The sequence below is a fragment of the Peromyscus leucopus genome, chromosome 19, assembly GCF_004664715.2.
Source record: "Peromyscus leucopus breed LL Stock chromosome 19, UCI_PerLeu_2.1, whole genome shotgun sequence".
Taxonomy (NCBI): Eukaryota; Metazoa; Chordata; class Mammalia; order Rodentia; family Cricetidae; genus Peromyscus; species Peromyscus leucopus.
In genome coordinates this window covers 51,012,206-51,588,921 of record NC_051079.1, presented here as the reverse complement: position 1 = coordinate 51,588,921, position 576,716 = coordinate 51,012,206, and the positions used below count along the sequence as shown (strand labels likewise).

General features: G+C 40.3%; 2 protein-coding genes, 1 non-coding gene and 1 pseudogene across 6 annotated transcripts; 2 read left to right on the top strand and 2 right to left on the bottom strand.

Annotated features, from left to right (window-relative positions):
* Positions 1-234,255: 234,255 nt before the first annotated feature.
* Wdr7 (WD repeat domain 7) lies at positions 234,256-535,278 on the bottom strand. The gene is given in 29 exon segments (XM_028857247.2): positions 234,256-236,864; positions 243,121-243,225; positions 285,761-285,860; positions 300,819-300,901; positions 301,435-301,584; positions 303,100-303,217; positions 320,372-320,558; positions 362,269-362,490; positions 399,558-399,671; positions 430,612-430,735; positions 432,456-432,574; positions 435,189-435,284; positions 447,679-447,767; positions 449,312-450,081; positions 469,664-469,878; positions 476,435-476,630; positions 495,249-495,448; positions 495,451-495,468; positions 496,152-496,400; positions 496,606-496,747; positions 499,416-499,518; positions 500,254-500,399; positions 511,661-511,780; positions 513,311-513,387; positions 514,019-514,193; positions 519,413-519,491; positions 522,437-522,543; positions 522,939-523,110; positions 534,675-535,278. Coding segments are annotated over 28 exon segments (4,467 nt in total). The 5' UTR covers positions 523,098-523,110; positions 534,675-535,278; the 3' UTR covers positions 234,256-236,660.
* On the top strand, positions 314,891-314,994 carry LOC114683073. The gene has a single exon (XR_003733128.1). It is a non-coding gene; the product is annotated as a U6 spliceosomal RNA (small nuclear RNA).
* LOC114683071 lies at positions 445,318-445,467 on the bottom strand (annotated as a pseudogene).
* A 9,525-nt stretch (positions 535,279-544,803) lies between the features above and the next one.
* Positions 544,804-571,326, top strand: Txnl1 (thioredoxin like 1). Of its 4 annotated transcripts, XR_005089534.1 has the most exons (10): positions 544,805-545,127; positions 552,088-552,184; positions 554,610-554,783; positions 557,124-557,246; positions 558,343-558,412; positions 560,403-560,575; positions 562,925-563,029; positions 567,376-567,653; positions 568,250-568,292; positions 569,838-571,326. XR_005089534.1 is itself a non-coding variant. In XM_028857244.2 (9 exons), the coding sequence occupies exons 1-8, from the start codon at positions 545,030-545,032 to the stop codon at positions 568,286-568,288; spliced, it is 879 nt and encodes a 292-aa protein (XP_028713077.1). In that variant the 5' UTR covers positions 544,804-545,029; the 3' UTR covers positions 568,289-568,292; positions 569,838-571,326. The 4 variants fall into 4 exon arrangements, 2 of the variants coding, with proteins under 2 accessions (XP_028713077.1, XP_028713078.1); XM_028857244.2 differs by lacking the exon at positions 567,376-567,653 and having other exon boundaries at positions 544,804-545,127; XR_005089533.1 differs by lacking the exon at positions 568,250-568,292 and having other exon boundaries at positions 567,376-568,206.
* Positions 571,327-576,716: the final 5,390 nt, after the last annotated feature.

The following is a 576,716-nucleotide window of genomic DNA, read 5'->3' as shown; positions in this document are numbered from 1 at the left end:
TGTCCTATCCAGGAAGGAAAGAGAAGCTGAGGCAATCTGGCAGCCTTCATTAATAAAATCCATTGCCTCAAGTCCTTTAAGAAAACCAATGTCTGCAGACCGCTCCTGCGGCCATTGGTAGTTAATGAGCACACGGAATCTTCTGCCTTGCAGAAGAGATGATATACATTTGAGCATTTGGACCAGGGAGGTACTCAGGATATGTGGCACTTGGGAACCAGTAAACAGTAACCAATGACCTATGGTTGAAAGCGTGCCGTATCTCAAGCCCAAGATGAAGGATGCTATCTGAAAAGAGCTCTCTCTTGTATAGTCAGGATGAAAAGAGGGTCGTGAGTGGGGTACTGCAGTGAGTATTTCTAAACAGACAGGTACAGTGGGGCTTCTGAGAGCAGGTGAAACGATGCCTTGGTCCAAAGAAGAGTCACAGCCGTGGTCTGACTCTTCTGTGGAGTCCTTCTGGCCTCCAAACTCTTAGGTCCCCCATTTCCTGTTATGCAAAGCCGAGCAGTAAGATATACAGGACATCATAAATCATACAGATTAGAGTAGTATCATCTTAATGGGCTGACCTTTGCAAAAGTGTGCGCGCGCGCGCGCGCGCGCTTATGGATCAGGCTAGACTAGAAGGCCAGTGAGCCTTGGAGATCCATCCATTTCTGCCTCCCAAGGGCTGAAATTACAAGCACACACTGCCACACCCAACATCTTTATATGGGTTCTGGGAATCACATAGATCTTCACATCTGAGGCTGAGCTATCTCCTTCCCTAATTTACTTTTAATGTGCCTGGTCTTTGTCCCATTTGATCTTGTTTTCTAGAGCCCTTTCTGGGGGTTACAAGAAGGATGACTTCTCTGTCCAGTTCTCCACAGCTTCTGGTATGAGAGGACAGAGGTGACCACACCAGCTCTAGGGTGCCAGTTTCTCCTCGCTGTAAGTGCCCAGCATGCCTGGTGGACAGTGTAGTGTCATTTTACTGAAAGCAGCTCAAAGCGTTGTTAGAGAGATCTCCCTCTGGGAAGGGAAGGGTTACTGCAGAAGTTTTTCAAGCCAGTTTCTTTGGTTCTGATGAAATCCAAATCCCTGTATTGAGCATTAAATGATTGCTTAAGGGGGTGGGTATCTAAGGCTGTGAGATTTTTCCATCATTTACAATTCTGTAACTAGATTTTCAGAAAATGCTTGGATCTGTTGGATAAAGGCAAAGTAGATTTGTAGGCTGGTCTTCTCACTAGCAACCTATATGGAGGCACTGATCCAGACTGTAGCATACGCTTTCTCGTCATTAAGTGGGAAGGATAGTCCTAGCCATGCCATATTCCATCCTAGGGTGCTCCATGAATTTGTGGCTCTTGGTCCATCTAGTTGGCAGTGCTGTTTATTCTAGTATCAAACATCCAAAGAGTATTTGGTTTCGTTCTCACAGTACAGGAACTTATGTAAGCTTTTCAGATAGCCTGCAGAGCACATTGACATCCTTTTTTTCAGATAAGGTACAGAGAGGTAAAGTGAAGGGTCCAAGATCATTTGCCACTGAGAGAAGGAGCTGAGCTTTAAGGCCGGGCAACTTTGCCTCAGAATCTGGGCTCCTGATCACTGGGCCACTCCGTCTGCATGTACGTGGTAGGTAGGCTGAGCTCTGAGGAGTTCTGCATCGAACAAACAGCTGTTCCCAAGCCATTGTGAGCAAAGGGCCCTCAAGAAGCAGGGGCCTGTGGTGACTAAAAGTAGAGTCTTGTCAGCCATAGCCGGGCTCATCTTCCCTTCCAGTTACAGCCAGGGTGTCCTTGGGCAGGTGCCCAAGCTCTTTAAGCATCAGTTTTCTCAGGCATGAAATGGGGAAGGGGGAGATTAAAAAGACAAAGTACAGACATGTCTTTAAATAGTGGTTAGCATATTGACGTATTGTACAAATATCAAATTTTGCTGTATATGGTAAGTGAAGGCTGACATCGGTATCTATTGGCATATCATGTGGATGTCAGTTTTCAAAGTAGTTTATAGTAATATATAATGGTGAGATATACTACACACACACACACACACACACACACACACACACACACACACACACACACACCGGAGAGTTATACATGCACAGGACCAATTAAGCAACTACAGTATTTATTTCCCAAAACACACTTTAGGGAGTATTAGTGTAACTGAGTCAAAGATCTTTTATTTTCCTTTTCTTCTCATTTCATTTCTACTTTTTGAGTTACAAAGTTGCTATTGACCCTGTTAAATAACATGCAAGCTTCCTACAGGGAATGACTGCATACTCACAAGGTAATGCATCTGGGAAGGGGCTTAGGGACTGTGGTGTCATACTTGGTTTATAGAAAGCAGAAGTCTGGAGGCTCTGGGGACCTGCTAAGGGATACCCTCCCTGTGTTACCAGCATAAACAATGTAGGACTAAGGGTTGGCTCATGACAGCATGAGCAAGGTCCTGGGTTCTATTCTCTGTTCTGAAAAACAGACACACAAATCAAAAGATGAACCCCCGGCTAGAGAAACCTGTAAGAAAGCACCCCATCAGGGCTCTTGCTTTGGGGTACTGTAGGACTTAGAATCAATATCCACAGGCAGCTCCCACAACCTCAGGGTAGGAAGCTCCATGCATGCCTGGACCTCTTTCTGGAACCGCATAAGGTAGCTGAGGGCTCTCCCAGAGCCTCTGTCGCAACTGACTCCTCGTGCTCTTTCCTTGATGGGTATCAGCCACATGAGCGTTATCTAAGGTCTGAGTCACACACTCTTGGGATCACACACCCTTGGACCTTCTTGACCAAGCTTACAGCACAGATGGGCGTGGGCCCCTACAGGAGACACTGTGAATGACTGTCCGTGGAGGACCCCAGGCCCCAAAGCAGGCCCTGGGTGGAGTTCCCAGGACTGTGTGCAGAGGAATTAGAAGCTTGGTTTGAGTCTTGTTCTCACACTTGGTGTTTGTGTCTCTTTCCTTCGTTCCCCATCTGAGTCTTGTTCATCTGTATAGGTAGCTGGCCATGCCAGCATGAGTGTTTCTCTGAAGCTTTGCAGCCTTCTCTGCATAGGCCTTTGTTTATTTGGGGCTGGCCTTCCAGCAACTTTCATAGCCACCTTAAGAGAATTGTTACAGGGAAGAGCTGACCTACTGGGTACCACTGGGTCCCTTATTTATCTAGGTGGGGGCCATATGCTTACTTTTGGCCAATGACATGTGTGGAAAGTGATGTGAGCTGCTGGCATGCCTGGACTACATAAGCATCCTTCTGAGATCTATGGCCATCTTCCTCTATTTGCTGGTCTTAGGTTGAGGCCCAAGGTGGCCTTGAAGACCATGTGTTAACGATAGCAGAACCCTTGGCAGTTGTGACCCTGAACACCCACACGGAGTTGCAGCCCAGCCTCTAGCCCCACTGCTGTGTCAGAAACACACTTAGGATGTAACAGTACTGGCATCTGAGCGTGTTGTAGTTAGTATCCTCCTTAACACGCTCCTATTTCTTCAACAAGCAGTATTTTCTGTTCTTGATTTCAGCTTATGTCTTACTCTTCTCTGAATGCCCCCCTGGCTTCACTGCCCTCAAGGTGCACTGTCTCTGCATTTTTTTAAAGCTCACATGGCTGCATCCACGCAGCCCCCACCACCACATGGGCTCGTGGTGCTAATTGAGAAGGACAGAGCGTTCATTGTGCATCTCCCCAAATGCCCGGCACAAAACAGTCAGCACTCAGTCAATACCAAGTGATCGATTAGAGAGGCTGGAATGATCCATGTCAAACTCCAAGCATCATCTGAGAGCTTTCTGAGTAAACGAATGAGTCTTGCAACTTTTCACATACACTACCCCTCGGCCTTTGCTGAGGGGGCGCCCTGGGTCTCAGCCTCCTGGCTGGTGAGTCATACTTGCTGGCCAGCTGTTGTCTGGTTTACTGGGGCTCAAGGTACTCTGGGCCACTCTCAAATGGCTGAGGCATCAAGTGACATGGTGACTGAAGATAAAATGTCTTTGTTCTTTCTACACTGATGTTTTAAAAAATTCATGAAAATAAAAAGCCCCTCAAATGAAGTGCAGACTCCCCCTCTTTTATTACCTGGGAAAGATGGAACAGAAGAGCGGAATGGATGTGTCTTCCAATAACTATGCCGGTATTTTTGAAGTATCGTAAGTTGTGGAAACTGAGCCCATCACTAGGGATCTCTAGTGACAGCAGCATGCTCAGAGCTGCTGGGTCCCATTCAGTGGTCCTTCTGTAGTGGGGAGTGGGCAGCACAATGATCAAAATGATCTTAGAGATGGAAAAGTTAGCGTGTTTTTTTTTCTTTAATTTTTCATGATTTTTGAGGCACCGATACTTTGTTTCATGAAAAAAAAATCTATATAACGTCAATAAGCAACTGGAATTTATGTGACGTGTGTTTCTATGAATGAACCATAACTCACTGTGAATATTTTCATGTATGTCTTGCCAGACTTTCCCTGACATCAACATATGAATTTCTGTGATGCTTGCATCACTTGCATCCCATTTCAGCAGCAAGTGTTTGCTTGACTTTCTACGTTAACATCATCACTTTCACTGACTCCACATTATTTCTTCTTATAGAAGTGTGTCATTGCTCAGAAAACAATGCTTATTTTTGTTAAGAGCTATTTTTCTGTTTTTTTAGATATTACATATTCTCTATAGATTAACATTTGCACATGTGTGTGACTGTTTCCAGAGGGTTGGTTTGGTCATAGGCAACATAAGATTTTGAAGTAGAGCAATGGCTTTGGTCAGAAATGTCATAGCACTTACCCTCTAGCTTGGCATTCCGGTTGCTTTTAAGTTTATTCAAGTTGATTTGTATAAGTGGATACAAACAAGACAAAGATAGGATGGGAGGAAGAATTTAAATAGTCAACTTCTGAAGTGGAATGATTTGATCCAATCTGTTCTGGGTGAACTTCTATTGCTCTTTAAAAAAAGACCTTCGGAACTCACTCTGTAGACCAGGCTGCCCTCCAACCCAGAGGTCCCCCTGCCTCTGTCTCCCAAGTGTTTTGACTCTTTTGCTTGCTTTGGGGACCCCTTTCCTCCTGCTGGGTTGCCTTGTTCAGCCTCGTTAGGAGGGTTTGTACCTAGTGCTACTGCGACTTGTTATCTGTGTTCAGCTGATGTCCCTGGGAGGCCTGCTCTTTTCTGAAGGGAAACAAGGGGAGTGGGTCTGGGGGAGAGGGGTGGTGGGGTGGGGCAGGGGCTGGGAGGAGTGGAGAGAGGGCAAACTGTGGTCAGGACTTATTGTATGAGAGTAGAAGAAATAAATGAAAAAAAAAAAACTTTCGGGTTTAGATCAAGTTTCCACACCATGAAATGTGGCCATTTGTATACTTTCACAGCTACAGAGGAGATATGTTTGCTTTCAGCATCCTCCCAAGTGGCAAAAGCTGTATGTTCTGGAGAGCAGTGTTTGTCGGGATATATAGTGGTGTGTGTGTGTGTGTGTGTGTGTGTGTGTGTGTGTGTGTGTGTGCATCTACATTCAATGTGTAGCTCGAAATCCCCAAGAGCCATGTCTTGGTTGTTTGAATAGGAAAAAAGGAGAAATCTGTTTTTTGAGATGCTCAGGGGAGAGAAAGGCAAGGTAGAGAGTGAGCCATTTATCTTCCCAAGAAGCACCTCGGAGCAGTGAAGAGCTGCATTAGCAAAGATGTTTTTTTCCCCCTATGTGCTAATGTATTAAAATTTTTTTACTTAATGTGTCAAAAAAATCTCTTTTCATAGTAAAAAATAGAAACTGGCAATATCTTCTCCCCTCTGCTCCCTACCCTGCTCCATTTTCTTGTCTGTCTCCTGACTCCCACACTGCCAGCTTGCTCTCAGAGGATGATGAGGTCGGTCAGCACTGGTGGCAGGGACTCAGAGGCTGCTGCATGAGCTGTCCTGTGGACCAGACCTTTGTTCAACCAAAGGTCACATGTCTTGAATTACTTGACCCACGTGGAAGAACTAGGGTTGGCTTGCTCATGAATCCCTGAGAAGGGCTCCTTCTGGAAGGGGAGCACCAGCTGTCTGGTGAGAGGTGGCTACTGGTTAACCCTTTCCTTCCCAGACCATTGAGGTCTGTAGGTCCCAGGGCAGAGGGGAGGGGACATCTGTTATGTAGGAAGTGGGAACTGAATTGGATCAGGAGTCCTGGCTCTGCCTGTGAATGTGAATAGTAGAATGACATTGTCCAAGTCACTTAACCCTCTCTGAATAACATTATCCAATTGATCACAAGCAAATCCAGGGCTGCTGACCCAATCCTAGAGAGAAAGGGAGAGAGAGAGAGAGAGAGAGAGAGAGAGAGAGAGAGAGAGAGAGAGAACATGAAGTTGGGTGGGAGGGAGGTAAGGAGGATCTGGGAGAGGACTGGGGGAGGAGAAAGAATGTGATTAGAATATATTATATGAACAGAATATATTATATGAAAAATTAGAAATATATAATTAAAAATAAAATGGCTAAGAAATATCTTAGAAAGGTTTCAGAATTCTTAGTACTTAGAGAAGTGCAAATTAAAACTACTTTGAGATTTTATCTTACCCCAGTAAGAATGGGTAAGATCAAGAAAGCAAGTGGCAGCAAACAGCAGTGAGGATGTTGGGAAAGGGGACAGTCATTCACTGTTGGTGGCATTGCAAAGTGCAGCATCTATGGCCATCAATATGCAGAAAAGCTAAATTTGAATCCACCATACAAGCCAACTGTACCACTCCTTAGCACATAACCAGGGGACTCAGTAGCCGACTCCACAGATACTTGCTCAACCATATTCACAATAGCTAGGATAGAAGCCATCCAAATGTCCTCCAATTGATGAGTGGGTTATGAAAATGTGGTAGATGAAGACAACTGTAAAGAAAAAATGAAATAATTGAATTTGTAGGCAAATGGATGAAACTAGAAAAGATTATACTTAGTGAGCTAACCCAGACCAAGAAAAATAAATGCCACATGTTCTGTTTCTCTTATTTATGGATCCTAGCTCCAAATCTTTAGATTTGAATATATAACCTGTAAGAACCACAGAAGCCGGGAGAGTGGAAAAGAATCATGGACAGAGGGGTGGATGGGGACTGTGGAGGTGGATGGGACTGTGGAGGGGACTGTGGAGGGGTGGATGGGGGACTGTGGAGGGGTGGATGGGGGACTGTGGAGGGGTGGATGGGGGACTGTGGAGGGGTGGATGGGGGACTGTAGTGAGGGGGTGAAGTAGGGGATTGTAGAGGGGGGATGGGGGGACTATAGTGAGGTGGTATTGGTAGGACATGGGTGCTATGAAGGGAGAAATGGAAGAATTGAAGACCTTTAATGGGGGGGGGGAGAAATTGGGATATACAGAGGAAAAGGGAAGCAAGAGAGGTAATAACACTAAGGATGTTTGGCAAAAGTCACAGGGAAACTTGTGTGTGTGTGTGTGTGTGTGTGTGTGTGTGTGTGTGTGTGTGTGTAATAGAATTACAGAACATGGGATAACATATGTTTACCCAAGTAAACTACCTAAGAAGATCCAGTGTTAGGCATGGGAAACCTCTTTTCAAATTGTTGGTCAAAGGCATCCAAGAGACTCCTAAAACAATATGAGACTGCCCTTAGTTATTTCTCAGAACTTGAAAATTAGACCACATTATTCAGATACAGAGCTTAGAACAGTGATTCTCAACCTTCCTAATGCTGTGACCTTTTAATATACTTCCTCATGTTGTGGTGACCCCAACCATAAAACTATTTTTATTGCTACTTCATAACTGCAATTTTGCTACTGTTATAATCATTGTGTAGATATCTGTGTTTTCCAATGGTTTTGGGTCCCCCCCTATGAAAGGGTTGTTTGGCCCCCAAAAGCTCATGATCCATAGATGAAGCACCTTTGGCTTAGAAGAATTGAGCTGGAAATGACCTGGAAGTCTTCTCCATGAAGCCCAGCTTTCTCTCAAAGGTGCAATACAAGCTGCCAATGGGTAAAAGTAATCAATAGTCCTACCCAGCTGTACTATTCACTAACCACAAAAATAACCAGCCTCAGAAGATATGCCCAGTGGTACAATAGTGGTACTTTTTATCTCAGGGGTATAACATGAATTGCTAAATGGTCTTTTAGTAAAAAAAAAAAAATCCCAGAGCCTGATAGTGGGGTGAAAGCTGAAAGATCAAAGAATCAGAGCAAGCCACAGCTACCACCTCTTACCTCACCAACTCCTCAGCCTGAAAGAGCTCCAGTCCAAAGGGCTTCCTCATCCAAAAAGCCTTTAGTTCCTGTCTCCTCACATCTTATATACTTTTCTCTGCCCAGGCAACACTTCTTGGGATTAAAGCCATGTGTGCTTCCCAGTACTGGGATTAAAGGTATGTGCCACCACTGCCTGGCTCTGTTTTCTCTCCTAGACTGAGTTGATCTCATGTAGTCCAGGGTGGCTTTGAACTCACAGAGATGCAGAAAGATCTCTGTCTCCTGAGTGCTGAGATTAAAAGTTTGTGCCACCACTGTATGGCCTCTATGTTTAATCTCGTGGCTTGTTCTGTCTTCTGATCTTCAAGCAATGTTTATTAGGGTACATAATATATCACCACACAGGAGTAACTAACAGCTGCCTAAATAGACTTTATGTGTACTCAATGGGAGGGAATTCATGCCTTGTACTGTAAACCCAGCCAATCACATGTTGTCAATGGGAGAGAATTCATGCCTTGTACTGTAAACCCAGCCAACCACATGTTGTCAATTGGAGAGAATTCATGCCTGGTTTTGTAAGTTCATTCAAGTATGTGTTGTTAATGGGAGGGAATTCATGCCTGGTGCTGTAAACCCAGCCAGCTACATGTGGTCAATGGGAGGGAATTCATGCTCGGTATTGTAAATTCAGCCGAGTCTGTGTTGCTGAAGAGAGGTCATCGACCCCAAAGGAGAATCTACTATTGTCATTTTCCTAAACCAGCAAATTCCCAACAAAATTCTAAGTGCTAATCCTTATGCCACAGATAAATGTAGATCTTACTCCCCATCAAAGAACCTTATTTTTTCAGTATATGGAGACAGTTACAAAGATTCACAATTGGTCAAAATTCAGAGAATAAGTGAATGTGGGTTGCCCATCCCTAACTGGTGCATCTATAAGACAATCCTCCCATCCAAGGTTGTAAGAGCCAGGGTGCATGTTGCTGGATAGTTTCTTCCAGACATACATGGCAAGCAAGCTGCATCTATGAAATACATCAATACAGCTGCCTAAATAAGACCTGCATGATGACAACACCAGATGGCATGCCAACATGGATGAGGAAAGTTTCACGAGGCTCCACTCATAGATGAAAAGCTATAGGCAATCAGTAGTTGCTGAGAGAATAATTTTTTTTTTCTTCAGGGATGAGCTCTCTGGTAGGCTTTCCAGTCTCAAGTAGTCAGCAATGCCTTGTAATATTCTGGGAGTCTTTTGGATAACCTTGACCAATAACTCAAAAGAGGGCTTCTCATCTGGTGTTGGGGTTTTTGTTAGGTGGTTTTTGTCTCTTGGAGGAAGTATTGTCAACCCAGATGGGAAATTTTTATTTGAATAATTATTATATTCAATGTGTGTGTGTGTGTGTGTGTGTGTGTGTGTGTATGCCACTTATATGTACTATAAGTATTTTTTACAGAAAGTGAAGAGTATCACTCCTTGTAACATTTTCTAGACATCCTTACTGTTTTTTCCATCCTCCCTCCTTTTTTATTTCTCTCACACCTCCCTGATTAGAGCTCCCATTTGCCCCATTTTCTCCATCAGACCACTTGTAACCTCCTACTCCCCTCTCTATTGCTCCCCCACGCCCACCCCAGCGATGGTCCATTTTTTTCTTTCCTGGTTTCTGCAATTTTTCCAGGGTATCTACTCACATCTGAAGATCTGGAGCTAGGAACCTCAGATAAGAGAGAAAATTCAATGTTTGTGTTTGATCTTTTCTAGTCCCATCCATTTGCCTGACAATTTCACGATTTCGCCTTTCTTTACAGCTGAATAGTATTCCGTAGTGTATATGCACTACATTTTCATTATCCATTAATCAGCTGAAGGACATTTAGGTCGTTTCCATTTCTTAGCTATTGTGACTAGAACAGCAATGAACACGGCTGAGCAAGTATCTGTAGAGTGTGATGTAGAGTGCCAAGGAGTTGTATAGCTGGATCATAGAGGAGATTTATATTCTGAGAATCCTCCACAGTGGATGGACCACTTTCCAGTTCCACCAACAGTGGATGAGCGCAATTCCCCCCAACCCCCTCCAGCATCTGCTATTGGTTATGTCGTTGGTCTCTGCTGTTCTAACGCAGCAAGATAAAACTTCAGAGTTGTTTTGAGGCACCATTTCTCTAATTACTAGGGACAATGAACATTTTTGAGATATTTCTTAGCACATACCTGTAATCCCAGAGCTGAAGAGATAGAAAGAAGCAGGCAGATTCTTGGGGTTCTTGACTAGGCAGCCTACCCCAGTCAGCCTGGCTCCATGCCAAAGAAGATACCCTGTCTATAAAATAAGATAGTTGACACCTGGGACACAACATTGGAGGTTACATTCTGGCCTCCATGTACATGTGCACAAAGTTGCACATTACACACACACACACACACACACACACACACACACACACACACACACACGTGCGGGGGTGGGGTGTGAGAGAGAGAAAGAGAGACTAACTATGTTGATTCCTAACAGAACTTGGAGTTGTTCCTGTGTTTGAACTTATATATGTGGCATCATGCACTTCACCCACCATGAGTGTAGTTGTGAGATGCATTCACACTGTGACTTCACACTGAATTTGTGTGAAGCATGCTCTTTGCAAGCTGAGCATTCACTATGTCATAAACAGCTTTTATTTTGACCATGAAGGCATGTCTCATGATGATTGGGTTAAGCAACTAAAGGCATCCAGTTTCTTGAGGTGAAGAAAAATCTCGGTTAAATAGAAGGTTTTGTACCTTTATTTAAAAAAATACAATTCTGAACCTCTTGGATGATGACCAGAATGTCCCCTGTCCCTGTGATGAGCTGTGGGTTTAGCACCAGAGTCTAACTTACACTCCATTCCTTACCAAGGGAAACAGCAGTCCCATCAAGTGTGGGGTGAATATGAAGAGCTCTTTTGTCACCTCTTATAATTTATTTTATTTCTCTGTGCCTCACTTTTTGAATCTGAAAAGGGTGACATCCAAATTTTGTTTGTCTTGTTGAAAAACCAAATAATGAATAATGGTGATGAGAGAATTCTGAGAAAGATTTAAGTATAAAAGTTGTTTTTATTGTTAGAAGTTGTTTTAGTCAAGATTCTCTAGAAGAACAGAACTTATAGAATGAATATACCTATCCTATCCTATCTATCTATCTATCTATCTAAAGAACATTTTTTAAAATGACTTACAGGCTATGGTCCAACTAGTCCAACAATGGCTGTCTACCAATGGAAGGGTCAAGAGGTTCAGTCCATGAGATTCATACACTGGAATCTCAAAGAAGTAGGCTCTAATGCAAATGAAAGAATGAACTTGCTAGTGAGAGCAAGACCAGGGATAGGTAAAGAAAGAGAGAGAAAGATACACACAGAGAGAGCTTCCTTCTATCATGTCCTTTATATAGGCTGCCATAAGAAGGTATGGTTCAGGTTAAAAATGGATCTTCCTATCTCAAAGACCCATATTAGAAGTAGGTCCTCCCACTTCAAATGATTTAATTAAGATAAAATCCCTCACAGGTATGCCCAACCTGATTTTAGTTTGTTATAGATATAGTCAAGATGACAACCAAAAATAGCCATCACAGTTGTATAAAAACCATCATTTAAGTAGGTGATAAATTGTTTTGAAGACCCCAGAGAACAACAGTTTTACACTGTGGTGTATCAGGTATGAGTGATAGTGTCCTGAGTCTGTGCACTTGCCAGTAATATATATCCTGTCATCAAGGAAAGCAAAGGCAGGTTATTGGTATGGAGAAACACAAATGTGACTGTAGCTTGAGTTTTCCTGCCTTGCCCACAGTCAGGACAAATCTTTGTCACCCACCAGTCCCACAGCCGCTCAGACCCAACCAAGTAAACACAGAGACTTATATTGCTTACAAACTGTATGGCCGTGGCAGGCTTCTTGCTAACTGTTCTTATAGCTTAAATTAATCCATTTCCATAAATCTATACCTTTCCACGTGGCTGGTGGCTTACCAGTGTCTTCACATGCTGCTGGTCATGGCAGCAGCTGGCAGTGTCTCCCCGCCTCAGCCTTCTGCTTCTCAGAATTCTCCTCTCTCCTTGTCCCACCTACTTCCTGCCTGGCCACTGGCCAATCGGTGTTTTATTTATTGACCAATCAGAGCAATTTGACATACAGACCATCCCACAGCATGTGACAATTAGCAGCAGCACCTACATCATGAAGCACACTGTATGAAATTCCGATACCTTTTTCTGAAAACCACCAATATTTTCATTTTTATTAAGAGCTTCATAAGGATTAGGACAGCTGAATAAGAAGCAATTTAGATGAGATCAAGCATGTTTGTGGTGGTATCTTCTTGAGAGTTAGAGTCCAAAGGTGCCCTCATAGACTTCCAAATATCACAGGCTGATGTTTATTTTCCATAACCAGCCCCGATTGCTAAAGACACAAGCTATTTATGTCATTAAACATGGAGAAATTGAACTGGTGTCCAACTAGAAGCTTCACCCCCTACTGACTAGCATTTGCAGTGCTGGAAGGTACTTTTCACATTACCAGGGGAGAAATTAATTACCAATTTCACCTAGCTACAAATCCTGTGACCTACAACAGAGACCTGCCTACAAGATATACTGGCACAATAGCGCCACAAAGTTATGGGAGCAACCAACCACTTTTAAAAACTGGCTTTAAAACTCACTTTATGTTATGGAACCCACTCATGACACTATTAAATGGCTAAGAACCTCAGACTAGATAGGTAATATGCCTCAGGGAACATCTACTTCTATTATTCTGCTTAAGGAACAAAGCAATAAAATGACTCCTAATGATAGTGCCATACCCATAGATCAGCTCATCATCCAACCCTCCTCCGAGAAGCTTCTTGCAGTAGATGAGCATTAACACAGAGAACCACAACTGAACAATGTGAAGAGAGTGAGGAACTTTGGACCACTCAGCTATAAGTGAGATGTGTTTAACAAACTTCTTCCCTAAAGTTCATGGTTCTGAGCAGAAGAGGAGGCAAAATGATTGCAAGAAGCAGAGGTTGTGGATGACTCTAAAGGAACCTTGTCTTCCAGACACAGCAGGACTGATACACATATGAACACAGACACTATGACAGCACACACAAGACCTGCACAGGTTCAAAACGGACAAAGTCCCAGCTCTGAAAAGGGAAGTGATCACAAAGTCCCACCCTTAACCAAGAAGATATTTATAATTGATATCTTCTGGGCAGAAAATCAGTTTTCTTCAATGGAGTGACACTGGATATATCAATCACACTCCAGGGTAGGCCCCATGTCTGAAGAGTATTTGGCCAACACAAAATGGACTCTATCTTTGTGTGTGTGTATTTGTGTGTGCACTTTGGGGTTTTATTTTTATTTATTTATTTATTTTGTCTCATTGATTTTCTTGTTTAGTTTGTCTGCTTTGACTTTTGTTTTTTGTTGTTACTATTGTTCTTTTTTTTCAAGAGAGAGAAAAGACATGAAGTTGAGTTGGTAGGGTGGTAGAGGGGATCTGGGAGGAGATGGGAGAGGGGAAATATGATCAAATATTGTATTATGTATTATACACAATATATTGTTAATATATTATATATATTCTTAAAAAGCACTCTAGAATAGAACAGATATGAGAAAGAATTTCCTAAGTGTGACACTCACCTCTCACTCATTTTAAACCTGGGCTTATGGACAAGTCACCCAAAGCTTGACTGCTGGGTTGGCACTGTTGTCTTTTACAGTGGAATCCATACCTCCTTGGCACACTTAGTCAACCATAGGCCAATGGCTCCCTCCTGTAGGCAAGTGTGATTGAGGCTTTCTCTGTGGTTATATTGACTTTCCAAAGAGCCCTCCTTAACCCAGGCTGGAAGGGAGCTGTGGTTAAGGACCCAGCCTCATCATGCCTTAGTAACACAACTGTGAGGTAGGTATATTCTCCACACCATTTTACACCCTCAGAGGCATTGCGCTCCACGTTTCCACAGTGGCAACCCGACTATTGAAATAACTCATTGGTCATGTCGCCTCCATTTCTCAGTTTCCTGCTATTTTCCCAAAGAACACTTCTTAAGTAGACCATGTGTACTGAGCCCTCGTCTTGTTCCAAGCTAAGTGTAGTGCAATATGTTGTTTGGTGGTGGTGGTGGGGCAGGGTAACTTAAAACCTTTTGTTATTGTAGCAGTTAAGTATGGACTCCTATTCTTAAGAAACAAAGAAAGGGAAAAAAGAATGAAACTGTGGAAGGGTTTTTCAGAGTTAGACATTGGAAAAGCCTTAATTAAAACTTGCATAGGGACACATGAGAAAATGATCTAGGAAAGCTACAGTATCAGAATGCACCAAGTCTGGATGCACCTGTGAAACGTGGTTGTGTTGACACTTTAGTTCATAGAATTAAAAAAAAAAATGATTCCTCTGATGAGAAATTCACACTGCCCCTTATAATGAAAATAGTCAGCCAATAGAATTCTTAACATCACTGCAGTTAATCCCAACACAAACCCCAGACTGAAATCTACAGCTCTATTTAAGCCCAGGGCATTAAAGTGGCATTATAAGGGTAGTTGTTTATTGTTTGTTCTGTGAGCCAGGCACTGTGCTGTGTCCCTTGAATATCACATGTCGTCTAATTCTGACAGCAGCTCATGAGGCAGGCTTATTTTGTTATCTACATTTTGCACATGGCAAGCCTGTGCTGAGAATTTAAGGAGCTTGCCAAGACTACATAGTTGTTTGCTTTGCAACTGAAATTCAGGCTCTGAAGTTTTAACCTTCTGTCTTTCTGAAGAACCATGTGTTCAGCTCATTTCTTTCTTAGTGAAATTTGCCAAATGTGGTTCTTCACAAAGGGTAGGTTTTGATTTTATTAATTATAATTTATTTGTAAAAATTGCACTTCTGTTTTTCTTTTTTACGTTCTTTGGATTATTTGATTACTTTTCTCATTTGAGAGTCCAGTTCACTTAACTTCAGTTCACTCTCGAGTGCATGCATGTGTGTGTGTGTGTGTGTGTGTGTGTGTGTGTGCACGCACACGCGCGCGTGTGTGTGTGTGTGTGTGTGTGTGCTGGTGTGTGGCTAGAGTTTTGTGTTGTCCGTTGACCTCTGAGTACCACCTTGCCTTCATCCCACGTACTGCTTTTGTTGAGTAACACATGGTTTGTAATTTGCTTGTGTTTCTTCACAAGCTTGATCTAAGAGCCGATTAAAAATCTATCTGGAAGTTTTCAGGTGTGGATTTGTTTTGTCTTTTTGTTTCAGATTTCCAATTGTGTCACATGGTTGTCAGTGAATCTATCCTACATAATATCCTTTTTATCTTGATAGAATATGTGAGGTTCTAGAGTTTCCATCTGGATTAGAAGAAATGTTCCACCTCTATTGTCTACAGAGCTTTAATAGAAAAAAAGACTTCATGTGATGGCTAATCTTAGCTGTCCACTTGACTACAATTGGAGTCAACCAAAAGCCCAAGCAGCTGGGCATACCATGAGGGAATTCTTTGGAGGATCATTTGAGGCAGGAAGACCCACCCTGAATCTGGACCCCATGTATAGGCAGCCTATATAAAGGGTATGGAAGGAGGAAGTTTTGCTTTTTGCCTGCTTACCCCCACTCTCACTGATACGTTCACATACCCTGTTGCTGAGGCACTCTTTTCCTGGTATTAGGACCTACTTCTTCCAGATGTCCATGTAGATGGACGACAAGCCACTCTCTAGGAATCCTCTTGGATGCCAGCACCAGATGGAGACTGCTGTGACGTCCATTCTCATGGAATGAACAACTACCTTTCCGCTGGGAGACAGCCATTGTTGAACCACAGGCTTTAAGCCACTCTAACAGATCCACTTTTAGTAATAAACAAGTATATGTTCACTCTATCTGTTCTGTTTCTTTAGATTAGTACATCCCACTGATCATTTATGTTAAAGAATGGAAGATGAACTAGGTATTGTGGCCCACACCTATAGTTGCAGCACTCAGGAGGCTAAAGCAAGAGGATGACAAGTTTGGGGACAGCCTGGACAGCATAGTACGATGTTGTAAAACAAAACCAGAATAGAAAACAAAAATCCCAAATAAAGCAGAAGCACAGAAGATAGCTGGGTGGTATTGGCATCCTACCACCAAGCTTGCCATTAATGCAGGCCATTAAAATCAATCTTCAAATGCCTTTTCCAGCATTAGAAATCCCCAGTTTGGCGGTATGCTCAAAATATGTCTTTCATACACATTACATTTATAGTTATACTCATCATAAAATAATTAGCACCATGTTTTAATATGGAACTACTAGCAATGAAAGCAAGAAGAGTTAGAGCTAAAATAGTGGTGGCCAGACGTCACTAAGTACCACAAGGGGAGAAAAGAAGCGTGATGAGGTCCCCGTGGAATGAATGGGGAAAGCTGGAGTGCAGTTTCTGATGAGGAGGGAAGTAAAGCCAGTCTGTAGGTCAAGCAAAACACATTTGTTTGCACTAGGGTAGACACATGACAAGTAGAATTTGACTACAGCAAATAATTAACAATCTAATTTGGGAAGAAATCTAGCTGATGGGGCCAGCATGTTCAGGGTTTCAAAGTATAGAGCCAGAACTTGAGTTTCGCACAGAAAGTAAGAGTCTCTGTTGTTGAAGCTCGAATGACCGTGCTATGGAGGTTCATTCTTCGGTGATAGGCAAATGGACTAGACAGGAGAGGACAGTGGTGACGAAGGAACGGGCTAAGTCTAGGGGATAGTTTGAGGAAAAAAATCAATTGCACATGGAGATTAGTTGAATGTGTGGGTTGAGACTAGGAAGGACTCAGAGCATTCCTGGGTCCCAGTCTAGGGGAATGAGAAGTGATAATGGCATGCAAGGCCCAGAGAGTGGGTCTGAAGTGGGGGGGACCACAGTGTGGCTCGACACATGTTTCAGAGAATATATAAGAGGAGAGGTGTGAACATCTCAGACTGACTAAGACAGAAGCAGTAGAAAATTCTACAGAAAGCAGGAAGAAATAATTTCAAAGAAGTGTGGGAGTGGGTATGGGGGGGGTTGTATGACATGAGGGTGGGAGGGAGTTGTCAAATGTGTCAAATGCTGTAGAAAAATGTGGGCAGGATGGTTAGATAAAGCACTTGAGATATGACCTTAAGGAATCCTGTGTCAATTAGTGTGATGGTGACAGACAGTCACAATGACTGAGCAGAGTGTGAAGCTTTAGGGGGCAGAAAAGGCAACAAAGATGAAGAGGTAATGGCCCAAAGGACATGAGCAATGTCACTTTACCCAGCCACCCTTCCCTTTCATTTGCCTGAAATCTTTAAACAAAGGTCTAAGAAATGGAAGTGGCCTTGGAGAGTGAGGCGCTTCGAGGAGTGATGTCTGCCAGGTGCCACAGAAACTGAAATTGTGCTTCAAGCTTTCTGGATGGGACTCACTGAGATGATGGCAGGAGAAGTGGGCAACTGGCCACTGTGAAGCGGAGTTAGAAAAGAAATGTAAATCTTGCCTGAAATCGTCAGGGTTGTTGGAAAATGGGTCATGTCCATCATGAAGGTGGCAAAGGAACCAAGCTAGTTGAATTATGGACAAATGGCTTTTTAGCGCTGTGGCAGGGTTATAAGAACTGGTAGGTTCAAGGCCATCTCTTCTTTGGAGAAATTGGAGTAAGAAGGCAAGACGACTTTCCTTCAGTGCTTACAACAGGTGGGTACTTTGGGGGTTTCCATGGTGACCATAAGCAGCTATTCACGCCTCCATAAATTTCACTCATAAAGATTTACTTGGAGAACACTCTTGCCTATTATGATCAGGGCAAGGAAAAGCTCCTCTTTTTGATGGACCTGAGAGTTCAAACTCTTTTTCTTCAAGGTCAAAGTCAGCACAAGACTGAAACTTCATTAGCTGTCCTTTAGTTCTGAGAAGAATCCCCATAGGACTCAATATTTATAGCCCGGGAAGCACAGAGCTTCTCCAGAGGGAACGCACTGGGTAATTTCCAGTCTCTGAGGTTCTTGAGGAAAGGAGGCCTTTCTCCTTTCTGTCAGGCCACTAGAATGCAGTCAAAGCTGTCAGTGACACGTGGTGATGTGCACTGCAGACAAACATGCCGATTTGAGCATGGCGGCGGCAGGGGGGGGTGGGTTTATATTAAGTGCATTCAGTAAGTCACTCACCCTCGCTGGCTTCTGTTTTCCTTCTCTATAAATGATGGACATAGTACAAATGTAGAAAAATAAACTGTCTGTGCTTTTCAAACCCAAATTCTCTTGGAATCCAAGAAGAACATAGTGTCATCAAGAGAGAGGAAGATTAAAGCAACGTATCTATTTTGTGGGAGGGTCTTTTCCTGCCTTGGGGACATGGTGTCTTAGTAACAAATATTCCAATTAAAATTCTGACTTAAAAATGGTTGGCATCAGGGCTGGGTTTTCAGCTCAGTTGGTAAAGTGCCTGTCTTACAAACAGGAGGGTCTGAGTTTGAGTCCCAGAACCCACATAAAAAGGCCAGTCATGGTGATGAAGGTTTATACACCTAAAGCTTTGGAGGTGAAGACAAGCAGATCCCCAGGGCTTGAGGGCCAGTCAGTCTGGCTTACTTAGTAAGTTGTAAACTATTGACACCTGAGGAATGACAATTAAGGGTTTCTTCTGCCCTCCATATGTGCATGCACATACATGAACACACACACACACACACACACACACGCATACATGCATGCATATGAACAGATGCAAAATATTTGGTGTAAAGTACCACCTAAAATCAATTGTAGGATGCCCTTCCCTAAGAAACAGAAAGTGTATAATGTAGAAGGCTGGTGATCAGTCTTCAGATTTCATGGGATGAAGGCCATATAGAAACTGAGACTCTTTTTAGCAGGAATGAACTGGTTAATCTTGATTGTAAACTCAACTGAATTGAGAAATGCTAGGAAACCAGTAAGGCACATTCCCGCTGGTGTCTGTGAGGCTGCTGACAGAGACAAGTGGGTCCGCAAACTAAGGGGGATGTCCTTACCTGAATATGGGCAGCATCTTCAATCGCCTGGAGCCCAGATACAATGAACTACATTATAAGAGGAAGCCCACATGCTTGCCAGCTTATTTCTTCTTGAGCACACTCTTCTTTGTTGACATTACTTACAGATATCAGGCTCCTTGAGAAGCCTTTTGAATGAGATTCATACCAGCAACCATCCAAAGAATTTCAACCCTTGGCTGAGGCCAACCCCCTAGCCACTCCTTTCTGAGATTTCTAGTTTCTTGGACTGAGGAGGTATCTTCAGGTTCCTGCAACTTGCAGATGGCCATCGTGGGACTTCCCAGTGTATGATCATTCTAGCCGACCCAATTAGTTTGTGTGTGTTTATGTGAAATATATATTTCTTCTATAGCACTCAGACCAATACAAGGAGACTGGGCCCCCGTTTCCTATGAAAAGAGTCCCCTGTGCTTCTTACAAGAGGTGCCTCAAACATTATTGTGCAATTGGCCCATCACCCACAATGGCCAGCTGGCTGGTGCTACCAAAGTGGCAATTCTGCATTTTCCTTTTTTTTGTCTGGGAATTTTCTATGAATAGGCTATGTAGCTTCTGGGGGAAAAGAAGATAGAAACTCATTTTCATGATGAGATTATTTGAAAATGAGAAATACCCTTCATTACCCCCACTGATGTCCATGTTGTTCATGTATATCTCATCTATTTCTCTGTCATTGGGCGATTCCTGTGTCTTTCTTGGGGTCCTTTTTCTAGGTAGCCTCCCTGGAGTTGTGAGTAGCAGTCTAGTCATCTTTGTTTTACATCTAGTATCATCCTATGAGTGAGTACATACCATGTTTGTCTTTCTGAGTCTGGGTTACCTCACTCAGGATGATTTTTTCTAGATCCATCCATTTGCCTGCAAACCTCATGATGTCATTGTTTTTCTCTGGTGAGTAGTATTCCATTGTGTATATGTGCCACATTTTATTTATCCATTCTTCAGTTGAAGGGCATCTAGGTTGTTTCCAGGTTCTGGCTATTACAAACAATGCTGATATGAACATAGCTGAGCAAGTGCCCTTGTGGTATGATTGAGCATTTCTTGGGTATATGTCCAAGAGTGGTATAGCTGGACATGAGTGGGGGTAATGAAGGGCAAGGGTCGAGGGAAAGAGATCTTAGGGGAGTGGGAGATCCCACCTGGATCAAGAACAGAGAGGGAGAACAAGAAATAAAAGACCATGATAAATAAAGACAACATGAGAATAGGAAGAAGCAAAGTGCTAGAGAGGTCCACAGAAATCCACAAAGATACCCCCACAATAGACTACTAGCAATGGTTGGGAGACAGCCTGAACTGACCTACTCTGGTGATAGGATGACCAAACACCCTAATTGTCGTGCTAGAAATCCTGTCCAATGACTGAGGGAACCAGATGCAGAGATCCACGGCCAAGCCCCAGGTGGAACTCCAGGAGTCCAATTGACGAGAAAGAGGAGGGTTTGTATGAATGAGAATTGTTGAGACCAAGGTTGGAAAAAACACAGGGACAAATAGCCAAACGAATGGAAACACATGAACTATGAACCAATAGCTGAGGAGCCCCCAATTGGATCAGGCCCTCTGGATAAGTGAGACAGTTGATTAACTTGATCTGTTTGGGAGGCATCCAGGCAGTGGAACCAGGTCCTGTCCTCAGTGCATGAGCTGGTTGTTTGGAACCTGTGGCTTATACAGGGACACTTGGCTCAGCCTGGGAGAAGGGAACTGGACCTGGCTGGACTGAGTCTACCAGGTTGAACTCAATCCTCAGGGGAGTCTTTGCCCTGGAAGAGATAGAATTGGGGGGTGGGCTGGAGGGGGAAGGCAGGGGGTGGGAGGCGGCGGAAGGGGGGAGAGCAAAGGAATCCATGGCTGATATGTAAAATTAAATTTAATTATAAAATAATAAAAAAAATTTCAAAAGTAGCATTAGCAATAAAAGTAAACACTTTAATTTATATGACAATTATGGCTTTCCTTAGCATTACAGGGGAAATTAAATTTATAAGGTTTATTTAATGAGTAAAAAGTTATTAAATAAAATTGTTTCTGAAAAAAATTTTAAAAAAATCCTACAAAAGAAATTTAAAAAAAAAAAAAGAAAAAGAAACCTTTTCAGACCCATGACCCTGTCACCTACCACCTTCTTTACTCCATCTTATAACTAAACTTTTTGAGAGCCTTATTCATATTTTCTTCTTCTAATTCTTTCCTGTACTCAACACTTACCCACTCCTGGGTTTCATCTCACCACTCCATAGCAACATTTCATCGGCATACCCACGAGAATAAGCCCAGATACCTTTTCTTCTGCTCTTGCTGAGCTCCTTGGCACCACTGAACATAGTTGACCGGGATTGACAGACACAACCCCTAACAAACATCTCTCAACCTGTGGGTTGAGACCTCGGAGGTCTCATATCATGTATCCTACATATTGGATATTTACAGTATGGTTCATAACAGTAGCAAAATTACAGTTATGAAGTAGCAATGAAGACAGTTTTCTGGTTGAGGGTCACCACAACATGAGAAACTGTCTTAAAGGGCCACAGCATTAGGAAGGTTGAAAACCACTGTCTTAACACAATAGGCTATTGTGTTTTCTCTCTGTCTTAGCCATCTTCCTCTGTTTCCTCAAGGATTGCTTCTCTCTGTCCCCATTTATGTCTTGCGTTTTATACTCTCAGTGGGCAATTTGATTTACTAACCCCTTGATTATTGTCAATGACACTCAGGGTTAGTCCACAGACAGGCCCTACATGCTCACTTCTCAGGGTCAGAATGGCTTTCCATTTGTAATGTCTGTCCCCCACAAAGGCTGTGAAATACACACAATCCATTGTAAAATTAAATAACTTTCCTTTTCTATTCAAGCCAGTTAACTGATGCAACACTCTAGAAAACTCTATGTGCATTGTGTTGGGGGGAGCAGCATGCATGTGTTCAGGGAACAACCTCAGGTGTTGGTTCTCACTTCCCACCAGGTTCTCTTCGTTGTTTGCTGCTGAATACATCAGGCAAGCTAGCCCATTAGCTGCAGGGAATGCTCCTGTCTCCACCTCCCTTCTTCTCATAGGAATACAGGGATTACAGGCATACTATCCACCCAACTGTTACACAGGTTCTGGAAACGGAAACTCTAATCTTCCTGTTTATACAGCGAACTCTTTATCTACTGAAGTATCTCTTATTGCCAAGTCGGTAGTTTTCGATCAAGGTAGTTCAACCCACAGTGTTAGGAAAATGTCAGACCTCACTCCAAAGGGGACTATGCTCTATACTGTAGTTGAGGGGAAAAAAAGGAAGCATGTGCCTATAAAAAGAATGCATGCCAGGATGCTTTGCAAAGAAGTATGCAAAAGAACAGAGGTCACGAGCTCTATTGCAGAAGAGGTAACTGTCTGATCCAGAGAGGCATTGGAGTCCTTCCCTTTGCATGCAGGTATCTATTAGTCAGAAATAGAACTTGACATTCTGTAGGATTCTGTCACAAATTAACAACATCATCAGCTCTCATCAAATAACACGTGAACAGCACATCTAAAAGCTATTTAGCAGAATCACTCAATATTACATGTGAGGTTTGACGATGCCTGTTTGGAAATTGCTCCTTTTAATCATACACTGGAAAAATCAAAATGTAAGAAAATAATTCTTGCCTCAAATTAATTAGGATTCTCTATGGTTGAAAGCTTTTCAATGGAAGAAATGGAAAAATAATTAATGCCACATAAAAGATGATATGGAAAAGGGTTGTATATGAGTATAATGACTGTTTAAGCTACTTGATGCCTGGAAACCATCCAAAGCTTTCTTTGGGAACACTTGTCCCATTGGGGAAGAAGATTTCTTTTATTCCCGAGCTGGAACTGTGAAAGCCATTTAGAAGGAGAAATAGCAAATGGAAGCTACAGATTCAAATTTTTTTCAAAGTTGACTTGTTGGGAAGAAAGTTGTCTAAAGGGGGACTTGAACTGGTGGAAGCTCCTTGAATCAGCATCTTCCAGGATGCCCTTCTGCTCTATCCTGGTTTTACACACACCCCATATTAACCTCCAGGCATTGTAGTTCCTTTCTCTGGGATTATTCACTTTTGGCTAAGTCTCACTCACTCTTTCCATCATCAGCCTTCTTTCCCCCATCACATCCTACCCTCTCAAGACCTTCATCACCCTGAGGTGTATGTGCTATGTTACTTCCAGCGTTATTAACTGAAAAGCAACCTTCTGCAGTTGGCCATGCGAGGTTAAGAGTGTCTTACAGGGAGGAATTACAGCTGCCTGACAGGCACTCCTCTGTGATTCCCAGCATGCTCCATGTTTGGGAAAGAGCACTGACTCTTCAAGAAGTGGAGTCTTCGTGGTCTAATGTTGTAGGTCCTACCACTTCCTTCCCAAGAGCTCTTGGGAATGTTGCTTAACCTCTTTGGATATCCATTTTTTTTTTTTCATCTATGAAAGCTAGATCAGGATCCGTGCTTCTTAGGATTGAAGAGGATAAGAGACAACAGACGCCATGGACTTAGTCCTGTGCCTAGAACAAAGTAGATGTCATTTTTATAAAGTCTTCAGATTCGGTTGAAAGAGTAACAGAGATAAAAATATGATTGAGGAGGATGGTAGAACCCATGTGGTACAAAACTAAAGGATGGTAATGTTTAAGTGGGGATGAGAGAATGGAGAGATAGGGGAGAGAACAGAAGGGCTAAAGAAATCTAATGATATATGAAAAAGACATAAGGAAATCTGATACTTTGTAAGCTAAAAAAAAAAAATTAAAGTTTGAAAAAAAAAAATAACCCCCAAACCTGACTGTTCCTCAGTCACCACTCAATCACAGGCCCGTACCCTCGCTGTGTTTTCATACTAGCTACATGGATTCAGTCCAAAAAGATTCCCCGAACCATATGTGTACATTCTAGTCATCAGAACATCCACTGGTCTAGGAGTTAGACCCACTATTATTCCAGTGGGCTCCATCCTAAACTGTCTGATCTACAGAATGTTAGATTTCACTTGAGAATTGAAATCAACTCCTGCAGAGGCCTCCGAAGTGTACATTTCTATTTAAGTGTTGATTGTGAGGGATCTCATGTCCAGGTCAGCTTCTCAGGTGTTGAGGGAAGCCAGATCTTCGCATGCACCCAACTCACAAAAGGCCCCAGAAGCAGAGGATCTGGGGGATGACTGGGATTGCCAGGAGACTTGTTTACAGGAGACTTTCCAGAGAGTGTTTCTACACCATTGTTGTGTAAAGACATTCCCATTTCCTGCAGGTGCCTCAGATTCTCCTGAAGAAGTCTCATGAGGTGAAACATGTAATTTTCCTTCCTTCCTGAGTAACTTGGAAAGGCTGCCATCTCAGATGCTGACCCCTTCATCCAAGGCAAAACTTCTTTCTATAGGCCTAAAGGTGGGAGGGCTGGAGGTGTTTTAAAACAGTGCCTATCAGCCCTCAGTGGAATGCTCATTATTTTAGTATTTCCCCCTCTCATTCATTAATATTCTGGGACAACAGGAGGGACTTCACCTGTTGTAACACAGCATGATTGCAAGAGGGGATGCTAATGACGGTCCTTACATTTGCTTCAGCAGAGATGCTCAGGGACGTAATTTAATTATGTGTACATAGCCCCCCAAAACAGCTGGCTCAGCACCAGTCAGGGGCCAAGATGAGGGCTCAGTGATGGCACATAGCACTGAGGTACCTTTAAAATTTAAACTTCCAAGGGTTCAAGTTGTGCACTTAGCAGTGTGCCCCCCCCCCCATGTTAACCCAGAGAAGGAAGATGAAAGAGAAGAAGTTAGTAAGAAAGAAGAGGATAAGAAGTTCATTCTATGGAGAAGATTTGGTCCTTTCTTCTTTGAACTCCTCCTAAGGTCTGGAAATCTGAGAGTGGGTAGAGACTTCTGTCTCTTACTTGAGGGGCAAAGCCCTGGAACACAGCCTCATAAATAATCCCTCCGAGCATCAGAGTAGCAATGACATGAGATGAAGTGAGTGGAGAAGAGAAAACTAGGCAAGCTTCTGGGATTCTGTGGGAAAGTGGGAGCTAGATGGACAACCTGCAAAGTGTAGCTAAAACCAGTGACAGCGGGTGAGTGCATACTTGCCGTGGTCACCTGGAGGGGGTGATGGTCTCAGGCAAGTAGAGGATGAGGATGGGTCAAGAACCCAAAAGAATCAGCCTCGTTTGCTCCCAGGGCAAGTCATAGCAACATTGCATTTGGATTTCCAGGAAGGTTCCAGAATGTACAAACAACTCATTCAAATTCTCTTATGCAGATTGGCTCTAAAGGCAAGCTGAAAGTTTTTAATGTGGGAAAATGATTCCAAAGGTCTGATTTTTCTAGAAAGTTGACAGCAACTAGGAGAAGAAAAAAAAAAGTGCCTGGAATAGACATGACATCTTAATCATTGGTACCAAGAAGCCATAATGCCAGACTATAGAAAGCTTAAATAAAACTGTAGCTCCGTTTTTTTCTTTTATTAAAGAAAGAAAGCCCAGGAGTACAATGCCAGAACAAGAACTAATTTGGGAAGCTTGCTGGTACGATATTGTCAGTCACACCAGTGATGTGGATAAAAGGTTTTAGCACATGAATAATTTCAGTGAAAGGGCTTCACTGCTTTCTATTTTCAGGACATTTACAGGAGAATAAACATGCTGGTGAATATTATATATGAAGTGAAAATCAGCAGGTGAAAGGGAAGACCCTCGGACCCAGTTACCAGGACAGACAGGGTTGCTTAGCAACTGGGCAACTAGAGAATTCTCTCTCCCTTTCTTTTGTTTTTAGATTGGTGTAACCTTTGATCAATTTTGGCTCTATAACAAAAGCCTGGGATATTTTGAGAGAAGGGTACCTGCTAATTTGTAGTAGCAAGGATATAGATGTGATAACAATTTCATCTCTCCAAGTTCATGTTAAACAGCAGAACAATCTAAAATTCCCTTTGAAGTCTTATTGCAGATGGCTGGGTCTCTGATGAATCAGAAGATACACGATAATTGATTCAGATGGTGTTTGCTGTCTGTCAGTTACTCTTGATTCTTCTGTTTGTTGACTAGCTTTGGAACCCTTGTTCTTGGTTCTGAATCGAACCCCCAAATCCTGAATCTTCAGGAGCCTTTTTACCCTTTTGAAACCATCCTGGGATCAGGGGATGCCATTGTGAAATGGCTTATATGTACCATCTCTTCTGATTCCTTTCTTTATGGTCTAAATTTTAATCTTGTGTATGTGTACACATGTGTGTGCATATGGGGATGGATGGTGCCTGTGTATGGAGGTCAGAGTTCAGCCTTTGATGTCATTCCTCAGGATGCCACTCACCTTGTTTGTTTGATATTTATTTATTTGCTCATTTTTTCGATAGGATCTCTCATTGTTCTGGCCTTCACCTCTTCAGCTAGACTGGCTAGCTAGTAAGCTCCAAGGATCTGCCTGTCTCTATTTCCCAGTGCTAGGATTACAAGCACAGGTTCCAATACCAGCTTTCTCACAAAGATTCCAGGGACTGAACTCGGGTCCAATTGCTTGTGTGGCAATCACTTAACTAACTGAGCCAGAGCCTCAGTCCCTCATTCAAATTCTTACATGCCAATATGTCCATGGGTTCAGCTACCAAGCGAGTTTACACCTCCTTCTTCTCCTACAGGCCTTGGAAGCTGTGAGGGCTAAGGCCAAGGAAGATAATGGTCCGACCTGATCAGATTCCTTTGTGCAGGATGCAAGGGAAACATGGCACAGTCTACATTCAGCTTGTTGGTACAGACTATGCCCCTTAACTTCCTCAGGATTCAGCTGCCAACAGGTGGAATGTAGAGGTCAAGCCTATTTCCATGAGATTAACTTTCCTGAGTCAATCAGTCAAGGACTTCTAATAAATTAATAGTGCCTGGTTTGTCTTAGGTTGAAAGAGATAAACGTGAGAGATGGTTCCTGAAGGAGGTAGCAAGGGAGGAACCAAAGTTGAGGACAGTGGGGATCCTTGCTGTATGAACACTGGTTCTCCCGCCTGGGGGTCTATCAGTCACAGACACATGGCAATGTGAACAGTGTGATTCCTGTCTTCATTAAAATGAAAAGCGACAACAACTACCTTGGGAGACCCAGCCTTGGAATGTGTGTTTCTTACAGGAGTTGAGGCTAAGTTCATGCATTGCCCATGGCTCAGTTTATCTGAGAAACTTCTTTAGGTGGGTAGGGTCCCTGGCTAGGTGGGTTCTAACTGTCAGATGCTGGTGTGATGTTATTCTTTCCCCTTTTCTAAATGTCTCAGTATGGCACCATCCCTTAATGTTTAAAGGCAAGTCATTATTCCAAATCATCCCACTGCACATTGTAGGGGTGTCTGCCCCCCACTTCCCATCCCTTTTCCTTTCTGAATCCGTATTCAGATGTATATGGTCAGCTCACTGTTCACTGCAAACACACAGCAACTCTTTGCTGGAGGGAGGATGTGTAATGTCCTCCTGCCCCTCACAGACTGCCCTCCCCCCAGCTCAGCCTGCCCTAGTTAGGCTGGTGCCTGACACCTGGTACTTTTCTCCCTGTCCACAATTGCTGCCACCAGAGCAACGCCGGGGTGGGGTGGCACTTTGAACTCCAGCTACCTTGATGTTTGCACTCTAAGCTGAGCCTTCACTGTGGCTCTCCGCCCATTTCTGCATCCCAGGGAACTTCTGCAAACTCTGCTGGGGGCTCATGGAGAGCCTGGAGAATCCCTAGGAGTCCTGTCTGAGACTCAAGGGCATAGAGAGAAGAAGCAGCCCTTCTGCCTCTCGTGGGCTGCCACCAAGTCTCTGTGCCCATGAGCAGATGAACACTGAATGGAATTCCTTATTACTGCTTCTTTTTCAGGAAGGACTCAGTATGAACACACTACAACGCCGAGACACTGTGCTCCTTCCCTTACTACCAAAGGAGCCAAACCCCAGAAATAAATAGGTCAGTGGAACAGCTGAGCTGTTAAAAGCCCTACCAACTCCAAGCAATCGCAGGAGAGCATGGCTTCAAATGGTTGGGTTAACTGTTTTACAGCTGAGACTGTTCCATCCTGAGGTCTGATAATGTCTGGGTGAACCTAACCTAGTTACGGACAAGAACTCCTCCTAATGCACTCTTCATGCCCCGGTTGATGGTATAGCTGGCAATTCAGTGTGAGGTCAATTTAATTTAGTAAACTGCATCAACAAAGTTGGTAATTCTGTGATGTAGAGCAGAGCAGAGGCCTGGCGGACTCAAGCTGTGGTTTTACTTCAACTTGAGTTGGACTCAGGCAGGGGGCATCGTGTAAGCCTCACATCTTTCACTTCACTTACGAACTGGGAACTTGGGGAAGAAATAGAGGGATTTGGTATGATGGTATTTTGAGAAAAAAATGGATCATAGAGAAAACAGCAAAGATAGACATTCTGGAGTGCATAAACCTGGAAACATCTGTGTTTAAAAAGTCACTGATGAGTGCATCTCTCAACCCTCATCGGAAAGCCTCCTCTTAGGATGACAATTATCCCAGGAGCCACAGTGCAGAGAGTAGAATAATAGAAACCTTGGAACGCTCAGCCCTAAACGGGATGCCTATATCACACCCTCCTCCTAAGGCTCGAGGAGCCTTGCAGAAGAGGGGAGCAGAGAGATTGTAAATGACTACAGGGAAACATTTTTTTTTTTCTGGATACAGCAGGGCAGCTGCACGTATGAATTCAGAATGGTTGTAACAGCAGGCAGAAAGGTCTGCACGAGCTCAAGCCAGATGTTATTCCAGCATGGAGAGGGGAGCTGGCCACAAAGTCCCGCCCCTTAGCTGAGGAACTATTGGCCTTTTACAGTTACTGGGAGAAGAAGAGATTTTTTTTTTCTTTAAGGATGTGAACCTGTAAGTTGCCCAGTGGAGAGTTATTACCCAAGAGTGTATGGTCAGCATACGTTAGCTGCAGTGTGTTTATAAAACAAAGAAGAAAAAGAAAAAGAGGACACAAAGCTGTGTGGGTAGGGGCGGGAGTAGAGGGTCTAGGAGGGCTTGGGGGAGGAGTGGCCATGATCAGAATACATTGTATGAATCCTCAATGAACTAATAAAAAATTTAAACGTATTTGGATTACGTGTGAGTCAAGATCATGATTTCTGTAATTTTAGCTCGATTACCTATTGGAAATAGTATTTATTTTTAACCCTCGTAGAAATACTCACTTGGGTAGAGAATGCCTCTTTAATGTTCTCATTATCTTTTGGTCACAACCAGCTTCACAAATTTATATTTGGAAAATGGACAGTTAACTTGCCACCTGTAAGAGTTTAATCTGATTTATCACAACCACAACTACTTCCCAAAGACCTAGCCACATTGAAGGTTGAGATTTCAACATATAAATTTGAACACGTATATTATTAGGCTGCTACACTTTATAGTACCAAGGTAATTAACTCCAGCTTGCTCATCTCTCAGTTAAATCAAGTCTGTTTTTATTTATTAAACAGTGAATTTCATTGTAGGCTTGCAGTCCATCTCCTTGAACCCGGATCTTTCCTTAGTAAGTAAATTTGAGTCACTTAAACTCTCCGTGTCTCTCTCAGAAGTTGTTATGAGGGGCAGGTGGAGAGCTGAGACTAGTTCCTGTCCATAATGAATTCTCAACAGACATGTTAGTATTGCATTGTGATACTACATTATTCACTTAGTCACAGCTGTGGCAAGTGGGCTTTCAAGTGAGACTGTCGGGAGAAGGGAAGAAGGATTCAGCTTCCCTTCACATGGCAACTCAGCCAATGTTCCTCTTGGCTTCAGTTATTTCCATTGGTGATAAATAATAGCTCCCCTTTGCTTTTAGGATCTGGTAATGTATTAAATGGCTCCATAGTGGTCAGATCACCTCCTCTGAAATTAGTAGTGGATTGGGACTAGAGAGGAGGCTTGGAAGTTAAGAGAATACATGCTGCTTTTACAGAGGAGCAGGGTTTGGTTCCAAGCTACAGGGGAGGGGAGTGCTCACAACTTGTCTATAACTCCGGTTCCATGGGCTCTGACACCCACTTGTGGCATCTGTAGATCCTTGATTCATGTGCATGTTCTCTCTCTCTCTCTCTCTCTCTCTCTCTCTCTCTCTCTCTCTCTCTCTCTCTCTCTCTCACACACACACACACACACACACACACACTCACACACACACACAGAGAGAGAGAGAGAGAGAGAGAGAGAGAATTTAAAATTAAAAATAAAAATCTTGAAATTAGTCATAGAGACAGACAATAGAATCCCGTTGTCATTGTCTGGAGTCTATTAAAGTAATTGTTGAGCTTTTCAGGACAGCTTGGCCTCGGCATGAAGCTCAAATGACTCCAGCGGCTGGAGTGGATGTTTGGAGTTCCCAGTATCCACTCAACATTCATCCTGTGCTGGCTGCCTGAAAATGGGAATGTTGTACTAGAAGTCACTCTGGATGTGGGGCAGGCAGGAGAATCAGATTGAGTGCCACATATAGGGAATGTACAGAACCCAGTGATTAGTGTAGTCCACACTCTAGGACACCCAGGTTTCATCATTCGATTCATATGAACACTTGAGGTATTTAAAGTTTCCCGGGCCTCTAAATCTTCTCTGGACTTGGAAAAGTCTAGTCTGTGGCCAGAATTAAATCCTGACTAAAGAAATACATTCACAACTTAAGCAGTTCTGTTTTTAGGCCCAGGCCTCTGGTCTCACAGGCATAGAACAGTAACTTCTCTGAGCCCAACAGGTAAAATTGGGAGAAAAATAAAACCTGCCCCAAATATTATTATGTGGCTTAAATGTACTTGGCACATGGTAATTATAAACTATTATAAACTCTACATTTTTTAATTTATGAATGATATCTAGTTAACTGAAGAGTCTAATTAGGTATGGTGATTTGATTGCAGAGATCAGATTGTGGGGAGCTCAGCCCCAGTGGATACATCTACATCATAGCTCCTGAATCTATGACTCAGGAAACATCATGGAAAAGGGTGTGGACAGATTATAAGAGCCAGAAAACCAGGAAGTCTGTTGTGAAAATCTGCTCACAGAATTGGTTGCAGGATCTGAACAATGGCAATATCCAGAGACAAACAAATGCAAAAGGTGAAAAAAATCTCACTGGGTCACACCCCTAGACAAGGAACTACAGGCAACTGATGTCTGCTGGGGGAGGGAGATGTAGCTTCTCTCGGAGACAAGCCCCAATTGGTTTTCTAACACGAAGTGGTCAACCCTGAAAACATACACACAAACAACAAAAAGGGGGTCAGAAGATCATATTTATATATTTGTACACAAACATCTGCAGCAATGATAAATGGGGAAGAAGAGGCTATCAGTTCAGGAGTTGGGGGCACATGGAAGGAGCTGAAAGTCGATGGGAGGGATCTTGGAGGGGCTGGAGGGAGGACAGGAAAAGGGGAAATATGTGCAATTACATTTTAATTAAAATGTATAGAAGGTAAAAGACTGGGCCGGGTGTCGGTGGTGCCCACCTTTAATCCCAGCGCTCTGGAGGCAGAGCCAGGCAGATCTCTGTGAGTTCAAGGCCAGCCTGGTCTACAGAGTGAGATACAGGACAGGCACCAAAACTACACAGAGAAACCCTGTCTCGAGAAAGAAAACAAACAAACAAACAAACAAACAAAAAAGGAAGATAAAAGACTGAAAAAAAAAGCCCAAACAAATAGTACTTCCAAATAGACTAGAAATTCCACCAGAGTGTATATCCAAAGGAAGTGAAACCAAATATATAAAATAGAGATCTGCACTAGAGCATTTAGAGTAGGCAAGCTATGGAGTCAGCCTCAGTGTTCTCAGTGTTATGTCTGTATAGCTGTACAGCATGGAGTACTATTCAGAATTTAGAAAAGGAAATCCATCATTTGCGTCAGTATTGATGAACCCAGGGGAACTGAATTAACTGAGATACCCAGGCATAAAAAGACACATGGTGCACGGTGGGATTCATGTGTGGAATCTAGGACTTGAACTCATAGAAGAAGACAGAAGGCTAGTGGTTGATGAAATGAGTAAAATTGGGGGGATGTTGATCAAAGGATGCCAGCTTGACATCAATAGGCTTGGATATGGTTATTGTACAGTGGCAACTGTGGCTAGTGACCTTGTACTCGTGGCTAGTAGCCATGTGCTTTCGCATGGTGACTGGCGTGTGAAACTTGCAGAGAGAATAGACTGTAAACTTTTCTGACCTACAATAAATGATGTGTAGATGAAAAGGATTATTTGAGGTAAGGAATATCTAGGCATCAAAGACTCTAAGTAGGTGGATTCTGGGTAATTGAAATTACTTCGTAAAATAGGCAAGTTTTAAATAATAAGATCTGTTTTTAACTGTTTAGGAAAGATAGCATACTATATAGTTAGCCTTGAACGTGTCAGACATTTAAAGGTTTGCCCTGATTTTTCTCTTGTTGAGCAGGTCTTAAGTCCGATAAGAGAGCTGTTGGTTATCGTTAAGGTATGCACACCACTACATATATACATGTCCCAACAATTAATGAAAGAAGAGGCTATAAATTTGAAAGAGAGCAAGGAGAGGCATAGAGGATCTGAGAGGAGGAAAGAGAAGGGAGAAATGATGTAACTATGTTATAATTTCAAACAGATAAAAGAATTATAAAAAATGACTAAAAGAAAAAGTATTTCCAGAGGTGCCACACCCACAGAAGTGTGCCCTAAGTACTAACTGGCTGGTGAGACATGGGGAAACCTTCCCTCTCCTGCAGCTGTTATCTTATGCTCCCAGGTTCAGTTGCCAAGGCCAGTTACACCACAAAAGGTAATTTTCCCTCTGCTTTGGCTGAGTTCGACAAAGGACGGTCTTTTTGCTGTGAGAATGAGGTTTAAGGATTGTTTCACTTTATCCTGCTCCGAGTCGGTTGGGGGTGTCAATGTTCTTATTATGAGATAACTTATCCCAACAGGAAAAGACTGGGACTCCAGGAACTCGAATTGAAGTTTTAGTTACTAGGGCAAGATAAGAACAGCTGGGGGGTTTGTCAGTTCATGGGGTTGTAGGGGCCAGCGAGTGGGGAATCATATTTAGTGCCCAGAGTCAACATGGCTGCCATCCAGCTCCATTAGCTGTTATTGGAGGGGACACAAAAGGCGAGCAATTAATGTGTGGTTACTCTTGACGCCCTTTTTCTTGACATTCTTATTATGATTATGATATATGATATACTCTGGCCTGTTCATAATTGTACTAAATGTCATCCTTTAGACACTTAAGTAAAGAAATAAATTTTCAATTAAAAAATTGGCACTTGTTAAGAGGAAGTTAATGCAGAACAAATTCTTAGGGAAGTAAGTTAGATGGAGAGAGTCATAGGTTCCTCCCCACCCCCAAACGCACACTCTGGTATACATTGTAGAAAATTCAGAGAGGCAAAGATTTTCCCTTTCTTGTGTTTGTCTTCTGCTCTGCAAAGGTCAAAGTGGGCTGGTTTCCTGGTGATAACCACAGGTCTGTGACTAAATGTGTGGTAGAATTCCATGTTCTCTATGTTGCTGTAAGTAAAGACATTTTAAGAGGTGTTGCAGCGTGTTAGCAACCAGCTCTTATGGAGGGACTGACCCGTGTGGTGATGGTTACCACCACAGAACCTTCTCATGGCTTCATTTCTCTTCAAAGAGGAAAAGCAGAGAATCCGTATAGAAAACAGAACCCCCGCTAATTAGCAAACCCTAGCCTTCTGCTCCCCATAAACTCATTTATCAGATTTGCTCCTATTTTAGCCAGTTACTTTAAACAAGCAAACATTCTTTATCAGGCATGTCTCTCTTTTAACCAATTACTTTATTGCATCTTTATTACAAGTCAAAGGTTAGGCAGAGTCAATGCCTGCCGTCTACCTGGCTCCTAGTCACAGCAAACACTGCTGATCAAGGAAGTTTGGAACTAGGCTTCTTATTGTCTGAGCTGTCATTAGTCCACAAGTAATTATTATAAATGTCTTTTATATGTCAACCATTATGTCGAAAGTCTTCCCAAGTTCAAGCGCATGAGAAGGAAATCACCTCTCACTTGGATTCCTGCGATAATCCTGAGATTATTTTCTTAACTTTAAATGGATATGCATAAAATGGCCCCTTCTGAGATAAAGCAAATGTACTGCCTGGCTATAAATGGAGGTGGGTAGAAATGTAAGTATTAACTACATAGCATGTTGGCTTGAGCTGAAATTTCAGTTTGCCTTGGATTTGAATTTAGAAACCCATTTAGCAACTTGGCTGTTTGTGTTGGCTCCATCCAACAACTGTACTTACAATGTCCTCTGTGATGGACAGAAGACAGAAAGGAAAAGCAGCAAAAGCGATTGAACAGAAATAATTTAAGGGTTTGGAATGGCTCTACTGCTTATCACTTAAAGAAATCCTGCTCTGTGTTTGGGTTTCCGCCTTGTTTTGCGCCTTTCATAAGGAAGGAAGACCGAGGACTAGAGCGAGGCACCTGAAAGTGGGGTGTGGACAGTCCGGTGGGACTTTGAACTGACCATTCTGAGTTAATGTCATCACTACTTTGTTCAGATGACAGGTCTGCAGGACTTTCCCATAGACAGTGCTATGACTGTAGGTAACTCACTATACCTTTTACAGCCTGAATTTTCTCATCTGCTAGGTGAGAGGCCCCCAAGTGTGGCCTGTGAGTATTGCTTAGTGCTTATTAAAAACATGAATTCTGGGACTGGGAAAATAGCTCAGTTAGTAAAGTGTTTTGTGGTGATATTTTATTTGTGCTCTAACAAATAAAACTTGCCTGGGGAATCAGAGGATAGAGTCAGCCACTAGATTAGACATAGAGGCCAGACAGTGGCACACATGCCTTTTTTATTTTTTTCTATTATCAGCTTGATACAGTACAAATTCTTAACCTAATAGTGAAATGTTTCACTGAAGCTTGCCCAGTGATTGAGTAAAACCAAAACTTATTATAAGCCACAGTCATCCTAGGGTCTGCCCTGCTATGTAGCCTCCCTGGATCTGTGGGTTGCAGTCTGATTGTCCTTTGCTTTATATCTTGAATCCACTTATGAGTGAGTACATACCATGGTTGTTCTTCTGGGTTTGGGTTACCTCACTCAGGATGATATTTTCTAGTTCCATCCATTTGCCTCCAAATTTCATGATGTCATTGTTTTTCTCTGCTGAGTAGTACTCCATTGTGTATATGTACCACATTTCTTAATCTATTCTTCAGTTGACGGGCATCTAGGTTGTTTCCAGGTTCTAGCTATTATGAATAATGCTGCTATGAACATAGTTGAGCATGTATCTTTGTGATATGATTGAGCATTCCTTGGGTATATGCCCAAGAGTAGTTTGGCTGGGTCTTGTGGTAGATCAATTCTCAATTTTCTAAGAAACCACCATACTAATTTCCACAGTGGTTTTAGAAATTTGCACTCTATTAGACATAGAGGCCAGACAGGGGTGGCACCACATGCCTTTAATCCTATGACATGGGAGGCAGAGATATATCTAGATTTCTGTGAGTTCAAGGCCACACTGGGAACAGAGCCAGGCGTGGTGGCACACACCTTTAATCCCATGCCTTTAATCCCAGGAAGTGGTGGCAGGAAGCAGAAAGGCAGATAAGGCATGAGGACCAGGAACTAGGGGCTTTTAAGTAGATCAACTGAGACCCTCAGGAGTGAGGACTCAGAGGCTTTCAGTCTGAGGAAACAGGAACTCTCTCTTGGAGGCTGAGGATTTCAGTCAGAGGATTTGTGGAGTTGGTGAGGTAAGAGCTGATGACTGTGGCTTGTTCTATCCCTCTGATCTTTCAGCCTTCACCCCAATATCTGACTCCAGATTTTTATTAATAAGACCATTTAGCAATTCATGTTACAGTGCTTGCCATGTATGCATGTTATCTAAATGTGATCCCCAGAAATCATATGCAAAAGATGAGCATGGTAGCATGTCCTTTTAATCCTCGCACTGAAAAGGTGGAGACAGGTGGGTCCCCAGGACTCACTGGCAAGTTAGCCTACCTGAATTGTCAAGTTCCAGGTTTATCTAGAGGACCTATCTAAAACCTTAAGGTGGACAGTAATTGAGGAAGTCACTCCCTCATCGATCTTTGGCCTTCATATACACCTGTATGCACACACAAACACATAGGACACACACACACACACACACACACACACACACACACACACACACACACACCATTTCTTGCAGTCCCATGAATTTAGCGCTTATTTACTACCCCAAAGTACAAGCTGGTGAGTAAGCAGTCTACCTGACACACAAACAGATGTGATCTATTGATTGAAGATTGACCAACACAAAACTAGTGGTGCTGAGGAATGAGCTAGGGCACGCTGCAGTGTCAAGTTTTGAAATGTTTGAGCAAGAGTTCCCATGCTGTTCCCTACTCCAAGACACAAAGTCTCACTGCTCCTCTATCACATTATGTTTGCAAGTATTTGACCCCTCACTCGATGGTGAACTCTCTGAGGTGGGCTCGTTATCCTGCTCGCCCTCATATGTGCAATGCTGAACAGTGTACCTGGTGCACAGTAATCCTACATAGTAGTCTGCAAGAGCAGCTATAACCAAGTACCATGATCTATGCGTCTTAAACACTGGACAGTAATTTTGTCATCGTCATGGAAGTCTGTAGCCCAGGATCAAGCTGTCAGCATGGCTGGTGTCTTCTTAGCGCTCTCTCTCTCTCTCTCTCTCTCTCTCTCTCTCTCTCTCTCTCTCTCTCTCTCTCTCTCTCTGGCTTGTGAATGGTAATCCCACCCCTGTGTTATTCATCTTCATATTATCTCCACTCTGGACACATTCATCCTAATCTTTTCTTTTAAGGACTCCAGTCTTCCTGGGTTAGGGACTAGCTAAATGGTCTCATTAATTTAACTACCCCTTTAAAGGTCCTATCTCCAAATGCAGTCATATTATGGGATACTTACTGTTGCTTAATATTTGGGTGTATGAATTTCTGAGGACACAATTGAGCCTATAATATCCGTCAATAAATGTTTGGCCAAGGTCTGAATGGATGAAATAGTAAAACCAACCTGTGTCTCAGCTGCAAACAAATCTTGTTTTCCTTATCCCTTCCAGACACATTTAAACAGGCATGGAAGATTTGTTGGACAACGTACGAATAGGAAGACACATTCAACAATAAGGTCAATTTGCTCCTGATGACAAACCTGTGATTATAGACTCATCGGAAGGTCTAGCGACGGTACAGGCTGCAATTGGGTTTCTTACTTTACTACGGCCCCAAGTGCTATCAGGCTTGGAAGCAGCCCTTTGGCAGTGGAAAGATTTTCAAGAGAGATAAGATTTTGCTCTCTACTACATTTTCCATTCAAATGTCCAATTTCCCATTCCTAGGTATATGTACCCTTGAATAAGTTTCTGTTGAAAGCCTGCACCCCAATGGAGTTAGGAACTCAAAGAGAAAATGACAGAGATGGCCATTCATTATTCCCTTCCATAGATGGGGAGACAGAGCTATCAACATAGCTTCCCTGGTCTCCAGGGCACATTACCCAGCTGTCACTGTCCAGAGTCTTCCCTCTCTTCATCCTGCATCATCTGCCCTCCCGAGCATCAGCTTTGCCTTCGTGCTCAGGAGGTGCTCACTCAGTCATCTTGCTGAACTAAACTCTCTATGTCACACGGCCTGCCGTCCATTGAGTTGTCACCATGCGTGGGCCACTGTGCTTTGGCCTTCTACCATGTCGTCTCACTTCATTGTGCACCTTTGTATACGTCTCACCTGCTTTCACCATCACAGAAAACCAAGGCTTTCTTTGCTTGGTCAGATGACTGGCCGTAAGTCATAGAGAGAGGCAGTGAGTGAGAACACCAAGCTCCAAAGCTGAACCGATTGGCTGGCCCAGGTAATGGCTGTGCTTCATGACTGCCTTATACAGAACGGTGGTTACACAAAAACTTGAAAACAAACTAGACCAGATTCCAGGTTTCCTCACTCGGGAGTCAGGAAGTTCCCAGAGCTCCCAGGAAGGCAATGAGCGTTCTTTGAAACAACATACCCAGGCGACATTTTCCACATTAAACAGCTTGTGTATCCGAACACCTTGTTTTTGGTTCATTCTAGATGTGTTAGAGCTTCCCTACACCTTCCAACTTCAAGCAGGAATTCAACTTCAACAGGAATTCAGGACTTTCAAAGCTTGCTCTTTCCAAGGCCACAGAGGCAGCCCATGATGTCACTTCTAAAGGACTCTTCAAGGTAGACAGGAGACATTGAGTACCCCCCCCCCATTTCCTTTGTAAACTGCAGAAAGTTTCACTCCCGCGAGAAACTCCTCTCTAGCAGTATATCACGGTAGAATGTATTACCAGCAATGATTCTCAAAGTGTATTTTAGAAACTATAGCCGTACTGAGTCTTTTCATTCACATCTGCTCCTTCCCTCAGTAGGAAGTGCTGGTTACCTCTGGGAGGAATTTCACCACTCTCAGCCGGACAACAGCATCCTGTGCTTGGGTGTGTGTCTCTGTCCCATGCCTCTAGGAATCAGCTGTGTTCTTCAGCCGGCTGAATGTGGCTGTAAATTACACGGTACTTTCTGTCAGCTCTCTGACACTAAAATCATATTTGCTGTCAGAGGTGACAGGGGCCACGATGATGATGTATTTGAAGTGTTACAGAGTGACTAGGGAACCGGCAGGGCAGGCTCCTCTTGCAGGCCTGCTGTCCCCTGTGTGTGGCCTGCATAGTCTAGTCACATTTTGCCCGAGAGAGCAATGATACGGGAACTTCTACCTCATCCCAGGATTGCAAACAGGGCCATCTTCCATTGAGGTCTCTTAATAGGCTTGAGATGTTGACTGGATTCTACCTCTTAATTGTATTGTGGGACAAAATGCAAAATCCATCTCCTAATTACTTCCAAGCACTGGGTTCTAAAGCATTTTGACTGCATTCAAGTGGCTAATTTGAACTCACAGGCAACAAGCTTCATTCTCGCCACATGACTGATCATTTCTTGCTGTTTGTCCCTGTTGCCTTCCCCCACCTTCCACCAGATGTCTCTTTCCTTTTTTTCTCTTTAGAAACTGACGTGAAGTCACTCCTGACAGGTGAGGTGCTCAGCTCTGCGTCCTCGCAGCTCACAGGATAAAAGCTCAGTGTGCTTCTGGCTCTGCCCAGCCCTTAGCAACCAGTCTTTGCAACCTTTCTTCTGAGTTTATCTAATCTCCTCTCCTTTTCCTGGATTCCTACTCTGGAGGACTGGTACTGGCTTCTAAGACACCATTATTGGAAATACATCACTGTAGCAGCAACAGCCACTTAATAGTTCTCACTAGGGCTGGCTATTGTATGTTGTGTTTGACCTCTATCTTCACAGCAGACAGGGAGTATGTGGGAAAACCAGGTTTGGCCCACCTCCAAGGACCACACAGTCTCCTCTTTGCCATGGCTCATAGTGAGCTATGGTGGTCTTGGTTTTGAATGATGTGTACGTTGGGCATTTGGCATTCCATCCCACAGGCCATGCGGTTTGAATTCTCTTGTTTGGAGTTTGATAATTTATGGTTGCTGATCCTTGGCTTCCTGAATCATCTTGACTTTGAGTTTGTGTTTTGTAAACAAAGGTCTAATGGAACAATGGTGGATCCACTGTGGACTTGAAGCCTTGGTCCAGCATCATGTCACCATCTATGGCCTCCCTCTTTCTTTTGACCAGGGATTTAGCCGCCTGTTCCCAGGTTCCTTGGCACTACAAAAGCTATTGTCTTACAGTTCTGGAGGCTGATAAGTCCAAAATCAAAGTGTCCACAGGACTGATTCTTCTCTGGGCTGGGAGGTAGCATTTGTTGTGGACTCCCCACTGCCTTTTAGTGGTCTCAGGCCTGTTAGCTTGCAGATGGCCTTTCTTTGCCTCTTCATACAGCCCTTTCTCCAGGGGGCCATAAGTCTGGGTCCAAATTTCCCCCTTTTAACAGGGTACTAGTCACTTCAGATCAGGGTCCACCATAATGATGGTATTTTAACTTGCTTGCCTCTGCGAAGTACTGCTCCAATTAAGGTCATGTTCTGAAGTACCAGGAACGAGGGTTTCCATAAAGCTTTTTTGAGAGGTACATGGTTTAACCCATAGCAAAGTGTATGCACTCTATAAGGTGGAGAGAAAAGTAGAGGGAGAGTAAACAGTGAGAATTCTTCAGCCATCTTCCATTGGAGATTTGGTCCACATGGAGTGTGGTGAGGTAGGAGGTATGAATTTTCTCTTCTCCCTGGGAAGTTCTATCTCCACATGTGTCTCAGTTAGGGTTTCTATTGCTGTGAAGAGACACCATGACCAGGCAACTCTTATAAGGAAAACATTTAGTTGAGGGGACTCACTTACAGTTTCAGAGATTCGGTCTGTTATCATCATGGCAGGGAGCATGGCAGATATGATGCTGGCTATATCTTGATCAGAAGGCAACAGGAAGTTGACTGAGACAGTGGATGGTATCCTGAGCATAGGAAACCTCAAAGCCCACCCCCACAGTGACACACTTCCTCTAACAAGGCCATGCCCACTCCAACAAAGCCACACCTCCTAATAGTGCCACTCCCTATGAGATCATGGGAGTCAATTACATTCAAACTACCACAACAATCCTGCTAAAGTGTGAGCTTTTTACACTTCAGTGTTTGGCCTGGCCCTTGAAGACGAGGCAGCCAATTCCCCTGCGGAAGCTCTGATCTGTGCCAAGAGATGCCCCATTGGGTGCTATAAGCTGTGAGACTAGCACTGACCGGGCCACGTTAATGTTGTGTTACTTTTTATTTGCTTGCTTCGATGTTTTGAGATAATGTCTTACTTTGTGGTCCCAGCTTGACATGGAATTTACTCAGTAGTCAATGTGATGGCTATTCTTGGTTGTCAACTTGACTACATCTAGAATGAACTAAAACCTGAATTACTAAGTGGGCTTTTTTTCTTAATTAAATCATTTAAAATAGGAGGACCCATTTCTAATTTGGATCTTTGAGGAGATAAGATACACCTTTAATCTGGACCACACCTTCTCTTGGCAGCCTATATAAAGGACATGGAAGAAGGAAGCTTGCTCTCGTTGCCTGCTTGTTCTCACTAGCAAGTTCATTCCTTCACTGGCATTAGGGCTCACTTCTTAGGGGTTCTGGCATACACTGAAGACCAGTTGAGACATCCAGCCCCATGGACTGAACAACTACTGGATTCTTGCAACTTACATTGGTAGACAGTCATGGTTGGACTAGTTGGAACACAGCCTATAGCCATTCTAATAGATCACCCCCCTCTATATACGTTCATTCCGTAAGTCCTGTTCCTCTAGAGAACCCTGTCTAATACACACAGGTTGGCTGACCAATGGTGATTCCTTCCTTAGGCACTGAGTTTAGGATCCAAATCTGATGAAACTGTAGATGTCATTGAGCCATGCCCTTCAGCTAAATATTTACTACCAAACTGAGAGGGAATTATTTCTTCCTAAAGACAGGATGGCAGATCTGGGATTCAGTCATTGAGTCTGAACCTAGATGACTCCCAAATCTCTACTCTGTTGTTCATAATTTGCCAATGAACCAACGAGAAAGCATTGTCTGACCCCCAATATCTATGACTAAGCTCCCAGAGTCTGGAACAGACTGGAGCAGGATCCAGAGCAAGGTTTTCCCCATCCCAATAGGAGAGTGTTTGTTCCTTCTCCACACCGTGTCCTGAGGTGTTAGTTGTGTAGGATCTCAGATCTCCATCTTGGGTTTTAGAGATGCCCTAAAAGGCAGAGGATATCATCTTATTTCACAGAGAATAACTTTGAAAAGGATCCGTGGGAACACTGGTGTCTTCTCAGATGTGTTCTAGGCAGAAGTTCCTATGAACACAATATTTCTAATCTCAGGCTAACATCTGATGGTCAACAGGTGCCAAGAAGAGAAAGCCATTTAACTGAGCCCTTAAGGTGGAGGTGGGGAGAGAAGACAGATAGAAGGTACCATGTTTTGGCCAAACACAAAATATATGTAAACAAGAGTTAAGCCACAAGGCAGAAGATGAATAGTTGGGGGTGCTGTGGATATTGTCCTGTATAAATAAAACACTGATTGGTCTGGGGGTCCATCAGATAAGAAGTATTTAAGTGTTGATTTTAAGGTCAAGTTCAGTTTCTTAATATCCACCGTGTTTTCCTATGGAATAAATGTGAAGACAGTTCCTAGTTCTCTTACCATTGTTTCCACTTTATTTCAGATTCATGAACAATTCACAGGTGTGCACATCTGAGCACTAATTCCAAATTTATGTGAGTGATGAAGCAACAGCTCATACCCAAATAACAGCCATTAACGGAGCCCTCTCACACACTCCAACCCCTCTGGACTCAACCGGGTTCCTCTGGCATTAGTGATTCCTTTTCAACATATGTGCTTAGAATTCAAAGGAAACAGAATTGGCAGGGGATTGATTTCTTACCTTTTGAAAACTAGAAGAGAGGAAATCCAGGAGTGTCTGACTGAGCAGGCTGGACAAGAATCTATCGGCTAGTCCTAGCCAGAGGCAAACATTAGCCATAAAGAACTAGTCTCCCTTCAAAACCATCCCACTTGGGGCGGGACAGGTGGCTCAGAAGTTAAGAGCACATTCTGGTCTTGATGAGGACTTGAGTTTGGTTTCTAGTGTCCATGCATAGCAGTCCATAACCATCTGTAATTTCAGCTCCAAGGGATGTGATGCACTCTTCTGGTCACCACGAGAACTCCTGACGTGTGGCAATCACACATGCACGCACACACACACACACACACACACATGCACACACACACTCAGGCAAAATAAATAATAAATTTCAGGAAAAAAGAGCAGCCTTGCTGGTTTTCTACTTGCCCATCATCCTCTGCATCTGAAAACGCTGAAGGCTGCTCCTTTGCCTTGTTTCTCTTCCCCCTCCTACAGAATGAGGGCAGCAGCAAGTGCCAGGGTAGACGCAGGATGAAACTTTGGCTTTAATGTCAGAAAACTGATCCCTAACCTTGAATCCACAGCTGAGACATTTGGCCTCAGAACTGGTTTTCTCTTTTGTGCATGAGGACAGTCGGTCAACTCCATTTGCATGGCCGTGAGAATGAAATGGGGGAAAATGCGTGTGTAAATCTTTGTACATCCTAAGGGTTCACTAGATCATGTTCATTGAAGTGACGGTGAAATGATGGCAGGGAGGGGCAGTGCTTTTGGTTGAGTTTTGCATTGAAGATAACTCCAGATCTCAACTGTGGGAGTCCCCTTGGGAAGGCCAGCAATGAATGCAGGGAGATGGGCTGAGGGGAGGGGAGTCATAGGGAGCCAGCTCTTGACCTGGATTGACAAGGAGTCAAGCAGACTTTGTAAGTGACTAGTGCCCTAGTTAGGGGTTCTATTGCTGCAATAAAACACCATGAACAAAAGCAACTAAAGAGAGGAAAGGATTTATTTTTTTCTTACAAGTCTCAGGTTCACACTCTGTCACAGAGGACAGTCAGAGCAAAAGTTAAGGCGCAAACCTGGAGACAAGAACTTAAGCAAAGACCATGGAGGGGTGCTGCTTCCTGGCTTGCTCCTCGTGCTTTGCTCAGCCTGCTTTCTGCCAAGGCAAAGAAGTGAAATACACACCCCATGTACAATACTTCAGAGGATGCAAGGTCTCAGTGCTCAAGACAAACATTGTGATGGAAAGTTACAAGCCTTAAAACGAATGTAACGCTTGTGATGGCAGGTTTCTCTCAACATGGTCCACGCGTGAGATCTGTCATACTGACGATTCCAGCTGCTGCTGGCTACTGTGTCTCTCCTCAAGGCATGGTTTTCCGCTACTGGAGACAAGAGTGTCTTGGTCCCACACTGGCCATATAGGTCCCATATCAGAGTGTCCACCACACTAAGAAAGAAGGAAGTTGCATTTAAGGCTTGGTGGTCAGACCTCACATCCTAAATGTTTACCCACTGTCCTCTATCTCCTAGAGAAATTCAGAGGAAGTATTTCCAAGGAAAGAAATGATAGAAGCAACTGAGGAGTCTTTCGGTAGAGTGGACAAGGTTTGGATAATGCCTGTGATGCAAAATTAAATCTACTTGCTGTTCTTTGCCTTGTAACTGCCAACAGGGCTTCAGATCGCTGGAATCTGCACCATGTTCTATGGCCATGTAGATGCTTCTGGACCTGGAGAGAAAGAGTCCTGCCTAGGCTGCTGAACAAATTATTGAAACACTGATACAGTCCAATCAAGGTCATAATATCCCAGGACAGAGGGCTTGCTTGTTCTTCCTTTCCCATCAACCCTTTTTGAGTGATAAAGAGCTTGTGCCTTGGACATGTTACCAGTTGCTTTAATGACAAATATTGTAGGTTTTACTTCCCTGGTGCTGAATCTTTGAACTCAAGGTTGATAGGCTCTAGGCTAGGATGGATGGATGGATGGGCTCTTTACATTGACCTCTGGCCTTCATCCAAAAGCCAGCCTCCCCAAGGCCACCTGAGTAATTCCCTCCTCTCCTTTCAGGTCCTGATTTCTGCACCTCCCCCCATCTACTGACAGAACCTAAAACAAGAGACAATCTTTCTTCAGCAAGCTGTGACAATTTCGTAGCTTCACAGATTCCAGGTGATGGCCTTGGCTTAGTTGTTTCTGTAAATGAAGGTCCTCACACATGACAAATGGCTCCACACACTGGACATTTTATCAAAGTGGAAGCACATTCTCTAACCATTTAACTGCACTATTTTGCAGACGATGCCTTGGGATGGCACTGCCCCAGGTTGATCAGTTCCAACAGATAAGAATCACCAGCAGAGGCCTAGTTACTCCCTCTTTTCTGCTAAATGATAAAGTCTGCATCTTGGCTTTGAGCTCCAAGAGCCCCTGACCTTCTCAATCAGCAGAACAACAGAGACTATCTGTTCTTCTTCCCAGCAGGCTGAAATTTGGCAATATTAGCATATGATTTTTTTTTTCAGATACTTTCGTGATCACAAACAATGTCAGATTTTTTTTTTCTCCCAGAGAGCTGTCCATTCCCACTCCTCTCCACGTCAAAGTTGTCAGAACCATAATTTATTCATACTTTTGACCTCCAGGGAGGACGATATCGGAAGGGTCAGGGAGCGTTATTGGATGTCAGGAGGAAAATTCACTGCCCCAGCTCCCTTTACAATGTTACATTTAATCAGGCTTGCATGAGTGTGGCTGAGGCTTCCCTGCTGTAATTACCCCTGAAGGGTTACCCCTCCTCATTAGTGAGTATGCAATATTTATACACTTCCTAAAGTCCTCAGCACGGAAGGCTGCCGGGGCCTCCTTGATTTTCTCTGTACGCAGGTAGAAGTCTGATTTTTGTTTCTTTGTTTGAATCTCCACCATGACCTCCCTGGAGGAGTAGCAATGTCAAGATGGGGGTCGGATCCATGAAGCATCCGACCGTGGGTTGGTTCATGTCGTCTGTGTGGGTGCTTTCATGGTCACTCACACAAGGGCCGTTCTTCAAAGGCTCACGGTAAAGCTCCTTTACTCCGAATGTCAAGGCTCAGGCAAACTCGAAGTATAACGATTTTTCTGAGAACTGTGTGGAGAGGTCTTGGGGGGGCTGGAGAAACAATTAATCAATGCTAAATAATAACAATAGTTACTCTGACTCGTGGGCAGAATAAATCCTTCATTTCTGACCTACAACAGACATAGCTCAGATGTGCACAGCCGGGCTTGGGGGTTCATTAGAATTCTTACCAAGTGTGCCCTACATGTTTTCCAGAGGGTTCTATTTTTACAGTCATTTTTAGACAGCTTGGATAGAATTCTGGAAAATCCTCTGGTGTTGTGATTGTGTTTTCTTCCCATTTCCCTATGGCTGCCCAGGTCTTAATACATTCAGACAAGGAATAAGAGTCAGATCCAGGCTTTAGATTCAGGCAGACCCGTGTCTGTGTACTGACTGCTTCACTTGGTAACCTTAATTACGTCCTATAGCCTCTCGAAGCCTTAATTTCCTCTCTCACAAAAGAGGAACAAGAATTGTGGCTCCGCCTAGGGCTGTTGAGAAAATATGTGATTCCGAATATATCTGACATAAAGAACACATTCTCTTCTGAGCTGCTGGGAGACAGAGCCTGTGATGAGGAATGAATGCCTGATGAGTTCTTCTGGGCTGACATCAGGGCTTGGGTCCCTGCGTTCAGGCCTCAGAGGAAGGCAGAGGCTTCCCCAGAAAGGGCAGGGGAGGCACTAACAACTGGAGTTGGGGAGGGGGCGGGGATAGAAAAAAAAAGGCAAGTAAAATGAGGAGCGGAGTGCAAAGCATCCTTCCTAGAATCCTTTCCCCCCAAAGTTCCCATGACTCTGAAACATTAAAGAGTGCTTCATGCGCTTAGATCCCTCATGAATCCTGGTGAAAAGCTAGCAGCCTTAGAACCCAGAGACAGCAGGAAACAGAGAAGGACGCTCACAGGAATCCTCCAGAAAAGACTTTGGCTTTAAAATGTGGTAGGTGGTGGTAGAGGAATGCCATTTTCAGTAAATGGTCCCTCAGCTGGTGTTTTCTGTGGTGTACAGTAGACAATTGCTATGTCAACTGTTGCCATGATCTCTCAGCTTACAGGAGACGTACGAAGACTGATTCCCAAGTAAAACCAGGAGTGGAGGAGCACTGTGCCCTTGGGGAAGAACTAACAGTTCAGAGGTATTGACATTTCCTAAGAGATGGGCCGCTGAGAAACAAACTCCACAGCGATTCCTTGTGTCTTCCTACCATGCCATGACTTGGGTGGTCTTACGTACCTTGTACTTATTAGTGTAAGTCTTCACATTAAGTTTGCTTTTTAATTAAAATGCACCTAATATAGTTTCTAGAAGCCCGAGGGTGGGAAAGCTGCTCTCTCTTGATGTTTTGTGTCTAGAGAGCCCAGCAAAAGCCTCTCCTCTCTAGCTCCCTCTTCGTGATGCTCTTCCCTCTGCTCTGAAGATCTGAACCTCACTGGACATCCCAGGACCAGCTCAGGTGACGTCCCTGATTTTACAGCCATGGCCAAAGGGTCACTCTTGGTTCCACATGCCCACTGCAGCTGGAGGTGCCTCTTTTTGCGAGGCACAATGACATTTCTTTCAGGGCACAATGACAACAGAGTAGACCTGTGATGTTCACAAAGGACACACCTAGGACCTTCCCAAGGTGCCTAACTCACAACTCCCATTCACCATTATGGATAATGACTTCCATGCCACCACAGAGTACTAGTCAAAAAACACCTTGGCTTCTTTTTCACTTCCCTTCCCTGTTCAGATACTTGGTTTTCCATCGGTAGCCATTTCAGTTTTCCAAAGCAACAGCGGTTTCTCCCTGTACTTGAGCTCCTGCATCCACGAGTGCTGTCTAGGAGAACTTCCTGTAATGGCAAGAATCATGGCAGCTGGGCTGTCCAAGAGCTACAGTTGCTGTTAAGGACCTGCAAGTGGCGAGTGCAACTGAAGATCTGACTTTATAGTATTGTCTATTTTTGATTGCTTAATATTTAATTTAAATAGCTCCAGATAACTTTTAACTACCACCCCAACATCTCAGGCATGGACACTGGCAAGCAGAATGTTCTACACCTGGGTGGCTTGTATCTATCATTCCTGGCTACACAGCCTGTTGCTGCAGACATAGGCTTAACAGTCACATGACTGAACATGTAGTTCATCAGAATTCCAGCTTACCTCACAGAGAGGTAAGAAGGAGGCAGAAAACTTGGCAGGCCAAAAGTCAGTTGTTTTTTATTTTATCCTCAGTACCATTCCTTTGGGTGAATACATTTTCAATTTTCTGAAGCCCCCAATGATGCGAGTGCCTCAAAGAATATATGGGTAATTAATATTGGAAGAAGAAATGGGTGGGGATTCTTATGAAAATAAGCAGCAGTTTCCACAAACTTTGCTACCACTGTGAATTTTAACAGTGGGTGACATTTGTGGTGAGAACATCAGGAGATTGGGAAGAACTCATCCAGTAAAACACACATCAAAGGTACCTTCTGGTAATTGATGTTCTAAGTCTCCTCCCTTACAACACAAAACTCTGGAAGCTTCCTTGAGGGACAACAGGGGATATTATCCATGTCATCTGGTTTTATGGTTTGCATTGTGTCCCCTCAAGAGATCTATTGAAATCCTAAGCCTCAGCATTTTGGAATACAGTTTGCTTGGCTGTCATCCCAAATACAATTAGTTTGGATGGAGTCTTCCTGGCAGAGGACTGTCTGTGGTGCAGTGCCCCCAAAGCATATTGTCTAGGGCTGCTCACTTGCTACTGAAGACTCGGTGTCTAGCACAGGCTAGATGCTCAAGGTTTGCTAGGAGGAGAAAATAGCAAGTCAAGGTAGAGGGCTCCAGAGATCCCTCTCCTCCATGGGGATCTGTCGGCAGTTAATAGCTTCCAGGGAAGGACACATGTTTTCTCAAATGATGCAAGCCATTGGCAAGGTACCCATGCTCCTAGACATAACCTCTCACCCATGCCTCTAAAGAGCCCTAGTGAAACTCACTGGGATACATGCATGTACACACACACACACACACACACACACACACACACACACATATAAATCATAAAAATTAGAGGATGACTAGTTGGGGGGAGGAAGGAAACCAGAACTGAAAAGGGGACAGTAAAAGGCAATAGGGGAATATGACCAAAACATATTATATATGCACATGAGAATGTAAAAGAAAAAAAAAAAAACAGCCAACCAAGGCTGTGTATGGAACTGGTGAGTGTAGGGCAGAATCCAGGGTCTGCTGTGCAACCTGATGCTTATTGTGGGAGCAGGATACATTAAATACCTGAGGGTTCACTTTTTTCTTTTTCTTTTCTTCTTCTTTGTTTGCTTGTTTTTGGAGACAGAGTTTCACTATGTAACCTTGGCTGTCCTAGATCTCACTCTGTAGACCAGGCTGGCTTTGAACTCACAGAGATCCACCTGCTCTGCCTCCTGAATGCTGGAATTAAAGAAGTGCGTCGCCATCACCACTCAGCTGAGTTCTCTATCTATATTACTTTTCTCCTTTGCATCTCAGAGGGATGAGGGAGAAGTCGAAAGGAACCAGGCTGGGCTGGGGTCCCTGGGATCTGCTCCTCACTTAAGCGCTCCGAGTCTCCATTTTCCATTTTCGGGCTGCTAGGAGAAACAAGTCAGGGTGTGTTTCAAGGATGGTGGCATAATTGCTCCAAAGACAGTATGGAAGATGGTGAGACTTGGTATTTTTGGTTGCTACTGCCTAGAGAAAGTCTAAACTGATGAGCTGGAGTTGAAAATGACCAACCAAATGCGAGCCGGGCAACAACTCTGCCAAGAACAAAAAACCTTCAACACAAACAAAAAAGCAGCAAAAACAGCCTCCTCTTAACAGAATGGTCCTCCACCACCCCCCTCGACTTCTGTCCCTTTTCAAACAAAACAGACCAAAAACCTCCACGATTCCATCCTGTGCTAGGCTTGATTGGGATGTTTTTGATCACATTTGAGCAGGTTTTACATCGTCTAGTTTTTCTGTTCATCCTTGTCAAGGTTTCTAACTTGACCAATCATTATTTCCTTGGTTGACTGTCTCAAAGGAGAGGAATGGTGACTGAGAGACCTTCACAGAGAAACAGAAGGTTGAACAAGGAGGTGATCACTCCAGGCTGCCATCAGCCTCCTGAAGCCCCCTGCCCCTTGAAATGGTGATTTAAGTTTAACCTAGACACCAGATTGTAAAACTGCTCCTTTCTTCTCTCCTCCCCATGGCTTCCTGCTCCTGAACCCTAACCGGCTATGGAAGTGGAAGTGGGCAGCTCCCTTTCTTGAGTTCATCCTAGATGAGAAGCCAGTCTCTGTGAGATAGAGCTATTGCCTTCCTCTTCTTCCAAAGGAATATTTATGGATCCAATTTCTATAATTTACATCTTTCATTTAATATTCTAGTTTTCTTTTCCCAAGGCTTCCAGTGCTATTCGTGTCAGGAGAGATGTCTTATTTCCCAAATGTCTTTTGCATTATTAGTTTCATTTATTATTTTTATGTTTTCTATTGGGTCTACATACATATCATTTCCCTCAGATAACCTGAGCAGCTCACAATGAGCTGGTGGCTAGCATTTTTCAGCAGTGACTGTGAATGGAAAACAGCCCCATTAACTCCTCTACCATCCCTAAAATGTCCATGTAGAGGTTGTCAAGTTAGCAACTTTGATTCTTGTCTGTTCTGGACAGTGGAGGGCTTAAAAAAGACAAAACTGAAATTCTGCTTTCCCAGAGAGCTGCAGTGCCCGTCCCTTACTCCCATTTGGCTTTGGAAGTTACCCAAGATCTGAGAAGCACACAATGTAAAAGGACCACTGTGCATAAGTGTACACAGATATTTGTGGTGTGCTACTTATAAACAGCTAAGTCATGGGATCAACCCAGGTGTCCATAAACAGAAGAATGGATAAAAGAAATATAATAAACGTGACATACACACACATTTCACTCATCCATGAAGAAGAATGAAGTTACACTGTTTGCAGGAAAGTGGATTCAACTAGAGATTATCAAATTAAATGCATTAAGTCATACTCAGAAAAGCAAATGTGTTTGTGTTTCTTTCTTTCTTTCTTTCTTTCTTTTCTTTTTTTTTTTTTTTTTTTTTTTTTTTTTTTTTTTTTGGTTTTTCGAGACAGGGTTTCTCTGCATAGCTTTGCGACTTTCCTGGAGCTCACTTGGTAGCCCAGGCTGGCCTCAAACTCACAAAGATTCGCCTGGCTCTGTCTCCCGAGTGCTGGGATTAAAGGTGTATGCCACCACCGCCTGGCCAATGTGTTTTCTTTCATCTACAAAGCCTAGGTTTTATATAGATATTTGAAATCATGTGATATATATATATGTACACACACACACACACACACACACACACACACACACACACACATATATATCTACATATACATACATATATATATGACATGAAAGTAGATACAAAAGTGTCTAGAGGAAGAAAGGGACTGATGGGTAGTGAGAAGGAAAAGGAGAAGGAGGGGGCTGAGGCATCAGGAGTGGATGTTGTCAAATACATCATACACTGGGATGAAACTGCTGTCATGCTATCTGCTTCTATGTATAATGAAGAGATGTAAATGAAAAAATATGTAATTGTTTTAAAGTAGAACAGCAAACTGGTTTCATTTGGCCTTTTAAAGTCATGAAAAGTATGTTAAATGAAGTGAAACCCCACAGAGTATCTGTGGACCCTACAAAATCAAGGGATGGTTTGTAAGGTCACACTTTATAGTGGTAGCCATAATTGGATGCCACCTGTCACTTTCAGAATTGGCAAAACTCTCGAACAAAGCCACCTTTCTGTGTATGTATTTACCAGACAAACTGATTTATCATGAGAGTACATAAACTCTCGCTTGGGGCTTGAAATGCACTGTGTTTTGAAGGGATTTTGATTTGGGGCAAGAAGATTATGGAGGGCATGTGTTCTGGTGACTCAGAATGGAACTACTTGTTTGGCCCTTGGGAAGTCCCAGGGACATCGTGTGACTCTATCCGCAGTTGCTGTGCTGTGAGTTCTTCCCTGGGAAGTCCGCTATCCAGCTCCTGTCTCTCCTGCCTCACCCTGTGTCTTGTATTAAGGAGCTACTCAATGCTCCCTGCATCTAGGTCACTGCTCCATCTCTCTCCACCTGCTTTGTAAAGAGTAAAAAGATGTTGGCCAAAGTGGCATACTGGGTCTGAGCGCATGGGGCACTCCTGAGTTGGGGACAATTCTGTGCATCATATGATTTATTGCTAGCCTTCCTGCTACTTGGCTTGATCACCAAGTCCTCTTCAAAGCCCACTTGCCCTGTGTAATGGTAAAGTATTGAGGAAGCCACATATGAGATACAACTTTCAATGGATGCCGCTGGCTCACTTAAGAAGACTCTGTCTCGTATTCATCTTTGAGTGGGCTCCGTCCCATGGACCACAATACTCAAAAGTCTACTGATGCTACCTTATCCCAGAAGATTTAGATCATTGTATAGAATATTGTATCTTGCAGATACTTGGTGCTCAGTAAGGTTTACAAAGTTCACATGAAGAAGTTCCTAAATACAAATGGACAACTCCTGTCTTAGTTACGGTTTTTATAGCTGCGATGCAGCACCATGACCAGAAGCAAGTTGGGAAGGAAGGGGCTTATTTGGCTTACACTTCCCCATTGTAGTCCATCATCAAAGGAAGTCAGGACAGGAACTCAAACAGGGCAGGAACCTGGAGACAAGAACTGATGCAGAGGCCATGGAGGGTGCTGCTTTCTGGCTTGCTCAGTCTGCTTTCTTAGCGAGTCCAGGACCACAAGTACAAGGGTAGTACCATCTACAATGGGCTAGGCACTCCCCATTAATCACATTAAGAAATGTCCTACATTCAGATCTTATGGAAGCATTTTCTTAACTGAGGTTCCCTCCTTTCAGATAACTCTAGCTTGTGTCAAGTTGACATAAAACTATCCAGCACACCCCATGTGTTTTCCCATTCAGCATTCTTCTAGAGAGTTAGTCGGTTGAAACTGACTGATTTTTCAGTTTTATATGTCATCTTTCAGAGAATATTCTTGGAAGTTAATTGTTTTTCTATTACTCAAGTGAAAATAATGTAAAAATTGCCTGTTATTTGGACTGGTTTAACCGAATACTCAACTTGGGTCAGACACAGTAACAAATCAGAAATAATAGCAATTTGGCTAAGACACTATGTTCATTTTCTGGGTAATAGTAAATTAATAATAACTGGAGGGAGGAAGTGGATATATTTTTAAAAAATATATATTTTCTTCAAAAAAATATGATGCATTTTTTTTAATTTTCTTGTAGATCCAGGTTCCTGTTGAAACTTAGCAATATATTTCCATGTCTATTACCTCATCTTCAATGAATAGTAAGTCTCTGAAACACACATTCTGTAATGTTATTGCCATTCAGTCTGCTGTGGGGTCTTGCAGTCAGTTTTTCAATTAAAAAAATGCCCAGTGCTCTATTAACCTTTTGTCAACTGCTCCATCTTTCATAGCACCATTACCTGAAATGGCAAGCCACGTATTAAAAAAGGGCACATGGTACTATGAACCACCCCAAGTTCTCTGTCATTAGAGAGATGAATTATTATCTTTTCATTTTAAAAAATGAGACAGTTTGTCATACTCATGGATGCTTGAGCTAAACTCTTTGTTCTGAGAGATGAGAAGTAGTTGCTAACACACAACATCCTCCAGCCAACCTAGAAGTTCCCTTCCCATGGGAAGAGCTTCTCATGGGAAGAGGAACTCCAGGCTGGATGTCTGCTCTCTTTCTTACTTTCATACCTTAGAGGAAGCTTTCTGGAGTGGACAGTCAGTCATGCTACAAATGTTCATGTCAACTCGGGAGATGAGCAGGTCTAGGTGTCTGAAACCCAGCCCCATTGTTAACTTTGTAGTACTAGGGGTCAGCCACTGAGAACCAGTGGCTTGACTTTGGATTTCAAGAAAACTTAAGAATTCCCTTTATTTTCCATTCCAAAGTAAATACAAGGGAGAAGTACCAAGGGCAATTCTTTGGAAATATATCTTGATGATATATCTTGATGGTGGGTTGGGCTTTGATACAGCTAAACTCTCTATTAAGTTGCACCTGATAGAGATCTATGGAACCTTATTTTCCTTCCATCCAACTATAGGTGGGGCCTGATCCAGCAAAAGAGAGTGAAAGGTCCTAGTTTTCCTATTCTGTGTCTCCCTTGCCCTCCCCATGTGTGAGTCCCAGGGCCCTGCTAAACCCCTCCCCACCTAAGTTTCTCAGGGTCCTCCCAATCCCTTCCTCCCTATGAGTTCCTCCTAACCCTTCCCCACCTGGGTCCCAAGGTCCTCCAAACCCCTCCAGAAGACTCACAGGAGGAAATCAGCATCTCATCCAACTCAGCAAACATTTATAGTGCCATGGTGATTGGCACTGGGTTTTGGCATCACCTGTTGAGAGCTGTGAAGTGATCCTTTCGTTCTCGTTTAATTGAACACATTTCCTGGGCTACTCAATTAGTTTTCCTAACTCTGCTTTCTTTCTTTGTGGAAGAGACAAATCTGCCACGCCACTGACTTCCATGTGTCAGATGTTGTAGGATGCAGTTTGGTGCAGCAGTTGATAAAGACGTCATACTCCTTAAGTTCTGGCTCTATACACTTGGAAAAGTTATTTGATATTGGAGGTGAGTTTCTCGTCTATTAAGTGGGCTGTTACAGGATTCACGTCATAAGGAAGGAGCTTAGGGAGAAGAGCAGGAGGACAAGAAAGGGTGATAGGGTTTGAATATGGTCTGTAAATGTATTATGCACACAAATAGTAACGTCATAATAAAATTCATGTATAGTTAATATATGCTAATTAAAAGAATTCATCTCATGAAGCTAGTGTGCAGATTTAATGAGATTATTGTGGAGATGCTCAGTCTGTGCCTATCATGTAGTCATGATCAATGAAGAACAGCTACTAGCATTTTTAGTTGTTATGATCATATATCTGCCTCTTGAACACTTTGAGACTCCCTCAAAGTAGATCGTTAATGATTTGTTAGTGATGGAGATGGAAGGTTAGTGGGAGAGCTGTAGAGCTGTGGAGCTCACACACTCACACCTGTGGCTTCCACAGTGCACTTTTGACGGTGCCTGGTTCTATTTTCTCCCAACCCCTGCCTCCTGCCTGGGTGCTCAGCAGATGGCCAATGAGTCTCTGTCCCTGACGTACATACTCCATGTAGTAGTACAAAATCTAAACAGTCATAATAATAATAATAATAATAATAATAATAATAATAATAATAATAATAATAATAAAAAAATGGAGCCAGATAATGGGGTAAATGCTAAAAGATCAGAAATACAAAGGAACAAACCACTGCCACGTCTTACCTCTAGGACTCCTCAGCCTGAAAAGCTTTTAGTTCCTGTCTCCTCATCCCTTATATACCTTTCTCCACCCAGCCATCACTTCCTTCCTAGTGCTGGGATTAATGGCGTGTGTGTGCCTCCCAAGCACTGGGATTAAGGGTGTGAGATTTCAAATGTTGGGATTAACGGCGTGTGACTCCCAAGTATTGGGATTAAAGGTGTGTGCCACCACTGCCTGGCTCTGATTCTCTCCTAAACTGAGTCAGTCTCATGTAGTCCAGGGTGGCCTTGAATTCACAGAGATCCAGACAGATCTCTGCCTCCCGAGTGCTAGGATTAAAGGTGTGTGTCACCACTGCCTGGCCTCTGTGTTTAAACTAGTGGCTTGTTCTGCTCTCTGATCTTCAGGTGAATTTTATTAGGGTACATAATATATTGTCACAACTTCACTTCCTCCATGTTTGATCTTCCTTTGTCTCTACTTCATTCCCAATTGCTCATTATGCTAATTATCCCATCCTTTTCAGCTTCCTTTCTAGCTTCCAGCAATCATACTAGATTCTTGTAAAAATATTTATTTATTATTTTATTCACTCATTCATTTCTTTGTTCATTGTTTTAAGATGGGATTTCAGTACACAGCTCAGGCTCTATGTAGTCCAGCCTGGCTTTGAACATATAATATTCCTGCCTTCGCCTGAGTGCTATGATTACATGTACATATCCACATGTCAAGCTCTTTCACCATAATATTGCCCCCCATATATTCCATCTCTGCTTCTCCATTGGCTTAGCATCAGTGGAAAGTTTTCCCTATTAACTAGTGCCTTAGTGTCCTGCCCAGTGGTGTGCTGAAACGAACTCTTACCAGTTCCTAAGAACTAACTGTTATAATTTCAGGAAAATTTTAAGACAGTTGACATCACACTGATAGTTTCAAATCAGTTGTTGTAGAAATATTTGCCCTCTGAACACCTGCAAATTCCAGAAAGGAGAGTGTAACTTTTGCATCTGGAGAGTCTGTTGTGACATACAGCACTTCATTGTTTTGTTTTGTTTTTTGTTTTTTTTTTTTTGTTTTGTTTTGTTTTTTTCGAGACAGGGTTTCTCTGTGTAGCTTTGCGCCTTTCCTGGGACTCACTTGGTAGTCCAGGCTGGCCTCAAACTCACAGAGATCCACCTGGCTCTGCCTCCCACATTCCCAACCAATTTCTTCTTCCCTTGGAAACCAAAGTTCCTGAGAAAGTGATACACTTCTTCATCTCCCTTCACACTACCACCAAAACCAAAACCAAACAAATCTACTTATTTTTGCTCTTAGCCAAGGTCAACAGTGGTCTCAGTCCTTCTTAGCTCAGCCACCAACCTGATCTTCTTCTGCATAAACATGTTTTCTGGCTGCTGTGACCTTCTGCTTCTCTGGTCACTCATTGTCATTCCTCTGGATTCTGAGGCCCAGTTTTTGCCTGCTTTAGATTCCCATAGTAGATTCTATCTGTGCTTCATTGCCTCATCCCTGTCAGACTGAACCCCGGCTGTCTCCTGAGATAACTAAACACAACCCCTCTAATGGCTTTCCTGTATTCTCTATTTGTCTGTCTGTCTGTCTGTCCCCTCTTTTTCACTCCACTTCTTGGCATTACTCCCCCAGCTAAGCTGGCTGCAACAGGTCTTATGTCTCAGATACTTTGGGGAATGGGGAGTTCAGAGAGCAGAATACTTTAAAGTTGAACTTTTAAAGTTAGACTTACCACACCAGCTTCAAGACCGATAGTAATATACACCAGTGTTATGTAAAGATTAACACATCTTAGTAGCCATGGAAGAGTGTCATCTAAAGAGCTACACAACCATAAACCTAATCTATTGCCTTCTGTGTCTGTTATTCCCTCTCTGAATAAGTATGTAGAGATACACCCTAGCACAAGCCATCCATGTTCCAAGGTAGAAATCTTCAAGTCTCTGTCTTCTACTTCACCTATCCGATCAAATTGTTCAAGTTGTCTAACGTTAAAATGGCTCTTGAGTCAGTCCTTTGCTTTTATGATAAACTGATAAAAATCCTAAATTCACCAAAGATGCTTTTTCTTTCTGCAAAGAAGCCAAGCAAGCTCTCATGCACACTTTCCTCTTGCACATATGCACACAGACAAGCACACACACACACACACACACCCCACACACACAGTGGCCTGGTGGCTTCACAGGCACAGATGCCCTGCAAACACCGAGGAGGTGCTTTTCCTCTGTGAGCATCGACACTGGGGCCTTAGCAGTTTCTTTCCCTGTTCTCAGGGAGGGAGCAGCTACTCTGTCATAATGCAAAAACCTCAAGAATTATGATTCAATTTGATTAGCTGTGTTTTTGAAATGCCAACCAATTGAAGAAATACTAATTGAATATGATAAAATTTGTACCCTAGTGAATGAGCTTTGTTTCCTTAGCTTTTGAATCTAGACTCATTTTGCCAACTTTTCGGTGCTTTTAGGTGGGGCCAACAAGTAGATACTTGCTTCTGATGTTCCAAAGCCCCAGTTCTCAGGGCACTGCTCTGTTTTCAGTGCTGCTTGATGGAAAAACCGTCCCCTTTGAAAACATTACCAAGGTTCTTCCACCATACCACAAGGACACTTGCTCAACTATGTGTATAGCAGCGTTATTTGTAATAGTCAGAACCTGGAGATAACCTAGATGTCCCTAAACTGAAGAATGAATAAAGAAGATGTACATTTATATAATGAAGTATTATTTAGCTGTTAAAAAACAATAATATCAGGAGATTTGAAGGCAAATTAATGGAATTAGAATATACTCTAAGTTGCTTTTGGTCATGGTGTTTTAACACAGCAACAGGAAAGTGATTAATAAAGGTGATCATTTGCCACCATTAATCATTCAGACATATTGGAAGACAAGCAACAGGACTTGGTAGAGGGTGCTACCCAGGCATTTGAGACATATCATGGAAACGGGCATTGTAGCCTATATAAGTGAGCCAGAGTAGAAGTACTACCCAACCTGGCACTGCATGAATGTCAGTAGTCATGTGACCCATGAAGCCCAAACCTCATCTCCTTCTATCTAGGTTAAGTAACCATTCTCCTGTTCAGATGGAGTTAAAGGTATAGTTTGTGCCAAACACCCAGCAATTCAGCCTAAGCAAGGACTGCAGCCTAAATTCCAAGTTCCAGAGTGAACTTGTCAATCTTGCTAGAACACCTTCAGGCTGAAATTTTAAAGTGTTTTGTTCAGGGCATCCTCTGTACTAGTTGGCTGTGGTCATAAAACATTTGATAAAAACAGCTTACATTTATTTATATTTCATTTTCTATTTCATACTTCTTTGCCCTATGTTTTGCCCCTTAATCCAGCCTATTAAAAAATAAATGGTCAATATGTTGAAAGAAAGAAAGAAAGGAAGAAAGAAAGAAAGAAAGAAAGAAAGAAAGAGAAAACATTACCAGTGAAGAATGACATACATACCTCCAAGACAATGATATTCTCTCTTCCAAGAATTTGAGAAACATTCAAAAGTATTGACTGCTGCCTAGACTGACTCTAATGGAAAACTGTCAGCAGATGTAGATTTCCTTGGCTTTTGAGGCTAACATTTGGATGATATGATCAAGGGTTGGCTCTGAGGAGCATCAGAAAAGCTAGTGTGTGCTGGATGTGGCGGCACACACTCGGAATACCAGCACTCTGCAAGGCAAAGCAGGAGTCTAGTATGGGCTGCGTGGTGAGCTTCTGTCCTTAGAAAAAGGATTCACTTGAAGAAAGAAATAAAGACATGGACAGATAGACAGACAGACAGACAGGAAAAGTACCAGTGAAACCCATATTCTGGGATGTGCTGAGTTTAGTTGTTTGACATTAGAAATTGTGCTTTGATTCGCACCCTCTCACATCCACATTCTTCTACACCAATGAATCATTTTTCAGTGACACAAATGGAATTTCTGGGCTCAAGAATATTCACATATTGAGGATCTTTAGTGCATGTTGACAAACGATTCTCAGAAAAGTTTGTATTAATTTTTAATCCTACTTAGTCTATGTCTGGTCCTTAAGCTCTTGTAGTCTCTAGATACTACACTTTAAAGATAAACATAGCTCCCAAAGCCTTCCTGTTTAATCTATGGAGTAATGCCCAGATTCATTTATAACGAGAGATATGCAAATTAATATTATCCTAAAGTTTTACTTTCCCTTCATGCATTGGGTAAACTCCAGTCATTTGATAAAATACTGTTGTATTAGAGAAACAGGCACACTCATATGTGGAGTAAGTTGACAAAGCCTTCATGGGTTGGAAACAGCTTTCTAATTAAGCTTTCTGGCCCCAGCTATTCCACTTTTGGGGTCGATGTAAACTCCTCCTTATTTCAGAATTTATTTTCATTTTCTGCATGAAGCCATCTCCAATGGTGATGAGGTCATTTTAAACTCATTGTTGACTAGGTCATTTATGCCCAGTTACTGTCATAGAGTATGTGATCTTTACTCTCAAGCCTATGTCTGGACTTCGTATTTTCTGCTTCTGTTTGTCTGTCTGGCCCTCCCCAGACCGGATCAGCACACACTAAGAGACCTGCATGAGCTTGTGCTTCCACGTAACCTCTGTCAAGACTCTGGGCAGGAACTGAACCTCCCTCCTTGCATTCATACCTCTTGTTTTATTGTGTGATCTCTTCTTATGAATGTGTTTGCTTCCCTTCACGGCCGTCATATCTGAAGGGCACATCACCAGCACTAAACTGTGAGCCCTTTGAATCTTACATTTTTCACACTTCTCACTTGTGCCCAACATCGGCAAGAACACATGGTATCAGCAACCAGCAATGGAATGGAAAAGATTCTGTTAAATTCCAGCATGGCTGTTTAATAGTACTTTTGTATTATCTTTGAAAAATCCTGTGTCTACTCTCACCCTTTGGCTATCTGCCACCAAAATGAAGATAATAAACCTGATGTCATAAGGATAGCATGGAAATTAAAGTAAAAGATACTCCTAAGCATTCCTGGTATAGATTTGGTATGCAGGGATGCCTTGGCAAAAAGCTTCACTCATTCATTCACTCACTCACTCATTCATTCAAGATTCATTTTAATCGGGTATATATAAAAGCTGTCATTGGCTCGTTCTCCCTTCCATGATCATGAACTTACCATGCAGAATTAGCTTCCTCTATAGTGGCTTCCTGAGCTGGAGACTAAGCATCCCTACTAATGGGTTCCAGTTGCTTACAGCAAGATCGAATCCCAAACTTTCTTAATTGGGAGTTTGGATGATGCTGTGGTATGTACAGTGAGAATAGCCAGACAAAGAACACTGAGCTTAAGAAGTATAGAGCTCTGGTGTGTGTATGTGTATTCCCCCTTTCTTCCTCTTTCTCTCTCTGTGTGTTTATATATGTATGTGTGTGTACTTGTGTATATATGTACATATGTGTGCTGTGTGTGAGTGTGCACATGTGTGTTCTTCTTTGTTTGCTTTCAGAAGTCACCACCATATTCAGAGAAAAAGAGTTCAGGGCGTGGCCAGGTAAGTGGTCCATGTCATCATCTCTCCCCATTCCACTCTTTTCTCCTACTTTTCCTCTTCTCGCTCCCACACTTTTTGCTTTCTCTGGAAGATTTGGAGTTGTTATGTCTCTGTGTCAGCTCCCAGAGATTGAAAGGTGAGCTGCCAGTCAAATTTCCCTTCTTCCTCCATAAGCATGGTGGACTGACTCCATTAGCATAATAGGGGTAGAAGATCTAGCAGAGTAGTGGGTGTAAATGTGAAAATGGAGAGCTTGCTAGAGGACAGCCTACTCCCACATCAGACTTTACCATTCTGTTCCTGTAGCCTGGGATCACCCATTGATTCTAGGTGACTGTGTATCTGCATGTCGATTTTCTCTCTAGATAGTGACTTCTCCAAGGGAAAGCGGTGGGTATTTGTTTTCTCCAAGTACCTGGAATATAGTGGACACTCAGCAAATACTTGCTGTATATACGTAAATAATGAATGAATGAATGCCACGTGTATTCTGTTGGCCAATTGCTGGGTTTTCTGCAAAACTATATGTGCATATCACTCAAGCCTTATAGGACACAGGAAAGAGTATGCTGCAACCCTACACGTACAGACAGACATGTTCTTGGGGATCAGTGCAGGTGATACCGGCTTCCATTTCTTCTCTGAAACAGCCACATGAAGCATTTCATCCTCACTTCTAGTGCCCATGAAGAAGCTGTATGTCTTTGATGGAGAATCCTCACTCCTGTCCCCTACACAAAGAATCTTCCTGTTTATAGTACTTCAAAAAAGGGGCAGGGGGATTTCAGGGCAAGTTCAAAGGGGATTAGAGTAAGCCAAAGGAGATCAAAAATATGCTTCTTCAAGCTGTGTGACTCTGTGCTACAATGCCACTGCTATTTAAGTCACCTTTAAAGTGAAGCAGAGACCAGTTCCAAAGAATTCAAACACGTGGGATGTTAAGAACGGTGCTGACACTGGATAAAATTATCAGTGGTTAAACTATGCCAAGTTGTGTGTTAACAGCTACGCTGGAGTAGATGAAAGGAGAAGAGGACCAGCTGAGGGCAGTCCCTGGGCTTCACCTTTCCAACTCTGGAAATCCCACTATTCTAGTGAAAAGACTTTACTCAGGCATTGAGGGAGTCAGGTAATTTGATGAACATGATTCTTTTCCAAGTCTGTAATCACAGCACACACAAGTTCTCAACTAGGTGAGTGAGTGAGATTGTTTCATACCTTTGTGGTTTGGGGATCTGAACAAGGTTCTGGAGCTAGAATGATTTCCATATCAACCATTCAGTGCACATTGATTGGACACCTACTGTCTGCCAGGGGATACAAAGATGAGTTACATATAAATTCTATCCCCCAAGGCGTTCCCAACTTACTTAAGAAAACAACTCAAGAAAAGTTGAGTCTTGACCCAAGAATTGAATGATGGCTCAACGGGTCCAGCTTGGGGGTTATTCATGATTTTACCTTGTGAGGAGTGATGATAAGAACCCCACTTCAGGGAAAAGAGAAGTTGGGTCTTTGGACTGAGAAGGTGCCACAAAGCTGCTCAGGGTGGAACCTGAGCCAAAGAAGGAGGGGATCCTGGGAGAAGAGTGGGGAAAATAATTTGTGTGCTAGAGACCTAGTAGACTGGCCTGGATAGAAAGGTGGATTTACACAGTAGGAGAGAAATATGAGTGGTTACACAAGCCAAGCCTTGAATGCCAAGGCAAGAACTCTGGAGTGGATTTCTAACCACAAGAAGTTTTGAGCAGAGAAGCAACACTGGACACATTTCTAGAACCTTTCTGTGGATATGAGATCACACTAAAATGCTAGTTGGCCCTCACTGTAGACTTTTGATCCTCCACTGAAGCCTAAGTCAGGTTTACTCCAGGTTGATTTCTTCAGAACTTTAGTGGCCGAGAATCTCTGGTAACAATAGGAGATGGAAAACGAAGAATGCAAATAACACATTTCACATGAAGTTACTGTCAGATCTGGGGCAGAGTTGAGACTGATCTAGACACCACAGCTCCCTCAGAGAGGGCAGAGCCTTCAGTGTGGATACAGGAAGCTGGTGTGAGCCAAAGAATTTGTCTTGAAGGGTATTTGACATAGTCAGAATAGGTACTGTTTTCCCCCACCATTCACCTTCAAAAATGTTTGACAGGCATTCAAATATGAAGTCGTTCTTCAAGGCACCATGAAAAGTTGCCTTTAACCTCTCCAAAGCATTAGGCTGGTGTTTGTCCATGAACATCAGTAGGATGGGCAAAGCTGACCAATGGCTGGCCCTGTAGACTTTGGTTGATAGACTCTTGTCTAGTGAGTCAAATGGCAGAGGGGTGGAGTTATTGAAGGAGTCAGCAGTTAGACAGACATAGCTGTTTCAGCCCTGGCTTAGGAAAAAGCTCACTTCAGCCTTTCGTAGCCCTTGTTGAGACAGAGACTGGGGATTACCCAAAGAGCTAAAGAAGTAACAAAAGTAGGGGACAGCAACCCAGTCTGGCAATCCACCTGCACTGGCCAGACAAGATTAACTTTCAACTTCAAGGGAATCCGCGAGAAGAGCAGAAAGAACCCTTAAATTTTTCTTTCACATTCTGGATATTTTTTCCCCAGTGAATTGAAAACAAAAATCTATTCTGCAAAAATATGTGGCCCCATAACGAACTCAAACTCAAGGAGAGTTTTTGCCGTTTGATGTATCATCCCCTTTATTTAAAGTGATGAAAGAGAGAAAATGTTTTTCAAAGTGATATCATTCATCTCATGATAATCAATAAAAACTTCATAACCTAATATATTAAAGAAAACATTTAAGTTCAAGCAGAGTGAAAAAGGCAAGAGTCTTAGAAATACCCCAAGGCTGTGAGGGGAGAGAGTGGCCTACTCCTTTTGACCCCATTTAGGTAAAGGGTGTTCAGCCACCTTAACTTTCCAGATTCCTTTTCTTCTTTCCAAGGTAGCTGAGCGCTAATGAAGCGCAGGGCCACAGACTCCTACGTTGGACTGCCACACCCTGTTACCTCCCATTGCCCTTCATTGCGGCCAAGTGACTACGTAGACGTCATCTCCCACATGTCCTGGATCCCAGGCCAGTGGACGAGGGGACCTCAGGCTAAAGCGGGTCCATCCTTTCCTTCCATTGCTGTGCAAGGTAAATATTGTTTACTCACGATCTCTCCATTTTGCTCGGCAGAGAGGAGGTGTAAAGAACAAAGCTCCTCTTCCCGTCTCCCACCTGCGCACCCCACTCATGTGTGGGTTGTTTCTGAGTGCTTTTCCGTTTCCCACACTTTTCTGACCCAGTTCAGCATGCTCTGTTCCACATAAAGTGAGCGCACACGGGCTCGCCTTTCCAAGAAGGCAGTTAAAACGTTGAGGGAGAAATCTGGCCTCCCTGATGGCCGAGGGACAGAGCTACCCTGTGTTCCTTTAGGAATAACAAGTCTTCAAGGGAGGTGCAGCATTATTACCCAGAGGCAGAGGAGCTAGCAGCTTTTGAATTTTGATCCGAGGGGCTTAAGCCTGCCTTCCACTAAGCATCTTACTTTCTAAGATGTTCAAATGCCTGGCATGTCCCTGCTGCTGTTCGTTGCATACTGGTTAAGCAGTTCTCATTCACTCTCCACCCCTTCATTCCTGCCTTTTTCTCTCCCCTTCTCTCTTTCTTTCTTCTTTCTTCCTTGTCCTTCACACTGCATTCCCTACGTTCTCTGTCTCTGTCTCTCATCTGTCTCTCTTTTACTCTATGTCTCTCATCTGTCTCTCTGTTACTCTCCCTCACCCCGCAACCCCATCCCCATCCCTGAGCGTCACCTAAGCATCTTCTCAGAAGAGACAAGCCTTCTGAGGGCCACACACTGAGTCAGTAAATCACGATGGGAATCAATGGGTTGCTTACCAGGCCCAGGGTAATAGCCTTGCTTGCCCACTAGAATGCAAATTGCATGAAAGAAGGAATTAGTAACAGTTTTTCCAGACCACTGTTCTCCAGACACAGTGGTAATCGCAAAGTATCTGTTAAATGAATGAATGAGTGAATGAATGAATGAATGAATGGTCTCCATACTCTTATGTTGTTAATCATCATTATGTGCATTGCAAGGAGAAGCCAGATGCACTTTAAAAAGATTAATATCTTCAAAGTCTTGCAGTGAAACTGTTGTAAATTCTGAATTCTAATTCGGATCTGTATGACCCCAGAGTCATGACCACACGGGAGAGAACTCACGAGAACCTCAGAGATGAGGTGAGGGTCCATGTTTCTTCTGTTTCCAGTCATTCCAACTTCACACCAAAAGCTTTAGAACAAGGGGTCCATGTTCTCCCTCTTTAACTTGTGCCACAGACCAGACATAAATTTAGCTTTATGATGGAGTCACAGGTGATCTTAAAATATTAACATAGGTGATCTTAAAATATTAACATATTAACCCATGTTGAAAATGCCTGAGGAATCAGAGAAAGCATGCTCAAAACAAATGTCATGTTGTCACTTTGATTTGACCCTCTCATCCCTCCCCAGGGGAATTCTGTGTATTCCTGGTTTGAAGACAAGACTCCACACTTTGTTTGTTTGTTTGTTTGTTTGTTTTGAGACAAGGTTTCTCTGTGTAGTTCTGGTGCCTGTCCTAGATCTCGCTATTTAGCCCAGGCTGGCCTTGAACTCACAGAGATCCACCTACCTCTGTCTCCCGAGTGCTGGGATTAAAGGCATGCACCACCACTGTCCTGCCTCCATACTTTTCTACAAGTGATATTTTCATGGAAAATTCTGGAAGTATTGTAGGAAAGCTGGTCTCTCTTAGACTCTGCCTGCTGCATGGAGCTCCCTGTCTGCTGTGGCCAATAGCCAAAGGAGTTGGAATATTTGGACTCTGTGTTTGTGAAGAGACACCATGATCATGGCAACTCTTACAAAGGAAAGCATTTAACTGGGGCTGGCTCACAGGTTCAGGGGATTAGTCCATTGTTGTCATGGTGGGAAGCATGGTGGCATGCAGGCAGACGTGGTGCTGGAGAGGCAGCTGAGAGTTCTACATCTGGCAGCAGGAAGAGAGAGTGAGTCATTGGGCCTGCCTTGAGCTTCTGAAACCTGGAAGCCCACCCCCCAGTGACACACTTCCTCCAAAAGGCCACACCGACTTCACCAAGGTCACGTGTTCTCATCCTTTTGAATAAGGCCACTCCCTATGAACCTATATATAGGTGCCCCTTTCATTCAAACCACCGCAGACTCCTAGGTCCTTCCTAGGAGCCTGAGGGCATGATTTCTTTTTCTTGTTCCTTTTCTCATCCTTCTTTTTTCTCCTTGCTCTTCTTCCTTTTTCTTCACCTTCCTCCTCTCTTTTCTCTTCTTTCTTCCCTCCTCCTATTTCTTCCTCTTATTTTTCAAACCAGGGTTTCCTTAAAAGACCTATATTCTGAGCAGCTGGCTGTGGGGCAGTGGAGATGGTTGAGAGTGGGGAGACTGTGGGAGAAAGACTGCTTTTTTCCTTTTCTAAGCTACAGCCTCTGGTCTTTTGCTCTGTGGGAGGATCACGGTGAATCTGCTGGCTTAGAACACAAGGATCTGCACCAGTTTGTCACCTATAAGAAGGGGGTTGGCTTATTCATCACTCTGTTAGGCTGAACGTAACAGAGATGAGGTCTGCTTTCCAAGAGCTTAAAGTAGTGATGGAGACAGCAGGAGTCGGATCCAGACGCCATGGCACAGACATGATCAAGAGGTATGCAAGGCACCATGGGAACACCCAAAATTAGGACACCTAATTGCTCAGTCTTTTGAAGGTTCCCGAATATATGGGAGAGCACATATTTATGACCTAAGAGGCATTGTGCTCATAGGCAAATGAGGCTCCCCTCTTTGACTTATTTCAGGTGTTGTCAGGTCATCATTGACTGGATCCTTCTGTCATTCTTGGGTCTCAAGGATCATGTTAGGCATTGAGATAGGACAATAGGATGCCTAGATTTTGTCACTATGAAGTGACAGATGTTTTTGAGGGCACAGAGAATCAGCAATGCCCGCTTGACCTTGTTTGTAGACCAGCAGAAACAGCTCCAAACCTTCCAACCATTCCTGAACTGGATCCACTGGGGTGGGAATCTCCATTAGTCTCGAGAGTTTAATGTGGATAATGGAGGATGAGTGGATACGTGGCAAAGAAATTGGCAAATTCTCAGAAGACAGCAGGAAGGCTGTGTGAGACATTCCAGAACGGGCTCGTGTCACCGGGAAATCTGGATCAGGATTTCTTTCTTGTCCCGGTTTCCCAGTTTTGGATGAACCAGTAAAATTCTCTGCCAGAAGGTTAGAAGGAAGGAGGAGAATGACGCCAGGGCGCTCATCATCGTTACCACCTCCTCCTCACATGGGCCACCCATCGTAACAGCGAAGTCTAACAAAGGGTACACGGGTACACCTTTCACGGGGCAGCCTTTGTTTGTTTGTTTGTTTGTTTTTTGGTACAATGGCAGCTGATACTCTCTCTGAGTTTGGAAGCCTGTTTTCTCATTCAGTCATTTAGTCCGAAGAGCAGATTCTGTCTGCCGCACTAACTCAATCTTATTCATCCTCCTTGATGGTTTCCTTTAACCTTGTTCATATTTGGAAAGAGTGTCTTCGTCAAACTCATTTCTGTATAACCGGATGGAGCGTGCCACCTGGGACCTGACCAGGCTGTTCCCGATACACACCTCTCCCCATCATGCTGCTGAATGGGTCTATAAAGTCATATAGATTTGTGTAGAACAGATGTCTCAGCATCACTGTGCCTTATTTCTCCCATATGAAAACCCTGTGACAGAAGCAGAAGGGCCAGCAGCTGGTCACCTTCCCACAGCTAGTTAGCGCAGGGTGGCATCTTTGGTCTTACTAATGTCAGACCCTAATAAAGGAAAGGGTGGCTCTCCTCGTCTTGGGGTTCTCTCTGAGGTAGACACTTGCTTACCACAGACCCCAGAGCTTTCATTCCACCTGTTACCACCCCTCCTCATTATGCTTCAGCATAGAGATCTACCCAGGCAGCAACAGCCTTCGCTTCCCGCTAATGAAGCATGTGCTACAGGGATCTGGGGGTTCCGTTTCGATTTTTCAGGATCTACAAATAAAAAACACAGCACAGCACATTGTTCACTAGAAATTACCAGGAGCCCGGCTCTTCTACGCTCATTCTGCCATACAGAAAGGGGCTGCAGCAGCAATCAATGGGTTTTCCATGGTCCCTGACCATCTACTACCTCTTATTTTACTGGTTTGATTTTGCTTATACAGTCCCAGCTGTGATTATCAATATGTGCATTGAAGCTACTCCTGGCACTGGCTGTAGCAACAAAAATAAGACTGGGAGGGGGAGGGTAGAGAAGGTAATCTGCCTGCCTCCAGCAAGGCTATGGTCACTGGGTTAAAGGGGATAGATGAGAGAGCTAAAAGGGAGAAAAGGAGGAAGGAGAGAGGGAGGACAAACAGACAGAGAGACACACGCACACACACACACACACAGAGAGAGAGAGAGAGAGAGAGAGAGAGAGAGAGAGAGAGAGAGAGAGAGAGAGAGAGAGAGACTCCAGGACTAGGCTGAGAAGAGAAAACAAAAGCAACCAGGCCAGCTTGAGAGCAGTCGGGCCGCCATACTCATCTCACTGTGCCAGCATGCTTAGCACATCTATCTGTGAAGTCAGACTCTCATTCACAGACTGAACGCATCACCCCAGCTGTTCCCTGTCACCCCTTAAATCCTTTCAATACAGCCAGATAAAACCAGCTAGTTGCAGGATAAATTAACATGTTCAGGCAATTATAGAGGCTTTTATGATAATTCAAGTACAAGAGGCTTAAGCACCGGGTCTGGAGGAAGGAGAATGAACTTCAGAATCCCTGACATCTTTTTTTTTTTTTTTTTTTTTTTTTTTTCTTGCCTTAAAGTAAAAAAAAGGACGTACTTTCCAAGTGAAGTTGGGATAAGGGTAGACATTATATCACCAACTCATTTTTAGTTCCTAAATTGTTCTGAAACATCATTTCAAATCTATGAAACACTGTTCTTTATACATTTAAATTGTGTAATTCTCTTGTATATTCCTCTTATAATGCCTCAGAGCATCTATATCTTAACTATATACACTGTTGGCCAATCTATTGTCTTTGGACTTAAAAGGCCATTAAGGGTATGGGAGGGACATGTTCATAAACAGTCCCGGGAGAACTGATAACTCTGAATCATATGAGGTAAAGGAAGCATGCAGAATTCAATCAGTTATTTCATTCTTATCAATACAAGATGCACATTTCTAATAGAGAGGAGGAACAACAAATAAACCAGAGTGGAATGGACAGGCAAATGAATTGGTGAGCCTGATCAGGAATGTGACTAGCCGAGGAGAAGTTATGGGACACAACATGAGTAAAGTCATAAGCAGAGGGAAGGAGGACAGAGCTATGCGACCATCCAGTTCCTTGAGGGTTTTCTTTGGGAGGACATAGAAGACATGGCTTATTCTGGAGCCTATATGAGTAAGCATGACCTGGGAACATAGACTTAGGTCTTCCCAAATGCAATGTCCTAATGTAGAAGCAGTTTTATGAAGTTTTATAGTTTTACAGAACAAAGAAAGTCCTAAATCAAGGCAAGTTTAATATACATTGGTGGATACGACATCAGGGATAGGGAGATGGGAGAAACTTTCCTCTAGGCCCAAGACGCTATCTGATGACAGTGTTAGGTTTTGGAGTGTTAGAAGCTAGTGATCTGCTAATTAATAGTTTTCCAAATGTTTTTGTCTACTGGTCACAGATGTTAGTTCCAACACAGAGGTGGAAAAGAATGGCTATCCAGGGCTAAAGCTAGCACAGCTAAGGTAATTGGCCTCTGGACCTGCAACATCCCAACCTTTCCACATCACTGTAGTTCTCATCTATTGGTGAAATTATTAAGGCCACTCCAGGTAGCTAAAAGGGAGGTTTATTTTGTGGGGTAACTTACAAGTGAAGAGATAAGTAACAGGGTCTGGGAAAGGTGTGGCACAGTCCGGCGGTGTTCTCTGGAGAACTGTGCTCGGTCTACCTCCAGCATCCAGGGTCCAGGAACCAAGAGAGCCAGCGCATCCAGATCTCGGGGCTTCAGGATCCTCTCTTGGCCCTGCCTTGTAGGCATGACAGTTACTGAAGCTCAATGGGGGTTGGAACTTCCAGATCAAAGCTGGAATGGCTACCCACTACACTCATCAGTCAGCTGGTCTCCACAGACACAGCGTTCTTTCCACTATCCCTTGAGTTTAAAAACCATGGCATTATAACTGTAAATGTGACAATAGCATGTATGCAGGATGTACATCCAAGAATTTGGTTAAATTAAGTTAAATTATTATTAATATGCTGCTCATCTGAGACATGTCAACTATTTGAGAAGAAAAAAAAAAGCCTGGAAAAATAACGCTCAAATTAGTTTAATACAATGTGATGGTTTGAAAGAAAACAGCCCCCAAAGGGAGTGGCACTAATAGGAGGTGTGGTGTGACCTTGTTGAAGTAGGTGTGGCCTTGTTGGAGGAAGTATGTCACTGTGGGGGCAGATTTTGAGGTCTCAGGGTGACTACCAGTCAACTTCCTGTTGCCTGCAAGATGTAGGACTCTCAATTACTTCTCCAGCACCATGTCTGCCTGCATGCTGCTATGCTTCCCACCATAATGATAATGGACTGAACCTCTGGACTGTAAGCAAGCCACCCCAATTAAACGTTGTCTTCATAAGAGTTGCCATGGTCATGGTGCTTCTTCACAGTAATGGAATCCCAACTAAGACGTATGATAGAGCAGTGAACAGTGTTTGTGGAATAAGAATTAGGATCTAAGATCAGAACCCCAACACTCACATACAACTAAGCCAAAGTGGAGACAGTCAGATCCTGGCGGTGAGAGGGCTCACCGGTCTGTCAGTCTAGCTGAGGTGAGCTCCACACTGAGAGACACTGTATGAAAAAGTGAGATGGAAAGCGATGCTAATGCCAACTTCTGGTCCATGTGCACATGCACAGGTGCAAACACACATACGCACATGAACAAGCACACACACATGCACGCACACACAGTATTGCTGTTTAACTTCTAAATGATCGTGGGAGGCAGTCCACTGACCCAGCTGTGCCTCAGTACCTTCTGCCTGCATTGCATTATGGGAGTGTTGACCACGAATACCTACATATCAGACGCAAGCACCACTTAAAAGAGTTCCTGTAACATGGTAAGAACTCACTGAATGGGAACACTATTTTAGCAACAAATTGAAAGTATTATTTCTGAAATAATCTTTTCTGTGCGCAAAAGCCTACTCCCGACAGCACCCAAAGATCACACAGTAACAGGCATATGTAGCAGATATGTGTCTGACATGGCTGAAAGACTACATCCATCTGTCAGACTACATCCCTGTCCTCCTCCCTCATCTGAGAATTTGGCATTGATTTTCCTCTTTTCTGAGCTGGTTGAATTGTCACCGGTGGAAACCAGTTGTAGGTCACTCCATGCTGTGGTACAGCCCCAAGCAGGCATTTTCTGTGAGAGGCGACATCTCGGGCTTGAAAGCATTTTCCTTTTGTATTCAGTTTTTAAAACATTTTAGTGAATAAGATAAAGAAATGGCGTCGAAAGCTGATGTAAGTATGGGGAAAGGGTAAATTTGCTCAGCTCTGGTGGGAGTGAAAGTTGGTGTAGCCACTATGGAAATCAGTGGCAAGTAAGGATCCAGGAGAGGGGGGGAGAGGGGAGAAATGGGAGATGGGGGGAAGCAGAGAGAGGGGAAACTGTTGTCAAGATTATTGTATGAGAAGAATCCATTTTCAAAAAAAAAAAAAAACACCTATAAATAGATCTACCAAATAATCCAGTTATACCATCCTTGGTGATACACTCAAAGGATGCTGTATCTTACTACAGAGATACTTGCACATCCCTGTCCATTGCTGCTCTATGCACAACAGTTAGAAAATGGAATCAGCCTACATGTCCATCCACTGATGAATGGCAATGAAAATGTGGTGCATTTGCACAATGGAAAGTTAACCCACTGTTAAGAAAAATAAAATTTGTGGATAAATGGATGAAACTGGAAACGATCATTCTGAGTGAGGTAACCCAGACCTGACAAGACAAATGTCACACGTTTCCTCTCCTTTGTGGATCTTATCTTTGAATATTTAGACTTGTGTGTTTCATTCAGAATACCAGAGAGGTCAGAAAATTAGTAAAGAGCCATGGGAAAGAGACTTTCAAGGGAGGAAAAATAGAATACAGTAGTATAAAGAGATAAAGGGGAATAATGAAGTGGGAAGGATTAAGTGGACTGGGGGATGGGAGAGAAGGATAGAGGAAGGAGTGTGGGAAGGATACTGATAGTAAAGACCTTTGGAAAAGGTGATATGGAAACCTACTCCTGTAGAACCTTCCTAAAACACACACACATCACAGTCCCCCTCCCCTGCATGCACAAAGAACAGAGTTACTTACTCTATAATGGGGCAACAATTCCACAGACTAACAAATAAAAAGTACAGTGCCAGGAATGGGTCATCTCTTTTGGAGTTGCTGGTCAGTAAGCTCCCATAGACACCACCCCTACCCAAACATCACAAGCTAGTGACAATGCTTTTGAACACCCATCCCCAGAACTTTATGCTAAATACTTATTGCATTGCTGAAGACATGGCATACATGAGGCACAGGACGTAGAGAGATCAAGCTGGTGATGACCTGGAAGCTCCATCCTTATTGGCTAGCTTTTATAGTCCTGAAAGGTACTATGCAAGCTACCGGAGATGAAACGTAATCATCAACCTCACTCAGCTGTGATCCTTGGGAGCTGGGAGCAGCCTGGCAAGATATGTCCACTGGTATAATGACAACATGGGAGTAACCAAAGGACTTAAGGCTTGTTTCCCCATGATGATACCTATACGTGGCACTGGTACTGAGACAAGAACCTGTAGACCTGTAGCTAGATGGGTAATAAGCTTATGGGGGAACCTGCTATTATTATGCTGCTAAAAGAATGTAGCATTAAACCAACCCCTAATGACTTTTGTGCCCATAGGTTAGTGCATCTCTGGCCCTCAGCAGAGAATCTTCTTCCTGCAGGAGATGAGCAGTTAACACAGAGGCAGGTCAAGGTGCAGAGAGTAGAGACTGTGGAATGCTCAGCACTAAGTGAAATCTATAGACCACATCTCCTTCTCCTAAGGCTCTGGGATCACCGTGAAAGAGGGGGCAGAAAAATTTGCAAAAGCCAAAGGTGATGGATGGCTACAAGGAAGCAGTGGTTCCTGGGCACAGTAGAGCAGTTGCACATATCAACTCCCAGTGGGTGTGACAGCATGCACAAGATCTGCACAAGCACAAGCCAGACCAAGTCCCAGCATGAGAGGGGAGGCTTGCACTAGGTCCCGCCCCTTAGCTGAGGAGCTATTGATGATTGGTAGATGCTAGGAGAGGAAGAGTCACTTTTCTTCAGAGGGGGTGTCCCCTGGTGTGACAACCATGCTCTAGTGTATGGACACACAAATTAGACTCAGTGGATTTTTAATAAAATGAGGACACAAAGTTGGGTGTGTAGGAAAGGGGATATTTGAAGGGATGGAGTAGATCTTGGGGGAGTTGGAGGGGGTGAATGTAATCTGAATACATCATATGAAAATTTCAAAGAATTAATGAAAAACTTGAACATTATGAACATTTCCAAATATAATCATTAAAGAGGTCATGGAAGCTTTGCCTTCAGTAATAGAAAACTGGATAGTTCACACTAAATGTCTCACTCAGAATTAGATAAACTTGACATATCTAAAATATGTCCATTTGAAGAGGGCATTGAGGAGTCATGATACCAAGACCAAGGAAAAGAGGAATGTGAAAGGTGGGTCTGGGACAGTGGGGCTGGTTTCATCATACAAAGGCCAAAATATTTACTAATCTCAACTGGAAAGGAGACAGGATTCCATGAGAGTTGACAATAAAATGTGAGGTTATCAAAATACATTATATATTTATATAAAATTGTCAAAGAAAAATAAAAGATTTTTAAAAAGACAATTTAAATTATCCTGATACACACACACACACACACACACACACACACACACACACACGTATTAGGATATATATGTATATATATCTATATATCAGGATAACATATATATTACATACAGTGAGTTATTCAGGTAGAGAAAATAAGGATATAATATGAGCTATGAACTCTGTGAGCTACCATAATGACAAAATGTGCCCATGTATACAATAGTATCATGAATGTCCCGGAGGTAACCATCTGATTTCTGATTAGATTTTATGGTTGCTCCACAGGAGGGAATATACGCCTGGTACTGTAAATCTTACCAAGAACCCATGGCTGGAGAGCTGATAAGATCTGGGGGTGAACTTACTATTATTATTTTGTTAAATGGACATCATCTCAAGCTGCCCTCTAAACTTGTATCTCTCTACCTGGTGATTACTGAAGCTCTCAGATTTCATTCCAGAAGTTTCTTTGTACAGTGGATGGTGGTTAAAATAGAAACACACAACAGGCCAAAGTACATAGAGAAAGTGTCAGCAGAGTGCTTAGCAGCAAATGGGACCTCTATATTACACCCCCAGCCTCACAAGGCTCAGAGACCATCTCAGAAAAGGGGATGGATGGATAACTCATTTTTATCATTCACTGACTTAGGAGATTTTTTTATTGTATTTTTACAACACAGTATTTTCTAAAATTAGAGGCACCAATAAAGTTAATTCCATATATTTGTCACTCTGATCCAATGGTTACCAGTGTTGGTTTTGTTTCTTTGTGTGTGTTGTGTGTGTGTGTGTGTGTGTGTGTGTGTGTGTGTGTGGTGTGTATCCTATCACTTCATCATATATGTCATAACTCAGATATCAGCAAGAATCTAAGAATTAAATTTCTTATATAATTGAAATGCCATTGTCGAGTCTCACAGAGCCTATAATAATTTCTTGATATAATTTAATATTTGTGCTTATATTAAGTGATTTAATGTGGCTTTATTTTAAAATGTTATTTATTTATTGTGGAGGAGACCATGCATACTATGGTACACATGTGAAGACCAGAGGAGCCCATTCTCTCCTTCCACGGGCCTCAGGGAATCAGGATGCCATAGCTGGCTACACATGCCCTTACCTGCTGAGCCATCTCACGGGCCCCCTTGTATGACTTTTTAAAGACTAGCACAATAGTTCACAGATATTTTTAAACAATGATTTGATCACAAGAACTAAAGATGACCAATAAAACCAAAAATTTGCCCATCACCAGTTATTAAAGAAATGTAAGTCAAGAAATCAAGACAGTAATTAGAAGTCATTTGCAACTGTTAAATTATACTTTAATTATAAAATAGGAAAAATTTAAAGCAGACAGAAAAACTATTATGTTTAATGAGCACTTCCCTACTGGTGAGATTTCAGCACTGGAGCATTCCTAGAGAGTGTTCTGCAATCCATATAAGTCTCCGAGAAATGTACACCTAGTAGTTCCAACCCTCACCAAATAAGTGTGGTAAAATGGATGAGGGTGCACACTGAACCACTGTTAACCAGAAAGAGCATTTGAGAACGGCATGAAAATTCTAAACATCTCCAATAATCGGATAATGTTTTTAATTGAAAACAAACATCCCAATAATTTAATACTATAAAACTGAATAAAATAATGACCTGAATATGTAATGATCAGGGAGATGTTCTTAATAAAATGTTCACTAAAACCGACATAGCTTACACAACATTATTCCATTTTACAACATATGTCTGCATTAGTGTGTGCAATGTAAGTACATACATGCTGTCTTAAAGGTAAACTTCAAAAATAATGGTAATTTTTGTTAAGTAGTCAAATTAAAGGTATTTTTTAAATCTCTCTGCTTATGTATATTTTCTATTTTTTATTATTACTTTCAAAATGAAAATATACCAATACATATCTATAATATACATATATATAGTATACACATACATGTGTACATATTATATGTTATATACAGAAATCTGCCTGCCTCTACCTCCCAAGTGCTGGGATTAAAGGTGTGTGCCACCACTGCCCGGTCTGTGTCAAGCATTTGACTAAGTATGATCTGATTGGACATTATTCCAAATGCAAGAAACAAGTACTGTTGTTATTTCTACTTTACAGATGAGTAACTGGGGTAAATTTACAGTAGAATACATATGTACATATTTTTTCATATATTCAATGTTCTTTCTTCCCCACCCTATTGGTGCCTTTTGTCTTGGCTGTGTAACTCATTTGGGGCAATAACACAGAGTGATGTAATCCACCTCCTGCCTGAAACTCTGAGTCATTAAAGATTTTTGTATTTACTGTATAATTCTGTTCAAGGTCAGCATGGTTCGGATAAGAACCGATTCCTTAACCTCAGTGCCAGAATGAAAAGCTGGAATGGGAAATGGAAGTTTTGTTCATCTGATAATGATACTGAGTTTTAGCTCAGTTTTTTTTTTTTTACAACTTTGCAAATTAGCTCAGCTATTTGTTACTGCAGCACAGTTTTCCCTAAGCTGACTGTCACACACCCAAAAGTCACAGTTACCCTGAGTAACCTACTTATTAAACAGACAAACTGAAATTCAAACCAGTTAGTCTCATATCAGAATGTGTCCCATGACCTACCTTTGTTTATTCTGTTTTGCACTTGTCTGTTTACTCTCATAAATTTGACTATCCAAGCAATAACCCTGTGGCTCATAGCCCCACAATTTCATATATGTAAATTTCCTTTTGAAGGATGAGAAAGTTCACAATCTACCATTGGCAAGTTGGAGAATAATAAAGATGGGGGTGGGGGGAGATATTCCTCAGTTGTAGAGTGTTTACTTAGCGCGAGTGTGGTCCAAAGTTCAATTTCCAGCCCTTAATAAGAGAGAAAGGAAGAAAGATAGCTATGTAATTTATTTCAAGTTTAAAGGCCTGAAGAACTGAGGATCCTGAGGATGCCAGTCTCATTACTGAGAACCGGAAGCACTGGGTGGAAGGGCAGGAGAAAGGAAAAGTCTAAAGAGGGAGTAACAGCATTTCCCCCTTCCCGCCTTTTTGTTTATGTGGGTACTCAACAGATTGCACCCACCCTCACTGATGTCAGCAAAGCTTGGCCGACTCTACTGATTCACAAGCCAACTGCACGTAGAAACACCCTCCTCACAGACTCATTCAGAGATAACATTTTCCCAGCTCAGTAGGCCTCCTCTAACCCCGCCAAGCTGACGTAGAAAATTAACCATCACTGCAAAGACAGCAGCACATGGATTTTAGAAGAATCTTCCTGAACCCAGGCAACTTAGCACATCAGTTTGGAGATTCTGTGCATTGGCTTGGACTGTCAAACCTCACCTTTGCAACTATTTGGAGACATGGAACTATGTTCTTTCTGGAAGGTGTGCAAAGTTGATAGAGTGAAGCAGTGGTTACAGACTTCGAGTAGGCTCACCCTGCCCACCACTGGCTGATGCTTATACACAGACCCTCTACACATAAAACTCGGGGAACATCAAGGAAGGGGGGCGGGGGGAGCAGAAAAATGACAAGAGCCCGGGGACCATGATATCTGCCTCATAAGAATGTCTTCCACACGTGACAGGGAGTTGTACACTGAAATCTAAAAAATATGATCACCTAAACAAGGCCTGCACAATTGCAACACTAGTTGGCATGCCGGTCTGGATAGAGAAAATCTCACAAGGCTCCACACCTAGATGAAGCGCTATAAGCAATTAATGGCTGCTGAGACAAGGAGAGTCAGTCCTCTCCAGGGACAGGCCCCTGAGAGCTTTATCCAGTCCTGAGCAGTCAGACCTAAACACACACATATGAGTAACACTAACTGGACTCAGCAGGGTGCATTTGTAGGCACAAATATACATATACATATACATATGTACATATATAATTACAGAAGGAGAGGCCATCAATTTCAGAGGGAGTAGGGATATGGGGAGTTTGAGACGGGGGAAATGAAATGATATAAATTTAGTATTCGTGTGTGAAATTCTGAAAATCCTTTAAAATTAAAAAATATATTTGAAATGGAAGAAAGGGAAAGCATTTTCAGCTTTGGGATTATATATGAAATTTATCAGAATACAAACATAGCTTATTGGTAGTAACTAATGTATCTCTGAAGTTAGCCATTCTGTGTTCAATCACAGTCCAATAAGAAGGCAGACACTAAAACAAGCAGTCAGAAATGGAATAACTAGATCTTCAGTTCTACTCTTTTATTGATATATTATCTGGCCATATTTTAGCCTGCTTGTCCCTTCCTCTCATCTCCACCTGATAAAACACACACACACACACACACACACACACACACACACACACACACACACACACACACACACAGGCAGGGGGCACTTTACATATTATAACCAATCTAGAAATCTGCTTGACATTGTCTTTAAATGTAAGACAAGTGTAGTTAGAATTGTGACATTGTAAGGCTGGAAGACTTTGGTAGCATCTTAGTCAACCCCTGTCAACTTACAAATGATGGAATGGACTTTGCCTGGCTTATGTCTGCGTGATTTACTCACACATCTCAGATGCAAACCACAAGCCCCACTCTCCAGGGCTATTTTCAGCCTGTACCTTTACACAACTTGGTTAAAAATAATGGGTTATCTTCCAAGATGATGATGATGATGATTTGGATAAAGATGTGGCAGATGTACAGCAGTGTACAACTCATTAAATGGCACTGAATTTCCTACTTTAAAATGGCTGGTTTTATAGCAGGTAAATTTCACAGCAATAAACATTTCTTAGAAAAAAATACAATGAGAATTAATGATATCAGAGCCCATCACTGGCTGTGTAAGAATAAGTCCACTTGAACAGCACTAACCCCTAAGGCCAATGTTATTAATTCAGTCCCGCACATCATGGTGGTCTGCTGTGCCACATGGGGTAAATAGGCTCCATTGGCTTTCATCTCTTCAGTTTTAAGACCAGCACTGCTGTTTCCACGGCACTATAATGTCAGGGAATTATATTTAAGCCATCATTAACTCCTCCAGTCCACATTGATCCTTCCCTTCTCAGAAACTCTGGCACTTATAGCCTGCACTCGATCATTTGGAAATTAATTAGGTTCCATCTTGTGCTGTTCTTTAATTGTTTGATGTAGGATAATCTTGCCTTGCAAAAGATTGTAAGCACTTTGAAGTTACAGACTCTGTCTCATGTTCACTTGTTAATGCACTCATGCATTCATTTATGCATGCATATAATAAATCCTTTTTACCACGTAGTACATGCTAAGTGCTGGGGGACACAAGCAGACGATGACCTGTTGACAAGGTACATGTACAGGGGTGGGGGACAGTAGATTTCAACTGCAGCAATGTGTTAGCACCATCAGACATTCTCAAATGTCCTTTCACATCCAGAAGCCCACCCTCCTTCCTGGGTTCAGCTTCCCTGTGCACCACAAGGCTTACACTGGCGGAAAACTGCCATTTCCCCATAGTTCTGTTGGAGGTCAATGAGAAGTCCAAGGTCGGCTCAGGCTCTGGTGGGCACCATGGGAAGAGGACAGGAGCATTTGTACATGCAGAAAGAGAGGTGATGAGGAAATCCCCAGATTGGCCAGGGGTCCTAAGGAGAGTAATGAATGTTCTCTGCTGTCTGTGAGGGTCAGTGATGACCATTCACAAGGGTCATAGGAAACTGGATGTGGATTTTAGTTTTTTTGGTTTTGTTTTTTGTTTGTTTGATTGACTTTTCTTTTTGTGGGTTTTTTTTTTCTTTCTCTCTTTTGGTCAGGAATCTAGAGAAACAACTCCTCTACCCACAATTCACTGTTCTGTCTAATGTTCTGTAGAAGGTCACCTAGCAAGGTAAAGGGCTCCCCATGGGAACAAGTAGTGATAGGTTATATATTGTGATAAAAACTGAACTGGGAACCAATGAGACTGGGGAGGGGGAGCTGGGCAAAACAGCTTGACCACATAGCTGCCATGACAGTTTTAAAGGCCCAGACACAGCTTCTGGCAGGCAACACCTGGGCCTACACAGTAGGCCTTCATCTAAGAGGAAACACCTGACATTCCAAACATTCCCTATACCTAGACAAATGTCAGCCAATCAGGGTCCGGAACCCTGGAAATCCCCTACCTCAATTTCTGCTATGATAAATGCGCTGCCCCCCCCCGTCCCCCTACCTGTCCCAAGCTCAGGGGTCTCTGCTCTCACTGCTGAGTCAGACAGACAGAGAGACCAAGCCCCAGAGAATGAAAATAAAGGCTCTTTGCTTTTACAAACAGGATTTGGTCTTCATGGTAGTCTTTTGGGTGATCCCCACACTCTGGGCATAACAGAGACAAGATAAAAGTTCAACCACCCTTCCCAGTACAGACCCTGAAGTGAAAGAATCAAGTGCTTGCTGGGCAGGAAACACAAGAGAGAAGAGGCCAGTGACAGGAAAAGGTTGGCAAGCATTCCCTACTGGTCAGGAAGATGAGTCATGTTCCCTTATGCCCAGGCTGCAGGGAGAGCTTGACCCTTGGCCTCCCTGGTCCCTTAGCCAAGAGCGCTTAAACAGAAACAGACCTCATCACCCAACAAGCTCTGCTTGTTAATACCTGTTTTTTTTTTCCTCTTCAGGTTATTTCCCTGGGCCTTTTTCTCTATATCAGAGCTATGGAGTGAGGAGTTTTTTTTCACCAAGGGGCAGTTTTCAGGGAGCTACAGTTTCTGTAATGGCGGATATATACGAGGATGTCCTCACTCCCCAGATGTTTAGTTAAAGAATGACCAGGCATTCCACAGCTCCTCACTGTGGCTCCTTCATCTCTCACAACCCCCTGGCTGCGCTGTGCTCCAGAAGGAGACACCAACGGGTCCAGTGGGAGTTTTATGCATCCCCTCCCTTCCTGTGCTGTCTTTCCTGCTGCGGCCTCCCAGCTCTAAGTATAATCCGGGAGTTAGCTGTAGCGGGAAGTGGGTGTGAGAAGAGTAACTCTCAGCACGAACAAGAAGGATCTTCATTCCTCTTTGCCAGCATTCTACCGAATGATATACCACAACCTGCCATTTTATATCACAGCATGTCAAAAAAAAAAAAAAAAAAAATCAACAGGCCACAGGGGTGCCTGGCAGGTGGGAGCTGGAAAAACAATCTAAGAAGAGACATGGAAGCATGATTCGGACTCGCCAATAGCCAGGATTTCATGCTTCCAATCATCCTTTTTGTGTTACCATAACACAGATAGACATACTTGTCTGTTCATTGTTTGCCCTCCCCCAGAAGATGGCAAAGTCCTTGAGAGAAAAAGACCAGGGATGAATGGATGAGTGAATGAATGGGAACAACAGGGGGAGATGTAGGGCTCTAGGACAGCTGATCCCAGGCTGAACAAAACAGAAATGATTATTTTATATTTAGATGTGTTCACCTGACAGTGCAAGGCTTGCTAGAAAGAACAAAGCAATATCTACACAAAACTATCAACTATCAAGATCATCAGTAGTTCAGTCTATTTTAGACTGATTTATAAAGACATTGTAAATTTAGATTAGTGGTTTCTGCATTCAAACTGACTGAAATCACTTTGTGTTTTGATCTTGTATAGATGTTGTTTTGGTGTTTAGTAGACTACATAGGACTTTTTTTTTTTTCTCAAAAAGAAACCCTGCTGTCAATAATTTAATGGAAAACCCTTGTAGGTGGTTCTGGCCTGCTGAAGTGTAGCTTGGGGAAAGTCAAGAGGTTACTTAGATTCCTTGCTGTTGCAGAGTACGTCACATCTGGCACAAAATGTAACTGGAGTTTTCTCCAGTCCTGCCTGGCCCACGGTCAGGACAAATCTCTCTCACCCGCCAGTCCCGCAGCCACTCAGGCCTAGCCAAGTAAACATACAGAGACTTATATTGCTTATAAACTGTATGGCTGTGGCAGGCTTCTTGCTAACTGTTCTTATATCTTTTTTTTTTTTTTTTTTAGATTTTATTTATTTATTATGTATACAGTGTTCTGTCTGCATATACACCTGCATGTCAGAAGAGGGCACCAGATCTCACTATGGATGGTTGTGAGCCACCATGTGGTTGCTGGGAATTGAACTCATGACCTCTGGAAGAACAGCCAGTGCTCTTAACCTCTGAGCCATCTCTCCAGCCCCTGTTCTTATATCTTAAATTAACCCATTTCTATAAACCTATACCTTGCCACATGGCTCGTGGCTTACCAGTATCTTACACGTTGGGACCCATGGAGGCAGCTGGCAGGGTCTCCCGACTCAGCCTTCCTGTTCCCAGAATTCTCTTCTCTGCTTGTCCCGCCTATACTTCCTGCCTGGCTACTGGCCAATCATCATTTTATTTATACAGAGTGATTTCCACAGCAACAAAATGTGACAGCCAGTTATAACACCAGCCCACTAAGATGAGTCAGTCTCCAAGAGAGCGAAAGATTCAAATACCAGATCCTCTGGGCTCTGCACATTGGCTGTACCATCATCTGTCCTTTCCTTTCAAACTAAGCCACCTCCTGGACCAGTTCTCAGACATTGGACCTCACTCTAGTAAATTCTTTTTAGTATAGGCACATTACTTTTTCATGACTGGTCAGCTTCTTAGCATGGGGCATGCTGATAGATTTGTGGCTCTCTTGCACGCTCTATTGTTTCTCTGGAAGGGAACACTGAAATCTCTGTGTGACCACTGAGTCAGAGTATTCACTTGTGACCTTTCGTTTAGTCTTTTAAGCCAGCTCTATGCTACATTCTTCAGCCCTCACTTCTCCTAGGGATGAGAATGGCAAGATCCTAAGACATTTACCCATAGAGAATCATCTGCACAAAAACCAAAAGTTCCATTTACCCTCTGTGTTGGCCACAGACTAGATTTTCACATTGTAATTACTACTTCATAGTACTAGAGTTGAGTCTATGGTATGGCTCATCCATATCTTATGGGAACCAGCTCAGCCATGTGCCTTCAAAAGTTACAGTCCCTGAAGAATAATAGGCATTAAGTTTAAACAAAGAAGACAGTAAGAAAGAGGCTTACCAAGATGAGACTATAGGCGTGTGTGTGTGTGTGTGTGTGTGTGTGTGTGTGTGTGTGTGTGTGTGTCCATGGTGAGTAGTTACTGGGAAAGAAGTCACCAAGTCCTATAAGGGAGGACTGCACTTTCTTTCTTCAGAGATGCTCAAAGCTTGCCTTGGAATAGTCCATCTAAGACCAAGCTGTGGCTCAAAATCTACAATCTCTACATCAGTTGGAGAATTCCAAGTCCGAGGGATTTTCCACTACAGAAACAACTAAGAGTCTCCTACTGGCTGGACTATTGCCAACTCCCATCAGGATACCATTCTCAGAGTCACCCCAGGATGACACAGGTGTACCTTTTAAGTGCCAAGTGTTATATCCCCTGCCTGTTCAAGTTTCTTCCCTTAGCCTTTAGGCCTGAGATTTATTGTTCTACAGCTACTGTGTTGAATTGCCTTTGAAATCAATTAGCACAGGTACTCAAAGATGAATGCTTAGACTCCAAAGAAAGGTGACGAAAACATACCATTTAAATAGAAATCAATGTCCTTTCGTGTATTTCTTCCTTGCTGCTGCCTCAAATTAATAGTTTTTAGATATTTCCGTGTAAAGGGGAGAATTCTTTTACACCAAATATTTCCATCACCTTCATGTATCTCTGGCCTGCATTATAGATGCAATTTTCAATATTGCCTTAGTTTTCAATATTACCATGGAACTATCTCCATGGAGAGCCATGGTCATTAGAATAAATATGGCAGCTGAGAAACAACAGGGAAATGCCTTTGCATTCTTGCTTTTTCTCAATAGTAATTAGACGGTTTGGGAGGAAGACATTCAGTCCCCTCAATATCAAAGTCATAGCTGGAGACAGCACTGTCCTCTTGATCCACCTCATCTGTTCTCTGTCTTACCCTTCATCAAAGACTCTGGGTGGAGCAATCAGATTTCTAATGAAGAGAGGCTGCCAAGTCATAGATTAAAAGGCATTGTCTCCTGGAAGAATCAAATCTAGGCTTGAATTTCAAGTGTAGGTATCAGAACCACTATGAAAAAAAAAAAAAAAGGAGTAGGAACAGAAGAGCAATGGAGTCCAGAACGGAGCAAAAGCTATACTAGAGATGAGTCAGCTTGGACCCTTTTCCAAAGCTTCCTCCTTCCTGCCCTACTCCCACTCCCATTGGATGTTGGAGCACTTCTGCTAAGTATTTTGTAAACGGGAGTCGTCATCCTCACTCTACAAATGAGGAAACAGGCGTGGAGAGATGGAGTAACCTCGGGTCAAAGTTATAAAGGTTAATTTTACGGGACAACGTGACTGGTGCCCAGATATTTAGTTATACATTATTCTAGGTGTGTCTATAGGTACTTCCAAAGAACATTGGAATCAGTAGATGAGATTGAAACAGGGTGGGCATCACTCAATTCTTTGAAGGTCTCAGTGGATGAAGAGGTAAAGCCCGAGAGAATGCATTCCATGCTTTAGTGTTCAAGTAAGCACATGAGTCTTCTCTTGCCTTAGATCTTTCAGTCATGGGATTTTATTAGTTCTCAAGTCTTTGCACTGTTTATTTTGTGACTTTTCAGCCTCCTTAATCATATGAACCAAGCCCTTATACTACATATGTAACTGTGTTTGTCTCTTTGGAGAATGCTAATGCAAAAGTCATATATTTTCAACCCTGAAAAATCTGACTCTAGATGAATCCTGTAAAGTGTCTTCTTTATGCTTTAAAAATATACACCTTAGAAGAAGGCATTTATTGTAGGTAGAGTCAAGTTTCAGGGCAAATTTTGCCCATACAAACCCCTCTGGAACATCTGGAATCTCAGGGATGTTTATTTCTACACAGCATCAAGGCAGTTTGCCATTTGGAAGAAAATGAACAGCACCCAGGGACTACGTAAAAATTTTGTTCTAGATTTCTTTATTTTTCATGTATGAATGTTTTATATGCATGTATGTAGTGTGTATATGTCAAGGAGTCAGAAGAGAACATTGGAAATGGAGTTATGGACACTTGTAAACTGCCATGTTGGTACTGGGAACTGAACCCAGGTCTTCTGAAAGAGGAACAGGTGCTCTTAACCTCTGAGCCATCTCTCCAGCCCCTTAGGAGCAGTTTTAACTTGGCCTCTGCTGCCCATGCATAAGGCTTATATGGCCTCACCCCCTTGTAGAGTATAGAGGAAACACTGAGTTTTTTATAGGAAGGCTACATCTTGTTGGTGGAGCATCTAGACCCCAACATGGGTTCACCAGCTCTCTCTGGGAGTGACAGTACTGCCTTTCCTGGTGATCATCCTTCAAACTAAACATCCACTACATTACTCTCTAGACCTTCACCTTTTATTTTTATTAATTTTCTCAAAAGAAAAACTGGACCAGTGCTCTCGGCATCAAATCTACTGAAGCATAAAACTAAAACCAAGAACTATGGACACTGAGATTACTAGGACTTCCCACCTTACAGATAACTGTGGCAAAATTCTATCCCACAGTCTACCCTGAAGACAGGGTGAGCAATAAAAAATATTTCTAAAGTCACTGGGGATTGCTGAAAACCTTTTAAAACTTTTTCCTCTCTATTTTCTACTTGAAATGTAGATATATGTAAAACTCCAGTAGCTATATTATGGCCTTGAAAATGAAAGTCACAAGTTAAACAGAACACTAAGAAGCCAGAGGCAGCTGGCAGGCTCACATCTTTAGTTGTGGACAAGATACACCCTCGCCATGGAGAACTGAACCATGAGACTGAAGTGCTGGGTAGGCATCTGACCGACATTTGCCAATGAATTTGGCAGAGGAGTGTGGGTGGTGAAAATGATTAAAATATATTAAATGCATGCATGAAATTCTTTTAAAATGATAAAAAAAATAGTCTATTTAAAAATAGAGTTTATTTGAAAGGTAAATTCTGAGACTTATGGTCCTGGTACCAAACTAAAAGATATTAAATATAAAGTGGGCCTTCAAGTTCTGTTATTTACAGCAGTTAACAGAGATCAAGAGCCAGAGGGATTAAGATTTATTAGTTAAATAAAATTCTGAAGACAAAGGAAAAAAAATGAACTTTTGACTCTAATGAAGCTAATTAGCAATTGCTACAGTGATGCTTTATAAAGTGTTCATTATTGCTGAAATAGACCATCATTTCATCAAAATGATTAAAACATTAACTCCTAGACAATTATTCAAACAGTCTTGTGGAAATTGCATTTGAGTAAAATTCAGTCAAATCCTGGGGAAGCAAACTCTTTATGGGTTGTTTCATCTAAAAAGATTCACTAAAAATAAATAAATTGGTAAGCCTACTGGTGGATTTTTTTTTTTTTGAGAGTTTAGAGAGACTCAATGCAAATTTTTTCTATTAAAAGTTGATAATTAAATATCAACATCAGATGAATAAATTCCTATTCTTAAAACTAAAATGAATAGTGAACCTAGGTCAGACCCCAACTCTCTTTCTCTAATTCTTAATTATGTGAAATATTATAATTAAATGTTGAAATTCTAGATGGGCTGAGTATAGACAAATATTTACTTGATATAATCGATTACCTCTCTGGACAGTGAACCAAGAAGTAGATTCAATTATTATAATTAGTAAATGGTGGAAACAAAATGTTTTATTTCAGAGCCAACAGTACCAAGAAGTATTACAACACATGGTGTTTTGCCTGGGAGATTAAATGTTAGTGCATCTCTCAGTGTTCAGAATTTGCAAACTCTCAAGTAACTGATCCTAAAGCACATACATGCCCATGGTTTACTTTCCTTCTGTCTCAAAATAATGAGTCTCTCTGGTGACCTGGCCAGAGCTCTCCATCTGTATCCCTTTCTTATCCTTCAGTTCCCTAGTTTGTCCTCTCACACAGCAGTGCCTACAGCTCCGTACTTTTCTTTCCTTTCATTTTCAAAATGAAATATCACTGAATAATAATAATAATAATAATAATAATAATAATAATAATAATAATAAAGGTGTTCAGTAATTTCAACTAGTTTCCAAACTTGCAGTGTAGTCCTATTTATAACAAGATTCTCAGGCAGAAGTGAGAGAGAAGTACCCTTAAGCTCTGGTGTACTCAGAAAAAAGAACAACACCACAAAGTCTATCATGGAGTATGGGCCTTTGCCTATCTGGGGAGCCATCTTCAGGCCCTCTCTCTTCCCTTCTATCATTCCTCCCACTGCCAAAATATTCTACAGATCAATGCTCAAGACCCACCTTTCAGACAAAACATCCTGGAATCATACCAGGAACTCTTCTTATTTCTCACAGTAAGTATATATTTGACAAATGATTGCAACAAAAGCTTTCAAGTTGCTACTTAATTCCTACATTACTATTTTAACTTCTTTATGTATGTGCAAAAATGCAGGTGTCTGAACAACTAGCAGTATGCATCACGAATAACCATGATATCCCCCACATCAAGGCACACAGTAGATACAATGAATATTTTATGAATAAATATTTTTTTTTCAGAGCAGCATTCTAGATACTGAGGAAGCTATAGAAAAAGAGGAATGTCTTGTCCCTTCAGCATATATACCAACTATTCAGAAACAGTGTCTCAAAAGGACAAAGGTAAGACGAGTACACAGGAGTGGTTCTCCATCTTAGCTATGTGAAGAAATCACATGGGTGAAGTTGGAAGGTTTCTCTGGTCCTGTCCAGCCTCTGTGGTCCAGACAAATCTCTCTCACTTGTGGTCCAGCAGCTGTTCAAACTCAAGTAAACTCACAGAGGCTTATATTATTTGCCAACTGTATGGTCTATGGCAAGTCTTTTGCTAGCTAGCTCTTATATCTTAAATTAACCCATTTCTATTTATCTGTAAGTTGCCACAGTGGCCATGGCTTACTGGTACTTTCACATCTTGCTTCTCCTGGTGGGGCTGGCATCTCCCCCAAGATGCTGCCTTTCCATTTCCTGTCTCTCTCCTTTCCTGCCTGCCTCTAAGCTTCTTTGCCATAGGCCAAAGCAGCTTATTTATTAATCAATGGGAACAACATATATTCACAGCATACAGAAAGACATCCCCCTTTTCTATCTAATCAAAAAGGAAGGTTTTAGTTTCAATACAGTAAAATTATATATAACAAAGAATCATCAAGCAAGAATTGCAGTTACAATATTTAGTCTATTTGCATTTGGCAAAATTAAAGAAAATATTTTATCATCTATCCTATATTTGTGAGTCTAAAGTTTCATATTTAATTTATCTTTTATCATGACTAAGGAAAACTATAATTATAACTATCTAATCTTCAACTACATCAAAGACCCTAGAAGGATATAATATTACCTAAGTAAACAGGAAGTGCACTGTAAGAAACTTCTAAAAATCTAGAATGACAGAGACAGCTGGCTGCTGTATAGTCACCCAAAGTTCCTCTGCAATGTTGGGGCATCCATCTTCAGCCTATAGGTCTAGAGTCTCTCAGTCACTTTTCCCTGTGTTCTGTAGAATGTCTGGCAGTCTCCTCTGTGAAGCAGGAACCTGAGGAACCATCTCACCTTGTTTTGGCAAAATTTAGTGGTCATTTTTCTATGGGTCCTGCATGTCCAGTCGATACAACATTTTGTCAAGCAGTCCAGGCAAGAACAGTTTCTTGACTAAATGGCTAACTTTTGTCATAAGGAAAGCAAACTCCATATGGAGTTTCTTCAATATCTGTCATCTTCTTTGAAGTAAATCAGTGTTGCCAGGAGCAGATGTGTCTCACTGTCCAGAAAGTCTAAGTTTTTAAAACATTTTAAATGCCATATTCTGTAAGTCTTTGAAGTGTTTGAAGATTACCTACCTAATTGAAATATACTTTTATATATCTAAAAATACTTAACTAACATGATTATGAGTTTAATTATCCTAGATGACTATTAATCTGTATTTTTTATTATATATTACAATTTTAAATGAGCTGCATAAACATAATACCTCAAAGAAGAGTAGAAATATACATACAGTATAAAAAATTAACTTTAAATTTGTAATAAACTAAAATCTATAGCAACATAAAACATTTAAACAAGTTGTTGCTCTTAAAAGTAAATTCAATAATCTACCCTTTCATCCTATCATATCTATATTATATCCCCTTTTTTCTTTTAGAAAGAGATTGCATTTATACTCAACCCCCTTTAAGTAAAAGTAAACAATTATAAACAATATTTTGGGAATTTGGGAGTAGCTTCTTATACTACTTCCTGCTGGTTGGGGGTGCTGGTAATCTTATGGGGATCCTGAGAAAATTAAGAATTATAGTTACATCTTGGCTGTAGTCTGTGAGGATGGATAATCTCAGCAAGTTGCTTTGAAGCTAATTTGGATGTTGGATCATCTGGGCCATGGTGTCATCAAAGACCTTTCAGGGGGTCTTGGCTGATCAAACTGTATTAGCCTGGAAGCAATCCATAGGTTCTCATCTTCTGTGGTAACAAAAGCAGAACCTCTTTTCTAGAGCAATCTATCCTTAGACACAAGATTTGAAGTAAAGATACCTTTAAAATATATGTATTGGCTTAACTCAGCAGCTTTTACAATCAAATGTCTTTCTGCAGTTAAAAATCCCAAAGACAATATAATCTAGACTCTGTGTGTAATTTCCATCTTTATGTGGCTTATTTTACATATTACTTTTACTGTCTATTTAAAGTCATTCTTTTTTAAAACTATCTATTTCTTTATATAACTGCATACATTCCTTTTTCTCTCTCTTCCAAGCCTATGTACATTTTTACACACACTTAAACAGTTTAGAGTTTTATTCCATCTGAATCTGTCTTATTGTAAATCTATAATCATTTTCTGACCAGGAGAGATTTTAAACTGTTAAGCTGTGTGGCTAGGACCAATGCAGCAGCCTTGGCTGCTGACCCCAGCCACCTCAGCTTCCCAACATGGTGGGGGTAGCCAGTAGAGTCATGCTTACCGCCATCTCCAGGAAGCAGTGGGTCTATGCCTCCAACAAGCAGCATGTAGTCCAGAAACCTTTTTTTTTTAATTTTTATTTTTGGTCTGTACTAGCAAAAGCTAAATCCATTACGCAGTGTACTGCATGGATTGGATAAACCTCTGTGTACCTTGGCAGGAATTTGCTATGTCCACCATGAATCTGCCATAGTGTAGCTCACAGCTTGCCTGAGAGACACATTTAGGAAGCTGTTTTTAGCTCCACTTTAGAACTTTTTTTAAAAGCTTTCTCAGGTTTTTGGTGGAAATTCTTGCTACCACATCTGGGCACCAAATGTAGACCAAAAAAAAAAAAAAAAAAAAAAAAAAGGAAATGTGATATTTTATTCATGCACTCCAATAAAGCTTATCTGAGGATCAGAGGAAAAAGCCAGCCACTATATTAAACATAGAAGTCAGACAATGGTAGCACATGCCTTTAATCCTAGTATTCTGGAGGCAGAGATCCATCCAGATTTCTGTGAGTTTAAGGTCACACTGGGAACACAGCCAAGCATGGTGACACATGCCTTTAATCCCAGCACTAACTATAGAGGTCTGGAGGTCTGTACAGACAGAAAGGAAGTGATAGAGCTGGGCAGAAAGAGGAGGTGATGTAGCTGGGCAGAGAGAGGAAGTGAGAAAGGACATAGGCATGGATATGGAGAGGTACAGGAAGTAGCTCTTTTGGCTGAGGATTTCCTGGGGTAAGAGCTTGTGGTTGTGGCTTGTTCTGTCCCTCTGATCTCTCTGCTTTCACCCCAATATCTGGTTCCAGGTCTTTTATTAATAAGACCATTTAGCAATTCGTCTTACACATAGGAGAATGTAAAAAACATGCACACTTGGGTTGACTTAGAGCTAGACTAAAATAATTTGTTGGAATATAATACAAGGCATTCAGAGATTTTACACTTACTTAGATATGTATGTATCCTTGAACATACAGCTGAGGGAAAGAAACAGTGAAACAAAAGGTACAAGCAACCCCCCTAAGGCTGCTCACTGTGAAGAGTGAGACAAGGCCAGGCCTCCTCTGAAAAGGAAATAATGAGGCTTTAGAACCAGAGTCTTTGCCTCCCCCAAGTTTTTTTAAAAAAAAAAAAAAAAAAAAAAAAAGTCTAGTTATCTTTCTCAAACACTCACACCACCAGCTGCTCTATTAGTATTTCCAAGAGAATACTAAGATTCCAAAATGTTCATTAAAGGCTGTGGCGCGTGCCAGTAAACAAGATTAGAATTAGAAAAGAATTTCTTCATTTGTCTGGCAAAGAGAAAAGCAGACGATATTCACAGCCCCAGAGGGCTGCTCCTCTCAGAGGTGTCTGGGATGAGTGCTTGTTCAGGAGATCATTGAGTCCACATTCTCCAGGAGTTCCTTCCAGGTTATTCCTACCCTGTCCCTTCCACATTAGGTAACATTAATAATTTATCCCTAAGGAAGGGAAAATCAGCTAAAGTTGTTTTTCTCACTCCACTTCCTATAGCAAGAAGCAAGGATTAGTAGAATAGCCTTGTTGAGCGCTGAGCTTCTGAAACTAGATATATCTTGGGGGTGTAGAGAACTAGATATGCTGTCATTCTTTATTCCAGTTAGTTCAACACCCTAAGACCTTGCTGCTCAACACCCCAAATCATCTGCATCATGGTCATCTGAGAGACTTATTAAAAATGGAACCCTTTGAGTGTCACCCCAAATTCCTCTAGATCAGATATACTCTGGGGGTGCAGAGCTGGAGTAGGCTTCTGGAATGATGCTTTTGCCCCTGTAAGTGTGATTACACCTAATGCCATGAAAGGAATCCCACCCTTGGCACCAGTAGACCTCAGCTGAAGCTCTCTACCACTTACCAACAGCCAGACATTTGGCAGCCCAGCCCCTCTGAACCACCATAAAATAGCTGCCAGTGTCAGAGAACAGTCTGGGGCACAGCTAAGGGTCTAGCTGAATCAGCTTTGTGACAGGGCCCCTGATGAACATGCAACCCCCAGTAGACTACTATAATGGGATCATGCCAAGGAGGAAAATGCACAAAAGCAAGGAGGAACCCAGGAAGTCCTCAGACACCAGCATCTGCCTGAGCACCGGCTCTATGCCCATTCCAAGGAGAATCATCTCTTCCCATTTTGTGAAGCCTGAGAGCTTTCCTATTTTTCGCAAACTCCAGCTCCCCTCTCAACAAAAATGTGCTAATGCTTCCCGCATAGCTAACGTACCTTTGCCTGCCAGATAAGTTTTAGGATGTCGCTTGAACCCTCTACTTATTTAATAAAAGTCAGCAGTGCCCATCATTTAACATTTTCGAATCTTGTCCACTCTTCTTCCTCCTTCCCCGTCAACAATAGAGGGTAAAGGAAAGCAAACATGTGCTGTGTAGAATGTATAACCCTTTGTCTTTGCCCTCGGCTCAATATCAGGAAGCAAATTTCCCAGATTGGCGAAGAATTTTCAGTATTGATGACTTCACCCTCAGCTTCTTAGGTACCGCTTTGGTCTTCTAATTCCAACCTTAGTGTACTGCATTTGTGGCATTTATTGAGTATCTGTTATGTGCAGCAAAGACTTGTAGATGAGCACAGCATCGCTTCTAACTATGGGGCTCTCACAAGATTCACAGTCCCACCCTTTCAAACACAACTCTTTCAGGTTTGGAAGGGACCCTTCTAAACTCTGTCCTCCTTGCTGTATCTGAACCATAACTCCCCTCCCTGACGGCAGGGTTTTCCTCTTTTCTGCAGGTAGAAGTGAAGGAAAATGAGACAAGAGTTCCTTTATACTTCCTCCTCCCTCTGAGAGAAAGACCTGGACAATCGGGAAAATAGTCACTATCCACTGACGTCTTTATTGCAGGCCAGGTACTTTCTATGCACACTAGATTCATCTCCCATTAATCTTCATGTCTGGTTTCCAAGAGAGCAAACGGAGATACAGAGAGGGAAATAACCTACTTGAACTCTGAGATCATATATCGAGAAAGTAAATCTAAGGAGTTCCACAGCCCCCATCTCCTCTTAGAAATGAGGGCTTGGCCTTTGTGCTAGAGAGGATTAGCTGGTTTTCCTCAGCCCCCTGAGTTGCCTTGAAAGAGGAGCACTCATCTTTTATAAGTGAAAGCAAAGCTGTTCCAGGCCCAGGGTAGGTTCACCTAAAGTGGAAGAGGAGTCCTAAAGGCGCTATGTTCCTTAGGACAGGAGCCTATAGGCTGAGTTTGGGCCATCGGTAGTGTGTGGGATGGCATCACTGATCTGCCCTCATTATTAACACACACACACACACACACACACACACACACACACAATTCCAGAAAGAACAGCAGCACACAATGTTCCAGAAGAGAAGGAGCGTAGCAGACAATGGGAGAAGACTTAGAAGTAGGGACTGACTGGAGGCCTAAGGTTGTAAAGAGGGAAAGAACAATAAAACCAAGCACTAGATCAGCCCTCGATTGCTAGTCCTCGGTTCCTTGGGCTGAGTGCAGCTACACCCAGCTGACTAAAGGGTCTAGGGCCAAGGGATTTAATGAGAGTCCTAAGTTTTGGCCTCTTTACTTAGGGCTAAGAGCAACACACAGACAGATGCTTGGTGGAGGGGCTGGACAAAATAGAGCAGGGCTTGAGAATTTTCCAAGTAAACATACCATGGGACTAGATAGTGGATCATAGGCCTGAAGGCGACTGCAGGAAGTAAGTCAGGGAAAGAAGAGACTCCAAGGATCCCTGGGGCCGGGGAGATGACTCAGATGGTAAGGTGTTTGCCCCAGGAGCCTGGAGCCCACGGGAAAGTGGGAAGAGTGAGCCAGCCCACAAAATTCTCCTCTGACCTCCACATGAATGAGTGCCATGCCCTCCCCCCAATTATAATAAATGAATAACGTTAAAAATCGAGAACGGGAATGTCTGGAATGCCCAACACAGTGCAAAGCAACAAAGCGGGTCCATATGGTGCCATGTTTTGCAGCCACAAAAAAATTATACTTTGGAAAGATATTTAACAACAAGAAATGTCCCCACAAAATATCAAAAGGGAAAGAAACACAGAGAACTCCATGATATGATTCCAAATTCCTTGAAAATGTGTGCCTATTTGTACTGGCAGGAAATACCCTAGAATGTGCATGACTTTCAAGCCTTATTTTCTGTGTGTTCCAAAACTTCTGGAACAAATGCTACTTTTATGATGGTGAAAAGTAGTGTAGATGTCTGGCAGCTTTGATTAAATGGTGAGTTGCACTGGGTTTTTATTCCTTATCGTCCTATCAATGAAATGGGGGAGGGGCTTTCTCTTGTGTGCTCTGTTCCTAGGAGTCCCCACAGGACTAATGATAAAGTGATAAGAAAAGGGAGAAATGTAAAGTCACTTCAAGACTTAAATGAAACCCAGAAGGTGGTGGTGCACACCTTAAACCCCAGCACTCAGGGAGGTAGAGGCAGGTGGATCTCTATGAGTTCGAGTTCAGCCTGGTCTACAGGGTTACACAGAGAAACTCTGTCTTGGAAAACAAAACAAAACCAAACCAAGACTTAAATGGAGATAGGAAGAAACACCCAAGGAAAAACAAATTCCTGAGGAGTGGCTTTGGCCTAGCAGAGATGGAGTCTGTCTACAGAAGCTACCATACAGAGGTGGAGCTCAATCTAGACCTTGGCAAGGGAAAGGGTTTCAATCAATGAAGGCCTGTTGCTTTGGGCTGGAGTCATGGATCACTGGCTCAAGTCAGGGAAGCCAGAGGTGTGCTAGTTCAAGAGGAAAAAGATCGTTTTACCTAGTTCGTATACTGGGGAGAAGTTTCAGAGGGTCCAAAAACCAATGAGAAATCATTACTACAGATTCTATCCTCTGCAGGTCACACAGGCCACCGCTTTCCAACCACATCTCTTTAGAAACTTGGGAGGACTAGAAGGCTTTCCTTAGGACTTGCAGGTCCCTTTACAGCTGCGACTCACTAACTCTAGAGAAAGCACCATTCTTGAGAGACGAAGAGAGAAAAAGAATAAGAACAGATCTTCGTGATTTCAAAGCAGGGGGGATAGGGGTGGTATTTGCTGCCAGACAGCCTGGCAATGCTACTTATTCCATGACAATAGGGAGAAGAGTGGCATAGGTGTGGCCATGTGGATCCCACAGAGGGTCTGTGCTCTGTAGTCTTCACTTCCTTCCGTTTCTGACTTGTTAACTCCCTGCAATAAAAGTGATGCTCTTCCCACCTGCTGTCCTCTGTTTCTGTGTGTTCTGTACGCTCTGCATTTCCTGGTTTAGAATGATGGAGCTAGGTTCCACTATAGGAGTCCACAGAGTGTCTATTAATTTTCAGAGTGTCTACACTCAGCCAGGCCCTGTCAGATGCACTGGAAATGAAGAGGAGAACGAGAAGAGATCTTCCTGTGTTATTTTTCTTCAGAGAACAGATGAACAAATCTGAAGAACAAATGTACAGTGAGGTAGAGACTTGATAAATACTTGTGATGCTTAATATTGATTGTCATCAAGAATGGCCTAAGAGCATGTCTGTGAAGAAGCTTTTAGACTGGATTAGTGAGGTGGGAAACCCCCTAACTGTGGTTGGCACTGTCCTATGAGATAGGGTCCAGGACTGAATTAAAAGGACAGAGGGAATTAGTGCGGCATTCATCTTTCTGTCTTTCTGACCACAGATGCAATGTGACCAGTTGCCTCAAGACTTTGCTTCTCTGACTTCTCCACCATGGCGGACTGCCCCCTCAAACTGTGAGCCAGATAAACCCCTCCTTCCTTAAATGGCTTTTGTCACATAGTCTGTGACAGCATGAGAAAAATAACAATTTTAGGAAAAACCTAAGTGGGAAGAGAGAAAGGAGGGTGTGGGATTTGTTTCTTCAGTTCTGGAGCTTTCCTCATCAGACAGTTCCAGCATCTTCAGACAGAGGCTTCCAGTACAAACATCAAATGTAGACCTGAGACTCAGTGCTTACACAGAGCACATTCAGAGGACTACCCCAGAAATATCCCTGGGGTGACAAGGAAGGCTGGACACATACTATGCCGTGTGTTGTTCATGGAGTCAAAGGTCTGCTTTTCTTTTCGGTGGCCTCCTATCTATCTGTCTATCTATCTATCTATCTATCTATCTATCTATCTATCTATCTATCTATCTATCTATCATCTATCTACCCCTCTCCCTCCTCTCTGTCTTTCTCCCTCCCTCTCTTCTCTCTCCTTCCCCCCACCGCCCCTCTTCCTGCTGTTTGTGTGCACACACGCACACTCACACAGGAGCCAAAAGTTGATGAGTGCCATCTTTGATTACTCTCTGTTCCTCATTCTTGCTCACGGATACTGCTAGGCTGGCTGGCCAGCAAGCCCCAGAGATGCTCCTGTCTCTGCCTCCCTAGTGCTGGGAGTACTTAGAGTTATGAGTCACCAAGCCCTGCTTGCCTAGTGTTGAGGATCGGATTCAGGTCCTCATGCTTACACAAGTATTTCACTGACTTAGCCATCTCTTTGGCCTTTTTATGGTGTCTTGATATGTCTTTAGGCATTTTCAATGTTAAAATGTATGTATGTATGGGGGGGGAGAAACTTTAATAATAAAATCTTGCACTTGATATTTTCCTTACTCAGAGGAACAATGGAAAGTGATGGCCTATGCCCTATTTCTCAAGGCCTTATTACCTATGCTCTCGATGGCGGTTGTCACAACTGATATCTTCTCTTTAGTGGAGCTGCCTCGACCATTTCTCTCGAGCCTCACTGAATCACCCCAGTCCTTTTTATTTCAGCTTCTCATCATATTCCCCACAAGTGGGACTGGAAAGCCCATAAGGTCTGTGCCTAAAGGCTAGATGGCAGTTACTTTATGCTGGTCATTGACTCCTAGTGTCTTCTGCCCCCTGGGGGGTCTAGTGTGGCTACATCTCAACATAAAACCAACTACACCTGAATTGTTCAATGTCATCAGTCTTGAACCTTGTTTTATGTCACTATTATTCTGGTCTGTTTCCTGTGACTTGTTCAAGTTCGTATTATAAAAACTCTAATATCCAAGGTACTAGTCTACAGGACCACATAAGCATTGAGGGGCAAATCTTGCTTTTCCTGTTGCAGATACCTTTTCTCAATTTGCTAAGAATGCAAAAATGATTTCTGGGGGCCAGAGAGATAGTTCAGTTGGCATGAAGACCTGAGTTCCATTCTCAGAACATATCCAAAAATGCTAGTGTGGTGGTGTGTGCTTGTAACCCAGCATGAGGAGGTGGAGACAGGGGGCTCTCAAGGGCTCATGGCCTAGCCAAATCAATAAGCTCCCAGACAATGGAAGACCCTGTCTAAAAAACCAAGGTGGGTAACACCTGAACACACACACACACTCACACACTCACACACTCACACACACACACACTCACACACACACACAGTAGCATGTTGAGACTTTGCTGGGCTGAGGTTAGATTCTCCTGTGTCAGTTCTCCTAACCCTGATGATTATAGCATAAGCATTTATTTAATAAGCATGTATTAAGGGCCAATGGTGCATACAACCAAGAGGCAGAAAAACAAATGTTTGCCAACTAGACCTATGTGACTGTGAACAATATCTTCAGACAGTGAGGAGCAGAGAGGAGGAATGTGTGACAGAAACCAGATGCCCCCACCATCTTGTGTAAGAACTCCTGGGTTGATGACCCCTGTCCTGAACTATAGCAAGCTGGCTTGTCACCGAGCTGTCACGTGGGGCAGGAGCAAATGCCTTGCTGAGGTCTCAGGTCGATTACATCTATTGCTTGTATGTTATCTACATAGCCTGTCACTCTATCATAGGAGGAAATTAAATTGGCCCAACTTGATTTACCCCTTGCAGCTACATAGGCCTTGCCCACTCTGGCTGACTACACATTGATTGTTTGATGATTTGCTCTAGCGCCTTCTCCAGAAGCCAGGTTAAGCTCATAGGGTTATAAGAAATGTGGTCACTTTTTTTTTTTTTTTTTTGCTTCCTAAGAGATGGGCAGCATCGTGACTGCAAACTGTGAAGCTTCAGAGGTAACACCCCCTCTCTGCAAATGCTCACAATAATTGCTGCTTCCTCCCCAGTGGCTGCTGGCAATTCCCTGTGTCCATTCAACTGAACGTCACGAGTCCCCGTGGGTTTAATTTCAGGCAGCTTTTTGCAAAGGATGTTCTGGTCTATTTTAGGCGGACCAGCCCCAACCACATCGTGTGGTGCAGAACAGGGACTCCATGGCTAGAAAGCAAGCCTGAGAGTTAAACACAAAGAAAGACAAAGAAATATCCAATGATACCTAGCAGCAGCCTTGGGTGGGGCTGAAAGGGGATCAGAAATCATGAGAATTACTGGGAACCGGTTCCCTGGGAGACAATATGTCTGCCTGTGGTTGCTTTCAGGGTGCAACCCACAGCCCTTACATCAAAATATGATACCTTTTGGTAAGGACAGAAGTCAAAGTGGACATTAAAACCTCTGCTATTTTAAATCCCTTTGTTATCCATGCTCCCTCTTTGTCCACCGGGAACAGTGTTTTCCTAGCTCTTCTTTTGTGTGATATAAATGAAAATCCTTCTGGTAATATCTCACCGAAGACTGGACATTCTGCCACGTGCCTGCATCATTCGGCTGCTGTTTTGCTCCTCTGTGGCTTATCCTTGCCTCCTCCCTCTTGTTCTCTTCTCCCTCTTCCAGCAGATTTCACCTCTTTCGTGTAGCTCCCTGAACACACCCCCTATCTTGTTGCTATCTGTCTGTCTTTTCCACCTTCCAGTGTTTTCTTGAGTTTCCCAAGCTACTTAGCCAAAGGGCGCCTGCTTTGGCCCCATATTTCTTTACCTGTTTTTGATTTTTACACTCTATTGGGTAGAACAAACTTCTCAGGGACTCCTTGATTTTCAGAGTATTCTGTCTGGGTCTTTTCCTCCTTCTTCAGCTTCTACTTAAGTAACAATTTTGTCTTCACCTTTAAATCTCTACTTCTTCCTAAGACATGAATCATGATGAACTGTTATTGAATAGAATGATTCTAATGTACCATTAGAGTTCATCAATTCATGTAATTTATTCTGCCAATATATTTAATATATAATATATGTTCTGCTTGAAAACACACACACACACACACACACACACACACACACACACACACACAAAGACCCCCTCAAATTGCATTTCTTCGAAGATCTCTTTTCCCAAACCAGCCCATAGACTTTTAGGTTTTTGTACACTTTGCACACATTTGAAGGAATCATTGGACTCTTTTCCCTCAAAGGAACCAACAAATTCCAACAAAAATCTCAAATCCCATTCAATTTTTCTTTGTTCTTAAAACTCTTCCTGGTATCTCTACCTCGACCTCCTAAATACATAATCCCCATACCTGTTTCTCTTTCTTCTTACTGGTCCTGGGCACAGGAAGCCATCCACGAGAACTGAGGCATGTTAAAAGCTTTGCCTACTTTTTATTGCCCTCTCTGGGCCTGATGTCTGGATTTTCTCAGTTAGTGTTGTCTTCTGGTGAAATTTCTCATCCCTGAAGACAGTGGGCTACAATTAACTGATTAAGCTCCTATCATGCCCTGACCACACAAGCTGGAAATCACTTGCCTCCAAAAAGCTGAAGCAATGGGTGAATAAATTGTGATGACCTAAGAGGAAAGCTATCATCTTTACCACGCAGGGAGGTAAGGTCTGAGTGGCATCAGGGGTTGAGGCAGTGGTCCTTGAGGTTCTGAGAGGTAAGATAAGTCAAAAAAGGGTAGGGGCATGGACAAGTTCCATAAGTGGCACTGGGCTAGGGAAGAAGTTCTTAACTTGTGGGTCTCAACCCCTTTGGGGGTCACCTAAGACCATTGGAAAACACGGATATCTACATTACAATTCATAACAGTAGCAAAATTACAGTTATGAAGTAGCAGTGAAAATAATTTTATGGTTGTGAGTCACCATAGCATGAGGAACTGTATTAAGGGGTCACAGCCTGCAGAAGGTTGAGAACCTCTGGGCTAGATGGCTTCCCTGAGTTTTCCCATGAATTGATTACATAAAGATGAGGAAGGCCCAGCTGACAACGGGAGCCAAGCTATGGTGTGAGTGTGTTCCTTCTGAAACTCTGGGCCTTTAAACGGTGCTTGGGCCAGCAAGGGCTCCTCTTTTGTTACTGGGAGTAAGGGCTTTATGAAAGATGCTTCCTACAAATAGCTCATAAACATGTGAACAAAAAAAAAACCAGGCATATCTTCCACTATCTTTCACTTGCACTCTTCAGATCAAAACTACTTTGAGATTCCATCTTATCCCAGCCAGAATAGCTATCAACAAATAATTGAATAAATAAGTGATTAAAGACTGGGAAGGGGGAGGGGAAAGGGGTCTTTATTCACTGTTGGTGGGACTGTGAATCTAGTTCTGTGTGTTAGTTACTTTTCTATTGTTGTGACAAAAACACCATGATCATGGCCACTTAAAAGAAAACATTGAATTTGGGTTTATGGTTTCAGGGGGATAGAGTCCACGATTGTGGAGTAAAGGTACAACAGAGAATTTATATCTTGATCCATAACCACTAGGCAGAGAAAAAGTACTGGAAGTTCCCAGAATCTTTTGAAATCTCAAAGCCCAGTGACACATCTCCTTCAACAAGGCCACATCTCCTAATCCTTCCTAAACAGTGCCACCAGCTGGTGACCAAGCATTCAAATACATGAGCCTATGAGGGCCATTCTCACTCAAACCACCATATTTAGCCACTACAGAAAACAGTGCAGCAGCTTCTTGAAAAAAACAGAACTTCTGTATGATCCAGTTATAGTTCTTCTGCATATTTATATGAAGGAAAGAAAGTCATGAACAACAGAGATACACACCAATGTTTATCACAACACTCTTTACAGGTAGCCAAGGTGCAGAACCAGCCTAGGTGTCCATCAATCTAATGAAGTGATAAAGAAAATGTGGTATTCAGACACAACACAACACAACAGAGAGAGACGAGAGAGAGAGAGAGAGAGAGAGAGAGAGAGAGAGAGAGAGAGAGAGAGAGAGAGAGAGATTTGTTTAGTTATAACAAGAATGAATCAGCTGGGCAGTGGTGGTGCACGCCTTTAATCCCAGCACTCGCAAGGTAGAGCCAGGTGAATCTCTGTGAGTTCGAGGTCAGCCTGGGCTACCAAGTGAGTTCCAGGAAGGGCTCAAAGCTACATAGAGAAATTCTGTCTCGAAAAGCCAAAAGAAAAAGAAAAGAAGAGAGAAGAAGAGAAGAGAGAAAGAAGAGAAGAAAGAAGAAGAAGAAGAAGAAGAAAGAAGAAGAAGAAGAAGAAGAAGAAGAAGAAGAAGAAGGAGAAAAGAAAAGAGAAGAGAAGAGAAGAGAAAAGAGAAAAGAGAAAAGAGAAAAGAGAAAAGAGAAAAGAAAAGAATGAATCATGTCATTTAAAAGAGAGTGGACGGAACTCCAGGACATCATGCTAAGGGAAATGAGTCAGGTACATAAAAATAAATAATGCATGTTTTCTCTCATGTGTGGAAGCTGGGGCCAGGGGAGATGGCTCAGGAGGTAAAGGTGCTCATTAGGCAAACTTAATGACTTGAGTTTGTTTCCTAGATCCCACTGTAGAAAGACAAAGGCAACACCTGAAAGTTGTCCTCCTTAGATATGCTATAGAATGCTATGGCATGCTGAAGCATGATGAGGCATATGGATACCTATACTCACACAAACATTGTGCATATGAACACAAATAGTGATGATAATAATAAATAATAATAATAAAATAATCTGAAAGTAGAAGTATTACTAGGGAAGAAGAAGGCATGGGGTGAGGAGTAAGAGAGAGTACACACAATCTAAGCATCATATGTTCATGTAAGGAAATGTTATAAGTTCATATAGTTGATATGCCATTAAGATAGAGGCCTGTACAGTGTTTGGCTAACTTGCCCTTTCGCTTTCTATCATCTGAAGACACAAGGCCCCTCCCTTCTAGAGGACACAGCCTTGAGGAACCATCTTGGAGGTAGACAGCAGCCCTCACTACACAATCCCTCCCCCCAGAACCTTGACCTTGGACTTCAGGCTTTCAGAATTGTTGAAAAATAAATTTTTGCTTTTTTTTTTTTTTTAAATTACCCAACCCATGGTATACTGTTATAGCAGTGCACACAGACTAACTCACGTGTGAACACAGGGTAGAACATACACTTTCCTGGAATGGCTTTACTTCAGTTTCTGATTATTGAGGGGGTGAGACTGGGAAGCTAGACACTGTTCCTGGAGGCACTGACGTGAGGAACTACGTCCTTCCATCCTCCCGAAATTCTCCCACAGCATTTTCAGCTGCCTCCTCGGACTTAGAAGCCTACACAGGAAAGTTAGGTGAAGTTCCTTCCACTCAAGTCCCTGCACACTTGACCAAGCCAGGGCTGGGTCATTAGTTAGCTCAGTGGTTCCCAGCCCTGGCTGCATCTCAGAATCACCTGAGGAGCTTCTCAAACTCCACCTCAGACCGTTAAATCAGATCCTCTGGGGGGGGGGGTAGGACACATGACACACAACACAGCTGCCTGAGTGGCTCCAGACTGCAGCCAAGGCTGAGAACTGCTGCGTGTGTGGGCTTCTTTTTAGCACAGGTGAGGCTGCAATGCCTGCTATGACTTTTCTTATCTCCATCCCAGTGAACTGGCTTTGATACTTCATTTCTATGGTAGTCATTTTTTATGCATTTGTGTCCTATTTTTCTCTTTTTCTTTTAGTGCTAGGATTTGAACCCAGGGCCTTCTGCATGCTAGGCAAGGACTCCCCCCTCCCCTTTGAACCCTGAGATTTGGGGTTACACAATTGATGTGATTCAAATCCTTGTGCAGTGATGAACTAGCCATGAGTTCAGCACAACTGGCACTACTAATTTACATGTGACCTATAAAGGTGTCTCCAAACTGCCACTATTACATCCTGTTGAGTGGCAAACTGTTTCCTGCCTTGCTAGAATTCCTCAGCCATACCAAGGTATTCTATATGCACTCCAGGTAAAGTTCTTTTCTGCTCTAGTGAGCACTTCTCTCTTTGGCATCAAGTTGGCATTCTGTTGTGCATTTGACCTATTTGTCTCATATTTATAGTCAGTTCTACCCATGGTATAGAATACCATTTTTGGTACCAATTTGCGATATACTTCTGGGAGACCAGGACATATAACCCAAGAAGATAAATAGTTTGAAAAATCTTTTCAAGTGTGTATATGTATAAAAAATATGGAAGTCATTAAGACCTTCAGAACAAAATTGTGTTTTGCTTCAGTCTATCTGCATTTTCTACTGAAAATATGAATCACTGATAGGCAAGCTCCAGAATGGCCTCCAATGTTATCAAACCTCTTAGTATTCATGCTCTGGTGCCTTCCCTGTCCCTTGAGTATGGGCTGGATTTAGTGACTTGATTCTAGAGAGCAGATTGCAGTAGAGTTGATGAGACACCCCTTCCCAATTAGTGATGTAAAATGACTATCTTTTGCTTTATCGTGTGCTTTGAGGAAAGCTCACTGCTATGATGTTATTTGCTCTATATGGTGTAGCTGGAGAGTTTCTCTCCAGGTCCCACCAAGTCCCGGCAGTCCCACAGCCCACTTATAAAATAATCACTCAGATGCTTATATTACTTATAAATTGTATGGCTTCTTGCTTTCTGTTCTTATATCTTAAATTAACACATTTCTATTAATCTATAAGTTGCCATGTGGCTCATGGCTTACCGGTATTTTACATCATGCTTCTCCTCATGGCAGCTGGCAGCATCTCCTTGCCTCAGCCTTCCACTTCCCAGAATTCTCTTCCCTCTTTGTCCTGCCTACACTTCCTGCCTGGCTACTAGCCAATCAGTGTTTTATTTATCAATCAATAATCCACAGCAATATGGAAAACCTCACAGCAAGGAAGGAACTAGAGGATCTCTGACCACCAGAAGGAACTGAGATATCCCAGTCCAATAGCTCAAAAAGAACTGTATCTTGGGCTTACCCCAGATGGACTTCAGATGAGATCACAGCCCCAGCAGAGATCTTTGTTGCAGTCTTGTGGGACATCTCAAGCCTAACAATGTCCATCTGATCCACAGAATCCAGGAGAGACTTGTTCGCAACGTCAAGCTGCTTAGATTTTGTTTAGTTTGCTATTCTGTGATAGAAACTAACCCACATACCTAGTGGTTTTTTAGAAATTACATTTTAAAAACTCCTAGGGACACACTTGTCAACACATTCAGCATTGACTTCTTAGGCCCCACTTCCCTTTCCTCTGCCAAGTCATTTCTTCCTGATGTTGCTTGAACTGCTCAGGTCCAAACACCTGGATTCTGAGCACTGATGAGCCACATACCACTCCCACTATCTCTCTCAGCTTCAGTTTCTTTTCTTTTCTGAACAGGACTTGGGATAAAACCACCAAGGACTTGCTCAGTCCCTATTTGCATCTGTCCCCTGCTCCTTGGAAAGACCCCTGTCTGTGCCTTGTCATGGGGGAGCACTTCATCTGTCTCCCTGCATTTATTCTCGTTTTCTCTGGTCCTCATTTCAGAAACAGGCTGCAAGATCATGACATTTGGAGCAGGAAAGATGGCTCAGCAGTGAAGATCACTGGTTGCTCTGCCAAAGCATCTGAGCTTGATTCCCAGCAGCCATATTGTGGTACATAAATGTCTGCAACTCTAGTCCCAGGTCAATGACCAATGACCTCTTCTGGCTTCTATGTTTACTATATGCACATGGTGATACATAGACATGTATAGGCAAAACGCCTATATGTATAGAAATGAAGGCTATGATGTTCACATTCTGGAGAAAGAAAATATGAGAAAAGAGGAGCCATGGAGAAAAATATGATCAGGAATTCAGTATTCACACTTGGATTTGGCATCAGGTTAGGGAGCTACTCAGCCATTGGTCCACCTTCTTCAGCCAGTGCTAGAATAGAAATAAGAATTTCACAACACACAGACACAGACACACACACACAGACACACACACACAGACACACACACACACACACACACACACACACACACACACGAGGGATGGAAGGAGAGAGGGAAAGAGACAGTTCCTGGAGACAAACTGGCCTCAAACTCTACAATGTAGCTGAGCTTGGCTTTAAATTCACAAACCTCTGGCTCATCCTCTCAGATCCTGAAATTATAGGCATTCACCACCAGGCCCAAAGAAGTAAATACTGGTTTAAAACATAACTCCAAGCAAACAGCCACACCCTGCACCAAGTCTTTCCTAGAAGTTCTGGATCTGAAGAAGTTCTTGTCTGTACCTTGGGCTCTGAGAAAATGCAGCCCTGCTTAAGACAAAGGCTGAGATGAGCCTCTAAACTTCTTCAAATGCAGTCTTCAGAGACTCTCACCAGCCTAGCAGCCATAATGAGAAATTGGAATGATTCTTCAGGAGTCCAAACCCACTGAATGCGCTGGGAATGTGCTTCTGTAATCATTATTGGGGTTAGGCAGGCAGGGGGAAGAAATCAAATAAACATCTCCAGCTTCCATCCTGCATCCCTGGAAAAAGCAACCTTGTCAGGAGCCTCGTCAGGGAGACAAAATGCTCAGAACTCCTCTATGCCTCGGATCAGAACCAGTCTGTTTTTTCCACTAGTGTGACTCAGTGCACAGGCCCAAGAAATTCCACTAAAAGCCTAAAATGCTGTACTTTGAGGGGGATTGAGCACTAAATGTTCGCACAGAGCTACAGGAGCTGAGCAGATTGTAGGATCATAATAATCCTTGCAGGAAACATATTCCAGGCTAGACTCACATTTTGATCAAGCTCCTTGGATAGTCTGAAGCTAGACTTCAGTAAATACTTAGCAAGACATCTACTCAGTCTCTGACTCCTCCTACAACAATCTTTTTGTTCTAGGAGAGGTTTTATTTCCCTGAGAGGCTTCAATTACATGAACATGAATAGAACAGTAATAATAATAGGTGGGCACTCCATGTACGTTTTAGCTTTTCATCAAAGTGGTGAAATACCTGGGAAAGATGACTTAAAGAAAGCTTTACTTCAGCATGGCTTCATAATCTTCAGCCCACCGTCTCTTGGCTTCATAACTGTAGGCTAGTGTTGAGGTGTGACATCATGGTTACCCACTCCACAGTAGCCAGGGAGCTGGGTGGAGGCAGGAGAGGGGAGTCTTACTGACTGAGACTTGAAGGACGAGGGACAGGGAAAGAGAAGAACAGAGGAGGAGAGAGGATAAGCTGGGGAAAGTTACGTTTCCAAGACAGGTCCCCAATGCCACCAGCAACCTAATAATGTTGGTAGTTTCTATCACTTCCCAATAATATTTCTGGGTTATGATCCATTGATGGAGCAATCCACTGATAATGGTCCAGTATCTCTGAACATTGCACTGGGGACTGTTACGGTTGGAATGTAAAATGCCTCCCACAGCTCAGGTATTTGAACAGCTGGGTTCCAGCTGTTGGTGATGTTTGGAAGAGTTGAGCCTTTAGGAAACTGGTCACTGGGACTGGCCTTGAGGCTCTGTGGTATAGACTCACTTCCTTGTAGGCTCTGCTTCCCGAGTACCTATGCAATGTGACTGGTCAGACTCCTGTTCCGCCCCATCTCCACTGACTGCTGCCATGGCTTCCCTACCATGACAGCAGCTGGTGATAGCTTACCATGACAGGCTATATTTCTCCAGAACTGTAACAGTAGTAGAAAGTAATTAAGATCGGGTCTAAGCCTTCAACACACTAGTCTTCAGGAGACAGTTCATATTCAAACTACGGCAGTGCAATATCTTGTTTAAATTGGAAACAGTGGGCAGCCATTTTAAATCTATGTGAAAGATGAGGAATGTGAAAGATCACAATATCAGGTCATTTGCAGGGACACAGGCAAGAGCCAGTAGACGCAGAGTCAAGCACAGGACTGGGTGGCTCCAAGTTTGTGCCCCTTGTCACGTGCTAATGACAACATGGTTGGCGGGACTTTCCTAAACCTGAAGACGCACAGCGCTTGTGCTGCCTCTCCTGGAAATCCCCTTGACCAATGAGGGTGGTTCCCAGGTAGGCTGATGACCTATGGGAGTGTCACCCCACCCCCATCCCAACACCAAAAGATTCTCAAATGCATGGGTATGAGGTGAGATCAACGTCTAAATGTTGTGTGTGTGTGTGTGTGTGTGTGTGTGTGTTTACGTGAGTACACAAGTGCATGGAAACCAGAGGTCCACATCTTCCTCAATCCCTCTCCACCTTACATTTTTAAGCAGGGGCTCTCACTGTGGTAGTTTGAATGTAATTAGCCCCCATAATCTCATAAGGAGTGGCACTATTAGGAGGTGACTTTGTTGGAGTGGGTATGATGGAAGGAAGTTGAAGGGAGCATGTCACCTTGCAGGGGGCAGGCTTTGAGGTTTCTTATGCTCAGAATGCCCAGTGGGTCAGTCGACTTCCTGTTGCCTGCAAGATGTAGCACTCTCAGCTCCAGCACCAGCTAAGCTCCCTGTCAGGATGATAATGGACTGAAACGCTGAAACTCTAAGCAATCCATCCCAATTAAATGCTTTCTTTATAAGAGTTGTCATGGTATCTCTTCACAGCAATAGAAAACCTTACCTAAGAGACTCACTGAATCTGAGGCTCACCTATTCATCTAGACTGGAAAGCAGCAAGCCTCAGGATGCTTCCAGCCTCTGCCTTACAAGAGGATTCCATGTAGCCACCACTGACCTGGGGACCAAACTCAAGTCACCATACTCACACAGCAAGTGCTTCTCTCACTGGCTCATCTCTCCAGTCCCACAAATCTGAGTTTTTAAACGAGGGTTCTGGTTGATTCTGACACAGCCCAACCCACACTCATCTTTTGCAACAACTGGACTGAATGCCTTAACATTTTCTTCCAGAGTTAAGATTTTTTTTTTTTTTTTGGCAGAAGTGAGTCACATTCATTACTTCTGGTGCCCTGGGAAACAGAGCCCCAGGCATCTGTGATCTAATGATCTTCCTGGGTCTTTGATGTCCTAAAGCTGGAGGATCCAGGAAGGGGACTTCTCAATGGATCTAGCTAGTCAACGCTCCTTCCCCTCAGTGAGTTCCCTGGAGGCCCCTGTTTCAGTCTCTGAGACTCCATATTCCAGAAACCCACCAAGCCCTTCATTTCGGAATGGGCTGTTTTCATGAATGGCGTTCTTTGCCTGAATTCAAACTCCTTGAGCATCTTTTCACATCCTAAGTGGCCTCCATAGTCTTCTCTGTCCAACCTCTTTTTTTTTTTCTACTTCACTCAAACCTAACACCTCATCTGTCTCTGGCCTGCCGTATTGAAGCTTAAGACCTACCGTTCAGAGGAGGTGGAACATCTCCAGATCCAGCCGTGGGTATTCGACATTTTCCCTAGAGCCTTTCTGTCCATTTTCTCTGGTTCACTCCTTGCCCTCAAAATGCTCTCTAACTCCTCAGAGTTTTCTTGAGGCTCTTTGTCTGGGTTCTCCTTCTGTATTGAACCATGTTCTTTATTCCAGATTTTTTTTCTGTTTTCCCCATCCTTAGTTTTTACGTGTATTTGTCTTGTTTTCTGTACTATTAGTTTTCTTCTTGTTGTAACCAAGTACCTAACAGAAGCAACTTAAAGGAAGAGAGGCACTTAGGGTCCATGGTTTCAGGGGACAGTCCATCATGGCAGGACAGGCATAGCAGGGCTCATGGTGACTGGAGAGGGCAGCTGGGGTGCCTCACATTTCAGCAGACAAGGAAAGAGAGGGGAGAACATGCGTATTCGACTCATTCCTTCTTTTTCTCTTTTTAGTCACCCCAGATGTCAGCCCATAGATGTTGCTGTCCACATTCAAGGTGACCTTGCTTCCTAAGTCCAACATCTATAGAAATACCCCTCAAGAACATACAGAAGTGTGTCTTCTGGGTGATTTGACATTCGGTCAAGTTGACAGTGAAGAAACCATCACATCTTCCATTCCCTGAAAGTCTATTAAGTTGTCCTCAGTGGTGATGCTATCAGTGTGCAACAATCCCCCCCAGAGGCATATTCATCCTGCTATGGAGTTTTCAGAGCTACTGTTGCTCCAACAGTGACATTTGCAGATGAAAGCTCTTACACCAAGGGTAGGTTGGAGGTAGGAAATGTCATGAAAGAGGTAACACTTCATGGCAGAAGGAAATGACCAAACGGACACATGAAAAAATAGAAGCTGCAATCTCCACCTCTTACCTTGATGCCAAAGCTCCCCACTTCACAGAATCCAAGTTCATTCGTAATGTATTTATCATAATGACTTCAAGGACAATTGCACTCATTGAGAAAGTGCTTTGCAACTGAAAAAGACTCGCTCGGGTTCAAGATACTGTCCCTCCCTCATCAGTGCCTCACAGGACCAGACAGCCCTATTAAAATTGCCAACTTCTTACATGGCAATCATTTAGAAAGAAAAGAGGCTTGCCGTTCTATCCTCTTTGCCTCACTTTCTAGAAATGAAGCTTTTACTAGGATATTTACATAATAAATATCAATGCTAATATTTTTCACCTTGCTTTAAACTCTAACTCCAACATCTTAGACCTGCAGAGTAGCAACTCTTGTGGCTGTCTTTTGCCAATGCTAGATACCCAAGTGTTTTTTTCTGCCTCACATCAATTCTTCCCAGTCTAGGGTAAATGTTTCCTATATCTGCAACTCAAACTATGGCTCTCTTCAGCTCCAGATTTCCGTGGACTTCCAGAAATACCTAAAAGAACATTAGCAGCATCCCTCCTTGAGGCTGGTGAGGGACCTCAGAGCTTCTTTCCTGAACCAGGTAACCTGAGGTCTTGGATGCAGATGTGTTCTTTGCTTCCCTGGACTGTCTTCCTGCCTCTATTCTGATGTGGATGTGTCCTTCATAGCTGCCTCGGTGATGCTGGACAGTCTCTTCCCAGGAGAAAGGGTTCCTAGAAATCAGTTGTGTTGTCCTAAATCAGGATAAGAGTGAAAAGAAAAATGAGTACTTCTTTCTACAGCTACTTTGGAAATGTTTTTGGCTTTTCTTCTCCTCAGACAAGCTCCAATAAAAATTAGATTCTACATTCGAAAAGCTCCTTCCTGTTCCAGCTTGTTTGCTATAGCAAGCCTATGAGGAAGGCATTTAGAGGAAACTAGAATACTGGGAAGTGAAGAGATTTTTTTTCCAGGTCTCACAATGCATTGAGCATCGAAACCGAAGAAGACAATGGACTGGCATGCATGGTAAATGGGAGCTCTGCTCATAGTAAGAAAACGTGATTTGGTTGATGATTCTTTATCAATAGAATTCCTCAGCTGAAGTGTCAATGGTGTGTAAAGGACGTAATTTATTTTTGACAACTGGGAGGAATTTGCAATAATACAAAAACTGTAGAAATACTATTCCTAGTGGTAATTTGCTCTCTGTGTGTACATATATGAATAAATAACTAACTGTTAAATGTATCAATCTCTGTGTAAGAATGTCTGTTTGCATAATATATGCTCATGTAAGTATTGACTCTTATTGGTTGTTCATCTAGAACATTGCTTTCAGATTGAACTGTGTAACCTGGTGTCTTGTTTCTTTCTTTGTTTATTTAAATGAATCTTATTTTCCCACAGTCCCAGTGTCTTAGTTAGGGTTCCTATTGCTGTGATAAAATGCCACAACCCAAAGCAATTTTTGGAGGAAAGCGTTTATTTCAATGTACAGTTCCACATCACAGTCTACCATTGAAAAAGTCAGTGCAGGAATCTGAAGATAGGAACTAAAGCAGAGGTCATGGAGGAGTGCTGCCTTGCTCATTATGGCTTGTTTGGTCTGCTTTATTATTGTACCCAGAACCATCAGTCCAGAGGTGGCACTTCCCACAGTGAACTAGACCTTCAAAAATTAATCAAGAAAATGTGCCACAGGCTTGCCCACAGGTCAGAATGGTGGGGGCGTTTTTCTCAATTAAAGTTCCCTCTTCCAAAATGACTCCAGCTGGTGTCAAGTCAACATAAATCTAGCCAGCACATTCAGATTAAGAATTTTCTGTGTTTTTCCAACCAGTTGTTTCAATATTAAAAGGCTGTCAAAATCTTTAGCTGGATGTAGTTGTACCCACCTTGGAGGCAGGAGGAGAAGGGTCAGAGAGTAGAGGCCATTTTCAGTTATCTAGCAAGTTTGAGGGCAGCCTGAGATGTATAACAGTCTGTCTCAAAAAACAAAACAAGACGAGACCACACCCCCAACAACTCCAAACTCACTTCTATGTAGTGTATGTATGTGTGTATACATATTTAACACATATATGTTAACATTTTCGGCATTCAGATTTTGATCTTTATGTATATTCTGATTCTTTCCTACCATCCTTCTAGATCCTAGAGTCTAGAAGAATTTTACCATGGGGGACAGACATAAGGGTCATATGGTGTTTTGTGTGCTTGTCCACAATTATTTTCAATTACAGTTTTCTAGTTTTTTTCTTGGGGGGGGGGTTGAATGACCATTCAGACCTGTTAAGTGGGAGTAATCTGCTAGACACACAAGATGACAGATTCATATGTCTTCCATTTTCAAACAGAAGCCTTTAAATTACATTTTCAAATAATGTGGTCATCAATATCCTTATTGACTGTGCCTCTACTAGGAGAAACATTCAAGCTTTTCAAGGTTCTTCTTGCTCATAGCATCCCGAGTCAGAGTCCTGTGGATAATGGCTGGATAGAAGGATGGATGTGCATGCATTCTGTAATTCTTAGAGACTGTGCAGATGTTACTGGTACTCACAGCCTCATCACGCTGACATCTGCCAGACTCCAGTTTGTGGGTACCTGTACGTGTTATCTAAGGGTTGAACCAGAGCCTATCTTGTCCATAGGTACCAGAGGGTTTTCACTTCACAGGGAAGCCTTTGGCCAATAACTGATGGAAGTTGGGGATAAATGCCACCATTTTCCCACTCCTGTCTGCTGGGACAGTCTTGAGATTTATATCCTCCATCCTTAGAATTTCCCACTAGCACCGGGATTGTATTACCCCCATGGTTACTTACTTCATAGCTTCTGCCACTCCTCGCCTTCACACATAGAAGGTGGCTTTCTGGAGTCATAACACAGATTAATTACTTACCCTGGAACTTTTATCTGCTGCTGGACAGTGAAGCAAGGTAGATCTGATACTGCAATCAGTTTTCTCATTCTGCTGTTTTATTTCCTGGTCTTATGTTGTTGTTTTAGTATTAACTACAACTCAAACCATAGTACCACAATACCCTGCCTTTGTGATTGATTTTATTTAACTTAAACTCAGACATTATGTTTATTCCTGTTATACTCTTGGCTCATTTCCATATAGCAACCTAACTGAATAACTTTGAATATTGATTTGTTCTTTTGCTGTGTTATCTATCTCTCACAGACATGAGTCATCCTGAGAAATCTGATAAGCATGTCTTCTGTTTTTTCGTTCACTTCTTCAGAAAAATGTTCCACACCACCAGTTAGAGATAGAGTTGTAAACCCAACTTCCTCTTCCTTCGCAGTCTAGTTTTTTGCAGTAGGAAAGAATGCTCATCGATGCTTACCCAGACTTAATGCACAGATTCAGCTCATTAGAACATCAGGCAAAATCAACTTGGTTAACTCAGCTGCTTTGATGGGATGTAAATAATCTGTCATTAATACATGCATCGAATCTGCAGCCCTATCAGGAAAAAATATGCTAAGTTGCTTTATTATTAACAATATTGTCTTGCCTACTAAGAACAAATGGATTCTTTTCTCGTGTGTGTGTGTGTGTGTGTGTGTGTGTGTGTGTGTGTGTGTGTGTGTGTTTTATTTTGTTTTGTTTCCAGGACAGGGTGTAGCCTGTGTAGCCCTTGATGCCCTGGAAGTGGCTCTGTAGACCAGGCTGGCCTCCAACATTTCCTCCCAAGTTCTGGGATTAAAGGCATATACCACCATGCCTGAACTACTGGATTAATCTCTAAAAGCTTCTAGTCCTCCTTGTTCTACAAATTTCCCAGGAACTTATGCATGTTGGTGGCAGAAGTTAGTCTGCTGGGAGTTGAGGGGGAGGCACTATATGTCTTTAATTGTGACTTTTGCCAACATTTTTTCTTACTCACATCTCTTCTTTCTTAACACAGGAAGCAGTACTTGCTAAAGTCCTATTTAAGAGCCTGGGTGTCATTTTCTTGAAGACACCAGCCACTTTCACATAGCATGAGCTCCCTATGTCCCTTCTGAGGGAAGGCTGATTCTTTTCTGGAGAACCCAGTTTGGCCCTATGGCCCCATCTCTGGCAATCACTCTTTAGTCTTCTCAAAGATGGGCTTCTCTCTCCTCATTTATCTTCCTACACCAAATACAGCTTCAAGCTTTAGATAGCTCATTGAACAGTTTGAGAACCCAGGCTTCTGCTGCCCCAGCCTTCTTGAACCTTACCTGGGCAGCATTCGGCCACAGGTCTGACATTCAGACTTTGGTGTGAGCTCTCTCGGGAGCTCCTGAAGGAATTGTGTCTCTCGTTCTTTTCTGTTTCTCTGTCCTCATTCACATCCCATAATCCCACTCATTCCATAATCCCATTCATCCCATTCATTTCTCTCTGACCTTGTCCATATGAAAAATATTCTCCTTTACAATGGGGCAGTCCAGGATCAAACTCATTTTTGTCTGGAGTACTTGAGGTTAGGTGGCCGTTTTTGTTTTGTTTTGTGTTTGTTTGTTTGTTTTTGTCTTGATCTTTCCCTTCCACTACCAGTTTTCCTTTTGGATGCTGCCCAGTTCTTCTAGAACTGCACGAAGAATGTTTCAATCCAGTGAAATGACCCTGAGAGTCAGGATAGGCCCATGTTCATGGTCATGTGCACACAGATTGGTCGACTCAACTCAATCTCTGGATATTTGAGGGACAAAGTGACTAGATTCATCCTTTCCTTCATCCAGGATTAGTGTCCTTGTCATAACATTTTCTAGAATGTGTATAGTGAGAGGAAGGGCTGGAGATACTGCTGGGGAGTTGGAGAACAAGAAGCTGGTCTCCTAGGACAGATTCTGAACAGCTCAGCCTTCCTCCTCAGGAAGCTATGGGAATCCATGCATCAGGGACAACTACAGTCAGAATGTTTTCTGCTGAGTAACTTAGGAGTAAAGGAAACCAGCCTGGGCCTTGAAAAAACTATCTGCAGCCCAGGGAGCTCTAACATACTCAGCTGAGTGAAGCTCTAATGCGAGCCTGCTCCTGCCAGAGTCAGCAGGGGGAGGGGAAGCAGATCAGGGAGCCAAAGGAAGAGCCAGCCAAGATTCCTGTCTGTATTCCAAATCCCTTCGCAAAGCCATTGCCAAAATCGATTTTAATAACTGAAAGATTTACCTGAGTCAAACATGGTTTTTAACTGGCAGCAACTAATTAATTAACTACCACTCACCTGAACATCCATTGGGATGATATTTTGATGCTCTCACAATATTGAAGAGGACAAGTCACATTTTCTTTTCCAAGTCAATTAATTGAGCCAAATCCTTCATTAGACCCTTGCCTGGTCTTATAGACACTTCAGGGCATCCTCTGCCAGGATGCCACATTCCTGAGTTAGGGCTCCAAAACTTGTTAAGCAGTTTTAGAAAGTCAGTCCATGTTAACTCAGTATTTAAAAGAAAATCACAATAGTTAACATTAAGAAATCACAGAAACATCTTCATAACTAATAAATGAAAAAAAAAATGTTCCTGCAGCTAATCAATAAAGTTGTGAGAGAGAATTGATCGGATGGGGAACTCTTTTTGTGGGTACAATTTTTCACCTCTTCAGAACAAAAGACTCCCCAGAGGGCTGTCAACACACCAGACACTAGGGAGTCTGACCCAAAAGGGGAAAAAAAAAGAAAAGTAGGATGATTAATTAAAATCTCCATGAGTGACAGCTTTCATTCTGCAGGCAGACACAGATAAGAAACTCAGGGAAAGACCAGAGCAGCCCAGGTGACTGGGCTTTACCCCTCTTCAGAGGCACTCTTCTGACAGAATGGAATTCCATCCTCTTTGGAAGCTAGAAACAGGTCTAGCCCATGGTGACCTCGGTGACTCTGGTTTATTAAGTGCACAGAAACTACATTTCCCCAGGTGTGACATGTCAAACGTGTGGAGATCTACTGGAACAGAAGAGCAGCTGGCAAATCATTTTGATGTCTAAAAGATTCAGCATGTTCAGAAACAAAGAACTCATGTTTCACTAGGTGTCTGATCTCAGAAATGCTTTCAACTTATGCACATCTCCTGATCCAGAATCAGTGAAACTGGGACCCATGAATCCAAGTTTATAAAGATGTGCCCTGAGATTTGTCTCTAGTTCCCATCAGTGTGTGGTCATCACAGAATTGGTCTACTCTATTGTCAAAATTATTAAGGCCACTCCACGTAGTTGAAAGGGAGGTTTATTTAGTGGTGTAACTTACAAATGAAGGGATAGGTAGGTCGCAGGGTCTGGGAAAGACACAGTGCAGTCCGGCAGTGTTCTCTGGAGAACTCGGCTTGGTCTACCTCCAGCTTCCAGGGTCCAGGAACCAAGAGAAGGCACATCCGGATCTTGGGTCTTCAGGGTCCTCTCTTGGCCCTGCCTTGTAGGCGTGACAGTTACCGAAGCCTCAATGGGAGTTGGAACTTCCAGATCAAGGTTGGAACTTCCAGACCCGCTACACTACTCCCCTCTCTCTGGGTATACACCCTAGCAATGAGATGCATCTTTGGCCCTCTCCTTTATCTTTATTGGACAAATATTAAGTCATGCTATTTATTGAGCCCATGCTATGTGCCCAGAGTTGTAGAAGGTTCTTGAAAATTATCTTAGTCACCTAAACCCCACGACAATCTAATATATAACAGAGTTATCATCACTTCACAGATAAGAAAGTGGAGACTTAAAAAGATTGAGTTGGTTGCTAAAGTTCCTACACCAGATTTGAACCCAGGCTCATCTTCTTCCTAGGAAGACTCTCTTAAAACCATTGTGTCATGCTACTGCAGAGAACAAGTCAGCTGGAAGGACACAGGGCAGTGTCTCTGGCTCGCAGCTCTGAACATACATGGACATTCTTAGGCCTCTCACTTCCAGATACATAGAATTTTAGTTCATAGAACTTTAGTTCATATGACTAAGGTTAGGACAGTGTTTTGTTCCTCTTTGTAGAACACTGGCTAGCAGCCTCTTTTAGGCTACAAAGTGATAAAAGTGGTAGAGAAGTAGATCAGAAGAATGTCTGTGATTTTCCCAAAGCACTTTTGGCTAGTGAGCTTGCTTTCTTATTAGAGTAATGTCTTGGTTAGGGTTCTATTGCTGTGAGAAACACCATGACCACAGCACCTCTTATAAGAGAAAGCATTTAATTGGGGCTGGCTGACAGTTTCAGAGGTTTAGTCTGTTACCATCAGGGAAGAGAGCCTGGTGGATTGCAGGCAGACTTGGTGCTGGAGAAGTAACTAAGGGTTCTACATCCAGACCTACAGGCAACAGGAACAGAAAGCCACTGGGTCTAGCTTGGGCTTTCAAAACCTCAAAGTCCACCTCCAGTGACACGCTCCCTCCAACAAGGCCACACCTCCTAATCTTTTTAAATAGTGCTACTCCCTGGTGACCAAGCATTCAAATCTATGGGTCCATGGAGGCCATTATCATTCAAACCACCACAAGTAATTATTACCAATCAATGTCTCAAAAAGTCAGGTTCTAGAACCTACTATGAATCACTGAAATAGTCAGGTAGTTTGTATTTTCAAGGCCTCTCAAGTCAAGTATGAGAATCACCAAAGTAGGGATTTCCCTGGTAGCCCCATATCCAGCTCCCCAGGATATGCTGGTTGGTTGTGTAATTAGGAATGTGTTAGACAGGGACAAATCTAGTCATTTATTGATTTATTGCTATTAAGAAACCTTGCCAAAACAGTGGCTTGAAATATATATATATAAACAAACATTCAGGTTATTCAGCTGCAACATAAACAGATCTTACAGAGAAGATGTTCCAGCACCCCATCTGAGGCCAGGGTACTGGTGAACCAAAGAATCCACTTACAACATGGCAGCATCCCATGGATGGCACATTGGTGCTGACGGGCTGGAAGCTCAGCGGGACCTTCTCCTTGGGCAGCCCAGATTCCTTACAGCATGGTGGCTGGCTTCCAAGACTGTGAGTTCCAAGAGAGGAAAGTGGCAGTTGCTGAGCTGCTAAAACTCTGGGGTAAGAAGGTGCTATAGGGTGTATTTTGCCATGTTGTATTAGTCCGTCAGTCACGGACCACAGACTTGAGGAGAGGAGACATGGGCTCATTCCTCAGCTGAAGGGGCACTTCCGGGTCACGTGTCTAAAACCACCACAGTAGAGATTCTCGTCATGGGCAGCTCTGCCTTAATAGTTCTTGAAAACAAATTCTTTGAAAACAAAATGAGGAAGCCGGACGGTGCTCTTGCCTTAAGGACTCTGACCCTTGTTCACACCGTGGTGAGAGGCAGAGTGCAGAGAGAGCCCTCTGGAAGAGTTATTTCCGTTCTTTAAGATGAACGGGATACCAGGACTCTTTCAGACATGACTGAAATCCATGTCCTTGTGGGGTTTATTCAGCCCAGTGGCCGTTTTAAGTCTAGTGTGGAAATCTTCCTGCTTCCAAAGAGGGCTTTAGAGGTTGACTTACGAAGCTGCAAGCTTCATTATACTGCTGACCCCTCCCTTCGACTCACTCAGAATCTAACGGTTGTTCTTCAGAACAGTGTGTGTTTTGCATGGGGAGGGGGTTGTGAGGGAGCGATGCTTTCTCTGTGGTTACTCTTTTTTTTTCTCCTAGATCTGCCTATGAGAGCACCACATATCTTCATGTTAAGAAGGAATAGAGGAATATGGCCAGTATGTTTAGTTCCTCATTACAGCTGCTATTTCTGCCACAGTGCCAGAGAAACCAGGCAGAAGAGCCAGAGTACTCGATTCTGCAAACACATGTGACACAAGATGAGAAACTCATCCCAAGACAACACGTAGGTGTGTGAGTTGAGATGGGGATACCAATCAAACCAAGGGGATCAAGCTGAGGAGATGGATCAGTGTGGAAAGTGGTCACTGGACCCACTTGAGGACCTGAGTTTGGGTTAACACCACCCACATAAAGCCTGGGCATAGTAGTATGTGCCTGTAACTCCAGTAATCGGTCACGTGGAGACTGGCAGGGGCATGGAGTTCACTAGATAGCTAGTTTGGCCAAAAGGGTGTATTTCAAGCTCAGTGAAAGACCCTGTCTCAAAAAAAAAAATAAGGTGGAGAGATGACTGAGGAAGACATGAAGAAGTAAGTCTCTCTGACCTCCACATACACCCCACACAAGTGCATCCACACATACCACACACACATACCACATGGGGGGCTGGGGGGAGGGAAGGAGAGGGAGAGAGGGAGAACAAGTGGATCAATATGAAAATGTGACACACACACCCCAAATCTGTATGGTGGATCTGATATAATTATGATGTGGCCACTAACACATTTCATTTTTCATTTTCTTTCCAAGGGATGGTTGAGGGCATTTCTCCAGTATCTGTTTTGGTTGCTGTTGAGTGACAGAAACTCAATTCATTCTGGCTTAAACAAAGAAAAGGGTGGGGTAGATTCAGTGGTTACATGAAAGAAAGATGAATCTTCAATAACAGACTGATCAAGAGCTTCAAATAATATCAAGACATCATCGCTCTCATTGAAGTTTCTCATTTCAGAAGAAGGCCAAGACAGCATCCTCACTGATTTTAATGTGAGACTCCCAAGTTGTTTGCAACCCCTACCATTGAGATTTGGGTTACATCTTTTTTCTTTGAATTTCTTCTGTTCCGCTCTGGCAGAAGCTATACAAATACAAAGACAGTCACCAGCAAAGGCCACCACAGAGCAACTCGGCAGCTGTAGTTGAAAGAATTCCACCAAAACCTCTGCACATGACCTTGGCCAGATGCCCAGAGACCTAGGATAGAACTAAACACGACTGGAAAAGAAAGTCAGTGAAATGATTCCTAACCGAATTCTGCTATACTCTACTCATAGACCAGAGCCTGGCATAATCATTCTCATAGAGCCTTCATCCAACAACTGATAGAAGCAGATGCAGAGATCCACAGCCAAACATGGATGGAGCTCAGGGAATCCTGTGGAAGATGGGGAGGAAGGATTGTAGGAGCCAGAGGGGTCGAGGGCACTACAAGAACATGGCCCACAGAATCAACTAACCAGGGCACTTAGGGTTTCACAGAGACTGAACTGACAATCAGGGAGACTGTACAGGTCTGAGCTAGGTCCTCTGCATATATGTTATGGTTGTGTAGCTTTGTGTTCTTGTGGGACTCCTAACAGTGGGAGTGGGGGCTGTCTCTGACTCTTTTGTCTGTTTTGGGGACCCCTTTTCTCCTACTGGGTTGCCTCGTCCAACCTTGATATTAGGGTATGTGCTTAGTCTTATTATAACTTGTTATGCAATGTTTGGTTGATATTCCTGGGAAGCCTGCTCTTTTCTAAAGGGAAAGTAAAGACAAGTGGATCTAGGGGAGAGGGAAGGTCGAGGGAGGGACTGGGAGAAGAAGAAGGAGGGGAAACTGTAGTCAGTATGTAATATAGGAGGGAAGAATAAATGTAAAAAGAGAAGGAAAAGGAGAGAGAGGGTGACAGGACAGCCACATCATATCCCCTTCTCTCAAGACTCAGAGATCATTACAGAAGCAGAGGCAGAAAAATTATAAAAGTCTGAACTGTTGGATGACTACCGGGAAACTGTTTTCCAGACACAGCAGGACAGTTGCACCTATGAAACCACACAAGATCTGTGTAAGCTCAAGCCAGACAAAAATCTCAGCACAAAGAGGGAAGTGAGTACAAATTTCCACCCCCTTTGGAGCTATTCGCACCTGATAGATGGCTGGGAGAGGGAGGGTCCATTTCCTTTAACAGTGCAGCCCCAAGGGAACCAGACAGTTGGTTCAGCAGTTGAGAGCACTTGTTGACCTTACTGGGCCTCATTCCCAGAACCCACATGGTGACTCACAACCACCAGGTTAATCCAGTTCCAGGAGAACCAAACCCTCTTTGGACTTCGGGCACCAGGCATGCACATGAAGCGCATATGTACATGCAGGCAAAACATGAATACATTCAATATAAAACACATACAACTGAAAAATAAAATAAGAGTGTAACCTTGGTAAGTCAACTACACTTCACATATCCAAGGCTACATATCCAACTTTGTGGATAGCACAAATCCAACTTGATGGGCGGGACATAAAGGTGGGTGTGTAAAGAGCACGTGGAGGATCTGGTGAAAGCAGGTATGAACACATATGCATAAGTGCAAATATGACCACAACCCACTGTACAAAATTCCTAAAGAATTAGTTTAAAAATGAGGGGAAAATATTATCACAAATGATCCTCTCAAAATTCTGGCAAAATCAAAATGCCAGCAGGACCACAGCTTTGAAGACTCTAGGAGGGTCCTTCCTTGCCTCATTCAGCTTTTGCAGGTTCCATGCCTTCCTTGGCTTGGAGCAGCAGCACCCCAATCTCTACCCATTTCCATCTTCACATAGTTTCCTACCCTGTCTCCAAATAATTCAAGATTCTGATTGCACACGAATCCGGGAGAGGCACTATTCAATCTGCTATCTATCTCACACACATGTGAAAATTGCCACATACTTTCTGGAGGTTTGCAGTATCGCTGAAATCCACCAACAGATCCCAAGAAGGAGTACAAACCACAGATTGAGACCTAAACTGGGGTTTCTCAAACTCAGAATACATACACCATAGGCCAGATAAGCCTTTATTGTAGGAACCGCCCTGCCCATTATAGGACATTCGGCAGCATTGTTTGGTCGTTAGATAACAATAGTATGCCCTCCAGTCATGACCATCCAAAGGTCTCCAGGCATTGCCAAATTTCCCTGAGGTGTGTGTAAGGAGGTTGTCTCTCATTAAGAACCTGTAGCCTATATCAAATATGATCAAGACACACAGGGCCATTCTAGGATGAAGCAGTCTTGGGTAGAGGCAGAGAAGTCTCAGAAGGCCACAGGTACAAGGACACTCATCACAGTCTGTGTCAGCTGGAAATTGAGGTCTGTTCTGAGTGCTTGTCACTGGAGGAAATTAGCAAAGTGTGGTCTTCTTATTAAACCAAGACTTCAAAGTACTTAGAGCGTCAGTTTGGCCTCTGTTGGAGCCCACGGAGGTTTCCTAGTAGCTGTACCCAGCAGGACTGCATAAGAGGATGATTGGGCCATTGGTCTGGGTACCAGGTGTTTGGAAGGGTCTACACTTGGTTGTATCTACCAGGGGGGTCTTTTTGCCTCACCCCTTATCATTGTTATAAAAAGCCTTTTTGAATAAAGTTCTGGGCTGGTGGGTTTGGGTCCAGGTCCTCCCGAGGCTATCCTGTGTTTCTGTCTTTCCTCTCATCGTCTAGTTATCTCTTTCTGTCTAAATATTTCCCACTTCTCCCTGCTCAAGAGCACCCTGGTCGTAAAAGTGGGGGCTGGTCCCCATGGGTACCTTGAAGCAACAACTCCATAGGCAGCTTTGCTTCGCCCTTCCCTCAAGGCTTTGTATTGTTTCTGAGTACATTTTAAGAGAACAGACAGTGCTCCATCCATCTCTGTTTCCTTCTAAGACACAGCTCAGCGCCTTACACTCAAACATCATTCAATATGTTCTAAATCTATTAAATATATAATACTATTACCTAGAATTTATTTGTTAATTCTACATACAATATATCGGGATTGGTTAAGATCAAAACAAATGTTTACTTCTTAAGAAAATAATCTATTTTTAGAAAGCAAATATAATTTAACTTGGTTGTCTTGCATAAATAGGAAATCTGATTATTCCTTCATCTTACTTTTCCTTTTTAAAATTTAATTCACAGAGAGATGACCAATTATGGATGACCCCACAGTTTAATAACACATCTGTTAATGTTCTAGAAAAAAAAAGAGCCAGTGAATTAAATTAAGTATTAATGGGGTTTGAATTGATTTGAGGAACTAAAACAAAGAGATATTGTGCCTTGCTGTGATCTAGTTCTAGATATTTTTACTGAAAATTGACTTGAAGTTTGGAAATGAAGGGGAATACTAACCTTGTGTCTTCAGGATCCATTGTCCTTGGACCACAGCAAAGCTTTGGACACTTGGTTAAGTATAACAATAGTAAGTGCAATGAGCAAAGTGTAAAGCATGGTTGACACACATAATTCATTCGATTTATCTATCCACCCACACTACATACATACATACATACATACATTCAATGAGTATTCATAGTCACCTACTGTGTTAGACATTGTTTTAAGTTCCAGGAATTTAGAGACAAACCTTAAATAGTCCCTGCCTTTAAAGTGCTTCTAGAATGCTAAGGATGAATATGGACATAAACAAATAGGGTAATATGATGTGACTAGGATATGATGGGCATACATGGAACAATGGAGAACAGTGGGTGGGAAGATCTATCTGGGAGGTAACAGCCAAGTCCTTGTGACTATCTGAGAAGGGTCAAGGAAGTCTTTATAGAGAGAATGGCCCTTTAATTAATACAGAATGGCTTGGATAACATTCAGGAGAGGGTGTCAAGATGACAGGTTGATGTGCATTTGAAGACAGGAAGAGCAGTCAGTCCTGAAGATACCAGCAAGGTGGTCCTTAGCTTTTGGGTCATTATGTGAAGCTAGCATTGGTAGACTCCCGGTAGTAGCCTAAGAAGATGAGAGCTGATGAGAGCCGTTTGGAACCTCAGCCTGTGAGGAAGACCAGGGCAGGACCTGCTGGAACTGAGGTCCAGTCCCTCAAACGGAGACACAGGGGAAGTCTACCTTAACTCTGGACTCATATCTGAATCCCAAGACAAGCTTTGTGACCTTGAGTAGATTTCTTTAACTCCATTTTTAAAATCAAAAGAAGGGAGTCTTAATAGGGCCTGCCTTGAGATTTCTGGAACAATTAAATGAGCTGATGTGGATAGAGTGATCCACTGCAGAGAAGCAACCACTGAGTAGTAGTTATCTTATTATTAAACTTTGTGGGAAAGACAGGGTGGCACACTTAACCCTTTCACTCCTATATTTATAACACAAGCATGCTTAATCCAGAAGTGTTTCCTGAACTTCCCCAAGCCATGCCAGGCATGTTTTATGGTGGTGTTGCTAGAGAGAAAGCAATGTTCTTCCAATGAATATTAACCCTAAGGCGTTAGGTTAAAATTTTTTGAACTTGAGAAAGAATGTATCTTTACTTTCAGTAAACTAATTAAAACTTAGCAATTTTGTCTGTTACAGGTATGGACAACAAAAAAGAATTGCTGTGATTCTGGATTCTGCCCCTGGAGCCCTACCTGCTCATCAGTCCATGAGAGATCCTTGCAGCAGTGGTCCGGTAGCCATTCATTCATAATAGCCATGACCTTCAGTGGTAATTATTCAGCCTCCCCTTATGTGCCAGGGACTTTTCTGAGAACTTGACTCATTTGGCTTTTACCGACACGTTTCCTGAGTTAGGGCATGTTATCCTCACTGCACAAATGAGAAAGCTGAGCCTCAAAACCTTCAAATGGAGGCAGCCAGTGACAGAGCTGGGAAAGGCCACAGCTTCTAACTCAGGAGATTGTAGAGCCCTGCTCTCAATCACCTCTTGCTAGTCTGTGGACAAGGGGAAAGAAGCAGAGGCAGACCTGAAAGAGCTCATGTGACAAGAGAGGAAGGGGCGGGGTGCATCGAGGAAGCCACATTTACACCCTGGTGGGAACCAGGAACTACTTTATTCCCTTAACGGATTGACTTTTAGAGACCCATCACCACTCCAAACTGTTACCCTGGCAATGAAATTTCAACATGAGTTCAGGTATATGCAAACCACAGTCCAGCAATTGGCAAGTGGCAAAGAATCTCAGACATTTAAGAAAATGGCTCTCGACATAAACCAATGGGCGAACCGCGCTATAAAAGTTGCCTTGGTGATGGGATGGCCAAACACCCTAATTGTCATGCTAGAAACCCCATCCAACGACTGAGGGATCTGGATGCAGAGATACACAGCTAGGCCCCAGGTGGAGCTCCGGGAGTCTAATTAGCGAGAAAGAGGAGGGTTTATATGAGTGAGAATTGTTGAAACCAAAGTTGGATAAAGCACAGGGACAAATAGCCAAACGAATGGAAACACATGAACCATGAACCAATGGCTGAGGGGCCCCCAACTGGATCAGGCCCTCTGAATGGGTGAGACAGTTGATTGGCTTGATCTGTTTGGGAGGCATCCAGGCTGTGGGACCGGGTCCTGTGCTCATTGCATGAGTTGGCTGTTTGAAACCTGGGGCTTATGCAGGGTCGCTAGGCTCGGCCTGGGAGGAGGGGACTGGACCTGCCTGGACTGAGTCTACCAGGTTGATCTCAGTCCTCGGGGGAGGCTTTGCCCTGGAGGAGGTTGGAATGGGGGGTGGACTGGGGGAAAGGGGAGGGGGGCGGGAGGGGGAGAACAAGGGAATCCGTGGCTGATATGTAGACCTGAATTGTATTGTAAAATAAAATAAAATAAAATAAAATAAAATAAAGAAAATGGTCCCTCCAGATAACAGCCCATAGCTGGCGGCTTGAATGTGGCCAGGGTCTTAAATGGCTTGCTTTCTCCTGAAGTAATAAGATTTTGTGAACTGGCCATTTAGGGGACCGCTAGAGAGTGGGCAGGAGCTTTTCAAGACATTAGAAATCTCCTCCTTTTGTGTGCTGTGACTGGGAAAGCAATTCTTTGAGACACAGGTCTTTGCAGCTATCTGATCTGGGGACATGAGTAAAGATGACTGGTTGGGTATCTTAGCCTAAAGAACAGATTCCCAATTTCCATGTTTTACCTGAAGGTCTCCCTCAAACATCTCAGACTGAAGTGTTCTTTCTGCACTGAGGGGACAGGCTACCACAGATGCAAGACCCAAGGCTAAAGTATCCGCATCTCCACGGAATTTTAATTTTGACTTTTAAGTTTTAAATATACCTCCCAGGTCCCTCTATAGTGTCATCTAGCTTTAACAAATTATCCACATTTGTTCACACACACACACACACACACACACACACACACACACACACACTCTCTCATCTGAACTATTCTAAATCCAACTATAGGTCTTATATTGCTCCATCTATAAATATTTGTGTACATCTTTCATCACAATAATCAACCACAACACCACTGTCACACCTAACAACCTTTCTATGATCAAACTTTCAAATCACCTTTAAAATGTGCTGTGGAGTTGGCTTGCACAAAGCAAGATTCAAACAGTGTCTACATGATGGATTTGGTTGCCATCTCTTAAGTCTCTTTGACTGTTGTAGAAATACAACCTAAACTCTCCATTTGTGGTGAGAGTGGATGAGCCCAAGGCAGTAACCAGGACTTCTCTTTTGGTTACTCCAAGCTCTGGGCCTTTGAAACTGCCCTGGAGGTCTCTGGATCCATGCTTGTGGGTGCTGGCATGCAAGATCATTCCTCCACAGAGCTGGTGCAAGCGCTAGCATGTGTACAAGTCCTGGGTAGATGTGAAACAGCGCCCACTGGACAATACTCTCCATTCTGAGTATGTCCAGGTGGGAGTTTTTAGAAAAAAGAAAAACAGTCCAAACAAAGTGTAATCCAACAAACTCATATCAAGTTCACATGCCAGGCACTGTTCTAAATGGGGTTTTGTTAATTTCTTTTCTGTGTGGTGTGTATGCATATCTATCCATCTATCTGTCTATCTATCTATCTATCTATCTATCTATCTATCTATCTATATCTATACCTATCTCTCTCTCTCTCTTTCTCTCTCTCTCTCTCTCTCTCTCTCTCTCTCTCTCTCTCTCTCTCTGTCTCTCTCTGTGTGTGTGTGTGTGTGTGTGTGTGTGTGTGCATGCTCCTGAATGTGGGGGTACGTGAACATGTGTGTGCTTGTGGAAGTTATAAGTCACTTCAGGTGTCATTCATTCAGATGTCATCCATCTTATTTTTTAATATAAGGTCTCTCAGCTAGCTAGCCACCAAGTAGACAAGTGGTTGTCTGGAAAGCCCCAGGAATCTGCCTTTCTCTGTCTCCCCAGAGCTGGGGCACAAGTACACACCACTATGGCTGTTTTTCTTTCTATGATTTATTTTATTTTTTAGTTTGTGCCTCTCTCTCTGTCTCTCTCTCTGTCTCTGTCTCTGTCTCTCTCTCTCTCTCTCTCTCTCTGTGTGTGTGTGTGTGTGTGTGTGTGTGTGTGTGCGCACATGTGTGTGTTTAATGGGGGGCTGGTCATGAAGGCCAGAGGAGGCATCAATCAGATCCCTTGAAGTTGGAGTTAAGGGCAGTTGTGAACCATCTGTTATGATTGTTGGTAGCTGAACTCTGTCCTGATAGAGCAGTGAGCATTCTGAACCACTGATCTAATTCTCCAGGCCACTCCCCTTTTCATTCAGGTCCTGGAAATCAAACTCAGATCCTCACACTCTAGAGACATTAGCTTTACTGACTGAACTAGCTCCTCAGACCCCTCTAAATGTTTTTGTACATAAACATTCTAAATCCTCACAGTAGCCCAATGAGGTAGCTGCCATGCTGAGCCTTTTACAGGCTAGGAGACTGAGGTAGAGAGAAATGGAGTGACCAGCCAGAAGGCATGGGGAATAAAACAAAACAAGACAAAACCCAGGCAGTCCAGTAATTAAACTTCCTGCTAATCTGTCCCAGGCCTGGAACAAATGACCTATGCGTTTAGTTGTGTGTTACAGATCTCACCCTGGTGTACTAAGACCTTTAGCAAAGAGGGGAAGAACTGACATCATAAAGAATTGACTTTGGAGGCTGGAGAGATGGTTCAGCAATTACCTGTACTTACTGCTCTCACAGAGGACTTGGGTTCGGTTCCCAGCACCCATGTGATGGATCACAGCTGTCCGAGGAATGTATAGCCCTCTCATTTGGCCTTCATGGGCACTAGGCATGCATGTACATACATACAGGCAGGCAAATCATTCATGCACATAACATAAAATGAGCAAAAAACAATGACTTTTACATTGGAATGAATAGACCCAGAGTGTCCCCTACCTCCCTTCCATAATACACACACACACACACACTCAACCAAAGGACTGAGGATCAGGGCTGAGGCTGGACCGAGGAGCCTCTAATTACTCTGCCTGGAACAATGCCCTTAGCCAGTCTTTTCTACTGACCACTATAAATATTCCAGAGCCAAATGCATTGTTATTAGTGCTTTAATGCGGACCAGTTGTGTCCAATTTCAGGAAGATTGTGGCGAAAAAAAAAAAGAACTTCAGAGCAAAGCGAGAAGGGAATTGAAAATGGGGTTTCTGGGGACAAGCCCAAGGTCAAGCTTACCCTTCCCTAACTTACAGTGCCACCTCTTCCAGAAGCATGGGGTGGGGGTGGAGAGGACGACTGTGGTCTCCCTGAGGCAAGGCTGAGCCTCGGAAGCAGGCTGCCCCCTGTCAGTGATGGGCCCAGTGGACTAGAAAGAACCAGCGTAATAAATGTTTTACTCTGGCATTTGGTGGAGGCCAGGCCCTGGCCTGGCCTCAGAGCTGCCGGGAAGTGCTGTGGGACCGGCTGACACTTCCTCTGCCCTTTCCACAGTGTTCTCATGACAGCTGCTACCTGGGGGCCACCGGGCTGGAGTGTCCGCTGTACAAGGTGGTGACCTTCTGAATCCGCATCAGTTAATAAACTTGGCTGGCTCCGGAGCCCCGAGACTGCACGTTCCACAGTGGCTTCTGCCAATTCCTCTTGTTGGTTTAATCCCCCCTCCTTCCTCCTTCTCCTTCTTCTTCTTACCGTTATGCCTGACATTTCTGAAGCCAAGTTTTGTTACAAGCAATTAGCCACGTCAGTGATCTGGGAAAATAAACTGTACTGCAAGCCAAGACACCGGAAGAGAAGGAAACACCTGAGCGGCCCTGATCCAGGAGCTGGTTGCTCAGAGGGTCCCTATGTGGTAGCCTTGCAGAGCTCACCACCCCCCTACACTGACCATTTATTTCCCTGCTTCTTCTTTTGTGTGTGTGTGTGTGTGTGTGTGTATGTGTGTGTGTGTGTGTGTGCACATGTGGGATCTATGTTTGCATGTGGGGGTGCACATATGTGTGAGTACATTTGCACACATGTGTATATATGTGTCTGAAAGCTAAAGGTTTATTTCAAATGTCTTCCTCACTTTTCACATTATTTTACTGAGGCAGGGTCTCTCACCATACCTGGAACTAATCTAATGAACCAGATTGCTCCCGGAATCTCGTCTCCACATCCCAGGTGATGAGATTATGGGTGGCCATTGGCCCAGCTTTCATGTGGGTGGAAGGCATCAGAAATTCATCTTCATACTTTCACAGCAAGTGTTTTATCTCCCAAGTCATCTTCCCAGCAAAGAATTTCCTGATGTTAACTTGGAAATCGCCAGCCCCTGCCCCCATCCGAGCATCTTAGGCCTTGGGAAGTGCCCAAAGGCTGAAATCCACACCTATTTCCATTATTTGAAAACAGAAGAAAGAAGTTGCATATTAATCCATAATAAACTATATGATATAGGCTAACTTAACTTTTTCCATAGACTTATTCACTCAATAGGGCTGTCTAGACACTCCGATTGCCAGCTTCATATGCTGACTAATAGGAACTAAGTCTCCCGAATTTCCATTCAGTCTACACTGTATCTGCATTACATGCAAAGGATATAAAAAGAGGGTCTGTACACTAGCCAAGACCTAGATATGCAGCAACAATCCATTCCATTCCTAAAGCAAACAATTATTACTAACACAGCAGCCCTTCTGTGAACCCCACCAGACGGCAGGAGGATGCCTGCTTTAGACACAAAGAGCAACAAATGAATAAATGCTGTGAAATAATCCTCTTGTACACTGTAAAGATTTGTCACTCGAGTTAGTTTAATAAAATGTTGATTGGCCAGTAGTCAGGCAAGAAGTTTAGATAGGGTGACCAAACAAAGGATGATGGGAAGGAGAAGGGGAGAGAGAGGAGTAACCAGATGCAGAGGGAGCAGGAGATGAACGTGCCATGCTAATAAAGGTACCACCACATGGCAGAGTGTAAATAGAAATATGGGTTAATTTAAATGTAAGAGTTAGCTAGTAACAAGCCTGAGCTATTGGCCAAGCATTTATAATTCATATTTGGCCTCTGAGTTGGTTATTTGGGACTAGGGGGTCAGGACAGGAAATGTCTGTTGACAATAAAGAAGAGGAAAAGGGGTGAGGGCAATCTTGGAAGGAGTTTTAACCAAAGAGAGCTAAGCTGCACAGTTCTATACACTGCCTTCCACTGTGTGGGTGAAATACCTGGAACTCTTCCTTATAGGGATTTCTTTCTTACTAGTTGGAGGTATAGAAAAATATCATTGGAAACCCTTCAGAGCTAGGGAATCTCCTACCTTCTATCTCCCCGTAGGGAATGCTATGGCTACAGGCTGAGCAAAAAGTGTTGCACCCCTTGCCTTCCATGCCCAGACCCCATGGGATGATCCCTTCCAATCACAATCCATACCATTCCCGGCTTTCACCCACCTTCCAGTAACAGCTCCCATATGGTTGTTTCTTGTGTTCTCCATCATGGGCCAGATTAGCTCTGTCCATTTATAACCCCAACAGGTGGTTTTGGAACATGCCATTGCATTTTGGATTACAAGTTTTAAATACTAAAGACAGGAAGCTACCTTCCTCCATACTGCCCATGGAGGAAAGGATCTGATATTCAACAGTCTTTCCCACTAACAGTGCTTTCTGCTCCTTTAACAAAATGCCCAAGGACGGGAACTTCACAAAGAACTTTAGTTAACTCACTGGAGACTCCAAGGCATGACACTAGTGTCTGCTGGGCTCTGGGAGGGTTTTCTGTCTGTGTCACAGCAAAGTCAATGCTTCATGGCGTAACATTTTTAAGAGGAAGTAACCACTGGGTGATCTTGGAAGCCTGAGAAATTCAGGAACCAGATTTGCTCTTTTAGAAAAAAACTCACCCTAGCAAGAACTAACCAGGGTCCTGCAAGAACTATGCCAAGCCAGGCTGTGGTGGGGCACACCTTTAATCCCAGCACTCAGGAGGCAGAGGTAGATGGATCTCTGTGAGTTCAAGGCCAATCTGGTCTACAGAGTGAGTTCCAGGACAGCTGGAGCTACATAGAGAAACCTTGTCTCCAAATAAATAAATAAATAAATAAATAAACAAATAAAAAAACAATAACAACAAAAACAAAACTAATTTAATCCCTTCTGATAGTGGCACCCCAATGATTTAATTACCACCTATTAGACTCCATCATCAACGGACCCACACTGGGATCTAAACTTCAGACACAAACTTTTCAGGGACATGCTGAAGCCATAGCACGTTGCAGTAACATCTGATCAGTTAGAAGCAGTACATTGACCTGCTGGTTATTTCACAACCATGACTAAGTTTTTAAAAACTTAGATGTAGCAGCAAGAAACAAGGAAATGCTTCCCTCATGGGCATTCTCCAACAACACAAGCTCCTCCCACAAAAGGGCTAGAGCTGGACCTCACCCCACTGCTTGTCTGTCTGGAATAGCTCCACTGGATAACGTGGTTTTCGAACTTAAGAGCCTGCCTGGTATATCCAGCACTACTCAGAGCTGATGACCGGTCTAAAGCTCCCATTCCAATGGAGTCCCATCCTGCTCTTTCTGTCTGGCGTTCATTGAGTTGAAACCAAGACAGAGAAAACTAGCAAACATGTTGAGCCTACTTTTCTAAGAACGCTGCCGAGATCTGCCCGCCCCCCCATCCCCTCTGTGGCATTTTCATTGAAGGGACAGAGAATAGGGGGAAGGCTACTGTGACTAACATTCCTACTGGGTATATGTCTGTTGTGGTGAGTTGAGGGGAGGCTGAATTGGAGATGAGAGTGAGGAAAATATGGAAATGATGAGATCTGAATACCCAAGATTGGCTAGAAATAAATAAGAAACTAGAATTATCTTCCTTCTCTAACCTATTCTACCTAATAAAACAATTCAGTGATCAGCTGATAGCTGATATCATCAGTTTTTTTTCCTAAGAGACTGGAAAGAGACCAGGTCTAGTAAGTAAAAAGCGGATGTCTTGGTCTTCCTACCAGTCCCAGCTACACGATCTAGAAATCACAGCCTGGCATCCCCACGAACTCAGTGAAAATGTGTTCTTCCAGTCTCACAGTATTCGAAGCTCTCAAGCAGTCCTAGGAATAATGTATGTCATGTCGGCAAGCACCACTCCCTACAGGTGACCCATTTCCTGGACCAGGGTTTAGAGTGACTCCCACCATTCACTTCCTGCCTCCAGCTGTTCTTATCCACCCCATCCCTCCCTCCATTATCCCTGTAGGCCTGTCTTTCAGGGGCATCATCCCTGCATTTCTTTCTGCCTCACATATTTTTTCCAATCTCCTCCTCAAATTTATTTTCTTCCAAAGACTATGAACCACCTCAGTTCTGGGATTTCAACACTGCCACTCTGGAGCCAACAGGTACTTCCATCTTCAATTTTCACTCTCCATTCTCTCTCTGGATAGATGCCAATTCCCCAAACAGGTTAGAAGTGCTTTGAAGGAAGTGGACATCCCTTAAAGGGACTGTATCTCCCAACCCAAGGTTGAATGTACCCGCGGCTCTTATTATTGAAACTGTGTGACTCCTGGGTCTTGGATCGGAAAGATTTTCCTTCAAGGAAGACCCCGAAGCAGATGTTTAAGCCAGAAGGATAAGCCAGGGCAGGACCAAAGTGGGAAGGGGTCATCACAGTGTCCTCTTAGGACTGTCCTATGGGCCAACTTCAGCCCACATGCAGGCCCTCCCCTGTGAGCTCCCTCACTTCATTCCCCATGGGGATTAGAAGCTGATACAAAAGACGGGAGGCAGGGAGCTGATGCTTCTGTCAGAGTCTATAGAAATCTCACAAATGACATCTAAGCTTGCTGTTGCTGCCCTGCAACCCAAAAAGAATCGATTCCAAACCCATGGCCAAATGGTGCCTCTGTGAGCCTCAGTTACTCAGCCAGCTCTGAACCCTGGAGTTGGGGAGAGAACAGGAAACAGAAGGGACGCTCTGCAGCCTAGCATGGAGCACACATTGTCTGTCTGTCTGTCTGTCTATTGTGTCGTCTGTCTATTGTCTCTATCTCTCTATCTCTACTGCTCTACTCCTTCTTTGAAAATTTTTTCACACATCTTTGACAGAGGGGAATCACAGCTCAAAGAAATCATTTTCTTTCTTGTTCCATGGAAGTTCAGTTATAACCCCAGGGATTGAAACCAAAGCACTTGTGTCTAAGTCCCCTAAAAACATACTTTTAATAAATAAACAATTAAAATGCATAGATGAAATGTATAGAATTCCAGAAATTCTATTTATTTATCCTGGATTACAAGAAAGGAACTGTTTATGAGAAAGTCATAACTACGTAGCCTTGTGAGCATGAGTCACATGATTGAATGTCTCAAGCGACAGGATTCATTTACTTAAAATCAGTGATTTACTTGTTTTAAGAATAGTGCTTTCTCATACAGGTTAGCATTTTACATTTTCCAGATTCACATGGAAGAAACAAAAACCCTTAGGTAAAGGTTGTCAGATTTGGCAAATTCAAGTACAAGGGACCAGTAAATTTCAGCTTTAAAACAACAAAGTTTTAAAAATATAAACATGTTCTAAAATTTGCGTGAGGTGTATGTATACAAGTGAGTGTTTGCTGTTTACCTGAAATTCCAGGGTACTGAGTCTCATGGCTGGAGTGCTTCATCTCCTGGGAGCTTGTCCCCGTGTGGCAGTGGGAAGTGGTGGGGACGTGAAGGGGCAGCCAAATGCACTTGCTGCCTGTGTCACCTCAAAGGGCTTAACCAGGCACTCATGGGAAACCAGTGAGTTCTCCAGCAAGGTTTGTTATAAAAGAACAAGCCCGATCTGGTCTCCCCATTCTCTGCCTTCTTGTACTACCATGTGACCTCACTCTCATGGACATGGTCCCACCATGGTGCTGTTGGCTGTCCAGTGGAATGGAACAAGGAGATTCTCAGCATAGAATGACCCACTTCAGGTCAGCCCAAATTCTTGGACCCTTAGCCAAACTAAGGGTAAATAAACCCTTTTTATTTCCTTTCCTTTTTCTTTCTTTCTTTCTTTTTTTTTTTTTTTTTTTTTTTTTTTTTTTTTTTTTTTTTTTTTTTTTGAGATAGGGTTTCTCTGTGTAGCTTTGGAGCCTGTCCTGGAACTCACTCTGTAGACCAGGCTGGCCTCAAACTCACATAGATCCACCTGCCTCTGTCTCCCGAGTGCTGGGATTAAAGGCGTGCACCACTACCGCCTGGCAACCCTCTTCCTTATAAAGTACCAAGTCTTTGAGTTTTAATTTTTCCTTTGTGTATGTATGTGTATAAGTGTGTACACACATGTACCTATGTGTATATCTACATAAGAAAGCCAGAGGACAACTTCAGGTATTATTCCTCAGGAGACATCCATTTTGTCTGCTTTTTAATTTTTTCTTGGTATTTTATTTTTTATATTTATTTTTATTTATGTGTGTGTATACCACATGAATGTATACCCACAGGGACTTGAAGAGGATGTTGGGGATCCTGGATTCCCTGGAGCTGGAGTTACAAGCAGTTGTGAGCTAACTAATGTGTGTGCTGGGAATTGAATGGAAATTGAACTCAGGCCCTCTGGAAGAGCAATCATCACCCTTAGCTGCAGGGCCATGTCTCCATCCCTCATCTTACTGTATGAGACAGGGTTTCTTCTGGCTTGGGACTCCTCAGTTAGACTGGGATGGTCAGCAAGCCCTGAGGATCTACCCACTCTACACTCCAGCACAAGGAAGCAAGTGCAGACCATAAGGTCTGGGTTTTGTTTTGTTCTGTTCTGTTTGTTTGTTTTGTCCTCTCTCTGTCTCTGTGTCTCTGTCTCTGTCTCTGTCTCTCTCTCTCTCTTTCTCTCTCTCTCTGGTTCTGAGGTTCAAACTAGGATCTTTGTGCTTACAAAGCAAGCATTTTGTTGACTGAACTCCATCCACAGCCTTCAAGTCTTCAATATTTTGTTACAGAGATGGAAGTCAGACGAGGACAATAAGTGTCCTATATTTTACCTGGCAACACAATCTCAGGACAATTTAAGTGGAGAAGGAGGAAGGGGCACTTAGAGAGAACAAGAAAAACTTTAAAGTTGTATTATGCTTTATTGCATTATTCTTAAAAGAACCCAAATCAAAAATCTCTCATGCAACTCATTTCTTAAAAGCAGAAATTATGCTCCTTTTATGTGAGTGCAAAGGTAGATGCCAAGCTGGGGTCTCAGATGGGGTGACTTTAAAATACCAGAAAGAGCTCAGCTGCTTCAGCAAAAGGAAAGTTGGCAAGTGATTGGTGTGCATGTGGCCCAGCTGCTCTTTTGTGCTTTGGAAGAAACAATTAAAATGACTGAGGCATTAAACTTTAAAGAGCTGGCTTGTTCATATTCAGAAGCGAATTTTCAAAAGGAGCCTGGCACCTAGAAAAGGGAGAGGTGCCTTTAAAGAGGGCCGTCTGTCTCCAGACTCTCAATTTTGTGAAATCATTTAAAATTACTTACAAGTAAACACACATGCAGTCCTTTTTTTGCATTGATACAGGATATGACATTATTTCTCACCTTTTAAATTATAAAAGCAATAATTTGAGACATTAAGCAAATTCTGAAAAAGACAGACCCAGAACTACTTTCTACAAATTTCTGAAGCCTTGTGATGCAGCATACTTTGGGATTAGAACAAAAAAAAGCAAATCCTTACTCAGGTGGAAGGTTACAATTAATCAGGATCAACAGATCTCTAAGCAGGGACAGCTTACTGTGACAGAATGATATGATAAAAGCTAGGTAAGGGGGGCTATTAAGTGTGGGTTCTATGCTGGGACCCAGGCTCAGGCCTTTGATTTCCACCTTTGCTGTATGAGAACAGAGGAGGGTACCTTCGTGAGGCTGTGAAGACGAACTATGGAAAACGAAGTTTGATGCATTGCCTATCAAGTGGCAAATGCTTCAGAAGACTTAGTGACTCTAAGTGTTGACATGTCTTTGGGGACATAAGAATAAAGTAGTAGAGGTCGGGGAGGGCGTGATGGGTGTCTGGCCAGAGAGTAGGGTTACAGCTCAAAGCACAGAGGGCTTGAAGGTGCTGGAGAGAGCACAAGGTATCCAGGAAAGCTAGCAGCAAGGCTGTCTTAGGAGGAATGACAGTATTTGGGGCAGGAGAGGGGACAAAGGCGTTCAATGACCATGGACCTCATAATAATGAAACCACGCAAATGTCCTGGCCTTCTGGAGATGTGGAAAACTCTGGTGGAGTTAAAGAGGGTGGGGATATCTTGCAGAGCTTTTAAGTAAAGCTTTCCAAGTACAAAGTGAAGCTTAAACATGGAGAGGGCAAGAGGACAGCCATGGGGACAACTGAAGCCACAGTTCTAATGATCAGTAAAGGAGAGGGTGAAAAGAGAACTGCGCTGGTGGTCCAGCAGGAGAAGAGGATGACAGTGACTTTTAAAAGTTTCCGAGAAATGGTTCAGAGAGTTACAAGTGCTTACCAGATAAGTGCCTGACTTCAATCCCTGGAACTCCTCCTATAAAAAGCCAAATGTGGCCGGGCGGTGGTGGCGCACGCCTTTAATCCCAGCACTCGGGAGGCAGAGCCAAGTGGATATCTGTGAGTTCGAGGCCAGCCTGGGCTACCAAGTGAGCTCCAGGAAAGGCGCAAAGTTACACAGAGAAACCCTGTCTCGAAAAACCAAAAAAAAAAAAAAAAAAAAAAAAAAAAAAAGCCAAATGTGGTGACATGCACCTGAAATCCCAACACTCTCACAGAGAGATGGGTGGTGAAGACAAGAGAATCACCCAGAAGTGCATGGGCAATCTAGCCTGGAATGTGCATCACAGCAGCAGAAAAAAGAGAGACCCTGCCTCAAAATTAACATGGATGGTGAGAATCAAGTCCCACCAAAGTTGTCTTTTAACCTCCACAGAGGCACCATGGCATATGGGTGAAATTCTCCTCTCTCTCTCTCTCTCTCTCTCTCTCTCTCTCTCTCTCTCTCTCTGTCTCTCTCTCTCTTTCTCTGTCTCCCTCTGTTACACACACACACACACACACACACACACACACACACACACACTTCATTCTGGAGTAGATGAGCAGCTAACCGGGAGTGAGGAATGACCAAAAGAAGAGAGTTAAGGGTGACTCTGATCTTTCTGATTGGGCCAATAGGAAGGACAGTGCTGACTAAGTGGGCAACGCATCTGGAGATGAGGCTAGGGAGGCGAAGAGAAAGGATCTTGCAATCTCTCTCATTTACTGAGTATGAGGTCCTTATGTGACACTCAACTGGGGATATCTGCCTATGAAGTCCACAGAAAGGGAGACCAGGCCACCTAGGGAGAATATTGGTAGCCATAGCAACTAAGGCCCTAGAAAGGTGGAGGTGGAGGACATGTGGAGAGCTAAGAATGGCAGTAGAGGACATGGGAAGAAAGCCACAGAGGTCTGGGGTTATAATCTGAAACATTCCATTACGAGAGGGCCTGGGTAAGATGCCCCAAAGGCATCCTTCAGGTGTGGTGCTCACTGATGACTCTACAGTGGAGGTGTCAATCTGTTGAAAGCATGCTTCAGGAAGACAACTGTATTGCCAGCAAGAGCCACAAAGAGTACCCACATCCAGTTCTCTTCAATAGAGAAGAACAGGTGCACAGAAAGAAATGAAGCATTTCCAAGTTAACCTGGTCATGCCTCTGATTGCTCTGAGTCCTAGAACAACTATAAGGTCGTATATTTGGATGAGAACATTCACATAGTACTCTACCAGTAATCTTACCCTCTTAGCCACTAACACAAGCAGATTCCTAGAAAGGATAGAATATCATCTGACATAAATCAGTGAGCCTACCCAGACTGGAGTGTGCCCCATGAAATGCTTAATAAAGGCTAGATATGGTTGTTGTTAAGGATACCCAACATAGTTAATCTTCAAAAAGTTCCCAGTCTATTTGGAGATAGAAAACATGAATGAGAAAGAGCATTCAGGACCTGCACATGCTCCGTGGAACATGGAGGTAACATGAGCGCTGAGCACAGTGTATGGTACAAAGAAGCACACCACTCCACACTGTTGGATGAAGGCAACACAAACACAGATGGTGAGGGAGTGACTTGTCATGTGTTGGGACCATTCACAGGCTGGAAGGTATGCCAAGTAAGGAAAAACTTTTGTAAGTGATCTGGGTCCGAACAGAGATCTGTTTTGGTCCACTCACTGTGTGCCCTTCAGATTGTGGAAGCCTTCTCTGTATTTGACTACAATTGCCTATGTGGATCAATAAGCAGGTAGAAGGGAAGACCTGTGGGATGTCTCAGGAGCAGCTTTGTACCCAGAAGGGTATTTACCTAAGATGATGGCTGTAATAACAATCCACATTGAAATATTTCATTCTGTACTGGAAAATAGCCACTGCTAAGGTCACTTCTTTATTTCTCCCTTTTCTCCATGTTATCAGTGACTTTTCCTTTGCTGTGATGAAACACCATGACCTAGGCATCTGATAGGAGGAAGAGTGGGTTTGACTTGCGGCTGCTGAGGGAGTCCATAACAGTCCTGGGGGGATGGAAGAAGGCACCCAGAGCAGGAAGCTGAGAGATCACATCTTCAACTGCAGCCACACAGCAGAGAAAGAACTGGTGATGGGGGAGGGGCAGGCTTTGAACTCTCGAAGCCTGCCCCCAGTGAGCTCCATCCCCCAGCAAGGCTTTCCCACCTCCCCTTATCACGACTACCAACATGGAACCAAGTATTCACATACTGTTGCCTTTGGAGTGACATTCCCATCCAAACTACCCCACTCTTCCTCTTCCTCCTGCTTATCTTCATCCTCAAGTCCTAAATGATGTGCTGACATGTTTTTTTTTCCTACTGACTCACTACATATTGTTTGTAATAATAGACATTAGGGTTACCATAATTATCTCATCACCTTCTGTCAGGGTTGAGGGCCCAGGACAGTTCCCACCGGCCTCAAACTACTCCTCCTGGTTGCCTGGCAAACTAGCAAGCCACTAGAGTAACTTCACTGACCTCTAGCTGACCTGAGGGATCAATGAACAATTAATTACTATCAACTCACTCTGGGAAAGATAGTGCACTGCCATTTCTCAATCACAACTGGAAGTGCCCCTTGGCTGACAGCTGCCTGTTGGATAAACCAAGCCTGCTGCTGAGTCTAAGCCACACCTCCTCCGGCCCCCCCCCCCCGACACACACACACACACACACACACACACACACACACACACACACACACACACACGTGCACACAGGCTCATTCCATACGGATCTCCTGTTGGTCACATGCCTGAGTGTCTGGGTTATTCCACAGCAGTCGTCTGTCGGTACTGTTTCTCCTGGCAGATGGTGACGTACTTATGCCAGCATTGTCTGAGGATGGGAAGGCCAGCTGCAGAGGACCAACCCAGGAAGACTGTGTCTTCTCTCTGCTTCCTGTGACATCTCTATAGATACAACTTTTTCTGCCATCAGTGTTTCCTACATTTTCAGCCTTCCTTCCCCAACAAGGCTACTACTCCTCTTTCTAGCTTTTCCATGGTCACCTGACCACATAGCCTACACATTCCCTACCCCTCCCTAGATAGCACAGTGTGGTCAGCATATTCAATCTTTTCAGACGCTCCACTTGGCAAATCTGTGCTGACCTCTTCAGCTGCCGCTTCTCCATATAACAAGGTACTGTGTCCTTGAACTTTGGAGGCTCTGCCCGAAGAGAGTAGTGGGCTAGTTTTTGGCCACAGAGGGGCCGAGAATCTTGTCTCATCAAGTGTGTTTCCTGCTTTATTTCTACAGTCAATTGTCTGAAAACTGTTAATTTTGTTGTAGAGATCCTCGGCTCCTTTATACAAGAGGTTTTGATTATATATAGCAGAAACTCAGCTCAAAAAATGGAGGCGAGATATGCAGCTTAACTTAGAAAGGCAGATTGCCGAGGGTGCCGGTGCACATCTTTGATCCCAGCACTCAGAAGGCAGAGGCAGATGGACTTTTCTTTTTCTTTTAAAAAAATGTTGAAGATGTTTAATGCCCTCCTGCAATATCAAATATTCTAACAAGATTTAACTCTATATGCAAAACAAACAAGCACACCCACGCCGTTGCTACACACATTTGCTCCTCTTTAATAGGTTATAAAGTTGGATGTGTACACTGACAAATCATTTTAAAGCAGTTTTCCTTATAACATACAATTAGTAAATGTTTGATTTATGTATTTCTCTGCATTCAGGGCCAGTCTGAACTACACAGTGAGTCCCATGCCAGCCAGAGCTGCATGGTGAAATCCTGTCTCGAAACACAAACACTACAACAAAAAAGCCAGAAGTCTGTCTGGCTTGAGTCCTGTGGAATGGGATGGTCGAACAAAGTCCTTGGAGTTTTGTATCTAGTTCCTCTGGATTGGCTTTTGCCCTAGACTGGATTTTTCTATTGGGCCTTCCCAACTACACCCCTGTGAAATCAGCTAGCAACTTTTGACAGAAAGAGCAGCTCACTCTAGGAAAGAGCAATTACAATGCAAGACCCAATATCACATCTGTTGATTGAAGGAGAATCAGTCTCCAGGCCTGAACCAAAATGGCCTGCTGCCTAGAATACAAAACCACAGCCAATTCTTCTCTTGTCCAGGTTCTTGATCCCTAATACTTAGAGTGACCCAGCTTGTGGCCAGTCACAGTCCATGCTGCCCACATGGGGTATAAAAAAGAACTCTGTTAACCCAGAGCTTGACTCAGAGAGGCCGGTGTCTATTTAGTAGAACTGGCAAATCCATTGTTTCTGGACCTTTGTCAGAAAGCAAAGCATCCTTAGGTTGATAGTGTACTACCACGTGTATCCTCCCGATCTGAGTGCCAGGGATGTAAGAGACACTGATAGCATTATACCTACCTCAGTGACAGACGTAAGCCCCTGCTCCTGATATCTCTCTCACCCCTTGCCCAGCAGAGAACAATATTGGAATAAACCCCTCCATCCCCTTTCATACTTACATCACAAGCTGTTCCATCCACAGCAGAAACAGTTCCCCGATTTGGTGGCGCTAAATAGAATAAGGCAAAGCCACTGGCCACATGCACTGGGATCAGATTCCCAGAATGCAACGTGGCTGCTTCTTGAGACTTCTCACTTACACCTGGCTTTGTCAGTAGCTTGTCGCCCTCTTTCCCTCGGTGTGCCAACCATAAGGGAGGCTGTGGTCTTTAAGGTCTGAATTCACACCCGAGAGCCAGCTAGATCTTGTCCAGTTCTACCAGATGACATCACTGACTCTTTCATGCCAATTTGCTCTGAATGGTTAAGTCTCAGAGAGCCGGCATGCGCCTCTACAACACAGCAGTAGCAGTGGCCATGACTGTTATTATTATGATGTGGGCCTTTTCTCACACTAGGAAGCAGCAGGAAGCCAGGCCAGCAGTGACTCTAGTCTCTCACTGATCTTCCCAGAGAATCATCTATCTTGAGTGTCCCCTACTGGGGCTGAGGCTTGTCTTTAGAAGGGAACTCAAAATGAATTGGAAAGTCCCCTCTCCAGGCTGCAGGAGTTCACCAGTCGCCGGGGCTCAGACATTAAATCATACCGGAAGCCCGTATATCTGCCTGCAGAAAGAGGAATCAATTGAAACCCAGTATTTAAAAGCAGCCCCAGATTTATCTTTCCTCTTGACAGCCTACAAAATGTTGGAGAAGAGTCCCCAGCCTTTCTCTAGACAATAAAACAAAATCTATTGTCCAGAAATTGGCCCTGGGAAGGCTCACTGTTCAGTCTCTTGTTATCTCCCCCGACGCCCTACAAAAAGGAAGGCCCAAAGTTGATCTCCCAACAGTCTGCTCATTCACCAGGAAAGCAATGTCTCTCTGATGTGGAGGTGGCTTTGGTTTGGGAGAATCTTGATGGAGATAAATCTTACACCCAGTTCTGTCTGACCAACACAGTGTAGTCTCTCTCCACCATCCCACACCCAACATGTTCCCAGAACAGATTTTTTAATCCAGACACGTTGGCTTGTTTCCATTCAGAAAACCTGACTATTCATTGCTTGGAAAGTAACAAACTCCAATTAAAACCAGGTTCCTTGGGCAAATGCCCACCCCATCTGACTTTGGAATTTGCCGGTTCCACATCAAGCTAATTACTGAAGTAATTGCACATCCAGCAATTACTCGTCACACCTCGTCTGAGGGCAAGTGAACCCTACCAAGGCCAGCTCCAACTCAGCACAGGGTTGCATCATCTACAGCTCTCAGTGTAAAGAACCAAAGGGCAATGCGAGGGGCAGGGCGGGGGGTTGGGAGGGACACAGGTTGGGGGGATGGGACAATTATCCCACACCCAGTTTTGTAGCAGTAGCTCACCCTGTGGGTAACAATTAACCTGATCCCAGAGACCCACATAAATCAATCATTGCAAGAAAAAAAAATGTTCTTGATCTCCAGTAGTAAATGTGTAGACACTGTCAGTGGCCTGGTTTATAGCCTTGTTTTCTGTGGTGAGATTTTGGGGAGGAAATTGCCAATAGAGGATTAGAGACATTTCCAGACACCTATGCTGGGCAGTCTGCCTGCCATTGTCTACCCTGGTCTTCAGGCTTATTTCTCAGAATACATAGAATGCCTGCTTTCAGGCTTCTTGAAGCTTCCAGCTTTATAAACACAATTCTCAAAGGCTCACCCTGGTATACAGGACCCCTGGACAGCCAGAATCTCTGGCCAGATATCTTTCCCTTTTTCCTCAGCCCACACCACCTCTTTCCCCTCCTAAATAGTTACTCTTTCTCATTCAGACCAAAGCCTAGACACTCCTTGGTCCAGGAAATGAACCTACTTGGTCATATTCTGCCTGAGGGGTTCCTCCTGTGTTCTCCAGTAGAACTTTAAGCCTGTCTGGTTTTGTGTCAACTTGACACAAGCTAGAGTCATCAGAGAGGAAGGAGCCTCAGTTGAGGAAATGCCTCCATAAGATCTAGCTGTAAGGCATTTTCTCAATTAGTGATCAATGTGGGAAGACCCAGTCCATTGTGGGCGGTGCCATCCCTGGGCTGGTGGTCCTGGGTTCTATAAGAAAGCAGGTGAGCAAGCCAGTAAGCAGCACCCCTGCATGGTCTTCGCATCAGCTCTTGCCTCCAGGATCCTGCCCTGCTTGAATTTCTGTCCTGACTTCCTTCAGTGATGAACAGCAATGTGGAAGTATAAACCAAATACACCCTTTCCTCCCTTAACTTATTTTGGTCATCATGTTTGGTCAAAGCAATAGAAACCCTAACAAAGACAAATTGGTACCAGGAATGTGGATGGCTGTGACAGACCTGCCCATGTTTTGGGGAGGATTGTGGGAGAACTTTTGAACTTTGGGCTAGAAGCGCCATTGAGTGTTAAGAGCTCTGTAGGGTGTTCTGTGGGAACTTGGAAGATAAGAATATTGAGAGCAGTGCAGAGGATGGAGGCCTGGCCTTTGAAACTTCTGGGGGAAGTTTAAAGACTCTGTCAGGGCTATTTGTTATTTTGACTTGAGAGTCTGTGGTTCTGGATAGCTGGGGCTGAAGAATCCGCTGTAATTAACAAGACACCAGAACTACTAAAGCAAAACTTTGCTTTGCTTCGATATTTGATGCTGGTCAGATGGAGCTAAGAAATTAGTGGTGATTAAGACTAGACCAGCATCACTGAGGTGAAATCTTCTGGGAAGTGTTTCCTGAGAGCACAGAGAAGCAGTATTCCAGAAGTGACCAAGGTTGTACTTATGCTGAGCCAGACTTGGTAATGTGTTAGAGTCACCCAGGTGGTACTGGTTTTGAAGGCACAAAGGGTCATGGAGAGCAGCTGAGGCTTGGCATTGTGAGAGACCAGGAGAGGCCATTGGTGAAAGTACAGCCTCATTGACAGTTGAAGGCCCAAGACTGAAGGAGTCATGCTAAGAAATTGAGGCTTAGCACCATGAAGAGAGCCTTTGCGAAGCTATTGGTGAAATGCAGCCCAGTTGTAGCAGAAGACCCCAGCATTTTGGAGATGCCAGGACCATGGCATGACCACCAAGAACAGCAGCAGCAATGGAGTGGAGCCAGTCTGGGCCTAGAAGACAAGCTGTGTGTGCTGCAGAGGGCAGAGTCAGAAAAGTGACTCCTTTGCAGGAGTCCAGAAGATGGTGAGTGGATCCCAGACAACTGAAAGTGAGTTATTTATACTGTTGGAGTTTGGTTTTGCTTGATTCAGATGGTGATGGTGCCCTGGTTCTTCCCTCTTGAAGAAGGTATTTGATTTTGATTTTTAAAGTCTCATACAGCTATCGTTACAAAGGGCCACAGAGTAGTATCTTAAGCAATATAAATTTACTCCTTACAATTCTGGAGAATAAAAGTCCAAAATCAAGATCTTAGGTTCGAATGGGGCCTTGGAATGGAAACTGAGATGGAGCATCTCGTCTAAGCATCTCTCCTTGGCTTGTGTATAGTTGCATACTCTGAATACTAATTTTTTTATAAGCAACATTGTATAAGGGCAACTCCAAGGCCCTCATTTTATTCTAAATAACTCTGTTAAGACTTGTTTCCAAACAAGGTCCCATTCTGAGATACTGAGGGTTAGGATTTCACAGATGAATTTGGGGAGGACAATACAGTCATCACTCCGTGTTTTCATAAGCTATTAACCACCCTCAATCTTCTCCGACCCACATCACTAGACACACCTGACTTTCCCCTTTGCTCCCAGCGTCTGGCATAAGACAACTCTCTATACTGTCGATGATTTCATATGGCTTCTACTTTGTTCCTTTTAAAGATGACTCTTTGCTGTGTTTCATAATGCCTTTTGCTTCTGACAGCAAGAGTCACGGGGTCACAGGGATTCCTGAGCTAGCCAGCCTCCAGGGGTGGGGTGGGCTGGAGGGATGCTTGGAGCCAGGCTGCTGTTGGCAGCAATGTCATAAAGACCCATCTGCCTCACCTCCAGGGAGCTGCCACCACCGGGGACGTGTGTCCCTGCTTGGCAGAGGGAGGGAGCATCAAGCTAATTTTCTGGCTCCATTTTTGAATCCTACTCGGCGGTTCCAGGAATCCAGCCATGTGCTCTAATGGGCCCTTGCCATTAGAGGCTTGGCAAATGCCCCCACTCTGGGGCTTCTCAAAGCCCAGGAGAGCTGGCCAAGGCCTGAGAGGCACCAAGGCCATTTTCAAAAGCAAAAGGGCAACAGGATCATAGCCCGGCATTTTTTTAAAACCTGCATTTATTTGGTAAATAATGTATGTTAATGCAGCATGTGCTATATTATGCAATAATTATGGAAACAGCCTGATCCTCCTATCCCAGACCTCACTTTTCTCTTGCAGCTACTCAGCAGGGCTCTCTCACACAGCCCCTTCCAACCAGTAAGTGTTCAAGTCCACGAAAAAAAACAGTCAATGTTAGCGGTCAGCCTCTGGCCACCCAACCCCACTAGGCTTCCTGTCCTCCATTCTCCCACAAAATCACTCTTATCACCGTTCACAGATGCTCCCCAAAGCATAAGACCTCCCCAACCCCATTGGCCTGTGGTGATCTCTAGACCTGTCACCTTGTCCCTTACCATTTTGGCTCAGGATGACAAACAAAGATATTGCAACCAACCATTTCCTGTTTGTCTCTAGAGCAGACCACAGAGCTAAGAGCCAGCTTTCTACTCTTTATTCCTCAGGTCACCAGACAGTGCAAGAACCCAGCCAGAACCACTGACCTCCCCTGCCAGAAATTCTAATGTGAAATCAGACCAGTGTTTGCTAAGTGCATGTGTATGAAGCAGAAGGGTGGTTGGAATAGTGCATGAGGGAAATTTCCTGTGTGTTAGAACTATTCTATTCCTGTCTGAGGTTACCCAGATAGACACAGTTTTCTAAGCCTACAGAACTATAAAATTAAAATCCGCATGCTCTGCCAGGTAAACCAGACTTCGATAAAATTGATCGAAGGGAAACAAAAGCCCAATGTCATCATACCACAAAATAGAACCAGGTTTCCCTCGTGTTCTGACAACAGTGACGTTCTAACCCCATCCTCAGTAGACGTCTCTCCTAACAAGCAATTACGGCGACACACTTGCCCCATGGTACTTGTTAGAACATGGGCCTGTCGGAGGGAGCACAATGCAGGGCAATGTTTTAGGTCTTGTATTATCTGGAAAATTTTGTCTTAACAACAGGTTTTTTTTTTTTTTAATTCACATAAGACTTTTTTTTTTTTAACTCACATAAAATGGCCCAGAGTCCAGCACCAGGATTGTAGTTTTGTGGGATCTCTGTTCCTTTAACTAACAAATGAGGCTCCAGACTGACTCAATTTGTGACATTTCTTTTAGCTTTGCAACTCGGTAATCAGGGTACATTATTTCTGTGTGCTGATGAAGTCACAGAATGACTGAAAAATGGATACTGGTGACATCCATCGGACCCCTGATACATGCTTCCTCTTTAACCAGCTTTTTCCTGAATTTTCCCATCTGTTCATTTTCCTGGATTCTTTTCCAGTGAATAGTCTTGCTTGCTTTTTATGCTGGCAACTCAGAAACATGAAGTTTAAAGGAAATGAGCACAACAATTAATAAATGGGACCTCTTGAAACTGAGAAGCTTTTGTAGGGCAAAAGACACTGTTGATAAGACCAAAAGACAGCCTACAGAATGGGAAAAGACCTTTACCAATCCCACATCTGACAGAGGACTGATCTCCAAAGTATATAAAGAACTCAAGAAACCAGACATCAAAATACTGAACAATCCAATTAAAAAATGGGCTAAAGAGCTAAACAGAGAATTCTCAAAAGAAGAATCACAAATGGCTGAAAGACAGTTAAAGAAATGCTCAACATCCTTAATCATCAGAGAAATGCAAATCAAAACAACTCTGAGATACCACCTTACACCTGTCAGAATGGCTACAATCAAAAACACTAATGACAGTTTATGTTGGAGAGGATGCAGAGCAAAGGGAACACTCCTCTAGGGTTGGTAGGAATGCAAACTTGTATAACCACTGTGGAAATCAGTATGGTGGTTTCTCAGAAAATTGGGAATCGACCTACCTCAAGACCCAGCCATATCACTCTTGGGCATATACCCAAGGAATGCTCAATCATACCACAAAGAAACATGCTTAACTATGTTCATAGCAGCACTATTTGTAATAGCCAAAACCTGGAAACAATCTAGATGCCCGTCAACCGAAGAATGGATTAAGAAAATGTGGTACATATACACAATGGAGTACTACTCAGCAGAGAAAAACAATGACGACATGAAATTTGCAGGCAAATGGATGGAACTAGAAAATATATCATCCTGAGTGAGGTAACCCAAACCCAGAAGAACAAACATGGTATGTACTCACTCATAAGTAGATTCTAGATATAAAGCAAAGAACATTCAGACTGCAACCCACAGAACCAGGGAGGCTATATGGCGAGGGGGGGGGAGGGCTAGGATGACTGTGGTTTATAAGAAGTTTTGGTTTTACTCAAAAAATTAAATAAATAAACAAAAAAAAGAAAAAAAGGAAATGAAAGCTTTTCAAGTAACCCCCCACACACACACACCACCACCACCACCACCTTCCTTTAAGACTTCTGTTGAATGCTTTTAGGGACTAGAGGTAGACTGAAGACTTTTAAGCCTATGGATCATTTAATTTTCCCTGGGTGGTAAGTTTTATTATTGTGCTCATTTTGCAAATAAAAAAATGAAGCATAAACTAGTCAAAGGGACTCACCTGAGCTTCTCTAGGTCACATGTGGCCCGTGGAGTTGTGACAGGAGGTTCTTGGACTCCAGAGCACATTTGCTTGACAATGCCATACTTTCCTAAACTCCAAGGTAGTTATGTAAGATTGGTGACACCATCTTCTCTTTTCCTAATTAAGAAAATAGTGTAACTTAATATGACCACCAACATAGAAATGCTTCAACCACTACAAAAACAGATGATACAATGACTGTCTATTTTTTTAAAAAAGACTTTGCCTGAAGTCTTATGGTTTCTATTGGCCTGGAAACAGCAAATGTAATAGTCAAGAAGCAGGTGACTCTCAGGAGAAACTGACCCTTATACCCTGCTTGTTGCTCTACAAATATCCCAGAGTTACAGAAACTTCAATGGAGACTGAAAAACTTCAAAATAGATCAGCTTTAATTTGAATGCTTTGATCAAACCATATCCTTCTCAATACAGCATTTTTTGGAGATATTGACATACATTCTTTGAAAGATAGTTCAAGCTCAAAGGATTTTAAGAAATCCTGGTTAGATCTTACTGGAGTGAACGCCAAAGCTTTTATGACACCACATGAAGTACAGCGGCATGTTTCTTTTGAGCTCAGAAAGTGATATACCACATTATGAATCCTGGGGCTAATCAGAAGCAAAGAGTGGCCTTTGACCAAAACCTGCTAACATTTTGAGGAAAATCACAGAATAACACTTGAAATATTCAGTAGGTAGAAGTCAAAATGAAGATTCTGATAAGTGAATGTGGCCACCAGTTTCCAATATGGTCATCAGTGATTTTTAGCTCTTAGTATTCCCACACTTGTATAGGCCTTTCCTATATAAGGCTAGCCTATGGGACCGAAAGAATATGAAAAAAAAGATAGAATATTACTTCCCAGGTAAGGCCATACAAACATTTTGGCTTCTTCCTTACCTTCTCTCACATTAACTATGAGGGACTCTAGCTGACAAGAAGATCTATGAGAAAATCCTAGTGGTGAAGAGTTAGCAATTTCATCTTGATGTATTTCCTCATCCAATTATTCGAGTAGAAATCTAGAAGACAGAGGAGCACCCTCTTCCAATCTCGTGAACGCTACATTATCAATCAGCAAAATAAAATAAGCGATAAAAACATTTCATTTGGAATACTTTTTTCTTCACTGATAGGAAGATGAAAAGTGATTAGGTTAAGCACTAACATGGAGTTCAAAATTTCATCTTTAGGAGCTAGATGTTGAATGCTTTATTTCATCTAATACAAAATATCATATGATATCACATTAATTAAGCTGTATAACAGGAGCATAGGATATCACCTAACAGAACTTCTGCCTTAGACTGTGAGCCCATAGCTGCAAGAACAAGTCTAAAGGGCACCTGGAACAAAAGTTCTCATTTTCTCATTTTGCTTAAGAGTTGTGCTTATGAAAAAGCTAACTGTGGTACCCAGAGAACTACTGAGCCCAGTCACCAGCTCTTATCCTGTTCCCTAAGAGCTAGTGAACCTGCTCTTGAAATCCTGTAACCAAGGAAATTGCAAAAGCTCAGCAAGAGATCACATGCTATTATTTATTACTATTTTGATAATTTGTTAAATTGACTTCTAATTATATCATGAGAAACATGTGGGCTGTTGCCTGGAATCAGGTATGTGGTGAATATAATGCGCTGGTTAAAGATCCAGCATGGAGGCTAGAGAGATGGCTCAGTGTTTACAAGCACTTGCTGCTTTTTGCTGAGAATCTAGGTTCAAGCCCAGCACCTGTATGGCAACTCCCAATTGTCTGAAACTCTAGTTCCAGGGGATCTGGTGCCCTCTTCTGGCCTCCCAAGGCAACAGGTATATATGGGGGATATATACACACACACAAGTGGCAAACACTCAAACACATAAATGAAAAATAAAATATTTTTTTTTAAATCCAGTATGAAAAGTTTCAAATACCAGTATTTGCTTAGTTTGAATCATCTGGCAAATAACAATTAAGAAGGAGATGTCATAATAGATGACGATGCCTACCTACTTTCACATTGGATAAGGGAGGGGACATTTTCCTGAGCATTAGAGCAAGTGTAATAAAATACTGTTGTGTGGAGCCCCTTTCTTGGAAGGAACACTCATAAAACTTTATCATACATATATTTGCTTTACTAATGCCATCATTTAATCTCCCTCCTGCTTTTTAAAAAGACATCTTTATTACCATGTGGCAGAGACCCCAGACTAATTGTATTTACAGACAGTATCAAGCCATCTTCTGGAAAGGGCTGATTTTCTGAAGGATTCCAATGGTGGAAAAACCACATGATTTCCCCCTTTCTCAAATACCACACTTAAGTTTTCATTACGATATAACCACTGTCCCTGTGAAGCAGCCAGCCTGCTCTACTGATTAACCTTATCTGCTGTCTCCTTGTTCATTCTGGGTCACACAGGGACCATGGGAGAGTAAACATTACCTCCAGCATTACCTTTTCACCTCTTCCTAATCTGTCTGTAGGGCTCCTAGCAACTGTCCTGACCAAGAACCCAAGGAAGAAGCGAAGGAGTGTGAAGTCAGACAAAGCAGCTGGACTTTCAGTTAAGACCAGCTAAGAAGGATGCCAGGAGGTTTCATTCTACAATCTTCCTCAAAGAAGTCAAACCGGTGTGCAGCGACACTGCATCCACCCAGTGTGAAACAGACGACACAGCATTGAGGCAAAGCGGGTGTAACCCCTGGTCTCTTTGACGTCACCTTTCACCCAAAGACAGGACATCTTTGAGTGGATCACGGAAGAAAAGGTCCAGAAGCAAAGCCATCATACAGGGAGATGTGGGTATATGCTAGGAAGGCAGTGGTACTTACAATTTTCAAAGGTCCACTCCTGCTGGCCTGTTCTGAGTAGATAAGCCTTACTCTCCTAAAAGCTCCATGGCCTTCAAATAGCACTACAAGCTGCTTACCAAGCTTGGTCCAAGCCATGAGTCCAAGCCATGAGTCTGTGGGAGACATTTCATCGGCAGGAGATACCAGAAAGATAAGTAAATAGTACACAAACAAATATCTAGATATCTAGATTGTGTGTTTTTAAAATTACATTTACTGCATTACACACACACACACCATAGCACACATGTGGAAGTCAGAGGACAACTTGTGGGATTCAGTTCTCTTCTTCCACTATGTGGATCCCAGGGATTGAAGTCAGGTTGTCAGTCTTGGTGGCAGGTGCCTTTACCTGCTGACCATCTTACAGTCCCAGGCCAGGCCCTCATACTTTTGGTTTGATCATTCTACTGGTAAGTACTTAGGCCAGTTCCCTCTACCGGACATGGCCACACATCACTCTGCACTCTGCAATATACACATATTTCCTTCACTCCAGGTTGGCACAGCCCAATGGAATCATTTTCTATTAGTCAGATTCTCTAAAGAAACAGAACTGATAGAGTACACACACACACACACACACACACACACACACACACACACACACACACACGCAGAATATGGTCTGAGTGGTACAACAATGGCTACCTCACACTAAAGAGGCTGAGAATCCAGTAGTTTCTTAGCCATGAAGCTGGACGTCTCAGCAGTTCCAATCTGGCACTGCAGGCCTGGAGAGCTGTTGGTCTTCTGCTCACACTGAAGGCCCAAATAAGTCGGTTCTAATATTGATGAAGGAAAGCCGTAGCTAAAGGACAAATGAACATTCCCTCATACGCAAGGCAAGCAGGTAAGAAGTAAAGTTTCCTTCCATTGTGTCCTTTGATCTGGGCTGGTTCCCCCAGAAGGTCCTGCCCACATCTAATGTGGGTCTTCTTGCCTCAAGTAATCTGATCAGGAAAATTCCTCACAGAAGTGCAGACAGCCTGTGTTTCAGTTGGTTCCAGATCTAGTCAGGTTGACAACCAAGATTAGTCATCACACACTATTTCTTCTATGTCACCTTCTTGAAACCCAGCCCTGGAAATGGCCTCTCCACTGACCCAAGTGGCTCCCTGAGTATATGCTCACCCTTCCTTCTTGTCTTATTACCTCAGCTAGCTCATCAAGCGCTATTTCTGGGTCCACTTTTATAATGGTTCCAATGAGAAATGTCCCTCATAGGTTCATGTATTTGTACGCTTTGTTCTTAGCTAGTGGCAGTGTTTGGGGAGGTCATGGGACTTTTGGGATGGAAAGCTTTGTTGCAAGAATTGTGTCCCTAGGGGCAGGCTTTGAGAGCTTACAGCCTCATCCTCACTTCCGGTTCACTCCCTGCTTTCTTCATGTGGTTGAAGGAACCTCTCATCTTCTGCTTCAACCACTTGCTGCCATAGCTGCCCAACCATTATGGACTCTCCCTCTGAAGCCATAAATCAGACTTTACTTCCCTGAGTTGCTTTTGGTCATGGTGTTTTATCGCAGGAACAAAAAGTAACTAATGCAACTTTGGAGGAGTCATAGCCACATAGGACACACAGAGAGATTTGCTTGCACGACCACTTCAAATAAGTAGGTGTAGCACTCCAGAAAATGGTCTGTCTGGAGGAGGTGTTTCTGTCATTTATCTTGAGGCAAAACCAAGATCCCACCACCCGTCATTTCTTTTTGAACCAATAACTAAGAGAAATCGAGAATCAGATGATGAGAGGATAATTGATGTGTAAGCCACCTGGGTTCTTGCTACTTCTGAACACAGCGCTGGTAAGCCACCAACAAGCTTGATTTTTGTTCTCATTTGCACAAAAAGAACGTCCTTCAATTGCTTGTTTTCTAATACCACCCCATTGCTCAGGTTATATTCAGATCTCCTCGGGAACCAGCAAGCAAACTGGGAATGTGCTGCTGTGGAAAAGAGCGATCATACTCGGAGGCCCAGTGATGAGGAGACCTACCTTTCAGCACCCCAAGAGACCCTTCAGAGCTCTGTACTTTGGTCCTCGTTGGGGGGGGGGGTGCTGGCAGGGGTGCAGAGAGTCATTTTGATTTTTCTTCATACAAGACTGAAGGAGGGCTGAATTTTCATGAAAAGCCATCAACTCTGTTGCCTTCTGTGTCTGGCTGTACCACAGCAAGCAGTTCCCCTGGGTGGGGAAGCTAGCCTCCAGGGATTGTAAGGGGTCGCCATCTTGGCTGTTCCCACCAAAGAATGGATCCCTCAGCTACCAGAACTTACAGGGCTTATTTTTTTTCAAGAAAATATTTCAAATCTTATTTCTGTTTGAAACCTCCTGATATTTAAAAGGAAAAAAAATGTGTTTGATGCTGGGGGTTGAACCCAGGGCCACCCATGTGCTAGACAAGGGTTATGCTGTTGAGCTGTAGCTCTAGTCCTTCTCAGTTTATTTATTTATTTTACTTTAAGATGCACTCTTATTTAGGTTAGGGCTCAGTGGTAGAACCTTTGCTTTACATATGTTAGGCTCTGGGTTCAATTCCCAATGACAGAAAAAAAAAAAATTAAGATAGTCTCCAGTTTCACTAAACTCTGATTTCACTCTACAACCCACAGAGGCTTTACTTAAGACTCTCCTGTGTCCAGGTTCCCCATAGTTGAGATTACAGGTATGTACCACCAAGCCTGGCTCCAGGTATTTAAAAATTTACAGTAAATTCTGCTTGAAACAAACAAACCAAAGAACAAACAGCAAGATAATAATAGGATTTTTTTAAAAGAGAGATTAAGTCAAAAAAGACCTGCCAATCATGGGTGACAAAATGGCCACCACCCTCCAACCTCAGGATTTTGTAACCTTGACATCTCTGCTACCTTTGGACCTCTGCAGTGATGCTGTGATCATTTATTTCTCCTCTCGGGGTGTGACTTATACTACAGAAAGGACCAGATGTGGGAGCTTCCTGTGCATGATGCTGTGGAAGGGCTGGACAGATTGATTCCCCACCCCCCACCCCCCACCCCCCACCCCGACCCCATAGTTAAGCTCACCTTGTAATATTATCAGGAAGCAACTCTTCACACTCCTCCCTGAGGCCTCCAGGTCAATGATCTTTGCCACACTCCAGTGCCTTCAGGTGTACAACTGAAAAGCTTTTCTTTCCAAACTGGATGGATGCAATGTGCTGTCCTTGCATATCACAACACAGCTATGTTTAGGAGAGTCTTAACTTTAGAAAAACACAAGGTTTTGGAAGTAATTTAAAAATGCGTATAAGTATGAAGAGGGTCATCAGATAGTATCAGATTTCACAGCTTGGGCTGTTTGGAGGACAGTCTGTGGTACACTCTCCACAGAGACTCAAAGGGGGTGTAGATTTATTTTAGGAGTAGAGTGGTTCAAAATGATATGCCTCTCACAGCACAAGCCACTGTTTCGCCACTCTAGATCTTTCTGGCAAGGAACAAAGCCAGGAAAAGGCCAAAAGACAGAGCTGGGTAGGAGGCAGAAGAGAAAAGTATTTATCTGGTTTCTATAAACCTCCCCCTGGCTATAGCACAGAAGTGAATCTTTCCAACACAACCAGCCTGGTTGCAGGTAGTGACTGCTGTAGCTGACAGTCATCCCCAGGGACACCCACTCTGTGTCAGCAGAAAGGTAGTGGGAAAGGTCACCCTGTGAAGGGCTGTGACCTGATGGCGCTGGCAGCCAAAGATTTCCCAGGTTGATTTGGCTGGTCTTGAAAGTTCTGAAATGCCAGAAGACATTAGGCATTTCCATAGTCAAGAAGGGTGGCAATGAAGTCAGCTTCACAACGTCCTGATGGCATACCCCCCCTAACCTGACTGGAATGCAGATGTCTGGCGATGTCTCTTGCTTTTGGAAAGTCAGGCAAATGGAAAGGAAAATTCTATACAGTTGCAAAAGATGACCCAGCACCAACATTCACTGTGAGGGCCTGGGAGAGATCCTTGGCCCAGAGGATCGGGATCAGGATCAGTCCCTAAAATAGAGTAAGACTTACAAATTGGAGGTCATTTTCCTGGTGTCTGCTTCTATAAGGATAATTAGAATCAGTTAAACAAAAACAGAGCATGCAAGCCATAGCATTTTTTTTTCCTTGCTATTTAGTGCAAGTGAAGAGTTTCTGTTTTCTGCCTTCTGCATCTGGACCCATTGATAACTAGACCAAATTTGCAGAAAGGACAGTCTTTAGCTAGTGACTCCAATTGAAGGTGTTGAGAAGACTGACTGGTCTAGAGAGCTCTGGGAGTCATCTGACCTGCCACTCCAATCTGAATCGTTATTCTCAGGCTCATATGGAGACAGAAACTGGAGAAAGAAATACTGTAGTTGAGAATTGGGAGGGTTCCTGGAGACTAAAAGATGGCTCATGTTGCCTGGGTTTTAGTGGAGTCTGCCTTAGAAAAACCTGGCCCAATAGAGACTCTAGCTGATTCCACCAAACATTTCCTTGGGTAGACAGAGATCAAACTATGATTCGCTGTAATACTGCTCCACCATATGAAAACATGAAGAAGAGGGAGATAAAGGTTCCCTGACCCTCACAGACTCACAGTGGGGTATAGCCAGGCAATTTGAGAGGCCTGAACTGATATAAGAAGACCTAAGCTATACAGTGAAACCACCTTAAAACAAATTCAGATCATCTGACATGAGGCTACAGGCTACCCATGCTGCAACTGTCCAGTAATCAGGTGTTGCCGCCAAGTGCAAGGGTATGGGAAACAGGGTCTAGGGAAATGGAAAATAACTGAGAGGAATGAAGAAACAGACTAGGGGCAGTCTTGATTTCACAAAGAGCTGTCACAGGCTCCTTTGAGAGCCATGGTGGAATCCCTTGCACAGTTCCAAAAGGCTCAGTCTCTAAGGCTGATGTTAGGACATGTAGATACAATCAGGAGAGCCCAGCACTAGCATTATTTGAAAACTGTTCAAGACAGGCAGCAGCTATGGAGCTTGTGATCACAGAACAACCAACACAACAAGGAAGGGGGTGAGGAAGACAAATTCCTGAGATCACTGACAAAAGGCAGAGCAGACTGTTGAGATCACAAAATCAAAGTCTCTAGAGAAGGATGGACATCAATCAGATTAGAAAGCTCTAGAAGTAAGAAAGGTCAAGCCTCATGTGATGCCCTCAGAGGAAAATAATCTCACCGCAAATACCAATCTCCCCCACACTGAGTTCCTAACCATGTTCAACCATGGCTTCCAAGAGTCAGACCAGGCACCTAGAGGCTGCTCCTTCAGTGTTTAATCTAGATGATGTCTGATATGATGGCAACCATCTTCCCAACAGCCAAGGTTGAGTCCCAGGGCAGTGCTGTGCCTTGGATGTCTTTGAGAGACAAGGAACCCTAATTTAAGCAACCAGCTGGATTCTTGGCCCATGCTAGAGTTCTGTGAGGGTAGGATCTACCTAGTCTGCACTTCATTCAGGAAAACTAGAATGGCCATGAGAACCAGGATGAAAGGATGAAATTCAGGACTCCTCGTCAGCGAGTTAAAACACTTGGACACCATAGTAAAGTCTGTTCATTCATGCCTCCCATCTTAGGGAAGAATCAGTCATTCAAACCCCTTGCCAAGACTCTGCCCTATTCTCTATTTATGCATCCCCCTATCCTTCCATTGGGAATCACTTTAGGCTTGAGCCTGAATTTGAGCTAAAATATTTATAAAAATAAACTATTAATGAAATTTATTAATTAAGGTAATTTTATAATTCTGTTGCTAACCAACAATAAGTTCTTCTTCCTTTAACTTAATCCTCCTCCTGTTGCCACTAATCACCAATGCCAGTCACTAAAAGGTAAAGGACTTCCAATTGCCCTTAGGGTCGCTGTGACTCTCAGGAAAGCTCACATGCCACAGTAGCACCCCAGACAAAACCTAATGGCTTTTAACTTATGGGAATTCACCTGGGGGGGGGGGCGGTATCTAGCCTACTACCTACTCAAGCAAACACAGGCCTCAGGAAGGAAGCTTCAAGGGGCCTGAAGTGTGAAAAGTAAATGCAGTATGTATTTGTTAGTTTTTCCTTATCTCCTCACTAGAATTTGAACTGGCCTATTGGGAATCGGCTTTTTCATGCCTCTGTCCTCACTGATGAAAATGGTGGCTGCTGTACAGGAAGCATCCTCTAGATATTTACTAGACATTGATTAATAGTAATAATAAATTGTTTATGGTGATGTCATGGATGATGTCATAGATGACTCCTCTGGGCGGAGTCAGGTGGTGATTCTCCTCATCTATAACAGTTCATGTCTTTTAAAAGTGACTGGAAGTCTAACAGGAAACAAAAACATTTGTCATATGTGGGTGGTGGGTACACGAAGTCATACCATGTTTTCTGTGTTCTCTTAAGTGTTGGGGGTATTGCACAGTTTAAAATACATCTCAATGAAGGAAGGTGTTTGCAGTGTCAGTGGGGCCCCAGGTCACACCACAAGGCTGGAGGCCACCCTGTCCACATCTGCACAGCCACTACAAGCTGCTTAAGGAGAGCAGCCCAGGCAGAGGCAGGAGTGCTCATTTGCATTCAAATCTCTGGGTCTCAGAGGAGGGGCCAGATGGGACTTAGCTCAGAGAACTATTCTGGTTGAGCAACTGGCCCAGAGCATTTCTGGGCCTCAGGATGTACTGAGTAGGGGCGGGTTATTTCCAGACACATGTAAAGATGTATAAAAACAATACCTTACAGATCTCTGCAGAGATGCAGACATTCCAGCAAAGACTGCCAGCAGCAAGTTTGGGATTTCTCTCAGTTAAGAGAGAATCCCTTAGGCAGGCCAGGGCTGTTCATCGCAGTGCTGGCCTGGGAAGGCACACCCATACTGGGTGCCTCTCAGACTGGGTCATTTCAGGGTGAGGCTGAGTCACTATCCCAGCCAAATGGCCTCTCAGAACCCTTCCAGAAGTGCTGGCAGCAGAGGGATGGTGGGGTAGGGCTTGCATGATCTCTGTCCCCAAGCTGGGGAGGGTAGGCAGTGGGTGTCACAGAACCTCACCTCATCTGTCTTGACCACAAAAGACCCATCCAGCTCCATAGCAGGTGGCAGGCAAGTGGGAGTCCTTCTGTCCTGGCCATCTTTCCCACCATTTTCCAATCTGGGCCAGGATAGAAGGAAAGAACTGATTATTACAAGTTGTCTTCTCACCACTGTATGCACATGCACACACTTAAATAAACAAGCAAACAAATAAATAAATGTAATTTTAAAGCTATATACACACACACATACATATATATGTAGGTATGTATACACACACACAGCTTACCTATTAGAATCTAGCATCAGTGTGGTACATGAGTTAGAACTGATGAGGCAATGTCAACATATTAACTAAAGCCCATAACTTACACTGGGGGTGATTCTGTTCCATGTTTCATGAGTTTTGACTGATAGCCAGATGCGTTACTGTTATAGGATCATTTGGGGTTTTCTTGCACAAGAATTCCTGTGCCCTGCCTGTTCTTCTCATCTTTTGTCCTCTCCCCACATGGGCCTGGCAACTGTCCTCGTGGTTTGCATTTCCCAGAAGTTGGTTGTATAATTGGACCCTGACTGACAGTGTGCCAGCTTTTCAGATGGACGTCTCTCAGCAACACACATCTCAGGTTCTTCCATGTCTTCTTTTGGTGTGATAGCCAAGTATGGTGGCTCAGGACTGTCATCTCAGAACTCAGAAGGCTAAGACAGGAAAACAGACATGAGTTTGAGTCCAGTCTGGGTAATGTAGCAAGACCAGGTCTCAAAAACAATAACAACAGCAATAATATTCTGCAATATAAGTACATTCCAAGCTTGTTTTTTTTTAACCACTCACCTATTGAATAACATTTTGATTGTGGAATTAATAAATAATAACATATTGCCTTTATTTGGATATATTCTAAACAATATCTCAATATGCAATCAATATTTTAAATTTAATGAAATATTTAAATCCATTTTCATATTAAATCTTCAAATTCCAGTGTGTCTTAGATTTATAGTCGACACTTTTTTCTTTTCTTTTCATTGCATGTAGACATTAAAAGAATAGTGATCATCTTTAAAACTGTGACCAAATCGTTTTTGTCTGATCCTAAGATCATAGAGTTTACCTTAGAGTTTTAGAACTGTATCATATTTTTATTTTTCTGAAGTGAACAGGAAAAACGGGGTGTTGAAAAGAGAAGCAGAAAGCATGGTTGCCAGGTTTGGTCTGAGAAGTTGACAGCCGTTTACAAATGATACAGATGATGTCACAAGCCCATAGTGAGTGTCCTCAGCATCACCCGAACAAGGTGTGACAAGGAGCTCAGTGCCCACCTTGCTAAATGGATTTACCCTGTCCTCTTAGCTTACATGCCTTAGGGGCCAAGGAATAACCACTGGTCCTAAGCTCCAGCCAGCTCTGAATAGAGTCTAAAACCCCACCTTAGTCGTTACATAGCCAGGAAACTTGCCTTCTCCATTCTGCTTTCTACATCAGACAATTGGAGACAAGTCTTCTTAGGATACTGTATTGACCGCAAGTGAGTTTGTCAAGATATCGATAATAGGGGTATCTCTGAGAATGTCACGTGCAAAGTAAACACTGCAGCAAGCAGAGGTTTCCTAAAGAGCAACAAAAAGTCTTGCACTAAAAAAAAAAAAATTATTTGGTCACAATTTCAAAATGACCACCATTCTTTTAATGGCTGCATGCAATAAAAAAGGAAAATGTCGTGATGGAGGAACAGAAAACAGGAAGAAGGCAGAGAGTGAAGATAAATTTAGAAAGAAAGATTGGTTCCCTTAACTCAGAATCCAATCTTGTCATCTCCTTGACAACTGGCCCTGCTGAGGGACAAAGGGGCAGAGGTCAGGTCCCAGGGGTTCACCTGCCTCAGCAGAAATACAGGCATGGGGCCTGGCTGGCTGGCAAACTGGAAAACCTGAAATGGGAAGCTCGCAGCCAGGCTGTCTGCTGCTCACTGCTTTTGCTCTTTAGTGTGACCGAAGGAACAAGTCACCAGTATACAGGGAGGTGGGAGGTGACACTTCCAGCCAAGTCAGGCAGGACCAAGCTTCAACAATGAAGACACAAGACATGACCAAGATTACAGGAGGGTCAGTATGCATGCAGCGTTTGGGAAGAAAAAAAAAAAAAAAAACCCAAAGCTCTGTTTTTGGAGAGCCTCTGGCATAGGTGCCCCTCACCCCCAAACATTCAGGGAACAATGTCACATGGTTCCTATAGTATCATCAGCAGCAGATTTTGTAACCAACAAATGTCAAGTTGAAATCAGATCACAGTGGTCAGGTGTGTTAGTCAGGATTTCTATTGCTGTGATAAAACACCATGACCATCCCAGCACTTGGGAGGCAGAGGCAGGCGGATCTCTGTGAGTTCGAAGCCAGCCTGGGCTACCAAGTGAATTCCAGGAAAGATGCAAAGCTACACAGAGAAACCCTGTCTCAAAAAACAAACAAACAAACAAACAAAAAAAGCAACTTGTAATTTCATCTTAAATTTTGCCCATCATCCAGGGAAGATGGGGCAGGAACTCAAGGCAGGAACCTGGAGGCAAGAACTGATACAGAAGCCATGAGTGCCACCTACTGGCTTTCTCCTCATGGCTTGTTCAGTCTGCCCTTGCATAGTACTCAGGACCACCAGGCTGGAGGTATCACCGTCCGCATCAACTATCGATCAAGAAAATGGACCACAGGCTTGTCCACAGGCCATTCGGGTGGGCAGCATTTTCTCAATTGAGGTTCATTCCCTTTTCACAAATGACTTTAGTTTTTGTCAAGTTGACATAAAATCTAGCCAGCATAACAGGAAGTATTGGTAGTCACAGGCCAGCCTCTATAACTTTTGATTCCTTAAGCAATTTTCACATCCAGAGTATATTAATAAGATCCAAAAGCTGTTTAATTTTAGTGATGAGTTGAGAACACTCTGGCCTATCCTGCCCCAAATTCATGTTTTAACTTTATCCCCAATGTGACTGAATTAAGAGGTGGAGGCTCTTGGGAGGTGATTAAGTCATGAAGGATTATATCCTAGTAAGAACTTGAAGGCAGCTGCCTAACCCCTACCACCACATGAGGACATAGCAATAAAGCACCATCTGTAAAGAATAAAATACTGCCAGACACTGAATCCATTGACACTATCACCTCGGACTTATCAGCTTCCAGGATTGTAAGCAATAGTTTCTGTTATTAATACATAGCTTAGATTCTTGTGTTTTGTTATAGCAACCCAAAAGTACTATGATGAATGTACTCATTTAAGGGTAACACACACAAACGTAGAAGAAGACATAAGGCCTCTGTCTACATGCCTGTCTTCAGCCCTTCCTCTATCTCACAAGCACTGGCTTTCCTTCTGCCCCCTCTGAGCCCTACACATGGCTTCTACTCCCATCAATCCCCTTCCTTTGGTTTGAAGGAAAACTGTGCAGGTCTCAACAGTGTTTAAGACACACATCTCAACAGACTATAGGCCAGAAGCCAGAAGAATTGGCTATACAATGGACCCCAAGCCTGACCTCAAGCCAGACATTTTCCAAGGTTCAGATTTTCAGAGGACCACTCAGATACATGGGTCAGCATGCCGTGGGGTCTGAGCTGCTGCAATGGTTCTGATGAAGCTGGTCTAGGGAACGGTGTTGGAGCCTATGGCAACACTCCCATCTTCTAACAGTACTAGGTTTCTGTTTCATTCTAAAGTTAAAAGTAAAACATTTCCAAGTGTTTATGTTATAGAGTATACAGAATTTGCATAAACTTTAAAAAATGAAAAATCACTTTACTGTAAAGAATTTGCAAATATAAACATCACACAGATAGATTAATGTAGTCACTCAAATTAGCTCTTGCCCAGACCAAAAGTCTATACATCTCAGTGAACCGCTATTCAGTAGAATAGCCATTCTGATGACACGGAGCCTCACTTTGAATTGTACACTTTCAGTATCAATTGTATTTTTATTCATTTATCTACCACAAAATCCATGATTATTAAAAGTAGAAAAACATGAGCTTCATATTATTTTCCATGACTCATGTATCCTCATGTCTTCCCTTTCTTGTTCTCCTTTCTACATGTTACACTAAAACCACATGTATGTTTGTTTATGCTCTAGGCTAGGATCAGCATATGCAGGAGGCAAATGTGACTTTCGTCTTTCTGAGAATGGGTGTCCTCATTTAATATTACACACTCTAAGTCCATTCATTTTCTGCAAATTTCTTATTACATTTTTCTTTAGTACTGAATATTATTCCATTTTATATTTGTGCCAGATTTTCACCATCCATTCATCTGTTATGTGCATCTGGATTGGTTTCATTTTCTTGCTATACTGAATAGGGCAGCAATAAACATGGGATATATATATATATATATATATATATATATATATATATATATATATATACAAATTTCTCTGTGTATATTGCCAAGAGTGAAGCAGCTAGATCATACGGTAATTCTATTTTTAATTTTTTGAGAAACCTCCACACTGATTTCCATAATGTCTGTATTAATTTGCACCCACACCAACAGTGAGCAAGGACTCCTCTTTCCCCATATCCTCTCCAACATTTGTTGTCTGATTTCCTTCTGACGAGGGTGAGGTGGTTGGTATCTCAAAGTAGTTTTAATTTGTGTTTCCCTGGTGACTGCTAGAACACTTTTAAAGATCGTTATTTGCCATTTGTGTTTCTTCTTCCTCTTCCTCTCTTTCTTCTTTCTCCTTCTCTCATGTGTCCTCCTCCTCTTCCCCTTACTTCTCTGCTTTTTCGGTCCATTTGTTTGCTTCCTTCATGATAGCTTCCAGACATTGCCCCTTTCTCAAGAACAGCTGGTACAGACCATCTCCCACTAGGTAAGCATTGTCTCCTCGGCTGACGGGCTCCTCTGCTGGGCAGAAACTTTTCCGTCTCGTGGCGTCCCATCAGTTGACACGTGGCGATAGCTCCTGCACTACTGAGGTTCCGTGTGGAAAGTTCTTGCCCACCCCAACGTCATGAAGAGTATTCGTTATGCTTTCTTCTAGCATTTTCAGGATTTCAGTTAAAGTATTCTATCCATTTTGGATTAATTCTTAGTAGACGGTCAGAGATAGAAAACTATTCCATTCTTCTGCAGGTGGGTATCCAGTTTGCCAACACCCTTTGTCGAACAGGTTATTTTCCAATGTGTGTTTCTGCCTCCTTTATCCAAAATTAGGTGGGCATAGCTCTGTCGCTTTATTTCCAGGACCTCTGTTCTATTCCATTGGTCTACCTGTCTGTTTTCATGCTGGTACCAGGCTTCTTTATCACTATCATGTTGTAGTGTAGTTTGAGGTTGGGAATTGTGATACCGCCATTTGTGTTCCTATTCCATAGGATTGTTTTGGCTGTTTGTGGTCTTTTGTGGTTCTGTGTGAAATTTTGGATTTTTTTTCTGGATCTTTGAAATATGAGAATGGAATATTGATAGATATTGCATTAAATATATAAATTAATTTTAATAGTATAGCCATTTTCACAATGCTAAGTCTGCCAATTCTGGAGTATGTTATATCTTTTCATCATCTAGCACCTTCTTTGATTTCTTCTATCAATGTCAGCAAATTTTCACCGTAGGTCTTCCTCTTCTTTAACTGTGCTCCTAGATACTCAATTTTTGGGGTAATTATTTTGAATAAGCTATTTTCCCTCAAGAGTACTTTGTTGGTATGTATGAAAGCTACTGTTGGTTTTTTTTTTTGTTGTTGTTGTTGTTTTGCCGCTGATTTTGTATCTATCTGGCAACTTTACTGTGTTTATTAGGCCTAAGAGTTTTCTAGTAGATTCATAGGATCTTTTAAGTAAAAAAGTTTTTTTTTAAATCGTATCAGCTGCACATAGGTATAGTTTGACTTCTTCCTTCCTTATTTTTAATCTCTTTTGTGTCTTTATTTTGTCTAGTTGCTCTAAGACTTCAAGCATTATATCTAACAAGAGTGGGGAGTGGACATGCTTGTCTCATTCCTGATTTTAAAGGAAATGTTCCCAGTTTGGCTCTGGTATGTTGACTATAGTTTTGTGTATAGCCTTTATCATTTTGAGATGTGTTCCATCTGTCTCTAATGCCTTCAGAACTTTTATCACAAAGACATGCTGAGCTTTGTCAAAGCCTTTTGAACATCAGTTGAGATGATTGTGTGGGTTCTGTCCTTAAGTTTGTTTAAATGGTGTATTACATTTATTGATTTATGTGCATTCAATCAGCCTTGCCTTTCTGGAATGATACCTATTTGGTAAATATGTATGATCTTTTTAACATGTTTCTGAATTTTGGTTTCCAAGTACTGGTTGAGAATTTTTGCATTTATGTTCATCAAAGAAATTAATCTCTCATTTTCTTATCTGAGACCACGGGAACTGAAGACCTGGCCAAAAGGTATTCTGGGGTCCTACCAGAGCCAGACGCCTAAGTACATGGTGCTTTCTGCTCCCTCCAAGCAGAGCAGGAGGCCTGGACTACATAAACTTAAGAAATGTCTCACTTGCTCTATCACCCAGCCCCATCCTCACATCCGACCAGGACACTTGATCATGCCTTCCCACCATCAGATGCTTTGTGGGAAAATGTGCACATAAAACCACTGGGTTTTATGTGGCCTCTGATTGTAGCTAGAGTTTTCCTGCCTTGCCCAGTCAGGACAAGTCTTTGTCACCCGCCAGTCCCATAGCTGCTCAGACCAAGTAAACACTGAGACTTATATTGCTTACAAACTGTATGACTGTGACAGGCTTCTTGCTAACTGTTCTTATAGCTTAAATTAATCCATTTCCATAAATCTATACCTTGCCATGTGGCTTCGTGGCTTACCGGCATCTTCACATGCTGCTTGTCATGGTGGCGGCTGGCAGTGACTCCTTCCGCCTTCCTGTTCTTTCTCTTCTCTCTTTTAGTCCCGCTATATACTTCCTGCCTAGCCACTGGCCAATCAGTGTTTTATTTATTGACCAATCCGAGTAATTTGACATACAGACCATCCCACAGCACTCTGCTTACTCCTTTCACTGGGTTTTATGTGGCCTCTGCTTACCCCTTTCACTGGATTTTAATGTGGGCCCTGCTTATCCCTCCACTAGGTTTTATGTGGCCCCCACTCCCCCCAGAATTATATGTAGTTCCTGCTTACTCTTCCCCTTTATGTGGCCCCACCCTGGAGCCTCTGCCAGGAGCTAATTATAGCCCTTCCAATTCTCCCTACTCTCCTTATACGTAGACCAATTTTTCATTCATCTGGAATCCACTGTAGCATTTTAATGTGGAATGTCTACTTCTCCATTTCACTCCCCTGAAGAAAAATGGCTTAATTTCACCAGCCAATAGATTTTTTTTTTCTTCCTGATCCTTCAGACAGTAGAAAAAGACTCAGGAAAATCAGCGGTTGGACTATCCACAGACATTTTATGATGGCCATAAACAGGTTGGGGTGGAATGACATGCCAGGCAGCATCCTGAACAGGGGCCTTAACACCTCTGTTATCAACCTCCTACAAAGTGAGAGCCAGATAGGCAGGTCAATGCATGGATGGACAGACAGGTGAACGGAATGTCAGCTAGATAAGAGCTGTGGTTCCCTTGCCATGTTTGGAGAATGTCATCATCCCTGCATTTTCTTCCCTGTGCACACATGAGACTTTCTGATACCAAATCAGTCCGTGTGCCCACCCACTACACTGAAACAGATTTCATCAGGAGGAGAAAAATCTACTTAGGAAGGGAATTAGAGGCAAAATTGGGGTTAATCATTTTAGCTGTGTATCCATTGTTCAGCTCACAAGGCATAGATAGACACTGTTGGCCTATGCTGTCTGTGTTTCTTCCTCTGCAACCTAAGATGGCCTCGTCTGGCTTGGGACAAAAAGGGCCCAAGAACAAAGACAGACCAGCCCTCACTCCCCGCCCCCCACCATTAATAAAAAAGCTGAAATTTCATTAGAAAAATGTAGTGTAAACCCTGGATAAAAGCCACCAGGGTTCAAATCCCAGATTTAGATTCATCATGTACTGAGTTTGTGACTTCAACAAGTCATCTCCCTGTGCCTCAGCTACAAATGGACATAATAATAGCACATTTTTTTTTGCACAACTGTAATGAGAATTACTAAGTTGACATGTCTAAAGTGCTCAAGACAGAGTCCGAACTACCCACACAACTCGAGTCTCTGATACAGAATCTCATTACACCAAAATGAGGCTCTAACCCCAACAAGAAGATAATCAAATTTAACTATGCTGGCCTTAGGTTTAAGGCCAAAGGTTTCACTTAAGTATAACCCTCTTCCTTTATACTGTTTATCGATCTTCCCCAGGAACCAAAGCCACACTCATTCAAATCAATAGCCTATGAAGCTGGGCTCTCAGTGAGGAGGGTGTGAACTATAAGCCCATAGTGGTAAGCCAAGCTCTCACTCTCAGGGCCTAATCTCTGAGTCAAAATTGTCTGCCTTCATCCTTGATGGCCGGTGAGTAACCACCTGGTGAGCAAGATGTCCCTCAGAAACCATGGCAAGGTTGGCAGGCTCTCTCTCCTGCTGCATAATTAAAATGTCCATGTGTTTCTTAGGCACAGCATAGAGGTTGGCCCCAAGGCCTACACAATGCTGGTTGCCCCTAGTTAAGGGTGCTTATTGATGTGTGGCTAGATTCAGTGTTTGGGACCTTTGAGGAGATGATGGTTACAAAAGCTGGAGGCTGCCAGGTGGTGGTGGTGCATGTCTTTAATCCCAGCACTCGGGAGGCAGAGGCAGGCAGATCTCTGTGAGTTCAAGGCCAGCCTGGTCTACAGAGTGAGATCTAGGACAGGCACCAAAACTATACAAAGAAACCCTGTCTCAAAAAACAAAAACAAACAAAAAGCTGGAGGCTGGTGGTGTCAATGTTGAACTTTCCTTCAGCTTTGTTTCAGAGGTTGCTCCTGCCCACATATTTACTTCCTAAGCCAGACCTAAAGAACACTGAATTTCCCTAAATACACTGTATTCTGTGCTTCCCATAGTGTATACTGAGATGCCCATTGCCAGCCGGCTGTCATGACTACCAGTTTGTATGAAACTAGGATACATCGAGAATAGGATGTAAAATGAGATCATGTTAGCAGGAGGGAGTACTACATTGTCATAAAAAATGCTAAGTGTATGGAGGGTGTCTTAGTTAGGGTTTCTGTTGCTGTGAAGAGATGCCGTGATCATGGCCAGTCTTATAAAGGAAAACATTTAATTGGAGGTGGCTTACACTTTCAGAGATTTAGTCCATCATCATCATGGCAGCATGCAGACAGACATGGTACTGGAGAAGGAGCTGAGAGTTCTGCATCTTGATCCACAGACAGCAGAAGGAGACTATGTGTACCATACTGGGCATAGCTTGAGCATAAGAGACCTCAAAGCCCTCCTCCACAGTGACATGCTTCCTCCAACAAGCCCATACCTCTTAATAGTGTCACTCAGTGTGGGCAAATCATTCAAATACGAGTCTATGAGAACCATACTTATTCAAACCACTGTAGATGGTGTCAGTATAGGGAAAGGAGTAGATTATACAGTGCTAACAGCAGTGAGCAGAAAACCCAATGTTTTGCAGGTGTTCATTACTGCTCCATCAATAATTATAGCTGTACACTCATCAGCCAGAATTATAAGCAAAATTTTAGAATGGTGAAAACAGACAGCTGTTTGCTCGATTTTTTTTTTTTTTTTGTCTGTCACAGAATCTTATCTATTTCTTTCTTTTATGAAAACAGGAAGTTTGGACTGATACCAACAGGAGAAGCATTTAGCTGCTGACACAATTGCTTAGGCAGGAAGAGGTATTTGAAGTGGTTGAAAATCTGTGCCAAGGGAAGCTGGAAGCCTGAAAACACACTCGTCTTGATGAGCTCTGCAGACTTTGCCCCTCCCATGCTGGCTGCAGTCCTAGACTGAGTGGGGACATCTCCCAGAAGGGCATAGAAAGAAGCTCAAGGGTGCAAAATTCGAAGGAGGGGTTTGTAACAGGCGCCCCAGACTTTAGTAGGCCCCCAGACCTTAGCAAAATAGACGCCATGATGGCAGTACCATTCAGATCTTGGAACCCAGCACAGAGGCAACAACACTTGCCAAAAACAAACAAACAAACAAACAAACAAAAAAAAAAACGAGAACAAAAACCTAATCCGTCAAAGTCCATAGTTCTGGGAATGTCCCTTAATGTAATAACCTAGCTTTCTGGCTTTTGTAGTTCCACTTCTAGTCAACTGTTCTTGATAACTGAGGTGTGTCAACATAGGATGTGGCTTTTATGCTAAAAAAAGCTCACCCCAAGAAAAGCTCAGGACTGTCCAGTATCATCACCAGCTAGCTAATAGAGACTTTCTCTTGGCTTGAACCCTTGTCCAAGTGTTCATCTCTGGTGGATATCTCACAACATTTTGATAGACCCAAGATTCCCTCCCTGTTAAATTCACACATTGCCTTGAAGAAATGTGCTCACATTGTTCCAGTTACTCCAGGCACTTCTTTAGTTGTCCTACTATGATTGCTAATAATATCTCCTTTTATCTCAAAAGTGTTCCTGCTAAGACACTGAAGAATGCAGTCCTCTTAATAAAAGGAACCACCACAGCCCCAGCAGGCTGCCTAGCAATGTAACAATTGTCCCCAAAGACACTAAAAGACCCATACATGGGTCTCTCATTCTGAACTCACAGAAACCAGGAGGTCAGGATGACATTTCTCTGCTCAACTCATAAAGGACACCTCTCTGTGGGTGGATGCTGGGACTGCTGATCATTCTGTGCTGGAGCTGCCAGGATTAGCATATCTGGTGCATCTGGCACAGCCCACCTCCACAATCAATGACATCACGATGGCAGCTTGAAATTAGTGTTGATGGAGTGTTTTCACTGTGGAAATCAGGAAATGCTACAGAGGTAGGTTCATTTTTCCCAGGGGATGGGCTATCAAATATCTCTTGGAGATGGGGATATGGCTTGTATTGGTGAGCAAGCATGAGGAGCTGAGTTCAGATCTCAGCATCCACATAAAAGCAGGGTGCTCTGGTGGTGCACACCCGCGATCCTAGCACTAAGGAAGAGAGAGGAGAGGAGCATCACAGAAGCTTGCCTTAACAGAATGGCTAGCAAGCTCCAGCTTCAGTGAGAGACCCTGTCTCAAAAATAAGGTGTGAGCAAGACCCTTGGCTTGAAAACCCTGTTGGTGCTTGAACTGCCTTTCTGGATAAGTCACTCCTTCTCTTTCCATACCTTTACCTCAACCCACTGCCATCTACATACCCACAAGCCTGGTTTCAGACATGTGGTCATGAACCCTCTTTGTGTGAGGACCAACTTTCCTGGGCAAGTTGTTTCTCTCCTTTGTCTTCCTTCTCTCCAACCCACCACCATCTACAAACCCACAAGCCTAGTTCCAGACACATGGCCATGAGCCCTCTTTAATTATGAGCCCTCTTTGCATAGCCTAGTTCTAGACCCATGGTTTGGAAGCCATCTTTCCATGGTCCAATTAATAGCTCACCAGCCAGATCTACCCAGACTAGCTCAGATCAGGCGTCTCCTCTACTGGCCCAATCTAAGGAAGGCCATATATTACATCAGACACAAAGCCAAAGAAAGAAGTTCACACGCCCGTGCCAAATCACAAAAACAAAAACATCATGACTGGTCAAAACATTATGTTTCCCATTATACTCACTAGTCCTACAGAAGTGTTCTCTAATAAGAACTACCTAGATGAAGCCCTGGACACAGAATTTAAAGGAACAATCATAAACCTTATTTAAAAAATTAAAAGAACTTCAATTAAGGGAGATTAAAAAGCAATTCCTTGAACTCCAAGAGAATGCAATAAACCCTTGAGTGATGTCAAAGAAAATACAAATGTACACCTGAGTGAAATGATGAAGACAATTCGGTATTTGAAAGCTGAATTCAATACAAAGATAGAAACATTGAAGAGCGCACAAGCTGAAATGAAGAGGAAATTTAAAAACTCAGTATCCCAATTAGAAAACTTATGGGAAAGCCTGACATGTGAAATTAATCAAGCAGAAGACAGACTATCAGAACTTGAAGATAAGGATCTAGACAAAATAAACAATGAAAATGAAAAGTTTTAAAAAGTAGAGCATAGGAATATACAAGAAATGAGAAACACCATCAAAAGACAAAAGATTTCAATTATAGGCATAGAAGAGGGAGAGGAATCTCATAACATAGAATAGATCTTTATCAATACTATATAAGAAAACTTTCAAAAACTAAGGAAAGACATATCCCTACAGATATAAGAAGCATGCAGAAGCTCAATTGGACAATACCAAAGAAGAAACACCCCATGGCATATCATAGTGAAAACACTAAATATACAGAATAAAGAAAAAATATTGAATGCTGCAAGATAAAGAACACTGTCGCGACCACCTCGTCCAGCAAGGAAGATGCAACACCGAGCTCTTCTTCCAGCAGTTTATTCAGGAACCTTGAACAATCTTCTGACTTCGGGGAGAACCCTCCCTCAGCCTAAATAGCCTTTGGGTAGCCAATCCTAGCTCGCCACGTGGGCATCACAGATAGGTCCAGGTATGCGGAAGCAAGCCAAATCCTCAGCCTTAGCCAATTAAGGAGTTGTTTATCACAGACAGCACTCACTGTCGGGAGGGTGGAAGGCGGAAGCCAGCGCCATCTTTGAGGCTCGGCACGCAGCTCTCTACAGAACACAAGTCACATAGGAAGGAAAACACACCCGAATAACACTTGATTTCTCAAGGAGAACTCTGAAAGTCAGAAGAACCTGAAATGATACATCCAAGTTCTAAAAGACTGTGAATACCAACCTAGACTTCTATACCCAGCAAAACTGTCATAGTTGAAGGAGAAAGAAAAACTTTCTATAATCCATACAGCCTAAAAATATTCCTCTCCAACAAAAAAAAATGCTAGACAGAATACTGGAAGCAATACTCCAACTGAAGAGAGGAATATGCACAGCTGAGATATGCTAGAGAGAAAACAGTGAAGCTATAATTTAAAAAAAAAAAACAACAACTAAGAATGTAAACAACCAAAACAAACTGAAATTTAACAAACCTTTCCATAATAATTCTTATTATTAATGGCTTCAACTCAGCAATCAAATGACACCAGATAGCTGAATAGGTTAAGAAACAAAATCCACTTTCCTCTTATCTGCAAGAAATTAATTTTAGCTTGAGATAAGCACCATCTTAAAGTGAAGGGACTGAAAAAAAGTATTCCAAGAAAAATGGGATTTAAGAAGCAAGCTGGCATTACCATTCTAATAGCTGACAAAATACATTTCAAATTAAAATTAATCAGGAAAGAAAACAAAGGTACACTTCAGTATAATTAAGGTGTGCATTAATCAGGAAAATATCTCAATACTAAACATACATGCACCAAATTCTAGAGGACACAGTTTCATAAAAAAATACAATGAAATTAAAGACACAGATTAACACAAATGCAGTAACAGTGAGCAATTTCAACACCACAATTTCTCCAAAAGGTAGGTCATCTGAATAAAAAATAGTTAGCTCAGAATTGTTTGACACCTTACATCAAGTGGATCTAACATATCTACAGAATATTTCACCCAAATGCCAAAGAATAGACATTCTACTCAGCTCCACATGGGTCTATTTAGCTTCTCTAAAATAGATCACATGCTGAAACATGAAACAAACCTTGACAAATACAGAAAAGTCAGAATAATCCTATTTATCCATCTGACCATTATCCAATATAACTTAAAGTTGAAATCAAACAAAACTCTAGTAAGTGGACAAACTCACAGAGATTAAACAACTCATTACTGCATGGGGGAATGAGTCAAAGAAGAAGTCAAAGAAGAAATAAAAATATTCCTGAAACTATTATGAAAGCATAAATACAGCACACCAAAACCTGGAATCCATTAAAAATAGTAATAAGAGGGAAATGTGTAGCCTTAAATGCCCGCATTGAAAAATGAAAAAGAGCACAACAGTGACTTAAGAGTCAACTCAAAGATTTGGAAAAATTAAAACAAAAAAAAAAAAAACCAAACCCAATAGATGGCAAGAAATAATAAAAAATCAAAGCAACAATTAAGGGAGTAAAAACAAAGAATATATTAATTAATTTTATTAATGTATGGATATATATACATACATTAATATATATTTAATAAGTCCATGAATCTAAGAGCTGTTTCTTTAAGAAAATAAACCATTGGCCCAACTAACCAAAAGAAAGAGAAAGGTGACCCAAATTAACAAATCAGAAATGAGCCAGTAGAAATGATAAGGAACATCAAAAAACACAGAATAGCCAGGCAGTGGTGGCATATGCCTTTAATCCCAGCACTCGGGAAGCAGAACCAAGCGGATCTCTGTGAATTTGAGGCCAGCCTGGTCTACAGAGCGAGATCCAGGACAGGCACCAAAAAAAAAAAAAAAAAACAAAAAAAAAACAACCCCACAGAATATCATGAGGGAATGTTTGTAAAAACCTGTACTCCACTAAGTTGAAAAATCTAAAAAGAAACCGATTAATTTCTTGATTCATCTAAATTACCAAAACTAAACAATGAAGAGACCACCAACCTAAACAGACCAATAACAAAAAAGATATTGAAACAGTCAAAAAAAAACAAAAACAAAAAAACAACCTTCCAACCAAAAAACAACAACAACAAAGAAAAATGTACAGGCCCAGATGGGTAGATGGGTTCTCGGCAGAATTCTATCAATCTTTTCAAAGAATAACTATAACCAATTATTCTTAAACTCTTCAAAAATAAACAGAAAGAACACTCCCAAACTCTTTCTGTGAAGCCAATATTGCTCTAATACCTGAACCAGGTAAAGATACAACAACAAAAACTGCAGGTTAATATCCCTGATAAACAGAGATGCAAAAAATCCTCAAGAAAATACTACCAAACCAAATACAAGCACATATCAAGATCATCCACACAGTTGAGTTAGTTCTAGCCTGGAAATGCAGGGTTGGTTCAACATATATAAGTTCATAAATATGATAAATAATATAAATGATCTTGAAGATAAAAATCACGTGATCCTCTCAATAGATGAAGAAAAGGTCATTGACAAGATCCAACAGGCTTTCATGAAAAAAAAAAAAAAAAAGCCTAGAGAGAGTGTGGAGAAGAGGGAACAAGCCTAACGTAGTAAAGGCTATGTTACAAACCCACAGCAACATTTATCCTAAATGAAAAAATAAAAGAAAAATCTCAAAGAAATTGCGTTAGAGTCAGGAATGAGACAGGGCTTTCCACAATCTCCACTCCTTTCTGATACAGTTCTGAAAGCGCTGACTGGGGCAATGAGGCAAGAGAAGGAAATTAAAGGGACACAACGGGAAAAGATGTCAATTTATCCCTATTTGTATGTGATATGGTACTGTACATACGAGAGCCCGAGAGTTCCACCGGGCAAACTTCTAGAAACAATCAGCAGTTTCAGCAAGGTGACAAGGTAGAAAATGAACTTAGAAAAATCAGTAGCCTTTCTATGTACCAACAACAAACACACTGAGAAAGAAATCACGGACATGCTCCCACTGAAAGACAATAAAACATCTTTGAATAAACCTCACCAAGGAAGTAAAAGATCCCATCAATGAAAACTTTAAACTTGTGAAGAGATAGAAAAAGACACTAGAAAGCGGAAAGACATCCCATGTCCTGAACTGGTGGAATTAATATTGCGAAAATGACCATATACCAAAAGCAATTTACAGATTCAATACTATCCCAATAAAAATCTCTATCTTCTTCATCACAGAAATAAAAAAAGGCTGTCCTAAAATTCATAAGAAACCACAAAAGCCCCTAAACAGTCAAAACAATCCTGAGAAAAAATGCTAGAGGGATTACCATTCCAGATTTTAAGATACCTTCCAGAGCCATAGTAATGAAAACGGTACTGACACAAAAACAGGCATGTAGACTAATGGGATGAAACAGGAGATCCAAACATAACTACACGTAATACAGCCATTTGATAAAGAGGCAAAAAAGATACCCTATATGCTGGAGAAAATACAGCATTTTCAACAAACGATGCTGGGAAAACTGGATGTCCACATTTTAATTAAAAATTAAATTAGACCTATATCTATCACCCTGCACAAAAATCAGATCCAAGTAGATTGAAGACCTCCAGCTTGCAACCTGAGGCACAAAATTGCTAGTAGTACCTTACAAGACATTAATGCAGGGAAGGACTTTCTGAACAGAACTCTATTTGCCCAGGAATTAAGGTCAACAATTGACAACTAGGACCACAGAAAACTAAAAAGTTTCTCTTCTGCAGGATTCACTGACCTCTGCCTAATGTTTGGCAATGGGTCTGCATCTGTTTTCTTCAGTTGCTGGATGAAGCCTCTCTGATGACAATTGGGTTGGGCACTGATCTATGAATATAGCTGCCCTGGCCAGTGGGGTCTTCAACGGGGACCTAACGGGAGGGCTGGCGAATGAGAGGGACAAGAGACACAAAGAATCAGAGCAAGACAGGATGTCTGATCAATCTCCAAATTTTTATTTTCCTCTTAAGGCATATATAGGCAAGGGCAAAAGGGGGGTTGCAAGCAGGAAGGGGACTTTAATTATGGGTTGTTCAGCCAACAGGGAATGTTGCTATGGGGATTATCTCTTCTTACCTAACTGCCTAACTGCAGCGTGGTCACCTGACTTCTGAGACGAGGTTCTTGTATTTATGAGAAGAGGTTCTGGTGCTATGGAGATTTAAGCAAGGCCTAGATCTAGAAAAAGAGGAGAGAAGCCCAAATATGGCGGCATGTGCGTCAAGGGTCACTTCGGCTTATGGCTCCTGTCAATAGCAGAATATTGTTAGGAGTCATTTCATTGACTTTTTTTTTTTTTTTGCCAGTTGCGTTTGTTCTGTCCTAGGTCTCTGGGCTATCCAGTCTCTGGGGTCCTGGTCCTCAGGCAGTGTCAGGGGTGGGATCCCTCTCATGGCTTGGATCTCATGCTGGATGAGTCACTGATTGGTGACTCCCACAATTTCTGTACTACCTTTACTCAGCACATCTTATAGGCAGGATAAAGTGTAGGTCGAAGGTTTTGTGGCTAGGTTGGTATCTCAGTCCCTCCACTGGAAGTCTTGCCTGGTTACATATCAGGTTTAATATCCCCCATTGCTAGGAGTCTTAGCTAGGGTCACCCTCGTTGATTCCTGGAGTTTCCATTGTACTAGGTGTCTAGCTCATCCAAAAGATGCTCCTGATCCAATTGGTCCTCCTAGTGTTCTCTCCCTCCATCTCCCCCATCCCTCCTGCTCCCCTCCCCAGCCCTCCCTACCCCCATTCACCCCAGATGTCTATTCTATTTCCCCTTCCCAGGGAGATTCATTCATCCCCCCCTTGAGCCCTCCTTGTTACCTGTCTTTCTGGGGCTGTAGATTGTAGAGTGGTTATCCTTTACTTTACAGCTAATATCCACTTATAAGTGAGTACATACCATATTTGTCTTACTGGGTCTGAGTTACCTCATTCAGGATGATTTTTTCTAGTTCCATCCATTTGCCTGCAAACTTCATGGCATTATTTTTTTAACAGCTGAGTAAAAATTGGTTGTGTAAATGTACTGTGCATTTTTTATTCATTCTTCAGTTGAGGGACATCTAGGTTATTTCCAATCTCTAGCTATGAACATAGTTGAGCAAGTGTCCTTGTGGGATGATGGAATATCCTTTGGGTATATGCCCAAGAGTGGTATAGCTGGATCTTGAGGTAGATCTATTCTCAATTTTCTGAGATACCACCATATTGATTTCCAAAGTGACTGTACAAGTTTACACTCCCACCAGTAATGAAGGAGTGTTCCCCTTGCTCCACATCCTCACCAGCATGGGCTGTTACTTGTATTTTTTATCTTAGACACTCTGACAGGCTTGTAGAAGTCAGAGGGATCAAGAACACCACAAGAAAACCCACAGAATCAATTAACCTAGGATCCTAGGGGCTCACAGAGACTGAACCAACATCCAGCAAGCCTGCATGGGATTGACCTAGGCCCTCTGTATATATGTTACATATGTGTAGCTTGATCTTCTTGTGGGACTCATAAGAGTGGGAGCAAGGGCTGTCTATGACCCTTTTGCCTGCTTTTGGGATCCTTTTCCTCATACTGGGTTGCCTTGTCAACCCTTAATATGAGGGGAGGAGCCTAGTCTTACTGCAATTTGATATGCCATTTTTGGTTATATCTATAGGAGGCCTACCCTTTTCAGGACAGGAATGGAAGAGGACTGGAGTGAGGGGCAGAAGGGAGGTGGGGGTGAGATTTGGAGGAGAGAAGAGAGGGAAAACAGTGGTCACGATGTTAAAAAAAATCAAAGCAAAAGAAAACAAAAGGCTTCTGCACAGCTAAAGAAACATCCATCAAGGGAGGAAGAATCCCACAGAATGAGAGAGAATCTTTGTCAGCTAAACGTATGACAGAGGATTAATACCCAGAATGTACACAAACTCAAAAAACAGAGAGTTGGGGAAGCAAATGACCCCATTAAAAATGGTCCAGGGATCTAAATAACAGGTTCTCAATGGAAGAAATAAAAAAATGGCCAAGAAATACCTCGAAAAGCAATCAGGGAAATGTAAATTAAAAGAACTTTGAGATTCCATCTCACTCCAGTTAGAATGATGAAGATAAACCAAACAACTGACAATAAATGCTGGTGAGGTTGTGGGGAAAAAAGGAACCTTCATTCACTGTTGGAGGGAATGCCAATTGGTGCAGCTATTCTGGAAATCATTTTGGAAACTCCTCAAAACACTAAAAAAAAAACCCTTCCATATAGCTAGCTATACTACTCGTTGGCATGTGCCCAAAGGACTTGGCACCCTACTTCACAGATCCATGCTCAGCGATGTTCATTGCTGCCCTATTCCCCATAGCCAGGAAATGGAGACAAGCTAAATGCCCTTCACCAGATGAATGGATAATGGAAACATGGTGCATATACACAATGGAATACTATTTAGCTATAAGGAAAAACCAGATCATGAAAACTGCAAATAAATGGGAAGAACTAGAAAAGATTATAATGAATGAAGTAACCCAGACTAGAAAGGCAAACACCCATGTTCTCTTTCATCTCTGCTTCCTAGCTCCAAATCCTTAGACATAAGCATATAATGTGGAGGAAACACAAAAACCAAGAACGTAATAAGGACCATAGGTGGAGGCAGCTTGTGAGATGAGTAGCAGGACACAGTGGATATGAAGCAGAAAACAGAAATGGGGTCCTCCAACTGGAGAGGGTGAGGGAGGTCAAAACAGAAGGAGAAGGAGGGACACAAACTTATGCACAAAATCTTTCTCGGCACATATGGATTGTTGATGTCATTGAAGTTTGACTGTAAATCATCAACTAGTACTGTCAATTCAGACAGGTCTGCTCTGAACTCTCAGTCAAAGCTCCCAGCCACATTGTACATAACCCCCCCCCCTCCCGGGTATCCAAAGCACCGTGGGATAGAGTTGTCTTCTTCCAGGTGGAGGAAATACACAAGCATCTCCTTCATGTTCCACTCCTGTCAGAGACAAAATGAGATGCAAACACAAATCAACTCAATTGTCTGAGAGTATGGCAGCTTGACTCAGAGCCCAGCTCCTCCAGCACTTGACAAGGCTGTTTGCATCCCATTAGAGGAGATGACTAGTGTGCCATTGATACAGCACCAAGTATTCTCACAATGACAGCTTTTAAATTATGACCATTTCCCCATCACATGAGTCATCCGAAACCCTGTACAAATGACACCATTACAGGGTGTCACTCTACACACTGGGTGATTCTTTGACACCAGCAACATCTTACTAATTTCGTTCTTCCCCACCCACACCTCACTCAGCATTAACTCAGTAGAGCCTTTAGTGAAAGCCATATTTTGTGGTCATGGAGAATTCATTGCTTCTTGTCATGTGCTATTTCCTCTCGTCTCCCTTTTGGATTTATGGCAAGTGAGTGATAAACTTCTAAAGTTATTAACTAGGTTCTTCAAGGGACTTACAAGCTACCTGAGCTTTAAAACTTACTTGGTGAGTCAGCTAAATCCAAAACGTTAAACAGGATCATTCAAGGGGAGAGGGATGCTGATTTGATCTGAGAAACCAAGATACTGAATAAAGAAGAAGGGGAGAGATAATCCCCATCACAGATTTGACAATAACCATACATGTTCAGCTGCACCACTCAAGTGGGGAGGGAACACCGTGGCTGCAATGATTGTACAACTCCTGGATGCACAGTTATTCTGCTAAGTGACATGGGAAAATTCTGCCAGACTGAGCATGTGTTCTATGCTTCCATAAACCACTTGGGATAAAAAAAAGGATGGGGCCAAAGAGAATGATAGAGTGCCAGGAATTAGGAGAGAAGATAAAAACCAAAATGGCACCCTTTGACTTACCATAGATGGTAAAGACATGCTAGGTTACTGTAGTGCTTGTGGCTGAATGAAGTCCTTGGAAGTATGACATTAGGAGCTCTGAGACCTGTCTCACTGTGAATTGAACATGGACTAAAAATTATGAAATGCTAAAAATGAGAAGGGACTCAGCAAAGTCTGATTTGAGTCACATGTCTGTGAATTCTAAAATAGCCTATTTCTCTTTGTTTTATTGCAGTGACTATACTAACTGTGCAAATTAATGGACATCACTGTGACTTTCCATACATACATATACCAGGCTTTATCTCCGCTCTCTTTTCTATCAAGTCTTAACAACACGATCTCTTTAAATAACACAACCTTCAAAAGTTTTCAATGGCTGTCCTTATCCCCAAAGTTTCCCCAAGGTCTATGTATGTCTAGGACCTATACAGAAGAGTGAGTATACCTGGAGGTTTAACCTCTAAAGAGATGACCTAGGCCCTTGCTGAGCATTAGACTGTGAGTTGTCAAGAAGCGGACATCATGCAAGGCTGATGCATGCGATCGCCATGTGTCCAGTGTTCACTGCGGTGAGGCCAAAGCAAAGCCTCAGCCTTCCTGAAGGACTCACATGAGTGAGTGATCATGTGAGCCCTTCATGTGAGAATCATCATGTGAGCATCCTCACTGGGGTCAGTGATGTATCATTTACTGTCATGGGCACGTTCCTGCAACTATAGCAGGTAAAATTTTTCTAAAGCTATTTATATGTTTATGTCATGATCATACAACAGCTAGGATAGGTACCATTCCTTGGCTTCTTCAAACCCTAAGAATTTAAATCTCTATCATGATTTAAAGTTCAGATTATGTAGAACAAAAAATTTCCTAAACAAAAACATTATTGGTAGTTCGGCAATAAAGTGGATGTAGTTTCTCAAAGAAAGAAGATTGGATAAATATGTCTCCCATTATACAAAATGACATACTCCGTGTTTACCCCTGGATTTCCACCTTTCTGTGTCAGTCAATTGTAAATGAGATGAATATTCAAGGAAAACCTTGTATTTACATCTATAAGCCAGTCAACAACACACCTTGGGTTATATCCTCCAGATATTTGTCATCCTTTGGCACAGTTGAACTTTATCCTCTACATATCCCTGGGTGCTATGAATGGCTTCGTTAGGGCTCTCCTGGAAGCTCTTACATGACTGCTAACAGCTCAGAACAGCAGCGAGGTCAGGCATCAGCAGTTCTGAACTCCAACCTTGACTTTCTGTGGCACTTGAGTCTAACTTAAAGTTGGCTCACTGGCACTCCGATGACTCTTGAAAGAAAGAGCTCACGCTGCACAGAACCTCTCCTACCTAAATGTTTTTATGAGAATGTGATGTATGCACTCCAACAACATTTTCTGAAATCCAGCTTCACCTTTTTACTAATTCTGGGAAATAATTGACCAGTTTTTATGACTCATGATTCACTAATCTTCCAGCTCTCAAGATGTCTCTATTTAGACATTTCCTGAGCTCCTCACTAGAATAAGGACTTGGGCTGAGTGTTACAATCATGCCTTTTCTTCCACTGTGTACCCGGCTAAATCTTAGACTTTAAAAGTTGGCACTGACGTGATGCTGTCCACAAATAAATGAAGAAGTAGAGCTAATTTCTGAACAAGGACAGGATGCTCAGGAGCAAGCTAAGATCACAGTGTGAGCTTCAATCCTTGGGACTAACGATCAGTTGGGGACAGCCCTGGGCCACACACTTTTCTTTTTTCTCTCCAAGAGCCTGTCTGTGTTTACTGTCTCACAAAAAATAAGAGCGCCAAATTTTTATCGATCTCATTGTAATTCCTATTCCAGTCAAAGCGTTCTCACCAACTTCCAACTCAACATCTTTAAAGGCTTGTGTGAATTTTTGTGCCTTGTACAATTTACTCTGCATTTACACAGCCAGAGGGAACCTCAGGATTATATTCCAATGCCATTGTTTCACAGATAAGAACAGTATGGTTTAGCAAGGACGAGGAAGCCGACTAAGGTCAGTTGTCAAGATAGTGGCAGAGTGTGACCCATCTGGTACCCTGCTCACACCTGCCCAGGACCTAGAGTGCCCCACTGCCACATCCTCACACTTCCTATGATTTCTATTTCCTGACCATCGATTTTGGTCATTTGAAACATTAGCATGTCTCCTAGTTTCTTCCTTCCTGAATTATTAGATAAATGTCAGCTTTGACTGCTGGCCCTCACCTCCTGGGTGCCTCACCTTGCAAGGACCCTAAACACTAGTATAATATTCCCTCATCATGGATTAATTGTTGTTCTCTTCTTGTTTTCCAACCCTTTGGTAAATGCAGCTTGTTCAACTTTCTGGTGATTTTTGTTATAGTTGCAATTGCCCTGTGGCTTTGCTGGTGCTGTCCATGGTGCTGATACCAGGAGCAGTGACCGACCACAAGAAAGCAGACCTATGAAAACCAGAAAGAGCCTCACCGGAAACAGAACTTCCAGACCCTTGATCTTGTGCTTCTGGGTCTCCACACCTACTCCAATAAGGCCACACCTCCTACCAGTGCCAATCCCTTAGGGGGCCATTTTCTTTCATTCCACCACAAATAATGAATCTCTTCTTTGAGATTTAAAAAACAAGTTTTTCTTTTAAATCATGTATGTGTGTGTATCTGAGTGTGTGTGTGTGTATGTGTCTGGGTGTGGGTATGTATCTTTTCCTAGGTAGGCCAGAGACATTTGATATTGAGCCTGCTTTTACAGGTGGTTATGAACTTCCTGATGTGGGCACTGGGGACAAAACTTGGGTCCTCCTCAAGAGCAGTACACATTCTTAACTGCTGAGCCATCTCTTCAGCCCTCTTTGGGATTTTAAAATATAAGCATGTGTTAATTCGCTCAAGTAACATAGCAAAAATGTCTTTTAGACCTGGAATACATGACCAAGGTGTGAGGAGATCCTGGTTTTGGTGAGGTTCTTCCTGGTCTCTGAGGGTCACTTTCTCACTCTTTCTTCATGTGTCCCTTACATGGCGCATACTTAGAGATAGCATTCTCTTTCTCTCCCTCTCCTCTCCTCCTTATAATAAGTCCACAGCCTTATGAGATAAACATGCAATTCCTGCTGCCTTATTTAACAATAACCACCCTTTAAAAGCTCTATCACCAAATACTTTCTATTGGAATGTAGGGCTTTTTTTCTGGGTTGACTCTGATATGCTCCCCACAGCCTGTGGCCCTAGTGTGAAGGCTGCAGAGCCGCCTTGAGGATGTAGGGCTATTGGACATAAGAGCAGGCTTGGGAGGTCATGCACACCTCAGGCTTCACCCTGCTTTGTAAATAAGCTCTGCCATAGACTCCCACTGCCATGAACAGAGCCACTGCTGCTGCCGTGGATGGAGTGAAACTTTCCCGAAACCCTGGGATAAAATATATGCTTCCTCCTCTGAGTTATTTCTCTCAGGGAGTCACAGGCAAACAAAGGCTTCAGTGGCATCAATATATCATTGAAGTTAAACACAACTCGGTCAGGTTCAGTCATTTCTAAGGTTCAAGGATTGAAAGGTGTCTTGATTTCTGCTCTGACTTTGGAAGCAAGACTGGTAGAAAGAAATAACGTATGTGACATCAGGGTACAGCAAGGAGGGATGGGTTCATTTGTCCAACACCAACTGTTTCCGATTCTCAGATGACTCTTCACCCTTTTATTTTCTGAGATGCGCTTCCCATTTCATAACATAGATGTGGTGATATTTTATCTGTGTCCCCCAATAAAGTTTATCTGAGGATCAGAGGAAAAAGCCAGCCACTACAGTAAACATAGAAGTCAGGCAGTGGTAGCACACACCTTTAATCCTATCTCTCGGAAGGCAGAGATCTGTCTGGATCTCTGTGAGTTCAAGGCCACACTGGGAACAGAGCCAGGTGTGGTGGTGCATACCTTTAATCCCAGCACTAACCATAAAGGTCTGGAGGTCTGTACAGACAGGAAGTGATGTAGCTGGGCGGAGAGAAGATGTGAGTTGGCAGAACCGAAAGGCATATAGGCGTGGGTATACAGGAAGTAGATCTTTTTGGAAGCTGAGGGTTGGTGAGGTGAGGTTAGCTGTGGCTTTTCCTATTCCTCTCATCTCTTAGGTTTTAACTATGATATCTGGCTCCAGGTTTTTATTAATAAAACTGTTTAGCATTTCAACTACACATAAGGTGTCTTATTTTTTCCATGTCAAGTTGGTATATGGTGCTTTTAACCCCAAGATAATACTGATCATTATCACTCCCCAAAGACCAAGATAATTTTAATAATAAAAACAAAAAATAAAAATAAAATTAATGTTTATAATTGTGTGGGATTTTATATGTGAATAAAAAACAAGACCCCATAGACCTCTTGGGGGTTTGATGTCACTTCTAGGATACATAGTGAGAAGATCATGCTTCATGACATATTGAGGACACTTTTCCTTGGCCACATGCCTCCAGTCAACTTTCTGTGACCATACTCCTTTTGTTTGCAGGCATAGAGGAGAGAATCACCTCCTATTACAGTACTAAGCACATACTTATCCTAATCCACTCCAGTTTTTAATAATCATCTCCCATAACACCTGTCACATTTCCCTTTAGAAGACCTGTACACACACTAACACACACAATACATACACACACATATACATACCAACATATGCACATACTGTGTACACACATATAGACACATGTGCACAGACACATGCACACATACACACACATGCACATACATACACAATGCTATGATCACATACTTGCCTTGTCTTCATAGACATTATCAAAGGGCCTTACCACAGAAATGCTTCTTTTCCAGACATTTTTGTTTTGATCTATCTTGCTACTTTGAGCAACTCGAAACATAACATTAAAACACACAGAAAGCAACTTACACCAGCTCGCTGACTGTGAAAGTTGACATCATCTCATAGTTGCATGGAGACAGATATTGTGTTAGCACTATTTATGTCCTGGATACTGGAAGGCGTAACCTTTACTTTCCTTTCCACCAACAGCATCAGGTGTGCTAGGAGGGATGTGTAACTATTTTCCTTAAGGCATTGTTCTACATCCAGATCCACAGGCAACAGAAAGAGAGACTCACTGGACCTGGCTTGAGCATTTGAAATCCCAAAGCCCACCCCAGTGACCCATTCCCTCCAACAAGGACACACCTCCTAATTCCTGTCAAATAGCCACTCCCTAATGACCAAGCTTTCAAATGTGTGAGCCTCTGGGAGGTGGTGGGGGCAGCATTCCTATTCAAGCCACTACAATATACAAGAGAATACTGTTCAATCATAAAAATGTAAAATCCTGTCGTTTGCAGAAATATGGATAAAACTGGATGGCATTATGTTATGTGAAATAATTCAGAAAGTCAAATGCCACATTCTCGCCTATATTTGGAAGGTAAAAGATTTATCTCAAAGAAGTAGGGAACAGAAGAGTGGTCCCCGAAGCATGGAACTAATCTAGAAGGTGGAATGAACATATGTCAGAACGTAGATAAAGGAGCGTCACTAGACAGGAGGAGTCACTCCTCGTATTTATGTTGCACAGGAGGGTAATCATGGCAGCAACAATTAACCCAACACTTCAAAGTAGCCACTAGATTTGATTGGACATTCAAAGCACAAACAAATGATAAATGTGGGCCAAAGAGATGGCCTGGCACATAAAGAGCCTTGCTGTCATCCCTGATGATCTGAGTTTGATCATCCCTGAGTTTGATTTCCAGAACCCACATAGTAGAAGGGGAACACTGACCCCCACAAGTTATTCTCTGGCCTCTACATGTACACCTTGGTATGCATGTGCCTACACACAAAAAGAGGTAAACAAGCATATAAATAGGTAAATAAATGTAAAAAATAAAATTATTTAATTTACAAAAGAAATGTATGTGGGAGGTGCTATCCATCCTAATCACCATGATTGGATCACAGCATACTATATACTTGTATAGAAATGACATTATGGGGCTGGAGAAATGGCTTAGAGGTTAAGAGCACCGACTGCTCTTCCAGAGGTCCTGAGTTCAATTCCCAGCAACCACATGGTGGCTCACAACCATCTGTAATAAGGTCTGGTGCCCATTTCTGGTCATACATGCTGTATACATAATAAATAAAAAATAAATCTTAAAAAAAAGAAATGACATTATGTACTTTATAAATATGTACAATTATATTATATTTCAATTAAAAATTAAAATATTTTTAAATAGAGATCTATTGTTCTAGATGAAGTAATATTTTTCTCCTTGGTACAATCAACTATTGTCAGCATAATAGGAGCCCGTGGAACCATGTGCTGGCAGAGAATCCTACTAGGCAAGCAACGCATTTGACAGAATGTCTGGCAGGCACCTCTCTCACACACTACTCAACTTTACAACAGGACCATGAAGGACGTATTGTTGCTGGTTATTTGTTTACACTGTGTCTATGCTTTGCCTCACCTGCCTAAGGCACCTGATTGGTTTAATAAAGAGCTGAGCAGTCAATAGCTGGGCAGGAGAGGATAGGGGCTGGACTTCTCGGGAGAGAGAGGAACTCTAGGAAGAAGAGAGGTGGGATTTGCCAGCCAGACATAAAGGGAGCCAGACGTACAGAATGGAGGAGAGATTAAGACCCATGAGGCAGAACGTGGATTAATAGAAATGGATTGATTTAAGTTATACGAGCTAGTTGGGAACAAACCTAAGCTAAGGCCGAGCTTTCATAATTAGTAATAAGTCTCTATGTCATTACTGGGGGCTGGTGGTTCAAAGAAAGTCAGACAAGAAAAAAATGACTACAACGTATCATCCTTGTCTCTGCTTTTCAGATCAGGCACTGAGCCTGGAAAGGTTAGAAGTGATGCCGCAGCATGGCTGGAATTCAAACACCGTGCTGTGCCATTTTCCAAAGAAGGCGTTTGTGGGGGCAATAGAAAACAACTGCTCTCCTGGATTTTGAACTCAGTTGGCCTCATGCATTGGTGAGGATTACCCCTACCACCCCTACCATAGGATTTAAAAACTTAAGAGGAGGACTCCTGACCAAATATTTTCCAGTTGGTGTCAAAAAACATTGCTGCTGTTGACTTCATTCCTTGCAGGAATGATGCATTGAGTTCCAAGGACCTCACAGGATTAGCAACTTTACCAGGCCTAATTCCATTACCAAAGGGAGTCACACATGGTTATGGGAGAAATAAATAAATAAGTAAATAAATCCAAAAGAAGCAGAAAAGCAAGGTAGAAAGCAAAGACCAGCAATACTGGCTTCCCATGTTGGCTTCTGATCCTCAAAGACCTGATCAACTCCCACATGGAATTCTTCTGACCACTGTGGATGTCAGGTAAAAATTTTATTCTTAGTAAAACCACAAAGTAAGAACTGGCTCATCAGAAATGCATCATATTCCCAAGCAATGTGTCCATAGTGTGAGCTTTCTCTGTCACAAGCCAGGGCCTCTCTGCCATACAGTTCTAGTCCCCGGTCCTCTAGTGTGAGGTGACCAAAAGGTCAAATAATTTGCCCACTTCCTGAAATCTTTTGATCATTTTCCTTTGGTTTCTACAACCTGTGTGTCTGGTTTTGTTCCTCCTTTGGATGCAGCCATTAGGCTTTCTTCTCCCCTGTGAATCACCCCCTTACTCCCCACTGCTCGGCTTCTGAGGCTTTGGATCTCTGCCTTCCCACTTTGCTCTCCACGGGAAACCACAGCCTCAGTTTCACTTCCAATTGAAGCCTGACATCTTTTCATTGCACACGAGAGCAGCTAAGAACCTTTTCGAATGTAGTTTCCACCAGTGAATGTGCCTGCCAGCAGCCTTCCAAGAAGGCATCTCAGTGTGAGAGGTAAATAAAATGAGGTCTTTATTCCAAGCCATACTCCACCAACTAGCAGGTTTACCTGTGTGTAGCATGGGGTTTCCACCCACCCCAAAGCTTTGTCTTGATCTACCTGACTGGGGTCAGCACATCTCTTTGCTACTTTGGAACAAGGCACCTCACTTATGAAGAAAATTATTCTTTGCCCTTTCACAGCCCCAAAATTTAGGATAGGAGAAGAAATATGAAATGAGTTCATTGGAAACGAAACAGCAAGAGCCAACATTTAATTTTGCTAAGCCATGTGTCTGTGCCTTAGTTGGTTTTCTATTGCTGTGACGGACACCATACACAAAGCAACTGGGATGGAGTGGTTGATCTTTGCTTACGTTTACTCATCCCAATCCATCATGGAGGGAAGTCATGGCAAATCCTTGTCATCAGGAGCAGAAGAAGGGGTGGTGGAAGGGCAGTGCTGACCGGCTTGCTGCCCATGGCTTGCGCAGCCTGCTTTCTTATGCCACCCAAGACCACCTTTCCAGGTGTGGTGCTGCTTTCAGTGCTGGCCCCCTCCACATCAATCATTAATCAAGAAAATGTCCTACAGGCCAATCCTATGGAGACATTTTCTCAACTGAAATTCCTACTTCAGAGATGATTCATGCTTTTTATCAAGTTGACAGAAAACAAAAACAGCTAACCAGGATACTAGGTGCCTATGTTCATGTACTCTACATCATGGAACTTGGCATTAAAAGGACCTAGAATTCGGCTCAGCGCTCTCTCTCTCTCTCTCTCTCTCTCCCTCTCCCCCCTCTCTCTCTCTCACACACACACAACACACACACACACACACAATGCCGCTACAGTTGCTCAGCAAGCCGGTGGCAAAGCTTCATCTCTGACTCTTGGGTACTCCTTTCTGCTTCACCTGCCAATGTCTCATTTTGAGAACCAGGAAGAAATCCAGCCCCCACTATAAACTTCCCAGACTTGGAAGTTGTTCTTGTTTCACCCCCATTGCTATGATAAAATACCCTGACCCAAAGCAACTCATGGGAGAAGAAGGTTTATTTCAACTCACAATTCCAGGATGTGGGGAAGTCAAGGCAGAAACTTAAAACAGCTAACGGCATCACATCCAGTTGAAAGCAGAGAGAAATAAATACATTTTTTTCTGCCCATAGTGGTCTGGTTCTTCTCACATCAACTAACTTAAGACAATTCCCTCATACCAAAAAAAAAAAAAAAAAAACAAAAAAAATCAAACCATCACGGTCTTAGTTTGGGTTTTTATTGCTGTGAAGTGGCACCATGACCACAGCTACTCTTACAAAGAAAACATTTAATTGAGAGAATTCATTTATAGTTTCAGAGGTTCAGTCCATTATGATCATGGTGGGGAGCATGGTGGCATGAAGGCAGACATGGTGCTGGAGTAGTAGCTGAGAGTCCTATATCTTGCAGGCACCAGGAAGTTGATTGAGACACTAGGCAGTATCCTAAGCATAGAAAAACTTAAAAGCCTGCCCCTACAGTGATACACTTCCTCCCACAAAGGCCATACTCACTCCAACAAAGCTACACCTCCCAGAAGTGCCACTCACTATGAGATTATGGGGGCCAATTACATTCAAACTACTACATTCCACTTCCTGGCTTCCATAAGCTTGTGACAATATCATAATGCAAAATTCATTTAGTCCAATTTTAAAAGTCCCCATATTAATTACAGTCTCAACAATGTTTTACAGTCCAAAATTCAAAGTGTCTTCTGAGATTCATACATTCTCTTAACTGAAATCCCCTATAAAATCAAATAAAAAAGCAGATCACATACTTCCAGCATATAATGGTACTGGATATATATTACCATTCCAAAACTTAGGGAAGGGAGCATAGTAAGAGAATATTGGACCAAATAGAGTTGGAGATGTGGAGAGCATTTTGACGTCAGACATGGAGATGCAGAGTTTGGGGTTTCACCAGCTGGTTTTCCAACTCGGTTCAGCTTTGTTGACTTCAACACACTTCTTTCTATTGGGCTGGTTCCATTCCCTGTGATCAGCTTGCTTGGCAGGTATCCCATGACTCTGGCATCTCTAACATCTTGAGTTCTCCAAGGCAATCTCCAAGTTCTTCAATTTCACATCTTCATGCAATGGCCTCTCCACTAGGCCTCCATTCAGAGACACTCCTGACACATCCCTGGCCTCAGCAGTTTTATTCCATAATTCCTTCCTTCTATCTTTAACTCTAAACCCAGAACCACATGACCAAGTTCTGCTGCTCACTGGGGCTGGAACATGGTCCCCTCATTCAATTACATCTTCACCAGCTTTCTGTCCTTCATTGCCTAAGCTGGCCTGTCCTGAAACTTGCTCTGTAGACCAGGCTGGCCTCAAACTCAGAGATCTGTCGGTCTCTGCCTTCCCAGTGCTTTTCTTTAGCTCCTTTTCACAAGTTGGAAACTTAGCTGTGTGGGATCTTGCCCTGAGGTCACCGCTCCCTATATTAAATTTCTTAATCTGTTTTTCTCCATGAACACAGGACTTAGCTTCATCCCACCTCCTGGTGCTCTTTTTCCCCCTCAAAATTTACATTTTGTAATTCACCCTGCTCAGCTTGCTCCTTTTCATTATAAATCTCTATAAGCATGAAAGTCCTATATCTTGCAGACAACAGAGTCTACACTAGGCTATTTTGAGAATTAATCCAAAACTCTTCACTTTAACCTCAGGCAGACTCTTCAGGCAAGGGCAAAAGGCGGCCACTTCTTCACCAAAATATCACAAGGATGATCTCTAGGCAACATACTAAAATTCTTCTTCTCTGAAACCTCTCGAGTGAGCCCTTGACAATTCAAATGACTCTTAGCACCACTGTCTTTCATGCTCCTATTAGTATGGTCCCTTAGGCAGTGCTTAGAGCATTCCACTGCTTCCATAACCCAAGTAGCAAAGTCCAAACTCCTCCAAACAAAAACATGGTCAGGCCTATCACAGCAATACCCCAGTCCCTGGTACCAACTTCTGTCTTAGTTCGGGTTTTTATTGCTGTGAAGAAACACCATAACTATGGCTACTCTTACATAGAAAACGCTTAATTGGGGTGACTCACTTGCTGTTTCAGAGGTTCAGTTAATTACCATCATTGTGGGGAGCATGGCAGTGTGCAGGCAGATGTAGTACTAGAGGAATAGTTGAAAGTCCTATATCTTGCAGGCAACAGGAAGTCAACTGAGACACCTGGGCAGTATCCTGAGCATAGGAAACCTCAAAGCCTGCCCCCACAGTGACACACTTCCTCCAACAAGGCCACACCCACTCCAACAAAGCCACACCTCCCAATAGTGCCACTCCTTATGAGATTATGGGGGCCAATTACATTCAAAGTACCAAAGTAGTCATTTCAAAAGAACATATTTTTTATATCCTAGGACACTAGACTAACCAGAACTCTCTCCAAGAAGCTAGGTTCAGTTTGGTCAAACAGGTGAGAAGTCCATGCAAGGGATGATGGTAGGTGAGGTGAAAAGCTAGGTGCTTTCTAGGGCTTACAACTTTGACCCCAGATCTGGGGAAGATGAGGAAGTATTCTGGCAAAAGGAGATTATATACATTATGGGGAGGAGTGGAATAAGCAGCTATATCTAGGAGAAAGAGAAGCATCTCTAAGGTGAGGGATGCATCCTTGAGTGAGGAAGGGGCACATAGTGAGACCCACCCCAGGCTCTCCATGGAAGACTAGAGTTGTGGTTGCTGAGGGGCCATGTTCCTGCTGGAGAAAAAGCAGGTGAGTAGAGAGTTCCCTAGAGAAGAGGAGTCTGAGACGAGCCTGGGGCTTTGCAAAGGCCAATGGAATTGATAAAGCATAAAGTGAGGGTTGAGAAGAAAGGAATAAAGTAAGAGGGAAAGCAGAGTGTGCAGCCCAGAGCTCTGCATGCAGGTGCTTGCTCAGGACACGTGAGGCCAAGGCTCACCCTCACACCTCCTGGTGAAGTGGATGTCTGCATCCCTCCTCTTCTTTCTCCCCTTCCTTCTTGTCCTCCTCCTCTTCCTCTCCGTCTCCATTGTCTCTCTCCCTGTGCTCATTTCCCCAGTCTTTCTCCTCTCTTCTTTTCCTCCTTCCATTTCTACCACCTCCCTCTTCCACGGCTTTCATTTGGGGAAAGCCATTGATTTGACATTTGTTCCATCTGATTTCCATAGACTCAACATTTAAATTCACCTCTTGAAAATTAAAGTGATTGTATTCCCTTGCACACATATAAAGGACCTTCTCTTTCACAGAGGATAATTTTTTGTGAAATTTTCTGCACAGTTTCTTCAAATTGTGCCTGATCTCTCTCTCTCTCTCTCTCTCTCTCTCTCTCTCTCTCACTCTCTCTCTCTCTCTCTCTCTCACACACACACACACACACACACACACACACGCATGCACGCACACACATGCAGACATTTGTGCCCCTAAGCTAATTTGGATCATCCTGTCAGATTCGCCTTAGGAGAGACTGTTTTCTTTCCCCTTCTCCTTCTTTCCCAACTCTGTTCTTAACAAGAATATCTCACATGGGAAATGTTCACTCTCTGCTCCACCCCCTGCACTCTGCCATGGTGAGACAGTGAGAATGAGGATGCCTCGATGTTGAGGGGGTGTGCTCACTTGCTCAGGCGCTGCCTCTGCCGACACCTGGACAGTCAGTCACTTAGCTCTTGACCACCTTTGAGTAGGCTTCCTTTTCTCAGTCGTTAGCTTCAGTCCCTCACAAAATCCTGAAAGAATGGGCCTTAGGGTGTGGAAAACACTTAGAAACTCAGAAATAAGATCATGGCGGTAGGTGGCTGCGGGGGGGAGGTCTGGCAGATGACAGAGCAGACTAGGACTCTCTTAGTATCAAAGGTGGAAAGAAACCAGTAAAGGGAAGCTATGGACACTTTGACACATTGCCTGGACTCAGCCTGGCACATGACAGAGACACAGGTATTTCCAAATCAGTGTCCTGTTTCCCTCAGAGGGAACCACTGTTTTCATTGCCAGTGTTATCATAGGCCTGGGCAAATGTTTACAGATCAGGCTCCCGTGAGAGCTGAGATGACTCCTCAATCTGGGGAGAAGAACACCACAAACTGGAGGAGGATGAGTTTGGCCTTGAAAATAGCCCAGACATGGCATCTGACCTATCTGTCCACTTGAGTGACAGAGCCACCGTTTTCTCATCTGTAGGTAAGGACAATCTAGCCCACTTCCCAGGCCATCATGAAGGCTGAAGGCCTTTTAGGAACATAAGCTCTCCATCAGTGTCCTCAAGCCCCTGTCTTCACAAGCTTCAGGGCAATATAGGCATGCAAATGTACTAAATGCTGAATATGAAATTAATAGACCTCAAAACACAAAAACAGAAGTATTAATATGAAAAATATAATAAATGCACCCTAGCCTTTTGTCTCCAAAGCTATACAAATGATCAAGATGCAGCCACAAGAATAAATCACCATGGAGGATCAGAGGAGATTGACATCTAGATGAGATCATCTTCATGGAGTAACTGTGGTGATGTTCAGTCGAATGAATCCTTTTGATGCTCTTCCCCTTGCCATGGTAGTTACCTTAGCTAATAAAATCTTATCCCTCTGAGTACCCAGAATTTTCCTTTCCATGGTGATTGTTTCAGAGTGGTCCAAGTAGTCTAGATCCCAAAACACCTGCTTTTATGTTGGTGGGTACCCACTTTCTCCACTTGACCTGTTGCCAATTGCTGTTGGCTAATTTGAGGGAAACAAGCCCCAATATGGCATCAACCAAGTGGAAGAGAAGGAGAATCCTAGAACCTGGGTCATTGATGTCACACCTTTATCATTCTGGGATGCTACTAAATGTAGGCTCTTCATACTAGGACCTTGGTTCTCAACCTGTGGGTCAGATCTTAGATATCAGCTATCCTGCATATCAGATATTTACATTACAATTCATAACAGTAACAAAATTACAGTTATGATGTAGCAATGAAAAATTTTTATGGTTGGGGGTCACCACAACATGAGGAGCTGTATTAAAGAGTCATAGCATTAGGAAGCTTGAGAACCACTGCACCAGGGCTCAGAATTCCACATTCTTCATTGTTTATGCATTTTAATGGATTTCTATTTTCTGAAACTCAACATATCTTACATCTGATTCTGAGCACACCAGTGCCATCTGCATTTCTGGCTCGAATGTTGTCTTCACTGTGATGAACAACCTGTCCCCGACATGCATTCCTACATACTTACATTCCTGCTGAGCTTTGGCTTTCTCCAGATCCAAGTCTCAACACTGAAACTTCAACTTGGTAATGTCAGTCATAGGCCTTCCTCATCCATTCATGCATTCATTCATCCACTCGGGGAATTTTTATGAAATCTTCATTACATATCAGTGAGCACTAGAAACAGGCAGGAAAGCAAACCAGAAACATCATCTCTAAATAACATCCCAGAGTCATCTGTAATCCCTGTGTCTAATGTGTCTTATCTATGTCAACCACACTGGTGTTTCATTGCTATTCAGTTCTTACCTCAAGCTCTCAAAATTTCAAGAGAATCATGACTTTCGTTTGGCTGGAAGGCAAGAGAGTGGATTCCAGAGTCCCCTTTTCAGGAGTAATGTACATAATTAATAATGTACATCATGAATGTAATTTTTGGCTGTATATGTTGTATATACTTATTGGATAGTTTTTCTTGTGTTAGTTATAAGCTTTCTTTAATTTTAGACAAAAAGAGAGGAAATGTGGTGGTATTGTGTTCCCCAAAATATTGTGTACCTTAATAAACTTATTAAGTACATTAATGAGTCCCCTTTTCAGGAAGTTTCTATGAAAGTGGGAAGGCAATGGTGATATACAACATTACTTCCCAAGCTAGGAATTAATGATGTCTAGTCCAGTTACTTCCCAAGCTAGGAAATAATGATGTCTAGTCCAGTTACTTCCCAAGCTAGGAAACAATGATGTCTAGTCCAGTTAAGCATGTATCTATTTGCTGAGCCCAGTGGTCTAGAAAGGGAGTCGGGAAAGTCCCAATTCCCAGATGCATTTCTTAGTGGCCCTCCATCTTTTGAAAAAAAAAAATGCATTTGGCAAGCTCAAAGATAATTAGCGAATTCCAGACTTACAGTCAAGATTCTTGAGTGTAGACATCAGAGACTGGAGGACCAGGCAGAACCCCTGCAACCTCACACCCGTGGAATTGTGGTCTTACAATGTGGTCAATATTCAGTCTTTCTAGTCCTTCTGCTTTGCTCTCAGATAGCTGCCTGCAGCTCTTCTTTAACATTTCCACAGCCCATCTAGGGAAGATGGCTTCTGTAAGCCTCCTGAGACTCACCCTCCTCACTTGGCGGCATTGCCCCTTGATTCTGAAAGTATAGTGTGGAGCCTTGTTGGTAAAATGGCATCCCAACCCCCTTCTCTTTCTTCCCTGCATGACTTCTTCCAAAAGTGTCATGACAACATCTAGGAAGGTGGAAGACAGCAGAGTGCCTCAAATTTGCTGATGGCAGCTAATTCTAAGCCTTTCCTGGCGGAAAGAAGAAGAGGACTTCAGGAGTCAGGGAATTTAAGAAATTCAGAGTCAGTTGCGCACTTATAGCATCGGAAAGCAGCGATCGCGTGAGCAGCTGACAATGAAAAAAAACTAACAGAAAACTGTTCGAAAAAAAAAAAAAAAAAAGAAATTCAGAGTCATTTTGGAAAGGCCGATGGGCTGACTGATGGGTGGACAGTTGCAAGGATTTGGAGTCCTTGCCATTCTATCCTGCCACTGTGTTCCTCTTCTTTCTAGTGTTTGATTCAATTGGATCTTAAAATAAAATTGTCATGAGCCCACTATGTTAGAAACGTAGACATGTCTGTGTCCTTCGACAATGTCAGAATTAACAGTGAATTTGTAAGTTATATTAGAGTATCAGCCTTCTTCTCTTTCTTCTTCTTCTTCTCCTCCTTCTCCTTCTTCTCCTTCTTCTTCTTTGTCTTCATCATCATCTTCTTCCTCCTCTTCTTCTCTTTCTCCTTCTACTTTTTCTGACTGCCGCCATCTAGTCTTAAGTTACCTTGATAGCTGACCATTAGTAATCACAGGTTCTGCTATTCCAATCTTAATTACTAGTATTAACTTTCAGATCACATATTACATCTTCACACACTGATATCTACATCTGTCTACTATCTATCTAATCTTTCTTTCTTTCTTCTTTCTTTCTTCTTCCTTCTTCTTTCTCTTCTTCTTCTTTCTTTCTCTTCTCTCTCTCTCTCTCTCTCTCTCTCTCTCTCTCTCTAACCAAATAGATACAAATGGGTTAAAGAGCATGCAGCCATGTTCCCAGAGGCCTTACTGGAATTAGAGGCACACAGTTTTTACAGATGCACAGAGAATCACTGCAGGTGGTTATAGGAGACAGTAACAACCCTGCCAGAGAGCTGTTGAACTGCAGGACAGCAGGGCTGAGCTGCAAAGGTGTAGAATCACAGAGCTGAGCTGTAGAGAGGAGGTGCAGAACCAGACCTGGTTTCTACTTCCCACAGCTGAGCTTGAGCACGGACTCTCATAGAGGTTGGAGAAAGGCTGTCAGATCTCAAAAGGTCTAATGCACCTCTTCAAATCAAAAGCTCAGGGAAGTGCTCCTTCCCCTCTTCTGGACATTTCTAGGACACCCACTTCATTGCCTGCCTTGTCTTTTCTGTTGATTGTACTCATCCTGTTGTTTTCTCTTCCTTCTCAGGACACAAGACAGAAACATACTTAGAGACAGGTGATGTCATGCCAAACATAACCTTGAAGTATTCTGCATCTAAATAGAAAGATTGAGTATTCACAGTTTTTATTATGAAAATTACAGTAAACTCCCAGCTGGCTCTGACAGGAAGCTATCCTGCCCCTTTGTTCTTGGTGTTCTGCACTTGCTGGTGCAGTTCATATTAATATTCTTTAATGAAAGCAATCACTGAGAGGTTCTTCCAGGGTAGTTAAGACAGGTTAATGATTGTCCTGCCACAATATGTGAGCATTCTCTGATGAACGTGAAATGGATGGAAATGTAAAGCAATCAATGTTTTCCATTTTCTAGTGCATTCATTCATCCCATATCTCAATCTTCCAGTTGAACAGTCAATTCTCTGAAATTCTGGTGGTTTTCCTTTTTTTTTATATTCCTGCTTTCTTGTTCCTGCTGTATAATGAAGTAATAAAATACTGAGAGAGAAAATTAGTATAATGAACCACAAACAAATTAATCAGGAGAGAGAAGCATGTGGAGGGAACACACCAAAAGCTAGAAGTTTGGGTGAAATTGGAGGAAATTAGAGGCCCAGGTATGATTTGAAGTAATAATGTGGACATTAGGCATTCCAGGAAAATTGGTTATTTGGTGAATATAAGAATGGGTTCACAATGACCCCATATCAGCTATCTGTAATTCCTGTATGCCAGTAATAGCCAATAACAAAATCTTCAGTGACATTCAGTATTAGGCACTTGCTCACACACAAATGTCTAGAATCAGTGGAGACCAAATATAAGTTCTTCAGAACTGCTGGTGGCTCAGTGGTCAGGGTCTGCTGGTTGTCTACTGACCTTGACTTCAACTCTGCAGGCACAACTGTGGTTCAGCCAGCTTTCTTTCACATCTGCTGACATCTCATTGGCCAAAGCAAGTAATACGGCTAAGTCTAGTGTTAAGAGAAGGGACAGGTCACTGTGCCTGTAGTGCAGTGGGGGAAGCTGGCTGCAGGGAAAGGTGGAAGACTGGGCCATTGCTACAGTCAACCATGCTTGGCGAAGTCCAAGAACTGCTACATCAGCACTTAATACACCGATGAGGCCGTCTCTCCCATCTTGACTCTGGATCAGGCCTGAGAATGTGGCCATTGTCTACAGCCATGTGGGTACACACAGACAGTGGTTGGAGAGTCTCAGCTTTAAGCAATGTCAGCAGTGTGTGGACTGGGGGAGAAGCAACATACACACAAGGGTGGTATATATCGGTCTGTTTTGTGTTCGTAGAACAGAATACTGTCGACTGGAGGACTTTTATAGAACAAAATTGATTTCCTCTCAGTTCTAAAGACTGGGAAGTCTAGTGTCAAGGGGTTGGTATCTGGCAAGAGTCTCTGCTTGTATTATCCTATTGTAGATGAAGACAGGCCATGAGAAGTCTTTAGAGCAAAAGGGGGCCAAACTCCCATTCATAACAAAATCCCATTCATAAAAACAAATGATTCATGAGACAGAGACTTCACTTAATGACTCTTAGAGGGTCCTCCATCCAACACTGTTGCCTTAGGGATGAAGTCTATAAGGCATGATCCTGGGGAGAGCATTCTAACCACAACCCCATGGCTTTGCCTTTCCTTTATAATTCAGGTTTGTGTGTCAATGCCCAGAGACTCTTCCTTTCCACTACACTGAACCATGTTTCCACAATAAAGTTATATTGTGACCAGCAAATCAGTCCTAATAAAATGAATGACAAATATTGAAACAAATATGTTTTGCTACTTTCTTCCATGAATAAACAATCTTAAAAATATTTGTAAAATATGATACTAAGGGCTGGAGAGATGGTTTGAGAGTCAAGAGAATTTGCTGCACTTACAGATTGACCATTACCTGCATGGTAACATGGATTCCAGGGCATCCAATACCCTCTTCTGACCCCCAAGTGCACTAGACGCACATGTGGTACACATACATACATGCAGGCAAACACTCATACACATAAAAATAAAAATATAATTTTAAATGGTATTAAAATAACACCTCTTTATTGCATAAACCTCAGCCCATGCTATCAACAGGATCAGGCCACATGTTTCTTGACCTTCATTCTGGAGACTGACCCATTCAAGACAGTCTACAGCTGGATAACTTCTAGTTACAGTTTAAATGCCTGTTGGTTTCTTTTCTTAGCTGCTGACATCCTTTCCTTTCTTAGTCATATATATGGACTTTTAAAACTAGTTTAAAAGTGCCTAATATCCTTACAATGAAATATTATTTATCAAAAGAAATGCAATACTGATATGTGGATGAACCTTGAAAACATTTCCTCTCAGTTCTAAAGACTGGGAAGTCTAGTGTCAATGGGTTGGTATCTGGCAAGAGTCTCTGCTTGTATTATCCCATTGTAGATGAAGACAGGCCATGAGAAGTCTTTAGAGCAAAAGGGGGACTGGAGAGGTGACTTATGGGTAAGACCACTTGCTATAAAAAAAAGAGCCCTGAGTTCACATCCATAGTGCTCAAGTAAAAGCTGGGCATGCCTGAGCCTACCTAACAACAGTTGGGGGTTTACCATAGGCATTTCTTGAAGTTCAATGACCAGCCAGCCCAGTAGTAATTGTAGTGAACTTTGGCTCAGTGAAAAACCCTGTCTCAAAATATGGGGAAAAGGTGGGTGCCGTGGCCTACATCTTCAATCCCAGAATTCAGGAGAAGTGGATCTCTCTGAGTTCCAGGCCACCCAGGGATACATAGTGAGAACTCGTCTCAGAAAAAAAAAAAATTACAAAAAAATGGAGAACAACAGAGGCAGACATTCAGTGTGCTCCTCTAGCCTCTGTGTGCATGCACCTGTATACACACATCACACAAGCACACATATAATCACATGCATACATATTCCATATACATACATACATGCATACCACATACACATCACACACACACCACATATATCACACATACTACACACACATCACACACTACACACACACGTACACATATAACAGACACACGTACCATACATGCATGAACATACAACATACATGCATATACATCACATACATACACATGTGACACACACACCACATCACACACATGCATGTCATACATATACCTGCATACTATACACATACATGCACATACCACACATTATACACACATACACACTTCACACAAACATGAATTCAGGCACACACACAAAATAAATAAATAAACAAACAAATGAACAAATAAAGTACAATTTAGAAAAAAGATAAGGAAATAATAATCCCAGGCATTCTGGGGCTCTCTGCCATTTCTCTTTCTTTTCTACTCAAAAGAGCAATGCCAGCTTTATTGGGTTATAATATCTCTATAGTGATCATGCTAATGTACCAAGAGCTATAGATAGATTTAATAAGTCTCCATTTAAGAGTCACCTAAGACCTAAAAATTATTTCCCAGTCTCCTCTAGATGAAAAACTTTGAGGAACAACATCGCAACTATGAGGGAAAGCAAGAATGGAAGAGTTCCAAACAGATAGAGATGACGAGGTCCTGAACTGTAATTTCAGAGTCAATGAGCAAGCATTGGCCAAGAAGAGAGGGGTGCTGGGGGCCTTGGAACCATCTGGGATTGGAGTCCGTAAATTTTAGTGGTTACAGATTTCCACACTGAGAGACTCCCCAACAGTCCTTAGTTACTTGAATGCTAGCTGATAATTGGATTCATCCCATGTTGACATGTACTGAAAAGATGTAAGAACTGGAAAATTCCATCTGTTGAAAAGGGTGTTAGGAAATGATGTATCATCTAAGTCTTTTCTTTATTAACAAAAAGAAAAAGAGGCAACATTGGAAGAGGTGAAACTGAAGAAAAGAACCTCTACTATCTTCCCTGACCCCAACACTCTGAAGCAAGTTCCCTAAGGACACAGCAGTTCTTCCTGGCCCAGCCCTGTAGAAGTGGGTATGAGGGCTGCAGTCATGACCTCCCGTCCTTCTTTTCACTTCGCAGGTCCAGCACCTGATAGCCAGATTCGTGACTGAAGGGGAGCAATAGGAAGTACTGGCTGGTTTGCTGATGAGCCTTCAATCAACAGGAACCACCCTGATCTTCCACATCACAGAGCATCTTATGTCCAAGGCCATCAGGGTATCTGTGAAAGGCAGATATCTAACTGGAGGTCTTTGGAGTAGAGTGGTGTGAAGAAGCCCCAAACAGAATCTCAGAGAACTTATGGGCTTCTTCATTAGGGCTGGCCTGAAAACAGCAATAGGCTCACAAGTTCTTCTGGTAGAAAAAAATGTGGACTTCTCCCCTGAAGAAGTCAATTCTACCAAGCATATATTTTTATTTCTCCACCATGCTCACTGAAGACTACACTTCCTACTCCAATGAAGGTATGCATCATAGACTGGGCAAATAAATAAATAAATAAATAAATAAATATCTCCAATCACGGGGCACATGTTGCCTGAAGAATAAATAAACTTTCCTTAACATCATTTAATCCCTAAATAACCTTTGTTACTGTAGCATGACCTAGCTCAACCTAACTAATATGCCATCACCATCTGATTAACAGTAACCCATACTTATGCAATGAAAAATTCAGAGGAAAAGGAAGGTGTGCTTGTCCATTTGGGATGCTAGAATACAATACTTTACACTGAGTAATTTATGGACAACAGAAACCTATTGCTCAAGGCTCTAGAGACAGAGAGGAGCAAAAACCAAGGTGCCAGCAAAATGAGTGTTTGGAGAGGACTCTCTGCCTCATGGATGACAACTTCAAGATGTATCCTCACAGGACAGAAGTGATGAATGAGCTTCCTGGAATTACTTTATAAGGTCGTCAATGACCTTAGTCATATCTCCAAAGGTGCCAATGCTTCATACCATTAAGTTTTTTGTTTGTTGGTTGGTTGTTTTTTTGAGACAGGGTTTCTCATGTAGTTTTGGTGCCTTTCTTGAATCTTGCTCTCAAACTCAAACTCTCAAACTCTGCCTGGCTCTGCCTCCCGAGTGCTGGGATTAAAGGCGTGCGCCACTACCACCTGGCATACCATTAAGTTTAAAATGTGAATTTGGGACAAGGGACACAAACATGAGACCACAGCAGAAGAAAATTGTCAGTCATTGTGTGCTCTTTTCACTTCTCAGGATGTCTCTCTCCATTCTCATCAGTCGTGGCTCAATGTCAGTTCACAAAGGGCTGGTCCACTCTCCTCCGGTGTTAATGGTGTGAGGAGTGGTATCTGCTGTTGCCTATAGGAAAAGTCTTCTGCTGAGGTCAGGGAACTTCCAGTTCAGCATCCATTGTGAGCCAGTGGCCTCAGAAGGGTTCTTAGGAACAGTTGCTAAAGGATGGGAGCTTTTACAGGATGGTCCTTGAAACCAAGCAATCATCATCTTTGGGAATTCAGCTCTGCCTCTTTTCACAAGGTCACCCCAGAAGGACTTGTTGGCTGCTTTCATGCTCTCACAAAGAGGCAGAAAGGGTCGTGGGACCCTCACCTAAGCATCCAGGTGCTCCCCACTGCCTGCTGTAGGCAACTCTGCCCTAATTGCATGTAGCTTTGGAGAGGAGTTAGAATGTAGATGACGTGGAAGACTGGGGTGGGGAGACTCCATCTATACAGTCATAGGAAAGCTGCCATCCTTGGTGGGTAAACAGTTTCTGATGTGGCCTTTTGGGAGGAGCACCCACTCCCCATGAGTAATCTCTCACCAGTGCTCTGTAAGCGAGCCTAGTAAACTTCTTGGTTCCTTAGAGTGAACTGCATGGAATCATACCTTGGTTTGTCTTTGGGATCTTAGGAGCAGGAGTAGATGTTGCTTATGTCTTTCCCTGGGAAGGAATTTTAGCAATGGGGCTGCAGGGAACAATGGCATTTTCCTTAATTAGTGTTCTTTGAAGAGAGAAAACAAATGTCAACACAACAAGGAGTCATTGTCACACCTGGAACATGTGGGAGAGACAAAGCTGGGCAAGAGAAGAGAGAAAACAGCCATCAGGAAGATCCTGGCAAGAGCATCAATAAGGAGGGACAAGAAGGGCACCTGGCTTCTCTTGTGAGTGGAGCCACAGGGCTGCAGTTCAAATGAAGAAAAGCCTACTGCCCTCAGGATGTCCATCCATTCATTTATTCACCCAACACACCTTCTTGTACCACACATGATTATTCTAGATTCTCAAATGAAGAACAGCCAACAAAACTGGAAATAATCTCGACTGTGTTGGGCTCACATCCTGGAGGAGAAAGTTAGGTCAGATCAACCAATAAACAAGAGACCTTTGGTTTTAACCATCAATTTGACACGATCCAGAAGCCTCCTGGAAGAAATTTTCAATGAGGGACTGACTGTCTCAATCAGATTAGCCTGGAGGCATGCCCTGTCCTAATGGTCTTGGTTGATGTGGGAATCATCATTTAGGGCATGATTCCCTGGGTTTGGATCCTGGGTTGTGGAAGAGTGGAGAAATTGACCTGAGCAACAAGCATGCAAGCATTCATTTCTCTCTGCTCTGGTCTGCGGATGTCACGTGACTAGCTCTTTGAAGTTCCTTCAGCCTAACTTCCAGGCTATGATGGATTGCAACCTGGAAGCGTGGGCCACAGTGACCCTTTCTCCTCTAAGTTGCTTTTGGTCGGGGTAGTTTTCTCACAGCAGCACTAATGAAGGCAGGACACTACTGTTACGGAGAAAATAAAGCAGATGAGTGGGGACCTAGAAAGTCCTCTCCAGAGTGAGGGGCTCAGGGGCCCAGCAGAGGGGAAAAGACATGCTTTAAGAAAGCAGTGGACTGGGCTGATTCACATGGTGAGCTCCAGAGGGGAGCCTTTTGCTCAACAGCCACAGCTATTGTGTCCAATGTACATGCATGGCTGGGAAATGATTTTCTTTTGTGTTAGGGGTTTGTATATTTCCATGTTAGATCTGGTAAGAGCGGAGTCTCTCTGATTTGCATATTGATAGCCACTTGACGAGAGCTAAAAGACTCTTTGGAGGCAAAACCACTACTTGGTCCCAGCCAGCACCTTCCTGAGGCCTTCCTTGGATGTGCAGAGAGCTGTAGCCCTCTTGGCAGAGCTATCGGCCTCTTGGGTCTTTTTCTTCTGCTTGCATCTGTTTTCCTGGCTGTGGTGGTGGAGGGAGAGAAGCAGAGGTGAGGACTCTGCCTTCAGAAGCATGTGCAACGAGAACGGCCTGGAGGACAGAAGGGCGGGGCAGACGGATCTTCCGTTAGTGGCTCCAGATCCATTTTCCAGGTTGACATTCTCAGTTCATAAAGGTTTAAAAACCATGAGTGCTCATTTTGCTTGTTGTTTACCTGTAACCTTTGCAGGCACCCTCCAGGTGCATGGTGTTAGCAGCTAGCAGCTGGGCCCGCACAGGAAAATTAGCTCCTCCACAGTCAAGATGGGTACTTGGGGAGAAGAGACATTAAACCGATCAGTCAGTGCAAATCAATCAGGCCTTGCCTTTCAGTGACATTGTCTATGGCTGCTCAGTCAGACCTTGCATGTGTTAGGGTATATGCTGTGTAGAGGGGAAATGAGGGATGGAAATTTCTAGAAGGAACCAGAGCTTCCAGCCCTAGCCAGGGCCTGAGGAAGCAGGCCCAAACACTCATTGTCAACGCAGCAAGCCCAGAGAAATGTGAGTACTTTCAGTCTTCCTTGCCCAGCCCCAAATCCACAGAATGTAATTGTACTCAGCCCTTCACTACCCTACTAGACGCTGCTGAGAATGGCCACAGCGCAATACAGATGGCAGGATATGGGGACTTCTGCTGTTCCATCCTACATCATCTCCAACTGATCAGCTCATTGGCCACCTCCGTCCCTGTACACATCAGTCCTGGCCCATCTCCTCTCCTGTAAATTCATGTACACTTGCTTTGACACTGGCCTTTTCTGGGGCTATAAAGACAGGCTGAGCCAGGATGGTTCAGCTCCTCTTTCAGCTACGTGGGGATCGGGAGGTCAGGAGGCTGCTATGACAGCAATTCAGGCTGAAACACCTGCACATACACAAAAGGGCAGGGGAGGTGGAGGCAGGAAGGCCATCTCCATCTGCCCGCCACCCGAAGTCCTTCTGCACAGGTTCCAACAGCGTGTGCACACAGACTAACATGCGTAACACTAAATATTTCAACACGTAAATGATTTTGGAGGAGTGGGGAGCAGGCTAGAATAATGATTTATAGAATTTCGGAAACTGTGATTTCTGAAGTGTGGTTCACAGCAGGGCCATCACACAAACAAAGACAGAGGTCTGCCATTGATCCTTTCAGGAAGAAGAAGAAAGGGGGGCTAAGAACCCTTTATGCTTCTTCTCTGGAGCACTTGGAAGACTTATTCAGGTACACACACACACACACACACACACACCACAGCCTCTTGTAACACCTGATGCTGATCCCACACTCTCCACATTTGATCAAAGAGTGACCAGAGGAGGCCTCTCAAGGCATTTCCAGAACTGGCTTCAGCCCCAGTACCTTTCAAGAGATATCTTCCCTGGCTGGCTACTTTCAGAATCTAGCAACCTACACCCCTGAGTGGAGAGGCTCCCTGTTTGGGGTCTCCCCTGCCTCTGCAGGGGCTCTGAAACAGAAACACCCAGCTGCATTGATCCTGAAAAGCCAGTCTTCTCAAGTGTAAAACAGGATACAACTGATGGGCAAGATGCCTGCGTGCAGCCAGTGAGGATTCTTGTAGATGGGCTGTTCATGTTCATGGTCAACATGCCTGTCAAAGGTGAGGCAGAGCTGCAGAGCAATTTTAAAGACTTCAAGAAACAAATCCCTAGCCTTCCTACAGATATGCAGTGGGAGATTAACCACCACACTCTCATTGATTACCCTAGATATTTCCAGTACTGATAGCGGGAAGAAGGCAATCTCAGGGTAGCCCAGGTAGCCTGAGTGGTGAAGGACATGCCAGACAGTGTTGCAAGTAGCCATGGATCTGGGGTGACCCTGGTGTGAAGTATCCCCAACCCCCACTGTCTTTCCACTTACAGCTTTAGTACCTCCAGAGGTTCACCCTTTGTGTAGGTGATAAACTTCCGCTGAAAGGCTACGAGGACAATTGAGTGGGGACAGCCATTGGCCATCCCCCCTCCCCCTTGGGACTAGGCAGTGCCTTGGTGTTATAGAGAAAGGCATCTTGCAGTGAGAATCTGGAGCAAGAATGGAATGACAGCTGCCCAGAACAGTCAGTGAGAGCTTTCGTGTTTAGGGAACAATTAATTATCCAAAGCTCCCGATTTGAAAAGGGGATGTTTAATCTCCTGTTTCCCCCAGGGTCTTAGCCCTTTGACCCTGCTTCTTGACCTTTGCTCTTCCACCTTGCCTTATTCCCTGGGGGCCTGGAATCTGCACAGCAGTTTTATTTAGTAAACATGGCTCAAGTTGGAGAGGTTAAAGACTAGATTCTACAGTGGCACCTTCGGACAGAGCCACACTTTCCCCAGGGCAATATGGCAGGCTGAGAAGGGGCTGGGCATGAGAGGTCAGGCCTCATCAGATTCTATCCCAGTTGCCTAAAGAAAGGCTCTTGGTGCATGATGGGAAGAACGATTGTTGCCTTAAGTCAGGTGCTGCTGTCTTTGTTCTTGTGCTAGGCACTCTATGTAGAGAGCTGGCCAGTGACATACCTTGCAGTGGGCACAGCTGCAGCAGATGCAATAAAAGCATCCCCAGAGATTGTAGGGCCAATGTGAGAACCCAGGTCTTGGGCTACTGGAGCCACTGATGTCTCCAAGCTCTTCGATATCAAAGGGGAGAGAGCGAGGTAAAAGGAAAGCTGTGTTTAAAATCTCAATCTGGCTTCTCATTAGCCTTTTGGCTTCTGGCAAAGTCCTCAACTCCTCTGCCTCAGCTTCCTTATCTGCAAAAGAAAAAAGTAAGCACTAGAGAGCTGGCTCAGCAGTTAAGATCTGTTGCTCTTGCAAAAGACCAAGGTTCATTTCCCAGAACCCACATGGTGGCCGGCGTACATTCTTAACTACAGTTCCACAGGATCTAGCACCTTCTCCTGACCTCTGTGGGGACCAGGAATGAATGTGGTGCACATACACATATAAAATAAACAAATCTAGAAGAAAGGAGAAACAGGGCTGGACCCCTCATAGGGGATTACGTGGAAATTAAAGTCCACGGGAGTGAAGTATTGGACTGCTGGGAGAGCTTCATAAGGGCTTCCTAACTTAATTATTGCTTCCCTAGCTAGAGTTCTTCTCCCTCTGCCCAGCCTTTTTGCAGACCCCACATCGTTTGCCTCCCTAGAGTGCTACTCTAGGTCATGCAGCAGGTATAGGCATCTTTGGTTATGTAAAGTTGGGGAAAGGTTGCTATTGGTATCTTCTGGGTAAAGTCCAGCAGTGCTGGACCTAAGCAGGTCAGGGCATAGCACAGCTCCCCATCACCCTTATGACAAAGACAGATACAGCCCTTACTGCCAATACTGGAGCTTGCCTACTGCCTGCCTGTCTCCTGGCCTGTGAGCATGGAGCTGCTGCCCAACCTCCAATGATGAGGCTCAGGGAGTGGGGGGTCACTCTGAGGATGTTTTCATTCTTCTACATTTCCCTCAAGAATTCCCAGGAATGAAAGCAACCCTTTGACACAAATTATGTATCCTGAGACACCAGCTAACAATATGCATTCATGTAAATCAATGAACAAAAACCAATTGCCAGGCGCCAATTGCTAAACAAAGCCTTGGAACTAATGTTTGTAATTTGAGGTGTTCACGAAAGTGATAAGAATCTCCTGCCTGCTGGGTTCCTCTCTGTCTTGCGGTGACACATCCAGTCTTTCAGCTGTCACTCAGCCCTGGCAGATGTGAGGAGAGGGATTCTGTACCGCTGGTCAGTCAGGTCCCCTCTGGGGTTAACCCGTGCTGAGCATGCACCCTCTGACAGAGAAGTGTCCTTTCTGCTTAGGCCCTGGTTACCTTGGTTACCTCGGTTACAGTGAGAGAGTAACCATTAAAGAGGCAGGGGCAAGGGTAGAGAAAAGAAGGCTGGAGGACAGGTTGCCCTTGAAATTCCTAGAGCCTCCATAATTCTTCCATGAAAACGGAGATTCAGCGAAACTTACTTCTTAGAGGCCCTTTTTGGCTCCTGTAGTGATTTCTCAGTCTTTGCTGAATTCTAAATTATTCCTATAGAGGTTGACATTGGCAATAAACAGCACACACCAGCATCAAATCAAATCTTGATGTTATGTAAATACAAAATTATACACAGGTGGAGTGCTGGACAGATGAGCAGATAATGTACTATGCTACCCATGTCTTTCTGCGTGATCACCATGATTCCTGAAAGGTGACCAACCCCAACTGTGTAGATTCCAGAGGAAAAGGGAATTCTCTCTTCACCCTGAAGTTGTGTGCAAGGTTTATGACAGCCAATTGGACCTATGCTTCATTTTTTTAACCTCTGAAGTAGTACACATCTTGAACACCATTTGTCCTTTGGTGACAGTGACAATCATATGGCTGGCAATTTAGTCTCCTGTATTAGTGTGGAATACCACAGGCTCAGTTGCAATGCCTTCCCTCAGATGCCATGAGGTTTGACCAGACAGTGCCAACCGCCGAAGAAACAGGCTTCATTTGCAGAAGCCAACCAACGCCGTCTCCAGCCTCAGCTTTGTAAGGGTCTCTGGCATACACTTTGTCCAATTCACACTGTAATGGCCAGTGCTCTTAACACTGAATACATGCTAAACAGATCTTACAAAGAGAACAAGCACAACTTGCTTGGCTAAACTTGTTTTACGCTTTGACCCCTGTGAATCCCAATCCTGGGGGTAGATATATCCTTCGATTACATCACCTCTCTGGACAGAAATGTCCTCAACAAGCCAACTGTGGGTAACAAAAGTACTCTCTTCCTGAAGGCATTCAGAGTTAAACAGATGATGAGCCTTCATCATCTTCATAGTTCTTTGCTGTTTGTTGGATTTACAGCCAGTTGTGCAGCCAAAGTACAAGTGCCCCCTTCGATGTAGGGATTGAAGAAATTTCCAGGTCCTTTCTGCTTGATTTCAGCATTATGAGCCACTGTCCAGCCCATCTGACAGAAAAGAGAACTGGAAGATAGATTTGAATCCCACTGGGTCCATTGGTAACCTAAGAATACAGCCCATGCTACCTGTAAGGAAAAGGCAGAACAGTCCTGTTGATCACTAGCCCTGAGCTAGAATTTAGGGCATTTTAGTGGATACTAACATTAGGCCCCTTATTCAGGGGGTTTCCTAGCTCCTCTCTAAATGGAGGTCCTGCTATTTCAGGACCCATGAACTAAATTTATTGGTGACTTCCCTGGACATTTCTGTCAGCTGAGGCAGGGAAATATCTGTTTCAAAGAATCTGCTGTAGTGTGCAATCCAGTGTTTTTCCAAGCTCAATAGATATCTGCTGATTGATCCACTGGTCAGATCCTAGGTCTCATGACTCACAGCACCTTGCTCTTTTAATTTCAAAAAAGGTCAATCAATCAACTGATATATTTTCTACAGCGCCACAACCCTCCTGCAGAGTTTAGGACGTTTTTATAAACAAAATAGCATGCCTATCTCAATCCAACAAGTATATAAAAATCTCACACAGGAATACAAGGCACATATGCACACACTTGGATGCACACACACGTGGATGCACACACATGCATACCCGTACGATACACCCATGTTTGTGAACTTGTACATCCACGCATGCATACTCACACACTTTAGAGGGCATGGTGGCTCAGCCATAGAACAGTCTCTCATTTTTAGAAGACATCTCATGAGACATGTTCTTTCATGGGCTCCCTGGGGGATTTTCCTGGAGACATTTTTGCCTAAGGTCAAATATTTGCAGAAAAATCACCCGACTAGAACTATGAAGTGACCCCCACAAAATGCATCTGCCCATGCCTTTCAACCATAAGCCCAGATACTTCCGCAGAAGCGACCATATCCAAGTGTACCATGAAAGACAACCTGACTGTTGGGGAAGTGGAGAGCAGAAAGCATCCACCTGAGAAATGGGGGTGGTGTGATCAGGCTCCTAGGACTTCATCTCTGCAGGCCACCCCCCCCAAGAGTTCAGAGCCTGACCCTAAACTCCCCACCCCCAACCTGCTTCCTACAGCAATGCAGCAGGTCAGTGCTCCTCCTCACGGTCCCTGTTGCTGCCTACAGAAGAGCTGTGTTCGATTTAGAGCCACTGAGATTCACTTTTTTTTTTTTTTTCAGCCACATTTCTTACCAAAGAAGCTGCCTGGGAGTTGGAGCTGCTGGTTCCGTTCCCTGCCTTCCTCTGAGCCGCCTTCCCTCCTTGGGTCTCTCCCACCCCACAAGCCCAAGCCGGAGCAGAGATCCACTGCTCCTTTTTGAAGTTAATGGCTCTAAGAAGATTTCATTTGGTTATATCGCCATCAGTCCCAATATTTTACATTTGCCTCTGACAAACTAGGAGCCCTGGAATCATCGTTCAGGAAACAAAGCTTCACCGGGAGCTCTTAGGGTTTTTTTTTTTTTTTTTTTTTTTTCTTTCCTTTCGGTTTTAGCAGGCTAGTAAAATCAATAATGCCGTGTTCCCATCTGTAGACCACCTGACATCTCATAAATGGGCAATGGTGCCTGTGCTGGCTGGGGAGGCTCCTGTGAGAGACAGGGCCAATCTGGCCAAGAGCTAAGCTCTGCATTCTTTTTCTGCTAATTTAAAAACCTCTCTCACCCCTGGGACAGTCCTGAGGGCTCCTTTTGGGGGAAAGTTGGGTCTTCCTGGACAGAGTTTAGCACGGCCAAATTGAGGCAGGAAAATGGCAGGGGTGGGTGGGCAAGAGAAACGCTCTCGGAGTTCAGAAATGATCAAACCCTTCGTCCCTCAAAGGATTCATTAAATAGTACAAGGCCGGAATGGAGATTTGGAGGGCATTATTCCAGGGCAATTAGGCATGAGCGCCAAGATTTAAGAAGCTGTCACTGGGTCCAGGCTCGTGCCAGAGGATTTGGGTCTCAAATCTCAAATGTCTGAGGCTCACTGTTGAAGCAAAGGCAAAACCATCCTGGGGAGCCAACATGCTCCTGCCTCAGGGGACTCTCTAGCTGCCCAGAGGCGTCAAAACATGCCACGCTGGAACAGCTCTGAACACAAAGTGGCCGCCTCGCAGAAGTACAGGCACAGGAAGCAAGTGTGACTTTCACACAATGGGACCAAAGTTCGGGAGCTGCGGGGTCCGCAAGACACAAGAAAGGCACTTCTGAGACCGGCGGGAGGGGGCGGGGCTCCGCCACTGCCACTCCCTCCACCCCACCCAGAGGCCTTTTCAAAGCCACAGACGGAACCATATTGTCATTCCCAAGCCAAGTTTAACCTCTAAAGAAATCTTTTCAAGATGTTCAAAGCAGGCGAGTGAAGTTTGGCTCTGAGCGCTACCATCTGCTGCTGCACGCAGACCAGTAATCCCGGCTGGGACAGAGGCCCTGCAGCAAGTCGCCTGCTGTGCCCACTGGAGAATGCACACAGGCAGCGAGAGACAAAGGGGCCGCGCTCCTGGCCAGTGACACTGGGAGTGCTGGGGGGGCGGGTGACGGGGGGGGGGGGGGGGGGGGAGGGGTGGCGGGGAGGGCTGGACAGAGCCCAGAGCCGCTGGCTGCCGCTAATGCAATCAGCTGTGCGGACACAGGGCATGCCCAAGCCAGGGCTCAATAGAGGTCCTCACAACCCATGACCTCATCCCGTGGTCACCCGGGAGCCGGGGAGCGGGAACGCCGGCTCAGTCTGCCAGAGAGGCCTGGAATTCCTTGGTCTTGAGAATGTCAGGTACTAATACCAGGAACACATCTGAACACGAACCTGCCTCTTTTGCCTCTTCCCTATTACTTCTGTGGTTTTGTTTCCTTGCTCCGGAAAACGCCACCACGAGTTAGCAAGCCACGTATTTAAGAGTTAGCAAGCAACGTATTTAATGCCCTCTGTTGGTCACACGTCACCAGGCCAGCTGAATCCCCTCACCTGTCCAGTGTTGTGACAATTCAAGACAGACCAGCAACCCAACCATGGTGCATGATGTGGACTCAGGATACTGAAAAGGAGAAGGTCTGGGGACCCACCTATGTGAGAAGAGGGGAGGGCTCATGGAGAGCAGGGAGGCAGTGGTCTACTACAGCCTTCCCCTGTAGGAGGACTGTTGATTTCTTTCTGGGCTGGCTGGCATCTTCCCTGTTCCATGGCTACATTTTCACTTACAGAGGCATCTTGACCATTGTCTCTCTCAGGGCATCATCTGACTGGCTTTCTGACTTCACTGCCATGCAGACGCCTCCCTCCCTCTTGCTGCCTTGAGTCTGCCCTCCTGAGGGGAACACCACTGCTTTATCCCCACCTCTTATTATAGCCTAGGCTCACTTGGGCCTTTTTCCCCCCTACAGATTAGACAGGATACTTCTTTGCCCCTTACCATGAATCCTTGTGGGGGCCCCAAACAACTTGACCACACAGCTGCCATGACAGGCTTAGGGGCCCAGACACAGCTTCTGTGACAGGCTTACTGGCAGGCAACACCCAGACCCAGGAAAAGCCATAAGCTGACCCCACCTTGGGAGGGCCTACATCTAAGCGGAAGTACCTGACATCCCAAATATTCCAACCATTTAGATAAGGTTATATAAGATGGCCAGATGTCCCTGAGTGTAGCACACACCTATTTTTGTTTTACAGATACCCCTAGACAAATGTCAGCCAATCAGGGTCCTGAACCCTGGAAATCCCCTCACCCCAACCTCTGCTATGATAAAAAAAAACTCTACCCCTCCTGAGCTCAGGGCTTTCTGCTCTCACAGCTGCATTGAACAGACAGAGAGACCAAGCTCGGAGCTTGAAAATAAAGGCTCTTTGCTTTTACATATGGGATTCAGTCACTGTGGTGGTCTTTTGGGGGTCCCCATGATCTGGGCATAACATTTTTACCATTTCAGATTCTCTCTCTCTCTCTCTCTCTCTCTCTCACACACACACACACACACACACACACACACACACACACACACACAGCTATTTAAGTCATCAAGACAACACTTCTTTATCTACATCTATATGGTGAATTCATTTGAGCATAGTTGATGATTCAGGGATTAAGAGTACATACTGGTCTGGCAGAAGACTTGATTTGGTTCCCAGCACTCGTGCTGGGTGGTTCACAACCACCAGTAACTTCAGCTTTAGGGAATCTGATGTCAGTTTCAGAGCATCTGGTGCGACCTTCTGGCTTCTGCAGGCACCTGTACGCTGCACACAGCCCCACCCAGGCACATACACACACATACATCTTTGAACAGAGTTGTTCCCGCCCCCCCCCACCCAATTGAACTACTTCATTGTGAGTGACTTTCCTATTAGAGTTCTCTATTAGGGAATTATATTGACTGTTGTTGTGTATATAGGCAGGTTATATTACTTTTGGATGCACTATGAAGATAGTAAAGACACCATTATAAAATTTTTGTCATGTGAGGAGGCTAGGGTTGACAATGCTGGAAAACCTCTGAGGAAGTAAAGCTCTCCACGGGCCCTGGGCCATGGGTGAGCTGGATCATGGTAGATATTACACTGGTCTCATTGGTTTTTTTTTCCTCTATGGAATACAGAAGCTAAATGAGATGACCCTGGGGACTTTCATGTTTCTACTAGCCTGAGGTTTAATTTACAGGAATGTTGCCTGCCTTAAGTTGTCTGGCCTCCCACCAAGGTACTTCCTCTGTTAGGGAAACCCACAGAAGATGGGCAAGTAGTGAGCAAATGCTCTCTGAGATAGATTCTTCTCTCAAGTCACATCTACATCCCACTTATTAGCAGCTATCATCATCACCCACCTGTCCCCGGGGCTGACGCCTGTAAAACTATGGAATCAGTCCCACACTGGTTCCCAGGTGCTCTTTGGTTTTTTTTGTCTAATTTGCTGTGTCATGTATCCAGGACTACATCTGCCTTTTAACATTGCCCCATCCCTGTCTCTGTCCCTCCAGAAAATTGTCCCTGTTCCTGTTCCAGGAACATGCTTTCTGGGTAGCAGGGCCCTGCACTAGGCCATTGCCCTTGGGCCTTGCTCAGCCTGGGGACGTGTTTTATGCTCCATCAGTCACTAAATTACAGTTTTAATTCATAAAGAAAGGAATGAAGTTCAGACACATGCAACTATCTGAAAGTTCTAGGTCTATTGAAGTATTTAGAATAGGCAGGTCCAAAGAGATTGGTAGTTACCATGGGCTGGATGGAATACAGGGAGAGAAAAGCAAGAGAATCTATTAATAGGTGCAGGAATGGGAGAGGGTGTACATGTTATGGAGCTAAATAGTGCCAGAGGATGTACTGCTTGGTGCCTCTGTCAAAACTCATTGAATTATACACTCGAACATGGTGGCATTTTTGTGATGCATGTTCTCTAATTCAAACGAATCACAGCTGGGGATACAGCTCAGTAGTATTTGGCTAACAAGTGGAAGGTTCTGGGTTTGATTCTCTGCACTGCCAAAAGAAAAAAAGAAGAAGAAAAAAGGCAAATGCAAGCAATAGCAGCTCCATGTTTCCCACATCCCTCTGCACCTGCTTCTTCTGGTCATCCCTAAGTCTCTGTCATCTGGTAATGGCATCTCCTGTCTCTTGGATCTTGGGAGAAGCATGGTCAGGTCTCGGGTCAGGTCTTCCTGTCTTTATTCTCTCCCAAGCTGCTTTTAGCCAGCCATGCAGGTCTGTCAGCTCCTCTCTGACCTCCCCTGCCTCGCTTGCACACTTCTGGCAGGAACTTAGTTTTGGCTCCCCGTGCAGCACCTCTTTGCTTACAAACCTAGATGGCTCCTCACCGCCTAACAGAACTCCCTCCCATACGGACCCTGTTGACATCTGCTTCCAGCCCGTCCCTTCTCATGGCCCAATTTTGTTCGACAAGGTAGAAAGGGTTGGCAGCATAAAAGCGACAGGATGCAGAAGTGTGACTCCTTTTGCTTTAAATTTTATGTAACTGGAAAGTCCAGGCAGAGCCGACCTGCACATTTGGTACAAAGAGAGTAGAATTCTTTAGAGACCAAGAAAACATGGCCTTCCTGCTACAACAGAGACTCAGCCAGGACAAAGTTGGGAGGCAGGTAGCAGGGTGCCCGATCCTGTCATAGGGGCACACACCTGTAACGGTGGCTCTTGAGAGGTAGAAACAGGAAGATCAGGATCCTCGGCTACATAGTGAATTTGAGGACAGCCCGAGACACAGGAGACCTTGACTCAAAAATAAGCAAGGAAGCGAAATTACTCCACCACCAATGAGAAAGTCCGGAGAAGGCACCCACATACTCCAACACTGCTACACTAGCGTTCTGGGGCTCAGGAGAGAAAGGCCACGTGAAGCTGGTCTCCATGTGAGGCATTCTCTGGTTTAGACATGAGTGGTGGCCAGAAAAAAATGTCCCAAGGAAGAAACTTCAAAATATGACAAAACGCTCCAGAGAGCAAAGGTCCTTTTGAGCAGTGAGAAAGAAAGAATGTCTAAAGTCAATAGTTACGGGTGATTGAGTGCCTCCTGTATTAGGTGTGATACTCACCCTTCAGCTCCTAAACATCACCGCCTCTCATAACCATCCTGAGATGGGAGAACCACTATTGTGAACCCCATTTTGTAGATAAGGCAAGGAGGCCTCCCTTTCAAAGAGGAGGCATCTTTTCCTAGGTCTCCCCCCATAAACCGTCTTACTGAGCTCCCCAGATTCTCAATGCGCCCTTGCCTTGGGGTGAAGGTCATAGGAAAAGCCACTGTTTCTTCCTGCTATCACCTGATAAGGGAAAACCAAATACAGTCAGATGGGAAGGAACCATGAGGCAGCAGGTCCCTGAGGAACTGGGAAAGCTGAAGACCTCATCTGTGTCAGTGAGGGAATACTTCAGCACACCTGGGCACTCCAACGGCCCTTTCACAGGGTCACATACCGGATATCCTGCATATCAGATATTTACATTACGATTCGTAACAGTTGCAAAATTATAGTTATGCATTAGCAACAAAAACAGTTTTATGGTTGAGGATCACCACAACATGAGGAACTGTATTAAAGGTTGCAGCATTAGTGTGGTGATACTTAGTGTATGCTCTACCAAATAAAGCTTGCCTGAAAATCAGAGGGCAAAGCCAGCCACTGCTTAGTCCTAGAGGCCAGGCAGTGGCGGCACACACCTTTAATCCCAGCACTTGGGATCTCATGCCTTTGCTCCCGGTACTTGGGAGGCACACATGCCTTTAATCCCAGTATGAGGGAGGTTGAGACAGGAAGTGATATGGTTTGGTGAAGAAAAGGAATATAAGGTGGGAGGAGACAGGAGCTCAGTCCTTTATGGTCGAGGACTTGGTGAGGTGAGAGGTGGCTGTGGCTTGTTCCTTTATCTCTCTGATCTTTCAGCATTCACCCTGATATCTGGCTCTGGATTTTTATTAAGACCTATTAGGATTCGTGCTACACATTAGGAAGGTTGAGAACCACTGTTCCAGTAAGACCCTGAGTCCCACCGTGAAATCTGCATTGATAAACAATGCACAGCAAAGTAGAGTGAGGTTTTAGGTGGTGTGCCATGGGACTCTGCCCTCAGGCCTTGCTAGCCTAGATTTTCATTAGTGGCTTGAATGGACTCAAGAGAAAGTGGTTACAATAAAGAAGATTTAAAGATGGACTAGAGGCGTCACTAGATTTCTTCAATGCAAAGGCCAGGGGAGCTTAGATGATTCCTTTGGAAGAAGCCTTGTCAGAGGCCCCAGGCCCCTGCAGAGTCTCATGGGCCTTTAAAAAGCAGAGGGTAAAGAGTAGGAATTCTGCTTGCAATTGGGGCTTTGGGGAAGCTTAGACTTGCTGACAAGTCTCCAGAGCTGTGCTAAAAACAAAAACAAAACAGAAACACAGAATCTGCAGCCCTGCTAGGCCAAAGTATTGCCCTGGTAAAGCCTGATTTGCCAAGTGTAGACCATGGCGTGCACCGTGCATCTTGTATCCAGGGACCTCAGATGTTGGGAACTTTACTTTGTGGTCTCCAAAGAAGAGCTGAGACTCTTAAATACACAGTGCCCACTTGTAAGCTCTGTTTCCTTGGAATTAAGACATTCAGCACAGCCAGGCATAAGGTCCTGGATCCTGGGAAAGAGGCATAGCCACCATGTCTGGCCCAGACAACCAGCCACGGAATGCATGGCGTTTGGTATTCTACCCACTGTGAAAGACATAGGAAGTTTCCACACAGTACTCATGTGTTTCCTGGGGGAAAATGGTGGCTGAGCTGGAGTCTGCTTGTTCCTGTGATGCATTTCCTAGTCCATTTCAGATGCCCCAAATTGTAGGTGACAGAGCAGCCTCACAGAATTAAAAGGGAGGAAACCATTGCTTCAAATACAGATTTCTGAGCCTCGCTGTCCCTCTGAATGGGACCCTCTGGGAAGGTGCTTCCTACGGGCTTCTATGGATTTGTCCATACTCCAGTTTGAGACCACTCTCCTGTGGCAGCCCTGCTGCAGAGGTTAAAGGCCACGGAGGAATCAATTTTATTGACTTCTGGAGCTGAGGGAGTCCAGAGGCCCCAGGCCAGCTCACGGCCCAATACAGCACATTGAATGTTCTGAAGGAGTCCAGGGGCTCCAGGACAGCTCACGTGGCCCAGTGCAGGACATTGAGTGTTCTTCGGGAGTTCAGAGGCCCCAACTTGGCACAAAGGGACAGTGAATACAATCCCCTTTCTTGTCCACTCTCCTCCATCACCTAGCTTGCCATGAAGGAACTAGATAAAAATCCCTGTTCTCAAGGGGTTACTGTTTTATGAGGATGCCTTAAATTCAAATAACTTGACTTAATAAACATGACCATATCACAGTCTGGCAGGCTATGGTTTTATACACGTTTTATAGATGAACGGAGAGAACAGACCATTGGAAGTAGTATTTCTGTCCTGTCAGCCTGAAGAGACTCACTGTAGCTCAAAACAATGTTTCTCAAATCTGGTACTCACCACTCCACCTCCCTAGAATACTCTAGCAGTGCCTGGAGACATTTTTGGTTGTTGCAGCTGAGGGTGTTATTGGCATCTAGCAGACAGAAGCAGGGGATGCAACTGGACTTCCTGCAAAATGCACAGCAGAGAATTGTCTAGCCAACATGTCAACAACACCACGGCTGTGAACAGAAACAGGGCAGGGACGCATACTAGAGGGGCTGCCAGAGGCAGGCATGTGATACGTTAACCTGAAAATTTCTAAACACACCGAGGTAAATAAATAAAACAAGTAAGTAATAAAGTGAGCAGTAGGTGTCCACACTCTTAGCATTCAAAAATAAATACAGATAACTTTTTTTTAATGGAAAGAAAAGAAAACAATAGCAAAATAACCTTTAAAGTCATTCTGATATTTTAGGGGAGGGGGTGGTGTGTTTGGATTTTACAAGAGCCAATCTCAGTTGATTGAAAGCGTCACCTGAATACTTCTCCTCAGGCCAGGGTTGGTCTCTGGGTACCTTGTGAGCTAGCCACAGCGGTTCCCCGGCAGCCATCATGCCTTCCCTACCTCCACTGGATACACACACGATGCAGGAAGCCCCCCAACTTCCTTTCCCAACTTTCCTGCTAAAGGGCTTCCCAGACCTCATCAGCTTCCCACAATGCACCCCTTCCTGGGAAGCTGGAGCTGAGGAAGGCCCTCTTTCTCCTTGGAAGGATGGTATAGGGCAGGATGAGGGGCATTAGAGAGGTCATCCAATTTACCGATGACAGAGAGAGACATGTCCAGTGGCCATGTGGCTGCTTCTGCTTGTTGGCATGACCTCAGAGGGTTTATACCCCTGGGCAGATGTAACCTGACGTGTCCTGGAGAGCTGACACAATACCAGAGACCTAGGGGCAGAGTGAGAAAGGCATTGGTTAAGTGTGGAACAGCCGATGCCCTCGAAATTCGCCTCTCACGAGGCAGATGGGGAAGTCAGGGGTAAAAGGAAGGGAAGTGGAAAGTGGAGAGGCCATCAAAGCACACTTCTCAGGAGCCTGTAGTCTGTCTGTCTATCCCCTCCAAGGTTGGGACTGATCTTTGTCACCTTATGTGGCTTCTGAGTAAGAGTCAAAGTGCCGCTGCTAGGACATATTCACCTGTGTGAGACTTCCCAGTGTCCCTGAAGAGCATTCCAGAAGGGAATCAGTCCTGGGCTTGGTGAGCAGCAGGCATGAAATGGTCTGAAGACTGAGAGAGAGGCTCAGAGACACCATCTATCTGTGTCATCAGAGCTGGTGCTTTCGGACATCAGCCTGGCACAGCCACACTGCCCCAGCAAGGTCAGGAAAGCCAATGATTCGGAAGTGCAAGCCGTGAAAGCTGGCAGTCGCTTCCCTGTTGAAACTTCCTTTTGTAACACATTTGGCCAGGGTTCAGTCAAAGAGCCTGGACCACTGGGAGTGCTGGAGAATAAAGGAGCTATCCTCTAGATTTGACCTCATGCTGCCAGGGAGCTGGTTAGTCTTGTTTCTTCTTCAAGGAGGGCTGTGTGTGTGTGTGTGTGTGTGTGTGTGTGTGTGTGTGTGTGTGTGTGGTGTGTGTGTGTGGGGGGGGTCCAGCCAGGATCTACCACCCCTGAGAGGCAGTTTCAGCTTCTCGGCAGGGCAGGAATGACAACAGAGAGCCCGTAGGTCCGTGTTAAGCACAGCTAGTTTCTATGCCTCTCATCTGCCTTGTACAAGTCTCATCCAACCACGTCTGGAAGGGAATTATATACATTTTAAGTTTGCGTCTATATCTAGACATTTGTTTCTGTATCGCAAGCCCTTGCCCGTTCCCATCTCTGTGTATTTGCATATGTAGGTACGTATATATATTCCCCCTGAATTCAACACATCTCTGCTAGTCCACTGACCTTTGAAAATCCCTTTAAATTCTGACAGAAAAACAAGCACCATGGCAGGAAAGCTACTAGTTAGTGTGTGTGTGTGTGTGTGTGTGTGTGTGTGTGTGTGTGTGTTCATATATGTCCTGTTTCCACATATACTTCATGCTGAAGTGGGAAGAGGAGAGGAAAGAGTCAACAATAGTAGCAGAATGCGAAGCTGCAAACTCGGCCCTGGGAAGCCAGCATCCTTTCTCCCACAAACCAGCTGCAAATTTCAATCAATTCAATCAATGGGCAATGTTTGCTGGTCATAAAAATAGCCCAGAGGTTACTGGTCAGCGGCTCTAAGATGGATGACCAGTGGCCCTGGAGGTCCCAAAGGTCAAAGATGGCTATCACCTTAAAATGTAATCTGCATTGGCCCCTGGCCCAAGGCCTGGTGGGTGGGACGGGTGTTGCTGGCCATCTGCAGCCAACCCCCAAAGCAGGCGCCTCTCAGCTCAAAGCTGTTCGATCTTAGGAGTCAGCCTCATGGTCTGTCTGTCCGTAGTCCTCACCCCTGGCTTGGTGCCACTGCCCACCAACCACACATTTCTCCACCCACAGCTCCCAGCATGACACCCCACGGGGACTGCAAAGGAGCTAGAGGCCGTTCCTCTCGTGACCCCTCTGCCCCTATTCACTAACAAGCCTCCCCTTCATCTGCTTGAAGGGGCTGCTACAGGTATTGAGGTGTCATGAGCCTTCATCGGGAGTGTGAAGCTACGGCGGCGGCCATTCTTTTGTTCTCCCACCATGCACCGCGTGACAAATGAACGCCTTCACTCTCCTCTCTGCTGCTAAAGGCTGTGGGCTCTCTCCATTCGTTTGTTCCTTCCCTTCACACTCATTTTAGAATTCCTTCTGGTTTCTTCAGCCCAGACACGCTTCTGCTTTCCTGCTCTTGGTAACTCAAGGAGGGCCTCAGCATGCTGGTCCTCAACAGCTTTTCGCTTCCCTGATCATTGATGTCCATGTCTGTCATCCTTGTTACAGGCACTTGTTCCCGTGAAAGTTCCCTCGGCAGACTGCACAGGAAGATAAGATCCTGAGAAAGCTCCTTGCGCTGTGCAGAACGGCCTGAGCTACACACAGTTGCGCCAAATTGCTCATTGCTGCATCACTGACAGGCGCTGCTTCCATGGCTGAAGGCTGGTACTGGTGCAGGGTTGCTGAATCCTCCAGCAGGGTCTGTCTCCTAGAAATCAACTTCCTCCCACAAATCATTGCAGTTTGGCTATTTAATGATCGACATGTCACACAAAGATGCAGTATTTCCCAAAAGTCAGGAAGGAAATAAATTATTACAGTTTAAAAATGAATCTATTTATTGATCCTCTTTTACACTATTAATGCTAATTGTTTTTCATGGTGCATGCATTTGTGATTCATCAAAATGAATTCTTAACGAATTTCCAAACACAAAAATTATAGCAAGATAACGGTAGAGCCAAATCATCCCTCCATTTTTCAAAGACTTGGCTCTGAAAGGCCCAGTAATATAATATGAATCACACATATCTGTCTGTGAGATTTGAGAAACTGCTGTGAGCATCAATAGATGAGTAGGTGGACATTACAACCACATAGCTTGAGTGCCAACTATGTTAGGCCGTGGTCAGGGTTGTTCGGAAATGCTGTTTCATTGACTGCTCACAGGATCACCCAAGGCCCATGTTGTAATTTTCACTTTAATAAGAAATGAAGCCACAGAGGTAGTCATACAACAGAGTCAGGACACAGATCGGTTCTCCTTGGCTCTACACACATTCTCCTTCCACATGGCCACTGTATATGTGGAGCTGATGTCAGTTAGCTGAAGCAGGCTGTCCATCTGTCCCTCTCAGGGCTGACCTAGGGACACGAGGATAAGTCTCACATCCTGGGTTGATTTGTTCCTTTGTGTCAACTGAATCTGACAGAAGTCACCATGTCCTCCTGCCTGTTTTGGTGGGCCACTTCTTGTCGTTTCTACTTCTACCTTAATGACATTTTGGCTAGTCAAGTGGTTCCGGCCATAAACTACATTTCCCAGCATTCCTTGAGCTGGTTACAGCCATGTAACTAGTCAAAGAGAGGTCTTGCAATCTTCTTCCCATGCATCTTCCTGCTGCCTGGAATTCAGACATGATGGTGGGGTGGATGGAAGCAGCTACATCAGACCATAATGAAGTTTTGCAATGAGATTAGAGACACAAGATTTAAAAAAAATAAAGAAGCTTGATGTGGTGGCGCCAAACTGTAATTCCAACACTTGAAAGGTATAGGCAAAAGGAACAGGAGCTCAAGGTCCTCCTCAGCTACACAGCAAATCTGAGGCTCTGTCTTGACCCCAATCCATCCCCCCACACACAAAGCAGGAAAGATAATAAAAGAATAGGGCCAGGTGGATGGCTCAGTGGGTAAAATACTTGCTGGAATGCCTGAGTTAAATCCCCAGGTCCAAAATGGAGACAAGCAGTTTCTGAAAGTTATCCTCTAACTTCCCTCCACTCAGATGACACAAGTGATATAGCATGTATGTGCGCGCACACACACACACACACACATACACACACACCTACACACACCTACACACACACACACACACACACACACACACACACACACGACAGAGAAAGGGGGAAGAGAGAGAGAGAGAGAGAGAGAGAGAGAGAGAGAGAGAGAGAGAGAGAGAGAGAAGATTGAATAAAAAACGTCCTTGATGCTGATGCTCAGGATGGTGGTGGGAACATTGTGGTCCTGAACTGCATGGGAAAGAGAATTAAATCCATACTTCGTTTTTAGGCCACCGTGACTTTTCAGCCTCTGTTACAGCAGCGTTCTGGTGTTTTTTGTCAACATAACCCTCCCGATTCTGGGATCACAGACATTCAGGGCCATGCCTGGCTTTTCTGTGGATTCTGGAGAACAGGAAGTCATGCCGGAGCAGCAAGCACTTTTCCAGCTGATTCATCTCCCCAGGCCCAGAAAAGGGACTCTTATAGATGGATGCAATTGAACGGCCGTGAGATTATCTTGAGTTGTCCCGGTGGGTGCCCTGTAAACCCATCCGTTCTTGTAACAGGAATGCCAGCTCTGGGGTGAGATAGCAGTATGTAAACGGAAGCAGAGGCAGAGAGGAGATGCTGGACCACTGACTTTGGAGATGAAGAAAGGGGCTGTGAGCCAAAGAATAGGAACCGCTAGACCTGGAAAAGGCAAGGGAGAGGTGGCGCCCTTGGGCCTCTGAAAGGAAAAAGCCCCCTGACACTAGGACGCTAGTCCGGTGAGAGCGAATTTGGACTTATCCAGAATGATGAGATAATTAATTTGTGTCGACCTAGACTACTGCATTGAGGTCATTTGTTGCAGCAACAATAGGAAATGGACCCAGTGGGAGATCCTGAAGAAATAATTCAGGTCATGAAGGAAAGACCAGGATCGGGTGAAGCAATAATGCCCTACTCCCTGCCCCTCATCCCAGCAGTGATGGCCTCACCTTCAAGGTCTGGCAGCACAACCTGGGAAGCCATTACGGTTCCCACCAAGTCACTGGTTCCCATGCTGGTCTGGGCAGAAGTACTACATACTGACATAGGAAGATGGGGAACAGAGAAGTGTGACCCCACTCCTGTTTTTTTTTTTTTTTTCCAAGACAGGGTTTCTCTGTGTAGCTTTGGAGCTTGTCCTGGAACTCACTCTGTAGATCAGGCTGGCCTCAAAGTCACAGAGATCTGCCTGCCTCTGCCTCCTGCGTGCTGGGACTAAAGGCGTGCACCACTACCGCCTGGTGCCCCCAGTCCTGTTAATCTGCTTCTTGGCACTTTTCTCATGTAAATGCTTTGGCCCTGTGGTTTCTATCTGTGTAGGTCACAGTGCTTTGGAGGCCAGACAGTCACAGAAACAAAATGTTCCAGACAGGAAGGAAGAGGGAAGAGGTGAGGAGGCAGAAGCCCTGCTAACAGACCAGCAGAGGCTCATCATGGAGGAGTTATCTCCATATGAGAGTGCGCTTCCCTCAAGCTGCTAATATGGTATCAGGGCCCCTATCACCTCTTCACATCTTTGACTCTCTCCCTGTTAAAAATGCTTGATCTCAGGCTGGAGAGATGGCTCAGCGGTTAAGAACACTGACTGCACTTCCAGAGGTCATGAGTTCAATTCCCAGCAACCACATGGTGGCTCACAACCATCTGTAATGAGGTCTGGCACCCTCTTCTGTATACATAGTAAATAAATAAATCTAAAATAAAAAATGCTTGATCTCACGACCCCAGTCACACAGTGTCCCAGACAATGATAACCAACCATGGGAACTTGTTGGGAACTTGTCCTTTCTGCCCCATTGTCTGATAAAGAGAGCAATGATTCCAACAACTTCACTAACAGAAAAATCTCCCAACTTGTGAGGTGACCACTGCTATGAGGAACACAGTCAAGAATCATCCAGGTACTGACACCAGCAGACAACAGCATGATGGGAACAGTATCCTTGCATTATCTCAAGGCGTCTCTCTCAAAATGTTCCCTAAATACTGTCTGCAAAATCATATTCGTTAGCACAGTTTACAGACATCACCTCATCCAAGGGATCAAAGTGAGAGTCACAGGGAAAGGCTCATATCCACCATAGTTCCCGACACGGGACAACTAGGAGGATGTGGTGTGTGTGTGTGTGTGTGTGTGTGTGTGTTGTGTGCTGCGCGCGCACCTAGGTTTGAATGTGAGAAGGCATAAACTTGGCTATCAGTTCTTGTCTTCCACTCTGTCTGAGGCAGGATCTCTCATTCATCTTTGCATAGTCAGGCTAGCTGCCCATTGAGCTTCAGATGACTGTCTTCCTCCTCTCTGTACCTCCCAGCTCACTGAAACTCTGGAATTACTGATACATGGGACTGGGGTCAGCTTTATGTGCCTTCTGGAGATCCAAACTCCAATCCTCATGCCTACACAGCCAACACTTTACCCATGGAGCCATTGCTCTAGTTCTCTTCTTCTTGCAAAAGTGTATCCTCTGTACCTAGTCACAGGAAACATCAGACAGAACCACATCAGAAACTCACACATGATAGAAGACAACCCCACAGTGAACAAAGTGGCTGGGCTCTGTATAGATTAACCTGCATCCTTCCAAAGTGTCAAATTCACAAGTGATGAAGGAAGACTAGGGTCCTATCAGGGATTGGAAGAGTCTAAATTTGGTATCAGCATCAATGATCTTGGGATCCTGTGGTGGGTCTTGGACCAGATAAAGAATATTCACTGAAACTTTTGGTACAATTCCAAGGATGTAGCTTGACTTAAAAGTATTGCTGATGACTTGATTGTTGAACTATGATTATTCCATGTGTTTATATTTGAGGATGCTGAGTAAGGACATATGAGAATTCCTCCTGCAACTTGCTTGTAAGCCTGAAATTATTTCCAAGCAGATGTGTGTGTGGGGAAAGCTTCACAATTTACTAAATACTTCAGTATTACTGATTGATCTTATTCTGGTGACAGTGTCTCAGTATGGTGGCATTATCTACATTTACTGGTGAGGAATAGCCATGAATGAAGTAAAGCTGCATGTCGAGAGTCATTGTTCACAAGTGCTAGGTAGACCTGAGACTTGAATTGGAAGCTCTTATTTCTGTACATTATTACCTTTCCTATAAGATGAACTGGCTTGAATTTGATGTCCCGTACTGTGTATCCTTCAAATAACAGGCACTGTGGAGAAATGTGGTTCTAACCAGATGTAGGCAACAGTCCTAGTCTGTAACTGTCTGGGTGCACCTATGTCTCCCCCATTCATGATGACTAAATGGACAAACACAGCAGGACAACCAACCATCAGAGAGAGACTCCTGCTGGCCAGCCTACATGTTCCCTAGAGATCTGCCTCTTCTGGGGCTGAAACAGGGCATCTTTCTGCCAAAGCAGAGTTTTATAGTGCACCTGGGGCAGGATAGGATATCTGTCATGTTCTTAAATAAATAAATAAATAAATAAATAAATAAATAAATAAATAAATAAATAAATTCAACAGGCACTTTGGATCCATTTGGTTCTAACTGCAAATGAGTTTAATTCAACCTCCAATCTGTGAAATCCAATCATTGGAAAATAGATACTAAAACTGGGAGTGGGGATACTTGGGTTCTGAGCCCAGATTTTCAGGGATTTTTTTTTTATTCCTGTTTTTCCCAGGACTAACTTGGTTTACCCTCTAAGGACAATAAACTACATAATCACCATATGTGGAGATTACCTAGCTTATCTTCTTCATTTTTTAAGGCAATAAAGGAAGGCCCAGAAAGATGCTACAACAGAGCCATTTAAGGTTGGGAGTTACTACAACATGAAGAACTGTATTAAAGGGTCACAGCATCAGGAAAGTTGAAAGACACTGCTCTAGGAAATCTCAGGTTAATCTTCACCCCTGACATTGAATTCACTGTCTCCTCAAGCTTCCTTCCAAAGATGTCCTTGGGGTTTTCCTGTGTCTGCACCTTCTGCAGTCTAAGTTCTTAGTTTTCTTGATGGGACTTACTCCCATCTCTTAGCCACCTATATTAGTCAGGGCTCTCTAGAGGAACAGAATGTATGATATCACATATATGTGATATATAAGTATATATAAGTGTGGCTTACAGGCTGTGGTCCAGCTAGCCTAACAATGGCTGTCTACCAATGAAAGTTCCATGAATCAGGTAGCTGTTCAGTCCATGAGGCTGCATGTCTCAGCTCGTCTTCAATATATGCCAGAAGTGGGCTCTAATGTCAGTAAAGACTTGGACTTGCTAGTGAGAGTGAGAACAAGCAGGCAAAGAGGGAGAGAGCTTCCTTCTCCCATGTCCTTTATGTAGGCTGCCAGCAGAAGGTGTGGTTCAGATTAAAGATGACTCTTCCCATCTCAAAAGATCTGGATTAAAGGTTTATCTTCCCACCCCAAAGATCCAGATTAGAAGTGGATCTTCCCACTTCAAATGATTTAAATTAAGAAAAAAATAATCCCTCACAGGCATGCTCAGTTATTTGAGTTTTAGTTAATTCCAGATGTAGTCAAGTTGACAACCAAGAATGGCCATCACACCTCCTCAGCCTGTATCTCCCCATTTCCTATTATTCAGCCCTCCGCTAGGCTTGGCCAACAGATGGAGCATGGCCTACCTTGAGTGAGTTTCCCAGACCTCCCAGGAGAAGCCAGACTTCTAGATACTGATGCAAGCCTTCTCTGGCCTCCGCTCACAAGCCTGGTTGCATTTCCTGCCATGTCACAGCACGCTCTCCAGGATATTTTCAAACACCATCTGCAAGTGGCTTCACGATGGAACTGTTGACTCTATGGCATAACTATGAAGACAAGACTCACTGGACATGGCTCTGCTCATGACCTGCAGTGCCCTCCTCTCCATGCTACCTCAAACACATCACCTTTGTATTTTTCTTTGCTTAGGGCTCTTTCCCTCTCAATCGCTATACGTTGGTTGTGTACTGCTCCACCCCCCCCTCTGCTTACCTCTGTGACTCTGTTATGGGATGTCTATCCTTTCTTTACTTTCTTTTCACCCCTACTACACTTCGTGTTCACACTTTGGTTTGCCCGCGTCCCACTCCTCTAAGAATGCAAACCCCATCCAGCAGACAGCGCAATCAGTCCATTCACACTGCAAGCCCAGCACCTCATTCACTGTCTGATGTTCACTAGCTATTTACCAAATGAATGAATGAGTATAATTTTCAATGACCGGTATGCGTATGTTTGAATGAATATTTTTTTTTTCTGAATGTCTCCTTCCTCATTTCCAGGCTGGGCATTCATCTCCTTTCTCTGTCCCTTCCTCTTGTCATCCCCATTGTATCTGTTAGGCTTAGGCCACTTTTCTTTTGAATAAAGACTCTGAAGACAAATGCTAGAAAAAGAGAAAAAAAAAAGAAGAAGAAATGGAATCATAGATGTTCAGAACTCTTGGCTGGAGTCCAGGGAAAATCCTGAAGCATGTAAGAATATTAAGTCCTGGGTCACTGGGGAGGCCACCTGGGGTCCATGCACACTGCCTTGAGAATATTGACTAAGTTCAGTCATTAAGTTCAACTGTTAGAAACAGTGTGTGTGTGTGTGTGTGTGTGTGTGTGTGTGTGTGTGTGTCTGTATGCACATGCAAGTGCAATATGTATAATGGGCTTTACAAAATATACCACATTAGCTAGATAGATTTTGAGATGCATAAATGATGTGAGTGCTGGGGCTGTATTAATTTCACCCTCTCTAGAAATGCCTGGAAAATAATAGGCATTCAATAAGTCACGTGTAATAAATAAATGAAGAATGGATTTTGAAGTCCTTGTTGTTGTTGTTTTTATTGAGGTCAATATAAAAATAAACCATGTCTCTTCAGGTACTATAAAATTGCCCTTGAAGACCCTGTCCATCAGCGAGAGGAGAGAGCACTTTGAATTTAATCTTAGCTCCACCGCTTAAGTATCTGTGTGACCTCAGGGAAGTTACTTAATCCGTCAGTGCAGTAGTTTTCCAACCTATAGACTATAGTTTCACTCATAGAATTATTGAGAGGCCTGAATGAAATTACACATATCAAATATACCAAATGCCTGACTTCATCTCAAGGCACACCTGGGCCCTCGGAGGTCTTCCCTTGACTTGTTAGGAAAGCGACACAAGAATTGTTTGTCATAGGACATGAAACACGCCAAGTGCCTAAGTGGGGTCTAAGGTTTATGAGTATGGTGCTGTGTGATTTTGTTTGCTTTAGAAACTTCTGGTGTATTCCAAGATTTCCTAAGATGAGATGACCATGGACAGGGGAACTAAAGTGACATCAACCTATCGTGTGACAGTAGATGCTGGAGTGGCCACTGTCCTGGCAGGGACACTCTTGGATGAATATAGGCTGTTAAGGTCAAAGATGCGATGTTTGGGTATCAGGGTGGTTCATCTTCACTGCCAGATTTAAAATCACCTTGTGGAAAAAGTTCTGGGTGTTGTCTGTTGGGAAGTTTCTAGAGGTGGGGAGACTCCCTCTGAGTGTGGTTGGCACCTTGCTTGGGCTGTGGGCTCGCTCACACTGAGTTAGAAGGAAAAGCAGAAGTGTCATGGTCCTCTCTCTCTCTGCTAGCTGATGGGGGACACTATGTGCCTGGCTGCCTCACGCTCCTGATGCCACCCCTCCTGTCCCTTTCTCCACCATGTTTTCATTGACACAATATTTTACACCCTCAAACTTCAGGCCAGAAGGAACCTTTAGGAATCTGGTCATCACAGCAACAGGATGGTAACTTACAGAATGGTTAAGTGGAGTTAAATCAGTCTTGTGATGCTTTTGTGCACATGGGAGTTCAAGTTACCATGGAGGAGGAATCTCCAAAGTCAGTTTTTAATTCCATTTCAAAAGTATGAAGTTTCTAGGGTATCTTTCAGGTTTGCCAATGAGTTTAAACTTATTAAAAATAAAATAAAACCCTCCCCTATGGAGAAACATACCCATCTGAAGAGGCTGTGTCAGCCAAAGTAACCAGGAGGGCAAGCCAAAGAGACAGACATGGCTCCCCAAGGGCGAAGAGAGATCTACTCCATGGGACAGGGCAGCAGTACTTCATGCTATTACGTCATCAGTAAAATAAAGGGCTAAGGGCTGTGACTCTGATTCTCTCATTCTGCCCCTAAAGATATCCATTTCTTAAGAGAAAAATTCTAGTTCTTCAATTATAATATCTAAAACCAATATCTGGACTACAGTACTTAAAAAAACAAAAGCCTCTCGATGCCTGTGTGTGTGTGTGTGTGTGTGTGTGTGTGTGTGTGTGTGTGTGTGTGTGTGTTTGACTGGTTGCGGGGTTAATGTTGGTGTGCACATGCCATGATGTGAGGATGGAAGTCAGAGGTCACCCTTTGCCATCCTCCCTGAGACAGTCTTTTGCTGTCTATTACACTAGCTGACCCTCAAGCTTCTGTGGATTCTCATGTCTTCACCTCCAAACCTCATCACAGCAGCAGTGGGATTTATAGCTACGCACTACCACAACTATGGGTATGATTCTCCATAGGGGAGGGTTAAGGTTCTGGGAATCTTAACTCGGATTTATTGAGCTATCTCTCCAGCCCAGGAGTTCATTTTAACACTCACATTTTAATTCAACTATTTCATGGTAAATGCAGTCCTATTATTTGTAACTAAAAATCAATGCAGTTCTAGTCATTTAAAAATTTGACTCAATGGTTAAAAATGCAAAGAGAAAGAACAATGCCTGAAACGAATCCATGTCTTTCATTGCGACTACCCTCTAAGCCAAGTAACTACAGTCTTGGCGAGTTTAGTGGCACTCCCTTGCGAAAGAATGATCCCACCTCAACTTACTGACTCTTTACATCCCCTTATAGAGGGTGGAGAGGGCCTTAGGACTCTCACCCAAACATCCAGCCACTCCTTATCCATTGTACATAACTCTTCCTTAATTGCACGTGGCCTCAGGGAAGGGTTAAAGTATCTAAACTGGGGAAGACCAGGGGATGAGGAGGCTCCATCTACGCAGCTTTAAAGGCTTTCCAAGTGTGGCCTGTTGGGGAAGCATTCACACCCCTGTAAGTAACCTGTCACCTATGCTATATAAAGAAACTCAATAAGCTCATTGGTTCCTTAGAGTGATCTTTGGCAGAAACATGCTTTGGTTTGTCATTGAAACCTTGGGAGAAGGGATAGATGCTACTTCTGTCTCCCCATGGGAAGGAATTTTAGCAATAGTTATTCTGGTTTAACTACATTTCCATCTCTCTAGAGGATGGCTGGCTGGTCCTGACAAGCTTGTCACACAAGAGACACAGAGAGAGCAAGGAAAGCTGGACCTTGGTGACCAAGTCTAAGACTCAGTAGTAGACTTGCCTTTTGTTAGTCATGTGATCTTGGTAATTTGTCTACGAGACTGCTGCTTCTTTCATAGGCAGAAGGGAGAGAGCAGTTCATGGCTTTCGGGGATTAGGAAATACAGAGCAATGAGTGCACCCACTATAGTGTCTGGCACAAAGCAAATACTCAGAAGTATTAGTTCCCTACCAGCTCTCCTCCTCACTTTTTAGGGGAGAACATTTTAACGAGTTAAAGAAAAAAATTAAAGACAAGAAAAGTATTTGTGGACAAGTATATCTTCCTGTAGCACAGAAGCAAGAAATGATGAAAACCTGAAAATCCCCCAGTTCCACTTGTAAGGATAAGAGTTAGAAGTGAGCACGAAGTGAATATTTACTATGAGAACCTTGTTCCAAGGCTCTCTGTAGCACAGACTCTCTTTGAATACTTATTATTAGGTCAAGAAGCAGGAATGAGTACTGTTCCTACAAGAACACAGAACTATAGAACTAAAAAGTAGCAGAACCAGCCTTCAACCTTGACCGGCTCATTTCCAGGAGATCCTGGCACAGATGTGTTAGAAAAAGGTATATCAGGAACCCCTTCTGGAATCAAGACCACAAGAAGGAAGGACACATGGACAGAAGGAAAAGCTGTTGCAACAAAGTCCTCAGCCGAACTCCCTAGGTGCCATGACATTGGGAAGGTCTTTTGGAGCTGTCCCAATATGAGGCTGGGAGAGCCAAGTCTTCATCTAACACCTCTCCCTGTGACCAATTATTGACTGTAGCTGCTGCTGGCAAGCTATGTGTGGGCTGGAGGCTTTTTGGACCCCAAGCACTTCCTAGAGAGGATCCAGCAGAGAGAAGAAAGCTGCCTATAGCCCAGCCCAGGAGATGAGCACACACCCTCTGTCCTACTGGGATCCACATGCTTTGATACCTTAATATAAACCCCAAAACGCTGAAAGTTCTAGAGGAAACCAGAGGACAAGCAGTTCAAGGTACTGACATGGTTGAGGACTTTCTGAAAAAGATTCTAGTATCACAGGAAATGATCTTAGTAGTTGACAGTAGGGTTCTGTGAGGCTAAGCAAACAGATTCTGTGCACCAAAGGAAACAAAGAGCAGAGTGCAGGCAAGTCTACATGGCTGATCAGGGATTAATACATGGATTCTATAAAGAATTGCCAAAAATGGACCCCTCCTCCAATCACCCAACCAAGAAAATGGGTTAATGAATTGAATAGACCATTCTCAAAAGAAGAAATACAAATGGCTAATAAATAATGGGGAATGGGTTCAACATACTTAGCCATCAGGGCCATGCAAGTTCAAACTACACTGATCTTCTATCCCATCCCAATCAGAATGTCTATCATCTAGAAAACAAGCAGCAGCTACAAATGCTGGTGAGGAATAAAAATTGGAACATCCATTATGGAAGTCCTTATGGAAGTGTCTCAAGAACTAAAAAGAGAACCACCACTGATGGGTCTACACCCAAAGGATCCCAAGCCAGGAATACAGAAACATCATTTAATGTAGCATGGTTTGCAGTAACCAAGACATGAAACTAGCCTACAGGTCCATCAGTAGCTGAATGGATGAAGAAAATGTGTTATATATACAAGAGGGAATTTCATTCAGCTCTAAATAATGAAATTATGTCATTTGTGGGAAAATGGATGGAACTTGAGATCATGTTAAATGAAATAAGCCGGACCCAAAAGGACATATACTGCATATTTCCTCTCCTATGTAGAACCCAGATTTAAATAGATGGTCATAGACATAGGTAGGTCTGAAAGTACAAATAGGATTACAGAAGTGGAGAGAGGTCCAATGGGAAGGGGGAACAGGAGAGGATAATGGAATCTATATAACATGGAAGCAGGAGTGGATACCTGGGGAAGGGCAAATTGGAAGAAAGTATAATGACATTTATAAAAATGTCTCATTGAAACCCATTACTTAAATGGCAACACACACAGAAATAGTGGGAACACTGTGTCTTTTATTTTGCAGTTGCTCTTCAAGCCACCACTGTCGCCTTTGCCACCTGATCTACCACCCCTGTGGCTGCGGGTGTGGGAGAATCTGCTCCTCTTCGTGACTTAGCGGCAAGATAACCCAAAGCTTTTCCCACGACGGGGCTGAGCTTTAGACAACCATGAGCTTCATGTGTATCAACAAAGCAGGGTAGGAGGTTGACTTTTTAGTGGAATGGCTTCTTTTGGTTGTATGGTCAAATTATACCATTATTGGCAGCCCTCCAATCTTGCCTATAGAGAAATCATGTTTTATTAATCATTGGCAAAGATCTCTGTAGGTCAGGCTCACCTTCCATGTCTCTATTGTCTGAGGACTTTACCCCCCTCAGTATTATCAGGAGAGGTCTAGTTCTATAATGCCATCCTTTACCCTCAGCACTGACTGGGCCTGTTGTACATCCTATTGCTTGGTAAATAAAATGAAAAAATACATAAATAAAATGGTAAATAAAAAGTTTTTTTCCCTGGGAAGAGGCATCTTCCTGGTAGGTAAATGTTCCTGTTACTGGTGTGTAAATGGCGTTTTCTCCAGTCCACCTGGCTCCTGCAGCCACTCAGACCCAAGAAAACACACAGAGGCTTATATTAATTATAAACTGTATGGCCGTGGCAGGCTTCTTGTTATCTAGTTCTTATATCTTAAATTAACCCATTTCTATTAATCTATAAGTTGCCATGGGGCTTGTGGCTTACCGGTACTTTATATCTTACTTCTCATGGTGGCGGTTGGCAGCATCTCTTGACTCAGCCTTCCTGTTCCCAGAATTCTCCTCTCTGCTTGCCCCACCTATACTATACTTGCTATCTGGCTACTGGCCAATCAGCATTTTACTTATCAACCCAATCAGAGCAACACATTCACAGCATACAGAGCGATCGATATCCACAGCACTGGTGTCTACTCCAGCGGTTCCACCTCTGTCAGCATTTGGTCCCCTTCTCCAGCATGGCTGTTGTACAGTTTTATTTTTTTTCTTGTCTAGGATTTGGCCATTATCTTCCCTTACCTGAGCAGCTGGTCATCAACAAGCGAGTCTTGTTAAATAGCATCAATAAACCCATCCTTATCTTACTTTATACTGTATCTTCCCGGAATCCCCCATAGACAGTCCTATTTTCATCAATTCTCTCAGGTACCTATTGGTGAGGTCTCACAGCTCCTTTCGGATCTAGCCCTTTCCCAGTCAGTAGACCAAGCACTTCAGCAGCTGGGTGACAGTGTGACTTACCTGTTCAACTGGTCTGATGGGTGGGAGAAGAGACAGGGATATGCACTATTATCCTCAAGCAAAAGGAACAGTAGTTTTGCTTGTTTGTTTTTTACAGAGATGGGCTAGGACACTAAGGAAACACTAATGAGGAGGAATCGCTGGAAAGTGGTGATTAAAGACTGTTAAAGTGCATCAACCAGTGTCTTAGTCAGTGTTCTACTGCTGTGGAGAGACACCATGACTGAGGCAACTCTTATAAAGGAAAACATTTAATTGGGGCTGGCTTACAGTTTCAGAGGTTCAGTCCATTTTCATCATGGTGAGACACGGCAGCATGCAGGCAGACATGGTACTAGAGAAAGAGCTGAGAGTTCTACACCTTGATCTTCAGGCAGCAGGAGTCTGTGTCCCACTGGCCAGACTTGAGCTTACAAGACCCCAAAGCCCGCCTCCATAGTGACACACTTCCTCCAACAAGACCACGTCTATTCCACAAGGCCACACCTCCTAATAGTGTCATTTCCTATCATCAAAGCATTCAAACATACAAGTCTTTGGGAGCTATACCTATTCAAACCGCCACGACCAGGAAGCCCTTTCTATTTCAACCAATGCTTTGTTCTGGGACAGCAGACCTTGTGAGGTCAATAGTTCCACCAGCCCTGGAACTCCACTTCTCATTGTGAGTATGGGGGGGCCTCGTGCACATCTTGCCTGTGGCTGTAGAAAAGGCCCTTTTTAATGTTGCCAGTGAGTGGCTCTGGCTCTCGTGTTTAGCTTTTAATTGGTGACTAATCACCCTTATCCTTTCATGGTCTCCCCTCAGTGCACTAGAACAATTATCTAAACCGATTGTTGTTGCAAACAAACTAGATACTTATTTAACGTGTTTTGAGCATTTGTTTGCCCAACTCCGTGTGTGACTGGTGCTTGCAGAGGCCAGAAAAGGGATTTCGACCCCCTGGAATTGGAGTTACTGCCAGCTGCCAGCCACCATGTGGGTGTTGAGAACCAAACCCTGGTCCTTTGCAAGCGTGGTTGGTGCTCTTAACCTCCGAGTCGTCTCTTCCACATTATTTAAGTTCGTGGCTCTACCTATATTTTTCCTTACCTCTCAAATGCCTGCTATGGTGGTTCCTCTAGTGGCACCCTCTACGAGTGTGCTGTCCAGTCATCATCAGTGAATTTTAATAACTGTACATCTTCAGTGTGCTGGAGGCTATGTCTGCCCTTTACTTATTGTGGGTCAGTGGTACCAAATCCTGTTCTAGACTGTTTCCTTGAATACTCGAGGTATCAACTGTCATAGGCTGGGCTCTTTGGGATGTAGACTGAGAGAAGTGGGAAGAGGGAGAGGAGGAGGGAAAGAGGGAGGAAGGAGAGAGAGAACACCGAATATAGAAAGTTTATAGTGTCGTGTTCTCAGGATCAAGGCTGCAGGGGAGGAATGTAGGTAGAGCAAAGGGAGGGGTTTAGGTGTGATACAGTCAATGAAGGCTCCAGCTAACCTCCTGGAGCTGTGAGGGCATATGTTTTTACATTTCTTCACATCTGAAGGTTTTGGTGAGAAGCAAGGTCATCCATAGCACCTGGCAAAGAGGCTGGTGAACAGGATTAGAATCTTGGAGCTCTACTGTGTTCAGAGCTATCCTAGAGTGAAGATACCAGAGGGGATGTTCAGAGTGAAGATAGAAGCAAAATATGACAACAGATAATCCAGCACTTTCCAAAAGGCAGGGCCAATCATTTTTATTTATGCTCAATAAATTCTAAATGTCTACTAAAAGTGTTCACTTACATTTAGGGAACACTTAGTGGATATTGCTTTTTAACGGTGTAATCTCATAGATTTAGCAGAGTAGCATCCATTTAGTTGATACTGTAGATTGCAAACCAGGCATGGTATTGCAGGCTTTCTCTGGGGATTCCCAGATTACCCAGAAGTCTTGGTTATTGGCATTCTTGCTTTGAAATAACCAGACTGAACATCTCCAGCCAGACTTTATTTCCTCAGAGAAGAGTGGTATTCACTAATGAAAGGAAAAGTAGGTAAATTGAGGCTGTATTTCAGTAATCTTTTTGGCAAGCTTGATGAGAATCAGCTATGAGCACTACTCTATACTTAGGATTCTTGTGTCCTTCTGAGCTTGCCTGGAAGATCTGGCAACATATGGCTTCCTTGCCTTCTTCCCTATAGGAAAATAATCCACATTTGTTCACGCATGTATGTATATATAAAATGGACCCAAATCTTGCTGGCCAGAATTCTTTTATTTTTTTTTCCACAATGGTGAAAAGCCTCTCATTTAGAAAGGTTCTAACTAGGATCCCCAAGTGATATGTTTACCAGGATTTGGGAAACTAGGAACTGTTTTAGTTCTAAAGGTGTGTGGACTCTTTTCTATGCAAAAGGTTGAATCCAATGAGAAGACAAGTCTAAATCACAAACTGCAAAGTGTTACTGAAATAAGCAAGGGGAATACTTGTCACCACATTATATTCATAGTTTTGACTCTACAAGATTTAAAGAGATGACACCGTCAAATACCCAGTGGTGCTGTCGGATCATTTAAATAAAAATTGCAAACACAAGCCCCTCAATAGGTAGTCTCTCTTCAGTTCGTAAACAGCAGAAAGAACTGGAACATCTAATTTTTGAAATTCTTCTGGCTTCTCTGTTTGACCTTTGGTATTTGTATGTATTGACGATCTCTAAACCCTTGTACAAAAACACCTTGAAGTGTCAAGCTTTAAAAATGAGTCTTTTCTCTTTCTCCTGTGCAGCTTGTATTATCTTGGCCTTGTCAAAATATATTCTCTAGTTAGAGGGTGGAAATATTTCCCTCCTGGCTCTGAAGTATTGATTTTCTCCAACACTCAGTTCTGTCAGTCAGGCACAGGGGTGAAAGGTGAAAGTTCACCCAGCATTGCTTGTCTTTACCTTCCTATTAATGTCACGCCCTTTCCACATTTGATCAGTTTGTGTGATCACCAACCACACAGAACTGTTACTGCTCTTATTTTCCTACAAGGACACATTTAAGTTATCGTCGTCTAATTTTGGGGGATGATTATGCTGTTATACATGACTGACGAGTCAAGCTGCTCTGTGATAGCAGGAGGAGAAAGGTACAGTCATTATCTACTTGTAATAATCACTCTGTGAGTGACCAGAATTTTGGTTATTCTTACCTCAGCGATTCAAATTCAACTTCAAACTGAATATTAAATGAACTGAATTTAATGATCGCAGTCTGGTTCCCAGGCAGCTAACCCCGGTCATGAGGTCTCACAAGGTTCAATTTGGTGCAAAGTCCATCTGGTCAGGGGCAAGTGGGGCTGGAGATAAAGCACCACGCATGCAATTGCCCTGCCCAAGCCACAGAGGGCGCTGTTGAGTTTCTCCATCTGGTCTCAAGCTTCTGACTGTGGGTAAGAGCCTTCACCACAGCTCTCCTGTCCTTGGAGAACAAAGCTGCCTTTCCTACAACTTGCTCTTCAGTGAAATGAGAAGCTAGAAACATGAGGGCTAGAGGAACCTATGGTTTCAACAGAGAATGTCTAAGAGGGACCACAGTAAAAATAGGAGAAAAGCAATCTTCAGTACAATTCAGTTTTATTTAACACAAGTATGTACACATCAATTTTTCCATATATAGAGTCTATTAAAGGGAGTCATCTAGAAACATCTTAGGAGACAGACATTTTAATTCATTCACTATATGCAGTTCAAACATGACAGTATTTTCATACAGGTATCACATCATGTGACCTTTTGCTTGTAAATTACCAATGAAGCCACATAGGTCTTTATACTTATAAGGACAGGTCCAAATGCTGTGTCAACAAAATCAATGAACACTACAGGTGTACACTGGAGTGACAATACAAAGGTTACCTCCGTGTTGAGGAAGATAAGCTGAGATGAAGCTGGGAACTATGGTTGTCAAAACAGCCAAGGGCAGCATTGTGTTAATGTTAGCGATTCTTCTAGCATGACGTTTTATATGCACAGAGTTTTACAGTCCTTGTGCTCTTCTGACACAGGGCATGGAAGGACCGGCCCAGACCTAAGAGCAGAGATCTGTTCCGGTACCCTCACTGCTTTGTACCCACCTCTATGATAGGCACCATCTGTGGATGCTTTCCAGCCCTGCATCACTTTCCTAAGGCATGGAACACTTTGCTTCAAAAAACGTCTAAGGTGTGTGTTTGTCCTGTCATTCCAAATGGTTTAATTCCACCATCTAAAGTTCCCCAAGGAAACCTGTGCTCGGCAGACAGTGGCCTCTTGAGTCCGCTGCACATTTCCCCATCTCCATCAAATATATCAGCTTGATCATCAAAGTCTGCACTGCACAGTTCTTGATATCCTTCCTGGAAGCTACATATATAATCATTATAAATACAATATACATGCATGTGGAATAAATTCACGTTTGAAAGAGCCCCAACATGGAGAACCAAGGGACAGTATAGAGCTGCCACCAATGAAAATAACATACGTGGGTAGGCAAGGCATTCTGAGGATGCTAGCTTCTTCACACACTTTGAAGTACTGTAAACTATGTGTTTATTCACAGACCTTGATCCTGCTTTTCTATACAGGACACACACATTGACAATCTATGAGTTTAAGACCAAATGCTCTCATTATCATTTCAGTTCCTCTGTGAGTATTACATATTTTCTCTGAATTCAATAACTAACTCCTTTCCTATGTTTGCATTTAATAAACAATCTTGTGTAACTAACCAATCAACCAACAAACAAATCAACCCCCTGCTGCTCATATATATCATATTTTTAGGAACAACTCATACAAAATACTGCACTATGGGTTTTGTCATCTATTACAATAAGACCAACATAATTCGACACAAGGAGAAAGTGGAGTTAGAGCTTGTGTTGAAGCACAGTGAACATTTTCACTGTAGTGTCGATTCAGATAAACTGGCAGTCTTTGAGCTTTTCTGTACACTCTGAACAATGTGTCTACATGGTTATTAGATTATAGGGTGTTTGCTTAAAGGAAATGCTTTCCTCATCTTCTTTCATTGGTCGGGATTTGGAAAGCTAGGTTGAAATGGCCACTTGTAAGTGATATTGCCATACACAGGAGAACTGCAGGTTGTGGGGTTCCTGAGGAGGAGCCCCTTTCTGAACAGAGGAATCTATAGTGACACATAGGCGGCTCTCCCCACTGTACAAATATGCTATGCTTCCCAACTTGGTTCTTGGTTGAGAGTTCCCTTGGAAGGTTAGCGACAGTCGCCACATGGTGAGTAGGGATGATCCATATTTTAAACTATGAAATATACTAACAGTTAAGCAGGAAATGAGCATTTTAGAAAGCTAGCTATCTGGAAAACTATTTTCTAAAAGAAAAAAATACATATGTATTTTCATATTTTCTCATTAATCTCAAATAGGGATTGGCGCTACTGAGAAGGTAGTGGCCGAATTCCAGGAAATGGAATTGAGTAACTGCCTATCAACTGCTAGTAGGAAAAACTCAATGTAAACATGGAAGAGGTTTGGTAAACACAGTAAGTTTGGGGAATCCAAAGGGAAGTAATTTCAATAATGAGGACTCCGCATTGTCCCAGAATCCAGGTCAGGGCTGAGCTTCCAGGGCTGACAATGAGGATCAGGGCTGGGATGCAATCACAGTGGTTATTGATTTTCAGGCGTTTGTTACATCAAGCAACAAGAGCATCTCCAGGAACCACCAGCTCTCCCCTCCTATCTCTGCAGGGAAAACCCACCTAGTGACAGAATAGCCACATCCTGTTGAGTGTGGTGTGTGTGCCTTTAAATCGATAGGCTGCCCGTGTGGAGTCTGCCCCAAGAAGTATGCACGAGTGACACAGACCTGCCATGCCCCTGGATGGCATTGAGGAGGGCACAGGTAGCATACAAAAGTCCAGTATGAGTAAGAACAGAGCAGCGTCAGCTTAGACAATATGGAATTAACAGGCAGCCAGGGCAGCAGACAGCAGTGTTAGACCATGAAGCGGTGCTCCTTCCCGTCGTGGGCCATAAGGATAACATTCCGGTTGGAAGTCCAGATGAGGCGGGCCAGCCGAAGGGCGTTGTGGGAGCCAGGGGATGCTGGCTGTACTGGAGGGACCTGGTAGGTCTTAATGCAGCGCAGCTGAGGTGCTGAGTTCAGCATGCCAATGCTTCCCAGGAGGGATGTGTTCATCTGCAGGGACAGGGGACACACATGTCACTTTAAGAATCCTTCCTTCTTCCTCCAAAGAAAGTGGCTTATTTCTTCCACCCACTCTCTCCTCCTGAGTGATAATTCACACGCGGCTTTGAGTTATTCTAACTCTTGGCTCCTCTCAGTAGATTTCAAATTGTGATAATGCCATTTATGTGAACACATAAACCTTGAGAAATTTTACTTGGTGAGTAGAACCTGACAGCAGAGAGTCCACTGATCTTGAGGAAAGAAGCTACATTAAGGCTGCTAATAAAACAGTTCAATCAGTTCAATTAAACAATACTTGGTTTATAACTGGTTGAGGAAAGTGAAGTACAACCAAGCTGCAGACAGAATGAAAGCTGACTGGGCCACGCCCTAAGCTCCATGCCCATCACCAACCACTAATACTCCCATCTGCCTTTTCAAAGGCTCTGGAAAAACAGTCTGTGTGTGTGTGTGTGTGTGTGTGTGTGTGTGTGTGTGTGTGTGTGTGTGTGTATGTATGTGTGTATGTATGTATGTATGTATTTACTTCATGTGTGTGTATGCATGTGGCTGGAGGCCAGAGGTTCAGGTCAGGCATCTGCAATGACTCTCCATCTTATATATTGGGGCATCATCTCTCCCTGTACCTGGGCCTCATAAATTCACTTGTCTAGCTAACCCACTTGCTTAGGGGATCCCCTCCCCGCTTTCTCTGCCTACTAAGTGCGATTTGGGGGGGGGCTACCACACCTGCCCAGCATATATGTGGGTGCTGGGGATCCAAACTCAGTCCCTCAGTGCTTTACCCACTGAGCATCTCCTCAGCCCTCAACTCCTCCTTATTTTCCAGAGAGAAAGGAGAAGCACTTGCACCCCACCACTCTGCTACCCTACTAAGGACAATATGTTTTTCATGCTTTATTGACAACATCTTTTTACCTCTTTGCTATTTTTGCCTTTTTTGAGACTTTTTCTGGGTTTTATTAAAAATGTGATTTTTCTTAATCCTTTCACAAAAACGAAAACACTATAAAAATTATAGATCATGAACAACTATGTAATTAGATTGAGGTGTTGAATACCAATGGTGGTTGTCAAAGTGAGCTGGTTTGGGAGCCACTGAATTTGAAGGTTACTTTAAGTTTTAAATATTACTTAAACAACTTCAATATGCATTATTTGTGCTATCATAAATCACAGAGAGAGGATTCTGAAAACTGGAAAGAAGCCTTGAAAATAATCTTTTTCCTCCAAACTAATATTCACTTCCTATTCCTCTGGTGAATAAAGCTTCATCTACATGGATCACATGCTGGCTATGTGGGCAAAACATGCCTATCATGACCCAGCTGCACCAGCGGTTGAAGTCCTAGCAGGTCTTAGGACCTTTCAGCTGTGTTACTGTGATACCATGCTCTGAATTTGGATCAGTGCAAAATAGAAGCCATTCCTTTCCCAGCCCTTCTCAGTAGCAGGACGGTGTCAGAGGGCGTAAATCATGGCATCTCTAGCAGGGTGCGTGCAGGCTCCACTGACATTTTCACAATTTAAATCATCTTGAGTAATAACCCTTTTAAGATGACTAATGTTACTGATTTTCCTGCATTAATAATAGTGCCGAACACAACAGAAGAGGTGAAAAAAAATCACTAGTGTACGAGGTCACATTTTAAACCAAATGTATGGTCATCGTTAACTCTTTCTGCTGAAGTTCAGTTCAAGACAAGCAGTACCTCACCTGTCATCCTTCCAAGGTCTCTTTCCTGGCTTCCTTTCCTCTTTTTCCTACAAAAATTCACACTAGATAAAAAACTAAGCCTTACTGCCTATGGAGGCTCCCCACTGTTTAAAATGTCAGTAACAATGGTGAATTCGACCTGCTAGTATCACATCTACAAAACCTCCTAACAGTATATAATTAGTCCTCTTATAACACAGATCCAATTGACCTAGGAAACTGTTGGTTAAAATTAACTGGCATTAACAGGTGTGCTGTACTTTAAAAAATGTGACTTCTCAGTTGATAAAGAGCTAGAAAGTATTTTCCATTCCTTATGGATTTGCTATGAAAATATGTATGAAGCTTGATTTCTGCTGGTGGCTGAAGATGCAAAGGGCATATGGTAGGCTTGGATCTGTCTCAATGTAGCCACTACAAGAAACAAACTGAGAGCTAAAAGATGAGAGTGTCTTGTAGAAGTGCCACAGATAGGCAAATTTTAAAAAAGTCATTGCTAGGTCTGGGTTCCGGTAAGCTGAGTCATCCCTGTTCTGCTCAATGCTTCCACTGAATAGACTTCCATCTGAAAACAGGGTCTGCCAAGTTCTCGAAAGCACACACTGTTAGAGGTGTGGAGATGAAGACCCACACACTCATTAGATTCTGTCTCTCCATGACCATCCTTCCTACAAGCCTTCAAATGAGGACTGGCTAAGTTTCCAGAGTGGAGGTCAATTCTCACTGAAACAATACACCATTCTGCTAGTCAATGTTGTTGTTTTTTTCAATTCATTGATATCTGCCTATAAATTATGCTAAACTCAAGGAAACTTAAACTTTGAACGAAAGTTACATAGAATTACAAAATTTAGCAATATTAAGCATTTTCTCTTATTAGACTATTATAAATATATTTTAAATAAAAGTTTAAAAAAGAAAAAAATTCTCAAAACCTTACTTGCTTGTGATAATCACTGTCACATTTTGATAAACAACCTTTGAACCTCTCAACTCACTCATATACCCTATATACACATGCACAATGTATGCACACACACAAACTACACATGCACACACAATCACATGCACACTTAAACACATGGCACTCATATGCAAATTGTACAAACAATGATATATACACACTTACACACTATGGATGTATGTGCACAATGTACACACACATATGCACTCTTAAGCAAGCACCCTGTACTCATGTGCACACTATATGCACATACTACATACACATATCACATGCACATTTAAATACCATGCACTCACATGCACACTGCATGCACACATAACACACACACACACACACACACACACACACACACGCACGCAGATCTAAGAAACAGGCTCACATTAAAAAGTACTTTTACAATCTGCTCTTTCAATTCAACAACATGTTAAGGAAATCATCACGATAATGACTATAATGTTTTTGAATGGCTGAGTTATGCTCCACTCTGTGATGGAGTAAATATAAAGAAACTAGTATCTATGTAATTTATCAACATTTTTGAAAAACAAGATTTATTTGTTAGGTGGTATTGGTAATATCTGCATGAGAGAATTAAGGATGTTTTTCATTACTAAACTCTCCTCCTTGGAATACCAAATAGATATAGAGAAGTGAAATACTCAAATCGTAGGAATATGGTTTGTTGCTGCCAGATCACTCTATTTAACAGTTAATTATATAAAGTACCAAAATCCAACACTGGCTTCTCCCTTTTCTTCAGAAATATGCATCACAACACTAGTTATGTGGAGATTATTTTCTGAACAGAAAAACACACATAGACATAATTCATCAAAACAGAAAGTGTTTTAATGCCTTCCCCAAAGTAAGTAATGCTGCATACAAACCTTTTACTGAGTCTCACTTGAGTAATTACCCAACCAATATTTCTCATTAACACTCATTTCTCAGCAAAGATTTTATAGTTGATAGTCTTAGTAAGGCTCTGTATTAATAAGACTTCATTAAGTTTTCAAAATATATTATAGTACACTTCCTGGAATGATCAAAAGTCTTCTCAGACACCATTAGAACTGAGCAGCGTGGATCTCTGTCAGGGGAGGCGCAGCAGAGTCACCCACTGCACTTAGACACTCTTTAATTCCAATGAAAGCCACTCTAACTCAGGAAGAGCTGTCGTCGTCTTTTCTTGGACAGCCAGAATTATCTTTTTCCACGCTTTCCAGTTAAATTTGGAGACTGGGTGGGGCACAACTCAAGCCATGCAGGAGTTGGCCGCACTGTCCATTCTGATGTTGTTTTAGAGGAAGCAAGGACCTGGGAGTGGCCGCACTGCCCAGTGCTCTGGCATATGCCGATGGCACCAAGTTCACAGGCTCAGATATCCAGAAAAACCCAGACACGTCAGCGAGCCAGCAGAGAGGGGCTGGAAAGGAACTGGAAACAGACCATCTAGTCTATGGTCTCGGCTTTCAAAATAAGAAAGGATGACCATGCCGGGCGGTGGTGGCGCACACCTTTAATCCCAGCACTTGGGAGGCAGAGGCAGGCGGATCTCTGTGAGTTCGAGGCCAGCCTGGTCTACCAAGTGAGTCCCAGGAAAGGCACAAAGCTACACAGAGAGACTCTGTCTCGAAAAACCAAAAATAAATAAATAAATAAATAAATAAAGAGAAAGGATGACCACTATTCACAATTCCACCCATGTGCTGGGTGGAGATCTGGATAGGAACAGAAAATGTTTCAAGAAATGAAACAAACAAACAAACAAATATATTCAAATAGAACCTTAATGATATAGACAAGGGTAAGAAAAAACCTTACTACTCAACAAATTCAAGAAAGTACTGGAAAGCTGTCAAATTAGGTTTATCTTTTATATAACACTGTATATTTTTAGTTGAACAAAAGTTGGACCAAAACCAAACAAATAAACAAACAAGAGGCTTGGTTTGTTCTTTATAAAAAGGCAAACATGGGAAAAGCTAGTCCCCTTGAGAACTAGGCCCTGGGACTGGCTAATCCCTGTATCTCCAATGTGGGCCAGAACCTAGCACTGGGACATGTAGGCAATGTGTACCCACCTAAGACTCCAGAAAAACAGAAACTACAGGAAAATCTGTATGAAAGTACAGGTGACACAATGGACAGAGCCCACTGGGCCAGATGTGAGTAGGAAAACACATGACCGGGCAAGCTCTTGGAAGGACCTGTGTTCTAAGCCCATCGGTGGATACCTAATGGACTCATGGAGTATCACAGTAGAAAATGCCAGTCCTTTGATTGTTCAGAGTCAAAAATGAAGACTGGGTGAGATCTCTGATTGATGGGGTTTAATTTGAGTTAATTAAGGTACTAGAGACACAATGAGAAAACCTGGAAGGCTAAATTAAATTAAAAAGTAGGAAAAGGTCCTGACAGACTTGAAAGTGTCACATTTCAGTAGGATGTTGTTAATCAAACAATTTATTGTATTCATTTTACATCCTATTAGCTATTGATTTTGTTTTTAAACTATCATCAGGTTGTTTTGAAGCCGTCTCAAAACTTGAATTCTTTTTTCAGCGTTTAAAGCAATATGCTGGTCTTACATAGTCTATTTGCATCCTCCGAAAATGAAGTTACCATCAAAATTTTGGAATACTGCTACGTGGGGATTTCTTGGTAATATTTTTCTAATTGTCAGGACTAAAGAGAGTTAAAAAGAAGAAGAAATGATGGTAATTAGTAGTCTCCTATAAAAATTAGTTACTCAAAATTAGCATTTAGTTTAATCAAAATTACATATATATTTCTATGAAATACCAGATGAAGATGTTCTAGTTTTTTTTGAATGTCTTGCATAGTTTAGAAATTCAGAACATTATGTGAATACCAGGCCTGGTAGTAAGTACATGCCTATAATCTCAGCACTTGAGAGGTAGAGGTGGGAGGCAAGCTTGGGTTATTAAGATCATTTCAAAAAGAAGAAAAGAAAAGAAAAGAAAAAAATAGAAACAAAACAAAAACTGAACTAACAAAAAACAAAACTAAACAAACAACCTTCCACCCAAACAAAAACATGACATAAAAAAACAGGAGACAAGGGACTTGCATAAAACCCTAGGAAAATACCCAGTGTCCTGTGCTCCACTCGAGTAGATCCAAAGACCTCATTAATGTGCCTGTTGTAAACCAGTGGCTTGAGTACAGCTTCCCCTGGATTCCTAGCCAGCCCAGCCTCACCTGTGCTCCTCCTCCACCTCTCATGGCTCCACCTAGATGTGCCTTGCTCTGGAGGGCTTGCCACCATCTCATCCTCAGATTCTGTATTGTAATTGCTCGTGTGTTTACCTGTGTTTCCTTTAGAGTGAAGTCCCGAGAGAGCAGGCGCTTCTCTGCCAGATTGCTAACTGTGTTCTCAGCATCCTGCACGCTGACGCTGAGCACATAATCAGCAATCTGAACACTTGACATTTGTGTAAGGGAGGGAGGAAGGGCCCAAAGGCAGGCTGGCCGATAGGCCCGACAGGAGACCTTCCTACCAAAGCACACCATGCGGCACATATTTAAGACCTGCTTACCTGCCAGAAAGAAATGTGGCTGTCAGTGTTTGAGTAGGTGGCAAGATAACGTCCATCAGGAGCAAAGGACACTGCAGTGATTGGTCCCTTGTGCCCATGGATTGTCTGAAATGAAATTAATAGGTCATTAGTGACATGCATTCCATAGAACTCTTACAAGTACTTCTGTGAACGTACTCAATGTTGGACAGGTGATATCAGAGATATTTGATACTGCAAACTGCAACATTCTTTATAAAATCAGGTTATAAAAATGAAGGAAAGTAAAAAATTCTTCATTTATGTAAGGACATCAATCTTGTTCTGAGGAGTGGGTCTGTCTTCCAGTTTGAAAGGCATTATGAGCCCAAAGAGAAAGTGCATATTAGTGGATAAATCAGAGCCATAATTCTTTACCTTAGAGGGAAGAATTTTGCAATTACTTAGAAAGTTGTGATAGCTATTCTTGGTTGTCAACTAGACTGCATTGGGGATAGCTGGGTATAACTGGGAATTTCTTTTGAAGTGGGAAGATACACCTTTAATCTAGATCTTTTGAGGTGGGAAAATACACTTTTAAACTGGACTATACCTTCTGCTAGCAGCCTACATGAAGGACATGGAAGGAGAAAGCTTGCTCTCTTTAGCTACTTGCTGTCGCTCACAAGTCCATTTACGACTGGTAACAGATCCCACTTCTTCAGGATTTTGGTGGACACTGAAGACCAGCTGAGACATTCAACCTCATGGACTGAACAACTACTGGATTCCTGGACCTTCTGTTGGTAGACAGCTATTGTTGAATGACTTGCTGTATCACAGCCTGTAAACCACTCTAATAAATACCCTTTATGTAGAGATAGAGATTTATTCTATTAGTTCTGTCCCTCTAGTGAAGCCCAACTAATATAAAAGGCAAAAAATATATGTACCCAAATTACCCAGGAACTTGCCTATCTGAAGGGAAAATCAATCAAACCTGTATTATAATCTCTGAAAGAAGTTAAAGACTAATTTCAACTTAATAATTATACATTTTTCATATTTTATCCTTGATTTTATACCAATAACACTATGCTTAACTGCATACAGCTGCAATTAGTAAGCAATATACATGCTTGCACTGGAGGTATGTGCACATATAAATCAAACACTATTAAAAACATGTTAACAGGGACAGTCTTGAACCTTTGCCAATAGCTACCATTGATTTAACAATGAATAATGAAAAGGAAGTTGTATTTTAGAGTAGGTCTCTGATAAAAGGTCTTTACTAATAAAACAATACACTCATCCAATGATATTAATAATTACTGAAAATACTCCATGCTAAGAAAATTGGCATAATACTGTAACCTAACCCACATCCAACTGTTCAGCACCATACCTCCACTGTTAGTTAACACCCAGAGTCCTTTGTCTTTAATGCAGTGGAGAAATGAGTCTCAATGAGCACAGACTTGTGATGTCATTCGGATCATACATGTTGTAAATTTTTATAAGAATTTTTACATAATAGATATCCAAAAACTCCAATGAGAAAGACTAGGGAGGACAGAGACATGAGCCAAGCACATTCTTAATGTCCTCTGCTATCTTCTTTCCTGTCATTTGATTTGATGGCAAATCAAGTATTCAAAGAAAGAATGTTATTCTGTTAATACAGACCTGGACTTAAGCAGCAGAAGGCATGGGAGCTGAGTCAGACTGTCTGGGTTTGCATTCAGCTCACTACTTAGTCACTGTGGAACCAGGGTCACATTATTTAACCTCAGAGTATCAATATCTATAACATAAGGATGATGATGTTCATAGTGATTATATGTGTGTCAAAGAGCTTTGTGAAAATTAAATGAGCTAATATACATGTTGTAACCTGCACATAATAAAAACTCAGCAAATATTATTGACATTTTCTGTTACGCTTGCTTACCTAGGAATGACCACACAAATCTAACAATCACATAACTCAATTGTTTACTGTCTTTTAATAACCTCTCACCCACAAATCCAAAACCATTTATGCCCAAATCAGTTTCACTTGGCATCCTAGATTGCTTAGAAACAGACCTCAGATTGTGCCATCATTAAATAAAGACAAGTGGGAGCTATCCAGGGTGCTGGCAACAAGTGTGCTAATAAAGCAATGGGTACTTGTGCTGAATAGCTAGTGAAGGAAACCAGAGTAATTAAACATCAACTATGCTGGGATGAAAATTATTCTAGGCAGGAGAAAAATCTTTAAGAAATTAAATGTCTACTGGCACTTACTAGATCAGCTTAAGGAACTCAATGGGAAAGCACTTTCATTTTTAAAAATTAGTATCCACTTCTGGAAAAGCATAACTACAAACACCTTACCTCCTTTAGGCCAATCTGAATCCCCCTTCCTTTTTTTTTTTTTTTGTTAAGACAACTGATTGGGGAGACCTTTGGTTATAACAGAGGATCATCAAAACCAATTATTATTTATTATTATTACTCCTCCTACTACTACTATTATGATTATTAATAGTAGTAATACTGTGGATTGAACCCAGGGCTTTAAACATGATGCAAGCAACCTAGCACAATCCCAGCCCTGGACTCTAGGCGTATTCTGTTTAAAAAGGTTTGTGCCCGTATTTCTAACTTACCACATCTCATAGAAACTGAGCTGCTGGAGAGACGAATCTGGCTCACACAAGGACACTTCAGCTTAGACATTTGCTCTTCACTAGTGTAGAACTGACATAAGAGCAGACATGTGGGCCAGACAGCTCTTCTATAGAATCTAGCCTTTCCATTGCAAATATCTGATTCAAAACAGTTCCCCACGGTCCAGGATCTGAGCAGCCATCTAAAACCACAAGCAGACTACTTATTTTTCTAAGAACACACTGGCCCTTCTTGAAAGCCTCAGAGTCCTGAGTGGAAGCAGAGCAAGCATGTTCTGGACAGTGGCCCTCTGAATATCCACACAGAATCAAGATCTCTTTCCGATTAGCATCCTGCCTCAATTAGCAACAAGTCACCCACAGGGCTGCACATCCAACAGCCAGGTAGCACACTCTCTTGTGTAAGTCAGCCATGCTAAATGCAGAAAACCAGACACCTGGCCCACATCTACCCCATGCAGGATATGTCTGGCCAGTTCATCCTACATCTCCCATTCTACACAGACTAGTGTTTAGGACATCGACATGAAAAACACCTCCACATCAGGATCCATGGCTTCTTGTTAACTGTTGCTGTAAATAAGTTCCTCCTGGAGATATTTTTTTTTAATCAGGAAAATAGTTTGTTTACTAGACACATTTCTTTTTATGGTATAACAGTCATTACATAATCCAATGGTATTTTCTTTACTGCCAGGAAGCTCAGAACTAAATTTATGCTCAGTCTGTGTCTAGTAATAAATACTGCCTACACATTCTGCTTATCTTTGTTCTGTTTTCATCTGAGTGGTTTAAGTCCAGACATACACTGAGTTTGAATCTAAATTTCTTTGAAGTATATTTTAGACAAACTGGGTTAGCCTTTCAAGCAGGTGAAAACACATGCAAGCATGCACCCCCACACACCCACAAATGCATGTGCACACACACACAAACACACAGGTATACACGTGTGCGAAATGCCTCTAAAGCAACATAAGGAAGCTGCAGGAGCATGGCTGTGGCTGTCACATGGGTCTCTTGTGGATGAGGAAATATGACTGGAGCAGGGCAGTGCTCTGTAATCCAGTGTGGTGCAGCTACTGAGTTCATCACTCCCCCAGCCCTGGAGGTGCTTTGGCCCCTACTATAATGAAATGTTGCCACTGTCATTTGTTCAGATTCTCTGGACTTGAAGATTGGTGCAGACATCACCTGAACTGACTTGAAACTCAACCCCCACATCACATTAGACATCAGCTGTGAAGGATCTCACTGAACTTGAAAGTGACTTGTGAGGTAGCAAACCCAGTCTCAGACGCTAAACCCTAAAGGCCATTTTCAAAACAACAAGTGTCAAAAAGTACTTTCATTGTCTTTTTATGGGCAAATGGGTATCAATGTCTTGCTATGCATTTTTTTTTTGTCAAAGATATTTATGTATTGAAAAGACAGAGATGAAAAGAAATTAAAGACTTCCTAGAATTCAATGAAAATGAATGCACAACATATCTAAATGTATGAGACACTATGAAAGCAGTGCTAAGAGGAAAGTTCATAGAAATACATAACAAGACATTGATACCCATTTGGTGCTGGCATAACTTAGATGGCGGCATCTACAAAAATGCAAACAGATCCATATCTATCGCCCTGCACAAAACTCAAGTCCAAGGGATCAAAGACCTCAGCATAAATTCAGTTACACTGAACCTGATAGAAGAGAAAGTGGGAAGTATCCTTGAACACATTGGCACAAGAGAACTACTTCCTGAATATAACACCAGTAGCACAGACACTGAGATCAACAATTAATAAATGGGACCTTCTGAAACTGAAAAGCTTCTGTAAGGCAAAGGACATGGTCAATAAGACATGGTCAAATAGACAGCCTATAGAATGGGAAAAGATCTTCACCAACCCCACATCTGACAGAGGGCTGATCTCCAGAATGTATAAAGAACTCAAGAAGCTAGACATCAAAATACCAAATAATTAAATAATTAAATAAATAAATAATTTAAAAATGGAGTACAGATTTAAAAAGAGAAGTCTCAACAGAAGAATCTCGAATGATTGAGATACACTTAAACATTGTTCAACATCCTTAACTGTCAGGGAAATGCAAATCAAAATGGCTCTGAGATACCATCTTACATCTAATGACAGCCTGCTGTGGATATCACTCTATATAAATAAAACACTAATGGCCAGTGTCCAGGCAGGAAGTATAGGCGGGACAAGGAGAAAGGAGAATTGGGGAAACGGGAAGAAGGAGGAGAGACACTGCAGCCACGGCAAGGAGAAGCAGCATGTAAAGATGCCGGTAAGCCACCAGCCACGTGGCAAGGTATAGATTTATAGAAACGGGTTAATTTAAGATAAAAGAACACTTAGCAAGAAGCCTGCCACTGCCATACAGTTTATAAGTAATATAAGCGTCTGAGTGATTATTTTATATGTGGATTGTGGGACTGTGGGGCTTGGTGGAAGCTGGAGAGAAACCCTCCATCTACAACAGCCTATGTTGGAGAAGATGTGGAGTAAGGGGAACATTCTTCCACTGCTGGTGGGAATGCAAACTTGTACAGCCACTTTGGGAATCAGAATGGCAGTTTCTCAAAAAATTGGGAATCGATCTACTTCAAGACCCAGAGATACCATTCTTGGGCATATACCCAAAGGATGCTCAATCATACCACAAGGACACTTGCTCAACTATGTTCATAGCAGCATTATTCATAATAACCAGAACCTGGAAACAACCTAGATGTCCCTCAACAAAAGAATGGATAAAAAATGTGGTACATATACACAATAGAGTTATTACTCAGCGGTTAAAAAAAAAATGACCTCATGAAATTTGCAGACAAATGGATGGAACTAGAAAAAAATCATTCTGAGTGAGGTAACCCAGACTAAGAAAGACAAACATGGTGTGTACTCACTCATAAGTGGATATATAAAGATGTAAAGCAAAGGATAACCAGTCTACAACCCACAGCCCCAGAGAAGCTAGGTAACTAGGAAGACCCTAAGAGGGACACACATGAATTGCCCTGGAAAAAGAAATAGTTGAGATTTTCTGGGTAAACTGGGGGTGGGTGGTGGGGTGGTGGGATGGGTAGAGGGGAGGAGATGGGGGAACATGAGGGATCAGGATGGTCGAGTTGGGGGAGGGACGGAGAGGAAGAGCAATGAAAGAGTTATCTTGATAGAGAGGGGCCATTATGGGGTTAGGGAAAATCCCAGGAATTCACAAGGATGAGTCCAGCTAAGACTCCTAGCAATAGTGGAGAGGGTGCCTGAACTGGCCTTCTCCTGTAATCATATTGGTGACTACCCTAATTGTCATCATAGAACCTTCATCCGGTAACTGATGAAAGCAGGTGCAGAGATCTACGACCAAGCATTGGGCTAAACTTCCAGAGTCCTGTTGAAGAAAGGGAGAAGGAATTGTACAAGCCAAGGGGGTCAAGATCATGACAAGGAAACCTACAGAGACAGCTGACCAGAGCTTGTGGGAGCTCATGGACTGTAGAATGACAGCTGTGGAGCCTGCATGGTACCAACCTAGGTCCTCTGCATGTGGGTGACAGTTGTACAGCTTGGTCTGTTTGTGTGGCCCCTAGCAATGGGACCAGCACCTGTACCTGGCATATGAACTAGCTTTTTGGAACCTTTTTCCTATGGTGGGATGCCTCGCTCAGCCTTGATGCAGGGGGAGAAGGTTGGTCCCAGCTTCAACTTGATATACCATGCTTTGTTGACTTACCCTTTCTAAATGGAGAAGGAAGAGGAGTGAATGGGGGAGGGGGCAGAAGGCAAGTAGGGGAGGGAACAGAAGCAGAGGAGTGAGGGGAAACTGTGATTGGTATGTAAAGTAAATTTTAAAAACTTTTTTCAAAAGACAGAGATGAGATGAAGAAAATAATCTAATTTGGAAGTGCTAGGAGGAATAAGAGAAATTCTACAATTATCCCAGGCAAGAGACAGAATACTAGATTATTAAACACTCCAAACCATTGTCCAATGAAAGAAAAAGATCTGAGGGACAAGATTAATAATGGGAAGTGCTTATTTATATTGTATCTAGCAATAAGTATTTCCTACCCATTTCTCTAGCTAGGTTCTGTTCTTATCTATGTGGTTGAGGCCCAAACAAAATATTAGTCACTTTTAACAAAATTAGGAAAATTTATAAAAGTAGGTAGAATTTTGCTATCATAAATATCACATGCAAAATGTTTACAAAGATTTACCATGTATTTGCAAGCAATAAACAAACACGCAAACAGAAAAATAAAAAAACATGGCCTGCACTTCACAGCACCAAGGTCTTGGAGACTGAGAAAGAAGCAGCTGCCTTGAGAGCAGCATGGCTGATCTGGAGGAACGAGGCAGATATAGTTTGAAGGCATGAGCACTCTGTTTCCAGTGGCTGTGCGTGTCCACAGAAGACACAGTTCTCCCTTCCACTGAGACACAGGCATTGCAGCAAGAGACAGGGTGAACATCCACCTTAACTTCATAAGCACAACATGGTAGATGCCTGAAGTTAGGAAATGCCTGAACAAAGTGTTCACTGGTCTATGGAGGCAAGAGATAGATTAGAGATGGCCATACTATTCAGAAAATGCCCAGGGAGTGAGTACAGAGTCCCAAAACGGCAAGACCTAGCAATATGGACATTATCTTGGTACTGATACCATTTAAGGATGGTCCCCAATGCCAGGGTGGGTCAAACTCTGGTCACTCTGTATGATTTCTCTTACATACTCATATTCACAGCAGACAAATCAGAAACGGGCGCAGAAGCAGAGAATCCAGTATATGATTTGCATGTCTTTTCAGGGTCCCAACATAGGAAGTCACAGATTTCATGTCAGGCTGACAAGAAGGTAACTTTTCAAAGCAGAGAGGAAACAAAGACATAACTCTGATCAACAGCCTTGCTTGCTGGGCAAAGAAAAGGCTCATTCAACATAGCCAATTCAGATGAGTTTAAAAGTAAGATTGAATTATATCCAAGGAAAAATGTTCCCTGTTCTTTCTTCCAAACAACTACTTAAGGAAAATTTCAGCAGATATTTAAGAGTCATCTGTTCAAGGAAACAAAGCTTGGCAAGTCACTAAGATAGACACAACCATAAATCCATTAAACAGTGGATCATCTCACTATGGCTGCTCACAAGGCTTAGATCACAGCATCATCAAACAGTGGATCATTTAACTGCGGCCAGTCACAAGGCTCAAGGGGACTGACTAAATTATCACTGCATGAAGCTGCTCATGTGTTTCTGTGCAAGCATCTTAGGACCTTATGATGCTTCCAAAAGGTTACCTTTTTAACTTTCAGCAATGAAGCCTATTTTTACTGACAGTGTATATCCCTAATTTTATCTTAATCTTGAACTTTATCAGTATCCACAGTTATGATGTTTTATAGTAGTAAGTAAATAATAAATGTAAGACTTTCCTAGTGTAATTCTAAGAAGAAAAAAGCCACACTATTAGAAGCTAGAAAAGATAATAAGGAACTGAAATGAATTTGACTGTTTGCATGTATGCATACATATATATTTGACTCTTCACTTTAATATGCAGATTCTTTTACTAATGACCACACTCACTAATTCTGTTCAGCTGTAATTTTCAACAATTCATGGAATCATAACTATAATCAATAAAAGACACACTGGGTACTTTGTTATTACTTTTAGTCATCTACTGTATATTTAATCAGTATTCACTATAGATTTCTCAGATTCACTTCAATGAGAAGTGAATTACCTCCCCCCCCATTACTGAGATTAACTGTAGAGGAAGGTGTATTTAATGTTCTTAGAGTAGGTATGCTTAAACCTTTGTACCTTTATTTTATTAAGAATTTTTTTATTCATTTTACATATCAACCACAGATTTCCCCTCTCCTCCCTCCTCTGCCCCCCAGCCTTACCCCCAACCCACTCCCCATTCCCTCCTCTGACAAGGTAAGGCCTCCCATGGGAAGTCAGCAGAGCCTGGTACATTCAGTTGAGGCAGGTTCAAGCCCCTTCCCCTGTATCAAGGCTGTGCAAAGTGTCCACCCCCCATAGGTAGTGGGCTCCAAAAAGCCTGCTCATGCCCCAGGGATGGATCCTGATCCTACTGCCGGGGGGCCCCTTAAGCAGATCAAGCTACACAACTGTCTCCCTTATGTCCAGTCCCATGGAGGCTCCATAGCTGTTGGTCTAAAGTTCGTGAGTTCCCACTAGCTTGGTTTAAACCTTTGTATCTTTTATGTAATCATATTGTCTCATGATGGGAAAACTGAAACCTGAACTTCTGAGCGATGCTGCATTCATTACAAAGGGAAAGCATCAACACTCACACTTGTTCTCACTCCTAAGCTGGTGGAATATTATCCCCCATAGAAAAAAATCAAAAGGCTATACTGCTTATATCATAAGGATTATCAGTATGTAGATACTGAAACACTATTTAATTCATCAATGTCAGTTAGTTTATCCCCAAATGACATATAAATCACTGTTAGTAACTGCACATGGACAAAGTGCTACAGCCTTTTTTTTTTTTTTAAAGGAATAGAGCTCATTTACTTGGCTTCTATCTTATAATAAAACTTACATTAGTTTACTTTGTTATATTTATCCTTAAGTCTATTTCCATTAAGATGTTAGAATGATACCAAATACACTTGTCTTCTCAAATGTATATTCATTTCAATTAGACAGTGATAGAAAATAATTCAATTCATTGATTAGTTCAGCTCGTTCTGTTAGGGAGATGCCATAGCAGATTGACTCTCATTCCAGACTTGGCATAATAGGAATCAAAAAGCAACATCTCAACCTTCCTTCAGAAAAGAAGTGAGAGACGGAACAAGGGACATCTCCAGGTGTTATCAAGCTGGTGGGAGTCAGTGTGGCATGTGCAGAAAAGATTCACTACCTTGACCTTCCAGGCTTCCCCCTAAATTCTAAGCTAACATCAGGGAGAGACTCTTTTTACCTTCTCCTACATACACTCTGGTAGATATTAAATTATGAGATTACTGTAAGAGTAGATAGCAAACCTTCGTAATTTTCTGGTTATAAATTAGTGTGTGTGTGTGTGTACACGCATGAGCACACATGCGTGTACGTATGTAGGGAGAAAGGGAAGGAGAGAGAGAGAGAGAGAGAGAGAGAGAGAGAGAGAGAGAGAGAGAGAGAGAGAGAGAGAGAAACACACACACTGAAGTACAGAGGGATAGCAAAACTGAAGAGCATTGTATGCTGAAGGTGCTATTCTATCCTTGGGAGGGTGCTGGCTACAAAACCTCCAGAATGGCTGGAATCTGCAGATTAGAGGCTGCAGTGATGATTAGGGAGGATGGTAAATCAAGAAGACAGCAGGAGTATGTGCTGTGAACCCACATTGAGGGAACTTCTCTTAAACTCAATAAGGAGTTGAATTTTCAAACTATTTACATGTCTTTAGAACTGCTTACAGAAGACATTGCTATCCAAGTCATCATATTCTCCATATGATTCAGACACCAAAATAACACATTTAATACTACATTAATTCTTAAAAATTTTGCTATGTTTGGAGATTTGAAAAATCATGTAATGACATGGTTTATTTATTTATTGAGTGGTGTGTGTGTGTGTGTGTGTGTGTGTGTGAAGCTGACATCGGGTGCCTTCGACAGTTTTCTCCATCTTATTTTTTAAGACATGTTCTCTCACTGCATCTGGCATGCACTGGTTGGGGACACTGGCTAGCCAACAAGTTTCGGGGGTACACCAGTCTCTGCCTCCCTAGCACTGGGGTTCCAAAGTGCAGCTCTGGGCCTAGGTTTTTTTTTTTTTTTTTTTTTTTTTTTTGTGTGTGTGTGTGTGTGTGTGTGTGTGTGTGTGTGTGTGTGTGTGTGCTGGGTATCTCAACTCAGATCCTCATACTGGCATGGCAAGCACTTTTGCTAAGTAACCCATCTCCTCAAGGCCCACAGCCCAGTTCTAGATGGTCGTATTTGTGTAGGTACAGCTCATTTTTAAACAAAACATGGTAAATAATTGGATCTCACTGAACAATGATAAAGAGTAGAGCGCTAGCAAACATACTAAACACTAAGAATGCTGGGGGAGTTTAAGGGTGGCTGGCCCCCATAAGCTTATACAGAGTGGCACTGCTAGGTATGGCTTTGTTGGAGGAAGTGTGTCACTGTGGGGGTGGGGGTGACAGACAGACCACTCCCTGCTACTAACACCATATAGCCAGCACCATGTCTGCCTGTATGCTGCCATGTCTCGCCATGATGATAATGGAGTACACCTCTGAAACTGTAAGCCACCCTAATTAAATGTCTTCCTTTATAAAAGTTGTAGTGGTCATGGTGTCTCTTCACAGCAATAGAAACCTAAGGCAAATGCTTTTTAAGGATATAGGGAAAAAACACAAACATATTCCTTTCTATATTTTTAGTGTATACCTTATTCCAAACACGCAGAAGTCTTGGCACAGGTGTATAGCATATTCTTCGAAGGCATGAAGTGATTAATGGGTTTGATTCTCAACAAAAACAAAAATAAAATAAAATAAAATAAACACACACCAGTCTTTAACACAAAAATGGTTCTGCTTTGGAATTTTGCTTGTAAAACTTTTCATAGACTTTAAACAAACAAACAAACACAGAAGGGCAAATTCCCAAAGTCTGGCTGTATTCAAGTTTTGCTTCTATGACCTCTTTAGTACATTTGTACAGGTTCACCTCACCAGTGTCTCCTCAATGGTTATCATTTCTTTGATGTCTAATCAAACTTAGACAGTGGCAAGATAAAGTTCTAGTAAAAATGTACATATTATTTACATAAATAAGATACAGTAATGTACCTCCCCATGGGAGGCCTTACCTTCTTGTAGGAGGCAATGCGGGAGGGTTGGGAGGAGGTGGCTGGGGGATCAGAAGGAAGGAAGAGGGGGATCTTTGGTGTGTAAAATGAATAAAAAGATTTCTTAATAAAAAAAAAGAAAAAATGATACTGTAATGGCTGGCATTTAAAAAAAGTAGGCTCCTTACACTGATTATTAGAACCGTTGAGGACGTGAACTGCACTACAACTTTTGATGGCAGGAAATTCAAGGACAATGGTGAGCGGCCTCGACCACAGTGTCTGAAATACATTTATCACTGGCATGCCATGCTGGCGGCAGTCAATATGTGTCTCTCATTTGTTAGGTGCTCTCCTGCTGGGACTCCCTCATTAGAATTTGCTTTCACTTCCTGAGCAAATGACAACTAGAAAAGGAGGCACTTTCTTTCTTGACCAAATTTAATCCAGAAAAAATGAGATGACAGCTGCAGCCATTCAAGTGTTACAGACGTTTTACATGTGTTTGTTATATACTTGAAATGTCCGTATCACTAAACGAGACAGCCAACAAGTTAGCTCACTTTAAATCCAGTTCAACAGTGGGAAGAAATGTTTCAGAGACACCGAATATTGTTTTGCCCATGACTTAGAGTACCCCATTCATCCAATTAAATAACTATGATAAAGGATACCGGTAAACTTTTGCTTTAGATTCACGCTGTAGAGCATCCTGGATGCTTGAGAAAAAATATCCAGCTAAAGCCTGAGTTGGGGAAAAGCGCCTGCACTAGGTGCTTCGCTTAGCTGGGTTCTTTTCTGTGAGAAAATCAGTGCAGTCACAAGCCTGGCTGTTTAAAACCTGACCCAGTAATTTGTAGTGCTGGTCTGAGATAACTCAGTGCATAGTACATTATTACAAAAACTGGGAAACTATCACAAAATACTAAAGTCCTTTCTACTTAAAAAAAAGTACAGATACTGAAGTGCACCATAAGAGATAGAAGGCAAAACAGCGGAAGCCCAAAGAAAAACAAAAAGGTGGGACATCAACTCAGAAAGGACGACTGTCCCCACATCACTGCTGCCTGTACTCAGTGCCTCTACAAAGCCCGTCTTTGCAGTCAAGATCAAATCCAGGATTCTGTAGGTACAAGTGAAGTACCACTTAGCAGTAAGGAAACAAATTGGCTATAGCTTCATAGATGGATGCAGACATGCTGAGTTAAAGACTCCAGCCCCCTCCCACAGCTACACGCACACGCACACGCACACACACACACACTCCCGCATGTGATGGTGACAGAGCTGAATGCACTGATATTATTCACCCAGCTATAACTCATAACCAGTAAACTGAGTACAGTATATTATAATATCCCCTGAAAGCAGTTACACACATGTATGTACAGGAAAATACATTAGAAAAGAGTAAGTTGTGTGACGCTTCTGTTGCTACTGCCTGGAAGTACTGAGAAATGGACTCACGAAAGGCTAGTTACTTAGAGCCAGAGGCTAAAAGGCTGCTTCGTAGAATGCATTTTCTAGTTTTCAACAGGCCTCAATGGACAGTGCTCCCACCATGTCCCTTGGGGAACCTTAACCACAACTTACCATCCTCAGCCAGGAAGCCTTTCCTGTAAACCGTCTCCAAGTGCTCTTTTCCTAGAACTGTAGTCTATCACTCCGTAGTAGATCTGGACATGTCACAGCAGACACTTCTTTCTTTTCAATAAGCCATCCATTTTTGCTCAATGTATAATACTGCCTATTGACCCAGGATTGGTTGGCCAGAAGAGTCTCAGTCCTTTTGTTCTCCAGCTCTAAATCTAAAACTATGTCTTACTGTCTGCTCGTATTTCTATTCAGCTAAAAAGATAAAAGACCTAGAAAGCATTTAAACAAGTTCCAGAATCTGCAAGTTCAAACTTCTATGCATGACAGACCAGAAATTTATTATGATCTCTATTAAATAAACAGCACGGTGACAGGATGAACCATAAAATTTTTCTCTGAAGGAAACCTCTAGATACTCTCTAAAACAACCTAAGTTTTTTTGAGAAAAAACTAAACCACACAGCTCGAGCCTACAGTGTACTGTGAGTTCTAGCAGGGCTTTTTTTTTTGTTTCTGCAAGCTTGTGAACAGTGGTTCGGTGAGGTATGGCTATGTGAACTTTCTGATTCTCAACAAGCCAATCCTCTTCCAAAAAAAGAAGTTTACAAAATCACAAAAAACAAACAAACAAAAAAAAAAACCCAAAAAACAGGAGCAGGACCTGGGAGGAAAAACCAATCTGTCTAGAGAGAATATGGCGTTACTTTTAATTAATGCAACATTCAATAGTAGGACTTGAAAATAAAAATGAATATTCAATAAGGAATAAAACCAGGATTTTTCCATCATTCTTAATCAATACCTTCCTTATTAAGAAAAATATCAAAAGAGATTCTACAAAATCAGGGAAATCAGATACAAAAAATGCACCATTATTATTTAGTTAAGTCTTTTCTTCCCCACGGTCACTGAATAATTCTGTTTTATGACAGCCTTTTAAAAATATAAATGTAATTCTGGTTAATTAAACACAAATACTAATACATCTCTGAAACTATTTCAGAGAGGAAAGAATTATATAGTCGGATTTTAGTTTAAGGACATCCGTCTTAAACCTTCCTGCACATGCCCAAACCCTGCCTCCTTCCGTGGTTACCAGGCCAGTTTCCTGATGTCCAGCACCACTCTACTGTGAGATGAGAGTGCAGGAATTTGTCACAGTCAATTTTGCCTCAAGATACCTGAAATATAGATGAATTCTACCAATGGTGGAGAGAGAGCAGCTAACAGGGGTCAGAAGAGAACAGAACTCCCTTCAGTTCCCAGGACTGCCTTATTTAACAAAGCCGTGACATGACCTCCTCTCTTACAAAGCGGCGAGCTTCTGCCCTAACTGGTATCTGCTAGTTCCTTCTTTTCTTTTCTTTCTTTCTTTCTTCCTTCCCTTTCCCTCTCTCCCTCTCCCTCCTCTCTCTCCCTCCTTCTTTCCCTCCCTCCCTCCTCTGTCTGTCCGTCCATCCTTCCTTCCTACCTTCTTTTCGTGTGTACATGTGTATACGCACATTTGTAGGTCAGAGGACACTGACTTTTTCTTTTACCCCCTGCCTTATTTCTTCAAGACAAGGTCTCTTACTCAATGTATAATAAGGCTGGTGGGATCCTCTTATCCAAGGAAAGGTGGATAATCCTGCCTCTCTCAGCCTGGGATTACAGGTGTGCCTGGCCATTCCCAGCTTTTGATGTGGGTGCTGGAGATTTGAACTCAGACCCTCGGGCTTGTACAAGCCATTGAGACATCTCCCCAGGCCCTGTATTCCTCTTCACTCCTCGTTTTATTTACTATCCTTCTTTCTATCCCTCTGGCATTGTTTAACCTATTGCATGAGATGTTGGTAGAAGCATTAACTTGTTATAGTTATATTAGTTATATTATTCCTTGATTGCTTTTGCCTACCATAATAGGAATATCTCTTCTTGGCTTTCCCTAGGAAGTCTTTCCTGCCTGGTTCTACACTATATTTTTCCTGATCAATTTTTCTTTTTCCTGAGCCATTTTCCTAGACATCTTTCAAGGTCTTCGGCAGCTAATATTAACATAGCTGCTCACCCCATAGAGAAGCAGTGAAAAGAGGCGTCCCTTCCCTTTCTCATTATTTTCGTCACTTCAGAATAAGTGTCTTAAGCATCCTATAGTTTCTCTTTTGTCCAAACCTTCGTTTAGTACATAATCTATTATTATCATGTTAGATATATTGTTTCTTAAGGTTTATTTGGTAAGTAAAGGATTTATCTCTAATATATCTACCCAAGAATTACTTTTCTGTATTTCTGTGCTAAAAACCCCTTCCCTGCAGCCCTAAAGTCTCCACTGGGTTTACTCTCCTCTACAAAGAAGCAAACAGACCAGGTGGATTCCACGGCACTTGCAAGATGTGGAACTCATTATTATTTTCCAGGAAGTTTCAAATCAAGTTAAGAATTTTGTCTTACAGAAATTTTCTGTGAATACCTTTATATGTTTCCTAAAATAAAGCCTTACGAATATTCTTAGAGATAACTTTCGCAGAGGACAGCTTCAGACACTCAAAGGCCTGAGATGAATTGTGCCTTCTGTATGGCACATCCTTTTCACTGTTCGTTGGGAATCAGTGCCAAACGCTTACTCTCTTTAGTTACTAAGTGCTGTAATACACCACCAAGAACTTGGAACAATAAATAAATAAGGCCTGTCATTTCTCAGATATTCAATCCTTCTAAATTTTTAAAGACATTGTCTTAATTTAGAGACAGGATATTCTCATTTATTTCTCTGTTATAAATGACCATTTAAATGACATTCAAATCCACAAAATACTATTCCTTAAGTAAGTCTATGCAAATAGCTTTACAAATTTTATGTTTTTATTCTTTATAAATATTTTCACAGTTACTATATGCATCCTTGGACGCCTAACTGACTGAAATGGATCTCATTTCTCCAAGTCATCATTCCTTAAAAGAATTCCATGTATGAGGTGCTATAAAAGACAACAGCAGCTGGGCGGTGGTGGCGCACACCTTTAATCCCAGCACTCAGGAGGCAGAGCCAGGTGGATCTCTGTGAGTTCGAGGCCAGCCTGGTCTAAAGAGTGAGATCCAGGACAGGCACCAAAGCTACACAGAGAAACCCTGTCTCAAAAAACCAACCAACCAACCAACCAACCAAGCAACCAACCAACCAAGCAACCAACCAACCAAGCAAACAAACAGCACAGTAGAAGATACAGATGCCAAGTGACAAGGCTTTAATTAAACTCTCTCCTGGAGACTATCAGGAGCATTCCCACTTTCATAATGTAAGAGGGGTTTTCTGATTCAATTCTACTAAATAAAAGCCTCAACTGCACTGTCAGTTTGCACGTAGAGAGACGGCAGCCGTGGCCTTTACCCCCTCAGAGAACAGCCAGGCTGCCCTACTGTGCACCTGACCCGGCTGCACTCCTCTCTAGTTTCACTCCCCACAGAGCACAGAAGAACCACGTGTGTGCCGGGTGCTCCTGGAGGCCAGAAGAAGGTATTGGAACACTTGGAACTAGAGTTAATAGATGGTTTTGAACTGCCATATGGGTGCTGGGAATTGAACCCAGATCCTCTGGAAGACCAGTCAATGCTCCTAACCACTGAGCCATCTCTCCAGCCCTACCACTTCTTATTCTTAAGATGACAATAATCATGCAAAACGATCTAAAAGTTAACAGGATATTGGAATGGAGGTGCTCAGTATTGCTGCAATCATAGGAGAACTCGAGTGTCCGCGAGTTTTCAGTTAGTTCCATAGACATGCACACAGAGGGCAGTGCAAATGGTCCTTCAAACAGTAATGAGTGAACAGTCATAATTGTTCTATTTTAGCCAACATCATAAAGTAGCTGTTGTACAAGCAAAGGAAGGCCTGGGTCCCCAAGTGCTTACCACACACAACAACAAGTTATCTGCCTGATTCTCGTAGAATATGTATCCAGTAATGTAAAGAGCATCCGGGGAGATGACTGATCACTTTACAGGAAAATACCTTTCTATGAAAGGGTTTCCTATAAATTAGTGTGCACAGGAAAAAAGAGACACACATCCCCCTTGCGGAGACAAGCTCCTTTGACAGCCTGGGCTAAAGTGCTCTGCTGACACAGAACCGTCACAGAGCTGAAAGCTGAAAGAGCCTGCCTAGGGAGACCGGGTAAATCAGATACATTTCTGCACTTCTTCTGATACAAATTCAATTGTTTACGAGCCTTTCTCCAGACACAATGTCAGTTTCCAATTGCAGTACTGGGTGATGTAGCTTCAGAGCGGGTCAGCACTTTACTGTTGTCCCAGGCAGCCTGGTCTCATAGCACATGGCTTCATTCCCAAGGAGAAGGGAAAATAACCTAAATTGATAACTATGTCAACACTGGTGTGTGTGTGTGTGTGTGTGTGTGGGTGTGTGTGTGTGTGTGTGTGTGTGTGAGCTTGCTTTTGAGACAGGGCCTCACTATGTGGCTCTGGCTATCTTGGAATTCTTTAGGTAGACCAGTCTGGCTTTGAACTCATAAAGCTTTGTCTGCTTCTGCTGGGATTAAAAGCCTGGGCAACCATACCAGGCCCAAACATTTTTTTTTTCTTTTGAGAAAAGCTAAATATCAGGTAGAAACTTCAGAAAAACGGCTTTGTTTGCTGGATGCCAAGTTCTTGATATCAGGTCTGCTTCCTGAAGTCCTTCAGGATTTCCATAGTCTGGCTGTTCTAAACTAACCCAGAAGGCTTTTCCACTTTCCTTTCCTAGGAGGTCAAGTGATCAGTCTAGTCATAGAGCTGCTCTTCACACATACCCAGTTATTTCATTTCCTTCAACCGATTTGACCTGTGCAGGAGACAGACTACAGAGGCAACTCCCTGCAATATTAGCACACTATATAGCTTCAACTTCGGGAGGCATAAAAGAGTTTCAAGAATTGCTGGTCACTGGCATAGTGAGCTAGCCTGCAGGAGAATCAGCAGAAAGTTCCTGAGTCTCCATCACTGACAACTCTGGTCAACATTTAGACTTCTTTCATTCATGGCCAAATGCTTGGCATACAGCTAATAAAGCCGTGGGATGTCCTTTACCAAAAATCTTAACAAATGCTGCAGGTCCTGGACCACCCTGCCTCTAAACTTGAAGTTCAGTGGAACACCTGTGAGGCAAGTGATGAGCCACAGGGCTGGATGGAAGAAGGAGACAGAGCACACGAAGTCTGTCCTACTTCATCATTGTGTGATGAAATACACTGTTCTCCCAGGCAGTTCTTAGCTAGTATTCAGAGAGGTTCTCCATCACCATTCCAGTTCCATATGACTCTAACCTTAAACATTTAATTCATACTCCAAATTAGTATTTAAGACTTTAAAAAAAGAGTTAATTATACCTGTTAGAAATGCAGTATTTTCTATTTTAGATTAAATTCAATCCTTATTTTAATGGTAAAATTAGCATAAAAATCCATTTCCTTGGAAATAACCTACATCAAGACCCCATTTGAATTCTGTCTTTATCCTGAGTCTATCACTTCTGGGATGCTTAGCTTGTTAAGGAGCACTCTATGCAGACAGCTCTTCTTTACAGAGATATTCTATAGTTCCTTTACATCACAGGTTTTAATGTGCAGGAAGCTGAGGTGCTGTGTACAGTTAAGAGTCCACACACACACCAGGCACCCTGTCCTGCCTCCCAACACTTTGCTACACTGACTTGTTTAATGTGGAGTGGATTCTCAGGCTGGGGAATGTTACAGAAAACCCACTGTCTTAACTGAGACAGGCCAGGACAGAGGAAGATGTCTGATTAGATGAATTGCCCTTTTCCATTGTAAGTGGCTCTAGACAAGCAACAGCATGTGCTAGAGGTCACAGTAACTGAGCCTCCATTGCCTTTTCAATGTCGGCTGGCTAATGTGAGTGATCGGATAAAAGAAAAATGTTAAAAACTGGGCAAAAATGTTTATATCAAAAATGGTATATTTGAAAGGCATGAATAGTCCTAACATGAAGTCATAGAGAGAAACTTAACTGCAAGGTACGGCTCCTACTCCCGATGGCTCATGCCTTTCAAGAGAGCTCCACATACATTCTGAAGCAGTGTTCTGGAATTTTCATTTTATTAACATCCGCTGTGTCACCAGTGAGCCATTTCAAATGAGAGCAAGTTACTACATGCTTAGAAAAGGCAGTTCCTTTCTTTCTTTCTTTCTTTCTCTCTTTCTTTCTTTCTTTCTTTCCTCTTTCTTTCTTTCTTTCTTTCTTTCTCTCTCTCTCTCTCTCTCTCTCTCTCTCTCTCTCTCTCTCTCTCTCTCTCTCTCTGTTGCTTGCTTAAGTTTATAATCACTTGTGATCCTGTCGACATCCACAGGGCCTTAAGATCCAAAAGCTCATTTTGTTTAATGCACTCTAAAGTTTTCAGTGTTGCCCCCACACCCCCCCCCCCGTGTGTGTGTGTGTGTGTGTGTGTGTGTGTGTGTGTGTGTGTGTGTGTGAGAGAGAGAGAGAGAGAGAGAGAGAGAGAGAGAGAGAGACAGCACTCTGCAGTCCAGTTTCACATGGTTGCTCCCCTTCTTCAAGACCATTCCAAGCTCATCTGATTAGTTCCTCCCTCACTATGTCTAAAGTGGCAGCAGCAAGTGAGAGGTAGGGCATTCTCCATTCTCCGGGCCTTGGGTCTAGTCAGGAGAACCAGAGGTAAGCAAGCAGCCTGAACTCCAACACTAAGGGGACCAAGTCCACACAGTGTCAACAGCAGTTCAGCCAGGGAACTAGTGACGTGTTGAGCTATTGTCAGGCTTATGAACAGATGAGGACAAGAGTTAATTTCACTAAAAACAGTGAGGTACAAGATGAGAGGAGAGAGATACTAAATAAAGAAACACCATCGGCAAAGACTTTAAGGTCAGGGAGAAAAGCTGATTGTTCTAAATAAAAAATAAGTCAGTCAGTCTGGGCCGAGAGCAGGCCAGAACAGCAAGCAGGTTAAAGTAGAAAACCATGGCATAAACAGATTTTACTTAATAAGTATTATGAAAATTATTTATATTATATAGAGTAGCATACATTATAGTATCAATATTTCTATTAATCCAATATTTATAGAGTTGCATCTAAAAACCATTATGGGAAGTTTCAAATTATATCAAGGTAATCAAAACAGAACTGAAAGTATCAGTCATGATTACTTTATTAATTATGATTAATCATAATTGCTTTATCTTGAACTGTCTTCCTTCTCTTCCTGCACTGATCCGAAGTAATCTTTAAAGCCTTAAGACCTTATCTGCTGTGAATTGACTATAGGTTGGTGTGAGGGAAAGGGCCACAGTTAACAAAAAGGCACCACACTGCAGTTTCTAGTGACTTAGAGAAGCACAGGACTTCCACTGGCCTCTGGTTCACAGCTCAAAGTGTCACCTCTCTCTAGGTGGCCTGGTGGCAGCTTCTGCTCTTCCTCGCCCAGGTCCTCTATCAAAATTTTACTATGCCATGATCTGCCAACATAGCTGTGATGGTCTTGGATTAGGAAAGTCACTGGTTTCATATAGAATTCTATGCTATTTTATATAAGAAATTCTGTTTAGTATCCTGCTTAGATGGCATAATGTTATTAAGAAACAAAATTAATGTAAGCACCAAGCAGCCACAGGGTAATAATGACGCTGTTTACTTCCCATATGCAGAAGGATCTCAGTCTCACTGGGTCCTGTCAACTCATTTAGAGGACACTTACTATGGACTTGAGTGTAAGAAGATTTTAGTTTAAAATCAAATGCTGTTTAAGTATGAACAAACTTGGCCATGTAAGCAATGGGGTCTGTGTGTGCCAGCAGAGTGGTCAAGATTGAAATATTCTTGGCCTTTACCAGGAAGGAAACAGTAACTACAGGAATTAAGGTAAGTATCACCAAGTATATTAAGGAAACAGAATTTTCTATGAGAGAAATAAAATGGAACGACCAAATATTATAAGTCATTTAATAGTAAGTAAGTACCAGAGTCCCCAGTTTTGGCTTGATAGCAATTTTTCCTTAAATGATAGTACTTTGCCAGGAAAATTATTATATTAACTCATACCTAAATTCATAGTTTCCACATACTTCAAATACCTGTTACATGACAAGAAGGTCTATAAACCAAATCCACATGCTGGACAACACTAGAACTTCAACAGGGAATTAAGACATCCTTCTAAAGTAAATTCTTTTAGATCTGACATGAACATCAAAAGATAAAGCCGTAACATGATTGAATTACTTGTATTAAGTCACAAACTCTTGAGAAAAATTAACTTACAAGGACTTTTTTTCTTTAGAAACAATATATAATTTTTGTTATATGCATTATGTATTAGTTACTAGCCATATAGCCACTTGACAGTAAATTTACCACATTAAAAATGAAATATTGCCGGGTGGTGGTGCACGCCTTTAATTCCAGCACTCCGGAGGCAGAGGCAGGTGGATCTCTGTAAGTTCGAGGCCAGCCTGGGCTACATAGTGAGTTCCAGGAAAGGCGCAAAGCTACACAGAGAAACCCTGTCTCGAAAAACAAAAACAAAAAAACAAAAAAAAAAAAACAAAAAAAACAAAAAAAAAATGAAATATATAAAAACTTACTTCCTCAGTCTCAAGAACTATATACAGCTAGATTCTACAATATCAGAAAGTAAAGATACTGAACATTTTATCAACATCGAAAATTCTCGATGTAGCGTGTTTCAGAAGACTGCATTAATTTGAATTCATGTTGAAACATTCAAAAGCTAGCCCCAGTATTTTCATTACTTCTTTTCTTTTTAAATCTCTTTCTCTCTCTCCTGAGAAATATATCATCTGAAATGTGGTCTCTTCAATGACATTCAAAACAAATCTACAAGAAATAATTCAGGTTTTTTTTTTTTTTTTTTTTTTTTAATGACAAGCTAGAGTCGACATAGGGAATACAAATTATTTTCCCTCAAAAGTTCAATCAAACAGAATATAGATAAGTAGTTAGTAATCTCCCCTTTCACACTATTTTTAACAGGAATAGTTGCAAGCTGTAGGTTATAAAAAGCTTCCCAGTATAGAAATCCAATTACTATATCCTAGAGAACTTTCAAGAGTTTGCAAACATCATTAGCCTAAAAGTATGCACTATTCTGAGTTCACAAGAATGCCCAACTTTTGCCATTCATTAAATGGGTTGCCAGAAGTCCCCACAGTGGAAAATGTATCTGCCTTCCCTGAGACCTATCTTCAGAGGAAGCTTAACCTTTAAAACACAGTGAGGTTATTAAGTTTCCTTTAGATGTGTACTTGTAAGTTCAACTATTTTCATCTAAACAATGAAATACGAGCTTGTGGATTCAAACTGTTAAGATTTGAGCCAATAACTTTATAAAATCAGCTACTTGGTTTGGGTGAGCAGGTAAGCAAGGAAATGCCAATTTCACCTTCGCTCAAATGGTGTGCATGCATCAGTGGTATCAATGAGCAGCAATGTGGCATGTTTATCATGAGATAATCACACCCGTAGAGGTTTAGAAGCACTCAGCTGAACCTTGTGACTCACAACACACTTGGGGCGTCATTATCTCACGATAACCATACTCCCTGTCAAGCCTTATTGCTTAATTAGGGGTTATGAAGGTGATAAGACTAAAAGAGACTGGATGAACAGCACCAGAGATGAATGATACCTTAATCAACCTAAAGCTGGGACTGAAGGAAACACAGTGAACATACGCAGTACGTTCTGTGGTGCTTGCAGAAACATTTGTTAATAATGAATGAGGAGAAACACTGTCTGCAGTCACAGATTATGTGAACTGCATTTTCCACGAGACTTGATTTCATGATCAATAATTTCAATTGTGTTTTCATACAGTATGCAAAAAACATCCCCAAAATTAGTGGTAACAAAATTTAACTGTGATTTGTGATACCTAGTTATACAAGACCAAACATGAGGTTTAGGTATTAAGTCTGCCAGGGATCAGTAACATCCATGCCACATAAGATTTGAACAAATTAATCTGGAACCAAATTTTAAAATAACATGATTAAAAATAACCAATTAGGAAAGGAAAGAAAAATTCTAATACTAAAAGTCTCTTTAATCCATTCACAAATTTTTAACTTTCATTCTTTTGTTCTATTTTTATAAACAACTGCCATATTTGGGAGAAGAACACGGCTCCAGATCCAGTGTGCTTGGAGCTGCTTTTCAATTCACTGTGAAACATCAATTATCTTTATCAAATAACAGCATCTCATCTCAGTCCATTATCAAGATGGAGTCTTATTTCAGCTGGACCACAGCCCTATCTGTATATCAGGGCTGGCCACAGTGGCAGAGCATGAGTGAAAGGCTGTGAAATAATCAATAATAATCATCAAATTGTGGTTGAAAGGTTGTGAGGATGGAAGTTTTTGATGAAACCTCACTTTTTTTTTTATTTTGGTGCAGATGATAAGGCTTAACCTTTGCAATACCTGATACCTAAGACTCTGTTGAGGGAGTCTCCTGTACACTTAAACATGGTTCTGAATTCCCAAGACAAAGGGGCATACTTGGGTTTAAATGGAACATGAACCTTATACTATCCAAACTATCGGCATAAAGAACTCTAACTGTAAATGAGGTTACTTAAAGCTGACACTCAATTTAGATACAGTGCCCAGAGCTTGACTGGCTGTGAGTGCTGGGTCCATGCAGGTAAAAACCAGAAAACGCTGGACAAAGTTTTCAGGACAATGAGTGAAATGTACCCTATCACTTTTATCAGAAGTCAAGGAACCCAGAAATGAAAAGGCCTCTGCTTGAGGCAAGAGGCTTAGTGGTATCTATCAGCACCACAGTACTGGTGAAACTGTGCGGTGTGTCAGTACCACATTCAATGAATATACCTAATACAATGTTTTCAAAAGAATTTTAACCATTATAATAAAAATCATTAGAGTGAAACTGTGCAGTGTGTCAGTACCACATTCATTGAATATACACCAATACAATGTTTTCAAAAGAATTTCAACCATTATAATAAAAAACATTAGAGAGACTTAAGAAGAATGGAAGAAATATGTGAATTTGAGAGAAGGCGTTGCAATGCTTTCCCTCTGATGTCTCTGGCTTTGTTTGTGATTTGGTTTTCTGAAATAAGGTCTTCCTTGTATAACTCAGAGTGGCCTTGACCTTTCTGTGTAGTCTATGCTGTCCTCAAACCCATGACCTGCCTGCTTCATGTGGACATTCCAGGGTTCCTGTGCAAACCTAGGCAGGCAGCACATGGAGGCTGCACTGTATCATGCCAGTCCCTAAAACAACACTTGCTAAAAGCTTCCACTCGTGACTTGTTAGTTTAAAGTGGATTGATATTTTTAAAAGCGGTTATTTACAAAACTATGTATCTTTCAAACCTAAAACCAATCCTTTAAAATCTAGTAAAGGAGGAAGATGTGAACACTAAATCTATAAACCAATAAAAAGAAATTATTATTTCAAAACGTGAAAAAAAATTACTTGTGGTTTGATGATACGAAGCTTAAAGGCCAGGGTCCTTTTCCTGTTTTTCTTTTAGTGGTGAAGCTCACAGTTACTTTACAAAGGTGAATGTATATAACAGACATTAATGAAATTAGGTTTGTTCAAGCATTTTTCATTTTCTTTGACTAACTGAAACATTCAAATTGACATCAACAAAAAGTAATCACTATATTAATAACCTCACCTGTAATTCTCTTGCTCTGACTTTTCTATAAAAATGTCTGGCCTAAGTCTAGAATATTATCTCTCTCTCTTTGGTGCAACACTACCTTGTATACAATAATAGTAGTTACAGTGCATTAAAATATTAGAAGTCAGTCTAGGAAACACCTGCCTGTTATTCTCTTGACTAGGAAAATAAATCCTGCCTTTCCAGGTCTCTAAGCTTAAAAAAAAAAAAAAAAACCAACCAAACAAACAAAAAACATGCAGCATAGAGAAATTATTGATGGTAATTCTGGATTGGGAAACATGTAGGTAGTAACAACATCTAAAATAGTCGGATACTAGTACAAGATAGAAAACCCTAATATTGACGAAAGACCTATGTTTAGAGAAAATCACTGAAATATATCTTAACTAGAAAGTAAATCTTTCAAGATAGCTAAGAAAGATTTTACTCACAACACTGAAGTATCTAAGACATCCAGACAAGAATAACCTTAAAATATGTACAATCGTAAATTGTACACTTCTAGAAGAAACCATATTGTCTACTGTAATAAACTTACAAAGCAGTACTAAATCATAGAACAATCCTTGTATGTATTTGAAAATTCAATGTGTCAAACTTAATCTTAATGCAAGATATACTTGGTTAATGAGCCTATTGTTTTAGAATTAATTTTGTATACATCATTCAAAATTTCACGTTAACAACAGATACAAAGCTAGCATTGACTTTTTAACGGCATCAGAAATGTAAACTGTGTATGGACTCTTACTACAGAGGTAGCTACTAAAACTATACAATACAAAGTCCTAAAATTGCTATCCTTTATCCCACATATAATAAATGTTCTCCTGAAACATTGTGGTGTTTGAAGGCTGAATCCATTGACTCCCAGAGCTGAGAAGCAATAAGATAGTATGTTTTATTATGAGTGTCATGGAGACGGTGTGAAAAATCAAGAGCCACAGGCAGTCAGCGGCAATGGGTCAATACAGCTCCCAGAGACACTGTGTAGATAATCAACAACAAGGCCTGAGGTTCTCTGCACTGCACACAGCTGAAGGGCAAATCAATAGAGCCAGGGGAAGGCCACTGCCCTGCTCTACTTCCCACAATACACCATGGCGACTTGAGGAAAACACTCCCAAATGAAAATAAAGCCAATGCTGGCTAAGCTACAATCCACTAGCCTCTTAATTCAGTCATACATCGTGTTCATCTCAGCTTCCCCAAAATCCAAACAGATTTCAATATACAGTCTGCATCACAACAAGGGAAAACAAAAAAGAGACTTTACTAATGGAACCAGGACAGAATTAGATAAACACAAACAGGGCAAACACAGTCTCAGGAAACATTTAGTGGGTCATCCTAAAACTAAAGTTCAAGCAAATTTTTCTGAGTACAAAAATCTATTTGGAGATTGTTCTATCTTGACTTTGGAGTCTACTATTGGTAATATTCAGACTATGTCATCCTTACCGAAAGAAGGACACGTAAGTAAAAACATGACAAATTTCATAAACTGTAAATTATATTTGAATCACATTTCAAAAAAAAAATAAAGCAAAGGTCCATTGTATTATAGTCCACTGGTTCTGAGAGCAACGTTTTGACAAGTGTTTGTATCTGACACCTAGTTAAATATATGGTGCTAATATTTCACATTTTTCAGTAAAAATTTATGGGTAGGAATATGTTGATTTATTATTTCTCAGGAAAAGGGTGATTTGTCACATCCATCACTCTGTTAATCATTACGAGTTATTTCTAAGTTCTCATGCAGAGCCAGCTTCCTCAAAACATAAAGAAAATGTGCTGGAAGAAAAAAAAAGCCTGGGAAATATTTTAAGCCTTATATTTGTTACTCAAATTTAAAAATTTTAACTCATAAAATGATAACATGAAGCATTAAAATGTACCCTAGGTCAAGCTCCAAAAAACTGTTACAGGGTTATGTGCAGTGTATGCCGACAGTGCCAAAATCAAAAGCATCTTAAACAAAGAAAACTGCCGTGTGCAGAACAGCGTGTGAGTGAATTTGGGAAGCAAAGCACCGATCTCCTCCAGCATTTTAAAAGCACGACATCTTATTTGTTCAGCCCTTAGCAAGAAAATTCATTGTCTGTCTCTCGGCCTCTCCTCTCATTTGCTGACTGCTGTTTTCAGGCAGCAAGGAAACAACTATATACCGTTTAGTGAGATGCTGAAATGCTACCATGAAAATACTCCAGATTGTGAATTAAAAAATAATTTACTTGTTGATGCTTATTATATTTTAATGTCTTGGATAATGATAGAGCTTTCTCTGTATGCTCAATTATTAAAATCTGGTGTGTATAAAGTAAATTTTAGACTTTGGGTCATGGTGAGAGAGTACATATAAATCATCCACTTTGAGCTCTTCTTGGTGTAATAAAGTTAAAAATAGGTTTCCATTTTTGAAAAGTTATATTACATTATCTGGTTTCTATGACAACAACATTGCAGTATGATATCAAACTACAGAAAAATCACGGCTTTTTTTTTTTTTTCTTTTTTAAGGGAAGTTGACCTCCAAAAGTAGTTTAAACATTTACTTATGTAGAAATAATGTAAAAAGTAATCAGGAAAATACAGGAGCAACTTCATTATTCACTATGACAGCTCAGACTTACATAGGCCTAATGATGGGAGTCTGACATGAAGAGAGACCCCAGTGTTTAATAAGTGGTTCCTGTGGGTTCCCTTGCTGTCCCTCCACACTGGCCTGTTATTTGAGACTTTGTGGTGAACTATTTAATTGTTGACTCTTCACCTGTGTGTCAACTCTGGTTGCAATCAGCTTGCCTCAATCCTGCTGCTGGGCTGCAACAGAGGCATGTATGACCAGACAGCTGTTGGATTTGCATGCTGCTCTCTCATTGGTTGAGAAAGGTGCTCTGCACTGACACACTCCAAGACACACATGGATTTCAGATGCTTGTTTCCAAAGCCAGGAACATTTTGCCCAGAGTACCCAAAACAGCCCCAGACACCATGGTATCATGGTGGCGCCGATTGTTCAGGTAATCCAAATTAAGAACAATTGACAATTCATTCCTATGGATATTACATTAGCAGATTAAAATGCCCTTGGTTACAATTGTGTCTGGTGGGATTTTCTGAAGTTCCATAACCACACTTGATCAATCCAGGTGATTTAAAATCAATGCCAAAGTCAGACGAAGGCTGCTATAAACATCTCTGTATTTGCTTTATGGAAATGGTGGGAAGCTGGAGAACAGCTCTTCCTGCATTGAGATGCAGAATCATATGAAAACCATGCAAGTCTGTGAGGCTACTTGTCTTCCTGTGGTAGAAATTCACAAGTGAACAGAACACTAGCTTGCTTACACACATGGGGGGTGGGATTTAAAAATCAAGCACAAGAGTAATTAGCTAATATACCAGAATGTGCTAGTGAGCAAGTAAACGGTACTGCATCTTTGGCAACAGTATATATATATCCCTTAACCATATACTGGTAGGGTTACTTACAATTTCTTTAATGAATATTCAGAAGATGAGGGCTCTGGAGAAGTCACTAAATTAACATATGGCTTTAACGACTCATTAAAATCAGGTATTGGTTTCTAGCCCAAACTTGGGGTATACTGCTCTGTGTCTTACTGTCTCAAAGGCCTCTTTATTACTCTCATTAGTGTAGAACTTAAAGTCTGTGACTCTTTGGGTTGGTTGGCATTGAATGATTATCACAATGGTTTACAGCAACAGTGTCAGCACACATCAGTATGTAGACAACATGCTGGAGTATCATGCTCGGGGCAAATTCAAAAGAAACATCTTTCATGTCTGTTTTAAACATACCTACTCCTGATGCATTACCTTGGTAATGGCAAGTCAGGTGCTCATTAGCAATAGACAATACTTGATAGTACTTAAAAAGATAATTTTGGTTGGGGACGTAGCTCAATTTGTAGAGTACTTGTCTAGCAAGTATGAAGCCCTGGGTTCCATCTCCAAGACCAGAAAAACTGGTCATGGAGGTACTTGATGGTAATTTCAGCATTCAGAAGGTAAAGGCAGGAGGAACAGAAGTTTAAGGATATCAGAAGGAATTTGAAATCAGCCTCGACTACATGAGACCCTTTCACAAACAAACATCTCCAAAAGCACTCCCCCGAAAAGCTACATCTTAAAAAGCCAGGCTGTCTATCACAATTGTCATCATAGAGGCTTAACCCAGTAACTTATGGAAACATGCAGAAACCCACAACCAAACATTAGGCGGAGCTTAGGGAATCCTGTGGAAGAGGGAGAGGAAGGATTATGGGAGCCAGCAACAGTTAAGGACACTACAAGAAAAACCACAGAATCAACTAACCTGGACTCATAGGGGCTCACAGAGATAAACCGACAACCAGGGAGCCTGCATGGGACTGACCTAGGCTCTCTGCACATGTTAGAGTTGTGTAGCTTGGTCTTCTTGTGGGACTCCTAACAGTGGGAGCAGGAGCTGTTACCTGCTTTTGAGATACTTTCCTTCTACTGAGTTGCCTCATCTAGCCTTAATAGGAGAGGAGGTGCCTAGTCTTCTTGCAACTTGATATGCCATGACAGGCTGATATACATGGGAGGCCTGACCTTTTCTGAAGAGGAAGGAGGAAGAGTGGATGGGAGGGGGAGGTGTTGCGGGAAGTGGTGGGAGGAGAGAAGGAGGGAGGGGAAATGGAGAATAGGCTGGGGAAAACTAACTAACTAATTAATTAATTATTTAAAAAGCCAGGCTGTTGGGGGACGTCTTTTTGTACGCTGTGAATATATGTTGTTCCCATTGGTTAATAAATAAGCTGCTTTGGTCTATGCAAGACACTTTAGAGGCAGGCAAGAAATCCAAGGAGACAGGAAAGAGAAAGGCGGAGTCTAGAGAGAGCGAGCTAGCCACTGAAGGAGCAACATGTAATGAGATGCAGGTCAAGCCACAGAACACATGGCGATACATAGATTAATAGTTATAGGTTGAGTCAAACTATAAGAGCTAGCTAGCAAGAAGCCTGCCATAGGTCATACAGTTTGTAAATAATATTAAGCCTCTGAATGATTATTTTATAAGTGGCTATGGGACTGGAGAAAACTTTCAACTATACCAGGCTGTCTTTTTTCTCGTGTTTTTCTGGCCAAGCTCCTTCAAAGTGGTTTATACAGCCTGCCTCCCACTGGCTCCTTTGCTGCCAGACTTTACATCATCCCTGGACCAGGATTCCTTCTGTAAAGATACTGCTAACCATCTCTTGTTAGAGCTGTTCTCATTTGACTTTCCATGCCTTTCACAGCACCTCCCCCTCTTCACACTCCTCCTGTGGAATCTAAGACCCTTCTGATTTCCTCCACCCCCTCAAACCATCCACTCTCACATTCTCCCTCCTACCCACCTTAGATGCTGAAGATTTTTGTGAAGAGTTGGCAATAGTGTTCTATGTTCACATGGCCATGCTCTAAGTACATGAACATGCTCTGAGGTCTTCATTTTGACATCTGGCCCAGACACATCTTCTGTGCTCTAGAGTCATGCAGGCAGTTACATAGAAGTCATCTGTTCAAGACTGTTCTATAAAGGCTAACATCAAACTAAACTACTGATGTTGTTACTCCTTATGCCACAGACCTGCTCTTCCGGTGTCTCCCAGCCAATCACTTGCTCATGCTCAAACCTGCGAATGTTCTCAAGGTCTCTCTTACTTACCATAGGTACTGTGCACAAGTTCAGCCCATTTTATCCTTAGACATTATTTAAGCTGGTCTGTTTCTTCTAGTCTTACTTACCAACCTAGGCTGCTACTCTCTCTGGACTCAAATACTTAGCAAATGGCCTCTGACTGTTCTTTCTATTTCCACTTTGTCCTCACATGCCCCTCACAGCAGCCAAAATGATCTTTTACAAAAGGTAATTTAGGTCATTATATTTGTTCAAAATTCTATGGTTCCTCACAAGAATGATTTAAAAATATTTCATCTTCACCTGCAAAGCCCCCTGTCACTTGGCTCTGGACCATCTTGTAGACAGGCAACTCAGACCCTGCCCCCCATCCCTTTTTTTCCCCAATTAACTTCTTCAAGATTTAACCTCTCTCTGACCTCAAGGCTTTTGAATGTGCTCCTCTTACTCAATGCTTCTGTAACTCTTACTAACTTTGTGTAACTTAATGTACCTTTGAGTTAAATGCTATTTCTTCAGAAAGGGCTGATGTCACCCTCTCTGACTTCCTTGTTTATACTCACATACATTTTAGTTCTCTGGTGACATTACCACAGCTGCTGAATGATAATGAGTGTCAGCCCGAGGCTTGTACATGGGGAACAACAGTAGCCTAGGCGAGGACATTACAAGATGCCTTTTCATATTAAAGTGGTTGAGTGCAGGGGAGGGCTCAGAAACTTGTAACAGTCTACAGCTCTGTAATGGAATGACTGGGGAGCAAGCCCAGATCTTCTCCACTTCTCATAAGGATCTAAAACCTGAAAAGTGCTCTCTGCGGAGGCAAGTCCCCTCTAGTCCTCTGTCATGATCTCTTGGTAGAGAAGCCTCAACAAAGAGCTGTAAGTGCTAGGCAGGGCAGAGTTCTGGCTGTTGGATGGGGAGGCAGCTAAACGCTTAGTGGCTTATGTCCTGGCAGTGGCTTCAGAACCACAGCAGCCAAAACGACTCTCTCCCAGTCCTCTCTGTGGAGAAAGCATGAGTTTCTTCCCGGGTATGGAAATGCATTATTTCGATGGTGTACAGTACTGGTACCGTGGTAAATAATTTGAATGGATACTTCAGCCGGAAAAAAGATCCCACCAAATGGGAGAGACAGCCAGAAGTTGGAAAAGCCTCAATTCAGCACTTTATCTGTATTCTGCAAAAAGTCCCAATTAGAGGCAGAACTACAAGGGGCTAAAGGTAGTGATGACTCTGTCAGTACATTTCTATTAGTGATTTTATCTGCTAGAGGTTCCCTTCAGTTGTAATCTGAAAGAACTGAAAAGGTGTCAGTCAGCAGGGAAACTGGTCAGAAAAGAAAGCTAGCAGTGTTCCTAGCACTCCTGGCTTCCAGCTCAGGTAGGAAGTAGGTAAAATGAAAGGGGACCATACTTAAATGCAAAAGCAAAGCCTAGAGAAGCTAGAGCTAGGTGAGCTTGGGACAGGGAGAGAGATATCTGGATAGAAGGATTAATCAAGACCCTTAACTAGAACCTAAAATTTCAAGATTTTAAGTAATGTTTTAAAGACGTCATCAGGGTATGTAGAGCATAATTTCAATTTTTTCCTAGGGGAGCATTGGGCTCCCTCTAACCCTTCTGTGTTGCTGCTACATTATTTTTTTCAATGATAATACAAGTACACCTCAAATTCCAGACATCCTAAGCTCCATTTTAGTCTATATGGTTCCAGATAGAAGTCATTTTTGTGTGTGTGTAATTTCTGAAATTACTTGATTTCATAGACCTCGAGGACTGAAAAATTGACACAATAATTCACATGCAGGTTTTCCCCACCCTGTATCCTATTTTTTATTCAGCATAAACAGAGTTCCTAACTTCTAGCCTGCCACAGATTTACCTAGAGGTGTTCTATAAGATGTAGATGCCTGGATCTCTGCCTCCGAGGTTCTGACTCAGATTGGAAAGAACAATGCTGAATCTCGATGCCTAGAGAATGAAGGCAAATGAACCCTTAGATGGCCAGACACACTGTGATACATCCCTACATAAAGGAGACATTGGCTTTTTGTTATAATTAATGATTTTTTTTCTTGAATGGCCTCTGTAATTTTCAAAAGTACTTTCAGACATTTCTGTGAAGCACCCGAATTTTCTGGCCCCATTTTCTCCTTTTACAAAGATAAGGATGTGGGATGAAATTATTTCATTCTCTAAAAAGATTATTTTGTGTTTAACATACAGTTGGCACTCAGAGTATGCTGAATGAATGCATTATATACACGATTATTGCACAAAAGTCGTCATGGTTAGTATTACAAGTGTATAAATAGGGTTTTAGACCTAACAACTTCAGGCTCAGAAAATTAAGTAGCAAGTTAGTGAATGGGCTTAAGAGTGACTTTCCTGGTTCCTCCTTGGGTGTTGAAATGTAGGGATTAGACAGTAAAGTGGAGGACATGCTTGTATTTTGTATTCATCACACTCCTGAAGAATGACAAACTGCTGTCTACGTATAATGGCATGTAAGCTGCTACCTTCTTTAACCTCTGACTACTGAAGAGGCAGTAATTTTTCAGAGGCTTGATATACGTTTCTCTAAGCAATAGATCTGGGTGAGTTATAGCTGTGTCCTTGTAGATTTACTGCTTTAAGGTTTAATTCATCTCTGACAAGACATTTACATAAATTACAGCAACATAGTAACGGGCCATATGCCGGGTTTTCACCCAGGGAACTGCCAAGAGGATTGTGGGAGCCGGTCCCCTCATTCTGTACATGTGAGAAAGGAGCACCTGGCTTGGTGTGATGGCCATTCTACTCAGGATTCTTTGCTTCTCTCGTTCTGTGGAGTAGACTCTGTGTACACTACCTTGCTCTGCATAGTAAGTATTCTAGATTAAGACTGTCACCTCAGGGGACAGCAGAAATAAGCTTCAAAGTGTAGCCCCAGCTGGGTGGAGGAATGGGGGAAGGGAAGGTTCACAGGGCAGGCCCGGCCTTCTCACTAGTCATTGGCCAGGCCTCTGAGTGGGTAACTGAATGGGTAGGAACCACATCTCTGGGATCCACCCTGTGCTCTTTCTGTGTACCCAAGGGGAAAAAGAGACCATTGCTAAGTTTATTATTAATGTCTACTTGATCTTAAGATGTTTCCTATGGATGTGGTTTTTGGTTTTAATGACTGCCTAAACATGAGCCAGGCAAGGAAGACACTAACAGACATACTAAAGTGGACCAGGGAACGCCCATAAGGCCTCAATCCAATACAAAGAACTACAGGCAACTAAGGGACACTGAGTGTGAAACAGTCTTCCCCAGGGAAGAGCATACCAATTGGTTATCCAGTACCAAATGGTCAGCCGTGAAAACACACACATACAAGTAACATTATACAGAAGGAGTGGGTTATGTTTAGTAACACACATACATGCACACACACATGCACACGTATATGCACGTGCACACGATGCATGCATACTGTTGATCCTGAGAAGACTAAGCTGAAGTGCACACCATGATCCTGCCCCCCTCTATGGGCTTCATCCCCACCTCCTCTAGTACACTCACATACTCTAACACCTTTCCTTGGGGCACTCCAAAATTCTGACATCATAAGCTTCTGCATCATAAACTAAATGATAGTTCCAAGCTTCTGCTGGCATTTTATCCTCTCTGCAAAGTCCTCCCCCCATGTAGCCACATGAGGAATACCTCCTCATGGATCAGCTCCAACCATATGGCCTTCAGGGGTTTCTTCCTGCTCCTATCCCATTACTGAATCTACCTTCTCGTCCTGTGTGACCTATGAGGTTCACTGCAGCTCAAGACATTTTCACCTTGTAAGCCCTTCCAGACTGTACACACAGGTGCCCACCAACTAAGACAGTCCTTTCTGCATGGTGTGATACCACGTTAGCCTTTTAGCCATTGTGTGTTAACAACAGAAGGACAGAATTGCTCCACAAACTTTTCCAGTAACTGAGGCTCTCTCTTCTCCCTGTTTCCATCAACCTAGCTGGACCACCTGTAAAGCATGCTAGTTACTGTTCTGTCTCTTATTCCACTCGCTAGGGCTCTTTTTTTTTTTTTTTTTTCCAAAAAGCCTGCCTTAGAACGAAAGTTAATGTTAGTCAAGATTACCTATGTAACTTATGTAGCTGTATTAAACACAGAAAACCAAATAGTAACCATAAGAGGGCTTTTAAAGGACACATTTAAAACATGAAATTAGGTTTAAACGAGATGACTGTAAAAGACGTGGGCAAAGTATGAACTTATATTATTATTATTGTTATTATTATTATATTGAGGCTGCTTTGTGATTTTTAAATCACATCTATATTTATTTATTTGGGGTGTAGAAGTGGCATGCCACTGCGAGCATGTGGTGGTCAGAGGCATCAGTTCTCTCTTTCTACCTTGTGTGTCCTGGGGACTGAACTCAAGTTATCAGGCTTATTGGCAGGTGCCACATGCACACAGGACCCACTAAGTCATCTTGCCAACCTGCTCTGTAAGTGCTTTTAATTTCTCAGTTCACTCTAAGAACTCAGTTTGACTTAGCTAGAAAGCCATCTTGAACCCAAGCCAGTGTGCCAATATATAAAGTGTGTCATATATTAGAAGACAAGAGAAACCAAATTGTATAGGATATTAAATTAAAATGCAGTGTTTAAAGTATGTATCAGTTTTTTATGTTTCTATGCTTGAGCAGTATTTTTTGATTGATGGAGCAATGTCTGGACTGACTGCTGAATCCAGGGTGTTAGACACCTGATTGTCTCCCACCATACAAGGGCTCCATGAGGAGCTACCAAATCCTGACAATCTCCCACCTCTGCAACAGCTCCTACAAACTGTCATGAACTACAGACTTGAGAGAATGTTTATTGAACAACTGCTAGGCTAGACCTTGTTTTAAGATCCTTACAGAGCAGGCATAGATAGATGTAAAGAATATATGGTAGTGAGTCCTGAGTACATTCAATGGGCAGTTGGTCTCTGTATCTGTAGGCTTTGCACTCATGGATTCAACCAGTTGTGGGATAAAAATATCCTAGAAGCCAAAACACCCATCTGTAGTCTATGTGATGGTAAACCTTTTCATTATTCCTCTGACAAAACAGTCTACCAACTGTTTACATAGTGTTCACATTCTGTAGGATAATATGAATAATCCAGAGATGCTTTAAGTATATGAGATGATATTCATCTGTTAAATGCAAATCCTACACCATTTCACATATAATAGACTCCAGAATCTGAGGATTCTGGACCATGAGGAAAAACTGTACTATGGCTCAATTATTTCATAATTACTTATATAAGGAAAACTTTATACATACATACATGTATACACACATGCACATTTCTATTTTAAAATACTAATTCTTCTTTATGAGTGATTTGCTTGCATATATGTATATGTACTATATGTGTATAGTGCCCATGGAGGCCAGACAAGGGCATTGGATCCCTGGTAACTGGAATTGCAAAATAGTTGTGAATCACCTCGTGGCTTCCTCTAAAAACAAAACAAAAAAACCCAAAAAAACAAAAAAACAAACAAACAGCAAGTGCTCTTAACCACTGAGCCATCTTTCCATCCTCATTTTCATTTATTTTTATATATGGAAAGGTAGGAAGAAAATAGCAATGTGGAACTTGAATGTTACTGAGAATTGTGAATGGAATGATGAGAATTCTCAGAATTGAAAAGAAATTTTAAGCCAGATGCCTATAATCAGAGCACTTGGAAGGCTGAGGCAGGAGGACTTCTGTTAGTTCAAGGCCATCCTAATCTGCATAGCAAGTTCCAGGTCAGCCTGGGTTATGCTGTTAGACTTAGCAAAACAAACTTAGCAAAAAAGAAAGAAAAAATTTTTTAGTCTACTCAATACTTTTGCAAGGATTTTGAAATGCTTTTTGCAACTACTGGGTTTGTTAAGAGCAGGGTATCGCTAAGCATTTGCTTTTTCTCTCTTGGTGCAAAGTTATCGGTTCACTAACATTCCAAGTGTGATGCTAATATGAGAAGCGGCATAAGGAAAACAACCGCCCTGTCCCATCACTTAGAAATATCATTTTAAGATGTGGGTTCAGAACAACAGAGTCTAAATTCCAGCACTGGGGGAATCTGTTTCTTAGAGGTTCTCTAAATAGTATTTCACTGTTAGAACAGGAAGCCTACGAGGTAATTCTTCAACGTGTCAGGCAGCCATTGTGTTCTTCAGCCATTCATCTTATAAGCGCCCCTGATGCTATATTTCTGGTTGTTGCTCCTGAATGTCATAAGAAGCATCTGCCATAAAAGCAGCTACTGAAAGAGCAAGGAGGAAATACCTAAAATGTCAACTATAAGTATTAAAGAAACATCAATCTTAGCATCCCTTAAGTCCATTCTCCTCCTAACAAGAAGTCAAACCATTGTTGTCCTCATGGACAATACAGTGCCTTCTGAACTTCTATCCTGGTTGGTGCCAGCCAGCTTGTAACTCACAAGGCCTATTTTCATAAAAACCCTTTAAATCCCACACTGAAAACACTCAGCAAGCTCACCAAATCCCCTTTTTTCATAAATACTATTTTAGATAATAGTAAATGTCAGTAGTCAGCTATCTCCTTGGAACTTAACTAACATTATACAACTCATTAACAAAGCTATGCTGAATAGGCATTTAATAAGTCACAGATAAGATGTGTCTCCCCTTGTGCACTAGAATCATGCTTGTCACATGTGCAACTCCTAGTGTAATGCCCAAGTCAGCACTGTTATTATGTGGGCCACTTCCATGTTGCAGGACAGCACATGTGACATTTCTGATAAGCAGGCCTTTTCTATGCATCCTAAACTTCTGGCTTTATACATGTCACATCTCCTGCCTGGAATACTGTCTCTCTCACCCCCTCCTTTGCCTCACTGCTTAGGGCTCTCTGTTCAGACATCTTCCCTCAAGGGCAGCCTTTCCTGAGTAGCTCTCCTAAGATTCCTGCATAAATTTAGGCTAGTGTTCCTCCATGCTGGGTGGGCTCCCTCTTTCAAAGACTGATCACAATGCTTTAGCCAGATGGGAAGGCTCGTCTTTGCCTCCAGTTGTTCCTCGATGGATATACTCATTTATATTGTGATTTCTTGCATGTTAATATGCGGTCTAGCACAGTGGTGAGCTATTTTAATTTTTAAAAAATAAACAGAACAAATGATAAATTATAAATTGATTAGTAAACAGGAAGCAAAACAGGCCAATTGTGGAGCGAGGGAGATGGTTCAGTGGGTCAAAATGCTCACTGCACAAGCCTTATGACCCTGAGTTTGACCCTCAGAACCCACATAAAGAGCCAGATGAAGTGGCGGGCCTCTGCAGTCTCAACACTCCTATAGCCAAGTAGGAGGTGGAGATAGGCGAGAGGGCTAGACTCTCAACAGCCAGCTAATGTGTGCGTTGCAGCAGAAACAACAGGAGATCATTTCAAAACATGGTGGAGGGAAAGGGCCAACTCTTGAAAAAAAATGTCTCCTGGAGTCTGTGTGTTACCCCCTCTCTGTCTCTCATTACACCAAGCAAATTAAAAGAAAATCAGCCAAGTATGAAATTTCATTTTTTAATGAGATTTTATGTGTTCAAAAGTCATGCTGTAATTCACAGAAATGTTGTTAAACTTGGGGGTCAGGTCCAGCCACCAGTTCTTAATATGCCAATAAAAAAGCCAAATTAATAGTGGAAACCAGAGAAAGGAGATTTATTTAATGTGGCCACATTGGGAAGAGGTACAGAGAGACCCAGAGAATCCTTCAAGTCCCTTGGAGGTCCTGAAGTGAGGTCAGAGTTCTGAGGGTCAAGCAAAGCACATCTAAAGGTAGTTCTGGCCAAGGTGCGGTCTGGGTTTCAGTCTCATCCTGAGGACTGTCTGACAAGTTGTCAGAACCGCCTGCAGGAGAGTCTCTTTGCAGGAGAGAAGTTCCCTTTTCCTTCTCCAGCATGGGATTCCTGGACAATCCCCATTTCTTTGGGATTCATAGTTTCCACAGTCTAATAGTCACTTTGAGAAACACAAGTGTCTCTGTGGAACACACCCATTTCCTTTCCTCAGGAAGGTATGGAGAAACCACATGTGTGGGAAAATAGCTTCATATTTGTCTGGCAACCAAATGCACACATTTTATGACTTAGCAATGTACACACAGGAACAGTTACTAAAAATAATAAAATAAGCCTTTAAAAGTTACACAGATGATTTGTAGGGCAGCGAAACTCCTGTGTATGTCACAATAGTGGTAGAAATATTCCACGGTGCATTTGTTTAAATCTGTCAATGCAGAACAGCAGGAGAGGACCCCAATGCAAACTGCTGACTGTGTGGAAAAGTCAAGTATAGGTTTATCAATTATAATTGTTGGGGTTTAGAAAAGATGCTGCCCCCACCATGCTGCTTTGGATGTAGATCAAACACTGCCGAGAGGGGCTTTCCTAGAAGTTCCTTCACCTACCCAAATGTCAGGTCCATCAGTGAACACATGGCCTTCAAAGTTTATAGTCTCACTACCCAATGAAGACCCAACCTTTGTCACAGAAGGAACACCCAGAGTCCAGAGGAATACTGTCCCTGACTGTTGTCTGTGCTTCAGGATCACTCTCCCTCATCAATCGGTTACCCCCATTCAGCCTCCTACTTCTTTCTCTACTATGAAGATAAAGTTAGTCCCAGCCATCTGGCCTGTCTGCAAGTGTCATGTTTCCCAGGGCTTTCACACTCATGGTAATAAGTGTGCAAGTGTTGCCTCTTTGTTTCAGCAACTGCAACCATGAATCCCAAGGAACGTCTGGTCTTCCTCACGATGCCAGTGACCACTGTGGTGGAGATGGCTAGCAGGGAGGTCATGCACTGTGTGAGTGCAGTGGATATAGAGCCAACATCTATATCTTTCATTCAGTTTTGCCACAAACCTAAAACTGTTTGAAAAAGGTCTACTATGAAGTTTTAAATAACTTTATTCAAAAAGATTCTAACAGTGTACTCGTAATAAAAGAAAAGTTAAAACAATTTTTAAAAATTGCCAAACAAAAAAATCATAGACTATAGATTGTTACAGAAAAATAAGGGTAGATCAAAAAAATATTAAACAGATGAATAAGGACAGATCAGTAGCCTGGAAATCTTGAATTTTGCTAATTTCTAGGTTGGTATTATGTTTATTATACTTAAAAAGTTAACTGAAATAATAAATAAAGGGAAATAAATGGTTCAACAACTGAATTAGAGATATTAAGTCTGGCGTACTACAAACACTGACAAGGAGTGCTGTGAGTAAGAACGGCAGGTACAGATGAGCGAGGAGTCTGGCAACTGTGTGACTTACCAGACAAGTACAGGGTTAGGAGGACTACAGGGAAATCTAACAGAGTAGTTCTAAAGGGAGAGCTAACCGTCATCAGCTCAGTGTGGTTGTCTTCAGCATGCATACTAGCCAGAAGTGCTTTACAGATGAGCAGCCCATGAGGTGACCTCCCTGAATTAAGTGGCTTTTGAACAATCCCAGAGTTCAAAATAGAGCAAAGGCCCATTTCTGAACTGTGATAATGACCACTTATCTAAAAGATACTATGAATGCCTCCTACAAAATCTGAGAGAGGACCATGATAGAACATGGTAGAAAAAGATGGTGTTATGAAACTAGGCAAAGCTCAGAAGAGGAATGATATGATGACCAAAACCAGAACCCTGAAAGCCTCAAAGAACAAACTTCAGGGTATAATTTATGTTGTTAGAAGAGAAGACCCCAGATCCCCAGGTCTGCAAAGAAAAAGTGACTGCATGTGGCTGGGTGAATGTAGGATCATCACATTATGCCATCAACAGGAAAAGGTCAGCTAGAAGGGATGCTGATAGGAAGCAGGGGCTAAAGGCCTTTTCTAAGGCAGTTAAATAGATCATTAGAAGTCTTAGGCTGGGCTCTGGCTGTAGACCTGATCTATCTTACAGGGGATCCTCAAGTAGTAATAATGCACAAATTCTCAGTTTTGAAGACACAAAATATCTCTATATCTCCTTTCCTCCCTTCCCTCTTCTTTTAGCTCTGTAAATGTTTGTATTTCTATCAAATTTGCTATTTAGTAACATTTTCTCCAATTTTAAAAATCTGTTTTAAAACTGTGGTTGCTAGAGACTAACTAGGGGTGGGTGGGGTGGGATAGGAAATGTTGTTCAGTTTACTAAGGTATTTTTTCCCCCCAGTTTTTCGAGACAGGGTTTCTCCTTGTAGTTTTGGTGCCTGTCCTGGATCTCACTCTGCAGACCAGACTGGCCTTAAACTCACAGAGATCCACCTGGCTCTGCCTCCCAAGTGCTGGGATTAAAGGCGTGTGCCACCGCTGCCCATTTACTAAGTTAAAAAGAAGTGAGAAGTGCTACTATACTTTGCAAAATTGTGTTAACCATAGAATAATGTAACAGACACTTTAAAATGATACAAAATTTTGAGTGTTTTCATTATAAAGAAATGGTCAACTTTTGAAGACACAGAAATATTTGACCTGATTTAAATATTATAATATATATGCACCAAAACATGATATGGTATCTCACTGATACATAAAATTATATTTTTAGGTATGTTTAAAAATAAATTAAATTGAAGCCTAGCATGGTGGCACATGTCTTCAATCCCACCAGCACTAGAGGCAGAGTCAAGTGGATCTCGGTGCCTAGTCTAAATAGTGATTTCCAGCTAGGATACTTAGTGAGACCCGTTTTCAAATAAATAAATACACAAACAAACAAAGTTCTTAGAAGATATTCTGGGGCCTGGCATATGGCTCAAGGAGTAAAGGGCCTTGCTGCCAAGCCTGACAGCCTACATTTGATCCCCAGAACCCACATTGTAGAAGGAGAGAATTAACTCCCTCAGGTTTCTCTGATTCCCACACATGTGCTGTGCTCTCTGCTCCCACACAAAACTAATAAAGGTTAAAAAAAAAAAAGACACATTTTGGAAATGCCGTTTGAAGAATCATTTTTGAAAGACTCATATGAAAACACCAAACTTAATCTTTAAAGAGTGTTTTCACTGACTTCAATGAGAGCCAAAAGGGAAGCAATATAGTATCTGAATAGGCTGGAAGAGGAAGCACACCAATTAGAGAGCTGAACAAGTAAATGGTATATGCTCTATGCACAATGTCCATTCTCAGGGAAATGCATTTCGTATCCAAACAGCATCCTCTATAGTTGTCTGAAACCTGGAACTTTTACCCTTAGCACTTGTTATCACGTCTCACGACTATTTCACAGTAGGTTACCAAAGAAAGTCTGAAGGGGGACATCAGATTAACGGTTTATTACATTGAAGAGATAACCTCAACTGTTAGACACTTAGATTCTTACATCCCCTCTGTACAGTATGAAATCAGCAATACTAAATCTTAGACTGAAACAGGGAAAGGTATGACATCGCACTTTCTCAATGAGCATCAAGCATCCTGGTAAACGAGGACCTTGGTGGAATTTATCCCTGGCTTTGCTGTTAGCTAATGGTGTGACTCTGGAATAGGGTTACTTAAAGCACTGAGCTTCAATTCCCTTCATATCCAAATGGTGACATACCTGCCCCCTCTATCCACTGGGTATATTTTGAAAATCAGATAAGTAAGACCAAAGCCAAGAAAAAAATTTCATGAAGAAAATGTTATAAAATCACAAAATGTAGTATAAAAGTCAGGAAAATGACACACTACTATTGAAAACAGCAGCCATTTTGTGGAGTTGTATTAAACACTATTGTGAGTTGTTGTGTGATATGACTAGATTACTGATCATCTTGTTTTTCTTACACAGAAAATTAATTTTTACTCAGTCATCACATCCTCACATGTAGTGTCAAACTTTTTTAGGAAGCATGTCAGAAGTAGGAAACCCAGACAACACTGGACAAAGAGGAGATATATTGTAAAATCAATCATGGGAAGTGCCTTCTCCTTCTGAGCTCCATTGTGAACCCATAACGGCAGCCTCCAGTCCTGGAGAATAGAGACAGTAGGGCTCTATATTCTTTGAGTCCTTCATTAAACTATTGATCTCTTACACATTATCCATAATGTTCCAGCAGCTCAGTCTGTCACCTGGTGAAGTGCTGGTCTCTCACTCCCTTCAATAACTTCATGGAGAGGAAGTCACAATGATTTATTTACCTGACATTTTCCAGTCCGGATGTCATACAGGGCCACTGAGCCATGGCGTGCTCCAACTGCAATTCTGTGACTCCGTTCATAATAGCTGACCATGTAGAACCTGAATTGAACATTTTCACAGCAACAACAAAAACAAAAAGCCAGGTGAGATTGCCTGCACATGGAAGACAAAGCCAATACTCTCAAAGATTAAAGTCAATGTGCACACACACACACACACACGTATGTATCTAAAATACATACACACATATATGTGTTTATATGTATATAAAAGCTTTAATCTCTTTATATGTTATTTCTAAATAAATACATCTGTAATCAACATGGAAATTTTAAAATAATGTTTCCCTTTAGTAATAAGTACTTTTGAAAAATCACCTAAAATGGAATTGATGGAGAACACTAGCCTGCTGAAAATTTTCAGCCAGCTCTAGTGGTTCATATCTATAAACCCAGCACTTGGAAGGCTGAGGCAAGAGGACTGAGGTGAGTTTGGGATAGTGTGGCCTACACTGTAAGTTCCAGGCCAGCAAGGACTACTGAGTAAGGACCATGTCTTTAAAAATTATTTTTGATAATAGGCAATTTTATCATCATAAATACACTTGAAAGTTTGAGGCACGAAGGGGCAAAGGCAAAAAAATAAATGTGAAAATCCAGTTTTATGAAAATGTTTGCAAACATTTCTATTTGAGCAGAAGTGAGAAGGGTTTTGAAAGACTCACATATTCAATTTAATTATGCTCTCATGGTTCGTTATCTAACTAACAATATGTACATTCTCAATATATAACAATATATAATAATAACAATAGATAATAATAATAAATACCTACGTGAATAGCATGTCTCCTGAATTCTCATCATTAATTTAAAATGACCTTAGAAAGCTCTTCACCAGAAAAAAAAAATTCCTGAAAATTTCCAAGACCTTCCACACTTACTAGATTTACTAATTTGGTTAAATAACCAAGGTGATGGGCAATATGAACAAGTATATTTGTTATTTTTGTCCCATTAAATAAAAATGAGTTCCAGAGTAGATGGTATGAAAGTTGTAAGAGGTTGACTTATTTTTATTACACTCTAGGTGAATTTTCAGGAATGGATTAAGTATTTGGATTTCTGACCTAAGCCCCATCATACTGATATCAAGTCATATATGGCTGGGATCTATAGGTGAGGCTGGTACTAGAAGGGTAAATCAGGGTTGATTTTTACATTCACAAATGCTTCTCATTTCACATGGTCTCAGTGAGCTGTCCAGGGGATGAGGACTACCCTGAAGAGTCTATTGAAAACATTTTCCCCTTCTCCTTTGCTGTCACACACTTTCTGAAGTTTTATATCAACTTGAGTTATTTTGGAAGAACTCTCAGAGAGAAAATGCTTCCATAAGCTTGGCCTGGAGACAAGCGTATAGAGCATTTTTTTGATTATTGATTGATATGGAAGGGACCAGGCCACTGTGGGTGCTATCACCCTTCGGCATGTGGTCCTGAGTTGTATAAGAAATCAGGCTGAGAAAGCCAGGGGGACCCTGTTAATGTAAAGTAAGATGCAATAAACTTCCTTGTGCTGCTTAGTTGTCATCAGCTTTATATAAGCTAGAGTCCTCTGGTCTTTTGTACACAAAAGAGAATCCCAAGTGAGGAGCTGCCTCCATTGGGGTACTTTCTTGATAATGATTGATATGGGAGGGACCAGCTCACTGTGGGTGGTGCCATCCCTAGGCAGGTGGTCCCAGGTTGTATAAGAAAGCAGGCTGAGGCCGGGCGGTGGTGGCGCACGCCTTTAATCCCAGCACTCGGGAGGCAGAGCCAGGCGGATCTCTGTGAGTTCGAGGCCAGCCTGGGCTACCAAGTGAGTTCCAGGAAAGGCGCAAAGCTACACAGAGAAACCCTGTCTCGAAAAACAAAAAAAAAAAAAAAAAAAAAAAAAAAAAAAAAAAAAAAAAAGAAAGCAGGCTGAGTAAGCCATGGAGATCAGACCAGTAAGAGGTCTTTACTTCAGTTCTTTTCCTCGAGTGTCTGCCTTGACTTCTCTGGATGATAGAGTACAAGCTGTAAGATGAAATAAACCCTTTCCTCCCCAAGATGCATTTGGTCAGTGTTTTATCACAGCAACAGAAACACTAAAGCAGCTTTTACTCTTTTTCAAGGGAGACTCATAGGTGGATACTAGATGTAAAGCAAAGGATGACTAGACTGCTACTCACAACTCCAAGGAGGCTACCTAATAAGGAGGACCCTAAGAATTGCCCAAAGACAGAGAAATGGATGAGATTTACATGAGCAAACTGAACGTGAGGGGGGTAATGAAGGGCAAGAGTCGAGGGAAAGAGAGCTTAGGGGAGTGGGAGATCCCAGCTGGATCAAGAACAGACAGGGAAACAAGGAAAGAGAGACCATGATAAATAAAGACCCCATGGGAATAGGAAGAAGCAAAGTGCTAGAGAGGTCCCCAGAAATCACAAAGATACCTCCACAATAGACTACTGGCAATGGTTGAGAGAAAGCCCGAACTGACCTACTCTGGTGATTGGATGGCTGAACACCCTAACTGTCGTGATAGAACTCTCATCTAATGACTGATGGAAGCAGATGCAGAGATCCATGGCCAGGCCCCAGGTGGAGCTCCAGGAGTCCAATCAAGAGAGAGGAGGGATTATATGAGTGAGAATTGTTGAGACCAAGGTTGGAAAAAGCACAGGGACAAATAGTCAAACTAGTGGAAACACATGAACTATGAACTAACAGCTGAGGAGTCACCATGGAACTGGATCAGGTCCTCTGGATAAGTGAGACAGTAGATTAGCTTAAAAAGTTTAGGAGGCCCCTAGGCAGTGAGACTGGGACCTGTCCTTAGTGCATGAGCTCGCTTTTTGGAACCTAGGGCCTATGCTGGGACACTTTGCTCAGCCTAGATGAAGGGAGGAGGGGACTAGACCTGTCTCAACTGAATCTACCAGGCTGAGCTGAACCCCCTGGGGAGTCCCTGCCGGAATGGGGGTGGAATGGGAGGAAGGGGGGCGGCAGGAGGGAGGGCAGGGGAATGTGTGGCTGATATGTAAAATTAAATTAATTATAAAATTAAAAAAAACGGGAAGAAAAACTCCAATGTATTTTTGAGGTAAGATACAGGACAGTTCTGTAATTCTAAGAAGAGAGGCTGAGGGAGACAAATTTGAATGTTATCAGTAGGGGCTTTGTGAAAGAATAGGGCTTCATTTTCAGTAATATAGAAGGCAGACACTACTTGTGAATGCCCTGCTGGCCATACTGTTCACAGAAAGTAGCATATTATTCTGCTTCAATAAACACTGGGAATCTGCATTCAAAATCTAATGTTCTCATAATTGAAAATTAATATGCTTTAGAAGAGTTTTTAAACAGTTGCTGTTTTGATATTAGTAACTATATCTGTCTGAGTACTGGATGTCATGGTATCTATATCTGCATTAATATTGGCATCCATATATATATACCCCCATAGGTAATTTACATCTCCTTACAGTAACATGAAGCTTAATTTCTCACACGTGTTTTAACAAACATTTGTTCTTTGTAGTTAATGACTATAGAGAAATAAAATTTACAGTGGCATTTTATCTATTATTTGCAAAAATTTAATAGCTATACTGCCAAAATCCTACTGCAAAACAATATTATCATCTTCAAAATAACATTTTTCAAAACAAAACACATTTGTGATGACAGAATCTTAAACTAAAGGTTTTGTTATATTACCTAATCTTTATGCTTTGGATATCAACCCCATCCTTCTAGAGCATCTACAAACATCATTATTTATGGGATAAAAAAGATTAAATCTATTCTTGGTATCAAATCTTTGGTTTGCCTGAAAGGACCATATATTACATTTCTAGCATTTTTCATTCTCTGTAATTTACTACTTGACTAACATTTCTAAAAAACACTTTAAAGATTTCTGGGCAGTGACAGGCTCATGGACTGGTTTTGGCTTAGAATTTTGCATTAAAATTTCCTTCCTGGTTCTTGTAATAATAATAAAAAAAATCCTATATATGTTAGTTTGCTGCTGCAGGAACCCACCATCTGCTGAAGCCTCTCGGGTCCCCCATACCCTAGACTACATTCTTCTGGAAGCAGTTCTGCATGTGAGCACTGTCCGTCTTGGGGACGGTGAGATATGCATCCTCTGCCCCCACCTCTGATGGCATCAAGGGGTTGAGGCAGGAGTCTATTAGAGTTTTTAATATTGTTCTTGTCTTCATCCAATCCCCAGGAAAGTCCCAAGTTTTCTAGAACTTTGGCATATCAGTGTTCAGGTCACTGTGATGTTAAGAAGACACTGAGGTGGCAATTACTAAACTGGCAAGAACCTTTTTGTTAGTATTTCATTTGTGAAAAAATGCCCCAACAAAAGGCAACTTAGAGGAGAAAGGGTCACTGTGGCCCACAGTTCCAGGTTACAGTCCGTCATTGCCTGGAAGTCAGGCAACAGGAACTTCAGAGAGCTAGTTACAAAAATTCACAGTTAAGATCAGAGAGAAATGAGTAAACACATGGTTATTGATCAGCTCACTTTCTCCATTCTTATACTGGCTAGTAACCAAGTCTAGGGAATGGTGCCATCCACAGTAGACACGGTCTTCCCACATTAGTTACCATGCTCAAGACAATCCTACACAGACATGCCACAGCACAATCTGTTCTAGCTGACTCCTCACTGAGACTCTTTTCCATGGTAATTCTAGACTGTGTCAGGTTGACAGAACTACCACACCAACCTACCCTAGTAATTATCATCTACCAGGTGGGCTCAAAGGAAAACTGCCCAATCAGAGCCAGCATTAACAAGGGAAAGGATGTGGGTATTGATGGAAAAGGCATTTGTTGCTGGGGTCAAGGTGGTCATTATTCAAAATGTTTAAAGACTTTGGCTATTGTCCATGTGCGGATTATGGTTCTTGTCAACCATGAATTACATCACACCATTTTTTGTTCATAGCTGTCCTTCAAAGCTCTGGGAACTCCCCTTGGGTTCCTTTGGCTTTTTCTGATCTAGGAATTGCCATCCCCTTGCACATTCTTGGATATGCGTATAGTGCTCCCATTTCTAAGTTTTTCTGCTCCTGGTACCTGGAAAATCTCAATGGCCCATCATCTTAGCTGCTCATGCACTTACTTCTGAGGTTATCGGGATAAAAATGTCTTCATAAGCCACCCTGTTTGATAAAGTAGCCCTTCCCTATTGCTCTCTACCCCAACATCCTATTTTTAAACTTAATCCATCACCTCTGAAATATTCAACAGCGATTTTTGCCTTTTATAAATCAAAAGTTGTTTCTTTTCCTCCATCAGAGACTGCTGCTAATTGGGGCTTAAATATGGATCAAGCAAGCAAGATGCAATAGCAAGAAATTTAATGCAGCTAAGATCCAAACACAATGCTTACCCTTTAATGAGCAGCAGGTGAACTGTGTTAAATGTTCACTTTTAATATGAACTAATTTTCCATAGGGTCTAAAATAACAATTGAGGTAGATAGAGTGGAAATAAAAATTGCCCCAAAAAGTCAAGCAGAAATCGACAATTATGCTTTCTGCCTAGTGATCCTTTAAAAATATTTGATGAGGATAAACAATGGCAGATTTACAATGTTATCTGCCAAGGCCCTGGAGCCTACCTTAGCAAAAAACTGACAGTTACAGCTTAACGATCTTTTGAGGTTAGAAATAACTGCATAGGCTGAAATTTGAAAAGATGAATATAAGTAGTCTAGATTATGATATATACAATGAAATGTATTTTTCATTTTCCTGAGGATAAAAATGATTCTAAGAATTTTTAAAAATACTAATACCACCACATACTAATTTCAGTGAATGAGGCATTGTCACACAAAACATAATTAAAACTCAGTATAAATATTAGAACAAGCTGTTGGGGAGTAGTGGTACAATTCAGTTCTCCAAAGCTGTATTTGTGAATTCAGCTATTCAGGAGCAATTCACAATGGGGTGTACCCACACTACATTGGTAGTCTGTGACCAAAACACAATGTGAACTCTAGCCCAAGAGCTCACTTTGCTTGACAACTCACCTCTAAATAGCTGTGGTATTTTTCATTTATGGTTCTGTTTGAATTGATAAACTTTTATCTTTATTGAAAATGGCCCTCAGTGAGCACAGGGGTTCATTCACACTTGTAATTCCGGCACTTAGGAGACAGAGGAACTCAATAACTTTGAGACCAACCTGTTCTATATGGCAAGTTCTAGGTCACTCAGGGTTACATAGTGAGATTCTGTCTCAAAATAAAAGGAACATGGCAATGAAATGACTCTTAGTGACATAATGCTACAACCATAGACCAGTGCCTCACCAGATAAGCTTTTCTTTCAGTAGATGAGAACAAACATAGAGACCCACAACTGGACAATGTGCAGAGAGTGAGGGACTTTAGAGCACTCAACCCTGCTGTGGGATGTTCTGTATGTCAAATGTGTTGCTCTGATTGGTTAATAAATAAAACACTGATTGGCCAGTATCCAGGCAGGAAGTATAAGCAGGACAAGCAGAGAAGAGAATTCCACGAAGTAGAAGGCTGAGGCAGAGAGACACTGCCAGCTGCCACCATGACAAGGAAGATGTAAGGTACCGGTAAGCCACGAGCCATGTGGCAAAGTATAGATTAACAGAAATGGGTTAATTTAAGATAGAAGAACTAGACAGCAAGAAGCCTGAGCCATTAGGTCAAACGGTTTAAATAATATGTGTCTGAGTGATTATTTTATAAGTGGGCTGTCGGACTGCTGGGCTTGGCGGGACCTGCAGAGAAAACTCTAGCAACACAACCCTAATGTGATATCTTTATCAACACCCATCTTCCCCAAAGGCTCAAGGATCTATGTGGAAGAACGAGCAGGAATAGTTTATGAGCCAGGGGACAGTGGACACCAGAAGAACAAGGACCTTTGAATCAACTAAGTAAGGTACTATGAGCTAATAGAGACTAAAGCAGCACCAACAGGGCCTAGATGGTTCTACACCAGGTCCTCTGCAAATATATTACAACTTTTAGCTCTATTTAAAATACTAGCTTTATAAAAAATACAAATATTAGGTTTGGGCTTAGTATTTTATGGGTCTCCTGACTGTGAGAACAAGTGGGTCTCTGACTCTTGTGTCTGCTCTTGGGACTCTTGCCTTCCTATTGGGTTGCCATGTCCAACTTAGATAGGATAGTTTTGCTTCATCTTATTGTATTTTATTTTGTCATGTTTGGTTGTCATCTCTTAGAAGCCTGTTCTTTTCTAATGAGAGACAGAAAGGGAGTGGATCCAGAGGGGAGGGGAGATGGGTATGAACTGGGAGTAGAGGAAGGGAAAACTATAATCAGGATGTATTATATGAGAAAAAAAATCTATGTTCAATAAAAAGAAAAAAAGAAAAGAAAACCTTTCAAATTTAAAAGGCCAATTTAGAATAGATAAGAAGAGGAAACCCATGCAACCCTCAGCAAAACTTTGATTTGGGAGAAAGACAGAGAACTATACAATAACTGAACTATGTCTTTGGTAATCTGCAATGATCCTATGACATTATATGACACCATTCAAGATGCAAAAAGAAATGTTCTTTGCCTAAAACAGAATTAACTTTCAGTTTAATATGAAACCACTTTAAGTCTATAAGAATATAGAAAAAGTTGCATATATAACATATAATCTGCCACATGTAAATGCAGTTAACATAGAGTCCTAACTATGTATCAGACACTATCTTAAATATTTGTATACGTCTATCTCTATAAGTAGCAGAGAAAACCTCATAATACATTATAAGCAATTCTGAACCTAGTTGCTTTTTAAAGGTTATTGATACTGAGTTAAGTAATTCATAAGCTTTTGACTCTTCTTAAAAGTTAAAGCAATATATTTAAAAAGCCTTTTCAAAAATACCAATATATATTCATTGTAAGCACATTTAACATATATGCATAGTTTCAACCTATACATAAATTTAAAGTAAAGCTTTTGAATGTTCTACTAAAAACAAATGAAATATGCTTGAGGAGATAGATAGGTACTTTAAAATATTATACAATGTATACACATATCAAAATATCACATGAAATGCCATTAGTATGTACAACTGCATACTATGATTTCTTTTTTGAGACAAAGTTTCTCTGTGTAGCTCTGGCTGTCCTGGAACTCACTTTTGTAGACCAGGTTGGCTTCAAACTTACAGAGCTCTGCTTACCTCTGCCTCCCATGTGCTGGGATTAAAGGCATATGCCACCACACCTGACTCATACTATGAATTTTTAGAATTAATTAAAATTATGAAGAGAAAAAGCACAATGAAATATCACCCCCATTCCAGTTAAAATGGCTATTAGCAATAGGGCAGCTAAATAGCAAATGCTGGTAAGGATGTAGAGAAATAACTCATGCATGGTGGATACATCATTAGTACAGTCATTATGAAGAACAGTATGGACGTTCCAAAAAAAGAAATGATAGCAGTAAATTAAGGAAATATCTGCATACCATGTTTATTGCTCAACTATGTACAATGTCAAGTGAAATTTACCCTAGATGTCCTACATTGAATGAGTACACTAAGAAGTGCTGTATATATAATGGAATATCTTCACCCATATAAAAGAATGTTGTCCTATTATTTTCAGCGAAGACGGAACTGAAGACATTATGTTACATGAAATGAGCCAAACCTAAAGACAAGTACATATGCAAACGCTAAAAATGACCATCTGAATGTGAATGGTGATTACTGGAGGTTGGGAGGCAATGAGGCCTGGGAAATTTGGATATAGGTACCAAACTACAGGTATCTAGAAACCGTTCTAGTGTGGACAACATGGGGGCACAGTGGGGTGATTACGGTTCACAGGAAATGATTATACACTTTAGGAATAACAAGAAGAGGATGGCTCAAAGGCTCCAAACGTGTAGTGATGACATAAAGATAGAAATAGTACCTGATTTGATAAGAACATATGGATTTAAATGTCACATTTTCCTGCAGATATGTATTATGCACTAATCAAAAGTTTAAAAATGGAAAAGTTCACTTCCTTAATTTGATCATTATATATTATAAATATGGATTATCATACTCTTATAAACACAGTGAACTTTAATTATTTTAATTATAATTGTAATTTTTAAAAATAAGGTAGCTCTTTCTTCTCATCCCCACCACCTTAAGAGTAATCTCTGGTAATTATTTAGAGACTCTCCCATGAGTGTTTTTCACATTTACTACACCTCATTTTCCCCTGCAGGGCGGTATCTGCTTCTGTGTTGTTGGGATATGCTCCTCTATCAGTACACATGGACCACATGGATCTTCCTCACAGCTCCACTGCATTCAGTGGGCATGCCGTCTACTACTTAACCATTCTTTTCCTGATAGACACATAGGCTATATCATGTCATGGATCTTTGTATACCTAGGTGAATATTTTTGCTGGACAGATTAAAGTAGGATCAAATAATAGGCACACTTAAAATTTAGATAGGCAATACCAAGTGTGGTGGTATTGTGTTCCCCAAAATATTGTGCACCCTAATAAACTTATCTGGGGTCAGAGAACAGAACAGCCACTAGATACAGAGGCTAGAAAATGGTGGCACTCACACCTTTAATCCTAGCCTTCTGGAGGCATGGATCTCTGTGAGTTCAAGGGGACACTGGAAATAGCCAGGCGTGGTGACTCATGCCTTTAATCCCAGAAAGTGAGCCTTTAATCCCAGGCAGTGATGGCAGAAAGCAGAAAGGTATATAAGGTGTGAAGACCAGAAACTAGAAGCTTTCGGCTGGCTAAGCTTTTAGGTTTTTGAGAAGCAGTTCAGCTGAGATTCATTTGGATGAGGACTCAGAGGTTTCCAGTCTGGGGAAACAGGATCAGCTGAGGAACTGGCAAGGTGAGGTGGCTGTGGCTTGTTCTGCTTCTCTGATCTTCCAGCGTTCACCCCAATACCTGGCTCCCGGTTTGTTTTTATTAATAAGAACTTTTAAGATTCCTACTAGAGCCAAGTTCCTGAGACACTCACCAAATGTCACGCTCATTTGGAATCATCACATTTTTTATGTTTTTTTGCCAACAGGAGGGAAAATAAATGGCATTGCACTTTTATTCTAATTTGTATGCAATATATTTTTTAGATTGATCCACATGTTTATACTCTGCAGGATAAGCATATGCAAGCTTTATTAATAATGTAAGGAAAATCTCCTTAAAATTTAACCAATAGAACCCTGCGTCCCTTTGTTCGACATGAATAGTGACTAGGATTGAGACATTCAGGATATGGTCTCAATAAACCATGAGGAAAGCTCTAACTCCCAACACAGGTACTGAATCTTCAGGAAAAAAAAAGACAGGATTTCTGCAGTGGAGCAAGCATGGTCACTCTCACCTGCACAGTGAAGTACAAGACAAGTACATGCCTCTTGGCTGGACCGATGTCATGGAACTCTTCTGAGAGCCATGCACTATGTCTGAAAGATTCAGGAGTAGGTCCTCAGATCACCACTCACAGAGACACCACAGCTACAATGAATTGATAACACTGTGACTTCATAGAGCGTTTTTAGACCTGCCCCATGAACTCTAGTCCTATAAGCTGTGCACATGCTTGGACTATTTATATGCATGCGAAATGGCTGTAGTAAAGGCATCCTTCAGAGGGGCTGAGGTGCAGGTTCTCGGACATACACATGAGTAGGTATTTTCTAGAAGTGCTTAATTCTAGCAGAAGGTATCAGCTCAAAAGACCAACTAGAAGGTGTCTTAGCCTGTGATGGTCATGCTGGAGAATTCTGTTTGAGAATCACTATTTCCCAGTCAGGGTCTTACATATTTAAGTAGTTAATAAATACTTCTTGTTGAGTGGTTAGTGAGTAAATTACACTTCTCCTTGGGGGAAATAACTACTATAATGTAGCATGCTGTGGCTAGGATGGTGAAGAAAGGATAGAAAATGCTTTGGGGGCTATGCATAGGGCTTTCTACTTGAAAAGAAAACTACCCTGCATGTCATGGTGTTATGCAATGGTTGACAAATGGGAACCTCGTTGTACTTACTAATAGTATAACCATGGCAAGTTACTTAAATTATTATCCATTAGTGTCTTCATTTGCAAAACAGAAATCATGTTTACTATATTTGTAAGAAATAGAAATGAGTTAATATTAGTAAAGTACTTAGCAGAGTGTAAGGGACTTGGTTAGCTCTTTCTATGGCAAATGCATGACCGGTGGTTGTCGTCGTCGTCGTCGTCATCATCATCATCATCATCATCTGTACTATTCAATATGGTAGTAATGACTAACAAGGTTAGCACGTATGGCAATAAGTGGTGACTAATGCTATTCAATTAAATATGAAAATGAATGCTTTGATGGTCCAAATTTATATATTTTTAAAGACTTATGTTTTACAAGTATAAACTTATTTTAATTACAAATTATTCTAGTTTTTCTCAAAATCTGGTAATTCAAATAAAATAAATTTGGGTTCATTTTGTTGTTTTGACTTTTTGAGAGATGATCTCATATAGTCTGCGCTGGCTTAGAACTCACTAACTAGCCAAGGATTGGCTTGAATTCCTTATTCTCATGCCTTTACCTCTCAAGTGCTGGGATTACAGGTGTGGACCACAATACCCAGCTTAAATTTTCATTCTTTATATTATTTTAAACAATCTTAAAATTAACTTCTTCTTTTGTACAATGGAACAGAGACAGAGGCCCAGAGTTATAATATGCGTGAATTTACTTGATAATATTAAACTTAAGGAGTCACACACACAAGTTGTTCTACAACTGAGTGCACCCAGGTCCTATTTTTTTTTAACATGAAGACTTTTAATACATCAAGACAACCTGCTAAGGAGATTTTTAAGTGTGAGAAATAGGAATATAATAATGAGAGGGATTCCTACTAATAGGGGTATGAGTAACATCTTTAATCATCGAGTATCAAATTATAGTATAAAATACCTACTAATTTAAGGATTTTACTGGAAGTTATGGTAGAAGCTGTCCTATATTCCATCACTCTTAGCACAGAACAGGCTAAGAACAAACCACAAGTTTGGAGCAGTCCCTTGAAAATGAGCTCATGCAGTTTTCTGAAGCAGACAGTGTGCAATTTTTTACTGGAGTTTAAGTGCCCATTTAAGGTGAAATGAGCTGATTCAGCTTTTTACTTGAAAACGAAAATCAATCAGTCTGTCTACATAATAACATACTTTAAGAAAAGCTAAATCATTTCTGAAAATATAAACTTTTAAGTCTTCTATCTAAAATAATTTTTGATTTTATTAAAAAGTATAAGTACTTATTTTACAATGAAAGTCGGTGTCTTATCTATGATTATAACTTTAATATTTTGCTTAAACTTTTCTAACTCTCCACTGCTAATTAAATAAGGTCAAACTATTCTGTGAGGAACTCGGGCCCTGGCTTGGCTCTATACTTCTATGTGAAGTATATATTCTAACTACCCCACTACATGGCATAACCCAACTTACTGTATACTTCTGTGACTCCAAACTCTTAGCAGCCTGGCTCTCTCTCTGCCTTTCACGATGACACCACCTTTGCATTTCACAAAGCCCACCTGGTCAGCGCTCTGTGAAACAGTCCTAAGGCCCACCACTGCTCTTTCTGCCAGCACTCTAGCTCTTCCAGAGCACAAACCCCTTGCATGATCTGGCAGACATTTTCATGATGGCATTTCTAACAAACACTGTTATTCTTCTACATTCTCCTTATGAAAATTTTCAGATTCCATACACTGAATTGAGCATTATATTATTGCCCAACTCGGCCTCTGGTAGGTAGTCTACCTCTGGTAGGCACCCTACACAGCCCTCAGAACCCATGCAATCTCCTCCCCATCAGCCACTGTTATCCAGGAGCACAGAGTTACCTCATCTATCATTACTTCCCCAGTGAACAGGTACGTGATACGCAGTTGGTGTTCAATAAAATACTACTAAGTCAATAAACAAAGTACAATTGCTTTTTGGCAAATCAGAGGGGAAAAACATGTACACATAGTGCTCAATAAGGACAAATCTGCTTGGCATCCCAGCATAGCTCGCCCTTTCCAGGATAACTAAGTCAACAGACATGGATGTCCGCAGAGCACAGCAACCCAAGGAGCTCTGGAGGGGCTTTCAGCAAGCTGGAAAACAGACTCATTAGTGAACAGCTCCTACACTGAGCTCCAGGAAGCTAACTTACATAGCAGTGGCTAGTGCTTTATGAACCCTATTAGCACTCAGTAAATCAAGTCCCAATACAACCACTCTCTTATGACCTCCACATAGCAATATAACAACAATGTCCATTTTCATGTGGACATTTCTTTAGAAAAGCATTAGCTGGGAAAATAATAACTATGTGTAGTTATAATCAGTTAACAGTACAAAAGAGCCAATGTTAGAAAATGACGTTATTCTAATTTGTCTGGTTTATGTAACAAGAAAAAATGCGCCTGTACACATGTGCTGTAACACTTGTACATGTGTGCTACAGCATCTGTACATGTGTGTTATAACATCTGCACTTGTGTGTTACGGTATGACTTTATTCTTGCTCACATTTTAACATCTAGGTAGCAAAATAAAGCTGCACAATAAGAGAATAGGATGTAAATTCTGCTGTATATAGGAAAATATAGACACACAGATAAACAGAACATAAGCCATTCTGCACACAGTTGCAGAAATGTTAGGATCAGATGAAGTGCCACACTGACATGCCACTGTTCTCAGAAACCTTACTGCTGACTATAACTTATACTACATTGTACTTCGAGAAATAAGCAAAGAGAAGATGGCTATCACTGAAGCCTTACAAACAAAAGAATTATATCTAATTTTGAGTAACTGAGTGCCCTAAGTAAAATTACCTATGACAGATTCAAGTACTATTTGTACAACATAAAAACAATAAAATAAAACAAAGTGCCCTAAACTGTAAACACTTTAGACGAATTAAAAATTGCTGCCAGGCAGTGGTGGTGCACACCTTTAATCCCAGGGCTTGGGAGGCAGAGGCAGGCAGATCTCTGTGAGTTCGAAGCCAGCCTGGTCTACAGATTGAGTTCCAGGACAGCCAGGACTACACAGAGACCTGCCTGGAAAAAACAAAACAAAAAAACATTTCATGCATTATGATGACGATGATGTGTGTGAGTCAGAGAACAATTTGCAGGGGTTATTGCTCTTCCACTTCACCATGTGAATGCCAAGGAACAAACTCAGGTTGTCAGGCTTATGGGACAAGCACTTTTACCCAAAAATCCAATTAAAAAAGTAAACACAGTGTACTATATTTCAATGCAAAAGCCATCTTCATTTCATGTTATATAAAATTTCTAAGTTATAGTTAATATATCCAGTACCATTTGCAAAGTTTCAGCTTTCTTGCCTTCTTTTCTTGTTTCCTTCCTTATACTAATAGTGCAAAGACTCCCATTATTCTCAAAATACACTGCAACTTGATATGCTATGTTTTATTGATATTCTTGGGAGACTTGCCCTTTTCTGAATGGAGAGGAGGGGACTTGGGGGGTTGGAATGGGTTGGGGTGGGGTGGGGACTGAGGATAGGGACTAGGAGGGGAGGATAGTGGGGGGCTGTGGCCAGGATGTAAAATAAAGAGATAAATAAAAAAAAAAATTTACTAGTGAGTGAAAAGGTGATCTACTGATTTCTGATGCTGGAAAGTATATTTTTCCCTAAGTCAGAAGTGTTCTAAGTGTTTTGTAACATAAATAACAATTTGAGTCAACTGTGAAAACAGATATGCAATGTACTTTTAAGTCATAAGCAAAATGTTCTTGTGAACTCATTAAATAACTAGTTCATTGTTTTTCTGTTCTTATCACAAAGTGCATACTTATTCTAGAAAATAAGCAAAAATGATTAATACCTGGTTTTCTCATTTACCTCACTAAAATGTTTAAGTATTTGTTATCGAAAATCAATTATTTTGCATGCAGTTGAAGCTTCTTTACCTGCAGATAGCTGGAAAGCATTCCTGAAGACCCTTCTTTTTAACTAAAGATCCTTCAAGACAGTACATGATGATGTCCATGACCTTTGACAGAAAGACACAGATTGAAAGTTAACTTCAAATGCTTGATTTTCTAAAATTTAAGTAATTCCATTGGGCCTTGTTTTGTCTATGTAAATCCATATAGTGTGATTAGTATTTACTTAAAAACAATAAGAGCTATTTGAAGCCTAGGAATGCTACATGTTAACCTTGGTCCTGTCTGTAGAAACAGACTCATTTCGTCTAAAGCTGACTGTGTGCATATGCACAGTAGAGCTGTTACTCAAGCACATAGTGTAAGTGGTTTATTTACAATGAATGTTGGTGACAACAAAGCCTTTAAAATATTCTAATGTATATCAATTCCATGTGACTGGTCAATGGCTATTGCAATCAATTTTAGTTTTGAGGAAATTGATTTAAGGTCTATTGAAATAACACAGAGGTTAATTAATCTCAGTTATGTGACACATTCCCTCTCCCTTCCTCCCTCATTCCTTCTCTTCTTCCTCCCTTAATTTTAACCTCAACTATTTAATGCAGGCACAGGTGTACTAGAATCAGGCTATCCTCACCTCCACAAGAAGGTCCACAACATCTGTAGGCATTTTTTCAATGAGAATTTCAATGACTCTCAGGATTTCCCCTTTAGCTCTTGCCAGGGTTGTTGTGTGTATGCTCTGCTGTGACTGGGTATTTGCTGCAAGGGCCGTGTGTCTGTGTACCTACAAAAGAATTACCATGCTGTAGATGAAATTGCCACTCCACACAGACTTACATTTTTAGGCACTGGTTTACTTTCCATTGATTATAGGAAAAAAAATATAGTCAATCAGAACTGTAAAAATACATCACTCGGGGTAGGTCAGGAATTGTTTTTTGATCACAAAAAAAGCATTATGTATAATAAAAACTAAGTAAGTATGGCCTAATAAAATTCCACAACTTCCTGGCACATTTATTTATTTATTTATTTATTTATTTATTTATTTATTTATTTATTTATTTTATTTTGAGGCAGACTCTCATAGAGCCCAAGCTGGGCTTAAACTCTATGTATCTAAAGATACCTTTGAACTATTTCTACTGTCTCCTTCCAAATGATTTTTCCGATGGAATGTTTTAGTATGAGTATCCTAGCATTTCATTAAAAAATTTTCTTATGGAAATGATACAAAATAAAGTTCAGAAATATAATTAATATAAAGACCTGTCAGACTAATGTAAAACTTCCTCAAGATAATTTTACCACCTTCCATGCATGGGAAAAACTGGTTAAAATTTTCCAAGTTAAAGCTATTCATTCAAACAACACACAGATTTGATACAAGTATACAACATGTAAGCCTGTGTGTAATCAAACATAGCTTGTTAACTCCACACCTGTAGTCCACAACTTTATTTCAGCTATGAATTCAAGGCTGTACTGCTTCATAATCGACCCTACAAACTACTCCCAGGACCATCTTCCCTCCCTTCCAGCTTCCTTCACAGCATGCCTCTAAGGACCGCTCTGGAGCAGATGTGGGCCCAGGAGGCTTCAGGATATGAGCAGACTCAGAACTATCTACTATTTTAAAAGTTCCTCATTGCTATAGGAAAAGCAATCCAGACAGAGCCCATACCCTATGGACACTGAGCAGCACAGTACTAATGCCAGAATGGAGCAAAGCTTTAAAAACATTTAGGAACGCTCCCTTTTCTCTCACTACTAAGATGTTAGGAAAGAACATAGAATCGGTCCATTGTTTTTTACTAGTCTGTCAGCTGGATATGGGCAATTAGTTACAACACCAGGAACACAGGAATCAATGGACTTTCTAGTCTTTTTCTGTGATACAGAATAGGAAAAACAAACAGCAATTTTATGGCTTACATTTTTGTGTACAGTTGGAGAACCATTGCTAAATAAGTTTAGTTTTGATTACAAGTATTTGCTTATACTTGAGAAACATAAATACCTTTTAATTCACATAGACCTATTATATTTCATATTGAAAGGTACAAGTATTGCAAGTGTGCTCGTTCTAAGGACAGAAAAGAACATGAGAGCTCACGTCCTGAACACATAGCTCTGGAATTCAGTGCGTGTGCAGACACGATTCATTCATTTCAGCACTATACTAGCAACTTGCTTTGTTTTATAACTAGAAGGAATCTTTGTGGGTCTGACACCTGAGTTACAGTCCAGAGGAATTCCTCTGAAAGGGAAGATGCGGCCCATGAAGGCAGATGCTCACCTCCTTAGCTATGGTGGTGATGAAGGCGGGGGGTCTGGCCGTGGCAATGAGAGAAAGGGCATGCCTTGCAGAGCGGGCAGAGTCAGCTGCGGGGCTCAGAGGCAGCCCCATTGTGATGCTAAACAGGGATCAGAAAAAAAGGAGAAAGAAAAGAAGCATTAGAACTATAGACTCCAAAGATTAGACACAGCTTATAATGTCAGTTCAAGGTCAATGAGAGCACTCAAACAGTTAGACTATAATAGACTTGCAACAATGAGCAGTGATTAAGAGTCAGGGTGTTCTGGCATCAAATACAAAATCGAATTATTAACCATGAAGATGGAAAACAGTATGTGCATCTGTCCAAAAGGTTAAAAATGCCTTGTTAACAAATTATCAAGAACTACTGCTGAATACACATCACGAAGCTAAGGTAGGGTGCATACTGCGCTGGATGTTTGAAAGTTAAAGATAATTTGTTCCTAAGGCCATGTTAAAAAACTATAACTGAGGCTCTTTTGTGAAAGGAAGCAAAACTCACTCCTGTTTGCAAAGTTATAAAAAGAATTGAGAAGGGCAAAATGACTTTCAGCTAGCTATTATTTTGAGTTTGAAATCTCTCCGCACCGCTGGCCTACCCCACACTTAGCACTTTCAGAGTCATCCACTAGTAAGCACACGCACACCTGACACTTGGTTAGCATTTAAACAAAAGTAAACACACTGCTATTAAATTTCTTAACAAAGGAAGAGACAGCAGACAGTCCTTTTAAAGTGATGTACACAATGAAGGGAATCTTTCCAGATTGTGGGAACATGCGGGCCTGATATCACAGTGTTAATAATGCATTCACACCTCTGCTATATGAGAGCAGTCTTACTTATCACTAAACTCACTTGGTGGATGTGTGTGTGTGTGTGTGTGTGTGTGTGTGTGTGTGTGTGTGTGTGTACATGCACTTAGTGTGAAAAGCACTAAGACTTTTGACTAAAATCTAGTCAAGGAGTCACATAGTAATTATACAGAGGAAGGTTTTTTTTATTGCATTCAGTTATAATTTTTCTAGCTAAATAATTTTAACTTAAATGAACATGTGAAGATCCATTAAAATGTATTGTAAACAAGTCTATGATCTGTATGTATAAACTGGATTTATTTAATAAACATTCTCAAAAAGTTCATGGGTCCCTCTATAATTAACCTGAGAATAGTTATCTTAATTTTTGTTGGAAATCAAGATGAGTTACATGACTATTCTTAACCTCAAAGGAGGTAAACTGATGGCAGAAAATTCTGCTTTAAAATTTGACTGTTGTGCTACTTGAAAGCAGTGGTTCTCAACATGTGGATCATGATCCCTTCAGGGGTTGAGTATCAGATATTTACACTATGATTCATAACAGTATCAAAATTACAGTAATAAGGAAGCAACAGAAATAATTTTATGGTTGGGAGTGGGAGTCACCACAACATGAGGAACTATATTAAAGGGCCACAGCATTAGGAAGGATGAAAACCACTGTTTAAAAGGTTGTTAATAGATGTAACTCTTGCCTAGCTTTTTTCCAAACTGAGGTTAGCTGCAAAGTAGAGACTCAGATGAGAAGAGTACACACAGACTGACTTTGATATTTACCAAAAAAAAAAAAAAAAAAGGAAAGAAAAACGATCTTCGAGAACAAATGCATATCCTAAACCAAATGAAAATGGAAAGTGAGGGCTGCATGACCTGGTGCTCCTGGGTCCCAGGGGCTAGAAAGGGGTATTAAGCAGGATGACAGGTAGCCAGTCTCTCTTCTATGTTAAAAGTTACCACTTCAAATTGAGTATGGAAATATTTACTACCTGAGGATGAGACTTGAGAGTGGATTGCTTATTAACTATTTTGTATATCCACATTTTAGGTCAATTTCTTTCAAAGCTCAAAAGCTAGTTAAATATTTTAGATACCTCGCACTGTTTCCTTTTATTTTCAACAAATCAGATGAATGGGACTGATGATACTGAAGAGGGGACACAACCCAAAATGGTAAGTTAATTGAGTATTTCTGAACAAACCAAAGTTAACTTATGTAAAACCAGTCAGCGGGGAAAAGGAACATCGGTTTCCTGGGGAGTCCATCCCATATCAGGAAAGTTCAGCACAGGAGAAAGGAACCAGACACACAGGCTAGACCTAGAACTCAGGCTCTAGGACTGAAGCTGTGCTAGCTTGTGTTCTGTTTCATGTCTTCTTGTATTTGCCGCAAATATTCCTACAAAGTGATAAAGACATTTTATAAATGAAAAATCATGTTAAGAAAAGTTAAGTGAGGACCTAATGTACTGGTGCACCATGGTCCCTTCATATTTGTTTTCCAGGTTTCCTAAAAAGGTTAAATGGAAAATTCCAGCAATAATTAATAGATTTTAAAATGCATGAAATTTAGAGTAATGTGATAAAATCTTATGCAAAAAATTGTTTGGTATAGGAATCATGACTTTGCCCTGAGTACACATGCAGTATATGCTGTCTTTGTGGTCACTTTTGCTAGAAAACTGTGAAGGTATTAGCAATACTTGTGTGTAGATGGCTCTCTGGAAATACATAACACTGTATTCCAATGCTTATACATACAGTTCATCTTACTTGTCTCTTCATGTAAGTATTACCCACCCACCCAAAGAAAAACAACCAGAAAACATAGTACAATTTCATATTTGATAGTCACATACCTCTTATTACACTGTTGTTATGATTATTCAATTTTATTGTTTTTTAATGTCTTACAGTGCACAACTATAAGTTCAGCTGTATTACAGGTCTCTATGTAAAGGAAAAACAATGCATATAAAAGGTTTGGGATTACCATGGCTTTGTGACTCCATTGGGAGTCTTGGAATGTGTCCCCATCAGTAAGGGAGATTACTGTCTCTCACAATCACTGACCTTTGTAGGAAGTAAAGAGTAGCAGGGCATGGTGACACTGTGGTGAACTAAATTAATGAACTTTTAACATGACCAAATTTAGTGGCTTTAGATTAGTGGCTAGACGGCTTCCCTGAGAGAAGTTTGTAGAATTTTTTTTTCTTTTATTTATTTTATTTTACAATACTATTCAGTCTACATAACAGCCACAGATTCCCTTGTTCTCCCCCTTCCTGCCCCCCTCCCCTTCCCCCCAGCCCACCCCCATTCTCACCACCTCCAGATCAAGGCCACCCCAGAGGACTGAGATCAACCTGATAGATTCAGTCCAGGCAGGTCCAGTCCCCTCCTCCCAGATTGAGCCAAGCGTCCCTGTATAAGTCCCAGGTTTCAAACAGCTATCTCATGCAGCAAGCCCAGGACATGGTACCATTGCCTAGATGCCTCCCAAACAGATCAAGCCAATCAACTGTCTCACCTATTCAGAGGGCCTGATCCAGTTGGGGGCCCCTCAGCCTTTGGTTCATAGTTCATGTGTTTCCATTCGTTTGGCTATTTGTAGAAATTTTTTTAAGATACTGGGGTTTTGTTTGTTTTACTCAACGTCAATAATGGTTTAAATGAAGAATAGCTTACACTCATCAATTGGGTTGATCATAATATTTGAAAGGAGATTAATCACAGTAAGTGACAGAATTAGAAGCCATAAAGTTCTTCAAAAGATCAAATTCAGCTGAATAAGAGATCTTGGGGCTGGAAAGATCACTCAGCAGCTAAGAGTGCTCACTCCACCATCCTAGGGACCAGAACTTGGATCTCAGAACCCAGAGTATGAGTAAATGCCTGTAATCCAAGCTTTAAGCAGGATTGATGGGGCTGGCTGGCTTCCAGCAGAGCAGAAAATTCTTACTTCTACCCTGTTTCAGGTCCTTGCATGGGGGAGAAATTATGAGTGGAAAGGGAAGAGAGAGGAAGAAAGAAAAGGAGACAGAACTATATGTGGACAATAGACGCTTCTTGTAATGAAAAATAGCTCGAGAATTATATAGCAAAACGAAGAGGAAGACAAGTCACTCACTTCAATTGAAAGGCCTAACCACAGATTACCCTTTTCTCACGTCAGTAAACGACCATGTAAATTGGGGAGAATCACCAAATTTATGGTAAGAAAAAATGTTAAGGTTTAGTGAAGGGCACAGTCTGAAGAAAAGCCACAAGTCAATGAAGATGAAAGTAAATCAAACACCTATTTTCACACTGCCGATTAGGTTTGGTGGATAGTGAACATAAAAGGAGCAATTCATGTGCACACTTGTATGAGTAAGTCCCTCCATCAGAATCTTGAACTTTGAGAACAGGAAGATAGAGTGTAGTCAGACCTACTGCTTGGGAGCATACTTATCCTGATATCTACACTACATAAAGACCCAAAAAAGAAAAAGAATTACAGACCAATTTTCCTTATGAACACAGATGCAAAAATTCTCAACAAAGTACCTGCAAAACAAATTCACGAACACATCAAAAAGATCACCCATCACGATCAAGTATGCTTCATCCCAGAGATGCAAAGATGGTTTAACATAAGTAAATTGATAAATGTAACCCACCATACAAACAAACAAAAAGACAAAACCCACATGATCATCTCATTAGATGCACAAAAGACCTCTGATGAAATCCAACGCCCTTTCATGACAAAAAGTCCCTGAGACAGACCGCTGTGGTGATACATGCCTTTAATCCCAACACTCAGTCTGCAAAAGTAGGCAGATCTCTGAATTTGAGGCCAGCCTGGTCTATAGAGTGAGTTGCAGGATAACCAATATTATACAGAGAAACCCTGTCTAGAAAACAAAACAAACAAATAAACAGTCTTGGAGGGATTAGGGATACAAGAGACATACCACAACATAATAAAGGCAGTTTACAGCAAACCCTTAGTCAATATTAATGTAAATATAGAGAATTGCAAAGCAATCCCATGAAAATCAGAAACAAGGCAAGGCTGTCCACACTGTCCATACCTATTCAGTATAACCTGAAGTCTTAGCTAAAGCAGTAAGACAACTGAAGGAGATCAAGAGTATACAAATTGGAAAGGAAGAATTCAAAGTATTTTTATTTGTAGATAATATGATAGTAAACATAAGTGACCCTAAAAATTCTACCAGAAACTCAACAGGTGATAAACACTTTCAACAAAGAAGGTAAATACAAATTAACTCAGAAAAACCAGCAACCTTTCTATACACAAATGACAAATGGACTGAGAAAGAAATCAGGGAAACAATTGCTGTGGGGTGTCTTTCTTTTTGCTGTGAATATGTGCTGCTCCCATTGGCTAATAAATAAAGCTGCATTGGCCTATAGCAGGGCAGGATGGAGCCAGGTGGGAAAATCCAAGCGAGTCAGTGAGAGGAGAAAGGAGAGTAAGGGGAGATGCCAAACTGTCATCCAAGGAGCAACATGTAATGGGGCGCAGGTAAAGCCACCGAACACCTGGTGATACATGGATTAATAGTTATGATTGAGTTAAGTTATAAGAGCTAGCTAACAAGAAGCCTGAGCCATAGGCCATATAATCTGCAATTAATATTAGGCCTCTGAACGATTATTTTATAAATGGCTGCACAACCGCAGGGCCAGGTAAGACCAGAGAAACACGGGACTATGGGGTTGGATGGGACTGGAGAAACTTATGGCTATAAACAATACCTTTCATAACAGCCTCAAATAACATAAATTATCTTGAGCAACTCTAACCAAGCATGTGAAAATCTTGTATGATAAAAAGATCAAGTCTTTGAAGAAAGAAATCAAAGAAGATAGAAGATGGAAAGATCTTCCATGCTCAAGGATCAGCAGGATTAACATAGTAAAAATGGCCAATCTACAAAAACATTCTACAGATTCAATGCAATCCCCATCAAAATTCCAACAAACTTCTTCATAGATCTTGAAAGGACAAAATTTTCAGCATCAAATAGAAACACAAACAAACCAGAACAGCAAATACAATCCTTAATAGTACAGGAACTGTGAGAGTCATTACCATCCTGGATTTCAAGCTGTACTACAGAGCTATAGTAATAAAAACCGCACGGTGATCAATGGAATGAAATCGAAGACCCAGACATAAATCCACACACCTATGGTCACCTGATTATTGATGAAGAAGTCAGAAATACACAGTGGAAAAAAGAAAAGCATCTTCAACAAATGGTGCTGGTCAAACTGTGTCTGCATGTTGAGGAATCCAAATAGATACTACTTATCACCCCACATAAAACTCAACTCCAAATGGATGGATCAAAGACCTCAATATAAAACCAGACACACTGAACCTGATAGAAGAGAAAGTGAGAAAGAGCCTTGAACTCAATGGCACAGAAAAAGACTTTTTGACCAGAACATTGTTAACACAGGCACTAAGATCAACAATTAAAAAAAAAAATCAGATTTCATGAAACTGAAAAGCTTCTGAGTGGCAAAGGACATCATCTTTCAAACAAAGCAGAAGCCTACATAATGGGAAAAGATTTTTTTTTACCAACTACATATTCTATAGAGGGCTAATATACAAAATATATAAAGAATTTAAAATACTAGATATCAACAAAACAAATAACCTAATTAAAAAATTGTGCAAAGGTCTAAAAAGAGAATTTTCCAAAGAGGAAACTCAAAAAGCTGTGAAACACTTAAATATGCAACATCCTTAGCCATCAGGGAAATGCAAATCAAAACTACTTTGAGATTTCACTGAAGTACACCTGTGAAAAATGGCTAAGATAACTAAAACAAATGGCAGACATACTGGTGAGGTTGTGAAGTAAGGGGAACACTCAACCACACTAGTGGGACTACAAATTTATACAGCCACATGAAAGTCAATATGGAAGGTCCCCAGGATGATCTACCTCAAGATCCAGCTGTGCCACTCTTAGGCATATACCCAGAAGTCACATCATCCCACCACAGAGATCCTTGCTCAACCATGTTCACTGCTGCTCTACTCATAATAGACAAAAATAGGAAACAACCTAGATGTCTGTTAACAGATAAATGGATAAAGAAAATGTGGTACATTTATACAATGGACTATTACTCAGCTGTTAAAAAAAATGACAACATGAAATTTGCAGGCAAAAGGATGGAACTAGAAAAAAAAAAATCATCCTAAGCAAGGAAACCCAGACCCAGAAAGACAAATAAGGTATGTTTTCTCTTATAGGTGGATAGTAGCTATTGAGTCAATGACACCAAGCTACAATCTATAGAATCAAAGAGGATAGCTATAGAGTGGGTACTGGGGGTATGGAGAGACACAGATATATCTCCCTAGGAAAAGGAAATAGAATAGATAGTTATGGATACATGTAGTTATTTTTAAAGTATAGAGTGCATTGCATGTGTAATATGTTTTATTTTTAATTTATTTTTTTAGAACTTCATACATGAGTACTATATTTGCATCATTTCCACCTTTCTCTCAACCCCTAACTTCCCCTATGCTATGCACCCCTCTAACTTATGACTTCTTCTTCTTTAATCATTATTGTCAAATTTATATAACTTACTAAGTCCATTTAGTGTTGCTTTTATGTCGACGAGTTTGGGACTGCCCACTTAGGATTGAATAACCTATCAGGGGCTCATCTCTGGAGAAGACTAAATCTTCCTCACAGCAACAGGGTATAGCTTCTATGTTGTGTTTAGTTGACACTATCTGCAGCAGGCATCCTGGGCCTTTGGCTTTTACTCTTTTGGAGGGGGCAGGGGCTCATATTTCGGGATTTTCTCTGAGCCTTAGTGTGGGGACTGTGCTGCAGATGTAGCAATTAGGGGTGGGCACCCCACAATCACTTATTTCCTGTGTTGTGACCAATTGTGGATCTTTCTAACAGTCTCTATCTGCTGCAAAAAGAAACACCTTTGAAGAGAGTAAGAACTTGCCTCTGTGTATAGGTCTAAGTATTTACAATAGAGTTAGAAAGTACACTGGCTTAGGAAGGTGGCAGAAGTCAGCTCTCCTCTAGGGCCTATGATTGCTCCAAGGACAGATAGTTGACCGGGTTCACAGTACCAGACATGACTTCTCTCCTACTGAGTTCAACTAGACAGTTGTCAGTTACTGCCAAGATAAAAGCCACAACAACACTATTGGGAATATCTGGCTAGGCTGCCCATTGCTGTGGTTCCTAGGCTGCACAGCCAGGAAAGGCCTACTGTTTGCTCTTCTCCCTTGGCAGCTTGCATAGCGCCTGTCCACACCATGAAAGCTAGTCCTCAGGCAAGAGACTTCTAGAACAGTTTAGCTCATTCCTCTAAATCTTTTGTCCAAAGTGTGTAGTATCTTCAGCGATTAGGTCTTACTTACCTTCAAGTTTTGGGAAGCAAGCAAGGGTAATGGTAATAGTCTATACTGTTTTGGGAGGCTTTTGGATTATCCCCACCTCCACGCCAACCAACAACTGAGGGAGGTTTTCAATTCCTGACACTGGGCATTTTGTTAGGTAGTTAGTCTATGGCTTTGGTGAGGAGAATTAATCACCTTGTGTGTGTGTGTGTGTGTGTGTGTGTGTGTGTGTGTAGTAAGCTTCTAAAACAACATGTTTCCCTATAGGTATTTTAAACATCCTTAGTACTACTTATGTCTCCTTCCTCCTCTTCAGCTACATTACTCTCCCACCCCCTTCCCAATGTCTTTCTTCCTCATCCCATTTTCCCATTTTCCACACATAGCCTCTTTGTATTGTTCACCCTCTTTCTAGAGCTCCTTTCTTCCCTCTCCTCTCCATGGTCCTTTTCTACTTTTCTGGCTTCTGTGGTTACTTTAGATTATATACCAAATCTAAAGATTCAGAGCTAGTGGTGTTTTATCTTCAGCATGGCAGCTGCGCCTTCATCTACTCCTATCTCAGTCAGCAATTGGGACTCCACAGTTCCCAGCCTGCTTCTCTGGCAGTGGCCTGGTCACTCAGGCCTCAGTCTGGCTTGAATTCTGTTCCCACAGGCACTGGCTCTGCCATTGCCACTAAAGGTGGCTTTAACTAAGTCTCTATCATTCTATTTATAAAAACAAAACAAACAAAACAAAACAAAACCTCAAGACTCAAAGGCTGGAGTGAAAACTTGCTAACTCAAGAGAGGCTGAGTAGCACTTAGCTAACCTCTCCTTGCTGGTGTCTCCCAAAAAGCCTGTCCTTCCATTCCACCAAAACAAAAGAGGCTGCTCCACTCAAAACCCCTCCCTTCCAGTGCATCTCTTTATCTCTTCCAGATGTCCTCTGATGTTCTATGATTGCTTTCTGTCAGCTAGTTGCTAACTCAGCCTCCTCATCCAAGGATAATTTTATTTAATCAATGCAAATGCAGACTCGGAGTTTACAGTGTGAATGAATATCCCCCCACCCCAAAAGCTAGAATTATCCTCCGGGTTATACAAAGAACTTAAAAAAAACAAAAAACCAGATAATCAAGAATAATACCAATTTAAAAATGAGCTGTGCACCATAACAGAGAATTCCTAAAAGAGGGAGTAAAAATGGATAAGAAATGTCTTTATAAATGTTCAACATTCTTAGCAATTAGGGAAATGAAAATTAAAACTACTTTGAGATTTCATTTTACCCCAGCCAGAAGTCTAAGATCAAAAAACTAAAACTAAAATAAAATGACAACAAATGCTGGTGAAGATGTGGGGACAGGGCACCCTCATTCTCAGTGCAATTGCAAAGTGGAACAACCACTCTGGAAATCAGTGTAGAGAATTCTCAGAAAGCTAAAGATAGATCTACAGAATGACCCAGCTATACCACTACTTGGTGTATGTCCACAGGACTCATCATCTCGCTCCACAGATGCTTGCTTAGCCATGCTCCTGTTTGTGTGCTATGCATCTTAGTGTGGGATTCTATGTGGACAAGAGGCTTGGAGGGGAAGGGCTGTTTGTCTATTTCTGGAACCTGTGTGTAGACCCAGCCTTACTCTGTGCTCTTGATCCTGCTCATGGGCTGTTGTGTAGCTCATTCGTTTTATACATCTATAGGCTAGGCCTTTGGGTTTAGTCTTTATTCTACAGAAATTGGACATCACAGACTATTTTACTCAGGACTTACACACACACACACACACACACACACACACACACACACACACACACACGCCTATCTAATCACAAATACTAGAGATGAATGCTATTATAGATAAATAACATGAATATAAGCATAGCCCCCTCAGGTAGAGCTCCCTCTTCACATGACTGTTGATTAACAGCCTGTAAATCTTAGACACCAATAATAAGGCTTTGAAACAGTCCATATCAAGCACAAAGAAAGCTAACATTGTTTTAAAAACATTATTAATTATATGACTTAATTAATCAATGAATTAATTAATTCTAAATTGCAGGACTTCCATCCTACTCTTTCCTGGGAACACTGGTGTGTTAATAACTGTTTCCAATATCTGTTTCCAACTGAAAAAGAATACATAATTTCTCTGTGTCAAGTTGGAGCTTCATTTTTGAACATATTTAAATTTTTATTAATATTAATATATATGAATGCACGCATGCTGATGTGCTTGTGAAGGTCAGAGGACAACTCTGGGGAGTAGGAACTTACCATCTACTTTTCCGTGGGTCCTGGGGAGGAAACTCAGGTCACCAGGCTTGGACTGTTGGTCAGCAAGTGCCCTTACTCACTGAGTCATCTCATCAGTGCCTAGAGCTTTGTTGTATAACTCCGGGCAATATTCATTTCTAAAGCTCAGAGACACACATTTTCCCTACTCCTCCCAACATGGACCTTTTAGAAATATTTCCTGCAGGCTGCATATAGTCACAGTAAGTAAAAAAAAACAAAACAAACAAACAAACAAACAAACAAAAAAACCACTACGCTTGCTGAGCTGGTTTATGCAAAGGGCGTCGTCAGGTTATAAACCCTTGTAAGGGAATTTTTTGGAATAGAAAAAATTGCTCAATGTAGAATTCTAAAACATGTTTGTCTCTGTAGCATGTTTCTCTCTACACCCCAAACTTAATAGAAATGGTTGAGTTTGAGTTGAAATACTCAATTCTTCTAACTCTAGATAGTTCAAAAGGAACCTTTCCAATGTGAGGTGCTTCTCTGCCTATCAAAGATTCTTGGCTTCCAGCAGCTGTTTCCCCCTCTGTGTTTGGTAAGCTGTGACAAGGCCCTAAAAGCCACAGGCTTGCTGTAATCCCCTCATGTCCTCAGCTGTGGCAGCACATGATGGGCATGGCCCCTCAACAGCTGGGCTGTGCTCCTCTCTTCTTTCACAATAAAGGCCCTACACCATGACCTAGGCAAATAGAATCCAAACCACAGGTCGCACAAAGCCAGGAGTCTAGCCTTCCAAGAAGACAGGAGTTTCCTGCTTGCCTAGAAAGTAGGATTTGTCTGATATTTTTAACACTTTATTAGTATGTATAGACTCACAGAGATCTTTAAAAAGGGACTTCTTAAACAAAAAACTGTGTTTCTATATTTATCACAATTAACTGGATTAATTATGATGTTCAATTATTTACAAATAATTGAATTATCAGTTATTTCAGGAAAATACAACCTCATTGTGTTATTATACAGTCCACATTGACTAAATATACCGTTCTTGTTCATTAAAGAAACTCCTTATAAAAGATGCTACCTGTGGATCACTCACCAAACAAACAGCATAAGCCTTCAGTACAATAGCTGTGGGATGAGAGCTGAGAGTCCGAAAGTGGGTCCAGCCCTTCTCATGTTGAGTGCACCAGGCAGATGCAGTTGATGGAGACTGTCATCTCTAAAATACAGTTTTCTTAAAATCACTGCCTACCATCACTAAAAAGTAAGAACTAAGACACTACTTAAAGAATTTAGTGAGTATTCGTTTTGGCAGCACATATACTAAAACTGGAACCATCAAGAGATTAGCATGGCCCCTGTGCAAGGTTGGCAATCAAATTAATAAAGCATTCTATAATTTAAAAATTTTTAATGATATTTAAATGAAAATTTTAATTTCTATAAGGTACTAAATCCTTAATGAAAATTTCCAAATTAAATTTCAAATCCAAAAGTACATTTAAAATTATGCCCTGATCATTTTTTTGGTAATCTTTATTTAAGCTGCTTTTAATTTACAGGTGTTAAGATTTTGAATAGTGTTATAGTTTTAGCTTTTGGAGTCAGCTAGACCTGAAATTAAACCCAGTCATTTTTACCATCTAGAAAATGAGAGATGGTGTCTCTCACAGACTCATACACTAGATCTGTGTGTGTGCACTTGCAAAATGGGAAAAATCGTGTTTACTGCCTTGGGCTTCTGTATACCTAAATGAACATGTTTGCAATAAACACAGCATAGAAACCCTCAAGTAGCATTGCATATTGGTAGAGTAAGCAATAAAGGCCCAACAGGAGGGAGAAATTGGGTAGGCAGTTTAGGGGAAAAAGACTTCCAAGAGAAGTACAGTTTCTCTAGACAAAACCCAAAAATGTCCTTGAGCCCCTGGCTGCCTCACTGTAGCCAGAGATGACAGAAATTTGGAAGGCTCTAATCTCTAATTTAGTTCCTAAATGATTTTAGGGTCACTTCTTCAGAGGTGGGTGTGTTAGAGTAAGCAATAAAGGCCCATTAAGCAAAATCTCATCCCTGGCCCATGACCTAACACTCCACTTAGCTAAAGAACCACCCCTCGGAAGACAGCTCACAGAAGCCCGTGGTAAGGACGCAGGCAGAACAAGTCCTTTAAGGGAATATTGCACTTTTCCTTCCCAGAATGCTCACCCTAGAACTGCAGCTTACTGGCTGGCAGCCGTGCAGTTTTGTACAACTGGCCCTTTTCTGAATTACTCAGAACTGTGCATTTCCCCTTTCTTCCTTCTATGTCTTTTCTAAGCAGGGATTGCTTAACACTTTGGGCCTCCCCAATATTTTAGGCTTTTTTACTTTTCCCTAAAGTATCCTCCCAGCTATGTGGATGCTTGCCTGTCAAGTGTCTGACCTTCAGGACAGGACATCTTACACAGAATGAGCCCTCCCCCACCCCCATTCTCCTCCAGGAAGCTGTTGAGATTTACAGCTTGCTTGCCATGGCATTTTTTTCTTTTAAACTCTAATAAAATTGTCCTTGAGCTTCCATTTGAGTTCATTCTTAAATTATTTATTAATTACACTAAGAGCTCCAAGAAGTGGATCTTAATTTCCCACGTATCAATTTAAGACTCCACTTTGAACCCACAGATCCACCAGTGTACACAGTAGGTGCTAACTACAAGCAAGGAGCTTCCAGTTACAACCAACCTTTGGCCTAACCTTCCTTCTACTTCCCAAAGACAGCTGGAAAGGAAGCTGTTGTGTTTCTTGATGGGTGAATCCTAGCTTGCACCCTGCTGTTAGCTCAGAGGAAGGTAACTTTCACTTGGGATCTGTTTAAAGACATGCAGTGCCTAAGCCTGGTTCTGTTGTGTGTCCCTGCTCTTTCCACAGACTATTCTGATATGAAAATCCAGGCACACCTTCGGCTTGCCCTGTTAATTCACTCCATCAAGCCTGTCCAACCCTTTACCATCCCCACTGCCTTAATGTCCTGGACATTGTGAGACAGAATCTTTGCCTGACTCCACCTGAAACTAGAAATAGCTAACCCTGGCCCTTTTGTATATTAGTTAATAAATGCCTGCATCATTAGTAAGCACACCTATAAGCAAAATATCTGGGAAAAAAGTGCTGATGTTGTGACTAGCCGAAGTGATGAGTCAGAATTCTACAGTAAGGTGTTATGAATTCTGGGGAAACACTCTTATTGACCTTGAGGCACCTACAGGTCTGTGGAAAAACTCAAAGTACTCCATTCTGACAGGGAAAGGCAGTACTTGAAAGAGAGGGACGAAGAACTCTCCCATAATATATATTCTTCAGAACTAGTCGTTTCTCCCAAGCCTGTCCTCATGAACTTACAAGACTGGGAAAAAAGAGAGAAATATTTGCTATGATTGCTCTTTCCATAAATGTGAATTGAAATTGTAAGCATTTGTCAAGGTAAAAGCATTTCACACAGCAAGCTTAGCATCATGGACAGAGAAGCAAGGCAGTTGAGCCCCCTTACTGTGTAGACAGTAAATCAGTGCCAGCAGGGCGTGAGGGGTGGGGGTGGGGGAGAGTCACCTTTAAGCCCATGGACACTGCTGCTCAACTTCCCCTTCTCAGTACTCCTTAGGCTCTACCAAGTGTGTCATGAATGTAAGAGGCCATTTTCAATCTAAATCTTGTTAGAGATTAATAAGCAAACATTTTCTTGCTTATTATGCAATTTATCATGATGAAAAGTACATTGGACTCCTCAAGGCTACATGCTGATACATTCATTTATTCAGAGCTGTGTAGAGAAAGTCATACTAATCTTTGTGACAGAAAGGATGTAATAGCAAGATTTAAATTACCTACTGAAAACTATAGGATTTATGTCTCTTGACATACTCTCTGTAGATGAGGCATATATACATGTTTACTTTGCTGATATAAGCTTATTTTAAAAACAAAACTATTAACAATAAAACTAAAATGAAACCTACCATTCATTCCAGGTAACAGAATAGAGTATATAAACTTGTGAAATTGGGATTGGTCATATTTGAAAACAAACTACCATATTGGATAATTAAACATACTACATGCTTCTCATGATAAAGCAAGAGGGCTTCAGGACGTGCAGCCCATGCTGTGTTCTCCTGTGGGTACACAGCATCAAGTCAGGAGGAGGCTAAAGGTAGAAAATATGTTCTAGAGATTTGCACAAAGACCATCTGCCTTGTACTATTGGTGTAAACTTATAGGCCAGCATTCCCTCCTAATCCCAAAAGTCACCTGAGAAATATCTGCTGCCCTCCTTTACCAGAAACCATTCTGGCCACTAATCCATAACACTGCTCATTTGCCAGTTTGTAATCTTTTGAACACTGGAACCATCACAAACATCACCACTTAACACAGCTGCCATAGTAACGCCATCAGTCTCTTAATGCTCTGGTTAGCTTTTATTTCCAACCCCAGTCACCTGACTCCTCTATTAGACTGTGTTGTGGGCATGTCTGCAGGACATCATCTTGATTGCTAACTGAGGTGGAAGGACCCAATGCACTGTGGGCAATACCATCCCTAGGAAGTTATGTGATATATGCGTAGGAAAGCTAGCTCAGTATGAGCCAAAGCCAGGCCATTCCTCCATGGTTTTGGCTTCAAGGTCCTCCCTTAACTTCTCTCAGTGATGGACTGTGACTTGGAAAGTATAAAGGAAATAAGCCCTTTTGTCCTAAGTTGGTTTTCGACAGAATGTTTATCATAGTAACGGAGAAACAAATGAAAACACTTAAGATGTGCTAACCACTCCTCTCAGTTCTTTGCAAACATAATCTCACTTAGCATCAACCTTTTGAAGCAGACACTTTAATTCCATTCAGGTAGCTAGGGAGACCTAGAAGTGACATTAGAAAACATGGAGGTATGACAAGAGGTAAGAGAGGAAAGCAGCTGTCTAGGTTTGCAGTGAATACTCTCCTCCTACCAGTTCACCCGGGGCACTGGGCAGTGGATGGCTAATCTGTAGGCAGTCACAGCACTGTGTTCCAGACTTCAGTTGCCTCTCTGGCTTCCACACAGTGTACTTAGCCCATCTAGCAGAAAGACAGCAGGTCCCCACGTGCTGTAACCAGAGGGAACTGTGGCATAAGGAAAAGCAGCCATGAAGCAAAGAGCGATCATTTTAGTTTTTAAAAAGGTCAACAACGATGACACTGGTATGTTTTTACAGAGAGAGGCATCATGGGACAATTGAGGAATTTCTACCACTTTATATTCACTAGGATGAACTACTTTAAAAAGTAGACAGAAAAATGGAAATCTTATTTGTACAGTGCTGAAGATAATGAAAATTCAACTGCAATGAAAAATTGTTCGGTAGTCCTGGAAAATTTAAAGATGGAATTATAAGCCCTACTAATTCCACTTTGAAAATGAAAATGAGTTCCCACATAAACACTTACATATGAATGTTCACAGTAGCTCTGTTCACAAGACCAAAAGGTGAAAAATAGCTACATGTCTATCAACAGATAAACAAGACATTGTCTAACAGTAGGTGGGATGGAATCCAGCTAAAATACAAAATAAAACAGTGAAACACACTACAATAGGAATGGACTCTAAGAGGGATAAGTGAAAGAAGTGAATCATCAAAGACTACAGGATGCACGGGTTCATCTCTGTGAACTGCCCAGGACAGGAAAATTTAAGAAAAGCCGAAGATTAGTGTTTCCTAAGGCGTGTAGACGGAGGAATGAATGGGAGAAACTGCTTAATGGACAATGGAGGCTTTGGAGTCAGCACTACTGGGGACTAGGTAGTTGTGATGGCTGTACACTGTCACTTTACTTTTGTTGATAATCACCAAGTTTATGCCACTTGCATAATATACCCAAAGGAGAGGTGTTTTCCTGGAATCAGGAGACTGGGTTCTAAGAGAGCACCAATGCCCATCTTTACCACCACAACTCCTAGCCATCAGCAAGTGTTCCCACTCATTTCAGGTTAGCAACTCTTTCTGTACATTTTCCTCTTTTGTTATTTTTAAAGTGATGATTATGGTATATTAAAAAATTTAATGCATTTCATTTACTTAGTAATGTGTACACTGTGTGTGCGCACGCATACGAGTGCAATGCATCAGGGGAGGTCATAGGACAACTTGCAGTAATTGGTTCTTTTCTTCCATCATGTGGGGCCAAGAGATTGAACTTCAGATTGTCAGTTTTGGTGGCAAGTATCTGTGCTCACTGAGTCATCCTCCCTTCCCAACTCCAGTCATCATACAATTTGTCACTGACTACATGCAAAGGAAATGCCAATAAGGTTAATTTAAAAATTAACAGGAATGTAGAGGAGCAAGTCTCCAAATTGTCTAGCCCAATCTTCTATTAGTAAAACAGTTTTGATCTAGTACCAATTATGCATATCATTTTCCTTATGAACAATAGGTTTACATAATTATTAATCAGTAATGTCTCAAGGTATAGTAAACATAATTTGAAAATTATGTAATAGATCATTCATTGTCTCAAGCTACATCTCAATTTTCTATTTTGTTGAGTTTGTATTGTTATGTTTTGTTTTTGTCTTTTGAGACAGGGTCTTACTGTGTGTCCGGCTTTGAACTTGGAGCAGTCCTCCGGAATTGGCATACTGAGTGCTGTGTCTACCAGTATGGCTGTCATGCCCTGTGGAATCACTGCTGATTAAACACAGTTTCTAAAGTCTAGCCAATACCTCCACCAGCAACACACTAACCCACGGGAATTCACACATACTTGGCAAGTTGTTTCTCAGCGTCTGCACACAGCTCCAGAAGCCCCATCAGAACAGCAGACACATCCATGTAAGGCTCCCACACTGTGAACCCTCGTCCAATCAGGTCAATGGCAGTTCTCCGGATGGTGCTATGAGGAGGAAGTTTGGGACTTGGTGGCTGTAGCAGAAGAAATGTCAGTGCCTTACCTAAAAAATAAAAATAAAAATCAGAGTATTAAGTATACTTTGAAAATATAAGTATACTTCAATTTTTTTCCAAAAAAGAGTTTGATCAACAAAACCATAAAAGATTTTAAACTTATACTTTGTTTAGCACTTAGGCTACAATATTTTGTGGTATATTCTTAAGTGCTTAATTACATATTAATTATATATAAATACATACTTCAACACTGAAAAATGAGTGGCCTATCTCCCAATGCTCCTTTCAACTCAGCATCACAAATTAAAGATGGCTCAAATAATGTAATGTAGGATTTTCACATTTCTATCCTTTCTATCATATCTAACACAGGGCATGAACAAACACATCCATCAGGAGGCCTTGTCTTTAGAGGCAATATCAGTAGAAGGCTACACAAGGCACCGTGTGAGACTTGAGGTTGGAGACATTTCTTTCCACATGCTGGTACATTTACAATAATAATCTTCATACAAGTTTATTATATAAATATAAAAATAGCATAATACAATTTCTAAATCTGATCAAGCCATCTAGTTTTGGATGAACATGTGTCCTTTTATGCTGAAGGTTGAGCCTAGTAACAGTTAGTTCACTCAAGCTCAGTGGCCAGCAACTACAAAGGCCCATTCACTTCAAAAGGCATTTTGACATTCAAAAAGAAACCACTAGAAGTCATGGGAACTTTATTTATTTATTTATTTATTTATTTATTTATTTATTTAGGTAGTTAGTTAGAGTTTTTTGTTTGTTTATGTTTTCTGAGACAAATTCTCTCTGTCAGGCCCTGACTGTCTATCTTAGAATTCACTATGTAGACCAGGCTGGCCTCAAAGGCACAGAGATCAGCCTCTCTGCCTCCCAGGTGATAGAATTAAAGGCATATGCCACCACCCGAGGCTAAGAAAACTAATTTTGAAGAGCTGCTTTTGTTTGCTCTCTGGAGAAGTTGCAAAGCAGTTCCTAAATCACAGAACAAACAACCTGCTGAGAAAGAGAAGCACAGGCATCAGGTGCACACAGAGGGTTAACCACGCTAGACCGACTTTTAGAGACTGCGGCTTCAGTTACTCACCGAGCCTCAGTGTCCTTGTCTAAGAAGTAGTGGCAATGATGGCTTTCTCTGACGAAAAGTACAAGTGTGGATTGTGCTGATGCTACAGAACATATCAGCCAGCTCCTTTCAACTCAGCATCACAAATTAAACTACCCCAGAAAGTGTTCAAAACATGGCATGCAAGACTCATGAAGAACACGTTCAATTATCTCTGCTTTGCTGTTTAATATTGCCTTCCTTTTCTTATTTATTTATTGTGTGTGTGGATGAAGTCAGAGACAGCTTCTGGGAGATGGTTCTTGCCTTCTACTATGTGAGTACTGGGAATCAAGTTCAAGTGACCAGGCTTGGAAGCACTCGCCTTTACCTGCTGAGCCATCTCACTGGCCCAATCCATCTGTTTTCTAAAAAAAAAACATGGTGCATAAATTGTAATATATCTGACATAAAAATTAATTATTTAATCTTAAATAGCCAACTACTGAGTAGAATAGCTTGAAATGGAGGTGAAAAGGAAAAGTTCTCTAAGTGAGTCTATGGAAGCATTCTGTGTACTGGTGGTTCTGAACTCAGTCACAGAATCTTTTAAAAATCTGTTGGAAAAAATGAATAAATAAAATGTGCATACATACAATGGAATTTTATTCAGTTATAAGGAAAAATCAAGACATTTACAGGAAAATAGATGGAAATGGAAAGCACATTAAGTGAAGTAACTCAAATTCAGGAAAACAGATACCACATTCTCTCATATGCAGATCTTAGATTTTAATTTTTATACATGTTTCTAGGGGTGCGGGTGTAGCTCATAAAACTAGAAAAGGAAGCATCAAAGTAGGAAAAAGATGTCTTTGGGAGGCAAGGAGAGTACAGATCACGTGTGATCTTAACGTAGAAGGGAGGGTAGCTCCTGCATGTAACCCTGCCAGCCTGAGTTTGCTCCCTGGGCACAGGGAAGCTGTCTTCTGACACTGTCTGTATGCCGTGGCATGGCAGGCTCCCACCTACAGCCCACGCCTACACAATAACTAAAGAGCAGGGTGGCTATGGGGGAGGGAAGCAGGCCAGCAAAGGGAAGTCAGCAGGACAGAGGGAAGGAATGGGGCAGGAGGAACAACAAAAAACAAAGAACATGTGAAAGTGTGTGTCACAGCAAAACCAACACTTCACTAAAGAAAAAAACTTGTATATATATAATGCTGGATACCAAAGCATTTCCCCTGGAACACTACATATGTAGACAAAGCCACCAATTCTGTGTCAGAATGGCAAAGCAGCCATGACTATGGGTTCACTACGCATGCATGAAACTAAATAAGCATGCACAAAAGATCTCTGAGGAAAAAAAAACTGATAAACACTTCATATGGGATTTATGAATTTACCCATGTCCAACCACGTCAATGAACTAATAAACCTTCATGCTTTGCTTTTGGGAGAAAGAATTAACCCATTCTTCTTTAAAAAGTAATCCACTCTTCTCTACACTCTGGTCATTTTTTTTTTTTAAACGTTTCTGTGCATTTCCCTTTTTCTCTGTTAATTGTACTAGCCTCTTGAGGGCAGGAACTGTGTTTCTTGTAGCTCTTTGCATCTTCCAACTTCCTCATCACAGGACACACTAGTGCCTATCATGGACTTCAGATCTGCCTCTTCTGCATGAGCATTTCTAATGCATCCCTGATGCAGTAAGTCAGAATGCTGTTACAAAATGACAAAGAAACTGTCACCTTCCTGCGTGTTTTCAGGAAGTCGTAGAAGCTGCAGAGAAACCCATCCTTCTGTTCTCTGCAGAAGCAGGAATGGCTTCCAGTCTCAGCACTCTGGTCCCCTAAGGCAAAGAGGAGTATGTTTCCTAGACACAATGTTTTAAGCCATCTCAGTGGCCATCTCCCCTCACTGCAGGCTGCCACATGTGTTACAGAATTTTATCTACATTTGTGGCCCAATGTCCAACAGAGTCAGGTGTTGGTTCTAGAGGCAGAGTTCACATTCAGCTGAGCAGAATGGATCACAGAGTTCCCTGGCAGACTCAAGAAAGAGAGAAACCCAGATGAAAAGGCAGGGCTGGGAGGTTGTTCTGGCCTTTTCCAGCAGGAAAGTGAAAGGTAGCAGTGTATTTCACAGTCCTTTGTGATTATCTCAGACTTTCAGCTTTAATATTTGTCCCCGAGTTTTATTTTATGGTAAAATAAATCATATTATCTGGTGACCAATGTGGGGTGCCATTTGTAGATGGGGTTTTTCTTTCCTGCCAGTCATCTCTGTCCCACCAGATGGCTCCTAAATAACCACACAGAGACTTATTAATTATAAATGCTCGGCTGATAGCTTAGCCTTGTTATTAACTAACTCTTACAACTTAAATTAACCCCTATTTCTTATATACACTCTATCATGTGGTAGTACCTTTTTTCAACACAGCACATACATGTCCTGCTTTCTCTGCATCTGGCTGGTGACTCCTCTGCCCCCACTTCTTCCCAGTGTTCTCTCAGTCTGGCTCTCCTGCCTAACTTTTGCCTGCCTAGCTATTGGCCATTTGGCTCTTTATTAAACCAATGAGAGTAATACATATTCAGTGTACAAAAGGATTATTCTACAGCATTTCTCCCTTTTTTCTAATTAAATAGGAAGGTTTTAACTTTAACATAGTAAAACTATATATAACAAAAACAGCTATCAAGTAAGAATAACAGTTACAATATTTAGTCCATTGGTATTTGGAAAAATTAGAGAAAATACTCTATTATCTTTGTCAGTCTGAAGTTTTATATCTAATTTACCTTTTATCATAACTAAGAAAAACTTTAAGTCTGATTATTTAGTCTTTAACTCCCAAAAAGACCCCAGAAGGGTGTAATATTACCCAATGACAGGGACATCTGGCTGCGTTGACATCAAAGATGTAAGAGCTAGTTAGTAACAAGCCTAAACTATCAGCCAATCATTTATAATTAATAATAAGTCTCTGTGTGGTTATTTGGGAGCTGGCTGGGAGGACAGAGCTGACTGTGGGGCAGAAAAATTCCACCTAAACACATGAATACTAAATTATGGACCTGGCTGCTCTCCAAGTGCCTCTATCTGGAAATGCTAAGGACAGCTTCCTCACAACTCAGATATATTCTTCCTGAGAACAATAAGAACAAATATCATCAATAACAAAACAATAAGAGACTGACTTCTTAGTATTTCCTATCACTGTTTTGGTGCAGTGGAAAGGGCAGCCTGGAAGAGGTGACCACATGACTTTGAATGAAATGGCAGGAAGGAGAAACCAGCAAGGGTTTCTTAGAAGACTCTGGTCCCTGTAATGGTCCTTCAGAGTGCCTGCTCCTCTCACATGTGGTGGTGACCAGGCATTGAAGGTAAAGATAGTGCCTGATGAGAAACATAAGGTCTCAGGACCTTATGCATCATTCCATTCAAGAACCTTCTGCAGTTGAAAGTGTAGTCTCCAGATAACAAAGGTTCCAACCATTATGCCAGGGCAAGATTCACAGATCTGGGAACCCATGTGGAAGGCATCAAAAGAGGAGAGAGAGAAATGGTCATCTTCACAATGTTTTTCTTAAGTCTACTAACAAGAAAATGTTTGCTCCTTTTTGATGAACTCTTTTGGAATTACAAAGACTTACAAATGCCAAAACTCTACATCTGTCTCAAAGAACTCATTCAAAAACAACATACATAAATCACAGATGCTACAAAGATTTACTGAATTAACTCTTTTGGTTTCAAAACATGTTGTTCAATAAAGATGCTGAGGACTCTCCTGTGTGCCAGGCTTTTTCTTTTGAGCCACCAACCAGCTCCCAAAACATGATACAGAGACTTATTATTAGTTATGAATGTTTGGCCTTAGTTTATGCTCATTTCTAGCCATCCTTTTTTCTTTAACTTAATCTGTTTCTCTTCATCTACATTTTGCTTCAAGGCTTACCTTTCTTTTCTTCAGTATATCTTACTTTCACTGCTTCTTAATGTCAGTCTGTCTGTCTGCTAACAGCTTCTAGCTCCAGGCATCTTCCTCTCTTTCTCCCTCATTCTCTTCTCCTTCTCTCTCTCCCATTCTTTTTGAGCCTAGATCTCACCTCTCATTTATTCTCTCCGGCTGCCAGGCCCTGCCTATCCTTTTTCTGCCTAGCTATTTGCCATTCAGCATGTTATTAGACCAATCAGGTGCCTTAGGCAGGCAAAGTGAAACAAATGCAGCACATCTTTACATTTTTAAACAAATGCAGCATAAGCAAATGTAACATATCTTTGCCTAGTTAAAGTAATATTCTACAACACTACTGTTAATCAGCAATAATGGCATCAATGCCCTAAAGGAACTTTAAGTAAGAATTAGCTAATCAGAGGCAAAAGTAAATGGAAGAAAACATTCCAAGCAAAGCAAAACACAGCAAGATCTGGGAACTACATAGAGCACTGTATGTCTTTCTTTGAACAGAAAGTGGTTTAGGGTATGTAGCAAGCAATTTCTGCCACTCCTCCCTGCTTATATTAGAATAAAATTCTTCTCTCTCTCTCCTCTCCTCTCTCCTCTCTCTCTCTCTCTCTCTTCTCCCTCCCTCCCTTCCTCTCCCTCCCTCCCATTTCTTCATCCCTCTACCCCACCCACCTGTGGTGCTAGGGATTGAAGGCAGGCATCACTCATGCAAAACACATAGTCTACACTGAGCCATACATTAAGTATTTAAAAAACAACATCCTAACCTCTGGCACTTACTCTAGTTTCTTTTTAGATTTGTTTTTATTTTTACTTATGTGTACAGGTGTGGTAGCCTGAAAGTCAGAATAGGCATTGAATCCCCTGAAGCTGGAGTTAAAGGTAAGTCCTCTCATGTAGAGCTGGGATTCAAACTCAGGCCCGAGCCATAACTCCAGTCTCCATGTCTCCATCCAGGCATTTGTTCTCTCTTTAATGGTAATTTTATTTATTCATTTATTTTTCAACCTGATAAAGGTTCAACATTCCCTTGGTCATGTGAAGTTGTAAAAAGTACTTCCTTCTCTGGCATAGGCTTAGCACAGTGTTTCATACACAACTGTAGCTTCGGCAAATACTGAGGATTGCTTGATGCTGTGTGTGTTCAGCACAGTCAACCAATCCTGCTTCCCAAGAGTCACCTACAACCTGTCTTAGCCCATGGCCCAGTTCCTGTGGTTCTAAGGGAAAATGAGAAAGATACCAACAGTAAGTTATTTATCTTAAAAGAAGTTATTAAATGAAAAAGAATGCTTATTTAAGGTAATAATGGGCTTACTATTTTCTTGGTAAAATTATCTTCTTAAAATTTTGACAGAATACAGAAATTTTAAATAAAATTATATATAATAGTATTTTCTAATGTTCATATAATACAAAAAAATTGAAACAGTTCTAAATTTCCTCAAATAGAATTAAATATAATTCTATAAATTTTACTGGCTTATGGTACCTAAAACACTGCAATGCACTGCCACTTTGAGAGATTTAATGATTTCTCTATGACTCACGAACACTAAGACCTATTCCTGGCCACCGGTCTGGACTACACACACCAAGGGGCTCTACCTCAACTCACCACAGACTGAAATGATACATTATTTTGTGCAATCTGGAGCTGCAATCAAGGTCAAATGATGGCATTCTTGCCGCCCCGTAAGACAGTGAGTGGTACAGACGGCGGCAGCTTCACAGTGAGGATCAGCGTGCAGTGTGCCACCACCACTCTGTGTAGCCGAGTGTACAAACACATTGCCAAGTTCAGACAGATGCAGAACCCAAGAGAACAAAACAAAAGCTGAACACACAAAAGCCCGGCACTGGATAAATAACAATTAACTTGGAGCCTCTGGCTGTTGAGAAAATTCTGTCAACCTGCAGCCAACAGTAATATCAATAGTTAATATTTTAGTGTTATTTTACCATATTTCTTATTTTTTGAATGATATCAACTTTAATCTTAATGGTTTTTAAAAGAGCAATAATGCAAGAAAAGGTTGACACTGAGCTCTACCAGGAAAACACTAAAGCTGGGGAAAGGGCTGAGACAAAGAGCAAAGTAAAGCCCTATAGGCTGTGCTGAAAGGGGGCAGCATTGGAGTACGGCTCACTCACCGTTCTGTCACAGGAATACTATTCAGTCATAAACAGAATTCAATCAAAAACAACAACAAAAACTAAACAACAACCCCCCCCCAGAAAAAATCAGTGCTTAATATTTTTGTAGTTATCTCCCTAGTTACAATCGTTTTTCAAAAATAAATAAGCAGATCATAGCACACAGGCACATGAATTCATTCGTGCTATAATAATATTACGGAAAATGCCTAATGAATTTGTATTCTGAAACATGTATTTATCATAAAGCACAGCCTCAATTTATTAAAGAATGTTATACACACTTAATACCACATGAAAATGCTTCATTAGCTGAAAAGAAGTATAGTTTATACTTCTATGGACATCATGCATTATTTTCATCATTACTTGCTTGATAACATCTATATACTGTTTCACTTTTTCCCTCTGACTGAACCTCACAGTGAGACCTTCAGTCCCTCACAGCACATCACAAATACAACAGGCATGTAGAAAAGCAGACTTGTTTGGTTCACGTAGGACACAAACACCCCAAACAGCCACCTGCCTGCTATACACAGCAGCACAACAACATAGTTCATGTATTTATTTTCCACAGCCAATTTATCAGATCCCACCAAGACACCAACTTAAATTATATAGTAATGCTCTATCCAGTTTGTGTAGAATGTCACTAAACAAGAAAAAGTCTTGGTGAAAGTGTGAAACCAGTGACATTTTGCTCAGCCTCTCATTTGTGATTTTTTAAACCCTTTCACTGTAATTTTGCCTAAGACTTACCATCTACTCTTGTTTGAAACCTGAAGCCCTCATAGCTGTGTCTAGAACTCACTGTCATAAGCACTCTGGCAATCAGCAGGAGATGGCTGTGCTGGAGAACTACAGGCTGCCGGGAAGGGAGGGCAATGTAAGAGAGGGCTGCAAATTCAGAGCAACTCTGGGTTTTATGGCAACCAATGCTGTGAGAAAATATTAGCTGGGAAGAAAAGATTTAAGAATTAGAAATTAAAGCAGAAGTCAGCGTCAAATCAGACTTCAACTAGGGAAAATTAAATATTTTTTTTTCTTACTGGTTTAAAACACCACAGCACTTCAGAGAATTTTTTACATGGCCTCAGTGACATGATCTCAGCTCTGCTCACTCCTAAACCAGGTAACAGTCCTACTTACAACAACCTCAGTAGGCAGACTTAAAATCATGGATGAAGAAACAGCCACCTAAAGCAGGCACAGTCCGACTTACAACAACCTCACTGGGCAGACTTAAAATCATGGATGAAGAAACAACCACTAACTGAACGTGGGTCTGAACAGCAGAGAAGGAAAAGGGGTCACATTTTTAAAATACTTCAATTAATAGCTCAACTACAAGGAAATTCCTGAGGGAAAGAATATTATATACACTTTAAACCGAATGAATTTATTATGATTTACGCCATTACAATGAGTGTGAAATGAAGAAATAGATTGGCCACTTGTTTCAAAGTGTAACCTAGGAAAGACAGAAGCCTTTTCCCCCTTGCTATGCCCATCAAAGATCAGAAAGGGCAGAGCACCAAGAGAACTATTTCTTTGCTTCACACAGGTATTTGTTTGATTAAAAATGATGCTAATATGTGTTATTTGTAAGTATGGAATACTTAGGATAAACACTTTTATAACTAGATGCTGGTGGCAAAGGCCTTTAACTACCAGACTTAGGGAGCAGAGGCAGGAGGAGTTCTGTGAGTTCAGGGCCAGGTCTATATAATAAGACTTTGTCTCAAGAACAAACAAATAAGCAAACAAGAAACACACACCCCCAGGCAAACTTTTTGCTTCCTGTACAGTGTAAAAAATAAGCCATCATTTCTTTTGATTAAAAAAACACAAAAGAACTCTGTTAAGTTAGAGAACTAGCAAGCATGTTTTAAAACTCATTAGTCTTGTATTAGCTTTACCAAAATAATCCTAGCTTGAAATAATGACTTGTTTCCTTTCTTACAATGGTGGGGGGTCTTGTCAATTAAATCCCAGGGTTCTGAAGTTACATTCAGTCTGAGGAACACACTCAGTTCTTTTGTCCATTTGCACACCTGTAATGCATAAGAATCCAACTATTACTTAAAAGGACAAGAAATGAAGGGCTAGAGAGATGGTTCAGGGGTTAAGAATTCTCGTTGGTCTAGTAGAGGATCCAGGTTCGATTCTCAGGCTCTACAAGGTGACTCACAGCCATTCATAACTCCAGTTGTAGGCAGAGCCAAGGGTTCTAAATTCCTCTTGTGACCTCCACAGCACTGGGCACATACAAGGAGTCCATACATATATAGTCATACATAAAAAATTAAATTTAAAAGATATAAAATAAAAAACCACATGAAAGCAAACAATGATCATCTCTCATAAACACTACTAATATTAACCAAAAGTGAGGGGAAACACACACACACACACACACACACACACACACACAAAAGTGGAAAGAGTGAAATACTCCATTATAACCCCACAACTGTATCTTCTTTGAAATAATTCAATCAAGATAATTGAGGAAGTCACACTATCATAGTAAGATAAATCTCAAAGCAATCTTATGATGAGACCATAAGTGAAGAATAAAATCTTATGAAAAATGACTTGCTCTCTTTTCTAATAACAGTAAAACCTAAGCTGGAACAAAGAGCGGCTGCAGGTTAACCTTTCACAGATATGTGGTGGAAGATCACCAAGGCTGTACCCACAGCGTCTGTTAAAGACCATGAAAGCTGCAGCAAGCAGCCTGGAGTCAGCATACAAGTACGTTCAGAATTGTTGTAGGTACTGGGAAAGGACAAGCACCAAGTTTCTCGATGCACGCCCTGTAAATGGCTCCCTTTCTACACATGTATTCTACTGAATGTGAATAGGGGTTGTGGAAGACGGGCAAACAAAAGTCACTTGGCTGCCCGTTTCTCAGTCTGGACATCTTTGTTTAAGCTTTGACTTGGCTTAAATGAACGAATTAATATTGACAAAAACATCAACTAAGCTAATGAGTTGTTAGTTAAAGCAATAAACATGTCACATTAGAGTCAGCGCAGTAAAGAGGTAATTAGCCCTGGGAAGGCCCTGCTGATTGGAGCTGTTGAAATCCTCTGCTCTTAACCTTTGAGTCCATTATCTACCCCAGAAGTGGTGGCTATGTTAATGGGAATGCTCCAGTAAACATCAGCTCCCTACTCAGTCCACCTCACAGCTCTAGGATGCAAAGGGTGCCAGTGTGCTTACAAGAGCTCCAGGAAAATCTAAAGGAGGCATAGACAACAATGTGCAAATAGAGAAGGGCAAATACATTTTTAAAATATTCAGGTTTCTTTGTGTTTTTTAACAAAAGGACACTTGGCAATGAATCAAGTAACATAAGCTGTAACAAAGAAAAAGTAACATCAATCTCAAAAATACTTCAAGCAACCAACATCAAAAACTAAAAATCTTAGATGATGATTTACACTTATTTAAGAAGAAATAGCCCCATACCATTACTTGTGGAGTCTTGCTTACAGAGACTGCTTTAGAGGGAGTTCTCTAAAAGGCTTCTCCTGGAACCTCTCCTGTTACTTAATTAGCTTAGCCTGTGCTGGGAAAAATCAGATGCTTATAGAAAAATCACAAGGTAGGATGACAAAAATGTATACAGTTGTAAATCCAGAGTGTAGCGTATGACTAAAACCCCACTCTCTGGTTTAGTGGCCCCTTCCTGAAATAAAACAAGACCATGGGGAAAGAAGAACTGGAACCTTGAAATATTTATGTGAATTTCTAAAAGCATTATCAAGTAGATGAGACATTTTGACATTGCGTCTCACCGTATCTACAGACAACTGTGGAGCAGATACTGTCACATGTGGATATAAATAGCCTGATAATACACTGTCTGAGATGGGCATTTTACCTTGGGAAATTTGTTTTACTTTTGAGCATAAAAGCCAACAAGGACCTTCCATGTGAAGCTCACACTATCACTGTTGTTCATTTTGTGTGTTTAATGCCATTTCCTTTTACAGAGGATAAAGATATTGCATCCTTATTTGGTGATGGTTGATGAAAACAAGAGTTTGATGTGCTGTTCCCTGAAGTATATGTGAGTGTAGCGTGTGTGTGTGTGTGTGTGTGTGTGTGTGTGTGTGTGTGTGTGTGTGTGTTTTAGAGGAACAGAGACAATTGAACATTTACTATACAGTAAATCAATATGTGCTATCTTTTCAGGCTAAGTAATTTTGGAAAGGACAGGAAGCAATTAGACGCTTCTTACTGTATTGGCTAATGTATAATTTTAATGTTAAAAACAATCTTTTTTCAAACATAGCTCTTTTCACTAAATTTGCAAAATAGCTACATACAGATTAATTTTCATCAGTTAATTCTTCAACATAACCAAAATCATTGTAACTCAGCCTTCACTTTTAATAGACGTGAAGTAACAGTGTAAATCAAACTAAGAAATTTATTTTTCTGTTATTTCACTATCATTGACATCTAAGTAAAACCTGAAATAGGTTATAGTACTTGCCTGCTATACATCTCTCACACACACACACACACACACACACACACACACACACACACACACACGCACGAAAAAACCTCCCAAAATCCGAATTCTTCTAAATCACCTTGGATCAGTGATAAAAAATAAAAATAAGATTACCAAAATACTGTTAAGGCTTTACAGCCACATATGGATTAATTTGATACCATCAAATCATTTGTTCACATTCAGGAATCTATAACAGAACAATAGTGCTTCATCATTTTTGCCTTTCTCACATATTTGAAATACAGATATAGAAGCAAGCCACAGTTTAAAATGTCAGGGTGAGGGTATCCGAATTGGGAGGAACATAGTTCCATGAAATCACAACATCTGTCAGACAATTCAAGCATGTTCTCTCACTCCAACTTTCCTCCTCGGCCGGCTTTCAATTCAAAGGGAAATCCTACCTTTATCTCCCTAGTGGTTAAAATACTACAGGTAACTGTAGAGAGCTCTTAAGGGAACTGGAGGTGAGCACGGGTGTACACATCTTTTCATCTAATAAGATACAATTATTTAAATGAGACATGTTTCTTGAGTTGATAGTAGTATTCAGTAAGATAACGCATGCCCTGCAAACAGAGGGCAGGCTTTTATGGATCATAATCTTCTCCTTCCATCACCTTACTTGAATTATTTAGACTTTTTATTGTCTTTAAACATAGACATATTCATTGTAATTATACTTAGATTTCAAAGTGGAATTTTAAAAAGTGCAAAACTTACTGAACACTAATCCTTTTTAAGACACTATAAAACATTTTAACAAACAATAAGGAAAAAACACAAAATGGAAGGAAGGAATGAAAAATGCATAAAAGGAATCTGTATTTGCTCCCTGACTGGTAGGCAGCAGGCACAGTGCTGTGTGTTGACATGTGCTATTTCATTTAACTCTGAAAATAGTTCTTTGAGGAATATTAGTTTCATTTGGGGTTGATGTAAAAAAAAAAAATCATTGCCAGAAACCATAACAAAATGCTATTGGTACTGTCGGAATTCCTAACTTGGAATCCTAAATTCTGTCCAAATTAGGTCCGTTGTTTACACAAAAACATGCTATCTAGGTTACATCCTACAATTTTGGATGCTATCTGCAAAGGAGTTTTATGCTTGAAACTTCCAATGACATTCACCACAATGTCCTCTCCTGACAACTCCATAGCAACACACTAGGCTTAACAGTCAGGTACAGAAACTTTTCCACCTGTATGGGGAGTGGAAGCCCGAGCGTCATAACTCCAGGACGCTGACGGCTATTCACCTGAAACCCTACTGTATTAGCACATCCAAACAAGGCAAGAAAAGGCAGCAAATATCACAATGACTGGTTTCCAGCTTGCCCCTATTAACTCTGGCCTAGTTAAAGTGAGCTAGCAATGCCATTTTTCTTCCTTTCAAAATCTGTAGAGGGTGAATCAAATGTGAAAACGAGATCAATTCTGCTCTGAGACAGTAAAGGAGCTCAGCACGAGCCCCGCTTCAGTTATGGAAAGAATCTAACTGTACCAGTCAAGTGCACACTCATAAAACTGTGTTACAGAGGCAGGAAAAAGAACAAGTGTACCCCCAAAGGCAACAAGGAGATTTCATGGTTACTGAGGAGCAAAATCCCTGCAAACAGCACACTGTTCATTGTGTAGACATTGAACACAGCACACTGTCCACCTGCATAGATACTACACAGATAGCACACTATCCACCAGTGTAGATGCGGAACATAGCACATGGTCCACCTGCAAAGATGCTGCAAACAATGCACTGTCCACCTGTGTAGATGCTGCACAAACCACACACTGCCTGCCGGTGTAGATGACATACAGCACATTATCTACCTGTGCAGATGATGAACAGACAACACACTGTCCACCTGTATAGATGCTACACCAACAGCACACTGTCCACTTGCATAGACACTGCACACACAACACACTTCCCACCCGTGAAAATGTTATACAACAGAACACTGTTCATCTGTGAAGATGTTAGAATCTGAAAGTCCCTGTCCCATAGAGTTCCTATGCTGAAATCAAACACCCCAAGTAAATGTGTTAGAGACTTTGGGAAAAGATTATGTCATTAGCACTCCTATGAAATAGGCTTCAAATAACTTGTTCATCCTTCCTGTCACGTGATGATATAGACCAGAAAGTGCCATCTATGAGGTATGAGTCCTCATAACATACCAAGCCTTCTGGCACTTTGATGGTAGACTTTCTAGTTTCCAAAACTATGGGCAATAAATTCATGTGGCTTAAAAAGATCTACTCTTGGCTTCCTTCTCTCTAGCACCTTGAGTGTCTCTGCAACAAATTCCACTTATAAATATTTCATGATGTCTGTCTTAAGGATTGAGACATTAAAAAAAAAAAACCAACCCACAAAACTATTATCACGTCTGCAATAACAATCAGTTCTTTAAATTTGTCAAATAGACTGTCAGGGCTACAATTGTATCCATTTTTTTCTGTCCCTGCCCCAACTTCTCCCCTCTTGTCTGCTTCTCCTTTTCTTCTACTTTTTTACATGAATTATAACGCAAATCCCTCTTGCATTTTTAAATTTATAGTTTGACTTTCCTCTACCTACTGTCAATTCCCATATACCATGGAGTTTCCGTAAGTCTGGCTCTAATGCTCACATGCCTCCAACAGTTTTCAAGCGCTCTCATCTCTGCACTCCAACAATGTAGCTGAGCAGGTTCCACGTGAAGAATGGTACACTGAGGCAGAAGTTTTTTATGTTTGTTTGTTTTTGTTTTGGGGGCTTTTTGTTGTTGTTGTTATTTTCAAGACAGGGTTCAGGGTTTCTCTGTGTAGTTTTGGTGCCTGTCCCAGATCTCACTCTGTAGACCAGGCTGGCCTCGAACTCACAGAGATCCGCCTGGCTCTGCCTCCAGAGTGCTGGGATTAAAGGCGTGTGCTGCCACCGCCCAGCTGAGGCAGAAGTTTAGGATACTGTCTGACTGTCTTAGGGTGGGGTTGGGAACTATAGCCTGGGTCTGTTAATTTCCTGGAGGAAGAAAATAACCAAACTTTATCATTCCATCTTATTGGCTAGAATGCTATTATAAATAATTTCTGGGGCAGGAGAGATGGCTCAGCACTTTTTATTCTGGCAGAGGATCAGAGTTCAGGAGTTCAGTTTCCAGCACCCAAATTGGGTGGCTCACCTGTAATTCCAGCTTCTGGGAATCTGATGCCGCCTTCTGGCCACTTCAGGTTGCCACACATAAAATTCCATACTGTATCTGTATGTCTGTCTGTCTATCTCTTTTTCACACATACTCACAAATTCATAACATTTAAAAATATTTTTAAAAGCTTTACAGAATTTCCTCTCCCTGCTGACTGATTAAACCAAGGCACATTGATAGAAAAACACAGACTAAATGATTTCTATTTACTTGCTGGTTCCCAAAGTAAAAAGGCAATTCCTTAAATCATTAACAATGACATTGAAGTGCATAGGACCCCACAAAGCCTGGTGTCATTGTGAACTTGGTATCAAAGTAAATCTGATGTTCTGCTTCACTTAAGTGGTGGTATTCATGTTTTTATAAAGTAAATGGCATAGTATAGCTTACAGTGCTCAAACAAATTAATAAACTACTTCTAAACTGTGAGTCTCTGTGCATGGAAGTAATTCCATATCAAATTACATTTTTGTTAGCACTTGTATGACTTTATATAACACAGAGACACGTTTCTTCATAAGATAAAATTCAAGTGGGTATCATTGCTACTGAAAAAGAAAAAGATTGCATTCTTAACTGTTCAGTTGCCAGGGCAGCACTATTACTCACTCTCTAGCTTCACCCAAATAGAGGTAATAAAAACAGATGGACTGCAGAACAATGATTTCTAAACGTTTCCTACTATCAAAAAAGCAATCATATAATGGACAAGTTCCACCACTGTTTGGAATAAGATATACTTAAAATCTAAGCTTCATTTGGTGCTAAGTCTTTGCTTCACCAAATCTGCTCCCACCTACTGCCCAAGCAACAGTCAGTTTTATAACATCTATGTGCTTTCTTATTACAATATCTTAAGTGTTCCATGTCAACAGTTTGTATTCATTTAATATTTATTTCATCTTCCTTCATTTTTTCAATCCTCTTGTTATTGTATAAAACAAAACTTTACAATATTCTATTGTTGCTTGGTTCATTCACAAAGAAAGGGTCTTTTGAAGAAAGAAGCTTAAAAATAACTGAAAGTGAAGTCTTTTCAGCAAGACAGAAGGTTTAAGTATAAGATCACATAGCCAGCAAGTCCTTTCAGTGAGGGCATAACTCTACTTCTTAGCTACTTCCCTTCTGTCAGGAGAGACAGTAGAAATGACTACACTTGATTGGCACTTTCCACAGGACATGAACAGTAGAAACTGAGAGTGTCCCACGTAGAATTACCCAGCATTTTCTGAATGAAGGCTAAAACCCTGACCCTTTGCTGAGGAGCTATTGGCAACTGACAGCTACAAGGGAAGGGAGAGTCAGTTTTCTTCAGGGATGTGGTCCATGAGAGACGAGCCAAGCTCCAGCAGGTGGCCTTACACCCATGCAGAGTAAATCTAGCTCTACACAGACAGCATACACTTACACAGAAATAGACACAGGAAGACACACATAAATGAAAAAAATCTTCAAAATTTAATAGGATATAAACTAGATCAATAAAAGCTGCACAACCTTCATGGTAGAGGAGACACTTTCTGTTATTATTTTAATTTCTGTTGTTATTATTTTAAGCAAGGTTTAAATTTGCCTTTTATATTTACATAAAAGTAAGCAACCACCACCTAAGGCATTAATGAATAGATAAAGAACACAACAGATAATGATCTGGATACTTACAGGTCAGAAAAGCAGCAGAGTTCAGAAGTGAAGCTGCCATATGCCATGCCAAGAGGACAACCACACAAGAAAATTGGAAGAATTAAGCTACAAGGATTCATACCATTCTACCTTGATTCATAGTGAATAATCTGCAGAGCAAAATATGTTGTTATACAGAGATCAAACTCATGCCACTATGGCATGGAGGTAGTCATAATAACTCGGGAGCTTGTAGCACCCGAAAGTCATTTCTGTTTGTCCACTACACTGATGCCAATTTGCGTGCAGGCTTCTCTGGTTTGATACACTCCCAGATCACTGCACCACTGATACTACATTGTTAGGTTGGGTCATGTAAACTGCCACCATTTCACCATCTTTGACTATCAAGTTGGCAATTAGATACAGTACAAGCTAATACATACTACTTTTCCTAGCCCTTGCCTATGTTTGGCAAATAGAATAACTACATGGCTCTTGCATGTATGTGAACTCAGATGAAAGATGTGAGGTACAAAACAAAAAAGTAGTTACTTTTCCATCTTAGGTTAGCATTAAAATTATTACAACTTTTGAACAAACACATTATGTGTGTGTGCTATATAAATATCCAAAAAGCAAACTCTATAGTTACTCAAATTATCTTGATGGGCAATCAGTAGGTTCAGCATTATGATTTCTGGCAAGGAAAAGAGTTGAAATGACTTTCTGCATAAAAGTATACAATACCGCCGTACTTGGGGAGCGACCACATCAATATTTGAAGACTTGTGCTACTGCCCAGAACTCTGCTCTTCCCAGAAGCACAGTGGCCTGCTCCAGTCAAGCCAACTGCTGCACGAGGCAAAGGGAAGGTCACAGGACTGGCCCAGGAGACACTGGGAGCAGACTGTTCTCATAATATGATGGTCAGCCAGACAAAGCAGAATTTTAAATGGATTTGGGCTTAATGCATTACCTTCTCTTGGCCAGAACCTCTTTTTCAGTGCTTAAGAGTCCAAAGAATTCTCCACCTGCCAATATTATTCCCTCTTTAGCACAAAACCATGAGTAAATCCTCTGCTTGCCATTTTTATTTGTTCCTCACTCCCAGAATGCTGTCCCAGTGAACTGACAACCACAGCTAAAATGGATGGCACTGCAACATTTTACAACATATAATGGAACTGCATTGCCTTTTCTATTTAGGAGAAAATACATCGTAAGGTCCACTGGGGCCGAGGATAAGAGATTATAGGAACCATTTCTCCAGCCTGATAAAATACCTCATAGCAGGCTGTGGCAATTAAGAGGCAAATAAAAGTTAACTATAGAATTTGTATATCTATTGTACATTATAATCAAAGATTTAATCTTGTTAACAAATCACTAATTATTCCTTATCACTAACATTCTTCTGAAGCAATAGGTAAGGGACAGGCCTTTATTAGGCCACTGAGATGCAAACTGGGGATCAACGGCTACCTACCATCATTCATTCATCAGTAAATGCAAAACAGGGTGAGCTGTGCTTTCTACAAACACAGTTTATTTTGTCTTTGGCCTGGTTCTTTTCAGTTTAAATCTACTTCTTCCAGGAGTTACAAGACTGTACTGTATAGAAATGTATGCAATTATGATAAGGAACTTCTTAGAAAAAAGGAGGAAACTGGAGAAACATTAAAATTTCATTTATTTATTTATTTATTTATTTATTTATTTATTTATTTACTTACTTACTTATTTATTATGGTGTGTGTGTGTGTGTGTGTGTGTGTGTGTGTGTGTGTGTGTGTGTACAGGCACATGTGCCACAGCCTGGATGTGGAGGTAAGAGAGTGGGTGCTGGTTGTCTTCTTTCAGCTTTGCATGAGCTATGGAGTCTAACTAGGGTTGAAGGGCAAGCCACCTTTATCCACTGAACCATCTCATCCCTCTATCCCTTCCCCTTCAACCGCTTTAAATCAAAACCTTTTTTTGTATGTGTTGCTTCATGTTCCTAAGGGTGAGTGCACATGGGTGGTGTACAAGTAGGGAGGGCAGGGATCAATGTCAGGGTCTTCTGTAATTGCTCTCCATCTTATTTTTTGAGACAGGGTCTTTCATTAAAGCTGGAGCTCATCAATTAGGCTAGACTCTGGTCAGTGAGCTCCACCTTGGGATTTGCTTGTCTCGGCTCCCTCAGTGCTGGGAATACAAGCACAAAGTCCCACACTTGGTTTTTACATAGGTTTTGGGAGACAAGATCAGGTCCTCAGGCTTGTATGGCAGGCATTTCACACACTGAGCCATCTCTCCAGCCCCAAGAAAACATTTTTTGGTTGGTCTCACAAATACAGACAATAACATAAACCCTTAATTCAAATCACTTTTATAGAGAATAACATTAGCATTATAAGGAATCAAGCAGAGAAGAAAATTGTAGAGATGAGCAAGTCCTCAGTTTTGTGACTATGTTTAGAATTGTAACAGTAAATTATTCCTCCAGGACCAGCTGACACTGTAGGAATCTCAGCTCCAAATCAACTGCACTTCTCCATAGAAATGTCAGGCAGGAAATCAGGCCTTGACAACAGAGCCTTTGCAATGATTGTACGAAGAAGAGAAAGATGCTTCCCTCCCAGGTGTAGCCCTCCAAGCTCTGGGAGCTGGCAGGTGGCTCCCATAGCAGCTTCACCAGCCTGTTTTGTTCAGAAACAGTGAGCTGCATCAAAACTGCTCATGTTCCTACTTCTCCACGAGTGTCTGAAACAGCTCCAAGTTGCTCACACTCAACGACCACAGTATAGTACTTCAGCCTGTACTCTCTGGCCAGTTTCTTGATCATTCACAGTCTGGAAACTCTCTTTAAAGCAGGGGCCTCTTAGAGACAACTACCCACTGGCTGTGGGTATTCTCCCTCAACCCCAGATAGACAAAGGAGCAGCTGATATTTTGCACGCACAGTTTCTGGGTCCATGAGAGTTTATTTTAAGCCCAGGATAAAGAATGGGCTGCCCACCTTTTGAATTGTTGGCCAGTAGAGTCCCATAGAACCCCAAACATTACAGGCTATCACCACTGCTCTTAGTTACTCTGCAGAAGTTGACAGTAAGACTTGTTAATGAAGGCATCACATACTTGGAGAAATCAAGTGGGAAGTGACCTAGAAGATTCATCTCTACTAGCTAGCATTCACAGAGCTGGAAAGGTGCTATGCACAGTACTGGAGGGGAAAAGTAATCATCAATCTCACCTAGTTGTGAACACTGAGAGCTACAGTAATGACTGGCTTTACAAGATATGCCCACTGGTACAATATTGGCACAATTGTTACCAGAGTAGACAACCATTTTCACATTGGATTTGATGCCCCCTTCAAGAAATGGAACCCATACTTGGTACTGCCAATGAAGCCAAAAAACTTATGACTAGATAGGCTATAGGCCCTAAGGGAAAATCCCCTATTACTATTCTTCTAAGTGAATACACTATTATCATGACTCCTAATGACATATACCAATATATCTCCCAACTCTCAGCAGAGAAGTTTCTTCTTGCAATAGATAGCACTTACCAAAGAGACCCCCCAATACGGCAACACATAAAGAATAGGAGAGTATGGAGTGTTAGCACTAAACTAAAGGTGATGTACATATCATATCTGTACCTCCAAGACTCAGATACCTTCACAGAAGAAGGGTCGAAAAGACTGTAACAGCCAAAGGTTGTAGATAACATCAAGTCACTTTCAGGATACCACAGTACTTTTAGGATATATCAGGTCAGTTGCACATTTAAACTCACAGTGATTGTGATAGCATCCACAAGACCTGTGCAAGCCCCAGCCAGCTAAAACTCACAGTATGGAGGAAGGAAAGTGGGCGTGGAATTCCATCACTAGTTGAAGAACTCTTAGTATTTGACAGCTGCTAGAAGAGGGAGAGTCGTTGTTTTTAATTACTGGTGTGATACCTAGTAGGTCAACCACACCCCACAGCAGGCCCACATCCAGGAGTAGTTGGGGAAACACAAATAAATAACAAAGTGTTTTGTTTTGTTTTTTTTAAAAAAGAAGAAAACTTGAAGTTAATTTCATAGGGAGGTAGTAGAAGATCTGGGAAGAGTTGGGGAAAGACAGTAAACTTGATCAAGATACACTGTATGAAATACTCAAAGAATTAATAAAAATATTATAAAGCAACTATTAAACATCTTGTAGTGTTTAACCACTTCCTACTCTGAAAGCCTAGCGATTGCCTGTACAGTAACTGATGAAGCTTCTGTGTCTTGGGGGGTACACCTGAACTCCCTACCTCCCTTCAAGGACTTCCAGGATCCAACATCAGACTCCTTCAAAGGAATTTCTTAAGCACTCAGAGCTAAAGATAGCTTTTATAGTCTTGTCTTATAGACAAGTTGCTACCCTTTCTTCACATAATGGAGATGTAATAATACATTTCAGATGTTAATAGTATTCTTCAAAGTGTCTAGCCCAAGTCAACCTATGGAAGGCATGATGAGATTTCCAATGACAGTGAAAATTTACCAGGATACCTAAATCAAGTCATGATGTTTAGTTTTTATATGTATCTTTAAGAAGTCCACCTAGAGATTGCTTATGATAATCATGCTACATGAGAATGACTAGTGTCTCTGTATAACCAAGAAGCAACTTCAGAAGTCCAGTCTGAATGCCCTCCTTATACTGGAACCCTTTCAATGAATCACTGCTATGAATTGTAAACTTGCTTCCTAGCTTTTATCTTCTTACCACATGTTTATATATTCTTAATCACAAATTCATCTTATGTGCTTTTTAATTTCATAAAAGTAAAAGAGCTCAGCTGGGTGTACACGCCTTTAATCCTAGCACTCAGGAGGCAGAAGCAGATGGGTTTCTGTGAGTTTGAGGCCAGTCTGGTCAACAAAGCGAGCTCCAGGACGGCCAGGACTGTTACATAGAGAATCCCTGTCTCAAAAACAAAAAAACAAAGCACAACATATAACAATAAAATTAGGTAGATAGATGATAGATAGATAGGTAGATACATACATACATACATACATGATAGATAGATAGATAGATAGATAGATAGATAGATAGATAGATAGATAGATAGATAGATAGGCAGGCAGATGATAGGTGAACTCTAATTGCTCAAAATCTTCATCAAAGTTTGATGCCATTGAGCTTTAAGCTTTCTGTGTGCTGGGTAAGAAATGACAGCACATTGTGCTTCCAATTTCTAAGTCACTGCTAACAAGACTCAACAGCTTGTTGTGATCTTATTAGCCAATCTTGTTTCCCTTCTGAGAAGCTCTTTCGCCCATTTTTTCCTCCTACGTAACTTTTGTTTACTTGATAAGCTTTTTTTTTTTTTGGTTTTTCGAGACAGGGTTTCTCTGTGTAGCTTTGCGCCTTTCCTGGAACTCACTTTGGAGACCAGGCTGGCCTCGAACTCACAGAGATCCGCCTGCCTCTGCCTCCCGAGTGCTGGGATTAAAGGCGTGCGCCACCACGGCCCGGCCTTGATAAGCTTTTTATACATAAGTAATTCCTCACCTCTCCTCACTTACATTATAAATATTTTTCCTCTCTTGTGGTTTCACTTTTTACTTTCTTGGTAGAGTTTGGAATTCTAATGTAGTTGAGCTTATCCATCTTCATTATGATTTGGCTGAGCTTTCTATTGCCTACTTATGAAACTGTCCTTATCCCAAAGTCACGCTCTCCTGAATCATCTGTAAAATGTTTTTTAAATGTTTTGTCTTTTCTATATAAACTGTTAAACCCACATGGATTGACTTTGGGTAACAATAGACATTAGAGCTTTAATTTGATTATGTTTTATGCCAACTCAATGACACTAATATGGTTTGAATCTAAAGCATCCCTCATGGGCTCTTGTTCTGAAGGCTGCACACCAGCACAGAGCATAATTCTGAAAGCTGTAGTGTCTTAAGGAGGTGGGCTTGATGAACAGAATTAAGTGTTAAAGCTTAAAGCTGAAAGGGAATCTGTTTCTGTCCAGCTCTCTGTGTGCTGTATGCCACCAGGTGCAGTCTCAGCACAGGCTTCCTTCACCATGCCTCCCGGCTAGGCTAGACTGAGACTCTCTCACATCATGAGGTTTGCCGATCAGGTATTAAGTCACAACAATGAGAGAAGTCTAAAATAAACTATCATATAGTTAAACATACTTTAGTAATTTATTTTGGGGGTACTTTCCTAGTATGCACAGAGCCCTACATTTGATTCCTAGGACATACAAATGCAAAGACATACTAGATTTTATCATTGACTTCACTGATCTACAATCAAATTTTATGCATTTATAAAATTATTGTTACACTGTTTTATGAGACTGTTGATCTCTTTGAACTAGTTACTGGGGATTTAAAGTAGCTTTGATGTATCAACACAGAGCTTCCTGGTTTTGCTTCCTTTCCTTAGGAGTGCCATAGCTTGTCTCTTGAGTGTACTCTTGAGTGTGGTGATATTTTATTTGTGCTGAAATGATGGGTGATATCGTTCTGTATACTGTGAATATGTGTTGCTCTGATTGGTTGATAAATAAAGTTGTTTGGCTAATGGTGAGGCAGAGTAGAGTTAGGCAGAACATTCTAAAGGAGAGGCAAGGCAGATGCTGCCAACTGCCACCAGGAGAAGAAGCAAGACGTAAAGGTACCATTAAGCCACAAGCCATGTGGCAAAGTATAGATTTATAGAAATGGGTTAATTTAAGATATAAGAGCTAGCTAGCAAGAAGCCTGCCATGACCGTAGTTTAAAAATAATATAAGCCTGTGTGTATTTATTTACTAATTGAATGTAAACTTTCTTTTTTTTTTTTTTTTTTTTTTTTTTTTTTTTTTTTTTTTTTTTTTTTTTTTTTTTTTTTTTTTTTTTTTTTTTTAATGTTAAAGATCTTTGTCTGCTAGTCTGATTAAGTGTCCATTTATTTTTTTTTTTTTTTTTTTTTCTATTATTTTTTTTATGAACAAAAGTGCCAGATCTCATTTAGATGTTGTGAGCCACATGTGGTGCTAATTGAATCAGATGTGAAGACGTTTCTCTTAATTGACATCTTTCATGATAAACTTTTAATTTTTGTAATTTTATCTTTTATTTTGCTAAATTTGCTGTAACTAAATTATTTTCTAAATAATAGTAATTGGGCCAGTGAGAAGGCTCCGTGGGTAAAGATATTTGTCTCCAAGCTTGACAACCCACATGATTGAAGAAGACCAGCTAGCTCCCTGAAGATATACATTGATCTCCACATATGTGCCATGCCATGTGTCTGTGACTAAATAAGGCACACAAACAAGTAAGTACGATATATTTTAAATAGCTGTGCAAAGTGGTACAAGCCTTTAATCCTAGCTCAAGAGAGACAAAGAAAAGTAGATCTCTATGAGTTTAAGGCCATCCTGGTCAGTATACTGAGTTCTGCACTGGTTCAACTATATACTAAGACTCTGTCTCAAAATAAATAATGAATAAATAATAAACAAATAAATATATAGTCCTCACATGTTATTTGTTAGCCAGTATCTACTGTGGTACAATTAAGAATACTATGGCTTTTAGGTCCAGCTTGAACTCCTTAATAAGACGTTTTGTCAATTATTAAGAATTTTTAGGCAGGAAAGATTCCAGATTCATACAATGTCATGTTTTACTTATGCTGAAATCAACAATAGGTTTTTCCCCTTTAGTCACATGTATACTTTTAAAATCAGCTATATGACACCATAACTATATATATTAATAGTCTAAAAACCTCCAAATAAGATTAGCAAATCCATCTCAAATGTCACAGAAAAGCACAAGTTTAGATTCAGATGAAACCCACCACAAAGCTACTTCACCCTCACCACTTCCATCAGCACTTAAGTCATCGTTCAGTTGACAAAGCAGACCATGATTCCTTTCTCAACAAAACTTCATTATCATATTCAGGCCACTTCTACAGCGGAGCAGACAGCAGCAAGGACTTTGGAAAGCATAAACTAACAGGGGTTGGCTATGAAACAGGGGAGGAAATACACTACAGGATCAAACACCAAGGTAGGAACAATCTAGGGGTTGGTGGGGGGGGGTACCTAAGCCAAGGCGGAAATGAAGTGAAGGGATGAAGCATGCAGGGAGGGGAAGGGGAGAGTTGACACTGGAGACAGAGCAATGGAGGTGTGGGAAACAATGCTGGAAGCGGTAGATGTCAATTTTCATGGGACTTTGGATTTTCAAATTGTACTGAACACAGTTGAACTTTCAGCAGACAAGTAAAAGAATGACTATCAAGGATACTAAGCTAAAACCGCCTAATGATGGTGATAAAAGCAGAGTAGGAAGACTTGCCAATAATATAAATGAGAAAACAAGCAGCCAATCATATGCAAGGAGAATAAAGAGGGTAAGAAACTGCTAGATTCTGGATATATTTCTAAGGTTCAGCCAAGAAGTCCTCCTGGTATAACTGGCTATGATGAGGACTGGCTATGAACTGGAGAAAATAAAGAAACAAACAAACAAAGGAGATGGTCAACTGGTGTGCAGTTGTTCCATCAGAATTGAAAATTTCTCTCCTGGGGGGAGAAAGAGATGCTGTAGGGACATCGTGCACAGCCTCCAGTGATGCAGATCTCAAAATCACTGTCATCCATGCTGAGGTGGAACTTTTTGGTGATGAAGATAACATTGAGCTGTTCATGCTCCTATACGTATCCCTCACTCACATTGCTATTGGTAACCCCTAAAAATCACTGCTTCATCCACCTATCTGGATGTGGTTGGAAATGTTTCTTTGTTCTTTTGATGTCTAATCTTCGGTGAACAGATGTGCTTTTATGCTCCCCCAAGAAAAATCATGTAACACCATTGATGGAGACAGATAAAGCCATAAGCAGAATGGGTTGGTATGGAGAAAATCAGACATGCTTATTTTATAATTTAGTTTTAAGGATGTATAACTTCTAATTTTTGTACTTTAAAAGGGGGGAGGTGTTGCTTTTGGCAATCTCCTTTTGCAGATACACTGTGAATCCAAATTCCAACTTCTAAAACACATAGACAAAAAACATTAGTTCTGCTAGAATTAGTATTAAGGACTTACACCATCACTGATATCATCTTTATGAAACCCTAGGCATCTGTCAAACATAATTCTCAAACTAAAGATATTAAATTAAAAAAAAAAAGTCCAAGATTTAGTGGTTCTGGTCAGCTGTTTACCAAGCGTCTAGAGCCACTGAAGTGAAACCTTTGCTTTATGGGGGTAATTGATACTGGTTACCTAGGGCTGAGAAATCAGTTGTAAGAAGTCAGCATTAAAGTGTTTCCTAGGGATCAGTACATGGAAGCAGTGCTCCAGAGAGGCCAAGGTTGCATCACATGTGTGGCAGTTTGAATGTAATTTCATGGGGAGTAACATTATTCAGAGGGTTGTCTTTGTTGAAGTGGGTATGGCCTTCTTGGAGGAAGTGGATGGGCTTTGAGGTTTCCTATGCTCAAGATAGCAGCCAGTGTCTCAGTCAGCTTCCTGCTACCTGTAAGATGTAGAACTCTCAGCTACTACTCCAGCACCATGTCTGCCTGCATGCTGCCATGCTCCCTGCCATGATTATAATGGATTGAACCTCTGAAACTGTAAGTGAGCCACCTCAACTAAATGCTTCCCTTTATAAGAGTTGAATAGTGATGACAACATGCCATCAGCCAATCTTGGTAAATAAATGTGTAAGAATCTCCCACATGTTACTGGTTTGGGCAGCATGAGAGCTACAAAGTGAGGGGTAATGGAGAGCCGCTGAGGCTTGAAACTATGAGATGCCATTGGTGAAAATGCAGTTTGTTACACTGGGAACCCCAGGACTGACGGCATCATGGAGAGAAGCCGAGACTTGGCATTATGTGGCATGGTTGGAATCTATGAAGGGAAGCCAGGAGGCCAATGATAAAGCTGAAGCCTGGGGACACTCTAGCACACTAGAGATGGCAGGATTATGGGACAACTGCCAAGGACAGTGGCAGCTATGGAGTGGAGCTGGTCTGAGCCTAGGAGACAAGCTGTGTATGCTGAGGATGGCAGAGCCTGAGAGAGAGGTAGTGCTTCCTAAGCCTTTGGGATCCCAAAAGGTTGTGAGTGAATCCAAATAATGGATAGTGACCTAAAAAGTTAAATCCCTTCCTCCCTATAAGTGCTTTTAAAATCTCTAAGATTAACAAAACACACACACACACACACACAGTTAATCTATATAATTAATACATAACTATATATATATAATATATATATTATGTGTGTGTATGTATGTATGTATGTATGTATGTATTTGACTAGGGACAGAGTTTCTAGCCAGGCTGGCCTTGAACTCCATATGCAACCCGGTATGATTTTGAACTTCTGATTCTTTTCCTCCACCTCTGGAACACCGGAGTCACAGGCTTGTGACACATAACTAGTTTATATGGTGCTGAGGATTGAACCTAGGGCTTCATGCATGACAGGCAAGCACTTTACCAACTGCGACACGTCCTCAGCCAATGTGAACACATTTGTAAAGGAGCTGTTTCCTGTCCTCATTCTACAAATATATCTAGGAACAATAGCAACTAAAATTTTGAAAGGACTTTGTCTCAGGTGTTTTTCTACTTTACATACACTGGTTATCCTTGCAGTGGCTCTGAAAAACAGGTGCATTATATTTCCAACTTAAGGAAAGTAACTCAGAAAGAACCCAAGGTTGTGCAGCTAAGTGATTAGGATAAGGTTCAAACCAAAGCAAATTGGTTTCAGAATAATTAAACTGTAATACAAATGGCTGAATTATCTAACTAACTAGCTTATAGGTAGTATAAGTATCATTTATTCATCCTGGTTAGTTTCCATTATCTCTTTGAAAATTTAACCAAAGTATATAATCTGTGCATTAGGATAATTTAATAATCAGAAGAATTACCACAGAACACTCAATTTAAAATGACTATGAAAGATTCCACATTTTATGAGTTTTTCTAATCTGACTATACACCAAAATTACTGATGAAAAGTTTAAAACTATCACAGATGGCCAGATGTGGGGTACTCTCCTACAATCCCCAAACTCAGAAGGTAACACAAGTAGACTGTAAATTTGAGACTAGTTTGGGCTACATGATCAGAACCTATATTAAAAGCAACACAGAGATACCAAAATCTCACTCTTGACTTTGTGACCAGGATCTCCACAGAAGGCTCCAATACGTTCATTGTTAAAACACCCTAGCTGTGATTTGAGAGAGGTGCCAGAATGAAGATTAATTACTTACATTCTGAGTAATGGCAACATAGTGACATCCAAAATTAGAGAAGGGAGGGAAGTGTTCAAAATAAGGTAACAGATGAGAAGAGCTGGGAAGCGACATGGAATGCTGAGACACTGCATTAAGGAGAAGAAAGAACAAATTGCAGAGTGCATTAAAACCCAGAGTTAAGGGGAAAGACAAATACGTGGTCTCTATGGCCAAAGTAGGAGCTCCATAAAACAAGTCAATGACTGAATGGTGAAAATATCCATTCTTTTTCCACTGTCTATCTTTGGGAAATACATCTGTACTTTTTGTGTGTGACTCTTGCTAATTTTTTGTAACTTGCAAATACCACTAGGGTTTTTTTTTGGTAACTGTAATTCAATGACTTTGACCTACTCTTGCTGATACATTATTTGAGATGGACAGCTCCATGTGTAGCAGTGGTAGAATGCTTGTGCAGTGCTCACCACACACACACACACACACACACACACACACACACACACACACACACACGAAAGAGGGATTTATTTGAGATCTGGCTTAGCTTTCTTCTAATTTAAATATGTAATAAAATTTAGGAAAGAGATTCATTATAAAATCAATCTCAATCTATATTAATACATTCATTTAATATACTTACTCTTCAGGATTAGAAAGCACAGAGAGTATCTGGAGGATTACTTTCACAAAGGAGACTATAACAACAACAACAACAACAACAAATCAAACATACACAGCACCACAGCAATATAAAACTCTGGATCCAGATTCATAACATTAAAACATTCCTTTGTCAGTATCTATGTTCTCATTTGATGGTACTCTAATTTATCAAGAGAAATATAGTTCTATATTGTTTTTTAAAGTTATGATATCTGAAAAACAATTATTTTAACCTCTGCACCCAGACAAGTCCAGCACTTCCTTCTCCAGGGTCATCTAGGTAAGTATGTATGACCCTCCCCTCCAGAAACCTTCACAACTCAACAGATCTAGCTCATGTCCCACACCCAGTGCTGCAGCCTATTGCGGCCATTCCTGCCTGCTCCACAACCAATCTCTAGGCTTCCACCAAGACAACCCTGCCTGCCTACAACCACCCCTCCCCACCACATCCAATCTCTCTACCTGGCCAGATCTACCCCCACACTCCAAGCTTGAATCAGGGTGTATATTCTGCACATCAGCCTAAGCCCGTGTGTCCACCCAACTTTATTCCATCTAAAGCCATTTCACATTCTAGGCCTATCCTTCAGCATATTCTTTCTTCTGCCTCAACCTGCTTTGTTCATAACAGACAGAGAATGAACAAAAAAATGTACACATGTCCAACTCTTTTCACAAAAATACAAACCATATGAAATGTCAAGCATCTCTCCTCCAAAACCTATCAGTCATACAGAAATTAATGTGAGTCAAGAAAAATTACTTAGATGAGTCCAGGGACACATCATTTAAAAGAACAATCACAAACTTCAAAGAATTCAATATGTTTAAAGAAGGCACAAAGGAACAGTCCAATAAAAGTAAGGGAAAGGAATTTAAGGAAAATAAATGAATATGTAATGCCCAAGAAAACGCAAACATGAGGTTGATGGAAATGACAAAGAGAATCCAGAACTTGAAAACAGAATTCAATAAAGAAATGCAAACATTGGCGAGGACTCAAGATGAAATGAAGATGGACTGGAAAAGTCCTATAATTCAACCAGAAAAATCAAAAGAAACCCTTACAAGTAGAATGAACTAGGCAGGAGACAGATTATCAGGTCTAGAAGTTAAAGGTCTAGATAAAATAAGGAAAGAATATGAAAAAGAAAAAACAATAAAGGAAAGAAACATATAGAAAACGTAGAACACCATGAAAAGACAAAACCTTCAAATAACAGGCATAGTAGGAGAAGGATCCCAAGTCAATGGTATAGATCAGATCTTCACGAAGATTAGAAAAGAAAGCTTTCAAAACCCAAAGAAAGATGCACCTTTACATATACAAGAACACAAGGAAGACCTAACAGACAAGACCAGAAAAGAAAATCCTCACACTGTATCAGTTAAAACACCACGTATGAACAACAACAACAACAATAACCCCAAACCATGTGTGCATACAATAGGAAGCCATCATAGTAACAGCTGACTTCTCAATCAAAACTCTGAAAGTCAAAGAATCCTGGAACAATGCATTCAAATTCTAAAACACCATGATGGCCAGCCTAGACTAATATACCCCACAAAACTATCTGCCATACTTAAAGGATATTTTAATCACTACTCTATTACTGTGAAGAGATACTCATGACCAATGACAAAGGCATCTTATGAAATAAAGCACTTAATTAGGGATTTGCTTACAGTTTCAGAGGTTTAGTCTGTTATTCACATGGCAGGGAGGATGGCAGCATATAGCCAGGTGCTGCAGCAGTAGCTGAGAGCTGTGTCCTGATCTGTAGGCAGAGCATGGGTGAGGGAGTAGGGGAGTTGGGAGATAGGCCTGGGCTTGACCAAGGCTTTTGACACCTCAAAGCCCACCCCCAGTGACACATTTCCTTCAACAAGGTCACACTTAATCCAATAAAACCACACCTCCTAATCCTTCTAATCCTTTCAAATAGTTCCACTCCCTGATAACAAAGCATTCAAATACATGAGCCTATGGGGGCCATTGTTATTTAAATGACCACAAAGGACAAAGAAAAACTTTCCATAATGATATAAACAACCTGAAAAATTTCTAGCCAGTAAGTCAAACCTAAAGAAAATACAGGGAGCTGTAGCTAGAGTTTCCCGGCCTTGCCCACAGTCAGGACAACTCTTGTCACCGCAGTCCTACAGCGCTCAGACCCAACCAGTAAACACAGAGACTTATATTGCTTACAAACTGTATGCCGTGCAGCTTCTTGCTAACTTTCTTATAGCTTAATTAATCATTTCATAAGTCTATACTTGCATGGCTGTGCTTGCTGCGTCTTCACATGCTCTGTCATGCGCAGCTGCAGTGTCTCTCTGCTCACCTTCTGCTTCCACATTCTCCTCTATCCTTCTCCCCCTACTTCCTGCCTGCCACTGCCATCAGTGTTTTATTTATTGACCAATCAGAGCAATTTGACATACAGACCGTCCCACAGCAGAGCAATCTTTAGGTTGAAGAGAGGAATGAAACAGCCAAGATATTCTAGAATAAAAACAAAGCCATACTTCTAAAACATGAAATACTACTAAGACCACTAACAAGACCACTCAAAATCAACAACATGAGTACCATTAACACACTCATTTCAAAAATAATTTTAAATATTAATAGCCTCAAAAGGACTAAGTTGGGGGAGCAATAGAATGGAGAATCACAAGGTACAAGTGATCTGATAGGGAAATAGGAAATGCTCAAAGCTAATTAGAATGTGAGGGGTGTCAGGGGTGGAGATAAATACACAAGAAGGAGAGAGGAGGGCAAAGTAACAGGATATTTGAAAAAGTCATAAGAAACCACACTAATAAATATTGACCTAATAAGATCAAATAATATATATAAATCTCTCTATGAATAAATACTTTAAATGAAGTTTTCCCATTTGGGGCTGACAATGTTCCCTCCCCTTGGAGCCAAAGACTATCTAACAAAACCCCAGCACCAGGCATATGAAGCCTCTTTTGAGTTGTTGGTCAAGGTATTCCCAAACACTCTCAAAACGGTACAGGTTATTTTTGCTATTTCACTTGGTTGCCCTTTAGAGGTAAAAGATAAGTTCCTATTGCTGAAGACACTTCACTTCAGAAAAAGGGTCTAGAAGCCCTGAGCTGGTACGGACGAAAACCTCCCCACTAAGGACTAGCTTTCATTATACTAGAAAAATCCATTATAGATTCCCAAGGAGGAAAGCAACCAACAGTCCTACCTAGCTATGATACCCATGAACCACAGTGAAAACCAGCATGGCACGATAACCCTAGGGGTGCAGCAGTGGCATCCATATCCTGGTGGCAACCAACAGCTCTCTGAATGGATACAAGAGCTGCTCCACAAGAGGGAACTCACAGCTGGTGCTGGAAACAGGGCTAGGAAAGTCAGGGATTGTGGAAGAGAATATACAACTGCCATTATACTAAACAAGCATAACTCCTAACTACAGTCTAAATATTTGTTCTTATACACAGATAAAGGTCATCCTCACCCCTCAAACAACAAAAACCTCCTCTTTGCAACTGTCAGAGACCATTACAGAAAACCACAATCAGCCAAAATGCAAAATTGTGGAGCCCAGTCCCAAAGGATACATCTACAGCACAACTCCTAAACCTAAGACTTGGGGATTATTGTGGGAGGGGGGGCAGAAAGATTGTAAGTGCCAGAGAAACAGAGAGTTTGATATGAGATTGTGTCTCCTAGGAATGTTAGAAGCTACATCCATTAAGTCTCTCCAATATGACTACCTAAACACATGCTGAACAAGGCCAACAACAACAGACATGCTAATGTGGCCTGGGGAGAGCCCAGATGGACTCAATCCTATACAAAGAACTATGGGCAACTAAGGAATGCTGAGGAGAAACAGTCTTCACCGGGAAGAGCCCACCAATTGATTATCCAAAACCAAATGATTAGCTATGAAAACATGCATGTGAGTAACACTATATAGACTAAACAAGTTATATTTAGGAATATATTTGTACATATATATCCACATATGCAAGTACCAACAATTAGTGAAAAAGGAGGCCATGATTTTGAAAGAGTACAAGGAGGGTTATATGAGAGGATTTGAAAGAAGGAAAGGGAAAGAAGAAATGATATAATTATATAACCTCAAACAAAAAATAATGAAAATAATTATTTTGACAAACTTTTACAATAGTCCTCATCCATTATTATTTTAATGACTTTCTTTTGAGAACTGAATTAAATATAAATAGTCTATTCCTAAGACAAAAGGACAAATGCATATCAGTATGTCATTTTCATACACTTTCTAGGAATCATATACATTAGCCAGCTGGAGTACCTGGAATTACAGAATTTGTAATGATCAACTATAGAGGGAAAAAAAAAATCACTTTCCCTAATCTAAGCTTTAACACCAAGGATGAAAGCCATTTTTAAGGTACAAAGATGTACATAGGTTTTATGTGTCTTTTTTTAAAAATCTGGTCATTACCAGTATATCTCTAAGTGAGATAGAAGATGTTCACATCTTCACGCAGCCTGGTACTCACTGAACATCCTCCTTTTTTGCACCTGCACATCTAAGTTTTGCTTATTTATAACTGAGAAAAGCTGTGTAAAATGGTAAAAAAGACACTTCATTACAGTATGAATACAGGTATTCTAGTCCATGTTTGGTATTTTAGTGTCAAAAGATTAACTCTCTATGGAAGGGAGGAAGGAGTAATTCCTCTCTCAGATATTATACATTATCAAACAAAAAGCCCAGTGCCAGGTGTGGGCCAGTGGTATCCTATAGACCTCTCCCTTAAATAGGATATTAATATTTTTTCTAGGTTATCCTCCAGAATTTGATGGCAAGACTCTATGACTGACAACACATGCTCAAATGAAAAAAAAAAAAAAAGAAAAGAAATCAAGTGGGCATTCAACTGAAAACTCTATGCAAGGTACTGGGCATACAAGCAGTCAGAAATATTTCCCAGTGGAGAGCCCTGCAAGCTATAATAACAACTGGCCTGGCACGATGTACCTATTGGTGCAACTGCGGCATGAATATTATGGAGGTAACTAACTGCTTTCTGGTTAGATCTTGGGCCTGCTCTACAAGACAGAATTTATACCTGGTACTATTAAGTGGACCAAGAATCAGTGACTGCGGAAGTCATAAGTCCTAGGGGAGGACCTGTTACTATTTTTGTTGTTGTTAAATGGATGTAATATTAAACTGTTCCATAAAAGCTTGTCTTATAACCAAATACTAGTGTGTAAATCAACCCTCATAAGAGAAGCTTCTTTCTGCAGTAGATGATGGTTAATACAGAGAAACCAACTGGTCAATATGCAGAGATTAAGAGACTGTGCAGTGCTCAGCACTAAATGGGAGATCTGTATCACATCCCCTCGTTGGAACATTCAGAGGTCATAGGGGAAGAAGTGTCAGAAAGATTATGAGTAGGAGGGAGTAAAGGAATGGTGTGAAGCAGTGTTTTCTGTACATGACAGGGCCATTTCACAAATGAATTTAGAGAAGCTTCATGTACAAGACCCATATACAATCAAGCCAGCCTAACCCAGCATGGCTGGGGGAGGGGTTCACGAAGTCCCTCCCCTAGCTGAGAAGTTATTGGCAAGTGATGGCTATTGGGGGAGGAAAAGTCAGATTTTTTTAGGGAGGTGCCCTTGATAGGCTGTCCATGCTTCAGTAGATGGCCCTACATCCATGCACTTGAACAGAACAACAGATGAAAACAGCAATGTGCAGTGTGGAGCAAGACATCCGGCAAAGAGGAAATATTCACTTATCCACCTGTAGTGTGCTTCATACTATGTCAGGTAAGAAAGAAAACTATTTACCTTAAAGTATACCAACAAATATGTATAAAGTTGAAATTAAAAGGCCCCTCCCTCTAATCATTTCTGTTATTTAAAAAGGGGAACTAAAGTACATGCAAGACCATACTCTACTGCAGTAGATCTGGGAAAGCTATCCATCCCAACTCCTAGGACTGATGACTCACTACTGCAAAGTGTTGGGGATATTAGTAGTTCACATGTCTTAGTCCCTCTATAGGGTCTGCACTAAGATGAGGAAAGCAGCCTTATTTATGTCACATCTTCTTCTCAGGACACCTCTGGTTCAATGACTAAGTGACATAAGTAACTGAAGTTGAGTCCTGTGCCTTAGTAGAGGAAAGTCTAAAGGGTCACCCATAACACGGTTCCCTAAGATCAGCAAAGGCTTTCTTTGCAACTGAAACTCAGTTCAATGTCTCCCCTAGCCAATTCTCCTTTATCCCCCGCTTTCAAGCTATTGATCTCAGAAATAGTCCTGGAAACAAATCAACTTTTGAGTCTGCCACCTAGGGAAATGACTTATGACACCTGCCCAAAGTAAAGAATCCAATGAGAGATCAAAACAATTTACTACAGATGTGCCAGCATAATTCTACAATTACAAAATGAACAGAGACCAAAGAACAAATGGAGCAAAAGCTCTACAACATAATATCATAAACAATGTTCTGAAATAGTCCAAAGCCTCAACTGTGTATTGAAGAAGGGGAAGAGGATGAGGATGAGGAAGAAGACAGTTCTTCACTGAATTCATTTAATATAAAACAAGAGGGAATGCACCATCACAAGGAAAGGAGAATAGGAGGAGGTGGAGATGAACTTTCAAGGATGCTGGATTTCTGGAAGCAGACTCACTGGGCCAAAGGGGACATGAACTTGAAAACAGGTCCCCTCACTTATTCTATAGATATACTGCACCCAAGAAGAACCTAAATTGCTCAAGGGTATAAGGTAACCTAATCTAGACCTCTAACTAATTTCAGAGATTTTCCAGCTTTTTTTCAATGTTATTTCAATAAATATATAAGGTGTAAAGTCAAGATGTGAGTTCTCACCTTCCTTTTCCTGCCATCAAGCTGTCCCTGCCATTATATACTCTGACCCTATCAAACACGAAGCCAAAATAAAATAGTTCTTCTGTAAGTTACATTGGCCATGGTGCTTTATCACAAAAAAAACCCCAAAAAATAACTAGTACAATTAGCAATTAAAGTTCATCAAATACTGTATCTTAATGGCTTTATCTTAAAATGATAATAATTATTACTCATTCAATAAGAGACCAAATAGAATAAATATTTAATGGCAGCAATGCATTCTAAATGCCAATATAACAAAAAGAGCAACAAATGATAGGAAGAGAGCATTACAGTAGATTAATAGTATGCATGACTGATTAAAAAGAGCTAAACAAGATACAGGGCATTTAGACATCTGTTTCCAAACAGCAGAGCAAGACTTAAAATGACAAATTTAATCAAGATCTCCAATTTGAAAAATAAAGGTCTCAAAATTCAGTTCCTGTAGGCAAGTCCATCCCCAATGAACACAAGACCTTTGAACAAAATATAGGGTCATGTTGTAGAATTAAAAAGCAAATCCATGATTACTTTTATAATATTTCATATCTAGGTTGAAAGATAGTTCAGTTTGTAAAGTGCTTGCTTTGTAAGCCTGAGGACCTGTTAAATCCCTAGAATCTGCATTCAAAACAGTCAGACATGGAGATGGGCTTATAATCCCAGTTCTGGGGAGGTACAGATGAACAGCTATCTGGGGGTTTGCTGGCACTAGCCCAGGCTACCTGTTGAGTTCCAGGCCAGTGAATGCCTTGTATCAAAAGAAAATTATTTAAAGGCAGATGGCCCCTGAGAAATAATACTCAACAACGTCCTCGAAGACATCATACATATGTACATGCATAAGCCCATGGATCCACATACAATGTGCACCCACATGAAAATGCACACACACACACACACACACACACACACACACACACACACACACACACACACACACAAATATTGTGACCACTAAAATAATGTGAGTCGAATTTTTAAAAATTAAGAAAAGCATTTTAGAACCAGTTCTGGCCAATACTACATAATTTCATGTAGGACTTCTTGCTAGAAACCTCTGAAAATCTATCATTTTCTGTTAATGAAATATTCAAAATTATAAATTGCTAAAGAAACAGAATCTTCATCTCTTCCCATATCCATTCTGATATCCAAAGTTCTCAAATAATGAACCTGGTTCTAAACCACTCAGACTGTTAAAATGTCCGGGTAACTTTTATATGCCTTCCTTGGGAAGAGAAGGATGGACACTGCAGAAGTCCCTACAACAGCACTCTTCAGTCCATGATTTCCTTCAAGTCAGAAATACACACTGAAGACCTTTTTACATACAGGTCCACTCCCAGCTTCTTAGAAAAATAAGATTTCGATACTAACACTGTAATGGCTAATCTTGTTTGCCAACCTGACTACATTTGTAATCATCTAAAACCCAAGTAGTTGGGTGCACCTGTGAGGGATTTTCTTGGCTCTTTTGAGGTGAGAAGACCTACCCTAAATTTAGATCATTTAAGGTCAGAAGACCCACCTCAAATTTGATCCACACCTTCTGGTGGAAGCCCACATATAAAAGGGTATGGAAGAAGAAAGCTTTTGCTTTTGCCTCCTTCCTCTCACTCTCTTGCAAGTTCATCTATGCTGCTGTTTACACATTATTTCACTGGTATTGGAATCTAACTTCTCCAGGATTTCAACAAAGACAGAAGAGCAACTGAGACATTCAGCCTCATGAACAACGGCTAGATTCTTGGCTTTCCATTGGAGGCAGTCATTGTTGGACTAGCAAGACCACAGCCTGAAAGCCGCTCTAATAAAGTATATATATACACATATATGTAGATGTAACCAACCGTCTTATTAAATAAGAAACACAGAACCAATGTAAAAGAGAAAGCCAAGAGGTCAGAGCTCAGAGCTAAAATCTTACCCTTCCTCCTGCGGTGCTCCTACCTCTCCAAAAGAGAGCTACTTCCTGTGTGTTTGTCTTTAATATAGTCTTTCTGTTCTGCCTTCTCATTGGTTGTAAACCCAAACACATGACTGCCTCGTCGCTGCCTGTAAGTACAGCCCTCCAGGTCTTAAAGGCGTATGTCTCCAATGCTGGCTGTATCCCTGAACACACAGAGATCTACCTAGCTCTGTCTACCAAGCTCTGGGATTAAAGGCGTGTGCCACCACCGCCACGCTCTTGCTATGGCTCTAATAGCTCTGACCCCCAGGGAACTTTATTTATTAACATACTATTAAAATCACATTTCAGTACAAATAAAATACCACCATACATATATATACATACACACACATATACACACACACACACACACACACACACACACTCACTCACTCACTCACTCAGTACTGTCCCTCTGGAGCAGTGGCTCTCAACTTTCTTAATGTTGTGACCCTTTAATACAGTTCCTCATATTGTGGTAACCCACAACAATAAAACTATTTTCACAGCTAATTCATAAAATGTAAAAATCCGATATGCAGGCTATCTGATATTCGACCCCCAATGGGGTCATGGACCATAGGTTGAGACCCCTGCCCTAGAGAACCCTGACTAATACAGATGGTGGTACTAGAGAAACAGAAGTATAAAGGTATGTTTTAAGTATTGCAACAGACTTTCCATATGTGTGTGTGTATTCATTTGTGTGTGTGGGGGGGGTGAATGTGGGGGGGGAGGTTACACAGGTGCACGTGTCTGCATTCACACATGCATGAAAGTGCCCTCAGAGACCAGATGGGCACATTGGTGTCCTAGAGCTGGAGTTATGAGTAGTTGTAAGCTGCCTGATGTGGGTCTCAGGAACTGAACTCTTTTCCTGTTGGAAGAGCAATATGTGATTTTACTGTTGAGCCCTTTCTTCAGCCCATGTTCATGTGTTTTTAAACAATGCACTCAATATATTAAAATAACAACATATTTAAACATTGTTCTTAAATTCATAAATCATAAGTTTTAATGTATATGATCAACAAAAAATATGGAAAGGATAAAGCATTTCTTTCACTTGTTAAGGAGATAAAGAGCAAACCAGTTTTCAAGCCACCTAATCAACCCACGTAAAACTTTCCTAATCTCTAACACCTAAATGACAAAATTTCAAGTAAGGAACAAACCTGTATCTAAGTCCTGGGCCATCTGGAGAGGCACAGACAGGAGAAAACAGGTCACTTGGGGGTTTATAAATGGAAAGCAGGGCCCTTTAAGAACACATGAAAGTAAGCAGGCTAGAATTGAGAAGCAGGTTGGGAGTATGGAATACTTTGCAGAGAGGTAATGCAGTATATCCAGGTGGAGAATAGAAAAGGCATGAGTTTCCAGATTACAAGAAGCTTGAACTCCGGCTCTGTTCTCACTACTTTCTGGCTGAGTCACTATGAAGAAGTCTTAGTTTTCTATTTAGAAGATCAAAGGAACAGCATAGGAAAGAAAGAGCTTTTCTTTTTCTTAAATGATACAATTAAATGGTACATGTTCATCATATAGCTCTCTTTTTCTAGGACCACATAATGGTCAAAGCATGAGATCCAGAAACAATAAGCAACATTGAAAGCAATATTTGCTGCAGGTATGATTTCACTGGGCTAACAAAGCCAGCCTGTATGCCCCAGGTTTGAGAAATGGAGGGGACAGAGGAATCAAGTTATAAGATTAATTATGAAGATTAAGTAAATGAATATAAGAAAAACTTAAAAAGAACCAATGAGTTGCTTTAGTGGGGGTGATATGATTTCTCTCTAATCTCACTGTCTATAGGAGTCAGGAAGTTATCACCAGTAAGTATTTGCCTGTTGAATTAGAAATCTTGAAGAAAGGTGCAGAGGAGCAGCTACATCTTTGGACCAGGTTTATAATCAAAGCAATGAATATGACAGTTCAGTTATGCAGCAAAAGTATGGAGCAAAGGTCCAGCGAAGCGCTCCACTGTGAAGATTAACTAAGTACCATCTATCTTTTTCCTCGGCATAAAGGTCAAACTCCTATAGTGTTTTACTCTACAAGGCTATTTTGGGGAGGCTGGAGAGATGGCTCAGTGGTTAAGAGCACTTGCTGCTCTACCAGAGGAACTGAGTTTGGTTTCCACAGTCCACATCAGGGCTTCACAACTGCTCCAGGGTACACAGTACCTTTCTAGCTTTGACAGGAACCCCTCACACACATGTATATACACATATGCACACACACACACACACACACACATATACACATGAATTAAAAATAAATAAGCAGGGCTGGAGAGATGGCTCAGTGGTTAAGAGTTCTTGCTGCTCTACCAGAGGAACTGAGTTTGGTTCCCAGTACCCACACTAGATAGCTCACAGCCACCTGTAATTCTAGCTCCAGGGGTATCTGATAACTCTTGCCTCCACAGGCACAACTACACCACCCTACACACACAGGTGCACATGCCTTACCCATGACACATACACATAATTTACATAAAAATTGGCCTTAAAAAAAAAGAACATCTCCTGATATGATCAGTAGGATTATGTTTCCCTTAATGATATCACAATTCAGAAGGGGTTGGTAACAAAAACTTTTAGTGCCAGCACTCCAAAGGAGGAAGCAGGCAGATCTTTGTAAGTTCCGGCCAGCCAGAGTTACAAGTAAGACCTTGTTTCAATAAATAAAATAAATGAAAAGATGCCCCAACTCATTAGAACTGCTTTTAAGACAAAGTAAGAATACTCTGGTCTTAGCGCAAGGACTTCTAACACCAAGTACCAAAGGGCTCATTACAAAACACCTTAGACCCATTGTTGCCCCAGCACTCACAGGGTGGCAGGCAGCTGGACAATGCAAGACCCATGAGAGCTAGCTGCAATAGTGGAATCACTTAAAACTGTTATTGGAAATTTTTTTTAATTACAGAGGATATTCATGCTTTTTCCAGTCTATATCCCACCCCATCTCCAACTTTTCAAATCCTATCCTATGAAAGTGACATTATTTTTCAAAAATTATTGAAACTAGCTTTTGTGAACTGGGATGTTTGGGGAAAAAGCTGTGTCTGGAAACACTGATCTACTGCTCAGAACTGCATTGGCATCTAGAGGTTAGAATGATGCAGAGGCAGAGGCCAATGATCTTATCTTGAGTTAGCTGTGGCTCCCTAACTAGCCATTCCTTGCCCACCTCGGTGTCAGAACTAACACACTGTGACTAAGACAGTGGATCTCAATCTTCCTACTGCTGTGACCCTTTAATACAGTTCCTCATGTTGCAGTGACCCCAAACCATAACATTACTTCCGTTGCTACTTTTAATGTAAATACTTTCAGAGGTAGAGGTTTTGCCAGAGGGGTTTCCACCCACATATTGAGAAGCACTGGACTAAGAAAATAAAAAACCTTTCGGAATCTATTAACTTAACAGACCACCAGCTTCCATCAACCCCAAAGCTAAGAATGTCATCAACATACCCTCTTAGGACTGTAATTGAATTGCTGATTTTGCCACCAATGTATTTTTATTATTTATCTATTTATTTATTTATTTATTTATTTATTTATTTATTTATTTATTTTTGGCTTTTCGAAACAGGGTTTCTCTGTGTAGCTTTGTGCCTTTCCTAGAACTCACTTGGTAGCCCAGGCTGGCCTCGAACTCACAGAGATCTGCCTGGCTCTGCCTCCCGAGTGCTGGGATTAAAGGCATGCGCCACCACCACGCGGCAATATTTTTTAATTGCCTCAATTTATTACTTTTTTCTTTCTGTTCCTATAAAACTTCATGAAACTATTTCCACAGGAAAACATGGCCTGGTCACTCAAATTTGCATGGTGGTGCATGACTTTAATCTCAGCACTCAGGAGGCAGAGGCAGATGGATCTCTGTGAGTTTGAGGCCAGCCTAGTCTACAAAGCAAGTTCCAGAACAGCCAGGACTATTACACAGAGAAACCCTGTCTCGAACCCCCCCCCCAAAAAAAAAAAAGAAAAAGAAAAATTAGCTCCAGAAAATCTATTTCTTAACTATTCCCTTTGAAGTGTGTGCTGTAATAAGTGCATGTGCATGTGTACTCCACACCCACTTTCATAAATTTTGGAGAAGAATCTTGATCAAAACTTCAAGAATCTAGTTTTCCTGTTCTTTTAGAGAAGCCCTAAAGACATGAAGTTTTAACTTTAAATGAAATTCAGAAATAAAGAGCACTGGACCCAACAGGTTGTAGTGTTTTCTAACTTAGTATTACAGATATACTAAACTCAACATATATTCAATATTCTGACATTCTGTTGACAAAGATGTCTTCAAAATCAAATTGATCAGCATTAGAAATCTGAAAACTTACAGGTATGTCTGGCCAGTGAGTAGTTGGAGCCTCCACTGGTCAAACCAAATCCTTCGGGAATTTGACTGGAGCTGCGAGGTCTTGTCAGCAGCTTTGGTGGTTCAATTTCAGCTCCAAATTCCGCGCCTATCACTCCCAGGAGGACAATAGCGGTGGCCTGCTTCCGCCTTTCTTCATAAGAGGTGGACATTTTCTTCATTTGTGGGACACTCGATAAGCAACCTGAAAGCCAAAATATAAGAATGCAAATTAAAAGAATATCAAAACAAAAAAGTATGTGGGGTTAGAAGAACATTCTAGATGACGCACTTCAGAAAGAATAGTTATTTTCAGAAAATGGCACTGGGGTATCAGGGTGGGGCAAGAATAAATATGTCACCGAACCAAAGAGATGGAAACACCTTGTTAATAGCCCAAAGTCTTTGGAGGGTTATTCCTTAAAATACACTCCTTCCCTAGAAAACTTTAGTTATTTGCCCTTTTCCTACATGTAGGCTGTTTCCATCATGAGACTCCTCTAGTGTTAGAAAATGAATGTAACTACCAAAGCCATGAAAACCACATCTCATTTCTTACATCTCCTATAAAAACTACAGTCTTAGGTGTTTAAAAATATTTAATACTAGAAACATTGTCCAATCTATACTATAACATACATTTTCCCACTTCACAGTAATTTTCTGTTTTTAAAGACAGAACAAATATTTATTAAAAATATTAACAGGTCCTAGAGTGGAAGAATAAAATGTGAAAGCTTCATGACATTAAAGAGATGAAATATCAGTAGTCACTTCCTCTGTGTTTAAAAGGACCTTAATTCTAGACAGTCTCATATTTAACAGTTTGGTAACCTAGATCTCTGTGCATTCACTGAAAATCAACCTTATTTCTGTACTTCACAGACACAAGGAGTAAGAGCACAGGGCACCTGCATCTAGAATCATCCTCTATGGTCCTGTAGGCTTTACTCTTTACACAGTCCTCTGCAAATAGGAAACAAGCCGCTCCCCTCCCCCACGTCTCAGCAGGAGCATGCTCCACAACAATAGTTCAAAGGAAAGCTCTATTCTGCAGTTGCACTGATTGTTCTGTCAGCTGACCTCTGCAGAAGGGAATTGCTAACTGCTGCCTTGCTCCTGAGCTGACAAATGAATGATCGCAGCTCCATCTATTTTCACTATGGCTGCCTCTAGCCCAGGTGCTCAGACAGAGAGCCCGGTGTGACATCTTAGATCAAGATGAATTGGCACAAACTCCTGATCCAAGATTGTTTTATACCATTTAATTTAGTTTCTTCCCCTGCTTGGATGAGCACAGCTCTGGTTATGGATTTCTATTCTAATGTACTGAAGCAGGCCCTGAAAGAAGCCGATGAAGCAGCTGCTAGAGCAAGGGACTGCAGGGATACTGATCAATAGGCAAGGCATTGACCCCAGCCGCTCAGCCTCAGCAACGCCAGGCTGCGGGGGAGGGGCACAGCAGTACACATGGTCAGCTTCCAGGAGGAAATTAAACAAGGGGACTTGGAGAGTTCCACTCTCACTCTGGCCCCCCACCTTCTCTATGTTCCTTCTGTTTAATTACCTCAATCTTGTCTTAACTCCCACCCCTAGGGAAGGAATTAAGACTTTACACTAGTTTAATTTGGTACTTTCTATCAGCCATTTATACACTTTATCCCTAAACTAATAGTAAGTATTGTAACAGGTGCCCTCTGCTAAGTGGCCAAAATATGAAATCTTAATTACATCACTTGGTGTAATTTAAAGATTAGCATGTACCTGGGCTCATAGTAACACTGTCCCAATAAGTATTAACAATACTGATGTTGAAATTCAGTGTTTAATTTTTATAAGCGCTTAGACATAAAAAGATAGATCTTTGTGAACAAGAAAATAGAAAAAGAAGAGACACTAACTGATGTGTGATGGCATAAGGTGCCAGTTGCATCCCTGGTACTGTGCTAAAAATAACAGCAAGCCCTCATTTAGTTCCTCAGATTTGGAAATGTCTTTCCTTTATTGGTCTGGCCTGGATTTTCTGTTAAAAAGAAATAATGTGTTAATTAGCTGCAATGCTTTCCTATAAATGAAACTGCCAATCAAAGGGAGATTTGGAGATATTAAAAATAATTCTTTCAAAGTAAGTCTTCCTAGAGTTTCGAAAAAATCTGGTGTTTTTTTCACAGAGACATGGCTCCATTTAATCATGCTAAAGGGTGACACAGAGATCCATTTTCTTGACAGGACGGTTGATCACCCTATCACAGTAAGAAAATTAATACCTTCAACTAGCCAGTGCAGAAAATGGAGGGACTGGTGGTGAGGGACATAAATGTCTTCTATTGAAGTTGCAGACAGAAAGCACAGTCTGTGTGACCATGATCTTTCCTTATGATTAGCTTACTTGGAACACAACACAAGGCTTGGATTTTATTAAAACAACCATTTAACTCATAGGGTTTCTCAAAAGTATATAATTGTCTTTAGACTTAGCATAATTGACTCCAGATTTACAGGAACAGGAATAAACACTTTGCTTACAGCTTAACTAGAATACAGGTAAAATATTTGAGAAGTTTAAGCTATTAAAAGGGCTGTGAGATATTGATTACTTCATTTAAAAAGCAGTCAGAGAGTGCAGCTGAGAGGTCAAGATAAATTTAACAATTTGAAGCACTTTACTAAATAACTCTAAAGATCATGTTAATTGGCTTTGTGCAGTTCTGGGGTAAAATTAATTTTATCCTAGCTTACAATAAAAGGATTAAAAGACATATTAAGTTCTTCAGCTTTAACTGGAATAGGAATCAATGGATTTGAATTAAAGCGAAAGGCGGTTTTATGAGAGATGGACTACCAGCGGATACTTTATATCTGCAATTAGCCATATATTGATAGAAGGTTGTTATTGTATTAGGTATTAAAACCGTAGATAAGTAGATACCAACAATTTACTACTCTGATAAAATACTTTAAGAACTCTGTGGTTTGAGCTGGGAAAACCGTTTTTAAAACATTGATTCTTTGTTTAGGACTGAATATCATAATGCTTTCTTAGTTGACTTTTATCTTAGTAAATTCTAGTTAAAACTAAAGAACAATGTGTGTGAATTCAATTGGAATTCCATTCAAGTTGTTACAATATGTAAAACATGTTGCACTTCACAAACATATCACTAAGATTTTTAAAGCCAGGACATTATGACCAGGCATAGAACTGCAATTTTTGTCAGAAACTTCTGGTATACAATAGAGCCCAAGTTACACTCATAATAATATGAACATTTTATAAATCTGACAAGAATTAAAATGTACTAAAAAAACTCATTTTAGAAATTCAGAAATATCTATTTGTTTACTGTAGATAGAAAGATATTAAATTTCTTTTACTCTTAATAATGCCTTAGAATCACATGTATGTGAGAAAATGTGATACCTAACAAAGTGAAAATAATTTGCACTTAATAAGACATATATCACTATATAGCTTAACAAAAAAGATGGCTTTATAAAAAGAAAACCATGATTTATATGATCTATCCACAGCAGCTGATGAAATTCTTTTAATTAATTTGGATTAAGCTAGGAACTATTTTAGATTCTGGTTCCTGCAGGCTTGTTTTATTTACAATAAAGTTTATTTTGCGAACATTAGGCTTTAATAGTTAAAGAAAAATAATAAATTTTTACAATGTCTGTGTGACGTTAGAACAGTCCTGGCACACCAGTCAAATCTCTATGACTATGAATCCCCAGAGCCCCCACAGATTTCTATTTTCTGACTAATAAAAGATTCTTCTAAAGTTTTCAATTTATCTACTTCTAGTTTCTCAAGCCTGAAGACATTTGAAAGTGTCGGGTGTCAATATTAGCAAATATTGACCATAAAAAGGATGTAAAATGGTACATGAGGTGAAGTTGAACTGAAAATGATACATGACAGTGGAATCAGCTATCAAGAGGCTTTCAAATCAGATTTCAAAAGGTGGTCAAATGGTCTCTTAGATGTACTTTAATCAAAACCGTCTTTCTCTTGACCGACTAATACCTTAACTGATGGAGCTGGTGCCTAATGGAATATTAACAATTCATTTTTAAGGTATGTCCTTTCACCATCATTGTATGTTGCTACTCAAGTTAACTCTCTATATGTAGATACTCATATATGTGATTAAATCCCCACGCATAAGTGTATCACATTCTTAGTGAGGTTTTCAAAACATTATACCTGAGTGAGCTACAAATATATTTTTGAGATTTTAAAGTGTGTTGACCGAATTTTAGAATTACATTTCAAAACACTGAATCTGAGGAGTCTTCACCATCCAAACTCTTTCAACCTAAGATTAACTAAATATTTCTGCATGTATTTGTTATTCTTATGATTCCTTAAGATGGACAAAATACAATGTCACAAAAAAAAAAAAATGCCAAGCTTCACAACTATGAGAGAAATCTTCCAAATAGGCATTTAAAAAAGCTTTTTAATAATAGATTTTTAAAATCCTTAAAGGAAGTAAAAATCTTTTAATATTAACTCACTTTTAAAACAATCTAGTTTTAGAGGAATTTACAGTCATATTCTGCTGATTAAATTTCACCTACAGAGTTTACACTACTTCTTCCTTGAATATTTCAAAGTTGAATTTATTAGATGAAAAGGCACAGACAATCCACGATGAGAAAGGACTTACAGACTCCATGAACTAGTGCTGAATCTGGTTCCACAGGCTCTGGTTGAGGATCTGAGGGGCCTTCTATTGTAAATGCCACAATTTAGTTCCCTGTCAGAACCATGTGATTCGGTGAGAGTATTACATGTTATGTTCATTGGCTGGAATAACTTAGAGTGTTCCAGTTTATATAAAAAAATCACAAATAAATTGTAACAAGAAACATACATAATTGCTGGTGAATTATTGGAAAGTCATGCATAACTCTTCCTGTGCAAATGACGTAACCTACACACTTTGGAAGTGTTCTACATCTTCTCACCCTTTAAGAACAAAGAAAACAAAATCTGCTAATTTCAAATGGCTGTCACACTGCACGTGCATCTATTTCCAAACTTTCATGGGATTGTTAAGGAGGTACAGGAGCAGTGTGAGCAGGCCAGCAGTTCCTCCCTTTGTGTTACGAACATAGCTACAGTGGCTTGGTGTTGTGGTTTATCTGCCAGCATGTTCCTCACACGCTGGTGGGGTGCAGGGAGTGCCCCCCCCAGACATAATGCACATAATGCGGCTTCTGCTTTTGTTGCAGCTGCTGCACCACTCCCCCCTCAAAACACCAGAGTAAACAAACGTGCTATTAATTTGTATGCATGCACGATGGCCCCCTGCTGGCGTACACTGAGTCCTGCAAAAGCCACTCACTGATAGAGCTATTTGGAAGCAATGTCTCTGCAAAAATGGGTAATATGTGTGTGCATTTTCAAATGCATGAAGGCATTTCCTGCCAAATCAGATCAAGGCAAAATATCTGACCATGTTAAAATTACTTTTTCAAACAATTAGTGTTATCAGTGCCCTGTGCTAATTATTCTGATAATTAGAAGCCTTAAGCCGCAGTTGCCTGCTGTGGCAGTGTGTGCCAGTAGACCATAGCCAAGAAAGCTTAACCACTAAGAGCAACTTGCATGCTTTTCCAGCAACTCCTGTCAGTACTTCTTTCTTCACGCAAGCACTATTACGTTGGTTTCTATGATCTGTAGTATTCTACTTCCCTTTATCCAGAAACCATCAAAAGCGTACTGGTTTCCTTGTCTTTACTTCACTGCAAACAGTCTCACTTTGTGGAAAACAAAACAAATCAAAACAAAAACACACCATAGGGATTTAAAAACAACTTAAGTAATTTTGGTATCTAGATAAGTAATTAAAAACTTGCAGGCAATTATCCCAGAGAATGTTCTATTTTCTATTTCAGTTACAATGCAGTTTGATTTAAACATATAACCAAGATTTTTTCTTGAAAGCTGTACAAATTATAATAATTTTTCTTGAAAAAAGGGAACTTTCAGATACATGCTAATATAAATTGTACAGATTTGAAAACAGCAAATCATTTGTATAGATAATCTTCTCTCATACTCGTAGCTCTAACAACCCAACTACTATGATAAGACTTACTTAAAACCAGATTAGCATAGAAGAGCAGTGTTTCCGTAACAGACTGGAAGGATTTTAAAACAACAATTCCTGGATGGTCAGAGTCTATGGAGATTTTACTCCTGTTCTTTACAGCACAGTAAACGAAACTGTTACACCTGGATCATTTTTATTCATAAAATGACAAAGCACTTACTGGATTCACATAAAAATGACATCAGTGGCATAAAATTCAGACCAAAAGGGACAACTGCTTTACATCACCTGTGAGGTGTTAGCAAGGTCATCTGGTTACACTGGAGTGTTTGTAGAACTTTTTTAATTACTATACTTTTATTCCCGATGATATGCGACTAAAGCTCCTACTTGTTAAAGGCTTGTGTGGAGAAAACTGGAGTTCCCAGAGACTCCTTGCTGAGGCTGCTCTGGGAAAATCATCACAGACTGCGCTCTCCCTGTGCTGCCCCGCTAACAAGGAAGGATGAAAACGGAAGCTAAGAAGAACACAATGTATTAGTGGCCACAGAGCTGAGTAAATGTGTGCTGGCTTAGCCTAGGCCCAAGTTTTCCAGTGAAGACTTCACCCAGTGCACAAACAGCAGACACAGAGAGGTTTCCCCAATGCTCAGTATCCTGGGAGTTACTAATGTGATCAACTTTAACAAGCAGGATAATTCCTGAGAACTGAATAATAAGAAACGTAAGGAATAAAAAAAACTTAGGAGAGGTTAAATATAGAAAAAAATGTAAAAATCAAAAGTCAAAGGCAACTTGGGAATTTTTTAAGAACTATGTTAATAAGTAAGAGGAAAATAAACACTTGAGTTTACAGATAAAGGCAAGCAAAACCAAACAGCGACTGTGCTCAGCTCTAAAGAGCCACTGACAAAGTATTGACTATCTGCTCTTCATTATCACACAAGGTTGAAAAACTATTCTCTCTCGAGCCAAAGGAATACGCATATTGGTAAATGGCCGATTCTCATTTTTGCCACACATTTCTAAGGAGTTTCAGGCATTATGAAAAACTGGGCAGTTTGACTCTAATATGCAGCTACACAAAATTTTCATTTCTAATCTTTTCATATATATGGGATTTCATCATTTTTTAACTGCATGTAGGAGGAGAATTATGTGCTTATGAAATTATTACATATGGCTTTAATTTAACTTATAAAATTGTTTTATACATCCTCATTTTAAGGCATTGCTAATTAGATTATCAGATTAATTTCAGGTGTTATCTGGCATCTTTTTAAGGACTTTTTGTCCATCAATTTTCCCTTTACTACAAACCTACACTAGTAACTGGAAGCATGCACAGACATCTAAACTGGTTCTCTTCCCTGCAGCTGATCTATCTGACTTCCCTTCTTAACTCCATTTAGAGTGTGGGTATCAGTTACCAATCTGCAGCCTCTGGGCCTTTCTCGGTTCATCTTAACAGGAAAAGCTTAGTCCTTGAATTATTGTGACTATAGACTGGGAAATCTGTCATTTATGAAATAAATACTACCTGAAAAGTTTTATGTCTCAACCTATATATATATGTGTATAGTCTCAACCTATATATGTATATAGTGAAATACTCAGGTTGACAGACATGATGCTAGTTTAAAAACAATCTATTTCTATTACAGGCTAAAACAACAATTTATAGAAAATTCTTCCTGACTAGTTCACGTTATCAGGCTACCAAGGAGTTAAAAATAATAATAAAGGGTGTCCAGATGATCTCTTATCTTAATTCTATGTATATTGTTAAAACATATTCCCATATATAAAAAAATCACAAAATATATATGCAGTAATGTTGGTAAACACACATATCAAAGATGGCTGAACATATTACTGAATTTTGAAACTGTTTGAAAAGAAAAAATGGATATCACGTCAAGAGAAGATAAAAAGTATTGAGAATTCATACCACCACCCCACAAGACCACCAGTGTTATTATCGCAAGCTCCCACACAAGGACTCAACACATAGTAAAACAATCCAGAGCAAGAATGTATAATTGAAACTTCTCCAAAATATAACTTGTTTTTTCCATCGACAAAAGAAAAGGTGATTTCTCTGCTGGCTTTACCCCATGTTTTTGATTTCTGCAAAGGAAATAACAAGCAATATTTTTTATGTAAGAAAATTCCCTCGAAATATGTTGAAAAAAATAATTTCCCATTAAAAAAAATACCAAAAATTCAAGTCTATTTTTAATTTTTTATAGTGGATCTAAACATATTCTACCTGTATTTAAGAAACATCAAAGACCCACGAACATTGCACTTGTTGTGACAATATAATTATAAGCACATCATAATTATATTTCAAATTCTTTAATAAAAAGAACAAGTTATATTAAAAAGGAAAAGAAAGCAGGTCCAGACCAAGATGTAAATCATCTCATGGGTCCAGGACATCTCTGGGGAGTGGAAGTGGAGAGGAAACAGAGGTCATGTAGTGGCTGTGGTCTGGTAAACATAAACATTTTCAAGACAGGAAGAGCTAAGGAGATTCAGTGTTTGAGTGACAAGGTGAAGGGTACATGAGTGGGCATAATCCAAACTGATATCTAGAATCTTCACTGGCCTAGATGTTTGTGCATAGAAAGCTGTTAGTATTTAACACCTGAACCAAGTGAATTGGTACTGGGTACTTTCAACACTGTATAATTTTAAATGTTCCTTAAATAATAAATAAACAAAAATAATTAGAAAAAACAACTTAAGATAAATTTTCATCTATTGTATATAATAAACTTAATCTAAAAATTTGGAAGGATACTCTATCAAACATCTGAAGTAACTATAATGAGTCTTACATGGAAATTCAAAGGGAATATTAAAACACACTAGAAATATAACAAAGTACTTAGCATAAACATCATTACCATTCACAAATCAAAAACGTAAATGCTTTCACAGAAAGAGAGACTCAAAGTGCCACCTACAGCATCACCAATTGCCACAGAACAAGTGTCTTCAAATATAATAGAGAGTAAGGCCACTAATTTAAATATATAAATTTAAGTCTCAGTTACTTCCACATAAATCTTCCTGCCAATTAATGATTGCTTGCTGCTAGAATACATCCAATTTTTTCCAAATTCATAACTAAACTCCAAATACTGGAAATAATTCATAATCACTTCTGAAGCTCACATGGTAATGCGAAAGAATTGCTGCAAGTCGCCATAAGGGTTAGGACAATCATTTTCTACTGCATAGCAGTGCTATTCTAAGCCGATAGTGTGTTTAAATCCACACCAATGAAATCAATATGGCACTGTTCTATTCAAGGTGAGACCAAATAAACCTGTCTGAAGCTTTGAAAAATAGGCTTTGCAGTATACTTTGAGTGCTAAATGCCTCTCAGTCCAGAGATCTGTCATTAAATAATCATTAGCCATCATTCACTCTTCCTAAAAAGCTTAACATCTAAACTTGTTCAGCATCCTCTAAAGCATTAGTATAGACTAGCAAGTAAGTGCTCATCAGTACGTAGATGTTTCAGTCACTGTCTCACACTGTATCCTCTCGTCAAAATACTGCGAAATATTAACACACACTTACTGTGGATTAGCATGCAAAGGTGACAAGTGATTAATAAAGAGGACTTCAATGTAATGATCAGTTTGGGTTAGAAACAAGACACAACCTCAAAGAGCTATAATCAAGTCATTCGGGAATGTTCTATACATATAAAACCCAGTGTCTTTCCTACCATTCAGCATCAAATGTTATTTAGTCCCATAAAAAAAAATCATGCAGAATCAGACCCATCTTAATAGGGAATCCATTGGTAGATAATCTTGGCTTTGATCTTGAGTGTATTTTTAAACAATGCTTCCATTATCAGTATAATTATAATCTCAATTTCAATAGACATTCATCTCAGTTCCTCAATAACTACTTTACCAGAACCATTATTAAATATTATGAAATTGAGAGAGAAAATCAAGGTATACTTATCTTTTATCACCTAGAAGGTTAAATATATAACACAGGATGGTCTTAACTTAGTAATGCTATTAGATCATTTAATGGTGAAAATAATTTTCTCATGGTATGACACTAATATCACTTTCAAGTTGATATTAATGAAAATATCATTTCAATGAGACATTAATTTGTTCTTCATTTATAAAGCTCATATAAAAACATATAACCAGATACTTATGATCCCATCTACAGTTTCACAACTTATAATTTTCAATTTATTTAATATAGATTTCAACATAAATGATCAGGTGTATTTTAGACACTAAATACAAATGAAAAGAGTTCATTTACTTGTTAGATGCTTCAAACCTCCAAGTATATATACTACAGGCATAAAGTACTACTATTTGAAAATTTTCTAGCATTCTAATTGTTAGTTTATCTATTATTTTCATTTTTCTCTGAAATGATAAGAATGAAAATAAAGCATCAGTTGCTAAGAAATAAGTACAGAATTACTTTGATAGCCTGGTAATTATACTACATTGTTATTATTAAAGGATTTCATGATTCAAAAAATTAAAAAAGAAAAGCCTTTGTCAAGCCAGATCATCTCTAATGGCCTCTTGTCCTAGAATGTCACAGTGGCAGCACTGGGGATTTGGGAATTCTGGTAACACGCTTGGGAATATAAAATAGCCATACTTTTCCTTAACAGAATACTGAATTGATCAAAGGATAAACTGATAACAAGTACTGGACAAGTCATTAGGAAAAGGAGAAACTTCTTTGGAACATTGGAAGAAGTGTAGCTATACAAAAACTGACCCATGCTGCAGGAGAGAACAGTGAGCAGAGATGGCTATACACTGAGCTCCGAACCAGGCTGGGTGACAAGGTAAGACCGCGTCTCTAAAAATCAAAATAAAATTAAAAATATATTAAAGAATTAGTACTGGTAAACTTGACAGTCAAGTTGGATTTTTATGATTAGCAGCAGCCCTGGCAACATCTGCAAGGCCTGGCCATACAGTTTATTTTCCTTTCAAGTTCTGTACAGAAAATTTCTTACTTGTCATAGACTCAAAACTTACACCACCTGTTCTAAATTTTAAGAAATATTTTATGAGTACACTTATTATTTTAAATTATTTTAAGTGATAATGATTTTATCCCTATATTTAAATTTTACCCTAGCCTTTAAATAATGTTAAAAACAAAAGAAAATTTCATTTGCTCTCTTTAACAGTTTAACTGATTTTTTTATATATTGAACGACTACATTATAAAAAAGAAACAAAAATGTTGTTTTCAAAAGAATTCATGCCTTTAAAAATATGTTAGATTAACTGCAATTCAAATATTTATTTAGTATAAACAATAGTGAATCAGCATTGGTGATTTTAAAAGGTGATTTAGTAAAACTGAGATAACATAAGAGACAGAAGAGCTTACCACAAGCATATTTAAATGTCAGAATTCATATTGTATAAAAAAATCTCAAAACTTGCACTATAAATGTACTTATAAAACATCTTCAACATTTGTTACACAGAAAATTTAATTTTTAAATGATTAAATCAGTAGCTGATCAATTTAAAAATAGAAATACACTTGTGAAAGAGTCAATAATCAGTGAAATATGCTTTATGTAGAAGTATTGAAAGTATACTATGGTCTAATGATTTTTAGAATATAATAGTTACATTATATTTGAAGATACTAAGCATCCATTTTTATCTCAATTAAATGTTCAAAATGACCAAATTTAATATTTGTAAGAGATATCAATACTATAATATTCATTTTTCTTAAAATATTTTGAAAACTCCTCAACCCAAAGACTAGCTATTTCCTAAAATGGCCAGCACAAACATCCAGAATGTTCCTGAAAAATGACACCAGAGGTCCCATTCAGAGATGAGAGGCCAGCAATATATATGTATATATTTTAATGAACCCACAAGTCAGACAGAATTACGGCAGACCCACAGTCTCGCGGACGCTCAGTACTTGACTGCTCTGCTGCTGGAGCAGCTCCAGAGAGAGTTAACCCGGTGTGATAAAAGACTGGACAAAGCAATTCTGACTGTGCAGCAATGCTAAGTTGTGGACTAATACACGAACAGGAGGCCCAATCACTGTCTTTCACCATGCACAATTTACACATGGCTTTATCAATAGCCTTAGTGCTGAATACAGAACACACTCTATTTGGCTTTCAGTCAATTAAGCTTTAAGCTGTCAGCAAACAAGACTTTTAAGTTAATTTTGAATCACCACGAATCAAGTTGAAGGTTGTAAAAGGGCGGCTCACATGCTGGCATGAAAAAAGGCAGTTTAATTGCCTCTGAATAGCTATTACATGCTGCAATTGGCCTATTGAATCTTAGATGATCTATTTATTTATCAAAGTACAACTATCAAAGATTAGTAAAACGGTGAATAATATACCTTGATCTTTCACTATCTTACATAAGAATCTGATATATTTGTAGTAGTATAAGGAATGAATATTTTAAAGTACATTTAATTTCTAGTGAAAAAATTGGAAAAATGGGAAACCAGCAAAACAAAAGCTGGTAACAGAGAAAAGAGGGAAACAATGTTTCTGGGAAAATTAATACACATTGAAATGATATTTTGTGCCATACAATGTTTTAATACAAATTGTAATGATTTAGAATACATATGTTCCTTTATAAATGTTCAAATTACAAATGTGTGCAAAATTAAAAGGATAAGAAAAGAAATTAAAAATCTGAATTAGGTTGAAGATTTTAAAATATCTTAGTTTCTAATTTTTTACATTAAATACATGATTGTAAGGAAGCAAAGAAAAAATACATCATTTTAATACTGTTAGATGAAGATTAAGCATTTCTTATGAAAATTAAATTAAAGGAATTTTTATATTTGTAATACTGCACATCATCTCTTTTTAAGACTGTCATTGGTTACAAAGGTAATCAGCTTTTTTCCTGGAATTAGTCATTTCAATTTCATGTACTCTGGTTTATTATTACAGGGTTGCTCATGAGTGTTTGGTGCGTATATTGATTTTTTTTTTTTTTTTTTTTTTTTTAGGAGAGCAGTGAAGCATTAGGTCAGTTGGGGGAGGAGGGGAATGGTTAGCTTTTGTAAACTGATGTAAACATAGGTCAAATTTAGGGATGATAATTGTGTATTGGTGAAGGTGAACTATTTCTTTTTATATTCTGGATGTTTTTTTTTTTAACATGTAAATATCTCAACAGCTGACCTCATTAAACTGCACACTCATGGTTATACAGGGAAATCATATGGAGATTATAGTCTAAAAAGTATGAATGATTTTAAGAATTTGAACAGACAGGTTCATTTCACTGAATGAAGCCACCCCTATGTTCTTCCAGTCAAGAGAGTATGTGCTTGAGAAGGAGCACTGTTCTCATTCCAGGAACCACCACACATTAGGGGCTGCAACTCACACTGATGCAGAAACCCTTTCTCCTCCTCCCTTCTTGCAGCCACCACAAACATTTCGCTTGCGTTTCTGTTCACAAAATATAATCATTTACTAGTTTCTTCAACCAAAGGCAATGCTACTAACACCATAAATAGACGACTTTAAAGCAGACAGTGCTTCTCTGACTTCCAAAGGAAACACAGAGGGAAACAAACAAACAGTAAGAGCCAGAGTCGTCAGGGTCAGGTAGGAACTACACGGAGAAGAGGTATTCTCTTCATCACTACGAATTGTTAATAAAGACTTCGTGATCTCCAATGGTCATAAACATTCATTGCACATCTCTTTCTATACTTGTGCATTTATATAGGTATGGAAGATACAAGGTATTACCAACACCTGCACCTTACTCATACAAACACATCTAACAAAAGAGGAAATGAAGCAGACATGAGCCTGTCCCTTCCTGGATGGACTCAGGGAAAGAATGCACACACGGTGACAGAGACAAACTACACAAATGTAGAAGGCAATAGGAAAGTAGCACAGAAAACACAGCAGAGGACAGCTTTGGATAGAGGACAGGGTGAAAATCCTGAGGCATAATGGCTAAATGTGTTTCTTACTCTCACTGGTGGTAAGGGAAGGAGCCAGGGTATACACCTGATATGTTTAGTTTCCGATGCTTTAAATGATTATCTTAAAGAAATAAAAATTGGATCGTATAAAGAGTTTTTGCAGTGCTTCTGGAGCTTAAAAGTTGTACTGTTTCCATTTCCATCACTGTGACAAATAACTAACACCTAACTTAAGGAAGGAAGAATTGACTTGGGATCACAGTTTCCATTCATGGCTATCCAGCCCCATTGCTATGAGCCTGTGGTAAGGTAGAACATCACAGCAATGGGATCACGTGAGGAAGGAGAGCTGCTCCCCTCCAGTCAGGGAGCAGTGGGAAAGAACACGCCTGTGCTTCAGGGTCTCCTCCTCCTCCCGTGTTTGCTTCATCCAGGCTCTCGCCTTTTAGATAGTGCCACTTGTATTTAAGCAGGCCTTCTTCAGTCATTGTCCCCCATAGCAATAATATCTGGAAAAACCCCCACAGATAACCCATAAATGTGTTCTACTAATCTCCTACAAGTCCAGCTCATTTGAAAAGAGGAACTACCAGAAAAAAAATCAAAATTGGATAAATAAACTGAATTCAAGGAGCAAAGCAATACTTGTTATCATTGAAGTACAAAAATAAGAAACTCATGAATATTCAGAGGATGTGGTCTCAACAAGCAAAAAGGTTTGAAACGGTTGGCACTGAAGGGAGGTCCCTACATCCATTTGGATTAGACAGGATGAGAGGGGGTGTACATAAAAAATAAAAAATTAGCAGCAGAACTAGAATCCTATCTGACGACGATCTCACTCTTGTGCATCCACAGAACTTCTCTCCTTTTAATCCTCCTTATCCTGCTCCATTCGTTTCCACCTTCAACTACACATTCAAGTGACATTCAAGGGCTGCTGACATGGCTCACCAGGTAAAGACACTTGTCGCTAAGCCTCATGAGCTGAGTTCAATCCCCAGAATCTACAGAATGGAAGAAGAAAGCCAACTCCCTCAGTATTCCTTTGGTCTCTCTACTGTAGCCTGCACATGCATGTACACACTAAATAAAGCAATGAAGAAAATGTTAATCATTCATTTATTATCCTCATTACCCTTCCCAAATCATTTTTCCTACCTGGTAGAATACATGAATACTACCTGGTATGTACACGAAGATAGGGATGGAAATTTCCAGCACTGTGTTTCCAGACGTTGCCCAACCATGCCTGCTTATTGACACTTAACTATTTGTTGAACGAATAAAGACAGAAGCAGAGTAACTCCAGCTTATACTAACCAAAGGCAGAGATCAAGAAGTAGTTTTCATCTGGCAAACCTGACACAGGTCACAGTTGAAATGTCAGGCTGCACTGGGGAGATGACTCAGTTGATAAAGTGCTTACTGGTAAAGCATGAAGACCAGAGTTTGAGCCCTAGAACCCATGAAAAAGCCAAGTATTGCAGGGCATGCATGTAATCCCAGTGCTGGGGAAAAAAAGTCAGTCAATCTAGCCTAATCACCAAGCCCATGTTCCAGTAAGGAACCCTGTGTCTAAAAACAACAACTGTCAAAGGAACAACATCTGAGGTTGATCTATAGTCATGCCTACACACACGTACACCCACTTACATGAGCATGAATGTGCACTACACACATGTACATCCACTTACATGAGCATAGATGTGCACGTACGTACATACACACACACACACACACACACACACACACACGCGCGCGCGCACACACGCACACACACACACACCCCACAGAGAAATGTCAAGTCTGTTGACTGGCTCTCCTTGATTAGTGTAAAGTTCTCCAGAAGTAGTCACAATCCATTCTTGTCACTTGCTACTGCATGTCTTTCCCCTGGTCACATAATCTTAGAGCATAAACCAGAGTACTGCAAGGTAAGTGTGGACATGCACATAAGCATATACAGGTATGGGTATATATAAGATTTCACACAAACAGCATGCGTGCGTGCGTGGTCTGAATGTGTGCATGGAGTTTAATGCTGCCAATATGTTCTGTACTCTGAGCAAAAAATATTAAATCAGAAACCACTATTTAGTACTTCCCTCCCTAGGTAGTATAAAAACAAAAAACCCAAAACCCACTACCACGAATAATAACAAAAGGCACCTTATATACTGCCTCACAGGAAAGTAATTACTTTGGAAAGATATACATATTAAGCCAATACAGAATTTAAGCATTATGGGCCACAGCACCCATAGAATTTACCTCTCACTCCTCTTGAGAGACTCGGTGCATTCTCACGGGCTCCTCAGTGCTCCCTTACACTAAGAGAAATAAACCAGACCTCCCGACATGCTACACCATACCTTCTGCCTCCTCCACTGTGAAATCAATTGCATACAAGGAAGCACGTGTTAGGCTAGCTGTGCTCTCAGATAATAAGCCCGACTTCCCATAAGTATACTCATAGAGATGGGAGACAGGAGAGAAAAACAGCTCATGCACTAAGGAAATTTTATGAAGCTCTGAAAACTACTCAATGTTCCTCTCTGCATCAGGACAGAAGTCTAAATAACTCTAGGAAAATAAGCAAGATATTTGCACTATAACAAGTCTTGCACTTGCAGGTATTTCATTCTTACTGGGATTCACAATGATGGGAGAAGTTACAGACTCTTTAAAGAAACAAAAGTGGAGTTAGCAGACAGAAGTCTGGACCACCTGTGAGTCAGAGAGCTCAGAATGCTGGTCATGCTGATGGCTCAGAGTCAGTCTTGGAAATGTTAAGAGCTTGTGGAGATTAAGGGCCTTATCCTTTCCACCTCTACTTTCCTTAGAGGGGATTTTACCTGTGAGTCCCTGGCTTCCTGGCTCACTCTGCCCCAGTGCTCCCTGGAATCACAATAGTGACTGATGGATAAGGAAGGATAGGACAGATTTGTCATGACAATTCACCACCACCCCCATGCCCCGTTCAGGACACATTTATTTGCAGAGAATAGCACCGCTCCCCAAGTCATGCATTTCCAGAAGCAGGTGCACAGGGAAAGACAGTGGGTTCCCAGCAAAGCCTGTGATGAATTATTAATTGGACTGTACAATGTATTATTGGAAGAACAAAGCTCCAAGAATAAGCGAGACATTTCTGAAGAAGAAAACAACAAGAAAGAAAGAAAGGAAAGTATGTTCTACAGAGAATAAACACTGATTATAAGCTACAGTAATAAGAACAGCATGGTCCTGCAAAAGAAATATATAATGAAACAAGGAGAAAACCACAGCAGTAAAACCAGAGTTGCCTCTTCTCTCTCCTCCCTCCTCCCTCTCTCTCTCTCTCTCTCTCTCTCTCTCTCTCTCTCTCTCTCTCTCTCTCTCTCCACTCACACATTGAAAAACAATGTTTTTTGGTGGATTTTTGTTTGTTTTGTTTTTTGCTGTATGAGTAAAATGAAATTGAACTCTACTCTTCCATCACACACAAAATAACTACTAGTAAATTACTAATTTCTATGACTGTGGTCAAACATTAACTTTTGAAGGAAAGCATAAATGATGGTATAAATACTTGAAGATCATAAAAGCACTAACCATGAAAGGAGATATGGATAAGATCATAATATGAAAATCACAAACTTCTTTCATGAAAAAGTATCTAAAGAAAATTTAAATGCATGGCACAGAGTGAAAGAAAATATTTAATGACTGAAAAATTACTAATATTCCAAACACCACAATAGAAAAATTGAAAAAGCACCCTTCACACACACACCCAAAACCCTAAAGGAAACATTTTTCAGCATGCCTTTCTCAAAAGAAGAAAGACACACATCCAAACTCTTATACAGCTAAGAGTACATATCACTCCCTCCCAATAAATTAATCAAATCTCTTTTATCTGAAAAGAGTGTTTTGTTTTAAGACAGGATGTAGCTATCTTGCTCCCGGGCTCATAAAATTTTCCTGCCTCCACCTCCCAAAGAATGGATTTATGGTGAATGCCACTATGTATACTTCAATAGGCAATATTTTAAAACAGTATGTGTCGGAGCAGACGTGAAACCACAATCATCTCACATACCATGTGCATAAGCTAAGCAACTCCAGTCCTAAGTATATAGTCAAAAGAAAAATTACATTTAAGTATATAGACTAACATGTTCATACCACCATGATTTTAATGGGGAGGGACCCTAACAACCCAAATGTCTGTTGCCAAAATAAAGAATAGACTGTAACTAAATTACAGTTAGACACAATAACATATAGAAATCTTTGTACTAACAGTTAAGTATAAAAATAAGCTCTGGGGTTGGGGATTTAGCTCAGTGGTAGAGCGCTTGCCAGGCAAGCGCGAGGCCCTGGGTTTGGTCCTCAGCCCTGAAATTAAAAATAATAATAATAATAATAATAATAATAATAATAAGCTCTGATATATTAATTACTATAACCCTTAAAAAAAACAAGACTAAATGATACATTGTTTAAACATACTTATAAATGACTACTGGAGACAGAAAATGCAATTGTGATCCGATTAAAAAAAAATGTTTTCCTGTGAAAATGACTGTTAATAACAGGAACCAAAAACAGAGCCTAGACCACTTCAATATCTATGAAAATGAGTCTACGTGTTCAAGTTTTCTCAAAGAAGCCAGGGACGTAGCTGTCATCTCAGGAAGCGGAGGCAGGTGGACCTCGAGCACAGGAGCTCAAGGCAAGCAGAGGTGATCTTTCCAAATCCACTGTATTACAAATGGGGGAGAAGAGAGAAAGGGGAGTTCCTTAAATAAGAAGAAAAAGGAATTATCTAATTTAAGTTATTTGTATGAATAATAGACAAGGAGAAAAAGATAACCAAGTTGTATTATGTTATGGCTTAAAATATATTAAATTTCAAAGCTATATGAAGGGACCCTAACTGGTGACTATGAAAGTTGTTGAAGAATGAATCCAAAAAATCCTAATCAAGGACCATCTTCCCAGAGAAACTGAATAGTCAGGGGTCCAGAAATTTTGCATATCATCACAAGGGACATCATTCAGGGACATCATTAAGCTTCAAGTTCAGAATTCTTCAACAAAGTGAATGCTAAATTCCATATAAGGTATTGGCTGAAGAGTGATGGGCCAGAAACATTGCTTAAGATACAGAGAAGTCTGGGGATGGGGAGACAGCTCAGCAGTTAAGAGCACATTCTGCCCTTCCAGAGGACCTGGGTTTGAATCCCAGCACTCACACCAGGCAGGTCACAACTGTCTAGAATGCCAGCCCCAGGGGATCTGACACACCTGGATCTGACACCTCTGGCCTCCACAGGCAGGAGTTCTCATGTGGACATAGCCAAATGCACACATATACACTATAAAATTAACACTTATAAAAATAAATCTTAAAGGAACAGAGGAATCAAATTTAAAAAGGGAGATGAAGAAATAAATAGATAATTAGGGATATATATATATATATTATTTTTTATTATTATATATATATATATATGCTATTAAGCCAGAGACAATCAAATGTTAGAGAGGCCTGACTGCTGGGAGGGTGCTGTTGAGTCAGACTGGAAATTCTTTACAGAAAACACTTAAAAGTTGAGCATTATGATATGAGTAGAAGACTGATGATAGAAGATAGGATAGGTTGAATAGGAAGATTCTAAAAAGAAAATTATGTAAACAGGTAAACAGGTAAAAAGAATGAAAAACTAACATATTTAGGTAATTATCAGGACAGAAAGAAAAGAGGTTGAGACATGAAGCCAAGGAGCAGGGAAGAGTTATTCGATGACATCACAGAAACCACTCAATATCTATGCCAAACTTAAGTCAAAGGCACAAAGGACTCATTGACAGACCAAATTATAAATCTATAATTAGTCTTCAGGATCCAAAAACTTACTAAGAACTCATCAGCTAGCAAAAAAAAGCCACCAGAATATAAATCTATAAGGAACATTTCATATTCAATCTCTTAAATCCTAAGTGAATTATTTTAAATATCAAATGATTCAAAGGTCTCTTTTAAAGAAAATATTACTTACATAAAACTAGGAAAAGAGAACTCTCCAAAGACCAAACTAGGCTGTTCACCATGATTTTGTGCAACCCCCAAATTTTAAATTCTTTCCTTAATAAAAGAAATTTCACCATATAAAATGTTTTTAAAGTTTTTCATATTTTATCAAAAACAATGTTTACTAAAAATGAACAAGTGTTGAAACAAACTACTAAATAATATTGTGTTAATTATTTATATTTACTAATATCATTAAGTATAAATTAAGTATGATTCCAAATAAATATGAGTTTTAATGGAAACTGTAGTAAATGACTGTTTAGGTCCTCTTAATAAAAATGAGTTTGCCATTATAAATCAGAAATTACAACTATGAATGTGAATCATGATTTCAGTATATCTACTAGACACAACATCATAGAATAGCAATAAAATTCAGTGAAAACTCATGTCTTCTCCTTGTAAACTGTGCTGTTGATAAACAGAAAAAAAATATTCAAAGTGCTAAAAAGAAAGTCCTTCGCCAAGAAATTCTACAGAACTTTGTAACTGTCCATAGATAACTGACCAAAGTTCTGACTGGTTGGCAGAACTCTCTTGTCGTAAGGCTGTGGCATAGTTGCCCAGGCTGAGACATACCTGATCAGTTCACCCAATGACCAAATCATATCCAGAAACAAAAAAAAAATGCTCAAGTAAAAACAGGAAAAAGTCAACGCTGCTGTCAGGACAATTTTCAGCCTTGAGTATTTCTCAATTCTCAGTCTGTCTACAAACCTACATGTGCATGTTTTTCCTCTGATGAACCATCCATTTCCATGGAACAGCGGTTAGCCTTGCCTCAACTCCCATGGGGTCCTACAGTGACACACAGAGCTACAGTTCCTTTTCCTCATAAGAGAAAGCAAAAATCACAAGTGTGAAGGACTAAAATTACATCTCTATACTACATGCAAGAAGAACAGTGATTTCATTTCAATTTGTATTTTAATTTTTTTTTTGAGGCCATTCTTGTTAGGTTGTAATCTAGTATCATAGATCATTAAAGTAGACAATTATAAACTATAAAGGAGACCACAAGAGGGGAAAAGATGTCATGGAAGCTAAAGAAGGGCAATAGGATAAATGAATGAAAGCAGAGATAAACGGGGGAACTGTTGTTTGAATTTTAGATGTTCTTTTAATAAAAAACAAAACAAAACAAAAAAAACCCTGGTACCAGATAATGAGGTAAAAACTGAAAGATTAGAGAAGCAGAGCATGCCACAGCTACCACCTCTTACCTCTCCTACTCCATGAACCCTCTGACTGAAATCCTCTGAGTCCTCACCAGGAAGGGTTTCAGCTGAACTGCCTTAGTTCCTGTTTCCTCGCGTCTTATATACTTTTCTCTTCACTTCCCGAGATTAAAAGCGTATGTTTCCCAATACTGGGATTAAAGGTATGTGCCACCACTGCCCAGCTGTTTCTAGTCTGGCTTTGAACTCACAGAGATCCAGACAGATCTCTGCCTCCAGAGTGACAGGATTAAGGCTGTGTGCCACCATCTCTATGTCTAATCTAGTCGCTGGCTCTGCCCTCGGATCCTCAGGAAAGCTGTATTAGGGTACACAATATATCACCACAGAAACAGAGAAGAGTGCAAGGAGGAGTTGGGAAATGGGGAAGGGAAAGGAGAACCACAAAAGCAATTGTTTCTTTGAAAATACCATAATAAAACTTAATATTGTGCACGCTAACTTTAAAAAATTATAAATAGCCACTCAGAGAAGAACAGAATAACAGTCAAACAATAAGGGGGAAAGGATTCTTTTCACACCGAACAAAAAGATCAGGAAATATATATATATATATATTTAAAGTGATTCGAAATAATTAACTATTTTTTGTCCCAGGATTAATAATCATTAGAGAAATAAAAGACAGAATGACAATGAGATACAGTGATTTGAGATCAAGACCATCATACACTGATAGTACACATGTAAAATTCAACAGTCATGGCAGAAAACAGTAACATGATAGGTCTCAAGAAATTAAACATACAACCAATCACTGTATGCTCCAATAATGCCAACCTAAGTATAAACCTAAAAGAACAGGAAAGAATCTAAAAGTCCTGAAAGGAAGGATTTAGCCAGATATTTATATATCAAGATTCATATTAACAGTATCCAAAATATGCTAAAGGAACTAAGTATCTGCAATGATAGAGCCATACATTAGAGCATTATTATGCCTTAAACAGAAAGGGAATTTCAACACAAGCTACAATATGGATGAGTCTGAAGGACTTTAGACTTAGTGAAATCAGACAACACTTACTTGATTCTATTATATGAACTACTTACATTAGATTCAGAGACAGAATAGAGATGGTTTTCCTTCTAGTTCCAATTCATGAGAACTTGCTTATCTGACCTTAAAATAGCATGTATGTCTAACCCTTTGATAACTAACCTTTGATTACATTTATTAATTTCATATGTGTGTGTGCACATTACACAAGTGTGGGAACAGAGGACATCATCCTGCTGGAATCTGGTTCTCTCCTTCCACCACTTGAATCCCAGGAACTGAACTCAGGATCATCAGTTACCCTTTTCTAATTTTTAAGTACATGAAACAAAATAGAAGATTTTTTGTATATAGAGATAATTTTGATATTCAAATAGCTACACTGCTCAAGATCAAAATAAAAATAAATATACACTTATTTAAAGTAGGTAGAAATCTCACTAGTAAATATTATGTCCATATTCTATCAGTAGACATGTAAAAATGCTGAGAAAAACTATGCCCTCCTTCTTCATCCTGTTTGGTTTTCACACTAATCTATTTTAGTACAGCTAGCCCAGTCGATTCACACAGCACATGGACGTATAAGCGCCTGAGTTATATACCCTGCTTTTGCTTAAAACCAGCCTAATAGTCTGAATGAAAATCAGAGCAAATTATTTCAAGAATAAAGAGGTAAAAGGCAAGTTAAACAGAGATGTAATGACATATTCCTATATTGACTGCTTTTTTATTTCTTTAGAATGAATGCATACAAACCCAGAGTTTTCTTCTGCATGCAACCATCATAACACAGCTTTTAAAATGCTCTTATTTCGGTAAATAATACTGTGTTGTAAGATGAAAATATTTAAGTTTCTCAGGTTCTTGTCTGAATACAAACAGAACTTCTTTTTCTACATTTGTATAAAGCTATCTCGCTCCTAGACTAGTCACATGTCAACCGTTAATGTCCTTCGATTTTTAAAAACAAACTAAACTGTTCACCTTAATATTATTACCTTGGTTGTATGAATTTCATCTCAATGAAAAATCAAAATCCTTCAATATGTAAAGTAATTCTCTAGTAATTTTTTCACTATGTTTCTCCTAAGTCCACTCAAAATTATTTGATAATATGGCATTTTAATACACTCATCAAAGTTAGAGGTTATATAATTAGTTTCAAGTTTTATAGTAGCAACTGTTAAACAGATTCAGCTTGTGACATTTTTACTTAAATCTGTTGGTGATTACAGCTGATGAGAAACATTAATAAATCCAATAACATTTTCTACCCAGCTATTTTGAAATGTCAGTTATTGCTAATCAATAGACATCTTTTCTGACTGATCAAATGGCTCACAACTGGGTCATAATGACTGATTTTTAGATCTCTTCACAGGTCATATCCACAGAAACCTTGATCCAAATAGTGACTAGCTCTGTGGATTCACACTCCCCACCAAGGACAGGGGCAACTGCACTAGTGGTAATCGTTCCATTTGTATTTCAAAAGCAAATAATTAAATGTGATCTTCTGTTTAGTTCACACCCTCAAATTAATTTGCTTCTTAACTGTACTAACATCTGTCATTCAAACATGTCACTCAAATGATATCAACTGCAAGACAAGTTGTTTGTTTTATGACAGATATCAATTGGTCAGCAGAGCACAATTTTATCTTTAGATATAAAAATTTCCAGGAGTTTGGTGACTGCTGTGGTTAAACTGTAATAATTTTCAAGACCGAACACAATAGTAAGAATTACAGCACTGTTAAAATTCAAGTAAAAATAGTTCCAATAAACATGCTATCATTTTAATTGGAAATTATATGCCAATAAAAGAATTCACACTGACAAACGTGCTAAACCAATCCTCCAGAAGTGTTAGTTGAAAGGCTCCTTTCAAAAAATGGAAATTGTTACAAAGCATCAATTGCTTAAGCTACAATGAGCCTTTCTGCTCAGATTGCTGTTCATATTATCCTCTTCACTCATGATTTTATGGGGAAAACATGACAAGAGTTACAGAAAGAATATTTTTATTTTAGCATTTGAAGGGGCTTCAGATTTCAAAAGACCACATACATATGTGGTTGTTTTTATACAATAGCTCCTGCTGGATATGGTGGACGGTTTTTCAAGGGGTAATTAAACGCAAATTAAAAGGTTCTTTGATCTCCATATGACTGGCTGGTGAGAGACTCACATCTCCAAATGTGTACTGACAGGGTTTGCCCTAACCCTCTGAAATGCAACCCAGCAGGAGTTCCGTCCAGTGGCTGATTCCTGGGGCCCACACTTTCCAACAGTGGGCAAGGCTAGTTGGTTGGGAGTGGCAGATGGTTCCATTTGTGGTCTATCTTCACTCTTCACTTAAATTTAGGTGAATCCTGCCCACAGATGAGAAGAAATGCTATTTCTGCACCTGCCACTTCTTCAAAAATAATCAACTCTAGTTCACAAAGAATGTGAAGGAAAAAAAAATCTGTTAAGTTGGTGTTAGTCACTAAATAGAACATTCTAAGTCGGCTGGGCCCACTTTGCTTATGAATATAAATGCTTTCCAAGTAGCCTTCGCATTTTCTACTCCTTAATTTTTTTTAAAATTAAGCTCATAAATCTTTTAAAGCATCTCACTAAAAAAAAGTCTCAAAAAGTACAAAGCACATTTATAAATGTGCATGGTCCTTCACTGTCTTAATGAATTAGTATGAAAAAAGTCAAATGCAAATATCTGAAAATCTAATAGAATTGAAATAATAATACCACAGTAAATCATTTTCTTAGTTTCCTATCTCACACCAAATTTTCTTAAACTGAAATTTAAAACTAACATTGTGCAGGGCTCTAACATGACCTGTTTCACTTGACCTTTGAGTAACCTTCAAAAACAGAGAAACTCAAGGTTTAAATTAAAGGAAGTATGTCTATTTTCTCATAAATAGACAATCAATAAGTATTCACCATGATAACCAAAGCAGATACAGTCATCAGTATTTGTTCATATACAGTTGAATTATGGATAATTTCCTGATAGCCATAGGACAATTTAGATACAACAAACCCTGAAGATATCATCTGATGCTGGTTGCTAATCTAAAAAAAAAAAAAAATCCCTATCAGAACTCAAAATATTTTAATAATAATTTTTAAACCTCTTCATATGCATGTAGCTTAGGCATAAGAGCATAAATGTAAAGTCCACTGTTTTCTACCTACACTGTTCATAAAAATAAGACAGTCTGATTTCAGTAAGGTATCTGCAGCATTTTCTGGGAATAGTGTTATGAATAAAATATATCTTTGAATTGACTGACATTACAATCAAGTGGCTTTATGTGGAATTGAAAATCATAACAGAGATTTTGGAGCTGATGACTAAATAGAGAAGCTTCCTACCTATGGGGGTCATGTTTTCATTAACTAGTCACCAAAGATAACAGCATTGGCTTGGTGATCATATTCACAGAACATATAACGATAGGAGGAATAACTCATATACTACACAGAAACAAAAGATCTCTAATGCTAATCATGAATAAAAGCCAGTAAGGTACAAACCAAACTTGCTAACTATCAAGTCCTTTTTCTAACTCAAGAAGACAGGAATTAACCACAATTCATGTAAAAACTTGCAGTTAGGCAATTGTTATAGGTTAGCTTCCTTAGGAAAGTGATTTAATACCAGAATTATAGTAGCCAGATAAAATAATTCTAATACTTCACAGATCATTGAATGGTAGCTGGTTGATTCTGTGCTGTATGCTTAAGAATATCATATCATTGATAAGCAGTCGAAGTCACAAATGGAGAGGAAGAAATCTGGAAAGTGGTCATATAACTATCATTGAAGAACAGCAAGACCTAGTGGGAGTTCTCCTTTCTTCCTCTGGAAGTTTGAGACTGTTGGGTATTTAAAATTATTTGTTGAATAAAAAGTATCAGGCTTATCAAGAAACTTTAATCTTTCAATATTAACAATAAACTGTTTTAAAATAATAAATAGTGGACAAAGTAAAATCAGCTACTTCCAAACTACCATGCTGATATAAGAACAAAGCCTCATTCCTTATTGCCAATCTGGCAACGTTATCCAAGTCACTCGTCTATAGTCCTGAACAATGTTTCTAAGTCAGTAAACTGTTTTAGCTCAAAAGCTTCCCCAGGTCTTCCCATCTCTACCACAAACAAAGGGAACTTCTTATCCTATCCCATCCTTAACTGGATCTAGTGGTCTAAACTACCTTGTATAATCATGTTTGATGTATGGGTAGGTATATATAAAGTAGTGGCCTGTGTTTGAAATTAACTATCAGCTTTTTAACTACAGGAGTGCTTTATGAGATGGACTAAAGAATGCATAAATAGAAGGTTAAGTTAATGTTTATGTGGAACTAAATAGATATTCTTGAAATTTCTTTTAAGTGACAATAACCATACTAAAAAACAAAGATGTAGAGGACACAGGGATTACCTGGACCAGGTTCAAATTCTCTGAGTCCTTTTAAATTAGGCATACTTCATGCAATTCACTCGTTTTTATTTAAGACTATCACTAAGAAAATTCAATTGACTTTCATCCTATCTCAGAGTTTGTACTATCCTTCCCACAACAGTCCATAAGGAGAAAACATGCTTGGGTTTATGATTATCTTCAATTAAAATAATGGTTACCTTTCATTTGTGATTAAAAATTCAAATTAAGGGTAAAAAGCCTGACAACTGATTTTCATTTAAAAAAAAAAATCATGGTTCAACAGTGGTGGCAAATATAATGCCTTCCTTTTGTATTTAAAGTGACTACAAGGTATCAGGGAAGACTCTTCAAAACCTAACATACATTTGAAAACCTTTCCCTCTCGAACATGCCTTGCACTGCAGAAGTATTACTCATGGGTGTGACATGAAGCCTGTGAGTTATGAGACATTGTTGTCATTCCTTTTGTGAATTATGACTTTTGGTCATATGGGTTTGATATCAATTATAAGGGTACTTCACCTAACATACAGACATATAATAGTGTGCCTCGCTGCAGTGCAATTCATTCTTATCTTAGAGGCATTATCACACAGCTCACAAAGGGCCAAACTTAAGTTCATCTTGAAGGTTATTCACTCACAGGGAAAGATTATTTTTCCTTTAAATGTTGCTCCAACATTCTTATTAAATTAGAAATGCCTGTAGTTTCCCAATCTCAACAAAAGGAGTGTATACAATTAAATGAACAAGTTAATCTTGTTTATGAATTTGTGTGCTTATTGGTATAGTTTCATAGTTACACAAAAGAATTCCCTCTATGGAATATCTATGCTTATTCAACAAGATGTCTTTTCTTAAAATTTAAAATATTTCTCATGCTATATAAAATAGTAAACTAGATTACATTAAAATGAAAAATTAAAGTTTCTGTATCACACAAAAAGGAAACATGCCAGAATAAATATGCATTTCTTTTTTCTCTTGTATTTTTTTAAATGAACTAGTTTCAGGCAAATTCCTTCCAATCAAAAGTCTACAATATAGATGCAAGCACCCTACACTCAGTTCCTAATTTCACTATTTCTATCTACGAGCAACTACTCATTTTTTTCTACTGTAAAATGAAGGGATAAGAAGATGGATCACATGAGTTGTTATAAGGTTCTGAATAGCCTAGACCATAGTCTGATGCATATTAGGTATTAAATAAGTGCTAGTGTGTAACGGTGTTATTAAGTCCCCATTTTTAAGTGTATCAGCATATGTGAGTTTGCTAAGATTATGTTAATTACTATATATACTGGCCCAATATACCTTTTAGAAGTATTACATACAAATATTCTATATATGTACACTTGAAAAATAACAGTGCTCTGTTTAGAAAATACCATTAAGAAAGATCTGGTGCCAAGGCAATCGTTGATTAAAGTAATTCCTGTTACAGCACCTCTGATGCCTTATGATATTTAATTCACTTAAATATACAAACACATTCTTGGGTAAAACACATTAATATTGGATTATTCATTTATAAAAGCCTAAGATTTGTTCACTGAGAAATCAAACATTTAAATGGCATTTAATACCCATCTTTTATCCTCTTCCCTCTACACAAACCACCTTGCTTCTCCTGCAGTGGTCCTCCAATCCCCAGCTTAGACAGTGGCTACCCTACTAACTTTTGGCTCCAAGAAAGCCACAAGAGAGTTCATCTTTCCTGGACAGGACTACGTCCAACAGTCATGTGGGAGTTACCATGGCAAAGGATGAGAATGCACAGAGCAGAGGGGAAGAGATAGCAAGCAAACAAGGACTCAGAGCCTGTCGTGAAAGGAGAACTGTCATTTCCACTGTTTGTAAACTTAAAGGTCTCTGCAGACCACTTGGCAAGAGGGCACTTGGAAATCAGTTTCTGCTTGAGAACCCACAGTAGCTCCTCCACCTTCTACCACTTGTCAGGATTGAAGTTACAATGCACATAGGTTTCAGATATCTTTTCCTGTCTTTCTTTTCTTTTTTTTTTTCAATTAAATCCTGCATATCACATGCCATTCCTAATTTTGAAAATATGTTTCCCAAGAGAAGCATACTATTAATGAAAATCAACTGTGACTAATTCAATAGAGCTATCTATATTCTTATATTTGTCTCTAGTCTGTTTCTTTACAATAGTAAGAGAGATTGTCAGGAAATAGCCCATAATCCCTCACTATTTTTTTCACAAACACTTTTTGAGTCATCAAATAGCAATTAAAAAGGGAGGTAGTGAAAGAGACATACACCATGTAAGTAAAGGAAGAACACAGTAAGTATCTAAGAATTTATAAAATAAAGGAAGCTTAGAGATTCACTAATTCAATTATTTAGTTATTAAACAATTTATTAAGGAGAGTCACATATCTAGGCATTGTAGTCATGCCATGTAACACAAACAGGTTAAAATCGCATGCCTGTAAATGAGTCTCAAAGGCAAGGGGAATGCTTAAATATAAAAAGTGCACGATATTATTTCACAAGGGTCCAGAAAACACAGGGAGAAAGACTATGAAATAGAGATTCAGAAGGACTGCACGAAGATGGCCATGACTTAAGAAAAATCTGAAAGGAATCGTGGATCATCATCCTTATGTGGGAGAGCTGAGGGTATACCAGCCAGGCACAGGGACTCATGCAAAGAATGAACTATGGTTACTCTGGGGGAAATAAAGTATTGTAGTAGCTGATGGCTCTGGAGATAAAGGGAATCCCTCAAGGGCTCTAAATACCCAAAGAAAGTCTTTGGAATCTGCTATACTCAGTGGGCAGTCAGTTATTAGCAATTAACAAAAGTGAAAAGTGATGCACAGGCTACTGAAATTCTCAGAGTACTGGTTAACTTATATTGGACAATGGCAAGAGGTAGTCAGGAAGGTGACTGTAGAATAGAACAAAAAAATTAATAATTAAAAAACAAAACAAAATAAAACAAACAGGGTCTAAGCCTAGGATGCTTCTAAGGAGTGAGATATTTAGAAGAAGCATTTAATAAAAGTTAGTACCAACTACAGTTGGGCATTGTTAGGGATGACTAACTATACCATTAGTGATGGCATTCAACTGAGTATAAGTAGAAATGAAGATAAGCTTTAGGAAGAAATAATAAGCAGCTACTTTTGGATGAGGCTTTAGGTACCAGATACGGATTTAGGTATCTATGGGATATGCAGGCATATGGACCTAGTGCTTAGACTAGGCATGGTGGTTGCAGGTGCACAGTTGAACATCATTACCATGTAACTGGTAGTTGAAACTAAAAAAACTAAATAAATTTCAAAAAAGGGATATATGAGAAAAGTAATGTCAGCTTCATATAACAGCATACTTGTTGTGTGTTTTTGTCAGAAATTGTCAAATATCGTGTTAAAAAATACTGTGTTTACCCACTACTATGCAACTAAAGCTGAACATCAAACATTAAAAAATAAATATTTTAATTTATATTTTCTTCCACAGATTAAAAGTAAAGCATAGAAAGGTAAATAATTTAGAATCAGATATTCTACTCAGAAAACTATATAATCACTACTTTTCTTAGTATCTGTTCTCAGAACACTACATGGTGAATAGCTAACAGCTTTATTAATCTGTATAAGAGCCTGAACATCATATGTTTTGTAGTAGTAACATTTTACAGTCAAGAGAATGGGTAACAGCAGTTTACAATGATTTAATCCTCATGCCTCATCAAGGAAACTTGTGTTTGCCAGAGAAGGAGACATTACAGAAAACCACAACCAATCAAAATGCAGAATTGGGGAACCCAGTCTCAATGGATACATTTACAAAACACTCCTCAACCTAAAGTTTAGGAAACATTATGGAAGAGGGGGTGGAAAAATAGTTAAGATTAATAGAAATGGGGAATTTGTTGTGAGATTGTGTTTCCTAGTAATGTCAGAAGCTACACCCACAACTTCTCACCAACATGAGCTGAATAAGGACACTATCAACAGACATGCCAAAGTGGATAGGAGGTGGGGCAGGGGGCTGAGCATGAGGTCTCAACACTACACGAAGTACTACAGGCAACTAAGAAATGCTCAGAGTGGGAGAAATACTCTTCTCCAGGGAAGGGCACACTAGTTGGTTATCTAACACCAAATGATCAGCCCTGAAAATATATGTACAAATAATCTTTGATGGACTGAGCAGGTTATATTTAGGGATATATATATGGATAGATATATCTCTAATAACAATTAATGAAAAAAAGAGGCCATAAATTTGAAAGAGAGAACATGGGGGGCATATGGGAAGGTTTAAAGGGAGGAAAGGGAAGGGAAATGAAGAATTATATTATAATCACAAAAGTAAAAGAAAAAATCATGATGCAAGATTGATTGAAGAAATAAAAAGACAAACACTTTTTACAAGAGGTCACATATGTTTAGTACTCCTTGCACTTCTTTTTACACTGTCAATTATAAAACTGAGAAAGACAAAAGACACAGGTATAAGTCTCACTAATTAAAGTCTCCTTTTGTGTTAGGAAAGCAATTTTGATCTCTGAATACATAATGTTCCATTTTTTTTCTAATGAAGCTTATCTGGACTTTAACATGGCAAATTTCCCATCTTTCAGTCAGAAAGAAAATATAAGAATATGTTATGAGTAGGACCCTTAGTAAGTAGTAAAATGAGCAAATCAATATTTAGTCTCAGACCAGACAGTCGTGTGAGCTTTATCTTAAAAGACATGCTGAGACTTTAAATACATGAATATTTGTTAAGGTGTTGGTTTTATAGTGATGACTTCAGAAAACCAGGCCAAATAATGAGCTTTCTGTTTAACGTGTATGTGATTTAAAAAAAAAAAAAAAAAAAAAAAAGGCTGCAGCAGCAGCAACAACAACAAAAAAATGTTTCTATTTGCAATCTCATAACAGTAGTCCTAAGTAACATAGGGAATTTTAAAGAAGAAATGTGTCGTGCCCCACACCCACTCAAGGAGAGAGTATTTTGGCCTCACTTTGATTTTCTTATGGTGCTGGGGAATAAACCTACAGTTTTGAACATGCTGGGCAAGAACTCTTACCATTGAGCTGTCACCAACCCTTGTTGGTCTACCTTAATTTTAAGCAGTAAGACAGGATATACAACACTGCTCATCTGATACCTTAAGAATAGCAATAGTCTGTGGTATCATTTTACTTTTTAAAAAAAAGCCGGGCAGTGGTGGCGCACGCCTTTAATCCCAGTACTCGGGAGGCAGAGGCAGGCGGATCTCTGTGAGTTCGAGGCCAGCCTGGACTACCAAGTGAGTTCCAGGAAAGGCACAAAGCTACACAGAGAAACCCTGTCTCAAAAAACCAAAAAAAATAAAATAAAAAAAAAATAAAAAAAAGAGGAAAACCTTCCAAAATCATCCACTGAGAATGTGAGACAGTATAGATTGATAATTCTAAATCATGTGGGGCTCATGTTATGCTCTAGGGCTATTAGCAGTCAAGAACAAGACCCTGAAAATGCCCTCTCTGCAAGTTTCTTCCCTCACTTACATACCCAGGACAATGCTAGGATCTATTTCAAAGTGATTTTATAGGAGTCACATGCCATTCTTGATGAATAAAGACTTTGAGTACCATCAATGTACCCCACTCTTCTCTACCTTTTCTCTTTCCTGTAACATATCTCATCTTACACAATGTATATTTAATTAATATTCCTTATTATCTGTTTCCCCATACTAGAATGTACATTCCATGAGGTGATATACTGTTGCCTATTTTATCAATGACATACTTTAAAGAACTAGTGTGAGCCAAAAATATATATTAAATTAATGAGACTGCCATAGAATATTCAAAATAAAGCACATATAGAAATATTACTTTTAATCATTACTATGAAACCATAAAAAGATTCTTCTACCCAAGTCAACACACAATTCTGTGTGACACATTAATTATATAAGTTTGTCATAAATGACTGATTATTAAAAAAGGAGTAAAATAAAAATTTTTAATGTCATACCTAGAAAAAATACTTTGATTATATAATTCAAAAAGAAATGAACGTAAATTTATAAAAATCTACATTAATTTACCAAAAAAAAAAAAAAAAAAAGAATTTCGTCCCAGATATACAAACTTAAGGAAACCACACATCAGTTAATAACATATAACTACAAAATGCAATTGAGCTGGAGAGGTGGGCACAGCCTGGTGTGGGCAACACTAAATTGACAATGTTGGTGACTTTTGACACTTTTTCGTTATTGTATGGTCAATTGTGTCCTTGTTATATTAAATAAGAAACAAGACATTAAAGACAAATAGAGTCATTTCCTTACAGAGATAAATGTAGGTTATTAATAAAGCCCTTCTAAAACATTTTTAGTTTGAAATTTTAAAAAGCTGTGTAAAAAGTAACATTTAGAAGATCCATAACTTCATCCTCAATTATAATGCTATCTTTTACCATGAAGAAAAACTATGCCACACAGATTGCCTACTCAAGAATCAATCCTGCTTCATCTAAAATTTTTTATATGGAGCTCAGTTTTTAATGAGCTTTCTCTACTAGTACAATGATGTCATATAAAATGATAATAACAATGGTCTAAAAAAAGAAAAACTAGTGATAAAATGACTCCTAAAGACATTCTTCTGTACTCATACATCAGTGCCTTGCTCAGCCATCAGCAGAGAAGCTTCCTCCTGCAGCAGACTTGAACAAACACAGAGACCCACAAGTAGATATTATGCAAAGAGTGAGAGACCTTGGAACACTCAGCCCTAAGAGGGAGTTCTCCATCAAATTCCTCCCCTCAGAGCTCAAGGAACCCCATGGAAGAAGAGGTGGAAAAAGAAGACTAAGAGACAGAGGGGATGGAGGACACCAGGAATACAAGGCCCTCTGAATTAACATGACAAAGCTCATATGAATAATAAATTAATAAAATAAAATCATAAGGCAACAAAACACATTATTTACAATACTGATTACATACTATATTTAATCATATATATTACATAGTATATCTACATAGGTTATAATTGTAAGGAAAAGTATATGGATAAAGGCATATATATAGGACAATATTCTTTTAATCCAGAAATTGTAAATAATCTGGACATAATCTTAATAATGTTATATTATTGGATAAAAAAGATCTTAGATCTTAAGTATATAGAATATTGGAAACCCTGAGGTAATTTCTTTGGGAAAGCACATTTCCTATGTATACTATATGATATAAAATTCATATAAAGGACATTTTAATATTTTATACATCAAAATGTTGATCCACCAAAATAAATGTGATATATAATTTAAACCATATAGTTAAGGAATGTGATGACCCTTAAGACAGAATGGTAAGTAAATCTGAGTGTGGTCACATGCACACAGGCATTACTTTGCAGCCCTCATCAATGAGTATTAGCTTCAAAAAGAAACATAGAAATAGCAGCAGCATATTGTTTAAATGACATGGCGAAGGTTTAAATCGTCTCAATCAAGACTCAATTTTTTTTTCCTCCCAGTTTTTCCAGCTGTTCTCTTCCAATTAAGTACTCTTCATTTCAAACACACTTAATTAGTTCCATTGATCACAGCCCACACTTACAAGGCTTTCTCTATGCTGTATTACTCCTGTGAGGAAAAACCTAACAAAAGGAGCTGGGTTAAGCATAAACATCTTAAGACAGCATTCACTCCTCACCATTCTCAGCCAAAATTATGATTTCAGAAACAATCGTCCTTCTTTTATCAAAAATAGGAAATTATACTTGAATTTCAACTGGTACATGGTCAAACTATTTCTAAGAATAAGTATCAGATAATAGCAAAAATAAAATTAAATAGCCATTCACATTATCTAAATACATCAAATTTTGTCATGATATAATTTCTAGTTATTTTATGAAGAAGTATTATTAGCAATTACTTTAAAATAACCAAAAAATTAACTGAATCCTTTCCAAAGGTACTGGCAAAGCTGGCAGCCTTTCATTCTGTAGTGCTGATACTTGACAATACTGCTCATCCCAAAATAAGAGCATGCTCAAAATGGGTTTTTCTCGATGCAGCTACCATATTTTCCATAATGCAATTTATATAGGATTCTAGTCAATAAAAAGAAATATGGTTTTCTTCTAAACTGTCACAAAAATCTATATCACAGCTTAATCAAGTAGCAGTCTACAGGCAACCTGAACAATCAAGAGACGGCAGCATGCTTGCTGCCCTGACAACATGTTAACGAAGGCTTTTTTGGTTATTTAAAATCTTTGGATATTGAACAATCTTGCAGAAGTACCCATGGCATGAAGCGAATAAATCAACTGACATAAGCCATTCGTCACACACGTTTAGCCAAATTAAACAGATTAAAATACATGGTAGGCAGCATGAATTAATTCTCCAAATGAGACTTACATTAAAACTGCATTAAACTTATAAGAACACAGTCATGAGCTATAATACAATCTCATGTGTTTATAATTGCATAATCTAAATTTTCAATTAGTTTCTTATAGTTTATTTGAGTGCACACAATAATCTTTATTCCAGAATGATCACTGATCTACTACTGCAAAGGTAGGCCCTCCTTAGCAAGAAATTAAACAACTACTTTTTATACAGAAGGTCTTCAGCTGTCTAGGGAATTAAGATAAAACCCATCCGTAGCAGCTGTTTAAAAAAAAAAGCAATAAAAACAGGAGCTAAAAAGTATCTTATTAGTTAACAAATATCTGCAAAAATTTCCTTTAGTAGCTATTGAAACAAATTAATTGTATTAATTTGTTCAATGCTAAATGACTTCTGAAAACTGGGAGGTTCCTAAGCTTGTATATAAGTTATATGACATTTTTCACTAGAAGACTTACATGTTAAAAACAAATGGTAATCCAATTCCAAGTGTATATGATACCCAAGATTTTATATATATATATATATATAACATACATATACACACACACACACATACACACACACACATACATGCATACAGGTAACATTCTACAGACTGAGAAGGCTGTAGTTGTATATTTAGGAATATATACGTGCATATGTATGCATGCATATATGTAACAACAGAGAAAAAGAGGCCATGAATTTGAAAGAGAGAAAGTGGGGCCATGGGAGGAATACAAAAAGGGAAATATTGCAATTATAATTTCAAAAAGTAAAAATTACTATAAAAATTGTTGTAATAATGAAACCCCATCATCTCTCCTCCTAAGGCAAAATGTACTCAAAGCCATTGCCTAAGGGTACAATTCTTAGACATCAACTTTGCAATTACCTAAGGCAATCACTGAGCTCTCCCACCTTCTTCCCAGTGGGAAGAAGTCCAAGGCGTTCAGGTGGTAATTGATAGTAACAGACTTGCTACATATCGCTATGAAAGAAAGCAAATTCTATTTTTAATTTTTAGTGAAAAATTTTACTCTTAAAGATGTAAGGACTAAAGGGTACACTGTGTGACTCACGGGGCCACACTGCAGCTTTCATGCCGAGACTTTGCTTTGTCTTTTGGCTATACTTTTACATTTTGTTTCGGGTGGGGAGGTCACAAGGGTAGAGGGCAGAAGCGAGGGGACAGGGAGATGAGTGGGATCAGGATGCTTGACGTGAAATCCACACACACAAAAAAAAATCAATAAAATATTAAAATAAAAATTGCACTCTTATTTTCTGATAATACTACTTTTAAAGTTGTTGTTTAATATTCACATGTAATAGTAATTAGAGATTTTGGTCACATTTTTAACGACTTTTAACCACCCGTACCCAAACAACAAAACCTTAATCTCAATAAAACTATCCAGTCTGTTTTTATCCTCAGTACATTCAAAGAAATTGAGCGCTATGAATGTAGAGATTCAGCAATTCAGCAATTCAAATTAATCAAAATGAACAGTGACAGGCTAAATATGCCATATGTGAACTTCATACAATTTGCTATATGTCTGGTTCCATGATAGGAAACACAAGTAAGAGTATTTGATGTCCACGCCAAGCAAATAACTTGAAAAAGCACCATTCACTTCCTCAACTGCAGTGTAAAGAATACGTGTACATTTCACAGCCTATATGATACACACTGCCACTACAACTTAATTCTTCTTGAATTCAGCCTTGTGATTGCAGAGCCTTTCACGGCCTAATGGGCATGTATTTGCCTCTCCATGTTCCAAGGCTTTAATAATGACTCTAGTTTCACAATTACAAGATTTCCCACAAAGGCAAGTCCCAGCTCACAGGCTCACTGTCACAGCGACATGTGTCATCCTGGGCCAAGCCAACAGTTCCATTTCAAGTCTCCAGCCTTCTAGCAAAAGACACAACCCCAATACATGACTTAACAAACAGCTGGAAATACCAAGCAAAGCTCCAACAAATCCCATGGCTGTGCCCCTGCTTACCAGTTGTGATGTCATCATCCACGAGGTCATGCTCTTCTTCCTGGACTTTGGCTTCAGGCCCTGAGGCATCTGGAGCTGCTGCCATAGTCTGCATGGCCTCTGCGGTGACACCAGCTAAAACAGGCAAGAGCAACAAGATCTCACTTTACAAAATGAACGAAATGGATTGTTTATTTGTTCAAAAGATAATTTAACAAAGTATAACATACAAGTAAATGAAGAAGGCACTCCTCTTTGTTTTATTGATTTATATGGATGGACATGCATGGGTATATCCTGTATTTAGTTTTAATTAACATCTGAGGAACAGACCCCAAATGCTGATGTAAAGTATATTTTTATTTGATTCATTTTACCAACACACTTTTGCTATACTTATGTTGTCTGATTTAGAGACTTGTACAGCAATCAGGTGGAAAAAGTCAAGGGAAGAAGTGGTTCAAAGGCTTCCTTCTCTACTGTGTTAGTGTGTTTAGATCACGGGGCTGACAGCAGGGCGAGGAAGAAGGAGTTGGGCCCTGGAAATGTATTGTCACCAAAGAAAAACATTTCCCTTGAAGAAAGAATTAGGGATGAGGAACATAATTATCATACCTCTACTAGTTCACACAAATGTCTTTTTCCTGCACAGCCATCTTTTCAACCCTCTGATAAAATAGTCTGGTGTTAATTTGCATCTACCATATTATTTCTAAGTTGGCAATGAATAATAGACTTATAGTGTTTTTATATTATTATCACCAGTCCACTGTGGCTACTATAGAAGTGGAAATTTCTAATCAAGTCTTTTAAAGAAGTACTTTAATATTTGCTTATACAGGAGCCATCCAAATGTTTTACAAACTAAATGCTATAAACACTGAAGGATTTCTTTTCTTCTGAGGTATACTGTCCTACACAATTCCCAAGGCTTACAAAAGGCACCGAGAGAGGGAAAAAAAAAAAAAAAAAACCTTAACTCATTCACCACCATCAGTGAAGTGTGGTGGGATTTGCTCTGCCCGTGACCTTGGGCTATAAGGCCCAAAGGAGGCCGTGCTTCTTGCCATTATAGTGACCTCTTAAAAAAAAAGGGAGAGGATTCACAAGGCCCTTCTCCCTTCTTCCTGCTTCCTGGTGTGATTGAATTGCCAGGTAGATTCATTCCCAAAAAGATCAGAAGGACTTCAGCTGTCTACTCGGTTCTGTATTCATGAGTGTATTTCTTCAATTTATACCCTAATAAATTCCCTAATACTCCTTAAGCAGACTCCCATCAATTTCTCGCTTAAATGATGTCAATCTGGACCTATCAGTAGATGATTACAAGACCTAAAGATTGAATATTAAAAACAGAACATGCCATCATAGAAGCATCATTTGTTCAGAGCTGCTTTGGAGGGAGGTAGGGGAGGCACAAAGGAGATAAAAAATTAAGGGAGAGAAAAGGGGAATAATGAAGCCAAAAATGGTCCCCATTGAACAGAAAATGATGATGTTACCACTGTACTGAAGTATATTTATTGTTGGGTTCAAAAGATGAATTTCAAGATGAAGGATTTATTAGAAAAGAATTAATTATTTAATCAACACAATCTACTTGGGAAATAATCACAATGAGAAGGGGATAGAAAAAAAAAGTATAAACACATTCCTAAAAAGACACATTGTTCAAATGATTTTAAAAAATTAAAGATCAGTTTTCATATAACTGAATTAAAATATAACCTTTGAAATCTCATTCTCATTCTTTGCTAACATTTGGTAATTCTAAAAATTATCAGAGAAACTGGAATAACAATATCAAAGAACAATCTAAATAGTAATGATCATTAGTATTTTCTTTCCATATGAAATTAAGAGATTCAATGGAAGTGAATGTTGAAGCTTATAAGTAAGGCATTTGTATTCATTCTATTTAACCAGAGAGATAAGCTGCTCAACATAACACTATTGCTAAGTTCCAAAGCCAGAGGTGAAATGCAGGTTTTCTGATCTGAAACCCACAAGTCATTTCATCACAAGGTTTTCTCAACCTAAACTCACATGCATTCCTACAAGAGAGGGGGGGAGGGAGGGAGGGAGGGGGAGGGGAGGGAGAGGGAGAGAGAGAGAGAGAGAGAGAGAGAGAGAGAGAGAGAGAGAGAGAGAGAGAAAGACAGAGAAAGAGACAGAGAGAGAGAGCCTGTAAATTAGAAGCTAGACATCCCACATGACAGAGAATATGTAGTATTTGTCTTTCTGAGTCTAGTCAAATTTATTATCACTTAATTTCTAGATCCATCCATTTACTTGAGAATTTCATACTTCATTCTATTGAAAATTGAATAAAATTCTACTGTGTATCTCTCTTTTGGAGTATCAAGGACCTGGTGATGGCATGTACTTGGCCTTGGTGAGGACCTCATGGTTAGTGGTATACAGAATCATCATAGCAAGAGTGTGGAAAAAAAGATTACATGATGCTAGAAGAAGACGAAGCAAGCATTGAGCCCCATAACAACTATCTCAATCACTCTCAAAAGACATCACCAATAACTGACCAACCTCTCTCTGGGCTCCCCATTTGAAATGCTCCACCACCTCTCAATATTACCATACTGGAGATAATCATCATCAAGAGGAAAGTACATCCCAACTAGAGCACACATCTTACACCAAATTAACTCCAAATGAATTATAAACTTAAATATGAAATGTAAAATAATTAGAATTTCTTACATTAAAAAAATCATAGCGCTATAAAGTTTAGGCTTGACATTATAAGCATAATCCACAGAAAGAAATATTGATTAGGTAGTCCTCATCAGAATTAAATAACTTTTGCTCTGCAAAAACCCTATGAAGTAGAAAAAAGGCAAAACACAGAGCAGAGAAAACATTTTTTTAATCACATATCCAACAAGATACCAGTATCTAGAGTGTATAAGAAACTTGCAAATCTCACTGGCGAGCAGTGTTCCAATTCCTCCTAAATATCAAAGTTTATATATGATCCAGCAATTATTGTTAGGGACTGAAACCATATGTCCACATGAAAACTAACCCATCAATAGTCACAGCAGCAATATCTACAAAAGCCAGAAAGTGATGACAGTGCAAATGGTCATACTAATATAAAATTATAGTCGTACAGTGGGATGCTATGAAGGTACAAGAAGAGGGAGCTGATGGATGCTGCAACATAGACACTAGAAACTTAAATAAATCACCTCATCTTAGGACCTCAAACAGCCAAGAGAGTGAAATCTAGTGAGACAGAAAGCAGAGAAGCACACTGGCCTACAGATGAGGGTGTGGGGAACCAGGGAAGATGCAGTTGAGTATTGGGGCTCACTTTCAGGTGAACATTTTCCAAAAATGGCTGTGCTGCACAACTGTATGAATAAGCTAAAAGCTCTCTGAATTGTGTCTGTTTGGGGGAACTTTAGTAAATAAATTATATCTCAGTAAATCTACCCATACATGTCTGACTTTCTAATATTCTGCATCAACCAAGGCCCTCATGCCGCTATGTGTAAACTGTGGGTACTCCCCGAGCCCCAAAAGTAGATAAAGAAAAAAGAAACAAGAGAGCATTTATACAGTAGGAAATAAAAATTCCCATGAGAATTTTCTTCTATCAGGAATACATGACTTTCTCTATCTTTGTTTTGTTTTTGTTTGGGGGGAGTGTCTTACATAGCCTATGCTGGCCAGGAATTTGCTATGTAGCTGAGGATGACCTTGAACTTCTGATCCTCCTGCCCGTACCTCCTAAGTGCTAGGACTGCTAAGCCAGATGAACACCCTACCAACTAAAAGATATCATCAACCCAAGAATGCATGTTTTTAAAAAAAAATTATTTAAGCTATGTTCCTCATATTCCCTGAACAGGCAATTCGATCTTCAGTGCTATTTAGGTACCAATAAACAAAAAACAAAGAGACATTTTTTTTTTCCAATAAGCTCAATGTCATAATTCCCATAACACTGTACAGTGAAGACAACCAATTGCCTAAAACTCTTTAAAGGTTCTGGATGATAGTGAAGGCTGGGAGTGCTGAAGATAGACAACCAAATCATAACATTCTCGATTACTCCATCAAAGCCAATGTTAGCAGTCTGTTTTCAGGAAATAACTTTAAAATTTCAAGCCATATAAAGATCAATAACATTTTAAAATAATGCTAAGCATTTTATTCTCTACCTGCAAAGGAAGGCATCATAGCACTGTTATAAACCCCAAACCATAATGTGGCTGCTTCTGATCTCCATAGTATTTAGGTGCATGCTATGCACACGCAGACAGACATCACAGTATCGGTGGCTGGTGGGAGCTAAGGATTTAACAAAGGGTTTGATAAATCAATCTTTAAAAACAAAGCTAATCTATATCCTGCTTGTGGGAGCATGTACATGGCCAAACACATTGTTCAAAACTATGAGCCAAAATGATACATTTTACTATATGTAAATTATATGTAAACTTAACTATTTAAAAATTATACAATAAAAAGACTATATCTCAGTCATAAAACAGAAGTGTAGATTGTGACAAAATATTATTTTCTTTGTGTGGGTGTGTGTGTGTGCAGTATGTACAAGTGTATAAAGGTATGCAGGTGTGATTTTCAATGCCTGTATATGTGGAGGTTTGAGTTTATAAGGGGGTTTCTTCCTTTATCTCTGTTCACCTCCCCCCACCATCTTATCTATTGAACAATGATTATTCTGATAGCTTGGAACTCACTGATTGGTTGGGATGGGCCAGCAAGCCTGAGATGCCCATGTCTCTGCCTCTACCAATACTGGGGTTGCAGATTTGCATTGTTGCACCTTGCTTTTACATGGCTACTAGAGATGTGGTCTTAGGTTCTTATGCTTTGTGTTTATTTAAATCTTGTGTGATGTAAGTGCCTGTACGAATGTGTGTGTACCACACATGTTTCTGGAGCACATGCAGGTCAGAAGAAATCACTGGATCCCTGAAATTAGAATTCCATGTATTTTTGAGCTGCCTGTGTGGGTGCTGGAACTAAATCCTGGTCCTCTGCAAGAACAGCATGGGCTCTTAACTGCTAGCTCTATCTCCAGCCCTTGGGTGCCTAAGGTTGTGCAACAAGCACTTCATCTACTAAACCATCTCCCTGTGTATTATTAGTTCCAAAGAAGTACAAAGAAGAAGAAATTACTTTGTTACTAATATAAAATGTGTAAGCTTTCAAAGCAAAAATTACTTCCTTGTGATTCATTATTAAAAAAGATAAAATAGTGTGGAAAAATTTAAAAAAAAGAATCTTTATAAGATCTGTACACATAAACTTGCTTATTCATAAGCATGGGCTTAAACTGTTGATTATATGGAAATGTTTTGTTTTTGGCTTATATAAGTTATGTTAGTGAGCTTATTTGTCAAATTATATTAAAATAAACTATTATTTTGATAAATATACTCAAAGTATTGGGCATAAAGTTCAATAAACCTGATTGAACAGAACACAATGAAAATAACCCCAATCCCTCAACACAAATTATATTAACTAATTTCTAAGAAATAATAATAATGGTGTTTTGGGGAAAGAAAAATATTACAAATATATAAGGATACCATGAGATCTAATAAAAAAGATAGAGTAAATGTATGAAAGAAGAAGTATACAAATGCAAGTGTTACAAAACGTACATTTTACCATTATAGGTTTCATGTAAAGGATCTAACATGAGACTCAGGGAGGAAATGGGAAAAACGGAATGAAGCAGAAAACTGGTAAGAGGAAGTTTGTGACAGCATTGGGTGGGGAATGTTGTACTGAGCAGGAGAAGTGAAAACAGACAATAGGAAGACTTTTATAAGACCTTATAGATTTCTATACTCCATGGTCACTTATTGTCAAAACCCTGCAATAATTAAACTTTTCCAATCATACATACGTACGTACATTCATACGTACATAAATATATTTATAAATCACTTGAAAATGTTTTAATGTAAATATAGAAATATTGTCTTCAAAATCAATAGACCAAAACTATTCTCAAAATCCCACCAATAGGAGCTGGAGAGATGGCTCAGCAGTTAAGAGCATGAACTGAACTTCCAGAGGACCCAGGTTCAAATTCCCAGCACACACAGAGTGCTTCCTAACCATCTGTAAGTCCAGTTCCAGAGGATCTGAGGCCTTCTTACAACCTCTGAGAGTACCAGGCACACACATGCTGCACAGTCCTACAAGCAGACAAAACACCTAAACACATAAAATACATTTTTTAATTTCAACAATAAAATATAGACATTAGCTAAAATGCACATTTCATGTCTTACGTATTATCTTTATAAGCATTCTTCCAACTGATTTACAATACAGAGCAAAGACAAATAAAATGAACTCAGGTGACTAACAAGACAAGCAAAGATAAAACACTGGTTTAGCAAGATTTTTCTTAATGCAGCTCATTAAGCAATACTGGGATATATGGTAAGTTCAGTTCACTATAACTTTATTATTTTACTGAAGATTAGATGGAAGGGAGAAAACTGTTAGAGTAAATAACAAAAACATACAAAATGTTAATAAAAATTATATTTCTCATTCTCATAAAATATAGATTTCCAGTGAGATTGGAAAATATATCCAAAACAATAGCAGATATTTTTATTTCATCAGTTTCTCACAACTGCGGCTTTCCAGTGATCTAATTAAAGTACACTGGAGGCAATGATTTGATATGAACATTTACTTTGAATGAAGTAAAATCTAGCAATAAGGGAGTGTGTGCAGATTTCCAGTTGCATAGGCGGCAGAAGGCAGGAATTTATTGGAAGTGGATCTGTGCAGTGACTGACCAACACTGCCCCACATTCCCCACAATCTCATGACAGACAGACGGCCTGCCTCACATTAATTCACTTCACACCACACGTATCGATCCGCAGCCGTTCCCTAGTCTCTCTGCACACACCGCCTGTCTGGCTGCCTACATTCACATCAGCACATACACACAAAGGCCATAGAAGATAACCTTTTGGTTTCCATTAAAGACACAGTATCTACTTTTCCTTCTCTAAGCATCAAAAATAGAAATTATAACACTATAGATGTTGTCTTATAAAGAAGATTTCATATAAAAAATTTGAAGATAGGTATCACTTATTCTGAATAAAGATCATTTTAATTTATCAGAAACAAGCTAAGCGTATTAAAGGCATAATGCAATTAGAGAAATAAAAATATGATTAACGTAGTTTCTTTAAAATTAAATCAGAATACAATAATTATTTGGTAACAAGAAAATTGATGTCTAATTAATGAAATACATTTTCCTACCTAATATTTTGAGCTATTTATGAAATTGCTCTCATAAAATATGTAATTACAAACCATTCTGAAAGCAGCAAAACAAGCTGGAAAAGACACAAGTGGTAGAAACCACAAGAAGTATACTTGCTCAACACAGTATTAACGTGAGAGGATAAAGCTTTATTTTCTTGTTTTCCACACAGAAATGAAAGTGATCTATAGTAAAAAAATCATACCTAAAACTTTAAATTCACCATAGGCACCTATTCTAAGATTGTTTTGCTTTGCATGCTACAAGTGAACTAAGACCAATTTTCATTTCAGAAGACACAAATGAAAGAATCCAGGAGATGTGAAACAAAGGCCAACCTGCCCTGACACACACTAACATTGAAATCGGGCTGACTTGAGGCCTCAGTTACAAGTAGAATTATGCATTTTGCAACTGCTTAAGAATTTGCCGCTGAAACCCTCCTAAGATTCACACTCTCTCTACATCTGTTTCCCCTGCTATCTCTCTCCCTTTCTGCCTCTCTTCTCACACTAGCTGTGAAGACAGGTAACCAAGCAGCATAAACAGTACCCTGCACTGCATACACATACTAAGCACATGTTAACAGTAAGTTGCTTTAAAGTCAATGAAGGTGAAATGATGGAGACAGAGAAAGATAACGGCTCTAGCAATCAAGATGCTGAATCCTGGGCTAGATCTAAAGGATGGCTACATCTAAGTGAATCAGAGGTCATAGCATTGCTCATATGGTAAGGCACCTGCAAAAATTGTGCAAAGTGCTCACATTTCAATAAAGACTGTGTACATGCACTCTGGCTACTGTTGAACAAGCCTTCTCCAGGAAAGCCATGAAGTGAAAAGAGATCCTCAGCTTCAGATCTGGTGTGTGCTGGAACTTGAGCGAACAGTTACAGGAATGGGGCTGTGAGGAATACCTTCACCTGTGTTGAGAAAAGATCTCTCCTGTACTGATACAAAGAAAGATTTGTGAATGGATGTGGTGATGAGCCAATAATTTTCAAACCATACTTTTTCCTAGACAGAGATCTTCACTGTTACCTCACTAAGTAGTTGTGTAAGTGTATGAAGAGGTATACACAAAGTTTATAGAAGTTTTCATTTGAAAAATAAACACTTTTTTTAAAAAAAGTTTGAAAAATCACTTTTTGTAGATTATCTTTCCAAATACAGGCAATACAAATGGGGAGAGAATCCATCCATTTTCATTTAATTTAAATGGGGATGGGGGAGACTGGTTTACTAAGCAAGGGGAATAAAACTAAAGGAAGAAAGAGGAACTTTTTACTAGAGAACCTGATAGGCATAGTACCAAAGCAGATTTGTAAATGTGCATATTTTATATAAAATAGTTTAGATATGAAGGAAAAAAAATCAAGCAACATTTTGAGCGTATGGAAGAGAACACATCAAAATCAATTTTATGGAGTAGAAACATACATCTTGAAGTGTATGTAAAATGTATCATGAAATGACACTGAGTGGAGAAGAGTCACACTGTGAAGGGTGTGTAAAATGTATCATGGAATGACACCCAGTGAAGAAGAAAGAGCAGCACACTAAAAGATCATGGGACAGCAGGAAGGTATGAGGGGCAACAGGTGGAGAGTGAGGCTAACAAGACACCAGATGTTGGAGCCCAAACGATAGTGAGAACAAGTTACTAACAGAAGGTGGGCAGCAGTGGGATGGCTACTCTTGGTTGTCAACTTGACTGCCTCTGGAATTGACTATCAGGCAAGCAGGTAGGCACACCTGTGAGGGATTGTTCTCAACTGGATTATTTTAAGTGGAAAGAAGCAACCCTAAGCCTGGATCATTGGAGATCAGAAGATACACACTAAATCTGGGCCATACCTTCAAGTATCAGCCCATAAAAAAAGGACATAGAAGGAAGACTTTACTTTTTCCCTGCTTGCCCTCACCTTATCTGCTGCTGAGGAACTCCTTCACTGATATTAGGACCTACTTCTTCAGACTTCCAACTTAGACTGAAAACCAACTGAGACATCCAGTTTCGTGGACTGAACAACTACCAGATTCTAAGCCTTTCTGTAGGGAGACAGCCACTGTTCAACTAGCCAGACCACCACCTGTACACCACTGTAATAAATATCATTTATATATGTATAATATGTGTGTGTGTGTGTGTGTGTGTGTGTGTGTGTGTATGTACGTGCATTGTATTATTCTGTTCCTCTCAAGAATCCTAACACAGTTAGAAAAGGAATAAACTTGTTTTGGTTTTTGTACAGTGATTCTTACTATGTAGCCTTGGCTGGCCTGGAACTCACTATGTAGGCCAAGCCAGTCTTGAATTTATAGGGACCCACCTAGCTCTGCCTCCCAGTGCTGAGATTAAAGGCCTGTGCCATCATGACCAGCCTATAAACTTGATTCCTTTAAGGTACACACCTAGCTCCAGTGCAGTAAAAAGAATAGAACCTTTAATACATAAAATTAAAAAGGTACTAAAGTTGGTAATTGTGATTGACAGTAGACTCTTAAGAACTTAATACTTGAGTAGGGAGGCTTTTCTCCCTTCTCTTTTTGATTATCCGCACAGTTCAGGGATTCAGTGTGGGTGTACAGCCAGAAGCCACTATGAGAAAACAAGTATGATGCCACGGAGTTTTAGGCATCCAAGTATGCCTAAATTGGATGACAGTCTCTGAGAAACAACCAATAAAAGCAATGGTTTCTAGCAACCCAGCAAGATTGCTTTATGTCTTTGTGTTTATCCATATACAAACAAGATAAAATACAGGAAGATGGGGGCTGGAGAGATGGCTCAGCTGTTGGGCGCACTGGCTGCTCTTCCAGAGGTCCTGGGTTCATTTCCCAGCAACCACATGGTGGCTTACAACCATCTGTAATGAGATCTGGCACGCAGACAGAACACTGTATACATAATAAATAAATAAATCTTTAAAAAAAAATACAGGAAGATGTTATATACTACAGTCAAACATGAATGAAGATGCTGAGTTTAGCACAGTGTTGGAGCTGGGTTGATTACAAAGAACCAAACCAGCAAAGTGTTAAAAGGTGGAGAAGGATCTCTACAAGACTGTGGTAGTAGATACTAAAATCTATTAATGTGTCATATCCCAAAGATTTAAGTATGACTGAGTAAACTTTATTAAATACAATTGCTTAAAATAACGAATTAATTAGAATGCTAGGGAAATTAGGATGAGGTGCACACTCTTACAAATCTTATTACATAAGATCACAAAAAGATGGAAACATAAAAGACACTGAACTGAGGACTACAGAAATAGGCCAAAAGACTAGATAGTACAAAGCTACCGACCAAAAAAGAACTGTACGCAAATACTGCACCCTAGTGTTAGCTCGTTTTTACAAAGCATATGTTAGAAATTCTAAATTACATAAAGTCTACTGAGGTTGGGAGAAACAAGCAAATCCACCATAGATAATGAGAGACAGATTAATCCTATTCAGAAAAAATATGAATGAGCAAAGGGGGAAGGCTAGAATGAATCCTTGTGTGAATAGAAAAGGGAAACATTCACATGAAGTCAGATTTATTTTAAGTAGGGTGAGGACAGCAAGGAAACGGGAGAAAGAGAGACAGAGGAGAGAGAAAGGAAAGGAGACATAAAGATTGAGGGTGAATTATTGATGTTTCTCAATTCTGTCCACTGAGAGGATCTGTAATCTGTGAACCCAGGAGCAGCAAGTATAGTTAGTGCCCAGACTGCTGTCTCCAACAGCCCTACTGAAGGCTCCACTGTTGTGGAGCATTAGTTTAAGATGTGTTATATTCGTTTACACTGTGGAATATTTGTTTAATGATGCGAAGATGTGTTGTAGTCTTTTGTGTTGCATTTGTTTAACTCTGTGAAGCTGTGTTACTTTGTCTCTCTAAAACACCTGATGGTCTAATAAACAGCTGAGCAGCAATAGCTAGGCAGGAGAGGGATGGGTGGGGCTGCCAGGCAGAGGAGAGAATAAGTAGCAGGAGAAAAGAGAAGAGGGGGAGGGAGAAAAGGAGGAGAGGAGGCTGTAGGTGCTAGCCATCCAGCAACACAGCCAGACATGAAATAAGAAAAGAGAGACATATAGAATAAAGATAAAAGCCCAGAGGCAAAAGGTAGATGGGATCATTTAAGTTAAGAAAAGCTGGCTAGAAAAAAGCCAAGCTAAGGCTGGGCATTCATAAGTAAGAATTAGTTCCCATGTACAATTTGGGAGCTGTGTGGTGGGCCCCCAAAGAGCTAAGAGTATAAAATAACCACCTACACTCCACTGGGCGCCTTACAAACATGATGACCCTAGGAGGAAGTTGGGAAAACTCAAGATGATCTAGAGTATGTGCCACAAAACAGTAAAATGCTATTTTAATAAATGAGGCCCCAACCAATGGACACCAGTGCCAAAAGAAATGAGATACTTTGGGCAAATGCTAGAATGTTAAAGGAACAGAGTAACAAGGTCAAGTATTTACCAACAGTCAAGTAAGGACTTGGTACTTGGTCATTTGGGGAGAAAAAATACAATCATTGTGAAAGATATCATTTTTATAAACAATGAATGTAAGCTAATCAAGCAATTTAAAAATTAAAATTTGTATCTTAGCCCCAAGAAGATATTATCAGTGGAATACTTGTATGCATTTACTTGTACGAAGACTGAGGAGCTTCAGATCACAAGGAAATAAATGATGTCATAAAACACAATTCTATCTTCTGAGATGGAGTATAAAGAAACTAGTGAAGTGGTAAGCCTCTGAGAAACCTGAGTAAGCAGGTTTGTGAACTACAGTTAACTCGGTCTAGAAAGAAGACAGAGTGGCATCAAACGACCGCAGACATCAAACCCATGCTCTGTAATGAGCACAATGCATCTCTAGGAGCATGTTACTATTCTCCTGCATTACACTAATTAAATCTCACAATTCATTTTAAAAGCTATTCCTATCTAACTCATGATTTAGAGGAGAATGAAGTTAAATTAACTAAGGCAGCACTCATCACTCCCTTTGGAGGAGCTCTTTAAGAATTAACGTGCAACAGCCTTGGTGCAGTGGGAAGGGGCTTGGACCTGCCTAGGCTCAGTGTGCTGGGCTCTGCTGACTCCCCATGGGAGAACTCGATTTGGGGGATGTGGGGATGTAGGGTGGCTTGGGAAAGAGGACTGGGGAGTGGGAAGAGGGAGGAGGAGGGAATGTGTGGATGATATGTGGAGTGAGTAGAAAATTTCTTAATAAAGAAAAATGAAAAAAAAATAATTAACGTGCAAAACAAAGTTGTAAAAAGAATAATGACGGAGCAGACAAGCATTATCATAACCAAGATACTTCAATAGAAAAGAAGATGTAAAATTTATTTTTGAAACCCACTCTGGAGAGAAAAACAAAATATCTTTAAATTAGGAAGTCACTTTTTTTTATACTTCCGTGTTGTGTGTGTGTATGCACAGGCATGTGTGTGTGTGTCAGGTGTCTGTTAGGTGGGCAGGCATGCCACTACACACTGTGGAGACCAGCGACAACTCTGTGAAAATGGTTAATTCCTTCCTCATTGACATGTGTTCTGTGATCAAACTCGGGTCATCATGTGTAATCAGCAAGAGATTTACCTGCTGAGCCACTTTCCTGGGCTCATCGACACTCTTCCTCTACAACTCTGTGTGCTTAAGGACTCATAAGCAAAATAAAAATATGATAAACTAGATAGTGTTTTGAACTTATAGATACAGAATTACTCAAAACTATTATAGAAAGAGCTAGGGGTATGAACTGGTACTTGGAAACAAATTCATAAGGCTCAAATGAAAACATACTGAGCTAATTCCTAACAAAAAGTAAAAATGAAGCCGGGCGGTGGTGGCGCACGCCTTTAATCCCAGCACTCGGGAGGCAGAGCCAGGCGGATCTCTGTGAGTTCAAGGCCAGCCTGGGCTACCAAGTGAGCTCCAGGAAAGGTGCAAAGCTACGCAGAGAAACCCTGTCTCGAAAAAAAACAAAAAACAAAAAAAAAAGTAAAAATGAAACAAAAATGGAAAATGGTATTTCATTTCTCATCTATCACAGATAGATTCCCAGAGTTTAAGAATGTGTTCAGCTGTAAAGGGTGCTGAAAGACAAGGCCTCATATATACCACTGCTGAAAGTGCAAAACAATCAAATCCATGTGGGGAAAAAAAAAACTTGGAAAGACGTACATACATTTTATCTTTAAACTCAAAATTTCACTTCTAGGAATATACTTAAGATACACTATCAAAAAAGGAAGAACATGAATGAGTTTATTCACTGCCATCCTGTACATAATACTAAAGACTAGACAAAACCAGAATGCTCGTCAACCCAAATATCAATTTAAAAACTCAAACTTAACAAAAAAGATTTATCAAATATCTCTTTTAAAAGATAAGGAAGAATAAGAAATATCAGAAGTTCCAATTTATGTTTAATGACAAAAGCTAAAATGGTTTTGCTACTTATCCACACATAGGTATATAATTATGTTAAAATAAAAGAAGCATAGAAGACTGAATAGTCATTTGTAGATGGTATCTATAAGAAAGAGTTTAAGGTGAAATTTGAGTTTATATCACATATAAAAATTAACTCAAATGATTCAAGTATTTAAATGTTAAGACCTAAAACTATAAAGAAGAAAACAAGAGAAAAGATTCAAATATGACAATGATTTCTTGAATACTAAAAAAAAAATGTAAAAAAACTGCAAATAGGTACACCACCTGTGCATTGCCACAGTCATGAGCAAGAAAGGAATCTATGGGAAGAGACATTTTCAAATCATCTCATAAGAAGTAATCTATAGCAAATATAAATAAGTCCTAGATGAGGATTTGTGTCATCTGTCATCTCAGCAAGGGAAGAGCACTCATTACTGCAACTTCAAGGCCATCCAAGTACACTTAGTGAGTTCCAAGCCAGCTAGAGTTACATATCTCAAAAAAAAAATGGTTAAAATGCCACAACAATTAAAAATCAACATAATTTTAAAGTGGGAAATGGACAAAAAAAAGTACACTTCTAAAGAAGAGATGTAGGAGGCCAACAAATACATGAAAAGATGATAAACATGACTAGTAATTAGGAAAGTAGAAATCAAAGACTCAATAAGCATCTCATGCCTTTTAAGATAACTGATATTTAAGTGGGGGTGGTCAAAGAAAATGAAGAAATTCATTTTCTGTTTACTACTGTTGAGAATGTAAAATAGTATGATTGTTATAGAAAATATAATGATGTTTGTTTAAAAACAAAAACAAAAACAGAATTACCCTTTAATCCTGCAAATTCTTTTCAATATACTTCCAAAATAATTGAAAGCGGGATTGTAAAGAGATAGTGGACACCTAGTTCATAGCAGCAATACATACAGTAGCAAGTACACACACTTCTATTTGATGGAAACAAAGTAAATATTAAAGAATGAATGAATGGAAAAATACTGCAATGGTTGCATGCATATAATTCTATACATACTCATCCAAAATTCTGAAACATACTACAACATGGAAGGACTCTGGACATTTTGCTAAGTGAAATAACCCACTCATAAATAGACAATGTCATTTTAATTTCTTCTCTCAAGGATTCTCTGTTCAGATACAAGTCCATCTTTTAATTGGGTCATTTGTCCCCTTGACTGTTAAATCTTTATATATTATTTATCTTAATCCTCTGTCATATGTATAGCTGGCAAAGATTCCATGCACTATTTGAGCTTCCTCTTCATTCAGTTGTTCCCTTTGCTGTACAGATGGTTTTAGTTTCTCATGTCATACTTGTCAACTCTTGGCCTTAATTCTGGGGCAAATGTAGTCCTCTTTCAAAAGGCCTTCCCTACACCTATGTTTTCTTCAAGTAGTTTTAGCATTTCAGGTTTCACATCAATGTCTTTGATCCATTTAGACTTGATTTTCTTGGAGATTGAAATATAGGGTTCTAGTTTCATTCTTCACCATCTGCTGAAGATACTGTCTTTTCTCTGATGTATGTTTTTGGCATCTTTGTCAAATATCAGATGGCTGCAGTTACCTGCACTCAGGTTTGGGTCTTCTATTTCTTTTTTCTATTGGTCTACATGTCAGTTTTTGTGCCACTACCATGTTGTTTGTATTACTATAGTGCAATAGTCAATATGGAATAATAGCCCCTCCATCATTGTTCTTTTTTGCCCAGGATTGCTTGGTTATGCGGTTCCAAACAAATTTCAGGATAGTTTTTTTCTACTTCTGTGAAGAACAGGATGAAGATCTAGGCTGGAATTGCACTGAATCTATACACAGCTGTGGGTGGAATAGTCAGTTTCACAATTTTAATTCTACCAATCCATGAACATGGGAAATCTATTTTCTAGTGACATTCTAAATTTCTTTTCATCAGAGAAGTTTTTGTTGTAGAAATCTTTCATCTCATTGCTTAAGTTTATCACTGTGGAGAATATATTTTTTGAGGCTGTTGTGAATAGGAGTATGTACATGATCTCACTCTCAGCATGTTTGATGTTGGTAAGTAGAAAAGCTATTGAATTGTCTAAGTTGATTCTGTATCATGACACTTTGCTGAAATTGTTGATCATTTCTAGAAGTTTTCTGGTAGAATTTTTGTGATCTATTCTGTATAATATCCTGTATCCCACAAAGAGGGATAATTTGACTTATCTTTTTCTTTCTTTCCTTTTTTTTATTTTTTATTTATTTATTTATTTATTTATTTATTTATTTATTTATTTGCTTTAATTTCCTACTCCTGTCTTACAGTACTGGCTAGTGTTTCAGTCACTATACTGAAAAGGAGTAGACATAGTAGGAGTCTTATTTCTAATGGAACTGCTTGGATATCTCCATTTAGGAAGATAGATGTTGGCTGTAAATTTGTCATCTATGACCTTGATTATGTTGAGGTGCATTACCTCTTATCCTACTTTTTCTAGGACTTTCATCATGAAAGCATGTTGGATTTTTTTTTTTTTTGCATGTTAGATTTTTTTAAAGGGTATTTCTGGATCTATAAAGATGATTGTGTAATTTTTGTCTTTTAATTCATATATGCAATATATTAAATTTATTGACTTACCTATGCTGAACCATCACTTTATATTTAGGCTAAGTCTACTTAATGCTGGTGAAAGATCCTTTTAATATATGCCTTCATTCAGTATGTATAGGATGAATTGCTTATTAATAAAATGGTCTTATTAATAAAAAAAAAACCTGGAGCCATGTGTCGAGGTTAAAATCTGAGGAATAGGAAAAGCCACAGTTAACCACACCTCACCAACTCCACAGCTTTCAAAGAGACCTACTTCCTGTATACCCATGCCTATATGCCTCTCTGTTCTGCCAATTCATTTCCTCTCTCCACCCAGCTACACCATTTCCTCTTCCTGCCCAGCTCTGTCACTTCCTGTCTGTCTGTACAAACCTCCAGACCTTTATGGTTAGTGCTAGGATTAAAGGTATGTACCACCACACCTGGCTCTGTTCCCAGTGTGGCCTTGAATTCACAAAGATCCAGACAGATCTCTGCTTCCCAAATGATAGGATTAAAGGAGTATGCTACCATTGCCTGACTTCTATGTTTAATATAGTGGCTGGCTTTTTCCTGTGATCCTCAGATAAACTTTATTAGGGTGCACAATATATTGGGGACACAATACATCACCACAAGTATGCAAGTATTTTATTAAGAATTTCTGCATCTATGTTCATCATGGATATTGACCTGTAGTTTTCTATTCTGGTGTTGGTGTCTTTACTTCGCTTTAATATTAGTCTAATAATGACTTTGTAGAAAAGGTTTGCAAATGTTCTTTCTGTTTTTATTTTTTTGAGAAAATATAAAGTTTATATTTCTATTAAATTTAAATTTCTATCTTAAATTTAAAAAGAATTGGTGGTGGATCTTATTTAAAAGTCTGGTAGAATTCTACTGTGAATCCATCTTGCCCTGGGCTCTTCTATTGTTATTGTTTGTTTTATTTTAGTTGGAAGGCTGCTTATTACTGCAGTTGCTATGAGGCTGTTAAAGCTGTCATTCTTTTCCTTGGTTTGGATGAATCTAAAAATTTGTCCTTTTTAAAGAATATAAAACATAATAGAGTTTAGGCTTTTTAATTATTGGCAATAGTTGCCTTATAATACTCTGAATTTCTTTGATGTTTGTGATGTTTCCCTGTTCATTCTGATTCTGTCAACTGAGTCATCTTTTTTGCTTTTGGTTAGTTAGGCAAAGGGTCTAGTGATCTTGTTATCTTCTCAAAGGACCACCACTTAGATTAGATGATGCTTAATTGTTTACTTTCTATTTCACTAATCTCTAGCGTGATATTTCCTTCTTGCCATCTATTCAATTTAGGTTTGGTTTATTCTTTCTTTTCCAAGTTCCTGAGTTGTGTAATTAAGACATTTATTTGTTCCCTTCCTGACTTTTTCAAGTAGGATGTTTGAGCTGTAAAATTCCCTCCTAGGACTGCTTTTAATGTGCTCCACTGGTCTTGTTGTATTGTGTTTTCATTTTCACCTCATTCCAGGAATTTCTTTCTTGATTTCTGCTTACCCATTCAACATTCAGTTATGTGTTGTCTTATCTACATGAGTTTACATAATTACTAAAAATTTATTTGCTACTGATTTTAAGTTTATTGCATTGTAATTGGATGGGTTTCATGAACCAATTTGAATTTTTTTGAATTGGTTAAGATTTCTTTTCTATCCCAAAGAAGCTTTCACAGGCATCTGAATAGAATGTATATTCTTTGGTGTTTAAGTGAAATATTGTATAGATATTTGCTATGTCTGTTTGATGTATAATGTCCATTACTTCTGATATTTCTCTTTTTAGTTTAAGTCCAAACAAAATCAACCAAGAAATTGCTCAAAAAGTTTTCATCATATTGAGAAATTAGGAAAATACAAATAAAACAATATGGTTACTTCATATCACCCCAGTGAGAATGGACAAGATCAAGAAAACAAATGACAACAAACCCTGAGGTTTGGCTGTTAAACGTTCATACTGCTCTTCCAGAGGACCTGAGTTTGGTTCCCAGCACCCACATCATGTTGCCTGCAATTGTCTGAAACTCCAGCTACAATGCCCTCTTCTGGACACTCCAGGCACCTGAATTCATACATGCATATAACCACACACACAACCCCCCCCACACACACAATTGAAGTTTAAAGTAAATAAAAAAGAGAAAACTCTTCAACCACAAATTTAATCCAAAACAAAATCTATTGTACTTACTTTAAATACTTAACAGGGGAAAAGGTAACCAAAGCCCAAGCAGTCTGCTTCATAGAAAGGCATACAAATCAACTCCAGACAGAAAAATTCACAGAAACTTTCCTATATTTAATAAATATTGGAGAAAGTTACCCAAATTAGCAGACTTACCATCATCCAAACAATTAAGTCAAATGAATAAAAAGTGTTATAGGAGCTTGTCAAACTGATAATGGCTATTTTAAGATGACTATCGTCAAATTATATCATAGTAGTATATATAAGGGGAAAAGCTTCAAAGCCATAAATGGCTCATCTATATCTGAGGGTTTGTCATATTTCAAATCAAAATAATGAAGCACACTTCAAAGTATGTAGGGTAGTCAAAAATGTCTCGTGCTTCCAGGAAACAGCTTTTCAGACTGTAATGTCAAACCCATCATGACAAGTAATGCTAGTAGGTACAAACTATCATGCAGCACTGTGAAGAGTACTGTATTTGCTGGGTAAGTAGTAAGAATGTATTGTCAAAAATATTGTACACAATCACAGGGGTCACAAAAAAACCAAAGTTAATCTGCATTGAAAACAAAATTTAGTGAGTTGTTGTCTATATATAATAAAGTTTATACTAACTCTCCACTAACACTCTCTCTCTCTCTCTCTCTGTAGTCGGAAGGTTTCTCTGGTTCTGCCAGGCCCCGCAGTCCCACTCAGTCCAGCGGTCCTGGAGCCACTTATAAAATAATCACTCAGAGGCTCAATATTAATTGTAAATTATATGGCCTATGGCTCAGGCTTCTTACTAGCTAGATCTTATAACTTAACCCATTTCTATTAATCTGTAAGTTGCCACATGGCCATAGCTTAGCAGCACTTTCACATGTTGCTTCTCCTGGAGGTGCTGGGGTTTCTCTAGACTCCACTTTTCTCTTTCCTATCTCTCTTCTTCAATTTCCCACCTGTCTCTATGCTGCCTTGCCATAGGCCAAAGCAGCTTATTTATTAACCAATGGAACAACATATATTCACAGCATACATTAAGACATCCCCCAGCACTTCCTCTTTTCTGTCTAATCAAAAAGGAAGGTTTTTAACTTTAACATAGTAAAATTATATATAATACAACAGTTATCAAGCAAGAATTACAGTTATCACATCTAGTCTATTTGTATTTGGTGTGTTCCGTGGCTTTGCCAGTCTCTTGGCATGTTGCTCCTTGGGCAGCAGGCTGGCGTCTCTCCTGCCTCTGCTTTCTTCTTTCTGTCTCTGTCTTGGATTTTCTGCCTGGCTATAGCATGACTCACCATAGGCCAGAGCAGCTTCTTTATTAACCAACCATAGCAACACATATTCATAGCATACAGAAAGATATCCCCCAGTATTTCTCTCTCTCCTCTATACTGTTAGTATAAGCACATACATGGATGTGGCATGTGTATGATACAGAAAATAATTTGTTTGAGTAACATGGCATTAGTGAATAGAGCAATGAGTTTCAAAAAGGTGCTGCAAAGGTTACAAGAGGCAAAAACAGCAAGCTGATTTCAATGCACAAGAAATGTAGCATTTCTGGGCCTAGGAGTTAAGTCAGCACATGAAGATATTTGCCACCAAGCCTAATGACATGAGTTTAATCCCAGGACTCACATGACACAAGAATCACCTCCCCTCCTGAATGTTGTTCTCCCACCTCCACAACTATCACATTAATTAAAATAAATACAAATGTAATTAATGTAACATACGTCCATTAAGAAAAAAAGAGTTTTAAATGCCCGGAAAGAATTATTTTATATTTACTACCTAAAATATTTGAAAAGTGCAAACCTCTCTTTTTATAACAAAGAAAACAATGACAAATGTTCTCTCTGGTGGACAAGGTGCCAGATCTTCTGCTCTCCACATTCGGTTTAATCTCACCTCAGTAATCTGGTTCAGCAAATTAGAACTCAACCTCAGAAAAGTCCTGTTAAAATGCCATTTTAATCTCAAGGTATTGCCATCTGCTCGGAAATCACAATGAAAAAGCATAGACCAGTGATTGAGTTGGGGATGAAATTAGGATGTTCATATCATCTTCCAAACTTCATTCTATCTCACCTTTCCTCTGATAACCATCATGCTAGAGCACCCTCTATTCCATATGAGCTCCATACTCCCATGTGGAAGTTTGTCTCAGACTCACAATCATACCTTAAAAACAGGAGACACCTAGTGACCTGTAGGTGGCTATAAGTAGTTTATGAAAGTGACCCTAGGACTATGAAAAGCCATGACAGTTTAAAGCTATGAATGCTACGCTATCTAGAACTGGAAGTGCAGTTTCCCTCCAGTTTGTGGCTCTGATCATGATAGCATTTGTTTGAAAACGAACCCTAACTTAAGAGCAGACTTTTTTTTAATTTAAGAAAAACTGTTTAGGCTAGATTGCTGGAGCCCATTTAGGCTTTACCCAGCAGGTCTGCATAAAAAGGATGATTGGACCACAGGCCCGAGTACCAGGTGTCTGAGATGGTCTGCACTTGGCTGTACGGGGGGTGGGGAGCGGTGGGGGTGTCTTTTGTCCCACCCCTTGGCATTCCTTTAAAAACCCTAAGGCAGAGACAGTCAAGGCTGAAGGATTAGGATCCAGGCCATCCTGAGGTTGTCCTGTATTTTCTATCTGTTTATCTGCCCTCTATACTTCTAAATAATATTTCCTGCTGCTCCTACTCTATAGTACTCTGGGGGAAAGTGGGGGTGGGATGGCCCCCCACACTAGATATAGTGGCGCATGCTTTTAATCACATTCCATGGGGAGCGGAGGGAAAAGGCAGGCTGATCTCGGTGTGTTTGAGGCCAGACTGGTCTACATAGGAAATTTTGGGTTATCAAGGGCTATTTAGTGAGTCTGTTTCAAAAAAGAAAAGCAAAATTTTTTTAAAATCTGAGTAATCTATTCTAGACACATCCTACCAATGAATAAGAAAAGTCTTCTTCATGTCTGAGATATTAAGATAACTAAAAAATAAGCTAATTTATATCTTTGTACCTACAAACTATGACTGAAGTTGTCTAATTATACTTAGCTACTAAAACAGAAATAGTTTTTAAAGGAATCCTTTTTAAAAATGTTCATTTTTATTACTTTTAAATATATAACCATGTGTAAGCGCATGAGAGAGAGAGAGAGAGACAGAGAGAAAGAGAGACAGAGAGAGAGATTTGTGTACATGAGTGAGGTGCCATAGGAAGCCAAAGGCATGGAAATTCCCTGGAGCTGAAGCTACAGAGTTGACCTGATGTGGGTGATGGGAACCAAACTCCAGCCTCTTCAGTAGAACCTACAGGACTAGGTACTTCTTAGTGGTTGAGTCATCTCTATAGCCCCAAACATGGAGGTTAATCATGTTCTTAAATTATCAAAAATGTTAATGACTAAAGAACCATTCATCCTCTTCCACATCTGTTCTTCAAGCTGGATCTTCTTTAGTCTAAGAACATTTCAAATGTAAGTCTCACCAGAATTTCCAGCAAATTATAAAGTCCCTCGACAGGATTATAAAAGATCACCGTGACTATAGACGTGGCATCAACTATGGGACACGTTTTTAAAACAACAACAATAAGAGGTGACTGTGGATGTTTTCATCTCTAAATCAAGCAAAGAAAATCTTTGTAAGTGATGGGTTAGCTTTATAGAAGAAACAGAAAATATGTATGGGAAAATTACAAAAACACTAAGTACTGTTACAGATGACTGGATTGGCATTTAACAGGCTGAAAGAAACCAGATCAATCTCAATCTTGCTGGGGTCAATTCGGGTGTTCAAACAAAAAGAAATTTTTTCCTTTACATTTGTGTGCTAGAAGGGCTAGAAATATTAACAAAGTCTACAAATGTCATGTACAATGAGCCATTTAATACATATTCATATCAAAATATGCTTAATAAACCCAGCAAATGAATTAAGTCAGTAGAGCAACATCACTAGAGAGTAATAAAGGACAGAATACTGTATAAAAATGCAGAGGGAGTGGGACGGAAAGGTATTAGGCAAAGATATTTAGTGTAGTTGGAGAACTTTAACATGTTAATAATATAGAACAAAAACTACCATTAGCTAGTATTATATTCATGGCAGAAAACAGGGCAGCAGGCACGGTGCTGCAGAAGCAGCCGACAGCCTTATCCACAAGTAGGAGGCAGACAGAAAGAACTAAGTGAGAAGGGTGTTGACTTTTGAAACCTCACAGGCCATTCCCAGGGACACACCTCCTCCCACAAGGCAACACTTTCTAATCCTTCCCAAACAGTTCCACCAGCTGGGGACCAAGTATTCAAATAGATGAGCCTACAGGGACCATTCTCATCCAAAATTTATATTTAAACCTTCCTGGAACACTTGCTCTATTAGAAAAACATGTTCCAGTGTTCACAGGAATGTCTTTGTTTTATTTCCATTAGCATTATAAATTTTTGTCTTCAGCAAATGTGTAAGAGAACGATGACACAAATCAATACCATCTTCTTCGCAGTGAGTGATATTAGGTCATTTATTATCACAAAGGCCACTAGAATCTCAGCTGAAGATATTACCAGGCATTTCACTTAAGCATCACTTTAAAAAAGAATGTATCAAAGGTTGAGTGGGTGGTTCACTTTTATAAAACAGTCTCCACAGGCTTAAGTGCTTCCATGCTTACAGCCAGTAGTAAAAGTGCACACATATCTCACAGAAAGCCATGTACACCTCCCAGGTGTCTGAACATAGACTGCAGATCTGGGAGAAGCTTGGCTGCACTGTATTGAAGAAATAGTGATGAGGGCAGACTTGTGAAAGAGAAAAAGAAGGAAATTACCAAAATTATTGTACGTCAAATAGCTTTAGGTCAAATAGCTCTGCAGAAGAGACCTGAATGGAATGAGATGGAGAGAGACACGTAAGGAAGCCCACACTAGGAGGTGCCACACTTCCTCACTGCTCTAGGGAACAAGTGGTTGATTCCGTCATCTTTCACACCTTCCTTTGTTCCATACCATGGTAAACTGTCAGGGGGCTCCTCTGGTGATCACAAAGCAGCCTGGACTCTGATGGCAGAGTGGACAATGTTGATCCTCAGAAGCATGCACTCACTCAAATAATGCTGCCAAGTTCCCAGCCCACAACATGACTTGATTACACAGTTTCTTTTGTATTGCTTAAACTAGATCTGAATTCCAACCTACACAAAAACACTTTCATTTTTAACTGGCCATTTTACTACTCTAGCTTCCAAGACTACTGAATACATAAAAGAAAAATCACTAGAATATCAAATAATGCCTCAAGAAACATGTCAAATAGATGGGATATTCTTTTGAATAGCTATGGCTCTTAAAGTAGAAATTCCATTAGACTGGTGGCCAAACACAGATAGGCAGAATCATTTATTGTTGTTAAATATATGATCAGTCTAGAGCATTTAAATTTAACCTCAACTCCTATGACATTCCAGAGAAAAAAGGAGGAAGAAATACTTCATTCCCAATGAAACACTGTAAGCAAATGCAATATATAGTGTACTTTGAATAAATACAGTTTATCTGGAGATAAAAGCCTTTCTGCCTCCCAGTGTACAGAAGAGGCTTATACATATGGAACTCATGTAAGATGATTATAGTTTCTTCAGATTGCCATGAAAGAACCATGCCCTTTAATCCCAAACTGATTTATGAAACAGGAAATCTAAGAGGTATTTAACCAAACAAATTTCCCTTTATTTCACCAATTTTAATTAGTATATTATTGCTTAAAAAGAAAGATATCTAATGCCACAAAATCCCCCAAAGGTGATCTGGGCAGGCATAGAGTGAGGGCCCAACAAGACACTTAGTCTAAAGCTCTGTCAGGTGGCTTTCCATCTCACAGCCTTCACTCTTGGCCTCACCAAATATTTAACTAGAATAAGCTTGATTACCTGGCTTCCCTATTTCCACAGTAGTACGAACAGCAAATCAGAAATCAGGGAAGAATCCATCAGGAGTGAAATGAAACAGCTCAATAGCAATAAAAATTCATCACAATTACTAAACAATAAAAAGACAGAGAAGGAACGATTCTAAGAAATATAATCTTAATGCAAGAGGCACACCAATCTAAGATGTCTTTATCAAGAGGCTATCTGTGACAAGCAAGCAGCAGCCACTCGCCAACACGGCCTGAAATGACAGCATCTGCATAGAGTAGGTGTTTTTTAAAAATATTTCTACCAAAAATAGACTTGTATAAATATCCTGAGCATCTATTTAGTTATTTTAAAAATTCTCATAAATATTCTGAGCATCTATTTAGTTATTTTAAAAATTCCCAGTATCCAGAAAAATCATACCCCTAAGATGGTTATCTCTGGAAGTTCTAAACATACAAGACAAATGTAAAGAAAAGAGAGAAAACAGAAAGGGAGAGAGGGAAGGCGAGTAAGGCTATGTAGTTTAAGGCCTTTGAGAACTGGGGCCAGATTCAGTTAAATCCTATGTGTCAAGCCCTTCCTAGTCTCTCCCAGTGTCTTCCCACCACAAATCCCGGCATTATCTGCCCTCTAGAGAACACACTAACATCAGGAATATTTCACCAGCTACACTTTCTATACATCTGACACATACATCACCATCTTATCTTCGTGTCTATTGTTGGTCCATCCACATTTGTGGCCAGAGTGACTACTACTTTATAATTACCAGGCTAAAAGGAGGTATTACAGTATGGCTTTTTGGAAGTCAAACCCAAAACATTTACTAAGTGTGTCTTTTGTCAAACAAAGAAATCCTATTGTTTACAAGGTTGAGTAAAAGAGGAGCCTGATCCTGGCAATTTAACATAAAAGGAAGCTTAAAAAGCAGGGACTTGAAGAGAACAAAGGATTAAGCCTTCTGATAATATCAATACGTATTAAACACAAGGTGTTACACATTGTTCTATCCATATCTAAGAAGAAAACCTTACAAATTAATACTACACTAGCCAGAAGTGTATAAACTCACAGCAGACATGCATTAGGAGACATTTTTCATTTATATAATAAGAGTGAATTTTATGTGTCTAATGTTTCTGAAGCTGGAAGAGATGAGCACTGTGAGCAAGCAGAACACAATGTATGAGATATAATTACGCTTGTGACCTAATGCCCCTTGAGGTCAAACTGTATTACAGGCCAGAAGAAATCAGGACCCATCAGCATTTACTTCAGAGAAGTCACCGACTGGAATGAAGGGCAAATGTGGGCATATTTCATAAACCAGCAGGTGCTTGACCTCATAAAAAAGTCAATTATCAAATGCTACATGTAGAATGTCACAAGTAAGAAATATATAAAAGTAGGTTCTGCAAAACATCTTTAATTCAAAATTAATCTCAGGCAGCATTTATCTTTATCTACACTGTAATTTAAAAAATTTAAAAAATAATATTAATCCCTTTTAGTAAAATTATTAGACTTCTATAAAAATGTATTAGAACATAAAAGTGATACCCCACACACAAATGATGACTCAGAAAGGGTGTACACTATTTCCATAAGTCAGTGTTAAAGAATGTATGCTGTATTTAGCATTGGAATAGGAAACATAGTGCAACTAATATTAGCTTTCCTACCAAGAGGTTGGAAGCAAAAATTTACATGTTTTTGATATTTACAAAGGATGAAACAACAACTTTTGACTGGTTCAAGACAAAACTCAATCACCTGAAGCAAGTTTCATGCCACTCAATAACTGAGGCCTTTGGGGTCCTCTGAAAATTTGTGGCTATCAGTTAAGGCAGGTTGCTGATGCTTTTTCTTCCCCAGTGACTGCCGTCTACTGTCAGGCTCCCCGGGAGGTGTACATTTAAAGGACTGCGGAGGCAGCAGGACAAGGAAAGCAAAAGCAGAACAAGTACAGGGATAGGAAGGGCTGAGCTGCCCATGCTCACTACTTACATTATGTAGACTGGTTGCTCTGCACAAGGTTTCCACTAACGCTCTCACGAAACTCAAGAAAAGCACCCGCCCTTGGCCCACCATTGCCTTTCCTGTCACACAAACCTACAAACAGCTTTTTGTTGTGCTATTATACACCATACCCACATAAAATGCAGAGGGTATTATCCACATGGCCAATTGGCATTGTTTTATTCTCAGCCCAATCCCTTCCTGACAGTGAACTTAGAGGAAGCTGCTATTGACTTAACCTGCATCTCAAAGATAAAAGGTCATCATAGTCCAAGAAGGATATTTTGTGGTATCAGGGAAATAATTAATAAAGGTACTCTTCTGCAAACAGCAGGCATAACTTAGGCACTTGCACGTCTTTAAATACATAGATTGGTTAAATTAGAGGACAACTGCAGTGTGCTTTCCAGATAGGCTCTTTAACATGTTCTCTATTTCAGTAACTGTGATTCCCATGCCAGAAGTAGGTTCTGTTTGTAAAACCATGCTTTAAAACTTGCAGTGATGGTCATCTCCACAAACACCGGCGGCGGCGATGGTGGAAGGGACTTCACTGCAAGCAGGTGGACAGCAGGTGTGGGCTGTCCACCAGCTGCCTCCATAACCTTTTGATCCCCTAGGACAGAAAATCTGTTCAACAGCCCTATGTGGTCATTCCTCATTTGTGAAACTCTTTCTTCTCCTTTAATACGTTCAGAAGCCCGATTCCTTTAGCTTCCCCTTTATTAAAACAGAAAGCTCTCAATAAAAGAAAGTAAAACTAATTCTACACTCAGCATTACAGTTCCAGAATTGATTAACATATTGAATCAAAAGTTGATAATGTGTGATGTTTTACTTATGTTTAGTAGAATGTATGGCTGTTTATCCTTACACACACAAACACACACACACACACACACACACACAATTACAATAGGGAATAAAATTAAATTTTAGATAATCCAGCATTCACTTAACTTTTTAAGACCTCAAAACTAGTATTCTTAAGTAAAAAATATTTAATTACAAAAAGAGAAAAATTTAAATTTAATGAAGAGCAAACTACTTTATTTTTAAACAATAACAAGAAATACCAGAGAGCCCTTTCCTAACAGTGATTTTTCTGCCTCACTTTGTGCTTCAGTTAAACATAACATGACTGGGAAAGACACCATTTTATAATAGTACTAGGCAAGCCAAATGTCTAGTCTATTTATTCTTACACATTGGCCTCAGTTAAGATCTAAAGATGCTGGAGTAAGCCAGATAGTATAAACAGAGGGTAAGAAAAATGAGCTTTGGAGTCTAGCAGTCACTTAAGTGACTGAAGGGCCTTCAGAAAATTTTCCAGTCCCCTTAGCCTAATTACCTCATGTGAAAGAAAACAAAATACAGGGTATGACAACAACAGCATCTATTTTACCAGGTTATCAAAATGCTTAAATTAAGAAGCAGAGACCTTGCAAATACTTAGCAAAAGTCTGATACAAAGAAAGTTCCCACATAATGGTGGTCATTATCACTCTGTTTATATTATCCTCTCTGGACCCACTAACAGACACCTCACAACACATGCATTTCTACCATTGCTTTGGGGAATAACCAGAGGCTATATTATGCTTTCAATCTGTAGCTAAGCCATTCTCTTCTTTCTAGGAGCAAAATAAAATAGCATCAGATATAACTGATTATGCCCTCTCTTTTTCCAAACTGTCAAGAGTCTAACTGTGTACTAATTGTTGATGTTGTTCTTAGATCTTTACATGCAATCACATATCAGGGCTTGGAAACTTTCTTCATTCTACCTGCCCACATTCATGTCTGGTTTCCACTTCCCTTTTTTGACAGCCTGATTTCACACTAAATAAAGATGTCTTGAAAACATTTCTGATTGTTTTTATATTTTTTATAATGCAACTTTCTTTTTAAAATAATCTACTGACAGGCAGTGGTGACACATGCCTTTAATCCCAGCACTTGGGAGGCAGAGGCAGGCGGATCTCTGTGAGTTCAAGGCCAGCCTGGTCTACAGAGCGAGATCCAGGATAGGCACCAAAACTATACTGAGAAACCCTGTCTCGGAAAAAAAAAAAAAAAGGAGAAGAAGAAGAAGAATCTGCAGTGACTTACTATTATGTAGTTTTACCTTCAACCTACTCTGGAGTACCTCACTCATAGTTTGTCCTCAACTGTGAAGTTTTTTAAATTACTTATGTGTGTGTTTATACAAATAAAATTTATTTAGATATATTTACTTATTTATAACCTATTTAAATTATATACATATGGGGTGTCTCTATGCTGAGGGCAGAGGACAACCTGAGGTGTCTTAATAGATCTTCACATTTTTTTTCAAACAAGCTTTTTCACTAAACATGGAGCTCACTGACTAAAGGCTCCCCCCGTCTCTGCTTTTCCAGGGCAACAATTACAGTAGCACACCAGGTCCTCCTGCTTGCATGGAAAGCACTTTACCAACCAGCCATGTCTCCAGACCCTTGAGGAGGTTTAACTCAGCAAGGTTTGTGACACAGATAACCACCAGAATAGACTTTCTAAAGTCAACGCTCACATCAGGAACAGAGAGCATGTTTCGGAGTACTTATTCACAAATTCCAAAGGTGGAGGTTTTTTCTTTCTTTCTTTCTTTCTTTTTCTTTCTTTCTTTCTTTCTTTCTTTCTTTCTTTCTTTCTTTCTTTCTTTCTTTCTTTCTTTCTTTCTTTCTTTCTTTCTCTCTTCCTTCCTTAACTGTTTGAAGATTTTGGAAACTTACTTTCAAATTGTTTGTTTAAATTTTTGTTGTTATATATTTTTATACTATTTTTGCAGTGCTAGGGACTGAAAGAGGAGAGCACTCTAACACTAAACTACAGTCCCCAGCTTGAAAATTTTTATTTCTTCAAAAGAATTTTAAGTCTGCTATCCTTAAAAAGTCTACATGTGTTAGAGGTCCTAAGTTATTCTTTCTTTGGGGAAGGAAAGTTTATCAGCATATGGCTTCAAGGATCCCAGTCGGTCATGGCAAGGAGGGCATGGTGGAGCTGAGCAGTTCACAGCACAGCAGAGAGGAGCAGAAAAAAAACCTGAAACTCTGCAGAGTCCCTAGATTTGGGGGTTTGTTTGTGCTGCTTGCTTGTTTTTGTTGTTGCTTTTAAATTAATAATTTTTTGTTTAAAATGTTTTACAAATTGACTCAGGAAATATCTAGGTACTCAAGTAGATAAAAGTTTAATTAGAATTGTTATCCCCTGATGTGTTAGTCACGTGAATATGTGACCACACTTGTCTCAAGTATTTGTTTACTTAACAAATCAATAGTGCTTACTGTGAGCTAGGTACCAGTCTGTACACTTAACAAGGTCAGCTCACTCCACACCCATTACAACTCTACAAAGCCTCCTGTCATCTGGATTTTTCACTGCAAAGATTGAGGCTAATACAGCTTTAGGAAATCCCCCAGGTCACACGCCTAATTAAACATCACAGGTCAGCACAGGCTGATCGAGCAACCAAGTCAGCTCTCACAGGTAACAATGTTTAAGAATCTTCCTTTTGCTTCGCTTCGTGAACAGCTTCGTGAATAGTGCATGTATGGCTAGAGTAACATGTGGGATAGGTATGATGGGGTTAGTACTCTCTACACGAATGACTGACAGAGAAAGACTCTTTAAAATCCAGGTCAAATTTCATTGTAAAATGTTTTTTAAAAGTTTAATCAAGACTTTATATTAAAAACTGAAAGTAACTAACATAAATCAAATTTTAATTTTAATCATTCACATTTTTAGAAAACAAATACTTTAATAAACTGAGGACAAACATTTTTATCAGAGAGAAAAATTATGCTAACTAATACAACCTTTTTCCAATGCACACTTAACCTAATAGCCTGAGTACAAAAATTGTATTTTCAACAAAGTTCCCCAAAAATGCAATAATTTTCCCAATTTGTTCAAATCAGAGCTATTTTAAAAGACTCATCAGCCACAACTCTTGCTAATTCTCTCTTTTCCCATTGTACACACGTGAAACTTCACTAGATCTCTGTTTTTCAAGTACTCACATAATGTTAACCTAAAAGAGGTCTCTGCACTTCGTAAGATCAATAAGGACCAAGTAGAAACCACAGGCCAACAAAACCAGAGGCAGAAGGAAAAGCTAGGGTTAAATAGGGTAGGGACTGCTTTTATTATTGGGAATTAGTTTCATAAAGAGTCAAGTCGTGTTGTGGGTGGTGGCGCACACCTTTAATCCCAGCACTTGGGAGGCAGAGGCAGGCGGATCTCTGAGTTCAAGGCCAGCCTGGGCTACAGAGTGAGTTTCAGGACAGGCTTCAAAAGCTACACAAAGAAGCCCTGTCTCAAAAAAAAAAAAAAAAATTAAGTCATTAGTGGATATTTTGGTATTTGTTATGTCTTGTTCCTTTTAACTGGCATACTCTAAACTACAAGATTCAAATAAGAAAGACCAGGATTCAAGGATCCTTCTTCTCACATCTGCTCACATCACAAAGCATGAACACTTCTGGGCCTGGCACTCTTTCCCCCAGATGCTCCAGAGGTTTTCAGAAAAGCCTGACAACACTTACGTGATATGACATGGTCCATATATTGAGGTAAATAAGGAGCCCAGGTGTCAATAGTTTCTTTTCGTCCTGCCTGCTCAATTCTTCTCAGCTCGGCCAGAAGCAGGGCCTGGGCAGCCTCTCTCACCTAACAGAATCACAGGAGCAAACGAGAAAACAAAGAAAGCGTGTAAAGTGATGTCCACAAACCACACAACTTATAGTGATGTAAAATTAGGAAACACAGAAACCGTATTTATTTACATGAGAAAAACTATAAATCAAATAAGAAGTAAGTAGATAGAATGACAGCATCTTACACATGATTCAAGACACTTTCATTCAAAAATATTTTTAAACTAATGGAGAATATTTAATCAACTTTATGTTTAAAAGGATTTCTAAAGGATTCTTCTACCCTAATACAGCATCTTCAATTATTAAATTTCCATGTAACTATTATTGTTTTTTAAAAAATTAAATGTTAGGAGGAATAAATTGTTTTCCCTGATACCCAAAAGAAACTTAACCTTTTCTAGTAAATTCTTTACCTACTACAATTTTGCTTGGAGCTAAGGGAAGGTGGTAAGGATGGGCAAACACGTTAAAGCCATTCACTGAATAATAATGTGTGAGTCAACAGGCCAGAGTGATGACAGAGGTCTCCAAAAAATTGTTTCTTGATTTGAAATTTACATTTCACCAAGCCTTTTTAATATTTGTTATCTACTTTATCACATCAACATTGCCTCAAGCATTGATCTTTTATATAATCCAATAGGTATAAATCCACATGATTCACATATACCTAGACACAAACAAAATGGGTAAATAGATTCCTGTGTAACCTCTTTCAGTTCTATAGAGGGAGTCATTTTTCAAAATCATATCAATTTTTCTTTCAATTGGCTATGCATTTTATTTATTTTGCAGTTTAATTTCAGTTTTGTTTAACAGAAATACTACAGGCCTAAGCCCAAAGAAGCTACTCTATTTTTAAGCAAAGTACCAATCAATTTATTCAATTTATTAACTATAACTTAAGGGATAACTCAGCTTCATCTAAAGAAGAGTTTGAGCAAAACATTCTTTATAAGTATATTGTCTTTTAAAGTGAATTACAAGGTTATTCAATGAAAACTTGAGTATACTTCAGTTCTGTTGGGAGCCGAGTGAACAGAGACCAGAACAGGCAAATATCTTAAAGTATTACAATGCTTCAGTCAACAACAGGCCAGATATACAGAGGTCCTGTCAAGTTACTTCTCAATGACATCATGGTCATTGAGTATACTTACATACAATCTATGATGTTCACGCAGCAAAACTGCCTAGTAACATGTGTGTTCTTATGAGAATTACATTATTGTCTCTACTTTATAAATGATCTCCACATAGAATAAGCAAAGTATCCAGGGTCACAAAGTTAGTAACTGCTGTCACCAACACATAATTCAGTTCTTTTTTAATTCCAAAGACTGTCTTGTTTTACTATAACGCAGGACCTTCCATTGGTCTCTGACTACTCACTTGGAATTTGATGGAAGGGATTACTGAATATGCAATCATCGGAGAGGTGGTTATATGTCTTTGTCATATGGGTGCATTATCTCTACATAAATCAATACTTAAGAAATAACTCTTCAAAGTATGTGGAACTTTTAATGAAATACTCAATGAATTTTTAAAAGTAAATAAATAAACAAGCTAGAACATTTACTGTTTACTAGAGAAACAAAGGAGAAAAAACGTGGAAATCTTGAATCCATATTTTCCATAATGGAATGAGTAAGTGATAAGGACAAATGAGATAAACATTACATATGTTTACTGAAGTATTTTTATCTTCCTTATGACCTCAGCATTACCTCCAAGCATCGATCTTGCCATCGCCGAGCCAGCATCTCCAGAAGAGGAGGCCTAAATTTATCCAGGCCCAGCAAGTCAGGCAGCATAACACAGTGCATGGCCGCTAACTGGCTCCATCCTATCAAAAGGTGACACACAGATGACTTTAGACATCGTGATATTCTCCAGGAAATATAAAGTTTTTATTTATGTATATTTATGAAATTATGTTATAAATCATTTTACTTTAATATTATTATTATGTATTAAAACATCATGAAATTTATTTCATCCCTCAGTCATGCATTTGTGACCTATAAGAACTGTGAAGATTTTAAAACCAATAAAAACAATTTTCCATACAAAGTTTTGCCAAATTTTCTTCTTCTTCTTTTTTTTTTTTTTTTTTTTTTTGTCAGAGCTGAGGACTGAACCCAGGGCCTTGCGCTTGCTAGGCAGGCACTCTACCACTGAGCTAAATCCCCAACCCCAGCCAAATTTTCAAAGAAAACATATTTCTAGAAAGATTTTTCTAAAATGAACATGTTAGAAGATGGGAAAGGATAGAAATAAACACATGTGAGAGCTATCTATACATGTGACCTTGATGCCATGTAGAAGGGCATTCACACAGGTATCCATCATAGGTCCAGTCACTGAAGGCATTGTTCTGGGTGCTGCCAACAGACCAGCCAACAGGGTTGCCTTCCCTTCTCTGTCAGGGGCTTTAAAAACATAGTTACTGAGCCCTCTTACTAAAGGAATCAGAAATCGTCACAATCAGAGCTAAAATAGCAAAATGTCAAATTTTAAAAGAAAAGTGAATGAAGACATTCTACACAATTAAAAATTTGACAATTTAAAATTTACAGTCTTAAACATCACTGATTCCAACTTAAAGAAAATTATTTTTTCCAAATTTCTGATTCTTGATATGAAATCTAATTATTTGACAAAGACATGTTATCTACCACTGTACTAGTATACAGATTTAATGAGTTATTTCACAACTGTGCAAAACTGTATAGATAGTGAGTTATCTATGAGGTCATTATTAGCTCATAGTATTTTGCCGTTTTTTCCAAAGGATAACATCTAAAGACAAATAATCAAGAATGGGTGAAAACTCATTCTCTATCATTTATAATATATTATCTGTGAGCACAAAAATTTAACAATTCTGTGCTTTGAAAAAAATTAAAACTGTATTCTTCTAAATTAATAATGAAACCCTATGATAAAATATAATCTCTGAAATTGTTAAAAAGAGAGAGATGAGTCACCTACTTAAAGATTCATCCATTCAGTAAAGAAAATCAACTGATAACAAATATGTAATTGCATTAATTTAGGTAATGGACATACATTTCATATTGAAATTTATAGCACATGTATGTATATATATATATATATATATGTAGATACATATATATCACTAATGAATAATTTCTTAGTATTTTTAATGTTTCATAGATACATCTTAATGAACTACTTACGAGTTAGCTTTAACACATGAGGATTCTTACAAACGCCTTACAGCATATTTTAAATTAACGACTATTTTTTTAAAATGGCTCAACAAATATTATTCTAATTCTTCTGATTCAGCCTTCACATTCAAACTTTAGCATAGTCATCTGACAGGGAAACCAGACAAACAGTGATATTGCCATTTCGGGTTCCATTCTGTCTTCCCTGGGAAGCACTACTTGTAACAGGGCTCTGTGCTTCTCAAGCAATCTAACATTCCCTTCGGTTGAATGGCCTTGCAATATTAGCTTTGGCGAAGAGTCAGAATCGTTTTCAGTGATACTTTAGATTTTTGTAAAGTTCCTCCTTTTTATTTTACACAAACTAAAAGGTCAAGACCATACTGGAGAGAGTGAATAAAACATAGAAATCATGAGCCCATTACATTCCAGGTTTAAATAATGCTAAGAGGGGACGGAACAGCAAATGTTTGCATATTCCATTAGCAATTTCAGAGCTCAGATTATTTTCCATCTGTGTGACCACACAACAAGAAGGATCTGCTAGCCCAACTGAACCCAAAGTCTTAAATTACAGATTTCTGTGCCTCTGCCTAAAGCAGAAACAGTACAAGAATAGGAGAATTCTTTTTTTTTTTTTTTTGGTTTTTCGAGACAGGGTTTCTCTGTGTAGCTTTGCGCCTTTCCTGGAGCTCATTGTAGCCAGGCTGGCTTCGAACTCACAGAGATCCACTGCTCTGCTCGAGTGGGATTAAAGGCGTGCGCAACCAACGCCCGGCTAAATAGGAGAATTCTTATCGGCTTATGTAATCAATCTGAAGACTTTCAGAGAGAATGTAAATTAACAGACTCACTCATCTTTTGCTAGAGCATATGGTTGCATAAGATAGCACATTGTATCTCTCACACACTAATTGTACATATAAAATAAATTCTCGTTAATGCCACAAATCAAGTGGCAAAAACCACTATGACAAACAGTCCACCTTTTAACCAAGACTTCACAACCAAGCTTAGCATCCCTGCCTTCCTGTGACTGTGGAGGTGATTGCAGACATGGTTTACTCTCGGCAGGAGGAACATCACATTTTTACATTTGCCACCTGGCATTGAGTTTAGCAAATAAAGTTACAAAATGGGAACCTCAGGACTCATACAAAATAAAGCAGATGGAGGTATAAATCATATTAAAAAAAGAAAGAGTAAGTTTATCAGGCCAAAGCAGAGACAGAAAGGAAGTTGATACAAAGTGAGAGAGAATACCTTCATTTACTAAAAAACAGGTATGTAAAGTGGTAGAGGCAGAGTCAGAGCCAGAGTGATCAGCGTCAGACCGAGCAGAAACGACAGGTGCAGCGGCTTGCAGAGAAAAACAGGAGAAATAAAGAGGAAAGAATTGAGGTACAGCAGTTTCTGAAAAAAAGCTCAGTATTAGTGAAGAATGAAAACAAATTAGCAAAATATAGTGAACATACAACTAAAAAATGATGTTTTAATTGGAAGGGAATGCTCATTAGAAAGTACCACAGAGATGGTGCATCATTTTGAATAGTGATCTCAAGCTAAATGGTCAAGACCATACTAGAGAGAGTGTAGTTCAACTTCCTCTTAAAGCCAACATCTTTTTTATATTATAAATCCACAATAAAACAAATCTTATAAAAACATAACCACAAAACAAGAAAAACATTAAGAATTATCAGAAATTTAATTCAGCCTTTAAAATACATGACAGAGAAAACTTTATGAGGCCTTCTTATTGTTGATGGTCTTTTTTGAACAGTTTATTTTATAATATTATGTGTAAACTATTTTGAAATACCACAAAAGAATACCCAATGGCATTTTGATTCTCTACACTTACCTAAGAACTCAATTTCAAATATACCAACTTGTAGAGAACATACACAGTATGTTATGTTGAACTCTTCTTGGAAGAATTTTAATACAGTTTCATTCCCTTTAAAAATATATGCACTAAAACTAAAATCATGAACTTCATAATTCTTATACAATGAATGAACCATTCCCCCTCCCCCAACCCAAGAAAGTTGTACTCCTAGGAAAATGTTGCAGCTTAAATTATCATATGAAAAAGCCAAAGGACCTTATGGCACACACATTCTACAACTGGAGGTCAATGTTAAGATTTAGAGGTCATCATTTGACACTTCCTTCCTATGAAAAAATTACCATATGTCATGCACAAGCATCTTCAAATTAATCCCTCTCCTTTCTTTTGTAGCTGAGCAGCAATGGGTTTGGGCTCTGAGCACAGCAGCCATTGTCTGCCGGGTGATATGTTTGCTTTTCACGCAGTGAAGCTCTTTTGTTATGATGGGACAGCTGCAGGAAAACAACAACTTTTTATAATTTTCACACAAATGTCACTCAGGCACGTGGGCGGTGACCAGTAAAACCAAGTCTGTGAACAGTAAGAGAATGGAAACCAGCTCCATACTGCTCCCACCCATGGAACTTTTATGTGGAAAACTGCAATGCTTTTTTATCATGACAGACCTGGGCTTTGTTTATTATAAACTTATGACTATTTTGTGTTATATTTATTATTTAATTACATGTCATAATATCTAAAATTTCCACTATAATCTTTAAAAGAATACCAACTAGTTAATATCCTCCACTGAATAATTTAAAATTTAAAATTTCTCTTCACTCATTTATTACCAAATTCAGTTAAAATGACCTAGATAACATTTACCTCACCATGTAAAAAGCTTATAAGCACTGGCAGCAAAGGGGGAGTCCCCTGTGGCTGAACTTCATGCCATCAAAAATGCTGAGCAGCCTGCCCTAGGGGACCCCAACAGTAGAAACAGTAGTACTAACCGTGCTTAGAGGAAACAGTAGTACTAACCGTGCTTAGAGGAAACAGTAGTACTAAACATGCTTAGAGGAAACAGTATTACTACATGTGCTTGAAGGAAACAGTAGTACTAAACATGCTTAGAGGAAACTGATTATGTATATAATGCATCTGGCTGCACTCCCGTCCGGCTAATCCTCCCTCACTACAAGGCTCTTTGAAAAATCTGTGTTAATTGTTTGATTTCACCCTAATTCTATAGGTACACTAGGATGAGAGGATGAAAAGTCATATTTGCTTGTCTTCTTAAAGCAGAAAAGTTGCAGTGCCACCTATGATTTATTGTTTCTTACACATGGAAAGAGACCTGCGTTCTGTTATTTTGCCAGGGAGGGTCGTTTAAGAAAGAACTAGTATAGCTCACAGCCTCATCAATGGCTTCCCATCCCATGGAAAATTTGATCATTATAACAAACTTGTATAATATGAGCCCATAAATATGTGCTCCAGCTTTTCTTTAAGTAGCATAAACATGTGTTTTCTGTCTGAATAGACCTTGCTTAGTTTTTATCTGAGGCTTATCCTAAACTCCATCTATCCTTTACTCCTATTGTGATATAGTAACATGTATGTGACAAAGATTAACATTTTGAATGACAAAGGCATTTCATCTTCACCTATTGGTCCAAATCTCAAAAGTCTTCTAGTTTATAAGCACAAAAATCCTTACATTTTTCACAGGGGAAAAAAGAACATCGAAAAATAAAGGCAATGCTTAAGGAAGTCAAGTTTTTCAAAGCTTAACACTGGAAAGATACAATTATTTAATGATGAATAACTTAACTAAAATATTAATGGTAATCATAATCCTGGGAAGAAGGGAGAATAGGGAAGAGAGAGAGGAGGGAGGGGAGAAGGAAGAAGAGGAGCGGGTAGGGAAAGAGGGAAAAGGAGCAAATAAAGACACTTTAGAAGCAGGAGCTCCGGAGTACCAGCACCACAGACCTACCCTGTAGACATTCGGAACTAGGTCTGGCATTATTTTCCTTCTTACACTCTTCCTTTATGTCTGTGCTGTTCTATGTCTTGTATAAATGGACATCCTATTCATTTTTCAAATCAACACACAGTATTCAAGATAAATCATTAATTTGGACTTATCTCTTCCTAAGATCTAACTGAAGTAGAAAACTAAATATTATACCTGGGAGTGGTGGTATATGCCTGTAATTCCAGCACTTAGGAGACAGGGGTAGAAGCACCAGCAGCTCAGTCATCCTTGACTATACAGCAACTTTAAAGAAGCCTAATTGATATAAGACTATGTCTCAAAAAATCAGAAACAAAACAAAGTAAAAATAAAATCAAATAATGTAACATCCCATCAGACTAGCTAGACTACATGTCCAGTGCCCCATGCAAATGTCACAATTAACAGAATAACTTTGCTATGAATGTGATAAAAATGTGAAAACAAAAACTCTAAATTGTCTTTCTAATGCCTTTTGTCATGAAAAATTCATACTTAATGTGTCCTAGTTCAGAAAAGATAATAGAGAGCTGTACTATTAATCTATTATGAACATGTGTACATTAACCATGAAGGCACTATTACAATATGGATCCCTAAACATTTTCCTGCTGGATTCAAATATAAACTCTAGTCAATCAGTGATTTTCAACAGACCAAGTCCACTGTCGTCTCTCACATGACATGTAGCATGTCCAAAAATACTGAACTACAAAGTTCCCAACTCTGCCCCTATCTGCTAAGTAGCTATCATCTTGAAACATCCACTTACCATCACCAGACTGATTCTTCGTTTTCTCAATAGACCCCAGTTTTTTAGGCTCTCTGTCACTTTGTTGTTCTTTGATCTTCTAATTTATTATACATATATTTCAATTATTTCATGGAATAAGTACACAAAAAACTAACTTTTCAAGACTATAAATGCTTGAAAATATTAGGAACCTAACTTTGTATTTGACTGATAGTTTGGAACTGTGAGCAAAAACCCCTTAAAGAGGCTGTGTCTGTTCTGGTATGCTTGTTTTTATTTTTATCTGATTTTGTTTATTATAATAATAAATTATTGTTATTATTATTGTTGTTGTTGTTTAGATGTCTGCCTGCTTTCTAATGAGAGAGAGAAAGAATATAGGTTTGGGTGGGTGGGAAAGTGGGGAGATCTAAGAGAATTTGGGAGAAGGGAAACCAATGTAAGAAGAATATATTGTATGAAAAAATTATTTTCAACAAAAATAAGTTAATTTAATTCTAAAAAATGAAGCTCATTAGAATTGTAGTATGGTGAGGAGACTGGAACATGGCAAGTCAGAGGCTAGTTGCCTTACCGTGGCCTACATCTAGCCCTCAAGACTGATGACACCTTGACCATTTCTTTGCCTGAACTAATAATACTTGTGACTAACAGACAGAACCCTATTAGAATCTACTTACTCAGCAGACCCCTAGCTGTCACCACACAAAAAGCTAAGAATGTCATCAGACATCATCTTGGGCCATAGAAAAGCTTCTCTCATATTGCTGCTACACACTCTGATGACTTATCAATATATTTTAAACTTGCCTTGATTCACAGCTTTCTTTGTTCTATAAAGTACGAAACTGTTTCCATGTTGGAACAAGGAATTCTGGGTAACCTAAATCATGTTCCTGGTCAGTCACTCCAAAATAAACTGCCTCTTATTTTAAGATGAAAGCTGTGGGTTTTGAGTCAACAGAAATAAATTATGGCAGCAGCCATGATAATTTCAAATGTAGTGTGTGTTGCTGAAGCAAGCATCATTACTACAAAAACTACTTAAACAACTTTGAAGTTTTTTGTGGACTTTTAAAACATATTATTTCTGGAGACCCTGCAAGTCATGAATAAATCCCTGCCTTAAGTAACTGCAATGGTCTTGGGAATTATGGCCATAATTGTTATGATCCATTGTTTCAGGGCATGAATAAAAAAGCATACAGCACAATGCATGGTAGGTTCTAAGTCAATCACCTACTCATAGTGTAATTTTGTACATCATGGTAGAGATCCCATAAACACATGAAAACCTTACCTCAGTAATATATGTATTTACAATCTAGACATGTTTATTTATATGTTGAGTAACAAACTAGGAAGCAATACATAACTGAACTGTCAAACATCATTAGGCAAAAAAAAAAAAAAATCCTCTATGAGAGAATTAAATAATTAATGGGAACTGGCTGTGCAAACATCCAGACAAGAGAAAGAAGTAAGGACCTACCATTTCAGAATGAGTTAGCAATCCCACAGTGATGAAATGCATAAATGCTAAGGCAGTAACATATCAAGAAGCTCATAATGCTTAAAAATTATAGTAGTGGTGCTGGAGCAATGGTTCCTGCTGCTCTTGTGGAGGACCCAAGTTCAGTTTCCAGCACCCACATGGTGGCTCACAGCCAGCTCTAACTCTAGTCCTAGAGGATCTGGCACCCTCTTCTAGCCTCTGTGGGCACTAGGCATGCATGTGGTGCACTTACATATATTCAGGCAAACATTTATATAAAAAAAAATTTAAATATCCTAAAAAATAAAGTAGCATTACTTAATCATTACTTAATCTCTGAATCATCACTAACTCACATCAGAACTGGAGTAGGCTCAGACTACAACGGTGATTCTGCTTGGTCTATAACTATAGCCAGAGGCTTAAAATCTTTTATAAAATGCCCTCATTACTAACATCAAAAATAAATAAATGAGTCTTATAAGACCAAGAATTGGGGGGAAACAATTCATTACAGTGACAGATGAATGTATATGAAAAGCTGTTAAAACTTCCCATGTCATCAATACTTATCAGATGCTTAATATACATTCCAGATACTGAGCTAAACATATGAAAACACAGAGATCTGAGAAAGCCTAAGAGCCACAGACACTCTAACTCTGGTAGAAAAGCAAATAAACCTATTAAAGCATTATGAACTCTCTCCTCTATATCGTCTCCAATATGTATAAGCACTCCTTAAGGCAGGGACTTATTTTGTTCTTATAGTCACAGTACCTAGTTACTGAAATATTTCTCTAAAAGCATAAAGGGCACATAAGGATTTATTAGTTACCAGCTCCTTTTTATGAATCAGCTACTGTACCAACAAATTATGAAAAATCAGTGAACAAGATAACAATCCCTATTTTTTTAAGCTTCCCCAACAAATTTGAGTAATGGGCCAATTTTTAAAATGTGGTGGTTAAGTTGGACATTGTCTTCCCTATTATTTGGTGAGTCCATCTAGATTCATTTCATGTATGTATATATGTTAAGATTCCAACTAGACATCTTAAGAAACTAAGTAAAACCTCCAGTGCCAGGAATGAGTTACATCTTGTTGAGTCATTAGCAAAAAGGGTACCATGGAATCCCTAAAACATCAGAAGGTACTCTGCACACTACTGGAGGAGAAAAATAATTATCAATATCACTCAGATACAAGCTCTGTAACCTACAACAGTACCTATCCACAAGACAGATTGTTGAAATAGTGGCACAGAAGTTTTGGGAATAACCAACCATTGACTGGCTTTAAAGTTGACTTCATGAGATGAACCCATACCTGACACTGAGAAAGAAGTGATAAGCCTGAGACCAGATAGATTCAGGGGGCTAGAGAAAAGTCTGATACTATTATTCTGCTAAAGGAATATAGCAATAAAATAACTCTTAATGAAATACTATTATAGATCAGTGCCTCCTTCAACGCTCTTCAAATGAGCTGCTTTTTGCAATAGATGGGAATCAATATTATAAACACCCACAATTGGACAGTGTGAAGAGAAGAGAGTGAGAGATTTTAGAGAATTCAGTTGTAAATGGTATGTCTTCATCAAGCCCCTCCTATCAAGGCTCAGGAATATATGTGAAAGAAAAGGAGGAAAGGTTGAAAGAACCAGAGGTAATGGATGACTCCAAGGATATAGTGTCTTCCAGCCACATATGAACTCACAGAGACCATGGCAGCACACACAAGACCTGCACAGGTTCAAGCAGACAGGATCTCAGCACTGAGAAGGGGAAGTGGACACAGGGTTCCACCCCTAACCATGAAGCTTTCTGCTCCTGATACCCACTGGCAAAGGTAAAATCAGTTTTCTCCAACAGAGTGTCACTGGGTATATTGACCACATTCAGGCAGGCCCCATGGCAAGGAGTACTTAGTCAACAAAAAAAAGAAAGAAAGAAAGAAAAGCATTGGTATTTTGTGGTGGTTTTTGTCTCATTTTGCTTTCTTTTCCCATTCTTAAAATTTATTTATGTTTTGTTTGTTTGTTTGTTTGCTTTTGTTTTGTCGTATTGGCCTTCTGCCTCTTTGGGGTTTTTGTTGTTGTTTTGTTTGTTTTTTTTTAGAGAGAAAAAACATAAAGTTGGGTGGGTAGGGAGGTGGGAAGGATCTAGGAATGGTTGTGGAAGGGAAACCTGATCAAATGTCGTGGCAAGGTCACAAGGAAGTCACACAGTTGAAGGACTTAAGGTTATAATAGTATGCTCTTTGCAAGTTTATTTTCAAATGAATTTTAAATGAGTTGAATTTATATCATCTACACTAAGAAATGAAAGCAGTCCTTGTTGAGTAATCTTAGGAAACATTTATATGAATCAAATAACAGTTTATCACTGTCTTTCCAGGATCTGTAGCAGAACTCTAGGCTTGAAGTGGAGTAATGGATGGATCTGAGAATCCCTTAAAATTTTGTGTTTGGAATTAACATGTTATTTTTTAATCTTCATTTATTTTTACTTAAAATTTTTCTTTCATACATATAAGATAAAGTCAATCCTATAATTGGCCTGTTTTATCAACTTGACAGACTCCTAAGTCAAGACACAGAGAATCTAAACTCAGTGAGTAGGGAACACAAAACTGGAGTCTTGGGAAAAGAGGACAGAACTTAAAAGGTTGGAGAAGAGAGAAAAGAGATACCAGGACTTGTAACGCGAATTGCTAAATGGTCTTATTAATTAAAAAAAAAAAAATCCGGAGCCAGATATTAGGGTGAAAGCTGAAAGATCAGAGAAATAGAACAAGCACAGCCAACCTCACCTCTCCAACTCCTCAACCGATCCTGTTCCACGAATCCTCAGAGTGAAAGCCTCTGAGTCTGCACCCCTGAGGGGCATTCTCCACCCAGCCATGTCACTTCCTGGGATTAACTGTGTACATGTTTTCCAAGAAAAGGCATGAGATCTCAAGTGCTGGGATTGAAGGCATGTGCCACCACTGCCTGGCTCTGTTTCCAGTGTGGCCTTGAACTCACAGAGATCCAGACAGATCTCTGACTCCCAAGTGATAGGATTAAGGTGTGTGCCACCACTGTCTGGCCTCTATGTCTAATCTAGTAGTTGGCTCTGTCCTCTGATTCCCCCCATAAGTTTATTACGGTACACAATATATTGGGGTACACAATATTTCACCACAAGGGCTGAAGTTGTGCAGAAGATTCTCCTCAGGTTCTAGCAGAGTATTAGTCAGAACACTTCAAGAAACCAGCAAGGAAGGGAGAATGAACCATCATAAAGCCTAGAAACAAGTTGGTGGTGATTTTCTCCACCAGCCTATTGGGAATTCTCAGAATCATGGAGCATTTAAAAGAGTTCTAAGGAAGATCTTGCCTCAGTAATAGGGGATAATTTACCTTATTTAGAGCACTGCTCAAAAATCTACCTGTTCAAACTGCTTTCACAGAATTCCATCTTAAAAGAAAGCTCAAGAAGGTTTGTAAGGATGCAAAAAACCCAATATTCTGACTGACAAAATTTTAAGCATCTGCCATGTTAAGCAAGCATGAACATTCACAGAGACAGGAAAGTACGGTCCCTAATAAGAATAATTAAAAACAAACTCAGAACAATCAAATATATGACAATAATTAGATAATCCTACACATTCAAAGTGAGATAGTTAGAAAAGATACAAAAATCATCACCCAGGCCAAAAATACATTAAGATAGGATTAAAGAAAGTTCAGAACCTGATGAAAAAAGACTAGTCAAGCTGAAACTACTATAGTAGAAACTAAATCAAATCTGGGGAGGGGGTTGGCACAAAAGTAGTCTGGTGAGAGAGTTCATTGCTTATAGGCAGGTGCAGCCAAGCTAAATACCTGAGATTTCCAGTAGTTTGTCCTCTGACTTCCACATCTACCCCATGGCAAATGTGGACATGGAAAAACACACAGACACACAAATAAATATTTAAATAAATACAATTTTAAAAATTTAAGGCATCATTGACAAATGAGACCATTTTAAGCACAAATTTACATATAATGAGACCACTGAGAAAAAATATTTAAAGCACTACATAAAATAATTCCAAAATCCACTAAAAATTATGAAATAAGAAACAGACTCAAAGATACCTGGCAATCCAAATGATAGCAAAAGAAAGAAATGCACAAAGGGAAGTAAGGCAATGGAAACACAGCAAACAAAGACTCAGTCTAACTAGATTGACAATAACATTAAATGGGAACACCTTAAGACAATGAAAAGCAAATCACAACCAGATATGGCGGCAGACACCTTCTATCCCAGCACTGGGGAGGCAGAAGCAGACCAGTCTCTGCAAACTGAAGGCCAGCCTGGTCTACAGATTAAGTTCCAGGACAGACAGCGCTACTAAGAGACCCTGTCTCAAAAACAAAACAATCAAACCAAATTAAGTCACACTGGATAAAAGAGCAAGATGTAACTACACGATGCCGACATAAGAAACATACCTTAAATACAAATCCCCAAACGGACAAAAGGCAAAAAGATGGGAAAGTTGTATGATTAAAATAGTAACTAAAGATGCTAAATATTATGAATAGAGTATATTTTAGAAAAAAAAAGGAAATCAGGAAGCATAAAGATGATCATTTATAATAATAAATAAGCCAAATAATAAGAGTGGATGTTCCAAAAATTTATGTGTCTATTATGGAAAAAAATCTTACAGAAGTGTAAAGAAACATAAGCAAATGAATAATTATGGCTTCAGGTTTCAATCATCTTAGATATTTAGTAGAAACAAGTAGGCAGAAAATGATCAACTGTACATTACGTTTGAATATCACAGAACAACTTGACCTGACGTTATAATAAAGTATGCTACCTAATACCAGACTACATACTTCTTAACATACAGACTATGTTCACCAAGATAGAACACCCAGTATGTGTGGATACTGGTAATGTAATACAAATAATAGTTAGCTTGATTAGCAATTCCAAAATATACAAATATATTGAAACACCTATGCCACTAATATACACAATTATTTTTGTTTTGTTTTTCTTTTGTTTTTGTATTAACCTAGAACCTAATTTCCTGAAGACTATTTCTTAAATTTCTTGGCAAAATGGCCAAGACGTAAATACAAATGCTTAAGAACTCCTGGGTTTCACATCTTGATTTCACCGGTTCCAGTTGTCTGGCGACTAGAAAAGGGTTTTGTAAAAGCACTTACAGAAAAGAAAGGTCCAAGAAACACGATCAAGGATAGCTACTTTTTGTTACAGCAAAAAGTCAGGAGAGAGTGCAAACGCAGTCCCCACTACCACAAATTATGCAGTCAAGTTTCCTGCATTTGGGGAAATCACACCCCATGTGCAATGGGTGAGCCTCGCCCTGGGAAAACCACCTGCTCAATCCTGGTATCTCCCCTGCCTGGTAAGTATGCACAATTATTTTTAAATAAGTAAATACAGTAAAATGGAAAAATCCAAAGGATTCCAATCATAGAAGTAATATTATTTCACTATCAAAAAGAACCCAAACTGATCCTTGGAAAATCTTAGAAATATTGGAAAAATTAATTATTTTATCACTAAATTGCCAATTAATAAATAAAAACAAATAAAAGTATAGAAAATGTGGGAGTTGCCACCAAGCAATATTCAGACAGGAAATCTCAGCACTAAATATGAGGGAATCCGGGACAACAGTCATACGTCATTAACTTCGGAGTCCCCTTAAACTACAAGCAGAAAAGTGAATTTAAACCAGAAAGGAGGTGACAGTAATTATAAATCAAAGAACATGAAAGCAGAAAAATCACAGAAGTCAACTAAGCATAGCTGGACCTGAGGGAAGTTCCTAAAAATTGTTCTCTACTAGACAATCTGGATTAAAAAAAAGAAGATGAATAACAAAAAGGAAAAAGGGGATTTTAAGAATTTCTAGAACCTCGGTTGGGGTTTAGCTCAGTGGTAGAGCACTTGCCTAGCAAGCGCAAGGCCCTGGGTTTGGTCCTCAGCTCCAGGAAAAAAAAAGAATTTCTAGTACCTTTTGCCTGAGAAATTTAACAGAAAGTTCACTAAAGAAAATGTCTGAATGTCTGAAATATATGCAAAAAATTAAAATACATAATTAAAAATCTTATAAGGAAAACTTGAGGCCTACAAGCTTTCACTTATCAGACAACCCAAATAAAGAGTAAATAATATTCATCTATACAAACCATTCCAGGAAAGTCCAAAGAGAAGGATCACCTTTCTCTGACTCTGTGAGGCCACTACTCTGTCACCAGCTACAGAAAGCCATTACCAGAAAGGAAACCACACCCTAAAATCCCCATGAAAACCACACGTCTTCAACAAAATTTTACTAGTTATATTTAATAATCTATAAAATGGATAAGTCATCAGGATGAATTGTGATTTATATGCCAAGTGTTCTTGAAAAAAAAGTCAATATTCTTTATCTTATGAAGAAAATATAGGAGGAAAATCATATAATTATTTCAACATATGCAGAAAGAAAATCTGACTAAATTTAACACCTACTATTAGTAAAGTTAAAATCTCAACAAATTTGGAATATATAGTATCTCCTTAGTACAATAAAGGGCATCTTGGAAGAAAATCTAAATCAAGAAAATACGTATAAATTGTGGTATATTCATTCAACAGAATAATACACAGCAATGAAAATAACAAACTATAGTTCTAATGCAATAAAGTTGATAAATTTGACAGTAGAGGTCAAACACAAAAGAATATATATACTATACAGTGAACTAAAGTCATATCAAGAAGTACAAAATAAATCATAAACATTGTTGAATTTCAATACAGATGGTGGGACAGTGAAAAATATTTTAAAATTAAAAAGGGGAGGAGGAAGAGGAGGTCACCAGAAAAGTTTGGTGGTGCTAATTGCATCCCCTTTATTTGAAATTCCAGAAGTACTTTATTGTCAGGGCTGTTGCTTTTTCTATTTCTGGAGTATTTGCACATCTTGATGAGCTATCTTGCAACTAAAAGTCATTTGTTTTATATACAATCTATTCTTCACCCTGATCTTTAAACGGCTATAAAAGATACATTCTGGAACAACTGAGCATATTAATTCACAGAAATGTTTAGAATTTCAAGAGAAGGAGAAATTCAGCCTTCCCCCTCTCCTACTCCCTAATGAAAAAAACAAAAAAAAAAATGAAAGTTATGGTATATTATTTAAAAATAAAGAACAGTTTAATAGAATTTCAACTTGTGAACAGCAATGTGGACACCACTAGCAGACAATAGGACATAAATCTGTGATTTCAATCATTCCCAAGGAGAGTTTAAAAAAAGGTATAACTTTTAAACTTAAGATACACACAGTTAACTACTGTTGTCAAGTTAAGGTGGCCCTAATACATACAAATTAGGCCAAAGACCATATAATAAAATTATCTGAAATATGCTCAGTTATCAATTTCCAAATAAATCTGATTTATTTGTAACTGACATCTTAATTATCCATATTTACATCTGGAATATAACAACTTTTCTCTCTTTTAACAATCTGAGACAAACAAAATATTATGATTATACATTAGCAAGGCCTTCTCAGTTTCTACAGCTGAAATGTCACGCCAATTACTTAATAAGATTTAATTTTACCTTGTTTAATCTGTCCTTGCACAATATTACTGGAAGTTGGAGGGGAACCCCTTGCCTTAGAAAGGTCTGGGGTGCCTGGTCTAGGTGGCCTTTAAAAGAAGAAAAAGAAACATTGAACATTTTCCTATTTCCAGAGCTATTCAAAATGTCATTCTCTATATCGAAAAGAAACATACAAAGAACATTTTCAAATTATGATTTCAAAAAGATAGTCATTTTCTAAGTTTTGTACTATTTATGCTGTCCATTTAGATTACTGGCAAAATAACTACATGATTATGAAGTAGAAAATATAATTTTTTGAAATAAATTTTTACTTTCTGTTAGTCTTAACACATATTTTTGAATACTCCAATGAACTACTATTTACAGGCAAAAATCATTCTTCACCTTCTCTACTATTAACATCCTGGAATTTCAACCTACCCCATTATCACTAGCACCTAGGAATTCATGGAATAATAAACTGCTTTGAAAAGTATTTATCCATATATATGGCAATAAAGCATAAAGAAATCTTGGAGTCTAGAGGTAAGGTATGTCTTTTGAATTCTGGCTCAGAATAACCCCATATAAAAGTATTTACAAGATTAAAGAGATTGAATTTTTGTAGGGTAATTACAAGAAAACATGGCACAAAATGAATGCTATCTAAGTATTTCTTAAGTTTAAAAAACTGATGTGGTCAGCTTTAATAAAGCATAATAACAAGTTGTCTTCATAACTTTGAGAAATAGCATTCAGGCTAAGTATTTAAAAACATCAAAATATTCTGTTTTTAAAGTAGTCTGTTTTAAAAGTTATTTTCTCTTCCCTATAGCAAAATTTGGACTAGACTTATTACCACATTCCAGAACCAATCACTGGACACATTGTTACTGCATAAAGATTACAATGAAAAGCATTGTGAATGGATACACATTTGAACTGAATGTCAATTCAAACTTCCACAAGCTATAATTCAAGGTTATACTTATGGAGCTCAAAGAGATGGCTCAGCAGTTAAGAGTACATAATGTTCTTGCAGAGGACTGGAGTGGTTCCCAGCACCCCACTGGGCAGCCCATAACCACCTGTAACTCCAGCCCCAGGGAATGTAACATCCTCTTCTGGACACCACGGGCATCTACATTCACACATGCACAGACCCACATATAAGCACATAATTTAAAAAAATAATGCTATTTGTGGTGGCCCACACCTTTAACCTCATTACTCAGGAGGCAGAGTTAGGCCAGCCTCTGTGAGATCAAGACTGGCCTTTGTCTATGCTGACTTACAGACTAATCAGGGTTATCTCAGAAAAAATAAATCATCTTTAATTAAAAAAAAATTTAAAGATTTAATTTATTCAAGAGCTATCCTCTGTGACCAACTCCTATAATTGTAAAGCCATTTAAAATTGCAACTAAGTATGACTACACATATATAATATTGCTATAATTGTATTGTGTTTTAAACTAGGCATTTTAGAAATGCCTGTTTTATAGTTTCAATAGGAATCCCTAATGTGTCACTAAAGTGGAAGTATGCGCAGAGCAAAAAAAAAAAAAGCAATAAACAATAACAAAAATAGAGTATGGTCATTTATCCTTTTGAAAATAAAGAATAAAATCAAACTACATAGTCACACCTGGTCGGGCCCTTCTTCATGTGATCACCAATGAAAGTCGCATTGGTCATACTCATTAAAGTGTTTGCCAGAGATATGATGGACAGCAGATGTTGAGTGGTGACGGCTCGAGACACTGTGTAGGTCCCCTTTCCTACTCCCTCAGCTGTCGGCAGCTTCCTTCCTATTTCTGCTTTCCCAGGAAGGAGTTTACCAGCCGCCTGATTATAACCAGGAAGCATCAACGACATATGACCTCCTCTCGATAAGAGACCGAAGGACACCGTGCAGTGAGGTTTCAGCATTCCGAGACGATCAAGACAGACTTCATCCAGAACCTCATTCAGACCCCAGGCATGAAGACAGGACATGAATAATTTTGCAGTGTCCATGGTTAGATTGTACTCTAGTAAGGTCAGCGGCTTGGACTTGCTAGCCCGGTACTCAGGGTCACTGTCTTCTCTTCTCTGCCTCATTGTCTCCTCGTCCTCCTCTTCCTCATCGAGGAGGTGTTCCTTTATGTTCTCTTTGATAGTCTCCTTCACTTGCTGGAAAAGAACTGCTGCTCGTTTCCCAGTTAGAAAAGAGCCCCCTTTGTCTGAACTGCCAGATGCTTTTTGCAAATTCTCTGGGGAAATAAGTGCAGTATTCGGCCTAGAGGCTTCTTCAGTCAGGAGTTGAATAATCAAAGCTTCCACATCAAAGAACAGCACATGGATGTCCGGATCTGTTAGGTTTGTCTTTATTGCTTGAACCATCAGGGAGTTATGAGAATATTTAGGTAAATTCCCCTGTAACAAATATTTTTTAAAAATAGTTACAATTCAAAAGTATTTAATCTCAACATTCATTAATGAGCAATAAATAGCTGAATTAAAATGTTTATGAAGCTGTCTTTTTGGGGCTTCTAGAAAATCTTTGCCAACCAGCCGCATGTAAAAGATATGAGCTTATGCAATGACTTTACACTGACACAATCATTAAAATACCAATTAATTTAAAACCAAGTATACATTAATAAATTCTTATTACTGAAGTGGGAGTCTCCTTCGTCATTAAAATTGGCTTCAGTAACATTAGCAGACTCTGAAAATGAACTGTAGCTGCCCCTGAAGAAGCTGTGGTCCTTCTGGAGCACTGAGCACTGAAATCCTTCCTTCAGCACTTACCTTCCTTCAGTCTTTCCCCTGTCAAATTCCCTCCAAAGACATAGTCAAGTCTTCGGGTTTCAGACATAAGAGTAAGGAGATCCTGACCATGTTCCTTCTACTTCTCTCCTTTATTTTCTGTCCATTTTAGCCAAATCTATTCAAAGTGTAGAGGCTCCTCAGGCCAGGTCCTCCATTCTCTTCTGATTCTGACATTGTCTTATGGAGACAAGAATGTATACTGAACAGTTCATGCACATGATGCTTGTGTGTATGCATGTGTACTTGTAAAATCCATACATGTTATAACAGGATGTAAATAGTAATTATTTTTTGATGGAATCATAGAACATTTTTTACACATTTTATATATTTGTTAAATTACACATAATAACACATGCTATCTTTTCATAACTAGAAAATAAATCTATAGAATAAAATATAGAAGGCCCATTTATAAAACCCCCTTTCAGCTTTAACAAATGAACAGGCTCTTGAACCATATCTGTGACTCCTGACATACAAATCCTTTCATTTTTCCTTTTGCATGAGTCTGCCTTTATTCTCCTCTAAGTCCTCTTCTACATGGCCCTAATTCTCAATCACAATATATATGCACATCAAATCAGTACAGTAAATACTTGAATATATATGTATTACTCATCAATTGTATCTCATTTACTTTGAGGACAGGACTCTAATTCTCCCAGGAAAAAGTTAGCCAACAATACATTTAGTTCCCCATCTCCCATGTGTCAGATATTTAGATATTTCAGAAATATTTATGTGGTTATTGTTTTAGTTACTTATAACTTCCTTATTCTGCAAGGTAATTTCAAACATGAACAAACTATGTCTTATTCATTCTGTGCAATCAGAGTCTAGCAGAATGAACAAAGAACATTATAAAAATCTTACAAAATTATTCAAATTGCTCATCAACTCTTCCTGTAATTGTTACAATAAATTCCTTTAACTGGTCTCTCTTCTGTCTCCATTTCCATCCTTCCTGACTATGTTTCCAGCTTCAGAGATTATCAATAGCATTTTATAACTTGAGAAGAAAATCCAGACTTCTGTGCAAATCAAAACACACCCTCCAGAATCTACTGTTGCTTGTAGATTTCATTTCACTTCTAGTCACCAGCCTGTAACTTAACACCAAATCACCTCTCATTTCCAGAAAGTTTCAAATATTGGACCTTTGCGTTTGTTTACACTATGACCATATTCACAAAAGATCTCAAGTTGTTCACCATCCAAAAATTACTCAAGGAATTATTCACGCAGATGTTATCACTGCCTCCTTTATATAAACTTCTCTGAATTATATGACATTTAAAGGATGATATAAATCTTTTTATATTATAGTCAACAACATAAAGAATATTGCTAATATGATAATGTTACACTATAGAAGAGTCATTAAGAAACTAAAGGGGCATGGCCAAGAAATTACCAATTCTATCTCAGGTGACCTGGGAGCTCCTCACGGAAGAGCTAACTTGAGCATGAAAAAAAAAAAAAAACACTCATGGTGAAAAGAAAGAAAAATGCAGAAAAGGATAGTGGCAATGACAATCGGGGGCGGGGGTGGGGGTGGGGAGTGGGGGGTGGACGCTGAGGAACCCACAGGTGATCAAGAGGATGAGCCCAGGCCACAGCTCACTAAGAGCTTACAATACCACAGTGAGGCCCTTTGAACTGTATTTTGCAAGCCAGGGTGCCACTAAAATACAGGTTCCTGGACCTGACCATCAGACCCAAATTAGCATAGCCTGGAATGTGTACAAATCTGTCTAAGGAATAGCCAGACAATTTTATACAGTAATGTCAGGAACAACTATCCAAATGACGGGAGTCACATAACCAGACACAGTACTGTTAGCTTAAAAGGAGCAAGAGCAGGGTCATGAATATGAAATGGAGGCGGCAGAAGCCACACAGATGATCGAGATAAAAGTGCAATAACCCAAAGGATGTGAGCAATGGGACAGAATGAAGAATATGTACTTGAGCCTTTCATTTCTCCAAGCTCTGTTTTTCATGGTTTCCTTTGAAACACTGAACATGTAATATCACACACTATACTTAGTGCTTTGTACTTATCAGTACTAACTCAAGTGAATTATGTACAACCTTATACATATGTGTTATGTCCAATAATATTGATACAAAATTATAATTAATAATTGCAGCCACTATTTCAAAGCTGTTGCTGTAGTTCAGGAACTATTCTAGTTATTAGCACTGTCTATGTGACAAAAATACCACAATCCTAGGTATACAGCTCTGACAAAAGGTATGAAGGAACAGGTAACATTAGGTAAAATGAAGAGGTCTCCACAGTGCTCCTGAGGATGTTTTTTCTGAAAAATACCTACAACATTCTTTTAGAAAAAAAAGATTATTATCAACCAAACAACATAAAATCAAACAAGTCTGGCTAAGAAATTGCTGAAGCAATAAGAAGGGCTTGAACAAAAGAAGGCAGAAGGAAACCAGAAGGTAGACAGACTTCAACCAGTCTCGTCTGATGTCAGCCACACATGTTCCCATCAGCACCCGCAGCTCCTCAGGCATCTCCATCTCCTTCTGAAGGTGTTCCAGCAGTTAGCCACATGCTCACAACAAAAAGGTTATCTAATTAATACCATGACTGGGTGTGACTTTGTAAGATTCTCTTTAGTACAATCTCTCAGAGCTACTGAACATGCCCTGTGGGGATGGGGGGTGGGGGGACTGTACCTAATAGCACTCTACTACACAAAAAGAGAATGTAAAAGATAAAGAAAACACCACTACCAAGATAAAATACAACAGAAGAAAACACATTAAGGCTGAAGGGGAAGGAGAGACGACGACTCATCCTTCCAGTATTCCTCACTGGATGAGCTGTTGCTCACACCACCAAGGCCTGACAACCAACTCTACTGACTTGGGCAATCTGTCACAACAAAAAGTAGATGCCCTCAAAGTTGGGAGGATGATATTGGCTAAAGGTGAAGAAACGACAGAGTCAGTCACTCTCAGGTCTGGTTTTCTAGAATGTGATACTAAGATGAAATACAGGAAAGAACAAAAAGATCTAGCAATTTCCAAGGCTTTCTTGGCTTAATGATAAAATATATACACCCGGGACCAGACCAATTCACTCAAATCATCAGATATTCTCAACAATTTCAAAGCTAACTCATGAGGACTTTCTAGAAGGGCCACTCTGCTACATTTATTAGAACCTCTGCAATGTAGATGTACAATTCATCTTAAAGTTATCACAGAGCAGGATTTAATTCAGTTCAATAAATATTTGTGGAGTGACCTATTGTGTAAACAAGCCTGGGAGAAAACAAAATATTCGTCCTCAAAGAAATAGTTGAAAATCTACTTGACAATGGCTAAAAAGGAAAATGACTGAGTCTCCAACTTCCTAGTAAATGCAATTATACATATTTCTACACTCACATGACAGGCTAGTACACAGATTTATTTTATGCTTATTTTAAGTATCTGATTTATCACAATTTTCATTTGAGAAAGTACATATTAAACCATGTGAGATTTCTTTTGTTTTGAGACAGGTTCTCTCTATGGAGCCCTGGCTGTCCTGGGATTCACTGAGACCCACCTGCCTCTGAGCCCACAATGCTGGGATTTTAAGTACATCTGACACCATGCCCAGCACCATTTGAAATCTTAAGAAAAGGAAAATTGACTTAAAATATAACACAAAAGAAAACACAGGGGGAAAAATACTGGACTCCTGACTCATAACTGAAATTGAACCTGTGGCAGGAACATTAGATAAAATAATATCTCAAGTAAAACCCAAAGAAAACAACAGAACTACCATCCCGATATCAGGGCTCATCAACCAACGCATGCGTGAATCTCAGCATATAAACACGTCAGATGTAGCAGACCCCACAAGTAAAACATAATAATCCAGAATGTTCAGAGAAATAACATTGACATGTGTCTATATAACAGTTTCCATCATTTTATATAACTGAATAAATCCTAGATGAATCATGTCTGCTGAAACATTTGATAGTTTTGTCTCTGCCTACCAATATTACACTTTAAGTATCTTTAATGGGTTTAAGATTTTAAATGCATTGCATTTTACCCACTGACAACAAGAATTTTTAAGCTCTCACCATTCACTTCATTGATCCTGACTTGAAAGCTCACTGATTTTGAAATCATTGTTCAATAACACAGTTTTCAATGCTATCTTTAAATAGTCTTGTGATTTATTATTCTTTCTGAATCCAATCTATAATATCATTTGATATGGGTTTTATCTAAAAGTAGAGTTGATTTGTACTACCAAGTACTATGTTAGCTGATTTTCATAATCAAATGCAAGACAGATACGTTGTTTTGCGTGTGTGCGCGTATGTGTGTCGCACGTGCACATGGTACTGGTTGTTGGGTATGTGTGTTGGCATGGGTGTATGCACATGAATGTGCAGGCCAGTGTTCAGCTTCCTCAACTTAGCGCTGACTGATTCAGTTCACGCTGTGCCACCTCCCCAGCACTGGGATTATGTGCACTGCCATGCCCAGCAGTGCCTGGCTGCAGGGACCCAAACTCGGGCAGGTCCAAAGGCTCGTCTAGCACCCACTTTACCAAATAAGCCATTTCCCTAGCTTTTGGTGATATTTTTTTAAATTCGAATTAGCTTTGAAATCAGTGATTAAAGACAGGTTAGAAAACGAATGTCTACCATATACACAGACCCCTCTTTAAACATCAACACTGAACTCTAAAATAGATTACAAGAAAATTTTTACTAAAAAATATTCATTTACTATTTTATAAAATGCATAATTGTATAGGTATCCTATTTATAATGAATGGTTTAAACAACTTATGTTTCCTTAATATAAAAAACTGATTTAATATCAAAAACTATTTTGGCAGAAAAAGAAACAGTAATTGTCCCCTTTATTTTTAACATGAGATTTTATTGATGAAAGTGATTTAAAGGGATTTCAAATTTTCTTGTGCACAATAATAAATGTAAAAAGTACATTGGATAAAAATAAATAGATGTCTTATTGTACTTTTAAAATAATCTAAAGTAGATGAGGGAAATCCTCCTCACCTACTAGAAAATATTCACAAGGTGGCTTCAGCATTGGCTATTTTAGGTAACAAGAAAAAAGAAGGGAGGAAGAAGAGGAAAGATTGGAGGAGACACAGAAATAGCAAGAAAATCTGTCTGCCCAATATGGGTATTTGGCGCCCTCTGCTGTTAAAACTGCTGTTTCTCCATGCTAATGAGTTCCTCAGAGAATCCGGTCACATTGAGAATTAAACAATATGGCCATGGTCATACCACCCTGAAAATGACAATCTCCTCTGGAAACAGACAATACTATATTTATCTTAAAAACCTGCTTTTGGATGGAATGAGAATTCTTGATCAGGTGTGAATGATAACATGGTAATACAGTTCCTGTCATTTTCTTTCTTTTCCATGTGCTTCCATTAACAAGCACAAGAGAAAGTACAAACTAAGAAAAGATATTAAACATATCAAGGAGTAGAGTCTTTATATTTTATTGCAACTTATTTAACAGGACAAAAATGAGATGTAATTATAAATATTAAATGCAAATGTTCATTAAATCTTACATAGAAAATATATTTTGAGCTGGGCGGTAGTGGCACACACCTTTAATCCCAGCACTTGGGAGGCAGAGCCAAGCAGATCTCTGTGATTTCGAGGCCAGCCTGGTCTACAGGGCGAGATACAGGACAGGCACCAAAAACTACACAGAGAAACCCTGTCTCAAAAAACAAAAAAGAAGAAGAAGAAGGAGAAGGAGAAGATATATTTTGAAGGTATTTCTTCTGAAGCTCATAGGCTATTATTACACAATTATTAAATAATAAGAGACTGAAATTTTAATATATTAAGAGTCTTTACAACAGCACAGGAAATAAACTTCCAAGTCCAGCCAAAGAGCCGAGAGCCCCAAACAGCAGAACTGGAAGCTCTCTGTAACAAGATGACTGTTATATGGGCAGCTGACTTCCCTACATCCAAACTTTCTGTCTTCCAGGACTGAAATGACTACCCACTTCAGGGGCTGAGTCGGCTAGTGGATAATACCAGCAGTATTCCCTCTCCGGTAGAAGAGAGACAACACTCCTCTCTCTTGAAACCAAATGAATGTATCAGAGATGGGGAAAAAAGAGTGCGGCTAACTGCGGGGTCCTGTGGTCGGGGTGGCTGTGGTAGGAGAACCGCAGGGAGGGAGGGGCTTGCCACCTCCTAAGATGCCCTGTTGGAAACACACCCTTCTGTCAAAAATCCCTCTTTTATTTGTAAATGAATGGTGCCAAGGTGAGATTCTGGGGGCCTGACCTGGTAAGGACAAGTAGAAAGCAGAAGACTAAACGTGGTAAAATGAAAAGGAGAAGACAGAAAACCTGGATCAATGTGGCAAGCAGTTCCTCATTTCAGAAAGGCACCGTAACAGATTCTAACCTATCAATTGCGATTTTCTCTCCTCACTGCTCTGCTGGCCACACTCACCGCTCCTATTCACACTGGCATCCAACATGCTACGACATCTGCCTGGACCTCTTTTCCTCCTGATATCAAGCCAATGGCTCTGCTGATCAATCATCTCTCTGGGACTCTCTCCATTGGTCCACACCTTAAGTAGTCTGAGAGCCACATTATGAACTGCACACTGGCTCCCAGGCCAGAACAGGAGCTGTTCAGTGCCAGCATCTGTTCCATGTGGGTGTGGCTAAAGCACTCTCCAACTGGTTCTAGCTCAGGACCTAGTTCATAGCATGAACCCAACATACACTGAACAAATACAGAAATCACTCAACAACCAAGTATTAAACCAATGTGCAGTAAATACCTATTGTAAATGTTTGGAGCATGTTGTAACATTTAACTTCATTACAACCCAATTATGCCCATTTTCAAGCTAAAGACAAAATTAAGCTAAAAGGTTCATCAGTCACTTGGAGAACATACAAATCCATGGTGAAAATGTAGGAGGAAATCATTCTTTCTGCATATACCAGTCATTTCCCACATGTTCTGAATTATACGAGTTCTCAGCATCAGTTCCGCAGAGACTGGAGAGATGGAAGGGGTGTAGTTAGGAAAGAACCCTCAAATACTAGGCTACTTACACTGAGTCAAGGGACAGCTGGGAAGAACGTAATAGAATCCTCTCTCCACATGCTACCGAGCAGTCATTCTCAACCAGCAGTGAACTTTGGAAACACTGGAAGGCACAGTTTTCCAATTGTGTTAGAGGTGCCAGCTTTGTTTTGCTGCTTCAAGTCGTAAGTAGAATGTGGCTAAAGTTTCTTCCTACAAATATTCTGTAATCTAATTAGATATGATACAACATTAAATGTAGAAAAATGGCACAGGAACTTTAAGCTGTTAGTTCACAGGGCACTAGAAGAAGCATGTGAAAGTCCTATTCTCCATTGCTCCTGCACAAAGCCTTTCAGACGGCACTGTATTCTGATGGTGAGGCTCTTCACCCAGTGGGAAACGGCAAAGTCTCGGAAAATTCTTTTGTACCACCTAAGATTGAGAACCACAGAGAGCCTCGCAGGTCCTGGGCTGTCTCAACTCCACTCATCTTGCCCTCCTGCTGAACTAGTGGAAAACTCTGCCACGCCTACTCTTCATCCTCAGAGCAGTACTTCAAAAACTGCTGCACATTACGACCGAGGACCTTCTAAAAACTCCATGCACTACTGCGCCTGCATATAAATGGAATCAGGAAGTCTGTGGTAGAAGCTGGGCGGCTCTGACAAATTTTAGAGATCCCAGGTGATTTCAATGTGCAACAGTCTGGTCACTGCCCTCATAGGGGCATTACGTCACTGGAGTCCACCACTTCTTCAAAGACCACAGCCAGCCTCATCCTCCCTCACCCAACTGTGACCCTATGCTTAACCACACCAATCAACCTATCACAACTACTCTTCAATACCCTTCTTCAATCTCTAAATGACAGGACTGCAATTCTGCAACTGTTGAGAAAATATACCCTCTATTTTTCCCATATGCCTTTACTCTAGCCCATTACAACTGCAAATGCATTCCATCTTTCTCCTTGTTTTTAGCTTCCACTCTCTGCCCTGACCTCTGTCACTCAGTTCGCTACTTCAGTACCCCATCTTACCCACCAGACTTCCCCTAAAATGCATAAGCTTTAGAAATGTGTTGTCCTCAATCCCATCCACTAACCCCAGAAATACCCATTCAAACATGAAGCTTCTCCTCCCTTCTCTTCAGTTTCAGGAAATGAGGTTTTCTTCTTCCACACCAAAGCCTGTTGCTTTGCCCCGGAACTGAATTTCCTTGTTTATCAGTGATCAATTCTCCCTTCCCATTTGGAAGCTCCCCCTCTCTGCTGGCTTTTCATCTTCAGCTAAGGGCATCCCTGCTGCCTCCACAACCACATCCCCATCGAACTACTCTTGCTCCTTCTATCTCCTCTCATATAAACTTCACTTGCTAGATCTACTCGCACTTATCCAGTCCAGGTTCTGCCCTGGGAAGACGGTCTGAAGAAAGGATGCTCTGATGTGACTGGCAAGCACACTCGGTCCTTCGAAGGTTTGATGGTGATTGCACTTAACACAGTGATGGCGTCTGCCTGGCCCCTCTTGAGTCCCGTGGTTGATGAGCACGTTCCCCTGGCCCCCCTCATATGTCTGCTGCTCCTATCCTAATCCTGCCTCTTCCTGCTTCTTTTAGAGCTGCCATTTTTTTAAATAATTTATTTAACTTTATTTAATGTGCAGTGATGTAAGGTGTCAGATTCCGAGGACCTGGAGTTAGACAGTTGTGAGCTGCTATGTGGGTACTGGGAATTGAACCTCTGGAAGAACAGCTAGTGCTCTTAACCACTGAGCCATCTCTCCAGCCCTAGAGCTGTTATTTCTTAAGAGTCTGTATACGAATGACCTCCCTTACTTCCATAGAACTAAGAACCAGACATATACATCAAGGAGTCATCAGTGTGTGTATCCCATCGCCCTACGACTCCCTCAAATTTCAGACCCTTAAATTAAACCACCTGACAAATATCCTGACGTGTATAACACACGGGCACCTCAGGTTCACCATACACCAAGCAAACAGCTCTTCACTGTCCCTATAAAACCTGCTCGTACATTCAATATCACATTGACAGAGCCACTTTCTACTCAATCAATCAGGGGACCTTTGGATAAACCTTTCTTATTACTCATACCCAATCAATCATCAGCTCCCACTGAATACAATTCAATTCAACTATTGAGTTTAAATTCTCCACTGTACTCCTTCTTATCAAATTTATTGACTGGTTTTCATGTAAAATTCCATTTGAGTAACGAACTCTAAAGTTTTTTTTTTTTTTTTGGTTTTTTTTTTTTTTTAATTTTGAAAGCCACTGAGGCAAAAGGTAAAAGTCTCAGCATCTTCCCTTGGTCCAAGATGAACTCACCTTTATTGTCCACCACTACTGGTCTCCAGCCAAAGCTCCAGCAATGCTGACTGAGCAGGGTCTCTCCACGCCCATCTATGCGGAGCCCACTGCCCCCTTTCTCCGTTCATCATCAATAGGTTCCACTTATCCCTCCTCTGAACAGCCAATCCTGATCACCTCGGGCTAGGACAGACTTTTGCAATACTTCCTGCATTTCTCACCATGCCATTGGCTACACAGCTTTGCAACCATGTCTTATTCATTTGGCTCCCCAGTGCCTAACTAGTCAATAAATGGTTAAAAAAAACTTGACTGTTTCAATTATTTTGTAGCAGAAGAAATATAAAAGTCAAAAAGTTTTAAAATATTTCATATGTTCTAATAAAGAACAAAATTTCTTCACAAATACTAAAAGAACTTAATTCTCCTAGTTGCCAAAATATTAATAATTAGTCAAGAACCTTTATATTTTTATCATAATAACCTCAACTACTCAAAGTAGAATTAAAGATAAAGAATCACATATGAGGGCTAGGAGTCTACAGCCACTGAGGTCATAATCTACTGAGTAGTCCTTGGCAATCTATAATTAAATTTATTTAGGATGATAAAGAACAACTCTGCTGTATCTCACGAATTTCATAGCAACATAAATTTCCTCTTAACACAGAATGCCTTCAGTTAATGAATTTCCAAGGGAAAACAAGATCTGAATTTAAAACCATCATAGAACAGACCACTTTTCCTTGGCTCAGGATATGATTCATTACACTGACTATGCACTCTAGAGTACATTTAGAAGTCCAATGAACACTTACTATGTGCAAGGTATATAACCAATACGGCATGAGGATCAAAGGGTTGTTTCAGGTAGTCCTTTGGAAATTCATTATTTGATGGTGTTATGAAACCATAGTAAATAATCCAGTCATGTCTAATTTAAGAATTCTTCAAAATAGGAAAGGAACCAAAAATAATGTAACTAGTAAAATATATATATACACTTATTATTAGTTATTTAGTTATAACTTTTAATTCATCTTTATTGGTTAATTGAATCATTCATTTCATATTTGTAGAAATTTAAAACCCATTTCTTTCAAACTAGAGAAAAAGTTGACAAACTGAGTTGAAAATTTTGAAAGTATTTTATCCTAAGCTATAAAATACTTTTAAGCTATAAATTACTTATAAGCTATAAATACACTCATGTACACATAAAAAGGCACATGCATGCACAAACTACAGTGTTCCTTCACATATGTGTGAAAAGTAGACATGTTTTAATGGAGAATTGCAACAGATGGTAGACTGGTGGGGCAGAGGAGGCCAGATGCATAGAGAAAGATAACTTATCTGGTTATTATCTGAGAAAATTGTTAGGACTGATCTTAGAAGGAGATAAGCCATAAAAGTTGTTCTCTGGATTGTTTCAAGGAAAATGGATAATACCTGTTATTAGTTAGGATTATTAGCATCCATAATGGGACAAAACGTGGTGACATTTGGTACTGTGAAAGGTGCTAGCATACTTTCTCTGTAATGATTCACATGGTTTTACAAGCCATGCAATATTTCTGTCACATATTTTCTTTTTTAGACCCCTGTAAAAATATAAAAACTCATCTTAGCTCAAAGGACCCGATGACTGTTAAGTACCTTCTGCAGATTCTAGGTAGTACTAAAGACAAAGGAATGAAGTTCCAAGAGATCACCATGAACATGAATCAAATGAGTTAACGAATGAGTTCAACTTAATGAAAGACCCAAAGCCACAGATGTAAGAAGCTCCCAGCAAAATGAAATCAAAGACAACCAAAACATTGCATATTTCAGTAGTTAAAAGACAAAAAAGTCCTATCTTCAAAGAACAATAATAAAAATGATACATAAATGCTCAAACAAAAAAATCAAATCAAATATTATGCATGCCTGAAGTGCCAGCACTCAAGAGGTAAAGAGGAGGATCACTGAAAACTTGACATTGGCCTAGTACACATGGCAAGTTCAATGCCAGGCAGTGCTTCATATTGACAACCATGCACACACACAAAAAGTTAAGGCATTTTTCCCTTTCAATAAATCTCTTGTGTGAGGTTTGCTCTGCAGTGGCACTCTGTGGTTATTTCTTGGCTCTCGAATGCCAGTGCTGTGGGATGTCTTTCTGTACACTGTGAATATGTGTTGCTCTGATTGGTTGATAAATAAAGCTGTTTGGCCTATGGCAGGACAGGATAAAGCCAGGCAGGAAAGTCCAAGGGAAATAGACAAGAAGAGAAAGGAGAGGCAGGGAGATGCCATCCTGCCGTCCAGGGAGCAACATGTAATGGCACACAGGTAAAGCCATGGAAAACATGGCAAAACATAGATTAATAGAAATGAGTTAATTTAAGATATAAGAGCTAGCTAGCAAGAAGCCAAGTTCATAATTAATATAAGCCTCTGTGTGTTTACTTGGGTTTGAGTGGCTGTGGGACTGGGTGGGACATAGGAAAACGTCCAGCTACATGCCAGGATACCTTTCCCCTTTTAGCTGTAATATTTAACCATTTCTTTCTATTAGTAGCTATCAAAGCCTACTTTTATCCACTAAGAATAGGTTGGTTTATTCACTTCTTTCTCTTTCATCACCATCATCAACTCTTAAATTCTGCTCTCAACACTGAGTCGACCTACAATGTTCTACCAGTCATCCCTTCTTCCAGCACATTTGATGATCTAACAAGACACAAACCCTGCCCTGCAGCAATTCTGTTTTCTCTGTCAACCACTAAAGGCAAATTTCATCCACACTCTCTACTTCCACATCACCTCATTTTTTTCTCAGTTAACTCTACCCTAATTTCTGAGCTAACTCACTCTACCAAAACAACTCTCAATGGCATGTTCCTAATTACTAAATCTAAAAACATTTTACCCCTAGTTGTTAATGTTATTTCAGTCTCTGATCAATTGCTGATACATACCTTTTTTAAACAAAGGGTTGTTTTCAACTGTATGGGCGAGCTAGACATATATTTGCAACTTTTCTTATCTCTTCCATTGACTCATCTTCATTTTCTTACCACCTAAAAAAACATTGTATCTTCAAAGTTCTTCCCTTTCCATACTCTGCCCCTCCAGGATATGACCATCTGAAGACACAACTTAAAACCTGTTTTTTATAAGATAATAGTCGGCTGGGCGGTGGTGGCACATGCCTTTAATCCCAGCACTTGGCAGGCAGAGGCAGGTGGGTCTTTGTGAGTTTGAGGCCAGCCTGCTCTACAGAGCAAGATCTAGGAAAGGCAGAAAGCTACACAGAGAAACCCTGTCTTGAAAAACCAAAAAAAAAAAAAAAAAAAAAAAAAAAAAAAAAAAAAGGTAATAGTCTATCTTTAGCCTATAATTACATCCCAAGCATTTGCAGTGTATTTAAAATGACTAAAATGTACTAAATCGGGTTATTCGTTCATTAGTCAATGAATGTCAAAGGTTAAAGACTAAAATGAAAGGAAGGAGGCATACATATGAACACAGAGTCTCACAGGACACTGCCAAAGTGTGGTTCTTGTTTCAAGAGTGACAAGAGGCTATGGGTGGTTACTTGTTCACCACAACCCACACCTAGCAAGTTAGAGACTTAATTTGAACACAGACACACTTGTCACTAAAAGCCATACTCAAGTATTCCATTTAACTGCTTTTCAAAAATGAAGCAAAAGCCATTCCAGGGACAAACTACACCCACAACTCTGAAGTTAAAAATGTTATCTTCTGAGGCAAGAGTCAGCAAACTAGCCCTCCAGCAAAGAGAGCATTCCACCTGTTTCATGAACAGTTTCACTGTAAGGGAATCATACTCATTTGTTCACATATTACCCACAACTGCTTTCACACTAAAATAGTTAGGTTGCTGTGACAAATCAGGCCCACAAAGCTTAAAAACATGTACTTCCACACTGAACATGATGCAGGAGCTAGGCTGCAGATGTATCCATTTGTGCTAGGCTCTCCACAATCCATTGATTTCTGCATTATGTCCAGTTGTGATTTTTTGTAATGGTTTCCATTCGCTGTAGAGGGAAGCTTCTTTGATGAAGGATGTAAAGTACACTTACCTGTGTTAATGGTAAGCCCCTATTGCTGTAGACCACACACATAAGACACAGAATTCAGATTATTTGAGCTGGATCTAATCTGAAAGCTACTTCCTGTGGTCCAGCTTCTACAGTACCAGAAAATACTATGCAAGCTGCCCAAAGAGGGAAGGAACTAATAGTCCTATTTGTTGTAACACCTACAAACCATAACAGTGACCACCACAGCAAGATATTCATAAAGATGCAATGGTGACTGGCATTCACATGTTGGTGGTAATTAACATCTGTCCAAGTAGACTTAAAGACCACTCAACAGGAAGGAGGCAGGCCTGGTACCAGAAACCCAGCCAAGTTCTGAGAGCCGTGAGTTCATTGATCATAAAGAGAGTCTACTGCAGCCACTTTGTTAGACCAGCATAATTCCTAACTACACTCTAAATCTTATCCTATAACCACAGGTAAGTGTGGACCACAGGTGAAGGTTACTTACAACAGCAGAGATGAGCCCAGAGCAACTCCACCATCAAAAAGTTTTATTCCACCATGGATCATGACTTCTCCATAGCTACAGAGGGAGCCCCACTTCAATTAATCTTCCAAACTCAATATACTCTATCACTTCTGGAGACCTTAAGATCAGGGGACTATATGCAATTTGGGCAGAATAACATAAAGTTGGGAGAGCATAGGAAGGAGTGGCTGGAACCTCATGTGAGTCTCTCTACTCTCTTCTTCTATGAAGGAGTGGTAACTGGCCTCATCTTGAGGGTCTCCGGCAAGCAGTTAAAGCTGTTCTGATGAATACGCTGCCAGCTACTCTGCTTAGAAGACAGCATTTGACAACACTGCTCTATCTTCCCAGCCTGGAGCTTCCTTCTCAGTGTTTTGGTCTCACCCATACATCCAGCTTATACTCCCACCAGAAGAGGCAACACCTCCTATTAAAATCCTCAGGGCCTATTCTATAGACCCTACATTTCTATTATTAGCACTGGGCTTGTGTCTCTGAAACAGTCCTGAAAGTCAGACTCTTCTCATGCTTATCTGTGAAGATGTATTTGTTCAACTTACACTGAGAACACAAGCCAGCCCTTCTTTATCTTCACTGCCTAATCCCATTTCTGGCCCTCATGACCTCTCACTGTATCAACACAGTAGCCTACTACTTTACTATGGTGACATTTATTAGTACTCTATTATTAGATATCACTAAACAGGACAAATTTTTTTAACAAAATCTTTCAAAACAACTCAACATCACAGAATTGTCTGTTAAAGCCTCAGCTTTGCAATCAAGTACCTTCACAATATGATTTCAATCTACACTTCCAAACAAACTTCTCCCTAAATGTCTTGGGCATGTTGTAAGTAATTTACACATGTAAATTTTACACATGTAAAATATACAGATGTATAGTTATACTAAACACTGAAAATAAAAACTAAGAAACACTTGATGCCTTTCCATAGGAAGTTTAATACAGACGAGAGAAAAAAAATTCAAGTCCCCATGCAAAATGGGCATCCTACCAAAAGCAATATATAGACTCAACCAAACCCTTATCAAAATCCCAACACAATTATTCAGAGAAATTGAAAACAATCTTCAACTTCATAGGTAAACAAACAAAAATCCAGGCTAGCTAAAATGATCCTTAATAATACAAGAACTGCTGGAGGTATCACCATCCCAGATTTCAAATTGTACCTCAGAGCTATCATAATAAAAACAGTATGATATTGGCATAAAAACAGACATGGTGATCAATGAAATAAAACTGAGGACTTGAATATAAATCCACAAACCTATGGACACCTGGATCTTGACAAAGCAAAAATTACACACTGAAGAGAATACAACATCTTCAAGAAATCATGTTGGTCAAACTGAATAGATGCATATAGAATAATGAAATAGATCCATATCTATCACTCTGCACAAAACTCAACTCCAGATAGATGAAGAATCTCAGCAGAAAACCAGATATACTTGAATTCATTGGCACAGGAAAGGACTTTCTGAAGAGGACAGTGACAGCATAGGCATTTAGATCGACAATTACTAACAAGGATCTCGTGAGGCTAAAAGCTTCTATGTAGTAAAGTACACCACTATTGGAGCTCAGTGGCAGCCTATAGAATTAGAAAAAAAATCTTTATCAGTTTATCAACATCTATCACATATTTAAATATATAAAGAACCCAAGAAAACAGAACATCAAGAAAACTATTATTTTAATATTAAATTTTAGATTTTAAAACAGGGTGGAGAATTAAAAAGTTTTCTCAAAATATGAAACAAAAATAGTTGAGAAACACTTTTTAAAAGTTTAACAACTTTAGCCACTGGGGAAATGCAAATAAAAACTACTTTCAAATTTCCTCTCACCCCAGTCAGAATGGCAAAGATCAATAAATAAACCAAATGACAGCAGGTGCTAAGGAGGATTCTATGAAAGAGGAACATTTACTCAAATCTTCTGGGTGTGCAAACCAGTACAGTCACTATGAAATCAGTAAAGAGGTACCTCAAAAAGATGAAAACATATCTACCACAAGATCCAGCTATATTCTTTTTGAACATATGTTCAAAGGACTCTTACTGTAGAGATACCTGCTGTCTTAGTTTCCTATTGCTATGGTAACATACCATGACCAAAATGTAAGTTGAAGAAGAAGGTTAATTTGACTTAAACTTCCCCCATCATAGTCCATCATCAAAAGAAGTCAGACCAAGAACTCAAGGCAGAAAGTTGGAGGCAGGAACTGAAGCAGAAGCAAATAGGCTACTTATTGGCTTGCTCTCACTGGCTTACTCAGCCTGTTTTCTTATACAACTCAGGAACAACTTCCTGGACCCTCCCACATCAGTCATTAACCATCAAGAGGCCCTTGCTCACAAGCCAGTCTGGTGGAGCATTTTCTCAACTGAGAGACCCTCTTTACAAATGACTCTAGGTTGTATCAAGTTGACACCAAACTAACCAATAGCCCTCCTCACCCATGTTCATTGCTGCTCTATTCATAATATCCATGAACTGGAAACAACCTATACATCCATCAACTGATGAATGGATAATAAAAATATGGCACACTTAAACAATGGAATATTATTTAACTGTTAAGGAAAACAGAATTAAGAAATTTACAGGTAAAATGGGTGGAGCCAGGAACATCATCCTGAGTGAGGTAACCCAGACCCAGAATAGCAAATATTGCGTGTTCTCTCCCATACGTGGATGTTAGCATTTAAGCTTTAGATATGTGTGCATCATTTAGAATATCTACAGAGGTTATGGGGCTCGTAAGGGATCAAGGGATATGAGGGGATGTTCCAAGGGAGGGAAAATGGATTATAGCGTTGTAAAGGGATAAGGGGAAAACTAGAATTGGGGGATTAAATTCAGAGGGGGATGGGAGGGCAATGTAAAGCAGGGGATATGTGGAGGCAACTAACACTAAAAGCCTTTTGAAAAACTATATGGAAACCTACTATGATAGAAGCTTCCTAAAATATATACACATATAAATGGAACTCAAATGGAGTTACCATTTAATGGAGGAGGCAATGCATGAACTAGACATATGATATGAAGTAAAATCCCCAGTACCAGTATGAGTTGCATCTTGTTGAGTTGTTGGCCAAAGGGTCCACACAGACTACACTCCCAAACATTACAGGTAATTGCCAGTATTACTGGTTACCTTCTACAGCTTGATGGTAAGTCCCTATTGCTGAAGATATCCCTTACATCACTGAACACGGAGAAATAACGTTGCTGCCCAACTAGAAGCTTTACCACTAGTGACTAGCATTCATAGCACTGGAAGGTAGATACACACTACCCGAGGAGGACAAGAGTCACCAAGCTAGGAACTGTGTGACCGACAATAGTAATCTACTTGCAAGACTTACTGGTGCCATTGAAGCATAATGTTATAGGAGTAATCATGTTTCGGTTGGATTAAAAGCCCATTCCATGAGATGGAACCCACACCTGACACTGTAAGTAAGGCCAGAAACTGAGACTAGAGAGGCCATGGGCCCTTGGAGAAAACCTACTACTATTATTCTGCTAAAGGAACACAGCAATAAACTGACTCCTAAGGGCATTCTGCTGTACCCATAGATCAGTTCATTGCTTAGCCCACATCAGAGAAGCTTCCTCAGTATATCATAATCAACACGAGGCCTACAAATGGACAAGTGAAGACAGTAAGAAACCTTGGAGAGCTCAGCCCTACAAGGAATGTCTCTATCAAATCCCTTCCCTCAAGGTTTAGGGTGGGGAAAAAAAAAACTGGAAAAGATTCTAAGAGCCAGAGGTAGTGAGTGACTCCAGGGAAAGAGCATCTCCTAGACACAGCAGGGTTGATGAACATATGAACTCCCAGAGACTGTGACAGCATACACAAATAGTTAAGAGAAATCCTTAATGGTACAGCCAACATACATTTTTCATGAAGTGATTATCCTCCTGCAGCCTCAGCTTCCTAGGCCTTTTTCCCCTTCTATAACTGGTTTCTGTGGAGGCAAGCTTTCCTCTATAGCAGCTGTCTGCTGCTTTCAACACTAACTGCACTATAAAATACACTCGTAAAAGAGGGACACACAAGACTGTCGAATCCCATAATGAACCATGACCACTTACTAAAGCCATTCATAAAAAGGACTACATCCTGCTTACTTTTCTTAATTTCCCAGCTATATAATTCTTCTTCTAATTTTTTTTTATTTCTAGGAGCTACCATTAAGATAAAGAATGTGACTTTTATTTCTTAAAATTATCAACAAGAAAAAAAATAAAACATGAACACATGCTTTCGTTAGTACATTTTTTTCACATATGCACAAAATTAAAATAGTGTTAAATTGTATGATGAGACAATGACTTCCAGGGTCAAATCTATGATCCTTTGAAACAAACGACAAGCACAACAAACACATTTAGGCTGTGATTTCTCCTCAAACTTTAGGGCACGGCCCTGAGAGCACGGAGGAAAACCACAGAAGGATTTCACAAGTCCAGCTAATGAAATATAAACTACAACAAGGCTGATAAAACATTAATGTCCTGGGGAAAAAACAATGTTCAAAGGGTGAAATCACTGCCAATTACTGGAGGATATGGGTCAATGAGAGAGTCTGCCATATTTCATATACTGCTAGCATTCACCAATTAATAGCTAATTATCAGTTTACAGGTGAGCCGTTCAACACCTTCAGTATTTATACACAAGTTTAACCATTAAAAAAATGGAAATCAGAAATAAAAGAGAACCACAAAACAAACAAGAGGCTCAGCTTTGCCAAACAAAGGAGGGGGGCCACATCAACGGCCCGGGCCTGCTGGTGCTTTTCAACAGGACAACCTCCTGCCGAACGGAGACATAGTTAGTGTCTTGATGGTAAATACCAGTTAGAAAAATCGGATTGAGTTCAGTAAATATAATTTCAAGATCTTCAAATGGTAAAAAAACAATTTACTTTGTTAAAATGCTCAGCACTGCAAACATTCCAAAATTATGCTGGATAAATCCAACAAAACCACGAGATTGTTCTCCATCAATGTCTCCTCTCCAGAATTCAGAGACACCCCAAAGCTACATTACTAAATGACCTCTCATGGAACCCACAGACTCAAACTCCACACAAAGCTCACCTTGTCAGAGGCCTCAGAAGCCAGGAGGTTAGTCGCAAGGGTTTGCAGCTTATGGTGGGCCATATTTTTAAGGGCAGCAAGACTACGTCTCGTCATGGCTTGTTTCAGGTTGACTGCTGGATGACTAAGAGAGTCTACTGCAGCAGGAACAGCCTCATCGCAAGCGTTCAGTATCTCCACCGCTGTTATTCCCATCGCACAGCGATCCAGCGCACCTGGAAGGCCACATGTCCACATATATTACACAACACTGTGAACTTTTGTTTGTTTAGGTACAGAAAAAGAATGGCACGGCAGGTTTTGTAGGAATGTCTTATCAGTACTGACCCACAAACATTACCTTGTACGTCCTTTATATACTAATTTTCAATGGAGATTCCACAATTATTCTTCTCCCTTAAGACTTCATACACCTTCCCAGTAAAATCAAATTCAAAGCCAAGACTTAAGAACCTCCACCAGGCTTTTCCCCTTCTGGAGAAAGGGAGGGTTTTCTTGACCAGTCTGTCACTTTCACACTATATAAACATCGATGATATCACCTTTCTAATAGTTTTCTATCAACATTAAACAACAACAACAAAACTACTTCAATAATTCTGAAGCTTTTCTCTAAGAAGCATGCAAAAAACAGGAAGGGAAATACTGTGTCTCCTCCATTTAGTCTGCAAAAATGTCTTCTTCAGTGCTGGTTATCAACCTAGTGCCTCATACATGCTAGGCAGGAAGAAAGTGTCCTACCACTGTGCTACATCCCCAACATTGTGATTCTTGGTTTCATGACTTAAATATTTCTTGGGTTTATGAAATAAGTACTATTTCTACTCACAGCTACTTCAAAGCACCTTCTCTGGCCTCCCCTTCCATTCATCTCCATCTCCATACTTCTTAAGTTAGAACACAAACTTCCTCCTGTATAACCTGAACTACATCAACACCGTTCTTACTCCCAGATTATTTTATCAAGCTCTCTTTTCTGTTTTACTTTCTCCATAATTCTAACTGCCAGCTCACCAACTATATACTAGGAGTTTCTTTACGGTTAAATTATTCTTATGTGTATGACTGTGTTGCCTACATGGATGTGTGTGCACTGCACAAATGTCCGATGCCTGCAGTGGGGTAGAAGAAGGTGTCACGGTAAAGTTGCAGACAGTTGTAAGCTGCCATGTGGATGCTGGGAACTGAACTTGAGTCTTCTGCAATAATAGCAGCAAGAGCTCTCAAGTGCTAAGACGCTCTCCAGCCCCTTACCTAGTCTCTTACTTCCTCTTCAAGGCCAGAACTGTGAACTACACAGGAAGAAGCTACAGAGTTTGAGGCGTTTGCTCACTCTAATATGCCTATGTGCAGTATTAACTACTTGTTGGTTAATTAGATATTTAGTTAGCAGCTTAAAATAGAGTTCTTGCAAATCCATGGGTGAAAAAGGCCAATAGATAAAAACAGAGAAGTCGGATTTATTTTATATTTCAACTGAGATGGGAGATACATGTCTTTCCTCTTCTTGCTGTTCGAGCTGTAGCTAGTGATATAAAGGCCCCTGGAGAGTCAGGAAGGTACATCCTGAAGGTATCGACATTATTTATTTATTAAATTTATTTATTTATCATATCAATAAAAAATGAAGCTCTGTAAATCAAGTTCAGGCAGGATTTGATGTACGAAGTGTATTTAAACTCTGAAAGCTACCTGAGACATCATCATAGTGTTTGGGGAGTGGGTGACTCAAAGATAAATGTGCTCACACATATTGAGTGCTTTTCTGTTTGCTTAAAAACCAGCTCTGCTGGTTGATTTTAGGTTAGACACCTTAAATATTTTTCTTATTCATTTATGTGTCATACTTTAGTTGCTTTTTTCCTTTTCAAATGCATAGACATTGCCTGAAGTTTCTCATCGAGGGTGATGTTGGCTTTGGTTTTGTCATCTATAGCCTTAATTATGTTGGACTATGTTTCCTTGAGTCCTATACACTAGGCTTTTTATGATGAAGACGTGCGGGATTTCATAAAGGGGTTTTCCTGTATCTTTTGAAGTGATCGTGTACTTTTTGTCTTTAAGCCAATGTATGTGATTTATTCCATTTACTGATTTGTGTCTGTTGAACCATCCTTGCATCTCTGGGATAAAATCGACTTGGTGACAGTGAAAAGTCTTTTTGATGCACGCCTATAACTGGTTGGTAATCGGGAATTTTGAAATCTGTGTTCACTGGAGATGTTGGCCTATAGTTTTTGCTTTGCTTTTTTTTTTTTTTTCCCTTGTGTTGTCGCCTGGTTTGAGTATTAGACACACCAGCTTCACAGATGGAGTTAGGAAATGCTCCTTCTGCTTCTGCTTTTTCTTTTTTCTTTCTTTCTTTTTTTTCTTTTCTTTTCTTTTTTTTTTTTTTTTTAATTGTTTAAGAAGAATTAGCTGTAGATCTTAGAAAGTCTGGCAGGATTCTGCTGTGGATCCATCTGGGCCTGGGCTGTTTTTAATCAGAATTTTCTCTTCATTCATTGTGGTTCTGCTTAGGTTGTTGATCTCTTCATTTTCATTTTCCAATTTAATGAAGCACAGATATTTTAATTATCCTTTTATCACAGTCTGAGTTTCTTTGGTGTCTCAAGGATCTAGTGACCTTGTTAATATTAGATTGGTTCTTAGTATTGCTTTATTTCAATAATTTGTGCTCTGATCTTTATTATTTCTTGTCATATTCTAGATTTTGGTATAGTTTGTTCTTGTTTTTGGAAATTCTTGACTTATATCATCAAGACATTCATCTGTGCTCCTTCTGACTTTTTAATGAAGGCACTTAGAGCTACAGTTTCCCTTGCAGAACTGTTTTTAATGTGTCCCAGAGGTTTTATTGTATTGTGTTTATATTGTCATTTAGTTCCAGGAATTATTTTATTCCTTTTTTTTATTTCATTGACCCATTCATCATTCAGTGATGATTTGTTTCATCTCAGTAAGTTTCTGTGCTATATACTAATAGTGATTTCTTTACTGTTAATTTTAAGTTTTGTGGCACTATGGTCAAATAATAGGATACACAGAGCTATTTCAATCTTTCTGGATTTATTAAGATTTGTTTTTTGTCCATTGTCCACTGGGTAGACATACACTCTTTTGGGGTTTGGGTGGAATATTCTGTAGATATTTGTTAAGTCCATTTGATGTACAATGTCAATTAATTCTGATCCCCTCTCTCTGTGTGTCTGTCTCTCTGTGTGTCTGTCTGTCTCTGTCTCTCTCTGTCTCTCTCTGTCTCTGTCTCTCTCTGTCTGTCTCTCTCTGTCTCTGTCTCTATCTCTCAATCTCTCTCTCTCTCTCTCTCTCTGTCCAGATAACCTGTCTACTGGAGAAAGTGTTATTGGAACCACTCACTGTTAGTGGGATGATCGTAATCTACATATTTAATTTCAGTGGTACACTTTTTTATGAAATTGGGTTCACCAGAAGTTTTACATATATTTTAGAATTGTAATGTCCTCTTGGTTAACTGTCCTCTTGATTATGATGAAGAGTCTTTTTCATCTCTTCTGGTTAGTTTTAACTTGCAGTCTATTTTGTCAAATAACAGGGTAGCATCACTGCTTGCTTTATGGTCTTGTTTTCTGGTGGCACTCTTCTCCATTACTTCACTTTAATGTGCTGCCTATTTTTCAAGCTAAGATGAGCTGCTAGTACAACAGAAAAATGGATTTTGCTACTTAACCCATTCAGCTAACATATGTCTTTTGACCCAAGAACTGAGGCCACTAATATTTCAAGTTATTTTTAAAAGAAAAGTGTGTGGTAAATGCAGCATTTTAGGGTTTGGGGGTTCTGTTGTTTATTTTTTTAGTCATACATTTTGTTTCAGCAATTATAGCTTCATTTGTTTACTGCATAGTCTTTCTTCACTTCAAAGTATTGTTCCTCATATTCTACTTTGGATTTGTCTGCTGAGTAGGAATCTTTTTAGCCTGTTTGAATCCAGGAAAGTTTTTTCTAACTCCTTAACCATGGAAGATAGTCTTTCTGAGTACAGTGATCTAGGCTGACAGTTGTGGTCTTTCAGAATGGTGAGCAATCCTCCAAGCTCTTCTGGTTTTCAAAGTTCCCCTTTAGAAATCAGTGGTTATTTTGATGGGCTTTCTTCCTCTAGACCTATGATCTTTCTCTTGCTCCTGTCAATACGTTCTCTTTGTGCTGCATTTAGTGCTTTAAATACAATTATGCTGTAGGGCCTCTCTTTTATGTCCTATCTGCTTGGTGTTCTGTATTTCCTGTATGTATATGGGTGTTACAGCTGAGCTCCATCCAAAACAATTCTTCCCCTAAAAATACGCAAAAATAGGGCACCCAGGAATTTCCTTGACTTGAGAAAGTTTTCTTCCATAATCTTGTTAAAGATCTTATCTATGCCATTGACTTGCATTCTTCTCCTTCATCTATGCTATAATTCAAATATTTGGTTTCTCATAGTGCCACTTAGTTCTTGCATGTTCCTTTGTCTATGATTTTTAATTTTTCATAATCTTTATTGAGTGGTCCAATTCCTCTACTTTATCTTTGAGTCATGACATTCTGTCGTCTACTTGATCTGTTCTACCTTAAAGATTTTCCTCTGAATTTTCTTTGGTATATTAAAGTTTTCAATTCCACCTTCATTCAGCTTCATTTCTCTTCACTATTTCTATCTTTTTAATGAATTCAATTTACAAATCCTGTAATGTCTTGGTCATTTTATTCAGCCATGAATTAATCCTTTCTTAGATCACTAATGGTTCAGCCATTTCTTGCTATCCCCTTTATGTTCACTGAGCTGTTTAGTGGCATCTTCTTTAGACTCCTTGAATTCTTTGATGAAGTTTATGGTATTTTAAGTTCTGTATCCTGGGGTTCATCTACGTTATTCTCATGAAGAACATTATACAGGGACTTGAGGGTCTTGTGGGAGGATGTGGAAAAACTGTCTCAGACTTTGTATTGCTTATGCTTTTGGAACATGACCTCAGCATGTGGACTTCTTCCTGTAAGTGTGTGTCTGATGAGGGATTCTAGCCTGTCTCATGCTGGGCTGGTGCAGGAGCTGCATAATGAGAGGCAGGATTAGATGTGTGGAGGTGGTAGAAGTGAACTTCCAGAAAAATCTCAACTTTTCCTTCTTTTTTTACACAATTTTTAAAATTATGTGTGTGGATATTTGCATGTGAGTGGGAGTGCCTGCAGAAGCCAGGGAATAGTCAGATCCAGGGGTGGAGGGGTTTGTGAGCTGCCCATGAGAGTGCTAGTAATCTCACAAGGATCCTCTGCAAGAGCAGTACATGCTCTTTACAGCTGAGCCAGTGCTCCATCCAAAGAAATTTTCTCTTAAAAATACCCAAAAATAGGGCACCCGGGCAGGGGGGTCGGGATCTGTCCCTGGTCTATAGGCCGGCTTCTGGAACCCGGTGCCTGTGGTGTGAAACCTTGCACAGCCTTGGTGCAGTGGGAAAGGGCTTGGACCTGCCTAGACTCAGTGTGCTGGGCTCTGCTGACTCCCCATGGGAGACCTCGATTTGGGGGATGTGGGGATTCGGGATGGCTTGGGAAAGAGAGCTAGGGGGTGGGAGGAGGGAGGAGGGGGAATCTTTGGATAGTATGTGGAGTGAGTAGAAAAATAAAATAATAAAAATATAAAAAAGAAAAGAAAAGAAGTGTAGAAAAAAAAACTAAATTGCTTTCTTAAAAATAAAATACCCAAAAGTAGATCAGAAAGAAATATGTCACAGTGCTAATGTTTACCACAGAGCTGTATGACATCACCGTGCCTTTCTTCTCTTTTAATCTTTAGTGCTTTTAAAATATAACAGAAAATATTACTCTCTTTTACAATATGAAACAGAATAAAGAGCTAAATGCAAAAGAAGTCTTGTCAGATTTCAAGAATGCTTCCTCTTGTCAAGATTGCAGCAGATGTGTGTACTTATTTCCCAAGGGCCTGAAAAGTATTCCCTACTCTGTGGTAGTATATGCAAAAATATGTCTCCAATCTGCTTCCAAAGGACTATGTACAACAAACTGAGGGGAAAATATTTAGTAGAATAAAGACACTTAGTAGAATCATTTTAAATAATTGGTAAACTATCACTCAAAAAAATTAATTACTGATACATTATTACTTAAGATTGCAAAAGTAGAATCAAACATGCTTTAAAAAAAAAAAATGAAGCTAAAACGTTGTTACCTGCCTAAATATTCCTAGTAAAACTGTATTGATCTGTGTGTGCACATCTATCAGCATCTGTGCTTTTCAGCTAAGCAATATTTAGTCTATAATATAGCCCATACATAAAAGTGAAAGTCGAATTCTACCTGTTGTCCCTAAAGTCTACAATCTCCATTTCAATTTGGCTCCTAAAAGTACCTGGCCCGCATCACTTTTCTGCTATTCAAATAAAAATTGGTTTTATCTTTTTCTACTGTTTCTGAACATGAGACAAAACTGGCTCTTTCAGCTTACTTGGCGATTAATCCCACAAATAATATAGACATCACTGCATAGTTGTCGTCATCTGCACATGACCCTCAATTGCATGCCTTTAAGAACTGTGGAACCACTCTACATGATCTAACAATGTACAACAAATAGATGAATGCTACATATGTCTTTATAGATAAAAACAAGATGAGAGAGGATAGTTATGAGAAATAGAAATACATTTTTGAGCTTTATTTGCATATGAAGAGCTATTTTCAGGAAATCAAATGCATCCTTTGAACTTTCTATTTCCTCTCCACCTTTATTCTTACCAGTGTCCATCTGCCAGACATACACAGAGCCATCTGTGCATCCCACCACCAGGTAGTCGTCAGAAGGCCTCCACTTGATCACCTGAATAGGAAACAGGTGGCGAGACGCCAACATGATGCATTTTTTCTCCCGCAAACTTAGAAGTCCTACTGAGTGGTCACTGGCTACAGAACAGATGCAATGTTGAACTCTTGCCTAAAAAAAGAAGAAGAAACTTGCATTATAGTTACATTAAAATTAGAATAAGATAGATCTTGTCTCCCAATAACTTAAATGCAAATTACTTATATGTATACTCCACTGAAAAACAACCATAATATTCAGCCATTTTGAACAATTTCTTCCTTGAGATTATAAATAAAAGTTTCTGGTTCAAAAAAGATATGCTCTTGAAATGTCGAATAATGCAAACGTTAAAGACTGGGAAGATGTCACTGAAATATGAAAAAGACCTCACAAAAATGATTGCCACATCTGAGAAGGCAAAACTGGGCAGCAGGGAGGTAGGGGTCAGGTGGTCTGTTAGGTATTCTCTTTCCACAACATGAACTAACTTTTCTTTGTTTCCTGAGAGAGACACTTTCTGTGGTCTTTCTTTCTCTTCAGGACTCACTTAGACCCATGCTCCTCCCTGCCCTTTTGTTCAGATGTAATCTCCTCACGGTCCTGCAAACACAATCATCCTTGAGCACCACAGCTATCACACACTATCTGCAGGTGGCATTCCTGTTCCCTTCGTGGTGTCTATTTATAATGCCAGAAGGCGCAGCACTTCAACCAACCATAGGACACCCGATTAAACAGTCTTCAGAGTAGTCCCTGCTCACCGCTAGTTTCTGCCCTCCAAATGGCTACTTTCTTCCCTTCAATTTCCTCTTACAACAATGTCGTTTATAAATAAGCAAAGAAAGTAAAGATTTTCACTAGCAAGAGAGAGCTGAATCTACAGTATAGCAAATTAAAAACTAAATATTTTTACTTTCTATAGGACAATTTGTAAGCAAATTAAAATTTAACCACATGAAAGCAATCATCTGAATTTATTAGGATGACTTCTTAAGAAATAAGGCCCATAATGCTGCACATAATCTGCTTTTATAGGACCGAGAGAGAAACCTGCAAATGTACAATGCTCTGCTTCTCCTACACAAAAACACTGCTATGATCTAAAAGCAACATTTCACTAATTCTCAAAGTAAGAAATGCCAACCGGTGTTAGATGAAAGGGGTGGGGACTGAGGGGCAGCAAATATTCCGGAAGCTGTACAGCTTTTGTTTTATTGACACTGTGTTGGTGTTTGTTTTATTTTGTTTTGTGTTTGAGCCAAGTGTCTTGGTGTAGCCCAGGCTGGCCTCAGACTCATGATATGCCTGCCTCAACCAAGAACTAGAATTATAGTACTAATCTTAATTAATTAATTTAATTAATTAATCTAATTTTAACTGCAGATCTCCCAAAATCTTTACAATTCACATAACTGTGCTTCAAGGATGTACAACATCATTCATCTCTAAACTTGTTTGACCATAATCTTCTTATTCAAGCACACTTGGGGGGCTGGTGTGCTTGGGTCCTTTCCTGTTGTGAATGCTCAAAGCTCCACACTAAGTTTTCTCTTTATCACAGTGCAGCACCGTGAGCACTGGATGTGAATGTGGGTCTCGGTGGTCCCGCCTGCTTTGTCTATTCTGTCTCACTATGAGTTAGCTACATTTGGACTCTGGCGAATGTTTATAATTGTAAGTAACTTTAAAGTTAAGACAACTAAGTTTAGGCTGGGCAGTAGTGGCACATGTCTTTAATCCCAGCACTCAGGAGGCAGAGGCAGGCAGATCTCTGTGAGTTCGAGGTCAGCCTGGGCTACAGAGCGAGTTCCAGGACAGGCACCAAAACTACACAGAGAAACACTGTCTCAAAAAATACCAAGAAAAAAATAGAAGAAGAAGAAAAAAAGAAAGAAAGAAAACTAAATTTAGAGAGACACTACAAACTTTACTTAAAGTATTACACAGAACTGTCTTGGGCACTTATTAAGCTTGTTTATAAATATTCAATGACTTTTTTCTTTAAAAAATATACTATCAATTGACACATACAAATTAGTTTTCCAATTACCAAATAAATAAAAATAAACTGGCAAACTAAAAAATAATTCAAATTTAGCCAAAATAGAATAAAACTGGGCAAATACACACATCATGAGGCCTTTACTTTCAATTATTATATAAAACATATGCTATCAATCAGTTGCACAAGACATATATTGCTAACTCCAGATAAAACACAGTTTAATAAAATGGATGCCTTGCATATATGAATTATCATTAGTACTAACTTTGGATTTGCCAAATAATTCACTCATTTTATAAAAAGAGGTGAGTGCTCTATCAGTAGATAATTAGTTTTCTATTTTGCATCTGGTATTTAACCATTTTAAAGATGGTTTTATTTATTTCTCTAATAAGAAACGGTGCTCTTTATCTCTGATCACGACTACCTGAAAAGAAGCATTCCTAGAAAGCATGACTTTCCCTCAGCTCGCATGCTTCCGCCAAGGCTGCTGCTTAGCCACAGCACTCAACCCTTCTCCACTACTTTTGGTTTTACTGTTTCAACTCATGAGCTCTCTAAAATCTCCAATAAAAGCATCTAATCCGGGAATTGACTGCTGCACATAAGGACCTAAATGTGGATCCCCAGCACCCACAGTGAGAGTCAAACATGGTGGTCCACAGTTGCAAGACCAGTTCTAGGAAAGACGAGACAGGCCAATCCTGGGACCTGACAGTATGCAGTCCAGCCAATTAGTGAGCTCCAGATCCCAGGGAGAAAACATCTCTTAAAAACTAAGATGAAGACCAACTGAGGAAGACAACCAACACCAACCTCTGGCAACCACCTACCCACACACACACACCACCACCACCACCCATGCGTGCATGCACGCATACACACACACATACATACACACACACACACACACACACACACACACACACCACCACACACTACCACCACCACCCATTAGCTCTTTCGTTAGACAGTGTTTCACTGGGTGTGTGGCGGGATGGGGGTTGAAGGACTCAGAAGCCAGTTTGGGCTACACAGTGAAACCCTATCTTAAAAAAAAGAGCTAGTCTTTAATTAGTGCCTCATCTATAACTGGTGAATTTGCAACTTGTCAAGTGTAAATGAATTTCATTTAAAATATTGAGAAATATTAGTTAGTATTATTTCCTCTGCTGGTTATGCCCAGGATTAGGATCTACTGCGGATGTCAACATCAAAGCTACACAGCTACAGACAACCACTAAACACTGATGCTGTTTGGGTAAGTTTAGGAAGTGTGGCCTTGCTGGAGGAAGCATGTCACTGGCAATAGGCTTTGTGATAGCTTGAATGAGAATGTCCTCCATAGGCTCATATATTTAAAATCTTGATCCCCAGTTGGTGGAACTTCTTGGGAAGAGTTAGTGGTGGCCTTGTTCGGGGTGGTGTGTCACTGGGGGTAGGCTTTGAAGTTTCAAAGCCTCACACCATTCCCAGTATGTTCTCCCTGCTTTGTGCTGTGGTTCAAGATGTGAATGCTCAGCTACTACTGCAGCCACCATGCCCGATGTTGTATCTGACACTTCCCTGGAATGATGGACCCTTCTCTCTCTAGAAGCACAAACCCAAATAAATCTTTCTTTCCACACAGCACTGTGGACATGATATTTTAACACAATAATATGAAAGTAACTAACACACTGATAAGGGGGCCAAAAGGAGTAGAGCCACTCAATGAGAAAAATTCCTAGGAACAGGAAACCCTCCTGAGCAGTTTAACTGTCAGACCTTCCCCTTCCCCAAGATATGCAGCTGGCTCATTCCAAAAATGAAAAGAATGTAATACATCTTCATAAGAATACTGAAAAGTGTTTGATCATATTGCTCTTATACAGAGGAAAAGGGGAATACAAAACAAATATTAGCTAAGAGCACAGCACAAACTTTACAAGTAGACAATGGGACATTACTGTTTTAAAAGATGCTATAATGTGAAGCTGGAGGAATGAGTCATCAGTTAAGAGTGTTTGTTCTGGGATCATAAGGACAGGAATTCAAATCAGAGCACCTAAGCAACAAGCCAAGCAGCACCAACATGCCTCCCACAGCCCAGAAGGGGCAGACACAGGAGGATCTCTGCAGCTTTCAGGGTCCAACCCAGGCAAGATGCTAGTCCCAAGTTCAGGGAGAGACCCTGCCTCAAAGAAACATGCTGAGAGTGATAGGAGGGCACTAGACATCCTCTTCTGACCTACAATCCAAGCTCACATCCAAGTGTAGATACCTTCATGCACGCACGTGTGTGTGCACACACACACATTTGTTTTGAAGAAAACTATAATGCCACAATCTCTTCGTGTTCACACAATACATCTTCTTAACACTTAAATTTCCCTAAATACAAGCTCACTATGTGGCCAAAGATGACCTTGAACTTCAGCATGTTTCTCACACTGGCCTTAAACTCTTTATACAGGTAAAGATGATGTTGAACTTATCATCCTGTCTCCAACAACCAAGTGTTAGAACTATAGTGATATGTCACCACCAGGTCTGGCTTTCTGTGGCATCAGAGAATAAACTCAGGACATCACTCATATTAGCAGGCACTCTAACAATAGAATTACATACCCAGTCCCCATGATTTCTCTTCTCTTACAATGCAATAATGATGAAATTGGCAAGTATCAAAATCCTGTTTGGTCATTTATAAAAATTACATACAACCTCTGTAAATAATAAAAAGTATTTGAAGAATTAACTTTAACTTTATTACAATAAACAGCCTTGAAACAAGCAAAATAATCAAGAATGAAAACACACATGTGCAAAAAAAAAAAATCAGTATCACTAAGTCCAAGAAAGCACAGTTATTAGAGGTACTTAATTCATAAGAAAATGTGGTCCTCTGTTTTTCAAGTATTTTCCTTCTTTCAAGAAAATGCTAGTACAATTCATATAAAGAAAACTAGCATAGACTAGAAATTACTCAATATAGCAAAACCTCATTCATTTTGATTCCACTAATTAATTCTGAGTTGATTGCTACCTTTGAAGCCTGTATGAACACTTTAACAGTAATAACAGAGCAAATGCCTAGCCTATTTAATGTAGAAGGAAAAAGACTATTCAAGCTCTACTTGGGTATTAATTTTGATTCAATGAGCAGAATTATGATAAATAATTCTCAGCTATCTATTAAATGAAAGCACTTAAAAGATTTGCTAGAATACAATTAGCATGTGCTTATCTGTCCTCAGAATTATTAAAGAAGCACTTCTTAAAAATATTTAACAACTCACATTTCTTGACTTAGATCCAACTTCCATTATGAGCAAGTTCTAGAGATCATAGCACTAAATATCTACTTCATGTATAATGACTAATTCTATAACCTACTAATAGCACTCATTATTTTACTACTTCAACATGGGAACATCAACTGAAGATGATTTAACAACAACAGTATTATAACAAGATAATGTATAAAACATTTTGATGGTGTAATTAAAATGATTATACAAGTCAAGCATGGTGACTCATACCTGTAATCCCAAGGCTTAAGAAGCTGAGCCAACAGGAATATGAAGATTTCAAGACAAATCTAGGCTACATAGAAAGTTCTAGTCTGACATAGGTTACAGACACAGAGACACACACAGCCAAGGTTACTCAACTAAAAATGTAACACATTTTCATCAAAACTTATTTGGAAAGAATTCATGCTCCAAATTCTTTCACTCATTTGTAGATTTAAATTTTTTGGTGGGGGTTGTATAAACTATGTGTACCTCTGTGAAAATATGTACATTATAAAACATACAGAAACATAACTTTTTAAAGGATAACTCATGGTTTAAATTAACAAACAAACTTAAAATGGGATTTTAATTACTTATTAATGTTCATAGAGACATTAGATTAGACAATACCACAAGGCACAATAATTATCATTATAGGTTTCACTGTCAATGAGAGTGGATACTAATACTTTACACAACTATGACTTGGGCTATTCTTCCAGTGTGTTTGAGTGATCATTGCTCAAATTCAGTGCAGTTAATAAGAAGATACTCATTTTTTATTGGAAATGACTTCCATGGCTCAGAGGATATGAGCATGTGTAGCTTTTTGAAGACAATCCAGGTTTGGTTTCCAGCACCCACATGGCATCTTACAACTATCTGTAATTCCAATTCCAAGGTATCCAACACCCTCTTCTAGCATCTGAGCACATTTCACACTTACATACATGCAAACAAAACACTGATAAACATGAAACAAAAATAATTAAATCTTTTTGAAACAATCTTCCATGCTCATGGATTGGTAGAATTAATATAATAAAAATGGCTATTATACCAAAAGCAATCTACAGATTCAATGCAATCGTCATCAAAATCCCAAACACAATTCTTCACAGATCTTAAAAGGACAATTGTTAGCTCCATATAAGCACACACACACACACACACACACACACACACACACACACAAAAAAAAAAAAAAAAAAAAAAAAAAACAGGATAAGTGAAATAATCCTGAATAATAAAAGAACTGTTGGAGGTATCATCATCCCATCATCCCTGACTTCAAGATGCACTACAGGACTACAGCTCAAAAACAGACTCATTGATCAATAAAATCAAACTGAACACCCAAACAAAAATCCACATACCTATGGACACCTGATTTTTGATAATGAAACTAAAAATGCATATGGGGGAAAAAAGACATATCTTCAACAAATGTGCTGATAAACTGGACAGCTATAAACAGAAGAATCCAAATAGACCCATGCTTATCACCCTGTACAAAACTCAACTCAAAATAGATCAAAGACCTCAACATAAACACTGAATCTGATAGAAGAGAAATTGGGGAATAGTCATGAAGTCATTGGCACAGGAATAGACTTTCCCAACAGAACACAGCACAAGCACTAAGAACAAAAATTAATAAATGGGACCTCATAAAACTGAGAAGCTTCTGCACAGCAAAGAACATGGTCAATAAAACAAAACGGGAGTCTGCGGAATAGGAAAAGATTCTTTTTTTACCAAATGCCTATTCAATAAAGAGCTAATATCCAAAATGAATAAAGAATTCAAAAATGGATATCAAAAAAACAAATAACCCAATTTAAAAATGGGGTACAGGTTTAAACAGAGACTTCTCAAAAGAAGAAACTCAAATGGCTAAGAAATACTTAAAAAAAATGTCCAACATCCTTAACCAGGGATATGCAAATCAAAACTACCTTGAAATTTCATCTTACACCTATCAGAATGGCTAAGATCAATTTTAAAAAGATGACAGCTCATGCTGGCAAGGATGTGGAGTAAGGGAACACTCCTCCGTTGCTGCTGAGAGTGCAAACTCATAGGGTCACTATAGAAATCTGTGCGGAGGATCCTCAAGAAGATGGGAATCAACCTACCTCAAGATCCAGCTATACCTTCATGGGCATATACCCAAAAGATACTTCACCCTACCACAGAGACACTTGTTCAACCATGTTCATTGCTGCTCTACTCATAGCAGCCATAAATTTGAAACAACCAAGATGTCCCTCAACAAAAGAATGGATAAATAAAATGTAGTTCATTTACACAATGAAATACTACTCAGCCATTTAAAAAAATGAAATAAAATTTGAAGGTAAATAAATGGAACTAAGAAAAAAATCATCCTGAATGAGATAACTCAGAATCAAAGACAAATATGGTATATATTTGTTCATATATGGATATTAGCTGTTAAATCAATGATAACCAGGCTACAATGCATAAAATCAAGAAGTTAGGCATAGAGTAAGGGGCTGATGGGGGGCTGGGATATATCTCCCTAGGAAAGGGAAATAGAATACAGTTATAGATGGATGTGGGGGTGAGAGAGGACTAGAACAGGAAGATCGGGGGAGAGGGGAAGGGAAAAGAGGGAAAAGGGAGAGAATATGGGAGAGAGAGCTAAAATTAAGAGTCATTTGAGGGATACAGTAGAATACAGTAGAAGTTTCCTAAAATGTATGCATATATGAAGGCAATCTAAATAAAATTGCCAAATAATGAAGGAGACAGAGCCCAAACTGGACATTCTTGTCACCAAATGAAACTTCCAGTCCTAGGATTGGGTTACATGTAATTGAGTTGTTGGCCAAAGGGTTCCCATGGGAACCTCCGAACAACCCAGGCTGTTGCCAAGGTTGCTTTCCACAAACTGACAGCAATATCCCTTTGTTGAAGACAACATCTACGCAACTCACTAAACATGGAGAAGTCGAACTGGTGCCTACATAGAGACTTTACCTCTCTATTCTAGCTTCTTTGGTACAGGAAGGTACTCTGCACACTACCAAATGAGAAACATACACTCAGCCACAAACCCTTTGATCTACAATGTTCAGCATGCAAGATACATCAGTAAAATAGTGGCACAAAGCTTGTGGGAGTAACCAACCAATATCTGATTTAACTTAAGACCCTCTCCACAAGACGGAACCATAACCAACACTGTCTGGGTGACCAAGAACCTGAGACTAAAGAGCCCAAGGACCAAGGCTAAAACAAAATACTAAAAGGAAAGAGAAAAGTAGCAATAAAATTACTTTTAATGACACTCTGCTATACTCACAGATCAGTACCTCGCTCAGAAAAGCTTCTTCCTGAAGCAAATGGGAATAAATACAAAGACCCACAGCAAGACATGATGCAAAAGTGAGAGACCTTGAAAAACTCAGTCCTAAATGGGATGTCTTCATCAAATTCTCCTCCTCAGGACTCAGAGAACCCCTCAGTAGAGGAGGCAGCAAGAATGTAGGGGCTACAGGGGATGGAGGACACCAAGAAAACAACACCCTCTACATCAACAGTAACAAGTCGCATATGAACTCACAGAAACTGAGGCAGTATGCAGAGGATCTGCATGGGTTTGCTCCATTTTGGGTCCTAGAGCTGAAAGGAGAAGTCAACCCTAACCCAGACACCATCTCCAAATGAAAACCACTTGCAAATGAAAATTAAGTTTATATATATGGGGTTCCATGGGCTTCCAGTTTAGTGTTTTTATGGGAGTCCTGAATGTGCAAATGAGTGAGTCTGTTTCTTGTGCATTCTCTTGGGCTCCTTTCCTTCTGTTTCTTTGTTTTATCCTATTCAAATGGGTTAGTTTTTATCTTTTTTTTCTTTATTATTATACCATAGAAGCCTTTTTGTTTTTTAATGAGAGACAACGGATGTGGATCTGGATAAACGGGAGGTGGGTAGGAAATAGGAGTAGTAGAGGGAGAGGAAACTGTAATAAGGATATATTATGTGAGAAAAATATTTTCGATAAAAGGAAAAATAACAATCTTTAAAAAAGAAATAAATAAATAAAGTCAGGCAGTGGTGGCCTTTAATCCCAGCACTCATAACATTTCTAAACCCTTAAAAGTCTAATAATATGGCCGGGCAGTGGTGGCGCATGCCTTTAATCCCAGCACTTGGGAGGCAGCGGCAGGTGGATCTCAATGAGTTCGAGACCAGCCTGGTCTACAGAGTGAGTTCCAGCACATCCAGGAATGTTAAACTGAGAAACCCTGTCTCGAAAAAACAAAAAAAAAAGAAGAAAAGAAATGACATCCATCAATATTTTCCCTGCCAATTTGTGACAGCTATATTAGAAACTATATAATATAAGGCAAGAGGATTATGAGTTCTATGCCAGTCAGGGCTACATAATGGAATATTATCTCAAAAAAAAAAAAAATCCTGGGATGTAGCTCAGTAACAGTGCACTTTTCTAACATGCATGAGACCTTGAGTGGTTGTTCTGTTCTCTGACCCCAAATAAGTTTATTGGGGTGCACAATATATCAACCACATTCTAGTATTTCTTCCCATAAACCAATAGAGAGCCTCACAATTTCAACTTTTACAACCACTGCCCTCAACTGATCTCAAATTATCAATTCCATTAGAAAATGTTTCAATGCTACAGAGAATCTGCGCCGCACGGACTGAGCAGCCTATCAATGACAGTACTTTATAGGTCAAAATTCTTCACAATATTAATTATGTGCTAAAAGCTACATTTTGTAATGGCCTCAAATGCTAAGTTAAAAGCAAAAGATCACAAAGCAACAGAATAGTTAGCCAAATAAAAATTCTTCTTTATGAAAAAAAAATGTAACTGGGGTAAGGACAAGTGGAAAAATATTAGGCCAAAGCATCAAGACAATATTTAGTTTTCAAAGAAATCTAATCCTAGTATCTAAAAGGTTTGTTGAATTTGCCAGTAAATAATGCACCACTTCAGTACATTAGTGCTGAAGAGCAGAATGCCACAAGCTATCTTGGTGTCTGAAAGTCAGAATATACCACCTAGGTCAGTCAGTCTGCCCTTACACATTTTAAAGCATTCCCAGAAACCTCTCGTGTAATGTGTTCTTAAGCATGAATTACAGAAATTACAGGCTGCTAGTTTATCCCACCCACTAGTTCCCTGGGGAGAGGATTCTGCTTTCCAATGGATTCCAATGCAAGTAATATTAATTTTTATTTTCTAATTTTGCTAGTTTGCTTCCTAGATGAAGTTATTCCTTTGATGGCATTGTTTGAGGAGCAGTCTTGTATTTGTCCCAGTAATTTTCTCTTTGTATAAATATCCTCGAAATATATGACCACTCAACTGCCTCTCCTTTTAAACATACCCATCGTTAGAAAGCTGTAAGTGATCAGCTTCTTTTACTCATGAATCAATCCCACTTGTCTCTTACTCATTACCTCTTCTACTTCCCAGAACTCTCTCTTTGGAACATAAATGTGCCTTTAAGATGTCATTTATCATTTTAAATATTCTACCTAAAAGGAGAGTCTATGAAATTAAATATTAATTTCTTTTCCATACTTTCACAAAAGTACCTCAAAACAGAATTTTTTTCAATATCGGAAATGAACCATTATTGAAAGAAAGAGGGAGCTGTTTCTTCATTATCTATTTCATGAGATCATATGAGCCAACCAAAACACTGACTGACCAACTACATGAATAACATTACCTCCAAGGATAATTTTAATATCCTCCTTTACTTACTATACATATATATATATATATAGATAGATAGATAAATATATAGTTATATTATAGAGAGACTAAATGTATAGTGTAAATATATATACTTAAATATATATTTACACATATATTATCAATAATTTATATATCAATATTAAATACTATACATATATTAATAACCAATAATTTATATATACTTAAATAGATATTTTAATATTTTCATATGTATTTACACTTTTTAGTGTAAATAAATATATAGTATAAATATATATATATTTACAATAAAGATACAAGATGGGTAGTTAGACTCTCCATCTTTATTCAGAAACAGTAAATAAATGAGTATTCCATACAAGATCCAGACAATACCAGAGGAAGATTCATTTAAAAATAATATAGTAACTATGTTATATTAGGAATGAGCTTTTTTCTTTTTTCATTATATTTTATTAAGAAACTTTTTATTCATTTTACATACTAACTACAGATCCCCTCTCATCCCTCCCTCTGCTCCCCCTCCCAGGCTTCACCCCAAGCCCACACCCAACCCCTCCTATAGAAAGGTAAGGCCTCCCATGGGGAGTCAGCAAAGCCCAGGACATTCAGTAGAGGTGGGTCCAAGCCCCTCTCCCTGCATCAAGGCTGTGCAAGGTGTCCCACCATAGGTAATGGGCTCCAAAAAGCCAGTTCCTGCACCAGGGATAGATCCTATTCCCACTTATTTGTTTTTAATTTAATCCAATCACTGCCTTACTCAAGCTTTATTGAACTTTTTAGCAGGGAGGGGATTCCAGGCTTCAAAACTGTGAAACTACACCAAAAAGAAAAACTCCACATAAACTAAATTACATAAAACTGAAAATATCTATAGATTAAAGAACTGAAAGGCAGCTGAACAGTAGTGGCATATATCTTTAATCCCAGCATTCGGGAGGCAGAGGGAGGCGGATCTCTGAGTTCAAGGTCAGCCTGTTGTACAGAGTGAGTTCCAAGACAACTAGGGTTACACAGAGAAATCCTGTCTTGAAAAACAAAAAACCAGAAGAAAATCCAATAATAAAAACCATATGAATTTAATATTTTAGTTGTGCACTCAAACTAATATCCTGAAGAGGAAATCCAACATTCACAACATCAAAGGAAAGAAAAATTTTAAGTCTTTTACCTGGGGGCTGGAGAGATGGCTCAGTGGCTAAGAGCACTAGTTGCTCTTCCAGTAGGACCTGGGTTCAATTCCCAGCACCTACATGGCAGCTCACAACTGTCTGTAACTCCAGTTCCAGGGGAATGCAATATCTTCTTCTGACCTCTGAGGGAAGCAGGCCAGCACATGGTGTACAGAGGTATGTGCAAGCAAAATGCACACATAAATTAAAACCTTTTTACAAGTCCATTTCACTTGAGCTAGGTGGGTGCACAATAAGGTGCTTGCTACACAAGCACGACGACCTAAGTTCAGATCCTCTGAACCAATACAAAAGCCGGGACAGCGACTCATGCCTGTAACCCCGGACAGTCAGACACAGGGCTCACCAGCCACTCAGTCAAGTCACAACAGTCAAGTTTTGAGGAAGGGCCTTTCCACATAATCCTATCTCAGAACTCCCCTGCTCGGTTTCTCAAGTTCAGGGATTAAAGGCATGGGCCATCACACCCAGATTAGATGGTTTATTTGTTGAGTTTTTAGGTTTTTTTAAAATTATTTCATATGTATACGTGATTTGTCTGCATGTATGCATGTGCACAGTATTTGTGACTGGTGCCCACAGAACCCAAAGAAGGACATCACATGCCCCATAACTAGAGTTACAGATGGTTATGAATCATAACTTGGGTGCTGGGAACTGAACCTGGATCCTCTTAACCACTGAGCAAGCTTTTCAGCTCTCGGAGTATATCTTTTTAAAGTGCCCCTTACAACAGAGTGTGATGACACTCTAGTCCTAGAACCCAGAGATCTACCTGCCTGTGCCTCCTGAGTGCTGGGACTACAGGCATGGACACCATGCCTGGCTCACATACCCCTTTTTTAACTTACTGTCATCCCACTCTATTTCACTTTAGTAGTGTGTCTAGTCTTTCTTTAGACTGCTTTAAGTATTTCACCTTTCTCTGGTTTCATATTTTATTATCTTAAGGTTTTTCTTCCCATCATCCCTCCAAAGTAGGATAAAATCAAGTGTTTTATAATGCTCTCATACAGTGAGCTTACACAAGACACAAAACATTTTCTCCAAACTCTGCTGTTACACATTATACCAAGTTCATGCCTAAGTCCAAGCATTTGATCTATTATAGAGAGATCCATCAAGTGCTAGAGAAAACTCAAGTACTCCAACTCCTCCATGTAGCATTCTGCAAAATGAAGTTGTTTGTATACCATTTATGATGTTATAAATACATACAAAACCAAGATGCCCCAGTGCAGTGGATATGGTCTTTCTTGGAAGACTCCAGGAACTACCCAAACCTGCTTTCCTGGGAGTCCCTTCATTTGTTGTATTCCCAAAGTACTTTGAGAGAGAAAAAAAAAGCTTTCATGCTGCATCATAACTGTTGCTTGCTAATCTGACTCTCTTACTAGATTAAATAATCAAACAGGAATTATATCTTATCCACAATTATATCCTTGTCTCAAGTAAAAAAAAAAATCCCATCCAATTGAACAGTAACCTGGCCTCCAAAGGATGTACATGTGCACCCCAATACACACACACACACACACACACACACACACACACACACTCATGATAGATAGATAGATAGATAGATAGATAGATAGATAGATAGATGATAAATAGATAGATAAATTGATTCATGCCAATTGGAATCTTCTTTTGGCTTAAGATATAAAAAACTTTCACAAAAATAGAGAAATCAGGGCTGGAGAGATGGCTCAGCGGTTAAGAGCACTGACTGCTCTTCTAGAGGTCCTGAGTTCAGTTTTCCAGCAACCACATGGTGGCTCATAACCGTCTGTAACAAGATCCGGTGCCCTCTTCTGGTCATACATGCTGTATACAAAATAAATTAAAAAAAAAAGAGAGAAATTACTTAAATGCTTGGTATAATATCTGCACAGCCAGAAGAATGAATCTTTCTTATTAGTATGAAGGGGACCTTCACTGAAAACTCCTTAGTATTATATTGATTTTTTTCAGAATACTACTTAAGAGTTGGGGTACATTATAAAATTTGAATATATAAGTAATATATAGCATGAAAAAATAACATTTTATCTTAAATACAGTAGCATGTGACCACAGATTAAAAAGTACACAAAACCAGGCTTGGTGGCCACAATCCCAGTCCTCAGGAGCCAAAGGCAGAGGATCCCAGGTTCCAGAGCGGCCTGGGCTGCTCAGGGACTTCATGGCCAACCTAAGACGCATAAGGAGAATGGATCTTAAAAACCCAGGGAAGAGGGATGTAGCTCCATGGAAGAGAACTTGTCTAACAAGCTAGAAGACCTGGTAGGACCCCTGACGGCACAGGGAAAGATTAGAAAGCATAAACCTACATAAACTAGCCAAAATGTCCAATTTATTCTATCTTAATTCTTTTGGACTTTCTAAATAAAGATAGGAGCTTTACTTACATACTCTCCATATATGCCTCCCCCCAAATTAATGAAGTTATAAAACTGAAAAGGATGGTGAAGAATTCTGTAAGTACAATGGTGGCTAGACAAACCTATTTCTAATTTTTGAAGGGAAATATGGCAATGTCAATGTAAATGCCTTGAAAAATTAATGACAAAATAATGTCAAGACAAAACAATTCCATAAAAACTGATGAAATTTATTTTGTGCTGGTCAACTACTCTCAGGATTGGGGCCTGCCCTGCAGTGTGCTGGATATACCCAGTGTGGTTTTGATTTTAATTTTTGTATTTTTGTGAATGTTTCATGAAGCAAGAGATAGAGAACATAAAGTTGGGAGGCTAGGGAGGTTTCTCCTTTTTTGAAAGAGAAAGTTAGAAAATATAAAGTTAGAAAGATCTGGGAGAAGTTGAGGGAAGGAAAAAGCATGATCAAGATATATTGTATGCAAATTTTATATAGAAATTTCAGTAATTTATTTTTGTATACAAAATCCAACTTAAGAATCTAACTAAAGAAACTCTCAGCCTACAAAACTACTTAGCTATACTACTTCTTATGTAAGAGGAAACCAGTAAAATTAAATTAAAATTACCTTTTAAATCACTAGAAGCAGTCTTGCAGTGACACAGAAAGATGAATAGGAAGCCAAGTATGATTCCAGCATTCAGGAGGCAGAGGCAGGAGGATCTCTGTGAATTCAAGACTAGCATAGTCTACAGAGTGAGTTCAAAAACAGCCAGAGCTACAAGTGAGACCCTTTCTCAAAAAAAGGGGTGGGGGAGACACATAAATAAAGACAAAGAGGCCACCCTTCTTTAGAGTATTTATATTAACTCTTTCTCACCAACCTCCCCAGTCTTCCCTTCTAACAGATAGATCTCCCCCAACCCCTTTGTGTTAGCTGCAGATCCCCAGAAACACTTTCTGCAAGGGACTCCCACTGGCCACACTGGGCTGGGAGTCAGACAGAAGCATCACTTTCCTTCCTGCCCTCCATTATGCTCTCTCCAGAATTATTTATTTAATTTTTAAATGTTTAATTTCACTGACGGTATGAAAACAGTCTCAAAATATAATGAATTAAGCATAAAGAGGAAAAAAGGACATTATGGATAATTACATTTTTACAAGTTATTTACATCTATGAGTGTTTTGCCTGTGCGTATGTATATATACCAGGTGCATGTGGAGTTTGATCAATGAAGCCAGAAGAAGGCATCAGAACCCCAGAAACTGAAATTAGAGCTGGTTGTGAACTACCACGTGGGTCCTGGGAACTGAAACCTGATCCTCTGAAAGAGCAACAAATGCTCTTAATCATCAAGCCATCTCTACTGCCCTGAAAACTTCATTTTAATAGGCAGTAACAGTTCTGCTTCCTACTTTTGCTCAATTTATACTAAAATGTTTATTCTGCTTGCTTCAGATATAAGGCTGGGTTTATAAGCATTGCTTTGAAACATAACATTCAAATTCAATTAACAACAAAAACTCAGACTCAAAAATGTGAGAAAAAAATCCTAATTAAGGAAAAAAGTGTTCAGTCCTTTCTTTAGAATAAAGAAAAATTATTATTAAAAAGGAAACCTAAGGCTCGGGGAAGACTGCAGAAGAGGAGGCAGAAATATTATAAAGGCAGAGGACCAGGATGCCTGTTGTAAACAGTATCTTCTAATGTGATGGGGACAATACATCCAAGAGATCTTGACACAACAGTTGCCTAACTAACACCTGCATCATGACAACACAAGCTGACATGCCAATATCGACAGGGCAAATCTCACAAGGTCCTCCCACAAATGGAAACCCTACAGGCAATTAATGGCTGCTGAGAGAGAAGCAATCCATTTTCCAGGAACAAGCCTCCTGATCGGTTATATAATCCCAAGTGCTCAGCCCTAAACACATGTACATCCAACCCACACTAAGTAAGTAGATTGCATAAGGCAGGGGTGTGTGTGCACGTGTCTATGTGTGCATAATAATTTAGAAAGAGGAAGTCATGAATTTGAAAAAGGACTGGGGAATGTAGGAAGAGTTTCAGGGGGGAAAGGGAAGATATGATGTAAATAAAAGATTCACATATAAATTTTTAAAAATTAGAAATAAATAAAATAAAGAGAAAACCTAATTTGTTAACTGCTCTTCCTGGCTGTGAACATTTGTCAAACTAATATCCACTTAGTCGTAAAGCTATACAGAATGTCAAACCTGCACCTAGGAAACAGAAATCAGCCTTGTCAAATGAAGGCACAATCACCAATGATCACACTCGTGCCTTCACTACTGCTTTCACAAAACCACACTGCCCCCTTCTGGACCATTTTAAAGATCATGACAATGGAAGTTCCATAACAAGTAGTACAGTTTTAAAAAGTTCTTTAGCTAACACATTAAAGAATTTAATGTCTACTTGCAGAAGTATAATAGTGGTGTTAATTATTTATTAATAGTTTTCCAAATATTCTGCTCTAAATAGATCTACTAACAAAAAAAGCAGCTCTGACAATTTAATCATCAATATAAATGAGAAATAAATATTAGGTTCATATTTACCAACCACAAATAAAATCTACAAAGCTACATCCTCTGTTCCACTCCATACTTTCTATCTCCCTTTACTTCCAAAAGCAAACTGGAATCTAAACTTGGTATTTATCTTCCACTTCAATTTTCACTCATGTACTCCCTGTGCATGTATCTGGATTATCCAAATGGGCAGCATGGATTAAGTAAAAGTGCATCAGACTACCATGGACAGAAACACTCTTCAACTGAAAACCAGCTGAGGAAATGAAGGAAGTGCATGCAAAGGTATCTACTGCCCTCAAGCAGGAAATACTCTGCTGGGTTACTCATGCTGTTAGACTTCTAGCTTTACATTGCTACCAATGCTGTCCATCTACGTTCTTAAGGGAAATGTCTTATAAAGCACTCCTAATACTTTAGAATTCTTTTATTCTTTTAAATTTTTTTTCCAAAATCTAGTTCCTTTCACTATTGATAACCTATGTGAGAAAAAAAAAGTTTCAAGTCTTGGTAAGTATGAATGCTAGACTTTACAGCAAAAAGAAGTCACTGAGTAGCAGAGGAGGCAAAGCAAGCTGGTAGGGGAAGGTGTCAGAACATTCTCATGTGACCCACAGCCCTAATGGGAGAGGGCTAGGAGCCATCTTCAGCTGCGGCACTGGGTAGTAACAGCTGCCATCCTCTCCCCAGCCCTCTCCCTCAGATTCCACAGACACCTAGAGCACCCTTTCATTCCCTTCACCTAGATTTTAGAAGTCAATAACTCACCCAGGTCAACCTTGGACAACTGTTCAAATCTGGGAAACAGTCTATTGTTATTCCTTCTGTACTGTTTAGATTTCCCAGTTGTCAAAATAAAATGAAACTGAAACTATAGCTGAGTAACGTTAAAGGAGAGCATTCGAAAGGGCCGGATGGCTCAGTGAGCAAGAGCAATGCTCCACAATCCTGAGGACCTGAGTTCAGATTTTTGGAAAAAGATTTCAAAACAATATAGTTCAAACTAAAGTAAGGAAAGAAAGAATAACTTTTAAAAAAAAACAGGTAACAGGAAAATAAATGCATCTTAATTGTCTCCCGAGACAAGTGACTGAGTGAGGAAAGAGGAGAGCGTGCCTTCAGACCTTGTGGCCGTTAGGGCATCAGTCTATCTGGCAAAGCAGGACCTCTGAATACTTCATCCCTACCTAAGCTTGAAAACGATGAAGACTTCGTTTAGTTCTTTATCTCACCGATGTTTCCTTTTCCCCGTCATAATCACAATTTAAATAAACTACATGCGTAAGTTCCTAAAGACATTGCTGCTACCAAGTGCAGGCTCACTGTCATTTTGATTAGATGGGCTCAAAATGACTGGTATTAGAGAATATCTTTGAGGATTTTTAAATTGCTCTGAAACAAAATTTGCCAGTTCACTCAATAAGCATGTTTCAAACTGCTACTAGAGACATATCATATAAGAAAGTTTTGTTGACTCTTGTTATTTCCATTAACTCACTGTGGACTCCATTTACATGCCTGATAGCAGCAAAGCCCCACTACCATAGAGAAATCATCTGAGATAAAGGAACTTACACTACAGTTTTCAGGTGGGACCAGAAGCTGCGTGATCTCACCACCATGAACACAGAAGATATGTTTCATTTCTCCAGAAAATATGTCCCAAATTATGACGGAAAAATCCACACCTCCAGATATCAGGTATCTTTGGTCGTAGCGAGTTGAGACCTGATGAGGATACAGCAAACATGTGACTTTGCTCCGATGGCCACGAGCGTTCTGTGAGGGGGCCAACCTGTGAAGGGGGTCAGGGATTCGAAATTGGGAGATTAGAGTCTTCATAACACTTCAACCAGCACACAGAAATTTCGGAGAGCTATAACTTTACTTCTAGGACTGCTCTGTGAAGCTCAGTAGCTACTATTTACCCAAGACTAACTTACCCAAGGCCCTTAAAATAGAGCTAGTCTATGTGCAAATGTGCTATACATGTCAAACTGTCATGATATTTTAAAGAATTAGTACAAAAAGAAATAATGTAAAATATTTCAATATAATTTCTATATTTATTACAAATAGAAATGAAAATAGTGTTGCTATATTGGCTATAACATATAATAGTTGATTCCCCGTGTTTTATTTTTCATACTGCTATAAGAAAATTACATTATGTCAACAGCACTATTCTAGAAGATTATGAATATTGCTGATATTATAGCTATTTAATAATAATAATTCAACTAGCTAATGATTTATGAAAACTATTAATACATGACAAGGAGATAAAAACTATTCACTTTCTTATTTATAGCTATTCATATCATTTATTCCAATAACAGATATTTAATAATTTATCAAATGCACATTAAACAACTATACCAATGGGTTTTATTTCTTAAAGTACAGATAGAGATACTCTCCACATCAGGGTTACAGAGTCCTCAAAACACAGTGGACAGAGGTACATCTTCAGCATACCTCTTCTGAGCATGTGTTCTCCTTGCAGTAGCTGAACTATGGCTGTCTGGGTGGCAGGTACAATAATTATGCTTCCATCTTCCCGGCCACAAACAAGTCGTCCGTGTGCTGGTATGTAGACACTCGCAGTCACCTTAAGAGGTTCATTGCTGTTGGGAATCACACTTAACTGATCTATGATTCCAGCAGGACAAGGCCTCAGTTTGTCAAATGCTTCTTGCAAACTAATACAAGTTGTCATTTTTAGACCTGTAGAGATTGGGTGCCATATAAAATAAATATATTTATATTTTAAAAAATTAAATAAATAATATTGACTGATTCAGTAATGTACCAAAAGTTACTTTCATCAAATATAATTCTTAGAGGAAAATAATAAATATTTTCAATTTTGTTATGATTCAAAATGTTATGATAAAAGAATGATGGACTTTATGCACAGGATTACTATTACCTTCATCGCCTTCCTGTTTATCAGCTATGTCTGATATGTTCCAAATATTTAACCTTCCAGAAGAGTCGCCCTGAATTAATAGCTTATGCAAATATTCTTTGCATCCATAGAAGAACCGAGTAACAGGAGGACAAATGACCAACTGCCAAAAACAAAACAAAACAAAAAGTCAAGTGTCTGTATTGTATTCAAATATTGTATAGATTAATGTGCATTCAGATAAAGATGTTTGATGCTTTGATCCATACCCCAATTCTAAAAGTGTTTACAGCATGATCATTCAATATATTTGCATGTTATTTAATAGCATTAATATTTAGGTCAACTGTGGTACAGCATAAACACTAAAGGAATAAAAAACTATATTTATAGCTTTTCTCTAAACTAGTCTTTATAGTCTTTTGTTCAACTTCATAAAAACTGGTTACCAATCACAGGGTAATTTACTTACTTGTTCTTAAATAATTAATATAGAAATCATTCCTAACCAAAAAAAGTCTCTACTTAAAAGATCAAAAATAAAAGAGTTCTCCACATAAGCAACAAGAATGGACTTGGCAGACTGTATCTATATACGCATATATGTGTAACAATGATACGTAAAGAAGAGGAAGTCATGAAGTTGAGAAGGAGCAAAAGGAACATGAGGGAAGCTGGAGGTGGGAAAACATGAGAGGAAATGGTGTCAATAAAATACTCATGTATAAAATTCTAAATAAATAAATATTAAAATAAAATGTATCACTAAAAGAAAAGAATTCACTGGTCCTACCTTTCTTCCCCACTGATAAGTCATAAAGAATAACAGCATTTCTGTGCACCATGTGAGTACCTGTACATGGAGTCCATAAAAAGGTACCAGATCCTTGGAACTGGGGTTACAGATGGTTGTGAGATACCATGTGGGTGGTGGAAATCAAGCCTGGGTCCTCTGGAAGAGCAGCCAGTGCTCTTAAAAGCTTAGCTATCTCTCCAGCCTACCCATTTTAAAAATAAGAATAGTTTATAGCATTTAATTAGCCACATTTACATAACTAAATAACAAACTAACAATTTTACCATAAAATTATAATAAATAAAATTCAGTTTCAAAAATTATAACTAACAAAAATCTAGTTACAGTATTTGGTTGCATCATAAAAAGTACCGGCCTCTAGAAAGTAGCAATATTAAGCACAGTGAAGTATTTAGCTTTACTTAAATTCTGATGATTTTAATTAAGAACTGCAGTGAATAGGGAGCTGCTCTAGCAGCCATCGTCACCACTATCACATTTCAATGGATCAGTGTCTCTCACCATGTCAGACATACATTTCAATTTAAAATACGCTAGCACAGACTAGAGAGCTTAGATTTAAAGAAAAATTATATGATGGTTAATGATTATCAACCTGACAGGATCTAGAGTCAGAAAAGATGGGGGCCTCTGAACACGTGCAAAGAATCTTCTAGATTTGGTTAGCTGAAGTGAGAAGACCTATCCTGAATGTGGTCAGCACCACGGGCTGGCTCAGGAGTGCATAAAACAGGACAAGCTGAGCACCAGCACTTCCGGTTACAGAAGCAATGTAATCAGTTGCCTTATGCTACTCTCACTAAGATGTCCCCATCATGACGAACTGCACCCTCAAAGCAAAGCAAACACTTCTTTCCTTACCTTACTTTTGTTAAGTACTTTGTCATGGCAACAAGGTATGTGATGAACACGGTATGTTATATTTTGTTTTATTAATTCAGGTTTTTTCAAACACACCACTATCACTTAGTTTAGCTGGAAAGGACTGGCTGAGCTGGACAGTAGCAAGTTGAAGAAAGTAGAGAGCAAAGAATTTATACAGAATTTTAAAATATACCTAGATGGACAAATTCTATATTCAAAATATTCATGGAAACAATTCCATTCCCTCCTTCTTATCCTCATTCTCCCCTGATGGGCGGGACCTAAGGTTCAGAATGATTGAACTGGAACCAGAATAAAGTATGGAAAGTCTTCCTCTCCACCGCAGTTATTTCTTACTAACCCCAGAGACCAGAGCGGAAAACCCAATACAAGTGTTACTGCACTTCAATTTCTTTATGTGTATGAGTCTTCTGCCTGCTGCCACAGAGACTGGAAAAGGGTACTGGTTCCCCTAGAACAAGTTATTTCAATTGGGAGCCACCATGTGGATGCTGGAAATTGAACCCAGGTCCTCTTGGAAGAGCAACAAATGCTCTTAACCCCTGAGCCATGGCTCCAGCCTCTGCATTTCAAATGTAAACAGACAGTACAAAGGCTTTTTAAAAACACAGTAAGTTTCTATAATACAGAAAAATACTCAACTTTCATTTTAATATCCATTTGTTTGAATCACTACTTGATTTCGGAGAGAGAGTACAATGTGTGACTGAAGTAACAAACAGCATTAGTCAGCATTAGCACACAATTACCCTTGTCCTCCAGAAACTATCTTTACTGTTTTAACTGTCAGTATGAATTTTATTAAAAAAAAAAATTCACTGTTTTAACTGTCAATATGAATTTTATACAAAAAATTAAAAAATATGATTTGATAAATCATATTTATAAAAAAATTTATATATCCAATACATAATCAAGATAAGATCACTTATCTTCTTGGATAAATCAGGTCCTATTTAATAGCTATATTATATATTTTTAAAATCTGCAAATTTTGAAATGTGCTTATAACTGACCATATCAAAATTTTTGCAAAATCTAACACCCTGCTAGATTTTATTGACTTTTTCAAATGCCTAGACACCATCAACGTAACCATCAATTATAAATGATACCTGAAGAACTTTACCTCTTTATCTTTTTGATCCAAGATGCTATGTTGCACAGGAGGAATTAAATTTTCAACTGCTTTTCCCACATCACTGCGGAATGAATCACTAGCTGGAAGGCAACTGAAATAGCAAAGTAAGGACATAGTTAAAATCCTGATATGAGGGCCAGGCATGGTGGCGCATGCCTTTAATCCCAACCTTTGGAGGCAGAGGCAGGTAGATCTGTGTGTTCAAGGCCAGCCTGGTCTATATAGTGAGTTCTAGAACAGCCAGAACAACATACTGAGACCCTGTCTGTCTCTGTCTGTCTGTCTGTCTGTCTTTCTCTCTCTCTCTTTCTCTCTCTCTCCATATATGTGTGTGTATGTGTGTATTTATGTATGTATGTATAATAAGTTATATGAAATATTTTATTCCAAGGATTTGCTACAATGGACAAAAATGGGATTTTAAGTTTAAATTAATGTAAGTAGGAATTAAATATCTTTAAAAAAATTCTTTGAGGGCTCCTGAGATGTTTCACAGGTAAGAGAACTTTCTGGCAAGCCTGACAACCTGCCTTTGCTCCTTGGAACCTACATGATGGAAGGAAAGAACTGGTGCTCATGAGTTGTTCTCTGACCTGCACACATACCCAGTGGTATATGCATGCACACATGCACACACATGCATACAGTAAATAAATAAATGTAAAAAATCCATCTGTTCTTTTATGCCTAGAAGTTAAATTGGGATTATATACAGACCTTAAGACATTCTGAAGTTAAATATTTACACTATATAAATGTTAATACTTTAGAGTTATAGCTCAAATTCTGAATTCTTTACATTTGACTAAACATATCTGTTTCATACCTGGCAGGGAGTTTGTAAATGTAACTCTGTCCATTTTCAGTCCAAATGATGACTTTGTCTGCAGATACAAAGTCCCCTCCAGTCCACGTCTGTCCATTTTCACTAGGACCTGAACATAACAGGGAGTAGTCTCCGGCATCAAATACCTAGGAGAAAAAGAAACTCACACTTTTAATTTACTCCAGCTTGTTACAAATTAAGTAAGATAGAATAACATTTCACCTGAAAGAAAACTTCTGAAAATATATTTAACAAGCCCCGGCCTCACAGTATGACTCAGGAGACGAAGACATTCTCTCAGTGAGATCTAAGGCAGTCATCTGAAGGTCCAGCTAGGGGTGACGGCTGCCTGAAAAGGACTAGCACAAGTGCAGCAGGCATGTGCCCAACACAGGAACAGAAATCCCTGTCTTTTCTATGTTGAAGGAAGAAGCATATAATGGATAAAGGCAAATATTAGGCACTCAGTCCTCTGGAATATATATCATGACTTAGAACTATGTCTGGTAACATTTCTGACCTTATACACTGATATTATATTTTCTGAACAGGAAAATTAACTTGCTTGGCTCTGTTTCATCAGTGTTCTCAAATGTTATAAATAGGGCGTTAACAGACTTCATTTTAATATTCAACAATTCTATATGAGAAGGCCGAGTTGCTATAATTTCACCAGGAACAACATCTTAGGAATAACACCAGGAAGATGCATAGGCTAACTTTTCAAGGCACTAGGAGGTTTACAGGTACATTTATAACGATCCTATTTGATCCCTAGAGCCACTGAGGTAGGCGGGTACTGTTAACCTGCCCACAGTGGGGAGGGAAGGTGATACAGTTGCCACCAGTAATAGTGGTTCCGAGTCATGCATCAGAAGCTGGGTGTGGTGGTGCACACCTTTAATCTCAGGAAAGGCTGGTGGAGCTCTGTGAGTTTGAGGCCAGTCTGGTCTACATAGCAGTTGCAAGTCAGCTAGGACTACTTAGCAAGACCCAGTCTCAAAAAAAAAAAAAAAAAAAAAAAAAAAAAAAAAAAGATACGTATCAGTATGTGATAAAACTAGGAGGTATAAAAACCCTGGACTTCTATTTCCTAGCAGACCAATTCTTTCTATCACTTCCAATACTTTCAGTATTTGATAAAAGTACATTCTAAATGTTGTTCAAGGGGAATTCATTCAATGGCACCGTCTTCTGTTTTACTCTTCTTCAGAGCAAACAAGGACCTTTGGCTAAGAATTTAACTCAGTAGGGTGCTTGCTAGCATGCAGGAGACCCCTGCATTCCATCTCCCACACTATATAAACCAGATCCACAATGCCTATCCCAGCACTCAGGAGCAGGCAAGAGGGTCAGAAGTTTGAGGCTATCCCCGCTACACTGCAAGTCTGAGGCCCAACTTCAGGGCATTTCAAATTACAAAACTCTCTAGATAACTTAATATTTTTGTTTTAGGTTTTTTGTTTATACTAATGTTTGCCAGAACTGTTATCTGAAGCCTCAACTACACCAAAAACAATGGGTGATTGTGTGTGTGTGTGTGTGTGTGTGTGTGTGTGTGTGTGTGTGTGTGTGTGTGAAATGTCCTTGCTGCCCCGGGGGATAGAATGCTCATTTGAAATGAATGTTTAGTCGTATCAATAGACTGATCTTCCAGGGAGTCACAAACAGCTCAGATACTAGCAATTCCTAAATCAGTCACCTGAGGCGCTCTAGCCTGTTCCTGCTCTCTCCAATGGCTACCTTGCTGCATGTCTTCACTAGAAATATGAGTAGTTATTTTTTAAGCATGGCAGTCAGCCTTGATACAGGAGAGAGGAGCTTGGTCCTGCCTCAACTTGGTATGCCATGCTTTGTTGACTCCTATGGGAGCCCTGCCCTTTCTGAGGAAGTGGATGGGGAGTTGGGGTAGAAAAGAGGTTGGGAGAGGGAAAGGGATGAGAGGAGGGAGGGGAAACTGTGGTTGGTATGTAAAATAAATTTAGAAATTTAATAAAATAAAATAAAAAAGAAGGTGCACTTGTCACTTGCATTATTTCTTCAACACTAGTCACATATTAAGAATTATTCTATTTTTTCTTTTATTTCGTGTGTGTGTGTGTCTGTGTGTGTGTGTGTGTGTGTGTGTGTGTGTGCACTCACATGTGCATATGTAATGCTAGGATAGAACTCAGGGCCTCATACATACCAGGCAAGAACCAAACCACTAAGCAATATTCCCAGCCATATGTCCTTCAAATTTTAAGGTAATGAATTGCCACCACACGGCCTACTCTAACCAAACTAGTTTTTCTCTAATCTCATTCTAAAGTACTAACCCTGACAAGGATGAAGTTAAGATTCTATCTCCTAGTAAGTCATTCACTCCGGGGTCTACAGCTTGTCTCCTGTGCTCAGGAAATCCATCCACTAATATAACACAGGGGCAATGAGAGCAGCAGCTGTAATAGACTACGTATATAACAACAAGAACAAAAAAAAAAAAAAAAAACAAAAAAAAAACACAGGGCAATGAGAGCAGCAGCTGTAATAGACTACGCAAGTCACAGCTCCACTGCCACAAGTTGTTACCCTGTCTCTAGGCAGGGAAGAGATGCGCCCCATCAACACCACAGGCAGGTGGAAGAGCTGGCCCTGAGGTTCAGGTCCAGAGCTGTCCCTGACGCCCCACCACCTGCAACACTCGGCGAGTGGTCCCCTACACCTCGCCTGGGCAGCACAGTGTAGGTGTGGGAAACTGATCCTGAAGATGTGAAAGCTGGAGAATTAGCCCCGCCCCCTGCTCATCACTGTGTGACTCACTGTGTCACACATCAGCTTTCCATGACAAAATTTTGCCCTCCTTCCTTTTCTTTTTTTCCTCTCAAATTTTACTTGGGGATGGGAAGAGATGGGTGGATCAGGAGGCATGATATGAAAGACACAAAGAATAAATAAAATTTAAAAAAAAAAAAAAGCACTGGATGTTCTTCCAGAGGACCCGGGTTAATTCCCAGCACCCACATGGCAATTCAAAACCATCTGTTTACTCCAGTTCCAAGTGATTCCACACCTTCTTCTCACCTCCATGAGCACCAGGCACACACATGGTAGGTACTCGGACATACATGCAGCCAAAACATCCATATCCAAAAAAATAAATATTTTTTCAAGTTAGGAAAAGTAGCTGTTCCTACCATGGTAGGCAGCTTCTTGGATGTGCTCACCTAACACCCTCCTCCCTTCAGTATGGGCTAGATTTTCTGACACTTTTTTCTAGAGCTTATTTTGTGTTTCTAGAATGTATCAAAAGCCACTGAGTTCTCAATTCTAAGATTAAGAGTGTCTTAAACTACCTTTTCTTGCTCACTTATTGTGAGAGAAGACTGCTAGTATGCTGGGAACTGCCCTGGTAAAAGAGACATCCTTCAAAAGCTGAACTTGCAAATGAGATCAAAGTCCCAAAGGATCCTGTGATGGCAGCCTATGACAGACTCTGAACCAGAGGTGCCCAGCTAAACTAGGCCCTGAATCCCCTCCCACAAACTGGGCAAGAATATATTTCAACTGTTTTAATGTAAGTTTTGGAGAGATTTCTTAAACAGGTTTAAATAACTAGCATACTTTTCTCTGATAATAAAAGTACTGAAATTACTCAACCATCATAATCCCTAACTAAATTATAAGTACTTGTTCTTATCCTTCAAAGAAACTTCTCTTTGCAACAGATAGAAACCATTACAGAAAACCACAACCCATCAAAATGCAGAATTGTGGAGTCCAGTCCTAATGAATGCCTCTACAAAACAACTCCCTCACCTAAGGCTCAGGAATCATTGCAGAAGGGGCTGGGTAGAATAAATTGTAAGAGCCAGAGGAATAGGGAATTTGCTTTGAAATTGTGTTTCCTAGAAATGCAAAAAGCTACACCATAAAGTCTCACCAACATAACTGCCTAAAAAGGCGCTGAACAAAGAAAAAAACAACAGACTTGCTAACATGGATGAAAAAAAGCCCACGTGACCTCAAGCCTACTCAAAGAACTACAGGAAACTAAGGAAAGCTGAGAGCAGGAGAAATAAGTCTTCCCCAGGAGGGCTGGAAAGATGGCTCAGAGGTTAAGAGCACTGACTGCTCTTCCAGAGGTCCTGAGTTCAATTCCCAGCAACCACATGGTGCTCACAACCATCTGTAATGAATCTGGTGCCTCTTCTGGCCTGCAGTCAGAACACTGTATACATAATAAATAAATCTTTAAAAAAAAAAAAGTCTTCCCCAGGGAAAACCACACCAATTCACTATCCAATACCAAATGGTCAGCCCTGAATATAATCATATAAGCAAGGTGATACAGACTGAGTAGGTTGTGTTTATGTATTTAGAATCTATATGTTTATACACATATATGTAGCAACAATTACTGAGAAAAGAGGCCATAAGTGTGAAAGAAAGCAAAGAGGAATATATGAGAGACTTTGGAGGGAGGAAAGGGAAGGGGATAATGATGTAATTTTATTAAAAATCACAAAAAGCAAAAGAAATCATTTTTAAAAACACATGGAAAGCTTTCAAAAATTGCTCAGTGCAGAACACAACAGCTAATTTTCTATTTTTAAAGACAAGCAATGCGGCCTGTGGAGGTAGACGGGCCCAGCAGCGGCCAGCTGAGGTAAACGGGCCCGGCGGCAAAGGCCGACAGGGACATTCAGTCCCGGCTGCAGCCTGCAGAGACATTCAGACCCGGTGGCGGCCTCCAGAGGCAGACAGACCCAGCGGCAGCTGACAGGGACATACAGGCCCGGCGGCGGACTGCAAAAGTAAACAGGCCCAGGGACGGAGACAAGCAGACACAGCTTGGAACAGGGACGCCCCTAACCCCAACATCTGGGGAAGAAGCTATATCGGTGGGTCAGAACCAGAACGAATCTGAACACTCCGTCTGAGGACAACCCAGGGCCCAGCTGCTGATCCTGTGAAACCCAACAACTTGGAGGTGTTGGTGAGACTACCCTGCTCAGCTGAAACCCATCTGGGAGAGGATTCAGATGCCTACAGTTTAAAGTCTGAAGAAACAAGATCATCTGAGGAGTTGACAAATGAAGAAAACGTGACCTGGGAACACAGAAGAAGGCGCTACCCAGACACCAAACCAGATCACCAGAATCATAAGTATATAATTCACCGATCGAAATCAGCTGTCCCTGAAGAAATAGCCCAATAGCACCAATTTAACCAAGAACCACTACTAAACCAAAACTAAAAATTAGAACAAGAGAGGCACTCTCAGACACAGACACCACCTGCACCTCACAGAGGAAGAGATGAATAGACGCCAGTGCAAAAATACAGGCAACAACATAAAGACCTATATGGCAACATCAGAACCTAGTGATTCTACACCTGCAAGACCTAAACATACCATGACAGAAGAAACAGAAGAAATCAACCCTAAAAATGACATTAAGAAGATGATAGAGGCCCTTAAAGAAGAAATAAAACATTCCCTCAATGAGGAAATAAAAACTTTCCTTAAAGAGGAATTGAAAAACTACCTTAAAGAGGAAATAAAAACTTTCCTTAAAGAGGAAATAAAAAACTCCCTTAAAGAGGAAATAAAAACTTCCCTTAAAGAGGAAATGAAAAACTCCATTAAAGAGAAATAAAAAACTCCCTTAAAGAAATGGAAGAAAAAACGAACAAAAAATGGAAGAAATCAAATCAAGCCAAGAAAAAGCAATTAAACAGATGAAAGAAACATTCCAAGATCTGAAAAATGAATTTGAGACAATAAAGAAAACACATGCTGAGGGAATGCTGGAAATAGAAATCCTGACAAAACGAACAGGAACTACAGAAACAAGCATAACCAACCGATTGCAAGAGATGGAACAGAGAATCTCTGACGCTGAAGACACGATAGAGAAAATAGATTCGTCAGTCAAAGAAAACAATAAAGACAAAAAAGTCCTAACACAAAACGTCCAGGAAATTTGGGACACCATGAAAAGACCAAACCTAAGAATAATAGGGATAGAAGAAGGAGAAGAATACCAACTCAAAGGCACAGAAAATATATTCAACAAAATCATAGAAGAAAACTTTCCTAACCTAAAGAAAGAAATACCTATGAAGATACAAGAAGCTTACAGAACACCGAATAGGCTGGATCCAAAAAAAAAGTCCCCTCGCCACATAATAATCAAAACACTAAACACACAGAATAAAGAAAAAATATTAAGAGCTGCAAAGGAAAAGGACCAAGTAACATATAAAGGCAAACCCATCAGAATAACACCAGACTACTCAATAGAGACTATGAAAGCTAGAAGATCATGGACAAACCTCATGCAGACACTAAGAGACCACGGATGCCAACCCAGACTATTATACCCAGCAAAACTCTCAATCACCATAGGCGGAGTAAACAAAATATTCCAGGATAAAAACAGATTTAATCAATACCTGTCCACAAACCCAGCCCTACAGAAAGCACTAGAAGGGAAAATTCAACCCAAAGAAGCTAAACACATCCATGAAAAATCAAGCAATAGATAATCCTACACCAACATACACCACAGAAGAACAACACAACACAACCAAAAAAATAACAGGAATTAACAATCACTGGTCATTAATATCCATCAATATCAATGGTCTCAACTCACCTATAAAAAGACACAGGCTAACAGAATGGATAAGAAAACAGGACCCATCCATATGCTGCATACAAGAAACACACCTTAACTCCAAAGACAGACACTACCTCCGAGTAAAGGGCTGGGAAAAGGTTTTCCAAGCAAATGGACCTAAGAAACAAGCTGGTGTAGCTATCCTAATATCTAATAAAATAGACTTCAAACTAAAATCAATCAAAAGAGACCAGGATGGACATTACATATTCATCACGGGAAAAATCCACCAAGATGAAGTCTCGATTCTAAACATTTATGCTCCAAATACAAAAGCACCCACATTCATAAAAGAAACACTACTAAAGTTTAAAACGCACATCAAACCCCACACATTAGTAGTGGGAGATTTTAACACACCACTCTCACCAAAAGATAGATCTACCAGACTGAAACTTAACAAAGAAATAAAGGACCTAACAGATGTTATGACTCAAATGGACCTAATAGATATCTACAGAATATTCCATCCTAACACAAAAGAATATACCTTCTTCTCAGCACCCCATGGAACCTTCTCAAAAATTGACCACATGCTTGGACACAAAACAAATCTCAACAGATACAAAAAAATTGGAATAACCTCCTGTATCTTATCAGACCACCATGCCTTAAAGTTAGAACTCAATAACAACAAAAATTATAGAAAACCCACAACTCATGGAAACTGAATAATGCCCACCTGAAACATCAATGGGTCAAGGAAGAAATAAAGACAGAAATTAAAGAGTTCCTAGAATTCAATGAAAATGAAAGTACAACATACCCAAACTTATGGGACACTATGAAAGCAGTGCTAAGAGGAAAATTCATAGCTCTAAATGCACACATAAAGAAGATGGAGCAATCCCATACCAATGAATTAACAGCACAACTGAAAGCTCTAGAACAAAAAGAAACAAACTCACCCAGGAGAAATAGACGCCAGGAAATAATCAAATTGAGGGCTGAAATCAACGAAATAGAAAACAAGAGAACAATACAAAAAATCAATGAAACAAAGAGTTGGTTCTTTGAAAAAATCAACAAGATAGACAAACCACTAGCCAAATTAACCAAAAGGCAAAGAGAGAGCACCCAAATTCACAAAATCAGAAATGAAAAGGGAGACATAACAACAGACAATGAGGAAATCCAGAGAATCATCAGATCATACTTCAAAAACCTGTACTCCACAAAAATGGAAAACCAGGAAGAAATGGACAATTTTCTGGATAAATACCAAATACCAAAATTAAATCAAGACCAGATAAACCATTTAAATAGACCAATAACCCCTATAGAAATAGAAACAGTCATCAAAAGTCTCCCAACTAAAAAAAGCCCAGGACCAGATGGTTTCAGTGCAGAATTCTACCAGACTTTCAAAGTAGAACTAATACCAATCCTCTTCAAAGTGTTCCACACAATAGAAACAGAAGGAACACTACCAAACTCTTTTTATGAGGCTACAATTACCCTGATACCCAAACCACACAAAGATGCAACAAAGAAAGAGAACTACAGACCAATCTCCCTCATGAACATTGATGCAAAAATACTCAACAAAATATTGGCAAACCGAATCCAAGAATACATCAAAACAATCATCCATCACGACCAAGTAGGATTCATCCCAGGGATGCAAGGATGGTTCAACATACGGAAATCAGTCAATGTAATACACCATATAAACAAACTGAAAGAAAAAAACCACATGATCATCTCCTTAGATGCTGAAAAAGCCTTTGACAAATCCAACACCCCTTCATGATAAAGGTCTTAGAAAGAATAGGAATACAAGGAACATTTCTAAACATAATAAAAGCAATTTATAGCAAGCCAACAGCAAACATCAAATTAAATGGAGAGAAACTCAAAGCGATACCACTAAATTCAGGAACAAGACAAGGCTGTCCACTCTCCCCATATTTATTCAATATAGTACTAGAAGTTCTAGCTAGAGCAATAAGACAACAAAAGGAGATCAAAGGGATACAAATTGGCAAGGAAGAAGTCAAACTTTCACTATTTGCAGATGATATGATAGTATACATAAGTGACCCCAAAAACTCTACCAGGGAACTTCTACAGCTGATAAACTCCTTCAGTAAAGTGGCAGGATACAAGATCAACTCAAAAAAATCAGTAGCCCTCCTATACACAAATGATAAAAGGGCTGAGAAAGAAGTCAGAGAAACATCACCCTTTACAATAGCCACAAATAATATAAAATACCTTGGGATAACACTAACTAAACAAGTGAAAGACCTTTTTGATAAGAACTTTAAATCTCTAAAGAAAGAAATTGAAGAAGATATCAGAAAATGGAAGGATCTCCCATGCTCATGGATAGGTAGGATTAACATAGTAAAAATGGCAATCTTACCAAAAGCAATCTACAGATTCAATGCAATCCCATCAAAATCCCAACACAATTCTTCACAGACTTGGAAAGAAAAATACTCAACTTTATATGGAAAAACAAAAGACCCAGGATAGCTAAAAGAATCCTATACGATAAAGCAACCCTTGGAGGCATCACCATCCCGGACCTCAAACTCTACTATAGAGCTATAGTAATAAAAACAGCTTGGTACTGGTATAAAAACAGACATACGGACCAATGGAATCGAATTGAAGACCCTGACATTAATCCATGCACATATGAACACCTGGTTTTTGACAAAGGAGCCAAAACTATACAATGGAACAAAGAAAGTATCTTCAACAAATGGTGCTGGCATAACTGGATGTCAATATGTAAAAGATTACAAATAGATCCATATCTGTCACCATGCACAAAACTCAAGTCCAAGTGGATCAAAGACCTAAACATAAATCCAGTTACACTAAACTTAATAGAAAAGAAAATAGGAAGCACTCTTGAACGCATTGGCACTGGAGACCATTTCCTAAATAAAACACCGACAGCACAGACCCTGAGCACAACCATTAATAAATGGGACCTCTCAAAACTGAGAAGCTTTTGCAGGGCAAAAGACACAGTCAATAAGACAAAAAGACAGCCAACAGATTGGGAAAAGATCTTCACCAACCCCACATCTGACAGAGGATTGATCTCCACAATATATAAAGAACTCAAGAAACTAGACATCAAAGCACTGAACAGTCCAATTAAAAAATGGGCTAAAGAGCTAAACAGAGAATTCACAAAACAAGAACTACAAATGGCTGAAAGACATTTAAAGAAATGCTCAACATCCTTAATCATCAGAGAAATGCAAATCAAAACGACTCTGAGATACCACCTTACACCTGTTAGAATGGCTAAGATCAAAAACACCAATGACAACCAATGTTGGAGAGGATGTGGAGCAAAGGGAACACTCCTCCACTGTTGGTGGGAATGTAAACTTGTACAACCACTGTGGAAATCAGTATGGCGGTTTCTCAGAAAATTAGGAATCGAACTACCTCAAGACCCAGCCATACCACTCTTGGGCATATACCCAAAGAATGCTGATACATACCATAAAGATACATGCTCAGCTATGTTCATAGCAGCACTATTTGTAATAGCCAGAACCTGGAAACAACCTAGATGCCCATCAACGGAAGAATGGATGAAAAAAATGTGGTACATATACACAATGGAGTACTACTCAGCAGAGAAAAACAATGAAAGCATGAAATTTGCAGGCAAATGGATGGAACTAGAAAAAATCATCCTGAGTGAGGTAACCCAAACCCAGAAAGACAGTTATGGTATGTACTCACTCATTGGTGGATTCTAGATATAAAATGAACAATCAGACCACAACCCATAGAACCATAAAGGCTATATATATAGCATGGAGGTCCCTAGGACGACTGTGGCATATAATAAATTTCAGTTTTACTCAATTATTGAAAAAAATAGCCAAATGAATGGAAACACATGAACTATGAACCAAAGGCTGAGGGGCTCCCAGCTGGATCAGGCCCTCTGAATAGGTGAGAGAGTTGATTGGCTTGATCAGTTTGGGAGGCATCTAGGCAGTGGGACCAAGTCCTGTGCTCATTGCATGAATTGGCTGTTTGAAACCAGGAACTTATGCAGGGACACTTGGCTTAGTCTGGGAGGAAGGGACTGGACCTCCCTGGACTGAGTCTACCAAGTTGATCACAGTCCTCGGGGGAGGACTTGTCCTGGAGGAGGTGGGAATGGAGGGTGGGCTGGGGGTAAGGGGAGGGCGTGGGAGGGGGAGAATAGGGGAACCCATGGCTGATATGTAGAACTGAATGGTATTGTAAAATAAAAAATATATATCACAAAAAAAAATAAAAAATAAAATAAAAAAAATAAAAAAAAAAAAGACAAGCAATGAAGAAGAAACCTCCTCCTCTCAGGATTAGCTGTAAACTTCCAATGTGAAGAAGCCAGGAAAGAAATGTGTTATTCAGGTAACACACTACAATGTAACACACTACAAAGAGAAATGGGCAGCCTACAGAGACCTAATTACCACCACTCACATCATACACCATAGCTGAAATAGTAGCAAAAAGTAGAAATGAAGACCAATAAAATATAGCCATTAATTAAACCATGACTTCATTACATGAAGTAGAACAAAAAAAGACAGCTACATGGAATTAAGTCCAAATTCATCAAAAACATCAGAAGCAAACAGGAGTTCCAAATGCCTGACAGTCTTGTACCAAGTACATCCTTGAGGCTATCTTTGAAAATCTAGTAAACTAGATTTTATCATGAAGGATAAAAAGGCAATTTCATATTTATCTGTTCAACTTACCCTCCAATATTTGGAGCATACAACCAAAAGTGACCTCTGTGTAAATGCACAAAAAGAGATGCTTTGGCAATTCTGACAATAAATTGGTTTTGATTCCTCCTCAAATATTGGCTCAGTATCCTGAAAAAAAAAAAGATTCATAAAATTTCAAGAATAACATGTACTGATTAAAGTCATCACAAAGTGATAAAAGGTACCACCACAGAACAAAAGCACCATGTGATATGCACATCACTTTGGATCCTCGGATAAAAGCCAAAGCAGTAACAACTGCAAATGTACTCTTTTAAAAAGCTGGACAAGGCCTGGGGGTAGAGGCACATGGCTTTAATCCCAGCACTCGGGAGGCAGAGGCAGGAAGATCTCAAGTTCGAGGCCAGCCTGGTCTACATAGCGAGTTCTAGGACAGCCAGGGCTACACAGAGAAGCCCTGGAGAGAGAGAGAGAGAGAGAGAGAGAGAGAGAGAGAGAGAGAGAGAGAGAGAGAGAGAGAGAAGAGAAGAGAAGAGAAGAGAAGAGAAGAGAAGAGAAGAGAAGAGAAGAGAAGAGAAGAGAAGAGAGAGAAGAGAGAGAAGAGAAGAGAGAGGAGAGAGAGAGGAGAGAGAGAGGAGAGAGAGAGAGAGAGAGAGAGAGAGAGAGAAGAGAGAGAGAGAGAGAGAGAGAGAGAGAGAGAGAGAACCAAGAGCAAAATATGTCTTTGCTTGGCAGAAATGTCTTTGGTACAAAGCTGCTCAATATTTAAGCCCTGACCATGAGTCAGAATATCTTCACTGGAAATGGCAGATGATAGAATTTTGCAGTAATCCTACGGTTATATATACCTTAGTTTAAAAAAAAAAAAAAAAACTGATCAAATCCTCTTCCAGTTTCTTCCAAGTTCAATACCTAATATTTCCCTAGCTGAAGTGAATCATACCAATATTGTCAGAAAATTGATCTACCTTTCTTGTCAAAACTAACTATTCTGGTCCATAGTACTATGAAATAAGAATCAAAAAATGACTTTATTTGCTTTTTTGACGGTGTTGGTGTTTGAATACGAAATGTCCCCACAGGCTCAAGTGTCAAACCCTACTCCCCACCCTGTGCTGACACTGGAAGGCTTTGGACACTTTAGGTGGTATGCAGTTACAAAGTTGGTCACTGCAAGTATGTCTTTGGAAATACAACTGACCCTAAGTCCCTTCCTTACTCTGTCTCCTGGCTGCCATGAGGTGAACAGGCTCCTCCTGCTCCACATACCCCCCCACCCCCACCCCCGCCCCCGCAGTAGCATCGCCCACTACTGGGCAGAGTCAGTCATGCCAAAGACTCTACTCAAGTCTCTGAAGCCATGGACTAAAGGAAGTCCTTCTTCCCTTGGATTACATGTCAGGGATTCTGTCACCGCTGGGTCAGGGGTGCGAGAGTAACTGAAATGGGTCGTTTGTTTGTTTAGTCCATTCACGAAAGCAACCAACCTCCTAATTTCTAATTTACACAAAAGCAGGAGGAAAACACCTCTTCCGTTTCTCTACTCATATTCTAGATGATGTTTCTATTGAAAAAGAAACACTTTTTCCTTTAAAAAGGAAAACTAAGTGAGGAACATGCAATAATTAAAGGTTTAAATTATATAATAAAAAGGATAGAAATCACTGTCCATCTCACCTGCATTCCACCAGTTTCAGAGGTGACAATCCACACCTTCAGGATGCCTGTCACAGAGAGTGCTACCACAGTGTCCTCTAAACCAGGAAGAGACAAGGCGCCAAAGTTAAACATAGCATGCTCCCTTCTAGAATTAAACAGCCTGCTCTCACAAACTTAAACAAAGTAGAAAACATAATCCCCTCAGTGTTGACATTATTGTTCTTTTCTGAAAAAAAAATTACATTTTTCCTCATGGTTTCAATGAAAGAATGAGGAAAGAATAGTAACATTTACTGAATATAACTGCACAGTTTCAGAAATTCATTAAATTTTATCTCCTCCCTTTTCACTCTCTCCATAAGAAATGGTACATCTTGCCAAGAGATAAAAACCAGAATCCAGAAAAACACACATGAAGCTACAGTTCTTATCAGCACCATACCCCTAACCATTCTAACTCAGCCTCACTTGAGAAAACTATCCATACAAGCTAAGGCTTCCCAAGGCCTAGTGCTTATCACAGAGAGGTCATCACACACCTGTGAATTTAAACACTGATTCAGCCAAAACCACTTGGTGAAGGAGACAGATTACAAATTATTGGAACAAATATGTCGGGAATACAAGAATGTAACCAAAATTGTTAACTTTGACAATTTATGGAACTTCATAGTGAATTAAACAGTAAGATGATGTTCGAGCTGCCAAAGGGTGTAATATACTGACCTTGTGTCCGGTGAGAGCGGATAATACTCATGGAGCTAATCCAGTCTGGTGATATCTTTGATACTAAAGAATACAACACCTCAAGGCTAGTAGCATCCACAACGAGGATTTCAGGGTAATGTCCATGGCATAAAAGCCTTCCTTCTTGCTGATTTCCAACAGAGAATTGGTAGAACTAAATCCAAATTTTAAAAAGTGTATTTTAATACACTGCTTCAGTTGGGCTACTTGATTAACATGCATTCATTAAACACATTATGACATTCTCCTAAACACTAAATTATTCCAGTAATTTCAAATGGGCACATCCATGTCAGATTATACTAATCTTATCCAATATTTAAGAAAAATATTCCTTTCATAATGTCACATACTCACTTTGAACTCTTATGAGGCAAAAATAAAAATTCATCTTTTAATCTTTATCTCTAGCATTCAAAGCAGACTTTTAAAATTTTCATGGGGAGGTGGGGGGGCTCATTTTTGGTTTCATGTTTTGGTTTTGTTTGGTTAGGATTTTTTGTTTGGTTGGTTGGTTGTGGGTTTTGTTAGTTTTGTTTTTGATACAGGGTCTCACAATGTAGTTCTGGCTGGCCTGGAACTCTCAATAAACACCATCCTGACATGGTGTCAAATTCACAAAGATCTACCTGTCTCTACCACAAGAATACAGGAAATAAGGGCATGCATCACATACAAGCTTTAAATCAGGACTTTTGACTTAATGAAACACCTAAATAAAATTAGCATAACAAATTAAATTTAAAGAGGAAATTAGTGCGAGTCAGAAGACTAGTATGAATTCTAAGTATTAGGAACAGGTAGATGTAATGTCTAATATATCAACTTGACAGATCTTGAACCATGTCTTAGTTAGGGTTACTGTTGCTGTGATGAAACACCATGACCAAAAACAATTCGGGAGAAAGGGTTTATTTCATTCACAGGTCCATATAGCAGTTCATCGTCAAAGGCTGTGAGGGCAGGAACTCAAGCAGGGCAGGAACCTAGAGGCAGGAACTGATGCAGAGGCCATGGAGGAGTGCTGCTTACTGGCTTGCTTCCCATGGTCTGCTCAGCCTGCTTTCTTACAGAACACAGAACCACCAGCCCAGGGATGGCCTCACCCAAAAGTGGCTGGGCCCTTCCCCATCATTCACTAATTAAGAAAATGCCTCTGGATCTTATGGGGGCATTTTCTCAATTGAGGTTTCCTCTTTTCAGATAACTAGCTCATACTAAGTTGACATAAAACTAGCCAGCACAAACCACCTAGGCATTCAACATACCATCATGTTTGTGAGGGAGTTTCTAGAGTGGGTTAATTGAGGTAGGAAGACCCATCATACTGTGGGCGGAACCAGGGCATGGGCTGAGAACCAAGCTGAACATGGGCATGCATCTCTTCTCTGCTTCCTAGATACAGAAGCCACGTGCAGCTGCCTCGCCTTTGCCGCCATGCCTTTCTGAACAGAACAGATTGTATCCACTTGAATTGTAACTGAAACAAACCCTTTCTCCCTAAATGGCTTCTTGGCAGGTATTTTCTTCACAGCACCAAGGAAATTCAGTAATGCAGTGAATAGGGAATAGACATGAAAGATGAGTGGTGTTCAAGCATATTACAATTTGAGTTCAATTCTGCCTGAAGAGCAGAGGAAGAACAACATCAAAGCTGGGTCAACACGGTACTGAAGGGCCTGTCTCCCTGCAGCCTCACAAACATTGATTCTGGTGGACAGTGCTCATGCAGGATTTGTAAAGGGTGAAGACCTCCCCAGACTACGAAATAAAGCACTTGAGGATAAGCTAAGCAAGGCACAGGAGGCAGCGCAGCAACTATGAAAAGCAGGATCCAGTCTGAGCGCACCCTCGTTCCATCCCATTCTCACATATCAACAGGGTGGGAGGTGGGGGGGTTCACTTAATTATTCAATACCTGGATAAGAAAGAGGGTGGCTTTTTAATACATAAACATTATCAAGGAACACCTTAGCTAAGTGTGAAGGCTAACTAAAACTCTAAAGGTAAGGCCAGAAAGCTACATGCAGACATCACCAGGGAGTGTTTCTAGCTCTCAGAGGCTGATCAAAAACAAAAGAACAACAAAATGAGGACACCACCACCACTCAAAGGGAGGTTCCACTCCGCACTTGTATATACAAGGGTCGGTGGAGTGGCATGTGGAAAGAGAATTCAGAGAAAGTTACCAAAGAAGAGTGCTTTCCTGAGAGCAGGGATATTTATTAGAGTTGCCTGGTGAAATACCGCCACCTTTTACTTAATGCCATATTCCCAAACAATTTTCTGAATACTAATTCAGCATTTAAGACACTTTGATATTGGGAAGGAGGGTATCTAAATGGAGACTCAAGTTTTTTGAGCATTAAAAAAAAAGATGTCTCTAGCATTTCCTGGACATGATAGGGATGTTGCATCTGTGAACTCTCAACAACTGTGGTTGCCTGCACAAAACCTGCATAAGGCCATACCCTTCAACGTTCTAGCACAAGTGGATGAATGATTCACAAGGTCCCACCCTCAGTTGATGATGAGCTACTGAGGAAGGGTGAGTTAGTTTTCCTCAGTGACAAGGCCCCCTGGTAGGCTGCCAATGCCCAAGTGGTCAACCCTATACCCATGTACATATAGGCAACACTAACTGGACTCAGTAGAAACAAAAATAATTACAGAACAAGAGGACAAGAATTTGAGAGGTGGATGTGGAAGGGAACACAAAGGAACTCAGGAGTGGAGAAGGACAATGAAAATGGACTAAACTCATAGATGAAATTCTCAAAAAATATTAAAATATTATATTGCACATAATCACTTAATAATATTTCCTATAATTGCAATAAGTACAAATGTCACCAAGGGTCATCTCTGTATACATAAAAAACACTCCTTGCCAATGTAATGCCACACACCTTTAATCCCAGGACTTGAGAGGCAAAGGCAGTCAGATCACTATGAGTTTGAGGCCAAATGGGTCTACGCAGTAAATTCCAGAAAAGTCAGGGCTATGCAGAGAGGCCCTGTCACTAATAATAATAATAACAACAACAACAACAACAACAGATAGTCCCTTTCTGGATCTGAGTGAGTGAAGAGCAGAGTCAACAGCCATAATACATATGAATCAGCCAAAAGCCATCTTCTATTTGCATATGACTGCTAACCTAAACACAGAGGTCTTGTACAGAATTGGATTTTTTAATAAGTACTTAAAATATGTTCAGCAGAAATAATTTCCATGATATGTAAGCCAGAAGTTTTTAAACCATAACTGCAAACTGTACAAAAGTCAAAATAATTATGCATAGTGAGTTTGACACAGCTTTTAAACTAATATAAAATGAAAGTAATTTATCTACACATGTGTGTATGTGGGTGCACATGTCTGTGTGTGCATATGGCCGTGGAGGCCAGAGGACAATGTCATGTGTCAGTCTCCAGGCTCCTCATCTTTAGTTCGTTATTATTTAAAGACTAGGTTTCTCATTGGCGTAAAACTCAGGGTAGGCTAGGCTGGCTGGCTAGTGACTCCCAAGGATCCACCTGGCTCCACATCCTCAGCACTAGAATTGCAACATGTGCCACCATGCCCGCTTTTCTTCCAAGAGATCAAGCCCAGGTCCTTGCAAGAATTTTACTGACTGTATTATCTCCCCAGCCCAATATATGCTTTTCAAATAAAAAAAAAAAAAAAAAAAAACAAAACACATGCTCTAAAAACACTGGTGAAAAAAAAGTGTAGGTTCTTGCCACCAGGGTAAGAGATAGTCAGAAAATCATCCAATCACCACCTCCCTATAAACATTTACCATTGCTTGTCAGATCTGTATTCATATGGGAAGTTTTTGTTGACAAGTTATGTTATTACTTTGTTGTTGTTGTTTGAAGGGGATTTGAAGCATTCTTTCTGATGGGGTCTCACTCATTATGTTGCCCTGGCTAGCATGCAACTCACTATGTAGACCAGGCTTGCCTTGAACTCATAGAAATCTGCCATCATGGTTTCCCCAAGGGTCCATGTGCTAAAGGCTTGATCCTACTGTAATGCTCCTAGGACTTTAGGAAACAGACCCTAGTAGGGTATCTTTTAAGTCACCTTTGGTACACCCCTAAAAAATATTGTAGGATGCCAGGCTCTTCCTCCTCTTCTGCTTTGTGGCCACGAGCTAAGTAGTTCTATTCTATCACACACTCCCTATTACTGCTGCCAGCACTCTGCCACAGGCCCAAAAGCAATGGAAAGCTGATTTGTACACACTCTCCACTGAGTAACCAGGAGAGCCCAAACCAGAGAGGCAGCAGTGAGAACTGGTTCATGTAATCAGAAAGTTTTCCTGCATCCCACCTGATTCACGGTCATGACAAATCTCTCCCACTTGTATCCCCCAAGTAAACACACAGAGGCTTATATTAATTATAACTGCTCGGCCATTAGCTCAGGCTTATTACTGACTACCTCTTACACTTAAATTAACCCGTAATTCTTATTTATGTTTATCCACGTGGCTTGGTACCTTTTCTCAGTTCTGCCTTGACATCTTGCTTCCTCTGTGTCTGGCTGGTGACTCCTGACTTAGCCTTCCTCTTCCCAGAATTCTCGTCTGCTTGCTCCGCCTATACTTCCTGCCTGGCTACTGGCCAATCAGCGTTTTGTTACACCAGTGTACAAGGGCATTATCACATAGCATTTCCCCTTTTCTGTCTAATCAAAAAGGAAAGTTTTAACTTTAACATAGTAAAATTACATATAAATAAAACAGTTATCAAGCAAGAATTACAGTTATCTAGTCTATTTGTATTTGGCAAAATTAAAGATTTTATTTATTCTATATTTGTGAGTCCAAGGTTTCATAGCTAATGGCAAATCTCTCCCATTAGTATCCCCCAAGTAAACACTTAGGAGCTTACATTAATTATAACTGCTCGGCCATCAGCTCAGGCTCATTACTAACTAGCTCTTACACTTAAATTAACTCATAATTCTTGTCTATGCTTAGTCACGTGGCTTGGTACCTTTTCTACCTTGACATCTTGCTTCTTCTGTGTCTGGCTGGTGACTCCTGACTCAGGTTCCACTTCCCAGAATTCTCCTCATCTGCTCGACCCACCTATACTTCCTGCCTGGCTACTGGCCAATCAGTGTTTTATTAAACCAGTGTACAAGCAGGTTCATCTCACCCTTCTCCATTGGTCTCCTCAACATCACACCTCTTCCCATCTCTCCCATAGTCTGAGGAGTACTTATCATATATATTTCTTCTATTACCTCTCCCCACCATTTTTCATATAAACATACATTTTTGATGCTTTCAACTATGTTTTAATGATGCACCTATAATAAACTGTGTAGCCTCAGCTAAGAAAATTGATACAAACCTGTATGCCAGTGTGGGTGCAGGCTAATTTTGTAAATTCAATACATCTGCCATCATTCACGTCCCAGAGGCACATCTCTCTACAAAACAAAACAATAGCTTACTCAGAATCTGATAGACAAAAGTAACCTTGTCACAGTGGCTTAGAGTTGTGCTTCTGTTGAAACTAATATATTACAGGAAGGAAAGCAGCTTATATTCATTATTGCTATTGATCACATTTTCCATTCCTCTCACTCACTATCTAACCTCATTTCCAACCTGTCAACGCCCCACTTCCGTCTCCATCCTTCTCATAGTAGAAATATATTCCTGAGTCTTCACTGGTTGCTAGAGTCTTGTGAGTAGCTCTGGGCAGACCGTATGTGAAGCTCTCCAGAATGTTCCAACTCCTTCACAGAGGTTCCTGATAGCGGCTGCTTCAACTAGCAGTTGTTCCCTCATCCTGAAGCTCAACCTTAGGGTGCTACGCAACCGAAGAGATAACGCTGTAATCTAAACCACTACCCTGTGTTATCAGCGTACCTTGTACATGCAGCACCGTAGAACACAAATCAGCTAAAGCCAACAGAATCCCAAACGTTAACACATCACTACAGTTCTTATAATAAAAACCAAAAAAATCCTTACATTTCAAACTAACAATACACTGAAAATTAGAAATACCACTATGCCTTGTTTTTTAAAAAATAAGGTTTATTTAACAGAAAATATTAATAAAGTGTAGTGATATTTACTGGAGTTTTTCATTTTGATATTGTTTTGTTACATCTCAAATGATATAAAAATATCTGTGTTGTTTAGTGGTTGGTTTTTGAGACAGAGTCTTGCTACATAGCCTTGGCTAGCCTGGAATTTACTATGTATTAGAGGTCATGCTGGCCTCTAACTTACAGCAATTCTCCTGCCTCTTCTCCTGGAGTGCTGGGACTACAAGTATGCCAGGCATATATCACCATGCCTTGCTGAAACAATTTTCAATCAACATTCACCTTAAACAAGTGTTCTTACTTGATGTTATCTCTTCCTATTCCAAAAGATCAGATAAAGTTAAATTCCAACCCAAAAATTATAGAGGAGAAAAAGATGTTTTATATAAATTTCTACAAGTTCTCCAACTTGTTTCAAAAAAAAAATCCAAAAATGTTTTTGAAGTTCTTCCCACTCTGGGCCCCACAGACACTGTTCTACGGCCTGCCTCTCCAGCACAAGGCCCATTCTGAGACAGGGCAGAACTAGCTTCAGCAGCACATGAGCACACAGCATCACAACAGCAAAGACTCGGCAGAGCTCTGCCGCCCTACTAGTGACAGCCTGGTATCACCTGAGTCTTTTAAAAGCCCCAAAGCTGCCTACTGATTCAATAAAAATGACATGAAAACGAATGGCCATGCTTTTACTTTTATTATATTCTGAGTTTCTCAAAATCAAAGAAAAGCAATAAAGTATTATAGAAAATCAGTTGTAAAAATATATATCCTTAAAACTATAATTCAGGCTGCAGAGATGGTTCAGCGGTTAAGAGCACTGGTTACTCTTCCAGAGGTCCTGAGTTCAATTCCCAGCAACCGCATGATGGCTCACAACCATCTGTAATGAGATCTGGTGCCCTCTTCTGTCCTGTGGGCACACATGCAGACAGAACACTGTATACATAATAAATAAATAAATCTTAAAAAAATAAAGAAATAAAACTATAATTCAAGCCAGGTATGGTGGCACATGCTGCTGTAGAAAAATCCTCTTGAACACTGTAAAGACTTGTCACTCCAGTTGATTTAATAAAATGCTGATTAGCCAGTGGCCAGGAAGTATAGGCGGGGTGACCAAACTAAGGATGATGGGAGAAGAAAGGCAGGGTCAGGAATCACCAGCCAGACACAGAGGGAGCAGGAGATGAATGTGCCAGGCTACTAAAGGTACCACCACATGGCAAAGCATAAATAGAAATATGGGTTAATTTAAATTTAAGAGTTAGCTAGTAACAAGCCTGAGCTATTGGTCAAGCATTTATAATTCATATTCAGCCTCTGAGTCGGTTATTTGGAACAGGGCAGTCAGGACAGGAAACATCTGTTTACAACACGCCTTTAGTCCCAGCACTCAGGAGGCAGAAGCAAATGGATCTCTGTGAGTTCGAGGCCAGCCTGGTCTAAAACATGAGTTCCAGGACAGCTAGGGCTACACAGAGAAATCTTGTCTGGAAAAAAAACAAACAAGAAAAAAACCAAACATAACAAAAACCCTGTAATTCAAACATCCTCCTTCAGCTTTAGACAGTACAAGAAAAGACTGCAAATACAAGAAAAGAAAACTCTCCCTAAGCTGGTGCTGGTTATAAAGTACAAAAATATAAAAGCCACATGGCAATCTATAAACACAATTTTAAGACTTATTTTTTACCTATGTGTTTATATGTGGTGTGCCATCTGCATATGGGTGCCCAAGAGGCCAGAAGAGGCTGTTGGAGCCCCTGTAGTTGAACTTAAAGGTGGTTGTGAGTTGCCTGACATGGGTTCTATGAACTAAATTAGGTCCTCTGGAAGAATAATAAGTGCTGTTTAACTCTGAGTCATCTCTCTGGCCCCTATAAGCACAATTTTAAGTGACAAATAAATACTACATCCTTTTATTGAGACAGGGTCTCACTGAGCAGCCCTGGCTAGCCTAGAGCTTTCTGTGTATATCAGGCTGGACACTAACTCATACAGATCTACCTGACTCTGCCTCCTAAATGATAGGATTAAAGTTGTATACCACCACATGCACCCCCCAAAAAATTTAAAGACATAACAATTTAGGGGGAAAAGGAGAAGTCTGGCCAAAAAACAGAAAATAAAAAAACGGAATATTGCAGGGCAGTAGTGGTGCATGCCTTTAATCCCAACAGTTGGGAGGCAAAGGCAAGCAAATCTCTGAGTTCAAGGCCAACCTGGTCTACAGAGAGAGTTCCAGGACATCCAGGGGTACACAGAGAAACCCTGTCTTGCAAAACCAAACAAACAAAACAACTGTGACAACTTACCCATTTGCAGACGCGCTCACAGTGTACTGTTTGTCCCCAGATGCACAAGCTTTTGACAAACAAGTGATCGATGCTGTGTGACCAAATAGCAGTGCTCGGGGATTAACCTAGAAAAGCAAAAATAGGCTGCTATAAATAACAAATTAAAAGTTAACCGTGGGGCTGGAGAGATGGTGCAGTGATCAAAAGCATGGGCCATCCTTTCAGACGACCTGAGTCCGGCTCACAACCAAACACCTGTAACTCCAGGTTCTGGTCTCTGGGAGCATCCAACAGCCTGAGCACATATACAGAGTCACACATAGACACAGAAGTCAGTAAGTTTTTAAAAGTTAACCTTCAATTAGTAATCATGTTAAGTACTCAATATCAATATAAAGACACAGACTGAAAAAAAATAATGCCCAAAATACTGAAAAGTAAGCACAAACAGTGAACTGTGCAATGTTGTAGTAATTATTGACTTACATCTAAGATGTAGAACAAACATTCAAATACTCACTTCTAAGTCTGCTGAAAGATCCCAGAGACATATCTGTCCATCATGGCAGCCAGTTACAATTGTGCCACCATCATCTGTTAACAGTATTGATGAAATACAATGAGTAGGTGCTTTGCGGCCCCAAAGAACAATGGGCAAAACTAGACTGTTTCCTGCCATTGCGTTTTCAAACCTGAAAAATGCAATAAGAATAATGTCAGATAGCACATTCCTTCTGAAACACTTGCCTATATTATGAAGTCAACTTGTATAATTTGAAAATAATTATACTTCCCAAATATCAAATTTAGCCACTTAAAATCTTCTCAAAGAAAAATGGCTAATTTATCACATTCACTCCCAAATTAAGGGCTAAAAATATGGGCAAAGGTATTTACTGGGGGCATTCACAAGTTTTAAATGTTACTAATTAAAGCTTAATAATTTCAATACACATTTATTTATCACAAGTGTATAAAGCAACTTTAAGTGCACATTTTATTTCAAGTCCTAAAACAATCTTCCCAGGCCAGAAGACAAGAAAATGAGATTAAGCATTATCTGCTGAGGCAGAGAACTAGCAAGCCATGGTGTTCAAATCCAAGTCCTGACTTTCTGGTCCCAAGTCATCTTCTTCCACGAATAAAACAGTCAAACACAAAAATTGTACTCAGAAAATGCAGTACAAACCACCAGACGGTGGTTGGTGGTGATGGTGGTGGTGGTGGTGGTGCACGCCTTTAATCCCAGCGCTTGGGAGGCAGAGGCAGGCAGATGGATCCCTGAGTTTGAGACCAGCCTGCTCTACAGAGCGAGTTCCAGGACAGCCAGGACTACACAAAGAAACCCTGCCTCCAAAAACTAAAGGAAAGGAAGGAAGGAAGGAAGGAAGGAAGGAGGGAGGAGGAGGGAGGGAGGGAGGAGAGGGAGGGAGGGAGGAGAGAGGAGAGAGAGAGAGGGAGGGAGGGAGGGAGGGAGGAAGGAAGGAAAGAAGGAGGGAGGGAAGAAGGGAGGGGGGAAATTGAGTACACAAAAGACTATGGATAAAGACTGTAAAGAACTTCCGAAGATCTGAGACTCCTAAGCAATGTGTAGGCATAAATATAAACACATTTCATCTCAGTCAGTGCTGGCATTCCATAAGGTAGTACTATGGTACTCTTTTCACATAAACACTGAGGCAGAGACTCAGGAAACCACAAGTGAGAGACCCCAGATCAGCCCTGACTCGAGAATCTAGGTCTTCCTCACTCTCTGCCACGAGGAGTAAGGGCGTTCTCAAACCTCAATGTGTTTCCAAAGTAGTATAAAATACTAACCCTCTCCCAAAACAAGAAAACAAAAAGGTCTATTTCACTGTGTGGTAAACACTGAATGAGTATATTGCTTAATGAGAAGCCCATTTAACCACATTTACTCCAAAGGTCAAATGGGTCTTTGTTGAGGTGAAACCTAGAGGAAAATAATTTCCTTTAAACGATTGCATCCAAATTGAAGTATGTTTCTGGTGAGTAGATTTACATTAGAAATGACAAGTAAACAGTGTACACTCAGGTATACCTCTTGTAGGAGAGCATGGACATAAGAAATCATTGTTTCATATAACCACATTAAAATTTATTTGGTAAACCTCTTAACTGTTGTAACTGTGTGGCTAAAGACCTAAATAAATATGAGTTCAGCACAGTTAGAATGACAGAATAAAATAATCAAAGAGAACTCCACACACAAGAGAACTCTGCTAGATCTAGGAGTCACCTATAGCCTAACAGATAATCAATCAAAAGAAATTATCTAAAAAGAAAATTCCTACCATAAACAACCTATATAATATTTTTTGTTTTTATTGCAATGTATAACTTTCACTAGTCTGCTTCTCCAAAACACCTTTTCTTGTTACAAATAAAAGACATACATTTAAGGAAAAAACTCAAAAGACACTTCTTATTAATAAAGTCTGTTTGCATCTTATCAGTTTAACAAGCTATCATGAGATTACAATTATTTCCACACTCCTATAAGATACTAGCAAGAAAAACCAAACTCTGAACTGATTTTCATAAATTCAGAACAGTGTGTTCCTGGAAGCATGGCATTCTCAACAAAGACTTTCTGGAGCAGAATATTTGGAAGGAGTTCATTTTTCCATGGTAACAACATTCACTTTAAATCATATCACCAAAGAAGATTTCTCCCAAGCAAACAACCAAGCTGAAAGCACTGACCACACCTGAGCATCTCTGAAAAGAACACCATCCCTCTAGATACTTTAGGACCGACTCAGACTGAACCTAAGTTAAAGGCAACAAAAACAGACCTCGGTCTATGGAACAGATGGTAGGAAGTACCTCATAACATTTCTAAACCCTTAAGTCTAATAAAATGGCCGGGCGGTGGTGGTGGCGGCGCACACTGCAAAGCTACACAGAGAAATCCTGTCTCGAAAAAACCAAACCAAAAAAAAGAAAGTCTAATAAATGAAATTTTAGAAAAGAAGTACTAATGAAATAAAGGACAATATGGCTTACAGCACTAAATCACATCAAATTCACTTCTATGAATACACCTATGTGTATATAACTGATTTGAAGTGTGAAATGAACAAATTGGCCCAGATTTAACTGGATTTAATCATCAGATCACAAGATTAGGAACAGATTTAATCATCAGACCACAAGAGTCTAAATCCGAACTCCTTTCCACTGATGAACAAGACACCGAATATCACTGGGTATTATTTTAAATGGAAAATGAGACCATATAAGTTCAGGGTGTATTGTTCTCCGTCAATCACCAGCATTCAACTAGCCAATTTATTTACCTTAATCTGGGATTTAGGCTCCGAGACTATGGGAAATAAATTTCTGTTGTAAGTCACATAGTCTGTGGCATTTTCTTATGTACATCCAAGGACACGAAAAGACCTGTGTGTAATCCTTTAGTTCCAGGGCAGCAGCATTTTTTCATAGTAACTTTACCCTCTTGCAACCTTCAGCATCAAGGTGCACAAACATAAATGCAAGCAAAAATGCACAAACACATTCTTTCTAAATGAGGTGTAAGAATGCTAATTTCTTATACTGTTCTTGTAACTTTCAAATGCAAAACAAGATGTATCTTGATCTTAGGACAATGGGTTTTCACAAAGTCACCAATAACTTCTCAGTTGGTTGGATTTTGTTTGTTTGTTTGTTTTGTTTTGTTTTGTTTACTCTTTGCTCTTTGGGGGCCTGCCATCCAGCTTCTAAATAAATACACGGAGACTTATTCATGCTTATGAATGTCTGGCCTTAGCTTGACTTGTTTCTAGCCAGCTTTTCTAACTTAAATTAACCCATTTCTCTTCCTCTACATTTTGCTTCTGGGCTTCTTATCTTTCTTTATTCTACATGTCTTTCTTTCCTTCTTGCTCCATAGAGGGCTGTGTGGCTGGCTCCTGGAATCCTCCTTTCTTTCTCCTTTTCTCACTCCTTCCCTCTCGCTCTCCTCTTTCTTATTTATTCTCTGTCTGGCAGCCCGCCTATCCCTCTCCTACCTAGCTATTGGCCATCCAGCTTGTTATTAAACCAATCAGGTGTTTTAGACAAGCAAAGTAACACAGCTTTACAGAGTTAAACAAATGCAACATAAATGAATGTAACTCATCTTAAGAAAAAATTCCATCCACAAGAGGCAATGTACTTTTTGTGCACCAGGTAGGACTCCTGTTACTCATAGACAAAACAAACTCAAATTCTGTCATGAGAATGGGCATGTGTGAACTAGGGTACACACCACCTACTGCTCTACCAATGGTGAATACAGAAAGCAGGAACTAAACACCTAAGAGCTAAATGCACTTGCCAGAGCAATGATGAAAAAAGACAAGTTTGCAAAGGTTTACCTGGATTCTCAGAGAGCATTCCTACATCACTTGTCAAAAGAGTGTGTCCAAGTCAAGATCACTGTATTGTGTCAGCAACAAAATGGTCATTAAGATTATGAATTTTTGTGCCAGGCATGGTGGCACATGCCTAAAATCCTAGCACTGAAGAAGCAGGAGCAGAAGGATCTCTGTGAGTTCGAGGTCAGCCTGGTTATCACAGTGAATTCCAGGACAAACAAAGCTACACAGTGAAACCACCTCAAGAAAACACTAAAAAAAAAAATTTTTTAAAAAACATAAAATATAAATAAATAAAATAATGAGTTTTCTTTATGATTCCTGTGCCCTTACTACCAGTTTATTAAAGACTTGGAGGAACTGAAGGAGACAATTAAGAGAGCTAGGTCAGAAAATGCAGTGAAGAAATCCAGTACTCAATGGCTCCCTTAACTAAGCACTTTTGGAATTAAGGAGCTTTGGAGAACACAACCTTCTCACAGCACACAGCTGACAAGACCATCCTTTCCTATTTGGATGGCAAGAAAAAATACTCTCAATGAACTTGACACTTTAGGATTGGTATGGTAAAAGAAGTTCCAGTATTCAAAAGAGAGGGGGGGGATGGAAAGATGGCTTAGCAGTTAAGAGCACTGACTGTTCTTCCAGAGAACCTGGGTTTGATTCCCAGCACCCACATGGCAGCTCACAACTGTCTGTAACTCCAAGATCTGACACCCTCACATTGGGATACATGCATACAAAACACCAATGCACATAAAATAAAAATAAATTTTAAAAAAGAGTATAAGAAATGAACAGATGGTAACACAGCAATACACTTATTTCTTAGTACTGAAACAGCCCTACATATATGAGTTCTAAGTTTTGAAGAACTGCATGGCTATCTTTTCAGAAATAAATCACAATTTTAAAAGGCATTCACAGATTTTGAGGCACATTCAGCATGTTTTTAATGTCTGCCCATGCTCTATTTATCACCCATCTGCATCAACTTAAGCAGTTACTGATTTGCCAAAAGCAAAACATGCCCTCCAGCTCTTATTCTCCAGCAGGAACAGACTCCATTTGGTAGAAGGAACTTGTTTTTCTGCCTTACCTCTCACCTCCCTGCACCTCTAGTCATTTCTATTATTTCTCTCCTATTATCATCAACCTCTAAATTGAGCCCTGAAACTTTACCATATATAAACTAAACTGCCCAGAAGAAGAAACAACCAAGGGAGAGGTCAGAATGTCTCAACATTCAGGAGATAAGTAACATACATTGTGTGAGTGGGAAGGAATGAGAGTCACCTTGGCTGGAAAAGCAGCAGCTCTCCCATTGGCTGGCTCTAAACTCTGAGGATATATGTAACCTAAGTTACAGCATTCATATTTATATTACCTTTCTCCTTAGAGACCATAGACAAGTGTTCTGCTTAGCTATAAACTGCTCTTGACTAGGCCACAAATGATCTTCTAAGCTAAGCAAAGCTTGAATCTTGTTCTTTATCTTAACTAATCTACCAGCAGCATTTGACATAGTTCATACAGCCTCCTTGAAATACTTCTTTACCTGATCTCCACATTTGCATACTCTCATGACTTTTATTCTAATTTTCCTACCCTAGTTCCCATTCTTCCTCCTTAAATATGTGTGTACATGTGTGTGTGCATAAGTATGTATGTATATATACATCTGTATGTATGTATAAAATCTAGCCCTTGCCTGGAGGTAAAGGTGCAACAAAGTGACCCTGGATCATGGTGCTGTAAGTGGCAAGTGGTGCTCATGGGACTCATTCTGCTGATGGTTTGTAAAGTGACAGAGAAATATGAATGGATGACAACAGAGAATAGTGTATGGAACCGTGGGAATCAGCGATCAGGAAGCTTTGGGAGATTTTGTTTATTGTATTCTGTCTGAAGATGGGCCAACATTTAAAAAGCAAGATGAATTACAGTGCTTTAAAGAGTGTGAAGGCCACAGTGAACTCTACAATCCTGTCAGGGGAGGTAACTGAAGTCAATGAGGCACTCTGCAGAAAACCCGGGGCTCATCTACAAATTCTGTTATGAAGATGGTTGGGTGATCATGACTCTGAGCAACCCTTCAGAACTGAAATGAACTAATGAGTGATGAAATGTATGAGAAATATGTGAAACTCACTCATAAGGAATGGCAGAGAGAGAGAGAGAGAGAGAGAGAGAGAGAGAGAGAGAGAGAGAACACAAATAATACAGTGTGACATAACTGGCCTCCACATGGCTATCTTACATTAGTGCTGTATAAAAGACTTGAAATTGCTTATAGCAATAACAATGGAAAAGAAATAATTCTCAATAGTGCTATTAAAGACATCCCCCAACTTCCTAATGTATGCAGATAAACACAATGTGCATTGCATCTTTTTATATACCCTAGCCTAGGTATTTAGACTAGGAGCTAAAATCTGGTGTTTAGAATTCATGAGATTATCTATGTTAAAAAGTGGTTAAAAGCTGGGTGTTGTAGTGCACCAGCCTTTAATTTAATTCCAGCACTCAGCAGGCAGATCTCTGTGAGTTCAAGGCCAACCTAGTTTACATAGCAAGTTCCAGGCCGGCCAAGATACATGGTGAACCCCTACTTCTCTTGGTTAGGGTTTCTATTGCTGTGATAAAACACCATGACCATAAACAACATTCATAGGAAAGGGTTGATTTCACTTGCCTTTCCATATCACAGTCTTATCACCAAAGAAGTCAGAGCAGGAACCTGGAGGCAGGAACTGATGCAGAGGCCATAAAGAAATGCTGCTTATGAGCTTGCTCCTCTTGGCTTGCTCAGCCTGCTTTCTTATCACACCTAGGACCACCAGCCCAGAGGTGGCACCACCACAGTGAGACGGGTCCTCCCACATCAACCATCAGTCAAGAAAATGCACCACAGGCCAATCTGGTGGGGGCATTTTGTCAACTGATGTTCCTTCTTCCCAACTGATGTAGCTTGTGTCAAGTGAACATAAAAATAGCCAGCACACTACCAGGAAAAAGTGGTTATAAGAAACCCATATTTCAGGATAAGAATGTAAGTCTCACCTAGTATTGTGAGACTATATATAACACATTTATAGCCATGCATAGACTTTGGTGAAAAAAAAAACCTAATGTATCTTCTCATTGGAAAGCCCTGGGAGCACAGAACATACAGTGTCAGATGAAGGGCAGTACTGTCTTAATTTTAACATGTGCTGCACTGGCTGCTGCTGTTTCTACAAAGTCAAGCATGGCTCTGCCATACAGTGGAAAACAAATCTACACAATGATCATTCCCCCGCTTAGCTGAGGGCTGTCTTCTGAAATACTAACTCCTATGTTTCTGAAATTTAACCCCTAACATTCTCCCCTGAAGTCACTCCTTGCACAGTTTCCCCACATCAGGTGACTAACAATCTCCTGAAACTCCAACCCCTGAGATCAGCTGCCCTCTTCTGGCCTCCACCCTCATACACGTGGCATTCCCTCACACACACATTTACATAAATAAAAGTAATAAAAGTAAGCTGGGTGTAGTAACACCAGCAATTAATCATAACACTCAGGAGGTGGAAGTCAGCCTGTTCCACATAGAGTTTCAGACCAGATAGGACTTCAAGTGAGACCCTGTCTCAGTAATAATAAATCTTAAAAGACAGAGAAAGAGACAGCATGGCATCAGAGAGGGTACAAAAGAATAAACTACAGAAACAAGATCCAGTGTTGGAATAAATATCAGAACATAACATACAGTAAGTGTGGCACTATTATTAGGGAAAGGAGAATGATCCTGAGAAAGCTGGCATACTATATGGAAAAGAAACTGGATCACTTGTAACATACAAAAGAGCATAGTGTGGATATCTTGAGGATCTATACATTTAAAAGAAAACTATGAAATGAGTAATAGATAACACAAGGGATTAACTGTGATATATTTGGGGGGGGGACTTCAGAAACAAAACCTAATGTAAACTAAATGTAGGGGAAAGTCTATTATATTGAAATTTAAAGTGTCTGTTCAGGACGTGCATTATAGAAAAGGTTACTAACAAATGGCACATTGGAAAGAAATATATTTGTAATGTTTACAGGACTAGTGTCTAGGAAACATTGGTCATGTTCATATGAACAAGTTCAGATCAACAACAAAGATCTGTGCTATGACCTGGATACAGACGGAGTAGGTCCACCAGGGGTGAATGGTGAAATGTAATCCCCACTGTAAGGCAGTGGAAACTAATCCATGCTATTTAGAGGGGAGGCCTCTGGGAAATGATTATGATTGGATAATGTCCTCAGAATGGAGCTCGTTAATTAAACATGGGTAATTTTATAAAAGCAGAGAGGCCAGAAGACACACAGCACACACACACACATGTGCACATACCTGTGCATTTTCTATCTCTGGCTACAGGATGCAAGTGCTGCCTCAACACCAGCTAAGAAGGCTGTTATCACAAAAGCCCCTCAAAGTTGGACCTCCAGGACTCTGAGCAAAAACAACCCAGTTCACATTAAGAAAAACAATCTGTGGTATTGTGTTATTGGCAACAGACTAAGACAGAAACTGCAAAGTAAAAATGGGTAAGTAGATAAATAGCAATTTTACAAAAAGAAAAACCAAGAGAGATAAAAATGCTTATCAGAAAATGCTCAATTTCAGGGCTGGGGATATAGCTGGCAGAGCACTTGCCTAGCATTTGTGAGACCCTGGGTTCAATCGCAGCACCACCAAAAAAAAAAAAAAAAATTAAAGCTCAAATTCATTGTAAATTGATATTTTACTTTATATTTAATTGTCTGGAAAAGGAGATGGGGTTACTGAGTACCACTAAGCACCAATGCAGGGATAGGATATGGGAACCCAAGAATTAACTTGCAGGAGTATAGACCTCCCAGTGTAGCCTTCAACAACAATCTGGCAGAGCTCCAATAAATTTATCAGGAAATGTGTCTTTTACATGTCTCACAGATATCTCAAAGATATTTGTGTTACAATAATCTCTACAGTGTTAGGAAAATTAAGATACTATGGATAGCCACAAATGAAGCAGATAGATCAACCAAAGAAAATGTACATTCTAAAATACCATAGGGTAGAAGGCTAGAGAGACAGATCAAAGTTTAAGAACACTTGCTGCTCTTCCAACAACCTGAGTTCAGTTCACAGCAACTGCAACTTCAGCTCCAGGGAGATCCAATACCCACCCCTGGCCTCAACAGGCTTGCACACATATGGCATATAGTCACGCAAATAAAAATAAATCTTGGTGGGGGCACTTTACGAGACAGAGTTTCTCTGTGCAGCCCTGGCTGTCCTGAAACTGGCTTTGTAGGCCAGGCTGGCCTTGAACCCAAAAATCCACCTGCCTCTGCCTCCCAAGTGCTGAGATTAAAGGCACACACCACCACTACCCAGTAAAAATAAAACTTTTTAAAGTAAAATAAAGTAGTTGTCAAAAGTTAGAAGAGCCAGGCGGTGGTAGTGCATGCCTTTAATCCCAGCACTCGGAAGGCAGAGCCAGGTGGATCTCTGTGAGTTCAACGCCAGCCTGGACTACCAAGTGAGTTCCAGGAAAGGCACAAAGCTACACAGAGAAACCCTGTCTCGAAAAAAAAAAAAAAAAAAAAAAAAGTTAGAAGAAATTGTCAACTTATGAAAACAAAAAAGATACAATACCATAAGCTCTGGGAATTAAAAACTCAGGCACTCAAAACAATACACATTTAGTAACACAGACAAAAGGAAATACCTCACATACATTAGATTGGTTGCCACTGGGTGAATGAGCAAGAAAATAGGGGTAACCATTGGAATAATAGGATAGAATATGAACTAGAATATTGAACCACCCCAGTGATGAATACTGAACTCAGTCATCTCTACCTGAGCTTCAAAACAAACTTTAAAGGTTCATCTTTTAACAGACAGCACACTACTGCACTCAAGGCCATCCTACTCCTTCTCTTGAGGTAGGTACCTTGAGGTTTTGAGATAGGCACAGAAATAGCTCACTCCTTTTTTTAAGACAGGGTCTCTCTATGTAGTCTGGGCTGTCCTGGAACTCAGGCTGGCCTCAAACTCGGAGATCCACCAGCCTCTACCCCTCTCTCTAGAATGCTAACGGGGTGAGCCACCACCCTGCCTAGTTCACTACTTTTAAAGTACTTAATGCTGAATTCTTACATGGAAAAACTGCATTCATATACAAAAAAAGAAGTCTAGACTATAAAGTTTCATATACCAAATTTTAAGTCCCCACAGGTAGGTAGGTCTCTGATTCATTCAGTCACCCAAATCTTTTGTCCTTCTAGGAAAGTAGAGTTCTGGAGAATATTTAAATAGAAATTTTGACAAGTTAACTTCTCTACCATAATTTTAATTAACATTTGACAATAAAGCATTCCTTTGTAGTAATGCTGGTTTGTTCTCTCAACTTGAAGCACCGGAGATCTACTGTTTTGGATAAAAATCAAAGTAGTTTTTCATTATTTATAATAAAGACAATTTAAATGCACAATTTTCATTTGGGATCTGCCACCTCCACACTGTCATAGATAGGGTTGCTTATAAAGTGAAGGGCTGAAACAAACTAGAAATTTTATGCAACAAAATACCAACAACTCGATTTCTTTCATATAACATTTGATTGTTGTAATCTTCTGAAGAAAGATCTTAGAAATACAGATCATGGAGAGGAATCCTAGCCTGGTCTGGTGGTGCATGCCTTTAATCCCAGCACTCAGGAGTAGATCTCAGGCCGATCTTTGAGAGTTTGAGGCCAGCCTGTACTACAGTGAGCTCTAGGACAGCCAAAGCTATACAAGAAGAGACCTCCTCTCAAAAAAGCAAAAATAAATAAATAAAAATTTAAAAATAAAGAACAAAGAAAAGAAAAGCTGGGCGGTAGTGACACAGGCCTTTTATCCCAGCACTTGGGAGGCAGAAGCAGGCTGATCTCGGTAAAGTCAAGGCCAACCTGGTCAAGGACCCAGGACAAACCCTGTCTCAAAAAATAAAAATAAAAAGAAGATGGGGAGGGAAGATGAGGAGGAGGAGGAAGAGGAGGAGGAAGAGAAAGAGGAAAGGAAGAAATATTACAAGGAAAGGAATGTATAACTGGTAAGTACTACAGTCAGCCGCATGAAAACTTAGGCATGTAACCTGTGATGCACCTGAACCTGCAAGAATTTCAGAATATAAGAACCAGGGAATTCTGCATAGGACTTAAGGTGCAGACATTGAAGGTGGATCAAAAACAATATAATTTTAAAATCAAAGGCAGGGTAACTCTGGCTGTAAGCAGAGCTTCATAATGCCAGGATCCACCAGAAAGAAAAACAGCAGACATCCTGTCAGAGCCAAGTCCCTAAAAGAGAGCAGGCAAGTGGTAGCTCAAAGATGAACCTCTAACAGACATGGTTGTCCCCAGCCAGTAATGCCAGCTAAAGGGTAGTACCAGCAGTGAAAGGTAGATCCGAACATTTGGGCCCCAAAGCAAGAACGCTGCCCCCCCGAAACATGACCAATAAATACCCACAATCATCACTAGTCACCCGAACCAGTTTAAAGTATCCCCTGGGGGCAAAGCAGTCCACCTCAAGACTAGGGCCACCCTCACAAGCAGTAAATGTCACCAGGCTAGCCCCCCACCCCAGCCCCCCAAGGAGACCCTGATGGGTCCTAACGCTCTTGAGAAAAAGGCTCCTGGAGGTGACCTGAAGCACCAAACAGAGCAGCCAAGCAGAACAATCTAACAGATGGCTCAGTCCCCAGCCAAGGAGGTCTCGGGACCCTTGACCTTTGGCCCTTGCCCTCCAAGGCTGAGTTCTAGAGCGAGGCTGTCACCCAAAGGCTCCAAATCTCCTACCTGTCAAAGCTTCACCTCAGGCGGTAATCATGTCTGAAGAAGATGCTGTGGGCGCCCCCGCAAAGGCAAAGGCCGTGCGCACCCGAGGAGGACCCAGGCCACCCGCAAGTCCGGGTGGGCGAACCCGGGGAAACCGCACGCCCCGGCGGCCGCCCTCACCCTGCCCGGGTTACAAGGTGCCACCGCCGTTGCTGCTGCGGTAAATCAGCTGACACCGGCCTCAATTGCCGTAAATCAGCTGGCACCGGCCTCAACGGCCGTGACGTGCGCGGTAACTGTCGCAAAAGCGAGGCGGGGTGCAAACGGCTGACGGTTTCTGAGCACGCCCAGCCGAGGCAGGCGTGGTCTGGTTACTATGGCGACTGGAGCCCGCTACCAGCGCGGCTCCGCCATGTTGGTTACTGCACGTCTGGTCTAAGGTCCCTTCTTGCTCTCAAATCCCTTGTAGGGTGACGGAATAGCATACGAGGATGGAGCGGTCAGTCTAGGAAATCGGGGGTCCCCTGGACCCGGGTGGCGGAGGTTTACGTTTCTCCCCCAAGTCTGGGTTCAGGCGGCTGGACATAGTTACTGATCTTTCTGGTCAGAAGGGCAGGCATCTCAGGAAGCACCTCCAGAAGCACGCGCGGGCGCGCGCACACGCACACACACGCGCACACACACACACCTACGCGCGCGCGTGTGCACAAACACACACACACACACACATTCACACGCGCACTCCTGCCCTGGGAAAACATCCAGGTCTTCTTAACTAAACGCTGTGATGACTCTAGCCAGTCCACCAAGCTTACCTCTTATTTCTCTTTCCCTCACATCTCCATCATTTGTTGTCAGTTATTTGTTCATCTTTGACTGAGGTAAGATAAAATATCAAAGTTGTTTTGATTTGCATTTCCTTAATTACTAAGGACAATGAACATTTTTTGTGATGTTTCTTCGCCGTGTTTTTTTTTTTTTTTTTTTTTTTTTTTTTTTTTTTCCAAGTACATTACAGAAGGTGGCTGCTACTGCTTATGAGGAAGCATTGGTATGCCACTCAGGATACTGTTGCTTCTCCTATGTTTCTGGAGTGACGATGTCCAGACTTGAACTAAAGAAAGAGTTTGCACTTATCTGAAATAACAAATTGTGGACAGGAAGACTTTTACCCAAACCAACCTCCAGCACCCTTTTGGACAAGTTAGTGAGGAAACTATACGTCTGAAGGAGCTGATCCTTAAAGGTCCCGTGCTCAGTTCAGTGTCCAACATAAGATGTTGCTACTCGAGATGTGTTCCTCGAGGTCCTATCTCTGAAAGCATTTTAGAAATGGAGACTCACACCTATTATTTAGAATTTACCTCACACCTATTGAGTCTGAAACTTAATAATGAGAAACTTAAAAATAAAATTCCCACGTGTATCCTTTATGCAGTAACTTTTCAGGACTGCAAGATTCTTACCTATCTCTAAATCTACTAATGAGCTTATAAAAGTGAAAACATGCACCTGTGCACACACACACATACACATACATACATAGAAGCGCGCGCGCGCACACACACACACCAAAAAAAAAAAAACGCAAAATGAATATTTTTTTCTATCTTTTTAACAAAACTGGCCAGTTGAAACAAAGGCACTAATTTCTCTTTAGCTTCCATCCATTCGTTCATTTATTCTAACCAACATTTGGGAGGAAGATGGACAAACCTAAGTTATTTATTGAGCTTGTTTTAATTTCCAAGACATCCAAGAGGTTATCCTGATAACGAAGAAGAGAGACTAGAAGCCACACTGAAGTGGAGGAAGTGTGACCAATGGTCTTCTCTTCCCACACACGACTTTCATCCGTTCTCTCTTCTCCATAGGAGTATTGTACAAGGGCAGACTTCCTCTAGTCCTGGAACTCAGAGGTTCCTTCTCTGTCTGGTCCTGGGTTGTGGGTAACAAATTGCTCCAGCCACTCTGGAAATCAGTGTTGAGAATTCGCAAAAAGCAAAAAGGAAATTCCACCATATGACCCAGCTATGCCTAACTCTTTGGCATATGCCCAAAGAGTTGACAATCTACTGCATAGGCACTTGTCAGCCATGTCCTTTACTTCTCTGTCCACAATAGCATGGAAATGGAACATAAATGGTCCATTTCAACTGATGAACTTAAACGGATGAATGAATAATGAAAATGTGGTACATGTACACAATGGGATACTATTCAGCTATTTAAAAAATGAAAGTGTCAGGCAAATGGATGGAACTAGAAAAGGTCATTGGGTGAGGTAAGCCAGACTCAATAATACTGAAGATCCCTCCTTGGCTGGGGACTGAGCCATCTGTCAGATTGTTCTGCTTGGCTGCTCTGTTTGGTGCTTCAGGTCACCTCCAGGAGCCTTTTTCTCAAGAGCGTTAGGACCCATCAGGGTCTCCTGGGGGTGGGGGGAGTTTCAATTAAGAGCACTGACTGTGCCCAGTGGTGGTACACGCCTTTAAACCCAGCACTCGGGAGGCAGAGGCAGGTGGATCTCTGTGAGTTTGAGGCCAGCCTGGGTTACAGAGTGAGATCCAGGACAGGCACCAAAGCTACACAGAGAAACCCTGTCTCAAAAAAAAAAAAAAAAAAAAAAAAGAGTACTAGCTGTGGTAGCAGGTACTGCTGAGTGTATATCCCACAGAAAATGGCTCTCAACACCCATCAGAGAGGAGTAAAGAATCGGGAATGGGCATTGTGTGCAGCATACTAGATATCTCTGAAAATGTTTCCTTCAGGAGTAGCTAGATTGATCCACATCCATTTAAGAATAAAATTTTAAATTGTCCTCACATGGATTTTTTTTAGTCTAGTGGATTCTTCTAAAATTTTCTTGGAAATTCTAGGAAATATGAACTCAAACGCCCTATGTAATTGATAGAAAAATGATGACATGTTTTTGGAAAATTCTACCCATCAAAAGCTTATTCTACTTAGATAAATTAAGTATTATTTGATACAGGAAGCCTAATTAGCTGCTAGTATTATCTTTGTTTTATCTATCTAGATCTCTTTTTAGAATTCTTATGGAGAACTTGGCTTACATATTTATTATTATATATGGAGACATTTAGAAAATATAGGCGAGAAAAGAGTAATTTACAAAAGCTAATGTTCCATGAACATACATATATATACATGTGTGTGTGTGTGTGTGTGTGTGTGTGTGTTGTTTCTGTGTAATTCCGAGTGTAACCCATAGAGAAATACATAGCTGCAAATTATCTGATTGTCAGTTTTGTCACCAGTAAAACAAATAGGGGTAACTAGCACTCTGCTTGCCTCTTTGAGTGTTGTGAAGGGTGCTCCCAATAGTTTGTATTCTCTAAGATAGGAACATGTAATGACTCTTAACTCCTGAAACTTCCAGCTCTAAAGAATTCCCTGTGGTTGCTGAGTTGATTCTACTTATAATTCTTTGAATTGCCTTGATCGGTTTTTGCATGACAGCCTATTACCACCTCACTACTTCCAAGGGTATGTCTCAGTCTTCATATTTTTGGTCACTGGCCCTTGACTTTTATCATCTTCCAATTTTCTCTTTCTTTGCTAACCCCTCTCATTTTACTCCATATATAATTGTCCTTAGCTTCCTGTTATAACCTTTTCTGTTTATTGATTAGATCATCAACATCTGTAGTATCAACTATGGCTTCTATCCTGGCAACTTGCATATATCTTTATCTACAAAATTCTTTCTAATCTTCCAGACTCCAAATAGTATTTACACACTTAAAATTTTTAATGTAAGGCAGAGTTACAAAACTAAAAAACTACTACATTAAAAATGAGTGACTGTGACTGGAAAGATGGATCAATGGATAGGGGTGCTTGACACAAAGCTTGATGATCTGAGTGTGATTCCTGGTACTCGCCCATATGGTGGATGGAGAGAACTGATTTCCACTAGATGTCCTCTGGACTTCACAGACATGCTGTGGAACATGGGCATCCATACTTATAAACACAAAATTAATAAATATATATAATTTTTAAAACCCTAATGGGCCAGGTGGTGGTGGCTCATGCCTTTAATTGCATCACTCAGGAGGTAGAGGCCGGCAGATCTCTGAGTTTGAGGCCAGCCTGATCTACAGAATGAGTTCCAGGACAGCCAGGGCTATGAAGAGAACACCTGCCTCAAAACAAACAAAAAACACCAAATGGATAACATATTAAAAAAAATAGGACATGCAAAGAGAAACCTGTAAACAGAGTTTAGAAGAGAGAAAAAAACCTATGGTCTTGCTAAAAAGTAGAGATACTAACAGCAGAATGGCAAGTAGAAAAGTTTTATTTTGACTGGGTGGAGCACACATCTGTGGGAGGTGATAATAGGGGAGGAGAAAAACCGCCATGCTTTTTAAAACTAAAAGACCTCTGCTTGTATCAGGAAAGTGAAGTCTTTGAGCATTGCTGATTAGCTATAGTATTTGGGTTTACTGGCTGTGTTAATGCTAAGTAGTCTAGTGGTTCATTCTAGAGGCATAATGGACCCCTCTGGAATCATACACTCCTCCATCTCCCTATAGTTATCAGTCAACGTTCTAGTAACCATAGAGTCTCTAACATGAATGTGGGATGCCAGATTCATTATTCTCTCGTCTAGGCCCGCGGCACTTCTATCAGCAGGCCAGGCATCCAGGCCAGTGTTTCTCACATTGTGCCCAGGTACTGCTGACAGTCAGTAGTTATACCTATTCCTAGATATGAAGAGACAACGGAAGAGACGGACATGAATTAGAAAATGGTACAAAGTAAGTTGTCAACTTTGGTGGTGACACAATCTGCGGCTGCACAGCAAGAAAGGATAAAGCATCTAGGTCTCATTATTTTTTGCCGTCCAATAAGCTCTATTGAGGGAACTTGATGCAGTCTATGAACACTGTCTTCCGGGGACAAAGGCCAAGATAGAGAAAGATTGAGAATCTATATGGAAGGACACAAAAAATGAACATTAAAAAATGCCACTGTGTCTATAATTCTTTCCATTGTGCTTCTCAGAAATCTGTGTACCTATCTTGTTTTAGATGTTTTCTCTGTTCTTAGGAAAAAACTAGAGGGACAGTTAAGGTAGGTAGGTGTGTGTGTGTGTGTGTGTGTGTGTGTGTGTGTGTGTGCATACACTTATGTGTATTGTGTATAATTTTAGGTAAATATAAAATAACATGATTCCTTGATACTTTATCAAACCATCTTGGTGTTGTTTGCCCCTTCTTCTGTACTGACCTCCATCCTCCTCTAATGTGGAGCCCTCTCCTTGCTATTCCATTTCCCACATCTTATTATCTGTATCCTGTGATTCCCCGCCCAAGTTCATTCCTTTATACTTTCCTTGTTACTATGACTACTCCATTTACAGTTAGAAACTGAAGATAAGAATGAATATTTGGCATTTATCGTTCTGGGGCTGGGTTACCTCACTCAGTAGAATTTTTCTAGGTGCAGTCAGATGTTTCTCAGGTCCCACCAAGCCCCCACACTCCGGTGGCCCACTTATAGAATAATCACTCAGAAACTTATATTAATTATAACTGCTTGACCATTAGCTCAGGCTTATTACTGACTAGCTCTTATACTTAAATTAATCCATAATTCTTATCTATGTTTAGCTGCATGACTTGGTACCTTTTCTTAGTTCTGCCTTGTCATCTTGCTTCATCTGTGTCTAGTTGGCAACTCCTGACTCAGCCCTTCTTCTTCCCAGAATCCTCCTCTTCTGCTCGCCCCACCTATACTTCCTGCCTGGCTACTGGCCAATCAGCATTTTATTTATCAACCAATCAAAGCAATACATATTCACAGCATAAAGAACGACATCCCACAGCATCTAGGTTCATACTATGCAAATTTCATTATTTCATTTTTCTTTATTGCTGAATAGTATTCTGTTGTGTATATGTACCACAGTTTTCTTTATCCATTCATCTGTTGAAGAACGCTTAGCTTGTTTCCATTTCCTGGAATTCCATTTATTGCTGTTATGAATAGGACAATTATGGACATTGCTGAGCAAGTATATGGAGTAGGCTGTTGAGTCTTTTCAGTACATGCCAAAAAGTTGTATAGCCGGATCATATGGTAGATTTATTCTTCAAATTGATTTCCAGAGTGGCTGAACAAATGTGTGTTTCTACCCACAGTGAATGAGGCTTCCTCTCTCTTCATAACCTCATCACCATGTGTTATCAGTTATGATGCTGCTCTTTGACATCCTGACGGGGGGCGGGGATTATATCTCAAAAATGTTTTAATTGCTATTTTCCTGACTGCTAAGGATGATGTACACTTTTTGAGGTATTTCTTAGCCATTTATATTTCTTCTATTGAGAACTCTCTGTTTCTCATATGAAGAGCTCCATATTCATATCTCTCCATCCCATTCTATAATTGGGTCATTGGTTTTCTTGACTTTGTGTTTTGAGCTTTGTATAGCTGGATATTAATATTCTGAGTGATGTATAAGCTGGCAAGTTCTGTGGATGTCTTCTTCATTCAATTGGTTTTTTTCCTTAGGTGTACAGAAGCTTTTTAGTGTTATGGGTTCCCAGTTGTTGACTGTTGGCTTTAATTCCTTAGCAAATGGAGTCCTGTTCAGAAAGTCCTTTCCTACACCCGTGTCTCATGGGATACTATGTTTTCATCTGCTGTTTTAGTGACTCAAGTTTTGAATTGAGGTCTTTGACTCATTTGGGGCTAGTTTTTGTGTAAGGTGGTAAACTCTCCTTTCGTTCTTCTGCATGTGAACACTCCCTCTTCCCAACAGCATTTGTTGAAGATGCTGTCTTTTCTTCAGTATATGCTTTTTGCCTCCAATGGCTATAGTTAAGAGTGCCCATGCTTGAGTCTTCTATTTTGTTTAGTTGGTCTACATGTCTATTTTTTGTGCCAATGCTATATTGTTTTTATGACTCCACAATGTATCTTGACATCTGGAATTCCTCTAGTAGTCTCTTTTTGCTCAATTTGCTCTATCTGGGGTGTTTTCTGATTTTATATGAACTTCACAATTTTTCCCCCAATTTCTGTGAAGAATTTTGCGGATATTTCGATTGGGATTGCATTGAGCCTGTAAACTGCAGGGTGGTCATTTCTACATATTAATTCCACTGCTCCGCGAACACAGGATACCTCCCCATATTTTTAGTGTCTTTTTCAATCCCTTTTTCAGAGCTTTGTGGTTTTCATTGTAGAGGTCTTTTACCTCCTTGGCTATGTCTATTACAAGATGTTTTGTTGTCTGAAATGCTGTTGTAAATGGCAGTGTGCCCCTGAGGTCTTTCTCCTGTGTTTGTTGGTGGTGTCATTACACTGTTTTTTGTTTGTTTGTTTGTTTGTTTGTTGTCTTTTTCGAGACAGGGTTTCTCTGTGTAGCTTTGCTTCTTTCCTGGAACTCACTTTGTAGACCAGGCTGGCCTCGAACTCACAGAGATCCGCCTGGCTCTGCCTCCCGAGTGCTGGGATTAAAGGCGTGCGCCACCACCGCCCGGCCTCCTTACACATTCTTAACAATCTGGTTTGTGAAGTTTCTCAGAAAGGTGAGTACTTATTAGATCTGTGGTCTGGTTACTTAGGTCAGAATCCCCTGGGTGTCAGGCAGTGACAACAGAGGGAGAGCGAAGGTAGGGAGGGGTTTTCCTTTCTCGTGCTCCTCCTGTTTCTTAATTGGCCAGCCTGTCTCAATTTGATAAGACTGGTATGTCTGTAAGAAAAGGAACAGTTCCATTTGTATTGTGCTCGTGTGACTCTATAATGCAAAGGAAGTCACATAAAAATAAGAAGGACCCCAGGAAACTAACTCTTGCAGCGACCTTCTCATTTATTTCCATCAGTTTCCAATCTTCTGGACTTCCAGTTCCTAGACCCATAGGAATTTTATGTTCTTTTTAAAATGAAGTTTTTGGGCTTTTTTCTTTTTATTTTTAATGTGCATCAGTGTTTTGCCTGCATGTATATCTGTATGAGGGTGTCAGGTACCCTGGAACTGGAGTTACAGACAGTTGTAAGCTGCCATGGGTTCTGGGAATTGAACCCCTGTCCTGTGGAAGAGCAGCCAGTGCTCTTAACTGCTGAGCCATCTCTCCAGCTGGAGAATTTTATGTTGTGATAAGCCACTTGTTCTGTGATATTTTGTTATGAGCTGTTTACAAACAGTATTTACTGGGTATTGTATTTTTGGTTTGAACATCACTATAACTTTCAGCTTTCACAATTCTATAAAGTGGGCATTAACACAATTCTCAGACAAGAAAAAGTTCAGAGAAGTTAATGGCTTGCTCATCTCCGTAAAAGAAGTTGCAGACATCATGGAAAATTCTGCCTCCATTATACTGTCTATAATATAACATGAAAATAAAATGAGGTAATGTATATATCTGTATATAAATACATTCTAATATATATATTCTAAACCATGTCTGATGCATATATTAAACAAATATTATCTATTGTCTGTCCTTTCAACTCACTTGCACATGCTGGTTCCTCTATCTGGAATATTCCTATTACCTTTCATTGTCTAACTTCTCTTTCATACTTAAATTCTTATTTTTTGTTTTACTCATAGCCAGCCATTGTATGTCTTTCCATGCATTTTATGTATTTATTTATTTATTTATTGATTTTTTTGGGACAAGTTTTCTCTGTGTAGTTTTGGTGCCTGTCCTGGATCTCGCTCTGTAGACCAGGCTGGCCTTGAACTCACAGAGATCCGCCTGCCTCTGCCTCCTTAGTGCTAGGATTAAAGGTGTGCGCCGCCACGCCGCCTGGCCTTTTTTCTTCCTTCCTTTCTTTCTTTTTTTTTTTCTTTTTTTTTTTCTTTTTTTTTTTTTTTTTTTTTTTTTTTTTTTTTTTTTTTTTTTTTGGTTTTCCGAGACAGGGTTTCTCTGTAGCTTTGCGCCTTTCCTGGAACTCCCTCGGTAGCCCAGGCTGGCCTCGAACTCGCAGAGATCCCCCTGCCTCTGTCTTCCGAGTGCTGGGATTAAAGGCGTGCGCCACCACTGCCCGGCCTTTTTCATGAATTTTTATATCCTATGTCAAATATGTTTTTTGAGAATTTCATACACGCATATGTGCTTTGATCAAATCAATCCCAACTCCCTCTGCTCCAATCCCTAAGGTATCCCCCTCCCACTTTCCCTCTCCACTTCATAGTCTCTCTCTTTTTTTTTTTTTTAAACCCAAGGACTCTACAAGATTGAATTCTGGGCCGGGCAGTGGTGGTGCACACCTTTAATCCCAGCACTGGGAGGCAGAGGCAGGCGGATCTCTGCGAGTTCGAGGCCAGCCTGGACTACAGAGTGAGTTCCAGGAAAGGCGCAAAGCTACACAGAGAAACCCTGTCTCGAAAAACCAAAAAAAAAAAAAAAAAAAAAAGATTGAATTCTTGAATTCTGAAGTTACATCATCTACCCTTTACCTTGTGGTCCAAGCTCATCTCACTCATTTCCAACTTTCTTATCTAAATTTGTTTAAGTTGTGTGTCACTAGACTCTGGCTTCCTGAAGAAATGGGGGTTGTTTCTTTTTTGTCATAATTTGGGTACATAATACTTTTTGAATGAATGCTCAAAGCACCCATATGTAATGAAATCCGCAAAGGAATGTTTCTAACATCTATTTTGCGCGTGTTAAAGTTCTTGCAAAGAATGCCTTAGGAGCTTAGGCAGTAGTCATGTGTCCACAATGGAAAGGGGAGTCTCTTCGCCCAGTCTCCCCCAAGTCAATCCTCGGTAAAGATAGATAGATAGATAGATAGATAGATAGATAGATAGATAGATAGATAGATAGATAGATAGGAAGGTAGGTAGTAGATAGGTAGATGATAGACAGATATAGATAGGTAAAGATAAATAGATAAATAGATAAGTGAATGAATGAATGAAAAAGTAATAAGTAAAAGACAAAACAGAACAAAACTTCAGGTCAGTGAAGTTACGGAAGCAAATTCCGAACCCTAGCGGACCGGCAAACTCGTACAGCCTGGACCTAGGTCTGCGCCTGCGCCTTGCGCCATTCCAGCATCGCAAGGTCCAGGTGGGCCGGCAAACGGAAGGCGCGGAAATGACGTCAAAGGCGGCGGAGGCAAGGCTCGGTCGGCGCGGTGGCTGCTGGGTGCTGCGCGCCTTTCCCGTCTCGCTCCCCTCCCAGCCCGCGTCTCCTCCCCCTCGGCTCGTCTGCTCCCTGGCGTGACTCGGCACTCAGCGCTCCGGGACGACACGTCGTGGTCGCCGCTCCCGTCCAGGCCCCGGCCTCCCGCAGCCTCCCTCGGGCCTCTCTCGGGCTCTCTTCTCAAGTTTTGAAGCCGGAAGCGTCGCGGCCGCCCCGCCGGGTTGTCTTGTGAGGATGGTGGGAGTGAAGCCGGTCGGGAGCGATCCAGATTTCCAGCCGGAGCTGAGTGGGGCGGGCTCCAGACTTGCTGTGGTCAAGTTCACCATGAGAGGGTAAGGCCGAGTCTGGGCCCCGTTGGCATTCCTCTGTGGGTCCCTTTTCCCCCCATCTCCCCGCCCCCCGCCCCTATTTTCCGGGTCCCAGTTCTCCTGTCGTCTTAATGCTCTGGAATGTCCGGTGGTGACTACCGCCCAGGCCGCTGCCAGGATTAGGCCTCGGCTCTTAGAGAGAGGGTCTCAGATGTGCACAGGGGGGCTTCCAGGCGGGCACAGAAGCCATTCTGGTGGGTCCCACCGACTTTAAATTCGCCGATGTCCTCTGCTCTTGGGGGCGGCCCGCGACTTCTTTCAGCTTGTAGGAGTCTCAACCTCGACTGCCTGCGCCGGTTCCTGTCTTTCCGAAGAACCAGCTATCATTTGCATTTTAGTATCCTTAGAAGCTTGATTCTCCAAACGCTTTGATTTCTCTTCACCTGCATTTCTGCAAAGCCTTTGAAAGATGCAGACGAGGCTGCCCATCGAGTCCGAATAACGTGTAGTCTTAAGGCATAGTTGGTGCATTTTGAATTAAGTTAATGGGACAAAATGATTTTGTAATGTGCGTAGTTTTGTACCATGCTTGGTTTTTGTCTTGGGCTACTCTGTGTATGCAGATTACAGACACAAAATACAGTGTTTATGTGTCACCGGTTGGACAGACCTCTGTGTTTGACCAAATTGCCTTTTTAACTTAATGATTTAAGATGATCGGGATTGGAAAAGATGTTAATTGTCTTTGGATAGAATTACAGTGTAAAGGATTAAAAAGCTGGCGGGTCGCTTATTGGGTGTATAATATTCTTTGTTTGTTTTTGTTTTTTGAGACAGGGTTTCTCTATGTAGTTTTGGTGCCTGTCCTGCAGCTCACTCTTGAACTCACAGAGATCCGCCTGGCTCTGCCTCCGAGTGCTAGGATTAAAGGCGTGTGTATAATATTCTTATACAAAAATTGGAAGTAGGCCTTAAGAGCCAAAATTCAGCGTGTATTTACAGATCTCTTGTGTGTAGCACTACATAGTTAGGAGGTTTGGAGATCTTCATTTAGAGATTCTTCTGGCATACACATGTACCAACTGGGAGCAGTCTACTTCTAGTACCACTGTTTATGTAACAGGTACACTTGCCCGTGTAGTTGTGTTGTTTGTTTTATTTTTAATGCCGGAGGGAAAATTAGTAGTTTCTAGTAGAGAGTTCAGTGAATGTTGAGTTTACAAATGTAGATGAGCTTAAGGGAATTGGAGGACAAATAGAGATGAAAACAGGTTAGAGGGTTTTGTTGGTGATGTTTGTTTTGTTTTGGGCCAGGCTCCCATAGAACTGAAAAGGGAAGCCGGGTGGTAGTGATGCAATCCTTTAATCCCAGCACTCGGGAGGCAGAGCCAGGCGGATCTCAAGGCCAGCTTGGGCTACAGAGTGAGTTCCAGGCCAGGCGCAAAGCTACACAGAGAAACCATGTCTCAAAAAACAAACAAACAAACAAAACAAAAGAATTGAAAAGGGGCAGTCCATTCATTTAATAGAGGGAAATAGGGTACCCATGTGACATGATACTTTTACATTTATTAAATAGAGGGATTAGGCTGTGTCAGGTATTAGGACATGTCTCAGAGGAATGTCAGGATTCTAGAGATGTGTCTTCTCAGCTTTAGCCATTCTTTCATGTTTGTAGCTTTTGTACTAGGAGAATACCTGCACATTTGTTGACTAGCCTGCACCAGAAGAGCAGACGGATGGCTTCAACAAAGAATCTTACTTTTAGTCCGTCCTTCTCATTCTGGTCAGTTGAGGGTTTAGCACTTCGTCCCCCTCCCACACCAGGGGTAGAGTAATAAGAGTCATCGAGTGAAGTGAGAGAGGTGGGGAAACATTGCTGCAAACATTGCTGCTGCAACTTTTCTGTTAGCAGTGTGGTGTCCTTTTTAACACAGTGGGCATTGATTGGTAGAGAACTGAATCACTAAAATGTTTTTATGGAGTGAAAATGACATTTTTGTATAAACTTCAGGCAAATATGTGCTTACATTTAGAGAAGATTTTTAGTTTAAAAGAATATTTAGGTAACACTTAGGAATCTAGTAAGGTTATATTTACCCTTAGCATTCTTTCTTATTTTAAAATATCCCTAACGTTCTTTTACCATGGGCAGTCAAGACATTCATTGTTCTCTGAGCTCACTGTCAGTGTAACTGGCTTTATTTATACTTGATGACTTGCAAAGAACTATGTCCAATAAAGTCTGTCAGAAACTGCTCAGGGAAAGCTAATGTTCCCTCATTTTAGGTTGGGCATAATTTTTTCTAGTAGCCGATTTTTCACTTCAATGATGCACTTTAGGCTAAATTGTACATGGCTTATCAACTGTTTGTCTAAAATTAATTTTTCTTAAGCAGTGTATAGATTGCTTTGTTCAAAAAATCTTCAAAAGCTCTTCATTATATATGTAGGGTCTTTGAACATACTAGGTTGGCACTCTACCACTGACTTACATTACACCTCAACCCCCATTTTTTTTTATAGTAAAATGTATATAACATAAAATTGATTTTAGCATATATATATTTTTTTTTTTTTTAGCTCAGACTAGCCTCTTGTGATCCTCCTGTTTTAGCCTTCTGAATGCTGGAATTACAGGTATTCACCACTATATGGAGTCATTTTAGCAATTTCAAAGAGTATAACTTAGTGGTATTATGTACATTCATTCACAATATTGAGTTATCATCACTATTATTTCCTAAAATAACTTTTATCATCTCAAGTAGAAACTCAGCCTGTTAAGTAGTAACTCCCCATCCTTACTTTTCCAGAAGAACAAACCTGTTAGATTCCACCTTCTTCATATCAACCTACTCCCTGGTAGTCTCCATTGTACTTTCAGTCTTTAGGAATTTGCCTATTTTAGGCATCTTATGTGAGTGCAGCCATAACAATGTATGCTTTCTTTTTCTTCTTAGTCATTTAACTTAGTATGTTTTCAAGATTCATCTGTAGCATAGCATATTTCAGTATTTCATTCCTTTTTATAGTTGCAAATATATCCCATTATGTTTATATATCATTTTATCCATTCATCTGTTGATAGACACTTGACTTGTGTTTGCTTTTAGCTGTTAAGAATAACAAACACTACCGGGGCAGTGGTGGCTCACGCCTTTAATCCAGCACTCAGGAGGCAGGGCCAGGCGGATCTCTGAGTTCGAGGCCAGCCTGCCTGGTCTACTACAGAGTGAGCTCCAGGACAGGCACCAAAACTACACAGAGAAACCCTGTCTCTAACCCCACCCCCCCCAAAAAAAAAAAAGAAAGAAAAAAAAAGAATAACAAACACTACTGTGAACATTGGCATATTATATCTTTTTCAGTCTCTGATGTAATCTATTTTTTTTAATACAGATTGCTTTAAATGAATTAACTACAATTCTATCTGCATTATAATCTTAACATTTTAACCTAACAACAATTCAGTTTATTCTCTTATATTTTCCTGACAAGATGAGAATAATATTGATCTATTCATACTGTTAAGAGAATTAATTCTATATGTTAATACCTATTCTGGGACTAGAAAGATGGCTCAGCAGTTAAGAGCATGATCTGCTCTTCCAGAGGACCTGGGTTCAATTTCCAGCACCCACATGGTAGCTCACAACCACTTGTAACTCCAGTTCCAGGGGATATGATGCCCTCTTCTGGCCTCCAACTGCATCAGACATCAACGTGGTACATATAAATACATGCAGGCAAAACATTTACACAAAATAAAATCTTTGGGAAGGTGTTTTAAAAAATACCTATTCTGGTAAGATTTTTAAAATAACTGTCCAAATAGTTGCTTCTTAAATATGGCCAGATACATTGAGTGGTTATCAAAAGTGCTGTTTTATTGTTTTGGTTTGTGGTATGCTAAGCTCAAAGAATGTATAGTTTCTTCCCCATTAGTATGATATGAATGATTTTTATCTTGAAATAGAGAATATATTATTTTTTTTCCAGTAAGTCAAATCTTCCTGTTATTGACATTTTAACCCTGTATTTTGTTTTCTTAAAGCAGGTATCATAGTTAACCATTCAGGAAGGATGCTAGTGGTGTGTATGAGGATGTTGTATTCCAGTAGTACCTTAGCTTGTTCAAAAGTGTATTACTAACATGTGCAAAGTATTAATTACATATTACAAAATTGCTGAGGACTGAAAGTAGTTTACCAACATAAGATAGCCCAGTAGCCTGTAGGAGCTAGACAGATTAACTGTCTGTGAGTGCAGTTAGTGAAGGGGTGAAGGCCAGGGAATGCTGAAACCTAGGAGTGGTTTCAATCGGAAGTGTTTGTTCGTTTGTTTGTTTTTTGGCAGGGGAGCTTTGATGACTAACATTCAAAAATACACTAATTACTAAAATGTGTACCTTGATCAATTTTTCAAGTTATTACATCTTTATAATCAACACTAAGTATAAGAAATACATCATCATTAACAGTCCCAGATTCTTGCATCTTTGGGCTCCTTCCCATCTCTTTTGGATTCTAAAACTGTTAGAAGAATTGTATTTTGTAGTCTTGCTCCTTTTCAAGAGTATAGTTTCTTCATGAGCATGCAGCTTGTAGTATATGGCCATAGCTTTATAAAGAACAGCAACTAAATACTGGAGATTGTTATGGACTTTTGAGAATGGTAGTCAAAGAGTTAGCATCTAGGACATAATTCTTTGGAGTTTTTATTTTTTGGCTGGGGATTGAATCTAGGGCCTCACACATGGTATGCAGATGATCTGCTACTGAGCTTTCCCATTTTGTGAATTGTGAATGTAGCAAATGGCCAAAGTATATTATTTTATTAATAAAGTTTATTAAAATAAATGTATTTCATGCCGGGCAGTGGTGGCGCACGCCTTTAATCCCAGCACTTGGGAGGCAGAGCCAGCTGGATCTCTGTGAGTTCGAGGCCAGCCTGGGCTACCAAGTGAGTTCCAGGAAAGGCGCAAAGCTACACAGAGAAACCCTGTCTCGAAAAACCAAAAAAATAAATAAATAAATAAATAAATGAATAAATGAATAAAAATAAATAAATAAATGTATTTCATGTGAGTTACATAACCAGTTATGGATATAGTTGTGTTTTAGTAACTACAATACATTTAGAAATGGCCTGTTTGAAAGTTATCCCCTATGGAAAAACAAACCTTCTGAAATGAGGCTTTAGAAAGTGCATACATTTTCTTTATCCTTGTTTGTATGTATATTTATACAAGCTTTACTAAATATAAGAGAACTGGCTATTGGAGAAGGCGGGAGGGGGAGGAGTTATCAAGCGTGTGAATATCATTTAATATTATGGCTATAAGGAAAAATTTGATTAATAAAAACTGAATAGCTCCTTTAAAAAGGACTGGGATTGGGTTGAATTTATAAATTGTCCTACCTGTGGCCCTTTTACGAACTAGGATATTGGGTTTTTTTGTTGTTGTTGTTTTGTTTTTGTTTTTGTTTTGTTTTGTTTTGGTTTTTTGGTTTTTCGAGACAGGGTTTCTCTGTGTAGCTTTGCACCTTTCCTGGAACTCACTTGGTAGTCCAGGCTGGCCTCGAACTCACAGAGATCCACCTGGCTCTGCCTCCCAGTGCTGGGATTAAAGGCGTGCGCCACCACCGCCTGGCTTGGATGTTGGGTTTTGAACAGCACAACTTATTTACTTTTTGGCCTTCAGTTCCTTTTTGTTTGTTTGTTGAGATGGGTCTCCTAGAACTTGCTTTGTAAATAGGCTGGCTTCCAGTTTGCAGAGATCAGTCTCCCTCTGCCTCCCCAGTGCTGGAATGAAAAGTGTGTGCCACCATACCTGGTAATAATTTGTTTATTAATTTTTTAATTTAATTTCTCAAACTATATTTAATCTTACTGGTATAGTTAGATTTGAGTCTGTCGTTTGCTATATTTCTCATTGCCTCACTTGCCTTTTTTTTCTTTTAATATTTTTTGGATTAACAAATTATCTTTGATTATACTTAAGAATAATTTTTATGAAATTTAAAATTATCTTACATAGTGCTTCAAGTATTTTTCTCTTCAGTAGTCTCATTGTATGTATATTTTAGCTTGTTTAAAATGACCTCATATGTTAATGATTCCTGAATTTTATGTAGACAGTCTGGCCTTGAACTCACTGAGATGTACCTACATTAATCCCAAGTGCTGGGATTAATGGCATGCACTGCCACACTGAGCCTTGTTCTTTAGGTCGTAGAAGGTAATGGTGTTAGGTTCCACACTCTGTTCCTTATCTGAAATGTGTGGGTTCAGAGCGTTTGAGCTTCCAGAGTTTGTTGGGGTTTGGAATAGTTAGTGTAGACTTTACCAGTTAAATGTCTCAAATCTGAACATTTGAAATTTAGAATGCTCTGATAGCCATACTTTTTGAGTGATGATATAATACCTAGTTTTAGGGTTTAAGATCATTTTGAGTTTTAAATGTTTTCAAATAACACGTTCAACCGATTGTATTGAGTGCTGTTAATTAGTAAATCTTTATGCTAGGTCTTAATACTTGGTAATTATTTTTTTAAAGCTTTAAACCTCAGCTTAGGTTGTCTTTTGTGTTTCCCCAGAAATGTTAGACTATAAATTTGTTAGTTCATTTTAAAAATTTGGGATTGTATGTTAATCCTAATCAAGGAGGATTGATTTGACAACATTGACTTTTTTTTTCAATTTATAAACATGTCCCTTTATTTTCTTTTGTATTCTTTTCAATGGGAACAAAACAGAAAGATTTTACAATCTTAAGCCTGAGACCTAATATTGTATCTGTTCTCATTAAAACAATATGGTATTAATACAGTATTATAAATGACCCAGATGAATATATTAGAGTGCCTAAAGCCAAGAATATCAGTTTGCCTTGTTTTGTTTAACTTGATAAATGCTTTTATAGTCTAAGTTAGTACAGTCTTTGTATTATTTTACTGAATATAGCTGTCTTTCTCACAGGTGTGGACCGTGTTTGAGGATTGCTCCAGCATTCAGTTCTATGAGTAATAAATATCCACAGGCAGTTTTCTTGGAAGTAGATGTACATCAGTGCCAGGTAAGGCAGAAGAGCATCCCCCCCCCTTTTTTTTTTTTTTATGAAACAGATCAAAATCCAACATTAATATTACCCATTATGTCTTTATTTACATGATGCTTACTCCTTAGAAGACAGGAGAATGTTAGGATTGTTATGAATGCCATTTTGACTACATTGGTTAGGAAAGTATTATTTCAAGTTTTTTTTAAATATGAGGTGAAATTAATACAATGTTGTTAAAGTAATAGGTTACCTAGTAGTTCTGTATCTTCTGCTGAGGCATTGGCTTATTGACCATGAAGGTATAGTGGAGAATTTTTGATAGTAGTTTGATTTAATTTCATTACTTTATAATATTATCTTCAAAGTTCCATGTGCCCACCCTCCCCTTAAAGTGATTATACTTTGTGGGTTAAGAACAATGCATGAGTCCTGGCAGTGGTTCACACGCCTTTAATCCCAGCACTCAGGAGGCAGAGCCAGGTGGGTCTCTATGAGTTCCAGGCCAGCCTGAGCTACCAAGTGAGTTCCAGGAAAAGGCGCAAAGCTACAACAGAGAAACCCTGTCTTGAAAAACCGGGGAAAAAAAAGAACAATGCATGAAAGAAAGTTCAGTTCCTCCTCATTCTGAATACCACAGTTTTGTTTTACCTGCTGCAGTAAAAGTAGCTTCAATTTGCATTTCCTTAATGGCCCTATTAACTAATTTTCATCTTAAGTATCTCATTTGTCAAGTTGCCTATTCCAAGTGCTTTTCTTTTGGATGTCTTTCTTGTTTTTACTTTCTTGTGTTTTCCCTGTGCTAGAGGTAAAGTACTTTGTTATGTTCTGTAAATATTTTTGCCCAATCTGAATTGTTTTAAACTTTTTTTTTTTTTTTGGTTTTCCGAGACAGGGTTTCTCTGTGTAGCTTTGCACCTTTCCTGGAGCTCACTTGGTAGCCCAGGCTGGCCTCGATCCGCCTGCCTCTGCCTCCCAAGTGCTGGGATTAAAGGCGTGCGCCACCACCGCCAGGCGTTTTAAACTTTTTTAATGTTAGGAAAAACTTGTGTAAGTCCAATATTACACACTTAAGTTTTGTTTACCTACATTAAATGTTAATAGATGGTATCACAGTCCTTATTTTAGGTATATTAGTTTATGAAAGAAAAATAATGTCATTATCTTTATGTTGAATATGTTGAAATGTACATATCGACTTAACTAAAAATATATTATTAACTTTACTTTAGTTTTTTTCTTATGCATACCAGGAAATAACTCATATTTCTGTCTCACTTTTTTTAAAGTAGTGCTGTGACATTTAGAGAAGATGATATCCCTTAGTTACCTTTATGCTTTTTTCTTTGAATGATGTCTCTTCTGTGTCTCTTCACACAACTTGCATATGTGAGGGGGCAGATTTGCTGTGCTGGTTTTTAAATCCTGTCTTGAAAAGTTTCAACAGGGGTGCTCTGGTGTTTATTAATTTCCATTTAGTATTAATTTGTAGAACTAGAGCAAAAATGTAAAAGATAGCTATTATTTTTATGATGACCTGAAATCGGTTCTGTAAGAATAGAAATTGAATGAGAGCAACCCTTTTTTAGAGACAAAAGACATTGTCCTGTCCCCTTTTTTTGACAGGTGGTATAGGTTGGCTCTTCTTTTTCAGGTGGATACTTTTTCTTAGCAGCAGTGGTTTATATTGACTCATCATTACTTTTCTGGTTTTTGTTTGTTTGTTTTCTTTTGAGACAGTCTTATTTAGCCCTGGCTGGCCTGAACTCTGTAGACCAGGCAGGGCTCAAACTCAAGAAATCTGCCTGCCTTTGCCTCCCAAGTGCTGGGAATAAAGGTGTGTACTACCATGCCCAGCCTTTGGTTATTTCTTTTTGAAAAATTCATACTGTGTAATTATAAGAAAGCTGCCTGCCATAAAGCACAATTTCTGTATTAGAAGGTAGTTCTGTTGTATAAAGTATATGACAATAAAACTAATGTTTTAAAAAACAAAAACAGCTGTTCTCTATTGTGGATAGACCTGTATCTCCATAGGAACTCCCTTACAGTAGGTCTGCCTTTTTAAAAAGATTTTTTTCATTTGTTTGTTTTTTTTTGTTTGTTTGTTTGTTTGTTTTTTAAATATTCATGGGTATTTTGCTTGTATGCCTGACTGAGTACCACCTGTGTGCCTGTGTCCTGCAGAGGCCAGAAGAGGGAATTAGATCGTCTGGGACTGGAGTCATACAGGTGGTTATGAGCTGCCATGTGGGTGCTAGAAATTAAACTCCGGTCGTCTGGAAGAGCCCAGACCATTCTTTCTCAAATAACAATTAGGAATACATTGTTTTACCTTTCTGGTTAGGACTTGTGCTGTTCTAATTGGCTTAAAGTTGTAGAATGAAAAAAATCAAAATGGTAGATTTCTTTTAATTTTATCACTTTAATTTGCCAATTCTAGGGAACAGCTGCCACCAACAATATATCAGCGACACCTACATTTTTGTTTTTTCGAAACAAAGTGAGAATTGATCAGTATCAAGGAGCAGATGCTGTGGGACTAGAAGAGAAAATCAAGCAGCATCTGGAAAATGATCCTGGAAGCAATGAGGACACAGACATTCCGAAGGGCTACGTATGTCATCAGAAGATTAAAAATAGTCTTAAATTGGGTGTTATTTGCTTGAAATGAAAGTTATTGTTTTCTTACTAATTCAAAATATTTTCAAATGAAGATTTTTCAAACTAAAGTGGACTATTGAGTTTCGTCTGTCTGTTATAACCTTGTCTACATTGTAAATCACTTCCCCCTAAATTCCTTCTGCTAAATTTACTTCCACTTGAAATTAATTTTTAAACTATTAAGTAGCCATATTCTAATTCTTGTCTTCCTTCTATGAGTGGAAAACATAGCATTGACAAATAGTTCTCATTTTTATAGTTATGTAAAATGGCTTCAGTGTACTGAATGCCCATGTTACTTAATTTCCTGTAGTCTAGTTTTGTTTGGTTTAGAATCAAATGTAGCTTTAGTATTCAATGTATTTTAATAGTAAGGTACTATTTTTTTTAATTGAGATGAAGGCTGAAGAAGTCAAAGGATAATATTTTGAAGCTGTATAGCATAAATAGTTCTAATACAGTTGTGCATGGTTTTAGATTATTCAGGAGGGAAGCAGAGTTCAGAAATAATATTTTATGGTCTACACTTGTTTCTCAAGTTGAAGCTACTACATTAAAAATTTTATATTAGGTTCAGTAAAGCAAATCACTGTGTTCCTGTCTGTAAACCCTTTAAATTCAAGCTGAAAAACTAGTCAGGTAGACACAAAAGCTTCTTTTGTGTGCAGGTTGTGTGTGTGGTGATCGTTAATTATTTTTCTGTTAGTCTATACAATTAGTATTTATTTAAAATAACACCCAATCAGAACGTGTAAACAGTGTTTTTGAGCCAGGGTTGATAATTACTGAACTAGGTCATTGTACTTGTCATTGTGGTGTACAAGATAAAGTTGATTGACAAGTCAACCAAGCAGGAAGACTAGAAAACACGTTTCTCATTTGTGCCCCCGAGGCTGCTTTTGGGATGAAGTCGTTCTGCAGCCTGGGAACTGGTGGCTGGAGGAAGGAGAAGGTGCAGGGACTGGTTACACTTGGTGATCTCACAGTGCTGTGTTCAGAAAGGATTAGACACAAGTTCCCTGGGACGCTTGCCCAGGCTCCACTGCAGTGTCAGTGATTTTAACTGGTGTGTCCTAAAGAAAAGCAACCTCCAAATTCCTAAAAAAAAATTGCTTAGGATCTTGTGCCCTTATGACCTGCAAGGGGGGAGGAGGGGCGGTGTTACCTATAGCTAAGCTAGGGAGATTCTACTAATGTGGTAATTTCACAGTCATCATCTTTGATTTTAGTCCTTGTAGTGCCTGGACCTGAACTGAGGTTGTGTTGGTCTGAGCCTTAGTTCTTTCCAGCTTGGGATCATCCCTGGGTCAGGCTTTAATTATCTCACAGGAAGCCATATACTCTATAAAACATTTTAAACACAGTTAAGAATGAGGAAGATGTAGGAAAATGCTTGCTATAAGGGAAAGGACTGAGCCTGGTTCTTATCTGGGTGTCATGAAAGGAGTGGGGAGGGGCATAGGGGCTCACTCCATAGAGTCAAAGGAAAGTACAGCTGGGTGGTGGTGGGGCACACCTTTAATCTCAGCACTTGGGAGGCAGAGCCAGGCAGATTTCTGAGTTCGAGGCCAGCCTGGTCTACAGAGCGAGATCCAGGGCAGGCAACAGAACAACACAGAGAAACCCTGTCTCAACCCCCCCCAAAAGAAGTGAAAGTACAGAGTACTGCTGAGGATGAATGGGATTAGGCTGCTGGTGCTTGCTAGCTTGCCCTTGTAGAAGTCCTAGAGACAGGGGTCTTATTCTTTTGATGAGCATATTTGTTGGTGGTGTTAGTTTCTTTGGTGTGTGTGTGTGTGTGTGTGTGTGTGTGTGTGTCTTTGTTTTTGCTGTGTATGGTTTGGTTTTGTTTGAGATGAGATCTCATGTATAGGTTGGCCTCAGATTCACTCTGTAACCAAAGTGGACCCTCAGCTCTGCACTTTTTACATCTACTTCCCAAGTGCTGTCTTACAAGTATCCTGGGTCCTTGAGAGAGGCTTCTGGGTTACACGAAATACATAGTTACAGTCATGAGCTCTTTGTAGTAAGTGGCCTGGGGAATACCAAGGCCTACAATTAGGGTTTGTAATACCTTGCCATGTAGGCTAAGCCTAGATTTTGTTTTAATAATTAGTGATAGATTTTAGTCAGAAATTCAAGTGGAAAGGCCAGTATAAAAATTTCAGTAACTGTTTTAAAGCAGACATTTTCTTCAAAATCACTGAATCTAGAAAGAACCATAGATCCGAGTATATATTTTTTATGCTAAAACCAAATGTTTTGCCTAAGTTCTTGATTTATTTTATTTCAGATGGATTTAATGCCTTTTATTAACAAAGCTGGTTGTGAATGTCTTAATGAAAGTGACGAGCATGGCTTTGACAACTGTTTACGAAAAGACATGTCCTTCTTGGAATCTGACTGTGACGAGCAGGTAATTCAGTGCTTATGTTAAACCTGGCAGGCAGGCACTATCACTATATGAGCTCTTGTTTCCTGTAGTGGTCTTGCCTCATGGCTTATGTCTCTCTTCTCCTGTTAGCTGTCAGTTCCTTTGACTCCGTCCCCTCACTATCTATATCCATTTTCTTCTCTCTGTCCTGTGTGAGCTGCCATGTGCTCTGAAGAACATTGCGGAGCTCATGGTTGGCTCCAACACTGCTTAGATCACCACCAGTACTTGGTCATTGTTTTAATACTGCTTCCTGTGTTTTCCCTCCCCAGATAGTTGGGGTCTGAGCAGTAGAGATTGGTTAGATAAGCCTTCCCATTGAAGACTGTCTCCTTAGTCCCAGATAAAAACAGACTGTCTTCTTTTCCCTCTGTTGCTTTTGCCCCAGAGAAAGTCGGATAACCACCTTAATCACACCATCTTTATCTTCTGGGTGTTATTTTTCTTAATTTACTTTCTGTTTCACTGTGTGGGGTTTTTTTCCTCTTCTACTTGGTCACAATGGTTTATAAAGTCTAAGTCTGCATATTTGTTGTACCATACTTCTTGCTCTGTAGACCAGGCTGGCCTCGAACTCACTGAGATCTGCCTGCCTCTGCCTTCCAAGTGCTGGGATTAAAGGCATGTGCCACCGCCACCCGGCATGAATGAGTTTTTTGCCTGCATTTATGTCCGTATATCACATCATACCTGGTGCCCTTGGAGGTGTGAGAAGAGGGTGTTGGGTCCCTGGGACTGGAATTACAGATGCCTGTGAACTACCCTGTAGGTGCTGAGAATTGAATGTGGGATCTCTGGAAGAGCAGCCAGTGGTCTTAAATGCTGAGCCATCTCTCCAGCCCCAGATCTTAAGTTTTCTGTGTTAATTTTTTTTCTGCCATTCTTTATGTAAGTCATTGATGGTGGTTGTTCCTAACTGCCACACTAATGAAGTTAATTTCAGCTTACAGAATCTCTGTTACAATGGTTTTGTTAGATGAACTAGGTTTGTGCCACATTTATTTTAGCTCCCCTTAGCCATTGTTTTGTATTGATGGTGTTGACAAATCACTTTATAATTAAACTGTTTCCTTCACAGCTACTTATTACCGTGGCATTCAATCAACCTGTTAAGCTTTATTCCATGAAATTTCAAGGACCAGATAATGGTGAGTAAAGGACAGTCCATTAAAAACTGACTTTCTACTTTGTTAAGCCTCTTTGTTAAAACCTTTTTATTAAATAGAGGTTGGTCTACCATGCGTTGTTCATTGAAGATTATAAATGGCCAAATAATGTGGAATTAATTGTTAAAGTAAAAATGTTTGTTTCCCCTTAATTTACAGAGTACAGATTTCTTCCTCCCATTTATAGATTTTTAAGTCATTTTTAGAATCAAACAATTGGACAGGCAGTGGTGACACCAGCACTCGGGAGGCAGAGGCAGGAGGGTGAGTTCAAGGCCAGCCTGGGCTACGAGGAGGTGAGTTCAAGGCCAGCCTGGGCTACAGAGTGAATTCCAGGACAGCCCCAGGGCTACACAGAGAAACCCTGACTGAAAAAATCAAAAACAAAAAAGGAAAGATTGTTTTCAAACTGTTCTTGTTCTGGGTGATAAACTGAGGCTCCAGGCCCTGCTTTTTGTGTAATACACTGTCATGTTCATGCATAGCAGTGTAGCTTTACAGATTCGGGTTTATGGTTCATAAATGACCAAGCCTTTTTCTTTTTCCAACTCCCCCTCCCATTACTGTTGATTTTTTTTTTTTTTTTTTTTTTTTTTTTTTTTTGAGAAGGGAGTTAGAAGTGAGGGGCTTTGTTTAGTTTGATTTTCTTTTTTAGCTGATTGACAGAAACGGTCAAGCCTTTGGGTTTTGTATTTTTTTATTCATTTTTTTGTTTTGTTTTGTTTTTTTGAGACAGAGTCTCTTTATAGCTCTGCTGTCCTAGATCTCTTTATGTAGACCAGGATCACAGGAAATCTGCCTGCCTCTGCCTCCTGAGTGCTGGGATTAAAGACACATGCAGCCGGGCGGTGGTGGCGCACGCCTTTAATCCCAGCACTCGGGAGGCAGAGGCAGGCGGATCTCTGTGAGTTCGAGGCCAGCCTGGACTACCAAGTGAGTTCCAGAAAAGGTGCAAAGCTACACAGAGAAACCCTGCCTCGAAAAACAAAACAAAACAAAACAAAACAAAAAAAAGACATGCTACCATGCCTGGCCAGGCTTGGTTTAATATTGTTTACTTATTTGTTTTTATATGCTTTCATATGTTAATCTTTTTAATAATAAAATTTTATGAAGTATTGTGTAAGTAAATTCTATAGAAATTAGTATATTTAATGAGCCACACATATGAGTTTTAAATCATATACTGGCAGTGAAGGAGTTAAGTAGTGTAACCATGGGCATATTCCTTATCTAATACCTAAGAAAAGTAAAAGATGGTAATTTTATGATTAATTCCTTTTTGGATAAGTGTTAATGCTAATGATGTTTTCCTTATGGGTAACAAATTGTATCAGTTGTTGGCTTCCATAAGACTTAGTTACTGTTTATTTTATGAAAGGTTGTTCACTTGCATATACTACCAGAATCCATTGCCACCTTCCATATAGCTCCTTAATGATAGTGTTATATTTATTATAGTATAGTTTTCTTTTTGTTTTAAGATATTTTTAAGAATCTCATCATGAAGCCCTAGCTGGCCTGGAACTTGCTATGTATGTCTGCTTGCCTCTGCCTCCCAAGTGAAGGGATTAAAGGTGTGCCCCACCACATCCTGCTCATAGCACCTCTTGACATTGAGGGCAGAAACTTGTTTGTGTATGTGTGCGTGTGTTATTTTCCTAAATATTCATAATATTTAGCAGATATTTCTAATATAGAGTGGAACTAGGCTAAGAAGATACCAGCAATGAGTATTGGAGAGAAAAGTATTGACTGTCAATATTCAGATTCTTAGAGGGTTTAGTAGAGGTTTTTGATGTGTTCCAGTATATACGTGGATTCTTAGAGGTTTTAGTAGAGGTTTTGTTGGTGTGTTCCAGTATATATGTGGCCCCACACAGGTTTCTGTATAAGATGCATTTGATAATAAGGGAAACGTATACTGTGTAGTTTTTAGCACTTCAATGTTTTTCTTTAAACCATTTCATAGGTCAGGGTCCAAAATATGTAAAAATTTTTATCAATCTACCCCGGTCTATGGATTTTGAGGAGGCAGAAAGGAGTGAACCAACTCAAGCTCTGGAGCTGACAGAAGATGACATTAAAGAAGACGGCATTGTTCCTCTTCGTTATGTTAAATTTCAGAATGTTAACAGTGTAACTGTGAGTAGCATTTCCTTACCATATCTTCTCTGGTTGGTGGGCAGCAATGCTGTCCTGTGATTCTAGGTGATTCTAAATAATCTTTTAAAGTAATATTTGTCCAATAAATTCGAGGAATGGAGGATGGTTCATAGGAGCTGTCCTTTCTAGAACATTTACATTTATTTAAACTGGAGATATTTATGATTACTTTGTCTCTGTTGGTGAGGAGTGCTGGTACCTATGTGAAAATCCTGTTCAATTTTCTGGATTGTGGTCTTTCAGTGTAGTTACTGTGATATTACTAAAGCTGGCTCTAAAAAAATTTTTTTTGAGACAGATTCTCACTCTAGCCCAGGTTGGCCTGAGGTTTACTGTATAGCCCATGCTGGCCTTGAACTCACAACAGTCCTTCTGTCTCAACCTTCCAAGTGCTGGAATTGTAGACATGAGCCACTAACTATATCCAGCTAAAAATGACATTTTGAAAAAGATGGTTTTACAAGGTATATACAAAGGTATATCTGAGTATTGAATGGTGCCAGAGATGATTCTAAGTGATGCATCTATGAAAAGAAAGGAGAAATCAGCCACAGAGCTCTGACTTCAAGTCATGCCACACTGATAAGATACCTTTATTTCAATGGAAGATCGGTAGATGATCAGAGAGCACTGTTAAGTTCTTTTTAGGAGGGTTTCAATTAGACATAGACAGTTCTGTGATCATATGAAGTTGTGTGAGCAAGCTGAGCTTTCATTGAGACATTTTATCTAAATGAAGTTGAAGACTGAAAGTCACATAATAGTAGAATACTATCACTCAAGACACTATGCATTATATCCATACATTTAGTCATTGACCTAAGTAAAGACACATAAGGCATACCTATCACTCTTATGATGATGAATGTTGAAATAAAGTAATAGTTTTGATAAATTTAATCAAAGAAAGGTGGATTTTAAAAACAGGTAAGTGTAAACAATATAAGCAGGAGTACTCATTTAAAAAGCCAGATATAGGGGCTGGAGAGATGGCTCAGAGGTTAAGAACACTGGCTGTTCTTCCAGAGGTCTTGAGTTCAATTCCCAGCAACCACATGGTTGCTCACAACCATCTACAATGAGATCTGGTGCTCTCTTCTGGCCTGCAGACAGAACACTCACTGTATACATAATAAGTAAATAAATCTTTAAAAAAAAGCCAGATATAAGTAAGCTGGGAACTGATTTAATACTGTATTTATTATATTTAAATTGATTAGATAAACTCTTTGAAAGGAGTCTAGGGTTGCCAATGAAAACAATAAAAATTGACTGGTAAGTAATGTCTTAGAAGGAACTACGTACATTATCCAAGGAAGAGAGACCGTATTTTTTCCTTTTATTGAAAATATATTTTTCCTTATACAGTATATCTTGGTTACAGTTTCTTCTCCCTCTACTCCTCAGTTCCTTCCCACATCCCCTCCCATCCATGTATCTCCTATTAGAAAAGAACAGGCTTCTAAGAGAATAAAACATAACAAAATAGAATGTAATACGATGAAACAAAAACCATCACATCCAAGTTGGACAGGACAAATCAACAGAAGGAAAAGTGCCCAAGAGAAGGCACTCATGTCACAGATCCACTCATTCACACACTGACCCATAAAAACACTAAACTTAAGCTGTAATACGTATGCAGAGGACCTAGTGCAGACTCATGCAGGCCCTGTGCTTGCTGTTCAGTGAGAGACAATATTTTTAAATAGAGAACATTTTTAAATCATTGTGTTTTTTTAATGGAGGAATTTTTTTTCCCCAAAATCCAGTATAAGTAATGCTTCTATTCTTTATATACTGAGGGAAATTTTAAAATAGAGAAATTAGATTGGGCCTTAAAGCACATCAGAGGGCAGAGCATAGCCTTAGGAACAGATTTCCAATGTCATTTCTTCTCCTGTTCTAGGAAATGGAATAGGTACACGAATATTAGAAAGGATATAACTACAGAGATTTTCCACTGTTGAAAGACTGTGATTTTAGTAAAATTATCAACAGCAGTCTACCCATTGTAATGATGAATTTCACACTCTTTTAGTGTTCTCTGTAAAGGATTTAATTACGACTTCTCTGTACCATCACACTAAATTACTATGAACTTGCATATGTGGACATCTTGCCAGGGCATCTCTAGAGAAGTTGAGAATTGCAGTACAGACAGGGAATGGGTAGTTTCTTAGGAATACTAGTGTAAGTAAATGAAATCTGGATTAATCCTTACAAAGGTGGAAGGTATTTTTATTAAGAAAGCAAATAGATTAAATCTATAGCATGCTCATGAAGAATAGATGATAATTATAACTATAAATTGATTTTTTTTTTCAGTTATTTGTTCAGTCTAATCAAGGTGAAGAAGAGACAACGAGAATTTCATATTTTACTTTCATTGGTACTCCAGTCCAGGCAACAAATATGAATGACTTCAAACGAGTAAGTTTGTTCAAATGATAATTAAGGCCAATACAAATAGTTTGAAAGGAATAACTCCTTATATTTTAGTTGTCATTGCTTTTAAACATGAAAATTCAAAACTGTCTCATGTAAGGTTAAATGAATATAACATGTTGAGATATTCAACTAAAAGAAGTCTTTATTTAGTAAGTGTAACTCTTAATTGATAGAATACATATTAATGATATCTGAGTAAGAAGAATAATCTCATTACAGAAAATGCCTAGGAATAATAGGGAATTATAGTTAAATTATTACTTAAGGCATGGTAAGATTTTTAAGGACTTTGCTGATTATAATGAAAATGTATTTACTTGAATAATTTTATTATGAAAGAATAAACATAAATTTTAACACATGGACATGTTATAACTTTCCAAACATTTTATGTGTCTTGAAAGGACACATTTCAGCAAATGCATTTAAAGTGATTGTGCAAGTTTTCTCCTATTTTTATAAATACATGTCTGTATTTTTGAAGGATGCAGCTCTAAAGGTTTCCATGGAGCTTTCTGGGTACCCAGGACTTGGAGGAGCAAGGGTCAGCCTCTTCCTGTGCTTTCTGGTGCAGCTTCTGACTAGTAGCAGTTGTGTGGGTGGCTTTTAAATACACAAATCCAGATTACAGAGGTGCCACTGAAAGCTGTCTTAGTGCCAAGCTTGCAGCTGTGTACAAGGAAACGTGTGGCCACACAGAAAACACTGGCCACGGTGCTTCTCCTGGCTGTGCTTGGCCAGTGGTCTAGGACTAATTACCAGGAATGAGTTTCCTTAGAGCTACCAGTTCATGGAGGAGGAGGAGGAGGTTCCCAGCACACTTCATGCAAGGAATTGTTTCATGGAATTAGAACAGCCTGAGAACTTTCTCTTCCGGTGATGTCTACAGACCTGATTTAATTTTAGAAAATTAATTAAATTGTTTAACAGTAAATGGTCCTTTGAGATACATGTTGGCTTTAAAAAAAAGGAAGGCCTGGATAATACATATTTTTGCTGGTTACTTTTCAGTCACTCTTACTGTCTCATAGCATAATTAAGTTTTGGGAGCTGCAGGAATGATTTTGTACTTAGCTTTGCCATGCCCAGATGTTTAGTATGTGTATAATGCTTGGTCAGAAGAAGCCAGTATCAAGCAGCTTCATTTTTACCCTCTAGGATGTATTTTCCAGGGAAATGTGTGGGCAACAGAAATGGTTTGGCTGTCTGCTTTTCTGGCTTGAATTAAATGCCATTGGCATTGGTTTTAACTGTTTGTTGCAGTTTGTTACAAGCCTAGTTGTTTTGTAAGATTTGTGACTATAAGTCAGGTTAATATCTTCCTGTCATTAAGTTTTGCTTCAATATCCTATTGTACCTTCAGCTTATGCTACTCAACTTCTGTTTAATGCAAGTGACATTCTCTACTGCATTTTGACCAGTCAGCTTTTCAGTTGTTATTTTTCTGGTTTGCCTTAATGACTGTCTTACATATTTGTCTCACATCCGTCTAGCTGCTTGGTCTGTTCTCACTGATTGCCAAAGCTGCTTTTAGGGGGTGCACTTGCTTGAGGGTATTTGTTTCATATCATTTGTTTACCTTCTTCACCTTATCTAAATCATGAAAAAGCAGTTCTTAAACTTTTCAGTCTCAGGTATCATTTAAATATGAAAGATGATTGAGGATCAAGAAGAGTTTTTATTAAGATATTTATGTAGCCGGGCGTTGGTGGCGCACGCCTTTAATCCCAGCACTCGGGAGGCAGAGACAGGCGGATCTCTGTGAGTTCAAGGCTAGCCTGGGCTACCAAGTGAGTTCCAGGAAAGGTGCAAAGCTACACAGAGAAACCCTGTCTCGAAAAAAAAAAAAAAAAAAAAACAAAAGATATTTATGTAATAGAAGTTAATCTGGGAATCCAGGTATGGTGGCTCATACCTGTGATTTCACCACTTGGAAAGTTGAGGTAGTATGATTGCTATTAAGTTTGAGGCCTCCCTAGGTTTCGTAGGAGATTCAAAAAGAAAAATTGGATAGGAAAAAGTTTTAAATTATAATTAATAAACCCATCATATATTAGCAACAGTATTTTTAATATTTTTAAGTAAAATAGAATTAATTATATCACTTTCGTCTTTGACTCCCTCTGGGCCCTCCTATTTTGAAGTCCATTGGCAAAAATCCCTCTCTCGGGCTTCTAGACACCCTCAATCTCAAGTTGATAGCCTCTTTTATTATATTTAATACATACTCTATATGTATATATTTAACAACCTGCTGAGTCCATTCTTGTTCTTTGTGTGTATATGATGACTGAGGACTCAGCATCAGACAACCAATAAGAGAGTTCATCTCTGGAAAGAGGCTAAGTCTCCTTCTCCCAGAAATTAATAGTTCCCGTAGTTTTCTGACTAGGAGTTGGACCCTGCAGAATTTTCCTCCTATACTAACAGGTCCATTGATTTTGCTATTGTTCCTGTCTTGTTTATACAGCCATTTCTAGAAGACAGTTTCACAGCAGACTTCTGATACTGGTTCTTAGAATCTTTCATCCCCCGTCTTCCGCAGTGTCCCCTCAGCCAGAGAGGCAGGAGCTGTGATGTAGCTATATCCACTGGAGCTTGCTCCCCACGATCCATTGATCCCTGCATTAGGTTCAGTTGTGTTTTTCTGTGATGGTTTCCATATTCTGTAAGGAGAAGCTTTGATGAGGTGTGGTAGTCACACTTATCTGTGGATGTAAGGATGAGATTGAGGATGTGGTAAGGATTATGCTGGTCTAGCAAAGTGTCAGTAATGGATGCTTTTCTAAGATCCATGACCTCACTAGCCCTGGGAAGCTGACTAGGTTCCAGGTAGACAGCTGTTGGTTGCCACCAACATGTGACTGCCACTTCTTGCACTCTTACGTATATTTTGCCATGCTGGTACTTGTGGTTCATAGGTGTTGCAGCTGGATAGGGCTGATTAGTTGCTTCCCTCCCTTCTTTGATAATTTTCGTAGTATTTTCTGGAATCATGAAAGTTAGACCACAGGAAGAGGCTTTCAGGTCAGATCCAGCTCAAGTCATTTGAGTCATGTATTTTCAGTGTGTGGTTTTCAGCAATAGGGTCCAACCTTCAACCCCTGAGAGGTAACCAAGGGCTACATTGGTCATCTGTACTGTTTTGGGAGTCACTTGGACTACGCTGACTCAGCCTTCAAAGGTTTCTTGTGTCTGGTACTGAGATTTTTGTTAGTCTATGGTTTTTGTGGGTTAACCCAAGAAATTTAACTTCTCTTAAGATGTGTGTGTATGTGTATACTAATATATATTTTGTATAATTTTAGGGAAATATAAAATACGATTCCTCGAGATAAATAACCACCTTGGTGTTACTTATCCCTCTTCCTTCTGTATTGATTTGCCTCCTCCTCATTTGGAGCCCCTCCCATTTCCTACTTCATATCCCCTGTGTTCCTTATTAAAAACACAGTGAATTTTGGATTCTAGCTTTGGAACAGTAATGCATTTGACTTTCCTGCTCCTGTATTACCATGCCACGGCAGTGTTGTCCCTACTTGTTGTAACAAGATTGTGTTCTTCTTGGAAAGTATTCTCATGTATTTCCAGCCCAGTGACATTTTCTTCTTCACAACCATCTTTCCTTGTACAATTTAGTCAGTCTGATATTAAAAGGATCTGTGTTGCGATTTTTAATTTTCAAAGTATATGTGGCATGTATTCTATAGTCAGTAAAGATAGATTTGATAACTTCTGAAGTGGAGAGAGATCTATGTAAAATGATTTACTGGATCATGAAGTAGAAAGTTTTAAAGTATTTTCAGTGTATATTCTGTTGTGTGAGTTATTTGTAGATGATTTTAGTTTTCAGCATGTCACTGACCTCCCCCTTACGTCACTAAGTTGACAGAAGCCAAGGTAATATTAATAAATCTTGGTTGTGGATAGCTACTTTAGATGACTTTGCATGCTGTTACAGCTTTAAAAGTTCACTTTTAGATTTGCTAGAATAGAACACACCCTCTATCTGTTTTGGCCCTCAAAGGCATCATGCATACTTTGGCTATTTGCTGTAAATGCATTCTTTTTGGTACAGCATGAAAAGCTTGCAATTTTAATTTAGAATAAATATTTTCTTTGCTAAAATAGGCTTTTTACATAGATTGCTTTGTATTAAAATACAGGTGTGCAAAAGTGAGAAAATTGGGGCTTTTGCTTCTGAGGAAACAAGATGCATGTGAAAAGTATACCACATCTTTATCACTTTTTATAAAAATAGACTTTTCTAAACTGGCCATTTACCACATACGCTATTTTTATAACATTTCTGTTTGTTTATTTTTCAGCTTTTTTAATACAACTCAATGAACTAAACCAGAAGATTTTTTTTAATGAAGTAATACACAGATAGACTGTCTCCCTGTACCTCCCTTCCTTGCTTCATTGCTCATCTGTCACCTGCTCTCACCCTCCCCATGTCCTTCCTCAGTTGTCGCTGCGAGATTTCTTCAGCCTCAGCATCTGGATCAGCCTTCTTGTTACCTAGATTGCCTCCACCACCTCCTCCTTCAGATCTCATCCCACTCATGACTCTCAGTTGGCCCTTTATTTTGCTTGCAATTAGGTGCCTTAATTTTCTTACCATATTATGTTGCTCACAAGGCAGTTTTGTTTTTGTTTTTTTAACCTTCTGTTTCTTATTTAATTTTGTTCAGTACTTTGAGAAATAATTTTGGAGTAAAACTTAAATTTTTTAAAATGCTTTCAAGTTTAATTAGTTGAGTAATATTTTCATCCATTTTAAAGTTTTATATTTTAGGAACAGGAGAGTTGTTTTGGAAACTAAATATAAGTTTGTTTTTTTTTTTTTTCAAGCTAGAGCTAGTGTTATATACTCCTTAGGTTTTAGTTGCAAATTGTGAGTTTTCTCCTTGGAGCATTAGCCACAAAATCTGTTTGTGGTTGTTTTCTCTCATGCTTTACCCATGTGAGCTCAAGTCCAGCTGAAGGATGTATGGACTAAACAGGCTGGGTTAAAACACTAATGCAGAAAGAAGATCAATGACTTCTTTACTGACTGAAAGTTTTTAACATCTGATTTTGATGTACCTAGACTTTGGTTTATCTGAGGTGTAACGTAAAGACTTAAGACAGAATGAAAGAGCTTTATGTTTGGGGTAAGAATCCGCATGGAATGCTGAATTTCTTCTTTTTTTACAGAGAATACATATTGGCAAGTTGAGAGTTGTCAACCTGTGAAACAGTATGCAGACTTGCATCTTCTGTATCACATCTTCTAAAATTTTGTTTTAATATTAATTGTTTTCTTTTGCTTAATCTAATAGCTCTATGTTTTGCATTTCCTAAGTAATATAGTGGTCAATAATGTTGTCATTGTGTATCAGCTAAAATTCACTTATGGTACTGGTGGTACCATCTCCCCTGCATTCTGGTGTATTTTATAGCCCTGTTTTTCTTACTCTTGTCCACTTTTCTCTTTTCTGATGCTATTGTCTGTTCTCAGCTATTCTACCATAGTTTGCATGGACCAAAGAGGAATTTCCTTAAAAGTTTTTCCTGGATTGAGTGAAAAAACAAACTACCACAAAAACTCAAAAGCATTAGCTTTCTCTGGTTAATAATTCTTGATGGAAAGAGTTTTTTGAGAATGACATTGACTCAGCTATTTTCTATCACAGACCAGACATGTATTAATGACCTGTAGACATCACCATTATGAACAGAATCACTTTAAAACAAGAAACTTAGAGTAATGCATGTATATACATCTTTTTCTGTACAAATATACATGTAGTACATTGTAAAGGGGTTTCTTTTGAGACATTTATGTTGTGAAAATATATTAACTAAGGATAAACTCTATTCTTTAGATAAATTACTCTAGAACAAAGCCAACAGAGATTATTTCATTCATGACTTACTGGTAGATACCAGGTTTTTTTATTTTTTTTATTTTTTTATTTTTATTTTTTTGGTGCTAGGACATTTCTAGGAACTAGGGCATTTTTATAGACCTTCAGAACTAGATAGACTTTTTTTTTAAATTACTCAGATGCAAGGTTTATTTTTTACATTTCTTTTTTGGTTTTTCGAGATAGGGTTTCTCTGTGTAGCTTTGCGCCTTTCCTGGAACTCACTTGGTAGCCCAGGCTGGCCTCGAACTCACAAAGATCCGCCTGCCTCTGCCTCCCAAGTGCTGGGATTAAAGGCGTGCGCCACCACCGCCCGGCTTATTTTTTACATTTCTTATAGACCATTTCTAGCAACCAGGTTTTTTGTTTTTTGGTTTTTTTTTTTTTTTTTAAGGCTGGAAAAGAACTCATTATTTTCATTCTTTTTCATTTCATGTTTACATATTGAAGGAAATATCTAGAAACCCATCAATGGGCATGAAGACATGAATTTAGTGTATTCTTTTAAATACAGATTATTTTGTAATTGTCATTTAATTTCTAATTGTTTAAAACTAGTACACCAGGAATGTTTTACTCATAGCATCATCTTTTTTTATTAACTTCTCTAAACTGTCAACCTGGTTTGGAAAATTTATATTACTTAAAACAATTTCAAAAATAGCTTGCATGTGTTAATTCCTTGTGTTTAGTGGGAAGGGTGTCACAGTGTGCTGCAACAGTCCAAGCACAGTGCATGCGGAAAGGTTTAAGGATTAAAAATTAATACAAGGACCAAAGTGATTTGAAATCATTACCACGCTAGTATTTTTTTAAACTTAATTTGGAATCATTAAGTTGTACATAATTTGTTTTGTTTTGTTTTGTTTTTGTAGGTAGTTGGCAAAAAAGGAGAAAGCCATTAGATTACAAAAGACACTGGAAGACTTACTGCAGTCAGATTTGCAGCTCCTGGATAATTGCTTGATTCTCTTCGGAAACTGTTCATCTTCATTTGTTGCCATTACCAGTAAATCATTGCTTTTATTCAGATGGCATCACTAGTGTTTCTGTTGTAATCTTGATACATGCAGTTGTAAATAAAAGTCACTACTTTTGCCAAGCTTACATTTTGTCATTCTATATAAATGCATTCTCTCTCTCCTTTTTATTTGAATATTGACTAACTTTTTGTTTTAGAAGAGCTCTGTCTGGAATCACATTGGCTAAAAGCTAGTCTGTCTCTAGAGGAACAGAATGTTAGTGTTTTGATACATGGATTTCAATAGCTAACCATGTTCGAGTAAGTACTGACTTGTATTTTATCAAAAGACATTTGGGTATCTAGGCTTTATAAATTTACTCAAATTATAAGCAGCCAGTAATCTTCTGTCACTGGTAGTTAACAGGCCTACAAATTTTTTGTTTTCCAGGGAGAGTCTTGCTACATAGCATAGGCTAGCCTCACCATTGCTGTTTGTGCCTGCCTCCCATATGCTGGGATCGTAGGCATGGACCACCAAACCTGGTCTCATGTCAAGATTTTAACTCTTTTTGTATAAACCTAAAAATTAGAGTCAGCTATTTTCTTTAATAATTAAGGTATTGATACTGAATTCAGACAGTTGGCAAAATAGAATGAATTTATGGAAAATTGGAATTAGTATCTAATCTAATATTTATCTAAATTCACCAAACATTTACTATAAATGTATAGATAGAGAACATGATTTAAGATTGAAAATGAGTTGTTCCAACTATTTTATTTGAAGATCTTTTGCAAAAGGCTGGCTAAACAAAATATTTGTTCTTATGGGCTTTTTTTAACACTTATAATTGGACCTTCGACTAAAATATTGGTAGATTTAATGCTTTAAATGTTTATTTTATGTGTATAAAATGTGTTTGGCCTCCCATGTATTTATATTCATTTATATGTAGTGCCCACCTGAGGCCGGAAGAGCATCAGAACCCCAAGAACAGGAGTGAGAGCTGCCGTGGAGGTGATGAGAACTGAACCCAGGTCTCTACAAGGCTGCTGCTCCAGCCCTATATACATTTAATTTTTAATTCAGTGTTTTGAAAGCATATATAAGACTATAGCTTGTAATTCAGTTTATGTATTTGAGGACATTCTTATCTAGAAATAGTGCTGAGATCTGCCCTTTTGATGCTAATGTATTTCTACATGGTCATGAAAAAACTATGGAAGTTAGTGTTGAAGTAGTCCTCTTTGAAACTTGTGTCATTAAGTAACTGTGTTCAGTTCATTTGTATGTGAGTACAGTAACTGGTCTGTGGTGATGTCTGTATTTTATGTATTTCAGAGTTTTGTTGACTTAGATCAAAAGGAAGACAAAAAATAAAGGTTTATAATACTTGTAATGCAAACCATCTGAAGTTATTACACCTGAAATGAAGAATAAGATTAACATCAAGAATTTTTACTCTTTTGGGGTAATCATTGAAGTGCCTCATCTCAAGTGTAAATGGCCTCATCCTATTTATATTTGACTACTTGAAAAAATAGGTTAAAGTAGCTTCACATTTGCAAAGGATCAGACATCAGATTTTTGTTGTTCATATGACTTCTGTAACTTTGTTGCAACATACACATATTCTATCATTCAGGTTATAAATTGTGAAGAAAGCTAGTAGGAAACTTATGTGTGCCACAAGTTTTATTACTACAGAAGATAAAGATGCATAGTTGAAATTTAAAAGATCAAGCTAAAAATACTATTTTCTGTTAAACTAAGACAGTACATATATATCTATAGTTGCATGTAAATATTATATGTGTACACATATATAAAATATTTACATGTAACAATTTTCCAGAAAACATGAAGAATGTGTAACCTTGGTTATTAACACTAGCCATCCATTAGTGTTTTCTAGAAAACTAGTATATTAATTAGCTTGTTTTGTCAAACTGTATTATATTTGTCAAAAAATCAATCTCTTTGTATGCACCTTGTATTTCACATCAAGGTGCCTAGCTCAGACATAACAGTGAAATACTCAGTGAGCAGAAACAGTGTTGCCATAGGAAAATTTTGTCAGAGGAAGCCTAAGAATAAGACAAGCACTTGTTACTGCACTCTTGTGTTCGTATTGGTCCTTTAGAAATGTGCTTTGGCTGGCTGGCTGTCAGGTACCAAATTGCCCCCCTCTTGGTATATGAATGTATTGGATGGAGATAGTCACTTAGCTGTCTGCCAACCATGTTTGTCTAAATGATTAAAGATGTATAAGGTGTCTTTTCTGGTGTTCATAGTTTTTGCTTAGTGCACATTTAATACAGGCATTTCTTTTATGGCTACCATTAGTTCTTTATACTGAGAGTCTTGAGACCCCAATGTAGGATGAGATGCAGTCTTCTATATGTGACAGGGAGTTGCCCCCATCAAATATTAACAATATGGTCACCTGAACAAGACTTGCACAATGACACCACTGGTTAACATGCCAAAATGGGATGAGGAAATCTTACAAGGCCCTATCTCTAAAAGAAAAGCTGCTAAGAATCAATCTTATCCAGAGAAATGCCTCTTTTGGGTTTATGTGTGTTTCTATGTGTTTAGGGTTAACACTCAGGATTGGTCAATCCCAATAATCCAATCCCAAGTGGTCAACCATAAACAACGTAATCTGAGCATCACTAAATGGACTTGTCAGGTTGTATTGGTGTATACATACACGTATATGTGTATATGTGTATATGTCTTGGTTACTTTTCTATTACTGTGAATATCCCTGACCAAGGATGTTGTCAAAGAGTTCATTGGGTTAACAGATTTCGAGGGTGAGTCTGTGACCCTTCTGTTGGGAGCATGGCAGCAGGCAAGCAGGCATGTTGCAGGAGCAGGAGCCGAATGCTTGCTTACATCTGATCCAGAAGTATGAGGCAGAGACATTAACTAGGAATGGTGTGGACTTTTGAAATTACACCGGGAAAAAGAAAGGATTACATTACAATCTAAAATATAAGGTTGCTGATCTGTACCTTGTTTGAATCAGTACTAATCAATACCTTTGGTTTCTTTATTATACCAAAGAAAATGACTATTGTCTGTAGTTTCTTAAGTGCTTATATATGAAATTTTCAGTGTCTTATTTGTCTATTCACCTCATTTGATTCATGTTTGAGAAATATTGATCCAGGGGGAACTGCAATTTCCTCTTGAAGTTTTTAGTCTCATTAATAAAATAAATTTTGTATATATATTTGTTGGTTTATTTATTTGAGACAGGGTCTCACTATGTAGGGCTGCCCTGGAACTTAACTATTGTAGACCAGGCTGGCCTCAAACTCACAAGATCCGCCTGCCTCTGCCTCCCAAGTGTTGGGATTAAAGGGGTGACCACCACACCTGTTATAAAACACATTTTGTAAAAGGAGTATGAGGTAAATTATTATGGAGATGCTTTTTAGTGACCATGACCTAGGAACACAGATTTAGGTTACCTCGAATTTCATGTTTCAACATGGATGCCTTTTTTTTGTTGTTTCAGGGAGTTTTATAGCTTTACAGAACAAAGAAAATCATAAATCATGGCAAGTTTAAAATACATTTGTGGTTTCATTAATGAAAGGATTGAAGAATGGGCTCCAGTGTGTGCTCAAGGACAATTTTATTAGAAGTTAGAAGAAAGACAAGCCGGGGACAGGAAAGTTATCGGCTCCCCAGAGAACAGAGGCGTTAGAAAAGCTGTATAGTAAAAAAGAAAAAAAAAAAAGAAAAGCTGTATAGTAACTGATGTGGGGGTCAGACACAGAAAGCAGCTGCATGGTGGCGAGGGAGACTTTAGAGAGTAAGGTGGCCAAAAACATTTGGAGGACCCAATGTATTAAAGCATGCTTAGGAAAGATGCAGAGGGAAGAGAAGGTCGTGTTCGGAATGATTCAGAAAAGCGGGCTGACGTGGAAAGGTTGCATGCTCACTAAGTGATGGCATTTGTTCCTTCTATCTCGAGAGTTTCTGTCTCTCGGGGTGCGAGTGGCGCCCAGCAGCAGGCTCGAATATTTGAATGCTTCCTCCCCAGCCGGTGGACTGTTTGGGAGGATTATGAGGTGTGGCCGTATTGGAGGAGGTATGTCCCTGGGGGTGGGCTTTCAAAAGCCCATGCCTGCCTGCCTCTGCCTCCTCGTGGTGGGTCACTTCTAAGCTCTCAGCTGCTGCTCCATCACCATGCCTGCCTGCCTGTGCCTCCCCCTTGTGGGTGGGTTCTAAGCTCTCAGCTGCTGCCCCACACCATGCCTGCCAGCCTGCTGCGCGCTCCCCACCTTGATGCTCACGGGCTCACCCTCCGAGCAAGTCTCCAGTTACGTGGTTTCTTTCATAAATTGCTTTGGTCACGGTATCTTTTACAGCAATAAAAAAAGCCCACTGCACCGGTACACAGCACACGTGCACAAAGGCCTGTCTGTGTTGCCTAGTGGGGAGGCTGGGCTATGGCACGTGCATATCGCCAGGTAGCATCTCGGATATATCAGTCACAAAACATGCATCTGTGCCATCACACGGCAGCACTGTACATAGGTAAGCGAACAGGAGTGTCATGCCACGGGGCTGATACATAGCAAGAATAGGAACATGCCACCATGTGGCAACACCGGTATATGGCAGGCACATGAGTAGATGCCCATACCATCACACAGTGGTGCTGGGACATAACAGGCATGTGAACAGGCATGCTGTACCATGGTGTGTGGTGGTGCTGGGACATGGCAGGAACTCAGACATGCATGCTTGCACCTTCACATATGTGGACACAGCAGATACGTCAACAGACATGACCATCCTACCATTTGCCATATCAAGCATTGGGACAGGCCTGACCCTATTGCTACCTGCTTGTGCTGGGACATGACAGGCATGCAAACAGTACCTGTGCTGCCAAATGGTGACATAGACAGGGCAGGCATGTCACAGGCATGCAAACAGACATGCCTATGGCAGTCCTGAACATGGTTAAGTGTCCAAATAAAATTGTTGTACTACTGTGTGATATTACTTGGACATACATGGTAGATACATGAGTAGGTACATTGCCTAAGTTGCCCTGTGCAGCCCTGGGACCTGGCATGTGTGCCAACAAGTGTGCCCATGCCACCAGGGGCAGATCAGTGACACCACAGGATTCCAAAAAGGAAAGCCAGCACTACCATGTGGTGGCATTGGAAGGTTGCATGGGTACATGCAGGTGTGCACGCAGCACCATGTGCCACTTCAAACTTCACATACATGTAGACAGGCCTGCCCATGTGTTGGTGCTGGAACACAGTGCAAATACAGGCATACTGCCCCATCAGGTGGTGGCGCTGGGATGCAGTACTTACTGACATGAATACACAGGCCACCACTTGTCAACACTAGGATGTAACAGGCACACAAGCAGGCGTACCTACAATGTCACTTGATGTTGGCAGCCTTGTTGAATGGCAGGTGCATAACCAGGAGTGTCATGCCATTACATATTGGCATTGGAGCATGGCATGTGCCTGAATGTGGATGCCTGTGGATACACGTTGGCAATGGGATGTAGCAGATGTGCAAACAGGTGTTCCAGCATCACAACATGGCAGCGTTGGAACATGGCGTGTTTGCTAACAGGCATTCCTACACCACCATGTGGTAACTCTAGGACGTGGAAGACATGTGAACAGGTGTGGCCATTCTAACGCTTGGCTGTGGTAGAACCCAGAAGACACGCAAACATTCAGGAGTGTGCCATGATGTGGAAGGACTGCAACACCACAGGCATGTGAAATTGCATGCCTGTGCCATTGTGTGAGAGCACCTGGACACAGGGCAGGTGTGAACAAGTGTCCCTGCACTGCCGGGGCCAATGCTAGTGCATGACAGGCACAGACAGGTGTACCCATGAGGCCAGGTGATGGTGCTAAGATGTGTCAGGCGTGTAAACAGGTGTGCCCACATTACCACATGGCAGCCTTGGGAAATGACAGATTAACAAAAAGTAATGCCATGCCGCCACATGATGGTGCTTGGACATCAAAGCTGTAGGAACACGCTTGCCAGTGTGGCCGTACATGAGTGCTGGTACATGGCAGAGTCGTGAACAGGTGTGCCTGCACCAATGCATGGTGGCACTGGTACATGGTAGATGTGCAAACAGGGCCCCCCATGACAGCAGGTGACTGCACTGGTACACAGAATGCATATGAATAGATGACTTGCTGCCCCCGCAGTCAGCCCTAAGACATGGTAGGCACGTGAACAGTCATGCCCAAGCTACTAGGTGGTGGTGCTGGGACACAAGAATGCCTAAAAATAGGTGTGTCCATGCTGCCATGCGTGGGGCTCAGAAACAGCAGGTGTGTGTGTGTGTGTGTGTGTGTGTGTGTGTGTGTGTGTGTGTGAACAGCAATGCCATTCCAGCAAAAGGTGGCATTGGGACACGGCATGCTTGTGAACAGAGGTGCACATGCCCTCATGTGATGCTGGCACATGGTAAGTAGCCTTTAACACACGTGTCCATGCTGACATGTTGTGTTGCTGGGAGTACACAGGATGTACACATGATGCCAGAGGATGGCACTAAGATTGGCCTTTTGAATAGGTGAGCCAGCACAGCATTGGAAGATAGAACAGTTTTAAATAGGGGTGGCTGTGTGGCTACATTGTGACTCCATACTCAGAAGACATATGAACAAGCCTCATGTTGGTGCTGGGACACAGAATGTGTGTGAACAGGCTTGTCCTCAGTGCTACATGGTGTGGCTGGGACATGTCAGGTAAGGAAAC

What these genes read in the sequence shown, in the direction of transcription:
- Txnl1 (XM_028857244.2), top strand. Translation starts at nt 545,030, where the DNA reads ATGGTGGGAGTGAAGCCGGTCGGGAGCGATCCAGATTTCCAGCCGGAG. An exon ending in AATCTGACTGTGACGAGCAG is followed by an intron (nt 557,247 to 558,342) that starts GTAATTCAGTGC and finishes TTTCCTTCACAG; the next exon opens with CTACTTATTACCGTGGCATT. An exon ending in ATATGAATGACTTCAAACGA is followed by an intron (nt 563,030 to 568,249) that starts GTAAGTTTGTTC and finishes CTTTTTTTACAG; the next exon opens with AGAATACATATTGGCAAGTT.